At 43.3% G+C, this 557,934-nt stretch overlaps 2 protein-coding genes across 8 annotated transcripts; one reads left to right on the top strand and one right to left on the bottom strand.

Moving 5' to 3' along the window:
• Window positions 1–12,597: 12,597 nt before the first annotated feature.
• Window positions 12,598–144,717, top strand: RAPGEF6 (Rap guanine nucleotide exchange factor 6). 4 transcript variants are annotated; one of them, XM_054217217.1, is made up of 31 exons: window positions 12,598–12,820; window positions 38,597–38,667; window positions 39,276–39,332; window positions 40,605–40,688; window positions 53,902–53,971; window positions 60,044–60,187; window positions 92,505–92,636; window positions 99,509–99,692; window positions 100,500–100,636; window positions 101,418–101,576; window positions 102,119–102,271; window positions 102,785–102,949; window positions 104,140–104,247; window positions 104,604–104,807; window positions 105,932–106,040; window positions 108,032–108,275; window positions 108,616–108,773; window positions 109,815–109,829; window positions 112,254–112,494; window positions 114,385–114,768; window positions 116,574–116,785; window positions 117,697–117,820; window positions 119,945–119,968; window positions 122,673–122,893; window positions 125,075–125,266; window positions 126,702–126,836; window positions 128,486–128,599; window positions 132,898–133,123; window positions 135,131–135,642; window positions 138,580–138,891; window positions 140,539–144,717. In XM_054217217.1, exons 1-31 carry the CDS (start codon window positions 12,752–12,754, stop codon window positions 140,562–140,564), a joined length of 4,986 nt encoding a protein of 1,661 aa, XP_054073192.1. In that variant the 5' UTR covers window positions 12,598–12,751; the 3' UTR covers window positions 140,565–144,717. The 4 variants fall into 4 exon arrangements, with proteins under 4 accessions (XP_054073192.1, XP_054073193.1, XP_054073194.1 ...); XM_054217218.1 differs by lacking the exon at window positions 109,815–109,829; XM_054217219.1 differs by lacking the exon at window positions 119,945–119,968.
• Window positions 144,718–228,584: 83,867 nt separating this feature from the next.
• Window positions 228,585–468,467, bottom strand: FSTL4 (follistatin like 4). 4 transcript variants are annotated; one of them, XM_054217862.1, is made up of 16 exons: window positions 468,449–468,467; window positions 465,955–466,090; window positions 451,097–451,130; window positions 391,683–391,931; window positions 341,031–341,221; window positions 337,086–337,206; window positions 271,076–271,242; window positions 257,741–257,861; window positions 249,862–250,023; window positions 248,727–248,861; window positions 247,246–247,272; window positions 241,892–242,010; window positions 238,885–239,034; window positions 238,186–238,293; window positions 234,977–235,086; window positions 228,585–231,871 (listed from the first exon to the last, which is right to left on the bottom strand). In XM_054217862.1, the coding sequence occupies exons 2-16, from the start codon at window positions 466,081–466,083 to the stop codon at window positions 231,169–231,171; spliced, it is 2,526 nt and encodes an 841-aa protein (XP_054073837.1). In that variant the 5' UTR covers window positions 466,084–466,090; window positions 468,449–468,467; the 3' UTR covers window positions 228,585–231,168. The 4 variants fall into 4 exon arrangements, with proteins under 4 accessions (XP_054073837.1, XP_054073838.1, XP_054073839.1 ...); XM_054217863.1 differs by lacking the exon at window positions 247,246–247,272; XM_054217864.1 differs by lacking the exons at window positions 391,683–391,931; window positions 451,097–451,130; window positions 465,955–466,090; window positions 468,449–468,467 and adding an exon at window positions 382,688–382,755.
• Between the last annotated feature and the right edge of the window lie 89,467 nt (window positions 468,468–557,934).

The raw sequence follows: 557,934 nt of genomic DNA, 5'->3' as shown, positions 1-557,934 counted from the left end.
TCCACCCCTCACTTCCTAAACATCTTCCTGCTTTCTGTTTGCTCTTGTTTTCCCTAAGGACCTGCAACCTGGCTCCTTTGGGAACAGTTTTTCTGCGGATGCGTCTTCTCAGAGATGAAGTTACAGAGCAAGAAAAGACTTCAACTTTTCTTATCCCCGGGTGGGTGGGGGTGGCAGGAGGGACACGTCCTGCCCCAAGCTCATCTTTTCCCATTACAAGATGAGAACCTTGTGTGAGCAGGAGGGAGATGCTCCTGCGAAGCCGCCCGGGGCCGGGGGAGCCCCCAGGGATGTCCCTGGGCCCGCTGGGTTTTAGCCCATAAAGTCATTGTACAATGCTGGAATTTTTCTCGTTTCAAGATTTCATCTCTCCTGCCCTTTCTCAGCCGCTGAAGAGAGGAACTTTCTCTGACCGCCGTGCCTTTGGCTGCTCCTGTTGTTCAGTTTCTAACCACTATAACCAGAGCATCTGTTTAATCTGGAACTTGCTTTTTCTCCTTCGTTAACTCCTTAGCTCAAGTTTTAGTGCCGCTGGGGGGACAGACTCAGCTTTTTTCTTAAGGAAAACCACTACGGGGGTGCGGGATGCTGCTGTGATGTCCTGTTGTGGCTCTGCTGTGTTGCAGCAATTGCAAGAAGCGAGATGCAGGGCCGCTCTGCTCTTGCTGCTGTTCCCTTCTCCAGGAGGATGGGCTGAAGTCACGGCTCTGGGACACACGTACACGTCGTTCGTGGCATCGCTGGGGCCGGGCGGGAGAGCTGAAGGTGGAGTTTGTCCCAGCCTGTTAATGGAAAACAAATGTTTTCCCTGAGTGCCGTGGAAAATGAAACTGGTGTTTCTTATGGGAATGCGTGTAGTCGGGCTGAGAAAGATGGGTGAGAGCATTTCCTTGAACACTGAGCATCTTACTTCCTACAGGCATATTATTTTAGTTTTCTTGGCTAATAGAATGAATTTCTAGACTGTTTCCACTGATGTCACCAAATAAAAGTGGTTTATAAACGGCCCGGAGCCAGCACAGAGAGCAGCGGTGAGAGCGCAGGGAGGTACAGCCCAGGTCTGTACGGGGGTGGTCACGGCAAGCGCTCGGTCGGCTCCTGGCGCTGAGGTTGGACGGGTGGTGGGACCTCTCCTGAGCAGACACCCTCGCTTACGGGCTGTGGCGTGGGGACTGCGACAGGTCCTTATGCAACAAAGGCGTTTATCAACAGTGACTTTTGGGAAGAAGGTACAAATGCATTTGTGCGCTTGATTTTTCCTGCCAGAGAAGCTTTTCACTTTGGAGAGCTTCGACGTATTTGAAAAGACTACATTCAGCAATTCTTCTATAATTACTTCAAAATTACAGCCACGAGCAATTATATTTTTCAATAGCTTATTGAGTGCACTGAATCCTAAGAAATTAACTACCAAATTTTCAAGGAGTAGATTTATTAATAGCAGCTGTAACTAGAAATCTTGTCTAATTTTGATCACTACCGAGAGAGCAGAAAGAATAAGGGCTCCTGTTTCCATGTATTAACAATATGACTGATAAAATTTGCGGGAGACATTCTCGGCGAACAAGATAATTACAGCTGTGCTGCTTGTGCCGCAATAATTAATGATCGCGCGCTTTATTCTCCAGGCTTGTTTTTCTTGTACAGCTCCAACAGTTTAAATAAAGGTCTTGATCTCTGTCATTTCACATGACATTGTTCTGAGGCTGGTTAGGCTGTAAAAGCCATCAGCCTGGAGGCAAATTTATTTTTCAAAATACAGTTTAAATCTGCAAACCATTTCTTAAATTATAGGTTAGTGAAAAGCAGGCCCTTCCCGTGGAAACAGATACAGTTTTTTAAGAACTGTAGGCTTGAAGTGATTTAGCATTAAAACCAAGGGCCCTGTCCTGGCCTCGCGAGAAGCCCGGCTGCTCCTGGCAGTTGCAGCTTTTCCCAGTCACTAATTCAGACTCCCATTTTTAGGGGGAAAATAATCTAAATACAGCTTTTCAAATATATTGTAGTTCTGTTTTTTTCCCAGGCTTGCTGACCCTGTGGGACCGCAGGTGCCTGCGGCAGGTCACCCTTTGGTCTGCAGAGGACTCGCTGGCTCGGGCCGCTTGGCAAGTGCAAGCCATCAGTCAGAAATATGGGGTGAATTCCCCCTTTTTCAGAATGCATACAAGAGAGGCAGTTCGAGAGGAAATGTCTTCCATCAGGAGTGTCTGTCCTTTGCCTTCATCATGTACAGTCAAAGCATGAGAGCTCATTAAGCATTTCTAATTAATTTGTGAGTTGGCTATTTCCTGTTCAGACTGTCAACTAAGGAGGCAGCTGAGCATCATCACTGGAGCATGTGGTGGTGTTGCCACCTCAGCGAGGAAAATACTTCTGCCAACAGAACTATAACCCCCTCCTTGCCCACGGTGTCACCAACAGTTCCATCTGCCGGGACCTGTCACCGCTGGGCTGTGCAACCATGACCGCACCGGCACGTCTGTGGTGTCTCTGGCACCCGTCTCCGCTCACAATCAACCAGTGATGGCTACTGGCCGGGTTCCTGGAGATGCCGTTGCAACTGCTGGTGATTCCCATCCTGGACACAGGCTTCTGCTGAGCTCTGCTCTCTTAGTTTCGTGTTGCAATGCTCTTACTGCTGGTTTTGGTTGCAGGTTCTTCACCATTTTATGAACATCCTTCTTTTAGACCACAACTGGAAAAAACTCTGGGGTAGTTCCTGCTACCTCAAGGTGTCCTTAACTGCAAGCCCGCGAACTATTTCCATTTCTCCTGGTACCTTCTTTAAAAAGTGCAGCACATTTGTTAACGCCCTCCTGGAGACGGGCTCAAATAGTAGTTCACAAAATAGCAACTGCTACATCAATTGTTTATATAAAAGAAAACACTTCTACTGCAAAGGCAATTTTGTCTTGGATAAAGACAGCAATGAAACCCAACTGTTTAAATGCAATGCAGACTTCTATGGAAAGAATCTGCCCACTGGCCAAAGCTCTGAGAAAAATATTTGTCACTGAAACAGTTTGAAAAATTGAGATCTTGAGATTTCTGCTGGTACCATCCATGGCTTTTAGCATGCCGGTACGGCACTGAGAGTGTTCCCAATGGCACCGAGGGGAGCTGGGGCACTTGGAGGGCGGCTCGTTTGCGACGCGTGAAAATACAGCGAGCCCCATTCAGCTTTCCAGACAGGTCAAATTTTGCTGGTTCAAGGTGTGCAGTCATTTCATACGCAGTTATTAAAAATAATATTTCCTTGACAAGATTGTTCTTGGTGTCACGGTGTTTCTGGAAGTCGGTGTGGTTCCTACAGGCCAGGCAGGTCTCGGCATGAATTTCATTGTGTTCCTCCTTCTAATGGAAATTGCAAATACATCTCCAGACGCAGCTCTGCCGATACCCCGAAAGCAGCCTCCATCACCTCTTCACCATTTCAGACTGGGGAACGCTTGGATCTCAACTTTCACTTAGGTTTAAGGAAATGCCTAAAAATCAAAAGAAATTGCTTCTGCCTCAATATCACCACTGTTGTCCTACCTGACAGATATCTTCCTGATTTTTAAATTCACAGTATCATAGTAAGAAACGAAAAACCAACCAAACAAAAGCTGCCTATTCTGCTCTGAGCAAGAGAAATTACTTCCATGTGGGGTAAGTGATTGTAGGTAGGTGATACTTGCATACTTAGGTGGCATCTGGTTTTATTGGGCGGTGCACTGAGCCGCGCACTCGATAACTTGCATCACCGTATGATTCATACGATCATCTGACCTTCATCTCGCTGCTGTTCTGCTTTTATTTCCTTTGCTCCCTACAAGTTACAGTAAAGGAAATTCTTCCTGTGTTTCATACACAACGCTTCCTTTCATTTCAGGAAGACTGCAAATAATTGCACTTTTAGTATTTAAAAACCCAACTGGTACAATCCTCTACTAGAAAAGCACAGGATGGAGTACCACTCCCCTTTCCCCTCGCATTTACCCCCCTAGACACCATACACATTCCAGGAGTTGCTGTGTGTCAGTCACAGCCTCCCCTCCTGGGCGAAACCCCAGCTAGGAGACGCTGCAGAGCGTTGGGTGGGGTGATAGGGTTTGTAGTGAGGGTCTCCACCATTTTTTGTGTCAAAAGGTGAAGTGAGCGGGTCTTCCTGCCTGCTGTGAGGACAGGCTGAAAGAGTTGGGGGTGTTCTGCATGGAGAAGAGAAGGCTCCAGGGAGACCTCAGAGCCCCTTCCAGTCCCTTGATGGAATTTTAGAGTTATGAACTAATGAATCAGAAGATAACTTGGGTCTTCCTGAAATCCACGAGTCTTGCTGTGCACTTTGTGGGTACAGACGTTAACGTCGCCGATAGCTTTCTGGAGGTGTTGTGTGATGCAAAGAGATAATGTGAGTTCCTTGAGAGATGGGGAGGGAGTGGAATGATAGGACAAGGGGGAATAGTTTTAAACTGAAAGAGGGGAGATTTAGATGAGATATGAGGAAAAAATTCTTTGCTGTGAGGGTGGTGAGCCCCTGGCCCAGGGTGCCCAGAGAAGCTGTGGCTGCCCCATCCCTGGAGGTGTTCAAGGCCAGGTTGGACGGGGCTTGGAGCAGCCTGGTGTGGTGGGAGGTGTCCCTGCCCAGGGCAGGGGGTGGCACTGGATGGCCTTTGAGGTCCCTTCCAACCCAAGCCATTCCATGACTCTAGGAGAAATCTAACTCTGCGTGCTGGCTCTTGCTGGTACTGTACCTTCAGCTCCTGCTCTGCGCCTGGCAAGGCCATTCCTCCCAAGGCCGCACTCATGTCCCTCCCCTGCAACTGAGGAAGGACGGCCAGCATCCCTGGATGTCTTGTCTTTTTGATGTGTGAAGGTAAAAGAGAGTCTGGTGGTCTCTCTGCTGGAGCATCTCAGCTGTCCACTGCAGGAGAGCTTCTGGGCAGTGGGAGGAGGCCACCACAGGGGCTGGGACACTGCTGCGGATGAATATCCCCTGCCACCACCCCTACCGTGATACAGAATTACTGTGTGACCAAGGCCAGGGCCTCTGGAAAGAGGGGAGGAAGGGAGGAAAACCACCCCGAGTGGAAGAAGAGTCATCTGCAGATCTTTTTAAAGTTAAAAATAGACAGGATTTTGTCTGCAGAAGACAGTTTGTTCTGTTATGCTGCTGACATCATGTGAGCATGCCATACGCTTCTGCATTTGAAGACTAAAACCGACATGCTGAAAACAGGAACTTTCTGGATATTCTGCATGCCTGTGATTTAATGGTTTCAGTGAGCTGCCTGATATCATCTCATCCACATGGTTGTGCTTGGGTGGGGGAACTGAACATCTCATTAGCTCTGTAGGGTCATTAGAAGTCGGAGAACAGATCATAAGGAATAATAAGGATGCATGTCATCGTGCGAACACAGATGATAAAAGCAACTGCCTCTGACACCGAGTGCTTCGATGCAAGGGGACCCAGTTTACCAGCGTGGAGGAGCTGAGCACTTGCTAACTCCTAATGTCAGCAGGAGCTGTTTATACTGTCTTCATCAGAAAAATCAGACCGACAGCATCGAAAAGTGACTAAAACCAGAGGATGATACAGGGAATTTTGGCCTACATAACTTTGCAATGAGTTCACGAAGCATTCCTGGCTCCCAGGCCTGAACTGAGTCTACTAAACTGTGCAACATTTCTTCCTAATCAAATTCTAGTTTATCCACACACAGAAACACAAACAGGCAGACGTGTATCTTCCTACAAACACACAAAATACATGCCTACAGTGGAAAGCTGAAGTGATGCTGGTGGAATTGCGGCGCTGGTCTCGGCTACAACAGCAATGCCCAAGTACCCTGACACTGACACTAGCCGCAAGAAAACAGTAAGAGTTGCAAGTTTTCCCCAATCTTGGTCTTGATTCAAATGGTGTAATGGTTTTCGTAGGATTTCACAAATAAGTAGCATTTATTTGAATGCATAAATCAGAGAAATAGCATGTCAGGCGTTTATTCACAATTTCTTAATTGAGTTGATTGCCAGTTAAGAAAAAGTCTAGACTGTTGGCCTGTTATTTGGCAGCAGAGAGGTTGTTTATTATTTTTCCACATGCTCAGAGAATTACTCCATTTACTTAAAAAAGGAGAGGACTGAAATCTTATTTACTCTAATCTTTATCGTATTTAAACTGGCTCCTCTCCGTAGACATGCCCTGTTCTTTTACTAGCTCAACATTGTCAGCCAAAGTGTTGTCCACTTACAAATGTCATAGATACACAGAATGGTAATATTGAGTTATGCAAGTGTTTGGCCTTTTGCCTCTGAAAATAACTATTCGGTAGAAAAACACAAATACAATTGCATGTTCTCTCCGGGTTATAACAGGTCACAGTCACAAAATCCCCACAGTTTGTGAAATCTTCTTGCAATTTATAGTTGTACAGCTTTAAGCGGCCCCCCAAAATTAATGAAAGAGACATTAATTTTTTGGGATAAGATATGTTGAATTGGCCATTCAGATTGCCAGATTACTAGTGGGGAGTTTCCCATGGCAAGAGTGTTCTTTCATTGTTTTTTTCTTAAGTCTTCATCTTTATCTGTGCCTAGCCCATTCTTTTACCCACCTCTCCCCTTTCTAATGGTTTTTGGCATGAGGTTTCCTACCGACAAAGGAAGAAAATCTTTCAGCTAAAGTTTTAACCTGATTATAACAAGAAAGAAAATGCAAATGGGGTAGTCACTAGACTCCAGATTGCCTCCTGTCAGGGCAGGTTTTCCCCCGCCGCCCCCATCTTTAATTTTTTCAGGCTAGAGCTTGGACATCTGTACACTGTTGCTGGATACCTCCAATATCTAGACAGGTCCATATGCTCTTTTAGCTTTTGCCAACAAAGCACTGGGGCTGGAATCAAATGTCTGTAGGTTGTGCATAGTAAGAGTAAAATGGCACAAGACAGATAAACCGTTTGATAAAAGAGCCTGTTTCAGACAGAAAGACAGAGCTGTTCCATTGCTGAGTGTGTGTCTGCTTGGGGCAAGAACTTCTGGCTTCGAGCAGACCAGCTGTTTTTATTTTAGATGGTATTTTATAACAATTTTGAATGGTTTTGTCAGTTCTTATTCTGTTTTATCAGACACTTTTGATAATGTTGTACACTATACCGTGCCTGGGGCAGATTGGATGCTCTGGTGACTTGGCAGGAATCCTTTCACTCCTGATCCCGCTCACTTACATTTGACGGAGCCTGGTAATTCAGCACAGGGTGGCGGCAGGCGCGGATGGGCAGACAGCCATCTCTCAGTTCACTTGCACCTTTCCAGTCACTCGGCAGCCGGCAAGAAAGAGGAATGTCCTTCTTGATACGTGCCTTTCCACACTGGGACATGGAGGGGAAATGAGGTAGATGAGAACACACATGTAAGCGTCACGGGACAGCCAGTGCTGTTTCGGTATAAATAGCTCTCACTGTCCTCACTGGCAACTTTCAGAGAGTCTGTATCAATGAACGTCTTTGTTTTCATAGAAACCTTAGTAAATGAATAGCAAATAACCTAATTCACTGTTTGCTTTAGCACATTGCTCCTAACTTGGGAACGAGGACTCCAGAAGCGGTCCGGTCCATGACTCGCCGGGCCTTACCAGCCAAAATGGCCAGGGCGCGATGTTCCTAACCCGCTATGCATCCTCAAGCATGAATCACAGAATTATAGAACGGTTTGTGTTGGAAGGAACCTTAAAGATCATCCAGTTCCACCCCCCTGCCCTGGGCAGGGACACCTCCCACCAGACCAGGTTGCTCCAAGCCCCGTCCAACCTGGCCTCGAACACCTCCAGGTATGGGGTAGCTTCTCTGGGCAAATACTGGTTGGAATATTGGTTATTTTAGAATTTCCACCTGTCCTCTATGAAGCCTTTCCCGTGGACATCCCATAAAGTGGCCTCAGTTGAGAAGAGATGTTCCCTTCAGTCGGGAGCTAAGACGTAGGAAATGGTTAATCTCTCCAGCCAGAGCTATGGCTCAGTCTGCTCCAGGGAGCAGCTGGGGCTTGTCATCCCCCTCTCTTTGCATGTTAATATAGTCTTAAGACCTTTCAATCTTCAGGCTCACTGTATTCACAGTACATTCACACCAGCACTCAGCACATTAGAGACCATCAAAGATGAGTGACAGGGAAGCCAAAAGCAAGGAAAATCGCTGATGAAGGTAAAGCCTAAGTAGAGAAAGCGTTGTATCCCCGCATTTAGAAGTTGTTAGGCTTCCCATTTGTTTGAGTCTGGTTAATTAAGGCTGAAAAATAAGGGTTTGACTGTCACAATTGCTTACGTGTACATGGCTTTTTACCCATCAGAAAAATCTGTACATGGAAGGCTACTCTTGAGTTAAAGAAAAGAGATGGGGTTTTAATTTAAAAAAAAATATTATACAGCAGAAAGATAAAGATCCCACGATTCGCGTGCTTCATTTCTACATTTTACCATTGTCCTTTGCACTGAAGCTCTAGGAATATGCACAGTGGGGAATTTTGCCTCAGGAGGAGCAAAATTAGTGGTACAATACAAAATGTCCATTTTGTTCTCGCTTCTGATTTTGCAAAAATAATTTGGTATTTGACATTTTCTGGGACATAACTTCAGAAATGGAAATTTTGAGCTGCAAAATGCTGTTTTAGACAGGAGATCAGTGTTCTTCTCTGGGTACCTGATCAGTGTTGTGCCATTTGCAGAAATGGAACTTCCCTGCAAAAGGTGCACTTGCGCAAAATTACTAATTATCCCTTTGCCTCCCCAGTTTCACACCCTTTTACTGCACTATCACAAACATGTTCTACTCAGGAAGTTAATCATCAGAATAAGCATATATGGTAAAACAGTTTGAAGTGACTCTTCCCATCACTGGGGGATCCCAGAACATTTTGTTTTCCTCTAGTCAGGCAGAGAATTAGTTTGTATGTCTTCCTTGCGGCATGTTAACCACATACTTAGCTAGTAGTCGCTGCCAATGATGTGAATGAATCTCTGAAGGGCAATTTTTTTTCCAAACCTAAGAAATCAAAAACAATAGCCCAACAGTCGTATTAGAGAACGAGAGGAAGGAAATTGCCAGGGTGTAATAAAACTCACAAGAAATATAGAGAATACGTGAAAATACAAGTAAAAAATATTTCAGTGTGTGATGATTGTTTATCTTTCCCAGTGGGAGAGGTGAGGAAGTTGAGTTTTACCCTGAAGAATCTGGGATGTGCACATGGTGGTGAAAGGCGTGAGATTAAACGGCATCTTTGGGAGTGTCAGTGAACCCAAACAATTGAAGGAACATACCAGGAGGAGGAGATGTCCCTCGTAATTTAGCTGATCTTCTCAAATTCACAGATGTTTGAAGCAGAAACATTTAATCTCCTGAGGTTGCAACTCATCCGTATAAACGCAAGACACCTTCAATTCTTATATATAAGGCTACAAATACTGTCATTTTTCAATAAATAAAAAAATTGTGATAAGTAATGATGCTTTATTTGGGCAGAGTGATATAATCCAGACAAAAGGGAAGCTAGTTTTCCCCTCCACGCAGACAATAGGCATCCTGCTTGGCCACATCCTTTAATCCCAGCCCTGAAACTGCTCAGTTGTGAAAGCTTCTTAATTGTGCTTAACTACGTGGGGACACAGGCTGTAACACCAGTAAGCAGTTAGGATCATGACACTCGTTTCCATTGTTCTCCAGATATTTGGGAAAATAAACGTGACAGCTAAAATAGCCCCTGGAATAATTGCAGCTATTAGAGCCATTACCTACCCAAATTCAGGTATTTTCTGAGTGAGGAGTCTTGTTTCATGGGTCAGTTGAGCCAAGCAATTAAATTGGAAGAGCAGCTTTGGTTCCTATCAAGTACTTCTGTCTACCTTCCTGCTCGATGCCTGTCTGTTGCCTGATGCACAATAAGGAAGATAATTTGTGTGCCAAACAAAAAGGAATTCTGAGGCTACTCTTTTTGTTCCCATGTTGAGTGCCCACTGCTGTGTTATTTTGACTGCAGGAATGATGAACAGCTAGAACAGGTGGTAGAGTAAGTTACCGTTTTAAAAATTGGATTAGGATTTAGATTATTACAGATCCATGAGAACTGTCATAGCACAGATTACAGTTACATTTTTATTCTAGTCTTCCATTAAGTTTTTTTTCCAGCCACCTGCACTTGGGCAGTATCGACTAATCCTTTACATGATCTTTAACTATAAACTGAGCTGATAAAGAAAAATTACTTTATTTGCTATTACATCTCTGATTAAAGAAAAAAAAAGAAAACATAAGGAAGTAATAAGAAAAAAAGAATCTCTTAATAAAGAAGGATTCACGCTTCAGTTCTTTTCTACTGGCTTCTCCTCAATTACTTAGGAGAACTTTTTATCTTCAGCTTTTCGATTTAGGATCCTGGCAGGGAATCTCAGAAGATTCCCACACTACTGGAAATAATATTTTATGTACCGAAGTTGGAAAAGGATAACATGTTCTGCCAAATAACTAGTACAAACTTCTGACCTTTGGAACAATAATAGACATGGTATCTGGAAATGTTAATTTTACCACGGAAGTTCAAAATGAAGTAAAAAAATAAATAAATTGGTCTTGACAGACTTTACGGGACTGAAACCGTGTCCTTACCCGATTGTCATTTTGGAGAGCATCTTACATTGTCTCTCTAGTGGTAGCAGTGCAATGACTTTGTGATGTTAAGAATAGTTGCTTTTAAGATTCGGTCTATCCATTCCACTGTTGTGCCTGCAATGATACCAGGCACAGCACCAAAAAAAGTCTACAGTTGAGGAAATGTCAAATTTCCTCAAGTTTTTCTTCAAAGGAAACACTAGAAATATTATAAAACAACTTTGAATGGTCAATAAAGTCCTTCAGCACAACAAAGACAATTGTGCCGTAAAGGGCAACTGGTAAAGAGAACGGGAAGGAATAGCTGGAGAAAGGGAAGAAACAACAACACTCTTGTTTATTGGGAAGGAAAGAGGACAAAAAAAAAAAAGACAAACACAAGTTGTATGCCTGCACCGCTTTGATCTCACAAATTTACAAAACTGGGCTCAGGGTGAGGAAGGAAATCTTCTGAGGCGTGTTTGATACATGGCCACTGCCCGTCGTCCCCGAGGGGCCGGTGGTGCTGGAAATCCGGATCCTGGTAGGGCTTGGGCACCAGCCCAGGCCCGATTTGTACCAACTCCACCAGCCTTCGGAGCCCCGAAACTGCTTTTAGTGAAGGCCGAGATGCAAATCTAGCAGGTTGGGCTTCCCGCCCCAGTGCTGGACACCCACCAGGCCTCAGTGGGCCAAGGAGGGATGGGGCCACATGCCTGGGCAATCTGTGCCCCACGGCTCCACGCCCAAACCCAAAGGCTTTTAGAAGCTCAAGAATCAAGAAGGTAAACATACTATGAACTGTCCATCGTGACGAAAAGGTGGGAATGCACAGGAAACAACGGTGAAAAAACACCACACCAATATTTGGTGTCACAGGAAGAAAATTTCCCTGCCCATGGAAACTCCAACTGGAGAAGTATGTCCCACTCGATATCAAAACGCAATTAATGGAGAAAGTGAGTTATTTCGGGTGTCAAGGCCGAACAGGAGGTGTTCTGAAGAGAACCTCGTCGGCGCCCCGGGGGCTCTGAGGGGGAGGAGGGCGCGGTGACACCTGGGGCCGCGCTCGAACGGGTGCTAACCGGCAGCTGGAGGGGCAGCCGGCAGTGCGGTCCCCGCTGACAGGGCCGCCCGCTCCCCTCAGCGGCGCGACTCCTCGCCCGCAGCCCCGCTCCCCTCAGCACGGCCCGCGCGTGCGCCGAGCCCCGCCCAACCCTCGCGAGCCTTCCCTCGCGCCGCTCCCTGTCTCCGCCCCCTCTCCACCCACGACTGGCGGGGGGCGGTGCTCGCCCCCAGCCCCGCCCTTCCCCCGCCCCGCCCCTTCGCCCCTCTTGCTGATTCTCTGGGTTAAAGCGCCCGCTCTCGCACTTTTCTGTTTGGGGGGGGGGATGCGCGGTGAGTGAAGGGGGCTGGAGGTTGGGACGGTGGCGGCGGCTGTTGGCGGCCTGTGGGGAGGAGCGGGTCCGGCTCTGGGCGCGGGACGAGGCGAAGGGATCCTCCGGCGCCGCGTCGCGAAAGTCTTCGCCCGCCCGCGTCGCTTTGTGCTGGTCGGGCTGGGCGGAGCCGCTCGGCGCAGGGGCCGAGCGGGCGGGCGCAGGGAGTCCCGCTCCGGCCGGTAACTTCCCTTAGCCCGCGCCGACTTCTCCTCACGGCCGGGCCGCGCCGCCGACGCCTGGGCCCGCGCGATGGGGAGCGGCGCCGGCCGCCGGAGGAAAGCGGCGGCGGGAGCCGGCGCCACCTGCCCCGTGCCCCGCCGCTGAGCCGGCAGCCGGAGGCGCCCCGAGCGCCGCGGAGGAGCCGCCCGCCTGGTGAGCAGCCAGCCCGGCAGCGGGCACCGCGCCCGCCCCGGCCCTCCCCGCGGCCCCGAGCCCGCCTCGGCCTTCTCCTTCTCCCTTCCCCGCCCCGAGCCCGCCGCCTGCCCCGGGGCAGCGCGGCCTCCCCCGGCCCCCGCCGGGCCCCCGCGGGGCCGGGCCGTGCTCCGCGGCGGGGCCGGGCCGGCGCTGCCGGGCGGGGAGGCTCGGCCGATCGCGGAGCGTTGCTGCGTTCGGGTGTTGCCGGCCCGCCTGGAGGCATCGCCCCCCGCCAGCCATTTCCGAGGAGTTGCGGACCTGGAGGAGCAGGGGAATAGAATGAGCTCTCCGGTGGACCCCAAGATTAAACAGGCTTTGCGAAAGAAACCAGCAGAGAGGACTCCGGAGGTAAGGGGGCTGCGGCTCCTGCCCCGCTGCGGCTTTTGATTTAATTTTTAATTTTTACTTTGTATAAATGTGTGTTCCGACAGGCTCTGTGCCCGGTGCATGGTCCGCGGGCTTTGCCTGCTGCACATGCTTGCTGGCGCTCGCAAACTGCCTTTGCTTAGACTTCGGTTATTTATTTATTTCGGCTTTCCAAAATTGGCCCTCTCGAGACCAGCAGTGCTTTAAACATCCAGTAACATGCTGGGTATAGACTTAAGGCGCTTTATGAACTGCTGCAAGCAAGCTGTAGGAAGACGAAAAAGAGACAGATCACTGAAAAGTAAAATTATGCATATTTCAGTGATGCAAAACTTCTGGGAAAAGTTAGTGAGCTGAAAGACTTTGCTTACCTGTACAGTGATGCAGATTTAAACAAAACCAAACTAATTATGCTTTGCAGACTTCATAAAGAGATGTTTCTCCAGTGAGTGGGAGTATAGAAATGTGCGAGGCTGGTTAGCTACAATAAAACGCATTTTCCAATTAAGTGCCTGCTCTGTCCTTTCCCCACAAGCTAGTCTGTAATCAGCCATGTATTTTTGGGAATGGTAATGTCATGGAGCATTAACTTAATAATGAAATATGTTTGATAGCATTTGCATTTCACTGAAAGGCTGATTGGACTTTGTTTGCTTACCCTAGCCTTTTTTTGTTTCCCTTACTGTGATTTTTTTTTTTTTTAATGTTCTCAAGAATTAGTGGTATGAAATCATATGCTCTTGAGTTTGTCCCTTTGAGACCGGGAAACATCTGTTCTCCCTTGATACTTCATGGGGAGCAGAATGTCCTGCCTGCTCCTCCTTATAAGTTAATTATCAAAAGGCTTCTTGGGGAGAGCTGCTGCAGAGTGTTTGAGAGTACGTCCTAGAAGGACACAGACCCCAATTCTCCTTCAAGTCTGTCTTGTAAGTGCCTGAAATACACATGTTCAGTCACACAGTTTACCCACCTTGGGGTATCTGATACATTCCTATTTGTGTCTCTGCTCCCTAAATAAATGATGAGGCAGTCTCTGTAAAAGAGCAGTCTCTCTGTTCTTTCTGTTTTCTTATTTTTATCACCCTGCTTTAGCTTCAGACCTACCTTTCTTTCTCCTCAGCTGTAGTTTTCAGTTAGCAAAATTCCTTTGCCAGTGTGGTTTGCAGTGTTGGGCAACTGGGTTCATCACAGAAGTGTCATTCATGCTCCCGCATACCATGTGGGCTTGTCATGGATTTGACTTTGGGAAACAGGTAATCTGGCCTGGCTCGAAACATCTGCCCACTGCTGCTTCTTGGAATACTGACATCTCACAGCTGTTTAGGGCTTTTTGTTTTTTTATTATTTTTTTTTTTAAGTATCCTTAATTTTCCCTGCAGCAATTGTCATGGAATTCTTTAGGACTGTCACCTTATTTTGGCTAAAACTGCCTTAAAATAAGTATTTCACCAATCTTGCAAAGTTAAACCGTCATATCGTGCTGTCCAACTGCACTGGACCATGGTCATGTGGATCCGTGTAGATTCCCATTGAGACTGGCTGACACCAGGTTTGAATTTGCCAAGGTACCTCAATTGTGGAAAAAAAATATTTAATGTTTGCTAATCTAACTAATAGCACCTCTAAAATGATTTAAAAAAATATCTAAGTTCCCTTGTTAATCCGGCCCTTCTTTGGCAGGCATTTAGAGACATTGCACAGGGAGACTACTCGTGATTAAAGTTAAATATGTACTTAAAACTTGGCAGGATTGGGGCCTCTGTTCTTGTTGCCTGTTACTGAGTGGATAATTACAGTCAAATCGCTTTTGTTTTCTTGGGGTACTTTTGTTTATATACATTTAGAAAAGAAATGATTTCAAGAAAAACACTTCCCTGTTTCAGTAGGACGGTGTGTCTGGGGGGTCTCTTTTCTGGATCTGTACTACCTGTTCAGACAAAAGCGAAAAATTGAACCGCCCTGGCCACATGCTGCCAGATTTCCCAAGCGTATGCTCTGAGAGGTGATGACAGATGGATACAGGGTGATAAGGGAACTGGAGGAAGCAATTCCAAAGTAATTTTTTTTTTTAATTTTTTTTTTAAATTGTGCTAAGCATCCTGACTTGTCAGCTTTCTTCTTTAGGCAGCAAGACTTAGGTCAGGGAAGTCGAAACCTGCTTAGCACAGCTGTTGGGGAGAGACCCCAGTTTCGGGTGTCCCTGTGCAGGGTGTACGAGCTGGTGACTCCTGTCTTGAAGTATCCAGATGTGCACAGACAAAAAGTGTGGCTTCGTTTCTCCCCTCCTACTCCCGGGGAAAGGTATCATCAGCTCCTCCCACACGAAATCAGCTGCACGGGGCTGCTCCTGCACTTTGACTGCGTTTTTATACAGGAAACCCCCCCAAATTCCCCAAACCATGATTGGTATTTTATGATGAGCCAAAGCTGCCTGACCACACGAGTTTCGAGTGTTTTCGGTCCCTTTCTGCCCCCCTCTCTATTTCTGGTCCTGCAGTTTATATGAGCAGTTTACCTGGGTATTATAAATTACAGGGTTGGGGCTGCGCTGATTAGTAGCATGGTCTGGTGCTTCATAACTATCATCTGTACAGCAGTCTCCGGAAAAATACAGATAAATAATCCACACACTGAATTTCGCTTCTGAGTGGTGCGGTTATCCATATGATTTTAATTTTTGGGACTTTTTTTTTGACAAAATGTTTTAATTTCTAAGATCTAAGGAACTAAGCAGGGAGATAGTAAAATATTTTTATAATTTCCTTATTTTGGGGAATTAATGCGATGGCTTGCTCAAGTAAAAATTTTAATTCTTGATGCTACAAATATCTGTGTTTGGAAAAATCTCTGTTAGGGCAGGTTTTCAGTGTTGTGGTAACATTCCAATGTTTGCCAAATGCTAAAGTCTGTAAGTTATGCATATTAGACATGTACACACTTGATTTTTTTTTTTTTTCAGTTGTTGTTGCTCAGATATTTCATGTGCTATAATCTTTAATTTATTTGGCGGGGGAAATTATTTTGATGAACTCCTGGAGATTGTAGCTAACATTTAATGATGTATACATTTTTATGTAATTGCTGTTCTGTTACTCCATTTAGAAACTTTTCTTTGGAACTGCCTAAATCTGGGAAGTCTTTTGAATTTTTTTTCTTTGTGTTTGTTTCTTTCTTCCCTCTGCCCTGGTGCATCATAAAATGGTACAGATAGGTGATGCAAGCTGGCCTTTCTTGTGGTAAGTGTCTCAGAATATTTTCTTGTGGGCTGAATGCCGTGTACGTGGCAGATTTCCCACCCTGGGATGCGAATCCCACTTTGGTAAAACTTAGGACTGGTTGGTTACGTAGATGGACTGTGACCGCGTGCTGACACTGTACATAAATCTGTCTGTCTCTCAGGTTCAGCCTGAAAGTGCAGAATTTGCGAGGGTTCTGTCAGATGTTAGTTTCGATAACAGATTATCCTAACAAATCATCTCTTCTGTCTGCACTGTCTTGTCAGAGAGAGGAAGCCTTTGCAGTAATCGGGCACTTAATCACTTAAAAAAATCATACCTATATTTAAACTGTAGGATTTCATACACTTATTTAATATTTTAATATCTGTATTTGTCTTCCAGGATTATGCGGATGTCTGTGTGGTGTTAAATGTGGGAGTGTTTATTCGTGCAGGTTGGGAATATGAGACTTACGTGCTTCCATGCAGGGTTTTAGCTTTGTCTTGCACATCGTCCTGCCTGTTTCTTGTGTCACAGGTGGGGATATTAAATTAGTAATTTGGGAATGTTTTAATAGAAGGAAATAATTTGTTCAAAGCAGTAGGAGGGAAGGACGAATGTTTATGCCACCGTGTATGCTCTCTCATTAAAGGTTTAATTTTTTGAGGCGAAGAATTCCTTATCAGATCCATACAAAGGCTGTGATGTTGGTCTTTTGGGGAGTGGTTTAATGCCTACCACAGATAAGGTCTCGGTGGCTGATAGGACAAAATAGCATATGATCATGCTGCTTTTTCTTTCTCTTTCCTCTCTTTTTTTTTTTAATTCTCTCCCCTCCCATGAGCACACTCTCTTCCTTTTTTAATGGATCCTTTTCCCAACGTAGTCTCCTTTTAGTTCTTCATGACTTTGTTCTAGACAGTATTTCCTTTCCATGGTTCAGAAAGCTTTGCCTTTATTGGACTTCAAAGAGCAGAGTTTGTTTTTATTCTCTAAGCCCTTGTATTTTCCTAACTTTGTACTATGTCTTGTTTCAGTAATTCTCGATTAACGTTAATTCAACTTTATTTGGCAATACTAACTCCTCCTCCTCTTCCTGTTCCCTTTTTATTAATACAGTGGAAAGAGAAAAAACCTAATTCGCACAATTGTGTTATAACAGGGTCTGCTATTTGGAGTGTGTTTGTGATGCTTCTTGACAGCTTATATATAGAGAAATAGATCTGCATGAACCTAAATCATGCACAAATAGTACATTGATGGGCATTATAAAATGGCTGTAATAAATAAAATAAATTATTGCTGACAGCATAACAAAGGCACTCTTGTACTGTAGCACAGCTGAGCCAAACAGAGGAGAACATCTGCTTCTTGTTTCCAGAAATAACTGGTATTTTGAAGTGGGTTTTTTCATCCTTTTAATAATTTTCTGTAAACTCAGTAGGTGAAACAGGGGATTAGCTTTTGTTAAAATCCATTGTTTCTGTAGTTCACAGTGAGCTTTTAGTTAATATAACAATGGTGTTGGTTTTGGACAGCCATTTAACATAATCGGAATTGTAGAATCACTACGAAAATCTAGATGCTGGCAATTATCTTAAAGCTGAAAAGAAACTTGTATTAAATTAAGTTGCAGATGCTGGTTTGTATTTAATAAAAATTCCTTACTGTTGCGGAGTATGCGGGCCTCTAAAACAGGGGAAGAGGAGTGATGGAAACCTGACTCCTGCCATAGTTTTCTACTACCTAACCACTGTCTTACATTTTCATTCCCATTTTTCTGTTAGTGATATAGTCTTTTGTAGCGGATGATCTCTAAGACTTTGTCGTGTGAGTAACAATTCTGGAGCTCAAACTGAAGACGACCAGCAGTTACGTGGTGGAAAATGCTGGGGATTGTTCTGTAGCTCCGTGCTTTAGTGTCTTTGCCAGAGGGGCCTCCCCAGACTGTACCTCAGAGGTGAACGGACGCGCGGTACCTAACTTTTATCCCTTACACTGCAGAGACTTGGGTCCATCTTCGCCTGTGCCTGGGAGAGACCTTTAAAGTTGATGTATTGGTTATCACTGGGTGATAACCAAAGTGATTGCGAACACATACTGACGTGCCTGCAATTTACTCCTAATAAATTCCTGGCTGGGTCGTTGTGTACCTTATGCAGATTGCCTTTCTGTACTCATATGACAACAATTATTATTTACAGTTACAAGAACATAAAACCTCATAATATAATTATGAATACTTTATAAGCAGTCCTGTGAAGGCGACAGATACTTCGTTCTCTATGACTGAAAGTCAAATGCAGAAAAATCAGTTGTTTTGTTAGCAAAAAAGTTGAGTAACCGCAGCTTTGGAGAAAGACTTGGTTACCTGCGCTCCGGTCCTGTCCACTGCTTTGTTGATGCCATATTCTATCAGCATCTTTCTGAGACTAGAAAAGACCTAGAATTGTGAGGTTTTCTCAAATATTAGATTAGACCCTTTAAATTCAATGTGTTCTAAAGCTGTTTTCTTTTTAAAGCCTTCTAGTAGAATTAAAGCTGAGAACGGTGGTACCTGAGGAGTGACAGGTTGGATATCACATTGGTGGCTGACAGCTCTTAAGACTGAGTCTTATTCACAAGCAGAATATAGTTTCTTTGTTAGTGAAGCAGGTCCTGAAATTCTTTATCACTTCTAATGAAACAGTAATAAACCTTCTCTCATCCTCCTGCTCTTCCCTGCCACGTAGCTTTAAGTTGAAGGTAAAACAAAACCATATTTTTTTCCCAAGCCACTCATTAAATAAATGTATTTATCTCATGATAAATACATTGTTGACAATTCCAGAGGATTGTCCGACAAACCTCAGAGCTTTGGGAGAGCTGCGTCTATTTAGCTGCCAGCTTGATGAGTGCGGAAGTTTTTAGTGCTTACATTTTCCTCTATTTTGTCTTGTAAGAGTGCTTTGGGTGGGTAGTTGTCTCTTATTATTCTATTTCTTAATACAGTGTAGTATCGTGAGTCTTCATCTCAATTAGACCTGTGGTTTTCCTGTAATAAAAAAAGCCAAGCATGCAGACTCCTGTACTGCTTCACTAAAACACTTCTTGATAATTCGTTTTCATAAACTTTGTATTTGCGCCTTGGTTTCTGAGATGATCAAGAATGATGTTCTTTGATAGATGTGTCTCAATCTTTGCATTCAAAAAATTCAGAGACCAATCAATGCGTGTTTGCTGGTAGTTGATCAGTCTTACCTGCACTGGTTTCCCAGGGATGTTTAGTAAAATGCATGAGTCTGGGCAGGGTCAAATCTCTCTTCTGGATAATTAAAATTAACCTCCTTTTGCAATATTAATCCGTGACCGATCATAGGATCGACTTTAAATTCACAAAATCTTGCTTAAAATCAGTGATATTTGGTTATGTTACTACAGTTGTTTTCATTGCCATGTGGACACGGCTCCGCGCTCGTGATGTACAGTCGATTTGCCTGTTTCTTGGCCAGAAGCACTCAACAACCTAGCATATGCTTCAGTACCCAAATAATTCAGATTATCACTAGTTGGAACCTTAAGTACAACACACTTTCTGAAGCTGAAATCAGTCCTAAATTAGTTGCACTTAAAAAATAAAATCCATCTGTTCTTTCAAATGAACCAAAATACAATATTGGAGCACTTATAACCAAATGTTAATATATGTAAATATTCAGCTATAAGAGCTTCAGTGTCTGTCTCGGGAGGATTTTTTTGTTCGGTTTTGAACAGTTTTTTGAGCTTGTTTTTGTTGTGCTTTCAGCAGCAAGACTGAATGTGTTGCTCATATTCCTCTTTTGATTATTTATGTCTCTAAGACACAAGTAAGGTTATGTTGAGCCTTCGACAAGGTACTGTGTTCACAGAGGAGGCTTCTGGTTAGGCTGTTCTGCAGCTGTTGTCTGGCTGGAATACCTGCAAGGAAACTTTACTAGTGGTTCGCAGAAATAAATATTTTTTTCCAGCTCTCTTAACTGTTAAGGCCTGTTGAGTTCAGTCAAATATAGATTCATGGTTCCAACCAAATAAATCGGGTTTCAGGGCACTGTTTTAGCTCTGAGTACATATACTGGCTTTACTGAAGCGTCATTGGCAGATAGATTTTTCTTAAATTTAGAATCTGTCTAACAGAGTTTCCTTGTTCAACAAATGTAATATTAAACAAGTAGAGAAAAGAGCATGAATGTTGCTGGGTGGCTGAGTTTTTTGTTTTTAGATTCTGTGTCTGTCTTAACCCGTGTTGTGGGTAAGGGTGTCGAAGATTGTCCTGGAGAGGAAAATTTGTGCAGGAGTAAAAGAAGTTAAAAAACCAAAAACCAAAAAAACAACCTCAAAAAAAACCTCAGGTGGAAACAGGGATACATTATGACTCTTAAGGTCCTCTGAAGTAGGTGCATGGGTTCTCCTGATTAATTCATTTTGCAAGAGTGTTATGAACCGAAGCTGGGGTTTTTTGATTTTTTTTTTTCTTTTTTTTTAAAAAAAAGTGTCAAAAACAAACCCACAAAAAAACCCTCCCCAAAACCATTTTCTTCTTTGCCTTTCAGGTTGGCTGAAATGCCAAAAAAAGTAAACTTGTAATAAAAACTCGGAAAGGTAAATTAGACTAAACATTCATTGTTCATCACTTAACGTAGTGCTAATAACCTGGGAACACATTTACAGTTCTTCCGTCTAATGGCTGTGCCTTCATGGTTTCTGGTCTCCCTGGGAGCTGAGGTGCAATCAAGGCTTTTTTGTTGGTTAAATACATACCCGATGCCTAAGTCATTCCAGTGGAAAGTAATCAGCGTTACTCCTGGAAGGGTCCTGGTGGTTGGCTTGGTGCGATGTGCTGAAACTGATTATGGTCACGCTGATTTCCAAAGCATCGCTCTTAAATATGGGTCTGCGAAGGGTCCTTGGGGCCACGTTGCTGCATTTCCCCGTCGTGGACAGAGCCTGCAGCGGCCGCAGGGACCTGCTGCTCAAAACTGAAAGTCCTGGTCCCCACCGGCATCAACCTCTGCAGACTTTAACCTCTACCTGTGCTGACACTGTGCTGGGAGTATCTTACCTCTTCAGCCGTGTAAGAGCAGAAGTGTACAGATGTTGCCCGTATGACAAGTAATGCTTTTTGGTTTTGTGTACAAAATTGGAAAGGTTGTTATAAATTAGCTGCCCTGGCCCTTTCCTCCTATGTGTCTCGCTCTGCTCAGTAGCTAGCCAGAATCAGTTTTGTTTTCCATTCCCAGCTGCTGCTCTTGGGTCCTGACTAACGCAATTCCTTCATGTAGAGCAAACTCTGCTATACAGAACATGGATGTATTAAAGAGAAGTTCAAATTACAGTGTGCTAATAACTCTGTGGACAATGGCTCATGTGTATTGGCATTGTTTGCAGAGAGTTCAGGGTTTATGCCCAGTGAGTCACTAAGTTACACATGGCAAGGTGAAAAGCCATTCCGCCGTCCTTGTTTGTCTCCTGGATGTAATTTCCAATTCTGATTCATTAAAACGAAGCGGTGAGTAGGAATGTGGTTCTGTTACGGGATACAAGTGGATGGGTATCTTCAAGCGTTGTCTTGGCCTTTCGAAACGTGGAGCGCTCCTGTCTGGGAGTGTGAGTCCAGCTCACCTGAAGAAAAGAATGCGGTGACGTCCAGCTGAGACAGAGCCTCGGGGAGCCGGAGGAATGATATTCAACTGGTGAGCACAGTTGCCTGGTGCCTGGTCTTCCAGCTTCAAGCACTTCTTGTGTCTAAGCCTTGGTGGCATTGTCGAATCTGAACATCCTAATCAAGTGTAATGAACATACGGTGTCTCTTTTGTGTGTAATTACATGGAAAAGTCGGAGGCTGTTGCCTAATCTTACTTGCTGCTGCTTGTTGGGATTCCTTTGAAGGAAGCAGGGCCACAACAAAAGCGGTAACAAAACATTTTGGCTTTGTAACTTGTGTGTCAGTGTCGCTTACTTTCTATGACTGTTCTGCGTCTGCATGTGCAGATGCAGCATGAGTGTCTGCTGCACACCTTAGGTGTATGGTCCTTAGGTATCTTTTCTGGAAGATATATATAAAGTAAGGATTTTAAAGGAAATTCTAAGACACTCTTATATGTATGAATCTTGTATGGGAGGAAAAAAGACCATGGTGTGCCCATGTTGCTGGTTGTGCTGTGGAGCTCGTGGGACCTCTGTTCCTGGACCTGGGGAGGAACTTCCCCTGGGCAGTGATGGCAGGCAGTGGTGTCTGTGCTCACCTTCCCTCTGCAAGAGCTGTTCTTGGCCTAAAAGAAATGTTCTTGAGTGTTTTGTGTCATGCTTTAATGTGTCCAGAGTCTGGTACGTGTAGGAACAGCTTTGTCTGAATTCCTTGTTACCAGATGTGATTTGGTCTCTCTTTATTGCTTTTTTTTGTTTTGTTTTTTAAGCTTCTCATTCTGTTACATACCCAGTACAGACAGATACTCCAGCTCTGATATCGTTAGCGTTGTGCCTGTTGATTCCGTGCTGGTTGTTGATTGAAGGAATTTGAGAATCTGCTGAGGGTGTAGGTAAGAATATTTAATCAAACATCTCTAGAATACATCAAGTTCCTAGTTTTCCCGTGAAATTGTTCTCAGAGCACAAAGTCTTCACTAGATCTCTCACCCTTGACTCCTCTTCCCTTCACCTCGGTTCAGAAGGTGCGAGGGGGAGGTTCAGTGTTGCAGCCTGATCTCTTTGGAGAAGGGTTTTGGTGCCGATGCTGCTGGTGAGGCACGTCGTGCCAGCGGCTCTCACTGCTTTGTGCTTCTGGTCTGTCCCAACAGCAGCCCAGAAGAAGCTCCCACCCCACAGCTGGCCTCGTCAGGGCTTCTGTTAGCCGGAGGGAGACTTGTTCTCCTGGGCTGGTCCTTCTGGTGGCCTCTGCTTTGACCTGCGCTGTGGCAACACTGTTGTGTCCCTGCCTTGGGGTGCCTTGATGTGCAGCCCCTTGCTCTGTAGCAGCGAGCTCTCAGGGGACTATCGGGGTGTCCTGAAATGGATGCGTATCCTTCCCATTCTTTTTATTTATTTATTTGTTCCAAGAACTGGCTTTAGAAGATGCGCTCAGTGATTCTAGGGTTTTCTGGCCTGACAATGTAGTTGTCAACACAGCTTTTGTATCTGGGAGGTTACTGTAAACCAGAAACTCACTGTTTTGGCTGTGTGGTTGTCAGAGTATGCTAGAAGCTCACACAGGCAGTATTTACGGATCTTTTTCAAGCTGTTGGCCAAAGTAACTGTAACTAAAGAGCGGAGATCACAGCAGCTTGTTTCCTGATAATCTTCACAGTTAATGCGGGATTTAGGGCTTGACAGATGTGATTTTGCAGACGTCATACGTTATTATTGATCTAATATTTTGAGGCCTAGTTATCTAAATCATGATAGGGTGGTGGTAAATTTAGCTTGTAGGAGGCTGAAAAATGACTCCAGTTTTCTGGCTGTTGCTGTCACTGAAGACTCTTAATGCTATGGAACAGCCGCGGGTTCTGGCATGGCAGCGAGCTGCCGTAGGAGATGGCAGCAGGCAGTCTCCGTGCTTGTACTCCTGTCTGCTAAGGTCAAGCTGGTGACAATTTAGTACCTGTAACTTTCCAGTATCAAGATCTGTTTGGTCCTTTTCAGAAGGTACTAAGCCTTCTGCTTTACATGAACCTTAAACCTTGTTAAAGGAGCACATGAAGTTAGAGTGAATCAGGATGGCTGTTTCCCAGTCATCTTCCAAGCAGTGTGTGAAGTGTTCTTGCTCTAAGATTACTTTTCCTATCCTTGCTTCCAATTACTGTTCCTGAAAAACTGGTTTTTCATTTTAATGGCAGCTGTGACAGCCCTGAGAGTGAAACCAGAAATTATGGTGGAGTCCTGGAATTCTTTATTGGAACTTGCGTGCTGTAGTATGTACCTTTCCTTGTGCAGTGGGGTCATGCACTTAATTTCATCTGCGGAGTGATAATTTAACTAAAAGTTTTCACCGATGAATTAAAATTCAAGTATGTAATGTAACTTTTCTAAAAACCGATTTTCTATTGTATTATCTGAATTTAAACTGTGAATTTCAGGGACTTCTTAGGTAGTTAGTAAGGGTGTGTTTTGCAAAACTAAAAGGCAAACCCAGTGCCTTATTATTGACCTTGCAATAAGAACTCCTTGGAGATATTAGAATAGTGAAGAAGGGCGAGAAAAGGGTGTGGAAGGGGGTGGGAGAGAACTGCAAGTACACTTGCCATTCAGAAAAGTTGCCAAGTGGAAGAAAAATACATTTGTTTTCTGCTTTTGTTCTCTAAAAACTGCAAGGGGTGGTGGGCAAGCAGTCAAGATGCGTAGGTGTTAAATTCCTTCTAGAAACAGTATTAAAGCCCCAAAACACCATACTGAATGAAAGTAATCATAAAAAAATTTAGAATTTTAAAAGAAAGTCTCTTCAAGTAGTATACCAAAACGTACTGTGTATAAACTTTACAGGGGAGTTTTCTGTAATGTTTATTTTGACAAAACCAATTCTTGTGTCACTTTGTAAGGAGAACTGGGTGTCAGTTTATAGCATAGATAAGAATAAGAAAGTAACACTCGGTCTTAACAAACGTGCAAGTGTGCTGTTGGAGGAGAAATTGGGGCGAAAGTGTCCAGGTATATTGCCCACTTGTGCCCAGGCGGTGCTGCTGGGGAGGGGAGGGAAGGAAGGCAGGCAGGCACATATCTTAGCATCCCTGACACGCTGCGGGTGTCTGCCCCGTGCCTGTGCTTGGGCTCCCATCACAAGAGTGTGAAGAGCTGGCAGTCTTCAGGTGGAAACGAGTCTCTTGGCACTGAAAGGTGGCTTGTGGTGGTCCTGTCAATGGCAAAGAAGCTGCACAATTCAGAGGACCGTGCATTCTTGGACAAACTTCCAGTTTGCAGGGTTTATCCTCCCTCCTCCAAGCACATGTGAAAGTTAATTTTCCTTGCGAAGCGTATTGGAGAACATATCTGTAAAGGGTGGCTGGAGCTCTGATGTCTTCTCTTGTAAGAGGCCTGCCATTGCCAAAGAACAATTTTGCTCGTGCTAGTAGTGCCAGACAAGCTATTTGTAAAACTAGGAGGTCATCTTATTCCAATGACCTCGGGCATAAAATATAGAGGGTTTTCCTTTGTTTGATGAAACTGTGATACACCCTTCTTCCTCTTTGATGATTTCAGTGCAGTATTTTGGAAATACCCTTAGTTCAGGGAAGCATGCACAAATTATTTAGCATTCTGCATCTGGTTTCTCTAGGTTCCTTAGCTCTGCTAATTATTGGTTATCTTTTAGCATGTTGAGAGAGTCTAGCATATTCTTCCAAATATTCAGAACAAAAATAATTGCCTTAAGGGGTTCTCTCTTTGTAATCTTTTTGTGCCTGATTAAAGCATTGACATTTAAGCTGTCCATCCTCCATAGGCTGATTAAAAACAAGCCTCAAATGTTAGTCCTTTTGGTCTGGAGGGAAAGAATTCTTGTGGTGTGGTGGTGTGTTGTGTTGCAGGCACGTACAATTTGGCCTTTTGGCCAAATATGAATTCCTACAAAGAGATAGTTCCAGAGCTGTTGTAATGTTTTTCACCTTGACAGTTTGCATTTGAAAGAGCTGGAGAGTGAGGTCTGCCTTTGTAAACTCTATTGTGTATTTAGTGTTGAAAGGTAATGTGATCACTTCTGCTGTTGAACATTGATTCCGGGAGGTTTTTTATGCTCTAGTCACAAAGGGTTGCACTTGCCTGTGGCCACTAGATATTGTGGGTTATCTGGGGAGGATATTCTACTTAAAACTGATTTATTTCACCCGATGTTCTTGGGGTTCTGTGTAACGTTATTCAGCCTACAGTGGGCTGTGTTGGTTTGGCTAAGTAGAATTGGTCTTCCCAACTGTTGCAGAAGGAGTTTCTGTTCCTGTTTCCCATTTGAAGTAGGAAGGAAACTGGCAGCCCCATGTTAGACTACTGACCTCCTGTCAAATCTGTTTGTTACTTCCATTTGCGTTGGATGGTAATGCTTCCTTCAGCAAACTTCCACAGATACTGTTATATGTGATTTACAAGGTGCTCAGCAGAGTCTTCAAAATGTGCTCTGGTCAAACATTTCTTTTATTTTTATCTGAAATAATTATATAGCTCTTGCAGTCGTGAATGCTTATTTAAAGAAGTGAGAAGCTTTCGATAACAGGTCTTCTCCTTCTGACACTTGTACAGGGTGCCCCTAGTAAGTACTGCAGTGGACTAGCTACTTGAATGAGAGGCTAATACCCTCTAAATGCACTGCTTTTCAAGAAAACCCACAGCAGAGGTGTCTTAATTTTCAGTATTATTGTGTAAAATGTCTGAACTGCAATACCGGATCCTTCCGTTTCTCCAGGGGGGGTGGGCTGGCATCTAGACTGTATGTTCTTAATGTCTGTAGTCATAAGCATGACTGACCAGAGATCGTGGTGGTGTAATCTTTGATTGAGGCATTCTGCTGCTGGGTCCAGACTTTGCCTTTCATCACCCGGTACGAATCTTCTCCTTTAATGTGAGCTGATGAGTCAAAAGTCTGAGTCTTAAATGAATGCATTGCATTGCTGCGTATAAACCGAAGTTTGATACTCAGATTAAGTTTAGTATTAGGGTTTTTTTTCCTTCATCTTTAGTGAACAATTGTAGTCTTGATCTCTGAAAGCAGAAGTCGTCTTTTTAGGTGAAACACTGATTTGTTTAAAAGCAGGTTTATTATACCTCCATAGAGGCTGTGGTTGAGTAACACTGGAAGAATGAGGTGTTGGAGGAATCTCTGGCACGTTGCATTACAAATTAGTGTTGATCATGGGTTCAGAGGAATGAGAAAGTTGAGATTGGCTTGTTTTGGGTTTATATTCAAAGGTAATTACAGCTTTTGAGGATTTTGGTCTCTCTAAGGATGGAATGGCTGGTGGGAGGAGAAGAGGTTTCCGTATCATCTCATGTAGTACAACCCAACCGAAGCAGCCCATGTCTCACATGTGATCGATCAGTTAGTACCCGCTGCATTTAGCACGGAGGTGGAGAAGGCAGTTGCTCTTGTCCGTAATTCTGTGGATGTTCGTCATGAAGTGTGTTGCACTTTGGGAAGCGGGTGCCTGGTGGGTAGTTCAGGATTTAGATCTAGAAATTCCTGAGTAACAATATTATCTTGTGGTTGATTCAGTCCCTGACAGTACACTCCGTTATTGTTTTCTCCTAATGTTGAAGCTGTTAACTTTCTCAATTAGAATGATTCCTTTTGTAACGTTATGCATTAATGATCAATTGTAATTACTAGGGTATCTGTACCTCTGATATTTATGTTGATTTGATTTGAAACTTGAAACCTGTTAACCTTGAATATGTATCCATAGAGTATAACTCCTCAGTTTGGATCCGTAAGCTTCTTTGTGGTTTAGTGTTGAGACATACAGAAGCAGATCTTAAAGCAGCGGCACTGTCAGTTTTTAGAGCTTTGCTGTGGTGGTTTGCGTTCAAATGGAGCAGTAGGGTAAATCTGTCTTATTTTTTCACTACAAGTGAAGAATCTGAGGGCTACTGATCACACTTTCCTGTTTAGTGAGGGATATACGTGTGTTTGCCAATATATGGACACACGTGTACGCAGGCATGTTAGCATTTGTCTGCCTGTGAGAGGATATTGTGGGAGTTGGGGCAGTAAAGGAATTTAATTTTGGGAATCTGTGTTGAGAGAACTTACAACTTCTCTAAGGGATGCAGCCTCCTGGTAATTACGGTAACTTTCCTGGATTGCTCTATTTGGTAGTGCTTGGGTACCCTGATACCAGAATGCTGAAGGAATTAAGGGTAAACGTATTACTGTTGTCCTCTACAGGAATTCCTTCGTTGTTTGTAATGGCATTGTTATAAGAATAAATTCGCTGAAGCTTGATTTTCTTTTTTTTTTTTTCCTCCAGTGGTTTCATTGGAAAAGGTTGTAGGAGAGCTTTACTTTTGTGTGATATTTTATTCTCCAATTGTAATCTTCTCGTTCTCATGTTTTTTTTCTAGTGTGCTGGTGCATTGTCATCAAAGTTGAATGAAAACACAGAGTATTTTAGTTGGAAGCAGGTGTGGTGACTAATATTTTACTGATGCATCAAAACGTTTTGAGACAGTTTGTAGAGCTGCATCCCTGACCGTTACCTAGGTACTGAGTGGGTGACTTAAGTTACAACATTGATAAGAAATCTCATTTTGCCTTCACTATTATTTATTAAGCAGGACTTAATTTCCTGACAGGCATGATCTCTGCTTGCTTGAATCCACAAAGAAATATGAAATTATATACTGCAAAATCATAAATGTGCCATTATAAAAACAGCAATATTCTTATCCATTTGTATAAAAAAATCTGAAGATTAATATGGTGGAAACAAACTGCAGTAAAGTGCTTTCCTGCCTATTAGTCTTTCTCTGTTTGAGATACTTGTTATGTAGTTATGGGACCTTGATAGCAACGTTTGCTGGCTGCAAAGGTAGGTTGGGCAGAAGCACGATGAAGAAGAGTGAGGAAAATCCTTATGATGTGATGTGTTTGTGTGTTAAATGTGAAACAGCAGTTGCTTAGTGCTTTATTTGGGGGGTGGGAGGCAGGGAATAATGGTTTTCAGAGTTAGCACATCCTCCTGCCTTTGTTTGTAGGTACTGTTATTAGCTGTCCGTCTCGCTGTTTACCTATCTGCCTGTCGTCTGGCATGGAGCTCATTCTTCCTTGCCGTGTCTGTGGGACCAGCTCGTGTTCGGTTGGACAACGCTGCCTCTGCGCCTTCCTGCAGCACTTCTCCTGGAGATATTTAGCTATATTTTAGAACAGGAAAAAAGTTTCAGTAAAAAAAGTACGTTGACTCTCCATTAATAGTGTGGAGCTCTAGTCCAAGAGAGGGGGAAGAGAACAAAAACTAGAGCATTGTCTGCAATAAGAGGAAAGTTATAAACAGATGAAGAACTCAGATGTTCAGCACTACTGAGTTGCATACTCCCAATTTGTCATGACTGATAAGCATAGAATTGACCTTTGGATTTCATCTTCCACCTCCTCCTCATCCCCAGGTTTCTGTACCAAATTTATTATTTAATAAGAGTCTACCTTTTTTCCTTAGCGTTTTAGTGTTCTGACCTTTCCTATCATGATTCCTTTTTTTTTTCTTTTTTCTTAAAAGGGAATTTCAGATGTTGGTAATTTCTGGCCAGTTTCTCTTAAAGAACAGGGAGGTTTTTTTGTGAATTAGGCAAACTGATGTTTTTGGAGTTAGGACAAAAAAGGTTTAACCAAAATGCTGCTATTTGATGGATGTTTGTCCTTTGGAAGGGAGATTGTTAATCTTTCAGGTAGTCATCTGCTTGACTAGCAAAGCATTGATTGAACTGGAAGCCTGAAATTGCCCATTTTGCTTGTTGAGGTTTGGGCAACTTTTCAGGAGCCTGGGTAAGGAGGGTGGTTTTATGGTCTTTGGTCTCTTGCTGAAAAATGTTTGGTATAAAATCCTGCTCTTCGACAGACATAAGCATTGAGATTAGTTTTGGGTACTCTGAGCTTCTCATCCTGTCGAACTCCAGGAGCTCAGTGTTTTCAAGGCAGCTTGCTTTTGCTTTTCTATTATCAGCATGTAAGTCTGAAAGTTATTTTTGAAACTAAGTAATGAGTGTCTGGGAACTTTATGGTAATGTTTCACTTGAGGATACTTCTTCATAGCTGTACTCTTGTTCTGAACTGTGATAAGGGCTGCACTGTGCTTCAGATATTCAAAACTCTCTATAAGCTGCTCGCTTTGAAGCAATGACATTTGATGTTCCCGTCTCTCCGGTTCAGGGCCCTTGGTATTTTGCTCTGCAAAATCAGCTTTTCCAAAGGAAGCTTTTTCTCTGGCAAAGTCAGGGTTTCAGAAATGCTGACTCGGTGTGATGAAACAGCAGTAAAAATAATATAAAATTTCCCCTCCCTCATTCCTTTAAATGTTTTTCTTTCTACTGAAGTCTTATATCAATATAATCCAGGGTTCTTAGGTGGAAGGTGTTTATCTGTGTTGGGTGTGGGGAGCTATTGGTGAGTGGTGAGTAGAGAAACTTTTTATTTTCATGTAGAAATACTTTGCTTTTTTTTTTTTTTTTTAATTTACAGAAGTATTCTGCTGAATGGAGGTACTTAAATAAACCGTAATAGTGGCTCTAGGGCCTCTGTTCTTAAACAAGATCTGCCTTTTTCAAATTTTTTTGAGGATGCTTCTATTCCTAGGAGTAGAAGGTAAATCTTAAGTCTGTGCCTATAGCCCTATGTGCATGTTATAAAGAAACAGAAGGAAATACTATCTAAGGAAACTCTTATTAGCCCCATTGAGAGACTTGCTACTTTTGCAGGGGGAAAAAAAAGATAAAAATCCAAGCGTGCAAATGTTACTTCTGACAGTCTGCAAAAACAAAAGGCCAGATTTCACTTTCCTATTTGTGGCTATACTGTTATTAACTGATGCTGTCCATTGTAGTTGCTTCCTGGATTTACAAGAGTGTGAAATGAAGTCCCTTTTTTTATCTTTTTTTTGTCTGTGTAAAGATACTATAGTAACTCAACTGACATTTCCTCACTTGAAAAAAACAGTATCTGTCATGTATATGGGTAAATGTAAAGTTTAGAGTTTAGGAAGAAGTCCTGTATCATGGTCATAGTGTGGTCCATAGCTGTCTGATGTTCTTATGCACCGGGAGGCTGTGGGTATATGGAAGACTATAATTCTAAGAAATCAAGTTCTTGGTCATTTGAAGTTGTTCAGTGGATCAGGTGTAGTGATCCTGTGTTACAAAATTATCATAAAGGAATTATGATTTTTAGCAAGGTCCTAGGAAATCTCAGCATTGCTCAAAATGCCTATGGCGAGTGGACTGGCAATTGAGGGCAGAGAACTGTCACCTGGTACCACAGACGGAAAACTTCTTCATGGAATATATGCTATTTTTTCCTGAATAATAGAATATGGCTCCGAAGTGGCTGAACCAGTTTATTTTATACAAATGTTATTGGGTGCATTCTCAGGCAGTGATTTAAGATCATGCTGGAGTTTGCTGCTGGTGTGTTTTATGATAAGTACTTTAATTAGGCTTTTTGCATTGGTGGTATTTCTTACATGGCGTGAGGACGCTTTGCTCCTTATGAGTGCTCCTTAAACTATGTCGTTCTCTGCAAGATGCTTTCTTGAAGTCTTTTGAGAATATTTTCATTCATCTCACTGACTAATCCATCCGTTCTCCTCCCTAACAGTGCCTCAATGCTTGTATTTAATTTATTTTTTTTTTTAAGGCTAAATAGGAGGATACTTTAAAGGGAATGGTTACTCCAAGTATGCTGTCCAGCTCTTAAGTGAAAAGTTGTGTGCTGGTGTTCTTTTGCACCAAATTTTGCACTTTATATATCAAAAGTTTATGCCACTGAACAGGGAGAGTAAGTAATGAAGATGGAGGAGTTGCTTTCTGGTTCAGGTGATCTTATTCCTTTTAGCCAAGGGACCATACGTTCTACTACACATGTTTAAAGGGAGCTGACTGCTGCTCCCACAGGTGTTGGGGGTGGGGGTGACAGTGTGTGTCACCTGGGTGTGTGTCACCCGGCTCCGGGTGCGGAGGTTGGGCTGCTTGAACCAGCACTGCTAAGGTCGGTGAATCTGCTGTATAGAGATCCGATTATGTACATTGTGGATGGGAGAACTCCAGCGTGTTTCTGTATTTTTATTTCTGGTGTTACATTATCAGGAAAGAATTTGGGAGTGCTATTTTTACAATTGGCTTTAAACAGGGAATAAAGGGAACAGCGCGGATTCCAGCCTTCGATGAAGTAACAGGAAGGGAAGCAATGAAAACCATAAACTGTGCTGAGTAACATTTCCTCTCTTCTGCTACACCCCCCTAAGGGTGACAAAGTCTTTATTGAGCCCAACAGGATTCCTAATGAAAGATGCATTCAGTCTGTGGAGGGAGCCTGCTGAATCATGGGGAGCAAGCGATGGCAGCAGGCTGGAGGAGTACACAATCTGCTGTCCATGCTCCAGAAATTACTCCTGTTTGCCTTACTGACATCTAGGCACTTTAAATTTAATACAGAGAAATTCAGCCATGGTCCAAGAGCCTGTTAAAATCCTTGTCCCGATACCAAGTGGGTGCTTGATTCTGCTGAAGTTTGTTTCCAGCCTCGCTTCCCGCCCGGCCCTTTCTGGCCAGAGCACTGAGAGCAGCAGCTCTCCAACAAACAGGGAGCTTGTGGCGGCTTTCAACCATGCGGCTTCCTTCCCTGGAAGATTTTGTACCTGGTGGTTGTCTTGAATGCCAGTGGAATTTGGGAAGCTGTTACTGTGTGACTTAACTGTTGTTTCAAAGGGAGAAATGTGTGTCTGTTTCTTTCAAAGTGTATTATACAGCTGAATCTGTAATAGATCTTTAGAAAATACTAACATTTTTGTTTGCTCTGAAGCACATGAAATATGCATCCTGGCAGCTGTCTTGTCTTACCTTGGAAAAAAGCAGGAACGTAAAATCCCACCCGCCGTCCTTTGCACTCACTCCCGTAAGCAGCAGGTTGCGGTGTGTGAGCCGGGGCAGCCGCCTGGGCTGGGCCCGGGGAGGCTGCAGCCAGCCAAGCGTATGTTCTCGCAACAGGAATTTAATGTGTTTGGGGTGGAATTGAGAGACAGGTTCTGCGTAGCTCTTCGGGACAGGTTTGCATGCGAGAGCAATCTGTCTGAACTTGCTGACACAGCTGTTTCGTACACGTGGCTTTGAAGTGCTGGTGCTGCTGTGCAAGGTTCTGCGCTTTTCTCATTCCCCTTGCAAAACTCTGGACTGACGGTGAATAATACCTGCTATTCGGTGTCCTTTGAGACCCCTCATTTATTCTTCAGAGTGGGTTTAGGGCATCTAAGAAGTCCGAGCCCCTCGGGGATGGCAGTGCCTCTCCCCTCTCAAACCACACGCAGCACACAACATTATCAGACAGTGCTAAAGGGAGCCTGCCGGGATTTATGGTTTCCTCAGCTTCCCAGTACCTCACTGAGGATGGCTCTTTGGGAGATTTATCAGACTTTGCAACTATGAAGTCATTTTGGAACAATTTACTCTATTTTCCTTAGAAATAGAACAGATTTCCTGCTTGGTGTTTTAATATAATCATGTGTTACTGGAACACCTGGCTGGGGTCACATCATGTAAAGCATCAGGTTTTCATTTTGTGTTTATGAAGAGCAAAGTTGCTTTTGATGCAGTCATTTCATCCTCATTCCAGAGCATCACACTGCTTTTGCCAACTTTTAACACTGCAGAGGAATTTGACTTGGACCTTATTGCAGACTTACAGCATGTGAATGCGGTTCATGTGAATTACAGTTGTACTGGCTGGGGTGGTTGTTGTTGGTTGGGAAACTTTATATTCAGAACTCCATACTCCAGACCACCGTCGTTCCATTGGATCCTTAATTTCAAACTTTGAAAAGTTGCTCGCTGGATTAAAGGCGAATGATAGGGAGAGAAAAAGAGCGGAGCAGAAAGAAGCGATGCAAGCTCACAAACTTTGCTCATCAGCTCAGGTGACAGAGACAGGATGAACTCCTTATTGAGGGTGGACATGAAATTGTTAAAAGTTAACTCAAATAAACTTCAAAGGCGGCTGCATAAATCACTCTAGCCTTAGGACACTAGTAATCTATGCTTCAACAAGTTTCCTGGATTAATAAAAGGGTACCTGGGCCGCCGTATCCCCTGGTGTGCTGCTGAAGCAGAAGAGGTGGCCGTAGGGGCAGAGAATTGCTTCCAGCAGCGCTTGGTGCTTCTGCACTGTTGTGCTTGTTCGGAAGCACTCAGATCTTTGTCTGTCTTTTAAAAACGATGCTGATAATGAAACTAACGACAATCACCAGTTCTCCAGTGATTCTGAGGTCTGATTATGCTCTCATGATGACTCTTTTGTCTGACTTTTTATTTATTTTTAAAAACTACATATTGGCACCTAGGAAATTAATATTTTACCGTTCTGATCCAAAAATCAGAAGTAGCGAATTATTTTCAAATAAAGGTGTTTTAGGGTAAATGGGTGATGGTAGTAGTTATCTTGTTTGCTTTCATGTGATGGGCTTTCAGTTGAAGCTTCTTTTATTTTCCATTCTTCTACGGTTGTGGCATCTTGTGGTGATGACGGGAGTTAGCATCTGGCAGGGAAAACGAGCAGTGGTCTAGTTATTCGAGTGGCTCTCTTCATAGTCTGTTGGGATGAGGATGTTGCCATAGAAGAAAGCTGATTTATATAACATTAAATTGTTACTCAAATCTCCATATTTTTACACTGCCTTTGGTTTAGCAGCTGGTTAAGGAAGGATGTGTGTGTCGGGGGTGATAAAAGCTGCTGGTGAGTGGAACTGGGGCTGCTGGTGTATCGGCGCCAGGCCACACTTTCCCTGTGGCCGGCTTTGGCGATAACAGTGCCAGCCGCAGAGCCATCCCCTGATTTCTGCTCTCCTGCCCAAACGCAGGCTATTTTATATGGTGTATATTCTTTCATGTGAAGAATGTAAAGAAACAGATGTCCCCTGCTTTTTAAGCAGAGGTGGCAGCTGACAGCGTTTCTGCTCATGAGCTCCGTGCTGTGAGAACTGGAGGCAAAGAAAATAAGCCGTTCTGGGCAGCTTGATGTGGCATCGCTGTAGCCACAGTGTTCACGTCTTGACTCTCTGTAGTCTAGAAAACCTCCTTCCCAGCAAGATTAACAACTCCTGCCTGCTTCCCTTCGCTCTTTGCCCAGTTCCCCTCCTTCCCTTGCCTCACCGGAGCTGCATTTTTAGCTAGTTGGATGGAAAATGGGAGTTAATTTCTCCTTAAATAACCTAGGCAAGGTAGTTTTCTGTCAAAGATTGAAGAATATGTGTGGGCATACCATTTGAAGGTACATGCTGTGCTTTAGTGTCAGCTATTATTATCAGCGAAAAGTTCTGAAGATACAGATTACAAAATAAAATAATTTTGACCTTGGTCCCTAGTTTAGGGCATGTGGAGAAATTGTTTTTCATCGATAATTGTGTTTCGCTTGAGTTTTGGCGGAAAGAAGTATGTAAAGAGATAACAGGGCAGGGTATGTAAAGGGTCTGTAACTTTCCAGCAAATACTTTGTGTTCTGCTGTTGTAGGGCTGGTTGTTGCCCTTTGGCATCATCTTTTTACAGCCCTTTCTTTTCATAGTGGGTATCTGTGAAAATTATCTCTACCCTTTGTACTGTGGTTATGTGCTTGTCTGCCACTTATAACCGCTGTTATAAATGGATGTAACGTACATCCATTTTCAAAAATACCAGCTTTTAATCCTATTTTCCGTCTTACAAAGCTTGAGAAATGAATGCTTTCCTCTCTGCTGGGGGGTTTTTTGGCTGGCAGTGTCTGTCCCCGAGGTGGCCACAGCACCTACCCCTCATCGGCCGCTCGCTGCCTCCAGCTGCGCGGGAATTATGGTCATGTTCCTCGCTTGCGAAAATATAAAACGAGACTCTAAATGTAGTCTCTCAAACATAATTTCAGTGCTATTATAAGCATTTATTCTTAAATGGAGATGGGAGTAATGGAAGAAACTTCATAAAGTATGATTGATGTGAAATTTTCCTGTTATTAGGAAAAACTGGACTAGATTAGCTGCACATAACCTCCCTTGCTAGACTTGGAAGTAGCATGGCAGGGAGAGGAGGAATTTCACCTTAAATAACGGATATTTAAACAAACAAAAAAAAGCATTATTTTAACAAGACCTGTAAAACCCATTGGATGGGTACATTGGGCACACCAGAGGAGCGGCAGCCCATGGACCTTCCTGGGAGATGTCATCTGAGTTACCTCTTGTGCTCAGTGGTACCTGAGAAAATCACCTGCCCTGCTTAATTAGGAGAGGTGATTGCTTTAAAAATCAGTTATTTTTAGGAAGAGCGTTACAGATCCTGATTTAAAACAGCCCATAGAAGCTAATGCAAGAGTAGCTAATATCTTTAGTCTGCTGAAATGTCACCTGGCTGGGTAGTGAACAGTATGATGTTTCTTGTTTCATTTAACAACTTTAAAGCGGTAATAGTGGCTGGAATTAAATGCCTTCTGCTGCGGTGGGGGAATAGGAAGCTTTGCCTTCCCTTGGCTGTGGCTCAGCTCTTCTCTCTGCCACCGCACATCTCAACAGCACGAGTCTGAGCTGAGGGACGCTTTCCAGGCGTGAATCTCTTTAAACAAATGTTTATATTTTTAATTTACCAACTGTTTATTTGTCAAGCTCCTAAATAAGCCTGGTGGGTTCGTACAGTAGCCCTGTTAGGCCAGTCTGGCTGCAGGGGGGGTGCGGGAGATGGCCCATGCTAAATTAACCTGCTCAGGGGCTGTGCTCTCTGGAGTTGTACAGAATAATTCTCAAGTAAGGATGTGGTCGGTTTTCATATGCACAACTTAAAACTTTGTTATTAAACATGAATATGTTTGCAGTTCTGCTTACAGTTTTCTGTAACTAATGAGAATAGAACTGTTGATGTAAAACATATTCTAAAGACATTCTGTTATATCTTAGTCTAGACTAAATTATATAGAAAAATATGTAGGAAATATCGGAAAATGCAGCAAATGTAGGAAAGTGAATATAGAAGCAATGAGTTAGGAAGAGTGGAAAAATTTATCTTTCCTTGTTTAATTGTAACACCAAATACTAACTGTCCCCCCGGCTGCCTGGTAGCCCAGCATCAAGAGGAGTTGAGAGCATTCACTGCTCCCATCCTGGTGGGCCTCCAGGTGGAGGAGGCAGGAGAATGGAGCACAGAGGCTTTATTTCAGTTGTTAAAATTCTTTAAGTACCATTAACTACTACGATGCTACACAGTCGGAGGATATTGTTGCTGCGTTCCTGTGTCTAAAACTTTCTGGTGGTGAAGTCAAGGCAGTTCCCTGCTCGGAAAGGGGGGGAGCTCCATAACAGAGCTCATACGGTGCCTGGAGTGACCCTCGGCCACCCAGTTGCTGTTTCCTACAGGCTTTGGTGTTCACCTCCAAGCAGGTGGTGTCTTTGGAGTCTTGTTTATAGCTAGTGCTCTTAGCTGTTTCACTAAGAAAATCAAGTTTGTGGCAATTCACAGTTGGAGGATTAAAATGAGATTGGACTGTGTGAAATGGGTGCTTTATAAATATCTGTGTTAAGCATTCAGGCCTTCTGTTTAATTTTCATAGATTTTGGTAATGACATTTAAAAAAAAAAAAGAATCAGTTTTTTATTGGTTTTACATGGCCTGCAATTACGTATGACCTTTCATTTGGTATAACACTCTATATCCGTTACGTTTCTAAACATTGACTATTGAGCCAAGGAACTTTTCTAAAGTAAATCCATTGTAAATTCTGAGGCTCGCATTCATATTGATTTACCTTTTGTAAACACTGTATAAATGCAGCACTTGAAAATTCAGAACATATTTTCCAAGGCCAAGCTGGGGAGACTGCTCTGTGGTATATAATGATTTTGTTGTGCATGTATTTAATGCTAGCAGCCCACCTGTTCAGGATAGTGAATTAAATGATGAATAGCCCTAGTGAGCAATTTTTCCCTGGCATGTGGTCTGCACCATCAGCACAGATATTTTTGTGACTGAAGAGGATCCTGTGTAGTGAGGAGTTTAAACAGCTGTATCTCCTAATTACAGCTTCTATCTAAAGTCCAATTTTTAAAGTGAAATAATCTTCGTGTTTTAGTATCACTGCTTAAAAAAAAGTTTGTTTGCTTCTGCGGTTGCTGATGGATGGTGCTGATGTGAAGCTGAGTCTTCGTAGCAGGAGGTGGGAGACAAATCTACAACTTCATTGTCTTCATCTTTGCCAAAGAGTATTTTGGAGTAACTTCTAACGGTCTCCCTTTAGTCAAGGACTGGGCTGAGTCAGAGGTAGCAGGATGGAGCAGGGCTTGTAGCAGGGCTACCAGCAGGAACTGAGGCAGGAGTGAAACAGCTTTTTCTCTCTAAACATAACGCTCTTACTATGAAAAGGTGCTGCAGTTCTCTGCACCACATATAGTGGCTGGACTATGTGGTTTAGGTTTTCTCTAGGATTCTTGGCTATTAGCAAAGTAATTTTGCAAAATACCCCCTCTAAAGAGGGGTTACAAGGTTTCAACAATTTTTGAGCTCGGATGAATAGGACTGTCCTATTTGGCTCATTCCACGTGTTGCTTGCTGCTGTATCCATTCATGTAAATAATAGTTTCAGAGATACTTCTAATAAATCTTTTTCAGGTAAGTGCTTATGCATCAATTGGACTTCACTCTTTTCACTTCCACAGCTTAAGTGCAGGCAGGGTTCTTCAAGTCTGCCTGTGTCCTGACCTATCTAGTAAATTGGAATTTGTCTCTAGAATTAATGTCTCGTAAATCTGTGTAACTTATTGCAGAATCTGAGAAGGTAATGCTGAAGTGATTAGATGCTGTGAATGAAGTTATTGATGTCTTGTTTTTTCCTCTCTTTCTTTTTAGGACTTAAATACTATCTATTCTTTCCTTCATGGGCTGGACATACTCTCACATTTCAGGGAACATCAGCTAAGGTAAAGTACATACAAAGGCATAGCACAACTGGTATCTGTGACAGTATTTTTGTGGAGATGAGCAAAGCTTTTTTCAGCCTGCGCTTCGAGGTGACAGAGCATTGGCCAAGTCCATTGCTGAGTTAAGTCATTGCAATAACATGGTGTGGCATCTAAACTAATTAGCTTTGCTAAGAATGAAGGCAGAGCTTACTCCCGTTTGTCTACAAAGGACTGCGTAGACAGTGCCCTATGGTAGCTCCAGATTACAAAAGCTTTTTAATGCTTCAGACATTCAGATGATCTCAGAATACATAAAATGGAAGGCCAACAAAGCACAAAAAGTGCGTTGGAAGTATTTGAGTTCCTTCAGTTCTGTTGCTATGGGTAATTCCAGTGTGTGGGAGTGATTTAAACACTTAGAGAACATGCTGTATATTATCTATTTGGATAATGAAGAACACTGTAATAATGTGAATTTTATGGTTAAGCACGTCCTTTGTTTAGAACAAAAAAATAGTTGAATTTGAGGTCTTAGAGCCTGAAAGCGAATCTACTGAAATGTGGTGATTAATGGCTTATGATCTTTGGGGATTAAAATTGAAATTAAACTTCTCCTCCTCCCTCAGAATAATGTCATCAAGTGCCCGCTATGAGAGGTACAAGGGCAACCAAGTTCTCTTTTGGTAAGTACGTATCCCTTGTTGGAGTTCTTCAGTGGAAGTGTAAACAACCCCCCTGTTTTGCATGCTATAATGTATCGCTTGTTTTTTCCGTAATTGTAAATATAAGACTTCACAACATTTAAGCCTGGCCAGAGTGGTTAAAAGCTTTGACAGGAGGCGGTTGTGACAGTAGTACGGTGCTTACACTTGAGAGGTGGCCACGAGTGAACGGCAGGGCACCCATGGAGAGCAGAGGTGTGTCCGTGCCCTGCAAGATCGATGACAAAGTGGGCAGTGTCACCTCCGCGGCTGGTGGGAGTGGTGGCGACAGCTCAGTAGGTGGCACTCTTCCCCTGGAGCTGGCACTGACTGCAGTGGAGGAGCCCGACTGCTTTGTAGGAATATCCTGTATCAGAGGAGTGATGGAGCTCAAACACTATCTCTTCTTCTATTTTAAATTGCTAGCATTAGTATTTTAGCTGAGAGTTCTGTTTAGGTTCCTGCTTGGAGGCTAATACACTTTTTCTTCTCATATTTTAGCGTTATGGTATATATATCCTCCCATGGTTAATACTAAGTTGCTGTGTAAGACACACCTTCCGCTACATGAGTCTAAATCAGTGAGATGCCACCAACGGGTGTGTGTGGTGGCTGTTTGTGACAGCCCTGTTCCAGTACGGGGTCGGTGTGTACCTGTGGGGTTTTGTGCTGGAAGAGGAAGATGATGTTAGGCTGTAGCTGGGAAGCGTCAAGGCAGCGCTCTAGGCAGAGGCAAAACCTCCTGCTGTAAAGCACGGTAACTTCTGCGCAGACAGTGCCGCACGTGTGCGCGGTGTGAGTGCAGAGATGGAGGAATGTGAAGCAGGACTCGGATGTAGGAGTCTTGTATTTTATCCGTAACACTTCACAGGTCTGTGTAATATTACTGTCCGTGTGGAGTTGCTAATCGACTTTAGCACGGAATACAGATTTCCCTGTATTTGTAGCTTTATGTACACTTGCACTGGAGTGAAATGTTTTTACTGAAAATTAACAATTTCATTTTAATAAAATATATTTTTAAGTTGACTTAAATGTCAAATTGAAAGGTGTAAGAAACATTCTGGATGCATATATATGTTTTTTAAAAAGTTATTTCTTGGTACTGTTCAATGAAAGTTCTTAGGTTTACAGTCTGCATACCGGACTGGTAGGGTGGTAGATCATTGTTTTACTCCAATAACATTTTGGATAATGTATTTTTGAGTTGCTGTAAGAAGAAAGTCGATATATCAATGATTTTTTTTCTTATAGCTCAGAAACTATTGCAAGATGCTGGTATATACTGCTTTCTGGATCTGTGCTCATGAAGGATTCCATGTTTTTACCACCTTGCAGGTACGTGAAGTTGTTGTTGTTATTACTATTTAAGGTCAGGTAAGATCTCTTTTTTTAAGAAATGCTTTCTTATGTGTTGATGTTACTGTAATTTTTTCACAATTTTAAAATAATTTTTTCATTATGTTGTTTTCTAAAGTTTGATAGTGGAAGAAATGTTCTGCTAAATTCATTTAAATTACCTTTCACTTTCCCTGTGTGTTGAAATTTCTGGGTGAAATACTGCACTTCGTGGTTTTTAAATCTCGTTTGGCTTTTTAAGTTTAGAAGAGAACTTGTGATTACCTTGTTAACTAGGGGCTTTTTGAATAATTCCCGTTGTGTAACTGGTTTGTACAGAGTCCCCTGTCTCAAAATACATGACTGTATATCATGCAGCTTCTACTGTTTGGTTGGAGGCTGTATTTAATGGCAGATACGATTTTTGTGGGAAGGAAGAGGACGGAGGCAGCAGCATCGGTTACAGAGAGCAGATGACAGGCGTCTGGCTGCGTCTCAGCTGAACCACGGTGACTGTTGTGACAAGCTCTCACTGAAGCACAGTATTTGACTTGAGCTGGCCCTTGCTGCACTGTAATACTCTGCCTGACCTCCTACATCACTCAGAAATTTTACTTTACTATCTCTTGAAGCTGTACATTACTTGTATTCAAGCCACACTTGTAGGCTAGGCAGGAGTGGTTTAAAAAAAAAAATAAAAATACAAATTTAGACTTGCCTTCGTACCCAGTTGGGATAGTTTTTGATGAGATTAATGAAAGTGCGGGTGCCTCTTATCAAACAAAATAAAGGCTTTCACCCTGTGTGATGCTCTGTGATGGGCTCCATCTCCCATGGGCAGCAGGGCGCTGGCCCCCTGCCGCAGTGACCGCCGCTGTGGTGCTCTCCAGCGGGCTCCACTCCCCGCGGTGCCGGGCTGGAGTGGGGCTGCTTCCCTTCTGGCCGGAACAGCGCAATGAGACTGATAAAGAGCAGATACAACTTAATGTAAATGTCTTCCCTTTCTTCAAAATTACCTGTACCGAGGGGTCTGTGAAACTCCCATTATTCGGCTGGGCTTTACTCAGCATGAGTTGACCATGAGCTGATAGACTTAAAAGTGTCAACTCCGTCTGAAATACATTTACATATACTTGAATTTCACATGAAGTACTAATAGGAACATGTAGAACTGAATTTTTCAACTCTGTTCTTGGTTAGCTGCAGGCTGGGTGTCAAACTCTTAATGCTCCTTGAGTGACTGAAGTTCAGTAGTGCCAGAAGTGAGGACGTGGCAAGTTGACGTTTGCATAAAACCTAGATAAAATTATTGCTGAATTTGAGGAATGTCACTTAAACTCCTCATTAAGGTTTTTCGTGCCTTTTTTTTAAAAAAAAAAAAAAAAAAGGCAAAACACATCTGATGGTGCTAGTTCTATTATGGATAATGAGGGAAAATAGGTGCTAGGTGGTGAAAGGGTGCCAGGGTTCTGTTAGATGAAAGTGTGGCAGGTTACAGTGTACCCGGGGTGGTCCCTGGGGTTTATTATCCCCTTACGTAGTGAGATCACGGGAAAAGGAAGAGACTGCACTCCTCTGGACAGCCAGGTTGTTCCCTGTCCAGGTCTTCATTGCAGTAGGGGCCAAAAAATGAAAAATTCAAATGTTAGGAGGAACTTTGTGCTGAAGTTTTGAAGGAGAAATGCACACAAGTACAGTTAGAAAACTAATGTTAGTTTTCAGTTAGATGCTGAAAACCTTTGAATCTTTTTGTTTCCCCCACTGCTTTTGACTTTGGGGCCACCTGTAAACTCTTCCCTGGGGCTGGGGAACAGGGGAATGAAGAGCACAGGTTGCTTTCCCTTTCATTCAAATCAAACAATGCATTGTCCAAACTCAAGTTATAATTTAGAATATAATGCTTTCTTGATTTTTTTTTTTTAAAAGTGCCCTATAACAGTGGTATAAACTTACTTTCCCTGGTCTGAATACCTCATATAACGTTTTTAATTGAGGGCACTGCAGAGTCACCAATCATTTACAGATTATTTTCATATGAAACAGGGCCTTGGATAATTTAGTAGTATTCTTTTGTAACTGTAATTAGCAGCATTTTAATTTCATTTGAAGTAATATTTAATGTTATGCATTATTCCTTGTCCCCAACCAAGTTCCTGATTATGTGAGTCATTTTGAAAGGAGGTGTAAATACACATCTGTAAGGAAACACAGCATTGCCTTCATTCTCACTGCCTTGGGTATTGCCAAGCTATTATTTTTGATAGGAAACAAAAACAAGTTGGCTGTTTGTTTGGGTGTGGCTTTTTTTTTTTTTTAACTTTTGTGTAAGCTGTAACAGTGGAAATGACCCACAGTATACCATTAGGTGTAAATCATCATGGGAAAGTGGTGGGCAGGTGTAGGGAATGAAAAGAAAACCACGCTTGAAGTGTTCCGAGATTGCTGAAGGATGAATGGAGGCATCCTTCCAGCCGGTTAGGTTTTTGGTAGACTTAAAGCCAACCTGTTTGATTTGTTGAATATACAGTACAGATGTGTCAACACATGAGCTGAGGTGAGCGAGGTTGGGGACGGGTGTCCCCAGGTGTCACCTGGGCAGAAGTGCTGCAGGAGACTGGTGATGGCTTTGAGATGTCCTGGGGGAAAATGGATGAGGACCAAAATAAATCCTTAATGTGAGGAGGGCAATAACTACCAAGGATGAGAAATTCGGCTTTGATCTGGAGGCCTCCTAGTGCTTTGAAAAGGTCAAGAGCCAGACTTGAATAACTGTCGTTTTGGAAGAACTGGGTAGACGGAGGCATTTTGTAAAACAGATAATAGTTGGCAAATGGATTCCAGTTTGAAACTCAATCCTTGTGTATACTTCGTAACACCCCCCACTCCTCAGTTATCCCTCTGTAATGTCGACATAGGAATTTCAATTTTATGTTTGTCCCCTGGAGCATTTGACAAACACTTCATATTTAAAGAAATGTAGGGTTCTTTGCTGGGAATACTGGAACGGTTTTTTATAAAATATGAGAAGCAGGATACTGGTGTTTTTCAGTTAGAGAAAGCTAGTTTCCTGGGCAATAGGGGGTTTTAAGGCCCCACTTTCTTCTAAAGTTGTTTTTAATCTGTTTTATTTGGCAGTCATTCTTCAGAATTCAGGATTGTGTTGTAAACTAACTGCATGGCAACTTTTGTTTAATAATTATATTAGAAACTGCTGTTAGAATTGATTGTTAGCGAGATACTTTCAGTCTCCATAAATAAGACTGGAAAGTGATGATGACTTACTGATTGTTTCTTGGTACCTCCTCACAATACTTGTTCTTTTTCTGTCATCTGCCCCATGATTAGCTTGACAGGTAGGAGGAGACCTAATAGACAATTGTAAACTTAACCTGGTTAAGGCATTGGTTAAGTTCTCCTTCTTTTGCATTCCTTGTTCCATCCGCTGTCTGCCATTCAGTAGTTTCAGAGTCAACAGAGCTTCAGAGAAACCTTAACTTTCTTTTGCAGATCTTTTTGAAATAAAATATTCTGTAGATTCAAACCTGAAAGAGGCATAGCTCCACAGAAGCGTAAGAAGGTGGGCAGTCACTGCTTTCTTGACTTTCTATAAGTATTCAAATGAGTAATATTGTGGGCTGTGCCGCACTGTGCTTCAGAAGGGCTTTTTGTTCAACCTGCATGAACTTGTGTGCGGGCTGTAATTCAGAAATCGGCTTAAAAATTGGAGGAGTAAAACTTACATCCAGATATGAAAATTCTATGCAGTATTCTGACACTGATGATCATGATGAGAAAAGCCCTGTAAGATTTTTTTTTTTTTAAGGGAAGAAGCAGATCAATCAGTAATATTGTGTACAAAGATGGCATAACCTTGATTACCCTACTGCCTGGAGAATGGATTTGTCGATAGATTTGGCATAGTAGGAAAGGAATTTGTGTCTAACATGAAAGCGCTGGCTGGAACAAAAGAACAGGATTGACGGATTTTGTGGAAGGAAAATCATGTCAGCAAGTTAAAGAGTTTTTGTGTTAACCTTGCTTGTTAATCAAGATAATTCATGTGAATAGGATGTTTGAAGGAGATTACTCACAGCAAGATTAACCATAGGAAATATATCAAGGGCCTGGAGGAACTTTTGAAGCCAATTATGTGGATGACAGCCTCCTACAGCTGTGAGAATTGAACCTCCAAGGGAAAAATACAAAGTCTCGAAACATTCAAGATACAGTATTATTAAAAACAAACACTTTTCTGAGCCCTTCCAAGAAATTCAGACAGCCCTTCCAAAATCTCACAAGTGGAGAAAACTGGAATCAGAATCATTGTCCTGTTCAGGTAGTGCATTTCTTGGCTAAAACCACTTACTTTATCCAAAATGGACTCACGGTTGTATTGTGGTATCTTTTCACGAGAGTTGTAGACGTGTCTGTGACTCAATAAGCCATTTCTCTTTCTATTCTTGGGTAAAAGGAGAAGGCGCGAATGCTTGGATCAAGAAAATAGTCATAATGAAAGAGGAACTCCAGTCTTGCGTTATGAACAATGGCTTGGGTTGAAATTATTTTAGCTTGTTTTTTATTAATATTTGTGAATAACAATATTTTAATATCTTTTGAAACTTACTGTGACTGTTAATACTGTTTCAGTCCATTCTATGTGAAGTACCAGAAGCACAGAAAATTCTGTGCTTTTACTGGCCCGTCAACGTTGGTAAATAAGAATGCAGGATTAAAGACTTGCAATTTGCAAAACTTAATTTTTTTTTGTATTTTAGAAGTCTTTAAATTTTGATGTCTGTAACTTCATTTTCAAATATATTTATACCTTGAATGTATCATCTTAAACTAGTTCAGTTTTACTGGTAAAACCTGTAGTGCTGTTTTCTGCAAACTCTGGTGAATTGGTGCCATTGACTGAAGGAACAAATGAGCAGCTCGGAGCTCCTGCACTCCCCGCTCCTGTCAGTAAGAGCTATACTGGCATTGTTCTCCCACTCATCCTCCCTCCCAGGTTTAACTTTCTTAAATACCGCTCTCTGCTTAGCGTGTACCTGCTGTATCCGAGCTCTGTCCCAGGGCTCCTTTAGCCTTTGCTCTTCCTCTTCTTTCTCGTCCCAGTCTCTGCCGTTTGAGTCCCGATGGCTGTAGTGTGGGATCTGGCTTTGCCTCGTCACCTGCCAAGGGCTAGATACGAATGTGTGCCCGTCTGCTGCTGGTGTACAATAAACATCATTTTTTACAAACTTGCAGGTGCCGATAAGGTTCTGAATTGTGATGCTGGCTGAAACAATTGTAATTTAAATTTACCCTCTGTGTGACTGTAAAAATTGCAGAGGTCTTAGCACGATACTCCGTCAATCTGTGTTTGCTTCAGGCTTCAAAGCTCTTTGTGACTGACTGTTGTAGACTATTTTTCTGCTGTCAAGATGACATCTTTAGGCTTACATCCCTGTGCTTATCAAGACCAGATAGATAGGCAGCGGTGGTTATTCAGTGCATCTGTGGCTCTGGATGAGGTGCTGAGTTCCCTGGGTATTTCTGGAAGTGGTGGCTGTGACTTGCAGCATTGTCTGACAGCTGGTAACGCCGTAATACAGCTTGGGAATGCTACCAATACGTGTATTTTGTAAAACTAATGAATTCAGATATGCTTGTTCCTATTGAAATCCTTCTGGCAGTGCTTGTGCTGTGACGGAAATACTCGGAGGAAGCAGGACGGTGGATGAGAAGAGGCAAGGCGCTGGCGAGAGGCCGTGTGTCCTGCTCCCCCAAAGGCCATTCCTCCTCCTGGGGGTGCTGCTCTTGGGAAGGTGTTGCAAACTAAGAGCCATGGATCGGTCTTCTCAGAAAGCCAAAAGAGTACAAAATGAAGAAAGGCTGTATTCAGACTTGTCACAGCTAAATGACCAAATAATCTTGTCCACGTTTGTCCCCCCAGTAACTTGCTTTTGTTCAGAATGTCTCACAGCAGCTGCCCTGCAGAGGCTTTATAGAGTGCAGGGGATGCTGATCGCACCGCAGAAATAGTTTTTCATTGGCTAAACTAAAGAAGTCCAAGAGAGGTGAAATTGGAAGCAAAGGGTAATGTGCGGTTTGTTTATATCTAAAACATAATTTTGAGACTGTAGTCACGTGGGCTGGAATAGCTGCGCAGCTTCACAGAAGGTGGTCGGTAAGATCCAGGCTGCCTCAAAGCATCATGGTGTTCGGCGCGTAAGGTAATTAGTATAGACATCTTGAGCTTGCAGCCTGCAAATCATGAAGCTTGTTCTGCAGTGTCCAAAATCATTCCAAGTTAAAACTTTCAGCAAGCTTAAGAGAGAAACCTGCTCAATGTTGTTGTTACTGAGAGCTAATGCAAAAATGGTTTTTGATGACTTGAGCATTAATTGAAATGGGTATTTTGCATTCAGCCTTGTATCTTGTAGTTTCAGGTTTCCTTTAAACCATTTTCTGATGGAGTTAAGTGTTCCAGTATTTTTATAATCAAGTTACTTTGAAATGCTCAGAACTTGCACAGCAGAGTATCTTGAAAACCCCGCCACCTGCATTTGCTGAAACTTTAGGTCTGTGCTCATGTAACTCTTTTTCCCCATCTCCTTACTCAGCTTTGCATCTGGAGCGCGTTTGGGGCTGCTCAGCAGCTTGTGGCGCAATGGGAGATGCTGCGGCACGGGCTCTGGGGGCTCCGTGCTGGCTGTCCCTCTGCGTGCTCCTGAAAGGCAGCCGAGGGGCTCTCCGTCAGACTTTCAAATTATGGCCAATTGGAGAAAAATCAAGAGGAATTAAGACCTCCATGCAGGTGCCCAGAAAAACACGTTGTTCCCGTGAGGATTTCTGTGTCGATGACAGTCATCTGCCACCACTGCAGTGTAAGAAGGGCAGATTCTGCCTTCTCTGTCTGCGGCTGGGTGACTGCCCAGCATGCAGCTCCGCAGCTTTTCCCTTCTTTGGTACTTCCCAGCCTATGACAAGGAATTTAACCGTAAAATTGCATTTTTAGATCGGGATTTAAGACTACTAATGGCTGTTCTAAGGCACTCACTTACAATATTCTGGTATAGTACATTCAGTGGTGGCTGAATGGATTTAATCTTGGATCTGAGTGGGGAGAGGAAAAATGAAATGCTTTTCAAATGAAGGGTAAGCCCTGACTTGTGGGGAAAAAAAAAACAACCAAAAAACAACAAACCATTTTAATCTATTAAAAAAACCCAAACAATATGTCTGTTTCTTATGCAACCTGTCACTTCCAGGCCAAGTTGTGCACTTGGACGCAAAATGTATTTGCATTGGAGAAACCCAGCCAGGTTCCTGGAATTGCGGGGTCACGGGCTTCTCTTCCCAGTGGCAAAAAGTACAATTTGTCTTCATCTTCCTGAGAGCAGCCTGACAGGCAGACAGGCAGTTTGAGAGACAAGTATATTCATAAGAACAAAATAGCTGCCGAAAACTGCAAACCCTTTGTTTGTTATACTGGTAAACTGGTATATCGGGGTTCTAGCCCAGTCCTACGTGACATACAGTAGGAAGCATTACTGCCGATAGCGTTATCGACAACCACAGATAACTGTGAATTATTGATACCAACTTCTACAGCCAGGATAAGTTATGATTTTGTAGTTCCTGGAAAATGCAGAACAAATCTTAGTGCCTGACGCCTCATCGTTAAAGGCTTTGATGCATGAAATATCTGGAAATACTGTTTCAGGACGTCGTAGGATATTGTGAATTTGAAGATGCCTGCTAATTAGTGTTCAAACAAGTAATAAGGCATTTAGTCTCAGCCTCCATCTGTTTGTAGGCTGAAAGCTCTACAGGACAGGCTGTGTTTTTTACCTTTCAAGTATGTACTGTATTTTGAGGAAATAACAAGAAACCATCAGTAATGACTAACTTCAGCATACTGATAGCAAGAAATTCTCAAGTTAAATGCGATTGCCATTCCTGAAATTTGTCAGTCTTGAAATTCCAGATGTGTTTCAGCACCAAATACTCAGGTGGCTTAACAGCTGGATATTGCGCGCTTTTAAACATTTGTATTTAGAAAGCTGTAAGTGTTGTGTGCATCCTGTTTAAGGAACTACTCTATTAGTTCAGAATATGCGATGTTGGAGGCTTTTCCAAGTGGTTTGCTTTGTAAAAGTAAGGTTTGTTCTAACAGCTCCAGTGCCTTAAAGAAGTTTTAACGCCTTCCAGTATTTTGGGGAGCGGGTATGAGTTTGAAAACGGGAGTGTTCTCAAATCCCAAAGCAGGAAATCCTGCAGCGGAGAAGGGACAGATGAACCGGGGGAAACGGCTGATCCCGAGACCCGCGTTATTTGCAGTTCTGAGCTTTTACATCTCCATAGCTCTAGTCCCGTCCTGCGGCCTCAGCGCCCATTAGTGGTTGGTATAGGATATTGTGTCAGTTTAACTTACATTCCTTTCTCCCATGATGCAGCTGCTTAAGCATTTTTAATTATGAATAGCAGTGAATCAGGAGGAAAACAAGGTTTCTTGCAAATGAGGCATCCATAAATCAAGGGTAAACAAAGCCGCCTTTGGTATGTGGAAGACATTTTTTCCCCGTGACAGTGTTGCAAGCCAGTGAGTGAGTGTCTGCAAATTAATGATGCAGATGCAATAGATGAATATTAAGTGACAGAAGCGTACAATAAAATTATAAATAATAATAATAATAAAAAAAGTGTAATGTAGTTTATAGTACTGAATTTTCTGGGCTTCTGTACTGGGAAGCTATAGAATAATGATGTTAAATTTAAGACCCTGTTAAAATATGTGTGATTAAATATACAGATCAAGCAAAATTTTAATTGTTGGATTATTTAAAACTTTAGTGGTTATGCCTTTGGTAGTATGTCCTTTGACATAGGTTTTTACTGTATTGTAAGTAGAGTTTAATTTACATTAGTTTCTTGTTGTCTCATACTTTCGGTATTTGTATTAGTTTAAATTCTTAGTGGGATTATTTTTCCCACTCTGCTTGAAAGCAGTAAGGTGCGGGTAACATGCTGAACCTCAGTGAGGCTTTCACAGTTTTCTTCTGTATCTCACCACGTAAGAGGACTTGGTGTTTCGGGATGTGTTTAGGTTGGAGAAGCTGCTGGTTTGGAAGCGGAGGTGCTGGTGGCCACCTGAAATGGGGTTGTACCTCCCCAGGGAGCAAACCCGGCCCCACGACGTGGCTTCCATGGCTGCGGTCTCCTGGGAATGTTGGTGGTCTGTTGAAGTGCTGAGTTGGATAAGCAGTGCTGAAAGATGAAGGGATGGCAGGTCTTGCAAGAAACACTGCGTGTTCTTGGCTTCACAGCTAAAGGATGGATTAATCCCAAAAGAAAAGATAGCCTGATCGCTTCCAGAATCAGATGTACAATTCCTCTGAGCTCCTTTCTTTGAGAAGGAGCATATTTTAGATTTGGGTGTGTGTTAAATGACTGACTATAAAGACTTATCGGAATAGTTTGCTGTCACAGAAATGTTCCTTCTGCTTTGGAGGAATGCTCAGCATGAAAGTTTGCTCTTGTCTTTCTGAAAGGATTTTGCCTCCTCCATTTCCAAAGTTTTCTTCAACTTAACCTTTTCCATTTCCAAACATACTCTTGTGTTTTCGTACTGAAATCAATTAATCTCTTAAGTGAGTGTTTTCAGACCTTTGTAAGTACTATACTGTTTATTTTTCTAATATAAACATCTATTAACTAGAAGATTCCAGGTTTAATACTAGACATGACTAGGTGTCCAAATCCTAATTATGCTGTCTTTTTACTGTTGCAATGCTCGTTATTAATTAATGTAATGCTTGAAATTATTTCTTAAAAAAAAACAAAACAAAAAAAAAACCTGCTGATTACCTAAAATTCCCACAAGGACTTTAACCATCACTTCAAAGCAGATTTAGGTGACTGTGGGCCTTTGACGCTACTGCTTGCTCCTCCCCAGCCTCCCCTCTCTTTCCCGTGGGTGCGCACGCCACGCTGCTTCTGGCTGGTTTCAGTTTTTCCTAATGTATTTGCCTGAATTAGTTAAGACTCTATTCTGTGACAATAAACCAATATGGCAAGTATTTGAACCTCAATGTTCATGAATGGTCTTTTAAAAAAAAAAAAAAAAAAAAAAAATTTGTGGCAAATGTCATACATTACCACCTTCTATCAGTTAAGCAAACTTGTACCTCTTTGCTTACATATTTGCTACTATTTTCTTGTTGCCTGTTATTAATGCAAGTGGAGGTTACTGCTGAAGAAAGAGTCTTCCCTGGTGAATGGTTTCGGAGATGAGTTTCTGTTTATTCTACGCATTTCATTGTGTAATTTTACAAGACAATTAGGAATGAACATTGTTCTGATGAAAATTGGCCGGTTAGTGAAATACACTGATGTCAGCAAACCTCGTAAATGTGTGGCTTCTCTATCATTTGTATTCTAGAAAAAAAATATGGAACAAGTCATTAAGAAAGGTAAAATCCATGTTGCTCCAACACGTTGCGTATGTTAATAAAGAAGAATGCTAGAAATTGGTATTTTAAAAACATGGCTGGGAATGTTGACGCCCCTTCTTTGTGAAGGAGCTCTGTTGTGGTTTAATCGATAAAACATCCCATGATGTGCGCCAGGAAATAATTAAACTTGACCTACTGACTTGTAAATATGAGTAGTTTATTCTTTAGGATTCGAAGGGTGGGTTTTGTCTTTGGAACATAATCCTTCTCTGAGTGTTGGGTTGTTGTGAAGTGCTTGATGGACCAGAAATGATAGTGCCGAGAGCTTGACCTTTGTTAAAGTGATGGCAGTGTTCTTCCTAGCGTTATTGTTTACTGCCATTACTTAATTAGCAAATGTTGCACCATAAGCAGAGGGGAGCTTGACAGTAGCTGAATTTCATGGATGTGTTTATGTAAAACAAAACAAAAAGAAAGCAACCTCCAGTAGTTTGGTATATTGTTGTTATACAATAAAAATACTGTGCTTGAGCAACCTGCAGCAGAAAAATGTAGCTTTTTCCGAACTGCTGGGGATATCGCAATAGCAGTAATCTATTTTGTGATAAAACTGATAACGATTACTTCTGTTTTAAAAAGCTGCAAAACCCAAATCTTCCAGTTGCACGTAATTCCTTTAGAACTTTGTTTGGAAAAACCCCATCTATTGTCTTTATTTTTCTATTGTATGGAATAGAATTAGAACTGTTTAACTTCTTTTTTGCAATGGTAAACGATACCTCAGCAAACTTGGTTTTGTTTTGGTTTGTGGAAAAATCATAACGTCGAATTTCAGTTTGCCTTTAAGTTAGAGCATACATGAAGAATGACATTTCTGTATTTTCTGAACTAAATTAACTTTGGTGTAATAGTCAGAATAGTTTGGCCCTTCTTTTGATGTGTTGCAAATACACAAGACTGTCATGCCTGGATTGCATGCGGTGTGGAAAAAGCATGAAAGAAGGCATGAAAATTTTAGCTAGGAGTTGCTTACTATAGATGTGTGAAAATGCCAGTTTTTCGTGTGAAACTTGTGCTTCTCTGGCCCGCTCTAGCACGGGGTGAGAAAATTTCAGTTGTCGTTTATGACTCCATAGCAATCATGTAATTTTAAAGGTGTGTGGTTTTTTTTTTTTAAAGTAGGCCATTAGCAACATCAAAACTTGACAGTTTAAACTGCCATGCTCCTGTTAATTGTAATACTTTATCCTAACCAGACTACACTGATAATTGCCTTGTTGGAATGATCTGAAGCTTCGCTTGAGTAAGTTCACGGTTTAGGTGCTTAAATTCCTTCCCTGAAAACGCAGGTATCCTACAAAAGTTTTTGCAGGCTCCCCTACTGGGTAGTTTATAAGCACGAATCTTTTAAACGCGTTCTCCAAAGCAGTTGTGTCTCAGTGGATCCCCGCTGTGGAGGTGACCGTGTGTGTAACTCCCGTGTTCTGTGTGGCTGGTGTTTCCGATGCACTTTCTCAACATAACCTTAGGGAAAGCAGATGGAGCTGACCCACTTTTTTTTAGGATTTGTCTCCACACTTGTCTAAGCCTCCTCTAATTCACACATTAATCTGCGTTGAGTTAACGGATTCTTCAGTTACTTCACCTGCTGGTACGTGTTAAAGCGTGATTGCTGCTGACAGTCCGAGTTTGTAACACAGCAGCTACAACTGCTGAACTGCTAATCCAGCCGCCCTGCTGGTAATCAAGGAAGTTGTGGTTTTTTTTCTTCTAATTTGACATCTGTATGGGATCGCTTTCACGTGCGCTCGGCTGAGTGAGATATGTCGAGCGTACCTAACTGAAGGTAATAAATCTGTAGTGAAGACGAAAATATCTGGCTTCACATATTAAGTTCAACTCCAGGTGCTACTACGGTCACAAATCAAGTGATTTAAGAGGTTATTGGTCTGTCACACCCCCCAGCAGTACCTAGCTCAGCTCTGCTTTTGCTGGTAGTTCCAGCACCCTCAGATCTGCTCGCATGGACCTTCTCCGGAGACGATTCCCCTAAAGTCACCTTGCTGCTTAGGTGCCCTGAGGGTAATCGCACTTTGGAGTTGCATCAAGTTGCTTTTAGCCTCTTCCCTTAGTCGGTGTATTACACTGCCCGTCACATTGTCTTGCATTTGGTTTTTTTTCGTATTTTTTTAAACAGAACTCGTTGTGATGAAATGCTCCTTGTGATGGTACAAGGAGCAATGTACAGACAGTGGCCACAAGTTAAGGCTGAGTTTTAGAGAAGTTGTTCTCTGTCCCCCCGTCTGTGGGGAGGATGAAGGGGCGATGTGGAGTTGAGGGAAATCTCATTAAAAATGCTGTGTGCAAAGAAGTACTTCTGAGGTTTTGGAATTTATGTATATTTGTTTTTACAAAACCTGTTTAATGCTTAATTAACATTTACTAATGTTTTCTTGTCAACACCAAAATGCATTGTGAGTGGTTTTGAGTATCTGCAAGTAATAATGATTTTACAAAAACATTCTTTATCTCTAGGCTTTACATAGCAGGCTACGATGAGAGGTGCTGAGTAAATGAAAAAAAATTATGATAATGGTACTATCTGTTTAGAATTTCTCATACAATAGTTTTAATCAATTTTTCTTTGTCCTTTTTTGTTTTTAAGGATATTGTAACATGCGCTAGTGTAAATTTATTTTTATTACTGAAAAGGTGAAATGGGCTGTTCATCTCATTCTTTTTCATTTGCTTTTTTCCCCATCCCACTCCAGTTTTGGCAAGCAGTCTGGAGGAAAGCGAGGATGCGAATGTATCATATTGGAGCCTTCAGAAATGATTGTGGTAAGACAGATTTTTTTTTTTTTCAAATGTATTTAAATCTATTGCTGGTTTCAGCAAATTCTTTCTGTTCTGTAGCCGAAAGCTTATTGTAAAGTATTCTATAAAATTGCAGCAAAATTGCCTTGATTTCAATTATACCTATGGCTGCTATCGTAACAGCAATAGCTATGTAAATTCAATCTAGATGGGTAAATGATGATGATGATTAGGTCATTCTTTCTGAAATTATGTTTACTTGAGTTTCAAAAGCCTACCAGTTACGGCTGAGTTGAGCGTTCCTGAGTCAGGCAATGACAGACCGCTATCTTAGATATTCTGTTTACACCCCTGCCCCCTTTTCATTGCTTTCTCTGAGCCGTGGCAGCCCTGCTGGGGCTGGAGGAAAGGCCCCCACACCCCCAGCCTTTGCACTTCCAGGCGGTGTGAAGGTGTTTAGGCAAGAGGAGAAGGAACAGGAAAGCTTAGCCAAGCTTGAAGGATGAGGTTTTCAACCTAGTTGTCATCGACCTTTCCCATGTCCAGCTTTCCTCCTGCTTCTTGAGAATCCTTCCTGATATCGCCAAGTCCGTGTGTACTTCCAGGTTGTAACTCAGTTCTTCCCAGGCTGATGCACACGCGCTGGGAGGAGCTGGAATATTAGAGTTGCTTTTCCGTAGTGCAGACTGATGGGGGACCCTCGTAGTGTGGCTGGGGACTCGGGAACATCTCTTCAACTTTGATATTATGAGATGGTGCTAATGGATCTGGAATAAAAGTGTTTGTTGTTCTGAGAAGCCACGTGCCTGTTAAGCAGGCTTAGATTTCCAAACCACGGTTGATTGAGCTTCCTTATATCTAGATACAGTAACACTACAACTAATATTTGATGATGTCTCTTACTCATTGAGTATGTGAATATCAGCCTCTGTGAGAAATTGAATTCTTACAATACACTAGCAGCCGTGGAGATGTCCTGTACCAAGTACTCTTGGTGTCCTTTGTGCCATTCTTTGTGTGCAGCGTCAGTCTGGTTCTGCTCACGAGCTTTGACAGCGTCACTCATACGCTCTTTGCTGCAGCAGATGTTTTAAGCTACACTCTACTGTGTCCTGATGCAAGAGTGCAAGAAGCCTATCTCAGGCCTCTGGAGTGAAATAGTTTGATTGTGTATTCCTAATTATCCAGTCTCTTCTCAAAGCTGGAGTTTTGGGGGAGAGACTTATGCCTTGAGGGGTGCCACAGGGCTGCTTGGGTGATGGTACGTGCAGCCATGTCATGTGAATGCCCCGGGCACTCTGGTTTGTCACTGCTGCTTTGCATTTTTAATTGTTAACTGCTGCTGCCGAGGATTTGTTGTGCAGAGTTACACCTGCGTCCACTGCTGGGTGGGCTGAGCCTCGCACATCAGTGTTCCGGGAATCTTGTAGTGCAGAATGACAAATATTCACTTATCTGATCATATATAGACCTCTTGTGTCTCTGTAATCCTTCAAGTGGGTGTAAGAGAAGAATTTGGTCTGTTTGGAGCAATTTCACTAACAAACCAGTTACACAACTCTTAGCGCCTGTAACTGGTGCTGCAGACATTACCGGACCTGCTCTGCTTCCTCTTCCAAAAGCCTGGAGGATCATGGATGGTGATGGAGCCGGCGCTGGCAGCGGGTGCAGTTGGGAGCACGCATGGGAAGCCTGTGACTCCTTATGGCGACAGTGGTGACTCGCTGCAAGTGCAGCTGCAAGTTTACATGAAATATATTCCACGGGCTAAATATGTGATAATGCTAAATTCCTAGGCAATACCAACGTCCTTATCTGGCCTTATCACCATTGATGTTTAAAAAAATTATATATATATATATATATAAAAAAATAATAGAAGAATCATGGAATGGTTTGGGTTGAAAAGGACTTTAAAGACCATCTTGTTCCAAACCCCCTGCCCTGGGCAGGGACACCTCCCACCAGACCAGGTTGCTCCAAGCCCCGTCCAACCTGGCCTTGAACCCCTCCAGGGATGGGGCAGCCACAGCTTCTCTGGGCAACCTGGGCCAGGGGCTCACCACCCTCACGGCAGAGAATTTCTTCCTCATATGTCATCTAAATCTAAGAAGATGCAAATAAAACAGTAGCTTATATGTAGTGTGTGCTACTGGAGAGAAAGAGTGTGTCTGTGTGTGTGTAGCTTGAGTAGCTAAACCTGTGACGAGTGTTTTCCAGAGGAGGGACTGTCACAGTGAAGGCAGTGTTGGCCACGTCGGCAACCTCAAATGTGCTGGTTGTTCCTGCAGACAAATGCGCAACCTGGACAACTCCTCCTCTGTACTTTAAACCTCTTGAACTTTCTGTAATTGTAGTTAAATCACACTGAGAATTATAATGATACCTAAACGTACCTTAAATCCTTTTCTGGAACTTCAGTATATATTTCCGTAGGAAAATCAGAGAACTAAAGCACAAAGTTGTTTCTTCATTACATTTATGTTCATGTTTTATGGGTAAATGTAGCTAAAGGTACCATTAACTGTCAGTTTTCTAGGTAGGACTTCAAATGGGGAGAGAAAAAAGTATCAGCGTGGTGGCATGCACCTTGCTAATGAGCTGCACTGACAAATGGTGTACTTGAGTTTCACTTTCCTGATTAATTCTTATTAATTTATCCTAACTCTTTTATTTTCTCTCTTTTTTTTCTTTTAATTTGCGACATACTAATGAGGTTTAATACATAATGAATATTTATCTTCAAGCAAAAGAATTAGCTAATGTAGTTAAAGAACACCATCATTCGCTGCTGCTGACTGTTTTCTTTTCAGGTTTTTTTTTTCCTCCTCTTCTTCTCTTTTTAGAATGTAAATCAGTTTTGTAGCAGGAATCCTCTGGGAGCTGACCCATTTTAAAGGCCATAAAATGTGGTCAACTTAAGTTAATGTGGATAACAGATAGTGTGTGAATGGGCATTGTAGCTCATATTTTTGGAGGCTGAGCAATCTTTTGAATTAATAATAAGTCCATTTATCACTTAAGAAAATGGCCCAGAACTGCAGCGTATCTCAACGTACTGATGTTTCCTTTTGGTTGTTCCATGGTGCTCTCATTTTCTTCTTCAGATCTAAACATAAGATTTCAAAAGAGCAGCGTGATGCTTGGAGGTGGAAAGTATTTCCCTGCTGGCAGGGGCTGTGGCGTGGGGCAGAGGACAGTCCTGTGAGCCGCCTCCATTGTCACGGGGCAGCAAGAGCTGCGGGTGAAGCTGGCTGTAGGGAAGTCTTCTGCTGCCAGTGTTCAAGGTTAATGAAAACAACACCCTTGATTAGAAACTAGACAGTTCATACGCTGTTCTTGACTTCTTGTTACATATTGAAAATGAAATAATGGAACAACTTGCCCAGGTTGCCCAGAGAAGCTGTGGCTGCCCCATCCCTGGAGGGGTTCAAGGCCAGGTTGGATGGGGCTTGGAGCAACCTGGTGTGGTGGGAGGTGTCCCTGCCCAGGGCAGGGGGTGGAACTGGATGGTCTTTAAGGTCTCTTCCAACCCAAACTGTTCCATGATTCTATGAAATAATGTGCCGAAGTCTATGGGGCACAGTCTCCATCCGACCTGGTAGCAACGTTGATCAGCCTGGTCCCTGCTGCTGCGGTGGCACAGGGGAGCACTTGTCCTCCTTCCGCAGAGGCGCTGAGTTCCTCTGTAGGGCTGTTCATCCCACTCGGGGGTTGCAAGGAGGTTGAATATGCTCTTTGCCAACAGAAATGTTCAGTCTTAACCAGGTGAAAGCAGGGCTGAGCAATGAGCGGTGTGAGGGAGCCCTGGCCTGCCTGTCCCGTTACTCTAAATCCTAAGCGTAGCCAATCTGATGGTCAGCTGGACCCAACATGCTGATGGTGCTGGTGGCACTAAACTGGAAGCTGTGTGGTATGATGGTCTTTCCTGGATTTCTGATTTTTGTGTTGTTTTTGTCAGCAGCAGTGCCATTAACAGAACAACGCGGGTGGTCTCAGCCTCTGAGTTTCCGCCGTCAGTTGGGTGTTTTGCCTTTGTGCTAACAAATAGTGTCTTTATGCTCACTTCTTAGTTTTCAGATAGAATTGTGGAAGAAAAAGAACTTAATCTTGCAGTGAGTGTTTTACTTTAGTCTTTAAAAATACCTATTTAGTTTGGGTCTTCTTAATAATAAGGGTCATCAGTATTGGAAGAGTCGACGTCCATCCGCTTCAGCGAGCTCTCCGTGTCCAGGTTAGTCTGTTCGTTTGGAGAAGCTCAGTGTGTGCTTTAGTTTCTGTGGTCCTGTAGGACTGAACGCAGAGAAAAAAGGAAATAATGTATTTATTGAAGGAGCTCATGTATGGTAGCACACATACAAAAATTAAAAATGAAGTCAACACAACCTCGGTTATTTACAGAGCTGAACTTCCTTACTTCTGGAAGCCTTCTGTAATTTGAGAGCAATGTCACTGCTAACTAGAAATGGACATTTAATGTTAGGGAAAGAAGGGCTTCTTTATCCAGTGTCTTAGTATTTATTTTCTTTTTTTGAGACCAAATGGCCTGTTTAAAAGGATATTTTGTTTGTTTTCTTTTTTTGTCTGCCTGCATGCCTTGCATGCCTAAGGATGCCTTTACATCCTTACCATACCATCGTGCTTACAGCTTAAGGATGCTTATACCATCCTTGTACCATCTCTGCTGCTAGATGGCTTTGCTTATTGTCCCGTGCCTTTGCAGACAGACAGTAAAATTCTAGTGAAAAGTGTGGTTGTCGCTTGCTGGAGGAACTTGGCTTTTCTGCTTTCTTTTTTGACAACACTGTGGTGTGAGGTTCACTCTTCTTTTTTAACTCTTGTGTCTTTAACCTATGTTGTCAATGAATATTTTTCTCTAGGGAATTAAAAATAACCCACAAGGCGAGCCCAGCTGCTCGCACCTTCCTCTGACCTCAGATGTAGCTGTTTGGAAAAAGCGATGTGGAAAGTAGATGTAATCTTGCTTTTGTGATGGTTTAGGTATTCTGGTTACTTTCTTGTTCCTGTCTGTTAAGTCTTTCTGGTTTTATTCCTTTTATACCTTTTGAATTTTAATTTTGAGGTAATTTACCCAAGTATGTAAGTGAGGGGCGCTTAAGACCACAGAGAGGTTCTTCTCCTGTTCCAGTACTTAAGTCGTAGGTTTAGGATTTTGAAGTTAAATTTAGAAGAGAGAGAGGGGAAAATAAAAATAATAAAAAAAAAAATCATTGAGGACAGTAGAAACTCCTATACAGTAAATATGTTGTAGAGGAGCTTCTTGCTTGGCTGCAGCCTATTTGCATGCACGTCTGCTCTGCTTCCTGCTGGGAGATATTTTTCCAAAACATCAAAAGGAAATGGGAAAGGATGGGACTGCTTTTTATAGAAAAAAGGAATTGTAACTAGTGAGATAAAAAGGTTTCATGTTGACTTTTACTAACAAGATAAATTCACCTAATTTTGAATGCTTAGTCGCAAATAATATTTAACATCAAGGTATGAAGCAAGTTCCAGTTATTTCTTCATAATCTGTTGGAAGTGATTGGAAGTCAATATGACATAGATGAAGTAGCTATTTATAAAAACCTGGAATATTTAAAGTTATTTAGCCATGACTGGTACTAGAAATAAGTTATGTTTTTAAAAATTAGACCAATAAAAATAGGATATAATTCAGTGCTTTTGCCAGATTGTAAATACTCAAAAAATGGTAAAATCTCTGTTGAAGATGCACTTGAAATGAGCCATATCTGTAACTCGTGTGGTACGAAACGTGTGGGCGCAGAAAGGTTTCTGCTAGTGAGTGACATTGTTTAGAGGATATGTGTGCCTTTTTCTACTTCTTTTTTTTTTTTTTTTTTTTTTTAAACTGTTTCCTGGAAGGAAACTGTGGCCTCCGGCTCATTGTAATAACGTAGTTCTGAGACATGCAGCAGCGGTTCTCTGAAACGTCCGCAGTCCTTTTCTTGAGAAAAGTTTAACTGCTCTGAACTTCATGTTTGTTCCTTCCTCATGAGCTTAATACGGCTCCATCGGCTTTCGGTGATATGGAAGAACTGGATGTTTAACCAGGAGCCTGAACATGTGTTTCAGGTGGAGAACTCCAAAGACAATGAGGAAAACATCTTGCAAAGAGAAGTCCCGCTCAGGCAATCCCGACGGAGGTTTCGGAAGATCAACCAGAGGGGCGAGCGCCAGACCATCACTGACAACGTGGATTCCAGCAGCTACTTGTCGGTGAGTCTGCTCTCCCTTGGCCGATCTCCTTGGCATCGTCCCATCTGCGTGGCTGCTGTCCTTTTGTTTTAGCGCGAAAAGCCGGTGAGATGAAATAGCCTGTGTTTCTCATTTTTGAGAGCACTTTTTTTTCTTACTGGGGAGCAGTGGAGTGCTTTGGGTTTGAACGCCATAGGTGGAAGGGAAGATCCAGGTGCTAGTTAGAAAAAGGGTTGGTTTTGGTTTAGGGGTTTTCAGTGGAACACTGTAAATAAATCTTAAGATGTTTTCTGGACAGAGTAATGGTCATTCTTGGGTTTTGTTGGTTTTACCTGGAATGCTTTTGGTATAATGTAGGAATTGGTGGTTTTCTTCCTTAATAAATTTGAACCATGGTTTGGAAAATGCAGTTCAATGCAGTGTTAACACTATCGTACTTGGTCGTGTTTGCTTGCTTAAAAATAGTATAGTGGTAATTCAAGCATCAAAAAGAATAACGGCAAGTTGTTTGCTAGCCTTAAATAACATCACAGACTATAATCTGCGCCGTGTGAAGGCACGTACAGCTGTGGTTTTGAGGCCACAATGCTTTTATGAAGGTTTCTCTCTACCATTATTTTTCACATACAAACTTCCTGCTTGGTAGCAGGATATACATGTCATCTAGACAAGTTATTTAATTGCAAATAATTGTCCTGGATACTTTGATTTGCTTTGAAAATCAAAGGTTTAAAAAAACCCGTGCTAATGTTGAAGTACAAGAACCTGGAGTATTCTTCGTGCACAGAAAAGAAAAAAACAAATCTAATTTCTCCCCGTTTTTTTCCTGTCTTCCTTTTCATCTCCCTGATAGGTACAAAACTTCTCTTAGCTGGTACGCTTCAGAATATCTGATGTGTGCAGTTAGATATAAACTTAAAAGATTTCCTCTATTTCAGACTAAACTGCTGGTTTTCTCGCATGTTGGTAGCCGTTGGATTGCAGGTGGTGACTTTAGACTCCCCACAGCATTAGCATGGCTCTGAGTAGAGGTTCCTTCGGCATTTGTCTTGTAAGCAGAAGAGCTCTCCTTGCTGTGACAGGAAGAGAATCTGCTGTTTGGAGCTTAACGTCCTCTGCCATCTCGTTGCAAGAACTGTCACCCGTGTTGGATTTTATCATTAGCGAGTCATCTGAATTAGTTATTGATGAAATGAGATGTTGGATCCTCATGCTCTGGGCAGTCGTGCATGAAGCTTTATTAGGAACTAAATTCCAATCTGTGTACGACAAAATCTGTCTCCTCTTTAGTGTTTGTGACAAGGAATAAGCAGAGAGAAAATAATTCTCAGACCTCAGTGTGAAGAGGAGGAGGAACAGCCAACGCTGCTGGTACCTCTGCAGCTTGCTTGGAGGGGTGCAGGAGAAGGGACTGGCGTCTTTGGGCTAAGAAAGACCAAATTAGATGACTTAAACGATTTCAGAGGTTTTCAGTTACTGATGCAAGGAGTTGGTGTGGTACACTGGCAGGATTGTGATTACTTGACAAATTATGCCTTCGTTAGGATTTTTCTTCATGTTGATTTCTTTCTTTCTGTTGCCAACCACACGGAGCGCGTGTGTGTGTCTGCACATCGAGTTTCATGTTGCAAATCTGGTGGCTTCCTCGGATTTATGAATACATATATTTTGATCAGCATTTGATGGAAAATGATATAAACTTCATAAACCAACAGCGTATTCCTAAATCTGCTGTTATGTCAGTTAATTAGGAATGTATAAGAAGAGGCCTGTTCACGCTGCTCGGTGTTTTCCTGGATGAGTGAGTGCTAAGTGGCAAGGAGTAAACAACCGCCTCTCGGGTAGAAAATCTGCAAGCTGTTGGGTTTTCAGCAGTCAGAGCTGAAATACCAATCCTTGCTTTGTAGACTGCAAGCTCCTAATTGGAAAGTGTCATACTTGCAGTACTTGGTGCAGCGAAAAGTAATTTGTAACTCAACAGATGACTAAGAAATCAAAACACAATAACCAGCTGCCTGTTTGACAAGTAAATAAAAATTGGGCTTCTATATTTTTCCATGTTCCGTTATAATCTGATAAAATAGCGAATTTTTCTGAGGCATGGTTTGTTCTGTGCCTGGATTTAACTCTTACCTACCTGGGTGAGCTCGTACATGGCCATTGGTTCCGAATGGTCTTGAAAAACTGGCTTTATAATGTAACCTGTCGTGTCGGCCCAAGGAATGGGCAGGGTAAGGAGTTAGGGGTTTTGAATGGAACTTTTATTTGACAAGAACTTGCAATAAGGTTTTCTGCCAGAGTGGGAAAACTGTTTACAAACTCGCTGGCAGATTTCCTCTCTGGCGTGATGCTAATGAATAACCGCAGTGTTGTATTTCACTCGCCAGCCTGTTGGTAAATGCTCTCTGACAGATGCTGAATGAAGCCTGATGGACCTTTTGTGAGCCCCGCTCACTCGGGCAACGCTCCGAGCTTCCCAGCCCGTCTGCGTGGGACAGCGGGCAGGTCCCAGCGGTGTGGTGATGTTAGAGTACTCAGTGTGACACTCTTTGAGGTTTTTTTTTTTAAATGTCTAATCTCTCAGGCACAGGTAGTTTTCTGCTTTCTGAAGAAAACATATTGAAATGTGATGTTGCTTTATCCCACCTCAGAATTTCCCCTTTCACAAATAAATAAAAGATTTCTTGTGCTTGCTAAGTGGAATTATCTGTGCAGTCTCCATTAACTCCTTAAAATGTAAATCTCTGTGCATTAAATATACCATGATTAGTATTTCTGATTAAGGTTAATCTTTGTTTTTATAAAACATTACCCATTAGGTTGTGACAGAGCTTGCATCTGCTCCTGACATGGAGCTCCCTGCTTGTTTTTGCTGGAACTCGTTCTGTAGAAATCCCTGTGATTGGCCTTGAAATAAAGATTTGTATGCAGATACTTTAATATTTTAAATGATTGTTACCATCTTTGAAGCTCTTCCTTTCTCCTATGCCTCTAACTTAAGTAAAAGAGCCCTAGTGCTTAATGTGACTGTATGTCTTCAGGATAGTTGATATTCAAATTATTGTGGCTATCTTAAATTTTATTTTTTTTTCCCTTCCCCTTGAATGAACTATTGTTAAAAGTGGATCATCTGTTTGCTTTCTTTGGTGAAGGAGCTACTATTTAGACTCCTTTACTACGCTTTTGCGGTTCATGGAGCAATATTGTTTCACAAGAGCACTGATCTCCTGCAGAATAAATATTTAAAGTGGTTTCAGTTTTTGGTTTTTTTTTTTTTTCTGCTTCCAGTAAAAGTCAGCAAACATATACTGACAGTGTTCGTTCTTCTGTCTCAAACTGAACAGGTTTATGTTTCTGTTTCTACCTTCAAAGTGCATAATGATGTGAGTTTGTTCTCTCAATACACATGCACGACAGTCTGTTGGCCTGGCTCTCGGTGGGCGAAGAGCCTCAGCTCTGGCTTCCACTCGCAGGGTGCGCGGTAGCCGTGTCAAGGTTCTGCTGGCACCGGGGTTTCCCTTCTACAGCATAGCTACCCAGCAAGATCCTGACTTCTCAAATGTTGTGTTTTGGTTTGTTTTGGTTTTTTTTTTCTGATGCAAAATAGCGCTGGTGCCCACGGAGCAGTGAGGGAGGAGGTGGCTCTGTTGTGGTGGGTGACGGGCAAGGCAAAGACCATGGTGGGAGCCCAAGTGAGGCCTCCTGGCTACCCAGGGCAGGTCTGAGCATCCCTGTAATTACGTGGGATCTCGTCATCCCTGGGCATTTCTGGCCTCTGTTACCTCTTTCTTTTTTTATCACTTAAAAACTGCATCTTGCGTGTCACCCCCGCAGTGATGTCCTGAGTGCGGGGGAAAAGTGAGACTGGAGTAATTGGGAGAAACTTCTTGCTCCAACTTAATGGCTTAGAAGGAAACGTGCCATTGCCTGCTCTTGCTTCAAATCGTGTTTGTTAGCACACTTGCGTGTATCTCTGGCGATAGGCGCTCTGTGTGTATTGCTGTCTGTAACGGAGATAAGAATCCAGACAGGAACTGGAGTCGTGCAGCGGGGCGTTATCACAGCTGAGACGGATACTTACTCATCTCTAGTTCTCAACCCAGTAAGTAATGCAACTGGATTTCTCAACGACGAAAGAAAGAAATAATTGTGATCGTCTCTGCTCAACTACGTCGCAGACTTTGGTGACCGTGCGGCAGGTGCTTAAAAAACTGCAGCCAGACTAACAACAGATGGCTTTATGTTAATGGTTTTAGGAAAAATCGTTTAATGGTAGTTCTGGTTCTTTATAAAAGTTAAATTGTATTTTGATCTTGGATCAAGTAATGGGAAAGTAAATGGTTCCAAGTATTTATCTTCACAATTAAAAAATAAAACCTGAGCTAGTAAGTTTTGCACTTAGATTTCTTGCAGTGATCAAAACCAAACGGGGTTTAACAATTTGATATACATTTCTACATGACCCTTAAACTTGTAAACTCACATATTTTTTTAATTTAAATAAGATTTTTCTAATTTATTATCTACATATGTTTTTGACAGTTCTCTCTGACTTTTTTCTTTAAATGAAGAATACTTGTATTTCCAAAAATAGTGCATATTGGATATAATGCATAATTCTACAGAGTTGTGATGACATTTTGAATTTTTTTCAATTATTGGTTCAGCATAGAACGGAATAAAGAAATCGGTACCAAAGTTCTAGCAGTAATTCCCTTTCTCAGAGATGCAAATTTCCTTTTTTTTTTTTTTTTTTTAAAACTCTTGTAAGAGGATGATGAGGTTTAAAAGATTTATTATAATATTAAGTTTTACGGACAGTTTCTTAATACTTGCATCATGTAAAAAATTTCCTGGAGCCTTGTAGAAGCGTTTATCTTCAGAGAAGTCTGTCACTGAAGACTGCTTGAGTGGCAAGTTTCTTGTTCTTTGATCATTGCTTAATGTAATCCTGTCAGAGCCTGGAGTTAGCGTAGGGTATCGCGCAATTGTAGGAAGTTAAGTCACATTTCAGTATACTGGATCAAACCCATTAGGTTCTTTACCATCACTAATCCTTTTCCATTTTTAAATGCTATAAAGCGCTATGGCTCTTTTATAATCTATTTTCAACTGCCAGGTGAATTTGCTGAAATTTATTGATCTGAATATTATTGATGTAAACCAACAGCACGCCTCCAGCTGCCTCTTGCTAAGCTTGGATGCAACATCGGCTGGCATCTCTTTATTCGGAATATCGGTTAATTTTAATGAGTCTGTGGCTGATCTGTGAGTGGCTAAAATTGCTGCTTCTTCAGCTGGAGGATGGTTCTCTTTGCAGCTCATTGCTTTTTAATGTGTTTACGTCCACGCTTCCTCTTTTTGACACTTTTAAAAGACGCTTGATGGAATTTTAGCATTATGAACTAACAAATCAGAAGATAACTTGGGTCTTGCTGAAATCCACGAGTCTTGCTGTGCACTTTGTCGGTACAGACGTTAATGTCGCCGATAGCTTTCTGGAGGTGTTGTGTGATGCAAAGAGATAACGCGAGTCCCCTGAGAGATGGGGAGGGAGGGGAACGGGTTTACACTGAAAGAGGGGAGATTTAGATGAGATACTGGGAAGAAATTGTTTGCTGTGAGGGTGGTGAGCCCCTGGCCCAGGTTGCCCAGAGAAGCTGTGGCTGCCCCATCCCTGGAGGGGTTCAAGGCCAGGTTGGACGGGGCTTGGAGCAACCTGGTGGGGTGGGAGGTGTCCCTGCCCAGGGCAGGGGGTGGCACTGGATGGCCTTTAAGGTCCCTTGCAACCCAAACCATTCTAGGATTCTGTGATTCCTGAGGCTGTTTTTACAATGTGGAGGTCAGAACAGAGAAAATCCTCATCTTAAATTTGGCGTGGCCGAGGTCACATCCCTGCTTGGAGGACATGTTAGCGATATGGTTTAGTGATGGTTTTTGTCACGGTTAGGTTGATGGTTGGACTCGGTGATCTGAAAGGTCCCTTCCAACCGAGTCAGTTCTATGATTCTCTGTTCTCGAGAGCCGCAGCACTTGCAGGACCCCCACGAGCCTGGCTGCTGTGGCAGGACAGGACCTCTGGGCCATCGCTTGTGTGCAGCTCTGCTCAACTCCTGCCATTTTAAGTGTGTTTCTTGCTTCTGTCATCAAAAAGAAGCTGCGTCTGCAGCGCGTTCACTTCCTGAGCAGGCGACTCCAGGTTTGTTGTGGGCTGTGTGTAAGGGAGCCAGCCGCAGCACCCGGCACTGAGGGGTGGAGGAGAGGAGGGGGGCTGGAGCCCCCGGCTTTCTGGAAACGAAGATTACCGTCAGACTGGTCTTTAGGGGATGGGGGAAGAGGCGGAGAGTGACGTGGGAGCTGTGTTAACTAATGATGATGTCAGAGGTGTCATCCTGGCTAAATGCCGCTTCACCTCCGGCTGGGTCCAGTGTTGAACCCACGCTCGGCATCTCCAGCTCTCCCACCCACGGCACTTCCCTGGGTTCCATCAGCGAGGGGAAAATTGCCAAACACACGTTTGCACGTCTCTTACTTGACGTATTGATTCTGTCTGCTTGTTGTGTCAGCAGGGTTGCTGTCAAGGGCTCCTTCAAAGTCTGTCGCAGGTTTTGATGGTCATTAACAAAACACCAATTCGCAAAGTGTGCTGTGCATTAAAACTCTTCCTAGGAATTTCCATAGACCGCTGATGCTTCCCAAACCAATTAACGAGCGTCTGTAGCTTTCAAAGAGTAATGACTTGGCTGGGCTGCACATAAAATAAGAAAATATTGAAAATACTGCCCTTTACACACAAAGTAAGAAAATGCTGCCCTTCAGTTAAAATCTGTGTTTTTCAGACTAAAATTTTATTTTTAAAATAACACATGCAATGGGTAAACCCCAGTTCATCCATAATGAAAGTGATTGTATTTATTCAAAACTTATGTTCAGGAGTTTCCCTGATGGATTTTACAGACTTGACGAGCAGATCATATATAAACTGTGAATTGCAGAAACCACCTCAATTCGGAGGTGACATGTGCAGCTGTGTAACAGCATTTAAGAGCGATGCACAAACGAAACTACATCAAACTGAAACTTGGGAGGATTTATTTTAAGCGAGCACCTGTATTGACGCAGATCTGGCTGCTGGCAGTGGCGTACGGCGCTGCCCTTTGCCCATGGAGGTGGAGCTGTGTTGGGATGAAGCATTGTCCCGCTGCCGGATGGACAGATGTCCTTCTGCTTGGCATCATTCTGCCACAGGACGGACAGATGTCCTGCTCAGCATCATTTTGCCGTGGAATGGATGGACATCCTCCTGCTGTGCCAGGCTGCATCCTGAGCAAGACACCCGGTTGCTGTTAGGGGGAGGTTGCTACTTCTTCATCTTTCTTCAGGGATTTTATGTGTAAAATAAAGTTTTATACAGCTGAAGAAGCAGCTATGTGGGCACATACATACTCTGCCAACGACTTTAAAGAAGTTTTCTTTTTTTTTTTCCAGGGTTGTTTTTTTTCTGCCAGTGCTCACATCATAATTTCCTGCTCTTCTGTTTTTCTTTTGCCTCAAAGATATTCTTTAAACCTTTCTCTGACTCGAGTGGGACCAGCACTTACCTGTACGGCTGCTCTCTCCCCAGGTGCTGGTGGGAGCTGGGGTGATGGTTGGCCCCGAGACCCCTGTGTGGTCCCTCCAGCAGGTTTGTGCGTTGCTCTCCCCTTGCTCAGCGGAGCAGCAGGACTGCACTTCTCTGTGTGCTAATTCAAGAAAAACTTGTGGATGTTTTTACACTTATTTCCTACTTGCACGCATCAGTGTTTTCCCAACTGAGCACTTTCACCGGGAAGCCTGGAACTGTTTGGAAATGGCTCCTGAGCACAGTCCATCCTTCACAGGGAAACCTCCCCTCTCCTTTAACTGGGACAAACCAGGGGGTTGTCGGACCTTGACCTAAGGGTGGTGCTGGCAGCGTGGCGGGAGGGATGTGCTGTCGTGCCTGTTGTTGCTCCACAGCAGCTTGTGCCAGAAGAACCTTTCAAAAATTCTAGATATTTTGCAAACTAATAGGCACAAGAATCAAAAATTCAGGTCATTATTAATGTGCTCTCCACACCATAATCAGTTCTCTGTTTCTTCCTCCTTTCACCATGCAGGCAAATTTACACCAGAGTAGAAATTAACTCAGTTCCTTGGAAAATGCCCGAGAAAATATTTTATGTAGCATGTTCGGAGTGTTAATCTCTGTTTTGATGGACCCTAAGGGGTTGGGTGGCAGTTCCAAAGTCATTAATTCTTTATAAGCAGCCTCTTATGCAAACTAGATTGAGAATGATGTGTAAGGGCTGTGCCCGCTGCTTCTAATTGTATCATGTCACTCAGGTGGCTAATGGTAAAAAGCAGTGCTCTACACCCGAAAAAGGCATTTCAGTCTTTTTGGGGACTTAAAAACCTTTTGTGTATGAGTTGCGGTTCTTTGTCAGATCCTTCTTTTTAACGTTATTGTTTCAGTCTTTGGAAATGGCGTATTGAGCGGCTTCTTGTAGAAAACCAGCAGGGTAGTAGCCAGCAAGCTGGTCCCTGCGTGCGGGGAGGTGGTAGCACCCGTGGATCTGGTTTTTTATTTCCTGTCTTCCATCTGGGCTGTTTGTGTTCAATATGCTGCACTGAAGGGTGGCAGCCTGCTTGTGTTCTCGTTTGTGGCAGCTCAGCCTTTCCCGGAGGTGTAGGCTCATCGTGCCTTAGAGAGCAGTGGTCGTGCGAGGGGTCATTTGTATTTCAGTCTGAAGCGTTGTTAGTTCCAGTCGTGGGGTTGAACATCACGTAACGCTGAAGACTTCTTTAAGGGACTGTGATGGTGTCGTCTTCGGCTTTGTATTCAAGTTAAAATGGTTTTCTAACTTAGAATATGGAAATCCGCATCAACTCAGCCATGTTCTTCGGAAGCCTTCTGGACCAAGTTAGGGACTGAGAATATCCCCAGCGATTTTCAGTTAAAATCACCATCAGAAAATGTCAGTGCATAATACAAGCATTTGGATGCCCTGTTTTCCTTGAAAAACTTGGCATGCAAGCCAATATCTGTACCGGAGAATAGCTAGAAGAAGATCTTTGGTTTTGGCATAGAACTGATTGCTATCTAATGACATTTAACAGCATTTGTAATTTTACATTTGATACATGGAAAATTTCCTAATGGGGTTATATTTGACAGATGAAATACTTGAAATAGTTGATTAAATGTAGCCTCTGTCTAAATGGGACGATCATTGTAGCTTAATTCCTTTCTGATACTTTGTTTTTGCAAGTCAGAGTAGCTTTCTATGGAAGAGTATTGGAGTTTATTGTTGTTACATGATTAAGTTTTAGTTTGAGGTCATGTAGCCACAATGCTTGTATTGTCTTTATGATTTTGATTTTTGTTTCCTTTAAAGTTTGGTTAACAATTGTGGTTTGTCAGCTTGGAGTGTAGCTATGGCATCTGGCCCATCCCTTGCTTTATCGGGTAAGGTCAGTTTCTCAGTGTGGGTGACAATAACTGGCCTTTTGCTGCTATTTTCCTCTCAGTGGAGGGAGGGGACTCCAAAGGATGCTGGGGAAAAATTTCCAAGAGCATATTTGGGCTTTCCATTTTTAAAGGCAATAAGGTCTGGATCGTACCAGAAAATGAGAAAGTTTGCCCAGAGAAGCTGTGGCTGCCCCATCCCTGGAGGGGTTCAAGGCCAGGTTGGACGGGGCTTGGAGCAACCTGGTGTGGTGGGAGGTGTCCCTGCCCAGGGCAGGGGGTGGCACTGGATGATCTTTAAGGTCCCTTCCAACCCAAACCATTCTAGGATTCTATGATCACTGCGCTGCAATGCTTCGCCTGGTGAGGGAAGCCCTGCAGAGCTGCTGTAGGCTCTGTGCTGCGCTTCCCCAGCGCAGCAGATTTGGGGATCTGTGTGTCGTGCTGTGGTCACTCTCCTGAGAAACCTCTCGGGAGCACTTACCCACCCCTTTGTCCCCTGTCCATGCCGTCACCCAGCTCAGGCTGTGCTGGTCCCAGCCTAGGTCCAGGGGCAGCCGAGATCCCTGCGCCTGAGCCCAGGCACGTCTGTCAGTGTAGGCTCTGCACATGGAAAAGCAGCGTGGTGCCTTCAGACATGGGGCTGTTCTGGAGGAAAAAAAACCCGTTCATGAGACGTCGTGCCTGGGATGATGCTCGTGTCACACACGCTTTCAAGCTGGATGCCGTGGCCACTACTAAATGAGAGCTGACTGTTCACAATCAGCCTTGCTTGGAGAGGAATCTTGAAATTTGGTAGAAGGAGTCAGATCCCGCCCCCCTTCCTGCTTTCAGGCTTCCAGTTTGGTGTTAATCCTCCAGAAAAATGACAGAAGAAATATTGGAAGTGGCATTTTAATGATTTTTAACCTCCTCTGTGGAGTTAATGTGTTATTCTCAAGGTCATTTAATCAGAGGCCTTTTTCTTGTGAGAGGTGTGCTGGTACCTTATGTTCTAAATAGTCTTAGTCTGCTTGTTTCAACTGGAGATACAGTTTTTATAAATGAGGGAAGAAAAAGTGATGTTTTCTATTGGCTTTCATATCAACTTTCTGGGGATGAAAATGAATACATACGTTGGTGGGCTTTGCAGTTTGCAAACGTGAAACTCCAGCTGGTTTCCCAGGTAGGTGGCAGCTGAGGAAATTACGGCCAGTTCCATGTTAGGGTTGGGCTGTGATTTCAGTTTTGAGATTAGATCAAGGGAACGTTTCAGCGAGCAAATTTCTAAACGTGTTTGGGAAATTTTGCAGTGGGGTATTAGAGATTTTGTCCTTTCAGTCTCTCTGGGTGGATTCAGTCCCACAAACTGACCCTTCTGGGGTTGTTGCCACTCCTCCTCCTCACCAGGGATTTTGGGGTTGCGTACCTTCCCAAACTTCCCCACCCCTTGCCGAAATGAGATGTCAGGAAGGAAGGGAGGAGCCTGATATGAATCATCTCTGTTCAAACCGTAGAAATGAACTTTTTGTTTTGAATCCGTAGCGGGGGCTTCCCCCTTCCCCCCGTGCTGGCATTCTCCCTGTTTGCCATGCGGATCATGCTGCCGCCCGGCTCTGCAGAGAGCGGGCACCGACAGACACAGGTCTGCAGGATAGCGAGCTGTAATTTATAAACATATTTAAGAAAGTATTATAAACCATATAAATCTGAATCACTGCAAATAGGAGATGACCTTTCTGTGCTTAACACAGCAACAGAAAAAAAGATGGTTGGGGTAGTGCGAAAGCGATGGAGAAATTGAATCCATGGTGCCTTTTTATTGTTCCTTCTGTATTGCTGGTGCTATATTTAGAAGCTTACATCACTTCAGGGATGATGACAGTCTCTGCCCTCCCTCTCCCGCTCCCTCCCGCTCTCCCTCACTCCTTCCCTTAAGGATGGATCGTGTTTTCATACGACTTATGAGTCCTACAGATCTTTTGGTAGGATTTTTCTGCAGCCTGTTAGTAAGTGCTACTGTGGAAAGTGATGTATGTAAGGATACAATGGCACCGTGTAATGTCACCCTGAAGGGGAACAAGAGCTTGTGGTGCTGCTCTCCCTGCCTCTGCTTCCTAAAAGGGTCAGGAACAGGGTGGAGAGTTGTTTTTTTTTTTTTCTTTTCCTTTTTTCCTTTAAACAGGAATTTGTGAGAAGCCCTAATGAGGGTCTAACCTTGCCACAGAAGTACGCTGATTGATTTGAGATGCTGAAGTGAGATGGTGGGGAGACAGGGGGGCAGCGTGGCAGTGCCACTGAACGGACCAGGCTGTGCCCGCGTAGCCGGGGCTGCATCCAGCTCCCCCCCATCGCCCGCCCTTCCAGGCAGGTTTAAAGTACTCAAAGATGCTGAAATAACCTCTCGATGCAGGTGCCCTTAATGCTGAAATATTTCTGCATTACACTGCTGTGTTTGTCAATTCCCACTCACAAAACTGTATTAAGATGAATTATTTTAACCTGAGACATCTTTGCCCGAGCGTGTGTGATGAAGGATCTCTCCTTCCGGGCGGCTGGTCCCTTCCCCAGCCCCCTCCCCGAGCTTGGCCTCGGGATGCTGCTGCCTTCGCTGCCGTGCTCAAAACAGGGGGGAGCAGATTCTGGTACCTGCTCAGAGCTGAGCACGGCTGTGGGGGACGTGGCAGGGGACAGCATGGCAGGGGACAGCGTGCTAGCGGTTGCCTGGCTCCGAGGACAAAAGGACGGGAGTTGGTGAGCCCCGGCCCCCCGGCTCGCCGGCGGACGCTGCCTTTGCAGCCAGTGCCATGATGGAGAGCAGCGCGTCCTCCCTGCCGGCGCTGCACAATGGGCTTTTCTTCCTCGGACTGATGGGGAAAAAGTCGTGCTGCTTGACGGGACCTTCTGCTGCTGGCCCGGGCTGCTCCCAGCTTCTGCAGAACTTCACTTTGTCGAGCCCTTAAATAAGAGGAGACTCTAACCCTGCCTTTAAATTATGAAAGGCCTTACTATCCTTTTAAAAACATCCCATTTTTCAGTGACTTAATCTTGCTGGACAATTAGAACATGCAGATTTATCTAACAGTCGGGAGGATTCAGATAGCGTTATGGGAGGATAAAGGGAATATGATGCATAGAAACGTACAGAGTGATATTTCAAGCCTGGAAAGAAATCAGTCTTAAGACAAAGACCACCTTTAATTCGGAGACTGTAGACTGAGGAATTTTTTCCTTAAGATTCTCTGCAAACTTGGAACCTGGCTTAAAATGAGACCAGCAATTTACTGTTTGTGATTCTGCCCAATGCTGCAGTTCTTCACAAGTATTTTGATCGTGATCACTATGGAGCAGCCTTTGTATCGGATTTTTTTTTTTTCCATTTCTGAGTTGCTTTGGTATTGAGATTTGTCCTTAAACAGACGATTTATAAAAACTTACAGCATGGTGCTGCAGGGAGCTGGGGCTGCAGAAACGCATGCGTTAAAGAAAAAAAAAAAAAATTAAAAAAAAAAAATTAAAAACACCCAGAAAACGAGTGGGGGGATGCCCCAGGAGCTGGGGTGTGGAAGTAGGTCAGGTTTTCCCCCCCGCCCGGGGAGGGCAGGGCTGCGCAGCGCTGGCTGCAGCCCCCCGGGACCCCCACCGCGCTCATTGGCGGCCTGGCCGCAGCGATGATGTCATCTCCACTTAAAGGCAAAACTCGAAGGAAATAGAATTTTGTTCCCATTATATTGAGACGGTGTTTACAGTCCTTGTTAAAATATGGCATCCACTGCCAAAATGCGTAGCGGATTGGGTTTCCTGCGCAATGCCGGGGGCGGAGGAGCTGCCCCGGGGGGCGAGGGCTGGGGTCTGAGCGCGGCGGGTGCGTCCGGGCGGGGGAGAGGTTCCCTTCAGCTGGGTGGGTTTTCTTTTCGCCTTCATCTAAATTGTGATGCTGAGAACTAGAATCCAGGTAACCCTGCACAAAAGGACTCGGCTGCTCGCTGCTGCCGAAGATGTAGCAGCGTGGCAGTGTGTCGGGTGTTTAAGATGCTTCTGAATACAGTTTTGTGAATTACTAAGAAAGATGCAGCACGGTCGCGTGGAAGGTGATGCTGACATCTCTAGCCTATTGTTCAGCATTGAAGGGACAGTAAAAAAAACCAGCTATTTGTCTAGCTGGTGCAGTGCATTTTAAAAATCTGAAGTAATCATCTAAAATTCTTTCAGGTTTTAAAAACCAAATAGACTTTGAGTTTGCCAATTTTGCAAAGTTCAATTTTTCTTTTGTGTTTAAATACAAATTATACCCAGTAATATTTATGAAGCCTGGTTGCACCTATTATTATTCTTGTTCTCTGGTAGAGATTAAGCAGATTCAGACATCAATACCATTTTTTTTTTTTCTTTTAAGACAGTTTTGGAAGGTGCTGGGGAAGATTTTTTTCCTTAGTTAAGGTGCAACCCCCATCCTAGCTTGGGTTATATGCCGGGAAGGATTCAATTCCTGGATGATGGCTGGAAGGAGCCTGTGGTTTGTGGTGGGGTGGAGTGTCCTGGTGGTGCAACTTGCCTTCCAAAATGTAAGAATCTTCTTCCACGTGCCCCTTGGCCCGGTGGGTGACAAAGAGCTTTCTGTGGATTGCCTCAAACCTCCTGATTCAGTACACAAGAGTAAGCAAACAAACAAACAAAAAAAAAGGGAATTTTTGGCCCTTAGTGCCACTAGGCTGCTCTTGGAAGCTTCTCTTCGGCATGGGAGGTATGGCCATCAAGGGCTCGTTTGGTTTTGGAGAATCACCCTCAAGTCTGATGCAGACCTGGAATAATGAAATACACGACGATGAAAATTCTTTCCAAAGAGAGGAAGACGGAAACAGTGAGTGCCCCTTCTCGCAGATGAAGTAAATGATCCAGAGTAGTAAATAATGGCTTTAACAGAGCCAGCACCCTCTGTCCCCTCCCTTCTGCGCTCTCCTGCCTTCGTGCACGGTAGCAGAAGTCATTTGCCTTCTAGGAATTGAAAGCATCGCGGCAGCCCCGGCTCAAAGGTGTGGGATCCCATAGGTGCTTCCTCGGAGCAGCTCTCCGGCAGGCTGGGCTGCCATCCAAGATAACGAGCTGCTTGCAAATATTTCAGTTTTTAGTTGCAAAAAAAAAATTATAAAACTAAATTGACTACTGCAGAATGAAGGCATTTTTGGTTAGAAACGGAATTGGTCTTGACTGGGGGGGGGGGGGGAACCCCGCCCACCAAAACTTTTAACATGGTTTCAAAACCATTAAAATTATGAGAATTATAAACATCACATTTTGACAAGAAATTTACTTCTCTTTCTAGACAGAAATCTCCTAATGAGTGTATAGGATGAGGTAAAAATGTTGAGGCTCTTGTGTGACATACATACATAAAAATAGGAATTATTTTATTGTGAGGTGATTATGGGTGTATCTGTGTGTGTGCGGATGTCTGCAGATATTTATTTTACTTATTTCTGAATTTGCATGTGAAGATGAGAAATAATCCCCCTAAATGCTGTTGAAACTGCTAATGGGTACATGAGATTCATTTAAAAAAAAAAAAGATTTAGAAAGAGAAAAATATCCAGAGTTTACAGTATATGCATTAATAGATCATAAAAGGATATAAAATATAATGTGGAGCAGGGGTGTTTTGCTGAGCAGTTGTTATACCGATATGTGTGTTTATATTAGGTCAATAAAGATGCTCTGTTGGCTGCATCTGCAGATCCAGTAGCCAATTGATCTAATGCAGTTTCTAAAGGCTTTCTATCCAGGTGATGTCATCCTTTTAGCTCCGTTCCCCTCCCACTCTCTTTCCTCCTTATTAGATATTTCATCTCGCTGCGGAGCATCCAATCGATGGGAGCTTCTCCTGAGGGAGCTGCTGAGAAGCCAGCAAAGAGAGTAGGAATTAGGACTCCAGCAGCCGGTCTCGCCGTAGCCATGGACGGACTGTTTTGTTGGGCATTACAGAAATGTTTTAATTGGAAAAGCTAGGCGTGGATTAACCCCGGTATCTGGCTGGTGCATTAGAATACTAAGCAACACTGCAGAGTTGTAAACTGCATTAAAAAAAGGAGGGGGGGGGGAAGAGAAAAGGGTTTGTATTGCAGAGGCTTTTAATACGTTCCACAGTGCAAACCTGTTAGAGCATATATATCCTGGAGCTGCGATCTGGACACTAATTCAATTTTTGCAGTTATGCTGGACAAGAGTATAAAGAAGAAACTTTAATATCCAGGGTATGGGATTCCTGAATCACCTAAGATGCTGAAGAACCTTTGCAAAATTTCATCTACAATATGAATGGGAAGTTTCCGAAAAGTGGACCCGAAGATAAGCCACTTGTAAATGCATTTTAGTGAAGAGAAAAAAAGGAATTTGAAGAATTTATATCTCACCTTTTAATGTATTGTTGCTTTAACCTGCAGTTCTAATCCATTTCAGAATTAATTCAATTTTAGCAGCACTTTTTGGGTGCATGCCTCTTGCCCGGGGGAATGGATGGATATTTGTATTTGAAAAGCTAGGAAACATTTTGATTTGAATTTATGTGCTTGTTAAAACTGGAACATTTTTATAGGAATTGCTGCTGCTGCTGCTAACTCACTGCGATACTGAAAACTCCTCAGATATAGTGGAAGCTGTAATCGAATTCAGTGTGAAATTCAAGCCTGAGAAGTTGCATACGTGTACATTTGCTGCTTTGGTTTATGACTTTTAAAGACAATCCAGAAGGGATTTTACTCCAGATTTTTCTTCTGTGGCTTTTATTTGCGAAAGGAAACTTTTTTTCCCTCCCCCAGCCTAAGAAATGGCTTTTCTTGTGCGATGTTATGCCAACTGCCTGCAACCGTGGGCTTCCAAAGTAAGTAGGATTTTGTCTGTGCTGGGTTTCTGTGCCGTGTATTGGGAAGGGGGGTGCTGTGGGGGTGTTCACCCCTCGCACCCCGAGTGATGCTCCAGCAGCCACTGTGCACACTCCGGGCTTGTGGCATCATTTTGAAATGGGAAGTGGGGGGGGGAACCTTGAAATCTTGGAATTGTTTTATATACCAGGAAGTATTTTTTATACTATCAGGAATTTTTATATTATGAGGAAGTATAAACAAAAATAAATACCATTTGCTTATGAAATGTGTAAAGCTTTGCTTTTCAGCCTATAAATATGAAGCAAGTGTTATTGAAGTGTAATGTTTTTATGACTGCTTGCATTTTTTGTGAAGTTGAACATACTGGTGTACAAACCCAGTGATGTTCTAATTTTCAAGCTGCATGAAGCTGTACTGCTTCTTCCCTTTGTGCAGCCGTGTGGAATTGGTTAATTATTTAGCCGAACTATGTAATTACAATTAGCTTTATAGGACACAAATTATTTTGTGTGTCTAAAGATGCGGTATTTTTGTGAAACTGGGGAGGGAGGGTGTTTCTTTTAAAGGAGGTAATGAAATCTAGAACATTCGAGCAAACCCACCTTGATTATTGAGATAAATGCCTTTAAAGAAATTTTTAAAATACACTGTTTGTTAGACTCTTACTGTTTGGAATCCTTGGTCAGAAAATTAGCCGAGTTGCTGGTATTTTATTAATGCTGCTGCCAAGAAGTAGTCACGCAAGACATGGCAATTGCCTTATAATCCTGAGGCAAGGCATATAAACATTAATATTTATTACGATTTTGTATTTATACTGCAGCTTATATGGGCGAGAATAGAGATTGTGCAACTTTCTTCTTGCATGTGAGAGCTGGCAGGGTTTGGAGGCACCGGGCAAAACCCTTGTGCTCCTGACACCGTGAGATAACGACGTTGACTTCAGAGCAAGAAATTTGCTCTTGACTTTGGTCCCAAGAAGCTGAGAGTCCAAGTGACGTGACGGTGTGGAGAGGCCCACGGGAGGGACGCAGCTGGGTGTGCGGCATCCCCGTGCAGGAAGGTTTCCCCTCGTTTGGTTTTTTCCATCCACTGAAGTGGAAATGGAAGCTCACAGTGTCTGGGGGTGAAAATGCCGGGCTTCAGGGTTTCCATCTGCAGTTGTCAAAATCAATGTGTAAATATGTGGGCGTGCGGGTGTCTGGGTTTTGGCTGTTTGGCGGGTGCTGAGTCCGCCCCGCCATCAGGTGAAGCGGAGCTGCAGGTGCTCCTTGCCTTGAAGGGCAGACGGGCTCCGTGTCCTCAACCAGGCAGTTGTGGCTCCGCACCTCAGAGATGCTGCTGGCCAACGCTGGCCTCTTGTATCATCACCCGTGTGTACGTGTAGACTCCTTCGCTTTCTTCCCTTCCTACTCTGTAGGCATTAAGTATGGAAGGATCGGTTTACTTAAGCTGGGTTTACCTGCACCGCCCTCACTGAGGAGGTCCGAACGTGCACTAATTGCCTAAAGCCAGGGAATGCTTAGTCACCTTGGTGCTTCAGCTGACATTGCTCTTTCCGTAGAGTTTGGGCCGCAGTGAGAAACCGCAAAAAAAGAAACCCTGTGCTCAAGGAAAGGTCTGGCAGGAGTAAAATAATAATATAAAAAAAATTGTAAAGGCTTTTTGGCCCCCTGTGTCAGCTCTGTGGATGACACCCAGCAGATGGCTTCCACACCAGTCAAGCCATTTATTCGCTCATTTACTATTCATAAATGATAATGGTATGAAACGTTGGGGAGAGGGAGGTTTGGTTTTTTTCTTGAGTTTTTTTTTTTTTAATGGCTGATGAAAACCGATTAACTGGTTTTGCATTCCAATCCATAGCTAAAAGTTCTTTACCTTTAAAACCTCGAAAGAAAAAGCAGCCATAGCCCCCTTCTGCAAAACCCCCAAAGCCCCCCAACTCTGAAGAGAATCTGCATGGGATGAAACAGACTGAGGAGCTGAATTACGTCTTAGTTTGCTCCATTTTTGTTTTCACCTGAGCTTTGTACCACAAAACTGTTTCTATGACAGGTGTTTTATAATAATACAGATGATAGCAAAATAAGTGATGTCAGAATTTTCAATATTCAAGTCTATAACTTTTAACTTGAAAATGTGAAGTGTTTTATGATACTATTTTGGAACTAGAACCATTTCTTGCCAAAGAGCAGTGAACATCTGACTTTTCATTTGCTTTCTCAGTGATTAAATTCAAAATTTCTTAGTTTTATGTAGATATCTGTCCCAGATTTTTTTCCCAATTAGTTGCTTTAAAACTGATATAGGACAATGGTCTGAAAATGGGCTGTTGACTCAGTTATAATTGTAGCTGTTCTGAATGTGACAGTGTAATGATACATCTATTTAATCAGAGCAAAAATGAAGTCATATTTTGTGTGACTAATAGAAAGGTAAGCTTTGGTGAAGGTATGTAAAGGGGAATGTTTCTGAAGGTTAACCTTAGGCTAAGGAGGCCAGTCTGGTGGGCTGAAGGGGGGACCCACAGCAGAAGCTTCAGGAGCTCCGTCGCCTCCTGGAAGACACTCTGAATAAAAAGGGTTGTCTTCCCCGGTTTGCATCGCACACACCCCTTGCCTCCAGAAACTCTGGTGCTTTTGGCTTCTGAAAGTAAAAGGGACAGAGTAGCCATCTGTAGGGTCATCAATGCGATCTGTTTTCCTGCATAAAGAGCTGCTAGAGGGAGGATAAGCTGAGAGGGAGAAGTCAATAGTTTGAATTTCTGCAGTGCCCTGAAGACGAGCTGTACCAGCCGTTCCCCCCTTCCATGCAGGCTCTTGTAGAGGTCAACGGTATTTCTCAAGGTGATGCTGATACTTGGGAATGTGTCCAAAAGAGGTCACCATGGTGAGACGGTGGCGATGGTGGCTGTTCCCGTGTCCGCTGTGGCTGGAGGTACCAGTACAGGGGCAGAATCCCGCCTTGGAAGCACATTATGAGAAATGGTCCCTGCCCCGGGGACCATACGCTTTCCGGAATGATACACTGCGGAAGATGAGATAAATAGATGCAGGCAGCCTTCAGCAAACATGGTGAAGATGATAAGCAGTGAGGAGTGTGGAAAACAATGATCAAAGCAGCCCCAGCTGTCAAGCCACTGCCGCTCTGGAGGAAGATGAAGGAGGGTAGAGGACTTTGCATCGGTCTTGTGGAGATCTGCTGCCACAGACGCTGTGTTTGCGAGGACAAGAGGCATTCAGCTTAAACTAATCTAAATTCCTCTGCTACTAATGCAATATTTTACAGCAAAAAAATTAAATGTTTCCAATGTATCTCAGCAAGATTCTGGTTGTCTTTGTAATTCGGATCATAACTTTCCCAGTGTCTGTTAAATTGTCTGTAATGCACTTTGTGGTATGAGGCTCTTAAACGTAGATGCATTATGGAGTCGCTATGAAAGAGAGCTCTAAACTTAACGATTTAGATGTATATGGTTCTCCTGTAATAGAAATTTTATGCACATCCTAACAATTTCCCAAGCCTAGAATGCGTACGCAGTTATCCTGTTTGTGTAGCAGAAGGGTCTGATGGGGAAAACAGGGAGTGATTGGATAATGTATCTATAGAGGATATTTAAAAAGGGATGCTTTTTGAGATAATGTGCTTTTTATAGAAAATAAGGATTTTTGAATTAACATCTAAGCTCTTAAAATGTTTGTTCCTGAAGGAAAACAGTTTCATTTAAGATCCCAGGTGCACATTAAACTTGCCTTATGCCAGTAGACAGTAATTTATTTTCTCCAGGCTTCTGTGTTCTTCTCTTTCTGCTCTTTAGATAAAATCTGATAACGCTAAGCATAATAACAAGACACATTTGCTCTGTAAAAGTTTGTGTTTGGGTTAGAACAGAAGTATTGGAGTCGTTTTAGAGTCCCATTCCTATTTCTGCTGTCCTCTCACCAGGACATGATGCGAGTTTTAGTTGTCTGTAACTAAAATCAGTGTAATGCCGTCTTCTGATTCCAAGGGGCATTGGTTTGATCTCCAGGATCTTGAATCGAAACCTTCATGCAATTAAAGATTATTTTCGGCTCCTCAGAAGAAAAACAGACCTTGGATAGTGTGTCCTTGATTTGATTCGATGTCATCCTTGTCTTTGCTAATGCACTTACATGGAACATAGCCCTGGTAGTATGAATTTTAAATGCTTGCAGTGCCAATAGAGTAACTGATCCTTCGCTTTTGGTCAGTTTTGACAGTGTCTTTCGCTCCCTCTTGGCCTGCCTCTCCTTCCAGCCCAGCTTTCAGCCTTGTGGAGCACCCCGTCGTCTCTTGGAGCGGGACCCGCGGGTGCTCAGCACCCGGGTGTGCGAGTTTGTTGCAGACACAGGCAGCGGGCGATTGCCCTGCGAGCTCCTCCCTGCTGGCTCCTGGTGGTTCTTCCCTCCAACGAACTTTGGTTTTCATGGTTTAGCGCTCTCGTAGAGTTTCTGGAGTTTCGGCCAGCTCCTCAAGAGTGTTTATGGTCTCTCCTGTTCCATATTTTCTGATATTTTTCCCCTCCATCCCCTGCAACAGAAGGGTTCCCTTGTTTCTCCATCTTAATGGATTTGTAGGAGCGCAGCCTCCTGCTTACTTGATGCTCTGAGCCCCGAGTGCTTGGAGAGCGAGTGCTCGGTCTGATGAATGACTATTTTCTTTATACTTAGTTAGAAGTTTAGCTCTGTTTTTTATAGCAACTTGCAGGATACTTTCTCTAAAACATTTTAAATGTATCTTTTGTTTGATAGTTTATTAAGATAAAAATGGTTTAATATGAGCTGTGTGGCCATTTACTCTAGAAAGTTTGGATTTTCTTACGCTCCGAAATATAGTATGCTGAGGTTAAATGCAAGTATGCATGGTACTACTTTTCAACAGAAAAAGCCTTTTCCTAAAGTGTTGGTTTTATTGGAAATTGGCTCATAATGTGCAAATAAGCACCTATCTGTTAATTTATTTCCTCCTGGACTTTGTTTTAAAGCTGCTTTGTTACAGTTCTGCCAACGGCCGCAGCCTGGTTTGGGACCACCCTGTTTTGCTCTCGGAGCCGATTGTCACTTGGTGTCACTACAGTGAGGTGAGGTCGTAGCAGCCTGAGGATGTGTGAAGAGGGACTGTCATCTCTACGGTATTTTACCAATCAGTGTATATAAGAGTTTATAAATTATTCAGGGGAGATGAAACTGGCTGTAGACGTGGAGTTTCCCGTGCCCCGCTGTATTGCTCAGGATGGGAGCTCCCAAATACCAGGCTGCTGTCGCCCGCGTGGCTGCCCGAGTCCTAATGACTTGGGAAACTTCAGCTCCTCACAGAACTCAGACCATCACTAGGCGCTGCCACACTTCGTTTTCTACTGTAATTATTTAGACAAGGCTCTTTTTAGTCTTGTAATGTATCATTTTTTCATGGCGAGAACAAACAGTAAAATTTGAACTCTCGCACTGAAAATAAGTCTCTTTGAACATCCCTATTACATTTTCATAATGACAAAACACAATTCTTGACATTTAAAAAATGTTACGCTGTGAACAGACCAGAGAAGAGTTGATCTGTATTAATTGATGGTTGTAAAAAATGCAACTTATGTTTACATGTCGGATATTCCCGGTATTATGGAGCTCTCATCAATACCAGTGCATTTTGTCACAGGTGAATTTTCACAGCTGAAGTCCCTACTTCTCCAAAGCAGAGATATTTGCGTGTCAGGCGCTTAGCATTATCGTGAGTTAAGGCGTAGCAGTAATCTATAATTTAAACATATGAAAACCAAATTAAAATTGCATTACATGTGTGGTTTAAGACAACACCAGAATTTAGTTCAAAATTCTGTCCTCATGTCACCTTATTGTAACTAAGGAAACGTAATACTTCAGAGGATTTTATTTTCTACACGCTGTAGGAGCCATGAAGACCAAGAAGCTCTTGGCTGCCAGAAGCATAGAAGAGCCTCTAGGGATTTTTAATTCTTTTAGATGTTTGGTTTTTTTTTTTTTTGTGGTGGTGGGGTTTTTTGGTGTTTTTTTGGAAGCCTGGGGTTATTTTAGGAATGCTACAAAGATAGTTTTCAGGGCACTGCAAGGCTGTTGTGAATGGTGTCAACTTGGTCCTTATTTCTTTGAGATTCATGTCTGTGCTACTAATAATAACGAGAGTAAGTATGTGCTGTAGTTAAGGAATTGAAACAAGTTTTGAAATAAATATTGTCAGCAAGCCCATCTTTTGTATGTTTTAAAAAAGAAAATGATCTGAAGTTTGTATGGTTGGAGAGGCACCGTTTTCCTTTGCGTCATGTTCTTGAAGGATTTTACCTGAATCTGTTGGGAAAATATTTGATCCATCAGTTGGCTTTAAAAATAACAAAAAAGACCTCATTGCTGCTCTTTAAAAATCTGAAGAAATCTTCTTTTGTGCCACTGGTGGAACGTCTGTGGTCTTTAAGGAGGAAATGTTTTTGCTTGCGTTAAGTTGGTTGAGGACTGATGTCAGCATAGGTAATTCGCTGGGCTCATCTTACCCACTCTGCGGGTACCGAAGTAGCCGCTTTGTGTATCTCAGAGGAGCAACTTTCTCCTCTCCCATTAATGCAGCTCTAAGTGTATTTTAAACTTAGGCGTTTCTAAACAGGAGCAGAACTGTGGCTTGTATGTAAAAGGTGAACATAAACCAGAGGTAATTTATAGAAATCCTTGGGAAAAGGGGCTAATGAAAATTCTGCAAAATAACTTCAGAGAACTCCGGTTGGGTTTGGTCGTTCTTCATTATTTTACTGGCACAATATATGAGATGATGTGTAGTGATAGGATGAGGGATAATGGTTTTAAACTGAAAGAGGGGAGATTTCGATGAGATCTCAGGTAGAAATTCTTTGCTGTGAGGGTGGTGAGCCCCTGGCCCAGGTTGCCCAGAGAAGCTGTGGCTGCCCCATCCCTGGAGGTGGTCAAGGCCAGGTTGGACGGGGCTTGGAGCACCCTGGTGTGGTGGGAGGTGTCCCTGCCCAGGGCAGGGGGATGGCACTGGGTGGGCTTTAAGGTCCCTTCCAACCCAAACCATTCTAGGATTCTATGATTTACTTACTGATGCCAAGAAAAAAAAAATCTGAGTTTTTTGGTGGTTTTTTTTTTTTTCCTTAGATGGAATGAATGGGATGGATGAGAACAAAAAGTGGGCTACAGAAAGGTCTGCTTGGTGAGAGACTGACTGCATGTCAGTGGGAGTAAGCATCGCTGCTCTTGTTTCAGTAGGTTGTAGAAAGAAAAAAACAGAACTAATTAAAGAAATCAGTTATCTTGTGAAAATGAACAAACTGGTGATGGAATCGCAGGCACAGAGCAAACCCATTGAAACAGCTGGCAAATAAGATGCTAGAAGGCAGAGTTTGCTCAGGTTGGAGGCAAAGGGAAACAGCATTGACATAAAGCTAGAAGAGGGTCTGGCAGAGAAACCACTGAAGCCCCAGCGCTGAGCAGAAATCCGGAACGGTGCTGTTGTGCTGAGCTGAGATGCTGCGTCTTGACACTTGATACAGATCACAGAAATGCCAGGCTTGGGGAATTTTTTCTACATAGAGCCTTTTTAACATTGTAGACTCTCTGACCATAAAGTATTTAAAATAATTGGATATGGGTTGCAACAACAGGGATGGGAGAGACAGGAAGGGAGCCTGGAAGCAGAGCCAGCGCTGCCTGGGACGTGCTCCAAAGGGCTGGGACTGTGATGGGATGATGCGTTCGAGCCCTTGCCAGCTTCTGGAGTGAAGGTGTTCTTCAACGAGCTGTGCAGGAAACCCATCCCACCCTCCAGTTCCCCAGACAAAGCTTTTCCTCTGCGCTGGTGGGGTTTGGTTTGTAGGAAATCACAAAGCATATATGCGGGATTGCAAAGTCAAGAGGAAAGCTCCCGGCAGGGATCCCAGGGGGGATCCGAAGTCTGGAAGCGCAAACGGGAATTAAAAGAAAGAAATTTGGACAGAACTATTTCATTCTAATTTTAACTGCATGAAGGATTTCAAATTAAGGGCATCAAAGAGAAAAAGGCAGATGAAGGGAATGGAAGGATATAGTCACTGAAAAGGAGAGGGGGGAGCTGACAGAGGGTCCCCTTCAGCTCTTTGATCAAGTGGTCTTTTTAGTTTGGCAGTTTTGTTTAATTTTTAAAACTGAAGGCAAACACGCTCTTTTTTTAGCTGGCTGTTTGTAACAGTCTAGACTTTCTGTATCATCTGAGAAAGGGAAATTGCTACCCTTAAACCCCCTGGGTGCGATGGAGGCTGAGCAGGAGCGTTGCCTAAAGCTCAGAGGTGACCAGGTGTCATCACAGTTCACACTCCGAGGGTGCGTTAACGTGTTCAGCTTAAAAGAGTGAAAACCTTTTAATGGAAAACCTCAAGCAATAAACAAAATAACAAATATATGTGCCTTAAAATTGGGAGTGTTGGGTTTGGAGTTGGAGAGCTTTTTTTCGGGGTGGTGCGGGCAGTTGGCGTAGCAGAGCGCGGTGGCTTTACGGTGCCAGAGCGGACGGGGCTGCGCCGTGCTTGTCCTCGGGTGTTTCATGGAAATAAACCCCGTGTTGTTTCTGAATATTACGCTTGCTGGCAACATTTCAGGGAACTTCAGAAAAGCAAATAAGGTATAAGGTTACTGACAATCTGTAAAACCAAGGACAGAAAATTTGCTTACACAGACTGTAAAAGGACAGACTGTTCCCTCGGAGGCTGATGCTGCTTCTGCATCCAGACTAGATCGATTGGTTTTAAACATCCATACGAAGACCTGGGAAAACTCATGAAAAACTTTGCTATCAAAGAGTATCAAATAAAGAATGAGGCGAAACTTCTGCATCCTTATTGCCCATTTTCCCTCCATTAATTTGAATTTGTAATGGACACTATACACAGGGAGAATTATGTGGATTGTGCTTTTTTTAGTAATTGGGTTTCAGATGATGAGTCCTTTGGCCACTGCCCTCATTGCAGGATGTTTCTGGATATGTTTAATAAACCTGCCATTTAGTGCCGGTTGAAACACAATGGTGAAGCTTCTTTGACACATAGAAAAAAACCCATAATTCATAGGTCTTGTGTCTATCTGTCAAGATTGTTCTGCAAATTCATGTTGCCTGTACCTTTTCAGCCTGTGTTTTTTGGTTATCCAAACTGTGCCAGGAAACACTGATATTTTTATTTTCAAAACTTGTGGCAGAAAGGCACAGATGTGGCTTTTCCATAGGGGAAGGACACCGGCAAATCCAAAAGTTAGTCACATCGGAAATACAGCATGAAGTGCGTTGTCCCTGTGCCGGAAGAGTTTCTTCTGATCCCTTTCCCTGGAAAGAATGGGGAATATGAAGACAAAAGTCTCCCTTTAGCCCTCCTACGATGTAACTTCGCTTATGACTTCTGTGGCTGCCTTTCTCTCTATATAAACTCTGCAGTCACTTTTCTGTAGCCTTAATTTTTAGCAAAACCTTCCTAGGGAGCACATAAAGGAAAGTTGTCCTCAGGCTAACAGTCATTTTTAGCGTGCTTCTCAAAGGAGTGGATTGGTGGTCATCCCGTCAAAGAGCATGTAATTTGCTCTGTTGTACAAGGCATGTGTAATCTTAAAAATCTGTTATACCAAAATTAGATTTTAATTTAATTCCCAAGTATTCTGTGTGACTTCATTGTGGACAGTAAATGGTATTTACGTAGGAAGTAGATGTCACTGCAGACGCACTTTACTTGGGCCTGTAGAAATGGTCTGTTAGCTTGGGAGATATACCATGTATTGGAATTTATACTCCAATTAATTTCAAAATTACAGACATAAGACTTGGAGAAAGTTGGCAGATCGCTTCTTGTGTAGCATGTGTTGCCATAGGTATAGAGAAAAATATACTGCAAAGCTAAATTAAGTATTAATTTAGAAAACGAGTGTTAGTTGGGAAATCTCAGTTCAGACACACGTGTCCCAGTAATATGGCAGTTCTTGGGGTCTTGCCTGCAGCTTTGGTTATCAGACACCTCAAACTGGATGTCTTGAAAATTAGATACTTTGAGATGAGACCAAGAGAGATGTGGTTCAATCTACTGCACTGGATAGCTTGAAAATTATGTGTCGAGGTTCAGTGTAGTTGTAATTGTTGCAGTGTTTTGTGGCTATGGAGGAAAAGTACGGCCCCCGTTGTAAATTTGGGGTGGTTTTGCTGGTGAAAATGTAGTGAAGTAATAAAACTGAAGAATGTTACCTTCCTGTTATCTAAGAGGAAATGAGCTGGATGTCAGCTGGTTGGTTCACTTCCGATACTCATCGGAGGCAGAAAAAGCTGAATAACCCATGAGATTTTGGTCATTGTGCAACAGCGTCAGTTGACAGTGTTGGCACCAACGTGGTCCTTTTTGGAAGGGGACCCTAGATGAGACTGTCTAGCACCCTGTTCAGTCTTGCAGCTTGGAAGCTTCCAGTGATGGAGACTCTACTGTGTCCCTGGTGAGGTTGTTCCAGTGGTTGAATGTTCTCACGGTAAAAAAAGACATTCTTTCTTATATTAAGATGAAACCTCTCCTGGTGAAACTTGTACCCATTGCCTCTTGTCTTCTCCATGTGGCTCCTTGTGAAGAAGGAGCCTCCATCCTCTTTGTAGCTGTCCTTTAAGTACTGGAATACTGTGATGAGGTCCCCTTGAGCCTTCTCTTCTCCAGGGAGAAGAGACCTAATGAGTCAGTCTTTCCTCATGGGACAGGTTCTCCAGCCCTTTGATCATCTTCATGGCCCTGCTTTGGACCCTCTCCAGTCTGTCCATCTTCTTTTTGAATTGTAGGGACCAAAATTGGACACAGGACTCCAGATGTCCATAGCGTCTTGTTGCTACCTTTTTATGTCATGTTGCTTTGTCCAGCTGTTCAGAGCAGCAGTGCTGCTCCGGCTCTTCCTCTCCGTTCAGACCTATAAATCAGTCTCTCAATGCACTTTGTCTTCTACAAGATGTGCAAGGCTTGAGCGTTCTTTCTGTCCGGATAGGACAAAAAGCACTTACATATACTGTTCTTCATGGTTTAGGTGTTTGGGGTTTTTTATGTGATAGTTTCTGCATTGTATTGTGTAACAGGAAAAAGGACAGGTTTGGGGCTTGTAGGCATTTTGGGGTTTCTCTGGTTGAGTTGTGTCTTTGGAGTTTTTGGGGTTTCTCAGGCTCAGCAGCAGGAGTGCTGCTGCCCCTTGCTTTGGTGCTGGGTGGGTGCACCCATGAAATCGATAGCAAAAGCCAAGCTGCTGGTGGACCTCATGAAGTCATCACCTCGGGGATGTTTTCAAGGTTGCTGTGGGTAGAGTTTAGTATTTTGTGCATGCCCTTTTTGTTAACTTACTCAGAACCGGCTTTTATGCTCTCACGTTCTCTCCCCTTCCCTCTCCCCAGCGTTGTGGCTTTGTGAACCGTCCTGGGCTGCGTCCCAGCGAGGGACGGCCTGGGCCCTGTGTGCCACCTTCAGAAATCTCACATGGGTTTAACAAAAAGCAGTCCAGGCTGCTGCTGTTTCTGTGTTTGTGTGGCAAGATAGACTGACACTACCATTAGGATGAGCACCTGAAGGATTTTGTGTTTTTTCTTTCCTTTTTTCCTATTGCAATTTGCAATATCTCTTTAAAAACTCCCTTGTTGATTCAGGTTGTCTCGGTGTAATCACCGACTGTGTTTTCCCGACTCTGTGGGAGGGCAGAGCTGTAGGTGGCTGTGCAGACCATAACTTCTATTTTCTTAACTTCCTTTCACTTCCAGCTCTGAACCGCAGTATGGCATTTCAGCGGGGGGTTTGGTGCTAATATCGCTTTGTTGGGAAAGGTCAGTCACAAGGATGTGCTGGCACCGACGCAGGGACTGGCTGTGCCAGCATCTCGGACGCACTTGTGTTCCAATTCCAGATTATCCCTTCTTGTGAAAAAATGTAATTGTTATGGTTTCAAGTGGCAAGCAAGTAGTCTGTTTCTGTACTGAGTATTTATTAGAATTTCAGGGATGTTTGGGGGTTTCCTGTCTGTGGCTGCTGGGGCACACAGCTGGCCAGAAGATAATGCAGGTGTATATGTCCGCGCCGGAAAGCCTCTAACGTGGACACAGATGAACGTGGCTATTTTGAACTTCTTTCCCTAACACGTAATTTTTCAAGGTATTGATGTGATTCTAATAACAATTTCTAAGTTTCTCCCACAAAAAAAAATCAGTCAAATAATAAGTGGAGACTATTCACCAATAGTTAAGACCATGTTATAGCACTTTCAGCAACTTCACAGCCACATCCAGCAAGTCCTTCCCGTGTCCGCTGTCGTGTTGTTCCAGAAACACCCGATCCATGTAGTGCTGCTTAGTGAGCTCGGAAAGAAAGAACAATCAGTTTGGGTAATAAAAACGACATACAAAAGACAGAAGCTGTGATTTATTTTGGGAGATTGAGTAGAGTGGCAAGCAGCACTTTAAAGGTCACTTGTCTCAAATAAACCTTATCTCTCTCTCAAATTTAAAGAGCTATTGCAGCTTTTCCTTGCATCTAACCTGCATTAAACGTCTTTTACAAGAACATATTGCGGAGTCCAACAGGAGCGTCGTACATGAGCGTCTATACATCGCTTTATAGGCGATGGAAGTGAATGGGAGTGCTGGCAGGGGGAATGAAGATCCGTGATTAATGAGTTGATAAGAAACACTCCTTTGGGAAGGCGGCTGGTGTTCTGAGTTTATCCTCAATGTGTGTTTGGGAAAATGACACACAAAGTACATATAACTTTTTTTTTTATTTTGAGAGCCATGTCTTGTTCCGGCAGTGCTTCTCAACCTGCCTGTATAGAACAGCCTTCATCACGAGAATTTCAAAATTTAAACTAAATTAGGAAAGAAAAACTGTATGTGCCTGTGTATCTGTGTGTGTGTCACTGTCTTTGGTCCAGAACAGGCTTCAGTAGCACTGATTTTTGATAGAAAGGAGTCGTCTGCCCTTGTTCTCCTGGGAAATCCTGCAGAATCGGTTCTGATCTTGGTTCTGCTCATCTGTTTTGAAAGTTTGAAAATCATTACGAATCTGGATAGTGGGGAGCTCAAATTAGATTTCCTTGTGTCTGCATTAGCACAGTCAGCGTGGGACTTGCTCACGGCTGGAAAATAATGTGATTAAAGCTGAGCTGGGAGCCGGGTGTTGGAACGGGGAGGTTATAAAGATGGGGACAGGCTGAGCAGTTGGCAGCAAAACTATGGTCTTATGCTGGGGGTAATGAATCTATATAGGTTGATTTGTTCTGTAATTTACTAAAACTCCTGATTTTTTTTGGTTACACTGACCTCCAGAGTACCAGTGCCTGCCTAGCAATTTGTTAGCAAGTTCTGGGTTGCTCTGGATGTTGTCCTCCCTGGAAACGATGCCCTGACCTTGCTTGGAGGTGCCTCTCTCTTCCCGTGGCCAGTAGCACTGCGGCGAGTTTGCAGAGGAGCTGGCTGATGTGTGACTCCAGGAGGTGCAGTGTCACCCTGCGGCACCGTCTGTAATGGAGGCAGCAGATGGGGACAGCCGGGGGATGGCCTCCATCGGCACCGCTGGAATATCAGTGGCTTAAGTAGTGTCCAGATCTGTTGGCGGTTTTCTGCCTGGCGCTTTTCTGTACGCGGTACAAAACCATGTACCGTAGAAGGTGTTCAGCCTGGAGAAGAGAAGGCTCCAGGGAGACCTTGGAGCCCCTTCCAGTCCCTCAAGGGGCTCCAGGAAAGCTGGGGAGGGACTCTGGAGCAGGGAGGGGAGCCATAGGACGAGGGGGAACTGTTTTACACTGAAAGAGGGAAGACTTAGACTAGATACAAGGAAGAAATTTTTCACTCTGAGGGTGGTGAGCCCCTGGCCCAGGTTGCCCAGAGAAGCTGTGGCTGCCCCATCCCTGGAGGTGTTCAAGGCCAGGTTGGACGGGGCTTGAAGCAACCTGGTGTGGTGGGAGGTGTCCCTGCCCAGGGCAGGGGGTGGCACTGGGTGGGCTTTAAGGTCCCTTCCAACCCAAACCATCCTATGATTGCTCCAGACCAGAACTAAACCTCAGCTTTCTGCTTCACCCCTGTAGTTCTAGTTGGTGTCGTTGAAGAGGTCACACCGGGGTGTGCGTCGGCTCGTGCCGCAGCTGCTGACAGATCGCCAGCTGCCTCTTGGCCACGGGATTGAGTTTTGTCAGATCAGTGGTTTGACCTTTCTGCTGTTCTCAAATCCTGAAAATAGATTTTTTTTTTTTTTTTCCCCAGCCTCTAAAACTTTTTTTTGGTGGCTAAACATAGGCTTCAAAGTGTTGTGTTTCCTTTGTATTTGGATCAAGTTCGCTATTTTATACCAGCTGCTTGGATGGGTTTTTTTTATGGCAGTTTGTGGAAGTTTAGCAATCTCCCAGTTTTCAGACTTTCTCCTTTTCCAAATACATGTGCACATAGATGTTAATTTACAGGTTGGATATTTTATACTTTCTTTTTTGTAAGTAAAATACATACACAACTAGAATAATATAAGTATTAGGATAGTGAAAAATAGTTTTGTAGTCTTTTAGTTCACAGAGCGACTTTGCAGGGAAGGATCTGTGCTGGTTTTTAGAGCCCAGAGGATGCTCAGGTTTGCGCTTGGCAAGGACAATGTCATTGGCAGGTAGAGATGGCACAACATCCCCCGTGTTCTGCATAACCATTTTGATAATCAAAATTATGGTACATGTGTCAGAGGCGCTCTCAACCTTTTTTTTTCTGGGGGTGAGGAAGGTTTGGGGAGACCAACAGTGCTGCCTTTGATTTCAGAAAATGTGTGAAACAAGTGTTTGGTCAAGTGCTTCTCCTCTTTGCTCTTCCAAAAATCCACAGAAACATGTGATTCCAAATGAAAACCTGCTTTCCATTTCTTAGCAGTTTCCTCAGTATTTATAAAGTTGATATCGGATCATCAACATTTGTACAATATTATCTTTTAACTCCTAGAACTGAATATCTAGTGGCTGACATGACTGCGTGGAATTTTATTTTACAGAAGAAACCATTTCTATCATGGTACTTGGTGCTGTCAGAGGAGTTTTGGACTTTTCTCTGCATCAGAACATCTTTTTTAAAGGAATAGTATATAAATTTTTTCATGTATAAATGGTAGAAGTATATATGTTTTACCATTTTATCATAGAATCTATGATTCTGTGGTTCACTGATACAATATTCTTTCTATATAGTTGAGTGTAAATTTAAAAATAATAGAAACGAAAATAAATGAGGATCTGAATTAGACTGGTTATTTGATAGTATTCCATGTGGCTCTGATTCCAAAAAAGCCTGCTGCTGATTTTTACGTTTTTCAGTAGAAAGAACATGTTTGCGGTCTTCAATCATGCACTAAAATTTATATATCTTATCTACGTGTGTTCATTTACAGATAGATATATAAAATAGAAGTGCCGTTGTACATACATGTACCAAAAATTCTTAATATTCTTTCTGTGTACTCATTTTCTTAAAGAAAATTCAAAGCATCTTATGAACCAAAACTTTTGCTTAGATTACATTACTTTTTCTCCTATATCGATGTTTTCTAAAGGTTACTCTTGAACTAAGGCATGAATTGAATTTATAAACAGGAATCCTGCTCCATAGTGGATTGCAGCATGAGCTAATGTTGAAGACTCTGGGATATTTGGCCGGCGTCATCTATTTGTCACTTTATGCATTCTTAGTCCTGCTGATGTATATCCGGTAGCTGTAAAGAGGGTAGACCTTTGTTTTATTGAAAGGTGCATCATTTTCTCTTTGTTGTATAAAATCTGGATGTGATTGGCCAACCTTAGTCTAAATTATCTTTTTCTCCAAATGTCTGTCAAGTTGCAGGTGGATATTCGAATGCATAACAAAAGTTTTATGAATAACTTTGTCTTCAAATCAGACTTACACATCTTTTTTCCTTTCTTTTTCCTGCCTTTCCCCAAATCTGTTTTATTTACAGCTTCCAGCTGATCTTACCAAGATGCATCTCACCGACAATCCTCATCCTCAGGTGACTCATGTCCCCTCCAGCCAGTCGGGATGTAGCATTGCCAGCGACTCGGGGAGCAGCAGCCTGTCTGACATTTATCAGGTAAAACTGCATTTGTTTCTTATTTTTCCTTGGTGTTAAACATTCCATAAAAAAAAACAGTGGCCCTTTATCCAAGACTTGCCCTCTTGACGCTTCCGCGTATCCCTGCGTTGCTCGTGTGACTTGCCACCTCCACAGCCACGCAGAAGTCAGACAGACTTGTTGCTTTTAAAAGTCGCATTTGGTGAGTTATGGCATCATTTTCCTTCTTTCTGAAATGGAACAAATTTCATGAAGTCATTCTGGTGTTTCACATACCTTCCTTGATTATTTGTATTTATTGCTAATAACAGATGTTCTGTTCTGCAAACAAAAGCTTGGTAATAAACGCCCTCTCTGCACCAGTTGACTGTAGAAATTGTGGTGTCGCTTGCTGGGAACAGAAGTTGAGTGAAATCCAGAGATGGCTTTCGTTTGTTTACACATAATACACTTAATAAGTTCCCTGTCTCCTGTCAAATTGCAGAGCTAGTTTCATAGATTTTTTTCATTCTGGATGATGAGGATGCTCATCTTGGGTTTGCCTTGATGAGGAATTGCACAGCTTTTCCACTTTTAAGTTGAAATCTAACTACAGGCCTGAGTATATAGCAACTATTGAGCACGACGCAGGTGTAAGTTAATTTTAGACACTGATTCCCTTGGTACTGTCTGGGTACTGTTTCTATACACTAAACAGAGATTGGTGATGTATCTTATTTACAGGAAAGTATTGCTAGGTAACTTTAAAAATAAAGCATTAAAAGCTTTTAGAATGTTATCCTTCTAGAACATTAAGTGTCTTTATGCATTTTTGTCCTATTTAATCTATTACCTTACTACTACTTTAGATTTGCTTGCTGCCAGCTAGGTCAGGAGCAGCTCGCATCCCGCAGAGTCCTTTCAAAATGAATTCTCTGATTTCTGAGAGGCAGTGCTGGAAGATTTTGTTCCATATCTTTTTCCGTATTTTTTTATTTTATTTTTATTTTTTAAATTTTCGGAGTCAACAGGATTGATTTTCATTAGTCAGAGTCACCAGAACTAGTCTGTGTATTGTACCTTGACATCTCCTATATTAGGATGCTGATGGACAGTTTTCCTGAGCATCGTCTGCCTCTCTGTCTACCTGAGTAGCTGGGAGAGGTTGCTCTAAGTGAAAAGCACTTAGAGGATATTATTGATAAAGAAAATAGAATTCCAGTAACGAGTGAATACTCTGTCGTGTGTGGTTAATTGCATTTGAAATGCCTTATGTCTACTCTTCAGAAAATGCCAAAAGAACATAATTGTTAAACAAATAAGAATTATATAAATAAAAGAAGTAATGGAGTGGCACGTTTATATGCACGGTAGCAAATAAGCATTGGTGAAATGTGTTTTTGTACCCTAAGGAATTATCAATTTAGTAATGTGAAAATTACTGCAGATTTGCTATTAATTTTGAGGAGTGAGCACCTTTCAGGTAGGAACCTCCTTTTCGGTGACACGAGCCTGGTTTTGCATCCTGCAGGGAAGAGGGACGCTGTACGTTTTGCTGGGAATTTGCAGGCAGGCGGGGGGTGGCCAAGGCAGGTTCCTCCTGTTCCACTCCTGTGAGATCTTCAAAGGTAACACTAGAGCAATGGGTGGTCATAGCTACGGCATCATTGATCCTGCAAGATAGCAGTGGAGAGTCCAGCATGTGGGTGAAGATGAGATGTGCAACAGGCATGTTGTGAGGGGGAGGAAAAAGCCCACCCCAACAACCCACTGTTTTTTTTTTTTTCCCCTTCTTATTTTTTTTAGTGAATTTTTTGTATCTTGTTCTCATAGGCATAATGTGCAAATAGTAACCTGCCAAAAGCTGCTGGGTATTTTATGGACTTCATTGCAGTAGCTGTAACAGTTTTGGAGAAGTCTCTTACTGTTTGTCACCCAGTTCCCCGTGCATGGATAGATGGTGTGTGATAATGGCACGGAACAGCATTTAACGTAGCGTTATATTGCAGGGACACATCAATATAGACAGATTTTGAAACCAGAAAGAAGAAGAAAAGTGTTTCCCCCAATATTCATCATGTTATTATGAAGGCAGAGAATCTCTTTGACACGCAGTAAACCTACATTTTGAGTATAATGTATTGGCTCGGTAGCTGAAAGCGTTTTTGGTACATTAAAATAAAGCTTTTCATAAACTGCTTGGAAAATGATGCTTTGCTTTTTGCAGTCAGCTTCATATCTATTACATGCCAAACTCTCTAGGAGTATCATTAATGTCAGCAGAGGAAGAGCATTTTTGAATAATTTTGATTAATGTAGCCTTGAAATGACCTTTTGAATTAATGGTATCTTAACATTAATTTTTACAGTAAGTAGTGCAAATGTAATTCCAGAATCCTATGGTCAGAACAGGAGAACCAAAGAATGAAACAATTTTTTATTAAGATTTGGAAAGGGTTTCTGTTCATGTGTGTACACTGTGCTCATCGATCGTGTTGAAAGGAGTTTCCCGTGTTCCAGCCGCCTCTCGGGGCAGGATGTTGAACGGGAAAAGCTGAATATAAAGCCTGAGGTGAGATCAGCAGAAACGGAGCCCTGGCTGGGAGCGCTGCTGGCGACACGTCGTATTCAGCCCTCACTTGGTTGCAGAAACTTAGTGAAAATAAATTTATGAAGATATTTTTCTCTCTTCTCCTGTACTGTTACTGCTCCCTGTTGGACCTTTCAGTCTTTATGTGGTAAAACGTCTAAATGGATGTATTGCAAAGTCCGGCTTGCTTGGAATATTGCAGAGCAATTGCTTTTCTGGTGGGCTGTCAACATTTTTTTTTTTTAAATATAGAAAAAAAGTGAGTTATTCCCTACAATTTTTAAAACAACTTCTTTAATTTGCTTGAAGCGGATTTTTTAAATGATTTTGTAAATTTTTTCATTCAGCCCATTTCTGACGGGATGCTTAATTTCAGAACTATGGTGTTTAGCTAGTGGTAGGGGAAGCTGGGTGGTTTTGCGTGCGGAAGTTGAAATGAGGGATTAAACTTCTGCAGACAGCTGCTTGGCCTGTAATAGGTATCCTCTGGGAAAAATAACAGGTATTACAGAAGGAAAACATCTTTCTCTGTGCTTCTGTCGGATGGGCTTTAAGTTGGGCAGGGTAGCACAGGTGACACAGGTCGCATCTCTGGATGGATGGAGGTGGGTAGGATCTCACTTCTGCTATAATGAATTAATTGCTTGTATCAATATCAATAGCTGTTCCTTAATGACCAACCAATTGGTGTCTGTTTTTTACTTACCTGCTTAGTTCTGTCAGTAGTGTGCCTTAAGTTTCTCTCTTTCTCTCTCTCTTTTTTTTTTTCCTTTTTTTTTTTTTTGTTAAATCTTTCATTTGTCACTCTGTCAGTACATACGATTTGTGGGCAGCAAGATTACTGCCCAGCGATAATTCCAATTATGGTTAAGGTTTTGATATTAAAATGGATTATCTATAAAATATGCATTGAGGGTTATTCTGTCAATTCTGAAAAAAGGCTTGGCTGTTTCTCCCCTGACAGAAATGACATGAGGGAAGGGGAAAAAAAACCCTTGCTTTTAATAGCCAGTCGCATCAGGAATGACGAGCACTACAATACATTATCATATGAAATTGTTATGGCACAGGAAATCTTCTATGGAAGCGTATTTAATACTTTTTTTTTTCCTGTCAGTGTGTGTTTCTGACACCCAATTTAGTGTGATAGGTATCATTATCACCAAAACATTGCAAGGACCAGTTCTTACATCTTCGGCTTCCAAACCGTAGGCCAGTACAGGACATCTCCGTGATCAGTATTTGGCAAACATGGCTGAAACACGTTAATTGGCAAAATTTGCAGTGCTATATATAGAGTAATAATAGTATGATTTTTAAAATAGCAAACACATGTTTTGACTGGTGTTAACTTTCCAGCTGATCTACGTGTCACTCACCATTGGAGTCTGTCCCTGTTGCCTTCTCAGGAGATGTTCTTGCCCTGCAGACCCAATCCTGAAAATCCATATTTGTCAAAGGTTTGAGGGTTGCAGCTTCTGGTTTCATTTTATATATTAGTAGTTCATAAATGTTTCCGTGAGGAATGATTTTGATGTTTGATAATGGAAGCAGCTGGGGCATCGCGCTTGGGAAGAGCAGCTACTTCTGCAGACAGCTTTATGAGCAAAATCCTTCCTCTTCCTCCCAGCGCTGCCTGACCTGCCAACCCTTTGTCACCCAGCTGCACGTAATCTTTTGAAGACCATCTCTTATTTCAAGGCTTGATCAAATTATAACTTATTTATCAAGGAAAGAGAAGATTTGTTTGTTGTCCTATCTGGATCTACAATGAAAATTTTAAAGCGTCACTTTTCCGTAGAACCTATAGCCTCACTTTTGTTCTCTTAAATTGAGGTTATCAAAGGGGGTATCAGTACCGTAGTCTGTCTTACTGTGCCTGGAAAAGTTGATATCAGTTGTGGCTATTTAGATGAAGAAATGCTAGGAAAGTCCTTGAATAAAATGCTCTACTGATCATGTGCTGCTGAGACTCTCCAAGCACAATTTGCACTTGGGCTTAATTCCAAAATTGTTAATGTGAGCTACATGAGCCAGTAAAGTGACGTAATATAAAACAGATTTAACCCTATATGTATTGTTATCCTACTCTGAAAGAAATACTTATGTTAAATCATTTAGACCTTATTTATTAGGGTTGCTGGCTAATTATTAAAATGAGGACAAGCTCAAAGGTCCAAGGTTGTATCTGAACTCCAGTATTTTTCTGTCTAGCGCAAAAAGGAGATAAATGCTGCTCAGCTGTCAAAGTGCTGGGTTTGCGTTAGCCAAGCAACGCGGAGCGAGTAGGAAGATGGAGGCAGTGCAGTCTGCTGTGATTAAATCACTTAAAATCAGGGGTGTTTTTTCTGAGGCGAAGAAGGCGGGAGACCAGCATGGCTGGGTGAGGACCTCCTGATCAAACTAAAGTGCAAGAAGGAAATGCATACAGTGGGACCAAGGATGTGTATCCTGGGAGGAATATAGGGATGTGTAGGGTTGGGATCGGGAAAGGTAAGGCACAGTTGGAGCAGGATTTGTCAATGGATGTGAAGAACAACAAGAAGGGCTTCTACAGTACATTGGTCAGAAAAAGAAGATTGAAGAAAATGTACTTCCCTCCCTTCCACAAATAAGAGAGGAGAACTAGTGACATGGAGAAGGCTGAGGTACTCAGCAATTTTGTTGCCTCAGTTTTCGGTGGTAGTCCCACTTCTCACATCTCTCAAGTCCCTGAACCTCAAGGCGGGGACTGGGGGAATGAAGTCCTTCCCATGGTGAGAGAAGATGGGGTTTGAGACCACCTGAGGAACCTGAACATACACAAGTCCATGGGACCCAACAAGGTGCACCCCAGGGTCCCAAGGGAGCTGCTGATGGAATTGCTGAGGGACTCTCCATCTCTTTTGAAAAGTCGTGGCAGTCAGGTGAAGTCCCCAGTGACTGGAGAAAAGGGAATAACGCTCCGGGGAGACCTTTCAGTACTTTAAGGGGGCTTATAAGACAGACTTTTTACCAGGGCCTGTAGTGACAGGGCAAGGGCAACCATTTTAAACTGAAAAAGTGTAGGTTTAGCTTGGATATATATATGTTTTTTATGATGAGGATGCTGAGACACTGGAACAGGTTGCCCAGAGTTCTGGCTGCCCCATCACTGGAAGTGTTCAAAGGCAGGTTGGACAAGACCCATCCTTTGCTTTGAAGGTTTTGTGAACGTGCCAAGTGTTTGATGCGTTAGTTTGTCAGCGGTGTTTTTGTAAAATCTTAAGGTTTTCTTTTAAAGTGAATATTGTAAATGTGTTCATTTAAAAAGAAACTCAGTTTTCTGGAAGTCTTTATATGATTGCTTTATACTTCTGAGTGACACATCTTGTTGTTCAGATTTTTGAATTTGAACAGACAAACGATTTGCATGCTGGCTTAAACTGAAAAAGAAAAAAGAAGTGGTGGAGCAACTACTCTGTGGAAATTGCAAATTTGATACTACTTCTCCTCCCCCCCCTTCCATCTGTTTGCAAAGTTATTTTCACACAATTACATCATTTAAACTTTACATAAGGAGTTATTGCAAATGTTTCCTATATGATCCTGCTTTTTGTTGCCAGTATTGCTTTCTCTTTCGCCCTTGCTTCATGTGTTTGCTCAGGGTGATGTCTATATTGCCATCTATTGATGGCAGCAGAAGCGCGTCTGCAGGCATTGGGTAACTGATGGTATTGCCCCGTTAAATTGTTATTTTGTTAATAATACAGACTCTCAAATTGTGGAAAAACCCCATTTTGTTTACATGAATGAGCAAGAAAGAGTAAATGCTGATAAAGTGAGAATCAGCTAATAGAGGAAGGAATAGTCACCCTTATCTCCTTCCCCCCCCAGTTTATATGCTGCACCTGCTCTGTGCCAGGATTCAAATCCACGTTATAATACCAACATTAAAAATAAGATCAAATCCCTTTCATTTCAGCCAGTCCATCTGCTTTGCTTTTTCCTGTGTCACCGAGTTAATATTGATGGGTTTGTACTGCCTGTAGTTCATCGGAGGTGGGGGGGGGGATATAAGTAAAGACAGAGAGCAAATGTCCCAGTATGTTAATTTTATTTTTCAGAACCTGTGATGATAATGCCCGTAGCACGGTGTTGCTTTATGCCAATGTATGTATTTGTACCATCCTGTAACTGTTGTTTTCAGTGTAATGTGTTCTTCTCAGTGTTCAGAAAGGGAGCTGTTACAATTTCTAGTTTGAATTGTTCACAGAATTTCTTTTGTTGTATGAGTTACCTAAGAGTTCAGCCGTCATACTGAAGAAACGGAACTCATTGTCTGTGGATGTTTTCTTTGTAGGCTACAGAGAGTGAGATGGGAGATGTTGATTTAACAGGTCTTCCAGAAGCACCTGTAGACTCTGAAGATGAAGAAGAGGAGGAAGATGAAGATATTGACAGAACTTCAGATCCGCTTCTAGGGCGAGATGTTGTACGAGAGTGCCTTGAGAAAGAGCCTGCAGATAAAACTGATGATGATATTGGTGAGGAGAAAAAAATAACAACTCTTAAAGGACATCTATAAGAGAAGCATATCAGAAAAGTGTATATGTATATCCTCATAATTACGAATGATGCCTTCCAGAGATCGCTTTGCTCTAGTGATACTGTTAATTGAATGATATCTCTTTTTACTGAGAAAGTATTTGTTCTGAGAAACGAAGTATTTTAAAAAACAGTCTCGGAGGTGCTTAAGATGTTAAATATTACAGTCATTGTATGTGTTGATGTAGGGGAGGGATAGGTAGCAAGGTGATTTTGACTGCCTGAAACTGTTGAATGTTATTAATGTCAAAGAGTATATGCTATTACTGCAGTATAGATTTAATAATTGTATACTGGAAAACATTTAAGATGCAAGTGATTTACTTCAGTGTTTAACTAGAAATTTGCATTAGTTAAATAGTAAAATTTGCATTACGCTGTACTTCAGATAACTTCTCTAAACACTAGAAAAACATTTCGTGCTCCTATCAAGCTTATAATTACTGTACTATAAGGGTATTTTTAGTTGTTCTAAATGTTTGGAGCTGAAGTGCTTTTACGCTCTAGCCAGACCGCTGCCGTCAGAGTCAATCAGAACACGATCAAGACTGTAGAGCCGGGTTCCGGTTGTTGATGACAAAATGTATACTGGGCTCGTTTAGCCACAGGCACTAATGGGGTTTGTTACACCACTGAGCAATTTTTCCGTGAATTTAACCGAGATTTAATATACCTGTGGAGGGTAAGGTGTCTAAGGAACCCCTGGGCCTTGCAGTCTTCATACCAATGTTTCCTTTGTCTAACAGAGCAATTATTGGAATTTATGCATCAGCTCCCTGCCTTTGCCAACATGACTATGTCTGTGAGAAGAGAACTCTGCTCAGTGATGATATTTGAAGTGGTAGAGCAAGCAGGAGCCATCATACTTGAAGACGGCCAAGAGGTAAGTTACTGCTTATGTGGCAGTTTGAGTGCTATAGGCAGCAGTAAGTTTGCAAGGGCATCTGGGGGTGAAGGGCTAGAAAATCCATTTCCCATCTCCACACCTGAAAGTTAGAGAATTCTTCTCTCACCGTGACCTATATCCAGAACACCCAAACCGTAGCCCATCCTTTTGGGGAGATTCTGCCTGTGTATTACTGTCTTGTTCAAGACTTCAACGTGGCCAAGTACAGACATAACACAGCATTCAGTATGTTGTTATCCACACATATTCAGCGGAAGGAGACAGATGTTCAAATTATCAGTGGTTAGGCTCCCAACATAAGTGCTCTGAATCCCTATTTTGAAATCTCTCTCTCTCTGCCCTTGGATCAAGACATCTGGAATGGCCGTAGCAGGTCATCCCTCCAAGAGGATGAGGTAGACTCATCTCTGGTAGTGACCAAACGGGTGCCCAGGGAAAGAGTCTTCATTCTTACAAAATGGTATAAATATATTGTAGCAATTAGCCCACTGATTAAAAAAGCTGTCTGTTCGTCAGCATTCCTCCCTACTGAATTAGTTCTGAAATGAATGAAGAATGCTGAAAAGCGTTCTTGTTTAAGTCATCTTTATTGCTTGCCTTACAGTGCACGTTTTTAGTGAATTAAATGTTGCAAAACTGTGGTGAAAACAAACTGGAGACTGCAAGAAAAAGCCTTTCTGAGATAAGAGCATTGGAACAGCTTATAGAAGTTGTTGAATTAGCTTCACTTTTCACATTTGTTTTTTACTTCCTCTAGCTCGATTCTTGGTATGTTATTTTAAATGGCACAGTGGAAATCAGCTATCCTGATGGGAAGAGTGAGAGTCTCTGTATGGGAAATAGTTTTGGGATTACTCCCTCTCTGGACAAACAGTACATGAATGGAGTGGTCAGAACCAAAGTAGATGATTGTCAGGTAAGATTACAATTCTATACAACTACCTCGTATTTTTAAGCATCTAATAAAAGAAAATGGACTACTTTCATGATCTTTATTCCAGGAGGAGAAAAAAGGAGGTTGGTATTTTGTGGGTCCAGGGCTTTGCTGATGTTGGGTTAGTTGTACACTCTTGAATACCTGAGATTTATTTCACACTGCCGTTAATGTGAGAAATGGGAACTTTGCTTTGTGCTGAAACAGAAGCTCGGTCCACCCCAGTCATGCTCTGTATGTGATTGACACACAGCAAGAACAGATAAATAGAAAATATCCATTTCCACTTCTCACAGGCTTTGTCCTCTATATAGTTTACCCCATTCGAGCAACCTTCTGGAGATGTGAGAAGGTGACCAGTTGTGTTTATCTTCTGTTTCTAACTCTCTCTCGTGTAGTTGGGCAGCACAGAGTGGGGCTGGTATCAAATGCTGTGCTGTCGTGATTGTGTTGAAGCAGCCCAGAGATGGGGATACATTCATGGTTTGCATATTCATTAACAATCCCATGTTGTCTGGGGGCAGTTTGTGTGTATAGCCCAGCAAGACTACTGGAGGATTCTGAACCACGTGGAAAAAAACACTCATAAAGTGGAGGAAGAAGGAGAGATCGTGATGGTAAAGGAGCACAGGGAGCTGGATCGCAGTGGAACCAGAAAAGGACACATCGTTATCAAGGTGAATTTCTTTCTGTGCTTTCCATTCATCTATTAAACCTTTATTTATTAGTAAATGAATACAATTTTGGTTTGAATGTAGAAGACATACCCAGTTTTGTCTGTCTCAGCTCAAAAATTTGATTAGAAGGAATTTATATTATTTTACAAATATACTTTCATCTCTTTTAATATTAGACCTCTTCAGCACATATATTGAGCTTTGTATTGGGAGCACTGTTTGTGCATCTTTATGGATTGACCTGGTTTTTCTAATCTGGAAGAGGAACTTCTAGTAAAAATAAAATTAAGGGAAGTTACTAATTGTTTTAGCCAGGTATTACCGATGCAAAACACTTGGGCTGAGGGACGCATGAAGTTCTGATTTAAACACATTAGTGTATTTTCTCCTGAGTTTGCTGTAACTGAAATTGGAAAAAGGATTATACTGTTCACATGGTTTTATGTTAAGATACTCTCTAGGGAAGAGGTAGTGACGAGAGATAACAGTTATTTTTTGCATTTAAATTTTAAGGCAACACCCGAGCGACTCATCATGCACTTAATAGAAGAACATTCTATTGTGGATCCAACATACATCGAAGATTTCCTTCTAACATACAGAACATTTCTAACAAGCCCCCTGGAAGTTGGAAATAAGCTCCTGGAATGGTTCACAGTGGACAGCCTCAGAGATAAGGTTGGTTTGAGTCTGAGCTTTAGTATATCTGGTGAAAATGTCTACAAATTGATTCCTTTTTTTATTGCTGATAAACTCGGATTGTGCTGGAGATATTTTATATGAACTATTTGAAAGCAAAGTATTTTTCACTAGTATCAAGAAAGGATTGTATGCATATAGTGTACTATCCTGAATTCGGTATAACGTTGTTTCTCTTCTGCAAAATGATAAATACTGTTTTCTATTTAATTTAAAGATGTAAATGCCAGTCTCTGAAATCCTTTTTCACCAGAAGTGCAGGGAACTTGTGTTCATGATCTCTTGGACATACCATCTTTCTTCTCACGGCACCATTGTGCTTGTCTTCCAGAATTTTCTGCTGTAGAGCTTTTCAGTCTATTGAGCACATTTTGTTTGAGCAGCTTATTACAAACTCTGTACTTAAAATAAACTCTGCTCAAGACAGGTGCAGTTGATAAAAATGCTTCCATAAATAGAAGGAGGTTCAACTCTGCGTAACTGTATGCACATACACGTGAAAAATGTCCATAGTCTGGAACTTGCATCCGTGTCCAATTTGTTGAAAATTATAGCAGTAAAATTCTTAGCCAGCGGTTTTATGTGTCCTACCTTTGAGCTGAAGGAAACCCAACAGACTATCAAAACGCTGTATTTTTTTGCATAGGAAATTGTCTGGGGTCTTCTGCTGTGGTTACTGCTTCTCTTCTTACCTTTTCCATGCTGTTCATTTTGACAACTACCATTTTTTAAGAAGAGGAAAGTAAAAAAAAAAAAAAAAAGGCATCTCAGCTCAAAACAGCGCTCTCAGCAAATAAAAGGGGAAATTGTTTATTTTCAGAAGAGAAACTGCTATAGATTAGCATTTTTTATAACATGGATGGATAAAACAATCGTCAGACTGACTTTATCATGAATGATAGTAACTCTGTAGCACGTACAAAAGAAACCTGAAGATTCAACTAGAAGTTCTTAAAAGAAGGTTTTCTGTTATCATAACGTACTTCCGAGAACTTTCTTTAAGGACATCATTAGGATGCTTTAAAAAGATAACTTTTATAAACAGCATAAGGAAGAGTTAACTGAAGATGGATTTCTGCACTAGTAAGTACTGGGTGTTGTAACCAACAACTATTCTCTTTGCTGTAAGAGAAGAATCACAGGTACATAATACATAATTTTTTTTACAGGTTACCAGAGTGGTCTTACTGTGGGTGAACAATCATTTTAATGACTTCGAAGGAGATCCTGCTATGACTCGATTTCTGGAAGAATTTGAAAAGAACTTGGAAGATACGGTAGGAGCAAAAAGAACGACTGGTCATACTTTCTAATATTACATGTTCTCATTTTCCAGTGTTACAAGTGACTAACACATCGTAGTCTGCAAGTCTTAACAGTCAATAGATGGCTTTTAACGTGGACATATTCATTCTTAAATACATATTTAGATATAAAGCCCATATAAAATAGTACATATGACACTCATTTATGTGTTTTTGCATTACTGGAAAAGAGGCCAAGGTTTATTTAGTAAGATTTGGATACATGGCATCAAAAGACTTTTTTCTGGCACTTGGGGTTTTTTTCACAACTGTTTTTCCATTTCTAGGAAAAGAAACACTACGTTCATTTTGTGTCTTCTCTGTTACAGAAAATGAAAGGACATCTGAGATTGCTGAATATTGCCTGCGCTGCCAAAGCAAAATGGAGACAAATTACCCTGCAGAAACCTTCTAGAGATTCGCCGCTGTTTTTCAGCCTCCTTGGGGGAAGCGACAAGGGGTTTGGTATTTTTGTAGAGACTGTGGAAATGGGCAGTAAAGCAGCAGAAGCTGGACTTAAGCGTGGTGATCAGGTAAAAAGAATAAAGTTCACTTAAAATATTCGGGTTCAACCAAATGTAGTGTTCTCAACAAGAAGCATATGCTGTTTACTAAAAGCAAACAACTGGCTAGCATTCTATTGTGAATGCCACAGTCCAGCTTCAGTTTACGTGTGTTAAATGGGTTTCTATCAAATAGTTTTCAAAATATTTAAAACATTTAAATGTTTCAGAAACAGAAAGGGAAAAGAAAAACAAGTTGTGGTTATTTTAGGACACTTTCTGATTGGAGATATGGTTAAGTTGAAGCTATCAGCTGGTTTTGTTTGATTCCCACCTAGTGCGAGTCATCCCGGTTCATTGAGGCTGGTGGAGCAATGACAGTTCATACCAAGTGAATCATAGAATGGTTTGGGTTGGAAGGGACCTTAAAGCCCACCCAGTGCCATCCCCCTGCCCTGGGCAGGGACACCTCCCACCACACCAGGTTGCTCCAAGCCCCGTCCAACCTGGCCTTGAACCCCTCCAGGGATGGGGCAGCCACAGCTTCTCTGGGCAACCTGGGCCAGGGGCTCACCACCCTCACAGCAAAGAATTCCTTCCTGAGATCTCATCTAAATCTCCCCTCTTTCAGTGTAAAACCGTTCTCCCTCGTCCCATGGCTCCCCTCCCTGCTCCAGAGTCCCTCCCCAGCTTTCCTGGAGCCCCTTGAGGGACTGGAAGGGGCTCCAAGGTCTCCCCGGAGCCTTCTCTTCTCCAGGCTGAACCCCCCAGCTCTCTCAGCCTGTCCTCACAGCAGAGGGGCTCCAGCCCTCCCAGCATCTTTGATGTAATCTCAGTTCTGTGGTTCGTGATCCACCATTTTGGATTCAGGTGCAGTTCCTAATTGCAAGAATGTCATGTTAGCACAGACAATATGTTCGTTTAAAGCATTTGTCAGGTAGAAATGCAGGTCCTGGCTTGTTTACAGGGGATACTTTCACTGACGTGATGAAAATAGTTATTTTACAATGAATGTTTTCATTCTACAACTGATGTAAAGATGATATAATAACTTCTGGAAAGTTCCTGCTGTGCCTGTATTATCACCTTTGTATTTGTAAGTCTGTCATAAACAGTTGTTCTCCTAATAGTCCAATTTTTATTTCTTCTTAAAGATAATGGAAGTAAATGGACAGAATTTTGAGAACATTACCTTTGTAAAAGCTCTGGAAATCTTAAGGAACAACACTCATCTCTCCATTACTGTAAAAACAAACATTTTTGGTGAGTAGACTTTATATATGGTGTATTTTTGTGTATGTGGAGGGAAAATCTCCAGTCTTTCTGGCTTTCGAACTGCAATAAGATTCCACCTTTTTTTTTTTTTTTTTTCCCAACTTGCTCTGGGAGTGCGAAGTTGTGCCGAAGTCCCCTCGTTGCACCTCTGCTTGCTGGGATAAGTTCTCGTGTGCCAAGGGCTGCGCGTTGGGTGGCACAAAGCCAGCCTGGCCAGCTCTTTGCTCCCCGAGAAATCCTCAAATGACTGTTTAAGCGGCTTTAGTGTCCTTTCATGCGATATGGCTGAAGCACAGCCAGGGGATCTGGGCCAAATTGTTTTTTGCCAAGAAACAGCAAAAATCCCAAACTGGGCTTTTGTAAAAGTTTTCATAATGGCTGCAAGAACGATAGGATAAATTGCCTTTATATCTAAGATTGAAAAAGGGATATAAAAAGCGGTATGACATATAAATGTTGGCTTTTAATTGTCAACGTGAATATAAACACATAAATACCTCCTTAAAAAATCTCAGTCAAACCATCTGTTCTTTTTCCATAATCCTGTTCAGGCAACAGAATAACCATAGCTACAGAGAGGAGAGACACTGCACAAGGGAGCTCCTGCCTCTCTACTTGTGTCTGAGACCTTCTGATGGTCTCCTTTTTCTGATTTTCTTCCTCCAGTTACCTCCCCTCCTTCACTATTGCTTTTTAAAACAATTATTTCCTGTTTATTGCTGTGCGGGTAAAAGGTTTCAAGATCATAATTAAAAAAATTATGGCATAATTAAAAAAAAAAAGGCATAAATCAACCGCAGTAACTGGTGGTCCAGACTAATGTGAAATGACATAAAATAAAGCACAGCTGGAACTGAGGCAGCGATAGGTTGTTCATTTGTATTACAAATGTAAGCACCGTACATTTAGGAGTGGATTCCAACCTCTTCTCTTCCTGTTGGCTGATAGAATTTCAGGGTGACGTCTCTGATGCATTTTAATGAATTCATGTCTTGAAACTTTTTTCAACAGCGATACTTATTACCCCGTCTTTTTAATCGGTGCTGACAAAGAGCAATTCCCATTCTTATATTTGAATCGGTACCATGAGGGCTTGTAGCGTTCAATTTTGTTACCTAATAGAAATACGCAATTTGGCTGGGACTTTCTATAAAGTCCTGGTTGTCTTGCACATAGGGGCAATCAGAGAAATTCACTCTGTGAAGTCCTGCATTCTCCCACATTTCAACAGAAAATACTGAATTTCTGACTTGAGTGATTTAAAAAGATTTTAAAAGATTCTTAAAATATTTTTAAAAGAATACTTTGTATTGATAAACAACTTTGAAGAATTTGTTCTCACCTTTTATACATGGGAAGAAACACGAAGAACATAAACACTATCTTTTCCATGGAATTGTATCTTGGGCCGTGTCAGTTTTGGTGATAGACTGGCTTAGTTTGATAAATGCAATAGGAATCTTGATGCAGCTTCTGTTCAGTCATATTACTAAAAGCAAACAAAAGCTGTTTTGGAAAATATCAGTCTGTCTTACAGTTATTCTTGAGGAAGCATTTGCACGCTGTTGCAGGAAAGATGCAGACAAGAAAGTCAATAAATACGTAGAGGTGATTGCCATGAACGCAGTGTTTCCCTGCTGTCTATGCGGTAACGGTATACTAGGTCTATTGAATTTGCTGTGATATGTGCTAATTTCCAAAGCAGACAGGAGAACTCCGCTATGCAGAATATTTGATTTTGTTTATTGAACGTTTTGGGGTTACTCTTTCTGCCAGGGTATCAAAAGCAAAACTTAAATGGGAAAAGACCCACACTCGTAGAATCAAAATTAAAATGCAATGTATTGCCTGGTTTGTAACTCTTTGGTTCACTTTTTCTGCAGGGATAGTATGGGAAGAAAAAGGTTTGAGCGGGGAAGAAGAATGTGGAGGTTTTAGTGTGCAAAGGTAAATCACAATGGTTGTATCTTCTCTTGCAGTGTTCAAGGAGCTGCTCTGCAGGATAGGACAAGAGAAGAACGGAATTCCGCATATTCCAAAAATTGCAGAAAAGAAAAACAACCGTTATTCCATCCCAGATATGCCTGGAGATGTGGAACAGATGTTTCCCCGTGAAAAAGGGAACAAGAAGATGAAAGCAAACACTGTATCTGGTGGGAGAAACAGAATCAGGAAAATTTTAGACAAGACCCGATTCAGCATCTTGCCTCCAAAACTCTTCAGGTTTGTCAGGCTTTTCTGGTCAAACGGTATCATTCCTTATTAAATCGTTATATTTTAGTTTCTTAGTATCTTCAGTCATTTTGTCCATGTTGCTTATGTTTTTAAAAAAATGCAGCAAATCCGACCCATAAATGCAGAACAAGAACCAAAATATCTCTTCTCTCCCAGTGAGTGCTTTCAAATCCGCTTTTCCTCCGTCCTTGTTTTGAAAGCTGGTCTACATGTAATTAGAACGTGTAATTAAAAGATACGAGCGCCATTATTTTTTCCCAGTTTCATTCATCCCAAGGTGAATATAAGGAGCTCAGTGCATGTAATTTGAAACGAACGTGTTTTGCAGTGACGGTAGCGTGAGCCAGTCGCAGGACGACAGCATCGTGGGGACGCGGCAGTGCCGGCACAGCCTGGCCATCATGCCCATTCCGGGAACGCTCTCCTCCAGCAGCCCCGACCTGCTGCAGCCAACGACGAGCATTCTGGATTTCTCTAATCCTTCAGGTAAAACACCAGTATTAGCTTGATTTGCAGGATGATTACAAGGCAGCTGGTTCAGGGGGAAAATTACATCTTTTACCAGCTTCAAACACGCCAAGTGCAGTTACCTGTTTATCTCGTGGCCCAAACAGGTCCAAACTGCCTAGAGCCTCTCTTGCTTTTTTGTAATGTGAAATTTAATTTCTTTTTACAAAGAAATGCATTTTGCCACCTCTGAGAGTATTTGGTTTACTGGAGTTTACCAGAGCTCTGGTGGAATCAGGTTGTTCTTGTCTGCACCTTTCTCTTCTGGCATCTCTTCCTGATGCCAGTTCTCCTGGTGATTCCATTTGTCCGTCCACTGTCTTTGAATATGTGTTTCAAGCAGTACTGCAGATAAACTTAGGACCGCTGTGGTACCAACATAGTGATAGTAAAGTTTTACAAATATTACATGTATTCAACTGTATGTCTGGAAAAAAAAAAAAAAAGAAGAATGCTTTGAGATGTGTAGTCTGTGTTCTCATTGCAGTTACCGTAGGGATACGGTTTATGGGGTGGCTGCAGGAGGGATTTGTTGTTATATGCAGCTGCCTGTAAATACATCAAGTCAGAATCGTGTTTCCCTGTTTCAAGTGTAAGTTCTGTGCATAATTACATATTCTGTAAAGTGCCTTCTGGCTATGGCTTATGTTTTTGTAAACTTGCAGACTTCCCTTTTAAAAGGGATATGAACAGATAGACTCTGTCAAGTACATAAATACCCACAGCAAATAAATTCCCTTTTTGCTGCAAATCCAGGTTTGCGCTGTCTGCATGAGAGCTACACACATGTTCTCTAAGAATCTTCATTTGATATTACACAAGTTACTGCTTAATATGAAATGTGGATAACTAGTCCTTCTTAACCTTTACTTTTAAGTTTACTATAACGAATAAGCTGTCATTTTTGAATGGCAGAGAAAAGCAAAATATTTCTGACAGTGTACTACCTACTCTTGCTAAGTTTTGTAAACATCTTGATTTGGTGTTGACACAGTTTTTCTCTTTTTTTCCTGCCGGCAGCTGTTGGGTTTTACTGTAAGTATCCCGATGTATGGCATCCTGGAGACCTTAATATTGCATGGCTTGCCTGTTGAACTTAACACTTCCAGATGTTGCATTGACATAGTTATGACTATTAGGGCATTGAGTAGTCACATGCTGGGTAACCTTCCCTTTAATAAACCGAAGCCCTTGGTTCCCTTTATGGGCACCGTGCCGGGCTGAGGCTGCGAGCACTTGCGTTTTATTCCCATTTCTGCTGCTGACACGTTCCTTCCCTTTGCTGTGACCTTGCTTTAAAGGAATGAGGTTGCTTTACGTCCCTTTTATAGAAACGGAAGTTTTAGATGATAACGCAGTTCGATATTTAGTTTGTTCTTCTATTGCACTCTGTAAAACTAAAATTTTGTGCATGCAAACTTGTTCTGTGTTGTAACCACAAGCTGCATCATGCAGAGGAAAATAATTTTTATTAATGTTTATGTGCTTAAAAGCAAAGACCATGAAGATAGACACATGCTTGTAACAGAAGTTTCCATCACCTGTCACTTACAGGTTACACTGATTTGGTTGCGTGGTGATTTTTTTTATTTTTTTTTCCCCCAAATTACATTTCAGTTTTGATTTTATACTTTATATGTTCTGATTTTTAGTTAAGTTAATACCAAGATATGGATCTTTGGCTCTTCTGTTGATTTATTATGATTTTTATGAGTGCAGTCATTTCCCAAATTATTCAATGTGGCATTCTCCCTACCTTCACTCTGAAATGAGTACATAATATTTACTATTCCCTTTTACTGCCCCCATTCATATATGCATAGAGCTTTTCAAATTCAACTACTCCCCAGGTATTGACATGACTATTCTGGTAATGTGCTAAGTCATAACAATGAAACTGTTCATAGGGTTAGTTTTCGGTCAGAAATTTTTCTAACGCACTGGTTTTCCCCTCATTTTCCAATTTATTTGCAGCTGCTGTTGAAGCTTCTTTTTTCCCCAATAGGGGGAAAGTTTTGGTGCGGAATCATAAATTACCTGCTTGCTTTTTGCCCTGAAATTCCTGCTCCTTGCCCCCATAACACCATTAAGTCCTGATGCAAGGAAAAAGTTAACCTCAAGGTCACTGCCCCATTAAAAGATATTTGTTTGTTTGTTTGTTCCTTAAGCAGGGGATTTTGACAGAGAAAAATCAATGTATAGGTGATGGGGTAAGCAGCGTGTAAAACTGGATGCTCAGAGAGCTGCTGCTGGAAGGACCGGGATGTGCAACCCAGCAGGTCGATTCTCCTGACAAAAGTGCCGGATCCTCCCCCAGGGCAGAGGGACACCCGGTCACTCCTTGTCCTGTCCGGCACCGGGGCATCCCTCGGTGGCAGGTCACGCACCACAATCCACGGGTTTGGCGCTTATTGCTGAGGGTATTAACGGCTGGTGAGAGAAGTGAAGGGCTGTTCTGGAGCCTGCTGCTGCAGGATCAGCCCCTCGCTGCGCTCCCTGGGAATCCCTGCTGCCGGAGTGAACGGCACTGCTGCCTCCGGCGTGGTTTTGGAATAGCTGCAGGTGCAGGGGGCTCAGCGAGAGCCTCCTGCCTTCTCAGGTCTGCAGAAAACTTGTGAAGTTTTACTCTTCAGAGTTTGGGGAGGGGGAAAACTGTGCTTCCCTGAGTTTTCAATTAGTGTGCACTCTGACTCTTGACCTTTTTTTTTTTTTTTCCAATCAGTTTTATTTTGAAAATCGAGCCTTCTGTAATAACCAATGGAGTGAATTATTGCCAATCATCAGGCTGTAGGTTAAACGTGTGTTTCTTTAGATACTTATTCCCTGCTGTAGGCTGCCTTGGAATAAAGCTGTTCTCTGATGCACTTATAATACATAAAATGTGCTATAAATGAGTACGCCAGCCAAAGAATTAGCTGCTGGCAGCAGCTTAGTTCCTCCAGGGTGAGAGAGGGAGTGTGAAAGTTTGCAGTAGTTATGGGAGCAACCAAATCTCCTTTCCTCACCCCGTCCTCCCGCCTACAGCCCATCCATGTGTGCTCGGTGCCTTCCCGGCCCTGGGGAGGGGGTCCCGGACCACGCGTCACCTCTGGCTCTGGCAAAGACAAAAGAGCCAAAGACGGAATGATGCTGCCAGTGTTTTTGAGACACGCTGGGAAGGACAGTCTCCAGCTCAGTAGTAGATCTAGATGTCTTGTACTTTGATTGCGGTCATGGGATAATACATAGATTAATTCAGTTGTGGAAATGCAGAGAGGAGAAGGGTTGTAGTTTTTTTTCCTCTCAATGTTGGGGGAAATGACTGAATATTTTAAGGAATATTTATCAAGTCCAGCATGGCTTTTTTGCTCAATATCTGTTTGTTTGTTTTCTGGCTATCAAATGATACAGTGAATAACCTTGTGTCTTTTCAAGGGAAAAGTAGCTTCATACCTTAAAGGTGGTGTTCTGTTATTTTAGATATCCCGGATCAAGTAATAAGAGTTTTCAAAGCAGATCAGCAGAGTTGTTACATTATCATCAGCAAAGACACTACAGCAAAAGAGGTTGTGAGTCACGCCGTCCACGAATTCAACTTGACAGGAGCCCCGGAGACCTACTCCCTCTGCGAAGTCTCCGTCAGCCCCGAGGGCGTCATCAAGCAGCGGAGGCTCCCGGATCAGTTCTCTAAGTTGGCCGACAGGATTCAACTCAACGGACGGTAAATGGGCCCTTGTTGGGATTTTGGTTTGGATTGATTTGGTTTTTAGGATTGAAAATTTTGGTTCCCAACAACCCCATGCAGCGATACAGGCTTGAGGCAGAGTGGCTGGAGAGCTGCCTGGCAGTGAAGGGCCTGGGGATGTTGGTTGACTGCTGCCTGAATACGAGCCAGCAGTGTGCCCACGTGGCCAAGGCGACCACCAGCATCCCGGCCTGTGACAGCAAGAGTGTGGCCAGCAGGACCGGGGCAGTGACCGTCCCCCTGTACTGGGCACTGGGGAGGCCCCACCTCGAGTGCTGTGTCCAGGTTTGGGCCCCTCACCCCAAGAAAGACCTTGAGGTGCTGGAGCGTGTCCAGAGAAGGGCAACGGAGCTGGTGAGGGGTCTGGAGCACCCTCAAGTCTTGTGAGGAGCGGCTGAGGGAGCTGGGGGTGTTCAGCCTGGAGAAAAGGAGGCCGAGGGGACACCTTCTCGCTCTCTACATCTCCCTGAAAGGAGGGTGTAGCCAGGGGGGGTTGGTCTCTTCTCCCAAGGAACAGGCAATGGGACAAGAGGAAACGGCCTCAAGGTGCGCCAGGGGAGGTTTAGGATGGATATTAGGAAAAATTTTTACACTGAAATGGTTATCAAGCATTGGAACAGGCTGCCCAGGGAAGGGGTTGAGGCACCATTCCCGGAGGTATTTAGAAGATGGGCAGACGTGGTGCTGAGGGACATGGGTTAGTGGGGGTTTTGTCAGAGTTAGGTTGATGGTTGGACTTGATGATCTGAAAGGTCCCTTCCAACTGAGACGATTCTGTAATTCTGGTCTATGATTCTGTGAAACATTGGAAAGAAACATTGGGGAGGGACATTTTAGTTAAAATAGACAGGTGTCTATTAGAAGAACAAGCAAGTGAATGTCAGTAACACACATTTCCTTCTCCTCTTGTCTTCCTTGTTTCACCTTCCTCTTCTGCACCCAAAAAATCCCTCCCCAGATTTACAGCCAGCTTGCTTGATGGCAACTATATGCAGCAGATCAGGATAACTTACATAGTGGCTTACACTTAAAAAGGAAAAAAAATATATTTATTCTGACACTTTCCACATGTGCTTCCAGGATTAAAGTATACAATTAGTTTCTTTCTCAGTGATGTCATGTTGCAATGAACTGATACTAACCTGAGATAAATTCTTCCATTTTCATGTAAACTGCTATGAATGTTTCTGAAATGTTAAGTGATTCATTTTTATCTGATCTGCACCAGAAGAAAGTTTATTAAGTAAAAAGTTCTTTAGTCTTTGCTAGGCGACAGAGGGGAGTTTATGAGGAATAAACTTTTGTATATCTGAAAGTGATCTGCTTGGGACCATGGAAATGAATTTTCCAGATACGTTTTCATTTCCTGAGTACTATGTGCTTCATGTAAATATTAATATGCCACGCTAAATTTATGTAAGAAACCACACTAGATTTGTGTAAGAAATGGAGGAATACATTAGCAAGACATTTCTCAGGACTAATGTGTGTTTAAAGTGTTATTTCACTATTTCACTGCTGAAGTTACAAATGGAAAAGTAACTGACCTTTTTCTGAAGGTGAAAGCTACGGCATGTTGCGGTGTGCAGTACAGAAAATATTAGCGAAGAGGTAGATTAAAACAGCTTTTGAATTTTTTTTATTTATTTCACTGTAGTGATGGTAGTTTATTGTAGCTGAAGTACAAGGTTGTGCCGTGCCTTCTTGCCTCTTTCTCTGGGTTGTCAACAGTAATGTGGAAAGACTCGCGTAAACACCCCTGCAGTCTCAGTAGTGTCCACGTTGAGCAGTGAAGTTCAATGTCTTCGTGTTCACACACTCTGAAGAGCATCTCTAATGTTTTATTGTAACTCTTTTATTCTTTAGGTACTATCTAAAAAACAATATGGAGACAGAGACCTTATGCTCAGACGAGGATGCTCAGGAGCTGCTGAGAGAAAGCCAAATTTCCCTCCTGCAGCTGAGCACCATTGAGGTCGCCACTCAGCTTTCCATGAGAGACTTTGAATTATTCCGCAATATTGAGCCCACAGAATATATCGATGACCTTTATAAGCTGGACTCCAAAACAGGGAATGCTCACCTGAAACAGTTTGAGGATGTCATCAATCAAGAGACCTTCTGGGTTGCCATGGAAATTTTAGCAGAGCCCAACCAACTCAAAAGAATGAAGATTATTAAGCATTTCATTAAAATTGCCCTCCACTGTCGAGAATGCAAGAACTTCAATTCCATGTTTGCAGTTATAAGGTAAAATGCTTCCCATTTGTCGGATCTGATTTGTGCTGGCGGAGGCAATTCTGTTAATCTAAATGGAAAGAAAAGAAATAGGTGTATCCTGGACAGATTACCGATGGTGCCGGGTGGTTTTAAGGGAATTGCCCAGTGTTTCAGAAGCCAGACTGTACAAAGAGATGTTTTGTTGCTGCCGTCTTTGCCTTCCTCAGCCTCAGAACTTCAGTCTTATTGCAGTGGGTGATGTGACAGTCTCTTCTTTAACTGTTACCTGGCAGGGAAAGAGAAGATTTGGACAAAAGCACTGTTTGATTGATGAACTTCAGAAACCTGCCTGAACATTGCTGTCATTTTCTGTGATTCTGGCACCCAATTTCCCTTCTTTTTTTCATTCATTGTTACTTTTTCAGTGTGCACTGAGTCATATCTGCGATGATGAGATTACTTTATTTCTTCCTTTTATTGTAAGGACTTCCTCAAATCATCTTGTTTTAGTTTAATTTTCCATTGCATTCTTTCCTGTCATATGTTTGCTTCTGGATTTTTTTGTTTCCCTCTTCATTTGCACATTTAGACTTTCTCTTCTGATTTATACTAGATGCTGCTACTTTAACAGCATGAGCTCAGCATTTCCTTTACTTGCATTTATGTTATACCCAGGCTTTACTTTTTTTTTTTTTTAAAAAAAAGCACTGTGATTCATCAGACAAAGATCTGGATTCACGCTGTATCCCAGCATCAGCACTGTCTTTGAAAATACCATTTTTAAATAGCTTCTGCCATGTCTAGCCAGTTCATCAAATGATACTGGCTTCTGTTTAGTCATACATTAAAGACTTCATGAATTTCCTTAAGGGATGCTTGAGCAGCCATTGGGACCGTGGCTGCTCATTACGTGGTGAATACACAGGTGGATACTGAATCTAATTTCTATATTCTTCTCCATAATTTCTCATGGTTTATTGTGGGTGGAGCAATAATTCTTTCTGCTTCTTAGTTAAGTCTAATCAAGCCATGACTGAAGTGGTCTTTGGTCCAAAACCAAACAAATAAATTAGCTTTTGTTTTACCCTGAGTTCCAGAGGAATATGTTTTTGTTAGCACATGCCACAGGGGTTCTCTTTCGTCCTTGCCCTGCATTGTGTATCAGTCTGATGCCATATGTTGCATGAAACAGGAAAATCACCATCCTAATGGAGCACGGAAAAGAGGAGCCGTGTGGTGGCGTATGTTTGATTTTTCGTGTGAGAGAAGGCTTTGTTTGTGGCTTGATAATAGCATGGAGAGAGATCAGTAATAAAAAAAATGAAACAAATACAAAATAATTTTTTGAAGCTTTCAAAAAAAAAAAAATCTTCTTACAATGGCAAATTCAGCAACTGTATGATTTTTGGTTTTACTAACGAATGCTGGAGAATATTACTTTCCAGTTCTGCAGCTACAGGGGCTTTAGAATCATTGCAAAATTTCTTGAGCAAAGTTGGTGACAAGTTATGATAGGGAGGATGGATATATTACATTTTAATTTTTTTTTTTATTGCAGCCAACTAATTATGGATACGTTTTTACTTAACGAGAATGAGGGCACAATAATGTGAAATTTGTCCCTAGTGAATAGGAAGCAGTTGTGCTTTTTACAGTTCCCTTCTTCACGTGCCCAGAAAAGTGAAGAGCAGAGATTTCTTGTGATGAACTTGCAGTTTACGGTTAACCTTGTGAAAGCTATTTTTAATCCTTAAAACAAAAAATCAAACCTTTACTTCATTATGAAAGGTAGCGATTCCACTAACAGCTAATAATGAAGTGTATCTGCCTTACAGCGGCTTAAATCTAGCACCGGTAGCACGTCTCAGAGGCACTTGGGAAAAGTTACCGAGCAAGTACGAAAAGCACCTCAGAGACCTTCAAGATCTTTTTGATCCATCTCGAAACATGGCAAAATACCGCAACATCCTTAGCAGCCAGAGCATGCAGCCTCCCATTATTCCACTTTTTCCTGTTGTCAAGAAGGATATCACCTTTCTGCATGAAGGTAATGTCAAACGTAGAGAAATAATAAATTAAGAATTGACTACACTTTAGCCTTTTCTTCAGTGCGCTGTGATTCAACAAACATCTGAAAGAAGCTGCCACCAGTAGGATGCTTTTAATGCATCCTTTGTAGGAGTGAAATAAAACAGAACTCTGAATGCATAATGGAAGGGACCGATCTTAGACAAAAATTAGTAATTAAATGCATATTTTTAATACTTTAAAAGCGGTGCTTAATCTTCATCAGCTGTCCTAAGGTTTAGGGTGGAAGAGCAGGTGAGTGTGTGAACTGGTAGTTACACTACTTCAAATCTATTTCTCTTACAACAACTTGTTGCTGCAATGTTTCCAGGTTTTTGTTCCATGTTGTGGCTTTCAGACAGCTCCGATGATATATCACCTCCTACTCTTGCTTTCAGCATTTTCAAGGGGGTTTTGTTTAAACATTTCCATTTTTTTTTTTTCCTTTTACACAAAGTTCTGTTCACAATTGGTTAAGGCGTTAAGCATTTCCAAAATATGCCCAATTCTCGGTTGTGATGTTTCAGAACTATTTGAACCAATTTCAGAATGTGAATGTTGTTGATGTCAGTTCTATATTTATGTTATTTTAACATCTATGCCAATGAATTTGGGCATAGTTCACTTAATTCTTTTTCCTCCTACTAATTCTTGTTACTTTAGAAATAGATTAACAAGAGCAATACTAGGTAATCTGAGTGGGCCTGACTGTCGTTTGTGTTTTGCCAGATTTTCCTGTTTTCTTTCAATTATGATTAAAGCAGTTTTGTTGATGGATGAGCAGGAGGGAGGAAGGGTAATGTGGGGGCTTAGAAACACATTGCTCTTTAAAAAAAGTATTTCTTACTCTTTTTTTTTTTTTTTATATGTGTGTGTGTTTCAATTATGCAGGAAATGATTCCAAAGTGGATGGCCTGGTAAATTTTGAGAAACTCAGAATGATTGCCAAAGAAATTCGCCAAGTTGTCAGAATGACCTCAGCAAACATGGATCCGGCTGTAATGTTCAGACAAAGGTGTGCAATTTAGAAAGACAGTAGGATTGAAGGTGTCTGGCAGCGGGTCGGGATGTGTGTTTGTGTGTGCATCACTCTGTTAACATTTCATTGTGTAACTCACCATTGACACTTACCATCAGAACCACGGTCTATCAAATTATGGCAGAACAGTTGATGCTTCCAGGACCTGCTTTTAGTGACTACTAAACCAATTTGTTGTCTTCTAAAAAAGCAAAGAAGAATAGGTTCTAATTTTAATGATTCCTATTTAAGCTAAATAAAATGTTAGTATCAGTAGAGTTTTGGGACAGATATAATATTAGGGAGGAAATCATGGATATAAAAAAAGCACCTAAATCACGCATCTATAAATCTGAAATGTGGATTCAAAAGAAAACTCCACTGAAAATATACTAAAAGCAAACAAGATATTTTTTTATTTATTCTAAACATAGCTTGCTCCACCTATTTGATATATTCAGGCTGGAAGCAGGTGGTGTTAGCAAAATGCAGAATAAAAGCACCACAACTTCTGACCTGGTGCTGATTAGCTCCAGATTCTACTTAGTGGAACTAAATAATTTCCTGCCTCTGTTTGCTTCCCACTGTTGGAACTAAAAGCCTCAGCGACTCTGTCGTGTCTGCGCACGGTCCTGCTGCCTGGAGATCCCTGCGGGAAGGGTTTGGTCGTCCTCTCCTTCCACTCTTGGTTTGCCTCGCAGGGGGCAGACAAACCCCACCCGGATGCAGTTCGGGGGGGGAGTTGGTGACAAAATTCAGTTATATCTGTGCAGTGGAAGGAAATAGTGCGTGGCAGGATATGGGATGTATAAGTGTGCGTATATATATAGACAGATAGATAGGTGTGTGTGTATAGGTGCATATATATATATATGTGTGTGTGTGTGTATAAATATATATATATATATATGAGCGTAGAGATTTGGTTCCCTGTGGTCGTCCAGTGGTCAGGATTCAGAGGCTGTCGTGAATCCCATCTGGCTCTTGTTTTCCAAGCTGACTATCCAAAACCATAAGTATTTTGTTTAAAATTGGTCCAATCGAGTTTTGAGACAAAAATATCAGATCCCTTGTTAATGTTTAAAGATGGATTCGTTTCAAAGTGGACATTCACCGTCACACTATCAGATTTCAGTTAGCAAAATTTCTTTTTTAACATAAAGTTACAAATCTAATTATTGATAAGTTACAACTGGTTTTCAGAAACTTTGGTATTCGCAGATGAAATCAGTCTATAAATAAATTTCTCTGATGTCCCATGCACTTTCGAGAACCTAATGAAGTCTAATCATTAAATGAATTTAATAGCAAATAGTTACCTTCAGTAGTTTTTCAGAATTACAGAACACATTTTAATGATCGTAGTTTAAAATACACACACTGACGTAAAATGCTTAGGCTTCTAATATTAGAGATAGTGCCAAAGATTAAAAGAAAATAATTCCCTGTTTTCACATCATTTATATTCATTGTCATTGCCTCTGGTGTTTGATCTATCAGTTTTTGTTATGAAGCACCAATAAATGCTTTTGAAGAAGATTAAAAATGAACAAGAAAAGATGTTTGTTCGTGGTAACACGAGGCTTGCTGGCAAGTTCATTACTGATTAATATAGAGCATCTAGTATTTCACTGTGTATTTGGCAACTGGCTTGTTTTCCAGCGAGCAATCAAGAGAAAACAACATCATAAACTGGAATACTGATGATGATTTCTCACACGCTTACTGCGGTCCTAATGCAAAGAATAAATTAATCACACTTGCTGCAACATGAATAAGTTACTTATTACAAGTCACTTACTCCGTCAAAATTGAATTTGACTTATGGGAAATACTTAACAAGAAAATTTAATGTGAGTTTGCTTTTTAAATTCATAGGTTAAACTAAAAAATGAAAAACTGATAGATGTTCTTCCATATTGAAAGTATTTGAGCAAGTCCTGCCCTTACATTCCATTAAAACATTGTGTTATTGTTTGAGAAGAATTTTGCTGTATAGAAATTTTTTCTTTTCTGTTCTTTCCTGTCTACATCTTTCTTCCTGACTCTCAACTGTTTTATTTTTTTCCTGTGCTTTTCTGTTCAAATACATGCTTCAATGTATATGGCTCTTGCTTACAGGAAGAAGAGGTGGAGAAGTTTGGGGTAAGTGTAGAGATGAATGCAACTAAGATAAATAAAGACTATGCAACTCTTAACATACTGCATCCTCCTCCTTAGTGCATGCATCTGAAATACAGCATGCATTTTATTAACCCTGCGATACATATTTTTTGGAAAACAGGAATAAGGGGCTACAGCCAACGTTATACTGTGGCTATAAGAATTCCGAGTTGCTTTTGTGTACTCGATAAATTGTTTTGAGTTTTAGCTTTATGCATAAAAAAAACCCGCTGTGCAGTTATATTGGAAGGGAAACTGTTTTGGGAAATAAATAACTTGCTTTTTAACATCCAAGAGAAATGTTTAAGCCGTTACACATAAGGACGTATTGATGCCCTGATGGGCATCATAAGAACATATCGAATTGTGATAATGATACCGTAATTTCCCCTCTGAAGTTCGAGTTCAAGCTTCAATGTATTTATTTTTAGTGTATATTTAAAGTGTATGTCACATCTCATACACCGAAATGCTCACTGATTTCACCGGGAGCCTTGGTTGTGCAAGGACTGAGTATTGAAATGACTACAAACGAGAGTGCTAAGACTGACCAGTGACATTCCTGACTGATGTGTACGGCAGAGATTTTAAGATGACGTAGCCATAATTTATGTGTTCTTACGTGTATTTTTGCACATAAACTGTTACCCGCGTACCTGAGCCGATGCGCCTCTGCACTTTGAAACTCGGCTTCTTTTCCTGCTGTGGGCACCTGGTTTAAATCCAGCTGTATGTGAGCGTGTCCACACTTGGCGTGGAGGATGGAGGCAGGATGGGTTTGTCAGGGTTAGGTTGGTGGTTGGACTTGATGATCTGAAAGGTCCTTTCCAACCGAGATGATTCTATGATTTTGTGCTCTGGGAGCTTTGCCCTCCGGGGAGCCTGGGGTGGCAGCGGGGTTTGTCACCAAAGAGTCTCCAGGCACTTCTGCGCAGAGAAGGGACTTATCCCCACCAACAGGGACAGGAGAGGGCCAGGACTTGTGCTGGACAGACGGGGGAGGGCAGGTTTGGATCCCTTATGGAAAACCCGCAACCCCTCGATGCCCTTGGTGCAGAGAGCTGGGCTGGCAGCGGCTGGGGGCAGTAATGAGCCGCGCATGGGGAGGAACACCGGGAACCCAACTGGGGCCACCAGAATTCCTAACCCTTGGGATTGCTGTGAGCGCAAGTGAATAAGGAAAAATCATTTTTAAAGGAAATGGTATTAAATTGCCTGAAAAAGGCAAGTCCAGGCTTAAAAGAAAAACAGTGCGTGCCTAAGCAATGCAATATTTATATACTTAAAAATAAACATAATGTAGTTTCCTGTTTCATTATATAATAGATGTTAACTTTGGTCTTATCCATAGGAGACAGGAGTGCCCCTTGGTTTGAGCAGGTGTGAAGGATCCCTCATGCCTTTTACTGCTCTTTGCCTATAATAGCAGTAATTTTTTATTTATTTAAGCTATACATTTCTGCCAGTTTTTAGGCATATATTTTCTCTTAGATTGTTTTAACTTCTTTGAAAATATTGCAGTCAGCTTTTCTTACCATTTCTTACTTTTTAAGCTCGGTGTGTTCGATTCATTAGACTTCCTTAAAGAATATGTTTCATTCCGATGCTTTTGGCCGTTACGGCTCTTCTGTGCCGGAGGTTGTTTATTCTGCCCCTCATGATGCTGGAAACACACCCCAGATCTTGATAAACATCTTTACAAATAATTTAGCCTTTTAAAATAAACTTATTCCTTTGAATGTTTAAAAAAACCCACATCCAAATAACTTTAAACCACTTTATCAGTATTTTCCATTAGAATTTACATGTAATGTATAGTATGACCTCAGTTTATTAAAAAATGGGTTGGGACTGGTGTGGCCATGGGACTTCTGACAGTTGAAACAGGTGATGTGTATATTTGAACTATCCCAAGATCAGTTGTTTGGTCGCTGATTGAGTGCGAACTGGAGTGACTGTCAGAGAGAGAACTGGTATACGTGAACCATTTGGGGGTTATTTCTTTTGCTTCAGTTGCCATTAGAATCGGCAGCTCAAAATTAGGAGCACTGAGGAGCGTCGTCTTTCGTAGATGTGAGTCTGTACAAGTCTGGGCACATGTGTATGATCCCTGCTTTCCTCGCCTTTTTTAATGAGCTGCTCTTCTGTGAATGTTTTTACTTAATTGGAGAAATACAATGTACTTCACATATTTAACATAATTTTCCTGCTTATTTAAACGTTGTCAGAAGCTCAGTTTTCTAAGAGGGTGACACTAGTCGCTCACTTCTGTGCTCAGCTGAATTGCTGAAGTTTGTCGTAAGCCTGATGCCAACAGTGGGTACCAAATGCCGTAAATGAACAAAGTTATGAAGTTTGTCCACTCTTAACAACCGGCAGTTGAAATAGCCTGGGTTTTGCAGAACCAGACAAAGTGGGTACTTTACGCAGCCTTGTGCCTCATTCTTGCTAGTTCCACACTTTCATACGTAATCCTTTTCCAGACTGAAATTGCTGCTATCAATTTTCCAGAATATTTTAAGACAAGTGTTGTTTTAATGCTGTTCATCTTTTTAACTCATTTGCATCAGCATGCACTAGCCCTAACTGAAGATTATTGGTATTAATCTGCTTTGACGTGTACTACTGTAGCTCCTCCTTGCTGCTGAGAACTAAAAATTTATTGCTTTGCTCTTTTCTTTTCTAGATCTCTGAGCCAGGGCAGCACAAACTCGAATATGCTGGACGTACAGGGAGGCGCTCACAAAAAACGTGCCCGCCGCAGCTCCCTTCTGAATGCCAAGAAGCTGTACGAGGATGCCCAGATGGCCAGGAAGGTGAAGCAGTACTTGTCCAACCTGAATGTGGAGACAGATGAAGAAAAGATCCAAATATTGTCACTGCAGTGTGAGCCTGCATACAGCACTCGTAAGTACAGTGATGTAGATTTTTTTAAAAATAAAATTTATCAAAATCTTATTCCTTTCCTTAAAAATGAGTATTTCTAGATCTTTGTCTTCTTCTTTCAAGAAAAAAATACTCTAGTAAGTGCTTGTTTGTCAATTCATGTACTAACAATTTCAGCAAGCCAGCATTTATCATCTGAGCTTGGTTGAGCTCAGAAAACGTCAGTGATGTTTTCTGTTTTGACCTATAGCTCTTAAACTGTGTGTCTTTTCATCAGTCTGGAAGGAAATTCAGTAGGACATTAGCTCTGTTCTTGTCCCGCTGTCCTTGTACAGAATGAGGAAGGATAAAAGTAATGTTTACCGTATGAACAGCAAGAAAATGAAAAGAGACAAAATCGATATAGAAACTGCAATGGATTACAGCTTCGAATAAACGAAGATTGTTGAGAAGGAGCAGTCAGGTCAATAGTGACTGATGGGATTGACGTGGCTTGACAGTCAAAAATTGAGGGCTACAGCAGGACAGTTTTCATAATTTGAACTCCTATGCAACTGTCTAACTAAACAAACTGTTATCTGACCTTCTGTCTTACACAGTTCAGTAAATTCTCATTTAAAAATGAGAAATGGTAATTGTTTTTTATTTTCATCCTTAGAAATTTTCACTTGCTTGAAACGTAGGTGTGTTTCAAAATGGAAGAGTAGCAACCTTGCTAATCAAAATAATGTTTCAAGCTTGTCTGTTGTCCAAATGCAGCATTTAAAGACTTTTTTTGTGCTCAAATACTCTTTTTTTTCTCTGAGGAGGTAAGTTAAAAGCATGACTAGGAGATGGAAAGGGCTTAAAATTGTATCCTCAAGATGCCGTTATTCAGTATTAAGAATGCAAATCCTTGTTACTTCGTAAGGTGTCTTCCTAGGCAATTTTCTTTAACATTTCCTTTTCAGCAGCACTGACGTAGCAATCCTGGAAATGTCCGTATTTGGCTCCCTTTTTAAAAATGTTAAATTCTGTGTATTCACGCTGGCCCTATGTCTGAGGTCACCAGAAATCCCAGGTAGCTCTGAACAGAAACACGCACGGCATCCTGCATTGCTGGGAGAGGTGTTCTGCTCCTGCTGTGCTCAGCCAGACACGAAATAGCCCCGGATGCTCCTGCTTGGCGGTAACACCACTGAGGGTTTTGTGCTTTACTCCCCTGCTGAAACAATAAATTAAAGCGTGTCAGGATGAACTCTTGATAGATGATCTGTGTGCAAACATAACAGGTGGCCATACTATGCCAAGGAGACAAACATAAATGCTATGAGGTTGTTTTTCAATTGTTTTAAATAAATAATTTAAAATCTTGTTCACACAGTGCTGACCATAGATATTTGGAAGTAAAAATAGGGAATATATACTGACTGGTTTACTCCATGTAGTTAAGCAAATCGAGTCCTTTTTTTCTTAAATGTCAAAAAAGGAAAGTGAAGGTTAAGTGGCTATACAAACAATAATAGACTAGAGTGGCATATTATTATAGTACCTGTTTTTAAAAACTAGGGGGGGAAAAAGCCCCAAAAACCCAAAACCACAGGTAATTGAGCTGGTTGAGATTATACTCGTCGAATATACAGTCTCTTATCTCGGTGGTAAGCTGCTCCTGGCCTTGTTTGCAGAAGGAACGAGCAGCAGTAAAGCTGCAATCCAGACTTCCAAGGGAATTTAAAGAGGAGTCAATGCCCTTAACTTCAGAGTTTATTAATTGCTGTGTGATTAAAGTAGAAACTGAATCAGCGCCCTGTGTTGCAAATCAATTGTGCCACCTAGTGAAAGGTTTGATGCCAATCGCAAAACAACTGTTCTTTCTCCCCTGGGTGGCATGACATCATTTTGCAGGAGATGCTGTTAGGCTTTTGTACCTTATGTACAAGCATCTAAAATATGGAATTTAATTGTGGAAGAAATAAAGCACATTTTTTGTCTTTTGATCAAGTACCTCTATGACACTTTAGAGAGTTTATATTTGATTTTTTTTTTTTTAATGCTGTTTCACCTAACAACCTCTTCAGGTTGTGTTCGGAATAGAAATGATTTCAAATATGTTTTACCTGCTTCATACTACAGTTGCTTTGTCTGGATGGTTGTACTCGGAATGACTCTAATAATCCCGCAGTTCAAAGCGCAAGATATTTATATGTAATTTTTCCTTAACAGTGACAAAGAATTTAAGTGAGAGAAGAGGAGCGAAATCCTCAGAAATGTCTCCGGTACCCATGAGATCAGTTGGCCAAACCGCTAAAGCCCATCAGCATCAACAAAACAGGATGAGTCAAGTTCTTCAGGTTCCAACTGTGAATTTGTACCCCAGCAGGAAAAAGGGACTGACGAAGGAGCATGTCACGTTCAGTGAGTATCCTCAGTTCACCTCTCTGGATTTCACAGATTAAGTAAATACGAGGGAGGAGTTGTTTGTAGCCGGGTGGATAATTTGAGATACCATTGTGCTTCATTTACGTCCTTCACTTTAAAATAGCTGAAGCATATTACTGTGTTTCAAGAGAGCGTGCCATTTACTTAGTCATTTGCACAATCTTTAATAACTCTTCTTAAAACAGGTAACAGTAAGGTGCTGTACCCAAATACGCCCTTGCTTTGTCACTTTTTTTTATTCCTTGAACTAAAGAAGGTGTTTTTACTAAAGTGATCTTAACATCTCTCTCCTGAACAGGCCACATGTACCGTGTTAAGTCTTTTACTGTGTATTTCTGCATTCTGAAGGGATCTTGCACAAACGGAGTGGAACAACATATTGCTTCTTTCTTTTCGTGACAAAATGAAGTATAACGTATTTAGATTAAATCATTGAAACAAATCACAGACATTGAATATTTTAACCTCTGGAACACCATTATAACAACATTATTGTCAAATGGAGCAACATATGTTATTAGTTGCTCCTAGTGAGCATCAGTTTTTGTTCTATCTCTAAATTTGCTTGTTGCAAAGCAGTATTATGTATTAAAATGCTTTTTGACCTATTTGCATAACTATGGTATCATTTCAAAGCTACAATTGTGGGTTATTAAATAAAGTTAGTTGCAGTCAGTAAATGATATGAAATGACTCTGATACATCGAGCATCAATATCCAATAAATAGCTTTGGAAAACAGCAGATTGCAGCATATAAAATAGCATTTCCACTATTTTTTCAAGTCTCCTCTTAAAAGACAACTTGATCTTTTCCAGAAGCTTTGCTGCGGTGCTTCTTCCTTCCCATGTGTTAAGCATTCGGTGTTGATCTAACAACCTTTTGAGAACTTAAATTAACTCCTCGGCACTGTGTTGTCTGCAAGGTCGTCTAACAGTGAACAAGAAATACCAGATCACCAGTTTGCGAAGTACAGTGGTGAACTGGTTTTGCTAAACTTGTGTGTATAGTGCCTGTGACTGCTGATTTGAGAACTCCCGATTGTGAAGACCTTGAACTGCCTTGTTGCTGATGACGCAAATTGTTTTTAGCGCTGTCCCAACAGTGTCATGGGCAAAGGTTTCCTTTAAGCTTTATATGTTACACAGTTTTCAGTCCTTTGCCAAAACCAGTGTATCTGTTGCAATGGTTCCGGTTATGACCTGGGTGTTTCAACACGCTTCAGCTGAGCAGCCAGCGGTAGCAGTGGCCGCTGCTGGTCTGGTCTAAGTTTGAAATGGAGACCTCTACATGCAGAATTCATCTGAGCATCTGCTCTTCCCTTTGCTGAATACTCCAGTGATGTTCAACGTGGTGCTTATTTATAGTTTAAACAGAATAACATGCAGTAAATGATTCTGTTGTATCCATAGGTACAGGCTCCCCACAGAAGTCATTAAGCTTGTCTGAGGAAGTAAGTAGTAAGAAACAAACAGATGACACTATGTCCATGGCATCTTCTTTGCACTCCAGCCCACCCGCTTCTCCTCAGGGCTCTCCACGCAAAGGTAGGTGTGCTGGTTGAGCGTTCACAGGGCGCGTGGCAGTATCCATTTCGGGAACTCCTGCCTCTGTTGTACTAAAACCAGGGTGGGCAGTGGCAGGAATATCTGTTGGTAATGACACGTAAGAGAAATAGTAGTTTAGAATATTCATGTCAAGAATAGAATCACGTCTTTCTACAAATAGAATCACAGAATGGTTTGGGTTGGAAGGGACCTTGAAGACCATCCAGTGCCACCCCCTGCCCTGGGCAGGGACACCTCCCACCACACCAGGTTGCTCCAAGCCCCGTCCAACCTGGCCTTGAACCCCTCCAGGGATGGGGCAGCCACAGCTTCTCTGGGCAACCTGGGCCAGGGGCTCACCACCCTCACAGCAGAGAATTCCTTCCTCATATCTCATCTAAATCTCCCCTCTTCCAGTTTAAAATGGACGTAGTTTTTCAATGTGTTTATATGTTTTGGCCTTAAGTCCCCTACTGTTTAAAAAGAGGAACAAACGCTTTCTTAAAAACTACTTAAGTGCTTCTGACAGAATTCCCAGCAGATGTTAAGTGCTGACGCCCGCCAGTGTATCAGGTCAGATGTAGGTAGCCAGTTATTGAACGGGGTTTGCAGACCTGGGGATTTCTTGAAGATGACGGTGTTGCACAGAAACTGCGGCTGTTGAGACATCTTATGTTTTTGCCTAAGGTAGCTGGAATTCCAGGTGATTAGATGGAGCTGGCGATAAGTCATAGTTCTCCAGAACAGGTGGTTTTGATAGCTGCAATAGTACTGCATCCATCTAAGTCCTCGAGTTGTTCTTCTTACTTCTTGTTCTTGTGCACAGGGCTTTGTATACATCCCTGTCTATCATGATGCTCTGAGAATCCCTTTATTTTTGATGTCTTCGTCTTAAAAGACCTGCATCACTTCATCATTAGTCAACCTCGGATGGGAATTCAGTTGAAATCTCTTAACACCACTTTGTAGTCAGCCAGTGTGGTCAGTGTCGGACGGTGTAAGGCATTTCTCCCTCCCCTCTCTGCTGCTTCTGACTCACTGACAGCCCAAAGCCACTGGATTGGCATGGCATGGCATGGTGACTTACTGCATCTTCTCACCCTTTGCAGTGGGAGATCAGGCTGGTCCGTCCACTGCTGCCTTCACAAGATACTGTTTCCTTTAGGAGAATGCCACTTATTTTACTTAAACACAGCATCTGTATAAGAAGCTTAATTACTTGGGTTGCCAAACTTAGCTCCACTGAGATTTTTTTTTTTTGAGCATCGCTTATAAATATGTTATTTTTGTTAACTTTCATCTGGTTCTTTGAAAATAATATTTTGTTTCTTTGGGGTGATTTCATTAATTCAACTTGCTTTCAGCATATTTTTAGCACTGATGTGATTCGATTGAGGTGGTCCATACCCTGTTGTATGTGTGGTGCTAACAGCTCATTGAACTAAAATTAGGTGCTTCACAGACAGCAGAAAGACATAATTTTAGGCATGAACACATTCCACTTAATCTTGGATGTCATTTTCTTTTGAGCTATACCCAAGTGATATGCAAATAGGATTGAAGAAAAAATGTTTTAAAATCAGGACGTTATTTCTGCTGTTATTTATCTCGTCACTTACCGAGATCTGCCTGTGTGTTCTTTGCTGCAGTTGGTAACATCCAAAGGTCGGATAACTGCAGTCAGATGAATCTCTCTGGCTCTTCCTCATCACTCGCCAGTGAAACCAGCAACAAGAACAGTGGACAACGCAGCTACGGAATAGGTGGGGCTTATTTACAAAAGAAAATTTGGATGATTGTCAAAGCAAGAGACAGTTCTGACCTGAGTGAAAAGGGAGAAAGAGAGGAGGAGAGTGAAAAGGCAGAAGCTGAGCGTGAGGACAGGAGAACAAAGGGACCCCGGTTTAGAAGACTTAGGGAAAGAAGCTTCTCCAGGGAAAGAACAGCTTTTACTGCAAAAAGGAAAGCAGAGCACATTGAAGCCTCAGAAGGGAGTGAAAACCAAAAGGAGAAAGACAGTGATGCTCTGAGTACAGCAAGTATCTATAGCAACAGCAGTCTGTGGACATCTTACTGCCTGTGCATGAAGCCTAGAAGGAGAAGGAAGACTCTATGATGTATTTTTAGAAGAAAGACTCTGGTGTCCACTTTGTGTCAGATATACTGATTTTACATAAGTTATTTTAGCATTATTCGTTTACATGTTTAAGCTGTTTAATGTGCTTTCCTTCCAGATAGTTGTGTCAGTTATTTATAGCTAAACACCCTTGCAGTGAAGACAATAATGTGACGTTTAGAAAATCAAGGAACAGGTACAGTGGCAGTTCTGTTACTTAGTGTTTCGCAAATGCCAATGAAACAGTAAGTTCAGCAACATTCTCTTAATTAGACTCTAGATAGTCCCTTATAAGACGTAAATCGAGTGCTCGCTTCCAGCGTTGGTGTATATTTGCATTGGTCACATCTTCTGCTAACCTTTTCAGCCCAGCAAAGACTTGCATTTAGTCTGTTTATATACATTTGCTGTTATTTAATGACTCAGCTTTCAGATAGTGTTAATCTCTTTAATGAAGAAGAAACCTTTTGTTCTCCAGATCTTTTAAGTTCTTGAAGAAGAGTGTCTTAAGATAGACTGTGAGAACATTTCTTACTGCAGTACAGTTGTGTTAATTTTAAGGAGTCCATTAGGCAAAGTAAAGAACATGAGGTATTAATTATTGTCAAAGGAAAAGAAAATGAAATTTAATCTTAAAAATGCTGGTCTCAAATAAGGGTGTTTTTCATTCGTGAGGTTCAGTTCTTTAGTTTGATAATACTGATACTTAACGCTCATATTTGCTCTTAAAATCTCACAGCAATAACCAAGCTTAAGCTGTGAAAGCTCTCAAGTGATAAGCTGTGTGCTCGGTGGCATGTATACGGCTGGCTCCAGATGCCCTATTATGAGACCTCTGTATTTTTTATGGACTTAATGGCATTAGTCTTCTGTATTACATTGTGTGTGTCGCTGGCGTGGCTTTTACACTGCCTGGTCATTTCACTTTTTCACCTGATTGATGTAAATATATGTCAGTCCAGCTCAACGGCACGTGTAGGTAGAAATGAAGTGAGCAATAGGGTGATTGGCAGGGATTTGGGGGAAAAAATGCGTATCTGAGGACTGTGTCAACAGTCTATTAATATGGTCTCCTGTAAAGAAAAACTGCATTTTGATTAATTTACAGACGCTCATTTACCTATATATGAAGCAGCTGATGATCCAGTATTTTCAAATAAAGGTTCTAATTTTGTAATTTTATGCACATAATGTAAGGCATATCATAGACTGTTTTCTCCTAGTAAAGACGAGGACATATTTCCTGACATGCAGCGGGTTTGCTATAGAGGAACCCACTGGGAACTTAAAGAAAAAAAATAATATTTCAATTAAAGAAAACCAAAACAACACCACAGTCATTAATCCAAGAGCTTTTGCCCTCAGATAAAGGGGAACAAACCACAGGTCTGTGCCAGAGAGTTAATGAAGGCAAAATGTTTTGTGGTTTTTTTAATTTAAAAAAACCCCACAACCAGACCAATTTAACAAACACCTCCTGACTTTGTTGCCTGACAGCACAAAAGAATGAAGTTCGGTCCACCTGTAAGATGGTGCATGGACTTATCTAGAGAGATGAATACCCCATGGAGCTCGAAATCTGAACATCCTAAATTTGCTGCTGCCACTGAAGGCACACAAGTCTACGGGGCCTGCTGGGATTCATCCCAGGGTACTGAAAGAGTCAACTGATGTTATTGCTAGACCTCTCTCAGTTATTTATCAATGATCGTGGGACTCTGGAGGAAGGTCCCAGTCAACTGGAAGGCAGCAGATGTTTCTGCAGTTTTCAGGGAAGGCGAGAAAGACGACCCTGGTAATAAGCTTGTCGGTCTTACTTCAGTGCCGGGTAAAATGATGGAGAAGATTATTCTGGGAACTACTGTAAAACGCTTGAAAGACAATGAGGTTGTGAGTCAGAGCCAAGCCAACATGGGTTCATGAAGGGAAGGTCATGCCTTACTAGCTTGATATCCTTTTAAGACAAGATTACCCACGTCAAAGGTGAAGGGAAGCAGATGTGAGTGTTTGGTATTTCAGCAAAGCTTTTGGTGCTGTCTCTGACAGTATCCTTCTGGACAGAATGTCCAGCTTGTACACAATACTGTGGGTGAGCGATTGGCTTGAAGGGTTGGTCCCAAGGAGCTGTAGTATATGGAGTACTGTCTGGCTAGGGGCCAGTCACTAGTGCTGCTCCCCAGGACTCAATTTTAGGGCCAGTGCTTTTCAGTGTTTTTATTGATGGCCTGGGCACAGGGAGCTGAGTGCACACAAGTAAGTTTGCCAACAATGCTAAATTTGGAGGAGCCATTGATTCCTTCCAGGGTATAAAGACCTTATAGAGAGATCTTGATAGATGAGAGTGCTGAGTAGTCACCGACTCTGTGAAATATAACAAGAACAAATGGTGGATTCTGCACTTGGGACAGTGTAATTCTGGACGTGTAGTGAACTGGTCAAGAGAAGAGATTGTCCCACTATATTCAGCATCGATGCGGTCTCACCTTGGGTGCTGTGTGCAGTTTGAGGCTCCACAGTAGAAGAAGGACATATAAATATTGGTATGTGTCCAAATGAGGGCAACAAAGATGGTGAGAGGACTAGAGGGCATGACTTAGGAGGAGTGGCTGAGGCCACTTGGTCTGCTCAGCTTAGAGCAGAGGAGACTGGAGGATGCCTTCATAGATGTCTACAGCTTCATCATGAGACGGAGAGGAGAGGGAGGTGCTGGTCCCTTCTCTCAGGTGTGCAGTGATAGGACTTAAAGCTGGAAGTTCAGATTGGATATCAGGGAAAAAGTTCTTCACTGAGGGTCTGGTCAAGCACTGGAACAAGCTCCCCAGGGAAGTGGCCGTGGCCCCAAGCCTGTCGGTGTTCAAGAAGTGTTCAGACAATGCTCTTAGATACATGGTTCAACTTTCAGGTTGCCCCATGTGGAGGGAGAGCAGTCACTAAACCTGCCAGACCTGAGTGTGATTTCCCTCAGACCTGCCCAGATGCACTTTGCCGAGTTCAGTTGATTTGAATTCTTTCCCTGATTCTCTAAGGTCATCAAAATAAATTATTTGGGCAAGTTGTTCATACTAAGGGCTTTTTCTTTTGCAGTGTGGGGACAGGTATCCCATCTGGAGTCACTTTAGCTACACCAGCAGAAGTATCTACAGGATATATGTAGCCAGAGCTCGTGGAAGTCCCCAGTATAGTAGTCTCTTTTATGTTCACTCCAGGTACTAGGAAGAGGAGTTCTTGGATATATCAGGCTATATACGTTATTTGTATTTGAAAGAAGTTATTTGAGGGTAAGGGTAAGCCAAGCGGAAAAAACACATTATATATTTTGTTCTGAAAGTGGTGAGGTCTTCAGCTGTTTTCTTCTGTTGGAGCAATGCTAGCGTCTGGTCCAGCTACGGCCAAAGTTGTATTTCCCACTTTTGCTTCCTTCTCTGTTAATTTTGGAACAGATGAGAAAACTGAAATGGACCATATGGCTAATCCCTGAGTGCTAATAGCTGGCTTTTACCTTAGTCAGCATCTCCTCATCCACTGCCAAAATTTTTTTTGAGTCTCACACACAGTAGGGCAGAGGGATAATGGGAAATGCGCTGCATTTATACTAGAGGACTCAGCGCTTGCAGAATCGGAAAGACCTGATCTATCCACTCACTATTCATGCTGCAAATGTTGATCCTGTCTGTGTAGGTTTAACCTTCTGGTCTGGAGAGTAGTGGAGCTGCAGGTAGGTTATTGGTGTCACCAGACTTGCATTAATGCATTACTGTGCGAGATGACGATAGATGATAAAAGCTTTAGTACCCTAAAAAATATAGTGGACTGCTTGTATGCAAACAGGGTTTGATTGTTTTGTCTTTTAAATATCCTTGCTGAAATGTGTGTCAACACTTCGTTGTCATACCTAGTAAACTTAATTGCTCTTTGACCAAGATGTTTTCTTCCCCTCTCCTTTAGGCTACGCCCTCATACCTTCCACTAAATCTGACAACTTCTCGGACTCCAGTCACAGTGAGATTTCATCCCGGTCCAGCATCGTGAGCAACTGCTCCGTGGACTCAATGTCGGCAGCGCTGCAGGATGAGAGGAGTTTGTCCCAGTCTCTCATTGTGGTGGATTCGGGGGGCACAGAGAGAAAAGAGCATCCTCAGCCGCTGGCTGATTACGGCCAGCCGTGCCCAGGGTAAGACGCAACTGGTTTTGGTTGGGCTTGGTGTCCTGGTGTCAGAAGGGGTAACGAAGCTTTGGTCAGGGCACAGTTATGCACTCTTCTGTGGTCGTTAAGCTCTTGCTGGAAGCTGGAGTTCTGGTTGCTCTGTATGGGAAGAGCCTGTTTTCCCAAGAAACACTACTTGAGTAGCTTGTTCCCATCGGTGGGGTTCAGATGGACTTCTCTTGCAGGAGACTGCAAATGCGTTAAAAGCTGTGATGATACTTAACTAATTAGAGCAGTAGTGAGAGATGACAGAACAAGAACAGGATATTACCAATTCTCTCTGAGTCAGAAGTGCCAGTCATTTAACATACTCTCATGTCATTTTTAAAGATTTTTATTATTATCATCTGTTGCTTAGGCAGGCTGGAAGCTTTCTGCCACTGCCTTCCTGAGAGTGTCCACACAAGAGGGCTTGTTACTTTAGCACAATGAGAACTTGTCCTGAGGTGACACTTTGAATTGGAAGGTTTTGCTTTTGTCGTACTAGATGTTAAGCTTTGATCCATAAGGTTTAATCCGTGGGAGTCTTCTTGGGATAGCGTCTTCTGTCCTCAGTTGTTGTAGATTCAAGTCAGTGAGAGATGCTCCTTACATTTATAATCTTTACAGCTCCTCTCTAAAGCGATATAATTTTTTTAATGATTGAACTCTATAGACAGGTATATGTTGTTTCTGTATAATTGACTTTAATTCAGTGATGTTTTCTCCCCTGTAAAAAAAAAAAAAAAAAGCTTTTTAGTGTATGCTTTGCTAAAGTGATGCAGCGCTTAAGAAATTTGTGATGCGGTTTATTTCATTGTGCTAAAGTGGGAATTTAAAGCTGTGCTTCATAAACCAAAATAATTCCCTTTTCTAAAATTCATAACACGTGCTGAGAACGTGTTTATTCAGTCTCAGTGTATTGAGCAAAGTGTCCCGTCGGACCAGGTTACGGTGGGTACCTTTGGTGCTGGCTGGGAAAAGCCTTCAGTGGTGGCTGAAGGACAGTGGATGGCAGCAACGACGCTGCTGCTGTCTGAACTCGCTCGTCTCTTTGCAGATTAAAAGCAGATTGTTCATGGTTTGTGGTTGTTCCTTTATGCCTTAGTTTCAGTGGGCTTTAGAGGGAAGAAAGCAGTTTGCATACTAGAACTTAGAAAAGCAAGGAGAAAAAAAAGTTGTTTGCATATATCTAAGAAATGTTCCTTGATTTCACAACATGTCAGTAAACTGCTGAGGGGTAGTGTTGAATTTTAATGTTGTGCTGTCCATGCATTTGGTAACACAACCAGAAATAGTTAAGAGACTTCAATAATGTCTAGCAATTGTAACTTCATGTATTCTAAATTCATGCAAACCTGGCTTTATTTTTTTCCCCCTTAATTATATCTTGACAGCTATTAGAGCTTTTAGCAACCATGTCTTGAAACAAGAAAATTTGTGCTTGGGTTTCAGAATCTGTCACTCCAGATCGTTTCCACAAATGTTATTTATGCCCAATATTTCCAAATGCTCTTGAAATACAACTACCTCCACTCTGTCTGAACAGCTTTATTGTCGCTGCCACTGAAGGGGTTGGCTTTTATTCTAAATATTTACTTTGGTTTTAGTTTATAAATGCAAAGAAAAAGGTGGTAATAGCCTGAAACTAAGAGATATTATTACTCTTCTGCTTTCTGTCAGGCACTGTCTTGCTGTGGTTGATAGAGGAAGGCTTCTGTGGACCAGATTTTTGTGGATCTGGGGTGAAGCCTGTTGCAGACTTGTTATTCCCTTGGGAATAACTGCCCAGCTGCCGTGTGCAGTAATGAATTGGGAATAACTGTGTCTCTTGTCAGTGCTCCCGTGGGCCGTGACTTTCCTGTGTACCTGTTTTAAAGCCAGAGATTATTTGCTTTTAAAACCAGATAATTGTTTCTGAGTGTGTCACTTTTCTTTTCTTTTAAAAGCTGACAAGTTTAGTTTGTTTCTGCTTTCTGTTGTTTTCAAATGCAGCTGGTCAGTCACTAGGCCTGCTCTCATCCGAGGGATGGCTTTCACGTCCTCCATGAGCAGCGAGGAGATCTCCCATGAACACATCACCATAGAGGCAGCAGATAGCGGCAGGGGAAGCTGGACTTCATGCTCGAGTAGTTCTCATGACAACTTCCAGAATATCCCAAACCAGAAGAGCTGGGATCTCCTCAATTCTTACCGTCACACCCAGCTGGACGGACCTATAGCTGAAGTCGACCCCACAAACTGTTACTCTGAGGAGGCTTATTTGTATTCTGATGCCTTTTCCAAAACCAACAGGCAGTCGAAAGCCAGCGTGGAGCTCGATCAGTCTCGGCAGAGCTGGGCCTCCTCCAGCTCGCTCTCAGACACCTACGAAACAAACTATGGGACAATTAAGCGGAGGGGGCTGGAGAACTCTACAGCAGAGCAGACGGAGGTTTTGGACTCTAAACCAGGCGGTGATACAACTTACAAAACCGTTACTTCGAGTACAGAAAAAGGCCTGATAGGTAAGTCAAGCCAACAGCTTATGGAAGCTTCTACATCTGGTTTTCATTTTGATATTAAGTTGTTAAGAAATGACATCAGCAGGTCTGGGGGCTGGATGGCATGTTAAATTCAGCTTTACATGTGGTTTTCATCAGAACACTACACAGACAGTGTGTTTTCAAGCCACCTTCTTTTGCATTAGGAAAGTTGAAATGATAAACCAGCCCGCTTCCCGGCCCCAGCATGGGTCTGCAGGAGAACTGTCTTCATGAAAATGTCAGGCAGTCCTTCTCTGTAGTATGGCTTTCTGTTTTTTTGGATGATTTTTGGAAACACTCATCACTATAGACATTGCTCTGGCAAGGAGCAACAAGTATGGCTTCTTCAAGTCCATGTAATACAGAGTTTCCATGAATCCAAGAGGGAAGAGTGTGACTACTGAGGAGTCAGAGCTCTCCTCTCTGAGCTGGGGCACAGGCCTTTGGGCTCTGCAAGCTCAAGGGCAAAGCAGATTCCCTTGCTCTCTTTGCTGTGTTAAACTGCTGTTTGTTTGGTTATACAACTGCAGTTTGGCTACATATGAAAGGAGAAAAACTTGCAAAATGTCTTTTCAAAGATGCATAGTTCTACCAAGCAAGATGTTCTTTCCCTGTCCTAGTGAGTTTAGCAGCCAAAACTAAAGGAACTGGGTTAGGAACAAGATAAAACATGGAGAGCAAAGCTTTCTGGACTGTAAGTCGAGGGTGCAGCTGAAATGCAATTTAATTACTGAGTAGGTTGCTGGAAGCGTTTATGTTATCAAAGGTAATTGCCTTAATAAACATGGCACGTAGGGTGGAGGTCTTGGATTGCATTCCTCCTCCTTGGCTTTGTAGAAGAAAGGCAGGATGGCGGAGCCTTGCAGAAAGGTCGCTCACAGCTCTCTCTGCATGTGCTTTGCGCCTTGTAGCTTTTCAGAGCTGCTCACGAGCCTCTGAGCTGTTTTAGGAGATGGCGTGTTACCTATTCAGTACGTGCTGTCTTTGCTCACGGCTTCTTTTTAATGCTGTTTCCGTACTGCACCTCCTTCGTGCAGTCCCAGCACGCTGGTGAGGAGCACTCACAGTGTGCTTGTCGAGCATGCGTACGGCTACTTCAGCAAAGATCTGATACAGGTGGATATAATTTCTGGTTTGCAAATGCAAATCTGTTAGCTCTTCACCACCGTACAGTATGCCAAAGATGTTTTCACTTTATTTCACCATTTGCTCATTCTCTACAAACAGCTTGTTGCCGGAGCCTGTGATGACTGCGTGAGTTCTGAATAAACAAAGCAAGAATCTTCAGTTTGTTTGCTTAATGAGCGCTGGTGGTGAATAGTCCTCCAAAAGGACTGGCACAAGCTTACTTGCCTGAAACCTTTAAAAAGGAGCGGAAAGGCTTTGCCCACATACTAATGGCAGAACGTGGGCTTGGTGGCATCAGTAAAGGCGATGACTTCATAACTTCATGCGCACCTCTGTTGAACATTTCTTGCTGCATCCTTTGCTTCACCAGCAGAGAGGGTGTGGAGTGGTGATGTGCCATTACTGTACATCCACCGGGAAAAGTTCTTCCATTACTCTTACCTATAGTAGATATCAAAATTTATATTGCTGCCTTTTAGTTACATTTCCCTTAACCACTGTGTGGAATTTCACCCTATTCTCTTTGCAGAGTAAATATTTGCGTAATCAGCTGCTTGGGAAGGGGGGTTTCTATAAATCAGCAGTATAAATCTGGGCCTGTTACCCACGTGTATCTGCTAAAACCCAGGCTATGTGAATTCAGTTTTCTTTATTTTCCTATAAGCCCAAGCATGAACTGGGCCCATCAGCTCTGAAACAGCTCTCGCTCCTCGCACCGACACCCAGAATCTCACAAGTCCACAACACAATAAGAAGTACTCCATTATTTTCACCCTTTCACATTCTTGTAAAAATACTACAGTTGCTGAAATAAGAGGAACAGTAATGAACGTGCACTGTTTAAAATGTATCCACCAGAAGAATGCAAATTCACTCAACTAATAGGTTTTAAAAATTACCCTAGCTTTGAAACTCTCCTGTTGCAACACGTACATGAAAAAAAGCCCGATTTAACATGCACATGAGCCCCAGACCTGCGGGTGGGTGGGAGGGGAGGGAAATGAAAAAAAAGTTAAGCTTTGGTTTGAGAGCCTGTGTGACCTGAACTGCCGATGAGTGGGGAAGGAAAGTATGGACTTGATAAGCCATTGTTTACTGTTAGAAAATGCAAAATAAGGAATGCAGGCTCTTTATACAGTTTGCCTCATGGTTTCATGTGATACTAGGGGTTTTCTATAGCATAGCTGATCAGATGGTTTAATGTCTTATTACACGTGAATTGATACGGTGATATTTCATAATAATGGATTTCTGTTAAGCCACTGATGGGTGATGAAGTGGATATCATTGAATTCAACCAGCAGTTTTTGCTATCGGATGCTAGCACACTGAGCAAAGTAATTTTTAAGGCTAGTTGCCTTAATTTCTGTTGTTTCTGTTCCCCAGCCTGTAACAGAGCAGGAGCCGGCTCGGCCGGTGGCGATGCCATGCTGGTCTCCATCCACAGGGAGAGCTCCCCGGCATCCCGCGGGAGCAGGGATGTGTATAATGAACGCTGCAATTGCAAGTTAATTGTAGAGAAGGTTATAGTCCTGTTTCTGCTCAATTGGCATCTTGCCTAATGAGTTCACAGGTTCTGTTGCTACTCTGACTTCTTAAAATAAGTAGCAAACATAAATGAAAGCATAAATATCTGCTGCTGTCGTTATAACCGGTGTTTCTGCATTTGCATTTTGTTATCAGTTTCTGTTTTGCCATTGTAACATTTCATGATTTTTTAACGTTTTGTTTCCTTTTTCTTTTTTTTTTTTTTTCTTCTTTAACATTTCCATTGCTTATTTCTTGTGCCAGTGTACTGTGTCACCTCACCTAAGAAGGACGATAGGTATAGGGAGCCACCGCCCACCCCTCCGGGATATATGGGGATTTCTTTAGCGGACATAAAGGAAGGATCGCCCCATCACCCACACCTAAAACCTCCAGACTATAGTGTGGCAGTGCAGAGGTCAAAGATGCTGCACAGTGACCTCTCTAGACTTTCATCAGCTTCTCTCGGTAGTGAACCGGTGGCCTGTATTTCATCGAAGATGCCACAGTGGCATAATCGGCAGCCGTCCAACCCCAAACTAGCAGATATGACTGACGCAGATAGTGAAGAGGATGGTATGTGCAACACCTGGCTCGGTAGATGTTAAGTGAACTGCTGTGTGAATCTGGTCTGTGCAGTGTTTACTTCACAATGATGTTCTGGGCTTTCGCGTGGTCATTCTTGGAGATTAAAACGTCATTAATCTCTAAATACACAAATATGTTTGTATGGCTGTATACACATGCATATCCGTATGCATGTATATGCACTTTAAAAAAACCAAAAAGAATGCCTTCCCTTTAGAAAAAGCATGTTGACATCGAACAGATTTTAAATTATATATAAATAAATAAATATATATAAAAAAAAAAAACATGTGAGGTCTCCAAAAGCACAACTGAGACACTTAAGAGCATGTAGATACTATTTTTTTTTTCTTTATGATCTGTCTCCTCTCAGTGGTGACGATGACTTCAAGAGACACTGTCGGGCTATGAATTACCTGCAGAAAAGCTCCCACCTCTCTGGGTTAACTGGTGTCCTGCCGGTTTCGGATGGCATCAGGATGGGGACCTAAAAAGAGTACTTTGAATTTAGATTTGGTGGAGTGTTGTACAACTCTGAACTCGTTTGACATTTGTACACTCACGTTAAGCTGCCTTGCTCCTCAACAGAACTTTCTGGAGGTTGGGTTTAAAAACGTTGAACGAAATAACAGTGAATTTCTGTTCTTCTGAAAGGCACATTTAATAAAACCTGACTTCTCAGCCCAAGTGGGCCTGACAGCGTCTCTTCCAGTTAAATTCTTGATGATCTTGTTTGAAGCAACAGCCAATGCTGCCGAGCACAGCATGTTTCGGGTGACCAAAACGCAAGAGATTTTTCTGAAAAAGACTGCTCTTATATTGTGTCAAAACTAACTTCACATTAGGTGAATTTCTACTTAATTGTTTATCTGCCGATTTGCTTTCAGTATCTATGCACTGGTGTGATCTCTCTGTGCCCTTTGCTGGTGAACTTGTTTTTTTTTAATTCGAATGTTGTGGTTGTTTCCTTCAATTTCAGTCTGGCTTAAAATGAGCGTGGATTTAGATTAAAACGATTTCTGATGCAAAATGATCCTATCTTGGTCCTTTAAAATACATAAACAGTATTTAACATACATACTAGTGCTGCAATTCAAACTTATGGTAAAACGTAACGTTGCCCAGCATTAATTCAGTTGTCATGTTAAATATTTTTGATGTGAAAATAAGGAAGTAATTGCTTCAAACATTTTAATCCAAATTTTTCTAAACTAAATTTAACCATACACTTTTAGATACACCTATTTTACTATTTTTAAAGTGCTTGGTTAATTTTACTCAGGCTATGACGCTCACTGCATGTTGGAAAGTAATTTACTGGCTTTTCTCCCAAATCGGTAACTTTGGGGATACTGGGAGCTGCATGCTAATAATTTTTGGAGGATCTGGGATTTTCTGTTTTGCAATTCATCTTTATTATGTGCCTGTAATGCCTTGGACCACCTGAGGATTTGATAAATGGTGGTCCTGAATATGTCGTGGTCAATGATTAAGACACGACGAAGTAGTGAAGCCTTCACAGAACCAGTCTAATCACGTAACTGGGTGCCGTTGGGCACCCGCTGCGCCCGAGGAGGGTCTGATGGAATCATTTACTCTTGTTTTTTCTTTTTTTTTTTTCCTCTTCTTTTGCAGAAGACGAGCAAGTATCAGCGGTCTAACCACCGGGCTATTTCTGTGAACCACTTCACTGCTCCAGGGATGTGGGGAGAAGGACCATGGGATTCTGTTAGTGGAGGCCAACCCTTGCTGCTGCTGCTGCTGACCTCGGCCTGCGCCTTCGCCTCTGGTGCGCCAAGGTGGAACGGGCTGGACCACGTCTCTCTACCTTACTGCAGTCCACCACCGCCTAAGAAAGCTTATTTCCACCTGTGAAACAGAAAACCGTTTCCAAGGAGCCTACTGACTACCCAGATACCCACGGTGGTGGCCGGAGATGGACCAGGCTTCATGCATTCGGGAGGACCAGTTGTTACCACCGCTTGAAACTTGGAAGCAGGCTTCTGTATGATACCATCGAATCCTTTGGTAGTTTTCCATCCTCCTTATTTTCTACATGATCATTACAAGTCTAAGAGTGTTATTTTATGAACTTTAAAAAAAAAAAAAAAATATATCAAAACGTCAGCAAAAGCAAAGGACATTGCTGAAGTATCTGAAAATAATTTATTAATTTAAAATTTTTTTTTTGATGGGAATTTCCTTTCTTTGTGTTGGCAGTGCTCTGGTTGGCTAATATAAATGTTTAGTCAATGTGATAGAAAATTAGGTGCACATAAACTGTTGCGCTCTCAAAATAAACACAGAAAACTAGAAATGGGATATTATCGGGTGCAGAAATACACGGAATTTAGGGTGGTTTTAGATGAAATATAAATAGAGCACAAAGCCCCGCAGAGCGGCATGTGTCGGGCCCTGCCTCTGCCCAAAACCCTCCGCCCTCAAAGTATTTTGGGAAATATTTGAGCTGCCAGCCAACTAAAGCGATAGTTGGTGCTCTCCTCCCCTCCTCAGGAACCGTTTGGAATGTGGGGGCCGGAGCTGACGGGAGCCGCGAGGGGAGTTCGGAGTTTTCCCAAAAGAGCTTTACCCGGGTTTTGCCCTGCAGAGTCGAGCATGCAAAGCGCGGTGCCAGGAACCAAAATAAACCCTGTCTTGTGGGTTTTAAGATCATCCCACGCCTTCTGGCCTTTTACCAGAGTTGCACAGGATTTAGGTGCAAAGGTTACCTTTAAAAAAAAAAAAAAATTAAAATAATTATAAATCGCCTTCATTTCACAGTAAAATTTGTGAAACTGAATATTAAATAGCATAATCCTTATAAGACTATAATGCATTTTATGATGGGTTAAAAAACTCCGTTGTGCTCATCTGGAAAATACAGATGATCTCAAAACACTTTGTTTTAAATCCCAGCTACAAATCCTGGTGGTGGTGATGTCAGCGGCAGTTTTGACTTTCAGCCAGTCAGTATTAACACATGATCCTCTACTTTGACTATGGTCAAATATTTAAATTGCTTATTTGATTTTTGCTTAGCCAGCCAGAGCGCAGAGGGGTAAAACTGGAAATACCTGCAGTTTCTTTCTTTCTTTCTTTCTTCTAGCACACGATGCCCTGTTCTAGTGTTAAAAATGGACATGAATGTGTGAATATGTATTTAAACATTTAATTGTAAATCTTTGTTGTGATGTTTACAGCCTAAGCTAGAAAGATGTTTGTCATTTTTACAGTGCCTCAAAAATGATTTCTATATCCATAGTTGTGAAGAGCTTTAAGAGTTTGTTTTTTATTTTTCTTTCCCGTATGCGTGCAGGGGGTGCGAGGTGAATGCAACGTTTTCTCAAAATGACACAAGTACCAAAAGCCACCCAAAGCCTTTGATGTGCTTTCCCCGTCGCGGCTGGGGACGGATGCTGCCGGGTGACCGGGTGTCACCCAGCCCGTGGCCGCCTTCCCATGGTGCCAGCTTCGGGGTTTCCCTGCCGCCGGAACAGCCCCGTGTGGGCTGGCATTGGGAAAAAACATAAATCAAAAGCGATGCTGAGGAAGCGATGCCTAATTCCAAACTAATTGGTTGGCTGTGTTACTATTTGGCACAAAAAGGAGGAGCAAACGATTGGAAAAAATATATTAAAAATCAGTTGAGGTGTATCATAATAAACGCATTTTGCTTTTTTCGAGGCCTTAATGAATATAATGAACCTGCACAGGCCTTAATGAATAAAGATTAATGTAAGTGTCAAAGCAACGCAGGGCAGAGCGATTATTTTCAGCACATCTAATGTTGATAATATAACTGTTAAATTGCTATTTTTGCGGGATGTAAATCCAAGTCGGAGCAATCCCACCATCAGCTGTGGTCGCTTGTTACCTTCTCCGCGGAGTTGTGCAACAGCTTCGTGTGGCGTCAGAAAATCCTCTGCGCTGTGCCAGGTACATTCAGTCACGCGGTTCCCCTCACCTCGGCTGTTGAGCTGTAGTTTATTGACGCCTGTTGAACAAAAGTCTAAGGGATGAGGGGTTGTTGCTAAAGTGACTTCCTTTTCCCCCAAAAAACCCCGATCGTGCTGCCTTTGAGGACACGGTGAAGCTCCTCGGGGGAGCGGGGCTAGGGTCTCCTAAAGAGCAGTTGAATAAATCGCCCGTTGAAACGTGGTGTTTGCACATCAGCAGCCTCCGTCTGTTCTGCAGGGCTTTTCAGGACGCTGACAAGTTTTTAAAGTGAGTGGAAGTCTTGCTAATCGTATTTTCCTAATATCCAATACAGCTGGTGTAAATAAATCCTGCGTAAACTATGGACAGATGAGCTACTACTTCTGCTTCTCCTGCCCCGCACAGTGTGGCTTGCCTCTTGCTGGGATTTTTGTTTGTTTGTTTGTTTTTTAAATCAACCGATCACATTGATCGGGGCTGATAGCCAAATGTAGTGTGTCTGGTATGGATTTGAAGAGACATTATCCCTTTTTTCAGTAATTCAAATGGTGGTCAGTGCCTGCTGTACACCGCTTTACTGAAGCGATGTCTTCTGGATCGCAGATTCCTGACGTGGTACCTCCACCGGGTTCCTCCGACTCGGGCTCTGATTTCCATGAACAATTAAAATGCCTTGTGTCACGTTCTTCCACTGCCGCACCTCGGCTTGCTGGCTTTCTGCTGCTTGTTTGCTCTTGACTTGCGGGTGAAACATCGCTTTCAGGTATTTGTGATATCACCGTACAGTATTCCATTGTGCTTTATAGATCTTAAACTTCCGAGTAATTCCTGAGAAAGCAGCGCGGTTCTGTAAAATTTAATTGGCTTCCCCGGTTGCGGAAAGGGGAAAATGAGATCTGAGAACTGGTTTCATCTCCCAAATATACTGAATGATGGAAAGGTGATGTCTGCAGATCTTTACCTACGTGTTTTTGCGATGTGGACGTGCCGGAACGGGTGGAGGTTTGCTCACGTTGCTCTCCTGGCTCGTTTGCTTTGCCTTTATCCCGTAAGGAATTCCATAGAGGTGAGTGATGCTTCACTGGGAGAGGGTCAGGGCTGTTGCTTGGGATGGGCTGCGGGGAGCACTGAGGGCTGCCGGCTCCCTGCCCGCTCCCTGCAGGCTCCCCCGGGGGCGGAGGGTCTCCCGTTGTCCCAGGGCTGATCCCATCGGGGATGTCACTTGCAGAAGGGAACCCACATGGCGTCGGTGGTGGCACAACACCTCTTTCATCATCTCCCAACTCATTTCACCGCAGGCAACAGTGGAAATCCGAACTTGCCATTTAAGTTTTTATAAAACATTAGAATTAGATAATTTTTTTTTAAAAGGATAAACTTATCACTGCCTTCACAAAAACAGGAGAAAAAAGGGATACTCTCTCTTTAGAAAAGCTTTACACATTATATTTTAGAACGCTTGTATAGAGGGTAATCTACCTTGAATTCCCAACCCAGCTTTTGCTTACGTTGTGCTTTTTATTGTTTTATCTTTATTTTTGATATACCTGGAATGCAGTTTAGCTTGGTATTAATTAAATTCTTAAATATGTGAGCATATTGGCAAAACTGCACAGATGTAATGATATTCCAATAGCAATTGTACTGCACAAGTCAGTGATTGTAAAGTATTCTGTAACAAGCAATGTTTGTCTCCTATTTTTTGATACCTCTTACACTTATGTCTTTTAGAAAGACAGTGCCTCTGTATGCTTTTTGTATTTTTACTGAGTGATTGTAAATATTTGTTATATTTTTGGTTAAGAGAATGTTTAAAAGTACTGTTTATTATCCAATCTATTAATATGTTGGAATCAATAAACAATCTACATATATTAATTGTTTCCAGCAGCTCTTTCCTGGCAGCTGGTGGAGGACGGGAGCGGGGGGAGCCTGACCGAGCCTTGCTCCCCCCGGGCTGGGCGAGGAGCAGCCGCTGAGTGATTTTTGTCCTTGAGCGATGGCCCCTCAGGTTTTGGCTTGGTCTCCCCCCGTCTCAGCACGCAGCAGCTGGAGGACCATCTCCTGCAGAGCCTGGGTGTGCATATGCCCCCCCCGGGGTTGTCAGAGCCCCCAGGGAGGAGGTGATGGGGACGGTGTCAGCAGCAGAAGTTGCAGCGTGCTCCTGGTTTCCTGGTCCAAAAGGCGTCAAAGCAGGTGCTGCCCAAGGCCCGGCTGAGTCTGGTGTTTGTCCCCTTGGCTGTGCAGCGGGTGGGATGATGGGCATGCTGGTATCGCAGTGGGGGGAGCAGGGGACAGACAACCCACTGGTCGTCGCAGCCACCTGGGCCAGGGAGGTGGCCTCTGGGCACCAGGAGGGGAGCGAGGAAGGAGGGACCGCTGCTGATGCCGCCCCCAGACAGCACCCTGCTCTGTGCTTCATACCTCTGTGGTCCTTCACCATCCTCCCCTCCTGTCCCACACCCCAGAGCAGTTTGTCCATCCTCCTCCTGCAGCCTCCCCCCCGGCCTGGGTGCTCTGCCGACAGCCCCTTGTCCCTCTGCCCCAAACCCCTCGCTCCCGTGGCAGCTCCATCCGTCCCTCGTGGGGCTGGGACACAGGGAGGCATCTCGGGGACACCAAGGACCGCATGGGCCTGCAGGGAGGGTCTGGGACAGGGACCCCATCTCCTCCCTTTCCCGGCTCCCAGGGTCTGTCCCAGCTCAGCTGCCTCCGCCTCCAGCCCAGAACAACCAGAGCGAGATGCAGAAATGCCACCGGGCTGCGTACCGAGTCTGCGCCTGGCGGACTCCCACCCTGGAAAATACAAATACAGACCTGCAGGGAGTGAGGGTGGAACCACGGAGCTGAAAATACTCTTTTTGGTTTTGTTTTTTTTTCCCCCCGTTTTTTGCAGGGGGCCCCTGGCAGCCCCCGGCGTGGTGCTGCGGGGGCGGTTTGGGCCCAACTTGCTCCGTCCAGGAGGGCCAGCTTGTAACTTCATTTTCCCCTCTATTTATTTACTGATCATCCAAAAGGTAAGATACAGGGGAAGCTTATGGATAAATACACTTATTTTTTTAGGGAGTGTGGCACTTCTGTAGGGGGTACACGCTGGCGAGCAAAGTCTGCGGCTTCTCGTTGGCTTCCTCGGTGCAAATGGCATTTTTTCCTCCCTGGGGCAGCCCCTGTCCCTGTCCCTGCCACGTACCCGGGGCTGCGGCCGCGAGAGCTGAGCTTCATCTCCTCCGTCTCATTTCCTCCGGTGGGGCTTTTCAGTTTTCTTTTTTGGGGATCGCTGATTTCAGGCACTTTCAGGGAGGCTGTTAATTTTTTAAAAAAATTTTCTTTTAAACTTCTGAAAATATACCAATTCTCCTTCAAAAAGGAGCAGAAACAAGAGCTGCCACAAGAGGCCAGCATCGCCTGTGTTTTTATCGCGCCTCCGCGAAATCCCTGCGATGCTCAGCCAGTCCCGGTCCCCGCGGGTGACAGCGGGGACGCTTGGGCTGCCCCGGGACCCTCGCAGCTGTCTATGGGGACAACGTGAGTCCCGAAACCACGAGACGCAGGAGGACGTTGGGTCTCGGCAGGTGACTTTGCATTTAGGACTTTCCGAGGCGGTCTGGTGGGTGTTCAGATTTCCTCCTGGCTTGCCTGGATGAGCTGTTTTCACCTGTAATATTTACCCCGTGCCCTTTTGCCCCATCCCTGGAGGTGTTCAAGGCCAGGTTGGACGGGGCTTGGAGCAACCTGGTGTGGTGGGAGGTGTCCCTGCCCAGGGCGGGGGGTGGCACTGGCTGGGCTTTAAGGTCCCTTCCCACCCAAATCATTCCGTGATTCTATGATTCTCTGCTTGTCCCTGCCTGGGCCGGGAGGCTGCAGAGCTGTTCTTCCTGCGGGTCCGTGCGGCAGAACCACCACCAAACTCTTGGGACAACCTGTGAAGGCGGCGGGTAGCGCTCAGGTTTTACTGGAAAGCACCGTGTCATTATGGCCACGCTGCAGTGAGCAATTTGCTGTGTGAAATCAAATTAAGAAGCAGCAGTTTCATTAGCAAGCATTCCTGCTTAATGAATTATTTTAATTTTGGGCTTGTCTTCCAACTTTTTTTCTCTTTTATTTTTTCCTTTTAGTGGCTTTAAAAGCTATTTCGTGCAGCCCAATTTGTTGCTTTTTATTTGTCTAAAATTACTTTAAATAGGTGGCATCCTCTGATATCCCTGATGCGTTTCCAGCCTCGCTGGGGTGTGACACTGTCCTGCCTTCACCCCTGGAGCGAGGATTTACCAACCTCGGTGGGCAGAGCGGGGCAAATCCCTGCTGGCAATAGGCTTCGGTCCAAACACCCCCGCAGTGTGTGCTGAGCTCAGCACGGGGGTCCCGGACCTGACGATGGAGCGACTGCCCGTCCAAAACGAGCATCAGACCTCGGCCACCCAGAGCAGCTCATGGGACCCGTGGTTTGGGATTGTTCAGCCTGGAGAAAAGGAGGCCGAGGGGAGACCTTCTCGCTCTCTACATCTCCCTGAAAGGAGGGTGTAGCCAGTGGGGGTTGGTCTCTTCTCCCAAGGAACAGGCAATGGGACAAGAGGAAACGGCCTCAAGGTGAGCCAGGGGAGGTTTAGGATGGATATTAGGAAAAATTTTTACACTGAAAGGGTTATGAAGCATTGGAACAGGCTGCCCAGGGATGGGGTTGAGGCACCATCCCTGGAGGTATTTAAAAGCCGGGCAGACGTGGTGCTGAGGGACATGGGTTAGTGGGGGTTTTGTCAGAGTTAGGTTGATGGTTAGACTTGATGATCTTGAAAGGTGCCTTTCAACCGAGACAATTCTGTGATTCTATGATTCTTCAGCCCTGAACTTCACTCTGAGCCATCGGGGAAGTCTCCTTCCCCTGCCGCGGGGTGGGAACCCACCATGTACCACACTATGGCTCTCCCCATCCTCACTTTTCCATTTCCAAACCTTTGGGTTTGACCCACGGTTGTGGGAGCTGTGGGAAGCTGCCTGTGTGAACTGAGCTTCATATTCCGTGTGCTCCAGGTCACCTGAAATAGCATTTAGTGCATCGATAGCTGCCAACCTAAACTTCAGTTTCATTCATCGCAGGCATTCAACCAATGCATTTTCTGGTTTTCTGCTGGAAAGCAAGTATCAATCAGATTTTATTGGGTAGAATTAGTAAGTGCTTGTTAGGCTGCGGTAATGCCATGTATTATGTGCTCCAAGAAGAGTCGAGAATTGTCCCTCCAAAGTAAATATGAAAAGAGCGATTAATCCCCTCTCCTGGCACAAAAGGCTGCTCGCTTGGCAGATGATGCCTGCTCGAAAGCTGCTTTCTGTGTGCTTAAAGGGCCGAGGGAGGAGAGGCCAGGAGACCCCTCCGACGGGGGGGTGTTGTGCCACGCCAGCGGGGCTCTGCGACAGGGCCAGGCAGATGGTTTGGGCCATTTGTCATTTATCTAGAAAAAGCGTTTCTCCTCGTCTGACCTCCTGAGGAGGAGCACTTAGAGCACGTGGTATTTTCCCCATGTGTTTTAGGGCTGTGGCATCAGCTCTTGCGCTTTGTCCCAGAATTTGCAGTATTTTTAGCTTTCTTGAAGATCCAGGTCCTGGAGGCAAGTGATGACATGAACCGATGACATTTTTTGGGTTGCGGGGGTACATAAAGCAGCTCTTGTTGTTATGAAGAAAACCTTGAAAATGCAAGCTATAAAAAGTATTCTTAAAAAAAATGGGAAGGAAGTGAAAACCCACGTTTATTTAACCCCTCTGGCTCTTGTTGTCGCAGGGCTTTCAGCTCCCGGCGCTGGCTTTCTGCTGCCCTGGCAGCCGAAAAATGCGATGGCTTTCCCTAGGGTATTTGCCCCAAAGACTTTGATTTTTCTGGGTGAGCCACAGCTCCTGGAAACATGGGAAGAGCCAAGTTGTTTGTACGAGACGAATGTTAAATGGGCTCCGCCAACATTACTGTTCATTGTCCTGGGTAGAGGAGGAGAGTAATTACCAGTGTGACAATGCCGCAAGTCAATCTTGGCTTGGGAGAGACGAAGAAAAATGGTAATAACTGAATTTCGAGTGTAGATGTAGTTGCATTTAACACTTACGAGCAGCAATAAAGACGAAGGTTGTAATTGTATCTGCAATTTCAAACCTCACAACATAATTTTATATACTCAAACATCTGTTTTAGGATCATAGCTGAGAGTGTCAGATAATTGCCTTTTTTTTTATTTTATTTTTCTTTGTTTTAGACCTATCAGTTAGGCACCATCAAGTTTATTATAAATTCAAACTCATTTATTAGTAAACACGACTTGTGTTGAGCAATGCCACAGTGCAATGGTCCTGGGGACGGTAAGTGCGTTTGGAGCAGCAGATCTCCACTGCGCCATCCGGCAGGATGCTGGTACCCGGCAGGATGCTGGTACCCGGCAAAACTCACGGCTCCCCGAGGGCGAGGGCGTCCGGCAGCGTTGACCTTCCTGGAAAAGTCCCGGTGTTTTACCCGTCCTTTGGGAATTATGGTTCAGGAGTGTCTGGGAAGCCTCCTGCAAACCTGGGGAAAACTCTTCTGGGGTATCAGAGGACGGAGGAGACCTTCACACCCTGCCTGCCCAGGTTTTCCAGCACACCTTCTCTCCACCTCCGTCTATCCTATTTGGGGACCGCACAGCCCTAACGCATGGCGGCAGTGCGATGCCTCCTTCGCTTTCTCTCATTTTATTTTCTGTATTAGTATTAAAGCTGCTGGAGAGGACGGTCCCCACCGAGGGGCTGCGGTGCTGGGGAGACACCTGGGCCACCTGCCTTCGCCGTCTGCAGGGGGAGTAATTAAATTTAATAGAAGTCACCCTCGATTTTACAGCAGTAGTAATTAAATGTAATTGGGGATGTGACTTCTAAACACAAGCATATGTTTTTCTCCAACAGCACGTTGGCCACCAGGAAGAGCAAACAAACAAGCAGGAACACGCAGGAGAGGTGCACGGAGCGGAGTTGTCATTTCATCCCGTCTCCGTCAGTGGTGTCCATCACGGGAAGCACGTCCCTGCCCCAGCTTAATTCAATAACGCTACGGCCCACAATGGGTGGGAGAAATCTGCTGGTGTTAGAGTACCTTGTGTATCATCAGCAAAGCAACGTTTTTAAAAATTACAGCAGCAGCAGAAGGTGAGGAAGCTCTTGGATTTCTGGTGCCCTTTCTCTGGAGGAGGCAGCTCCAGGCAGATCTCCCCGCAGAGGGACGAGGGGAAGGCGCTTCACCCACTGACTTTGCTGTAAAACCTTTGCTGCTTTGAAGGGCCCTTAATGACTGAAGCACATATTAAAAATAACATAATTGACAGCCAATTATACAGTTTAAAACTGAAAATCTGGCCTTTGGTGACGGTGTGGTTTTCAGAAGTGCAGAAGCCTGGTCAATTAGAAATTAGCCAATTAAAAACACTAAATGTGGCACTGGCTCTTCCCCTTAAGCCTAGGGAAAATATGCACCAAAAAAAAAATCAGTAACTGCTGCTTCTGCCACCCGCGTCCTTTCCTGCCACGTGGAAATGTCACCTGCTGGGAGTCCCGGCAGCGGGGACGGGGAGGGTGGCACTTGCTGTCAAGTGCCCTCGGTTGTTTGAACTTGTGAATGTCACCCTGCAAGGTGTGAGCCGGACCCTCACGGGGACCTGAACGTGCAGCACAGCCCCGGCCCTCAAACCTGGGAGTCGCGGGGCGCGTTTTGTCTGCGGTGTTTGTTATTGCCTGGGAACCAAGGACCCCGACCTGCCGTCTGGCACCGCACGGATCCGCGATGGGCAGCTGTGCTGCCGCAGACAGCCCGCTGCTACCCAGTCGCAGCAAAGGCTGGGACTGAGAAATGCTCTGCTTTAATTTTTTTAATCGTCTGGCTTGTTTTTCCACAGATGGGTAACCAGGCAGTTCAAGTTCAGCGCTGGGGTCCGTGCGCTGGCGTTTGATACCAGGTATTCGCATGGTGTGTGTGGACGAGTAACGCAAACACAAATGACTTGCAGGCGTCGTTAAATCTTCCATCTGCTCTTGTCAAACAAGAAAGGGGACTGGGGGGGGTAGGCCCATGGTGCGTGTTAACCCAGGTCTACCCGTGGTGCTGCCGCTGCCTTTGCTTTCAGATTGTCTCCGCTACGTAAAGCAGACGGGTACCAGGCAGGGGCATCCGCTCCATCACCCTGACGCCCCTGGCAGCCAGGGCTGCATGTGGCCAATATCAATAGCTTGCCAGATTTTTTTCAATGGGCAAATGATGTGTGGCCAGCTTGAAATTCTTCAGATCAATAATTCAGTGACAGGCAGCTCGAGCACTTGGAAATAGCATTAAGCCCGACAGAGCTGTTCTGCTTATTGCAAAGGATCGAAGAAACACCGGAGCCTGAATTGCTGAGCTCTATCACCCTGTCAGTGCTGCGAGTGTGAATATTAAGTGCTGTGGGAGAACAAGGCCATATGTCTACGTGGCCTCTTTGACAAGTGAAGAGGAAATGCCAAACTCTTGGACTTGCTGGGGAATGGACTTGGGAATCACAGAATCACAGGTGTTGGCAGGGACCTCTGGAGATCACCCAGTCCCACCCCCTGCCAGAGCAGGGTCACCCGGAGCAGGTGGCACAGGAACGCGTCCAGGTGGGTTTGGAATGTCTCCAGAGACGGAGACTCCCCCACCTCTCTGGGCAGCCTGTGCCAGGGCTCTGCCACCCTCAAAGGAAAAAAGTTCCTCCTCACGTTTAGGTGGAACTTCCTATGTCAAGTTTGTGCCCGTTACCTCTTGTCCCGTCACTGGCCACCACTGAAAAGAGCCTGGCCCCATCTTCCTGACACCCACCCTTTCAGTATTTATGAGATCCTCCCTTAGTCGTCTTTTTTCCAGACTGAAGAGACCCAAATCCCTTAGCCTTTCCTCATAAGAGAGGTGTTCCAGTCCCCTAATCATCTTGGTAGCCCTTTGCTGTCCCCTCTCCAGCAGTTCCCTGTCCTTCTTGAACCGGGGAGCCCAGAACTGGACACAGTACTCCAGGTGCGGCCTCACCAAGGCAGAGCAGAGGGGGAGGATGACCTCCCTCGACCTGCTGGCCACGCTCTTCTTGATGCACCCCAGGATGCCATCGGCCTTCTTGGCCACGAGGGCACATTGCTGGCTCATGGTCATCCTGTTGTCCACCAGGACTCCCAGGTCTCTTTCCACTGAGCTGCTCTCCAGCAGGTCAGCCCCCAACCTGTCCTGGTGCGTGGGGTTATTCCTCCCCAGATGCAGCACCCTGCACTTGCCCTTATAGAATTTCATAAGGTTTCTCTCCTTCCAACTCTCCAGCCTGTCCAGGTCTCGGAGCTGGGACCAGTTTCCACCTCAGTGCCATAGCCAGTCACCATGCCCATCTGTGGTCCTTCCTCAAACAGCAGGAGGAAGGACACAAAGCCATTTCTAAAAAAATTAGGAGGATTCTAATCTTCACATACACATTCCTTTTTTTTTTCTTCATCAATTTACATCTTTTTGAGGAAAGGCAGCCTCTCCCGGGTGCTTTGTGGGCAGCTTTACTCCAGACACGTTTCAGGTTAAGCAGCAGCGAGTGAGGTTGCAGATACATCAAGGTTTTCCCGTCTTAGCTCCTCTTTGGAAGGGACAGGGAGGGGCAATTGAATTGCGCCAGTTTCTGGTGAAACTGTGATGTGCTTAGCTAAGTTGTCAAGGAGAATTAGCGCAGTTCGACATCACGGAGCACCATCCTTAAATCCTGTTTCTGCTTCTCACAAAAATCAAGTGTTTCAATGACAAAGTACAATCTGTTTTGACACACTTCAGGGTTCTGGGTTGCGTCCCCCAGCTTTGATTTTGTTGTCTCAATTTCAGGCATTGGCCAGGGAGGGTGATAAGTCACTAAATGGCACAGTAGAAGGAGAAAGCCCTTCCTGTAGCATGTGCCATGCTATGTTTTGATGGGAATTTTGCAATCGGGAGTGCTAATACTAAACTGACACTGCGTTGGTGTCACAACTGGCTCCTCGGAGGCACGAGGCCGGTCATTAAGACTTGGGTGTCAGAGGAATTTCCCAAGACAACAAGTAACTTGAGTTTCTCCATGGTGTTTGAGTCGATGTAGGCTCCCAAAGGCCACAGAGTCAAGTCTTTTGTCACTTCTTTTGGGACACGCAGTAGACTTCCAAAACATTCTTGGTCTTGGTAACTGCCTGGGTTTGATTTTGGTGGGAGGACGGTGGTTTCTGCATCCCTGCTGTTGCTTATCTGCACCCTAAGGCACTTCAGCACTTCTGGTCTGAGACTAAGTCACATCTGAAGATGGGAATTGAGGTTCGTAAAGCCACTTAGATGTGTTGCCCTATTCTTATCATTTCTATTTGTAACCAGGACTTTTTAAAAAGACAACCAGAGCACGGCACGAGCCCGATTGCTGCGGCAGCTCAGCGGTGGGGTTTGTGTGCAGCATCATCTGCTGCCTGCGAAGAGGCTTCCTGAACTGGAGAGGCAGAGAGCTACAACAAGCTGTTGCTGGGCTAAAATGACATTTACTGCTCCTTGTCAGTGGTCATCTGGGTGAGAGCCGTAAATGTGAGATTTGAAAGTGGTGGAGGACCTCAGCAGCTATTAAGAGTTTCTTTTGTATTCCAAGAGAAATAAGCCCTGGATAGAGAATGCAATCCTTTTACATTGCAATATCTTCTGTGAGCTGCAGGGAATTTGCTTGCCTTATGGACAGGATCCGCAGTAAGCTCCTTTTCCACTTAGGCTGATGATATTTGCCATGCATCAGAACAATATTTGATCTCTATCTGGGGTTTTTTCATCCCCCAGAAGACACACCTCTTACATTCATGTTCATGAAATTCAAATGAGCAGTGAGTCGAGCAAAAAGATCCCGTGGCACAAAGTTGGTGTGGAGTTTACAGGGGGGTTGTTTACGATTTTATTCCAGGTGATACATTTAATTCAGTGCAGCTGTTTTTTAGATGCTGCCTCTTCTAAAAGGTGTTTAAAAAAAAATAAATCTGGGACGTGTTCTAGCCAAAGAACAGATAAACAGGGCAATACCTGAAATGGTTAAATGCCTGATGCATCTTGGGTTTCCTCTCTTTCGTTTTGCATTTTACTTTTGCTGATTTCTCTTCTTTTAAAAGCTTCCAGCCGTTTTGAAGCTTCAGATTGTTGTCTTTGGGAAGCAAATGCCTGGGGAGGAATTTTAATATTGCTTTTTCTAATTGCTGGGAAGTGAAGGTTAAGCAAGATAATCAGGCGCTGCGTAGAGCTGGCAGATGACAGTCATTACAGACAGAAAAGTCTGGTGTCAGTTGTGCTACGGTTTAGCGTTGTAGCAGTAGTAAAAGCAGCACAATGTCATTAGAGTCTTTATAGGACAAACATTTCAGAAGCTGGCTCTATATCCCAGTGATGTCTCTGCAAACACTCCTGCTCACTTTTAAAGCTTGAATAAAATCCAAGATGATTGCTAAGCTAGTCGTAATGTCTCCAAGGTCAAAGGAAACTCCCCCTAGGAGCTTATCGGTGTAAAAGAAAGAAGAAAACACTCCACCAAAAAGCCGAACTAACCTGGATGCCTAAAGAAACAATGTAATAAAAGCCTGCATAAAAAGGGAAGGTTTGGATAGCTAAATTGTGGAGGAACGTGTCTTTTTTTTTTTTTTTTTTTCCCCTATGGAATATGAACAACTCTACTGAGCTCCGCAGTTGAAATGACTCTACTAAATACATGTTGACTTTTGTCCTTCAATTGTTTTGTCTTTAAGCTATATCTGTGTATATATCTCCCTATATAATTCAATACATATTTATTTGTGTGGGCTCTTGCGGCTTTTTTAATAGATGTCATCTGCCTTTGAACAGTGATTTTCCTTGGTGATGACTCTCCATCACCGCCGTTAGCAGCCGTTGCTGACTAATCAAGATGTAGCTTTGTCCCGTTCTTGTAGCTGGAGGGTATTTTTGCAGCTCTGTAGGGTTTTGTCATTCATTTGGATGCTTTGCCAGTGTGTTGTGCACCTGTACAATGTCAAACACATATTGCCCACAGCAGCATTTAATAGACTTCCTGATGTCAATGTAAAGTCAATAACTCAAGATCTTAATTGCAGGACATGTCTGGGTGCTGTCTCATCTACGATTTTTTCTGTGTCTAATAACTCCCAATCTTTGGAACAAAACTAGAATATTGTTTTCTCTATGACTCTAGGAAACAAAAATAACATTGTGAAATGCAGTGCTGGAGAGTAATGTTCATTGGTCCGGAGAAGGAGCTCTGAAATGTGTCCTTTCCTCGGTACGATAAACATTTACCAAATTGTTCTAATAAGGGAGTTTTATAGAATAAAAGGGAAAGTATTTGAAGCTTCTCATTTGTGAGATCAGAAAGGAAAAGGTGGTGTATAGGCAAAAATACTGATTAGAAGCTACACTCATCCTTATGAGACGAATGCAAAGTATCTCGATATCGCGTCTTGCGCTTTGGGAGTATAACCTTTTTATGTAGTTGATTATTGAGCTACTACTACCCTTAATCAGTCGGCAATTGAATGTAGAGCTGAGGCTCAAATTCTCCGCCCTGATTTTCAGAGCCCTGCACTGGAATTAATCCTGGCAATTTGTCAAACCAGGCCTGAAAAATCAGCAGTTTTAAATCCCCCGAAGCCGGTTCCGTGGTGGTGGGGAGGGAGTGAGGGGTGGGAGTGGGTCTGCAGGGATCGAACGGCCAAATGCCGTTTTCCTGGCTAAATACTTAGTTGCTGCTATCGTCAAAAAGACGACAGAGCAGTTGGCTGGGTTGACGGAGATATATATATATATGATATATATATATATAAAGAGAGAGAGAGAGAGGAAAAACCTTCAGATTGTATTTAATATAAGTGGGTTTTGCTGAAAATGCTTGTAAAACAGCTGTAAGTCTTTCCACGCTGCTCAGGAACTCGTGGTATTTGCCCTTTTGGTTTACAGCTGGAATCTCAGTTAAGCGAGATCCCAGGGAAAAAGTTTGATATCCCGTTGTTGCAGAGCTTTTCAAGGACATGAACACTTAGATGTATACGGTCTAAGTATGGATGCCCCTGGGCATGGCAGGGACGATGAAAAGCAGAGCCCTCACCTCCAGGATAAATGTTTTTTCCTTTGCATATGTACCAAGTACAGAAATTATTGTGGTTTTAGGAAAAATCAGATTTTTTTGAGACCAAAATAGCCAGACCTAAATCCAGCTGTTGAGGTGGCAAGTGGTTTCAGGCGTCTGGAAGCCCAGCCAGGATGCTGGCAGAGCTGGTTAGTCCAAAAGATGGCACTATTTTTCTATTTCACTGTAAAGCAAACTCCCTCTCCAAACTGGATTCATTCACTATTGAGCCTCTCTCAAAAACATTATTTTTCCAAGGCTTTACATACAGTAAAGTCCATTATTGTGAAGGCCAAATTGCTGCCAAAAAAGCCTTCAGCTAAAAAATATATATCTATAAACTAATAACACATCATTCTGATGAAAAATAACATGCAGGGAAGGAGTTTTTCTCAATTATTAATGGCCAATGTTTGTTATATTGTTGTGTTTAGTCCAAGAAGCCTTGATGGAGAGAGGCAGCTTTTCAACGTGAATGGCACTTCAACTGGCATTTTATAAATTTTACAAAGAAAAGCCCTGGAATATTTAAAAGCCCTGCTAATATTAGATAGGGGAAGCTGCCCGTGGTGAGAGCGGGGTCAGGCACGGGTGCTGCCATCCCTGGGGAGCGGAGGGGGGCAAAGCGTGGGGTGTATTTGGGTGGGAGCGTCCCCAGCATAGCCCTGTGAGCCCTTAACATACAGAAATTCAGATATTAGCCAAGACAGACATTAGGTTGTGCTGCAGGGAGAAGGCTCCCGACCCTCCGGTCGCTGTAAAAGATATTTCTTCCCTTCTGCAAAGGGCAGGTGTCTTCCCCGGAACTGGGCACAGCTCCCACAGCACCTCACCTCTGGTTATCCTGCTAAGAGCCTGATGAATTATTTAGGGTCAGAATATGATTTAAACCCTTGGTCACAGCGTGTTGCAGTCGTCATTGATGCTACAATGGCTGCCCTTTTCCTTCCCATGGAAAAAGTCAAGATGCAGTGTCTGCCCCTCTTGAGTGTGTAGGGTGAATCCACAGAAAGGAGATCCCCTTTGAAGGCAATTTTAAAAATGACACGTAAAACGTTTTTTCTTTCTTTCTTTTTTTAACCCCCCAGACTGCCATTGACTAGAATATTTCATTTTCTGGCTACTTGTTCCTAGCTCTGACCCAGCCCAGAAGCCCTGTCCCGTTGCCGGAGGGGTCGACAGTTGCCTTGTCCAGTGGCTGGAGACCTTTGGATACCACCAGTGGTTTTCTCAAGGCTTCACATTTCCCCATCGCCGCACATCCCATCGTGCTGCTCCTGCATGGCTTAATATTTCAGAGCAGGCTCAGGCTGTGCAAGCAGAAGTCTACGGCTTTAGGTGTTTATGCATTGGTGGAGGAGTGGGGTAGTCCAGTTGTGTGGGTTTTTTGGAGAAGCAGCTGTGAGGAACTGTGTGTTTCCTCCAGCTGGGCTGGCCTCGCAGGGCTGAGCAATCCCCCCTGCCCTGGCAGCCGGTGGGATACCCCATGGCAATATTTCTGTCCTGCGTAACGTCCCTGTGAGTGCCTGTGGCAACCCAAGAAATGAAAATTTGAAGCCGAAGGGAGCAGAGACACCAGGCTGAGCGATCTGAAGACACTCCTATTCCCTGGTGAGTTCACTTAGCCCGATTGCTTAATTGGAGGTGATAATGCAGCATTTTTTGATCTGGCAACGTCTGTATTGCAGCTTATGAAATGGGCTGAAAAGCCCCAGAATAGCTGAACAGCAGATGAAAGACCCCAGCAAAGACGACAGGATGAGAACAAAGTTTATTTCATTAAGAGAATGCAGGAATAAAGGAATAGACCTTTTCAGACCAGCCTCACTGGAAACCTAGGCAAATTAGTGACATTATAGTTTATTAAATATCATTATGCCAAGGACAAAAACCCTTCCTGCAGAATGCTTACAATAATGGCAAAAAATAAATGCTAAGAGAAACTGTTTCCTCACTGAAATGCTGCCTTTTAATGTAACTCTGAGATCTCTCGGATTTAGCTTTTAAAAAATGAGGCCATTTATTTAAGCATAAACCTGGAATTGAACTTTCTATGTTTAGCACCCAAACCTGAACATTTCAGCCAAAGGCCTTGGGTGGTCTAATAATTTCAGAAGAGCACAGCTGGTGAAAATATTTTCCAAGAGTCCATTTGTGGGGACAAGACTCACACACAGACTTTTTTTTTTTTTTTTTAAGCTAATTTGCAGTGGTACATGTGCAAGCGCATACGTATTGATTTCATTAATGAAAATTAAGCATGTACAAATTTGCCTCGGTGGAGACTGCGGGGTAGGGAAAGGGAAGGTTAATCACACTGAGCATTTCTATAGTTTTCATGTTCAGGATTCTCCGCACATCACCGCTGTGTGCCAGACCCCTGATTGGGATGCAGGGCTCCTCGCTGCCCGTCTTCTGTCTCTAGGCTGTGGCACACATTGCGAGGAAGGTAAAACAGAAATAAAGATCTCTCGGCCAGCCGATTGTAATGCAAACTCAGAGCCACTTGGCACCGGCCTTGGGTTTCGGCACAGACCCGTTGTCAACAATTAGACAAGGGAGAAGGGTTTTGGGTTGCGGCCGCGGCCGCTTCCTAAGAGCAGAGCCAGTGTCGCAACGCTGTTCTTGGGCACGGAGAGCAGGGAACAAACCTGGTGTGAAATAAATGAGATGCTGCTTAGTCTGTTCTCAGTGTCTGGGCTGAGCAGAGAGTGAACTGCCAACCTCGAGGGTGAAATCTAAATTAGATTGGGGGGGGGGAAAGGCCAGTTTTCTTAGGACAAGTCTGTGCTGCCCCCTGAGTGCAAAGTGGGTGCCCCGAACTAATGGGGCACGTGCCCCACTGACTCGGGTAGCACCGACCAGAGCCCGTGTGCTGTCCCTGACCCACAGTTTCATTGCACGACTTCACCTTTTCCTAAGCTGAATTTGTATTCCTAAGGCAAATGAGGCACTTCAGTATTTTAAGCTGATTTTGATTGAGGATGTCCCACCAATGTACTGGAGTAGAAAGGCAGCAGAGGGCTTCTGGCTTGTTGCTACACAAACTCCAACCCAAGCCAATAACGGGACCATAAGTCAGCAGTGAATGTTGTTACGGTTACACCACAAGTGCATAATTCCTGCCAAAGACTTGGAGAGCCTTTTCCCAGAGTTGACTCACTGGGAAGTTGACTCACTCGACTCAGAAGCTGCAGTGGGATTCTCAGGTCCTGTGCCCCACCGGAGTCACCTTCTGTACTAACTGGTGCATAAGAGGCAGCCTGTGCTGTGCAGTGGCTGGCTGTGCTTGGAAGGCGGGATGAGATAGCAGGTCAAGGATGATGGGAAGGGAAGCCAATGTCGTGGCCCATCTTGACTTGCTAAAAGCTATCTGCACGTCTCTGGATAAAGTGAAATGAGTCCCAGTCTTTGGTCAAGAGATTAACGTGCTGTCAGCCCACAGAACCCATTAACGAAGTACCTACTGAAGATGGTGGCCCATGTATGCAGTGCACAGAGACTCATAGAATGGTTGGAAAGGACCTTAAAGCTGGGCACCTCCCACTAGACCAGGTTGCTCCAAGCCCTGTCCAACCTGGCCTTGAACACCTCCAGGGATGGGGCCTCCACATCTTCGAGGGTTTCCATTTTGCAATGGTAGTGGCATCTCGGGGCACCTCCTGCAGAGACGATAAAGCCTGAGGACTCTACTGGGTACGTGCCACACTCATGTTTTTCCACTTTGTCCCCAGGCCAGGCAGCTGAAGGACCAGTTCTAACGCACAGACCGTGCTGAACATGCAGGGGCGCAGCCATGAGTGGGTGTTGGACTCTCTGTGCTGGGACATGATGGAGATGTCGGTTGAGCTGCTGGCTGTTACAAAGCCCAAATGAATTCTTACAGAGGCTGACAAAAATAGCCTAGTTCCCATTCATTTCAAATCCCATGAGGTGCCTATCTTCATTTTTAGGCACCTAAATACTTCTGAAAAGCTCCCTCTTAGTGCTTCGTGAGCAGGGACTGATCTGGCACATCAAACCTCAGATAAAACAGACGTTTCTAGATCTGAGAAGTTTCTAAAATGAGAACCAGAACTTCTCACACCTATGATGAGGTCAAAATTTTTCATGCCAGCGTGAAAGTAATTTCTGGAGATTTGCAGATTTTTATTTTTTTATTTCTTTAAAAATGTATTTTGAAGGGCTTTTGTTGTAGTTGTTCTTTCATTTATGCTAAAGTGAGAGGCAGGAGAGATTTCTATCAACAGTAACACATAAAGCATATTGGGAATTGTTTGGGTCAAATAATTTTGCCCTTTTGTAAAATGATGCTTTAGGAATATTATCACATATATTGGTTATATTAGCAATCTGTTTATCCAGGTAACTGAAAGGCAAATGTAGCCTGCCGGTTTCTCAGGAAGACAAAGACAGAGTGGAGAGTGTTTATACGATCCTGCATATAAATGACTTATTTATTTTGATAAGATTTTACTGAAATCCAAAAGAGAGATTGGACATATAGCTGTAAAATACTTACCAGCATGAAATAATGCCCACTTTCTGTGCCTTATGTGCTGCATGGCTGGTAACGCCTCTCTAGATGGGTGGCTTTGGTAGACAGATAACCTATATCGGGGTGGCACGGTGGCCAAATCTGGATACCCCTCCACTCTGGCTCTGGGGTAGCGAGGATCCTGGAGGGGAGGTGGGTTCTCGGGTCTGTAGCCTTGGCTCAGCGTCATTAGGAACCGTAATTTGTGCCTTGATTTTCAGCAGCGCTGGGGAGGGCTGTGCTCTCCACACCCCACTGCCTGGGACTTGGCAAAAGCAGAGCAGGTAAGTGCACATCTGATGCCTTCCTGCGAGAGGAGGTTTGGGCAGATGTGAGGAATGAGCATCCAAGCGTGTGGAAGGGAAAAGAAGCGTCTGGAGAGAGGGTGGGAGAGACGCGGTGGCCTTGCCCAGCCACCCCCGCAGGCTCCCGGGGCAGCCTTGCAGTGCCTGGCCACCTCCTTATTTCTGCCTTTTCTCTTGTCTCAACCAGCGCTGCAGTTGCTCTGCCCTCGAGGTGGGATCTGAGCCCGGGGAAGGCTGCGGGGCTGGTCGTCGTTAATCCAGGTCGGTCCCTCTGAGGCATCTCCACTTTGGTGAATGCCACAGCGATGCTGGGAGAGCTCTTCTCTTTAATTGTTACTGAGTGTTTTGGATGTTGCTAGAAGCAATGTATAATGGCTTATTAGGTTTGTCTGACTTTAAAAAAAAAAAAACAAAAAAACAAACAAACAAAAAAAAAACACAAAAAGAGAAAGAAAGAAAGAAAAAAATCTCCCTGAGAATGAAAAATTGCTTAGAATATGCTGTCAAAACAGCAATGCTACTTCTGCAATTACAGGGATGGTGCATGCATGAGTGATGAGACTTTCACATGTATGAGAAATGAGAAAAAGGTCTTTTAAAATACACTTTAGTTTTACTTCATAATTATGTGGATCCAGGATGATGCATCACAGAGATATCACTATGCTGAAATATGAAATTGTTTGAACATTTATTTTTATCCAGAAGCGGTGCTATGAGCAATACTTCTGAATTGACTAGAATTATATTAGTCATATCTTTATTATAAAGACAGTAATTTATTCAGTTGATTTAGAAGGTTTTGATTTTCATCTCTGAAGAGCTGAAGGGTCAAAACATAAATTAGAGTAGCACATGGCAGAGCTGAAAATCCAGGCTCTGTAAGTACTAATAGTGTTAATATGTTTTAGTAAACCGTTAAAATGTATGAAACGGAGAATTTGTACACCTGGAAAAAGGGACCATGAAATAAGTGATAGCATGGAGGAATTAAGTAATAAAACGATAGTGATAAATGAAGAATGCGTATTATTTTAAAAGTTGCCCTGGGAGCCTGAGCCACAGTTTGGCATCACAGCTTCTCATCCCAGCGGGGACACCATCGCTTTCGGCAGCCTTGTCCGAAGAAGCTGAACACAGCTTTTGCCCCACTTGTCCATAAAGGGAAGGTAAAGTGTCCCACATGAGGGATTTTTAAGAGTTACTGTTTGCAAAAAACTTCAAATTCTTCTTATGAAAGGTACCAAATAGGGTAAACAGTATCATTATTCTGCATACCACTGTGTAAAAGCTGCAAATTGCCTTTCGTCTGGAGTGAACAGGCTGCACTTACCATTCACACCTGCTGACTGCTGAGAGTGCACCTGAAGATCACTGTCCATTATAAAAAATAATTAATCCCAGAGAAGAGGTGTTCCAGGTAAGCCTGAATTTCTTGCATTGTACACAATGGCATAAAGACTTGATAGACTTCAGTGTTATTTTTCTGTTGTTACTCCAAAGAGCAAGCTTGAAAATGTCAGATGTTTGACAAAGAACTTTTGGGCTCTTTAAACATCCAAAGCGGTCGGTCCTGGGCTGTGTAATCGGGAGCCAACGTGCCATGTGCAGAATGGCAATGCCACATGCACAATAAATCTCTGGTTTTCTTTTCACATACCACGTTTTTGTGTGGTTCAGTGTGTTTGGGGTAAGCAGAGCACATTCGGGCTCTTGCTAAAAGAGACCGCTTTGTTGTTATTTTTATCTTGTGTAAGTACTATAAAATGTTAAAACAAAAAAAATCAGACTAACAGGAGATAGGTATGCAGAGGAGAACCGCAGCACTGCTGCTTCAGGCACTGGCAGGGAATCTGATATTTTGAGAAGTAAACACATAGGCTGGAAGCTTTCCTGGTTGGTTTGGAAAACTCAGCTGTTGCTCATGCTGAAGGATGCGAAGTATCTCTCCAGATACAGCCTCTTCGCACTCCTCCTCCACGTCCCTTCTGGAGATGTTCTGTTGGAGATGCCCCTTGTAGACCTGCTTCCCAAGAGTACGGACTTTTCTCCCATCCCCTCTTACCTACCAACTTGCTAGCTCTTGCCTACTGACTCGTTAGCTTGTCCGACCCCACCAGGCGCAGATTTGGGGATGGAGGACAACCCACCACCATGGCAGAGCTGGGCAGCCTCATCTTGCACCCTGACCCTCCTGCTTTTGTCTTCTCCAGTGGCACCTATGCCAAAACCTGTAGCTGTTGATGCAAATCCTCCTGCTAAGTGCCTCCAGGAATCGTGAGAGTGGTGCAGCAGGTCTTCATATCGGCTGTCCTCTTCTGGGCTCCACTGACACAAGCATGTGAAGACAAGGGCATCTCAAAAGCGCAAATTGCTTACTGCCAGTATTGGATTGCTTGGCAACCATTTGCTTAGGGCAATTACCACTAATTATTTAACAGAATTGGAAAAGCAGAAAAATAATCTATAAAGGGTACTAGGGACACATTACTGTGTGATAATGGGATTTTACAAGATAGACAAAAAATACCCGGTTCTAAATGTGTCTGTGTAGATGTACAAAAAGAAATATGTTTCTTTTCTACTTGTGATATTTCATGAAAAAAAGCCTAAACACTGAACTGCGTCGTATAGAGCATAAAATTGGGTTTTGGCTGATATTTATTTATGGAGTAAGCTCTTCTTGATAATGTAGAAAGTACATAAAGTGCATCTAATTTTATTCCCCCAGATACATACAGGAGGTTCTGTCTAAGCTAAAATTAGCTGCGTTTTTTTGTCTAGACCATCTGTAGATGTAATTTTGTCTTGCAGAATACATGCACACCCATCACAGCATGGAATGACTTAGTCTCTCGTCCCTTCCAAGGGGGCAGGAAGGAGAAATGCTCCCATCTCAGAGCTCTGGATGGGAATTTTCCCTCCCCCTGGGCCAAGGTTTCTGCTTTCTACCCCAGCCACCCTTCCACCAAGTGGCCTAACCTCAAATCAGGCTGATGGGGGATTGCGACTTTATTTTATTGTCCCCGTGCTTTTCATCTGGAAAAGGAGTGTAATGAAATCCATTTAGATCACACGGCTGCTGTGAGAATTATTAAATTAAAAGTGTTTTTGGACTGTCAGTTGAAAGAAAGGCCAAGTATTGACTAGTATTAGTTCTGGGCTTTACTCAATTTCTGTAATTAATTGAGATGGCACCTTTATTTGGGGCAGCTTTTGACCACACAAAGCTGCAAGAACAGAGATGGGTGAGTGGGCTAGAACAGAGGGATTCTGTCTTGTCCCCCGAGCACCGCACACGAGCAGCTGCATGGTGGGGTGAGACGTGTCCCCCACTACAGCCGCTGGGTCCCTCCCAGCCCCTGCTTGGGCTTCGGCTGGGCGTTCTCGGGGGGGTTGCTGGAGCCACAGGGTTACTGCTGGATTGTGCTGTTCCCCTTTCCTGCTCCCAGAGAGGGGCGCGACCTCCCTCTGCCTCCTCCTCACTCCCATGGATATCCTGAGACCTGCTTTTTGTGCTTTTTGGCAGCTTTTGGCTGCCCAGCTGATGCCATGGCAGCACCAGGCAGTGGTGACATGGTATTTTGCCATTAGAGCAAACCATGGATTAGTGATCACAGATGTTGTTTCCTTGGGTGTCATTCTAGCTACGGAGGAACTAAAAAAAGACTCTACTATAAAAGGATTGATTTTTGCTGCTGTTACTTTCAAAGAATGCCCTATTCTAACTGCTACCAGTTTGCTATTAGCACCAAACCAGTATTTATGCATTTGAATAAACAAACAACGACTTGGATTTGATTTAGACTTGACTAATTCCTATGTCTTCTTTCATGTTTTGTTACTTTAATTTCTTTAGTTGCTGGTATTGAAATAGCAATCCCTGGGCTGTAACATGGCCTTGGAAGTACTGTGTGTTTACTAGAAGTCTGGCCTATTGGATATTTGTACATGGGATGGGATCCAGAGAAGCAAGAGGGTCTCGGAAGGGTGATATTTAATAAATAATAATAATAATAATAACAGTAATATATCAAGATCTAATGTTTTCTGCTGAAAGGTAGTCTAATTAGTTCCACAAGTTTCTTAACAAGCTTTAATTATAGCTTTTTTTTGGTTGTTTGTTATAACTAGAATTCTCGTTCCAACAATTCACATTTGTTGGAGTCCATTAGAAGAACATGACAAATCTCCTGGTTCAGCGCTGCTGACAGCGAATGGAGTGAAGCCAGTGGATTGCAATGCGCGATGGAAACCGATCCTTCACGGGGCGGTTTGATTTTTGCCAAGGCAGAAAGGTCTATCAGGTGAGGTGTCTGTGGGCAACACTCCCATCTACAGCAGTCATTTTGCCTGATGCTGGCCAAGCTTTGTTTACTTGAGTGCTGCTTTTAATGCAGTTATAGATCATGACTGCTGTGCCATCAGTGCTGGAAAACCCCCCTCTAATAATGATAATCATATATTTACTTGCCTACAAGTCTACCATTCAAATGCATCCCCATTGCATTGATCCAATATGTAAGTTCTTCCATAATGCTTAATCTAAGGATTTGCTCACAGATAACAAGATCTTCTTTAGTTGCACTTAAGTTATAATGTTGGCCTGTTAATTACCTTTGCTTCTTGTGCTTTGGATGGCACGATAGGCTGTTTCCCCGGTGGAAGAGCACGGCTTAAGTTGCAGGGCAGGGCCGGTGGAGCAGAACGGCGGCACCGGCTGCAACCCCTGAAACGGGGAAAGCAAAGAAAAAAAAGGAGCAATGCCATGAGTTGGTACCTCTTCTGTGACTATCAGCTAAGTAAGATTGTTGGTTTGATTGAGAAGTCCTTGATAGGGGAATTTAACAATGTAAAATTGATTTCTTCATTTAAAAATCCTGTCATTAGAGATTTGGTTCAATCTGTTGATGATATCAGATATTTCCTAGGTAGCGCTGTCAGATGCTATTGATAGTCAGCTTATTGTCAGAATGCTGCTACTTGCTTCAGAAAGTTATGCAAAACAACTGCGTTACCAAAAATAAGAAAACTGAAATATTGAAATAGTGTGATTGGACTCAGCTCCCTGAGAATGAGACTCTGAAATGCTTTTTATAACCTCCTGCTTCACTATCTTCCTATTGACTCACATCATTATGCAAATGCCATAAATTGCAATAAAATCAATTAAAGCGCTATCAAGTCTCATAAAAATATGTACCCATTAGTTTGCTGCTGAGACAGGATTTCTGCTCTGCTTGCTTACGGCCAGGGCAGAGGCGGAGGGCGCAGCACGGCGCCTGCTCCTCACCAGGAATAGCAGGGTACTGCCTTTCCATGGCACAAGAGCCCGGGTGGCCGATGTCCTGCCCACATCCTTCCAGCTGGGCATCGAGCAGTTGGGGTGGGTTTTTGTGCAGGACTCCAAGGGCGTTTTGGAGCAGCAGTGGTTTCCAGCCCCGCTCCAAAATCCACCCATGCTATCTAGCCTCTTCTCACCGCGAAACTGCGCCCCAAAGAGAGGATCCGAAACACCTGCATGCAGGGCTACAAGACAAGCCGTTACCAGCCATAATTGGGTAGAAAATGTAGGCTAAGAAATCAGTCTTTAATATTAGTGTTTCCTGGAGAATTGTAGCCTGACTTATGCTTAAGGGTTTGTTCTGATCCCTTTTCTGTAGTACTTCTGTCATAGAGAGCCCTGATTAATTTCCTAGGCTTCGTTTTTCCTTCCAGCCTGGCTAAAGCAAACAGTACCCACAAAAAAAGAGGGCTCCGCAGGGAGCTGAGCAGTCTCTGGGTTCTGCATCGGTTAGGGGGGATCTGCTCTAGCCGAAAAGCTTCATTGCCAGCCTGGGAAGGCTAATGCTTTTTCCTGCAGACCACAAAGTCTACATCGCAACAGCATAAAAGTGATGCAGCAAATCACTGCAGTGCTCTGCAGTGCAGAACTGGTGCCATTTTTCTGTGCAAATTAGATTTTCGTGGACCTAGCTGGTACCTGTGCTCGAAGAGATCCCTTCGCTAACTCTTATATTCAGTATTGAAGGGGAAAGAAAGGGAGTCTGGCTTTGTCCTAACATTTTGAAAATATAGAGGTCATGGTATGTTAGGAGATCCCACCCAGAAAAGGGGAAGAAATTAGATGAAGGGAGGTTTATGTAAAATCTGTGTCTGCCCCTAACCTGAGAACTGAGTAATGTCATTGTCAGAGTGCTACTTTGAATTAATTTTACCTGAACAAAATTTAATGTAAAACTAGGGTGTCTGCATTGTCAGATACAGCCTTGGCTTCTTTGGATTTAACAAGACCTTAATGCGAATGTCCGAGGCCTGACCCGTCTGAAGGGTAGTTTAGGAGAAAGTGCAATTGCACTATAAATAATTCACTTCGGTGCCTTGGCTACCGTTTGCTGTAGCCCTTTTAATACCCCATAAACTCAAATGTACCATGCTATTTCTCTCCGTTTCAAACTGCTCTCCCAGGGCCAGCAAGTGGAATAGCACCATCAGACCATATGCTGTGGAGACCAGAGAGTGGATGAAATTGCAGCGGTACGGACACGTGCTTGATTTTTCTGGTTGTAAAGTTCACGTGATGCAATACAGCTCGGTCCTTTGTCTCTGTGTAATATGAGTTGAGAAAGTTTTAATGTCACAACTCCTTTGCAGGCTGCAGTGTCATCTGGACTGGGCAAGGGGAGTTTTCCCTGGGTGTTTTGGTGAGCAAAGAGCATGTTGGTGCTTGTCCTTCCTCAGCAGCTGCTGAAATGGGGAGAAAAGGGAGCCGGTCCCACATGATGGGCAGCTGTCCTTGGCGGAGTAACTTCTGCATGATTATTTCTGAAGTGCTGGTCTCACAGATCTGGCAGGATTTTGTGGGAATGATGAGTGCTGAGGGATTCAGACAGAAGATGCAGCCCTGTTTAACATATCGCCAGTGCCCTCACCCGTCCCAAATGGTCCTGGTGGGCAACAAAACTTTGGGGCTGTTGGTTAAACCCAGCTCAGCAAGCGTAATGGAAAAAGTAGGGAGAACTCAAGAGCCACGCCAGTGTTTGTGTAAGTCTCCTTTTCCCGTCTATACTTGGATTTGTTTAAAAATCAAAGTGGGGTTCACCACAGCCCCCCTCTCCAGACCCCCAAAAGTTCTCACTGCAACCTGATTTCTCCCTCCACATGCATTAGTGGACGTATTTTGGACTTAATGCAGTGTGAGTTAGAGGACTTGTGGGCACGTTGAATTTACTGATAAGGAATCCCAAATGAGTTTTTCCCAAGTTAAGACACACACGATACCTCTAAGGCTTTTGTCCCAGCTGGCAGGAGACCTGGAATCCCCACTCTGCCTTGTACAAGCCTCCATTAAGCAGTGCAAAATTGGCCCATTTATAATTCATTTTAGGGTCTAAATCTCAGGATGGTGTTGAAATGACTAGAGCTTCCTGGAAGGCAGCCAGGTTTTGTCCTACCCTTTTCTTGTTCCTCTGGAAGAAAGGTATTTTCAGCACAAAAACTCGATTAGGAAGGCAAAAGTAAGCTAGAGCCAGGGGGAAGGGTTGCTGCTCCTGGGCCACGGTCTCTTTTCGAGTCCTTTACAGACAAGAGGTTGGGCTTGGGGTCTGGCATAGAGGGGACGACATGAAGGACAAATCTGTTACCAAGTGCCTACTCCTTTCTAGTCTGGCCTGGTATTCCTACTCCAATTGTACAGTGGCCTCCCTTCTCTTAGTGTTTAATGAGGTCTTGTTTTCCCCGTTCCTCAAGTTACTAACTACTGCTAAAATGAGGTGTGAGAGCATGGCTCCACATGTGCTGTCTGGTGACAAATTCCAGGTTAAGGCGAAGAGCAATTTCCCATCTCAAGGAGTTTCCAAATACACCAGTGACTCAGTTTCTTGGGTTTGGAATAATTTCAGTTTAAAGTTTCCCACTATTTTCCACAGCTGCATTTCTAACCACCCCTGAGTCCCTGCAATTCTCTCTGGAGTTGTTCATTTGCCTAGATTACAACTGAATAAAACCCTCTTCCCTTCACCACCAGCCCCTTCTGCTTCATCCTGCCAATAGTGGCAATCCAATGTGGGTAACGTAATTGCAACTTCTGTGACCCGTGATGTGAAAAAGGCGAGACGGCAGCACTGTTGAATGAAACGAAGAGGATGAATCGGGCACTTAGAAGGGAAAACACCTCTGTTGACAGAGCGCCAGGTAATCAGAAAGGATGGTAAGGAAAAAAATGGGATTTTAATAGTCTTGCGGTGGGGGGAATATGGAAAAGTCTGTCTGCTCCTCTCCTGGGCCGTGCTGTGTCTGAGGCTCGGTTCCACCGCTGAGCTGGTCCCTGTCAGCCTTTTGGCCCATGGTGTGTCCAAGGCCACCATGGACACGACTGTCACCTCCAAGTGGTTGACTCCATTGGTGCCTATGCCAGACTAGCTAGCTAATCATTGGAGACTGATGTTTTTTAATGGAAAGCAAATCCTGGCATGGCTGGCATCCCTCGAAGGGACATCGGAATTTTGAAAAATGTTCTGTCCTGCTTCTGACAACAGTGTCACTTTTTGTCACCTTGCTTGTTTTACTGTAGCTTTCCTTTAAGTTTTGGGGTCAAACAGGCCCCAAATGTCCCCTGACCCAGTGTGCTTTCCTCTGCTTCTGTGTCAGAAGCTGTGGATGTCACATCTTTTTGCTGCAAAATGATAAATCACCGCTGCCTTCTGACCGTGGGGATGGTGGAAGGCACGATTAATATCCTGTCGTTGCTGGCTGGCAGCAGGTTTTTGGCAAGTTGAAGGAAGGGGAGCTTTGTAACGGCTTAATGCCCCCTTGCTCATAAGCTTAACATTAACCACATGCTTAATAAATTTGCTTTCTCAAAGCGGGGCCTGGAGCGAGTGACTGCGAGCTGGACTTTTCTAGGCTCTGTGCCTTCGCCGACTCATTCTGTAATGCTGTGGAAAGTCATTTAGATGTCTCCAGTATGTAAGTTTACCCAACTGTAAAATTGGGTATAATAAGGCTTGCTTATTCTACAGCTAAGGTTTAATTCAGCAATGTTTGTTGTGCGGCGTCAGACCTTGTCTAGCAAGTATAATAGGAAAGGTGTTATAAATGGGCAGCACGGAGGACTGTCCATTAGCAAAGACATTGTTATAAGAAAAATCTTGCTGGGATGGAATACAGAAATCAAACAGCAGCTGACAGACTCAGATAATTATCTTTCCTGTAAAATGTAACCTTCCAGGTAATGAGATGAAGGTGTTAGGAAGGGAGGCAGTGTGACAGAAGGACGAGTGTCACTAACTGCCTGGAATAAGCTCTGCGGAGCCCGCCGGGGTGGCGAGCCTCGTGTGCCAAGGACAACAGCCCCGTCCCACCGCCCGGCACTGCCGCAGAGCACCTGCCCGGCCGTTGGCTCTTCGCCTTTGTTCAGGCCAATGTGGCGAGGAGATCTTGCTGGGTAAAGCAGAAACTAAGCGGTGGGTCAGGGAACCCTGCTGCTGCCCACTCATCTAGGCCATGGAAAATGCCAATAAGAGCAATACACTTATTTTAGCTTAGCTGCCCTCAGGCAGCTTTTTTATGCTGAACAGCCCCGTTGAGCAGAGCCTGCATTTTGTTTTAAGCGCACACATTTATCACCTTCATGGGTGATTTATAATATGAAGCACATTCAAAGAATATGGGACATGGTTTGTCCTGCCGTAAAGCTTTTTGTTTGTGTTTCTTTTTTGACTGCTTGTACGCTGAGGGGCGAGTCACCGGGATATTCATGGCCAATGGTGTTTCACTGGAGGTTGTTGGTTTTTATTAAACCCCTCTATATTATGTTAAAGGCTGGAGGATGGCCAAGTTGGGCCCCATCTTGGTCGGCACATGGAAAAAAGCCATTGCCTCAAGGTGCCGAGAGTCCAAAAAGTGATAGCAACGGGATGATGACGGGTACATTGCTCTGAATACAGGTGAGAACAGAGATACAGTAGATGTGGATTCATCACTGGATGAAATTTGGCTGTGCCAATCCCAAATGGAATAACGTCATGTTATTCTTGCTGGTTTCTAGCACTGACCATCAAATGCATGGGGAATGGCTGGGTTAGCTAGTGACCAGCCATCCTTCTTTTTCTGTACCACTGAGGTGGAATCATTCACCTAACTCACAGGGAAGCTGGTATGAAAACCCAATTTTGATTGCACCCAGGATGGCTGCACAAGCCGCGGTGTCTTCCCATGACTGTTCCCTGCAGAAGAAACAGCTTTCTCAAGGTATTTTAACAAAAGACTTCTCCTCTCCGATTTGGCCAACAATTTGTGATATGGAAGCCCTGAGGCCAGGTAGGTCGGTGTGATCCCTGAACACTTTTGTGGTTTTCCTGTCCTAAGCATTTGATTTGTTTGCCTGGTTTCCCAAATAAAAATTCCTTGGTCCGGCTGAATATTTTATATTTGATTGTGAACCGTGTGGTGTTTGAATCACTTGGTGTGAGTTGGAGTAACATCCAGAAACTGTAGCTGTTTAAACCACGAGTAGCAGATCCATCAGGTGGTCTAGGGGAGGCACTCCCAGAGGAAGCCATCCTTCTGGTTCAGCTTTTCCAAGGAATCCAACGGCTGCTTGTGCTTACTGTATATTATAGTCCTTCTTTTGAGTGTTAAATTTCATGCTTCCACTACATAGCTCTTGTTTTCAGTGTTAGCAAAATGTGGCCCACTTCTCAAAAATGAAGAGCTTCCAAGGGTTTCAATTAAATCTGACTTTTTAAAGAGTCTTCTCTGCTAAGGGTCATGTCCTGTGCTCTGCTTCCTCAGCGGAGAGTTTTGCTGTGTAAGAACTGCAACACTGACTGTGATAGTTCTTATTTTACCTTTAAAAATGCCTCCTCCGTATATTAATCTTCCCGTTGCACGTTGATACAAGCTGGTGGCTGACTGCCCGGGATGGAGGGGGCTATTCCTCCATCACAGCGCTGGGACGGGGACGTCGCAGAGTCTCCCGAAAGCTGCTGGTGGGGGACGGGCCGTGGGGCTGGGTTCAGACAAGCTCAACAGCTCCCGTGTACGTGACCTTCTGCCAAACCTCCCTCTCATGCACGCGGCCAGGTAGGAAAATAGATGGTAAATGGATAAGAAAACGACAGACTAAATAAGTGGACCAAAATAACAAGTTTAAATTCATCCAGGGCTCAGATTTCAGTCTGTGAGCACAATGCATTTCATCGAATAAAGGGCAAAGGTAAAGAACAGGTCTCTCTTCTTTTCACAAACGTAGCGCGCTGGATGTGGAAATTAGTCAGCAGCCCCTCCGAGCATGAGAGCGGGGCTGGGCGAGCGGAGATGCTCCCTTGGTAAAACAGAGCAAGACCTTTTAGCTGGACCACAGCAACAGGGACTGGCTCCTGGCACTCATGAAACCCGCTCTGCCCCGTGGGGATGCTGCTGCTGGGGATGTTCCTCGAACAACGAGCAAGGAGCTCCCCAGCCGTGCCCACGGACAGGGACCGAGCCCAGAGAATGCAATTCCCAAGAGATGCCGTAAATTAGAGATAATTCAAAGGTTATGGACCTTGGGAATGGGCTGAATAATAAATGTTACTGCCAAAGGGAATAGCCATGGAGCTCTGATGCTTCCTTACACCAACACACTACTTCCACTGTGGCAATCTGTTTAAAGATGCTGCTGCTTCCTATGGTTTCTCCCTCCTTATTTAGTTGGAATGTTGCTTAATGTTTACCTTACTGTCCCGCTGGGCTTCCGCTTTTACTCTTCCTCTTAATACAGTCTCTGATTTTTTTTTTTGTCCTTGGTGAGTGCTGTTTGAAAGCCCACGTGTGTATCCTGGTCTGTCTGTGCTGCTCATCCCGTTTCCTGGGGTTTCCCGGGAACGCTGCAAAGCCTTCAACCAGGCTCAGCACCGGCTGCTTCCTCCTCCCAACCTGGCGGGGACCAGCAATGCCCAGGAACAGGTTGTCAGAGGTGAAACCCAAACTTTTATACACTCTCTGTAAGTGCTAATGAACCTTGTAAATGCTCACCGAAGTATATCGAGTCCCAGCTGTTCTCCCCAGGGAAGATAACCTGGCAGCAATTGCTGTTTGCTGAAAGATTCTTTATTTTCTGGAGCCGGTGCAGATAGATGGGAGATGGTTGCAACGGGAGATGCTTGCAAAGGGATCACTACCCTTGGAGAACTAAAGTCCTTCCAACACGGTAGTGTTTCCTTTGAGAAACTGTTTTTTTGTTTTGTTTCTTGGTTTTTTTTTTTTTTTTGGTTTCTTTTAAATCACCACACCTGGTCACTGCCCCTAATCCCCTTGTAGTATTCCTATTGAATTTCAGAAGGTGAGCACCCACTGGAGGAGTGACTCCCTGTAGGCAGCTTTGTGAATGGGTTGGTGAGTCTGTCCTAGGGCAGGATCAGGTTTCCAGTCATGAATCTTGGGTGCACTTCTGGAGAAATTCAGAATTATTTTTTTCTCTCCCTCGATTTACTAGTGCTGACACAAACACCGTAGCTGACATTTTTGAAGTGATCATCAAGAGCACTTGGAGCTGAGCTGAAGGGCAAGGATAACATCTATTGCGGCAGAAGACGCATTCACCCGCCACCGGGTGCAGATGGCAAGTTCTAGGACAAAGGCAAAAGCAAAGACAGAGGAATGGGGGGAATCTACAAGGGAAAAAACTCTCTTTTGAAGTTGATCGCTGAAATGCTAAGGCTAATCAACTTATCCGAGTTACTTCTATTAATAATCTACAAATGACATTAAAATTCACATTACTAGCCTGACCGCTTGCAGTCCTGGTGAGCATCTGTTGGGTAAAGGTAAGAAGGACGTCTTTGTTTGGGGTTGTGCTATAGGAAAGAGGAGGGTTATGCTCTTAGAAGCCACTCATTAGTTTCACCCTTCAAACTAATAATTTTCATGATTCACTGTAATACTTAAGACAATAGGAGTCACTTTAGTTCCCAGAGGAAAAAATGTTACCGTTTTATGTAACAAATTTTTGGCATTACGAAAGATCTACTGTTATCGGTTACTTATTCATAGTTAGGAGCGGCCGTTGTTGTAGTTTTTACATTGGATATTGCTATAAAAAGAGAAGATACAGCCTTTCTTTCAGGTTTTGTTTTGTTTTAGTAAATTGCAAGTGGTGATTTAAGTTTCTGCATTCAGGTTTATTTCTGTCTCCCAGAGGGATAATATAATCAACAGTACCTACTATCACGTTCATTTTTAAGAGAGGATGGATGAACCAGCTCTCCTGTATGTCCTGTATGAAGTTAAATTAAATATATATTTTGATCATTCTTTTTTTTTTCTTTAGCAGCAAATGGATATTATTTAGTACCAGAACCAAAGACGAGAAATCCCAAAGGTGAGTTACTTACTGTTCAAATTCCCAGACAGTAAATTAATGAATGGCCTTTAAATGAGGTGAATTCTAATTTTTCTACTGCAGATGAAGTGCCCCCGGACTACCAGTGGGACTGAAAAAGGGCACCTACCTCCTTCATCTTATGAAATCTTATGCAATAACTGACTGGGGATCACTGAATGGGCTTTAACACATCTTGAACGCATTTGATAGCCCATAAGTTTAAAATTTTCTCATGTAGCCATATGTCAAAAACTTCCCCAAATGCTATTTTTTTTTCTTATTTTTGGGCTGTTTTGAAATTCTAAGAAAATGACAGTCTAATGGTGTGACCCCAGCTACTCCAGCCTGTGCCAAACATATTGTAGCCAGTTACTCCGTGGTGACCCTGAACACATGGAAAATGTAGGAGTGAACATTAATAGCAGAGAGAAGCTTGGCAAGTGACTGCAGGGAGAAAAAAGAAGACAAGTGTTTGGGTGAGCCGTGACTATCATCTTTTAAGAGGATCAAGGCTTTGTGCATCTTTTTCTGTTATTGTCACTGTTTCCTCACTCTTTTTGAGACACTGCCTTTCCTGGGTATTCAGAGGGGCTAAGCTGAGCCTGGTGAGTCTGGTTTTGTCTGCCTGCCCCTATGGTCAGTGGAGACTGAGAGGTTCTTGAAGTGGGTGGTTCATGCTGGCCATTTATTGAGCGTGGAGGTTGGCTGGAAAGATTGGGTTATGGGGCAAATGCTGGCCTGAATGACTACCTGCCTTAATTGTCCTGCCCTTCAGTTGTCTCATGTGTGTGTTTGTATCAGTGGCCTTGCAAGAAAGCAGAGATGTTGAGGTGTGAGAGTAGCCTGCAAACATCATCGTGTTTTCTTTACACTCTCTCAAGGATGTGAGGAGTGGTAGCAATGCAATTCGGTATGAAACAGTGAGCCCAAGAAAGGGGTTTTTTGGTCCTTTTATGGTAACAGCTCCGCATCAAGCCACATCTATGTAAAAAAGCCTTGTGTAGTTGATAAAGAAGCTGGTGCAGTGTAGCTCCAACTCCCAGTGTCACCAGCTCCTGGCAATGGGAATTACTCGATGTCTTAAAATAGTTGCCTGGGCAGCCCCTGTCATGCCCAAAGCTGTTACCTCAAGGTCTTCTTGCTCATCTGCTTCCCACCCGTGCAGTTTACCAGTGGAGAGATGCAGTGCTGTTTCTGCAGGCAGGTAACTTCTCATCAATCACTGCTCAGCACCAGGAGAAACCAGGAGTGGAGCGGAGGCCTCTTGACTTCCATTTTGTTTCTGAGTTAGTGGAACAAAGAAGGTGTTCCCACAGCCATAGCGGAACTGCGTGTCAGCTCTAGGGGTTCAGATTAATTTGGTTTGTTCATTTTTTTCAAACTTTTATTTTTTGATAATGACTTTTAACAAAGCCTGATTCAAATTTGCTCTCAACTCAAAAAGCAGAAAGGTATTTTTTGCAGTATGTAGTGACTTTTCTCCAGCAAAACCAAGTCCTTCTTACTTTAAAATCATAATTTTTGAGGAGTTTAATGATTAAATGAAGGGAAACTTAAAGTTTTGTTTAGATTTGAGTTCCTAAAGCATGCATGTATTTCGTATTAGCCTATTCTGAAGTTAGAATCCTTGTAGGGAGGATTCATAGTTTTCATTTTCATCATTGCCAAACCACTCAACCCTTCCCAGAGCAGGCCGGGGCCTGACTCTGCACCACCAGGAGCCTCCCTCGAGCAGCCCTGGGACCAGCTCTGGGGTTTTTTACTTTCCTGCAGAGAAGTTAATGCACATATTTTTCATTCTCTACCACTAACATGCTTGGAACAACCTAAAAACTTCACTTGCTGAGTTCGCTCCCCTCAAGCATTGGAAAGGTTCCCTTCCCCATCCCTTTGAAGAAAAGAAACCAAAATCTCTTTCCTCTTATCACTACTTTTTCTTTTGCTTTGTCTTTTTTTTTTTCTTTTCTTTTGTTTCTCCAGTTTGCCTCTCGCTATCTTAGAAAGGTGTTTGTGCTGTCAGGATAACACGGTGTTGGGTATTAGACTCTGTTCGCAAATGTCCTGAAAAGGCCTTTTACCAAAAATAAAATCATTTAAGAAGTGAAAAGTGAAACAGGTTATAATGCAGAACTGTCGCCCAGCCAACCTGTCATGGACATAGAATCATAGAATCATTTAGGTTGAAAAAGACCCTTGGGATCATTGAGTCCAACCATCAGCCCCACTCTACAAAGTTCTCCCCTACACCATATCCCCTAACACCACATCTAAATGACTCTCAAACACATGCAGGGATGGTGACTCCACCACCTCCCTGGGCAGCCTATTCCAGTGTCTGACCACTCTTTCTGGGAAGAATTTTTTCCTAATGTCCAGCCTAAACCTCCCCTGCTGCAGCTTGAACCCATTCCCTCTTGTTCTATCACTAATTACCTGTGAGAAGAGACCAGCACCAACCTCTCCACACTGTCCTTTCAAGTAGTTGTAGAGAGTGATGAGGTCTCAGCCTCCTCTTCCTCAAACTAAACAGCCCCAGCTCCTTCATCAAAGAGGTTTCTTTCTCTTTTCTTGGTAATAATTGTGCAAGAATTTTCATTGAGGGAAAAAAAAATATCCTGCCAGAAGGACATTATAATTGATAAACAAACGGTAGTCTCTCTGTACAAAATGTTGTGGATCATCAGCATGATCTTTGTATGCACACCACTATAATTTTTATTTTCTTCTTTAGGGTTTGCTCATGCCTTTGCATGTATTAAGTTTCTTTCTGTAGGAATGATTAGATTATGGACCTCTTTTAAGGTTATCACCTTGCTTTTGAGCAAGGGAGATTTGATTTGAAACTTATGAATTATCAATGGTCACTCCCCAGCTGGTGTTCACCGATGAGCCGTGCTGGACCGACTGCAATACACGTTGATACGCAGGCCGTAGGAGCTCCCTCCCACGCCTGCATGTGTTTGCAGGGGGTGTCAGGAGCAAAAGTTAAAGCTGAATGAATAATGCAAAATGGAAACCATGTGTTTTCTTCTCCATTTTATGAGCATTATATGCCCACATTGGCTGGGAAATGCCATTTTCCCGATCTCTTTTGTGCAAGTGCTAAGCAACTTTCACTGAAACTGAAAGGCAGCAATCCAAAAGTGCGCAAAGGAAATGGTTTCCTGACCTCAAATATATTAGAATATGGAACATGGCAATACAAAATGTCTAATCCCCCTATCAGCGCTGAGTCCTTAGTCTAAATGCTAAGTGGGAATGCCATGGTGTAGCATTTAGACTGAGGACTCGAACCTGATAGAGGGATTAGCCATCTGATATGACAAAGAGAAACAGCCAGAGTTATTAGAGTTAACAGTAGCAAAAACTTTCTGGAGGGAGATTAAAGGCTCGTGCTTCTGAATTTAAACCAGCATTTCCCCAGGTCCGGGGCAAGCAGAAATATGTCCCTGCAGGTCCATCCTCGCCAGCTGCCACAGTGCGGGGACGAGCTGCTTTTGATGTGTATTTGGCTGTGATGCACAGGAGGAGCTGTGGGAAGTGGGATTGAACCAGTCTCCTGTTGCTGGGTGTTGGAGAAGACTTTTCTGGGAGAGAGTATCCCACACCCTAGTTTGGTGGTGCTGTGGTTTTCCCATCTCTGCTGGTGATGGCCCACATCCAAAACACACAAAAACGACATCTCTGTCATCTCGCTCCCAATCCCTCCCGCAGCCCCACGGGTTGGGCTGGCACACAGTGGGTGGACCCTGGCTCCTCTTTTCTCCACCAGCTCCACGAAATGCTCAGTGTGGGGTGGGATGTTTTGTGGCAGTGGGTCAGCTCAGATGGCTTTCCCTGGTGCGAAAGGAGGAACTGGCTGATGCTGGGTGTGAATTCCAGGTGGGTTTCCATCCATTTTTGCATGGAAAGACAAGGTAGGGTCTGCAGGTAGGATCCTGAGGTTCATAGAAAATCAGCATAACAGGGTCATGAGACAAAGCTCCTTCAGGCTGAGAGAGTTGGGGGTGTTCAGCCTGGAGAAGAGAAAGCTCCGGGGAGACCTTAGAGTCCCTTCCAGTCCCTAAAGGGGGCCTACAGGAAGGATGGGGAGGGACTCTTTATCAGGGACTGTAATGATAGGACGAGGGGTAACAGTTTCAGACTGAAGGAAGGGAGATTTAGATGAGATATTGGGAAGAAATTGTTTGCTGTGAGGGTGGTGAGCCCCTGGCCCAGGTTGCCCAGAGAAGCTGTGGCTGCCCCATCCCTGGAGGTGTTCAAGGCCAGGTTGGACGGGGCTTGGAGCAACCTGGTGTGGTGGGAGGTGTCCCTGCCCAGGGCAGGGGGTGGGACTGTGTGGGCTTTAAGGTCCCTTCCAACCCAAACCATTCTAGGATTCTATGATTCATTTAAAAATTAAAATTTCATGACTTTGTCTGGCTCTAAAGCATTTAAGGTAGGATGATAGTAAGCCAGGACTTCAGCATCAGACATATTCCAAATCTCATAACAAGATCTTTATTTCTGGTCAAAGACATAGTACCTAGCAGGCTAACAGCTCTGGTTTAAGCGGGACATCACCTGCAGGTATAATACAGCGACCAGTAAATGGATGCATGTGCTGTGCTCTGTGTGCCCCCTGCACGGACACAGGGGAGCAAACCCTCTGTCTGTTTTTGCATCTGTCTGACAACGTCAGTCTGAAGGTAATTTTTCAGAGGTGATTTAGAGCGACCACGGCACAGTTAGCATACTGACATAACATGTCAAGGCCTCCAATGTGTTAAATGTTTTGCCGTTTTTCTGCCAGACACAAAGTTAGTGTCAGAATACATTTTTTGATGCTTAGGCACGTTCCAAACACTCACCAGCAGCTGACTGATACATCTGAACAAACAGAGAAAATTCATTTACAGAGCTGTTAGCAGAAATGTTTGGAAAACATGTTTTATCCGCTACTTCCTATAGCAGACAGCAGCTCTGTGTGCTCCGTCCCAGCCACCCCCCGCAGCACCTGGGGCGGCTGCCCAGTCCCGTAGCTGACAGCCCAATTCTGACAAAATTGACAAGAAATCTACTTTTTAATTCAAATCACTGTTTATACTATCCTTTGGTGAATCTTTCAGGGCTGTTCTGGGGTTGGAGGCTTCAGAGTATCAAATCATCTTCCATTTAACTCCATTATCATTAGTCAAACTATCTGAAGGACAGGTTTTAGTGTTGGTTTGGATTATTATGCTGTAAAGATGCAACCCAGAAGTCTCTAGGAAAGAAAAAAATTGTTTCAACCCTGCTGCAGGGCTGGCAGGTGAATGTCTGTCCTTTGAAGATCCATCCCGTGCTGAAAGCTCTGCCCAGCGATGGAGCAGTTCCCTCTTGCTGGACCCTGGAACGTTGCTGCTAAAAATCCTGCACCTAAAATCAGTGCTGTTCACTTTCCTGAGAGCTGGCTACAGGTTTGCCTGTACCTTTGGAAATCAGAGCCCTGACCATACGGGCAGAGCAAACCCAACGAGAACTTGGATGGGCTGGGAGGTGAAGGCTTCTTGCTCTTGCGATGGGTGAGCAGCTGCTGGCTGGACCAGCTCGGTGCATGCCAATTCGGCTGGGAGTTGTTTTAAGTGTGCTCCGCTCACCTGGAGGCGGTTTTTATCTCAGTCTCAGATCTGAGAGAAAACCCTCTCCCCTGGTGGGGAGCAGTTGTGCTGGGCATTATCTAATGGAATAAATATATATATCGTTATGCGGCTCCTGAGCAACGCTTTGGGCCCCGTGCAGGGTTGGAGGTGAGAACATCCTCCGCGGACAGGAGCTTTGATTTTCCACCTTGGAGAGGCAGCGCAGCACAGTGGGAGCTCAGCCAGACCCAGAAGATATTTTGCAGCAACTGCCCACCACGGAGGCACCTCACGTGGGCGAGAGCTCTGCACGAACCCCCCCGCTCACGTGCCGTGAGGTTTATTTCGGCACCTGGGAGCCCCCCCATCGTGCACATCCCTGCTTCATCCCTGGAAAGGCTGGAGTAAAGTCCTTTAATGTCTCAGGCTCCATTTTCTCAGCCCCGGGACGTATCTAGTACCAATTTGAGGAGGTTAACATGCAGCATCAGGAGTAACTTCTGCACTGCTCTGTGATGAGACATGCCATGCAAGTGCCAAGTATTTTTATTATAAAGCACTTAATAATAAAGTGTGCCTCTCAGAGGGGAAAATCCGCAAATAACTCTTTGCAGTAGAGAGGGCACTCGGTTTTGTATTGCAATCATTGCTCAGTGAATACCCCGGAGAAATGTTTGAAATGAGTGTGATATCTTCCAGGGAGATCAGTGTACTTCCAGGGGGATTTTGCTCAGAAACCTGTGAAGCTTCTGTTCCTACAGCTTTTGATGGCTTATAGCCTTCTCTATTTCTGTCATAATCCTTCATTAGGTTTTGTCAAACTGTTCCAATTGCTATAGCAACTCTAATGAAATCTTGCTCCCTAAATAGCCACGCCAATTTTATCAGGTCAAAATCTGCCCTTTACAGCTAATTCACTGCCTTTTGACTGTATTTTTTTTTTTTTCCCCTCTGAGTAGAGAGTTTGCAGTGAGAAGGAGCCCAAAATTATTAACCCAAATATTGGTTGTTTTTTTTTTTTTCCTTTTCGGCTTAAACTGAAGGATTTCTTTTAAAATCATGTGTGTAGTCAACTAATGTGTGCAGGATCGACAAGGCCTCTGGAGATGCAAGCTGCCTGCCTCTCGTTCCCTTGGATGCTCTTGCCGGCTGACCTGTGTATTTAGAGCAAGATAATGGAAGTTCATCATCGTTATAAAACAGAATGTGTAGGATTTCTATCAAATCCCCTATAAATCCGAGGAGAGGGTGTGGTGTGTATTTTATGATAAAATCTCTGCTATTTCCGTGCACTGAGATCTGACCCGGCTTGAATTCAAGTCCCCGACAAAGCAGCCCACGTTACGCTTGCAGTACCCCAAAGCGTTCCATCTCCCCTTTTGCACGGAAATCCAAGGCTGCATTTTGCAGTACGTTTGTTGGCGTGCAAGCAGGGCTGGAATTCAATAGTAAATGTCTCTTTTTGCCGCTTCCCTTCTGGAATAATATCTTCTGCGCAAGCAGGAAATTTTCTTTCACCTGCTGCCAGTGAATGAGCTCTTTAGGCTGGTTATTTAAAAATAATTTGTTTAACTTTCTGAGTAGGCAGGAATAAGATGAAAATAAAAGACAGGGTGGCACGCTCTGCCCCGAATTTCGGCTGCGACCAAACAGCACCGTTAGATATTCCCCGACTGGACAGAGAGGAAATTATTCTCTTTGGCCGGACAAAGGTTTTTTTGCTAACTGAATGACTGAACTCAAACCTATAAATGACAGTGCTCTAATCATAAAAACGCTGTATTTCACAAGTTTCTGAACAGAAAGTAGGGAAATGTTGAATGAATTCAGCAGCTGAAATAGTCTGCCTAATGTGTATGAAGGTACTTTGAAAGGGTATTGTGAAACTTCCATTATGTCTTCCTACATTTTACATGAACTGAGGCCTTCCTCTTGCCTAGCTTGTATATCTCTCTCCACAAAAGAAATGAAAAAACTTTTTCCTTGCTATTGGAGAAAAATGGTTAAAAAAAACCCTGAGGTAACACATATTTCCCCAAATGAGAGAACTGCTTAATCAGCACAATGCCATGGAGTCTGGGCTAAATTAATATTTTCCTTTTGGTTGCAGACCCTCATCAATTCCAGCACCTGAATTTCATTAGGGAATTTTTAAAGATATTCTAGGAGCGGAAACGAGGCAGATTCCCAAATTTTGCTAATACTCAGTGCAAGTTTCAATGCTTAATGTGCTTCTCAGGTGGTTCACATGCCATGTCGTATACGTTGTAAGTCTTGCTCCAACTTGTGTTCATCATGTCTGCTCTGACCCCTGCTCTCAGCACGATGGTTTGGAGAGTATTGATAACGACAGGACTTGCAAATAGGATCCCAGTCTCCTGGGACGACGCTGTGTGAGTTAACTGCTAAAAAGGGAGCAGAGCTCTTGCAACCCTCAGTTTGCACCACCATTTACAATATCTTTTGCTTCTTCGCCTTCTTGGAGGATGGCATGACCCAAAGGTTGCTGCCCCATCCCATGCAGAGTCTCACCCTTGGCTCCCAAATAGTAAGGAGGCAGGAGGAACCCAGGCTTTGCAATTGTACAAAAAAGCTGAAAGCAGCAGGGGTGTTTCTGTGCTGGACTTGGTAACAGAAGTACCGTTGGGTGTGAGAAGTGAGGGGGTGTCAGTGACCTGGTGGAAACGGGGAGTCTCTTGCCTGACTGCAAGGAAAACCCCCCAAATTGATAACTGCGATAAGGCTGCTCTTGGCAGCGCTCTGACTCGCCTACAGCTGTTTCCAATTTCTTACACTGTCGGATGAGATTTACATCACCTGCCACATATCCCATATTTAAACAGCACGCTGGACCTGCACTTTCTGGAGATCAAGATTTGTACCTCTTTGGGGACATACCATGTAAATACCACACCGACAAAATCTTAACTTCATTGGAAGTGGTGTGTTTGTAGGAAGACAACGCAGGTAAGTCATAGGTCTTTTGTAGAAATCAACAGTTTAAGAATTGCTGAAAACATTCTTATTTTGCATTGCAGACTGGTAGCAACCGCAACGAATGAAAGGGGAAGGCTGGAGGCAGGCGTGCTGAGATCTCTTTGAGAGGCAGCGGCTGCAGAGAGAAAGGTCTGTGAGGCAAAGGCAGGAAGATAGTGTCTGAAATCAAAGCAGGGTCTGATTAAAGTGGGCATATTATGATGCCGGGGGAATTTAAGAATAGTAGATGACAGAAAGCCAAAAAAGGTCTCCAGAAGCAACGTATGGATTCAAATGGTGATACTTTAGTGGCTGGGAAAAACGGTCTGCAATGAAAACAGAGGGGCTGATTCCCACCTCAGCAGCGTTGCAGTGCAACAATTATTGGCTTGGTTGAGCCAAACTTTGAAATTCTTCTCAGAAAAGCATGCTGTCCTAAATTCTTTTTCCTATACTCATGTGTTCAATTAATGTCTGCTCACTAAATACTTATAATAATCTCGTGTCACTTCAGAGTCTTACAGGAATATGCTGGTACTCAGGAACTTTGCTTCCCTGCGTTACAGAATTTTGATTCCTTTTGTAAGTTGCCTGAGCTCATTATACATTTAATAAGCTGCTGTGGCCAGCCACATCGTCTCAATTCTCTGCAGTTAGCAAATGCTACTTTGCCTTAGCTTCTGCTAATCATGACAACCAACCTACCCACATTACTTAAATCGCTAATCCCATGAAATAACTTAGTGTCACTCTCTAGAGCAGTGAAAAAACCAAAACAAAACTCTCATCTAAAATGTAATGTCAATCACAGAGAACAGTTATACGTTAAATGTTAGCTATAGGGAAAGAAAAAGCCCAAACCTCTCAATTTTGTTCATAAAAATCTCTTTAGTTGTGAGTTTTCACAAAACGTTGTCTAATTCAATACATTCACTAAGTTAAATTACTATTAATCAGTAACTCTTCTGCTACCTACAGTAATTAAAGCTTCCTCATCCTCTACCCACCTCAGCTGGAAAGGGAGAGACTGCATTTCTCCATCTGTGAGCCAGAAAACCATACCTTTTTCCTCCCAGTGGTTTTTATGGAAAAGGTACTATAGAAGAATTGTGATATCTCCAGTACTGAAGATTACTTAAAAATAAATGTTTTTGCTAGCTAAAAAAAAAATCGCTTGATATTTTCCCTTTGCCAAATCCCATTTGCTTTTCTGGTCTTATTTACCTAGAAATTTTCCCCATGTCTGTTCTGGGAAATCAGGGGTTCGTATTCTAGAAATTGTGTTTCTTCTGAAACTAGGAAAATTTCACCAGGCCAAGGGGGTTCTCCCCTGTGCACCCTCTTTCTCTCCGCGACTCCTTTGGGATGTAAAGCTGTCTGGGGGCAAGTTTCTCATCGCCAGCATTTCAAGGAACTGGTGTTTAACTTCTTTTTTCCTTCTTAAGTGGCAGCAGCTGAGCACAGATGTCTGGATTGGCAACAATTATGAACCCAATTAACCCACTTAATGGCACCACAGCCCTTTGTGAAGTGACAGATTATTGCAAGCAGACATGGTACGGCCACTCACCCCTGTTGCGTGCCCTTGTGCCACCGAGAAAATGAGTGGAGATAGGAACCACCAAGTGATTAGCCCTTATAATGTTGTTAATTAAGGACCAGTCGGAAGTTTGCCATAAAAATAAAACTAATCTTCATCTATTTGGTCTATCTTGTATTTGGCACTGTGTTATTAGATCACTTAAAATAATCTTAGTCCGGTGTCTGCGTGGCAACTTTAGAAGAAGATGTGAACGTGAAGCGAGGCGAGAGATTCGGGAGGTGTGATCCTGCCACGGGGTATTCACTGAAGTGAATGTGTAAAGTGAATTCAGATCAAAACCCTCCTGAATTTCACCGAGGTCACCCATTCCCGCATCCCTGTGCCAGCGGACTGCGTGTATCTTTGACCAGGACGGCTGGAGCAGCCGGGAGCTGTAACCCGTCTGAACTGCACAACTCGAGGTATGCTAATTTGCAAAATTATTCATACAACATATTATTACAACCTGCTGTTACAAAACGGCAGATGGTTTCTCAGCTTCACAAAGACTGCACAAAGTAGGTGAATGCAAATATCTGATTTTTTTGGGGTAGGTCTTCCTGCAATCCCTTTTCTCTCTTGTCTGGTTAACAGCAGCGGCAGCTTACTTTTGCTACTGGTGGATCCCATGCTGTTTTACACAAGTGGCTCATATAATTTTCCCCAAATTAACTGGCTCGGGACTCCTGCCGCCCCATTCACTAGTTCAGTTTCTCCTTTGAATTAAACTACGTTTTTCCTGCGCCGTGTCAGAAGGCCCGTTTCGCAGCGGGCGAAGCCGAGCAGTGAGTGCTGGGGGAAATGGCACAGCCGGGGAGCAGAGCCACTGCTGCAGAAAGAAATGCTAAAGCCCTGTTCCAGAGGAGATTTTAAGAAAACTGCAGATAATATCCTGGACTGTGTTATCCATTCGGATTAAATTGAGTGTAATCTCTACCCCTATCGCTACACCACCAAATGCATTTAAAAAAAGAGATTTATTTCCCCTCCTATTATCCTTTCTTTCTCCTTTCCTCTTGTGCTCCATGCTGCTTAGGAGTTCAGGTTTTATCAAAGAAATAAAGTAGTTTAGCCTGAAACTTCTGTACTCTCCGTCATCTCTGGGAGATTTCTGGACTAATGTTCATTTATTTCAAGACTCTTCCTCCCCTCTGCTATTATGATTCAGGACTTCAGGGATCCATTTTGTAGGCAGGCTTTAAAGGTTACTCCCTTTAGTACCTCTATACCTCTTACTCTAAGGTTATTCTGCCATTTCCGCCCTTAGAAGTCTTCAATTTTTGTTTTAAATGACAAATGGCTCTTCCAACTCTTTTGAAGAGAGCTTTGTGCTGCTCTTCCAGCTCTTTCCCTTAGCACAGCCCATTTTTTTTGATTGCAACTAACTGCGGCGACACTTAGAAATTCTTTAGGTGCTCTGGGAATTTACAACCACAATGAAGTGGTGGCCATGGACATGTAGGTCTTTCTGCATCGTCATCTGAATTCAAGAACAAGTCTAGGCTTGACCCCATTCTTGGTATTTTGAGTTGATTTTTGGGAATAACTGAGAAATTGATCCTTGCCAGGACAATGATGCTCATTATGTAAACTCTAATCCAGAATAGGCAGCGTCATTTGGATTTTGACTTGACATGTTTGTCTGATTCCCCACCTTTAGGAGAGCACAACCCACCTTTTGCTGAGCTGAGATCTCTATCTCACTTATTACTGTGAAAAAGGGCAGAATGTAATAAATTTAATATTTAAATCCATGATTTGTTGCTTAGTTACATACGTCATGAAGGAAAAGCAATAATACTACGTGATTTATGTAACTAACTGGCAGTCCAAATTTTAAGACTTGAACATTGAATATTCATACCATGTTTATGCAAGCTATTATCTACAGGTGGGGAAATGTCAAGAATAAATTCAACATCTTCTCTTGAACATTTTTAAGACAAATAAATGAAACTTGACAAATAAATTATTGGTTTGTCTGAATACTTGTCTGAGTTTTACAATCATATTTGTAAGTATGGTTGTGCACAGGGTAACTCTTCTTTTTGCATGAAATTTTATTACCACAATGACGGACAGGTTCTGCTCTCTAAATTCTGTTGTAATGCACCGTGTATTTGACTGAGGGCCTGTACAGGCACAAGGTGTGCTTCAGGAAGGGAAAGAATTAACTATTGAAGCATAATGACCTCGGTTCCTCAGGGAAGAGGGAAAATGCGTTTCTCTTTTTCTGTACCCCATGCAAAATAGCCCCAGGACAATAGGAGAGCCTTTTTTCCAGAAGAGCAGATACTTGGGAATCTGAAAAAGAAATGCCTTCGCCATGAAAACTGTACAGCTGCATTTAAAAAGTGCTGTCTACTGAAATAAGATTCGCGGAGTAAAGAATAAATGCATTTCCTCATTACTTCGAATGAAAAGGTATGAAGATTTTCATTTTCAATTGAATGTGATAAATTCTTCCTTTTAAGAAATAATCTATAAATGTAAAAGATTTAAAAATTCCTCTAAAATGCATACTTTCCCATAATATGCCAGGGTCTCTGTTCTGGGTAGCGATCAGAGATAGAAGGTGAGCTGCTCTTTTGTGTTCATTTTTCTACCCATGCTTAAGGTGGTCCAAGAGTGTGGTTCAGTGTCTGATGAAGTCAATAGAAACATTCCCACGGAATCTGTACCAGACCTTTAAACACTAAATATACTCGATATAACTCTGGCAATCTCCCATTTCTTTTTATTAATTTTAAGCTTGTTCTGTCCTGCATGTTAGGAAGGGATTTAAATTAATCTGACAAGTACTGAAGGATCTGGTTTAAATTGCTGGCTACTGCTGTAACGTCTGGAAGGAAGACAAACTATGTCAGCTTTGTTATGTGATGGAATTAAAACTCTGGAATTTAGGCAAAGTCCCAACACTTTTGTTGCGATTATTCTAAGTTTACAAAGAAAACTCCCCTATTGTCTGTCTGCTTACGTATGTGGAAACAGTGCAAAAGCCTTCCTTTCTCGGCTACTGCTCTGAGCTGGGTCATTAAGAGAATTACTTTATTTAGATTTTTGCAGGATGCTGCCTTGACCGTTTTTGTGGATGAGCTAAAATATAGTTTTTTCAGCCAAATTTCGTTTGACCTAAGAGTCCAGCAACAAAACACAGAATAGGGACAGATAAAGGAATGGTATTTAGGGACTCATGTGTGGCCTTGAACAGGCGCAGCCTGCAAGCCCTGTGGGAGTGGCTCTGTTCATTCATCTCGAGTTCACAGGGAGGACCGTCAGGGTTCTTCAGAGATCAATGGCTGACTTGCCTGGAGACTTAAGAGCCATTTGACCATAATAATCGGACCTCGTATTGACTTTGTGATGAACTGGACTGTGTCAAGGGAATGTAAACAATCTGGGAGCTGATTTGAACAGATGAGCTCCACCATGGCTCAGCAAGAAGAAAATATACTTCACCTGTCAAAATACACCTTTGCACAATTTATGAGCTGACAGCATTCAGCACGATGGAAGATAAACTTGTTATGGGAGCAATGATATGCCCTCAAAGAACCAAAGGACCTGCAGCTGGTCTGCACTGTTCAGTCAAGTGGACCGTGAGTATGATCCATAGCTGGGTTGGAAGGGATCCAAGCAAAGGAGATGCACTCCTCCAACTGGCCTTGTGGGGCAGGGAGGGAAGGAAAGGAGAAGGCAGGGAGGACAAACACCCTATGGGCACTATAACCTATGGTGGAGAGATATGTGTGTCAAAGAGAGCCTGTCCCAAGAGATCCATTGGCTCCTTGTCCGTCTGAGGGATATCACTTAAGGCTTTGAATCAATGGGAAGTAGAAATTTTTCAGGAAGGCAAATCAGAGAAAAGGTCTTTTATTTCACCAATGTTCTGCCATACTAAAGGTGCACCAGAGGAGGAAATGATATTTAAAGCACATTTTTGTATTGCCGATAAAGACTTTCCACCTAGGGAAGAAATCTAACCATCTGCCTCCCCAGTACACAACAAGAAAACAGAAGACAAAATGTTTTAGTGTGTAAATTCTGGAAGACAGATTGTCAATGGCCATTGATGCATCCAAAATTAAAGGTTCAAATGGGAGCTGGTAATGGATTTAGTACGTACTTAAAAGGTTTATTCTGTGGCCCGTTGTCGTTCCAGGAGAGAATTGTTCATTTTCACGCCTTAGATGGCTAAAATGGCTCTTGCTCCACTCTTCCATTAACCATAAACATATTAAATGTGCCTAATTTCATTAGACTTTTCTCAATAATATCTCACACATCACAAGAGTCTCTGTGATAAAAGTAGTTAAATGTCTCAATTCAGACCATTAATCTCAAGTCCTTTTAAGGTGACTTGGATTGTCCACAATGAGTGTCTGCAAAAAGTAACTGTTATCCTCTTTTTGTATTGTGGATGTAGACGGGCAAGGTGGACTAATGGACTGAACGTAGAGTTATAATAAACAACGAATCATCACGGGCAGTTTGTATGTTGGGTTTTCTTGGCCCGTGTGTTTTCCCTTGGGTGTTTCCGCTGTAGGAATGCCGTACAGCATTATGGTTTTTTGGAGAAACTATGGAGTTATTTTCCAGCATAACTGAGTGACTTTGGCTTGTAGCTTCAGTGTCCTCAGCAGCTGTGAATTATGACCATTTTTATTGTGCTTGCAGGGCTGGTACTCTTCGTGCTAGTCTCTACCTTCTCGTTAAGAAAATACCAAAGTTTCTTATGTCTCACCAGCTATGTTTTCTGCTCCTGATGCTGTATTGCTTCGTTCTCTTTGGTCTTGTAACAAACGTCCGTACCTTTGTCTGATTCTCCCCTTTTGCTGCTCTCCCTGTTCCAGTGCCTGATTACCAGGGACTAAATTTGTGAAGTATATTTAAATGCTTAAACCTTTTTTAGGCACCTGATTGACTTTTTTTCCCTGTTGTGATTAGGATATAGGCCTAAGTGATTAATCTGTCTTCTTGAATAATGACAAAAACGTTGCATCAGCATGAGAGGATCTAACCTTTAAAAAATTCCCCTGGGAGCATCTGTTTCTGCTGGGGATTTCGCTGCCAGTCAGAGCAGTTAATAAAAAAGGGAAAGCCAATAACACTGCCAGAAGTTTTTGCCATATAAAAGTCAGAGAATCAGTTAGAGGCTGTCAAATGTAATGTATGACATTATTAATATGAAGAATTTCAGATCAAAACAGGGCTTACTGTCCCAGCGACTGGGTCATGTGGAAGTGGCTGAGGAAACGGAGAGTCCTCAAGTGGAACATTCAGAGGAGAGCGCTTGGGCAGACTTTGCAAAGTCATTAATCTTAGCATTTCAGGAGGATGAGAAAATGAAAGGTAGCAGAGGAGATATTCCAGCTGTAGTGCTGGGCACCCATGGGGTGTTTTTCAGCCTTTGGTCTTGGAGCTCTTCAAGATCACCTACTTCCTGAGGAGCAGTGGGGCTGTGGATGCCCAGACGATGCTGAGGAATGGGGTAGGAGCCCACCCAACTGCCCACCAGGTCCTCTTGGCTGGTGGCAGTGCCAAGGCACCAGCACTACGAAAGGCAATTTTCTCAGACTTGCCCCAGTGCTTTTTCTCCTCTTTTTTTAAATGTCACAGTCTGAAAACCTCGTTTCCAAACCATGCAGGAATTCACAGTGCCTGGGAAGAATTAATTATGCAGTCATCATGTTTTCATAAAACCATAGACTGTTTATTTGTTTAAATATTCGTCTTGTTTGTTTCATGTAAATGATGAACACACTATGTAAATTGAACCCACATCTAGTGGGAAGATGTGCTAGTACAGCTGGTTGGAAACCAGGCAGCTTAGAGAAATATTCGTAAGACATCCTGAGCTTAAAAATGGCTCAGTAACCTATGGAAGCTTTTTAGCAGCTTCTGTTGAGTGCACGATTTGTTTGACAAATCCCATCTTCCTTACTGTGTGTAAATTATCCACAAAAAAAAGTTGCTGGTTTTAGGCGTTAGTTAGTTTTAAATAATTCCTCAAAGCTGCATAGACTTTCTCACGGATGTTTCCTTACAAGATATTTCTTTGAGTGCAGAAGGGACATAGAACGGTCCGGGTTGGAAGGGACCTTAAAGATCATCCAGAGCTCCTGGCAAACCCTCATTCCTGGACTGAGCATAACCCTTGGAAACAAACTTCTGCTGCATATATTTGCCTTCAGAACTTTTTTTCATGAATGTTCTTGAGTTTCTCGTGCAGGTCTCTAGCAATCCCTGGTACCCTGGACACCCCAGGCACACCATCGCCCTGGCCCTGACTGCGGCCAGGTGAGGACTTTCTGCATGGAGATACGAGATTTCAAGGGGAACGAGGGCTGTGGAGGAAAAGTGCACAACTTGGTAATATTTTTGCTTATATAAGCCCGTCATCAGGTTTGAGTAATCATTTTAAAGCAAAATTGATTCTTGTCCTGCTGTGTTAGTGGTTTGTTTTTATTTTCATTTAATTTAATTTTCTTACATTAAGGGCAGCTAAAACACTTACAAAAAAAGCTGGTTCGGGTAACGTCTGCTGCTTCGTTGTGGCTTTTGCAAGGAGCAGTATTGGTGCACCACTGCAGAGGAGGGAAGGGCAGTTAACAAAGACATCATCAGCGTAAGTCTCCATTCCTTATTACCTCTAACAGCTGTTTTGGTCAGCAATACCAGTAGGTGTGAAGTTATAGGTGGCCACCAGTCCTTTTGACAGACTGGATTTTATTTCTGTCATAGTCTCACTGCCCAGCAGCGTTAACTTGTGAACGCCGACTTTATTCTCCCTCATTACGGGTGGGCAGGAAGGTCTGCGACAAAATCCCTGGCTGGAAAAACTCTTTGGTACCGAGAGGCGGATGCAGCCCGGGGACACAGCGCTCCTCTCTCTTCTCCGCTCCTCCTTTGTGCAGATCTCCCCTTCCTCGGCAGATCTGCTCTCCTTCGTCTCACCTGTGTGCCTCTACGGTCGAGCCATGGAATAAGGGAAGATTTCCCTTTCCAAGCAAACTGAGATGAAGTCTTCCCCTCTAGAGCCCAGGGAATAGTTACTTTACTATTTGGCACTTTATATAGATAAGCTGTCAGCAACGGAAGGGTCCTGCTGTGGGCTGCCCGTGTCTGGGCCCATCTTGCTTAACCCTCTCATTGCAAGGGATCACTTGTAAGATAAACAGGAAAACTCCCTTCTGTCGGAAGGTTTCCAGCTCTCCAATTGAGGAAGTTTTTTCCTCATTACCGATCACGAGCTGTTCATCAGCTCCTGCCTGAACTGCAAAGTGATCTTGAGATGTCTCAGCGACGCGCAGGCTGCATGCCCTTGTGTCAGGGGAAATCACGGGGTATTTACTTGCTCAGATACTTTCCCTCATAATGTAATTGTGGAGCTTTTTCAACAAGGATTTAAAATACTTGTTGACACAGCCGGGAAGGTCTACGCTGCTTCTCATCCTGGTGGTGCTTGGTGTCTTTAGGGACTCCTGTATTCCTCAAGAGTCTAAACTTTCATGTAGTGTGACTTTAAAGCTCTTTGTGCTGATAATATTTGTCTTATAATGCTGTATTAAAAAAGGTAAGCTGGGAAAGGCTGTACCTGGAAGATTGGTTCTGCTATGCAGCCAAAATATCTGCAGTTGTCTATGGCGTAAGGACATATAACTAAAATTCGAAGTGGCACATTGCATTAGATTTCCTTGAGATAGAAATCATACAGTGCGCTTTTTTGCAACGTCTTTATTTCGGTAGCATTAGAGCATCAAAATATTACCGCCTGCTGATAATCTGATAGAAAATATCCAACTTGCCTTGACTGAGAAAATATTGAGTGCATAAAAATGTTCCTGCTTTCAGTAAACGCTGCCAATGATGGAGACACCAATTTGGTTACTTTAAACTTGCCTTGCACCTTTTGATTACAGAAAGGTTTTGACAGGAGACCTGCAAGGACTAATGCAATACCTGCTCACAGTATTTTCAATTAAAAATAGGTGGGATCAAGACACTATACTTCAAAGTGTCCTGCACCATATAATACCTGTGGATATAATACCTTCTCCAGTGAAAACATATGATGAGTATGATCCATGTTTCAGACTTCTTCATTCTGAGGAAAAATGAAAAATTTAATTGCTGATAACATAAAAAAAAAAAAAGTTTAATTTTTTTTCACCTTGCACTTTTTTGCTTCAGTTTCTGCTGTCTTGTGTTGTGTTTTGTACATCACCGGTTGGTCTTGGCTCCATCCAAAGGGCGAGTGCTCTCTGGATGAGGCGGTTCTGGTGACTCCCCGAGATCTCCATCTCAGCCTCTGACTGAACCCAGCTGCCTGGTTTGGTGTCAGAATTATCGTGACACTGTAGGATCCCATTGGGTCAGCCCAGAGCCATAAGTTTACCCTGGTAGAGGAGAAATGAGGCCACATCTGGAAATGGCGGAAGATGCTGGCTGCTGCGGGTGCGCAGGTTCGGGGGGAACACGTGCTGCTCCGTGTGCAGAGGCAGCACCATGATCTCACCAGGATCATGGAGAAACACAACTACATATTTTCTGAGTAAAAGAGGTTGTTTGGAGCCCGTACACTGGGGTGAGGTCAAAACATGTGTATTTTCTCAGCTCATAGGCTGCCGTGTGGCTAAAGAGCCATGGGGATCCCTGTCTGAAAGCTGCGCCCCCTCTCACTGCTCTGGAGGGTTTATAATGAAGCTTTTGGCCAGTAACGACCAAGCAGCAGAGGTACGTCCAGCCACCGCGTGAATCCCAAATGGAAAGCACTGTTTTGTCCGATCACATCTTCCTACCGCGATACGCAGTGTGAGACGTCAGACCGCATACATTCGCCCTGTGACTGGTAAGAACTGTGTTTAAAAAAAGAGGGGTTTACAACAGGGATTGTTTGAACATTAAGTAAATATTGGAGACATGTCTGAAAATGTCTATAGTATATCTTTATGTATGTAGGGGATAACGTTCAGAAAGCACAGGGGGGATGCCTTTTTTGATTTTTTTTTTTTCCCCAATTGCTATTCTTTGAGGTATTCTGGAAATCAGGACCAAGAAGGCCCAACGTGGAGCAATTCAGGCTTTTGCAGCTGATTGTGCTTTATAGCAAGGAATGGAGAGGTGTTTTCACTCCGAAGGTAAAATGCCCCACTGGGGGAAGCCTGCCCCCCGAGCACAGAGCTGAGGTCAGGATCCGTGCTGTTACCGTCACAGCAGTCAATACCCACGGCCACAACAGGTCGCAAGCATCCTCTGCTTGTCAGGGAAAGAGACAAATTGCAGGATTTTTTCAAATCCTTTCAATATATCTGTGAGCGTGAATGACACTGCCTTTATCTCGCTGGGTGTTAAAAGCGTTACCTTTTTTGTATCTTCGGGTTTTCAGCTGTGTCTCTTCATTTGAGCAGAGAAATATTTCCAATACACAGTTATGCAGAGATAAACCCTCTGTTTCCCAGGCGTGCGTGGGTCTTGGAGGTGCTGGTGCTGCTGGAGTCTTCTCTTCCCTTGTAATGGGCAACCTCTATTTTTCTTGGAAGAGGTGCCTATATTAAAATCTGAATTAGCGTATGCCGTGCAGGCAATGAGCAGAGAACAGACTGGAAGCTCCTGCTTGGAGGCGATGCTTCAAATTTTGGGAAAGGAGAAGAAATGACACCCATAGGGGTGTGTTTCCAGGGAGTGGGGCTGACAGGAGTGGGCATGGGACAGGAGTGGGCAATCCCCACCGTGGGCATCTCCAGTGCCACAGGCTGGGTTGTAAGTTTGGTTATAAGTGGGCGGTCATCCCCTCCTCCCTCCCGAGATAACAAAATGGCAGGACTAAAAGAGGGAGCAGAATTAACACCAGGTCAAAATATCAGGCAGAAAATTAATCAAGGAAGGAAACTATCCGGATTGATTACACTGAGCATAAATTCCACCTGGCTGGCATGGCTGAAACCAGATGAGGAGATGGCTATGACTGGAATGTTAAAGTCATTTTTTTAATGATATATTTAGCAAGTTCTGAATGGGCCCGAGGGGAGGGGAGCGACACTGTCAAAGACGTCGTTGCTTGTTGGAGCTAGTGACAGGTTGGAAGCAAGTCACCCTCTGGGACTAGGGGTTAAAATATGAGCAGATAAAGTACAGCGTCGGGTACCTGTTATAGCCGCTACCGACCCCAAATCCTACCCTCAGCACAGCCATAAGCACCCAGCTTCCCAGTCTCCCATAGCACAGCCTCACCCCGCGCTGGCGGTCTTGTACGGGACTGTAAAAATGAGATGAGAGTTTCATAAGTATGGAATTAAAAAAAAAAAAAAAAAAAAAAGACATATTTAGATGTCATTTTAATAGGCCTGGAGAATCTGATCACCAAACTGAGACTGAGCACTGGCTGAATGCACGTTATTGTGGCTTTGCCATCTGAAAGCTGGGTTTTGTGTATTACATTAGAACAAAACCAGCAGCATACACGTGTGTGCGTGTATCTTCAGAGCACCCGCACAGAGGTGTGCACACACAGCATCCACTCTCTCTCTCACACACACAGAGTCCATTGGCAGAGCCAGAGCCAAGAAGCTGGAAAGTACTGAACCAAATCAATGAGAAGGAGTTTAAACAGTTCCAATTACCATTTGCGTTCCTTTGATTTAAAACCCATTAGCGGATAGCAGGGAAGTAACAATTAGGTGTTAAGAGACTGAAGGCCAGGTTAATTTAAGAAGAAACAGGTTGATTTTCCAGCAAAAGATATCAACAGAATCTCATTTAATTCAATTCAGACATTTCATTTTATTAGGGGTATATTTGCTATGGTACATATCCTCGATTATCCCTATAAAAGCGACATTAGGGGCGTTTTGCTGTTAACTCCGTAAGGGAGGATGAAATTGAAAATAAAACTCAGGAATGCCCTCTTGGAATGTTCTTATAAATCTGAAATCTTAGATTTACGGATTCCAGGAAGATCAGCCGTTCATGTGGCTACAAGGGGTGCCCACAATTGCACTCGACAGAGACAAACGCTTGGGAAAGGTTTCCAGCCACATGCTTGGGTTTTAATTTAAATGTCAGGAAACCAGGTGGGGATCATACAGGGCAATACCTAGGTCTGTGTCCTCCTGTCAGATACCTGGGATGGACACTCTCATATTCCGTATTAAGAAGAGAAATCTTGGATGTGATCTGATCTGAACATTTCTGTGTGCTCTGGCCAGTGGCAGCAGGTGTCTGAGTCCTGCTCGAAGCAGCAGCAAAATAGTTGCTGAGGTGTAGGAGAGTGAAACTCTTAGCAAAGGATGCAAAATTGTGTTTTCCATGATGCTGGAGGACAGGCCCCAGCCTCGATTCATGTTGCCCACAGTCAGGACAGGGTAAACCCTTCTGCTCCGAAATATTGCTGGGCCCCGGCAGGGTCTGGGCTTTGGGGACGGTTGCTGGAAGGTGCTGCAGGTCCTGCGGTACCACCTGGCCATGGTTCTACTGGAAGCGCTGTGAAGACAGAAAAGGGAAAGGGGTCAATTAGTTCATCTGACCGCAGCCAGTGTCAGTTCCGGGGTATTTCTGCACAGTGGAAAAGATGCCGCGGGGCCAATGGCAAAGGATGGTGCTGAGCTTTATACTTTCCTACAGGTTTGGGGTTTTTTTTGCTTCCCAATGACAACATCTTCATCTCCTGAAACATGTTCCTGTCTTAGCGGCGGCAGCAAGCAGCGTGCTGCCGCAGCAACCGCTCTGGCAGCGTCACTTTTGGGTTATTTTTTCGGCCTGAAAGGGTTTGTCTTGACCCTGCTCGCCTGTCCTGATGGCTCCATTGAATTCCTGACCCCGACTATATCTGCTGCCAATACACGGGTGAAGAGCACTCGATCCTCGAAGTGGGGTATTGCGTGGGGAAAACTAAATGCAGCAGTGGCAGCCTGAGGAAGTGCTATGGGAAGGGAGAAAAAGGAAGAGGCTGGGGATGGGGACAAACCCAGGAGCATCGAGAGTCTTTTGGGAAAGAGTTCCTGGTAATACCAGCTTCTGGCAGTGAGCCTGTAAAAACGGTGTGGCTCCTTGGTGTGGCTTTGGCCCTTCAGCTGGGCTGAGTAAAACTTGGTTTCTCGGCGTCTTTTCTGACTCTGGCAGCTCTTGGGTCAGAGAAAAGTGTCTTAAGAGCTCTCCTTCCCACTGCTGCTGTAAGCTGGTGTCCTCTTGACTAGAGATTTCCAGCAGACAGATCCCTCTGCATCTCTCTGTGGGGTGAGCAGGAGGCGCGGGATCAGACCTTGCCCGAATCAGGCAGTGACTGGGGCTTGAAACTGGCTCTTCCTCTTCCAGAAGAAAGGCTGATGGTATCGGCTATTTCAAGGGTAGTTTCATGCCAGAAGAAAATAAGAGCTGTCAAATCAGAACGAAACCAAAGTTGAGTTCATAATTTGTTGCAATATATATGTATAAAGTTATAGATATATCTAATCTTCATATATAAAAAGTATGTATGGTTACCTATATAAAGTATACACAGGCACACAGAAATATGTATATATAAGGCTTGGTGGTGGTGTTACTGCTGTGGTTTTCTGGTCAGTCCCACTCACCCAGGTCCCACTGGTCCCTGGGCAAGCTGGGGGGGTGGCTGCAGCCCTCGCGTTCGGCTCAGCCCTTCTTGCCTCTCACAGCAATGGGAAACGTTCTCATTCACCAAAAATTGCATTTTCATGTGACATTTATTTCAGTTGCCTGTTCTTGTTGTCCTTCTTTTCATTAATGAGAATACGCCTACGGGCCCATGCACAATTACTTACCCTGCTGCATCAAATGTGAAATAGTACCTTGGAAAGATAAAAGGCTTTCTAACGCTTTATCAGTTTCTTGAGCTAGCTATTCCTGTTTCTATGTTAAGCTTTAAATATTTGCGTTAAGATCCAGATTGCAAGTAACTGGTCTCAGAATAGCATATGAAACGGGAATTTTAAATGGAAATGTGCAATGGAAAATGTGGCATTCTGGAGCCGGGCTTATCTGAGTGTGCAGCGGAGATGCGGCAGTCTGCTAAAGCAGCTCCTGCCGCTCAAAAGGACATTCAGCAGGGCGAGCCAGTCGCTTTTTTCCCTGACTTGAAAATGCAGGCTGCCTTCCTGCCATCTTTCTTTCATAATGCATTTTAATCAAGTCACAGGATGGAGAATTTGCAGTCAATCCAAGCCAGGAATCTATAATCTCATCCAGAATTACTTTATAAATAGAAACAATTTAATACTTTTGTATAAATTTATGTCCACTGTGTGGTTTGGATTTAATGCGAAATGTGTTTTCCGTGCGCCTGGATGGGAAGAGCATAAACGAAAGCTGCGGGAATGATTCAATTTGTATTTTCCTGGTCGCGCGGGCTGTGTTAGTCACGTTGATTGCTGTTCGCAGGCAAGCCAATTAACGGGGCGCTTTCTCTCACGTTCTCCATAGCAAAATCACATTAGTTAAAACAGCTCACTCACAAGTGGTGGTGTGTCACATGTAATGAGGAAGTAATTAAAAGAACCGGCCATTGGGACTGGGCTATGTCAGTGTGGAAGAGGAGCCAGCTGGCGGCCGTCTCTGCCCCCGCTGCCATCCGCCAGGCGTGCGCGGGGGGGCGGGCGCTGGCGTTCCTGGTCCCCCAACCCTGCTACATCGGGGCTAACGGTGTGACATCCCCTAACCGTGAAGCACCGTCACAGAGCACAGGTGAGATGGGAGCTGAACCTGAGTGTGTTCGATAAACTCACCCAAAAGGGGATGTAGGGCCGTGGGTTTGCTTGCAGCAAAGGTGGTTGTTGCCAGAGGTGTCCTTTTGCCTGGGAGCCCTCTACACTGACCGAGGGAGGATGCCCTGAGGGACAGGACCACACCAAGCTGCTGAGCTCCCTGCCTTGCGTTTGCCACCGTAAAGACTTTAATTTTTCCGGTGCGATGCACATGTTTATGAGACAAGCTGTGAAGTTTCGTAGGTGTCTGTATTTCCAGTCCCTCCCGTACGCCTTGGGGGCATTTCCTGCAGCCCTGCCGGGGATGATCGGTTGCTCCTATAGATCAGCACTTCTGACGGACACAGACATGTGAAAACCAGGCTTGATATAAAGCACCTCTGCCCGGGAGCGAGAGCAGCGGTATCTGCTGTCACACGGCATCTTCCACTGCAGCCCCTCGGAGTAACAGAAATTTATGATGGCTGTGGAAAGCATAAAATGTAACTGATGAGTTAAAGGTCAAAATTAGGGCTGGGGATAAAGGACAGAAAAATCATGGTAAATAAAAGGAGTGCTGACAGCAATGGGAAATGAATAATTTCGTACAGCAGCTACTGCTTAAAGCTCTTGCAAAGGACTTGGGGAATTACTCCCTTCATGCTCATTCAGAGTTACCATCCCAAGCCCTGGCAACTGCTGATAAGAGAAAGATTAGCACGTCTCGCTTCGAAGTGAATGCATTCAAAAGAGACGCAGAACAGCACAGAGCTGCAGGACAGTGGCTGGGGCGATGTCGTCCCCTGCCTCGATGGCTGCGCGGTGCTGGTGTCAGCTGTTTGGTGTTATAGCAGGATCCAAATGGGTTGGGATGTGGGGGAACCACAGCCTTCACTGGCAGCCGGGGAGACCTTCACTAGCAAAAACTTCAGAAAACCAACTTATGGTCAATAGTCACAAACCCAACCTTTTTTATTTCCACCCGCTAAGTGTTTTCCATCTTCAAAACAGCCGGTAACTGCTGCCATGAGTAGTTCACGCTCTATACTTTTGAAAGCAAATAGTAAATCTAAGAGAATTAAGGGTGAATTTGCCTTGTTGGACATTTACAAGAATGCATTTCCTATGAAATGCCAGCAAAAATTATTCATACTGCATTTTCTGCAGGTCCCTGTGTTTGTTCTTCCATGGGTTAAATCGCCCACCTGGGAACTTTTGTGCTGGTTTTGGTAGTGCAGTTCTCCAGGGGAAGTTACCAATGCGCCGTTAGAAAGAGCTCCGTGTTAGCACAGAAGGTAATATCTCTAGGTTTTATTTAACCAATTTGCTTATTATGTTTTGCAAAGTTTTCCACTGAAGAGATCATAGTTAGGATACGCTATTCCTTACAGATAGATAGGTAAACTTGTCATATATACATATATATGTGTGTGTATACACATGTATATATGCCTATATACATGCATAAATGGCAGTTATTTTGAAGGTAGTACATAATATATATTTTTTTCTATTACGCATTTTTTTAACAACGCAGCTCATGTTGCTCCTTGCATTAAAGGAATTCCTTTTGCCTTCTGGTTCACACCACGTATTGCTACGTACTTGAGCAAAGCAGGTATTGTGCTTGCGAAGACAGGCTATCGGAATGTTTTCGAGTTAAAAATGTAGGAAGCCCAATATAAAAAGGCAGGGCTGTCTGCAGAGCTGCTCTTTCCCTTGCTTTTTGTGTGTACGTACATATTTATATAATGCAATTAAAGAATGAAAAATACCATAGTGTGTAGGCAAAGCTGTATTTTTCTTTAAAGCGAATACAGTAAGAAAAAAGCTATATTCAGACTAAAAGGAAAGTGAGAAGGAACACTTCTTTTCATCTGAAATACTATAGAAGTCTGAGGAATTTTTTTTGAGGTTATGTCACCCTCTCCACATTTAATCAAGGATTTATGAAATGGAGCAGGATTGGGGGCAGAGCTTTTGTTTCATGTTGTCTTCTTGCCTCTCTTCATCCTTGTTCATGCTTCAGCAACCTATTTTTTATTTAGTTTTCGCAGAGCAATCAAAGAGAGGACACGGATTAGAGCCCTAAGAGCAACTTTAAACGCAGCTGAAACCTGCACTTGGGTAACTGCACTGAGAATAAAAGTGTCCTAATTGAGGAGATTACTTCAAGTTTAACTAGACATTTGTGAAAAATCTACCTCTGGAGATGAGAAATCAGTATTATTACTGCTGGTTATTTTTAATTTAGGTTGTTGGCCTTTAAAGAAGACTTCACTATCTCAGATTGGAAGTTAGAAGGTTGTGCAAGACTGAGAAGGTGTGATTTTGAATGGTGTTTTGTCACACGTAAGTTATTATACAGAAAAGTTTTAAAAACATGTCTAAGGTACGCTGATTTTTTCTTCTTCTAACCAAAAAATCTATATTCATGGCTAGACCCTTTCATGACTGGACTGATCTACATTTACCTCCGTTTGCTGTGACCTTGTTAAGGGCTCTGCGATGATAATGAAACTGTACATGCTTGGAAAGATAGTGTGAATTCCTTGCTCAGTTTTTAAAAAAAAAGCAAATAAAGCAGAGGTGCGGCTCTCCGTAGTGTGGTGCGGTCCTGGCTGGGTGGCTTTGGTTTGTCACTGGGGACACACGGTGGTGGTCTCTCTAGAGCCTGCACAAATTGCCTGCACTGAGAGTTGATGATACTGAGTTTTCCGGTTTAGAAAATCAGTATTACAATCTCCTAACCTTTGGTTTTTTAAGTCACTTCTGTTTGTTATGTTCATAACCATCAGACCAACCACATTTGCATTTTGGCCTAGGAATAAAACCTATACATTCATTTTCATTAAGAGGATTATATTGTTCTTGTCCGAAACAACGCGGCAAAACATCACAATTGCTCAAAGTGATCATTGTGAGTGTAGCCAATAATTAGTGACCGATTTGGGGGAGAAAAAAAAATCCACTTGGGAAGCATGATAATTACCCACATATTTCTTTGGGTCAGGCAGCCATGTTACATCAAACGCTAGATTTGTTATTCCATTTAAATCATTTTGAAATAATTAAGAATTGTGTTGTGCATCTGACTGAGCAGATCCGAAGTACAAAATCATACATCTAAATTATGAACCGAATGGAGCATCGCCAGCAAGAACGAGAAGTGAAATACTTTCCTCACTTCTGAGGCAAAACGGAGAGAATAGGTATTTTCTATGTCACCATATTTCAAAATAATCACCATTTTGTTTCCATTTGTTTTCCTGTGTCTGAAAATGTGCTAAAAATAAACAAAAATGTTAAAATATAGGACCAAACAATATTGGGAAAGTTTCAGCATCTCTGCAGTGTTGGCCAGCTGGACTTTTAGGAGCACTCAGAGGTAATAACTCTGCCAGATACGGCCTTGACTCGCTGCAGCATTGCATGAGGTTTAGTTTATTAATATCAAGATATATAATTTGATATTTGTGTCAAAGCAAGGCTGGATACCTATTGAGCGAGAGCTCCCGAATGTGTTTGGTCTCATCCAGGTTTCACGTTGTACCAGAGAGCATCCAGTCGCTCTTCTGTCACCTCCACGAGCACTAATTCTTAGGAATAAAGTGCTATGTGATGTTTTTTCTCTGTTTCCAAGGGATGAGCAGAAGGTGGCTGTGTTAAACGTTTTGGCAAAAAAAGTTACTTCTAGACACTTCAAACCGATCTGTTGGCTCACTGCTTTAATTTGACATCAGTTTAATGGCAACAATTTGGAATGTGTCCTATATTTTCTTCTGTAATTTCCCCTTCCTCCCCAATATACAGTCAATCATCAGAAGATGTTTCCATAAAATATGTATTTTTTTTTTTCCTGGGTTAAATCCAATGAGCTGGAAGGAGTGAATTTTTTTCTGCATTGCTTTCAGCGGAATTGCTATCAGTAATGTTCGCGGCAGAGAGCATGTATAGGGCTCAGGATGTTTTATTATTTAATTGCTGTTCAATGATGGTTAAAATAATTGCAATGGAAGAATTAGGGATTTGCAAGTAAAAATATTACTTCTGGAATAAAAGAAACGTTGAGAGGAATGTGGTTACTTAAAAACTAGTAATTTTGCACAGAATTTGGTAATTTCTCTAAGGATCGAAAATTATTAAAATTACCGCTTGTAACGTGAGTGTGTTGACAAGTATCATCAGTTTTGCTCCAGTGCACATTGCGGCTTCTCCCTTCAGTGCACACACAGATTTAACATGGAAGATATTTCCTTGGAGCACAGGGAAAAGTGGTTCCTGCAGCCCCAGGGGCTCAGTCGTCGTGATGCGGAGTATCGCTGGGTTTTCTCCTTTCAGTGAAAATCTTATTAATTTCATCAGATGCCTTGTCAGTGATAGGAGAGTCAAATGGCGGTTTAAGAATGGCGATGATTTACAAAGGAGGATGCTGAGACCCAAGCTGACCCGTGGGAGGATCGGGGACGGCAGTGGGGTTTATTGTTGTTTATTGACGTGGAGGTGGCATGGTGCCGCCCCAAGGCGACGGACCCCTGCTCAAAGGCCTTGCAGAGCAGCTCTGAGTGGCAGAGAACAGGCCGATGGGCTGGTTTCCCAGCTGTGTCGCTGGAGGGATCCTTAGGTTCATGCACATTTACTGGTCTGAAGGCCAAATCTCTTCCCTCTCCTGTCGCTGGCTGTAACTGGGCTTCCAGTTTAGCATCAAACACCAACATCCCGTATGGGGAATGTTTTGCCACCTCTTGTTGCAGTCTGGGGATTTGTGCTTCAAGGACTTCATGAAAAAAGAGAACAATGTTCCCTATTCCAGCAAGGTCAGTGGTGCTGCGCAGAGCGTATAGTCTTTGTAAAGGGTATCGCATTTAGCAGCAGCACTAAACAGCCCTTTTTGGTAGGCTTGGAGTAAACAGCACACTCCAGAAAAGAAAAAAGTCGTTCTTTTCCTTGGTGAAGTTCAACTCTATTAGGATGGCCGACTTCATTTTTCGCATTGCTTACCCTTATCAGCTGCTCATGAAAAGATCCATATACTGCTGGGATATGACATGATGGGGGCGCAAAGAGCGACGTGTGCTGGATAAATAATGCAAACCTCTGCCCTGGGATCCCTGCTGTCCTGGGAAGAGAAAGTTTATTCCCCAAACATCGAAAGCATTTAATGGTTGAGTCAATGGAGCAAAGTGCTGAGACTTTCCCTGACATTGCGAATGAGTGTTAGCTCTCCTGGAGTCATCGTGTGAGGGGCTGTCCAGGCATTATAGGACAGAGCTGGGATGTGGCAGGCATGGTGGCTTTTGAAAACACTTTTATCCATCTGCAGGCTCCAAGGGATCATTTCTAATGGCACACAGACCTGTTTAATGGAGAGCCTGCCCCCAAACGTCGTGCAAGCAGTTTCCTTGTCTGTAAGGTTCAGTAACCACCGAAATCCCCATCAAGTGCCAATATAAAATATCCCTATCAGGGCAGCAATTAAAGGTAAGCTTTGTTCCAAGCGTTTCAGGCAGGGGTGGATGCCCCTCTCCGTCTGACATCCTGAAACACCCCGTGGTGTGTCGGACGCAAGGAGCTGCCGGCCCCGATGGAGTGAGCGGCTTATGGACGAGCTAGGCAGTGTCTCCAGGAGGTGCGTAATGCCACCATAAATCCTCCCCAGTAAGTGATTTGGGAAAGAATAAACATAAAATGAATCAAGCTGTGCATGTCAGGCAACGCGTGTGCTGTTTGCCAGGCCAAGCAGAGGGGTAAGCCTCTTCAGGGGATAAATCCGCTGCATCAGGCTATGCTAATGCTACCTGCCACGATATAAAATGAGAGGAAAAATGTACTTTCTGTACATTAGGCTAAAACCCACATTTCTGTCTGATCTGTTTGTGTTCTTGGTCCAGGCTTTCCCGGAGACCTGCTGGCATCCAGCCGCGTATTCTCCAGAAACGCCTGGGGTGACGGTGTCTCCAGTCCCGTGAAGTCTTCAACGTTAAAGCATTTAATGCTCAGAAGGACAGAAGTAATTCTTTGCTTGAATTTTGATTTCTAAAAAACCCAATGTGCTCAGTCACGTAGGGAACCAACCAGACGAAACAATTCTTTTTTTCCAAGTTTCTGTGATGTATATCAATTCATGGTTCTTACAGCATTGTGGGTTTTGGTTTGTTTGTGGACCTGGTCGGGGGAGAGCATCTCCCCTGGGAAGCTGCAGAGAGGTCTCCAGGGATGACGGCTACCGAGAGCGTCTGGTCTGAGCTGAGCAGCCCCAGCAGCCCCCACTTCAGGAGCCTCTGTAGGACTGTTTTTCGTGATATCTGAACTATCTATTTTTTGCTTTCCCTGCCCACACGGCAGAGGCACATCTTTTCCGCAGGGCATCAGATCTGTTTGCCTGCAGAGCGCTGGGCAGGACGTGCTCTGTAACGCACAGGCTTTCTTCCTGCTGTTGTATTTCCGATTTTCCTTTTATTCTCAAGTGAACCAGATTTACCACTTGCAGAAACAATATTGGTCCAACTTGAAAAATGTCAGCAAAATGAGTAATATTTGCTGAGGAGGGGATGGGAGGGGGCTGTGTTGGAAAGCCAGAGGAGCAGAGAGCTGTTTGTGGGGGGCTTTCAGCATTGTACCCACCCCACCTTCTGCAGTGACCAAGTGTTCAAGGCCAGGTTGGACGGGGCTTGGAGCAACCTGGTGTGGTGGGAGGTGTCCCTGCCCAGGGCAGGGGGTGGCACTGGATGGTCTTAAAGGTCCCTTCCAACCCAAATCATTCTATGGGCAGAGGGATGGTGTGATGAGATGCAAAAGCCAACACAGCATCACAGGTACCCACGAGCCAGGTAGGGCGCATCCCCCAGCAATGACCCCTGTGCTCCCCAGGTCTACCCAGGGTCTATCCAGATGCATAGCAGCATCCTGCTCCTACTTTCAGTATTTTGAGTTTTCTCCCCATTTTCTAGCAATTCCACTTTTCTACTGCTCTGCCTCTCCAGAATTTTTGCTGACAGGACAGAACTGCTGGTAGCAAACACATTATTCATTGTGATTGAGTGCCTAGTAATTACTTTATATATTTTTTCAATTCTCAAATTAAAACCATTTACTAGTAGGAACAGATGTTAAATTCAGGACTCTTGTTGATTGTTAGTGTGACACACACGTGAAATGTTTTAAACGAGAAGGCTGATTGAATTTTAAATATGCTGATCACACCGGTGGAATTGAAAATAATTGAAACTGGGAATAACTGAAATATTTCCAAGGAGAGAAGACAGAGGTGGGGCTTGCTTTTCAAACTCCTGATTGCATAAATCATGTTAAATTCTGCAGACTAAATACAATAATTTACTGTATGTTAGAGTACCAAACATAAGACTTGCATGGTTGTTACTTCAAAATGGCAGGAGAGAAGACTTTTAAAAATATGGCAAAAATCTGTTTTCAAATCAATACTTCAGGTATTATCTACGTGCTTGTAGGAGCTTGATTTGTTTTGTTTGCTTATTCAGTTAAATTACATTTTTCAGGAAATCTGACATTATTGCTTACCAAGGGGCTGGTGCCTATCGCGAATGCTGAGCAGATCTCTTGCGGTCCCTTTGCCTGTGGAAAGCCCCAGCTCGCTTTCCCAAGCTGGAGAAGGTGATGGTTTTACTCTGCAAGGGCTGGTGGGAAAAAGAAGGGAGAAAATTATTCCAAAGCACCCACCGAATCTCCCGGCTGGAGGTAAGGGCAACCCATCACTCTTAAAATCAGGACGAATTTTTTTTTACTTATGTGGACAAATTTGGCTGTGCCTGTATTTTGCATAAGAAAATAAAAAAACCATGAATGTATTTATGACAAAAATGTCCATTTAATCACAACAGAAGATTTTTCAGCATTACATTTTCTAGTGACCCTATTGCTTTGAAGCCTCTCTGCTGGCCAAGTGGCATCTCTGGGATGCTCCTCAGGAGCAAGACGTGGGTTCTGCTCCCACGCTTGCCCTGGAGCCACTGGGGGTCTGGCATGAAGTCTACAATATTAGTTCCCCCAGCCTATAAAGTGGGTTATTTTCCAGCTATGCACAGGTGTTTTGTGTCTGCAGAACACTTTCTTACATTTGAATTAGAGAAGATGCATGTCTTGTATGAAGGTCTTTTTTTTTTTTTTTTTTTTAATGTAACCTGACTTCACAGGATTTATTGCATACAAGGAATGAAAATTTGAGTTTGGAAAGTAATACAAGTAACAATTGCAATTAACCTCCACAACCCCCAGGCAACCCCTGGGTGTTGGGTTTAAATCACATTGCTTTTAATTAAGTTTAGTGGCCAAGTACTGCTTGTTCTAAAACATTTTACTGGCACTTTTTTCTGCAACAAAATGCTTTAAAGCCTGAATATTGTGCCAACTTGACCCTGCGTGAACTAATGCCAAAAGGTAACAACGTAGGGAGAGGAAATACAATTTGAAAAAGCAGTTCCTGAGCAGGTACAACTTTTATTTGTTACAAACCACTTTGGTATACATCTACTTCCCTCTTATGTCTGATATATTTTACAGACTTATAACACTTGCTGAACTTCTCAAAATGAGAAAACTCCCACTGAGACAGTAAATTGTTGTTGCATTGAATGATCCTTGACAATCTATTGTCACAATACGTGCCACATTAAAGCAGCCCGGCACCGACACTGGAGAAAGTCTTCTGACACACGTCGTCTTCTGGGCTGTCATGCTTTATTATGTTCATGATCCATGGAGGAAAGGTTGCTAATAGCAGACATTGACCCACTGGTGGTAATTGCTGCGAAAACATTATTCAAGCTTATTATGATAATGACAGAAGGATGAGGCGCTTCCTAAAAGTTAGTACAGCATCACCAGAGATGCTTTATTTATTTAACTGATTGATCATTTAAAGGTTTATAAAATGCCTTCTCCGTATAATAACGCTGCATAATCATGTGCATACAAATTAAACAATCCACACAACTAAGGCAGAATGGTTGTTGCGGATCTGATTTTCATGTGAAAACTCAAGACTTTTATGGGCTTATTTACATAACAAGTCATGGTCTAGTCGCCTTTACCAGCGTCAGCCCGCCACGGAGATGGCTTCAGCTGTAAAGTTTTACAGTTTGGAGCTAGTTGGAATATAAGAGAATGGTTCACATATTTTAGTGATTAAAAATATTTTTTTTTATAGAAGAAAACTGTAATTTTCTTGCAGCAGAATGATCTCTTCCCTAAAAATGTGATGCTTGCACTTTTTTCCAGGGCAAAGTTATCTCGTTTCTCCTTCCAGTTAATGCCTGCAGGCTGCCTCCTCTGTATGGACTCTCCTCTCTACCAGAAACAAACCTACTGCAAACGCTGGGTCTGAGCATCCCTGGTCTCCGGGAACTGGGGTAAAGTATAACTCAGCACTGCTCTCTGACTGGTTACACCCATGTAGGTAGAAAGATCTTTACATAGCCAAGATGTAGGACAGGCACGTCCTTTAGGTGGAAAAGTCCAGCAGAAAGACAAACTATTTCTCAGTATAAATGGTCTAGCCAAGGGATCTTGTGGGTCTCTATCAAATTTGATGACAGCAATGTCTAAACCAGACGTGGCTGAGCCAGTGAGGAAGCTGCCAAGTGGAAGCTGTGAGCCAAAGCCAGGAGACTGATGTCGTTCTCTCGGCAGAGCAGGAGAGATGACTCCGAGAAAAATGATGGCCAAGGCTACCCTGCTTCTGGATTAGCCCTCTACTTTTCCTCTAGGCTCAGCCTTCCTCTAGGCTCTCAGCTCTCCTTGTTTTGCAACGGCTTGACTTGCAATCAAAGGGCAATTATAGCAATCCCCTTTATATCATCTTAAACTCATTTGACTACAACCAGAAAGCTCTAGAAATGGATTAATAGATTTTGAGGGTCAGAAAAAAAGGTTCCCCATTTAACCCACATATCTGTTGCTATGGAATTTCACATCTTTTGAATCTATTAATGTGTTTGACAGCTCGGACAAAATGGCGAAAACCAAACACATCTGAAGAACTTCTTTTCTCTTTCCTACCTTCCTGCCCCATCTAGGGCAGAAGCGTGACTGCTTCCTTTTGCTTTGCAGCTTAGGACAATTTATGCATTTGTAACTCATACCAAGCCGCAGAGAGGATACATCAAAATGCTGCAGCATTTGACAAGTTTTCGAACAGCATGGCCAAAACTTACATTTATGTCAGCCTGTATTAAATCAGTCCTGCACTTTTTTTAGCAGTTATGACTTTGAACTTCTACATGAAACAGAAACACTGACCCTTTACAGATGAAGGACACAAATAAACCTTTGCTTAAATGTCCTTTAGAAAAATCAGTGCTTTATTGCAAAAAGTCCCTAGTCATGCTCCCCTCTCGTACATTCAAAAAAAGACAAAACCAGATGTTTGCTGGAAGAGAAAGCAGGTTTGCTACCTTATTTTCCATCTTATTTTTTACTGGGTAATTCAAATCAGAATGAAAAAAAAAAATAAACCCAAAGAAAACAGAAGTTCGTGTTTTGACATACCTCAGTTCTCGCCACCTTCCCAGCATCTGTGTTACTTAATAAAAAAGCAATCAGATGGACGGATGAGTTTTCATGGCTCTTTTTGTTCTACAGACCGCAGGGGGCCACATCTGTTTCTCCTCATCCTTTTCCCTCCTTGAGCAGGAAATTAAATACAAATTACTAAATTAAAGTAACCTAAGGAATTAACTTAATTAAAAATGAGAAAGTTCAGGCTTGAGTCTTTTCGCTTCTGTCCTTCCAAAGGTTATGCCGCTGGAGCTGAGCCTGTGGGATGCGGTCCCCTTTGCTGCCATGCTGATATCCGCCACTCTGAGAGAGCGTGAGGTTGGGTGCACGTCTGCATCTCCAGAGCTATTCCAGCGCTGTCAGCTGCTATTGATTAACCTGTATTTGATATTGCTATTGGTGCCTGATTGGTGCCAATCAACTTCATTCCTGGTTTGAAAAGTCAGTGGTATGGCTGCAGGTTTCCCTGACCGGTCCATTGCATGAATACTGATGAATTACCCTCAGCTTAGGTAGGAGTCATTAAAAGACCAGCTCAAACATTGGTAATTCAAGTATTTCTGGGGAGAGTTCGCTGTTCTGAACATCCCTGTGTGAGCATCAGATTCTGATATTCTGAGCACACAAATCATCTTTCCAGATAGAAATTCAATAGCTCTCCCCAGAACTACCTGTTAAAACTCAGACAGTAGATTAAATATTTACTTGTTCTTTCTCAGGTACTTCTGGTTCTCCAGGAGAATTTAAAGTGGTACTAAATGCTGAGGAGTGGCAGGAGAGCGCCGGGGGCCAGGGCTGTGGGCACGTTGTTGTTGGTGGTGGTCCTCAGCTGAGCCCCATGGGATGCCAGCACTGGTGCCCACGAAGCTGCCAGGGCATCCCTTCCTGCACTCTTTGCGCTTAGACATCATAGATATCGCATAAAGCCTCTCCTGGGATTTGACGCTACAGATTGTGGAAGTCCAGAATATCTGCTAAGAGCTGATTCAGCAAAGCGATGAAGCCTGTATCTAAATTCCCCTTAAAATCACTGCAATGCGAACAAGTGCTTAGTATTTAGGAGATTATGTGGTTTTGAATGTGAGTGAGTTTAGGTTTGAGAATGGAGTTCTACCTTAGGCTGAAGTGTTTTGAATCAGAGCATGAATATGGTCTCCTATAGTTAATTTTTATAGACTTGAGATATGAGTAGTGTGCTGGCACCTGAACGAGTAGTTTTGCTATTTAAAAATCAAATGAACTAAGATATCAGCATTTCATGCTTTTTCCTCCTTATTCTTAAGTAATATCTGTGCAACCATCGAATATTTTGTTCTATTTCATTTCATTAGAAATGGATGTGGCCAAAAGAATTCTGTTTTTACTGTTGGTGCCTAGCTAATATTTTCTTTTATTTCATTATTCCTTCCATTCATTTGGCCTGAAATTGACGCTTGATTGTCATGTAAACTACTTTTCAAATGCACTTCTGAACTGCAAAAATATAGGACTGGTCGGTACAATATCTTCCAGTAGAGTTAGCCCAAATGACAAGGTACAGTGGATGTTAATAAGGTTGGGCTTTCAATGGTAAACCATGCGAGTGACGCTTTTTTGTGTGACTTGTAAGGGTGGGTTATAAACACACCCAGCAACAGTTAAAAAAAGAAATTCAGACACAATTATCTCATTTCACTCAACCATATGGACTTTATATCTCTCACATCCTTTATTCCACGTACAGTTTTTTTCTCTCTTGAACGGCTGTTGCTGTAACAGCTGTGCAGTGTACAGAAAAGCCTGAAATCCGAGCTAGACAGTGCATTGATCTTGTATTTGCTAATAGATATGAATTTATTGCAGGAGCGGGGGATAACTGTTTTGAGTCCTGCAGGCTTCTCTCTGCTTTGGAAATGGCTGGCAGAAGGTCAGTGAATACGTGGAGAGGTAATATAAGAGAACTGTGGGAGAATTTGCTTTGCAACTCACATACTTTTTATGTATTCTATTTCATAAAAGACAGAAAAAGGAACTTCAGTGTAATTTAGTTTGGAAGTTAATTGGAGCAGACATTCAAGTCTTAAGTAAATCAGCTCTATATCATTTGACACACACCGTTACTTCAATTAGTATGACTTTCACCATTATCTAGACAGAGGAAAAGATGTACCATGCTAATCAGAATATTAAAGTGACACTAGCATTTATATATTATGAATATTTACTTAACAAATGAATGCATGATAAATGAGATTGGTCTAGAAATCTTTCAGAGCAGGGAAGACGTGGATTTTCCCCCCCTCAGGAAATTCTTTCTTGTGCCTAATCCAGTTACCAAATTTTCAGTGCATCTTAACTGATACCTACTTCCCCCCACAGACCAGCTCGTGTCACAGCTTGTACAGGCTTTTCTGCACATACAGGAATCGTAGGGAGTCTGCAATTTTCTGAATGGCCCCTGAGGCTAAAAGCTATTTTGAGGCAGGTCTTTTACACCTGTTTCTATGCCAGTTGACCCAACTACGGACAATGGGTCTAATCTGGAGAGAGAAGCCCCCCATATTCAACCCAGTTTTCACAGTCAGAACACTGTGATCATGGGTCCATAGGTTAATTTATGGACTATCCAAAGCTGAGCAAGTTCTAGGTCCAATGTCAGTACAGATGTGCCTGTGCTTAGGGTTGAGGACATATGTTTTCTCTAACACTCTCCAAGTAGGACTCATGTACCCTTCAGTATCTGGTCTTTCCAGACCAGGCTGGATGGGGCTTTGAGCAACCTGGTCTGGTGGGAGGTGTCCCTGCCCATGACAGGGGGTTTGGAACTGGATGGTCTTTAAGGTCCCTTCCAATCCAAACCATTCTACAATTCTGTGATTCCTGTCTGGTTATTTCTGGATCATGCAGGCGAAGCACAGCTCGACATCCGTATGTAAGCCTCAGTAACAGAGGCACCTGTCATCCTCCGGAGTGTGGGCAGTTGTAGGCTTTTCTGTCAGTTTTGTTTTCTTGTTTTTTTTTTTTTTTTTTTTTTTTATGGCCAGAAACAGGTTTTCAGGACCAGGAGAATAAAGAGATTAAAAATAGCCTCTGTTTCCAGTATAAGGCACGTTGACAAATGCTGACCTCAAGCTCCAAGTTGAGACATGTACTGAACTTTACTTTGAAAACTCACGGTCAGAGTCAAAGTGAAATTTGCACTTCATCTGCCTCTGTGGGTAACTGCCCGGAGATGGACACGGGACATGAAGGCCCTTCCCATCCACCGGGCAAAGGGTAGGGAATATGCAGGGCTTGACTACTCAGTGCTGAAAGCTCCAGGAATTTTTAATAGCTTATATTCTAGGATGGAATAATCTTCAGGAGGTAAAAAAAGAGTCTTTTTAGCAGGTCATTGATGAATATAGCAGTGAAGTGTAACCAGGGGCTCTTGTCCATAATGGTACATCAGGGCTACCACTTCCAATGTTTCAGCTCTTTGTTTCCTGCTCTCTTGGACATTGCAGGACCTTGTGCTCTACGCCCAAGATGCGGCTAGCTCCAATGTCGGTGTATAGCAATTCAGGCAGTAACCTTGTATTAGCATTGTCATGATCATTTCTTGGCCATCCATCACGCCAGTATCTCTGTGTCCTTAAGTAGAGCAAGTGACACCCTCCAGCAGCAAAGGAACTTTGATTGCATCTTATCTAGAGCTCAGCACTGAGAGTAGCTCTCCAATAGCTCTGTCTGGAAGGGTAAATCAGCTGTATTTGCTAGATTTTTCCACAACGTACAAGGTCTTGGGAGGAGATTTTCTTGCATAATTGACTGTGGTGTGGCTCCTGTATTGATATATTTTGCTTTATTTCGCATTGTTCAAGTTCATTCTGCCCAAAACCTTTAATCTGCCCAGAGGGAAGGTGTTGACGCAAACTACCTATACGCACAGTGACCCTCACTGAGACTTGCCCCAGACTCTAAAAAGAAGAAGAGGGGGACTATAAGAGCCCATGATTACTAGTGAAAGTACAGATACAAGGGTCTTTCTCCCGGACTAACCTGCCAAGGGTCTCCCAGCAACTTCGCCTTCAGCAAGTTCATGGGCAATGCAGCCCCGTGCTTGTGCTGGGGGGACATCTGTCTTTGCTACCAAGACAGATAAACCCCACTCCTGCCCATTAATATCACCTTGTTAACTTCTCCTTAAACAGAGGAAGTCAGCAACTGCAAAATCTAGCAGCAAGCAAGGCTCGTTGTCTTGGAGCGTGTGATGTCCATTGACAGGGTTTGTATGTGTGACTGACACAGTAGATTAATTTACAATAAAAATGCAACTTTCACATAAATGACATCAGGAGATATCTTTAGTGCTATGCTCATCTGCCTGAAGGGACAATGTGGTTTTCTATTACTGCTAAGATGCACAATAGCATTGCTCGGCTGATTTGGTTTTAGTTTTATATTGTGCTGCCAGTTCAATTACAGATATAGACAAGCTGCATCAATGGCAATAAAACACCCATCCTCAAAAACCAGGTTCCTCGACCATTCAAACAGGGAGGGCACCTAAGAAATCACCAGTCACTTTTGAAATTGTGGTATCATTGTAACTTTGAAAAAGGTAGGTGTTCGGATTGACATGGTCCCTTACGTACATTTTTTTGCCCAAGCGAAAATATATTTGTTGATATTCTATGGCACCCTTTGGGTCTGGAATAGGCATATCGCATCCATCACAAAAGTAGGTTTCGGTATCAAGAACATCTCTTTCTGTCAGTTCTATTTGCCTAATTTGTTTGCACATACTCAGCTAAGATATTTAACATTTTTTTAATCCATTTTTTTGGCTACACCGGGAAGGCTGTGGCCTGGAATGCTCCCTGCAATTGCACCTCTGAGAGCAATGTGTATGCAAGGAAGGCTGTATGATGAAGTTGCTTGATTTTTGAGGGCTTGATATCGTGACCTTAACGATGCCCTTTTAGCACAGCTTCTGCCTTTGTCGTGCCTTTGTATGTGTGTGGGGCTGAAATTGTATTTCCTTTGCCATGCATACAAGTGACCCGAGTTCCATGGTCTGTCTTACCCTTTTTATTAACGTTATCTTGCCATGGGACAGGGGGTGAATGCAAGAGGAGTCGAGCGCGAGTTGATTCGCCTGCTATCTTATTGTCTGCAGTACATAAATCTTGAAAAGTGTGCTTTGAATGGGAAGGGATACCAACTTAATGATACATTTACTCTAACTACGGCTGGGTGTGCGCAGAATCCTAATGTGTGCTGCAGACTCTTCATTGTAACAGATGTTGCTCTCTGCTTATAAAGTAAGTTTATTGCATTAGCTGCCTGTAAGCAGTTTACTCTCTAGAAGATTCATAAAGTAAATTAAAATTATCTAATTATTTGTTATCTAATTTAATAGAGAGATGGTCTTGATCTTCAGATATTACACATATATTATTATATTACAAGCCGGTATGCCAGAGGTCCCTTTCCGAGCTCTGAACAGCTACTGAACATGAAGAGAAACCTCTACTCACACACAGACACGTCTAGAGATTGGCTGCGATAGCCTTACCACGGAGAACTCACTGGTCTATGACTTTTATTTATAGGTACTTTTCTGTGGATACCTGTCCCTCTTGCCTCCTCACCTGTCACCAAGCAGAGTCCTGCTGCTCTTGGCAGCTTTTTCTGCAGTTGAGATCCCAGCTCTGCTGTGGCGTCTCTGACGTGCCCCTTCTCACAAGGTTCATCTCCTGCCAGGTCCCTGCAGAGACGTTGCGGCACAGAGCAAACAGGAACGCTCCAAGCAGACCACCGCAGTTCGTAGGCTTAGCTGACGGTCAAAACAGTGTTTATTTACTAATCTTCAGTTAATTCTTCTCTCCCCCCTCAACTGACCATTCTGCTTCCAAATCTGCTAAAGTGTCACTTCCCTCCTGTTCTCTGAGCTCCTGGCTTTTACCCCAACTTTGTCAACCCCAGTCTCGAGTTGGTGTGAAAGAAGCTGGTCTATCACCTTGGGAACGTTCTACAAACCATGGCGTGGCTCCTTGCCTTCTGCTTCATGACGAGCACAGGGTGAGAGGGAGGGTCATGGTTTGGAGCTGAAAGTCCCACGCACTTGAACGGGAGAACAAGTGAGCCCTCCTTTTATTGTAATGCTGATATGTACATTTTATCCTGTAATTTTCCGAGTCATTATAACAAATTGCTCATGCTGGTGTCACTCATTTCCCCACAGATCTCTTAACTCCCAAGTCAGCAGGTAGCAAGCTGCAAATGGTATTTCAAAATGAAAAATCGCAGGTGTTTTCTGGACGTCATCCAAAGAAAGGAGCAGGGATTTCAGGCAGAAATCAAATCAGACCACATGGAAAGATCCCCCTGAACATCTCAGACAGTCAACAGATGGTAATAGTGACATCAGGAGTCAGCCTTCTAACCTGGGAGACTCATGGCCATGAGCAGCAAAAGTGTACATTTAAATTAAGTCTTCTCTAAAAAGCTTTTAATAAGGAAGGGGTGGAACAGCAGCAATGCCACGTCACAGGCTTCGGTGCTGTAGGAGATGGGTGAGGTGAAAGAACATCCTCTGCTGCGTACCAGGTACCGACTGCTAAACATAATGAAAATCCACATCATCTTCAGAGAGCCGCTATATATAATATAGATACATATGTACAGACATGCATTTTGCTTCTTTGCACTTACTCTTTGTGCTCTGGAGAGAAGTTCCATACTCTTTTCCAATGCAGGGTACACACCTGTGTGTGCTCTGCTATTATTAGCCCACAGGAATGGATTTTGCTGGTGTTTAATAGAGGACCATGCTGGAAAGGATCTTTTGAGATGGTGTTAGTGCAGCCCATATTGGTTATTTATGGAAGAAATCGCTTGGCGATAATGTTAGGTTTTGTTGAAATTTAGAGTTTTTTGTGTTATGCAGGAAGCACTGCAATAAAGTAGTAACATCACCTTCATGTCGTTAACATTTGTATTGTCTTTACTAGTTTAGTCCCTTCTGTTCCTGATTTGCTCAAGATGTTGGGGGAATCCTATATCTTTTCCTTATCCCTCTCTCTACCTGACAACCAAATTATTACATGTCATTTAAAAAGAAGATGCCAGACCCTTAGCAGGATTCCTTATGTCTTTGCTTAAGCCTGCTGGATAAATCGAATTTATGTAGCCTTCACTGACACTATCTATTTCTGATGATGGAGAAATGAATAACACAGTGACGAGAGAGCCTTGCTCTTGGGTTACCTGTAACTCTGAGTAAGTGCATAAATATTCTTCTGTGTTGGACCTGTCAGGGTAGACCCAGGGCTAATGTAAACAATAATTAATTTCCGAAACTGAGGATATGAATGTCCAGGTAGATGCTTGTTGATTATCCAGCCTCTCCTTTCTGAAAATATTGGACTGCACAAGATCATGAATAGCACTTTTCATCACCAAAATGTAGCTGCTCGTAAAAGCATGTAAAATTCCAAAATGTATAAAAAATGGCAGTAATAAACCATGGGAGGTTTTTATTAGAAAAGTTTAAAAAAATATATATTTGAATGAGGATTAGATTATATTGAGGTAAAGGATTTCCCCTTTGCTGTTTCTTTTTCTCTGCAGTGACACAACTGAATTCCTGAGATACGTGTGTTAGCTGAGAAAACACTGTCACAAGCTGTCTCAGCTTTAATACCGCAAGAAATACAAATCCTACATCTGTAGCAGAATACTTCGTATTTGGCTTGGCAAAAATAGCTGTAGGGAAGCTCTGGTGCTGGGTTTTAATGTACCATGTTGTTAATGATAACTATTTAATATTTTACTCGTATATTCCTTTGGGTTCATTTAAACAGCAGCTCTCCTAAGCACTGCAGAAAGACGTAAAATGATAAATTAAGCCAGGTCAAAGAGGAGAAATTATTTTAAATGAACACAAACATCTAATTTGTCTGGACTTTTAATGAATTGAAACGCCAAACTTGCTAGAGATGACAGCGTTGTAAATCCTATTTATCTCTACTAAAAATTTCCTTATTTTTCCCCACTCCTCCTTCGTGCAGCCATACATCAAGTCAATGTAGTGAGACTTGCTCCACTAAAGTGCAACCAGAAGTCAAGGTTTCCCATCCTGGGGTACCCATGGGGCCACCAGTGGGTAACGCCTGACTGGTCCATACTGGGATTGTGCAGATCAAGCCTGCCAGGGCACAGGAGGGTGCGTTGTAATTTGCACATGCAGCATTTCCAGTTGCCATAGTATTGGCTGGATTTATTTATATTTGTATATGGCTATTTTTAACTAGTGATCCTGGACTGTACCTCAAAGCTTAATACTGAATTTAACCCCAAACCATGTCGTAAAACCACAGTCCAGACTTTGCCTCTCGAATAAAGGTACAAGAGGAAGAATTTCTTGATTTTTTTTTTCATCACAGGATGTTTTTCACACAGTCCTGATAGGAACAGTTAATGTGTGTGACATATATGACTTCTGTGGTCTACAAATATATGGTAAAGGCTGCTGCCTTGCCCTGTCATTAAATGATTAAATCATGTAATGGTAAAACCAAAACTGTAGTAAATAAAATAGGACAAATTATTAAACAACTTAAATTTCACCTACCAAGACTAAGATTAATAAAAATGTTAATTTGTGAATATTTATTATGGGAATGATGAGTTTAATGAAGATTTAAACATCATCTTCCATGAACTGACTCTACTTAGCTTAAGTATCTGTTACGGCAGGAAGATGAAATTGCGTGCCCCATGTAGTGACCATAAAGCATCTTAAAAAAAAAAAAAAAGCATGCTGATTTAAAGTTCTGTTTTTGCTGTTAATTACAAATTGGTGCTGCAGCTGATGAACTTTTAGCTCGGAAGCACAGTCCGTGAGCTGATTCACCCCTGGGCCAGGCAGGGCTCGGGGACACGGGGCGCACTGACACCATCCAGGAGCAGGACATTTCCTCCACATCTGAGTAGGGATTTACCTCCCCTGCAGTACTTTATCTTCAAAGCACATAAACCTCCATATGCGGGATTGAAGCCATTAGTGATCAGATTATTAATACTGCTAACAGCTACCTTACGTGTAGCAGGTAGAAATGTTTTTTTCTTTTTTTTTTTTCCATTTTGAAAAAGGCTTCATCTTCACCAATACTTGAAATACTGGCAAATCCAGTATTCCTATTGTTTGCTCCATATTGAGAAGACCGTTGCTCCTTCCAATTATTTTTTACGCCGGTAGCCAGTCAGGGCTCTCATCCTTTTTGTTCTGGACACTGCACAGAGAAGGGAAAGCAGCTTGCTGCCATGAAATATTGCCCAGAGAGGCAGAAGGTGGAAGGACATCCGTGCTTCGCACACAGAGCAGTTCAGATTGGAGGATCCCAGTCCTGCTACGAGCTCCGTTACTGCTACTCATCTCCTGCTTCACTTTTTCACGTGCCTGTAGCAGGGATTAGCGTCCCCCAGGCAGCTCCTGGACACTTTTTGCAGCAGGGCAAGGTCCCTGTCCCTCCTCCCACCCCAACAAAGTCAATCCACGAGGTGGCATTACTCACGTCACCCCTGCCGTCTATCTCACCACGGATCCAGTCCTGAACCCAAGCAGTAAAGGGCTCTCGTGGACATTTCTCCTGTTATCACGGCAGATCCCCATGGGAACTTCTCTGCTGTAAGTCCTGCGAGGTTGAACCCTCCATCGCGTGTTGAGTTTTGCCCTGTAAAGCTTTGTTGTCTTACATCTACCATCTGACATTTTGATTGAATCTAACCTCAAAAGCAAAAGTAAATAAATAAGGGGAAAAAAAAAAAAAAGGTTTATGTCTTTAGAAGCTTGCTGGAAACCATGAAGTATGCCCTGATCTGTTAAAGGATTACAGTAATGCTGTATTAGATTTCTTGCAGTTCTTGGCTTTCTTCTTCCGTTCAGCACAGCCCTAGTTATCAGATGGTGTCCTGTAGCCCTCACCTGGAAAAGTCACCTCCCCCCAGGCAAAGAGTGGCTCTGGGACCCCTGTTGGTGTGGCTGAGGCTCCCATGCTCCATCAGCTCCCAACTCCAGACACAGCAGCTCCCTACAGCCCTTCATAAAGTTTGTCTAACGAATATTTCCCTTCTGACAGGGGTAGAGGACAAGAAATCCTTGAAGATGCCATATTCACGTTATTGAAGGTCTGGAAACCATCAGCCCGTGCCCGGAGCTGGGTGACCTGCGGCTTTCTTTTGGCAGTGATTTTTCAAGCAATCTCACAGCACCCTCTGGACCATCCTGGCCTTCCTGAGGAGGTGTGAAAGTGAGTGTAAATCTTCCCAGCTATCACTTGCCCATCGATCGCAAGGCGCTTGGCAGCAGTCTGAACAGTTTTGTGAACAATGTGTGCTACACCCCCGGCATCCATTAGCTGCCTCTCGCCTGCAACGCCGCAAATACGTTATTTGCCCCTAGTGAGCATCTCCATCCAGGCTCGCATTAACACCGTTGCCACCACAGCCCCTAATTTATTGGTCAGGGTGTGCTTTTCAACAATATTTACAGCCCGGCTTAATAGCGTGTCTGCATTTTGTTTGCAGCAGATGATAATTCAGGGATTTGTTTGGCTGGCTTAAGGAAACACTTTGAAACAACTGCCAGTGGGTTTGATTTTATTGCTGGAAGGCCTTAAATAAACACATTTTTAACATGTTCTGTATCAACACTTGATGTTTTCTGAAGACTGTATCAGCCTTATCCTGCTTTGGTGGTGTTTTGAAGGGATGTTTGACCCAAACCTGAATACATGTCTCAAAATCTGTGCCTTATCCAGAGTCCATTTTATCCGATACTGCGGCCATTGGACTCTGCGCCAGGAGACCTTTTCCTGGTGCTCTTGCTCATAAGGCAGCAGTAGAAGTTGCTAACTGATGTGAGCCCAGTGATGAAAATGGGACCTGCATGGACCAGTGCATTTTCCTGCAGGTCCTGCAAAGCGGCTGGACTCCCCCAGCTCCCATCGCATCCAGGGAAACTGCGAGAGACCAGCAAGAGCTGGGAGCCAGCCTGGAGTCAAAATCGCAGTAATTAAAAGTGGCACCTTCTCCGCTGCCCTTATTCCTCCCACACTTGCCAAAACCATCCTGCCTCTGTTAAAATGCCATCTAGTGTGTCTGGACAACTCGTGGATGAACTGCTAGTGGACAAAGTGTTGTGCCACTTGCACGATGGCTATTAATACTGAAATTTTTTTTTCCCTGCTAACTTCCAAGTGTTGTCACATCCTGATGCAGTAGCTTTCGGGTGTTTATTAGAGCATCCCTGAGTATCCCAGGCCCCTGACCCCTCCCCGGGGCCTCTAACAGGAGAAAACAAGTGAAGCCGCGTTCGTTGACCGTAACACAAATTGACTGCTATTTGTGCTGATGTTTTCAGCATAATCCATTGCGGCTTGAACATGTTGACTATCTGCATAATTTCTCCTTGAATAATTTTACTGCCAGATGGGATACTGCAGACCTTGAGCTGCCTGCTCCGTGTGTAACCCCTCCGTGCATTAACGAGGCTCGCTCAACGAGCGGCGCGCAGCAGCCTCCCCATCCCTGGGACTAAGCCCGTGGTTTCTGCTGGGTCTCGGGTGCAATATTTTCCGGCTGATGTGGTCGCACGAGGGACGGTTTGTGAACACCCAGCCTGTTATGAGACGCACCCATGGGTGGTGATGGTGCTGCTGAGACAGCCCCGGGCATCCACAGGGTGGTCGTGCGGTGGCGATGTCAGGGCTCTGCAGAGCAGCCTGTGATGGTGAAATGAGCTTTTAGGGTACAGAGAGAGGATTTTAGCCTCCAAAGCTGTCAAGCCGGGTGTTTTCCTCAGCACTGATTTGAGCTTCTAAAGTAAAATAGTGTTCAAGGAAAATGACCAGCGTAGCCTTGCTACATGGGGAAGCTTAAGAAATTCTTCAGCAAGCTCCCGTCCTTTACTATTTAGCCTTAATGCAAAGCATAACCTCAAGCAGTATATGCTGCAGTTAATATTGTTGACAAGCTAGGATGTCTTTCAGTGCAGACTTTGTGTCTTAATTAAAGGGGATTTGTTTGAGCAAATAATGCTTGTCAAAAGTGGGTATTTTTTTGCCTTAGGACTGTTACAAAGATGCTATTAGACATTTTGATAATCAGCCATCTGTGTCTCAGTGTTGCAATAACTCCATGTGAAGGCAGACTAATTTTTCCCAGGCCAAAGTAATAATTATAAATTAAATACACAGACATGGAGGGCTAATCTTACATTTAAGACCTTAGACTGTAGTACACTGTGTGTGAGAAAACTGGGAGCTCACCCTTTCCGGCCTCATTGCTTTTAGGGGAAGCTCTGTCACCAGACGGATGTGCGGAGGGACCGGTGCCGGCTACAGCGGGGCTGCTCATCGCTCTCCCCGCGATGCCGAGGATGAAGGCTCCCGGAGAAGCCTGCGGTAAGCTGCCCAGCTAACCCAGAAAGACAGATTGACGTCTGTGAATCAATCAGTGAGGGCCAAAGGCTGCCCCGGCTTATACCCCGCACAATCCCATGAGCTGCTGTGGGATTGCAGGGGGCTTGGGCTGAGCTCCGCGGTGCTGGTAGGAAAGGGTGTGCTGAATTGCAGTGCTGCCTGCGCTGGGTGTTGTACCTTCCTGAAAGAAGTTCATCCTTTTCAGAGATAGGTGGCAGATCCCGTGTCTGCCTTGAGCCCTTCCTGCATCTTTCATGTGTCGTTTGTCCAGTCTGGATCTGCAAGCTCCCAGCTGCAAATACACAGTTACAAACTGGTGCATACATGTGCAACAACACATGCATATGCACAGAAATTACACTCAGCTGCCTTTTCAGGGCAGTGAGGAGCCCTGCTCGTCACCTTACCTGGATTTCAGCCGATGTGCATGCCCACATTGAAAAAAGCCATTGATTGTCGACTTATATCCCATACAAAAGGGAGACAGCATCCTGCCACCAACAATCCTAACACCGAAAGGATAAAATAGACACCGTCAGCATGCGCTTTTGTCAAGTTTTATTGTAAAATTTGAAGAAAAAAGAGCATTTACAGTATCTATAGAGAGCACTTTGTGTGATTCTTTTTTGCCCCTCCTCTTCTATACCGGGTGTTACTGCATGAGTGGTACTATATAACACATCAAAGTAAATACAAATGTATTTCAAATGTGGCACATGAATGCTGTGTTGGTACAAATATCTACTAAAGTTGATGTATTAAAAATACTTTCATATATTTTATAAATGGGGGGAGGGGGGGAATTTACATGTACAAGCATTACAAGAGGAGGCTTTTTCAGGCAAAGCTGACTTTCATTTTTCCATTGCACTTTTTTGCAGTGTATGTGTTCAGTGCTGAAAAATCAGTGGTAGTCTGTCTTGAGACAAATGAACCTGACTTTTAGCTTCAAGGCTTCAAGACTTTAAGGCCTTCAAGGCTAGGGATGTGCTGCTGACGTGGTGTAGCTGTGTATGTAGAGGACAGAGCCCCACCGACACCAGCGTGTGAATCAGCCCATCAACGCAGAGGTTCTTCTAGCAAAGGGAAAAAGAAAAAAAACACCCCAAATCCACCTGCTGAGGATCCTAGCGGATCTTGTGGGTTGTTGTTTTTTTTTATTCACCTGCTGAATAAGCTTTTGCCTGCAAAATGAGTGCGGGATCCCGGTTTTGGCAGGAGTTGGGAGCACTCAGAGATTTCAGAGACTGATGAAGTCAGTGGCGGGGGAACAAGCAGCTGGAAATGCTGTTCTGCGGCAACGAACAGCACGGAGGAAAGGCGAAAAAAACAGAAGGAGAAAAAAGGTGAAAAATCCTTCAGTTTGGAAAGCAACCCACGACCAATAAGTGGCAGGCCACTTCACATATTTACCTTAAGGCTTTGCTTGTGTTATTTTCCTTGAGCCGTGCTATATCTACTCCTCGGCTGCCCTACGAGGCTGGGGCTTGTCCCTGAGCCCCCCCTTGCATACGTCGACCAGAAACATGGCCGGGAGGAAGGTCATGGCCATGGCAGGGTGGGGATTTCCCTTGAGATTGCTGTTTCTCTGTTCTCGATTTTCGGACTTCTTGGTGGGCTTAAAGGACACACTGAAGTCCAGGATGAATAAGGAAACCACACAGGCAAATCGCAGGCTTGTGTGCCTAAAATACCAAACTGTAGCAAAAGAGGCAGATATTTGCCTATTAAAATGCAAATGAGTGTTAAAATGTTGCTCTCTGCTCTTCATGATTTAGGTAACGACAAAAGTACTTGAATTTTGTTTTTTTTTCTTTTAGCCACAGCTTTCAAATTTAATCACGCATTTTCATTAGTTTTCAGTGTCCTCAATGAAATTTGAGGAAAGAAATAAAAAAAAGCTCTCCTTTATTTGGAGAGAATCATAATTTATTAGTTTTTTTTTTTAATATTCAGCCACACGCTTGCTCAAATATTTGTCCACGAAGAAGGGGCAGGATGTTTGGGACGTCCTGTGCTTAGGACACTTCAGAAGTGAGAACTCAGTTTAGTCAGTATGCTTGAGGGATGCTATTATTTTTCACATGCACATACACAGGGCTACCACTCATCAGTCTGTTTTAAACTGTGCAAACGTAAAGTAACCAGCGAACTGACTCCATCAAGTCCTTGTTTTAATGGCCTCGCCACCTCCTCGCTGGGGGGGGACACTGGTGACAGGGTCGTGCTCCGGCTCGTGGGGCCAGGCGAAGCCACTGCATGGGTGCGGTGAAGGACCAGCCATGGACCACCAGCACTGGGTCATGGAATCACAGAATGATAGGGGTTGGGAGGGACATCTGGAGATCATCTAGTCCAGTCCCCCCCGCCAAAGCTTAACACAGAAACTGTTGATTTCCTTTTTAAACCTAAAAAAAATAATCCCAGACCTTCATATTTACATCAGTCCTCTTATTCCCCCCTTACCCATATAGCATTCTGCTATATAAGTCTCTGATGGAGAGGGTTTTTAGCTTAATGGAAGTGAATTTAGCTAGCTCGGTGGCGGGCTCTGGCACACTTTCCAGTCTCACGGCCTCAGTGCACACCACAAGCCTGTGTTTCTCTGGTGGTGGTAGCAATTGCAGAGCAAGTACTGCACTTTCTGCTCCAGCATTTTTCCTGCCATGTTGGCTTTAGATTCACCAATTCCCACCGTGATTTGTGCTGATGTGGTTCATGTGTGAGGGGAGAAAGGGCGATGCTGCACAAGGATGCCGTCTACTGGTGACCGTATCCCCTTCCCCTATTACAAAATAAAGGCCATTGAAGATAGGAAAATAAAAAAAAAATAAAATAAAAAAAGAATCACATAAAGAGTTTTCAGGCTTGAGAAAACGCCTTGCCTTGAAAGAATAAAATCTGCTTAAGAAATCGTATAGGAGCTGGTGTACCCACCCAACTGAAATAATTTTATGGAGAGAAACTACTGAGTAATTTTGGCTACAGGCTAAAGATGGCATCCTGCGTGCCAGCGGTCGGATGCCAGAGCCAGCCAGCTTCAAAGCTGAAGTTGTGTTTAATAGAGAGCTGACTTTGTGCTGAGCAAGCTTGGGAATTGCAAAAACTGCTGAGAGAGAGCGGGGCTCGCTGGCGCTTGCTGCCGGTGTCAACACGTGGCATCGTCCTGGGGGAGTTCAGCTGGGCGCGATACAGCAGGGAGCTCTGTTTGCACTAGGGCGCGATCCGCTGATCGGTTGGATGAAGAGAACAGCCTGAAACGTAGCTATCAAGAGGGACATGGCCCATTTCAGATCAGCCATTTGAAATAAAGTGAAGTTACAGAGGGTAACTAATAAGTCAGTGTTTAGCCTGTATTTGTGGTCCACCAATATTTTTGACACACTATTTTAAATTAGTTGTCTTGGATTCTATGTAAACATAAGACTGGAGCCCAATGCAACACTCCAAATACAGATAACTATAATATAGACGCTCATACTGAACTGTCTGCACAACAGGGTGTTCCGGGCTGACGTTCAGCTTAGGGGAATTCTGCATCCTTAACGCTCCGGAACAGCTCAGGTACAGAAGGGACGGGCCTGCAGGGGCAGCTGTGCTGAAATGGATGAGTGTTGAAAGTAGGAAATAATACAGTTGTTTAAAAAAAACCCAACGAATTACTAGCCGATGTCTTACTTCTCTTTTTTTAGCTTGGTTGGGCCTGCCTAAAGAAAAGGGAGGTGGGAGTCCAAGACGCCAGCCTGGTCTCCCTGCCTGACCCCACTCCGATCGGGCTTTGCAAATCCTTGAAGCAAATCGTCTGCAGAAATGATGCACTTTCCTATGCAGAAACTTCCCTCCACTTTCTGGAAGTCAATTAACATCGAATTTACTGCGACCTTAAATAAAACATTAAAAACTCTCCCTCTGCAATACTCCTTGCAGTAAAAAAGCAATCCCCTCTTTAGGTGATGCTCCACTCTCTGCTCTGCCGTGACGAAAAGCAAAGTGCCAGCCACCATCGCACCCTCTTGCTGCAAGTTAAAGAGAAACTGGAAAGCACACAGCTCTTGGGTCGTGCATCCCATGGCACGATGTGGCATCGTGGACGTGCAACTGTGGGGAGAAACCTTTGCTAATCCTGGAATTTGAGTTTTACTTCTGGAAATGCAAGCGCTCTGACCTTTGTAAATTGGGATGGGCTTGTTTGATTTAGTGCTTGTCTTGTTTACTAGCCACAGCTGGCTTCCAGCTCTCTGCTGTGCTTACTGCCTTTATCTGATGGGTTTGGACAAGTGTCAAAGCCACCATAGACTGCCAAGGGTTAGATACTGAAGTGCTTAATTAAACGAGCCTCTAGCCAGTGGCAATTTGCATGGTAGAAGCACCACAGCAGGGCTCTTTTTTTTTTTTTTTTTTAAAGTTAGTATTAGGAACTGGTTAAAAAAAACCCAACTTTTTTTTTGGGTCTTGTTTTTTGTCTTGCAATTACAAGCATTTGGAAAATATGACCCACAATCCCCCCATGTTTCCTAAACTTAAGATGAGACCTTCGAGAGCATTGTTCACCTTTGAGTTTAGTGCCACTAGCACAGTTTTGTCCCTTTTTCAGGAATTTTCCTTTTTTCTTACACTGAGGGACAAATAAAATTAAAAAAAGGAAAGAAAATGAAGCAAAAGAGAGCTTCTTTACTAGCCAGTCTTGTCTGCGAGGACTGTAAGTCACCTGAGCCCTCTGTGTCAAGGCGCCGAGGGTCATTAACAGCAGTGCATGAAGGCACCGGCACATCTTCCCATGGGGCTGACCTTCCGTGCCATACACACTGAATTATGGGCATCAATTTGGCTGCCGCAGAGAGTAGACGGGGCCAAGAACATAAACACGTGGCACTGGTGATGCTCGAACCCTCCTGCTCCACCTGCACAGGCTGTAAATCCCACCTCATCGCACTGAGCTTCAGCATCTACGGGATTTTTTGGCAAATGGATTAGGCTGGGCTGCAGCAGCCGGCTCGTGTTGTATGTAATAAAAATACGGATGAGTAGTTGTGGCTCTGCCTTCGCAGCCCACTTCATCATACAGCCCCGGCCCGCGCTGCAGCTCAGCCCCACCAAGTCAGCACCTTTGCATTTTGGGGCGTCCTGATTTTTACTAAATGTGAGCAAGCGTGAGACTGATGCCTGCTTGTCTCTTTCCTCCCTTTTCAGGATCATTTAAAAAATCCTCATAGCCTTGTTATTTTATTCTTTTATTTCTAGAGTGTTAAAAAAGAACCAACCCTCTTGTTTGGAGGCAGGTTAAAAAAAAGGTTGACATCTCAGGTGTCTTTTTCTTCCTCCAGCAGATAGGAGCGCTCTCTTCCCAGGCTCACTGTCCTCGGCTGGGAATTTGTCCTGCCCCCAACACCAAATGTGGCCGCACCATCTCTTTTTTAAAACAAACACGCAGGCTTTCCTGGTCTCCAGATGGAGAGATTTCTCTGTGTTTTATTTCAATCTGCTTCAAAAACCATCAAGGGGAAAAAAAAATTGAAAAAAAAAATCTCTTGCTCCAGCAGGGACGGGTGAGGCCACCACGGGGATGCTGCAGGAGCTGAGGTGCTGCAGAACCAGGATAGAGATGCACAAAGGGGGAAGGAGGGGTGAAATCCAGAGAGGAGTTCAGAGCATTTGGGGAACCGCAGCCGGTGGTACCCATGGTGAAAGCCCACAGCTGGCAGTGGAGATGGGTGCAAGGGAGGGTGGAGGGGAGGCTTCCCGGGCTGGGGGGGTGAGCTCTTTGCAGCAAGTGGCAGCACTAGAAGAAGTATAACGTAAATCTCTGCTCTGTTTGCCATAACCTAACTGTATTGTAGGGTTTGGGTTGGAAGGGACCTTAAAGATCATCCAGTTCCCACCCCCTGCCCTGGGCAGGGACACCTCCCACCGGTCTGGTGGTTGCTCCAAGCCCCGTCCAACGCGGCCTTGAACCCCTCCAGGGATGGGGCAGCCACAGCTTCTCTGGGCAGCCTGGGCCAGGGGCTCACCACCCTCACAGCAAAGAATTTCTTCCTGAGATCTCATCTACATTTCCCCTCTCAGTTTAAAACTCTTCCCCCTCAAACTATCACTCCACTTGATCAAGAGTGTGCAAAACGTGCAAAGCAGTGATTCAGGCAATAAACGCGGGTTTCGGCAGGGAGGCAGAGTGGGAGTTGTAACGCAGCGTGGAAAGCAGGCGCTGCCTGCTCTCCTTGAGGGATACACTTCGTTAGATCAAGCAGGATTTACCCCCAGGTTTTCTAAGGGAGAAATTATCCGAGCATGAGGTGGCGAGTCATAGGATAGGAAATCCACTGGGATCGAGTGCCCCAGTCCCAGGAGTTCGATGAAGAGAAGCAACAGCTATGCATGTAACCCTAGGGATGTTCACTGAAAATAAAGCCCTGAATGGGGAGGGACAAAGAAGGTCTCAGGGGAAAAAACGCACAGGCATCATGGCACACCCGTATCTTTGATGAATAACCAGGTTATTGCACTCATGTCAGTGCTTACATCTCCCCCAGTCCCATTTCCCGCTTTCCTGTTCATTTTGTTGACCCGCTGTAGGGTCATACTGGGAATTAGCTGTTATCTCCTTCCAGAATTGAGATCTTGCCTTTTTATCTGTTTTACACAGCACCTAGCACACTACCGGGCACTCTAGTAATTAAGACCCAACTAATCATGGTATAAATCAACTAAATAAGTACTTGTCGACAGGTCATCGGGACTTGTCTGTCTCTCGGGCAAAGCCGTGCTCATGGAGGTCAACCCAGCCAAAGGGCCCAACTCCTCCAAGGCGGGCGAGGGCACGTGACGGAGCAGCCCTGCCAGTGTCCCATCTCCCACCCATGCCCACCTCTGCCCGCCAAAATCTTTTGGGACTTTTGCTGATTTTTTTTTGTGGCAGTAAAAAAAAATAAAAATATCAAGGTATTAAATGATAAGAATATGTTAATTATTGTCACAGACTCCAAATTAAGGCACTCGTGAGTTTTCTCTCCAATTGAAAAGAAAAGCAGGTGGTTTCCAAATAGTCACTGAACTGCATAGTTAAAGATGTTAAGTAAAAACTCTCGCTCATTCAGAAAGTGGAAATACTGAGGGAAATAGTAAGACAAAACAATATTTCCATTATACTGCTGTTTAACCCCAACGATGAATGAAAAATGCGTCTGATCTTGGGAGTAGAGTCTTATTGTCAACCAGGGACTATTTTTTCCATGATTCTAGTGTCAGGATACCCAACTGATACATGAGTGTTATAGGATAACTAAAGGGTCACTAATTCAATTTAAATTCATTTCAATTAATCACTGTGATTAATTAATTAATTTATTAGCTAGGAATTCATTGTGAATTGGTGGAGAACATGAAGAGAGTGGGAAAGGAACTGCAAACATGGAAATGTAGTCTCTCTGACAGAGTCGAAAGGCAAAAATGAGCTGAAGCGTTTTTTGAGCGTATATAAAATTTCTGTGTCATAAAAAAAAAATAAAATCAGAGTAACAAATGTGCAGCACTTTAATGTCAGATTTGACTGTCATTGGAACTGTTCACAAGTAGTGTGGACAATCTAAGTTGTACTTAAGTTTCTAAGTATGATATATAACCATTAGGATAATTTAGAAAACACATCACCAGAACCTGGGCTGAAGAGGGAAGAAAGGGAACATCTTTGGAAGGTCCAAGTGGGATTTTTCAAGTGAACGCTATTCCAATATCTTGCAACAAACAGGAAGAAGTGAGGTCTGTTACACATCTTTCACAGCCTATATATAAACCAGCCTCAAGAATATTTACCTGAACAGATATATACAGGGTTTTTTTAATATCCTTAAAAAAGTAATATTTGCTTGATCTATGACACAATGAACGTCTCTACAGGGAAACTTACCATAGGCATAATAAAATATTCAAGACGTCATAAAAGATAACACGAGAGCAGTGTTTGGCCTTGGTAAAACACATTTAGGATGACTGCAATGTATGGATACAGCTTCGTTCAAGAAAGGAGTTGTGCATATTTAAAGGTACTTACAAAGCTGGTCTTCTCCTTTCCTTGACATGGGCATGTTTCCTAACCGGGTGAGTAGAAAATCACGGACACCATGCATTGCTAAAGGAAGGCTATGCCGATCTGTTTTCTACGTCTGTGTTGCAATGATGGGATAGTCTCTTCTAACTCCTATGGCTCATAAGTGAAAAGAGGTGTAGATTTCAGCCTATGGGTGTTGAAGGGCAATTTCAAGGACTCCATGTTTAATGAATTCATAGGATTCAGCTCCCCTTCTTTGTCTGTCTGAACAGATTTTTATATATTCTCTATAGAACCGAAATGGTTTGAATTACTTCGGGTCTATAGCCATGCTAAGATGCTACTCTTTTGGTAAAAGTTTAACAGCAAAGATTACCAGCGTTAGTCTGCATCCTTCTCATTTAAAATCCCTCTGTGTGCATTGTGAAATGGGTGACTTTAAGCATCTGTGGAGGAAAATAATTACCGCGCCACTACATATCGCTGGATGCGTTCAGCAGCTGCTTTCGTACAAACTCGGGGCAACGAGGTCATTCGCAAAACGAGCTGGGTCTTTGAAAAGGCTGTGGGGTGGCTCCGACGCAACAGATGTTTACCTTCAGAGAGAGTTGTCACCCACCTCAAGACCAGGTTTTCAAAGCAGTATGTGGGACACAACCGCTCAGATGTGCCCGTTGATGGTGGCAGTGGTGCTCACCCGGTTCGCACTGCTTTGCGAGCCGTAGCTGCTCTTGCCCTGATTAGTTCACGGTGATGGATATAGAAAGTTACAAAAATGCAACTAGAAAAGTTTTTATGTCTTCCAAATGCGCAAATGAATCTATATTTTTATGGGAACTCAACTGAAATTTCTCAATACCAGCTGTTGCATTCTAGGGTAATTCAGCTGGTTTTACGCGAGTCTTTTTGCTCATAACTAAAAGATAATGGACTATAGACAAGTGTACTATAAATGGGAAGAAAAAAATCACAAAGAAAAATTGTTTCCCAGGATGTCTGAAAAGAAATATGCAAATTAAGTCTATGACTAGAAAATGAGTGAGTTTTCTATTAAAAATACCCTCTGTCATTGTAGCTATTATATTATGAAGAACCAAGTGACTTCAGTGCTACTAAATATTTAACGAGAGAAACCAACAATTTCTAGAAGTGTTGCTGCCTCCTATGGGAATAACCGTAACTAATTTTCTGCCCCCGAAGAGCAGATTTTGCATATTGCGCCCAAGCTGACCACACTCCCCAGCTGCTGAAAGACTAATGCCCCCTACTCAACAGAATTTTTTACAAACTTTGACTCTGCTCCCTCAGCGTTTCCTGGCTTTTACCCGCTCTAATGGCCTGGATATTTCATGCCAAATTTCTCAAATACAATCACACAAATATGCATTAGAAGAGGGGGGACTCCTAACATCGCCTTCAGTAGTTCCAAGAGCAAAATCAGGCGCAGAAGAAAGCAAGCTGACAGTTACTATTTCTGTTATGCCTCCTCCTGAAATCGCATCCGCAAACCCTCCCAAAGGCATCCTGCAGAGAAAACTGATCAGTTTTCATTAAATCGTTTTCCTAGGTTGCTGTGGGTTGAAAACTGCTCTCTGATGCTTAGTTTCCCTCATCATCCAAAGGTGAATTTTAACTGCAGTCGTCGCTTCTGTAGCCTCTCCGTGTTGGGGTGGGGTAGTCAGCACCGCTAACGGGCAAGGTATACAGGAAAGAAAACTGATGGCTTGAACATAACGTAAAAGCTCCTCAGTATGGAAACTCAAAATCGGTTTTGTCCTACAGAATCACTAGGTTTCGTGGCTTCTACGATATCTCAGTGGAGATATTATTCGCTTCCCAGCATTTTTCTCATAACCACAAATCATACCCCCAAATAAAAAATATCCCTTCAAAACCACTTCCTAATAGCAGAGCATACCTTATATTAGAAAACTTGCAAGTAGACCAGTGTTGTACCATGAAGCCTATACAGGGTTTTTTTGTTTTTGCTTTTTTTTTTTTTTCCCAGTGTAAAAATATACAATGCTACTGCTTATTTGTTGCAGTGTAAAGGTCCAACCGGTACTTGCCTGCCAAAGGCTCTACTGCTATTGCCCTTTCATACCTCTCCAACCCAGACCACTGTGTTACCCCTCCTTATACCTGAAACCTCACAACGTAACGTATTTTGCCTCCCATTTATAACAAACAATGAATCTTTAGCTGGTGTAACGAGATACTGTCCAAATAATCCACTGTCTTTCATAATTCTGTTGTAGTTGCTCCAGGGCCAGTCTTTGGATGGGAGTGGGTCCTTTAAATTCTTCAGTACATTCATTTTCCCCGTTGACAGCTCTACAAAAAGCACATCTGTTTGCAAATGTGAAGTAGCATATATATAGTACTGATTGCCTTCAGTGAAAGAGGGCTGAAATGTCAGATCAGATACGCGTATGTTTGTTTGTAAGTCATAAATCAACTTGATTTCCCCTCGGACAGTGAGAGCCTGCACTTTGATCCTGCCACTGTCTTCATCCGCACTGACCAAATAGCGTCCGTCCGGTGAGATGTAAGGTGTGCCTGACACGTCGCTGTTGGGGCCAATGACGGCATCGGTAACGCTGTCAATAATGAGCTGCGGCGACACAGCCCCCAACCTATTCCTCCTACACTGGACAAAGAAGTAACCGCCCAGGTGGGTATACGCCATGGTCTGCGGTACGCAGCTATGGTTTTTGAAGCTGATAGTCTTGATGTGGGTCACAGTTTCCAGGTCAATTTTGTGAACTGCAGATTTTGATTTGTTAAAGATGAAGCCAAACCTGAAATAGAAAACATGACACTCAAGTCATCTCTGGAGACATGGTGATATGCTTGAGAAAAGACCAAAGTCAGCAGAACTGGGAAACTCTATCCTGTTGGTTTCGTAAGCGTGTGCAATAATGTTGTCTCTTTTCTGTAAGAAATCTCTCTCGTTTTAGTGCTTCTAAAACGTGCTAAAAGGAGGTATATATTTCTGTTAAAATTAGCAACCTGATCCTGGAAGCCTGAATAAATGCTTGGGTACTTGAATAACATCTTCACGAGCTAAAGCCTTTTATTGGGAAGACCAATTTACAACAGGAATGATATCAAGACTTGGGTGTTTTCTAGGCCAGTGTTGACCAGTTTTGTATTTAATGTGCTTCAGGTCTACAGAGATGTAATTCAATACATACTCAAGACTTCTTCAATGTCAAAATAGAAAACTGTTCAAAATAAAGCATATTCCCTGCCAGGTTGGGGCCAGAGAGGAACTTTGAGCTGTATGCATAACCACTGAGTGAAGACCATGTCCCACCTCATCTCCTAAATTATAGCACCAGAGGGTAGCTGTGATGTGTGTTTGCTACCCGTTGGTGCCTGGGGACCACTGCAGGAGCTGGCAAGGCCGAGGTATAGAGGAGACTGTATTAAGCACCGTCCTGACAGCCCAGGGAAGGTGTAAAACATTTCTCGAGGAACAGAACCAGCCAGGGCGCGCTGAAGGAAAGGGGTCTTTGTTTTCTGTCTCAAGAGAGGGCAGACAACAGTGAACAGAAAATAAATGTTCTGTAAAAGATATATGCTGCAGCACATCTGACCTTTGCTGAAGACAAGAAAAGGTCAAGAATAGCCAAGAAAGGTTTCTTGCTTAATTTGAGAGGGAGCCCATAGAAACAGCCTGTTTGTGTTCCCCTGGATTCACGGGTCACTGATACTGACTTACGAAAACTAATTTTACATCGAGTATCTTTTCATCCATTCAATGCAGACACAAGGAAATGAAGTGAGCGCTTATTTTTGTATCTCTTCCCCGAAAGATGTAAAATTGCTTTGTGCAATGTGGAGGACAACGTGTTTGCGTGCAGATAATATATATTTTGCTTAAAACACTGGGTTTCCTTCTTCATTCTTAATCCATCTGTCAATGAGACACTCAGCAATGATTTCACTTCTAAAGAACGAGCCAATGTAGTGTATGATCCCATGAAAATCACTGGGCTAAGCCTTTCATTTTCCCATTATACTTACATCCATTAGAGACTTCAGAAAATATCTGCAGTGGAGATTCGGAGTGCACTGTGTGTGTGGAAATTGGATATGACACTTGTATTTCTCCTGGATGAATGCATTTTAAGTACACTTTAAAAAATGCTTTCCCTTACAGCAGTTTTTTTCCCAAGCCTTCCTTAATACTTGGCCAAATGCCTGAAGAAGTTAAAAAATGGTTCTTATCATAAACTTTAATTTAAAAAAGTGGGTCAGAATGTGTTTTATGCACACACAGCTGCAGAAGAGGCGCAGCGCTTGCATGAAATCTGTGATCTGAAATCTCAAAGAAAACCTTGCACTTAGAGAGTTTTTAATAGACAACAATCTACCCTGGGAACTAATAAAAATGAATACATTCCTAGATATCCATCTGAAATAACAGGCAGCTGAAATACATATGCAGGAACATTTGCATACAAATATTTTTTGGCTCGTGGAAGAGACTGCTTAAATATTCACCTTCCTGGGAAATGCTGCTATTGCCATTTATTGTTTCTGAGTGGCGAATTTAGAACATGATCTCAGTAAGTCTCATTAGACTGTGAGCAATTATTTTTCTGTGCTGAGGGTGAGAGAGAACGGACAAAGATCTGGCCCTGAACAAATGAAACAGAAATTAGGCACAGCATTCTCTGCTTTGCACATGGAAAACTATACACAATTATCTGCATTTAATATTTCTTAGGGAAGATTATCTGTATACAGACGATTAATCACACTGAAGCAAAAAGACAATAAAACAAACAAAAAAAAAGTGTAATTGCTCCTCCTTCCTGTCTCTGAACCCAGACCATACCTTCTCATCTCAGGCTTTAACATTCAGCAGAGTCATCTACTGATGGCACTACTATTAGTCATAGCGATATTTTGAAAGCAAACTGGAAAAATGAGGTAAGGAAAAATTAAGAACGACAGCCATGAAGTACGTCTCATTATTTTGTGTTTCACGAAGCAAAGTTATTTATTTTGGATCAGATTCAACCCATAATCACTTAAGTGTGACCTCCCTGTCCTCGGTGTTCACTGCAGGGAACCTAAGATTAATGTGAGGAGTCGCATTATGATTTTTTGAGTGTTTAACTTAGTTAAACTATACTGGAGACAGAAGATGGTTAAACAGTTGTTATGTTGTAACATGGTAAGAATAGTATAAATTGCTGTGCAGTTATCATCGATTTTGATAATGTTAATGGGAGGCTTCCTGCGCCTGCTGGGAAGCAGCCAGTATTACTGCAAGTTATTAGTATGTTAGTTATACAATCTCATTAACCACGACATCACATTAACATTCAAAACCGATGGTTCATAGAGGTGGTTTTTTTTTAATATGCAGTGCATACCATTTTTCTGCGCAAATCATACACCTCACACAGAGATCCAATATTTGAACAAGTTAGAAACACGTGGAAGAGCCACGCTTTATGCTGCAGGCAGAATAAACCTTTACCACTTCAGGCAATAAATCTTTGACATAGGTTTCTGCCCAGATCCATAAAGCGGTTTTGAGGCAGGAAACGCATCTTTCTGGCCATGAAATTCCTGGCACAAACAAGCCAGGGCAGCGTGTCACACTTTGCTGCAAGGAGGCATGGCTGACCAAGCTGAGGTCTGAACGCCCAGGCATGGTCTAAAGGAAGTCCAGGTTTGTTTTTTTGCCGTTTCATTCATTTGCTGAATAACTATTGGTAATTTGCTCAACCAGTTCTCCATTTCATATGTGAAAATGGGGATGAGAGTAGTTCGCTTGAACTTCATTCATTCACATTTGTAAAGCGCTGTAAGGTTCTCAGAAGGATGCCCACTAGAAGAGAGCAGCATGGTCACTGTTGCTATTCATTAAGATAATTTCTTACCTAACGTGATTAATAATAAGATTTGTGGGTGGTATAAAAAAATCATCCACTCCTTCAAACGGCGCGCGGATAACATGCTGATCCTCCCCTGCGCTTGCCTCTGGTATTACCTACAATAAACACACACAAGGCTGAGTACAGGAAAAGCAGCGAGGTAGGCAGAAAGGTAAATACAGATTACGGAGTCACGCATGGTACCGAGTGGCTTTTTCCCAGGGATGTAGTAGACTCCGATTGATTAATGACTTCAAAATATTGTTTGGTGTAGCTGTCTTGAAAAAGGTGTGCTAATAAATAGTATTTGAGGCTTGACATTTGTAAGGTAAGCACACAACTTGACTTTCATAAGATGTTTATATCTCGAGAAAGAGCAGTCATGCAGGAGCTGAAGTAGCATGACAACACTAAGACTGTAATAATTTATTCCTCACTGTCTAAAGCAAACATTTATTTCATGGTTATATTTACTAATCTCACTTAAATGCACAGCGATAATTTACCAGCTTGAAGGATCAAACACTAACTCACGGCAGTTAATTACCACTTTGAAGGAGAAGGACCGTTCATCCATCCACCGCACCAGATAAAGTTCAGGGAGGAGCAGAGAGAGGCCCTTTGACCGTCCCCTCCGTGCCGTCCTCCAGCACAGCGCACACCTCCCTGGCCGTGGGAACTCAGCTCCTCCACCGCTCCGGAAAAGGAGAGGTAGTTTTCGATAATTAAAGGTTTTGATAAATAAGTTTTCAATAATGAATACGTTAAATACTCAAATTGTTTGCTCAGTTCAAGATAACTTTAGCCCATTCATTAGGAACTTCTGCTGCTCTAATGTGCAACAGCAGTTGCTTCGAATTTATAGCTACGCAATTCATTAAGGAAATGCTAAAACCCCACAAGGTTTAGTTCAGGCAGCTGTTCTGGTCATGCCATTTAGGCTTAGGCATCTCCCAATTAGACTGCTCAAGAGAGATGCCCACTCTCGCACAGTGCTTTCACAAGGCCAGACGTTTGCTTCCCAGAAGCCAGTAATGGCTGAACACCAGCATCCCATTAGTCGGCTGCACGAGCTGTTTGATAAATCCACCAACTTCCAAAGAACGAGTGGAAATTTAGATCAACCTCTGCAGCAGCATCTTGGTTAAAAAAGATAATTTATCGCATGTCTGCAACTAACCACTGAAGGTTTTAAGAACGAACTTTGCCAAATTAGTCACTGCCCACCTTTTGGGAAAGAAGGTCAGAAAAAAGAAAAGATCTGCTGATGCTGATGCTAATCTCGTTCTCTGCATGTGTAACCACACTTCATAAAGATAACAGAAAGGACTATCTGAGAGCTGGAGCGTTATAACAAGTTTCCAACTGTGCAGATGGTATGCTCTTCTTAATAATCACATCCTTGCGCCATCTCTCCTTTAATTACAGAAACCTCTCACAGATGGATGGAAGAAATTAAGTCAGAAAGGGTAAAGAGACCCCATTTTGTCCCCTTATATCCTGTACAGGGAACTGCTCGTACACAGGTGAGACAAGCTGCCTCAGAAATCTTCGTTTATTTGCCCCCATTCTGTTTCTGGTGTCTTTTCCTGAAAATGCCCATGTTGAGTTGCTGGTCCATTCTTCATTCTCCAAAGCCTGCAGGCTGTGGCCATTATCTCGGATTGAGCATGTGGCTGGTTGGGATGGCTCGCACCAACTTCGTGGGGCAGCACCTCCAGCGAAGCCTTGGGCAGCCCCACGACTAACGTGGCCTCCAGATTTGTAGATTTTAGGTCAGAATGCACAGCCAGCCGCCTTCTCTGCCTGCTGAGGAATGCTTTAATGTAGACTTAGAAGCAAACGTTTCTGGCAGAAGTATTCACATGACACCTATGTTTCCAGAAAGGTTGGGCAGCAAGTGCCAGAAAATAACTACTAGAGAAGGGTATGTCTGGATGGATCAAATCAGCTCTGGTCTCAACTCTGTCACATGACATACAGCAGCAGCAAAACGCCCAATTTGATGCCAACACTTAAGTGTTTCTGTACCATCAACAGAAGAGTGAATCCTCCAGGGCAATCTAGAAACAAAAGCTAATTTAGTTGTCCAAACCTATGAGCATTACTGTGCCCCAATATCACTGCGGGTCTGATGGTGCTTGCCATGGGGAAGCTCCAGGGACCTCACTGGCACCCCTCCAGCAGAATCACTGACACCCAATAACAAAACTTGTCCCTGAGGTTTTACTTTTGCTGTTTATGCTTTTTTTCATACCCTAGAGAGCTCTCTTCTGCATTTTGCTATGAAAGGAACACCTCTACCACATTATGCTCCATCATCATCCAAAAGGAGGCTGAAGGCTTATGAGAGACAAGTGACAAAATGAGTTTAAGGAAAATAAGTAGCTATTTAGTGCACTGTCAGAAAACCTGGACTTCTATGTGGAAGACAGAAAGAGGTAAATGTCTTTACCAACTGGAGAACACAGGCGTTTTGCCCAACACGTACCAAGGGTGCTAGGCTAGTAATCCTGAAAGAGTTAAGAATCTTGAGGCACTGTACAATTCATTCACCTTTTAATGCTTCTGGGGGTATGCAATACCCCCAAATTCTTCGCAGACAGAAAAATTCGCAGGTCATCATAATGTCTGAGATGGGTGTGCTGCAGCTCTGCAGCAAACACACACTTAGGCCGTACCTTAGACTTACTCTTGAACGTGATGCCCAGCCTGACTTGTGCCTCCGATGAAACGCTCCCAATAACCTGAAGAGTAAGATTTCTAGGCGGAAAGTATGCTCTTCATGGCTTCTTGGCACCCACTGCTTTTAGACCTCAATCAAGATAAAAAGAAGCTGCACTCACGCAGGGTGTACAAATGACCTGGAGCATCGCAGGCTCGTACTGCTCGCAGTCAGCTGCCAGCCCTTGCTGTATGACTTTACGGCACTTGGCTCTGTCATCAGCCTTAAAACAAAACAGACCTTGGCGACAAAGCAGTCCTGCTGCCAGCCTACGGCACAGTCATTGCTCAAAAACAAATTAAACAGCAGGAAAAATATGTGAGGATGGATGGAGGAGGGACGAATAAAACGCACTAAATATGCAAATGAAAGAGCAGCTTTATATCCAGACCATTAAATGCTGTTAATTACCTGCAACCAACCAGCCACCAGCTTGCTACCGATGATGCCAACCCAAGGAAGGGCAAAGGCTCAGCGTGAAAGGACTTACCTGCAGCGTGGGTGAGGACTTCCGCATGTCACCCCAGCTAAGCACCCAGACTTGGTCGTGGGACTTGTCATAGTGCAATTTGGTTGGTAACGGGTCAACATCCAAGGACTTAAAAAAAACAGAGAGAGGTATTTACACAGCGACTCAAATGCACATGACAAATAGTGCATTAGTTTATTGCAGACATCCCCATGTACCACCGTTACACCCATTTATGCAGCTCTGCACAATTACCTTCAAATCAACTGGGGGATGAGCAGCAGCACAAGCACTAGAAAAATCTGACTGCTCAGTGCCATTTTCCGGCCAGACGTCACTCCATCTTATGCTGTTGCTTATTGCCAGTAGATCAGGGGCCAATTTCTGCTTGAATTATACCCACACCAGTTCATTCTTCCCAAACCGCTTATAACCGAGGTCAGGCAGTAGCTCAGTGAGTGTAAGCCAGAAATTCGTTCTAGCATTATTTTACCATGCTAGCTGCAAGCCTGGCTGCAGATGCAGTTCCGAGATGATGATATGCAGCCTGTAGAGGAGTTTTTTCCTACCAGTGAAGTTACAGTGTGACCCCATGGCTGAAAGCAACACAGGCCCAACTTTTTAGTGATGTCAGCAGATCCACTGGGCAAAGATCTACTTTTTTTGTCCCATACCAAAGTCTTTTGCCATCACTGAATAGTGCATTCCCCTTGTAAGTACCTGCACGGCTTTCTGAGTCTGGATATCAATTATCATTACTCTATTCTGCTTAGGCTGTGTCACATAAATGTACTTGTCTCTGACATTGACTGCTGAAGCCCAGAGGCAGGACTGAGCGCCTTCACCTTCCACTCTAGGACAGATCTCTTCCTGGGGAAAGAAAAAAGAAGAGGAGAAAAGGTTTAGTTTCTACAAGTTCAGGGCCTGGAGCAGCAAGAAGCTTAGCCTTGAAAACTATAGAAAAAATTTCCACGGGGATTCCATTAGGATGATTTTTTACCCTCTTCTTTCCTGGAAAGCATGAAATAATTATTTTATCAGGTAGCACACTGCAACCTGGGCTCTACCCAGTGACATTAAACAGCTGGATCTCCTGCAAACTCACATTGAATTTAAGTAACCAACAGTCTATGGATCTATATTTTGAAGTACACCATGGTTCATCAAGATTTGCAGTGCTGTCAGCATTTATTAGCAATAGAAAACGTGCTTTGAAAATACAGAGATTTACATTAATTGAATCACAGCTTTATATTTTTCATTAAGTCTTCACTTTCAGTTCAGAAGAGTGTGATCCAAGATGCTTGTGCTCAGGGAAACAGCAGCAAAAGGGTCCTACAGCTATTGCTCCAACACAGAAACTTCTCCTCTTCAAACGGAACCAAATCCTGTTGCTTTGGACCAAATCCTGTTCACAACTGCCTGATACCATATTTTGTCTCTGATCCTCCACTCACTCAGTCCTGTGCAGAACTGGTATTAGCTTTAGAGGGAGCTCACAGGCACCCTAAGTTTGAAAAGTCACATGCGATCTCACCAACAAGTCTCTGAACCTTGGCTACTCTTCATCGCTATTCCTTCTGTCAAGTCGCTTTATGTGAAAGAGCATTTGTGTGGGACCAGGCTGGGGTGTGGAAATGAGGGTAAAACTAAGTGAACACATATGTATTTCAGTGAGCACAACTGGTGGTTTTAAATCTTGCTAATTCAACAGCCAGGTCACTTTAAGTAACGGCACAACCTCCCTAAGGGGAGAACAATTAGAGCAGCGGAACTTGTTTGGGGAAAGAGGAAGTACAAGCAAAAGTAATGCCAACACCTGGTCTGTATCAGAGTGATGGTTGTGGATAAAAAGATTTCACCTCTAAGTAGCTCAGCTCTGTCAGCTCAGTACCTTGGTGGAGACCATGTGTAACGGCTGAAGCTACAAGACTCAACAGCTTGACTGCATTTTCCTTCCGGGTCCTTCAGCCAGGCTGGGGATCTACGTTACTGCAAGCTAAAACACGCTACAAAAGCCAACCTCAGGATTCCAGCATCTGTTCAAGCTGCCCAGCACCTGTCAGTCTCCAAACTGCCCTCCTCATCCTCGTCTGAGTGCTGGGGCCTGGGGTCTCACAACACGGCATTCACTCAAACCAACAGGAGCAGGGAAAGGTCACTGGCCTTTCTGCTCTACCTGCTTTTGTGTGTGCCCTCTAATAGCAAATGAAGAAATCTTTGTTGTAGAAACCCTCCTCAAGTTGCAGGCTGGTGTCACAGTCTATGCAGCAAACACTCAACACACTAAAAGTGAAAGGGGAGGAAATAAAAATCAATCTTCCCTTTACCAAGGCAAAAGGCCCTATGATATCTGTAGGAAACCTTTAGACGTCTCTCTGAAAGGCAGACAAGTAATGACGTTAAAAATACCTTTTATGCCCACCACCGTGCTGACATTATTTCCTTAAGTGCCCTCTCTCCCTTATTCTTTTCAAGGTGTTTCTCCAGAACCACCTCCTCAATATTTACAGGTCTTTGGAAAAGAAACACAAGACTTCTGTCTTTGAGTAGCAAGAGCTCAAGTGCAGTTTAATAATATTAAGCCCATGATAAGGACCAGTCTTGGGGTGAGCATCACCCTGGATTTCTACTAAGGTATATTAAAATCTAGTGAAAAACCCCAATATCAACTAGAAAGTTATTAAGATTTAAAAAATACTGAATACAGACTCACAAGATCTTGACCCACAGCAGCAGAGCCTGACCCAGCCTACAGGGCTCATGATAGTGATTCTCGCCTTTTATTCCTCCCAAAATTGACAGCAAGGCTGAGTCCTTTTCTTCAGAAGGGAGCTACATTCTCAGCTTCCCCTGTAAACTGAGCCTTCAGAAAAACCCTAAATAAAGGAGTGACTAAGAAAGCATTTCTGGATGTATTTCCGCACCTGTATTTTATGAGATTTGATAGTTTTGTGAGTTTTCATATGATGTGTGTTACCACAGAAGAGTACACAACACAGGGCGCTGAAAACATTGGCCTCACAGGGCCTCCGGGCTCGTGTTATCCCACTTGCCATGTTGAGCTGCACTGCGTACGAGCCGGTGCTTGACGTTCACTGACACTTGAACAAATTTTCCTTGTGATTTCCTAGAGCAAGCATTAGGTAAACTCAGTGCTGGCAGAAAATGCCGGACAGCAAAGAAGGACGACGCGGGTCTTTGGTTCAGCAGCAGAAGATGCAGAGGATCGGCATGGCACAACCATCTTCTGTGCATTCTCACCCACCTCCCTGCTGTGGTTGAACCTGGGAAACTACTTCTGAAGAGCAGAAAGGAGCCCACTCCTTTGCCAGTGGAGCCATCAGTAAGAGGGACCAGTTAGCACCAGTGAGTGATGTCTGCACCTCTCTGCTATTGACTTCTGTACTTTCCCTACAGCCCAGTTACAACTTTTGGGCATGGATACGTAAATAGGTCAAACAGGACAAGTGACAGTCTTTGCCTACATTTTGACATGATAACTAGTCAGATTCTCTGCAGCATGTCGGTAATCCTCCATGCCAGTCTTATACGTGGTTCCCTTAATTTTCAAGAGGAGAAGATGAGATACCTCAGGGATGCCACGTGAAGCCCACCAAGCTCCAACATCACTGTGTCAAATGGGTCCTTTAACCATAACAACCTTTGAAGAGATGAAGAAAAAGTTTCCCAGCTGTCGGTGGTAGCTGCTGGGTTTAGGACTTACATAGCTTGTGAAAATCCTCTCTTCGGGCCTGATGTGTCTCCGGATTTCACATTCGTTTGGCTGAAGGACTGTGATCCCATCATCAGAAAAGACATAGAACATATTCCCAACACTCAGGCCTTGAAGGGGGATAAAGCAAAAGGAATAGGATTTTTTTTGTATGCATCCATAGCTGTTAGGACTTCTCTTAAGAACTCCCCCTCCTCCCCCAACAAACAAAATCTGCCTTACATAAAAGTTGGTCATTTGGATGCAGTCGGTGCATTCACAAAATCAAATTTCATGTCACAACGAGGGCTTCAAGGAGTGAAGAGGTACAGACACATTCAAAAATGCGTTGCCTTGGTGGCGGCAGTTGTACACAAGTAACTATGTTCAGATCTCGTGCATAGGTACCAAAGTGGGATTCGATTACAAGAAGCCCCTGCATCGCATTGTTAACTCCCTCAGATTATGACGTTATTTTTCCTATGATTTCATTAAAAATAGCTTGCTAATAACTTGAGAACTGAGAGAGAAGTTTTAATTAAAATTAATTTGAAGGTTGTCCTGTTACAGGTAACTTGACTTCTTGTAACTGTGATGAAAAATGGAAGCGCTTAACGTCTGTTCCATGAATGAAAATACATATATTTCTCTATTTTCTTAAACTATCTGGATGAACTAACTATAGCCACCAAAACAAATACATTTTTGAAATCTTGCAAACTGTAATTCACAAATGTGGAGTAGTTCAGCATCGCAATAGCACTCATTTATCCAACTGGGGCATTCCAGGAGATTTGGAAAACTGGCTGTCTGTCATTGCTTTGCTGTTAGGAGATCGTATTTTATCATTTCTATCATGCAGAAATGCCTTAAACCACTGATAATTTAGTTGTTCTTCAGCTACATGCAATTGCACTAACAAGCAACTTTAAGAAATGCTCAGGATCTTTTCAAATGCTCTAGTCAGAAAGATCCAAACATCATTTCATCTTTTCCATACCACCACCGAGAAGTGTTTGCAATGACCACCGTCACCCCCAGTGATGTTGATAGTGTACTTCTCTGCCATCGATATGGTGACGTGACAATGTGTAATTTCTATTTAATTACATTTTACCCATGGAGAAATAAGGTCCCGGTTCTACAGATCTGAACAATGTTCAGTGTTACGGTTCCCTCGGCTGGTCCTGTGGTGGCAGCTCTAAACACTGCTCACATCTACAGAGTTTCTCACGTCTCTTAAGTGTTTGCAGGATCGAGGCCTAAATCATCGTAGGAAAACTTCACAGTAAAAACACGTATAATTTGGATAAATGCATTTTTGGAAAATTTTGTAAAATACAAAAGATTTAGTAAGGCTAGAAGGTTTTTTTTGGTGCTAAAAAACCCTCTTTTCGTGCCAATAAGTGGCTTCAGAGTACAACGTCTCAGCACGTGGTGTTTGCTGTACTGACAACGTTCAAGCTGAGTCTCTCTAAACCACAGAAATACCCCAGTTAGGGCATCAGGCGGGGACAGGAGCCGTGATCCTGAAATGTGATGCCACAGTGAGGGATCATGCATGTAGAAAAAAAGAGCTACTCAACTTCCATCGAGAGCTAAGTTATCTTTATGGACTAAGGGCTGATTTTTTATGAGTATATTGTTAAAACGTTTCATTCGGGCACTTTGGACCAAAATCCGCGCTCACAGCATGCACACAACTCCCACCTGCTTCAATGGGATTTGAGTGAATACGTCAGAGGGCAGAATTTGACCCTGGCTGGAATGAGTGCACATATTTTCATGAGTCAAGGATTTTAATCCTAAGAAGTGGAAATAGGCAGGCAACAAATTATGACCATTGTGAAGATGCTTATTATTATTTTCATGCACGGTAGTAGCGTGATTTCATCTAATGATCCGATTACAATGAGAGTGTATTTCCAAACTAAGGCCTTAATTAGTCACAAAAATACTTTGACAATACTTTTACCCCAGTAAAAGGTTTAGAATTACTGACTTGGCAAGTCACACCACTTATTTTATAGTAAAATGAGTGCAAGTTTTTCTGCTAACTGGTTAAAATATCATACAAATTACTAATAACATTCAGGTACTCTCTTTTTAAAGTTTACCAATTTAAATTAAAATACTTTCTCAGAGAGTAATCTTCACGCTGATTTTTAGACAAAGCAGGATTTTAACAGACAAATTAAGTCTTTTATTGTGACTTACGAAGCATTTGCCAAGTCTTGACTGGGGTACATCTCTAAACAGTCTCATGGACATCGGTAAAACAGACTCCACTCTTGATCATGCTGCTGCAACTCCTTGGTCTGGGGAGTTGTTTCAGTAGAGAGGTGGGCGATGGAGAATTTTTGCTCAGTTGCGTTATTTATACCAGTGAGGCAGGCACTAGATTGCGAATTGGGGGACTAATGAGGAGGGGTTTTCCTTTTTCCCCTTTTTAATGGAAGACATTTCAAGCTGTATGTTCAAAAACTAAAGGCTTTATAAAAGGCAACATTTTGTATAACAAAAACCCTAATATAACAAAAACCCCATTAAGAATGGGGAGGGTCTCCTAAAAATAACAGTTCTTATTTGAACCATTCCAGCTGAAGTTGACTCTAATATCTCTTTTTTTCAAAAACTTCACCTAATGACAATAAGAGTTATCTTTATTTGAGGAATAGTCTCCATCTGAGCGTACATTTGTATTTCCCTCCTTTGAGATCAAAGGGCAAATTTGTCACCGCGGAATACTCTCTTCTGATCTGATACTTGAATAATTTTCCTCAATTTAATCTAAACGCTTGGAGGTATTTTAGAACTTAAATGTGGTAACAGAAAGGCTTTCAGCTTTTTAAGTGCATACGTTCATGATGATTGCCCGCTGGCACGATATGCTCCCTTTATCCAGGCATAAAGAAAGCAACACTCACTGCAAAAATGAACACTGGCATGAAAACAAATCTCTACCTTACATTTGGGCTACTCCTAATTTTCTCTGTACAAAATTAAAAAGTAATTTGTACATTGCACAACACAATTGCACAACTGCATCCAGTTCCATGTTTAACTGGCTGGTCACGCTACGTGCACTCATTTCTCGAGGTTTTATTTGTGCATAGTCTGCGAAAGCTTTTGAGAACAGACTGATAGACTGACTTTTAAAATGACCAACTACTTGTGTGAAAACTTTGACTTGCAGCAAAAGCTTGTTCTATGCAATATTCTGTCTAGGCATTTTCCCAATAGCTTCAGTTACTACAGACCTTCTGGGCACAAAGATGTGACCATTTTAGAGGAGCTCAAGTCTACCAATCCATTTGTTAATATTACTACTTACGCATAAGTTTTCCTTTTAATAGTATTTAAAGAATACGTTAGAATGTAAAAACAAAAATACCATTCCTCTCTTCCAGCTTTCTCTGCGCCAATATTTCACGTGCTAAAGTGTGTTCGATGGATTCTTTGTCTAAAATGAATGTGTCGATCAAATGCTAAGAACAAGACAGGCAGGGGAATAAACCTGCTCTAAAGATACTGAATTGTTTTGGAACATCAATAGTAAATCTGCTTTTACTGCCCATGTTTTCCTTGTATATTGCTTATACTTTTATTTAAAATGTGCAAGGTTGATAAGCAGTAAGCCCATATTGTTTGGCAGAATTATAAAAAGACCTTCCGCATCCAACTTCTTAGTTGTTCTTTAAATATTACTATACTTCTACATCTGGTAGGGTTATCCAACTACTTGCTTTAAAAAGGAGCATAAGGGATGCAGCATATAAACAGCCACGTAGCATCATGTAGATGATGCTGGACTGATTAGATGCACTAGAGATTTCACTTCTAAGCAGAAGGGAAATAGCAATTCTTAGTGCCCATAATGCCATTTACAGGAACATCAGCATTAAAGAGATGCTCTCCATTGCCATGCACCAGGCACTTGCAGGTGGTGTATTTGGGAATAAGTGCTGGAGTGTTGTCTTAGGCAGTTCCACCACATCTCATGACCTCCATCAGCTCAGTCTGCTGCGTGTACGCATCTGCAGCCAACAGCGGGACAGCAGGTATGCATCGGGTGTTTGCATATCTGGCCAAGCTAGCACCGGTCACTAAGGGCCAGCTCTTTCCTTCTGCCCCTAAAATCCTTTGGGTCAAGCCACAGCAAACCAGAAAGCTCCAAGCCAAGGGCATGAAGCACAACTGTCATTTTGGGTACCTGGAGGCACTATTTATGAAAGGGTCTTTGTGGCCCCCAAAGGCAGAGTGGGCTTGCAGCCCTTCCTGGAGGAACAACGGCAGGAAAGGGGGAGTTGCAGTGGGCTGGGGGACATGGTTGAGACCAGTTTGGATGTGCACACAGAACTTCCCTACAAGACTGGAAGGACACCACGGTCCCAGCCTCCTCATACGCAATTGGAAGACGTAAGAACTGCTTATGCCTGAACTTCAGTCCAAGAACCTTCCTCCAGTGAGCGGATACTCTGCTCTCAGTCCCTAGGAGCCCAAAGCCCGGAGGCTCCCCATCCATGCACCTGGGAACCGTACCACAGAGGCAGATGGACGAGCTGCTTGAGATCTCCTTGGGTCTTTGCACGATGCGTCTTACTGTGCATTTTGGAAACTATGACAGCAGAAGCATGCACAAAATCAAACAAATTTTCATTTCTAGTGCCTCCATAATATCTTTGAGTCAATTAGCTGTTTAGGATGGGGTTTTGTTCTAATTTGGCTTCCAAGATACACAGATGTTGACCTTGTGCAGGGCACACTATATATTTGATCAAACTAGAGATCTTAACTGCCAATTAAACCAAAGAGAAATGGGGCAACCTTTACCCTGCATCGATTTAAATGATAGAGGGAAGCAAAACCTCTTGTGGTTTTTTTTTTTTGCCTAACAGTCAAGAACACAATTTTTGTTGCTCACCTAGTAAACATCAATACTTGCTACTGAGGAGGAAGAGCTTGAATTGCTCGCTTAAAAATGCAGAGTATTGAATTTGTGTCTTACTCGTTCAATTAAGGTAATTTGGGAGCACTTCTGACACTAGTGCAATTGTTAATGCAGCTTGAGAATCTCAGGCTACTCACGTTGGCGGGAGTTTATATAAAATTCACATTTTTATATATTTTATGGTCACCTATTATTTCATAGTGGGAAAATGTAAGAAGTTATGGGTACGGTTTATATTATGAGAGTGACATTTCTTATTTGAGTAGTTTAGCTTTTAAATGTCTGGTCTGTACTTAATCTGGTAACTGCGAAAGTTGATAGAGTTAGTGGCAAGTCAGTGGAGAATGGCCCATCATGGAATTATTAAAGCAGACAAGCACATTATCACTACGACAAAAGAACTTTACTGCAGTACCTTCCTCTCGCCACAGTATGTTTGCAACTGCAGCATCAGAAAATTGGGGAAGCCAGAAAATAATCAGGAAAAGAAAAAAAACAACAAAACAATGTCAAAATTTTCATCGTAGCAAGTAACTGAATTAATACTCATGTTTACATGAACTGTTTAATTTGTGAAAACTCCGTAACATTCATTCAAATAAAATATCAGGAAAGACAGATATTGCTAAATGCATTTGCTCCTTCTAGAGGCAATTCTGAAACTCTGACACGGGAAAAATCCTCGTTGAAATGAAGCCAACTTTAGCCTGTGCAAAGATCAAAGTCTTAGTAAAGAGAAGATGTTATCTTCAAATGTAATTGGAGGTATGGTACAGGTTGTGATTTTCCGTACAGGTTCAATAAGCAAACATGACATCTTTCAGAAGCCTGAGACTGGCAGTTACGGCAGCTACACACTTTGCTGCATTTCTTCTTGGAATGTCACGAAGCTACATTCTCTTTTAGGATTCAAACACTCTTTGAAAGTACAGCTGTATTTGAGTTTCTGGTTAAGATACATCCAATTATTTCTCAACATACTGTAATTTCCCTTGCTCAAGTATTCAAGGGAAAACGAGCAATATTAACAATAGTACATAAATCTACTTAATGAGGAATAGAATATATTTTCCAAAGAATCGCCACAAGAGCCCATATTTATGGCTAACTTAGTTTTCAATTCTTGCTCTAAACAGCCAGAAAAGTCGCAAAAATCCCAATTGCACCTAGCCTTTTAGTATCTCCATGAACCGAAGCAATCTCCCAAGTAGTTAAGACAGTGGAATTAGGAACGATCAGGCCTCTGGGAGCTTTTCCATTGGGGCAACTAATCACCTGTTTCATTAATTGTGTTTCGGGGATGGTGCGGTCAAGATAACAGTGCCGCATTCCTACGGGAGACATGCAGCTAGGAGTTGCTGGGAGAATATTTGTCTTTGAAGTGGAAGATAATTTCACACCAAGGGAAACCTATTTTGCTAGTTAATGATGTAAATACAGGTAAAATAAATAATTCAATGAGAACGTTTTTCAAGCATCTAAATATTTGAGAACTTAGACTCGTAACTGGCTTTAAAAGAAGTTTCATATAGAAATCAATGAAATTTATCTTCTGAAACTGCATATAATTCAACAAAGTATTAGGTTTTGGATTCTTTTATATCTAAAACTATTGCCAATTTGTTGCTTTAGTAAAGATGCCACCCGTACCACACCCAGTACACTTCTGCCACATGAAAGGCACAATCATCTGGGATGCGGAGATTTTACCTTCCCCGTGTGATTCCTTCCCAAAACAGAATCCAAGCCTCTGATCAAAGCGCAGACAAAATTGTCATTACCTTACAAGTGAGAGTCCAACATACCACATGCAATGGACTGAACTATTAAATTTCACGTATACCACTACATTTAAAAACACTTTAAAGAAAGAAATAGATGGAAAATTAAGCTTACGGGTCTTCCTTGCTGAATCTTCTATGAAAAGTGAAGATATGTCCTCATCCACTCCCACCTCATTTTTAGCAATGCAGGTATAGGCACCCGTGTCTTCATATCGAACGCTACTGATATGAAGTTCACTTCCGTTTGCTGTAAGAAAGACACCCATAAACAGTGTTCCTCACTGCTGCTAATTGCTTTAACTGCCCTTAATTGCCTTCCATTGTTGTGGCCGCCCAGCGAGAGCCCATCAGGGTGGCTTCACCCCACAACGTTTTCCTGTGCATAACTAGAAGTATTTGGGGGATCCTCATGAGAGCCGATGTTTTGCTTCTTTCCATTAGCACATACACACTCTGAGCCAGAAACAAACAAAGAACAATCCCAAGTGCAAACAATAAATTACATTCCATTTATTTCATCTTGTTCAAAAAAAAAAAAAGGCTTTGGCTTTAGCGGAGAAAAATTAACTTCAATTTTGCAAACTGTTTTTCATCAGATCACCAAAAACTTGGGCTTGGGAGGGGTCTCTCTACAGTTCCTCCTATCCTTTTGATTTCTGGAGGAGGACTGTTGCCTAAAACCTTTGGAAGATTTTGAGATATCGCACCCAACCGTGCAGGGATATCTGTGTTGCCAGACTGGGGGGTGTGCGGGGAGGTTTTTAATATTTTTTACACAGAAAATTGCAAACAAACGTTTTTGCCTTCCATTGTGTCTGTTGCACCCTCATTTGAACAAGGACCAGCAGGAGTCTAGAGCCCAACTCCCTCTGCAGAGATGGGTGGGAGAAGACAGAACCACAGCCTGATTCTCAGCTGACTTGCATCCAATGTAGTGCTTATACCTGAACAAATAATTTAATGCATTTTCTCTTCGGATTTGCGCAGCTGCACACAAAAGACAAGGCAGTGGAGAACCGGGCACACTGTCTTTTAACATAACAGCATTACCACTTATATCAATCAATACTGCATTTCCCGAGAGATTCACGGGAGAAAAAGATAAAAAGAAAGAACAGGGGGTTTTGTAACATGATTTCCAACAACCGTGGCTTAGCGAAAGTACAAGAACTTCTAGTTTAAAGTGCAAAATAATCCTCCTTAATCCCCGTCTACAATACTTTAATTAATCAAAATTCTGTTCTTACCTAGGAGTGTTAGTTGTTTGGATAGTTTTGGCATGATATCAATGCCGTTCTTTAGCCAGGTAATTCGGGGATTAGGGATGCCTTCGGCGTGACATTTGAGGCTCGCTGACACGCCAGGCTCCTGCGCCTGTGTTTCAGGGTAGACGCGAATCACCGGTGGCACTGCAGGAAACAAGGAATCGGTGACTTCAAACTCACCCGCCAGGTGCCACCCCTTGTCGGTGGCTCGAGAGCCACTGCCTTCAAACAGCGCCGCAGAAGAGGTCTGACCCAAGAACCCGTGAGTTAACCAACGTCCCGGCTTTCCGTGCACGCTACAGTAATGATTTTCCTACAGCTCAACTTTGGGAGGCAGAAAACAGAAAATAATAATAGAAAAGAGTAAACTAATAAACCAACGCAAGGGAGCAACCTTGCTAGCTGATGTTGTATTTAGACTGTTTTTGCTGCTTCTTGCTTTCTTTCATTAAGTGATTGATTGATCTTAAGTAAAGTTGGATTAAAACCTAAGGCGGCTACTCACATGTTTAAAAATTAAAGTATAAACTCCAAACCTTCACTGAATCTAGTAAGGAAGGAATTCGAGTTCTTGCCTATTAGAAGTAGTCAATATTAATTAATTAAATATCCATCAGGAAATAGCCTGTATATCCACTACCTAGTGTTCTGATCAAATGAAGTGTTTATAAGTTACTTCTCTTTTTTTCTGAGAGGCTTTCAAAAACGTGACTTACCTTTTTTCAGGAAGGCCCCTCTGAACTATTGAATATACTCAATATTCAGAATTACTAATTATGTTACAATTTCAGACAAGTGCATTGATTTTCAATCACGTTGCCTTCATTGCTCAAATCAACAAGGCTTAATATCACCCATTAACTATTTCTTAACAATTTAGTCACATACTTTAAAGAGAATTTGCAATATAGCAATATTGGTGAAAAAAAGCAGCGGGACTCTCCTGCCTTTTGCCTCAAGGGACATAATAAAAGGAAATGAGAGGATGTGCCGTATCACGGCTGATGGTATTTGAAGGGTGGTCATGGACTACTGCGTTTCATAGTCAAGTGGTCAACTTTTCTACCAGATTAAAAGATTTTGGGACTCATGATGTAACTGTTGAAAGGCGTAGGGTTTTGTAAAACCACAATCAGAGTCAAATGTGGATGCGATATGTGGGGGACGAACTTCTTCCTCAAGGAAAATGAATAACCTCTGCTAGCACTAGTGGAGGATTGAGGAAAATTTGTGGGGTTTTTTAGAAAGTGTGAATGCGACAACAACAAACTTCCACTGGAGATCACTGGCTTAAGGTACTTAAATCACTGCAGTGTTTTTATATAGTCCATCATTAGGTTCCAGGACTGGTAAAATTAAATTGACTTAACAGTTGCTTTAGAATAAAATGAAATCTGTGTTTGCAGCTTGCTATGTGTCTATATATCCATATGGGGATAGTCTAAATAATTGCATTCACTAGCATACACTTTCCATCTTTCGATTTCTATTTTTTATGGACCTTACCAGAGAGAGAGAGTTGTATTTTACTCCTGTCTTACCTACCAGCTGCCAAGTATTAACCAGAGCTGAGTCATCAGCTTGGAAGGAAATCAGCCACGACAGAAAGCCCTCAAGTCTACTTGTTTTTTATAGCTTTAAAAGCGAGAGATTGTTCAAGTGTAATCTGAGAGGAAATGCCCAGGGGCAACTGGAGAGACAAAAAAAAAAAGGGGACTTCTAGCAAAGGAATGGCTCTAAATTCCACCTCTGCACCGGACGTGGATTTACTTCCTCATCCCGTATTTTCTTTACTTGCGAAGAAAAGAAAATGCGTTGTAAGATGCAGGGCAGTGAGTAAAACACCAAGTAAGAGCTTTTCAATCAGGAGGTTACCAAAAAGACAAAGTTGCTTTTACTAAAATGAGTTTGCAAATTCTAAATAAAAGCATTTACTAGCTTTTTATCTTCTCTTCCTCCCATCGCTGTCAGGGCTGTGGCTCCTCCTGGCTTCAGGAGGTGCCAGATCACGCAGGAGGAGAGCAAAAGAAGCGACCTGCTGCTGGAAATGGCTGGTTCAAAGCCACCCCTGTGCTTATTTGAGAGACAGTGTCAAAGCAATTCAGGGGAATAGGACTGAGCGTTGGGAGCTTCTGATTCCTTCTGTATCTCGGAAAATTAATTTAAATTTCTCCAAGTCGGTCCCTCCAGACGCGACAGGATAAAGATAGTAATTTATGTCCACTTTGACAGAATTTTATGAAGGTCGTGCACTCAATGCTTGTCTCACCTATGATTTGCTTACTACTAGGAACATTTTTAGAACAAAATGATTTAGGAACTGAGGTCCATTGAAAGTCTATGTCCATTGAAATTCAGACTTATTGCTGAGAGGTGGTTTGTCTCCTATAAACGCATAGGGAAAAAGGTACAATACTCAAGCAAGGTAGATGCCCAAATCCTGGTGAAGTCAATGGGCAGTTAGTACTTAATGTCCCCAGGTACTTTCCTAATTCTCCAGACAGCACAAACCTGCCTCCTCCAGTCCAGAAGCAACACTGACCCTCTCTGCCCCGTGCCAAACTCTGCTCCTGCCAGAGTACAGCCACCTGCCCGGCTCCAGGCAAGATGGAGATTCTGCAGCCGGGCTCAAGCCCTTCTCTAACATATCCCAAATGGCCAAAGACACCAGAGCAACTTTACTCCAAGTCTAGTGGTGTTTCCTCACCCACCAGCTCTTAACAGAGACGGAGACCATCCCAGACATCACCTATTATTTAATGCTCTCAAAACCAGTGGGGGTTGATCAGGTTTTCTTATAATGGTTTGCTTTAGGCTTTCCTCTTCATACGGACCCTCATGTCAGCCCTCCCAATGCCTGCCACACGGATCCCGCTTCCTAGAAACAGGGCACTCCTTCACAAAGCAGAATTTACTTGCATCTTGCAGTTTTTTGCCTCATACCATGTTAGTCTGCATGTGAGTAATCCACATATTTTACCTGCAGAGCTGAAAACACAATAGATTTACAGGGCAAAAAGTAGCTCAGGGGTCCCAGACACTGAATCAATGTTCTGCATGAAAATCAGCCTAACCTGAAATTATAGGAAGGTGTCTTTTCAAGAGTGATTAATACACAAACTGCTTGTTTTCACCTAAAAAAAATACATGTTGCACCTCCGTTCCTACTCTCTTATCATTTTCCTGCTCCTTCCATTTTTAAACTTTTTATTTCTTCTCCCTTGTCTTACATAATTCATTGCACAGCTGAATTATTGCATGCAACTGCCTTGCGATAACAGCAAACTGCAGAATGCATTTTTATTGTCCTTGCTACAAATTAATACGTTCCAAGTAAGCACATTTTACTTTAAATACTTGCAAAGATTTCAACTTCAGACTTTGGAATATATGGATTATCCTTTGCTATTTCCCTTGGTGAATATATATCATTGCTAACCATTACTGTGTCTGCAGCCAAAGGCAATATAAAAATGCTATTATCTTAAGCAAAGTAAGAAAAAAGAGGTATTCAAACGAGTAAGAGACTGGGTAGATTGCCTACTACTGCATACTGAGCAGTACCTTACTCGTGGAGCAGACCAATTCATTACAATAAAGCAGCTCAGGTGACAAAGCACACAATGAGCACAGATGGTGGTATCAAGCCCCAAAGACACACATTGCTGCTACAGGATCTAGATACTCCGAGGCTTAATACTAATTAATAGATTAATCATTTACTTGAGATGTTTTCATCTTTCCGTTTATGATTTGAAAGGAGTTTGCAGCATCATATGTTTTCTCTTGAAAAGCCACATTAAGAAAACATCTGTGTTTAAAATATCTCTCTGTTACCGGAAAATTTGTCCTATTGGACCCTTATAATTGGGCTGAGGTTCGAATGGCTTTTTAAAACTGTTTTCAAGGAATACAATTATGCTGATGTTTTCCAGAGTGCAAGGACCAAGGAAAATGATGCCCCATACTCAGCAGTCTCTTGATTTGCTAACTATCAGTTTTCATAGTTGATTACAATTTTATGAGATTCTTTATCCTCAGCAACTCTTTTTCTTCTTGAAAGTGATAAATTGCTTTTCCTCCCTACAGTTAAGTCTACACTGTACATGCTTCCCAAGCAATATCCATACATGGGAGAGAACATAATTTTCCTACTGTTTCCTACTGTTCTTGGCTGCTTCTGATCAAAGATAGCAGCACACAAGATGAATTTTGCATTCTTAAAATCTGTGCTGCCTTTCAGCGTGTTCTTTTCTTCCAAAGACATTAAGGGCCCGCTGTATAAATACACCGACTTAAATTTTACCACTGCTGTGAATCCCAAGATTGATGAGCTCAACCCAAACCTACCACATCAAATAGCACACGTAGGCTGCATTTCACGTGTGTGCTTTACGCTTCTTGCCCAGGGGACGTGAGCCAGCAGTTTGCGGCGTTCAACCTATGGTTGCCACATTTTCTGCCTAGCAGGAATCTCCTCTCTGCTTGTCAAAATGAGCATCTGGATCGACCTGTGTTACCTGCGATATCCTGAACCAGCTGGTACGAAGAGAAGCACTGCATGGCATTCAGCAGTCCAGCAAAACAAACCTTCTCCCCTTCAGACAGGCTGCTTCGCAGAGGATCTTTAGGCAAGTCTAGACCACGCAATGCCTGATGGTGAGTCAGAGAACATGGAGTTGCTTTCAGCACGGCATTGTTGGCTGGTCAAAGAGCCCTAGCGTGCATGTGGCTGGGCTGTGTGGCACAGGGACAGCAGCAGGCGGCAGTAAGGACACTGCTTGCCCACCATGGACAAGCGCGTCCCCATCTTCCAGCGGGGTTTGACTGCCATGAAGTGAATTTACTTTCCTTGGGTAAGAAAAGGAACGATCATGACAATATACTGGGATGAAAGCAAGGCTTTCTGTAAGTAAACTTTTGATAAATTTGATTAGCCTGTAATACATTCAACTAGAGCTCTGAATCCCAGAAACTTTTAATTTTGTCAAAATTGGGCTTTACATTTCCTATTTAAGCTTTTATTTCTTAATTTTCTATATCACCTAATCAATGAGCTGTTACAAGCCAGTGCTATGTTCTAAAAAGAGACAAAGGAGAAAGCGAGATAAAGAGAATACAGTATGTTGGATAAAAGCATACAAAGAGGGTACATATAACTAGGATCAGATTCTTTTAAGGAGAAAAAGGCAATAAAAGGAAAGTATTTTGTAAGATGGACTGATGGGCCTCAGCGGGAACACTAAGGCAGGGCCCAGGTGGTATAGAGAGGATCAAAGGACACTGGGAGAGTTACTGCAGCTTTGAAAACACTGAATTAACTGAAACAGTCTAAAAGCTGGGACCTGCCTGTACAGACGTAGTGAGGTTGGGAAGCGTTGGGGAGAAACCCTTTTGCTTCCAGTTGGTTCTTCTTTCTCTGCTCTTTTCCAATAGAGAAACTTGGAGTTTTCTCTATTAAAAAGAAAAAAAAATCTGATCGTTTTCATAGAATAAAAACCCCTGTGTTTTTGATGTTGAAAGTGTACCAGTCCCTCCCTGGAGGAGACAGGTGAGCAGACACACTCAAGTTCTGGTTGACTTGGTTCTGTCACATTCTTTTACCATTTTAGTCGAATACAGAAGAGCAACAAAAAACCTCCCGTATTGAAGATGGAGTTTTTAGTTTGATACAGACAGACAGAGACAATCCCCAGCGCTGAACAGAGCCCATCAACTATACTTAGATTCTCAGTATCTACGCTCAGCTCAGCTTGGCTCAGCTTCTCCCCTCTACTCCTGTCAACAGAAATTCCTCAATTTGTCCTTTAAGTTACTGAAAACCAAGAAGGATTTCCCGAGCCGGGCTCTGCCTTGGGAACCCCACCATGCATCTGAAGGTAAGCAACGTTGTCTTCTCGTCGGTGCTCTTGCCCCAACATCAGTTGCTGGAGAAAGCCACGACGCAGGCAGAAGGAGAGAATTTAGTGTTGCGGGCAAACAGCCAGCCACGTCAAGAACTGCAAAAACCCAGTTTTGCAAAGCCTACTGGCTAACAAGGGAGTATCAGGCACTGGAAGACAAAGATTTCTAGACCCTGCAGTGTTTTCTAGCAAGCCTGGGTTGATACAAGAATGCATGGCATTTTTTTGCAGTATTTAGTGACTATATAGCAACATTAAAAAGCCAGCATGGAGACTGGGGGTTTTTTTTGGTGTAACAGTGTTCTTGTATTAGTAAGAAAAGCCACATGCAGCTGTGGTGTGAAACTGCCATTTAAAAAGAAAATAGGATCTTTCAACAACAAGTTAAATCTAAGTGGCAGGCATGAGTATAAAACAAATCAAACCCTCCCCGCACTCCATCCAGCTCTCCTCTCATTCTGGTTTTAGCTTCAAAGCCTTTGGGCCTTATATTCTCAGTGATGATAAAGTCTACATTGTTGTCTGCCAACTAAACTCCATTCAGGCCTCATAATATATCACATAATATACATGGGATTAAGTTGTTAGCTTGCTTTTCTTTCAACTGCCATTCATCAAACAAATAGCACTTTGAGGAAGGAAGCCTATTTTCCCAGCTGCAGCATGCACAATCTAGTTATCCACATCGCCAAGACTTTACAGTTTACTATCTCAAAAGATGACAAATTATTATGTGGAAACATTAAGTCAGGATTCATTCAAATCAACTGGATGCTTCGTCCTCTCCTCCAGGTACTTGCTGTGGGTGGGGAGCACTTACGCACATCCAGAAGACCTGAGCTGCAGTCAAACCCAAACCCCACGTCCACCACGGTGCTTCTTAAAGTGCATAAATATCCCTTTTTACTGTTTCTCTTCGTGTCAGACTCTCTCTATTAACCTGTGTGTAGCTATCTGCTCTTACCAGTTGAAAGCTCTCCTTTGTAGAGGTTCACACACATCTAGAGAAAGAACTAAATATTAAGTTTCCTTATAATACATCCCCTGTAATAAAGTTACTGAATTTTCCTGTAGAACTTAATACTTTCATGCCAGAGTACGTCAAAATCTAGCCATAGTCAGAAATGGGTTACCCTATCTCCTATCCTGGAGATACTAGTGGCCATATTAGCACGTGTAAATATGGGTTTAAAGTTGGACAATGATTTTGCTGCTGAGGAGGTGGATAATCCATGGGCTGGTCCCTCGATGAACCACCAGTTTAAGCTAATGCAATTTTAAACTAAATCCGACTGACTGAGTTTGAGGTCAGAAGAAAGATAGCAAATGCCTGAATATAAGTTCCACCAGGTGCAAATGTGGTCCAGGGGACGGAGGTGAATGACGATGCTGGAATATGGCCCATGTGGTTCTCTCACCTGTAAAATGGTTTGCCCTCATTTTGCAACCCAGTGGGCCATATCTTCAGCCAATGTAAATAGCCCTCAGTGAACCAAGCCGACTACAACAACATAATAATCTGATATATAGCTGGGAGTTAGACAGCTCATTTTGGAAACACTGTGCTGTATTTATTTAAATATCCTGAGCTATTTCACGCAACAGAAATGATTTTCTGAACGAAGAAATTATCGGAGCAACACTTCTGTTGACAAAAGTAGTCATTAGTCTATGAGATGCTTTGAAAGACTGCTCTTAACTCTATGGAAATGTTATCGACAGCTTGTTTTACAGTTAGGATACCTGCTGAAGCCCAGGTAATTATACACATCCCCCCTTGGTACCTTTCTTTTTGATTGCCTGTGTGATAGCACGAGTGAGCAAACCCCGAGCTGCATTCGCTCTCGTACACAGGCAATTTGGTGCGTGGCTTTTCACGTCTCTGTATGCATGAGATTAACACGCAACTTTGCTTACAGGAAGGTTTTCATGGATTGTCATATGTGCCATTTACTAACCATTCACCTGAAGGATGTGGGTCTGATACAGCTCTTCATAGCCGTAGGCATGACAGGTGTAATTGCCCATGTGAATAGTTGTTACCTTGGTGATGTAGAGGGAATCGTCTTCTCCAAAATCCTGTATGTAACAAAAGACAGGAAAGGTGCCTTATTATTTGGTAAAAATATTTTAAACACCACATGAAGGGAGACTACCCGTTCCATGGTCTTGATAGCATCGCAGCTTGGGAACACAGCTTGAATATTGAACAGTAAGTTTTAAAGTTCATAAATCAACACGCAGGGAGAAAATGAGCGGCAATTTAAGAGTAAGGCAAAGTAACTCATCTGAGAACATGAACTTTTGTGCTGGTTGCTAACAAGGTGCTCTTAGAACATACAAAAGATGGCAATTTCCAGCTGTTTAATTTATGGGGGCATTTAGTATCAACCCGTTAACCTCAGATGCATAAAATGCTAACTTCTGGGTGGCTTAAGGTTTCCTTTATCTATGCTGGTTCTTAGAAAATGCACTGTAACCTTGAGACTTGATGAGAAAGAACTGAAACTGTTTGTCACTTATCTCAGACAATATCCCAGGCAGGAGACAACAAAGATGACAAAAAGCATTTTCTCAAACAAACTTGTTTTGATCTGTAACTGCTTGACAAGCATCTTTCTTTATCCCCTTCATCTTCCTAGATCTGCTCTTGCATTACTTCAATTTTTGATTATAGATGGGGAGAATATGAGTCAGTACAGAGTTTTGGGCACTTGAAGACATTGTACAAGTGCCCTGCTTAGGAATTTATTTCAAATTATAGTTAACAGAATGACAGCACTGATGGGTATACGAAGCAGCTTCTCTTGTTACTCCATTAACGTTCCGACTTCTGCAGCTCCAGAACGTTTGTACTTCTGTGCAAACCCAGAAGGATACATTTAAAAAACACTTCATGAGCTTAAAGAACGATTTATCTTTAATTAGCTACATGTGTGAAGCACGCTAAACTAAACTCTGTAGAATGTCACTGCAAAAGTATGGTAAAATTCAGCTTAGAATCAGGGTGGCATGAACCCAGCACAACTGGGTGAGTGTTGAGGAGTGGTTTTGGTCGTGAAAACCCAAGGGCTCTTTTGGAAACTTCCAATATGTAGGTGGAAAGCCGGCCTGCAGCCAAGGGGAGGCTCCTACACAACGTCGTGCCAGCTGCCACCCTTGTCCAGCACGGCCGCCAGGAGAGAAATCGCAGTGCGGCACTGTAGTGTGGTCAGGAGGTGAGAACTCACAGCCAGTGTCTTCCACCATGACTTGATGGAACCTACCAGGGTGGATGGCATAAAATATGCAGAGCAAATTTGCTCTGTTGGTTGAGAGTCAAGAACTTGGGTCCCAATTTCTTTGTGATGGAGAAAGGGAACCCGTGCACAGGGGTGCTGACGCCGCTCCCTTTCCCTGCTGCACCCATAGCAGGTCAAACACTACAAGGAACCATCCTCATCCATGCCGTTACTGCCAAATCCCCTGCCAGGTGCTCAAAACGACAAGCAAAAGTTGTTTGATCATCATATGGGCTGCTTTCTAAACCAAAACCATTTGAGGCTCCTTATATCTCTCATTTTCTGCCTCTTCAGGGTGCACCTGCTTTACAGTTTGAAGCTCTCCTTTCCAGCCATGACACTGCGAACATTTTTTGAAGGAAGCTGCGATCCTGAGGCAGACTTGCAATGCCAGCTGGCATGCTTAAAGAAAAGTACAAAAGTAGCCCATCTCTTGCAGTATAGGACAGATCTGGTGCTACTTCTGTTGGCTCTTGAATCTTCTCCAGTAAATTCTGTCTGGCACGAGAGAAACATCTTCATGTCTCTCCTCTCAGTGGCAAGCCAGCACTGGCAGAGGGGAAGGGAAGTTTGGGAACGTGCCTGGTTTTTAAACATGTTACAAGGCAGACTGAGAGCAAGCACTGAGAAATACAGAGTTTGCAGGCAGCATAAGAACCCTTCCCAAAGCACAGACCTTGACCTGAGAGGGGACAAACATAACCACCGTGGTTCTGCTGTCTGCTACCCTATGGCACGTGCTGCCCCAACGGGCAAATGTACGGACGGTTATAAAGAATAAATCTATAGAGGTTCCTGAAATTCATTGTCGACATCAAAAGCATCTCAGATATCATTGACACCTTGGGTGTCCAGCAGATTTGGCATCTACACTATGGGATAAGCTGGTTAAGCTACTCAATACATTTTTACAAATATCTACTCAAAAAATCCCATTTCAAGCATTTGTCTGTTTTCTGTTCAGTTAGATCTTTCCTGCCGGAAAGCAAAGATGCACGAGTAACTGCAAACAGAAAAGACATCAACCCTGTTCAAATGATATCTGCATGAGATAGAGAAAAACTTGCAGTGGAAGGCACTTAATATCAGTTTTTAAAGTTAATCCCAAAGCAACTCAAATTGAGTTTAGATCAATAGAAGCAGGATGGCTACTTTTATGAAATGATTTATAAGGAGTTGTGGAAAAACAGGACAATAAAACCTTTTCTGGTTTAAGTATGTTGCTTCCTTTAAGATATCTCAGAAAAATGTTATGAATGCTTGGTTTGTGCTCTGTAATTGTCTTTTTATGGACGATCTGTTTTTTCCAATGCATACAAATGTATTAATATAAGTAAAGACCCTTGCAAAAACAAACTGATGCAAGATTATAGTATTATTCTCTTCCTCTCCAAATGCATTTTTCTTGTAAAGAGAAGCCTATATCGGTAAAAGCATGGTTTATGACTTTTAAAAACTATTTTCTGACTTCTAGCACTTATAGAAGGTTATCAAATACGATTTAGCTTAACGCCGTATCATTTATGTCAGGCACAGAAGGAAATTATCTGCCCTGTATTAGAACTTGCACACACAGAGTCAATTCACAGAAGAGTACAACATTATTAAGAATGACCAGTATTAGATGCGGGAAGAAAAAAGTGAGTATGAAATTTAGGTTCAATACTGAAACTTTTGTTGCTACAAAAATAATAGTGAATTCTCTAACAAATTAATGACTCTTTCCGTGTGTTTATTTATTGCAGCTCATGGTTTCTCCTTATGTTTCCCTGTGGATATAATTAGTACATTAGGATTTCACAGTTACATTTTATATATATGCATGCATTCTTATGCACAGGCACTTTCTGTGTATATTTTATAAGGGTATATTTGGAAGTACTGTAAAAACCTAAGCCCTAGAGCATTAGGAAATGATAAGTCTTTGATTCCTTAACAGCCTCTAACTCCACGTCTTACACTCAGCCCAGCCAGGAGTCCCGCAGCAGTGGGCAGCCCCGGTATCTGGGCTATTTCATAGAATCGGTTTGGTTGGAAGGGACCTTTAACATCACCGAGTCTAACCATTAACCTAACACTGCCAAAACCAGCACTAAAAGCCATGTCCCTCAGCTCCACGTCTGCCTGTCTTTTAAATGCCTCCAGGGATGGTGACTCAGCCACATCCCTGGGCAGCCTGTTCCAATGTTTGATAACCCTTTTGGTGAAGAAATTTTTCATAATACTCAATCTAACCCCCCCCCCCGGTGCAACTGGAGGCTGGTTCCTCTTGTCCTATTGCCTGTTCCTTGGAAGAAGAGACCGACCCCCACCTCACTGAACCTCCTTTCCCCCACCCCTCCATACCGCTCTGCCACTGGGAGCTTTTAGGAGCTGCTCAGGTCCATCTCTTGCCACTGCATTAACCGGGATGCCAGTTAATGCTGACAGAGTGCTCAGCTGCTGGTTTGGTTTGCTGGTCCTCGACAGGGTGCAGCACCGTAGCGCTGCGTACAATTTTAACAAGCTGAGTTGGAACTGCAGGCCAATAAGGACCTCCTTGCCCCTCAAAAACGCGTATCAGGCAAGTGGGGAGCTCTTTGAATAAAAGCTCTCAGAAACTGTTTGGCACAAAACGTATTTACGGAGGTCAGAACCTGAGCTCCATCCTTCCATCCAAACACACATGCATAAGCTTGCTGGGAGAACTGGCAGGGGAGAGGATGGGGTGGGCAGAGGGAACGGGAAGAATTCATGCTGGAAAAAGGCAGAGGAAACGTTTCATGTGCTTTGATGTCTTTCAGATGGCTTTTGCTTGCAAAGCCAGGTTTCCAAGTCACCAGGAGCCTGAAAGCAGTCAAAGGGAACCATAAACACCTATAAGAATGATGTAACTTGATTCTTTTCTCCCTAAAAGTATCCCACCTTTAAAGCAGAGTATCTCAGGGCTGTCCGGGAGCTGCAGCGAGTGCTGCGCCGCCCCAGAGCTGGGACTGCCCAGTCCTAACCCCAGCAATGCCCGACACGGACTGAAAAGGCATTTTTATGTATCATCCCATGAAAAAGGATAGACAAGCAGGAGAAAGGCAAAAAAGTAACTCCTGGGACATAGTTTTCCTCCTTGACCAGGGAAGGTGAATTTTCTTGTGAAGAGGAAGAAACAGAGGTGATGAAAATGTCTGAACAAAAGGCAGAAACCATTCTAACCCCACAAAGTGATGAGCCTTGCATCAAAGCGGCCAGATAAGGATACGGTGTTCATCACCTCTATTTTATGAATTTCATTACAAAATAATCTTACAGGTTCTGGTAAAAAAAAAAAAAAAATAATTCAGGAAGCTATGCTTCTAATTTCTCATAATTGATAAGGTCGACTAGTGGCAGATGATAAATTGACTTTTCCGGCAGTTTGTCTCACGTTTTCTCTCCCTTTTTCAAATAAAAAGTTCTCTGCCCTTCGTGAGCTTCTTTTATGTCTTGCAGTTACCCTTCAAATAAAGGATTGATTAAGTTTTAACTTCTCAAGATTAAAAAAATGCACCACCCTGCATTTTAAATTGACAACAGCTCAGTAATCTAAAAAATAAAATAAAAAAGTTGCTACTGCACTCAGTCAATTCCAAAAAATAACAAAGCAGATCCTAGAAAATGGATATGTGCTTTTTTTTGTATTGTATTTCCTTTCCATCACTACTGATTACCCAAGGCATCGGTCTCTCCAAACAGAGGATTTTTCATATTTATTTATCCCATTCCTCCCTTCTAATGCATTCCCTGCTCATGCAATCTGCCACGGCTTGGAGACACCGCGCTTAGAAACGTGTAAAACATTGCATATTGCTTGTAAATCTTGTTCCCATTCTGTCTCAAGTGAAATCCAATATGTGACTGTAACGCCACAAATCTCCTGCTCTGACCCCCAGGGATGCAGCCAGCGTCCCCATAACCCACGTTAAGCGGGGGCGACGCCGCAGGGTGCGGGGGCACCGGCCGCCCGCTTTTTTTACCCCTTTCAGATGCTTCTTCATGAAACTTTCTAACACATCCTGGGGTTGTTCCAGAACAGAAACATATTTAAGACCCGCTAAATTTTTGTCTAGATTTTGTTTGCCAGGAAGTTTGAAGGGGAATTAGGAAAGAGTAGGTTCAGGCTTATTATTTTTTAGGATAGCTTGCAGTTACTTGAGAAAAAAAAAAACCCTTGCTGTATAGCTATAAATAGGAAGAAGAATCGGAAAAACAAGTCCCAGTGACACAAAACCAGACAATCTCCCCCTCTCTCCAGCTATCGGCAAATGCAGGCACACACCACGCTGCAGTACGGGACGGTGGGGTACACACTCCCCGGGCGGCCCATCCGACTTTGAACCTACACAGTGATTTTAAACGACCTCAGTTAGATACTGAATGCTCCTAATACACACTGGGGTGAGTCCCAACGATGGTCGATACCCCCTCACCATGCTGACTGAAAATTGTTCATAGCAGAAGTAACGACAGAGGGAACGGACCTCCCCCAATGGTTTCTTCTCTTAGAAACCAGTTGCTGTGATTTCTTTCTAAATAATAGTAATAATAATAATAATAATAATAATAATAATAATAATTCATTTCCCTTTTAAACCCTTCCCTTTCAGCCCTTTCTGCCAAGCCCAGGGAAGCTGGGAGCCTTCCCCATGTGGTTTCAGCGCCCACTGACAAAGCCACTCCCGGCACTGGGGCTAGCTGGTGTCACTGGTTTTCCACTAGACGAAGAGAAACGCCATCACAATTTCATAGTAACCAGCAGGCAACGAAAATGTATGAACTAGTTCATGCTAAAAAAGCTTGCCTGATCCTCAGAGTCCCAGAAACCTCTCTCTGATGATGTTTACGGGATCTTAAAACAAAATGTACCCAAGCGTTTAATGAGATTATTATTATGCAAAATCTACAACAATGGCTATCACTTTGAAAATGATTTCTCCTCACTAATCAAATGTCTCTGATCTATTTTACAATAGATTCATGAGTGATTCATATAAAAATAATAAAAACTAAATTAGTCATGGGCTCTTAAATCACTTTCTTTGGTGCTTTTAATAATTCATTTCCAGAGACAAGCTGAGAACTTATGCTTCATTAATGTTATTTGTTCTTGGTTTTACACATGCTATCACTTTAGTAATTTACATGGAGAAAAATTCAGCCTTAAGCAAATGCCAGAAAACTATTGCAAACACAGTCTGATGGGGTATTAATTTATCTTTTCTTGTCTTTCTGCTCAAAGAATTTAGCACAACTTAAGACTTTGCTGGTGAGCCAAAAAAGTTCTTGACTTGAACATATGGAAATGAACTTTTTAGATAGTTGTGCAATTATAATACAGATAAAAATGGATGACTTTTACATCCTGAGAAACTCAGAGACAATACAACAAGGAAAATCAATGGTAGGTCATCCTGCTAGAGCTGTTGGAGGGGAGGAATCAGCATACCAGGGATTTAGTAAAATGGTTCTATATAATTGGATCTACTGGATTTTTCAGAAAAATGCAAAGACTGAACAGGTAAGTACCAATCCTGGGAGGAAATTATATTCATAAACTCCAACTTTCTCCCTACAGTACAGAGGCAGATAACCGGGATTCGTGGATTTTGGTCTGTAATTCAATTATCATTTCCAACAGTCACAGCACATATGGGAGAGTACAACTGATTTCAGAGAGTCCTAATTCATCTGATTCTCAAATTTTTTTTCTAATGCAATTTTTTAAGCATGCCAAGTCTAGTTACCTTAATAATTCACAGCAGACGGGCTCACTCCTTTCTCCTTGCTCATTTTTAGAAGATTCACACTGTATTTCTAATTCTGCTTTTCTGTTATAACACCCAGACAGAGTGCATGCAATTCATCTACAGGGAGGTATACATCTCCAGAAAATGCAAGCAAAACAAAACCACCCCAGGCTGCTAAGAGTAACATCTTCTTCCCCCAAACCAGGATGTTTAGGAAGGTAAAGCCTTAAACTCCACCCGATATTCAGGGCCAGATGAACAACTCTATTGTCTCCATGAAGGTATTTCTGCATTTGCAATAATCACCTACAAACTTTGGTCTGTGACCCAAAAATGAGCTATTACACTGAAGGCACAAGTGGATACAAGTTCTGTGATCTTCATTATGGCAAAGTGAGAGATTACATACATGTATTCTGAAAATATTGTATGCGTTAATTTTTCACTTAACCTCTATTTTAGATCCTGCAAAGACCTAAGATACTCTAAGCACCATGCAATTTCTCAAACTTTGATTTGAAAGAGAAAAAACTTGGCTTTAAACACATAACTTCCTGTAATTTACTCCCATCGCTGTATTACTGCAGCATCTGGGATGACACAGGGTTTGATCATTTTAACAGCCCAATTTCTATTAGCAGGGTATTAAGTGGGGTTATTCACACACGGTCTTTTTATTATTTAACAGTGAAACTACATTAAAAACATCAACAGGAATATATCGCCTTCATACAGCCTGTTTTAATGAGAAATCTAATCCAAGCGACTTGCACTTAAAAGGTTGGCCACTTGCTTTGGGTTTCAAATATTATACATGGAAAGACGGACGTCTAAATGAACGTGCATGAAACGTGTATCAAGGAAGAGGCTCAGATCTTGTTAGAGCCATGAGATATACAGGGAGGTGAACCTTCCTGGGTGCACAGGTAGATGTGGAATATGAGTAATCGACAATTTAGGAGGTGGTCTGTGCCCCCCAGATTGACTCCTGCCACCTCCACATGCTCTTTGCACCGTGGACCTGGCAGAGGTTTGGTGGACAGAGATGGAGGCAGGCTTGGATTCATCTGAGTAACACACACAGATTTGTATGGGGAGGAGGAAAACCTTTTTGGAGAAGAGAATCCCTCCTTTTCCTCTAAGCCAGGACTTACACCTCCGAGCTCAGCCTCCATATCTCACGTGCCTCTGGAGTCCTGATGACAGGAACTCCAGCAGCAAAACCCAGACTTTCTTCACATGGCCTTACCAAAGGCAAGAAGGGCTGAAGGTGAGAGGAGAGGTCTCTCCAACCAAGTTTCCTTCCCCTGACAGGAGGCAATGACAGAAGAGACACATGGGAACGCGCTGTTCTGCTCCCATCAGATGCTCCTCAGCCATTTCCCGAACCAGGGACTTTGCCCTCATGCTGAACAGCTTCTCCCCTCAACCCTGGACTTGTCTGATCTTCAACCCACCTGCCTTTCAGCCTGCGTGACATCTCAACGCTAAAATACAAAACTAAAAACGCATGAAGCTGCTGAAGGGGGTCTTTTGGACAGGAACATTCAAGACTTCTTTGAGAATTTGGCACGTGGACTTCTTACCAGACATTTCTCCAGGTACTTTGTGCAAGATGAGCTGATTGGTACACACGAGTGACAGTAATACACAGATGACATACTGCATTTTGTTAACTCGTGGGAGAACTTTTTAAGGGCAAGTATTGATTTTTCATCAAACAAGGAGACCGACAAGTCATAAAGTAGCTGCAGAGCACTCTCCCTCCCGTGCCTTTAATCCCCTTCTGCATCAGCAGAAATGAAGAAACCTGTAGTTCAATGATGTGTAACGAAAAGCTTATTTTTGAACCAGTATCTCACATAGATTTGAGTTAAAGTGTACAGATTAATATGAAATGAATAATGAAAGACACTCATGAATTTATGTCATAGCTACCTGCATTACACTTGGTAATTCACCAAATTCTTATCTACCTGTATTCCATAACATTTGTTTTCTTATGATAATATTCTCTTCTCTGTTGTTTGCGTATGCTTTCACCATGCTGATGGAGGATAAACTTTTGTTTATAAATTTTGTTTATAAATGTACGTATGTTTCTCTGGAGATAATGTCAAAGCACGTGAAACAATATCCTATAAAAAGTGTATAAATATATTTGACTCCACGAGGAGTTTATTATATTTTCAAATTGAGGAATGCTTTCATAATCACATATTCGGGAAAACATACTTCTTGTCTAGGGGACAAAAGTCTATTATTTTGAAAGATGACACATTTTAACCACTTCACTATTTGTAGTCAGAAATCAATTTATAGCTATCACAATCTTATCAGTTTCAGCTACATTATAGTTATTTTCTGCATGGGAAAAGTTGATGTGGCTTTTTTTAAAGTATAGCTGCAAAGGGACTTCTAATGGATAAATAATGTGGATACGTAATTTATGGATAAATAATATTTTTATGCTAAAAGGAATCTTAAATGTTTGCAAGAAAAATGGTTTAATTACATGTACCATTAAGATGGCTCTTTTGCAACGGCTATGTGACAACTCATTAACAGAGTTCTTCACGGACAGGACAAGACAAATTATTATGTTGCTTATGAAAGCTTCTGATTAAAAGAGCAATGAAAAGTTATTAATATTTTGTTGCCAATCAAGATATCACATAAAAAAGATTGAAGTAATGCACTTAAACAACCAGGCTTTATAGTAATCTTCAACCTTTCAGTTCTGCACAAATTTAGGGTTATCTAGGTTTTTGTTGACCATATTTGTCACTTCTAGTATTAATGAGGAACACAGTCAATCTTCTCATATCACATTTTTCAAGAACCTGGAGAGAATAAAGCCACGAAGGACTTTTCAGCTGTGCCTCTCCCGTGCTGCTCTCACACCTTGTTGGAAGGATTCTGTTTTTTCCAGAATTGGGCTTCTATTTTCATCTGATTTCCCGAATTAGCATTTAGAAGAGAAAGAATTTAATTGAAATATAATATGAGGATTTGTCCAAGTGTGCGAATATCCTGTAGGTTTGTATGTGATTACCACTGTGCCAGGAGCAGGGAGGATTTTCTTGAAGTTAAAAAGGTACAATTAATCTCCTGTTGCACTTCCAATTAGCCAAATTGCTAACCTTATTGTGAAAAGCAGAAATGCAATCGAGTTTCTGCTTGAGGCATACTAAAAGAAAACTGAAGTAATTTAATTAACTGACTTCAAGTATATTAAGAAGCACACTGCCTTTACTTTCCTGCTGTCAATGCCTTTAAATAGATTATTGTTTAATGTGAGTTTCTGTACCCACAAGAGGCAGAAGCTTTGAACCGGCTGCTGCCACCCACCCTCACCCGTGCCATGATCGTGCATGGCTGCACCTATTTTCACGTTGCAAACCTCAAAGTCAATGTTGAAGCTACTTCCACGCTACACGTCAGTATCAACCCCAAAGACAGGCATGTTCACGCTGCAGATGAACGGGGCTCATCCCCCACCAATCCAGGACTTTTTAAACTTGTGATTAATCTAAATAAAAAGCCTGGATTTATCAGCTGAAGGACCATCTCTTCACCCCTCCTATGACAAGGGCTTCAGACACGCAGGTGCCTGTCCTCAGTAGCCAGAGAGGGGACACAACTGAGCTCAAGAGTCCTACAGACTGTCCACAGCAGAAGAGGGAAAATAAAAGAAGGTAATCCCCAAATTGTGTCACCTCAAGTAACCAGACCAGAATACAGATGGCAATGATATATATGGAAAATAAAATCATCACAGTTTAATTAAAGATGAAAAAGGTCTGGAGGTGTTTATTAAAGAAAAAAAAGTTGATGTGCACCAGTAGCAGGTGTTATATGATGAGGTGATAGAGGTCATAAACTGACACATGAAACATTAAAATTGAGGCATAAATCCTGTTTTTCCTCCTTGTAAGAATCTCAGAGCTCTTCTTTGATATAATTTTGGGTGATATACTAGTTCAAACAGATCAAAAAGTGATTTTTTTTTTTTTTTTTTCTGTGTATTGCAATTTGTCTTGCATGGTACTGTCCTAGGGGGGGTTGAATCATTCAGGAACCGGTCAGTTTATGTGGTAGGATATAACTCGTCCTCTTAACATTTAATAACCAATGAGAATTACTTATAAGTAAACCAGACATCCACTACGGCCAGTGCTAAAATAGGGAAGAACTGGCATTTCAGCCTAAAAATTTACTCTTCAAAATTCTATTTAAAATAGTAGGAGTTGCAAATGAAGCCTCAGCGCCACATGCTATCTATTCTTCAAGGATGTGCTTGTAGTCAAATTCCTGGACTGTCATTTTGTGTCCAATTCAGACACATAAACTTCTAATTTTTACAGATTAATGTGATCATAACCAAAATTTCATAAAGGTAAGATAAATAACTGGAATTTTAATTATTTTTGGCCAAAAAGTTCTAACACCGCTCTCGATCCTCCAGAGTGTATGGAAATAAGTTTTCAGACGAGCTGTACCTTGCCTCTAACACCAGCTCAGTCCTGAACCCAGCAACAAAATTGAGCCTAAAAACACATCGTCTCAGACCTATCTAGTGAATAGAATGGACAAAAGAAAAGGCTCTTCCTAGACTCTGATCACACAAAGCTGCTGAATTTGCTCACTACAGATTAAACTAAGCAGACTGGTAGCGTGTGTAATCTTTACTAAACTTAATCTGTGTCAAGGAATAGATATGTTCTGAAGAATATTTGCACAAGGCGGTACAGGCAGTAAGCTGCCAGGTCAACCACCTGCATGGCTCACCCTGCCACACTCCAACTACAGCAGGGAATGCCTGACTTTCTGCACCGCAGCTTGGCAGGTTTCCATGCATTTTTAGTGCCAGTGACCTGAAGGTCATTATTCTAATCCTGGCACTGACGGATGTCTGTAAGAAATATGATCAGGTACACCGGCTTCGGGCTGGCTGTGCAATCCTGAGCATCCCCATTACGGTTCCTGTATGGTCCTGTGCCAATCCTGAGGTGGGAGCTGTGCTGGTTTCATGTTGCATTTCAATGTCATGCTCCAAACGGTGACAAGAAATGCATTTTAAAAGGGTAATACTTGCTTTGATGAAAAAAAAAAAAAAAAAAAAAAAGAATGTTTAGATGGTTATAATTACAAAGGTTGTGCACACAGTAATCACCTATACATAGTGCACACAATTTTTCTGCTAAGGTAGAGTCAACAAATAAAGTCAACATATAACGTACTGAGTTGCAGTGCATGTTTCTGTCCTGTGTGCTGTAATTTTCATGTATTAATGCAGAAGAGTAAAACAAAGATTTTTCACATTTCAGCAATCCTGGATACACAACAATTTAGGGAGTTACAGTATTGACTGTAACAACTCTGAACTGAGTGGTTATCAAATTAACAAGAGCTGAACAAAAATATAAATCAACTCTTGCTGTAGTGTAATTAAAATAAAACCTGATTTACTGTGTACTTTAATGCAAAGAGAAATGAAGTACAGACCATAGTTTTTGTACACTACTTTCCACTCTCTCCGTAATTAAATGTTATTAATAAATGAGTAAGTTTATACCATTATTCAGGTATTGTCTTTACTACAAACTATGACTCGCACATCAGACCAGTACTGTGAATTAAGAGAGATTCATCTTCCTTCTTGCGAGGGTATTGCCACACCCTGCTGAAAAATCCCCTATTTTAACCCAGTCCTCAGAAATAGCAGATGAGGAGACAAGAATTACCTGAAAGGCAAGTGAAACGGGAGGAACCGAGATAAAAACATATTATTTGATTTAGACAGAGGAGAGATTTTTATTGCCAACCATAAATGTATTGTTTCATGCTCTTGATGAACCTGTTTCTTTGTAGCGGGAATGAGATCCCTGAGGAGTTAATGGTCTGTAGAGCTGCTAGAGTCCTGGGTTGCCTGGGCTGCTGGCCATGGACCACAGGTTGCACCAAACCACTTGGGCAACAAAGGACGAAGTAGCAGTGCTACGTAAGTGCTGGGTTATTACAGTACTGAGTTTTAATTGCATAATAACACATTCCAAGTACCCCTGCTCTCAGCTGCATATAGGTTGTTTTGCTTTTATTCCTGAGACATATTCACATAAAAACGAAATATCGTGCCAGCTTCCAGTTTTCCATAATAATGAGATAAAACTTGTTCCCTTAAAACCATAATCTGTTAAATGAAGTCATATTCAATGCCCTAAAAAGAAAATGACAAGACTAGTTCAGCACTTACATTGATATCCTCCAAGTCAAGGAAGTTGAGGATGACACCGTTGCGTTTCCAGATGATGGGGGGCCGCAGTGCCCCATGGATGCTGCATGTCAGAACAGTGCTCAGGCCAACTGTGATGGTGGTCACGCTGACCTTCTGGTCCTCTGGCAGGCTCAGCCGAACTACCTCTGCAAAAGGCAACACAACAGGAATAATATTGAATACTACGAAGGGAAGCTGTTCCCCTTCTCCCTGCTTTGCCTTCCTTCTTCCCTGCTCCAGGAATAACTTTGAAGGATTTTGGCATGGAGATGGATATCTATGTTGCAAAAAAACCCCGAACAATAAAGCTAAGTAAGAGACATAGCAATTGAATCTGCCCATATCTTACTTCCTGTATCATTTTCCTGAGGCACCTAGCAGTAGTTGTGGCGTTAGGACACTAGAATGGGACCTCTGGCAAGCCTGGCGGCAATAGTTGTCTACAGAGCAGTCAACAACAGAAGGACGAACAAGGGTTTTCCTGCTTGAGACCGTCTGTGTTTGTTTCTCTAGGGAACTCCTGCCAAGGTCCTTTGAAAAGGCACAGGAATGAGTCAGGTTCTTTCCTTGAAGCAGAATTAAGGCACAAATGTTGTCACTGAAATATAAATAAACCCATTTTTAAATTGCCCAAATATCAGGAAGTTACCGAGCATGAAAACTCCTTTACCAAATGCAGCCACATATGCCATCTAAGATATAGATGTTCTTATATCCAAGGAGTGAGAATATTTCTTATCTTTTATTAAATTAAAAAAGTCACTTATTTTTACTTACATGTAGCACACAAAAGAAACACCTGAGGCAGCAAGCCTTACTGAAAACCACACCAACATCCTTCTGAAACCACACCAATGTCACAACATTTCCTTCTGGCCAGTGCTCACAAGATGTGTCTGCTTATTTTACCACGTGTGGCCACACAAATAGGCAAGACATTTGATACCAGAATTACCGTGAGTGCAAATTGTCATTATTAAGCATTTCAGCAGCACTGAGCCAGCAATAGGGCAATCAGGCCACATTGTCAAAGCTGCTGCATTCACAATTTTACCATTCACACGATGGTTTTTGCTTACTCTCCTTCACAGGCTCTGCAATAAGAAAGCCTTGAAACTATATTGCATATAAATGCTGAAAACTGGTCTTTCAAGGTAATGGCCCATTGAGATGAACGGGGAATGTTCACAGCACTTTGGTGTTACATTGCTTCAGCCAACTCAGTAACTCGGACTCGGGAATGAATCACGCTTTCCTGGTCACAAGGCCCTCTTTCCTCATGCCCAACGCCTCCACTGGCATTAACCATGGTAAAACAGGGATCAGAGAGATCAACGCTGCCTCACCCAAAGCTTTGGGAAAAAACACTTCAAGCAGTTCCGACACTATAAAATGACATATGGGGTCAGGCTGCTCCCTCCCATCGGCTGGCAAAATTACTCTTCATCCTGCTTGTTTGCTTCTCAACTCTGTCATTAGGACCCGTGCAAGATCTGCGTATCACTTACAGTGTATTTGTGTTGGTAAGATCTAAATGCTACGTGCACTTGTATTGTTCTCTACAACTACCTGAAAGGAGGTTGTAGCAAGGTGGGAGTTGGTCTCTTCTCACAAGTAACAGCTGATAGGACAAGAGGAAACAGCCTCAAGTTGCACCAGGGGAGGTTTAGACTGGATATTAGGAAAAAATTCTTCACTGAAAGGGTTATCAAATATGGGAACAGACTGCCCAGGGAAGTGGTTGAGTCACCATCTCTGGAGGCATTTAAAAGACATGTAGATGAGGTCCTGAGGGACATGGGTTACTGGTGGACTTCGCAGTGCTAGGTTAATGGTTGGACTCGATGATCTTAAATGTCTCTTCCAATCTAAATGATTCTATGCCTTTCTTTCAGTCCTCTGAAGAAGTGCTGACTTTCAGTGAATCCAAAGACTCGTTTTATCATGTCAGTTCACAGCTTAAGATGTGATTTTGCCTTAAAAGTTAACAGCTTTGGTGGGAAAATCTTGCACTCTTTTATGGGGCTTACATTATGGAAATGCAGGGAATAGAAATAAAAAATCTACTTTTGCAAGCATCATTTTCCATCTCTTCATACCCTCTAATGGAAAAATTGCTTCGACATCTCTTGAGTAGTAAATCTGTTAGATCTGTTCACTAAAATATTCAGTCCATTTCAGTAGCCTTGGGAAGCCTGGAAGGACTCACTCAGGTCTAGCAACTGATTGTGAACCCTTAGTACAAAACTTGCTTGTGCAGCAGTACCCAAACAGCTCTGCATCCCTTCTCTTCCTGCTTCTTCCACCTAAGCAAGAAGTTAATTGAATGTGCCACAAATTGTATTCACCACTGTAGATCTGAGGCTGACTTAAGTCTGCAAAGATCAATACAGCATTGCTTGTGCGTCTGAGAGTGGTTAGCCACTCTCCCACTTATTATGCTGTTTTAGAAAGAGCACAAGCTGTTGAAAAGAAATGGTAGCTACAGTTTTGATATATGGTTGATCCAAAATAGGAATGTTTGATCAACTTACTACTATTATTTGGGTTGCGGTGGCTCCCACAGGCATCGAATGGGAAGAGCGCCTGACACAGACCATCAAGCAGTTTCTGCGCATGAAACCTTAGAATACAAGTGGGGAGATGGAAGTAGATTGGGAAGGAGAACATTACCCACCCAAGGTCACTGAGCAGGTCAGTGGCAAAGCCCGGAATAGATAATCCATCCTTAAACGACGTCGCCCTCGGTACCTGCTGGAGGAAGGAGGTGGGAGCTGCAGCAGTTCAGCACCAGGGACAGCGCCCACGGGGGTGGCCACGCCCCATCCCACCACCCTCATCCAGGCGCCCGAGCGCGTCGTCACTTCCCCCATAAAAGAGAGCTCCTTTTTATGAATAAAATATGCGGAGTGCACTTGACAGGACAAAGAACTGATAATTACAATAATTTGTAGCACGGAGTAGGGCTAATGAGGACATCTTTTCTTGACGAGAAATGAAATAGAGGGTCATTCATTTACGAGAGAATTGTTTTTTCATCTCACTGCTGTTTTCCTTAATTCCCTCTGCTGTTTCTCGCACTGCCTTGAGTTCCCTGGCTCACGCTGGGCTCCCATCAGCTCCCTCTTCAGCAACATTTTTTGTGTTTTGTTGCAGTGAAATTTAAGGCTCCCTGCCCATCTTCCAAATGATACCTAAAGAGGCTTTGGTTTTATATTTAAGCAGCACACTAATGAAAAATACATTAACTTTTAATTAAGAAGACACCTTGCACAGCTGCCATTCCCGGATGAAACTTATCAGGCTAAGAGATGACTTTTTAAGTTAAAGCGTGTAATTAGTACAGACCACTTTAACAATACAAACACACTCCTTTTCTGAGTATTTCTATGGAGTATGTTTGAGGGCATATTATTAACATCTAAAAGCTTTTCTACTAATACAGGATTATTAGTCATTGCTTTATCGTTATCATTAGAAAAGATTTCATTACATAATCAGGTATATTGGGGAAGAAACAGAGATCCCCCAAGAGGATGCAAGGGCTGGTCCTTTTAAAAATCTTTTAAAAAAACCTCAGAATTTTGTACTTAAATTATAGAGCTCAGACACACTTGATGTAGTTGGATTATGTGTACAAATTATTCAAGTCACCATAATGATTTTGTGTAGAACCTCTAGATTAAGTATTGAACACTGTTCATTTTCTTTTTAAAAACCTTTAAGAGATAAAAGGATTTTTACCACGCATATAAAACTGAACAGAACAAATGGGTAATGTTCAAAGCACGCTCACTTGCAGAATACAGGTCGGAATGGAATTTGGTCCTAAAATCAAGCAATTTTATGTTCATTTGGAAATTCTGCAGGATGATGCATGCAAAACAGCTTTCTATATTCAATAGATTCAGCTAGTATCAGTCCTAGCTGATGATATTTATCAAGTCATGTCAAACCTGGTAGTCTTCTCTGGGATTTCAGTTGAAGCAAGTCCTCAGTCTATTCCAGCTGGAAATGAAAAAAAAAGGTTCCTGCCAAGTACTCTGCCATCAGAGAGAGAGATGCTATCATCAGAGAATGAGATGCTATCATTTTTGACTCAACTTTTAACGGTTCAAGACAGGTGTAAAGCCTTTGTAATAACCACCTTTAGGAAGGAATGGGTGTAACCCTGTCTTTGCATATCAGAGGCCCAGGAGTAATATTTCACTGGGTACTGCACCAAATGTAGAACAAAGTCAAGCTCACTAAAAGGTGGCCAGGACATTGCAAACTCTGGTGATGGCAGCAGCATAGCGCCTGAAAACTGTGGAATTTTTCTCGCTCCCGGAATTAGGGCAGTGCCATCCTCAGACCTTCCTCCCCTGCTCAGGAGGGTGAGGGATCACTCCCTGCATGCCAGTGGTCGGCACCAAGAGAGGTGCTTACTGAGGGGAAGCGTCGCTCTGTCCTGTCTCTCCCACCTTTTCTCTCCGCTATTACATTCCATCCAAGAGAGGCTGCAAAGCACTGTGGACCTTTGGTGACCCAGGTGTAGCCATTCTGATGTTCTTATGTTAAATTTCTTGCAATCCCAGGTCCCACAGCGACACATTTGAGAACATGAAGCCTTACTAATTCCTTTTCTTGTTAAAAATGTCAAGATACTGTCGAACATTTTCCTCGGCCCCTCCTCTGCTCCAATTTTATTTCTTAAGGTGCTAAGCTGGAGCTGCACTGCACCTTTGCAAGCTGTGCATGCTAATGCCAGCAGGTATTACTTGTTGTGCTGTTTTATCAGGGAAATCTTTTTCTCTGCTGTCATTTGCAGCCCGCCAAAGGCAATCATAATTTCACAATGAAGACGTGTATAATTGAGGTCATTATAAGGAGCAACCCGGAATGAGCATCTATGGAGAAAACCTCATTGATTTAGCACTGCGTGGAGATAATTTACATAGTAAATGTCGGTTGCCTGCCTGCCTTTGCTCATGCTACACTACATACAGAAACAGATTTCACACTTTAAAAAGTGCTTAATATTGTTAATTAGATCTTTTCCCTTAAATCTAAAGAAAATATACTTTTTAATACATTGTTGCCACCTTTAATCATCGCTACATTTGTTCATGGATATCTTGCCTTGCTAAAACAGAATATGGAGCAACTGACCCTATTGCTTAGATTCTGCTTAGGGGACAAGGCGATGCTTTTTTTAATCCTGTAACTTGCTCTCAGTGAGGACACAATGAAGTAAAACGTAGCCTTGTGTGAAGCAATGGGAGGATGACTTTCAAAGAGAGTCTCAAGCACAGATTCTTGCCCCAAATTTAACGCTCCTGAGCAAAGAGACCTTTTGTTTGTGAACGGAAGCATGGGTAACGCAGCCCTAAATACATCCTGTTTCTCCAGCAGTGGTTCAAGTCAGCATTGATTTAAGGGGATGAAAACTTTACCCTCCACTCAATTCCCTGAGTCCTGCAGCTGTGTTTAGGCACTGCATTGCATTAGTAAAATCTGTTTATTGCCTTGTGGCCCAATACTGCAGCATGAAGGTCAATGCTGATTTTAGCATGTGTTTCAATAGATAAAAAGAGTCTTCTCTAGCTGAATACGTTTTAAGGTGAGGAGCTAACTGAATCAAGAAAATCAAAACAATTAATGGATCAGAGGAAAAAACAGGATACACATTTTATAATTCTTTTTTTTCCCCCCAGTAATTTTGATGAGATGTATTTGGCTTTGCATAGAGAGGGGAGAGAAATTTAAGACCCTCTTAAATCTGAGCCAACTGCAGCTAATGGACTTTAAAATGACCGTGTTATATGTGAGATGTATTTATAAACATGCAATAGAACATGAGATTTGGCCAGCCAAGACTGACTCCGGTGATACTGTTTGGGAGACCCTGGGAAGAGAGATGGTCATCTAATTACTCACTGCAGAGAGAGATTAAAGAAATGAAGGGCAGTTCACTGTGGGTCTGGATCTGTAAAGCACTGCATAATGTGCTTATCAATTACTTGTATTAGCATGATTTAGTTTCTACCCTACTCTATAGGCCAAATAAATGAATTAATAAAAACCGTAGTACACAAATCACTCTGGGTTTGCATGCCTTTGCAAACTTGTCACACCAGCTGTTTCCAGGACTATCTCCAGAAGAAACGTTACCATGCTATCACATTTTGCTGCTTATTAAGGTCCAATGAGCCAGTCTTACCTAGACATATTTGCCGTCTTCTCACCTGTCCAGAGTCAGGTGAAAGGACTATCCATCACCCAGCCCCAAAAGAAAAGTCCACTTTCTGAGCACCAACTTACAGTTACAGGAAAGCCAGTCATGCTACTAAAAATGTTTATGTTATTAATTAACAACATTAGAGCTGTTAATGAACATGATTAAAGTTGTTCACAATTAATTAACCCAGAGAATTCCTACAGCTCCTGCATCAGTTCAGAGCAGGTGATCGGGATGAGGCTTCTGGCTTTATGACCTGTGAAGAACACCATCAAGAGCTGGCTCTGCCTCTGGCCACCTTTGCTGTCATCCCCTGCTGGCCTTTGTGGGACATTTTAGGAGTCTGGTTTCCCTCAAAAAGAGGTACCACAATTCAGCATTCCTCTAAGGCTTGCAAGCTTAATTAATGTGAATAATAAAACGATTTCTAAAACTAAGTAGAAATGTTCATATCTCAGCTTTATTTTGTAACTGCAATAATTCAAGTTCTTAATGTAATTTATAAATCCTCAGGACCTTGGGCATGCTACTTCAGGAAGTATTTTATTGTAAATTCTCTACTAAATTAGTAATGCTGTTTTCTAAGTCATAAAAAGGCATAATCATATTTCTAGCAGTATGAAAGAATTTAGTACCTCAAGCCCTCTTCTGTCATTACTCTTGAAGGCCACAGGCTATGACTCCCCGAGGTAGGTCCCAACCTTGCACTTGAAGCTAAAACCTGTTCTGTCATGGAATTCAGAATAAACGTGTGCAAATCACCAGCGATATTCAGCTCTGGTGTGGTGCCAGAGGACAGGACCCTGTCTCTCATCCCTGTCAAGTTGAACAACTCTTCCAGTCTGTGTGGCCATGACTTTTAGATTAAATGTAAGAGAAAAGCAGCTATTGAAACAATTACATATTACGATGCCTTTCACTTTTCTTCAGCAACTGTGTCCATAATACACTATCACTGACATATCACAGAACGGTTTGCGTTGGAAGACACCTTCAAAGATCATCTAGTCCAAGCCCCTGCCATGGGCAGAGACATCTTTCACTAGATCAGGATGCTCAAAATAGTTGATTATTTAGATAATGAGAATATGCAGACTAAAACAAAGCTTAACTTGAAGGGGAAAAAATAATCTCACATCAGAGTCTGGTCCAGCTTCTAACTAAGAGGGATTAGGACTTCACATGCAGAGAAAGCTGTCCTTGCTCCTATGAAATACCTGCATATTGTCCTGAGCCCCCTGGAAGAGTGACGAAATGCCCCCGGGGGAGGATGAGCGTTGGTTCCAGCAGTTGGGTTTGAGAGCAACCAAGGACGTTTCTTGCCCGGCTCTGTGAGCATGGATTCATATCTCTGGAACTTCAGAGATCTGGAGGATGGTACTACCTCTGAGTTGGTGTCTCAATCCCCTCCAGAGCCCACGTGGGGCCCTGGCTGGCCATGTCCCAGGATGGGGTGATTCGCTCCCAGGGAAGGCCAATTCCTCACCCTGACTATAGAGGAACTCCAGGTGAGTAACTCCAATACAGCCACCTGCACTGGAAATGTCTACACCTGGAGAGGCAAACTCTGTTCAATCAGCTGCTTAAATATTTATCTAAATTATACACAAATTCTGTCAAAAAAATCATACACATTCAAGAAGCCCAGCTTTCCCATATGAATTTGTATCAAGCACATTCACACAGCTAATGAATTTGCTAAAAATCATTTATATTGACTTTTAACCAAACACAGCTTCTTTATGTACTCTATTCTAAAGATCAATTTCTTTTCTTTTTTTTTTTTTTTAAAGAAAACAAGCAACACACTTCCCATCATAAAATCCCATCACTGCCCTCCTGTTACTAATCAGAGGGAGAACATTTAGTTTGTGCAGAAAGGGATAATTCATTCATTCTTGAAAGTACATGAATAAATATAAGTTGTTCAGTGCTTAATTATCTAATCTCCTGAGGGTGGTAAGTGATGGATTCATTATGTAAATAGGCATAAGTAGTCTATTTTAGAGAACAGTTTACATAAATGCATTTGTTTTTATTTTAAATTCCTATTTCCCACAGATTGAGAGCAATGTTGATATGATTAATTTTTGATAAAATATTCCCATGTTGTGTCAACAGCATCCTGCCTAGATTGTAACAGCCACGCACTTCCCCAGTCAATTTATTAATTTGAAAAGTAAAATTGCTAATGGTCTAACAGGCTCTCAGAATTACTTCTGGCAGTCACGCCAGTTAAACGTGGGACACCCAAGGTTTGTCTCTTTTTCTTAAGAAGAGTCAAAAACATACTCTAGTGTCGTTCTCTGCCTTTCTCCGAATAACTACGGAAGAGCAGTATTAAAATCTCTTACGGAACCCACATTAAAAATAAGAAAATTATGGTATTTTGGGACAGATGTGAGGTGTTACAGCTGCTCTCTGTGTTTCACACTCTCTGTCCTACTGGAATTGACAGACATAATTAGCATCAGTTGTTTCACTGCTACAAAAGCAACAGTTGTCTCTTACAAAAGGTATATTTCAGCATTTCTAGGAGTTTAAAAGTTTTTCCCAGTCCTTCAGAAATTCCTTACCTTTGAAATGGGGAACTCTTTAGCATGGGCAGGTTCTTGCAAAGCAATGAACAGCCACTACCTATATTTAAACTATGGTATTTCGGAGTTTCAGAGGACCAAAATGCATATGAAACCACTGAACTTTTTTTTTTGTAGCTTCTGTAAGTTGCAGCAGCTGAACTGATTTATACCTGATTTCAGGCAGAAAAACATAGCTTCTGGTGGAGGATGTGGCATGCCAAGTTTCTCCCTGGAGTGAATTTTTATGGCTGCTCTATAAACCCCCAGGGTTTATCATGGAAATACTGTCAGCCCATTAAGTCCAGTGTGACTTGTGGGAACCGCTGTAATGTGTACGTAAATTACTTCGAAAATAGAGACCAGTCAGGCCACAGGGTATTTGGGGTTCAAGAAGCATTCACATATAGTTTAAAACCACTGAGACATCAAAAATGGCTGCACCGAACTGCTCCAATCGCTCACTCTCCTTTCATTTTACTTGGAGTTCTTGGCCAGCATTATGCAATGAATGCGATACACTGAAAAATGCATGAAGCAGGAAACAAGGAGCCTGGAAAAAAGCCCCTCACTGCCTCTAAACCCCACATTACAGGTTTCTAAAAAAAAAGAGAAAGTAATATTTCCCAAGCATTTAAAATCAGGTGTATTTATTTCTTTCCTATTTCCACGTTTACTGTGTTCATAAACCACCAAATCAGTGACAGCATACCTTTCGAGCTGTAAATAAGCATTAGTAAAATTTTTCATGGAGCTTTCATTGCTCTTTCTAAGGATGACTGCAAATTTAGCCGTGGTGATTATACGGATTTTGCATCTTTTCTGACTGTAGCTGCGTCGAGGATAGTTAATAAATGCAAGGACCCTGCTTTCCTGTGCTCACGCCGTCCCAAGCCAGAACCTCAGTGATTTCATCCCTCTCCTTTCCCTTCCACTCCAGCCACTGCCCAGTTTCGCCTCATTAAAGCCAGAGTTCAGTCTCTCTCCAAGGCTTTTTGGTGATTTTCCTTACAAACAGCTTCTCAGTATAAAACCAGAGCACATTTCATTTGGAAATTATAGTTAGATAAGCAGGAAAAAAACCAATGCAATAAAAAGTGAGTGGCTACAGGGCATACCCGGATATTTACGCCGTGCACCCCTGGCTGGACGTGGGACTCTCACAATATCGATCAGAAATGCTGCCTCCCGGGCTGCAAAGCAGGATTACGGACATAAAGATTCCAGCTATGCTGGGGCTCAGCTGAAAGTGCATCTTTGAGGATGCTTTTCTCCTCATCCTGACATCGGAGCTGCCGGTCCTGCCTTGGAGGTTCAGGCTTTGGACCAATTTAATGTGTGCCGCAGGGATCTAGAGCTCTGAACTGGCACAAACGGTGCAAATTTGGCTGGGGGGGACCGTGCAAGGTTACAGCAAGGTTGCTCCGCGGCACCATTTATCCAGATAACATCTCGTATTTTAAAAATACATGAGTTGATAAAAACTTCTGCATCAGCACTCTCGTCCCCGTCCTTCCCATATTCAAAACCACCCAACTAAAGTTTAGGAGAAAGTCGGAAATGGGCAGATGAACAGCAGCGATTTGCAAAGAAACAGGTAATTAAATAACATTTCCTTATGGAGAGGAGGGCGAAGGGAAACCAAAGAGCACCTAAAGAAAATCCCCTGGTTCATGCTATCAGCGCATCTATTGTTGTGAGCAGGTTTTCTCCCGGTTAAACCTTTTCAAGCCGAATCCCCCGCAGTTAAGAGCTTTTTAACAACTGCACAGAAAGGGCCGGGTAATTCATCAGCGCCCCTGCGCCATGCCTGGCAGGCAGCTGGGACTTTCTCAACAAAATTTGGAATCAGCATTTCAAAGCTGGCGTAGCTCCGGCGTTTCCCTGGGTTTAGTCTCCACAGGGAATTGCAGGATGGACAACAAAAGGTTTGGAAGGGACCAGCAGGGAAGAGGGAAGTCCAGGCTTCATGCGGCCACCGAGGCGGCTTCTCCCGTGGAGTGGGCACCTCTGCAGAGAGGTTCAGAGATGGGGACGAGCGGTGGTGGCGGCAGCAGGAGAAGCAGATTTAAATCCTCGCCCAGAAAGAGAGTGACCCCTGCTCTGCCTCAGTTTCTCCCAAGGGAAAGACCGCTCCAGGTCATTCTAGGAATAACACGTTTGAAAGGATTTCTCAGCAACCATGGTAATAGGGGCCACACAAATGCCCACAGGCATGTCTCGTCTGTGGATTTCTCATTAAAAACCCTTAGAGGTTCACAGATAAAACCCACATATAAAACTGAAACATAATTACACAAAAATACTTTGAAGCAGAGATTTGCAGCTACTGCTGTGAGAAACTTAAATTCCAGTAATACAAGAATGATAAATGCTGCATCCTTGAAAGTAACAGGAAAAAACAAATCATCCAGACTATCATATTAAAAGGCATATTGGAAAGCAAGATATGCTGGCAAAATCAAATGTGGCCAGTAATACTTTGTGTACTAACCGACATTAGCTTCCTGAAACTTTTAAATCTGCAGAGCAAAATGATTTATAGAAGCTGTTCTTTATCATTCAGGCTTATAAGTCTTATGTCACATAAACCCCCCTGGCATGAGAAGAACATTCAGGTTGCCCAGGGAAGCGCCTGCAGGAGAGGAGAGCGGAGCCGGCATCACTTGGGTCGCATCCCCCCCCTTCTTCATTCCATCAGCGTACGCTATTTTTGCACAGAACAGACAGGGCTTATTTAGAGAGCAGCTATTCAGTATTTTGTTTTTCTTATCTTATATCCTCAACCTTATTTTCAACTATTCAAATGTACCTCTGAAGGCAGAAATGATTCATTTCTCCCTGGGTTTTTCTGTAACACCCTTCCCCGTTAAATCCACTTCAGAAACGCTCGTGAGCACCTTTGACGTGTTTGCTTTAGGTGAGTTCCTGTGGCCTCAGAGAGGAATTATTCGGCACAAAATACTTTTTAGCCCCTCTGCCTCCTTTCTGCGCAGCTCCAGCCTGCCCCCAGCTCCCACCTTGCCGAGACCCCCCGTCCTTGCTGAGCTCCAGTTGCCCCATGGACCATGCTGGATCCAGTCTCCCTTCCCCGTTGTCACAGCACAACTCTTCCCATCACCTCCAGATTCCTCACCTGCCCTCTTCACACCCCCAGGGTCCAGCAAAGGTTAATGGGGACAAAATGTGTCCTGCTCCTGGCTCTGCAGGGATGGCCTCCACCGCTTCTCATCCCAGGAATTTCTCTGCCAAAACCCTAGTTTGTGCAGACTGCACCTACGTTTGCATCTTAAAGCTCGGCTCCACTCGGGCTCCTTCTGCCCCTACAGCCCTCAGCCCATCTCTGCTCTCCCGCCACACCAGCCTCCTGCCACATGTCCTTAGTCATCCATTCCAACCAACAGTATTTAAAATAATGAGCACATTTACATTCCTTCTTCCTATGAAAATGGTCTCCTTTTTTTTTTCTTCCCTATTTTTTAATTGTTCCCCTCTCAATTTCCACCAACTGCATCTCATTATCTCTTTGTATGTGATATTAAATGGTTCTGTGCCACCCACCACCTTCTACCTATACAGGAGATTTCAGACCACAACACAGAGATTCCTCTTGTACTAATGGAATACAATCTTAGACATCGCCATTTTGGTAACGGCTGTTAAATATCGACTTTTGAGGCTGACTGCAGTAGGTACATGCCTTGTTTACGTTTAACGATCACAAATTAAAATCAGCTCAATAAACCGAACATTTGAGGAATGCACATTGCACTATATATAATGAATTATTGCTGGTTAAGTCTATAACTTAAGTACAAACACAACCTTTAAACATATATTTAATTCACAACAGCCCAGAAAGCGAGCGGGCCAAATGAAAGCTTGTTTAATGCTGAATTATTTGCCAGCATAGCCACCATATGCCCAGCGCCACAAATAACAATATTCATCACATCAAGAGTCTGGGGATAGTTTCTTTTTAAGATCTTTATCACAGTGCTCATCACAAATATTATCAACCAGATGCTCTGCTTTTTCCAAGAAACAATTCACTGAATGGGAAGAAAAACCCAGAAATTCTCTCAGACTGCAAGTCCATGTGCACATCACAGGACCAGATCACAGCAATGGCTAAAGCGATGTCGCTCCCCATCGCTGGTTCCTCCCTGAACAAGAGCCCTCCTCGCCTGTTCCAGCCAGACCTTCCTCCCCCTCTATTTCTTGCACCTACGTAGAGACACAGAAACAACATCCAAAATACATTCACTCACTCACCAAAGGTCAGATACAAATCAGTACATCATAAAAAGCCACTAACTTGCGCAGAACATCAGCACCGATGGCTCAATTGCTTTTGCTAATATCTTACCTAAATAATCCCTCTGTGATAGGAAAACAGCAGAAAACAGTATTAAACTATAGCTACTGCTCATGACGGTAATGTCAAAGTTAAAAATGTCCAACGTAAAACCTGCAGCCAGCACGTGTATTAATAAAATCAGTGGTTGGCTTGTACACGGCAGTATACATTAGCCGTTGTGTAAATCATGGCTTTGATTATGAAATGATTTTCACAAACATAACATGACATTCATTCACTAAGATATAACACATACCTGCAGGGCATTCAGTGAAAGCCTTCTGCACTACTTTAACTGACGGATAGTCCTTTGTGACTTATATCCATTCAAAGCAATCTCAAATCCTACATTTTTAATTGGCTCAACTGTATTATTATTATTAATATGGGTAAACAATTAATGGTAATTTATGGAGCTATTATTTAGTTAGTCCCCACACTGGTGCAGCACCAGACACGATGCCTGAGACAAGGTTTGGTTTGGGTTTTATATATGGCTTGTGAGACACAGCACACCAAAAAGACCCAACCAGGATCAGGGATTCACGGGACAAAGCTTTGTTCAAACACGTACCAAAAAAATGGTTCATGCCCTAGGGAGCCGTGATGGAATGTGCCAGAAAACAACACGGGAAACTAAGGCAGGGTTAGATAAAATGACTTACATCAAGCAGGGCAAACTTGTCTCCCTGCACGTACTGCCAAAACCTGAAAAAATGTCATAAATTATTGTGGGGAGAATCATTTATATCTTATCCCTGAATTCTACTTTCAGATGTTTTGGTGACCAGCTCAGCTACCAGTATTTGGGGTTTCTCTGTCTCTGGCAAGATCCCAGGTGCATGAGTGAGTGTTTCTGGCAGTGGTTAATCCTAGGTGGAAGGGATTTAATAAGCATTAGCTAAATTATGCTATTTCAACCAGGTGACAGACGAATATTCTTTCATTTGTCTTACAGTTACGCTTCATCTTTTGCCAAACCTCTAATTTCTCTATCTTTTCTACTATTTTGTCCTTTCCCCTTACTAAGGCTACCTTGAGCAAGAATGTGTGCACTTGAGAATATTGCTTCCGATCCTATAAAAAGGGCATCCCACAAATGAAAATGCCTCCAACTAGAGCCAAAGCCAAGAGACACTGCTCTTGCAGTCCAGGTCAGATCAAGGAGGACTGTAATTTTCCACCCCCGTTTCATTAGGAGCAGAGGACAGCAGTGCTCAGTGCCACGAGCCAGGCAAACCTCACCTCCAACCATGGGCCATATGAGCTTTCCAGGAAAATTCCTCCAGACGCTCTGCAAAGCGGTGGTTGGTCGGCTCATTGCAAGGGCTCACAGCACAGCAAGGGCTGTGGGCAATGCTTGATAAACCTCACCAAGGAGGTTGGAGCAGAAGTATAGGATCATGATCCCTGCTCATCTGTGCGTCTGTCCCCCCGCAGCAACCCACTGACTGCACCCAAAAATGAACAACATCAGTGATGTCTCATGGTGTGCGCCAAGGACTGACTTGCACAGGCACTTCTGTCCTTTCCCCAAGTTAAAACCATGCCTGCAATTTTAAATCCCCCCTCTGAAGCCATGGCTATCTCATTATACTTTGTGCACTGCAAATCATTAACTCTCGGTATAAATCAAGAGCAATGCTTATATAGGAAACGTCAAGGATGAAGTACTGAAGTCAGGGACATATTGTGAAAAAAGGCTCTTAATGATTCAGAGTAATATATTTCAGATGTTTGAGCAAACAATGCATTCATAAACCATAGCAGAACTGCTCCTTTCAGACTGAATGGTGCCTTTATTCCCAAGTCAGAGATAACAGTGATTGAATGAAGGAGAAAAGCCAAGGACACTAAACTAGGTAAATCAGTGCTCCCCGATATTTTCAAGCAAAGAGGTATAGAAATATTTCACGTTGACCTTCTGTAATACTGCCTGCTGTAGTGTAGAAACTTGCTTTAACTATTTTCTCCTAGCTTCTCCACTTAGCAATACCTGAGGATTTAAGTGCTCATCAAAATTTATGCCGCATGTTTAAGGCAAAAGCATGCATATCTCCTGCAGGGTTACACAGCTTGGAAGGTAAAAGTCAGGAGAGCCCTCCTTCCTAGTCTCCCATTAATAAAGGGCACAAGGGCTCCACACACCATCCATGTACGTCCTTGAAGACCACCCTGACGAGAAGCCTGGCTGTCACGCCTGCCAGAGCACTGAAGGAAAAACCTGCACGGTTTAGTCTCTTGTGAACATGGTCTTGGGAAGACTCCAGGTCTGAAGTGGCCTCACTCCAAGACCACATGGAACATATCACTGAATCTTACAGTTTGCTGTAATGGCAGTGGGAGATGCAAACCTAGACTTGCTCTTGAGGCGTGAAATGCAGCAAATGTCCAAGAACTCAAAAGGGTATTTCATGACAGCAGAGGATGTAAGTAGTTTGATGACTAACATAGAGTGGGAGAAGCTGGCATTTGTCCAGGATGTCAAGGTTAACAACAACCCCTCTATTACAAAAAAATGTTATGGGTGAATCTTAAATGACTACAGATGGTCAGGTGTTGATTCTGCATGTCCTTTGAAAGACAGTACTGTCAGCAAAACAGTGCCTTCTAACCAAATTTTGAAGTTCAATACTCTGTCAGCAGGAAGAGTGTTGGCTCTTTAACTGACTCATCAAAATACTGTTCTTTTAGTTTCCTCTAGTGACTTTCCATTCGAGTACTGCTCTGTGGCTGGTTCTCCAGGACAAGAATATCTGCACAATTCATAGTTAGTTTTTTTTTCTCTCCCCAGTAATATTCCTTTATGGAAAGAACATAAAAATCCTTGCTTTACAGATGGTGAGCTGAAGCAGAGACAGACGTTATTTAGCTGCAGTTACACAGCGTATCTGAACCAGAACCAGACACGTGCCTTATTTCTCAAGGTTACTCTTCCAGGCTCTCTGAGATTACTTTATAATCCCATTATGGGTGGAATAGCTACATATACACAGCTGCCTTCTTGGAGCCCTCATCTTAAAATGTGAGCAAGGCTTGAGTTTTCAGTGGTTGTCAAGCCTTGGCTTGACCTTGGCTTCTGCAAGGGTTTGCAGAAGGGCAGAGTGGAGACAGTTACCATCAAACCTGAAAAAACAGTCTGAGAGGAGACTGGGGGTTGGACCACTGAACTAACAGCCTAACTCCATAAGAAATGTAATCAAATGACTTTCTGCACCTTCATGCTATTACATTACGCTATAAGTCACCTGAGTTGGTATTGCTGGAGTCTTTTGATCCTTGCTTGGTTCTTTGCACGTGCTCTGGACACATCCACCAGCTACCTCTCCCAAAAAAGCAAAACAGGGTGTGCCACCCCACGTGCCTATAGGACTAGAACAACAAGTCACCTTCTCGGCTGTGCTTGCACCTTCCTTGCCTCTTTTCTACTTCAGCTAGAAGCATTTCTTCATCCCCCACTTCAGATGGAGAAGATGGCCCTGTGTCCTAGGCAGGGCACTCCCCACGCAGGTTCCGCAGCTCCACTCCTCCCGAGCTCCCTCCCAGCCTCATCACCCCAATATCACTGTCACATTCATCATCAGTCAATGCACACAAACAGAAAATACAATAGACTAACTCATTTATTTCCACTTGTTATCGATGACCTTTCACGACTTTCATAACTCCGCCTCGCTTCACCACTCATGAGTTATGAGGTCATCTGTAACCCAGGGAAATAAATGAAGTTTCCCATCAGCCTATTGTATATCCCCATTTATTACCTTTTTATTACCAACCTTTAAAGTTTTATCCCCTAGTATCTTGTTTTACAGTGGCATAACATTCAGATGCAGGGATGTATATGAATCAGACCAAAACGGTTCAGTTCAGCTGGGTTTCACTGAAGGAAGAGCTATGCTGACCCATAGATACAAGTGCTATTTTTTCCAAGGCATCAGACCATGCCTGAGCCTCTACAACCAAATTATGCCAGTGCTCAGGATCTTGTGTTTGTACTAAACGAGGTACAATGTTTTCTTCTGACTAATTCACACCAAGATCATTTGTGGAACAAGGTTTGTCGTAGAAATGACAAGACATATCATACAAATCATTGCTTCAGAGGTTTAGAGAAGATGTTTGTGGGTGGGCTGCTAGAGGATATGATGACTGTACAGTGTTGCATATAACAGGTTGAATAATGATCCTTTAGAACGCTTCAGCTGCAGCATTTCTATGCAACTGCAGTGCTTCTTAACAGAATCACTTTTGTCTTTGACCTGTCAGTAAAATACCAGAAGAATTAAATCAGACGGTACAGTAATCCTCAAGGTAATACTTAAATTCTTTGGCTGTGTTTATCGCAGGAGTTCCTGTTCTCCAGATGCTTTAATGACCAGTTTTGCAGCCTGTGCGCACACCTTCATGGCTGCACTGCTTCCCACGGAGGTGCTGCGGTTCCCTCAGGGCCCTCAGCTTCACAAACCACAAAATGAGCAGTGGCCAGTGCTGGCCTGGGGACAGCCCTCCTCGGGGGGAGAAGGGAGGGAGGAGGGAATGCATTTGCCAACTAAGAGCAAACTCCTTTGAAAACCTGGGGCTACATACTCCATGCTGGAGTTGGGGTGAGCATGGTACCTTCTCCATGCAACAGAAAACCACAAAGATCAAGAGGCTTCCCTCAGTCTAGAAGTAGAGCAAAGCATAAGGAAAGCTAGAGCTGTCTTCCAGAAGTTTTTTATGACACAAGAAGCTGCAGCTGCAAAAATCATCTGCTGATCAGTGTAGACAAACGTGAAATAATTAGCCCATGAGCAGAGAACCTATCGAGGGAGCAGCTGCTAATTGCTGCAGTCATGTGCAACACTCAACAGGACGTGAGTATTGATGTATTAACTTATTTATTTTGAACAGAAACCTTTGACACCATGAGAAAACAAGCAAAACACCATGACTTCTCTTCTTGCTTACTGTACCTGGGTGGCCACGGCAAGCAGCAAAGTGTCACTGCCCTGTGAAACTGATACTGCAGCCCCAGAACCGGCCCAAGACCAGAAAGGTTGAGGGTAGGGCATAAATAAAGTCTTCACTAATTTAAGAAGAAAATATCAAGATTACCCACTGAAGCTTTCAAAATGGGAAAAGACTGGAGACCTGATAATACTGATATATTGCCACGTTTGCAAAGAGTAAGAGACTGCTATAATAAGGAAATATGGGCAGACTGGAGAACTCAGAGCAGCTTCATAAAATAAAACAAACAGATCTTCAAAAATATTTTTTCAGGCAATTAAGTGAAGTCAAGAATATGGAGGGTGCCCTGGCGTGTTTCCAAAGGGAAGGCTAGAAAATAAATTGAAAGGACAAGAAAATTGTCTCTGAATCAGGACCAAATTCCACAGCTCATGGGACTGTTTCCACTGGCTTTGTAGAAAGTCAGTTTGCTCTGAAAATACAAATGTAAATGTCATGCCCTGGACCCAAATGAAGGTTCCCTCTACCTGGAGAGCAGGGAGCTCCTCAACTCCAGTTCATGCTGAAGGACTCATTTCCCACAGCTCAGGAGAGGGGGAGAGAAGGGGCAGGGGACTTGTGCCAACCTTGAATGACGGTTGGGAGCTGATCCTAGAAACAGAACAGCAGAGACATGGTCCCCTTCCTGATGGGATGCTCAAACCCGCGTAAATCTGTCCTGGAGAAGAAATACCATGTGCTTAAATACCCACTCCTCTTCGGAACAGAAATGAGAAATATGGCCCTCTGCTCTTTACGTAACAGTTTCCTACTGCAGATCACACCTGTTTTATTCGTAATGGCAAAAAATCTTTACTTAACTATCCTTTCTTTCATAACTCTTCTCGTTTTGTGAACTAACACCTTCTCAAGTAACTTTTCCCTGCAAGCCCTGGTAAGAAGTTGGGTCTAGAGGAGCTGAGCAGCAGAGTATACAGCCTGCAGAACACTTTATTGGCAGTAGGGTAGAAGTCTTTCACAATCCTTTACAGGTGAATGGGGAAAACTCAATAATGTTCACTATCATTATTGAGTATAGTTATTAGCTTTGAACATTTTCTAAAATAAGCCTGTCATTAAGACAAACGTCTTGTTAATGGTAGGAATTTCCCAACTGAAGCATTAAAAAACCTGCAGTGCCTGCATCATTAGCTGCCTCGGAAAGCTCCTCCGCTCTCTTCAGCTCCGTGTCACAACGGCCAGTGCCACCTTCTGCTCCACTCGTCTGTGCCACGTCCACCCGGAGCCTTTCCCATAGTGATTCCTACTCTCTGCAAAGCCTCTCTCATGGCTCTGTCAAGTGCTGATCCTTTCTGTCTACATTGCAGACAAATGGGACATCTGCACTAACTTGGAGTGGAGGAGAAGAATGCTAGAAGACTAGAAGAAATGTCGCCACGTCATGACTCGCAGCACGTTAAGCTGCTTGATGTATGGAATGAAAATGGTATGATCATGGTAACTTCAACTCTATGTAAGGAGAAGCCAACAGGAAAAAACTGGGCAAACCAACATTTTTTTCTCCTGAAGATATGGTCCAATTATCTGCCAGATCTTTTCCCAGTTCTGCTCCCATCCGCTGGGATAGCTGTCCCTTAGGCCTTCCCCCAGCACTCCTCGGCTCTCTCCTCTTCCCCAGCCTGCCTGGCAGCTCCCCATCCTGCCCATAATGATGTCCTCCAAACTCTCTATTCCCATATCACAGCTCATCCTGCCTTCGTACGTTATTATTTATAATACGCCACAATGACGCTACCCAAACCCACAGAGCAGATGACTCCTGATACATGCGGTCTACAAGTTAGGACTTTGAGACTGGAGATCCCCTCCATGCTTAACAGAGAGAAAGTCAGAGGTACCTGTCTCTGACTCGTGAAGGTAGTGGAAGCCCAAAGCAACCGACGTATTAACTTAAGCCCCTCAGTTAGATGTCCTGGATTAGGTGGGATGAGGAACGGGTGCCTCGGGACATACTTGCATCACCTTTCTGTAAATAAAAGTCATGTTTTCCATTACAAAATGCAATAAAAGAAAATAAATATTTTATAAGCCTGGGGGAACCTGACTTTTTTTTTTTCTCTCGTTACTAGAGTGAAGGCAGCTTTAGCCAGCGCGGTGCTCCCTGTTTCAGTACAACAGAAGTTAGTATTTTCAGTATTAGTACATGCTATCCATAGAGCCAGGTTCATACCAAGTGGTTACCAGCACATATTGGAGGAAGGGTCAGTGTTAGGGAGAGACTACAACGATTTATTAAAATATTTAACATCTTACGTTTACAAGTCCTGATTCTTGTCTTCCAAAGTCTGGTTTTTAAGCTGACCCTGATACTCAAAATTTTAATCATGACAGGTGTCGCTGAGACTCTGCACTGTTAATAGCATCTGGAGGCAGCAAAAATCACCTTGCACTTGAAATGACCTTGGCAAAGTGACTTCTATTGAAATAACTGAGCTTCCCAGGTTCTTCTGAAAATAACAGAAATACATCTTCTGTAATGTAATTTAAGAACTAGCTACCAGGCTGAGGGCAGTTTTGATTTTATTGATATTAGTTTAGTGAACACTGTATATTGTAAAACTGATAGAGTGGGAAAATGACTTCACTGGATATCAAATTTGATGGAGCTGGTAGCTGACTGCAAACGTAAGTATGGGAACTATTACCTAAGGAGGTACTCAGTATTTCATTGTGGATTTTTTAATGTTTCATATTCAGAATAACCTAAAACAGTGGCCCTGAAAACAATAAAATATGCTTGTGTAATACCGCCATTTATGTGCAGTTACACTTCATTATCCCCGTAATCTAACATGGTGGCTCAAAAAGGAGAACATGAGCATTTTCTGAGTGATTTAGCAGGATGCTTTAATGATGTATTGAAAATGAACATTGACCCTATGTAATAGGTGCTAAACTGACACTCTTAAAGCACTCCATCCGTTTCACTCAGCCTGACTATCCTTCTTAAATCATCAGTGTGCCATTTTTATGATGCAGATCCATCTATTGAGACCATGGGACTGTGAAATGTCATAAAAAAAAGGCAGTAAGAAAAAAAATAAAATTAAGTCGCAGGTGGCAAGTATTAGCATTTCAAAAATGTTCTGTTGCATTACACAATGATTCCATCTCTGTCAAGGGGCAACAAGATCCAATTCTCACCTTAAAGAGCCTGTGCTGTTGAATGCATTAGCTCAGGGCGCGAGGAAGTCTTGTGCCAGCTGAAGGGCATTTTACAATAAAGGTAAAATATATTTAGGAGTAAATTTGATAGGACGCACGGGTCAGCCTCCCCCTCAGATGACAAAGCCGTGATTGCTTCTTTTCTTCCCCGTTGTGTTCCTTAGCTCCCAGGCTTTTCACAAATTAAAGCCTTGAAACTTTTTGCCCGCCAGAAAAGCCAAAATAAAAGGCAGGGTGGCAAGGGAGTTAATTGTAACCCTAAAAGGTCAGGCTCTCTCGCTGGCAGGGCTGGGCCGAGTGTTTATGCAATGCAGACCAAGGACATTTTGTTATGGAAAACAGCGGTTCCCTTCAGCTTATTTCTAACTCTCCAGCTTTAAGCTGAAGTGAGATTATAAACTGAGTTAAATCCCCTGAAATCACCACCAGGCAGAGAAACACCCCGTGCAGGACGGCAAGGATTTTTAGTACTGTTTAAGGGCGTATGTGAGGCTCTGAGTGGAGCTCTAATTAAAACGTGTAATTAGTCATAACGATTTCCTAGAGAGGAGCACGCTGGCACTTCAATGGTAGGGTGCCATCAGCCGTCCCCGTTTGAGGCGACTGAAGCATTCATTCTGAAACCTGCCACCACCAGCAGATCTCTGTACTTGGAGACCAAAGACACTGACTCAAATATGTAGTGAAATAATTCAGTAAATCTGACTACTTCCACCTAGAAATTTCTGTCTGTTTCCATCCTAGAGAATTCCTTGTACTGTAACGCGTGAGCACCTCAAGAACTGTGTCATCTATTTATTACACCCTGGGAAGGAGGAGAAATCCCCTTCAAAGCCAACCTGCTTGGGTTTGCAGAGGCACAGAAATTCCCATACACTACCCCAAAGCATGATTCAACCCCAATATCCTTGTCTTAATAAGTGCCACGACCCAAACATTTCCAAAGATCCCTAACAGATTTTGATTCTCAACTCCTAGAGAAAATAAAACCGAAATCTTTTGAACCCTTCGCAGGTGGTGTAGAAGTAATCTGTATTATTCCAAAGCTGCAGTTTTAAACCCCAGCATCTCTGTACAACCAAAGGTTGTAAGCATTGTATTTCTCCAAGTCGACATGATTATCTTCCATGTTCATGGAAGGTGCACCACGCTAACGAGTCCTAAATGATTACACTTTCTGCTCTGCCAGGTGGGAATTCACTATCAATGCAATTCTGGGTGGAAAATTAAAAAAGAAAATTTGGGAGGGGAAAAAGGAACATCACTGTTTAGTGACTGCTTTGTAAAATTCGGTGATGTGAAGCTTCCCAGAAGTCTGTATGATTGTAGGAATTATGGGATAACAGTTGGTCAGGATACATCCCCGCCAGGTTCTCTCTACGGACCACCTTGCTCTGCGCACACAGAGTAACAAAGTAACATTATCAAAGATTCATAATTTGCTCCAATTTTGGTTAATTTTTCATACGTATAGCTAATTCATAAAAAAAAATAATCTTGATTCCAAGTGCAGCACAACTGTCAAGTTTAAATCCAATACTGCAAAACACCCAATATTAGAGCTTCACATGGTAGCGGTAATAATAAGATTTTTTATATTTTTTTCTGTAGCATGGGCTAAACACTGGACATTTCTCTAATCTTGTTACTGAAAGCTGCTGAGCAATTCCCACTGTGGCTTCCTGAAAGCAAATAAAAAAGACAAATCCATTTTCAGCAGGTTCCTGGCATGGAGCATTTCAGCTTGAATGGATTCAGTTTGGCAAAGGTGTAAGAACTGGAAATAAGAGCTCTCTATGGAAGGCATCGAGCGGAGGCTACCCAGACACGTAGCCCCACGCCACCACTCTGCACGGGGCACGCCGGCACCCACAGAGGGTGGGCAGGAACAGAAAGCTCCATCTTTTACTTAAACTCTCCTCTTTTCTTGCCTTGTTTGCCCTTTCTTGGCTCCTTCTGAAACCATCTTAGTATTTCAAAGTCTTGGCCCTATAGCCCACCTCCTTCAAAGTCCTCTCCTCCATATCATCCATAAATTCAGGCTGGGGGGTGAAGGGATTGAGAGTAGCCCTGAGGAGGACTTGGGGGTACTGGTAGGTGAAAAGCTGGACATGAGCCGACAACGTGTGCTGGCAGCCCAGAAAGCCAACTGTATCATCCCCAGCAGCGTGGGGCGAGGGGGGGATTCTGCCCCTCTGCTCCGCTCTGGGGAGACCCCCCTGCAGTGCTGCCTCCAGCTCTGGGGCACCAACAGCAGAAGGACACGGAGCTGTTGGAGCGGGGCCAGAGGAGGCCCCGGAGATGCTGGGAGGGCTGGAGCCCCTCTGCTGTGAGGACAGGCTGAGAGAGCTGGGGGGTTCAGCCTGGAGAAGAAAAGGCTCCGGGGAGAGCTTGGAGCCCCTTCCAGTCCCTCAAGGGGCTCCGGGAAAGCTGGGGACAAATCTTTTATCAGGGCCTGTTGCGACAGGACAAGGGATAATGGTTTTAAACTAAAAGACGGTAGATTTAGACTAGATAGAAAGAAGAAATTGTTTACAATGAGGGTGGTGAGTCCCTGGCCCAGGTTGCCCAGAGAAGCTGTGGCTGCCCCATCCCTGGAGGGGTTCAAGGCCAGGTTGGACGGGGCTTGGAGCAATCTGGTGTGGTGGGAGGTGTCCCTGCCGAGGGCAGAGGGGTTGGAATAGATGATCACAGAATCACACAGAATCGTAGGGTTGGAAGGGACCTCTGGAGATCATCTAGTCCAATGATGTTTAAGGTCCCTTCCAACCCAAACCACTCTATGATTCTATGACCTCCAGCCCTGCATCCTTTCCCCTCTCCATGACCAACACTCTCTCTGCTCCACCAAATCCATCACCGAGGTGGCAGCTGGACCATGCAACCCACCGTTCTCCCCACAACACAAACAGCCTCCCGCTGCCCCTGCAGCTTCAATACCAGCACCCTGTCTGCAATGCTCAAAACTGCAGGTTCAAAGTCTGCTGATGACCAGGGTTTTGGGGTTGTTACCACTGACCACAATCCAATTTATGTTAGTTCTTCCTAACTATAAATCTGGCATAGGTTGATTTTCAAGTTGTTGAATTGGCAGCCTCTGCAGTAGCCTTTCAGGTGTCCACAGTGTATGAATGTGTGATCTCCTCGATGTATCAATGCACACACAGTCATACACCCCTAAAGCACGCGTCAGTATACACGCTTCCCCCCGAATCCATTTAATTCCAAAATGGAAATGCACAGGAAATATTTTTTCTTTGACAAGCTTCATATTTGTGCAGTAAGTGAATTGGGAGTGATTCATCCCTATGGTAAGGAATTTGCAAAACATATTCTAACTGTTTACTATATCAAACAGTTTAAATTATAACTGCATTTTATCTTTCCGTTCACAGAAGGCTGGCTTTTTCTTTATAGGCATTCATCTAATGGGATTCTGTCTGTGCTGTTTTCCCCTGTGACTGGTAGCGGGAGTCTTCAGTCAGCAGTTTCGTTCCTGGAATAGGTTTTATTTCAATGGGTTCTGGAGTACGTGTTACTCAGTAATAAATAAGCGCTAACCAAGCCGGGGCGATTAAAGATCAATTAAAGCATAATAAATTTTATAATAGATTGTGGCAATAGAAGGTTGTTGTGCTTCTCAGCCTCAAGACTGAACCTCATGGCAGTGGAAAAGCTGAATGATGGGCAGTTTTCTTGGTTTTCCTGGATCACTCAATGGAACGTGGTCTGTTTGGCTACAGAGCGGAGGGGAAAAAGGAAAGAAGGAAGGTGGCAGGTGGGAAGAGGCTGGGATTGTCTGTGCTGTGCTACCGGCAGCTACGTTGGTCTTGAGTTCCTAAGGGATGCAGTTAACAGAAAGCTGTGCCCTTTATTCCTATTGAAGACAGGGAGGAAAGTCCATTTCAGGACTTCTATAAACATAAAATATTTATAAAATATGATACATTTTATATGTATTCGACTTCGCTGGCTGCTGCATTTCTGCTAACAAGAAGTAAGCTGACAAGGTAACTAACGCAAACCAGGTGCTATGGGCCAGCCGGATATTTTTCCTACCTGTAGCTTTCACAGCAAAGCTTTAACTTGCCAGTAATTAAGGTGATGGGTGATGGAATTGTATGAGCTATACAGATGCATAGGATTGGTCTGTTTAAGCAATTCCTCAAATCTCCAGGGCAAACAAAAGACATTTACATCACATTGGAGTCAACCCCATGCTGTCTTTGTGCTATTTAGGCAAGTCACCCAGGGAGAGTCACCAATCCTAAATGCATATAAACAAGTTTAATTCACCAACAGCAACCCTTTCACTCAACTCCAGCGGAGTTTGGCTCTGATGCTGAGTACCCAAGTCCTCTCCCGGAGGAAACGAGGAAGAAACTAAGGTTTTTCCACGCAATCATTACCTACGAATTCTGCTAGACGTATGCAAAATATATTATAGCTTATGCTTGCACTTAAGGTAGCCCCCTGTACTGCTGTTGTTGTGAAGAAACATTTAAAACGCAACAAATAGACTTCAAGCACACATCAGAGAGGAACTTTATGACACCGCAGAGCCAAACACCACCAAACAACCTGCCCATTTTTGAGAATCAACGAGACATAAATACATCATGTGCCTTTTACCCAGCACTGGATCTTAGCATTTCAGTTGGCTCAGGTTTTAAATATATTTTAATCATCCTAATATTCTTATTATTGCAATATATTACTGGGATATTAAATTGCAATTCAATTAAAAAATGTCATCTGCAGATAATTTATTCCATGCTCATTATTAATGGAATACTGTAGCCTTGTTGGCATTTTCATATAGCAATGTAACTTACTGTACTACACCGGAAAAATATAAATTATATTTCATCCCATAACAGCCAGTGGGAGAGCTAGGTATATATTGCTTTGCATTTTCTCCACCCTCTGGCAGGGGTACATTTAAACAGGGTTTTGTCTGTTACTGTGAAACCCTTACTGTCTATCGGCATCGCTGCATTGGGTGATGCACCCAGGACCAGCATCAGGGTGGAAGCAGTGTGGTTTGCCATTGACCCCTGCTCGGTCGACTTACATCCATAGAGACCCCAGGGAACAGCAGTATGTGTAGGCGATAATATTAGGATGATGAAAAGGCATTTAAATATTAAATGCTTAAAGGAGTGCTGGCTGAAAGGCCTTCAGCAAGTTATTCCAAGATTTTCAAAAGTATTCCGGGTATACAGAATTGAAGATAGGTGCCTGCTAGGAAAAGTCTGCTGATAGTGGTCCAGCAACGATAAGCTACACCAGCAAATCTGCCTTGTCCACATGCCATTTATAGGGGCATAAAATGAGCTTTGCTGGTACAGCTTATACTAACCCTCAATGAAATACCTATCCCAGCAAAACATTAATGTGCTGAGTCCAACGCATCCATGCCGGGGTTATTCCAGGTATAAAAATATTACAGCAAACCTTCAACCCCGGCTGGCGTTATTCCACTTACAACCTCCTCCAGAGCAGCCCTGTCTTGGCAGCGATCGTGTTCGGCTGTGCAGAGCTGCAAAGCGACGTTCAGTAATTCCCCACCTCGTAGGGGAACGTCTGAGCTCTGCCACTGCTCCGGCTGCAGGCAGCTGCCTCCAACCCACAGCCTTGCCCGGTAGCATCCCGCTGGGGATGGGATTTCATCCCACTTTGCAGTGCTGGGTCCACACCCGGTGGCAGAAACATCAAAAGCAATGAAACATTACTTGTACCAGCAGAGGAGATGTACCTCCAGAGCATTTTTTAAAGATGAAGTGGAGCAAAGCAGGGGGAAGGTGATGGCTGGGGCTTCCCAGGCTCTGCTCCCTCCTCCTCCTTGCCACTGTGGCTGGTTCCATGGGGCAGCGTGTCAGGGCTGGCCATGCTCCCCACATGGCCATGCCTATATTGACCATATGGTTATGTGCAGCCCATAGAGCTCGTCTCCCAGCAGGACCCACCAGCTCAGGCTGGGCTTGCACTGCTGCAGCTCCCGACAGCCTGGAGCGAGAGCCAAGGAAGTCAAAGTGCGCCTGGGCACGGCCGGTGGCTCTCCAAGGGGAGATGAAAGCGGTGCTGGCAAGGTCTGAAGTCCTCAGTGGCGTGTGTGAGGGTCTCTGCCCTCGTCACACACTGGGACAACGCCGAGCAGCAGCTTCATGTGAGAGGGGTCCCAGATCTCCCCGTCCCACACCATCCCTAGGGCAGGACACCCAGCGGGCGGTACCAAAACAAAGCGCAAGCCTGGCTCAGTTCCCACCCCACTGATCCTTTCAGTGCAGCTGAAGTTCCATTTGTGAAAGCACAGCCTTGGGTATTTTTTTTTTTTTGCTTGTAGACTGAAATAGATCAACAAACAAACCAAACCCTGTTCCATATATCTCTGGAAATATTTAAAACCGTACTGGCTCCTGTGACTCTTTCCCACCTGAGCACCACTCAAGCCTGCTCTGCTCCGGCGCTCTCCCTCCGGATCCAGATGGACACAGAAGTGCTATTTCAGGAGCTTGGGTTTTGATGTCCAGTAAATACTCAACTGGGTGCTGAATACGGAGGGATTTAAGGCATGCATTTTAATGCTTTTCCAAATTGAAGCCAAAAGCTTTTTCCCTCCGTAGCCTCCAGAATAATACCTATTTTAAACAGCTGCTCAAACTCCTGCTTTGAGCTTATGCAAGACTCTCCAGCAGCATTCCTGCTTTTTTCTCAGGAGAAAGCTTCATGCTTCCCTCTCTGCAGGGACATCACTGCTGCCATGGCTTCGCCAACGAAACAAAACGATCAAAAGGACCTGGTGGTCAACCAGAAAACGGCACGGAAAGCTTCTCTCTGCAGTGAAGCCACAGAAGCAGAGGGCACTCCTGCAACGCAGGACACCACGAGACGCTCCCGTGACGAGATGCCGCATTAAGCCATGGGCCATGCTTGCAGCGAGGCACCTGCCCTTATTGGTATTCTCAGTCACTGGAACGAAAAATAATCAGAAATAGTTCCTAGGCCTAAATAAATGTACATAAATCACAGGTAGAAAGAAGCAAAGTGCTGTTTCTAAGTCTGCTTAGCAAGTCAGTGGCACTACACAATGTCCCTCGATACTGGATGGACCTCCGTGGATATCACAGAATGGTTTGGGTTGGAAGGGACCTTAAAGCCCATTCAGTGCCACCCCCTGCCCTGGGCAGGGACACCTCCCACCACACCAGGTTGCTCCAAGCCCTGTCCAACCTGGCCTTGAACCCCTCCAGGGATGGGGCAGCCACAGCTTCTCTGGAACGCAGAGGTTGGACAGAGGGCGAGAGCAATGTCTTTTGTCCCAGGAGGATTTTGAGAACGCGAGGTTGCAATCACCCAAAATTTCCACTTACGCAGCAGCGACGCACGCTGCCCTCCTCATCCTCAGGACAACCATCCCGCACAACAGCCATCTCATGCAACGTGCTGCCATCAAACCCCGAGGCAGCAGCAGACAGCCGGGACCATCCCACAGCCTGCGCCGGGATGCATGGCCGCCTCTCACCGTGGCTCCGGAGGGTGGGGATGTTTGCACAGCTCGAGCAACAAGACGCACGCACTTACCCTTTTTAACTGATGAAGCACACTTCATGGTAATTTGCATCAGAAATTTAAAAAAAATGCATTTTAATGAGTTTCTGTTAGCTGGCACCTCGCAGGTGTCAGGAGAGCGCCACGTGGGTTGAGCAGAAAAGCGTTATTTCCACCGTAGGGTTTCGACGCGAGGTTAACCAGCCCCCCCCGACCGCCGTGGTGACTGGGGGCTGATAGATTTCTCTGCTCTTTCCTAATTAGAGGCAGATAATCACTGTGACAGTGATAAATGTTATTGCACACAGTAAATTTAATATTACAAATATTATAGTGTGTTTTTTACTGCTGTGTCAAAGCCCTTTGAAACAAATTCAACACTCAGATTATGGAGGAAGGTTTTAAAGATTTTCCTCGTAAAAACCTACACAAAACCCAGACAAGGTTACTTCAAGGCTCAGAGATCTAATTAGCAGACTGCTGCTCAAGCAGAGCATGCCTCTAACTTTCTGGTTATGGTTCTTGTATAGTGTTTAAATTCCAGCAATATATGTAAAGCAGCAATTCAGCATTAACGCCCTGCTGGATATTACAGCTTTATTTTCATTTAGTTTGCGTGAGTACAGAGAAACCTCAAATCCAGGAAGGAATATTGCGCATTACTTGGTAGGTAAATTATAGATTTTAGATGACTTTTTTTTTTTTTCCTAATCGCACAGACTTGAATAAAATGGTTTTATAACAAAAAGGGATCCAAGATCCCATAGCATTTGAGAGTAATACCGATGCTGCCGGTACACTGCACTGGTGTTTCGCATCCCACAGGAAGGATGTGGATGTTTCCTATAGACAGACTCAACCCACAGCAGAGAACCATAAACCCTCTCCAGCTCCTTGGACACAAAAAAGGCAGACGCAGGCTCGCACAACCCAAGAAAGACTGGGAAAACCACACACCAGAGCAAAATGGAGCAAAGCTACAAAATAACTGCAGGAAAATTCCAGCCAGGTGCTGCACGGCGGGGATGGGAAAGGTAAATGAAGACAATGGTCAACTAAGGTCATCTAAAAGCCTCTGCAGCGTATGGAAAACAAGACAAAGCACAGTGGTACTTTTACAGCAGTAGATGAAGCCCCAAACTTATACGGCAGGAATCAGGTATTTTGTTAACCACATAGCATTAGGACTCGCACAATTATTAAAGTTGAGGTTTGCCTTTAAATTTGGGCAAGGTCAGTCTTGCAGGAGTACAATGCCTCTCGCTGCTTGATGTTCCCAGGTCAGACACTCACATTTAATAGTCCTAAATTTCCACTTTTCCAGAAAAATCATTGAATCATACCCGAGTACTGATTAAGGGATCAATTCACCTCTTTCTCTACAACACCATGCCAGGTATTAGACCGCTAGGAGCAGAGAGGAACGTTTGCTGAGGATCTCCTCACACTTTGCAAACGCCAAATGTACCTTTGATTTCCCAGATCTTGAGCAGCTCATTTCGGCTGTCCAGGACTCCCACCCGGGTTAGCAGCAGACCCCTGAAAAACTCTAATGAAGGATCAATAGAAAAACCACATCGAATCTTAATGCTAATTTCCTTTCTCACTCTAGTTACATTATTAGTGTCACACTCCTCGGGAAGGACCATACATGCTACTTGAATGGACAAGTAATAAGGTAATGAAATCAAATTAACAGCTCGGCGTGTGGCTCTAATAGTTTAGAATAGCCTAATTTTAAATTATGATAATTTAATCTAGACATCAACCAAGCAAGCAAGCAAACTTCACATTTTATAGGTATCACTTCATCTCAAATTACCGCAAGGTACCATGCACAGATGTTACCTAGACACTACATAGAACACGACATTTGGATAAAAACCTACTGTAGCAGCCATACCCACTAGAAGTTGGTGCAACGGAGAAAATAAATCAACAGATTGATCCTGCGCTAGGCCAGGTCGATACAGGTGTATCTTTCTCTATGGTTTCGTACTTTTAATTGTGGTATGTCATCATCATCCCCCCTCACTGAACTTACCCTTTCACAACAGCAGTGGAGGTGACCTTCCTCGTCCATTCATTTTAAAGTCCCATTTGCTTATTTTCTTAGGAAAATAAAAGTTTCCTGGCCAGTACAGCACTCCCCGTGAAATCTGCAGCGCAGTGTGAACTGAGCAATGCAATCAGCAACAGCGAAAGCAACCTCAACTCGCCAATGAACACACGCGATTATTAAAATTACGGTTTGCATTTAAAGATCTAACAAATTTCCCAGTTAAGTTATGCACATATAAAACATACCAAAAAGTACTGTCTGTTACACTTTTGGAATGGAAGATACCAGTGCAAACAAATCCACACATCTTTTACTCAGGAATACATCTGCAGAGTAATTACGTGGCAGGAAAGCCAATGTAATTAAAAATAACGCAATATAAATTGTTGTGGAAATTTAATATTCTACCCATGCCTTATTTCTTACTCCACTGGAAGTGTTTTTTTTTTTTTTAATTCAGATCCAGGTGGCAGGAGGTTTGCAAATAGGCCAAAATACCCAGCACTGGTATTTCATTAAATAGCATGATACAGAAATACTACTTTGGGACTATTAATAGTGTTGAAACAATCATATTAGTGTTGGTATTCCATTAAAATTTTGTAGAATGCATTAAAAATTTCAAGGTTGTCTGTAGTTTTATCTTACTTTTTTGGGGGGTTAACAACAGCTCTGCCACAAGGCAGATAATGCTTGTGTGACTCTCCAACATCATGCTGGGAAAGTCACCACCTGGCACAGAGACATGCTGCAGAGTTTATTTAGGACTGAATTTTCTCTACATTTTGAAAGAAGCAGGATGGCACAGGACCATCCTCAGATGGGACTATCTCACTTCACAGTGTAATTTTTTATCCCATCACCTATACTGACAAAACCCCTCTTGAGTTCATACCATCTATACTGCCATAAAGTTGACCGATACTGTTTCAGCCTACTTTTTCTCCAATTTTGCTAACTTACCTCCTTACAATTCTTCTAACTCAGTGTAACTACATCCTTTACTTCAAATACATGCATATACATAAAGCAGCAAAACCTAGCAAAGCAAGCGATGTACACATTATACCAGTTCTGTCTGTAGGCAAAATTCAGAACCGTATTCTTATTTTCTTTGCAGTCAGAAGAATAAGACGGAAACCCTTTGCGCAGATTCCCCTTCGCTGCCCTTGTCGGAGGAGAAGGCTTTTTCCCTCCTGGAGAAGCGCAGCCCTGGAGCACCCACCGAGGCTGATGAGAAGAGGAGAGCACTCGCCTTCACCACCCGTGCCATGTTTTTGGCCCAGGCAGCTTTTCCCGTTCTTTGCAAGAGCAGTCTTGCAGTAGTGGCTCCTCCATTCCTCAATCCAGTGAAAAAATGTTGGAAAGGTCACCTTGCCTGTTTCTGTAATAATTCTGCTGTGTCCTTCAGATGTCTATGTCCCTCCCTGACCTCCTCTTGTCCTTCCCTCCAGATAAGGCATACACCTATGTGTTATCATACACCTAATGTGCTAGAATAAACCTCCAAGGCAAAATTTCAAAGCCAGGTGCCAATGTGTCTATAACTAAATTGCCCAAGGAACAGGAGGTTGCAGAGCCGTACTGAAGAGGATACCATCCAACCATCCCCCTGTCCAAAGATATTTATGTTGCTTTACTCTCTATTGCCTAATTCTCCAGCCATTAATGGTACATATGAGAGGAAAACCTGGATATCGGGCTGATGCAGGAACGGTGCCCAAAAGAGCTGCTGGGCTGAGCTGTGCCTCCTAGGTGAAGGGAGCTCCGGGGGAGCACAGCGGGTTGACCCTGGACCTTGCTCCCCAGTAAGGGAGTCCCCAGGCTGATTTTTCTCTTGATTTTTATAAGTTCCATGGATGTAGTCAGTTTCTGGTGAAATGATGGCACTGAAATCTTCTGTGTCTCCGTCAAAAGAAAAAGGCTTTATAAATCAGTATTTTCAGAATTTTTGTAGCAATTTTTCAGACATTTTTTCGTATTTTTCATAATGCAGGTCTCTCTGGCTTTCTTTTTTTTTTATTGAAGTATAAAATAGTTTAACTTTGGCCTTATTACATATGTTTGTGTGTGAGCAAATAGTACAGTGAATAGACTTGTGAAGGAGATTCCAGTTTGAAGTTCAACTACTGCATTTCAAGAATTTCTTTTCTATTTCATTACATTTCCTAAAACCTCATTACGTCTCCCATTCCACCTAGTGAAAATGCAGGAAAGCTTTCCCGATCAGCGCATCCTGGATTAACGACAAACATGTGTCCTGTTCTATTACACTGCCATTAAACGCTTCACATTCATGCCCTAAATACCTCTAGCACTTGGGAAGCGATATTGGTGAAATACCAGAGAAAGCTTTCCAGTGAAACCGCAGGGTTTCCTGTGACTTTCTCCCAGTGGTTTTCCCATGGACGCTCACCTCGCACACCGGGGGAAAGCAGAGGCTGTGAACTACAGGCATGATTTTCATCCCGAAGATGCATCAGGGCATGATGACATAAATAACAAGAGAAAAAATAAAGCATCATGATGGAATTTGAAAAAGTTCAATTACTACAAACCAGATTTTACCAAGCAACCCAAGGGAAGAATCTCTGTAAAGTTCAAAAAGAAGAGCTTTTTGAACCTTACCGAGGGACCTCAACAGGCTGGAGAAATGGGCCAACAGGAAGCTAATGAAGTTGAGCAAGGAGAAATGCCAAAGATGGGCAAAAAGATGTTCCTTCCCACCAGATGGAAAGGTCCGACTTCCTCAAGGCACGGTCTGCGGTCTCTTTTGATAGCTTCAAGAAGATACAACTTAGGTACGGACTGATGGTAGCTGCTGCCCAGCTCTGAGACCTCATGCTCCTGTTCACGCAGGCAGCTCTGCCCACGTACGACCCTTTGCTTCATCAAAAGAGAATGATGCTTTTGTCCAAGCTTCTAGCAAGCTCATCTGGATAAAAAAAAGAAAGAAAATAAAAAAGAAAAGAAAAGGATGTATATCTGAATGTCTCTGCATGCGTTTCAGCTACGCATTAAATTTCCCATCAGTGACTCCATCCATCTCTCACTTGCCACGGAGCTCTGTGGATTGTTTACAGATAAACGAGAATGAAATGTAAACTCCTGTCAGATGAGTAAGATATACAGGCTGTGTCACTGGGGCTCTGCGGCATGCATTTATATAAAACAATAGTCTATGTATGCATGGAAGAGCAGCTACTTCTATTTTGTGGTGACACTCACCCCTGTCTGATATAGAAGATCATTACAGCAGGCCCCAGCTGGAATTGTTCATAAAGTGCAGGATTTTATTTCAAAGTGCTCCAGTCTAATTTCAGAGACGTACGCACGACTATATGAATTTCTGCAGAGATACAATGTTAGTCTGATGATAGTGTATTTTATTAAAGAGAGGCTCTAAAATAGCAATTTCATTATTTCCATTTCTGCAGGAATGGTATCAAATTTTATCCACATGGCTTGAATCAGTCAGTTGATCTGGAGCTTTTTTTTTGCCAACTGAAGGATCAGGGAAGAAAATGAAAAGGTGCATCCTCACCTCATCTGCTGGGCACTGCCACTCGTACGCTCAGCACCTACCACCAGCCGTACGGACTGGGACGTGGGCAGCGATGGGCACTCCTCATCCTGGGAGGTCCCCATCAGAAATCAGGATGCTGGGAGGGTGTCCAAAGAGGAAGAGATGCCAGGATGGCCACAGGCTATTTCACAGTTGGGCTAAAGAGGATACTCGGAATTCATATAAAAGTCTATCAGGGCTAATGACAAGACTGCTCCTACTTTCACACAATATTTGGTTGATTTTATTGCATGCAAACTTCCCTATATGGTGATGACCACAGAAACAAGCATTGGCAGATGTACTCTTCCGTTGGGCACATCAAAAGTTTTTTCTTCCTACACTTTTGTGATAAAACCACTCAGTTCAGCAAAACAGGCATGAGTGGCACAAGAAGTGGAGCTTTCATGGCACATTTCCTCTGGTCATGGAAAAATAGGAATAAAATCTAATGATGAGGCACTGCTTTATGGGACGACCCAATTTCCCCAGGCGCTCTCCTCTCCCAGCCAAAGCTTTTCCAGTGCTGACTCTCCATTCAGGTAACTGGATTTTTAGGCTTTCCAGTAAAGGTCGATGCTCTTGAGCACAACTTAAATAATCAGCAGCCGAGGAGCTCTCAGAACTTCAGATGAAATACAGGCAGGGTGCTAAATAACCACACTGCCATCTTTCCACTCTTACTGTTGCAAATTGAGAGCTTTCCAAAGACAGCCCCATTATTAATGCTATAAATCTGTTACACATTTTATTCAAACATGCAGACAGGGATCCACGACCCTTGTGACAGGTAATTTACTTTAAGGGACTTACAGGAGAAACCTTGTAAATCAGTTTGTCAGTTTTTAGAAGGTAAAACTCTCAGCTTGAGATGAAATAACTTAAATTATTTTTCTTTCTGTGTATCTTAGATTGGGGAAGAACCATGGGTTTACGAAGTATGTTAAGATTTTTCTGAAACAGTGGGATATTCAGCTGCTGGGTCTTACTTGACTGCTTCCTATGCTTTGTGAAAAAGATATCCAAAATAATTTATCATCTCTAATGTTTGCACCAAGCATTTGTTCTCATTGATCCTTTTCATGCACAAATGAGAAATAAAGATGTGAATGCATTTTTCTGACACGCACATTTTTTTGCCCTGATCACTGAACAAAGAACTCTAATGCCTCTTTTCAGTCTGCAGAATAAACCCCCGGAACACTCGGATTTCGAAGACAGCACGGCTTTTTATCGTGGGCTGGGACCAACTGCATCACCTCTGCCCGTCTCCAGGTTTGTACTCCCAGGACCTACATTTGATTTGCAAATTCAATCAGTGAACGGCATTGGCCCACCCACACCTTCGGGTCTCTCTCCAGGTGTAACACAGCAGAAGATCTGTATATTAAGGCCCTAAATGGGATTTTATGAATCTGCCGCAATTCATCAACAGCTAAAAAATGAGCAGGATTTTGTGGCTTCACTCGATGAGAATTATAAACCATGATGATTATTTATTTTCATTTCATTATTTATTATAATTTATTCTTCGTTTTTTAACATAGTGTCAATTTTTAAAGATTTGGATAAACACCTTCTATGAATTTCAGGGACGCCCAAGCAGAACCCCAGCTCCTGCTGGGAAACCACTGAAAATCTGCTCTCGTGCTTCTGAAATCCCACCACGTATTTATGTCCTTTTTGGACATTTAAACGCACTTTACAACGTGGCCTGTATCACCTGGTATTCTTCCCTAACACTCTCTGGAGCGAAGAGTGAGGACCAGCAAGACATTTTGTTTTTCAAAACTATATATACAATTAATTCAATAATTACCCTGCAGTAAGGGACAGCTTGTCAGGCAAAGCCAGGCATGTTACGAGAAAAAACGGACATAAACCCATGATCTTGAGAAAGAGACACAGAGAAAAGAGACCCCAAACCTTAACCTAGATGTCCCGGAAAGTAAGGGTAGAGGACAAGGTAGGTTAGAACAACACAAGAGGTATTTTTGTACTGAGCACAAATCCACCCAGAATGGAATAACTCTCAGTAACCCTCCGTAATCCTTTTTTCTTTAACTGAATGGCATGGCACACATGGCAGCGCGGTGTGTAATTTAAGTAGAGAAGTAACAATGTAAGCTAATTGGCAAGAAGCTTCTTTTTAATGTCACAGGTTTAACATACGTATTATAAGACGAACTGTAGGAGCCTATAAACTGCCTCGGGCTTTGTGGAGCTCCATATGCTCCATCAGTAATTATGTCAGTCCTAGAACACCTATTGTGCCATACTTACACTGGCCGAACAGAAAGATGGGTTAGCAGATACCAGCTTCTCCCTTCTCTGCTTTGCCGGGCGTCACTCCTGACGGTGGACGTTATCACGGAAGCCACCTGCACACAGCGGCTGGCAGAGGCTTTGCCTTCCCCCTCTCGACGTATGAGGAGGAGCATTTGATAGCCTGCAGCAGTAAAAGGCTGAGCTGCAGCGCACGACAGATGCCATTTACAATGAGGTTTACGGAACCAGATTTTGCAAAAGGTGAGAACAGACTCAAATGCAGATGGGCAATCTTTGGTCAGCACTAAATGTGCAGAAGCAAGAGGGGAGGCGAGCTAAATTATGCCAAGGTCAGTCATAACATACCAGACTTTTTCTTTCATCTGACTTAGATGAAAACTATCCTGTAGGTTGCATAGTAGAAGAAGCCGAAGTGCTCAATATCTAGAAACGCAGCTGCTGCTTCTTTACCCAACTCTGCCTCAAGCCTCCAACCACCAATAGTCTATGGTGAGCGGAGACTTCATCACCAATTACCAGAGAAGCTCCAGATGGTCCAGATCCTTAATCATAGAATTGTCTAGGTTGGAAGGGGCCATTAAAATCATCGAGTCCAACCATCAACCTAACTCTGACAAAACCACCACTAACCCATGTCCCTCAGCACCACATCTGCCTGGCTTTGAAATACCTCCAGGGATGGCGATTCCACCACTTCCCTGGGCAGCCTGTTCCAATGCTTGATAACCCTTTCAGGGAAGCAATTTTTCCTAAAATGCATCCTAAACCTCCCCTGGCGCACCTTGAGGCCGTTTCCTCTTGTCCCATCAGCTGTTCCTTGGGAGAAGAGACTGACCCCCCCTGGCTACACCCTCCTTTCAGGGAGTTGTAGAGAGCGAGAAGGGCTCCCCTCGGCCTCCTTTTCTCCAGGCTGAACACCCCCAGCTCCCTCAGACGCTCCTCACAAGACTTGTGCCCCAGACCCCTCACCAGCTCCGTTGCCCTTCTCTGGACACGCTCCAGCACCTCAAGGTCTTTCCTGTTGTGAGGGGCCCAAACCTGGACACTGCACTCCAGGTGGGGCCTCCCCAGTGCCTAGTACAGGGAGACGGTCACTGCCCCGGTCCTGCTGGCCACACTATTCCCGATAAAGGCTGGGATGCTGGTGGTCGCCGTGGCCACCTGGGCACACTGCTGGCTCGTATTCAGCCAGCTGCCAACCAATACAAGTTTTTCAAGTGCTATTCATGGTTACGACCATCAGCAAAAGCCATACTTAGCATAAGACAAATAACTAATAAAATGTACTCTCCTCCATCACAGGTTGTCCATTGCACAGTATTCCTGTTCCCAAAGCAACTCCCCAAACCCATCAGCAGCCATCACCTAAGGTCAGTACGGCACATCTTAGATTAGGTCATTAGGGACCATCCTTTTTTTCCCTCATACATAAACCAGAAGGGGTAGGTGCTCATCAAGATCTTAGCCAGAGAAATGCAAGGCATCTCACAGTAAACAAGAACCACTCTCATTAATTAATTTTGCGTGTTTAAATGCAAAATGCAGAAGTGAAACCTTTCCTAGCTCGGTGCATGCCAGCTAACAGCTTTGCTCTCTGCAGTGTCATTTCACATTCATGAAATAAATGAAATATGTAATTGGAAAACTTGAAATGAATTTTAAGCCCATTAGCAGCAGCGTAATATTTACCCCAAATGGCAATGTTTCTCACGAGATAAGAAAAATACACTGGGTCCTACAGCAGCTGTACTGTCCTAGAATGAATGAGCAGTGAGAAAGCAGCTGTGGGTTACTTTGCAGGCTCTCACCATCAGGGCTTGGTTGAGGAGGAGAAAATGACTTGCAATCCACAGCCGGCAAAGGATTCTTACCAAATAAACCAACAACTTTTGCTACCAGTTTTACAGCACTTAATTTATGAAATAGCAACGCCACCGGACTGCCAGAGAGTGCTTTGGGGCAGCTGTTTTATGTGCACAGGTCTTGTTTCTACATCACCACATGGATGTTTTTAACGGAGCACATGTTATATAGACACTTGCAAAATAAACATATCCACATTTGTCTAGAAGGTTTAAACAGAATGTCTTGGAAAAACATGGAAGATTGCTATATTAACATTGTGGATTTTTAAAAACCTCTAATATACATACACACCCACATATATGAGGCTTAGATAATTATTTTGCTGCAGCTGGCTATATAGAGTCCTAAGTGTTAATTCAGGCATCCGGGAACCCAGCACTTACCACTTCCATCGCCGAGCACTCAACACAATGCAATCAATCTGTTTGCTGACTCAACAGAAAAGGGGCTTAAACCGATTTTTTCCATCACAGGAACTATTTTTGGTGTCCAAAGGAGGCCAGGAAGAAAAACAAGGTTGGGGGATGGAAAAAGAAAACTCAGAAGAGCTGAGATCTTACTAGTCACCTCAGAGCAGGAGTCTCTGGTCTCCTGCCCTGGCAGGTTTGGGATATTGTTATATCTCAGGTGCTATCAGCTTTTGTACAACTGGTGGGTCACAAGGGCTGGCTCCTGGATATCACACATACATACACCCTCTCTGCTGAAGAATGTCTCTATCGCTCACGCAAGCAGAAAGGTCAGACTGCATAAAAGGATTTTAAGATCCACTACCAAGTCAGCCTTGCCAATATCTAAGCTTATTCTGCAGTCCTCGACTGATTATTTCGCCTTGACCCTCCGGACTGGCAGCACGGAGGGTCGCTGGTTGTCCCGCTGGCACCGGGAGTGTTTCAGCAAAGATGCTGAAATGTCGCTGAGAATCAGAGATTTATAAACTGCAAGAAAACCGGTACATTTCTGGGAGCAGGCTGAGTTATTCACCTCTGGGCAAGGACCAGTTTTCTGCGGGAACACTTGCTGCGAGACACGGGATCCGGCAGCACCGGCATTGGGCTTTGCTTCCAGCCACTGCCCTGTGCCAGTGAGGCATACAGCACAGTGCAATTTAGCACATGCCAATAAACCAAACAACACTATCCGAAAAAACCCACGGGGACAATCAGTCTCAAAATACCCTGTCCAATACCTGCCTCTACCATCCAATCTAATTTCTTTAGGATTATATTTTCTTTATCCCCTGATCAGCAGTGTGTTAGATACTACTATGTAACACACACAAAAACCCAACGCTGGCATTTCTGCAAAGGTATGTCATAGATCCTGACTCTATTTCTGTGTGATTCACCAGCTACAGGCAGTTTACAGCACTACATACAAAATCTCATGATGCTTCTCTCCAAAAGAGAGGATGTCTGCACACTACCTATTATAAGATGTCAGAAAACATCTTTCCTAAAACCTCAATCCCATGTTCAATCTCCCACTGAAAGCCACAGTCTGAAGTTCTCCAAAAGCGGCAAAAGTATCACTGTATAAATATCCTCATTTTCCAGCAAAGAAGTCTTCCGCAAATATTCTGTGGAGCATCACCTGGCTCCCTTCGCAGGTCCCAGCAACGCACACAGAGGCACCACCGAGTCCTTTAAATCGATGCCCAGAGCATCCAGCTCTGCTCCTTCCCCTCATCCTCGTAAATCCCTCTGCAATTTGTGAAGTATATGTTCCTGCTGGGACTTCCACTAACCACCTTTCCTTATTCTTACAAGATTTCTCATGCTATGCAAGCTGCTGCCACAGCATTTATCTTCCACAATCATTAAAGAGTAAAAAAGGATTGTGTCGTGTTGAACGAGCTAGGACTTGAATCTTTATCTGGTTTTCAGGTCTGATATATGAATCCTTCTAAGTTTCCTTTCCTGTAGCTTCACAGTCATATTCTTTCATGGAAAATATTTGTAAAAGAACCCCCACACACTGCTTACTAAATATTACCTTCCACTGAATCAAGGCATTACAATAAGCCCACTGGCGTGTGTTGTACAGACTACGCGATCACCCAACTCTGAAATAGTTTCTATTGATGCCACCCACAGAAGGAACTAACAATCCCACTGCAAATCAGGTAATTTGTTTTAAAATATTCGCAGTGAAGTGCTGTGGTGTTTTCTTTGTTGGTCTGGAGGCTGGGAAGAGAGTATCTTTGCACCTACTGGGAAAACTGGCATCACCTAACTGGTGCTGAGACTAAAGCAGTGCGCGCTCGCAGTACCTGCCACTCGCTGTGTCCCCGAGCGTATCCCAACACACACCAGTGCCCACTGTGAAGGGGACGGTCCTCGCACAAGTCTCCAAAACATGTGCGAAAGGAGGAGTCAGATCCGGCGACGCCAAGTAAACACGAATCATGCTGCCCATCAGAAACAGCCCCAGGCTACCCGCTAACAGCAAACAGACGTGGAGCTGAAGGAACCCCCTGGCTCTGCCTAGGAGAAGTAAGAGGTGGACAAGTCTTTACATGGGTATAAAGTCATGTAAAAATTGAATTTCTCACTTCTGGAAAGAGCATCGACCCTTCTAGACTGGGAGGAAGTTTGGTTGATTGGGATGCACACACCAATGATGAGACATGAACTCTATGCTTGGATGGAGAGGTATGGGTAAAAAGGAAGAAAAATGTAGAAGTTAACACAAGCCGTATTCATGCAAAGAAAGGGTTCTTTTAATTAAAAATATATTTTTGTCTTGTAAATTGAAACTGTTTTATGGGTGATGGGCAGTCAATGCTGTACACTCATTAATAAATTTTCTACAATAATGTTAAAAGGAAAGGAGGAATACACACGATCTAGGACTGCATCTGGATTTCTCAAATTTTAGACTAAATCAGTTATATATTTACAGCAATCAGCTCTTTCCTGGAGGGACAGAAGTGTTCTGGTAAACTACAGCCGACACACATAATGAACAATTCAATTTCTTGAAGATTCAATAAACGATAATCTGCAGGGTAAAGTTCCCCATTGCTGACAGCTGCCGGGTGAGAAAGGGGATTTGTTTTTATTAAAGACAGAGAAAGAACCAATAGATTTTTATTCACTGGGATCTAAGCAAATATATGCTGACAAGTTTAACATTTTTGGGGTTTTTTTGGTTAATCTTTGAGTATTATCTTGTTTAATTTTTTTTCTGCGTGCTTATTAAATGACTCTGCTGCTGACAGTAATGAGTGGCTGCGCAGAACAGATCTCATGTCTTTGACTAGAGGCGTATGACTTGGACCTGTTGTATTTAATATTGTCTTAAAATGAAACTATAGCCATTTCCACACAGGTGGATCCCATTCCAGGCCTACACAAAGGACTACTTTTATACCATCAGGACACGCATGCGAACATTGGAGCTTTCAAGAATTTTCCTCTCTCCGTTGCCGCCACGGACCAGCCAATCCACAGCGAAGAAATAAAACACCACGATGATGGGCAACTTCGAACTACATTATGCTGTTATTAACGCTAACTCCGTGACAAATCTATTAAGTCCTGTAAAGATCCATAAATGGTTTGCCATGCCCAACTACCTTGTCCGCTAATTTATACTCCTATACAACAGATTTGGTTGCATTAAGCCTGCAACTAGAATGCTTTAAAACTACATTAGAAAATACACTATGTCCTTCCCATTTCAGAACTACTAAAAATCACGTTTATAAAGGCATTCATCTCGAAAAAAGCAAGAAGTTATTCCGGCAGTTCTCCAGAAAAGCTTGCTTTTGCACCAATTTAGAAAAAATGCAATCAACCAACCACCCAAAAACAAAACACCCCTTTGAAACTCATAATATATAATGCTTGGAAACTGGCATTTCACCCTTTTACTCAAAATACTGCTGGACACCTGGAAGTTATTAGATACAGTAATAATTTCTACTTTGCCTCCAGTCTACATTTTTCCCCTGGGTCACTCGTGAAACATTTTTAATCCTATAAAATAGAAAAAAACTAATTCAGAAAGTATCGATCCCAGATATCTTTTTATCTTTCTGACTTTGAGCTCCCTCTCCACTGGGCTGGTTCCCTGCGTAGCTCCGGTGCGCACGCGGGTGCACAGCACGACCTCACACGCGCAAAACGTTGACATTACCTTTGCATTTTTACCATCCAAAAACAATTAGCTTGGCTGAAACGTTACCCCTTAAACAAACACATAGGTAACATTTCACAGATGCAGAAAGGTTTGAAAGAAGGTAAACTTTAAAGGTAGGAGTCACAAAGAAGTCTTAAGTCAATTCTACTATATTAACCATGAATGGAAGGCAAAATATTGTCTTCTGGATGAATGGAAAACTCAGGTAGTTCTCAACCAACTGTAAATATTAAAATTCTCATACATCTCTTCACAGTCCAGATATAAATTATGGCTACTTGGCCAAATTCCAGCTTACTTAATTACAATCTCACATAAAATAATATCCTGTCTAATTTAATTGGAGTATGACATAATGGGGATTTATATTAATCAGAAATTTCCTGAATAATAATTCATTTAAGGAACAATTTTATTACAGACTTCTATCTATTAGTAGAAGTTTTCACTAAAAATCTAAGCTGTAACCACCACCTTGTTACATTTTTGCAGTGATCTGTCTTAGGGTTTTATATGATTCGCATCACTGTAGTATCTGAGTATCTTCTATGTGAAATCAATAGCAATATCTAAGCCCGTAACTAGATAATGAAGTTTCTAAAATGACAATAGAGTTGAACTCCCTTCTCTTACACCATTTTTCTCCTGTCGTTTTAATTTCAGGGTTCTGTTCTGGGTTTTTTTTGATGTTGGTTTTGTTGTTGTTGTTTTTTTTTTTTTTTTTTTTTTTTACAAGCACGCAAACACCTGTAAAAGACTTTGCAGAATCTGACATCAGATCTGACACCTGGAAGGAGTCAGGATTTTTTGTCATGGAGCTTTTTACAAACGGATCAAATCCTTAAACTGCAACTAAATCACTGCTGAAGCCACCGAGAACGGAGGCTGATGGAGAAAGAGTTTAATGGAAGAAGGAGAAAAAATATTGACAATACAATACTGGAAATTAGTTCACAGTAGCAAAAATAATCATGGAAGAGGCCACCTGGCATCACGACCCATGAAAACTGCCTGGTGGCCATAGACGCTTTCCCATCTGTGTGTAACGGTGAGCAGAGCAGCCCCGAGTTTCATTGTAGACAAACACTGGCTGTACATTAGAAAAGCTCCACCGACTCCAATAACTTTACCAGCTCCGCTGGTGGTACATGTCCCTTGGCATTTAAACACCACAAAACAGCATCACTGCCACCAGCGGCAAGTGATGCTCTTTGTGCTCGAGGCCACAGGGAGAGATGCCAACCTCACTGCGGGGACAGAGCCTGCCCGGAGCATCCGAGCCCCCGACGTCCACCCTGCTGCTGGGCTGAATTTAATACATTTAATACACAAAACCGGGACTCCAAGCTAAAATCCTGATGCACATGAGGTTATTATAATTTAATACACCTGGTTAAGAGACGTCCAGCACTCTTAGGCAGTTCAGTTCCCTGCTGTGCTCGGCACTGCGCATGGAATCATAGAATGGTTTGGGTTGGAAGGGACCTTAAAGTCCTCTCATTCCACCCCCTGCCCTGGGCAGGGACACCTCCCACCACACCAGGTTGCTCCAAGCCCCGTCCAACCTGGCCTTGAACACCTCCAGGGATGGGGCAGCCACAGCTTCTCTGGGCAACCTGGGCCAGGGGCTCACCACCCTCACAGCAAACAATTTCTTCCTGAGATCTCATCTAAATCTCCCCTCTTTCAGTTTAAGACCATTCCCCCTCGTCCTATGGCTCCCCTCCCTGCTCCAGAGTCCCTCCCCATCTTTCCTGGAGCCCCTTGAGGGACTGGAAGGGGCTCCAAGGTCTCCCCAGAACCTTCTCTTCTCCAGGCTGAACCCCCCCAACTCTCTCAGCCTGTCCTCACATCAGAGGGGCTCCAGCCCTCCCAACATCTCCGTGGCCTTCTCTGGACCTGCTCCATTCAGCCTGAACTATGTATAAGCCACGAGCTGGGTAATAAAACCCCAGGATTTGTGTGGCTCATATAAATAAATGCAACCCAGAAGAAGTTGCTGCCCCAGACAGTAACGTAACTGCTATGAGAGTTTACAGCTGAAAGGAAAGCTCAGTGACAGCGGGTAGCAGCACAGAGTGTACTGGGAGTGGCACGTCTCCCACCCCAGACACACATCCTCCCCTTTTATTTAACGCTGGGAAAATAAATTGTATTGTAGCAAGAAGCTTAGATAATTTCTTCACTGAGGTTTGATGCTGCTTTGACTACACTGACTGCTACCTCCAGCAATAATACCTTAAATCTCCCTGGGCAGGGTTTGATGGCACAGTAATAAAAATGTCTGTGCCCTGTTTATACCTCAGCTTCTACTACCGCAACAGCGGTGATGAACATCATGTGTGATTTCTCCGAGTATGGAAACTGTTTGCTCTCAGTTTCTCTCCTCCTGTTTATCGCCGGAGAAGCAGATTCGAAGTTTGCCAGGCACAGGATCTCACTGAGATGCCTCCGCAAAACTTTTTGCCTTTCGCACTGATGACCCTGTGCCCGAGGGCATTCAGACAGCGGCTCTCCAGTCAAGAACCCTGAACATCATTTCTCCACCTTGATGTTGCGGTTCTGGCCAAATTGGCCAACAGATGCTCCCCCCCAACCTCTCGTACACAGAGAGGAGGAGGAGAGATAGAGAGAGATTTATGAGTTTAGAAGAAACTAAACTACTTTAATTAAATATTAATAATAAAATATAAAGGAAAATAATGAAATAGACACAGTATGTACAAAACCGTATTAAGCTCCCAGGATGACATCACTGGCAGGCACTGGGGAAGTCCCAGACTGGATTTAGCAACGGGTGGGAACTGGATTCCACAGGTGGAGTCAGGAACACACAGATCGGGATCAAAGGCAGAAGAACAGGCAGGGTCCTCCTCGGACGTCGGCCATTGAAGAAAGAGTCTTGACCCTTTAATCCCTCAGCTTTTACACTGAGCATGGGGCAGATGGGATGGAATACCCTTGTTGGTCAGTTTTTGGTCACCTGTCCTGTCCGCTCCTCCCCGCAGGTGGGATCCCTCTACACTTCTCCGCTTCCAACCCCCCAATGGGGCAAATAACGAAATTAGCTGACCTTGGTTGTTATAGCAATAAGTATAAGCAAGAGTCTCCCTGAGTACTATTCCCTGGCACAAACTGTAAACATTGGTCTTATCACTCTGAAAGCGAACCGTTTTCAACACAACATGCTGTTAATTTCAGAGAGTTAGAAGAGGCCTAGCTAAGAACTAAAATTACTGTACAGAAAGTTGGTTCGGTTTTACTTCAAATCAGGACACTTGATTACACTGCTCAAATGCCCCTCTCATTTACATCAAGCGAGACAACGGGATTCTGGCCCACAGGGAGCACAGAGCCCTAATTTAATTTCACTTAGCCTGCGGTCACAAGACTTCTTTCTCTGTTGAATTATTACTGGATAGCATGAAGATGTATGGCCTGCCAAATATGTTTAAATGACTTTCTGGTCCCCCATCATCACCAGGAGAAAGCTAACAAGATGTGTCCAATCTATCTAAATAGAGATGGGAGGGAACTGGGAGGAGATGACAGTGTTTAATGAAGCAGTAAAGAACTGACACTTTCAAAAGAGGTGATAGACCCTAAATAAGTAAATATAAAATGGTAACAATGGCATGACTGCCTAATTGTATTTTCACAGTATGCCTCTTCAAAACATACTTATTCTCTCTGCTTTCTAGACAGACACAAGCAACCTCTAATTGATGCAGCCCTCTGACTGAAGCAACAGCAAAAATTGTATTAAAAATATAAAAATCCCCAAACAAAGCTGCACAGGCCACTTGTCCCCTGCCGTCAGAGCAGAACAGTTCATCTAGGACACGCGATGGAGGATCTGGCAAAAGAAATCCTCCCTCAGCCTCAGGACACACCATGTCTGCAACGCGCCCTGCAGGTTTTCATCAACCCTGTAGCTCGGATGCCCAAGCACAAACAATAAGTATTTATTTTATTTTTGGTAAAATATATATACCTTATGCAATGAGTAGGAGCTACAAAACCTAGATGGGAAAGCTCCTACGTTTTTTTGAAGGGATAATGAGCAAAGGGAAACAAAAGATAGAAGAAATACTAATTCCATAAAGTCTACCATTGCTGGAATTCCTAGAAGTAATACAATTAAGAGGGACTAGGGAAAACATTCTTTTATTTCAGTATTAGATACTGCTTCAGATGGTTTACACACCCACTGTGTGCATTCTTTACCAAAACATGGGCAGAGACCCAGCCTTCAGAAAAGGTAAGCGTGTTAAACGGATACCTGAAAATAGAAAACCAGAGAGGTGTTTTACCTCAAATAACTCAAAATGACTGGTTTTAGGGGGAGAAATAGCTTGACTTCAAGCTGCCAGAATATCCTGCACTCTTATTCAAGTGTCATATTACCAAAAAAAAAAAACCCAAACCCAAAAGAAATAAGAAGTGTGTTATAATAATTTCAACTAGTTATGTCAGCCAGACCAAATCTATCTGGAAGGTTCAGGGAACCAGATTTCCAACTTCCAGCCTTTCCTTTCTTCTCTGCATGGGGTGATGCTGAAATTGTGAATGTATTGTTACACAGCACAAGCGGTGAACAAATTAAGACTACTAAAACAATTCTGTTGACTTCCAAGAACACAGCATAGCATCATTTATCTTAATACAGTAATACCCAAAGTCAACTGTTTTTCCCAAGTTCAAGTCTTCTGTACTCCATATGAACATATCAGGACACAGTTCTTGCCCCCAGGATCCTACGGTGTGAAAGATCTTGCCGTGTTATGACACGCACCAATTTAACATAACTCTGATTGTTTTGATTTTTCTACTGCTATCTTTGAGGAGAGAAAAATATGGAAAACGGCACTGGAAAAAACAAAATAGTTTGAATTGTATTTTTATGCAAATGAAGTAAAGATAAACTCTGTGTCCTCTCTTAACATATTTCTGCTTGCCCATAGACGCAATAAAAAGCAGCCTACTAAAAGCTTTTCATCCCTCCAAGAAAAGAATTGTCTAAAAGAAAAATGAGTACTCTAAACAATTCTAAGCAGTCAATTTGTTAAGCCACCATGCAAGTTGCTTCTGCTTGGAGCAAAGCAGCAATACCAACAAGAGCTGCAAACCGCCGTGTGAGCTGCATCAGGATTAATTATAGTTTATATTACAATCTCTGGATGTAAGGAGAGCAAAAGAATGACATGGAATATTACCTGTTTTCGGCCAGCAAGGAAGCTGGTTAGGCTATTGGCTTCTCTAAGTGAACAGACAGCTTAAAGGCAGATCAATCAAGCCGCTTCCTACCTTGCCATACGTTGATTTAACCTCTTCAAATCTGAATGCTCCATGATGAGCAAAGCAGAGATGAATGATTTGAAGCGAAGTTGTGGTGGGACGTGTTTAAACTAGGCTGGGAAAATTGCCTGAATATTATTTTTGAAAATCTTGCATGAAATAAGAACAGATGAGCAGTAGATATCCCATGATCAACAAGCATGTCCTACCAGGGGAACTAAAACATGGTTCATAGCAATGTCATTGTGCTGTTACTACTATTACGAATTAAGGCAGCAAGAGGGTAACCTACTCAACAACAAACATCTGAGCATCTGCTTATGCTTACGAAGGAGCATCTCCATCAGCACAGGAACTGAAGCAGCTCTGTTTCATCCAGCAGCAGCCCAAGGTGGATTGACCTTGGTATCTAAGACAATGCGAGCTCCCGAGGCAAGGACGCTCTCTGCTTCCAGGAGGTTTAGCGGGATCTCCTGGGTGCATCCCCCTGTGCCTCCAGGCAGTGAGCTTATTCTCCAGTGTTCCCATCAGTTGGAATGAAAAGATAATTTTTGTTTCCTTTGCAGTTATTTTTTAAGAAGATTTAGCATATTTAAAGCTTTTGCCTCTCATCACACGTGACTGAAACTAGTGGGCCCAACAGTTTGAGGGGAGGTGGGGAGATGAAGCAAATGGATACCTGCCAAATGCATAAAACCAAGCATGTACCGCCAACAGATCCCAGACTGAACCTTTCCAGGCAGCCCAGCCAGTTTGAGACGAGTGCTTCCCCTGCCCCTCTGTAGGAGAGCTCGCTCAGGAAAAAAAATCTTTTCATATGTTCTTATTCACTGTTTCTAGCCAGGTAACATGATGGAAAAAGACCCATTGTTTGCACCGCCCTGACAAGGCTCGTGATGTAAAGGAATGCTGCTGCTTTTTAAAAAATCCCCTACAAGGGAACTGACAGGTGGTTCACTTCTATAAATTCAGGTTCACTGATTTAAGGACATAGCCGCGGAGCACAGCCGGTACTGCATTCCCTTTCTCACTGTTTTCTACAAGAGATGTTATTTTTCTGCGAGATAGTCAGGCTGGACAGTCCCATATTCAGCAGGGCAGAGTTGCTCAATTCAGCCTCGGAGCCTTTATTTCAAGAATCCTTTCTTCATCTTCTCCAGCTACCCTTAGAGTAGATTTAGCTGCCGAAGAGGCTAACCAGCTGTTCCCAGATAGCCACAAATATCCTGCAACAGCCGGGGGGCAACCAGTTAACTCTTTTAGTTGCCAGCAGCGCCCAGAGCAGGTCTCACCCCCAGGTCTCACCGCTGTGATGTGTCTCTGGTCCAACACAGGCCTGGTCAGCTGCGGAAAGCAGGATCTGCCCCTCTGCCTTCCTCCACACGGTCATCCTCTCCCCGCTCCCATCCCTCTCCTGTGGGTCGATGCCTGGGGCCACCAGCCCCCATGTCCCCCTCATCTTTCCTAATCAGAAAGACCTGCTCTAACTCTTGGTGTGCGCCACCCAGGGCCAAATGCTCCTTATCCTCCTGCACGCTCGGGAGGACGGTGATAAACTGTCCCGCACAGCATCAGAGCTGCTGCGTACCCGACACCTGGGGAACAGCTGCTTCTTTTCTATAAAAATGAAACAATATCTTCTCTTGGAAAAACTTTCTTTCATGGTCCAGGGTCTTCTAACTTTTATGACCACAATTAGGTTATGTTTATATATTGCAATGAAATGATGGCATTTAAATCATAGGAAAATCTGGCACCTCTGTTCTGTGGTTTCTTTCTTTTTTCTGGAGAAAGAGGGTCTTGGAGAGACACCAACTATAGCAAATGCATCACTTCTAAAAATCCACAGCATGATCCTTTACCCACCTTTGTAAATCACTCCTCAACATTACAGTCATCTCGGCTTTAAAGTTACTCTGGTGCTCGTGTGTGACACACAAGGGGGGCTGTCTCAGACTGAGCTTGCTATGCTTCAGAGAAAGACAAATAGGGGCTGGGGGCAGTGATTCCCCCAGGCCCCCGGCTCACACAAGCAGCGCATCAGGTGGTGACGGCAAGGTCATATTCTGGGGAAAAGTCACTCTGAGGTATGCCAAAAGTGAAGTAAAGGTAAAGTTTTCTTCAGAAGTTTCCATCTGAACTAGAAGGCAGTTGGGCTTTTTTTAAGAGGGAAAAAATAAATAAATGCAGTGTTCAGCATGAAAAGCCTTTGCAGCAGCGAGTGACAATGTCGCTGTAGTGGCGTCTGTGTTTCCAAGGGCTGCGGCCAGCACCAAGGATGTCCCATGATGGAATTGCCTTGGTTGGAAGGGACCTTTCAGATCATCGAGTCCAACCGTCAACCTAACTCTGACAAACCCACCACTAACCCATGTCCCTCAGCACCACGTCTGCCCGGCTTTTAAATACCTCCAGGGATGGCGATTCCACCACTTCCCTGGGCAGCCTGTTCCAATGCTTGACAACCCTGAAGTCAGGGAAGGGTTGAAGGAAGAAATTTTTCCTAATACCGAATCTAACCCTCCCCATTGCAAAAGGAGCTCCCTGAACAAGGTAGGCAAAGCTCTGCCGCGCTCAGCACGAAGCTATCGGGATCTTCAGGTACTGGCTCTACTGGGAGAGATCCCAACAGCCACCCATTTGGTGCTGGCTGCAGGAAAAGGGTCTTAAAGGACATAAGGTATATAGAAAAATGCATCTCTGGAGGGTGGAAAAAGCAAAAAGCTGAACGCTACTGAAAAAACCCCACACAGCAAACACTTTTCTGAACAGTGACAGCTCCAGTGAGAGCGACAGGGCACCCAAAGGTGTCCCCTTGGCCATCCCCGCTCTGCCACCTCGCGACCCCGGGAGGAGCCCGGGGAAAAGCTGGAATCCCACTTAGTGGAAACTTTGATTACTCACAATTTTAGGCAAGCACAAGACTCACCTGAAAGGCAAACCTTGTGTAAGTAGCTATGACAGAGAGGTCATCAGTGCCTTTGATGCATGGAGTAAAAAAAATAAATAAAATTGAAAAAGTGTTCACAAAAGGATGAAGACCAATATGTTTCCTGGGTGGTGTAATAAAAGATTCCCAGTAATAATTTCCAGGCAATTTTAGAAATTAAATCTTAATAACAGAAAGAAAGTTACCCATGTAGGTCTTGCTATTTCCAGCACTTCTTCAAGCTCATTTTGATGTGTTTGCTCTACAAACTCAGACTCTAACCAATTTCTTCAGGGTTCTCAGTAAAACCCAAGGAAATTTCCTGTCATTTTGATTTAACTAAAACCCTATGATCTGACGAGATTGTGATGTTGACACTGTAACACTGTTCAAGCATATAAAATTGTGAATACCTTTTCTAATATATGGATGATTCTCTCCTCTGCCTTGTAGAGGACATGTACTCTGCCAAGGAAACACCACTCCCGCAGCTACAGCTCACACAAATTAATACTCTGATAAGAAAAGCTCCGTTTTTAGAAACAGCCGAGTTTGCAACACCTAATTCACTCTCGCAGCCTCGCACCGCTATTTCCACATCTCCACCTGCCGTAACATAAGGAACTAATGCTGATGTGGATGTGGCTAATAAGACGTTTGCAGCACAGGAATGAGTAAATTTGCAAGTTTTTTCATGTGTGGTACCAACTTTCCGCTCTGGAGAGGATGGGGACATCAGAGACTGCCCATGACTAGAGACGGAGGAGAAGGCCATGGCAAGTCCTGCAACAGACTAGTTAAGAAGGGTTTAAATGGTAAAGAAGTGATTTCTTTCTTACTCTGGTTAGAAAGAGACATGTGAGACAAGAGACATGCATTACCCTTGAACTTTCCAGATTTTCAGCATCTGTGAATTGAAGAGAGATGCTGTAGCCCCTGACAGCTGAGACCCATCTGCTGTTGACATAGAACAATTTCTAAGCATCAAAAAAAGTCTTAGAAACAGCTCTCAGACACTGATAGTCACATTTTTTTTCAAGAGTTATGCAAGAAGGAGGCTTAGAAATCCCTTAATTTGCTAAAATGGGAATTGTTCATGTGCCTCCTGTGTCTTCATTTGAAAACCCTTCCCTTTGTTTCCACCAGGGTAGAAAGAGGCAGGTATGAAAAAAAACAAAACCCTGAGTTAATTGAGGCAGCCAAGCGAAGTGTCGGGGTAGAGGGGCAGGCGGCAGCGGCGAGGTGGCAGCAGAGCCACTGTATGCCATGGAGCAGGGTTCCTTAGTGTATTTTATTAGCCTGCTGAAGGCAAACAGGGATAAAAAAAAAATAATAAAAAATTAGCAGTTTCTGTTACTCCTTGTGCTGTTTTCCCTCCAGGGCTGTCACTGCTTTGTTTATTTATTTATAAGGTGGGCTGCCCCGATGGGAGATGTTTTGGCCATTTTATGGAGTGGGAAAAGAAGTTTTCCAGAAGAAACGGATCAAAAGGAGGTTTCTCAGCACCTGAGACCGCAAATATTTATAGACGGGTGTGTTGTGACACATGAGCAATTCCACTGAAAGTAAACGGGCTTTTTAAAAATTATTTTTTAAAAGTTACAGGTGTATGCGAGGGGAATTAGATAGCGAGAGGTTGTACCAGCTTAAACCTGGAAGAGGCAAAAAACCATCTCAGCATGCAGAATTTGCATTTCAGATACAAACTTGATACTAGAGAAAACAGAAAGAAAGAAATAACGTACTTCAAAGCCGGCCACTGCTGGGTTTGCTGGAGCCCGGTGCAGCAGCGCGGCCCCTGCCTGACCTGGGGCTCCCCGGGCTCCCCCCACTGCAAAACCACCCGATGACTAATTAAATAACACTTCAGCACAGCAAAATCATCTCGTTTAGTTTGGCTCATTATTAGGTAATTCTTCACAAGATAATTGCAAGAGAAACAGCAAGGCTCAGATAACACTTCTACTATCTCGATGCTGCTGTTGTAACACCTATAACATTTATTCGGCTCCTTGCAGAGCCCAGCACCATCCTCACCGCGTTGAGCCAAACCTGTTACTTCAAAAGACTTAAAACATCTGACAACTTTTGAAGCCAATTTGAAATTAGTTGGGCCTCTCAATCCAGCTCCTATGGGGCACCGTCCACAAAAACTAATAACAACAACAAGAGTAATAATAACGATAGGAAACCAAAAACGCCCACAAGAAGAATAACTGCTCCATCAGATATATCAACCTCTTCTATGAGCAACTTGTATCTAATCCTCAGAGTAAATTATCCCGTGCACTGACAGCAGACACGTAATGAAATTGCTTTGCCACTGGCCCTGTTGGTTTCTTCAAAATTTCTTTTATTATAGCAAATTTGTGGATTGCTTAACGCTAATTGAAGCACTTTTTGTTTCATGGGCAGAAGAATGCTTGCAAAGCCTGACGGAAGATCTGAAACACAGAGAGTCACCACATGGGAGGATTAAAGCGATGGCTCAGTACGACGCGGCACCAAGTCCCCCAGCTTTCCTTTTCCCTCCCCTCTTGCTTTCTCCTTAAAGGAAATTACACCTGCCAAATCTTCCCTTGCCTAATGTTTGACAAAAGGAAAGCTGATCAACGATCGCTCCGAGCTGCTGGTCTTCTCCCAGGAGTCAGAAGAATGAAGCTAACCTGCCACTCTTTTTTTTTTTTTTTAATTATTTTTAAAGCTCTTGGACACATGATGCCTATCGCGGGGAAAAAAATCTTTTATTCCCCAACATCCCTCTGTTGGAAAGCCCTTGCAGAAAAGGAATCCAACAGTTCATTACTTCTATCTGCTCAACACATTTTTGACATAATTGTATTAGTGCCTCATTGTGGGGCTTGAAAAGTGAAATCTGAAAAGCGGCTTTTTGCCATTGGTTTATTTATTTGCTGAAGCCCTGTTTACGCACTAGAATACAAACAGCAGCATTTGCCACTCGTATAATTTGTTTAAAGCATTATGTTCAAGAGGCCACCTGTGCTAATGCATCAAAGGAGTAAGCAGGTTGCTCTCCCTCTATTTAAGAAAGGAGAAAACGACTTTCTGAGCCAAATCCCTCCTGTCCAAGTTTGTTCTTTTATTCCCTAAGCATCCCTCTCCTCCCCAGGAGCCTGGTACCGCCGGAGGGATGCGCTGCTCTCCGGAGGAGTCGGTGCATTAGCAGCCCCTCCAGTGCCCGCAGGTTTGTACTTCTGCTGGCTCAGCCTGTTTCACCATCGCTACGGAACTCCTCTCTGGCAAAGAAAATGCATTTCCATTCTCTTTGAAAGCTATTTGACTTGGTGGGTGTCCACACAGCACTGCAAGATGAATGCACGCCATGTCCATTATAAATTGCTTTCATCTTCCATTCAGCTATAGTCTTTGGATGTCAATGTATTAATTACAATCCACGGTGCCTGTTCATCACATTACACTGAAGTATTCAATAAATACCAATTAACATATTGGAGTCTTTCCATGAATGTATCTTGCCTGACTTGGAGTGAATGGGTTCATAAAAATACATCTTAAAACAAAATAAGGAGGATAATAGCAATTCTGTAACAAATTTAGACTCATATACATCTCATATTTCAGCAGATGACGGGTTAGTAAATTGCATTAAAAGCAAAACAGCTCTATTAGCCCTGCCAGGAGATGTGTGACACCTCACAGCAGACTCCAAACTAGTCTAACCTGTATTTTTTATAGTTTATATTGCACTGAATATATACTAATGGTGAAAAAAACCCTAACAATAACTATTGTCAAAATAAGTGGAGATGTGCTCTCTAAACCAGTTAGAACACACACCTTCGGAAGCCCATAAATAACCATATGGGCTTGTCTCATGGGCTGGAGATGATTTTGGTGGCTACCATGAATTTTACATGAATTAAAGACGGACAGTGCAAACTTTTATGCTGTTTACGGCAGGAGAATGTGGCACAGAGCTCTTTGTGCTGCTACAATAAACTGCAGTCCCCTGAAAAGATTGAAAGCAACAGCTTCTGGTATCAGTAATGGCCAAATGCAACCAGATGTTATCGCTGCTTCTGAAACAACTTTGCCTCTAGGTCCTACAGGAATATAAACCCTATCTAGCGATGCTTATGTATCAGCTACAGATGTCAGGTCTGCCATGCTCTTGTTTGGGTTTTTAGGGCAGAAAAAGGAGTTTTGGTTCCATCTGGTCTGGGCTGTTCAGGAATCTGGGTTGCCCTGCTGCAGGAAGCTGTGCAGGACGGGAAGGTCCATGCCACACACCCCAGCCAAGGTGTCCTCAACAGGCAACCACAGCCTTTCACTGCAGGACCAGCGTATTAAAGAAAAACACATTAGCATTCCTAAGAATATTAAAGAAATGAGATTCCCATCCTACCAAACAGGCCCTGCCAGATGGTTCATTTTTAACTTCATTGCTGTAAACTGCGGGAAATTGTAACTTTACTTGTGGAATTACACCCAAAATGAGTGGTCAACCTCTGGAGGAACTCCCTCCCAGGCACATAAACCACCAGGTTTTGTGGAAGATGCTGAGCAGCAGGCATCACAGCACATCGTTCTCCAGTTTGACCATAGAAGCATTAGTCAATGCTTTTCCTCCAGCTCCCAATTTTATTAGAGAGGGTTGTGCTAACGGAGATAGGTTAGATACCCAGAACAACATTAAGCCAGGACCAGCAATAGTAGCGCTGCATTTCCTCTCAGCAGATTGCTAAGGACTCCGTACATAGCTCCCGAATTTTCATGGCAGAAAGGATTTTTTTTCCCCCACCAGCAATGGGATCCTTAGATCAGTAGCCTTTTGGAGGTGAGCAGAATATAAAAGGGAGACATTTATGCAGCATAATTTTTTATGAGTCTAACTGTAAGAGCTATCAAATAATAGCTGTGAGACTGCATATTAAAAATAGGCATATAGTGCCTTTGCCGTAAAAACAAACAGTGCAGCGGCCCTGCCTGAACTCGGCCAACACGGTGTCACGACTTGGCAACGGCTCTTGGGTTTTCAGAGACCAGGGTCAAACTAAGCTGGCCTTTTTTTTTTTTTTTTTTTTTGCTTCCTTAGTGAACAGCAGGATGGCAAACCCAGCTGCAGGTGGAGTTTCAGCAAACGGGATGTGATGGAAAACTCTATTTCGGGGTAGCACCGGACACTGCACAAAGCCGAATTTTCTCTGCGATTAAAATGAAGCAGGAATGACATGGGCAATCAGGCCACAGAGCCAGACAGGAGCACAAAACCACAGGAAAAGATGGTCTGGGCAGTGTCTTTCAGGAAAAACTTAAAAATCAAGTCTCTACCTGAAAGCAATGCCAGCAGCAGCTCCATCAGACCGGAGCCCTGCACTGAAACTACGTGAAACCAGGCTGTGGGAAAACCCTGGGAAACACAGCTCATGCCGAAACGCAGCCTGAAAGTGCATTTTGAATGTTACCCTGGTCTTTCAAGCTCTCAATTCTCCCATTTAATTTCCTGTTCAAAAGGTGTGTGTATACCTTATGAAATCACGGGGTGAGGATATTTTTATTCTCTCTTTTCCCCCCGCTCCTTTTTAGCTGCTTTGCTTTGAAATTACTGTCATCCCCACTCCCTTTCCCACCCCTCTTCTGCACTCCCTCCCCACTCCAGCAGTTTTTGGGGCTGCGATGCCCAGTGCTCCAAGACAATGCTGGGTTCCAGCTGGCCACAGAGGAGGACACTGCTCCAAATGCCCTTCAGTGCCCAGCGGGTACCGTGACCTTTTCTAACACATTATTCAGGTTTGCATGATGAACAGAATGACCAATAAAAAGAAAAAAGCCACCATATACTTAGAACGTTTCTTTTTTTCCTTCTTGGTAAATCACGGTCACAAATTACTTCTCTAAGCATTAAGTTTCTAATAACAGTGCTGGGATGGCAGCGCATGGACCGTAATGGAAGTTATAGAATCTAAATGTGGCTTAAAGCATGGGTTCAGTGGGACCTGAACTTACTGGACAAAGAGAAACAAAAATTCTGCTGACGTAGTTTATATACTGCAGAGGGAAAACCTGGCGGCAGAAGTGGTGCTTTGGAGGCACGGCAGGCTCGAGCTGCGAGTTATTTATTTCTATTGATGGCTCTTGATGTTCTTTCTGAAGTTTTGATCATCAAGAAACTTGAGAATGAGCTTTTTATGATGGTACTACAGACAGACGTTGGCAACAGCTGAGTTTCACCTCAAATCCTGATGCCACTGAAGCATCTCCGAAGCTTTTTACTTTTCTCCAAAGGCTAGCACCTTTTTTTATTCTTTTTGGAAGTATTAAAGCAGAACCAACCTTTGAGTTCAGCTTATTCAATTTCCTACTGCTATTTTTTTCAGCTTCTATCTGGACATCCTGGATTTGTCAAGGAGATTTTCTCCTGTGAAGAACATGAAATAAAAACATCTCAGCTGTGGCTCTACATAAATCGTACCATTGCACTGGGGATATATACTGTACTTGGTAATTTTCTGATGGCTGCTCTGGCATTTTGATTAAAAAATTAGCACTGCAGCTCAGCAGTGTTATACAATATCAATAAAGTACGTGCTAAACGAACTAAGAACTGGCTGATGGACGGATCTCAAAAAGCACTTCTCAGAGGGGACCACTCAAACGGGGCTGTTTCTAGCGGCGCCGCATGGAGAGTCATGCAAAGCCCAAATCTGTTCGACATCTCCATCGAGATCTGGAACGAGGACAGAAATCCCAGCTGACATTACGGACAGCAGAGAGTGACAAAGTGGAAGGCAGGACTCAGGTACTGAGCTTTTTGGGTTGGCTAGTAACCTGTGCCCATGCACAATAAAATATTTTAATATAAGCACATATACAGTTATGTATCACACATTGACCACACGTCCAGGAATGAGGAATGCGGGACAGAACCATAAAACAAAAAACAGATGAGGTAACTGATTCTGCCCCCACCTTTAGCAGGGAAAAGGGTCAGTAAGTGACAAAACACACAACAGCGGCCAAAGATGAGTGTGATCCCTGCCTGGACGGTTGGGAAGGGGAATACAGGCACACGGGAGATGCTACTCTGCACCGATGCTGGTGGTACCGAACCTAAAAGGCAGCAGGAGCTAGCTAAGACAAACACAACATGAATCGGGAGCGGTAGTTGCAGTAGACACATCTGAGACAGATGTGGGATAGACTTTTTCCAATACGTTAAGGAACATTTTTGGCCTTAAAATCTATGAATCTGCTAAACTGGTCGAAGAAAAGATGAAGAGCATGTAGGTGGGGAAGGGATTCAAAGCATCCACGAGATGCCTGAAAGGGCAAGGAGAGAGAACATCCACAGCGGCTTTCCTTAGATGAAGGCAGATTTCAAAAGAAAAGTATAGCTCTAGCAATTACCCACTAGGAAAAAGCAGGTAGAGAAAACAAGAGGAAGACAGGAGCCAAGATGTTCCAGATTGTGTGTAATAAAACAAGGCCTAGGGAAGCCTGCCCAGGATGCTGCCATATCACGCTTTTGACTTCATGTAAAATCTTATGCATTTTAACGATGATTTTCCCCATTTTTAGTGAAAAAACATTTTGCTTCATGATTATGTTTGCATTTGCTTCACAAATTCCTCAGAAAGACAGGCTTTGAGTGAAAAAAATAAAAGTAAATGCAACGCAGAATGTTTGGAGCCGATTTTCAGAAATGGCATCTGCTTTTGCAAGACAAGAACGAAGCCCTAGGAAAGCCTGCAATTCCACACTCCTGGCTCACTGAAAAAGCAAACGGTACTTTTTAGATCTCTACCTATGTGATCTGAAGGTGCGCATGTATGTCTAGGACTGTCAGCCATTTTATGATCTCATCAATATTTGTATTTGCTGTTCACTGACGTAATTTTGTGTCTGCAAGCAACCGAAAACGCTATTATTTGTGCCTGCGAAATTGCTTCAGTGAATATTGCCGGTATGGATCAAATAATTTTTTGAGAAATGGTATTTGCCTGGTTTTATGCGCCAGTGAGTCACTCATAAGTACTTATAAATATTTAAATATTCTACTCCTGCAAGAGTCGGTGTAGACATTTGATATGGTTTGTACTACATCACCTCTGAAGCACTACTCCACACTGCAAATTCTTGCATTTAAAACCGAGATTAACAAATCAATGCACCCTGAAAAGCATTTTAAAATCACCAGTACATTGTATTCTAGTGAGTTTTCTTTGCAATTTGTAGACAATAGATTTCCAATAACAACTTGTAATTAGTTCGTTTTCTCTTACTCAGTCATTACATGTTAAGCCTGTTGACATTTCGCAGATGGTATCTTCGAAATGAGAGGTATTTGAAAAACTCCTGGAGTTTGGGAATTCACACTCGAGCGCACCGGTTCCGGCGTGCGACTGATATGTGTGCGCAGAAAGAAACAGCAAAACCAGCATCAGATACTCTCTCTGCCTTTTTCTGAAAAAATCTGGGCAGCAATTCTTGACCAAAACCCAGGAAATCATGATAATTTTAACCATGCCTACATTTGCCATTAATTCTGCCAAAATTTTATGTCAGGAGACCGAAATATTTCAAATCACAACGCAAAAATGTACAAACTAAGCAGAGTACAAAACCAATCAGCAAACCTGGTTAGATTAATTCACCTCTGATGTCAACATGGAAACATTCCCTTTTTCAGTCTAAAGCAAAACCTCTTTCCATCATTAAAGATGCATCCACGGGCAAGGTATTTTTTTGCTGATCTGAGCATTCTTAGCGTTTTCTCTGGAATCATATTTTAGCATTTGAAGCATTTTTGCTTAGAATAAATTTGTCTTTCTTCCTACAAATTAATTCTGTTGTTTTATTTTGTTTCTTCTGAGAAAATGCCTTTTACTTGGTTTGAAATGCAGCGAAACAATTGAGAATATACAACAAAACCTGACTCTGACAGATGTTTTGTGGAACTGCAAGAAATGCAGGGCACTTTGCTGGAGCCCAGTGATAGATTTTAGACTTGAAGCTCACAGCTGAAGATTTCCACAATGAGCAGAGCTTTACAAGAGAGCGAAAAAGAAATCACCTTCTTTGCAGAATGTGTTTCTTTGATAGCAAGGGAGAAAAAAAAAAAAAGAAAATCAAAGCAAGAAAATTTTCCACATTCAAAAATTACCTGCCCATTAAAATGGAGTAAGGATGAACTCACTTAGATGTCTCCCCAGCTGAGGAATCCTACTAGCCAAAAATTACATTTTCCAGGTGCAACAGGGTCATTCCTTGTGCTGAAGCCAGGCATCTTACACTGCATTTATGAGCGAGGCAAGGAGCTAGGTGCTTCTGAAGATGATCTAAGAAGTCAGGACTTATTGAGCAGGGAGACCCCGAGCGCTGATCAAAGGCAGCCCTGACCTGGAGCCTGTCCCTGGAGCACCGGCATCAGCCCAGGCACGGAGAGCCCCTCAGCCCTGGTTTCTGTGTCTGCCCTTCGCGAAGCTGCTGTGCCTACCTACAGCACACCGCTGCCAGCTCGCCCCTAATAATGCCTAAAAACCCAGCGCAGGATCCCAGCATGGCTGTGGAAACGCTGGTTACCAAATGCTGTTGCAGTGATTTGCATGCTGCTTGTTTTTTTCCTTCCATCCCTGCTCAGCCAGTCTGCACCTGCTGCAGAAGTTGAGCTGAACAGTTTTAAATTTCTGCTTTTTGCTTGATTTTTAACTGCTAGGTCCGTTTGTGCTACAAGACTGCATTATTACATTCATCATTCCAGAAAACGCCCAGTAAGTTGCCTTGATCCTCAGTAACACGGCTGCCTCAAGGCAAGCAGGAATGGGCTGTGTTGGTCAGTTGAAGGAAACCTCATTTCTTCCCCGAGTAGTTCCCATCACCTCTAACGCTGCCTCCAACCGAGAGGAGAGGCCGGTGCTCCCCTGCTTGCTCTGGCGTGTTTGAAGTTTCTATATCACATAGCTCACAGGAGAAGCAAATCAATGTTGGTAAGCTAATGAATTATTTCCAAGTTTGTACCAATATCTGCAGCAACATGAAAGAAAAATCACATAGCAGGGAGATTACAGCCGAAGAGGCAGAGCATAGAGCACGAATTGTCAATATTTTAGGACTGTGATTTGATCCTGTAGATAACTGTTGCCACAAAATTGCTTAAGAGAACACCTCAAGCAAAACATTTTATCTCACAATATAGTTGTCCAATATAATTAACCTGGCTTGACCAATCTAGCTGGAAGGTAGCACTAACAAATACCCAATCCTACATGCCATACCATTGAGGAAAACAACTTTGTAAAGATGTGAGTAAACACTTCATCTGAACATGGAATTCACAGACGCAATTTCTGCTGGAAGGGCGGGCTCACCAGGTGTACGGGGAATACGTATTTTTCCAAGGACAGGTATTCATTTTCCTCACACTGAACTTATTTATCACCCTCATGAAGATGAGATGTCTATCAAGAACAGTTACACTTCTGAAACCTTCCTTCCTCAGTCAACATCTCCCTCACCCGCTTGACCCAAAGGCCCTTTTTTAGGTTTCAGTCCCTCTTCATCCAGGTAGATTTTGGCTTTTCCCTGACAAGCATCGATCTAAACATTTGGGACAATTACACAGCTCTGCCCAGAGATTCACCCAACACTCATGCCCAGACCAAGCTCCCGATTAATTTTTTCACCCAATTCATTCAAATGCACTCTTCCCTGTGGTTTCCCAGTCCCCCGCTGCAGTGCTGGGAAAGGCCAGGTTGGACGGGGCTTCGAGCAACCTGGTCTGGTGGGAAGCGTCCCTGCCCAGGGCAGGGGGTTGGAACTAGATGGTCTTTAAGGTCCCTTCCAACTCTAAACATTCTATGATCCCATTTTAACATTTCTCCATCGTGCTTTTTTTGATAAATATTAAGGACAGGTCAAAAAAATAAAATAAATCTGAACTAAAGCAGAATCAGGGAAGAAAACAAACTCCTTGCAAAGAGTGTAACAGCATTATAAGAAAAAGTTTAAGAGAAGAGCGCACTGATCCTGCAGCCTCTTCTGTGCTCATTCCTGCATGAAATTCACTCCTCCTTAACAATATTTGTGTTCTTTAGATGATAACGTATCTCTCATCTTAGAGAAACTGCAATATTCTGTCTACATGTAAGATATGCTTGGGAAATAACGACTGGACTGAAAAATAACAATTTGGTTATTTTTCTTTCAAACTGCCTTTGTGTTTGTTTTTTTTTTTTCTGGTCCAGATATGACATTAAGGATCGCAAAATGTCACTGCAGAGCCACTACAAACTGCGATACGGCAGCCTTCGAGAGCCACAGCAGGAAGCGCAGGGCACACAAGGCGACAGCAGTAAGCCACGACGGCGTTGAGACGGGGAAATTACTTTAGGGCATAATTTCTAACCTGACCTAATGAAACATTACTGGTCTTTTACACAACCTCAGTCAAAAAGCTTGCTAGGCCCAGTGTGCCTTACTGCGGTGGGGTAGCAGAGACCCCGGCAAAAGGCCTTTTCTGTGCTTCCACAAACATAACGAAATGCCAAGGGAAGCTGTGGGAAGGGGATGTTGGTTAGGAGAGCACTCTAATTGCCAACGAGCTGGAATTTAAGGGGCTTTTACCATAGGGTTAATAACTTCTTATTAGCTAAACAATGTTGACAAGATAAAGCCATTTTGATGGAATGCATGTTTTCCCTCTCTCTGACATATTTGTATTACAAATTGACCTGTCCACATTGATGATAATATAGATCTAGAAGATTACACTGATTTTTTTTTTTTCTTCAGCTAGGCTTTCACATCTGCCAACCTTCTACTTTCCCATTAGGGAAGACAACAGGAATGCCAAAAGTGACATGCTTAATTCTAATGACCTCCAGTCAGATACGGTTCCAAAAGCTATATCCAAAAATCACTCGTCTGAGCGTATTTAAAGTATGACTCAGCTGGGTGATGTGCTTGCCAATTCACCAGACTCTCTCCATGCTGATTAATTAGATGCATGTTCTGCTTTAGCTCTTATGACAACTAAGCCTTTTATTTATTACTCATTTATCGAATCTTTGTGACAATATAAAGACAACAGACAAATATACTTGCTAGTACTCTCTATTTTTGGAATGTGAAAAACTTGAGATAACCACATTAAAAATTATTTCTTTTAAATTATGGTCCTGAGCCTGCTTATCTAATAAAATTTATTAATGAGAAATTAGAAGATACCTACAAGTCGTTCTTGCCAGAGCTGCCAGGAGAGCATTTTATCCATCTCATACATTATTTATGTATGATTAAGTCGATTTGAAAAGTGATACTTTAATCCTGTGTTAATTGATATTTCTAGTCATCCCCATACGTGCAAGTCAGCTCCTAAAAGTTGTATTCTTGGGATTGAGGAACAAAAGAACATCCAGAAAATCAGAAGAAAGATGATCAGGTTAGTAGGAGAGCCACTATTTCTGCTTATAATCCAAAACTGTGCATTAAGATGTGTATGCAAATGATTAGCGTGATTAGAAATTACTATTAAAAATAGCACCTATTAGATGTAGTGCTCGTAAGGGTGAAACCACATTTCAAAAAAGGTAAGAGATTGGATTCTTCTCATCCACGCAGTTCTCATTGATTTACAGCTGATCAACATGGATGGGGATCAAAAATACCCTTTGAATCTCTGTGGGTCTTGGAGAGAGACGATGGGTCAAGAGTAAGCAAGAGAAATACACGGAGAGAGAGAAAGAGATCATTTTGGGGCTCTGTGAGTTACAGAAAGGCCACGAGACTCTTTAACATGAAATGCAACTTCTAAAGCAGCACAGGAATGACGAATTGGAAAGCTCTTCACGTTATCAAGGTCATCTTCAAACCTTTCCAACACTGCGACACTATCCCCGAGCACGGTGCACCGAAACAGATGTAACGGAGTTTTTGAGAGGATAAATTAGACGGAGACTTTCTGATGTCACTGAATTCTGGTGATTATGTTCCTCGGCTTGCTGAGCAGCCATCCCCGCAGCCTGGTGCCAGTGTGCACAAATGAGCGGCTTGGGTGAATTTCAAGCAACAAAAGGCTCACCCTAATGGGCCACAAATATGAAAAATGTGCGGGATGTTGTACCTTTAAACTACTGTTGCAAGCCAAATTCTGACTCATAACGACGCACAAATTTCATAAACACTTTAAGGACTGCGAACCGCAGTGTGTGCTTAAGATGAGTGTTTGAAGTATTTTTGAGATGTTTTTCCTACATTGTGTAATAAAGTAAAGGAAAAAGATACACTTTCCCCAAGCACTAAAGTTCACAAACAGAGCCCGCAAAATTTCTAAAGCTGTAAACAATAAACTTTGTTTTTAAATTAAAAACTGATGAGCCACTAACCACTCTTGATAAAAACGGAGATTCTATGACAACTGAAAATGGAGAGTAAGTCTGATTTTCAGCTTCACGTGGAGAATAATTCATTTACAAAATCCTTTTGATAGACACTCATTACACCTTGGGTTTTGTTACAACATTTTTGCAGTTTATTGATTACTATCTCTGTTCATTGGCTAATATTTCGTACTTGTCTTATTTTCATTGCCTACTTGATTAATCCAAATATGCTTCCAAATAACTGTGTGTCAAGCCTTTATAGCTGGGTTAATTCACTTTACGGCCTTCTTAATGTAAGAGGTTTTATGTTTTACTGTATATCTGCTGGTTTCAGTGTGCTCAGTTGAATTAAACGCATATGCAGTTCAAACAGGTCCACGGTGACAACTGGGGCTAATTTTAAAGCACTTTAAAATTATCCGAAGTTGTTTGGGGTTTTTTTTGTAATGAAAAGCCAGAAGTCAAGAAAACAAACCATTCTCTTTAGAAAACAGGATATTTCGCAAAAACAGAGGTTTTGCATTATCATCGTGGCTTGCCAAAGAGCATCAGCGAGGAATGCGCTGGGGTGGGGCACAGGGTGACTCTCACTCACACCAAGCGTTTCCCACCCAGCAGGCTCTGGAGCACGGTGCCCTGGTTTAGAACACGAAATCAAGAGGTAGTGAAATTCCTTTGTCTTTAAAATGCCGAAGCTTTGAGAATCCAGCTTAAAAGGAAACCAGCTTGTTATCAGCCTTTTACCTGCACTCAACAGTTCAACGGCTGAATCCTGGTTTTGTTTAACGACCATTAACAATGTCTTTGATTAAACCACACACAAGTGCTCTGTAGCTCACTATCCTGATTGTTGAAAAGCCCGCCACATTTTCTGTCTGTCTGTCTTTTTCAGTATCCCAAAGGGACAGGCATCAATAAAACCTTTTATCATCTGGGTGGAGGAGACAACGTGGGCCTTTTCCAGGGAAGTACTTCAATAAACGCTTAACTTAAAGCATGAACGTAAAGTTATGAAGATAAATGGGATAACACAAGCACTTATTTTTTCATATTGTTTAAGTAGCTCAGTAATCTAGGAAAGCTTGCAAATGGTGCCAAGATACGTACCGAGATTGCACACCATAATCCAATTACTAACATGGAAACAAATGGCAGAAAGCATAATTCCCAGGCAGAGTATTCAGTAAAACACCTTCCCCACATCAAACTAACACATATTACTGCGAGACATTTGGACAGGTTTCAACCCTGTTTCCTCAGGGTTACTTGGAAACCACATACTCTGGTCTACAGACCTGGCCAGTTCACCAACATCTCTCCATTGCCATCAACCAGACGCCAGCAACAAGTAGTACAACAAAATACACAAGAAAATAGTAAGCCCCACATGCTTTTACCAACATCCTAGTTCATGCTTATCCTTTGGATCACAGTAACCTTTAGAAACAAGCCTTCCATAGTATTTTCATGGCATTAAATACAAAAAGGGATTATCTTTGCTGACCATGTCTGGGAAGACAACATTGCCACCACAGGTATTTGCATGCTTTCAACACCCAGGACAGACAAAAGCATCGGGACTTACGGAATGCTGTATAGAGCTCCTGCAGGGTTAAGCGGCCATCATTGTTGTAATCATCAAACCGGAGAAGGTCTTCTAGTGTACAATCCAATAAATCATCTTCCAGCTCCTCCTTCTTCATTAGCTACAGCAAAGAGAACAGGAAAGCTTACATATGATGTAAAGATACAGCCTGCCGTCTTGGCTCACCCAGCGGATTTTCCATTACACGACCTTTGAGGAAACATATATATATATAGATATATCTTATCTATTGTCACGTATTTGCTTTGTATCAAGATACAACTGATATTCGCATTCCTGCTGCAATTCATGGGCCATGGACCGTTGAGGGTGAGGAGCCTCTTCCTTCAGCAGCAGCACATAAATGCATTTTCACTTTGCAAATGTATTGAAAAATAAATGTTCCACAGGGAAAAAGGAAAGTCTGTTTTTCCTCTCTCCTCTGGAGGTAAGGACAAAATTGTATTCCTTGCTTTTAGGACTAGAATGGGCAAGAGTGGATGCTGTATTCAACACTGATGTGTTTTTCCAGCCCCTGACAGTCTGTTTCTTATGTATTCTAAACATTTCACACATTCTACATTAAAAATGAAGAGAGCTTTAGAAGCCGTACATCCAACTCAGCAAATTGCCAAACTCAGACCTAAGCATGATGAAAATGTTGGGTTCTCTGAATTTATTGTAGAACAGGAAGAAAACTGCTGAAATGTTGCATCTTCCGGGCAGGAAGGATTTTTGCTGCAGTCCAGGGACTCTTTTATTTACTATTCCAGTCTTGGCCCATTATATTGAAGCAATTTAAAGCAATAATGCTAAAAAAATGACCCTTCACCTAGCAAGTAAAAATGTTCAATAAAAGTGAGATCAACCATAACTTCCAAGATCAATCTTCTAAAGATGGAAATTTCCCTTTGTCTACCTTTGTATTGAAAATTGATTAACTTTTCATAAGACTGACAAGTTTTTACTAGTCCTTTTGATTTAACGTCAGAAAAAAAAACCAAAACAACACAAAACACTTCAGCTGCAACAAATTCAGGAGATTTATGAATCTGACTTTAAAATACATTAAAGTTTTAAATGGAAATAACATTCCAATTACCACCCTTGCTAATAGCCCTGCGCACCCACGGCTGCAAACCTACACGAGCATTTCACACTGCTGGGTCCGGAGGGAAACTATTGGATAGGGTCTGGCAGCAGCCAGGAAGCAAAGCAGCTCTGAACAGAGCGGGATGGAAAGAAGGGAGATCTAAATGAGATCTCAGGAAGAAAATCTTTGCTGTGAGGGTGGTGAGCCCCTGGCCCAGGTCGCCCAGAGGAGCTGTGGCTGCCCCATCCCTGGAGGGGTTCAAGGCCAGGTTGGACGGGGCTTGGAGCAACCTGGTGTGGTGGGAGGTGTCCCTGCCCAGGGCAGGGGGTGGCACTGGATGGGCTTTAAGGTCCCTTCCAACCCAAACCATTCCATGATTCTGTGATCCGCTGCCATCTTTTTGCTCAAAGCAATTCTGTTGTGGAGAACAAACAAATGGGCAAAGATCCTCGCCGTCTCCCAGTGCTGGGTGCTGCCCTGATGCAGGACTGTCCTCTTCGGAGGGAGTCTGCTTCCAGTTTCTCCTTTGGAGTGAATCCCTCTGCAACGAGCCTCCTAAAGATCCCCCTTCAGGTCTTAAAAATGACTTTTTTCTGCAGCAGTGCACATTACCTGCCTCGTGGTTTTCCTTGCAGACAAGGTTATAGTGCTCAAGAGACTATTTTTCTTTTAAATAAAACAAAGAAAATGCACAGCAGCAGCTCATCCAGCAGCCAGAGAGAAGGAGGTCCCACTGCACCACGTTCATTTCAGCTGCCTCTACCCACGGGCAATGAAACTCCCATCGCTGGGGGAATTTTAAAGTTGCAGAAAGCTTCAAATTAAGGAGCCAACACAAATCAATCACAGATCTACCTAACAAGGTGAGACAATTTCTGTTAAGACTATAACACGGGAAATAAAAATTGCTTGTTACCTAAAAAAAACCACATCCATTGAAAACTGGGTGAATAAACTGGTCATGTAAGAGCAGATGAAAATCACCTTGTTGTTAGAGCCAACAAGAAAAATAAAGAATTGACACAAAAACTGCGAATGCTGCCACTGTGAGAGCCGCAGAACTGCCCTGCAGACGTGTCCTCAGCCTGGTCAGGACTTCGGCCACGCTCCCACCAAGGGGCCCAGGAGCAGTGCCATTCAGCTCAGGCTTAAAAACAGTCGTGGCTTATCTACATTCTGTATTAACTGGCATTATTTTGTCTTTTGAGAGGTGGTCACGCTGTCAACTCAGCAATGCTGGTGGCAAGCCTTCGCAGAGGGTGTTTGGGTGAGAGGGCTCCCAGCTGAGGGCTGAACTTATCCTGGGCCATCAAATTGAAGCGGGCTCCAGATGTGCAAGCACTTTTACCGATTTTGGTAACGGAGAGAAGAGAAGAATTAAAATCACAGCAGCCAAGGTCTATGGCTGCTCTTGTGAGAGAGACCTGGGCTCCAAGCACATCTGCAAATGAAGCCCACAGTAACTTTGCGGCAGACCTTAAAGCACCGAGTCCTGCTCCTTTAAAATGCAGGTCATTGTTTCCTCCTAATGGTAATGGCCTTCAGGCTGCCAAACCTTTATTTCCATGCGACTTGAGTTTTAATATCCTGACGGAATAAGTTTCATGTAAAAAGTGGAAAAAATTGGAGAGCAGAACAGACACTTAGATGTCACTATGCAAAAGGTGGCTCTGAATTCAGATAAAAGTGTTTTCTCATACCTACCATGTCTTTATATTAAAAAAAATCATCGCATTTAGATGAAGTATTGTATATATTCATAGCTCTGGGATCTAAGGGGATTTACGCTGACACTTTGCATTGTGCAGAAAGGATCACACATCGTGTCAACAGCCTGAGGATTAAAATTCAGCGCAAACTGTCTGATACGGGAGGGAGCTAGAGGGGAGCAAGCTCCTGTCTGTCCCCCATCTTGCTCCCAGTTTACATTTCCAGGCGGGAACAGCACCGCACGTCGTGTTCGCTGGGATGCGGGAGCGCAGACGCGATGCTCCTGCCGAGCAAAGGGTGAAGCGCCAGCTTTGGAAAGCGGAACAGTTCCCAGGCAGGTACTGGCTTCCAAAAGGCTCTTAAAAGGGGTTTGCCTCTAATCCTTCTCACGGATGACATGATGAAATGGAAAAGACAACATTTTCCCACCCCTGGCATAATGCGATTTCTCCTATTTACAGCGCTATTTTCTCAGGTCTGCATGAGCAAAGAGCAGGTTCAGGACCCAGAGCAATCGGCTCGAGCGCCGGGGCTGCATGTTCCGTTCACATTACCCATGGGACAAATTCCAACAGCACAGCATGCCCACAATTAGAAATAACAGTTTTTTTCAAGCTCTCACCTTTTCTATCGTTACTAGGTTCTGCTAATCAACATTTCAGTATCTGCTTAGGGATTTTTGGAAAATAAATCTCTTAAAAAAATATTCCAACTTTGCTGTCATGTTCCTATATGTTAATGCACGGTCCAGAAGGCAAGGAGGAAGAATTAAGGGATTTCTGCCTAACTTACATACACCTAAAAATCCAAATTAATTCTCCCCAAGCTGGCTAGCTGGAAATACTTCAGAAGATGACAGTTAGCAGTGAGGATTAGTATCTGTTTTCAGGGGCAAGGATGGGGCTGGAAAGCTGCCATGGTTTTTTATTTCTGGAGGAGCTTCAAATATTTGAGACAACACCGTCTCCCCAGAGCTGCAGAGAGAGACTCACGTGCAGCGGCAGATTTTCCTCCTCTACCTGCTGCCGGCCGGACAAACAACTGTTCTCACAAGGCTGCTGCTGCCTTACATTCAATTTGCACTTCGAATGAAAAAACGCAACCCGCTTCCTAATTCCATTTTCATTGAACAATAAACCCACCTGAGCCAGTTCAGAGCTGCTGAGATGCCCATCACCGTTTATATCCAAGTGCTTAAACATATCTTCAACTAAGAGGCGCTTCTGGGATGCTCTGTCCTCGGCCGGGCCGCTCGGCAGGCTCCTCCGATGAGCCTGCAGGTCCAGGAGGATGCTTTTAAGCCGGTTGTAGTCTGCCATTGTACAGGTGTCACCTAAAAGATAAGACCGCATTACTGGACCATGTGCATTCGCCTGGATCTTATTTTTAAAGGCCTGAGCTCCTGAAGGGGGAAATAAGGCCCAGAGACAGGCTGTCTGCATACACGGCACCACCCAGCTCTGTGCTTGAGGAGCTCCTGGAGTCGTTACCTTTTGTAATAGCTGGCAGTTTTTCTAAATCCTGCTGTCAAGGATTCTCTCCAGCATGTTCCCATCCAGATTAAAGGGCCTCAGTTACAGACTTTCACGCTCCTCTTGGTAATCCCCACCCATATTAAACTGGCTCTAAGTTTTCGTAAAGATAAAATAAAAGTCATCTATCCTGTGATTATAAAGTCAAAAACAAACCTGGGGAAGCTGATGTTTAGAAAGTGCCACGAACATAAATAAACGGCACCCCAGAGTGTCGCCCTGTGCCAAACACGGGGCTGATCTTAAGGAATCCTTAAAGGCAGCCCACGGCGGTGAGAGGGAGGACAGCGAGGGGCGCAGGGCTGCGGGGAGCCCCTGCAGCTTGGGTGCTGCTGGTGCCTGCACCCATCACCCCACTGCAGACCGACACAAATGCTTTCCTCAGCCCCTGACCAGGAAAAGAAAAAAGGTTATTATCACAGAAGAGCTCTCAAGCCACTAGCTCTGAAGTGATGACGGTTTGGCTGGAGGAATCAGATTAAACCTTCACGACCCTCAGAGCTCCTGCTATGCTCGCAGCAGCCAGCTCTTCCCTGGCTCTTCCCCAGGGAACGCCTTGCCCTGATTTAAGGGCATCCTCTTAGTGGAGAAACATCCGCATGCCCAAAGTGGTATAAGATGTTACGGCCCTTTTCTGGTCAACTGCTGTCTGGCAGAGCTTGGCGGAATGAAGAATGGCAACTGTCTTTTTTGTGCAAATCCGTTTGCATTAGTGTAGACCGAAGTGCCTGGTGCCTTGCCGGAACCTGGCTGACTCTGCCTTGGAGCGGACCCTGGTGCACCCTCAGGCTCCAGCTGTCCCACGCTGTGTGGGCATCAACCATCACCCACCAACAGCACCGGCACATTCCACTCTTCCCATTAGATGCTCTTTTCCCTGTAATGTATTTTCTCTACAATGTAGATGCCCTTATTCTCTATAATGATGGTTTTAAAACAACTTTATTATTTTACGTCCCATCACTGACCCTGTTGGATTAAATCTGAGGGAACCTGGTCTCACCTCGGTTTAAGGGACAATAGTCTTGTAGATCTGCTCCCCAAAGACTCCAAACGTGACTCCTCTGAAAAATAACAGAAGACTCTGGCATCCTGACAACTAGTGTCCCTGTCCTTTTCTTGCTGAGCTGCACCATTTTCGGTCCTTTGGTCCCACTCCAACCAAAACCCAATTAAAATTCCAGGCAGGAGGCATTTCTCCGATAGCAAACCCATCTACTGTCATGATATTTTTTTCCACCCTACATATTTTGTGCTCACAACTTCAAAAGCACCATGACTTGAGAAGGTGAGAGAGGACAGACTTCACTGGGCAGGTCAGTGCCCTACTGCTACCTGAGCAATAAGTGCAAGGCAAGGCTTATTTTCCACCCTCAACTCAGACCCTTCTGGTTTCGAGAGCTTCTCACTGCTCAGGGATACTGAGCAGCTGCAAAAATTTTCCTTCTCTCTAAACAACCTCCAAAGAGCTCTTGGTCCCACACGGGAACAGTCTCATTTTAAGGAAAAAACGAGGCTACTCGGTGACTATTAGTCTTGTTTACTATTTCTGGGTTTTTTTGGCATTTTTTTTCCAACCCTGTCATTTGATGGCTATTGTGAAGGCAGTTTGAAGAAATTTATTTCTTCCAATCGTGCGCTTATTTAAGAGAAAAATTGATCGCCGTATCCAGTGTAATCAAGGAATTTTGCAATCCTGTTGTAAATACCGTTTTAGCTCCTGCAATAATAGTTTTTCTGAGCTGGAGTTTGCCTTTCTCTTCAGTCAAATCTTAATCCCAGAGAAGTGTCTAAGGCTAATAAAGACAGGGAAACCTATTTAATTTGCTTCCAACTCCGTTTCTGCTACGTGGTTTCCATTTGTGAGCACAAGCACAGCTCCAGGGAAGCCAAATGGTGATACCCGGGTGGCCTGTCCCACTTATGTGGTCCTCCTACAGCGGGGACCACCCCATGCCGGGATCTACGTGTGCATCACAGCCGGCAGATCCGCTCACCCTGACAGCTCCCTTTACCCCGTTTTATTTCTCACTTCCTCCTGTCAGCTGTTGCCAGAAGCTTATGCCAAAGCAGCTCTTCCTTTGCGGCCTCCAGACCTTTTATTTTCTGCAGTTGGGTGTTTTTTGCAGATATCCCCTAACTTTTGCCTAGGGCAGTGCTTTCCCAGCCTTCCTCCCTTGGTGGCCTCCTGACTCACCTCCACCTTAACCCTCTTTCTGACCACAAAAGGCAGAATTGGAAAAGGACCTTAGAGCTTCTGAAGCCCCCTCATCTAACAGCCCTTCTCACTTTATTAAGCTTATATTGAGAACTTCCCTGGCTAACAGCACTCTGGCACCAGTGTGATGCCATGCACCTGCTTGGAGGATTACCTGGGTAGGATAGTTGGTTGAACACTGGAGCCTCAGCCAAAACTGAGCAGAACTGCATGATTAAACAGAATTTCTAGCATGAATCGTGTGTAACAGCAAAATATAAGCGGTATGTGCAAGGAGCAGATGTTTGAATCCAAACATTGCATCTCTATTCCTGCCCGTGTGGGACCTGACCAGGTCACCCACTGGTGATGTGCCCAGGCTCTCGACCGTGTTGCACGGTGCGAGCCGGGAGATGGCGATTTCCTCTCACTATATTATAACCCCCCGAGATTTTTCCACACTCTGAAAACAAAGCCACCCCAGAACTGCTCTTTTCAAAAAAAGTACACACTCATCTGGGCTGCAAGACAGCCCAGGGTAGGTGTGCTCATTTTGGGACTCTAAGGCTCTACAGTGACCAGACATAGATGCTGGAGGCACCCTATAAAAGACATCACCTCCTCCTCCTCTCCACCCAGGAAAGGAGGAGACACATTCAGGCAACTTGAATTGTTTGGCAAGGCAATGCCAAGGACAGCTAGGCTCTCCTGTAGGAAAGATCCTTCCCCTCCTTTACTAGGCATTATTATTTCATCTTTTAACCCGTCTTCCCTATGGAGACTGCTAACAGTCCTCGGAGCTGGTTGTATAGGTCTTGCAAAAGGCAGCTCTGTATTTTCTCTCCTTCCCACCTGCCCCTCTCCTGCTGTCGATGACACTCATAATCTTCTTACATTGTGCCTGGGATCCACCAGCTTTATCTACTAAATACTGTCTCTTTAGGCTTCCGGCAGCACTGCTACCTCTGGCACGATTGCTGTTCTTTCAGGTATTACAACCATAGCTGTTAAACAAAAAGAATCACAGAAAAACCATCTGGATGCCCTCTCGCTTATCCCCATTCTTGTCTCCGCTGTGCTAAGTGCCCCCAGCAGTTTCCTTTGCAACACGAGCTCATCATTAGCAGTTTATCTCATCTCAGGCTGCTCTCATTGGTAGGTCTCATTAACGGATGTCTCTCAGCTTGGTTTCCTTGTTAGTGCTTCCCAGGGACTTGGATTCTGTTCGCAATTGTGACCAGCTCAGACAAGTTTCGTATTTCCAGAGGTGGCTTGCTTGGAGGAGGGTGTCCCAGCCTGCACTCTGGGATGTGACCGCCACCGCTCTTCTGAGATGGGTTTCGAAGGACTTCTTCCCTTCCCTGTTTTTGAACACTAGAAATGCCACCATGTGTGCTTTACGTGCCTGTGTTGTACTACTGCCAGCTGATCCAAACTTGAGCACAGGAAGTTCCACCTCAACATGAGGAGGAACTTCTTTCCTTTGAGGGTGGCAGAGCCCTGGTGCAGGCTGCCCACAGAGGTGGGGGAGTCTCCGTCTCTGCAGACATTCCAAACCCACCTGGACGCGTTCCTGTGCCACCTGCTCTGGGTGACCCTGCTCTGGCAGGGGGTTGGACTGGATGATCTCCAGAGGGCCCTTCCAACCCTATGATTCTGTGATTCTGTGATCCCCTGTCCGTATCGGCTACTGATGGGCTCAGGGCACCATTCCCACCACACAGCCAAGGGAACCAAGACACAGAGAGCTGAAGAGACAGATTTGGGATGAGCCAAAACTGCTATTCTGTCTTCCATGCCCTAAACTAGTTCTCCATTTACTTGATCATATTTCTCCACTACTTTATACGAGGGCTGGCTAGAAAAAAAAAAAAAAGTCACACACGTTCCTTTTCCATCTTTAACCATAACCCCAGTATGATTTATTCTGCTGATTCCAGGAGGAGAGCTAAGGGCATACCACAGGCATCTGACATCAAAACTAAAAGCTGATCATCTAACACAGGCTTTTTTTTCACATGAACTTTAATAACAAGACATAATGCCACTATCTTCGGATTCCAGCTTAGGAATTTAAAAAATAATAAAATAACTCAAAGGCCACCTTCCCATTTCAAGAGACTCTGCATCACTTCTACCAATGGCCGTCCCACTTTTTGAACACAAGCCTAATTTGACAGCAAGGCTTTGTACAACAAACACAAGTCTTCCCCAGGAAAAGCTGCATGGTTTTTGTACTGTGGTAGGATGCTCTGGGCAGAGACACCTTTGTTCCCATCCATCCCGCTGCTAGAGATCAGCCCGTATCCGCCCTGGGAGCTCTATCCCTCCCGTGAGCCCTACATCCCACTTCGTAGCCCTCAGAAAAAAACGCTGGTGACTTTCAAACAAACCTCACACAAGGTGCAGCTCCCTCCTGTGCTCTTTGGATAAAACTTCAATATACTTGCCATGCTCAAAATACAGGGATTTCTGGCAATTTTTTTGGGGTAGAAAGAAACAGACCATTAAATACCTCCTTCGGCAGCAGCCTACAGTGGCTCTCCATCCTCGAGCCCTACTCCTGTAGCAGCCACGGTCGTGGGACGTAGGATGGAGCCGAAAGCGAGGAACTGCACTGCGACCCCCCAGCCAGGGAATCCCACGATTCTCCCCCTCCACACCGGGGTAGATTTCTGAATACACAAGCCCTTTTTATCTGTTTACAGCACTTTCAAAACCAGTGAAGCCTGGCACTGTTTGAATGAAAAAAACCCCAAACAGACAGGCAAAGAAAAAACAATAAGACAGAAGAAAAGTAAAAGAAAAATCCAGCGTATTAAGGTCTGATTGCTAAAGTGTGGCCACCAACCGTCACATTTACATGCTCTGCTCACGCCGAGCAATGCTGTTTCTTGCTCTGTTTTGCAGGGGCTACGTAATTCATCCTGTTTAGCACTTCTGCATGGTTTGGCAGATAAATTATTGATCAGCCTGCCAAGAAACACAGAGTGCCATTCTGTTTTCATGTCAGAACTCGGTAATGAACTACATTTATCAAGAGCATCCTCTCTGTGAAAGGTCAGTGGTGAATGTGGCTAAATTGTGATGACAGATCATTAATCCAGTTCCCTCAATAATTGCCCTCTTTAAGAATTTTACTCTGGGTTTCTGTGAATTCGAGCAGGTTTTTACAGTGGGATCCCCGAGCAATCTTCAGCCCGCTTCTGAGTCAAAGCAGATAACGGAGAAACAGCAAGTCTGGGGAATAAACGTCCTTCAAAGGAATGCAGTTAACATAAAATAAAAATAAAGTGAGGAAGCGCAGAGCTTGCTTTGATGGGTAAACTAATCTCCCCGTAAAACATTATTGTGCAAGGTGCCTTACGATGCAGTGATTACTAGAAATATCAGTACTATAAATATCAAAAATGATCTGATAACAGCTATAGAGCACCAAGGTTGAAGTCCTTGGTGCACAGCTAGCCTGACAGTAGGTGGGAACCTACCCACGTACAGAAGTCTTTGGAGGATTTGAGCCCCGCTGGTTACTGAGCTATTTTTCGGCACAACAACAGGTTGGTGGCACCAGCAGCTCTTCGTAAAATCCGTGACAAAAGCTGCGCGGTCATTAGCATCCAGGCTAAGTACAAAAGAATGTGATTATCCGCACAAGAAGGTATATACCGAGATTCAAACTTCTTGTGGCCTTCCAAAAGCCCCGGAGGAGGTTCCCCTGGGCGCAGCCCACGTGCTCTCAGCTCTGGGCTCCAGCCCTGGAAAATCTGTTGCTAATCCCAGTAATCCCTGGCTCCCTGCATCCCACACCATCACCTGCCAGAAATCCACCCGCAACGGCAGGACCACCCCGGGGGAGCATAATAACAACCCAGCACAAATAAACCACCACCGAAGGGGAACTCCAGTGACACTAATTTTCACGGAAACCCTTTGCCACCGCCAAATGTGGTAATAAAGAGCAGTTTGGAGCAGGCTGAGGAGTGTCATTTCTAAGGCAGGAGGCACCGGGGGTGTCATTTTATTCGACAGTTCCTCTTAGCCCGTGCTGGCTATTTTCGGCTGTTCCTATGGCAGTTTTCTAGCTCCAGGAAAAAATTCAGTCCAGGAGATGGAAGCACTAAGCTTTGCTTTCTCATCCGTTTCCACAGGGCAAAAGAGATGTGGTTGCCAAAAATAACATTTCTAGACAAAATCAAAGGATTTGAGAAAGATTTTGTTTTCAAACAGCCCATCCTTTTCATATGCTTTACTCAGGCTTTATCTGGGTATTGTTAGAAGCATCAGAAAAGGACTAAACTAAAATGTTACGGGATACAAATTTATTTATGAGCGTGGCTCCTTAATTCTTGTGCCATTTAAGGCTAAATTGCCTATCAGCAACAGCCCATTTTCATGCATACAAAATGAAAGTGCCGGCATGCCTAAACTGCGAAAATGCGGTCCCAAAACATCAGGCTGCTGAGTCTGGGCAAGACGATGATGTGAACTCTTTACACCAATAATCCGTGGCCTCCTGGCCCGTTTGACTTGACAGAGCGGGTTTACACAGGGACAGGAAAATTAAAGATGACTTCAGTTCTTCAGGGGTCTCACTGCAAATCCCCATTCCTCCACGCAAATTTTCTATCTGTCTCTTTCTATCTATCTTCCTCTTCCTTTAATTGCTCTTTTTTTTTGCACGTGCACGGAGAGATTTGATGGACTTTCCTCCTACTTTTCCTGTGTGGTTGGAAAAAGGAAGGAAAAAACCTGCTTTTCTCAACAAGTTGCATAAACAGACTCCTCTGAGGAAGCGTAGCAGCTCGCTGCAGTACGACAGAGAGAATACGGAGAAAGCTTGGTGAAATTCAGACGTCTCTGGCAATTTAGAGACGTCTGCGAGTTTTGAACCTTCCCCTGCTCTGCATTTTATAGGCTGTAAGTAGTAGGTCTGAGCAAACCAATTTAGGGTGGAGAAAAATTAACCCAAATCTTAATGTATGAGAAGTCAGGGTATCAACCATTTGACTTTTGATCGCTTGGAGAAGGCTTCCTGTGAAACGCCAGGCAGCGCGTTGCAGCAATTACCCTGCAGGTAATGGCTCTGCGGTGTTCCTGTGATACCTGATAATCACGCAAGGAGCATCCTGCCGCCTCCAAACGCCACCAAATACGGGGATCTTCACTGGCGCCATGCACCGAGGAAGCCACGTGCTGTAGACGTGACATTTAGGCAAAATTGGCTAATTGCATGGTGCTCCCATCGCAGCGCTACCTGCCCGCCTACTTTCCACACGGCTAAACCCCTCAAACGCCCGAGTACCTATTTTATTCCTGTTTTGAATTTACAAGTTAAGTGAAACTCTGGTAAAGTTCCCGCAAAGAGGAGCAGATGTTTAACATCATGCAAATTCAGGAACATTAGCAATCCTTCAGCTGCTACTGCCGAAAAAATTCAATTAACAATAAAAGCCCAAACTAACTTGCTTATCTCAGGGATATGTTTCAGTTAATAAGATGCACATTTATCAGATATCCATATATAATTTAGCAGCAACTGGGAGCTCACCGAATATATCACAGAAATGGAACGGAATATATACTATGAAGTAGATACTATTAAACACTAGACATTTACAACCTGTAAGAGTTAAAACTTGCCTCAGCGTATATTTATTTCAATATTTCATTTTATTAAAAGAAAAAGCACCCATCTATTACTCCGTGAGCTTTTAAAATATATTAAAAAACTTACAGCATCAGAATATAAATTCCCCGTTCCATAAACAAAAACTCTATTCCTACCTTAAACAATTACCTCCCAAACTGCATAAACCTGCATGAATCACACGCCTTAGCCCCAAACGCACAGGAAAAGAGACGGATGGTTTTCCAGCCTTTTGCAGGAAGCCCAAGAATTACAGCTTGGTTTACCGAGTCTGAGAGCAAGTTCGAGATTTGTATCCTTCCCGGGAGGGAGCGGGCAGTGGTCCAGGCAGGAGAGGGTAGGAGCAGCCCTGGAGAGGGAGGCAGAAGGAAGCTTGCAGGTGGGAAAGCACGCGATAAATGTAATTTATCAAGTGCCTATCACTGCCTGGGTGGTACGCCACAGATTTACAGATTTTTAAGCCAGAAGGGATCATGTGAGCACTCTGACCTCCTCCACTACACAAGCATGGGATTCAACAAGATTCTACCAGCAGCAGCTCCATAATTTGTTTGCTCTATAGCACACCTCCTAGGAAGGCTTCCAGCCCTGATTTAAGCACATAAGAGGAGTTTTTCAAATGATTACTTACTCTCAGTGGGCAAACGTATTTTATTTTTAACTTGTTTAGCTTCAATTTCTATCTACTGAATTTTTTTATGCATTTATCTGGTACATCAAACTGTAAGTCTTATATCCCATCTGTCACCTTCCCAGGTTTGTGTTGATGCTGGGCTCAGCTCACACCTTACCTGTCCTCTCCGATGGACTGTGGGATAGAGTGGCTCTCACTAAGGCAGCTCATGTCCTGAAAGACTGTTTTTTTTTCTCTTTTCTGGTAATTTTATCATCCCACGGTGGGCACCAGAACGACCATGGCCACATTTGCGAGAACCTTTGGCTTCTGGTCAGCAACAGGTGACTCTACTGCAATTCAACGGCCACCCCCTGAGCTGGATCAGACACTTCGTGGTACACTCCCACAGAGAGCCCGAGCCCGTTCCCAAGCCTGGGATTTCTAGAAGATTATGGTGAACAATTGCTTCCATCCCACCAGGACATCTCTCCCAAAGACGCACTCAGACAGCGTTCCCTAACACCATTTAGCATAAAGAAGATGTAACTAACAGCAATGCCTGGGCTGGGAAAGTTTTCTATGCGATAGCATAAGCAAACAAAGCTATTCCTACTGCTGTTTTTATTATTTGCTGCCTGCCGAATATTAGCTGTTATTTTTATGTTAAACAATTAAAAGCGTGAAGCCAGAAACAATGCCGTGAACATCAAGGCAGAGGAAGAAGGAACGCTGCGCAGTCAAGGCAAACAATTCACAACTGACCCCTACACCGCTTGTCCAAACTATTCGCTGAGCACAAATGTAGTAATAGAAATCACGAGTGAATTATGCACGATTCATAAAGAGAAAACTGGCTTTGTGTAACGATTAATTTATTTGCAACGCAGCCCGCTCTGCTATAAATCTATCGCTCCACACGGAGGCATGATCTTACACACACGCACACTCACACACCCAACGCTACACGTCCGTTGTGTACTCTCTGCAAATTACATTTTGTCTTCAGAATGTATTGTTTTTCTCCGTAAAAGCTATTAAGCTAAATTAGTGATGCTGCATCCTAAGTTGCAGATGCGGGGGTTGGGAGCAGGGGAGGAAAATGCGCCACACACAGCTGTTTTTAACAGTGACAACAAAATGAGCTTAAAGAATGTCTAATTACTTAAGAACCCAACCCAAAACAAATCTGCAGCGTAATGAATTGATTCAATTATGGAGAAACACTGTATTGAAACAGCCTGGGAAGACACTGAGGCTTTTGTAAAGGTTAAGAAAAAGAAGAAAATAAGTCAAGAGAGGGGTCTGGTCAGACGCAAGGTGGGTGCTGGGGATGGCGCCCCCAGGAGGGACCCACACACAGATGGGGAGGGAGCTGCAGGTCGGGTCCAAGGGGCTGGATTTGGCAGGGGAGCGGCGCCGGGAAGGCGAGGGCTGGCGTAGATGGGGAGCAGAGCAGCCAGCGCTTCTGAGGATAATTAAGTGGGTATGTTGTACATGCCTTGGAAGAGCACGGACTTAGAGGATCAAATTATGCGTGGCTGCCAGCTGCCTTGGGGAATCTGAAGTGCAGAGAGGTGACAGCAGGACTCCAATAGCAAATTCTCTGAGATGCTGAGGGCAGATCTGGTGGTGGCATTTCACAGGGAGCTCAGGAAGGCGCTCGGCTGGGCTCGCACAGGTCCAGGCGCAACCGGAGTCCCAGGACGCTCCTTTTCCTGCTCCCACAAAGGGGCTGGAGAGCAGGCAAATAGCCAAGCAACACGAAACGAAGTGCATTAGCAAACTTGTCACAGGGTGTTGAGGTAGCTGTTTGCTTCCTGAACACAAGTGACTTCTCAGAGAGTCACCGTCATCTAGAGAGTGTCCTCGGGAAAGACACCGCTGCTCTTCCTCCCACGGGAGCCTGACTTTGCTGTGCTCAGCCTGGTCCACAAGGGATATTTCATGTTATTACACTTTACAATACGAAAACCAAAACAAAGAAATAACAACAAAAGGTAAAAATACCTATCTATGAAAAGCCACGCTTCTGGATAGCAAAGGCTGAGCAGAGCTCCTGAAAACAGGGGTGTTCTGCACAAATCCAGACGTTGATTTCTGTTTCATTGCTTCAACAAATCCTAGAATGGTTTGGGTTGGAAGGGACCTTAAAGATCATCCAGTTCCCACCCCCGGCCCTGGGCAGGGACACCTCCCACCACACCAGGTTGCTCCAAGCCCTGTCCAACCTGGCCTTGAACCCCTCCAGGGATGGGGCAGCCACAGTTTCTCTGGGCAACCTGGGCCAGGGGCTCACCACCCTCACAGCAAACAATTTCTTCCTGAGATCTCATCTAAAACTCCCCTCTTTCAAAATGAATCCAATCCTACTGTGCAGGACTGACATCTCCATCCGTGCGATCTCTGCTGTCTGGGGTCAAATTGTCCTTCCCAAAGCCCAGATGCTCCCTGTCTGAGCTGCACAGTCCAATGTGGCACTTCAGGAAACTCCATATTCAGTCTGTACAAAGTTGTACAACTAAAAAAACCCTGCTTTTAGAAAGATTTAACTGGATTATACCTACTCTACATATTTCCTCATGCTTTTGCTGTAAGGATGGTTGGGTGAGAGAAGTGTCTTTCCATGGGGTGAACCCTTTGGACCACCAGCGATGGTAGGAAGGCTCTGCATGGTGTGATTTTGCTGTGATGGACAAAAGGAATATATGGGGAGGAGCTGCAGGAGCGCAGGGGGATTTTATTGAGGTTGGGGAGCAGTCTGCACTAATGCAAACTTCTCCCTGTCCCATGTCTGGCCAGTCCATTTAGAAGCTCTGAGATGAGGCTCTCGCCTTGCCTTCAGAGAGCTCCCAGCATGACGTTAGAACCTCCAAGGGCTGCCAAAACACAAACAATATGAATAAATACATATTTATTCTCAGATCAACAGATCTGCTGGGACACTTCTATCTGCAAACACAGTAGCATCGGATGTGGTTGTCAGTGAAGGATTACAGCTTCAAGTACAGAAGCAGCAAAAGCAGGAGATGGACAAGAAGTTAAGAGCTACCATCCGTGGTTTGATGCACACAGTTGGAGACCAGAGGCAAGGGAAAAAACCAAAACAAACACATCAACAGGTAAACAAGAGGAAGACTTGTTTTAAAGCCAATAAAATTTTTTTACAATGCACTAAACATCAATTTACACCTGTTACTATGCTTTCATTTTAATTTTTGCACCTGAGATTGCTATTTCTAAATGAAGGGAATAGACCTGGCAGACCGTTAATATTTGGGGAGTGCTGCCTTATTAATGTTGAAGCCAAACCTTTGTGCTACTTTATTAATGCTAAAACACCTGAAGACAAAATCTACGACACATCCACTTGTCACCCTGAACTGGAAGAGGTTAATTTTTGAACAGTGATGACCAGCTTAGCTCACTCTTCACTTCGGAAGTTACATGAGGAAGAGTCTTGATCCATCGGCCTGGGTGCCCAGCAAGCCCTGGCTACCTTTTCACCGTAGCCTATTTGCGATCTTCATTTCTATATGGAAAACCTCATCACAACTTTAACCCAGACATCCTGCAATTTAAATTAACCAAACCAAACAGGCTTTTGTTAGATAAACGGTACGTTTTCTCCTTATGCCTGCTTCCGCTGATGATGCTACGCAATCTGCCGTTTGACATTTTACAATCCTCTACCTTATTCCTATTAGAGAAAGCAAAATTGTCTGGATTCTTCCAGGAAATAACCAATGCTCACTTTTTTATGGCTGACTGGCACATATATCAAATACTTCTAGATAGCAAATGCATTATTTCAAAGCTTTAATAAACATTAAAGCCCTCTGGCACTAATGTAAATTTTACTGATCCTATTGTGCTCTGAAAACTTACTTTTCCAAACAATTCACTGGCTTCTACTGTCAGAAGGAGCACTTCGCCATCACTCTGTACTAGGGATTCCCGTGAATCCGACTCCCTGCTAAAGGTACTGTGCCTCCTACTGTCTCGTTTCTTACCAGTACCATGAAGTACGCAGGGGAAATGTGGCCAGCAATGTGTACGATAAAGGCTACTGCATGCCATCCTTGGTGATGGATGGAGTCAAGAACTTTACATTTTTTTCTTGGGTATTTGTGTAAACAGGTTTTCCCTGCTGCCGCCTTAGGGGCCCTCTTGCTTCTATCCCGTGACCGCAGGCTCTGCCCTGGGACAGCTTCATCCTCTACCACAGGAACCGTTTAAGCAATTCTGAGCCAGCCACTGTCTACGGTCACCCTGTTTCTCTCAGTAACATCCCCACTCAGAAGGTGTGTGATGTTTACAACTGCCCCTGCAGACAGGGAGAGCAGAGGGTACACGCACAGGCTGGCAATGAGTTCTCCTGACATTTTCAATCCAACTGCAATAAGAAAACCCCAGAATTCTCCCCAGACCGTGTGTCCTTCCGCATCCTCACAACCAAAGACATTCAGCGAAACCCGCTGCAAAACAACAGCCCATTTTAGGCACTTCCCCACCTTGCACATGAACTGTGAAGTCTCCAAGATCTTCTTGTGAAGCACTAAAGGACAACAGCATTACAGTAAGCAGGAGCATTTATTATTGTTAAGGATGTATGTAATGGTCTAATAACGACGTGCTGTGACTGTTGTTCAGATGTCATTAGGAGACCTCTCAGGCACCTCATTAGTAGATTGTAATGTTCACCCTAACGGGCATTACCGTAATTATAAAATGTTAACTTCTAAAGAGGAAAACACGTTCAAGGAGGGAGAAGGTACTTCTAATGTAAAAAAAAAAAAATTAAAAGGACTAAACCTTCACAGAAAACTCTTAAATTGGTCCAGCAACAACAGATTAAATGGAAACATTTACAATACTAATGTCCACCTACTCCTCCAGAATTTGATGAGGTCAAAACCACTCCACTGCAGTACTCGTGAAGGTTTGCAAAATAAGAGTTGGATTTTTGTTACTATAATCATCCTGCACAACATCTGCCACCCCAGAAATCAAGAGAGCCTCCCGTGATGGATAGTCAAAATTTGCCGCTTAATGACAGAACGTCCTGCCTATGTAAATTCTTCCCGTGTGATGAATGTTGCAAACAAGGACTCTCGTTTCCTACTGCACCAACTCGTCCACTGACGACAACATTCAACCCGGCTACACCTTTTAGTGGACCTCGACCTGCCCGTACCAAGGCAGCGGCAGCATGACAGCTCTTGAGGCTCCAACACAGAGAGGAGAACACAAATACATCTGCTCTACCTTCCCGTTTTCAACACAAACCCAACGTCGCTCCTCCTGCCCTCTTCCCGTCGGAGCCCAGACAACAGAAACTATTCAATTTGTATTTCTACTTTAAATGCACGTATGAGGAGCAAATGCAGCAGACCAACAAACAGAATGAATAAATAAAAGCTCACCAATGCAACAGGCTGAATTTCGGGGATGAATTCCTCTCCTATTTCTTCATGGGATTTTTTTTTTTTTTCTTTTCTCTTAAGCGCTATAATGATAGATGATGAATGGGACAGTCATCTAAGCACTAGAAGTGCTTTGCTGCTGACAACGCAAATAACCTTTCTGCGGTTCAGGGTACCAATTCTGGAGTAGATCTGCTGGAGGCCTGTCAAGATAACAATATCCCCACACTGAACCGTCGGCAGTGGGATTTTTCATTATATATGTCACTAAAGTACAGAGGGAAGCTTCTTACTGCAGAAATAAGGGGATGAAAACATGTTTTTCCTGAAGATTTTCAGCACCGAGAGTGACAGATATTCCCGGGTAAAGCACGAATGACAAATCACTATGTTTTGATCTGCGAGAGCACTACACTGAGCTTCTGTCGAGAGGGAATTAGCACGATTTAAAGGCTGGGACACAGGGAGTGATGGCCCGGGGGAGCTGCCTGCCTCGGCACTGCACGGTTGGTGCCAGAACTTCTGTCCCATCCTGCAAAGCCTCAGCTCGTGTCTGCCTGAACAGGCTCCATGGAGATACCCCCTAAAGACAGGGCTCCCCAGATTTCCATCTCTCAATTCGGATGAGGATTGCCTCTCCCATGGCAAACCCACACACTGCCTGTTTCTGCCTTGGCTGCAGCTGAAACGCCCAAATCTGGGCCATGGTGGAGAGGATGGAGTCACCGCAGGGCATCTCCCTCGGTGCCCTGCTGTATCCCGACAGCCACCCCCAGCTTCAGAGACTTTTTGGGATTAGAAAGGAAAGAGGGAAGAAAGCACAGCACTAGACACTTCCAAAAGAAAAGAGTTAAAGCCGTTTACATTCACATCTCAAAAAAATAGTTACCATCTTAATACCCTTCCTGCCCAAACGGCACTACAAAAGACACCCCCAACTACGGTGGTGAACTTGTTTTATGTACCAGGAAATCTTTTATTTTCATTTCCTGCTCCGTATTCATAACATTCTGTATTTATTTCAAGTGCATTAAGGATAATATAAGGGACAGACACAAGTGATGTGGTCCTGTGGTTCCCAGGGCTCTACCGCCCGATGACCCAACCTGACTCCCCACCCTTACGCTCACAGAAACCATAACGTGTCCCACGGGCTTATTCACGATGTACAACCAGCTTCATTCCCACAGAGATCATCAAAATCCCACCTAGCTGTGTCCAAACAGCACAGGACACAAATGAAACTCAAACCCCTGAAGAGGATAAAACTCTGAGGTTTATTACAGCTGGGAGATTAAAATTCAATATTGCGGCAGAGAAGGATGTTAAAATGCTGCACAGATTTAGCTCCTCTTTGCTCAGAGAGGCAGTTTGATAATGGTAAGTCTGGTTTAACACAGTTTTATTGACATAAATTCTATTTGTTGAGGGCTCTGAAGAAGCGATGCTTGCGCCTCGCACTCCCAGCCACCAGGTACCCAAAATTATTTTCTTTCTTTCCCAGGAAAGGGATGCAGCTGAACCTGAATTACGTAGGTGTAATTCACCACGCCGCACGCGTTGGGCATCGCAGAGTGGCTGTGTTGACACTACAATAAGAGCAAAGGTCTGGATGCTGAGCGCTCTGGAGAAGGGATGTAATTAAGTATAATGGAAGGAAGTCCTTCCAATGTGGCAGGTTCTGTAAGATACTAAGACTTGTTGATAACATGCCTGTTTACCCAGAGAAAAACCTTTTCTAATCATCTCGGCATCTTGCTAAAACCCCCTGCAAGAGTACAAAGACTCAGAGCTAATGAGAGAGTCAAATCAGTTCATACATGGTCTTGCACAAATGCTTTTCTCCCTGTCTTTAGCACCACATAAAATACAAGAGCTGTAGAAAATGAGTGAAAGTTCCTGCTCTAGAAGGTAAGCCAAGGAATTTAATGCCATTTATTAGAAGCGGGGTCAGGCCCTCACAGTCATGTCAGGTCTTTCTCATACGCCGCGTGGTTTTGTGATGTACAAACTAAGATGTATCACTACAAATTTCTGTTAAACCATTTGGAATATGACAAAAAGTGAAAAGGGGGATTCAGTGTTCAAGCTCTAATTAAAAATTTAGCCAAATCACATGGCAGGCAATGAAAACGACTTGCACACCGCAGCCTCCCACCGTCCTCCTACTGCCCCTGCCTGCCTTCCAAATATCTCAAAACCACAGCCAGGCAAATTAAAACAGCACCAAAATTTGTAGTCTGCCATGTCTTTACCACTTTGCTTCTAAAGCCAATAAAAGATAACATATTAACGCTGCGATTACAGGGTGATTGCGATTTTTGCAGAGGATTGCTCCCACTCTGCTCACCCGGGGTTTACGATGGTGGAACACCAGGGAGTTTGCAGGACTTAGCCTTCCTCGTTTTGCAGCACAGAAAAGATGACAGGAATCAAAATCTGTGCTTATTTATTTCAGTACCTTTTTCCTACAGTCAATAAATAAATAAATAAATAAATGCATGCATTTTCTGGGTTTAATTTCCCACCCATGTAAGATAGAAGTTTGGACATTTCTTCCGCCTCGGCTGGAATGACCTCTCTAAGAAAAACAGCGGAACATTCAGACCATCATTCGATAGCTTTGTCTGCATCCACATCAAGAGAATAAAAACAAATTAACCACTCCCTCTGTTGGCTGATGCACTTTGATAAGCAGTGGCCAGTCACGTTAATGGGACTAAATTCCCAGCTCCAGCTTATTCAAGCAAGTAAAGTAACTCTTGAGTTTTGTTCTATTTTTTTTTTAAATATAATAGCAGCCAAACATCTGAAAATTTTTAAAACTACTATTCTGATATTTTATGCTTCACATGTGAGGATTTGTAATATCACAAAATGTTTTGAGTTGCAGTCAGTCAAGCAGCAGATATATCTATGGCTGTCAGATAAATTTATTTCGAGCTGTGAAAAAATTATATTGCTATCTAACGTAAGGTAGCATCCTGTCATCCCAAAGCTACCAGCCAACAGCCCCTTGGCCTAATTCATATTTCAGAGATATTGCAAGTGACCCGTACAGAAAACGTGATGGTGGCATTCATGAGTAGATTTGTAGCAACAGTGTAAACTCTGTCGCACTGTTTAAAAAAAAGAAATCTAGAAAGATTGTGTACCTGGATCTCCGTTAAGGGATGCAGAAGGTCAGCAGCGACTCAGCCTGTGCAGTGCGAGATGCCTGTGTTACACAGACACGCAGAGAAACTACAAAAATGCATTTTCAGCCAGTTGTTCCTTTGCAAATTACTGTGCCCACCATTTCTTACCTCCTGTACCCGCATGGAAAACTCAACATATGCCAAGGCCCTGAGCAAACCAGCAAACGTCAGCAGAGCAACACTTTTTTATGATGCTCGTTAAATTTTGATCATCCTTCCCTAGGACACACAAGGAACCGAGACCATTTTCCGGCTAACTGTGCCATTCCCCAGGTCACCTTTTTTCCACAATTTTAAAAACTTGTTATTTAGTGCTTTTGGCTTCCAGTTCATTCATTCCCTTCCAGCAGACTCCGTTCCCTCTATACGTTCAGGAAGCCACTATAGGAAACCTCAAGCATTTGAACTCCCACGAGAAGCCAACCCCTGAAGTTTACCAACCATGCACTCGCCCAAGAAACACGCAGAGTTTCATCCTGCTAATGGACAGCCTTTCTCTGCAACACTTTATCAGGATCTTTTGTCTTGTGAGCTTTGTGGCATATTATGGCATAACTGCTTTCTTAGAGATATTCAAATGTCAAAACAGTTCCTTTAAGATTCATTAAGTCTTAGAAAAAAAATATTGAATTTTCACATCAGGTGGAAGATATCTACAGTCTTTCAGGTTAAAAGACGTTTTAAGAAAGCTAAGCCTGAACTTTAAAAAAAACCCCAACGTTATTAGAAGCTAGAGACACCCTGAAATCAATTTATTTTTAATTTATGTTTAATTTACCAACTCCTCAAAAGACATTTAGAAAAGCTTTAGCTGAGAAAGGGGTATGCTCCAAGAGCATGCTTTTTCCATGGGTACATATTTGTGAAGTGAGGGAGGTGAAGAAAGAAAGATGTTAATACACATTTGGCTAATGCCATGGTCCCTGGTACCTCACTTCCCTCATGCTCCTGTAGCTGTTGTGCTGCAAGGGAGGGATGCAATGAGAACCAGAGAAGAATCCGAGACGAGCACAGTTCGAGACGGTGATAATGGCACGTTTAAAAAAACACCTGGCAGAAATATCTGCAGATGGGATTCCTTAAAGTCATAAAAGGACTATGGTATTTCTTCTGCAGAGTGAAATGTTGGAAAACTACAATTGCAGAAGCCTTGGAGAGAAGAAGGTTGACAGATTATGACCATTTCTAAGGAAGGATGCCACCAGCAATGTCCTCCATCATTTCACCACCACGGTACCGCTGTTAGACAGTGTCAAACCTTTTAGAGATCGCACTAGTAAATAAAAAATGGGAACAGTCCACAACATCAAGGCAAACATCCTAACACTGCTATCCTTTTCATGTTTTTGTTAACAATATCAGGAGACCTTATTAATGAAGCTAATTTCTCAGCTTCAAAGTCAACAGCTATTGCTTATCTGCGCCTCCGCTTTTCTAATACACTATCTATGAGCTCGAAAATATCTCAAATTCATATCAAGGGCCTTTGGGAGGGAAGAGGGGAGGAGTGGAGGATGCCTTTTAATAGTACTTTTCACAAGTTACTGCTAAAAATGCTTCCTAATTTCACAACCACAGCCATGAACATCACTGCTCAAAAAGCCCCACTGCCTGAGTCTGTAGGAAAGGACAGTCGCTCTTTCCCCGGGGACCAGACATGACCAGGAGGACCATGTCCTCCTCTGCATGCAAAATCCACCCAACCCACCTCAGATTACGTGGATTGGAAAACACGGTGAGAAGCGCCTTTACGAGACTGCAGTTAAAGGTTTTGATGACTACTAAACTTATGAAAATGAAATAATCAGCTGCATCTGTTGTGAACCTGGAAAATACACTTATCTGTATGGGTTGGATTATTTTTACTCCTTACAACTTCAAATATGGAGCTTAATTAAAAGGCGCTCAAAGACATATTGTGATTCAGACTATGAAAACATTACATTACAGAAATCCTCCCGTCCATCGAGGCCCGAAGAAGTGGGTTTGGGCAGCATCATGACCTGAAAACTCGGGAATGTTTTCATCTAAACTCTCCTGAACTTAGTGGCAGCACATTGCCCAAAATTCAGCCAGCTCAGCAGGGCACGCACATCACGTTAATACCTTTACACACATTTACGCACATGATTGCACACACAAGGATCCGGGGCAGCAATAGTATGGGCCAGACTCTCAGTGGCTCTGAGATAGGAGGACACAGGAACTGCTTGCTGGCTAATTCAGTTCTGGCATCCTTATCGCCATAAGTTGGGCCCTAAACTGTATGAGCTGGCTGCTGCGTCCCTAATAGGTGTGAAGCTTCAGACATATATATCTGCTTTTGCAGTGAACATCCCCCGCCCGTGAAAGTTTAAGATCTCAGAAAAATACATTCCAAATTAAAAAATAAAAATCCTAGGAATGGAACTGTATTGCAAGTTTACAAATTTCTCTTTTCTTAATGGTGCAAAGGAAATATTTGTATTTTCTAGAGAGAGGAAAAAAAAAATAAAAGCATCTAAGAAGTCAAAGCCACCAACTTTCAAAACATCCCTGGCACCTGTTTTGGACTTGCTTGCTTATTTTCTTTTCCTTTACAATCTACACATGGCGCTCTTCAGCAGGGATGCATCTCTTTTCAGCTCATGCAAGCGCGTAGCTCTGTTCAGGCTGTGGAGAGCTGGTCACGCCGTTGCCTTTCCAGCCTTAAAGCCATCATAACCTGAGCGCCTGCAATACCTGGCAATGGATGTATCTTGGCAGAACTGTTTACATTTGACACTCATTATTTTAATGTAGAGCCGAAAGAAGCTTCCTTTCATTAAAATATATAATTAGGGGTTCTTTTTAGACATTGGGAAAAAATCCTATCTTGCTTTAGATAAAGAGTTTTTGCTGCTTTGACTTGAATCAGAAAGCATCTCTTTTGGCAATCTCCCACCACACTCATACATCAGCTGTTAAAAACATCTTGAAAGGCACAAAATGAAATGAATCACATATGGAGCCAATTTGGACATGTATTTGTTTTCTAAACAGTATTAAATTCAAATCAGTATCTTGAAATTGTAATGTTAGCACACTAAATTGAATAGAAATAGTGAGAAATGGCCTTATTCATACCATGCTTACTTCTCTATATATTCTTAACAAAATAACTGTGATCATAACTCCCAAATAACTTCACAGAGCTAATAGATCACAAAACCAGATCTAAGTTAAAACGAAATACAAACACAAGTACTTCAGTGGCTAGCTACCCAGCCTGCCAGACAGCACTGCTCATAAGAGGTACAATACTGGAACGTCCACCCAAGTCACGGCTACTTGTCCCAGATGGGAAAGATACCTGCCTTCAGCCTTGGGGTACCTCCAAACCACCAAGATTTTCTCAGCACGCTGCCTTTGGGTTGATGTGATCTAGACATGATTTTTTGGGGAGCTAAAAAACACCACTCATCGGTTGACCCAATCCCAGCGGCTCAGGAGAAAGGTGAGATGTTGTCAGATGCCCTTTTGAGGTGCTGTAGATGTGGGAAGCATAAAACAAGTCAAAGCACATCCCAGTTAAAAAAAAAAAAAAAATCCCCACTCTGTGGTGATGGTTCCTGATGAGCTTTGGAGCCAACCTGGGTGCCAACAACTTGAGAGCCAAACCTTCCCTCTCGCAGTCCCCTGACCACACTGGGCTGACAGAGGTAAATCGAGATGACTCAGAAATTCATAATTTGGTCTGCGTAAAACAGGATAGATAAACTAACAGTACGCTCAAGAAGGGTAAAATTGAAGGTAAGATAACGAGGTTTTGGAAAAGATGGCTGAGACTGTAGGAAGAAACATGACAGAAGTAGCTAATACCGTCAGCGGCACTCTGAGTTGGCTAGACACCCCCCTCAGTGCTTTTTCCTATTGCTCACAAATGAAATATTAAATGAGTAAGAAGCAAAAGATATAGTTCAATTAAATATCTCTTCACATAAAAGCAGATAATTACAACTTACATGGATTCAGACAAAGTTTGTGGACCCAGACAGGTATTTCCAGGCACAGTGGGCAGAAAAAAATTTATAAAGGAAATTCTTCAGTTTTTCAGGGTAACAAACTTCCAACAATTTTCCTGTACAGACATTTTGCTCCCGTTACCCCCAGGAGCATTAGGCTTTCTCTGTTGCAACCAGCCACAATGAAAAGCTAGAGCATCCCCCTGACCTGGCCCAGCATCTGCCCACCTGTGGTGGTGGCACATTCCCGCTACAGCAGATGGTTTTACTGAGACAAAGCAAGAGGAGGAGAATCTAATCCACGTACAAAAAAAAAAAATCTTCAGGAAAGTCTGCTGTTCTTCCACCATTATTTCAAAATCAAGAATACTCCTTTTATCCAGACAATGCATAAGAAGCTATATAGTAATTTACAGACGCCCTTTCTGACCCCTGAAACAAATCAGCCATTAGAGGAAATCAGACGCTGTCTTCCAAGGCGTTCGCTGGCAGGTGGAGACCAGAAAGCAAGAGCCTGTTAGAGGGTACGAACAGAGGGCCCAGAACCTGGCAAACTCTGAAATGACCCTGTCTCCGGGCGAGGAGGCTGCCGGCACAGAGGCACACAGCGAACACGGCAGCAGGAGGAGCGCGAGGAGGAACCGGTGCAGATAACGTTGCAGACATCTCTTCCCAGTACCCCCCTGGCAGCATTGGGGAAACACACTCCATGCAGTCATACCGCTCAGAGGACCCGGCACCTCCTCCTTTCCCGGCCAGAAAAAGTGTTAGAAATATGGAATCTAAAAATATTCTCTTTTCTATTTCCATTTTCTAAATAAATAACTAAAGTGTGATGAAAAGAACATTTCTCTGGGGCTCACACTTTTCAAACATGAATCAAGCAGATGATATCTCCCATATCTCCCTTACAGGCAGATGATCTCCTCATCAAAAAAACCAAAGATATCCTCTTCATTTTCAGAGGAGACAGAACAACATCCTCAATGTTGTGAAGAAACAGGAATTAAATGCAAGGTAACTGAGGGACTCTGAGCACTGGGCTGAAGGGAAGGAAATACTTGCTATTTCTAATGCCTGCTCATTCTCCACAATAACTTAAAAAAACCCACTTTCATCCCTCTCTCCCTCCACATTTTGGGAGCAGTTTTTTCACGCCCTGGTTCTCACTCCTCTTTCGCTGTTTTCCCATGATCTAGAGGGTGTTGGTAGCATTAAGAACATCACGAGGGCGATTTTTTTGAAATCCAGCTGGTGAGCATTGCAGGAAAGCGGCTGAGTTCTCCGGCCCTGTAGAAATAACTGGGGTGCCTACAACCAGGGAGCAGACGCTGGCTGCAGGACTCGGAGCAGGTCTTTGACTCCTGGCAGTCCTTGCTGTGGTAGGTAACAAACACTCATAAACATAATCCACTAAAAAAAAAAAAAGCAAACCAACTAAATGAAATTGTGTAGCTAGAAGAGAGGCCATATGCAATTACCCACATTAATAACTACAGACAATCTTTCCCAGGGCATTTCAGCAGTAAAACTAAGTTTTCTGTGCTTCAGAAACAGCCACAAATGCTTCTTTTGACAACATAATCAATTGGAGAATAAATAATAAACAGTAAAAGCCATGGGTCTACCTTCCTGGTGGAACGCAAATGGTTTGCTCAAGCATCATGTTCGCTCTGACACATGTTCCTGGGGTGCTGGGCACCAAGAGTAGCAGCACATCAACCTATGTGGCCGAGCAGCCCTCTTGCTACCCACACTACGTTTTATATGTAAAAACGTGGAAGAATATTTAACACATAGTCAGATAACACAGTGAAAGAGAAAAGACGAGGTCAAACACAGCTTTCCATTTGAATTCATATGTCAAGAACATCCCAGCACTTATGCAGCTCTTCTCCAATGCCCTCCCATCACCCCACGGTCTCACCTCAAGAACATCCCAGCACTTATGCAGCTCTTCTCCAATGCCCTCCCATCACCCCACGGTCTCACCTGGGCCAAGAGCTTCACCTCCGCAGCACTCGGAGCCGTGCCCTTGTTGCAGGCTGACGAAGCTCCGTGCTCCCGGTGAGGTTTGAGGTCTTAAGAGTACAAAGAAATTACACAGCAGCTGGACAAAAGAAGGTGCTAAAATGAGCAATAAAATGCAGGAGGGAAACCTGAAAGACATTCTCTAAAAATCTTAATTAATAGGAAAAGCTTAAGGACTGAGACGCCCCATAAATCCAAGCTGTACAGATCTCTGATTAACATTTGCCGCATCGTATCCTGCAGAAGAATGGAAATGGTTATAGTCTGCAAATACTCTCAGAAGATGATAACACGGTTTTGCTTTCAAAGATAAAGCTGAAAATAATTCAATTTAACAGTCAAATGGGAGGTGGGGACCCACGCTGGGGGAACCGCAGGGGGCGGAGGCGCCTGGCTCGGGCACTGATCTTTTGGAAAAGAGATAAAATAAAATAATAAAAAAGGATCTGGTCCTTCTACGTCCTAGAAAAAGAGAAGATGACATCCGTATTTCCTCGGCTATTGCTGCTGACATGCCAAACGTCCTCTACGTTTGGCACAAGGTGCACCCATCAGATCCAGACTAAAATTATACAGAGCTGAGAGGGAATAAGCAGCAGAACAGCCAAAGGTCAGGAGCAGAAGGGTCTGGACTTGGCCTCTATCCATCCTTCAAACTTCTGCCCCAAGAGACACCACTCTTTGCTGTCCACAGGGCTGGAAAACCAAACCTAACCAACCAAGCAGCTGTAGAGCAGCAGCTACAGCAGAAACTGGATCTGGGGGTGGCATGACCCAAATGCTGTCCATCCATGGGGACTTCAAGAGGTGTAGAGCCCCTCCGTCCCTTCTCCTTCCAAGACCTGGCATGAAAGTAGGGTGGCTCCTCCTGTGCAACTGCACAGGCAAGAAGTTGTTCCCAGAGCACTGGGAATTACTGAGCTAATACCAAGTATTTTCACACATAATGGCTCCCTCGATTCTCCAGTGTCTCTCACCAAGTTCAGCTTCAGCCTTTACTTCTGGTGGACAACTGTGGCGGGTTCTCATATTTCATGAAACCTGCCATCTGGGTTTCTGTGCCTCTGCTGTTAAATTTGGTTTTAATTAGTCAGAAAGTTCAAAACACGTTAGAGAGAACTGGTAACAAGCAGACAGCACGCTACATTGGCGTCCAGTTTTTGCAAACCAGCTTTAAATGGTCCACAACATAAGGAAGACATTGAGCACTACCCAACATTGAGAAACTCCACCCCAAGGTCACACCATAAGTCCCACCTAAGCGCACAGAGCAGAGCCAGCGTTATTAAGAGACTATTGCTTCCAAGCTGTTGCTTGCGTTGGTATCTCCCCTGGCAAACCACTGAGAAGCCCACAAGGACGTGCTTATTGGTTTCCGTATCAGCATGTACATTACCCCGTGTCTGCAAGGAGCCAGCTATTGCTTTGTTTTTCACTTAATCCAGAGATATCATCAATAGCTTCATCTATTTGTGGCACCAGAAAACAACGGAAGGTCGGCCAGGGCTAATGCTGAGACTCTTCCACTGATTATCTATTCATAGGGTTGGAACGAGAAAGTCACGCAGATGGAAAAGAAAAAGAACTACTCTGGTTTTGATTAGAAAGACGCTATTTTCAAAACGGCTACAAAACGAAATAGCAAGAGCAGACCTTACTTGATCAAAGAAATAAAAGAAATGCTACCGTGGCCATTGCTCCTGTATTTCAGATCTCATTCACGAGATCCCATGGTTTCTCCAGGGATTACACAGGCAGGCTTCAGGCTTGTGCAATTCAGATAATCTGCAGAGATCTTCCTTAAAAAGAAATACGAATGGACTTTTTTCCAGAGCTTCACATTGACCGCCAGCAGCGGCAGGTGAGCACCCCGCCAAGCACCCGACCGGCCGCCGGCTCCCCCACAGCAGAAAGACGCTGCAGGCAAAGCTGAGTTAAAACTGCGTTTCTTGAAAGATGCCTCTGTTTTTACCCAACTTTGGCACTCGCGTTCAATGAACTGAAGTACCCAAATCTCTTCAATAAAACTAGCTTGGCACAAAACGGGCGGTATTTTCTTGAGGGGTATTTTCCCTTTTCCTGAATGCTAATTTTTGTTTGTTTAAAAAAGCAAGACAGCTCTAAGGCAGAGCACAGCTAGAGACAAGGAGTCATCCACAGCATACTCTGAATTGTCAATGAAGTATTTTAATTAGCCCATGGATAGTAATTCTCTTCAAAGTTTTTTTTTTTTAAATAAAATGATAGCTTATTATGAGCAAGGTTACTATTCAAAAAATAAAAGTATTATCAGGCTTCTGACACACAGAAGGATTTCACTGAATGATAACATATCCAAATTAAAAAAATTGTAATCAAATTCTCAAGCTATCACAAAACATTTTACAAGGTCAAAGTGACTTCACGTGCTCTAAAATGAAAACCCTTTTAAAACTTTACTTTGTTTTGCAAACAGAGACAACGCACTGAAACCACCTCTATTCACGCTATCAGTAAAACCAGGCTAAGTTCTACGATCAAGACAACATTCTTTTTTCCTGCTAAAAGATATTAAAAAACACCTGTGAGTTACCTTACTGTTTGGATTCACATAAACCACAGCAACCCAACCTTCCCCACGTTAAAAAAGTACCAAAAAAGGTATTAACAGTTGGGATGCTGATTAAAAAAAAAATAAAAAAAAGAGGCAAACGATGCAGATCGTCCTGCTTGTAGAAGCCCCCGTGTCTGCTGCCAGGATGCTCACCTGTGTTATAGGTGCTTCGGTGCCAGCTGGGAAGACCAGCACTATGTGTATAGAGAGATGGAGCAGGTATGACCCTTCCCTACCCGATCAATTCATAATCGACGCGCTGCAGCATGCCAAGCCCGCTTTCTAATGCCTTCCTTGTGGGTTATTATACTCCAAAGGTGAATGACAAAACTCTGAAGGAAACCAGCCCGCATGCCCTGCCCACAAATATAAATGCATTTAACTTAAGGCGTAGTCAGTATTGATCCTGCGAACAACTCCCCCTCTGACATTAATGGGAGCTCTGCGTGCCCGCCTCGCGGGGACCAGAGCATCACCACTGCCCTTTTCATTTGGATAGGCCTTTATTCAATTAGACCCAAGAGCCAGGGAACAACCTTTTTCATTTTGTAATATGCTGAAAACCGAGTATTTGCTCTGACGCTGATTTTGGACGTTTCCCCAAGCAGAGCAGCAGGTAGGGATTACGTGCTAATTGCAGTTGCTCTCCTAGATGCGTCGCAAGACAAATCTTTGTTACTAAAAGGTTTATTTTTGTCGGCAGTCTTGAGAGGGCTCATTATAAGTGATCACCAGATGTCACCAATTCTTCATAAAATAAAACAGAAAGAACATTTTTCCCAGCAAAAAAACAACCCTCAACTGTCAAAGTGTAACAAGAGCCATACATACACCGTTCTGGAGTATTTTTAGCCAGAGTATAGCTTCCCTTTTTCTATTATATATCTAAAACAACATCTATTGAAATAGGAATGATGCCTTCTGATAGTTTGTCATTAGTGCTGAAATTCTCATTAACAGATACCGTATTTCACCCCAGCCTCCAAAAAGATGAAAAACAAATCTATGGCAGAAAACACAGGCGGTTTTCAGCTCAAGCCCCCAGCAGCCAAGAACGAACCCTCGTCCATGGAAATAGCATGACATCAGAACCCAGCAAAGCAGGACAGTGGGACTGGGTAACACACCTTCAATTCTCTTCAAAGAAAACACAAGAGCAGGGTCCAAAAAAAATGATGGAAACCAAGTTTGTCACACGGAGCTGTGTGTTTTACCAGGGGAATTCCTTGAGACAAAGGTACGTCACGCTAGTGCTAATTAAAGACAAAGTGCCTCACAAACTCTCGTACGTGCGCTCAACTCTCCAGCCCCGGTGACATCCCTGCATCCCTTGTCCCACAGAGGTTAAGCTGAAGACTGGGGGGGGGGGGCAGTTCTGTTGCTAACTGCCCGGGAAATCCAATCGAGACTTCCCAAGGTAAATGATACACTTCAGCTGCCGCATCGCTTTCCCCATTTTCAGATCTCAAATCAAATTTGGTCACTTTGTTTTCATTACCAGTGCAGAGAAGTGTCGGAGTGACTGCCATCCAAAGTGCATTAGGACGTGTATCGCTCGCGTGCAGTGATGCCGTGGGTCTGCAGTCTGGCGCTCGGAGCACTTCATCTATTTTTGCCTCTGGGTTGCTTCGAATGAAAAATATTCTGTGCACAAACTGCATTGCTACTAGCAGATCTGTCACTTACATTTATTTCACAAGCAGTTTAAGACATGACGCGAACGGAGTTGCTGGTAAGATTTTACTACAAGCTATCAAAACCTTTAGCAGGCACCATCTATAACTACTCACTTTCATCCCCACACCCACTGACTCACGCTCCCAGTGCCAACGGAAAGCACAACCATGGCTTTGAAATCCTCCCAGCGGTCTGCAGAGTCATTAGTTGGGCACTGAGCGTAACCCAAACTCATCAGGAGACACATTCGACTCATCGGATTCAACGGGCAAACCCAGAAGGAAGCCTTCCATGGGGGCCACCCAGACCCCACCCCTGCCACCCCTCCACGTGACAACCAGCCTCTTGGGTTACCTACGCTTGGCCATTGGTAGGGTAAGAAACACCCACCAACTCGAGCTGAGAAAGTATTAAAGTGTCCACAAGAATTTGGAAATAGGTACTAGGACCCATAGGGGTATTTGAAAGCCATCAGCTCCCCAGACTGCCCATCTCCTTCCACTAAGCTCCCTCTGGGATGACTTACTCCTGCCAAATAATTCCATTTTAACAGAGGCTGATTTGGGATAAGCCTACATAATCAATTGGCAAAGCTTCATTGTTATATTGAGGCTTACAGAGATATTAGGAATTACTACCGCTCTGTCTGAGCTCACCATGCATATGGTATTGATTTCCAGACCAAAAAAAATGATGCATCAGCTGCTTTCTTTCAGGCCATAGGCAACTTCGCTCTGGGGAGACCCCCCTGCAGTGCTGCCTCCAGCTCTGGGGCCACCAACAGCAGAAGGACACGGAGCTGTTGGAGCAGGGCCAGAGGAGGCCCCGGAGATGCTGGGAGGGCTGGAGCCCCTCTGCTGTGAGGACAGGCTGAGAGAGCTGGGGGGGTTCAGCCTGGAGAAGAGAAGGCTCCAGGGAGACCTTGGAGCCCCTTCCAGTCCCTCAAGGGGCTCCAGGAAAGCTGGGGAGGGACTCTGGAGCAGGGAGGGGAGCCATAGGACAAGGGGTAATGGCTTCAAACTGAAAGAGGGGAGATTTAGATGAGATCTCAGGAAGAAATTGTTTGCTGTGAGGGTGGTGAGCCCCTGGCCCAGGTTGCCCAGAGAAGCTGTGGCTGCCCCATCCCTGGAGGGGTTCAAGGCCAGGTTGGACGGGGCTTGGAGCAACCTGGTGTGGTGGGAGGTGTCCCTGCCCAGGGCAGGGGGGTGGAACGGGATGATCTTTAAAAGTCCCTTCCAACACAAACCATTCTAGGATTCTATGAACTCAGGGTGCAAAACAAGGGGGCTCCTCCATGACCCCCCGACCTGCCCCACCTGCAGCCTCAGCATCAGCCCCGGTGGCAGCTGGTTTTGCTAGAGCTTCGCAGCTGTAGCTCTAGTACCTCAGCAGCTGTAGTCCTACTCCAAACAGCAAAAATGCACTGCAAATTGTTTTAGATCAGGGTATGACCCCCAGCCAATGCTTTATGGTACAAACAGGTCTTCAGAAGAATGAGGAAAAACTGCTTGAAGCTGCGGGATATGAGCAATTAAACCAGAATCCATTAAAATGACAAGGCATTAGATAGAGTGCGCGACCCTGTAAAGTTACTTTGTATTAAGTATATATTTGGCTATCTCTACATGTGAATCCGGTCTGAAGAGAAAGATTTATCTATTTAATATTAAGGCACTTCTGCAGACAGTGTTTAAAAGCAGCTATTTAAAAATGTAAATTTGACTACAAGATATGAGCACACTGTTTTACACAAATACACATATTTGCATTTCATTCTAAGTTATATTTACACTCATTTTTTCATGTATTTATTGCTGTGCAATTGTTGAAAGCCTTGACAATTAAGGCTTAATCCAGCCATAATAAAATACAAAGGCAAAAAATTAAATCCCAACTTGTATGAGGCCCCAAAAGCCCAAGCCCAATGAAAAACCTACATCATTACAGTACATAAAAATATATTTATTCATATGGCCTCACTCCCCTCTTACTCTATAGTGTTTTTAAAACATGTCCTCGTAATCAGCACCTGAGATTCCTACAAGGGTTAGTGTGTGCAATCGATGATATGTATAGAAAAAAAAATAAAAATACTTCTCCTGAGGAAGTAATAAAGCATCATCTTCTGTAACACCCTACTCTTGCCCTGGCGTCTCCTCACCTAACAGCAACCGGCTATGGGAAAATCCTCGTCTTCTGCCCTGTGGCAGGGACCTGGCAAACACCCCCAGGCTTACCCAGCCAAGATGCTTCCCTTAGGGAGACGGGATCTCCCATAACACCGAGATTAAAAATATAAATGTTGTGAGAGGCAATGCAGCAGCACTCTCCCCTTTGGTACGTTGAAGCCCTGAGTCTAGGCAAAACCTCTGCGCTGTCGCCCACCCTAGACTGACCCATCCTGCAGCTCCCGTACACGAGCCAGGGCCGGCACCAGCTCCCTTCCTCCCCGAGCACGTGCCTTTTGCAAGACACAGGCATATTTTGATGTCTGAGCTCGACAGCCAGCGCCGGCGATGTCCCAGCACCCTGCAGACGAGCTCTGGGTTTTCCTCCCTGCGCCTCTCCCAGCCCTCCTCGGCTGCCCTCGAGAGCACTTGAACATCTTCTGTTGCTTGCTGAGCGATGACAACTTTTGCCGTGGTGAGCCTGGCAAGGAGCTTCGCTTCCAGCTGAGAAGTCTTCAACTCTTCCTCACATCACAGCTTGGCTTTCCTGTTGCTTAAGCGTCAGCACACTTCTATTGCTAAGCTTCCCCAGAAAAAAAGACCGTAGCATCTTGAGTTAATAAAAAAATAATAATAAGAAAAGAAGCATCCTGCTGGCTGCTTCTCTCTCAGCAGAAGTTCTGTCAGACAGCCTCTGCTTCTCCACTTCATCCTCGGTGCAGTTTCTGGTGACTTTGGGATCCAAGCTCACCTGAACTCACTGTCACTTCACAACCACCTTCCCGTTCGCAGAGCTACATATGCAAATGGATGGAGTGAGGTCCTCACGATGCCCTTCTCCATCACCGTGTGCCCCGGCCACAAGAAAAATAACTTCCCTCTTATACTAACAAGAAAGAACTTCAGGCCACTTTGATTACACCAGGGTGGGACTATTCCTTTTTGGATGCCAGCTTCACCAGGAAAACCCTGGGACAAAGTGGAAACAATGCTCTGCATCAGCTCTCCCTTCCCTTCTCCAGGCATCTTGGATGCTGCTTCTGGTAGATGAAGCAATTTCTATAAATTGTTTCTGAAAATCATCAGGATGTACATCCAGGGTATGATCCCCGGGGGCTCTGCCCAAACCACACGTGGGTTTGGAGCAACTGGAAGTTCTCCCTCCGAGTAAAGCAGTTGCATATAACGTATTTTACTACATGGCAATACTTCGCTCTGTATTACCATGAATTCCTACCTGCAAATTTTGTACAGAGTTGGTGCAAGTTTGTACTTTTTAAGGCTGTCTCCAACAGATGGCAGAAACTTGGGAAAGCTGCCAGTATTTTCTTTTCAAAAGCTGGCTACTAAAGCTTCAGAAGAGAGCTGTTAGCATCTTCGTTTGCAACTGTCACATAAAGAAATTACACAAAAGGTACATAAAGGTGGTTATTCAAGCGTGCAAGCTTTCCAACTCAGGCAGGAAAAAGTGCTCCCTTTTTAAGACAATGAACAGGACGCGTTTATGAGCGGCAACGTCTACTGGGTTAGTTTGCAATGCTCACCTGCCGCTTTTAGAGGTTTTTTTCATTGGCATAAAAGGAGACCGTGCCTCCTTCTCCATTCTCCTCCCTCACCCCAAAAAACCAAGGAAATTTCAATTTCTGCCCCAAGAAGAGCATTAATGCCAAAGATGCCTTGAGGCCTCCACTGGGCTGGGGACACCGGAGGATGTCGGGGAATAACCAGCATCCAGAGAGAGGAAAAAATGTGGAAAAGAGGCCGACGAGGCAGCAGGAAAAGGAGGGGTTCTGCATGGCGAGCAGCACGCGCAGCATCCCACCTGCCCGCCAAGCTGCTGAACACTCGCCACCTGTCTGCTTATATAAAGCTTCTTCTAGTTTATAACTAACAGCTTGAAAACTGGTATATAATATCAAACTCTAAATCAGCGCTTCACGCTGACATACCATATGCCATCATGTACTTAGGTAGTCACCAAAAGTGTTAACAGCGATTATTTAAAAACTATTACAGTTTATTCATGCAGAGAATCCCTTCTTGCATCAACTCAAATCCTTCGAGCTGAGAATTTTTTTTACAAACTGCATTTTTCCAAAATTTTTCAATCTTATTTTACACTCTTTAACTATTTTAATTTTGTTTTGTTTTAAAACAACCGACTTGATTACTGAAATATTAATTTACGATGGTGTTTTGAGGGGAAATTACTTCACAGAACTAAAATTAAAAGGTATGAGTTACTCTCCTTCATAAACTTTTTCATTTTTTATGGCTTAAAAGGGATTTAACACTTTATTGAATAAATTCTGAACGTCAATACCTCACCTGAATACAGTCTCCCAGCAGTAAATTCTCCTAAATGTTCCCTGTTTAATTAAGGATTAAACCCCTTGTCTAACTGTAATAGCTCACTACAGCACGCATACGACAACCCCGTCTCAGTTATTATTGATCAGTGCTGGGCTACTTTAATAATTTCTATGCTAATGCACAGAATTCAAAGAGTTTGGCATTTTCGTTACAAAAAGTATTAAAATCAGGGAAGACCATCTGGGAAGATGGACTGAGCAGTGGAAGAGGGAGCACCTTCTAGATTGTCCCAGGATACGCAGCAGAGAGACCTGGGAAGAAATAACAGAGATGAAGGTCTTGGACACATGAACGGAGAAAACATGACCTTCTCAGAGGGCATTTTGTCACACAACCGTGCAATAATCTGCACAACATGAAGACAAGCGATGCTGGCAGAGGGTTCCAGCAAGGGGCAGGATTCCCTGGGGTAAAGCCCTACCAGAAGAGGGATGAGGATGAACCTGTGTTGGGCCAACAGAAGCGTTGGCCACAGGGCACCCCTACGGTCTGGGAAAGAGCTCAGCCAACACTTACTCACCCGGCTCATCCTTGTGCCCTCTAGGACAACAGCACGGTACATGAAAGGTCAGTTTTAGAGGGAAGCTGAAGCTTTTCTATTATTATTGCAGATTTCATCACACACTGCTGAACTTCACAATATATAAAACCATAAAACGTATTGAACAGAGTTCAGCTGAAGGACTGTATCTAAATTAATTTTTTATACTCAGAAGATAGCCAAACAAGCTTTATAATCCCAGCCTTCCCTATTTCAGAGCTCTCCATAGGCTATTTTTTCCCTCCCCTCCATGGTAATATTAACAACTGGAGGTGAGCAGCTGAAGTGCTTTGCACTGTGGGTGCAACCAAAACTGCTCCGAGCTCGCGGCTGGTTGGGGATGACACTTTCTGCCACCTTCTCTCCAGCCTTGCTCCAGGCTGGATGCCTCTGCCCAGCATCACCTGCCGCAGGGTGGGACATGGCCTGGGTTTTGAGCAGGATGACATGGCACTGTTGGGAACGTGGGGTTTAGGGATGGTTTGCTGGAAGACCTTGGGCTCACAAATCACCTCTGCAACATCCCTCGTCCCAGTCTCAAAAACCAAGCCCCATTTCACATGAGCTGATTTCTCCTGGATCTGCCATTCAAACTCCTCCTGTGGGCGGCTCAAGACCTTTTACAACCAAGAATAACTGTGCTGTTCTCTCTGAAGCGAGATTTTCTAAGAGCACAAGGACCAGATCTTCAAATGCTACTCAAGCTTCTTCTCCAGCTCCAGCCTCTGGCTGGTTTTCCACCCCAGCACAGCATCTTCTCAGTGTTCCCTTGGTTCAGCAGAAGCAAGGAGACTCCGTCCTGTCTCCTGGTGCTGCTGACTGTTTAGAGCATTTGACCACCACAGCCGGGAATAGCATCCACAGAAAACCAGTTGCAATACAAGAGTTCCTGGGTGCCCTCAGCCCTTTCATCGGGGAGCAAAGTGCAGAAAAACCTGTGCAAATGGGCCTTTTTTTATCTTGCTGGTAGGCTTCAACATGGCATTGTGCAAAGGCTCACATCACTCGGCTCTGGAATGCTCTTTTTTTTTCAAGTTGATGCACTTAAGTAGATTTACAAAGGAAAAAATTATAGTGCATAAACCCACACAAAGAGTTGGAAATAAAAACAAGGGAGAAGGGAGAGCCCGTTCCCATGGATTTTGCCCAGTGGTATAAGCAGACCTGGGAGGCTGCAATCAGCGCGGACAAAGGCCCTCCTTTGGATGAAGAAAGCAGAAATAAAGAAAAATAATCAGACTAATCAAGTAGGGAACTATTTAGCAGCTAATTAAAATACCCAATTAATCATAACTTCTTCAAAACAGCCTGCTAAAAATGGGCCAATAATGCACAGACAGAAAATAAACAGACTATTTTTGTTTTATTCTGTGCCTTCCGTGAGACACTCGATGCCACCTGCCTGCCAGGCTGTCCGTCTCACAGCCAGATCCACGCCAGAATCCTGGACCAAACACCAGATGCCTTGGAAACCTAAGGAAACCCTTGGATCGAACCTACCGAGAAGATCCCTTATTGCCCGAACGAGATTCAGAAAAGTGTAAATCAGCCTCAAAAAAGGGCACGTCAATTCTCCTCCCTTGTTTTACGGTAACAAAATCTATTTTTCCATGTATCTGCACCTTTTGCTGTATCGATCAGCAGCACGAAGCAAAGGCTGTGGCAAAGTGACTTTTTTATAGAGTTGGTGTGAGCAGGGAGCTGCAACACCAGTGTCACTGGCTTGACAAAAACCCCCTCGACTCATCCGTCATCCTTACAGCTCCTCACTGCTATTAAAATTTGGGAAGAATTCATGGTACTAAGACAGAGTAGAAAAAAAAAGCTTCCAGTTTCTACCTGTTACAGGTGCTAAATTCCTACAAACAGCCTTTACTGACAATAACCGATTTTCATCATTGAGCTCATGCTTCCTTCAAAGATAACTGTAAACAGGCAACGGAAACAGAACGGCAATAAACCAATAGCTGATATTCTACTTATTCTGTGCTTTTTGTTATGAAATATTCAGGTGTTTGGTTTTCTCCTACCATAACAAGTACCACGCCAAATACAATAATGAAAGAAAAATTAAGACCAACATCTTCCCAAGTGCTCCAGAGTTTCCTCCCTCCACATCATTTACCATTGATCTCAGAGGAGAAGATACATGTTCATGCCAAGGTGGTTTGGGTTTTTTTTTAAACCTTCAAAGAATGATTAATTCAGGTGCTAACATGTACCCTAGAAACACATATAACTTCATGCAGCATATAAAGGCAGGACTTCTCACAGAAACTAAATCGTCGATAAATCTCCTCTTTACTCAGCACTCAAAATGTCTCAATGGGGATAAACCTCCCTTGGCTCGGCTTTAGGCAACACCGACGCACTGAAAAGCTCATTCACCCCAAGACCGTAAGTTAGAATATTATTTCTAAATAAGTATTTCTATATTTCTAAATAAGTATTTTCCTTAACACAATAAGTTGGATTATTTTTCTTTAACCTTCCTTGGAACAAGAGTTTTTAGAAGGTTCTCCAACTCTACCATTCAAAAGCCACAGCAGTCTACAAGGCTTATCCCTTCTACTGCCAAAAGGCACAAGTTACAGCCATCTAGAGTTTTAATATCATTTTCAATGCCCCTAACAAAATGCTTTTCCTGCATTTCAACTAAATATTGATATTCCTTTTTTTTTTTTTTTAAATAAAATAAAACCACACAACAAACATTCACAATCCTATCCACATTTCCTTGTAACTTACTGATTGCAGATATATTTTGCCATCAAGCGTCTGAACCTGGGGGAAAGCCAAGGGGATTTTATACCATGGGATGCAGCCGTGGAGGAGCCCGAGTGACCCAGCGCTGCCAATGACGGTGTTTCTCCTCTCCTCTACCCTGCACCCATATTTTATTCTGACTTACGTTTGCGGTTTCTCATTCCTGCCTGGCAGCAACGGCTCCAGTAGCAATTCTGAGCTCCAAGCACTGACACACGTTTGAAATATGGCTAAGAAAAATATCCAGGTCAGGATCTCTGCAGTTCCTATGGGCTGACTCCAGTTTATGCTTGGTTAAGAAAATCCCCTCAAAGGGCATGACAATCTATTGCCTGGCAGCAAGAGTATGGAAATGTTTGCTGGGTGAGCAAAAGGAGGAGAAAATCAGAAGAATAAATAAATGGGGAAAATCATATAAATAAAAAAAAAATAAAACCAAACCCCCAAGAAATACAATATTCCATAGGAAACTTATACGAATATTTTGCACTCCCAGATCAAAACATTTCATGAAGCATTTTGCGAATGTGGCTCTAGGCTGTTTTCTGATCCAATGAACGTTATGAGACGATGTGAACGAAATGCCAGTAAATAGGTTAAAGATATCTAGAGATGCCGTAATTCTACCTGATTACTTCGAAATGCCAGAGTTCGCCAGCGCCTTGTTGGGGATGGCGGCTTTTTCTGGAGCCTTTCTGAGGAGCAAGGAGACAAGATTTGGGGATTCAAGGCTGCTCCTTTCTTAAGTTAGTTTCCCATTGGCAAGTGTTCTTTTGGGCTAACTGTTAGTAGTATTTTATATATGTTAATGTCAGGAAAAAATAAGTTATATTACTGTATTCCCAGAGCTTTGGTCACAGAAGACTTTCAGCTGTGGAGACAAGACAGTACAGATCAGATGCCACTACAAACTAGACCCACTCTCATGGCCATAACGCTACCGAACAAGGAAACAAAGGATAATTTCTTAAACATTTCCCCAATTCTTGATCTTTTTTGAAGCCTCCAAAACAAAGGTGAGTGGAAGGAACTCTTAAGTAGATAAATGTGGCCTTCTCTGCTCCAGAGCACACGGTCTGCAACCAGACTGGAAAGAAAAAAAAGAAGAAAAAAATAGCCGAATGTCTGTTCGTATTACATGATGAAAAACACCTCAGCCCAATGCAGAAAATAAAATAAATAAGAAAAAAGAAAAAAGAAAAAAGACAATAGCATTCCAGAAAACACAAAAAGAAACCCTTTGAATAATTTCTATCCATTAAGAAATTGCCATCAATTTAAGAAAGTGGAGAAATCTGACTTTAAAAAAAAAAAAATCTGTCAAAAATCTCACCAGGCCAGCAAGGGGATGTGTTTGGGGGGCAGCTGCTGGGGAGAAGCCAGGTCCCAAGGGCTCCCCCGAGCTCCCGTCGGCTGGAACAGCCCCGTGCCACCACTCACACAGGAAAACGAAGCCTTTCAGTTTTAAAAGAGCCAAAGGAATCAGCTATAACCGGTGAGCCCAAAACTGCAGCCCGCAACCTGTTCCCATTTCTAAAGTGAACCCAAAGTAACTGTACTCTGATTTTCACCGACTCATTATGTAAAATAAAACCCAGCTGAAAGCCAGTGTGGGGCCACAAAATGCCTTCATTATCTTTCAGCTCTGTTCCAGCACAAATGCAGCCAAAATCTCATGGGTTCAGAGGGGCTGAGGTTTTTGTCTTAATAGCCTTTTACTTCCTCGACACTGTACAGCTTCAGCAAGATTTTCTGCCAGTTTGTTTGGACCTAACAAGCTATTTTACCATTAAAACAAAACACAACGTGTCCAGGAGTATTAAACATTTTCCACAAGGCCCTGTTTTACAGTGACTCCAAGAATGATAATGCCAAATTACAAGCCCGAGACAGATGTTTTCCAGATGTGCTGAGCATCTCACAAACACACCCGATGACAACTTTTTCCAACATTCTATCTGACTTGTACCTGCTGTGTTTAGGTAGGTTGACCCCTGAGTTTACACTTCTGGGAAACTATTCTTATGAATAATTTTCTCGAGAAGCTGGCCACATCTCTCACATGCCTACAGCGGGGTGCAGAATAAAGTCTGATGGTAATGAAAGCAATGGGAAGCTGTGGATGGAGAGGTGCAGCGCTATCAGTGTGACTTCCCCGCTGCACACCTGCACTCCAGGTCCCGGCCAGATGAGTAAATCACAGAACAGTTTGGGTTGGACACCTCCCACCAGACCAGGTTGCTCCAAGCCCCCTCCAACCCGGCCTTGAACACCTCCAGGGATGGGGCAGCCACAGCTTCTCTGGGCAACCTGGGCCAGGGGCTCACCACCCTCACAGCAAACAATTTCTTCCTGAGATCTCATCTAAATCTCCACTCTTTTAGTGTAAAACCGTTCCCCCTTGTCCCATGGCTCCCCTCCCTGATCCAGAGTCCCTCCCCAGCTTTCCTGGAGCCTCTTGAGGGACTGGAAGGGGCTCCAAGGTCTCCCCGGAGCCTTCTCTTCTCCAGGCTGAACCCCCCCAGCTCTCTCAGCCTGTCCTCACAGCAGAGGGGCTCCAGCCCTCCCAGCATCTCCGGGGCCTCCTCTGGCCCCGCTCCAACAGCTCCGTGTCCTTCTGCTGTTGGTGCCCCAGAGCTGGAGGCAGCACTGCAGGGGGGTCTCCCCAGAGCGGAGCAGAGGGGCAGAATACCCCCCTCACACAAAAACCATCCAGCATCAGAAAACCTCAGGTGATCAAGGGCTTCGTCAGCTTGACATTTTCATAACACAGACTGCTCTTTTCTCAGGACAGAAAGGACAGACGCAGGAGGGTGATGCCAGCCCAGCAGAGCAGGAGCAGCCACATGGTACCAGCACGAACCTGCTCCTCAAACAAGGGCACTGCTGTGTTTGTCAGAGTGCAGAACCGAACAAAACCACTTGACTCTAGTTTAGAGCATGGATTTTATGCTCTAAATAATAAGCTTTCCTTACTCCAACCTCCTTTTCCGCATGTCTTTCCCCATCCCCGGCATCACAAGTGCCGACTCACTGATGGCATCGAGCCCACAGGAAAGAGCTCCTTCATCATGCACCACTGTGATGCCTCCACACTGCTGCAACCATGGAGTCCTTTGGGATGGAGATGATGCTCCACATTGAGCAAGCAGACATCTCTACCCTCTGCGGAGGAGCACCTTGAAGGCCCTGCCCAGAAGGACCTGAGCTCATGATGGTCCCACACTGCCCCAGCCTTTGGCACCTCTCACAGTGAGTTCCCAGCACCTGGAGTCCCTGACCTGAGTGGATATTCATGGCACTTGGTATTTCCACCCCCTCCTCCCCGCCCCTATTATTCTAGAATTCAAGTATAAATACTCAAACACTGTCCATATGAAAACAGGACCATGGCAATTTTCATTTAGGCTGTTTTACAACTCAAGCCAGAGGAATGCAGCAGAACCCAGAGTCCAATTACCCTTCAAAAACCCTCACATTACGCAGGACACCCCAACCAAAAATATTTATTTCTAAGTATTTCCCTCAGAAGAGCCTGAGCACAGCTCTGATCCAAAAAAAAGGCCAAATATCAGAGGTTCCTGCAATCCCACAAGAGATTTTGCTATTGCTACCAGTTTACCTGCAAGGCACCCAGGTGCTATGGTGAGGGGTAACTATCCACAGCTGGAACAGCTCTTTATCAGTCTGTGCTTGAGTTTATTCATGGGCAGGTTCCGAAAATCACAGTTCTAAACAAGCTTTGCTAATTGGCTATGCCAGTCCTCCCAGAGGAGCACTAAAATGGGGCTTCCACGGCAAGTAACTGCAAATTCAAAGTTAAATCTGGTTTTCTACAAATATTCAGGAACATTTGCTTCCTGGCAACATTCCTGTTAGTAAACCAATTTGCTAAAATATTCATGAATAGCAAACTAAAGGGCCATGGATACAGCCAGAGTGCTTACATATGAAAATACAACTAAATATTCCCCACAAATGTTTTCCACAGTACTTGGTCTGCTCCAGATTTAATAGGAAATAACCCCCTTAAAACAATGCCTGGCATTCGGCATTGTGGCTTCCACTGGAAAACCTTCTGGTGGAGACCACTGGCGTCGAAGAAGGGTCGCCAGAATTGACCTGTGCCCACAGGGTCTTCACTGTGGTTCCTCTCTGAGCCGGCAGAGAGGAACCACAGCAGTGCTGGGGCACCAATATCTCCTCCAGAGCCCGGCACGGAACCTTCCCGGCGAGGTGCTGGGCCAGAACAGCACAGGGAGATGCTGCTGCTCCGGAAAAGCCTCGTCTGACCTCTAACAGCAAAGCAAACCTCTGTTTTGCATGCCCTCAAACTCTTCCCCTAGTGCTTTTCTACATCTTGATCACAACCCTCTGGTCAGGATAAAAAAATAAAACCCCACTAAAATTCAGATATTACTCGGAAGTAATTTAAAAAAAAAAAAATTCCTTGCGTTATTCCTGACGAACAGCTGCATTCACTAAACTCTCAACTAAAATGCCAGTGTGGCAGACAAAAAGAAAGCAAGGAGGGAAGAGGAAAACTCTGACATTCCCTGACAGGAGATTGCAGCCATTGCGGGAAGAGACAAACCGCATGCGTTTTACACGGCCAGCCATCAACAGGTGAACCTTTGTTTAGCCCATCAGGCTGCTTTCCGTGAGAACAACCCTCACGCAAAAGGAAAACAAATGTCTTCCTTTGGGCTTGTCACGCCAACAGGCTTTTAACTACAAAGTTTACATTTAAATATAACTGCAAGCGAGCAAGTTTCTCACTCCACATTGTGTGGTTCCTTCCTCCTCTTGAATTTTTAACTGAAAGTGCTGCAGAGGAATAAGCTGGGGTTTTCTCCATCACACGCGTTTGTTACCGTGTGCAGTTTTTTTGTTTTGTTTTTTGTTTTTTTTGTTTTTTGTTCTGCAAGATCATTACAAGATGAGGAGGCTGCAATTGCATTTGCAAAATCGCAATATTTCCTTCCCCTTCCAGAGCCCCAAACCCCAATTTGGGGCAACTCTTTATGCGAGTACAGCAGCGGGATGGGGATTTTTGTGCCAAGGACAGCACAGCTCCACGCTTACAGCCATTACACACCACGATCCCATCTCTACTGACCGCTGCCTGCTGCATCCCTGCTCGGGCACGGGGATTCTGCATTCAGTAGCCCCAGCCATTCCATGCCCCTCCTTCACCCCTGTAGGAAAACCAGCACACGCCAAGCGATTTTATAGGGACAGGGAGCCTAGAATTGGGATGATTTAAGAAAAGCTCCGAGAGTCATTTCTATGACCTTGAGAAAGTCATTGGCTCTCTTCTAGACTGCCATTCCTCCTCTGTAAGGGGTGGATTACTATTTTCCTGGCATGCAGGGGTGTTGCGAGGTCTAATTCATTAATCTTTGCAAAGCATTCTAGGACGCTTTGATGGAAAATGCAAAATACTATCAGTAAAAGCCTCCCATTTAAATCTCACCTGGAAACCTTCCTCTTACGCCTTAATTTGTGATTGATCCCCGCTCAATTAGAGGTAATGGGATTTACACGTACACTCCAGCAGCAGAGCAGACCCCACAGGAAGGTGCCAGCGCCGGCGCTGATCCATGCGGAGTAGCCAGGTGATTGGTACCCACAGCTCAAGGAGCCACGGTTGGATGCTGCATCCCTGTACCGCACGGTGACCACCCAAATCAGCGCTGGGCAAAGGGATGGGGCACAATTCCCCCCACCACCGCCGCACCCATCCCTACCCAATCCCCTACCATACCCTACCCAATGCACTTTATGATTGAAATTCCTCTCCGTGACTCAGCTTTTTACCAAAAAAACCCAAAGTTTCTACTCACAAAGAGCCTTCAAGCCACTAGCAGACAGACCGAATCTGGAGATCATTCATTAGCTCACTATGTCAAGTTTTAACGTTCGTGGGAAGAGTTTCATCTCACGTGGGCGAGGGAAGGCAGATAACCTCACTTCGTGTGCCTCCAACGAGAATATGGCTTCAATACAATATGCAAAAAAGCAACCGGGGAATTACAAAGGGCTTTATCAGTACCTTGTGCCGCGAAGCTCTGGCGGAGTGCTTATTTTAAATAGTATTACTCCGACTTCACGACACCTCCGGTAGGATTCAGCTGTCTGGAGTATATTAGCAAAAAGTGCCTGTTAAATCCTAGAACGGAGAGGCAGGAAGGGAGCGGAGGCTGCTGGAAACCACACCGGCTTTTTTCCTTCCAGCCACTTAATTGAATCCGCAGCATCCCGCCTGCTGGTATTCCCCAGCACTCAGAATTTCAATTTGCTTCGTGGATTATTTATACCGAGCACCCAGAAAAATTAGCATTTGTGCTGAATAGCTTTTAATCAACTATTCTCAAGTGTCAGTCCTTTTATCTCTAAAGCACTTCTACATCTCCTCGCCTGAGTCTCCCCTAGCCCTAAAATTTATTCTATACATTTATTTCCCTCCATTGAGTTTCCAGCGTCCTTTACCATGACCTAATCGTCTTAATCTTTGATGCTCATCTCTACCTTCTAACCTTTTCCCTTTTCTTTTTAAAGCAATCTCTTGGTCTCTCTCAGGGTTTGTTCCTTGTTTGTTTGCTTGTTTTTTTTTTTAATTAAGGTTTTCCCTGGCCTCTGTCTCAGCAGAGGTGGAGACGTCCCATGGAGCGTCACCCTGCACCAAACTGCACGTTACCTCTCAAAAAGGTGACTTGTGAGGCCCTTAATTAAATCAGCAGTTTTTCTCTGAATACAATTTATGTAATTTTAGAGAAATTAAGGTAACTTCATAAGTGTAACAAGAGCACTGAAGAGCCCAGCTCTTGATTCCTGTGGTCACCCATTAGTCAATATGCCTAATTCTGAAAGAACCCAAATTCTTAGGGAATATTCCCAGCATTTTTTACTAGGGGAAAAGGAAACATTTGGTGTTTTAATTTTCAGCCTAACAATGGTTCACCGGAAATCTATTCAAATTACATGGCCTTTTCTGCAGCAACAGTTTCATGCCAAACCAGGACTTGGTTTCTTGCAGAATTGCAGCGACTGCCAGCAAAGGCAACCAGCCCTGGGGAGAAACCCCAACCTAGGAGAAAAATTGCAATATAGGATATTCTTTACATGCAACTGAATTAATCACACTGTGCATCTGAAGTAATTTGTGTGTAATTTCCACACATCCATCACTTTGATTCTCCATCCTCCTCCGTCCTCTTCCTCTGCTTTCATTCAACTGCTAAAACTCTGCATCAAAAGAAGCTTCATTATCACCTCTCAGCTTCCCTGACATCGTTGCAGTGAAGGTTTGCCATTGCCAGGCTTTGAGCCAGCCAAGCAGACGCCACCCTAAAGAATAACGAGCCACATCTCGCTTCTCCGCCCTCAAAAATATTAAGTTGCAACTCCGGATGCTTTAAACTGAGACTGTCTTACGCTACCGCTGTCTTCCTCTGTGCCATGGAGTTTTAGGCTGAGATCTTCTATTTTCACTGTGTATACAGTTTGTTAAACCCCTTTCTTAATCACCTGTCATACCCTCCTTTACGTTCATGCAGGGCAGGGATACCCAAACGGTTTTGATGCTGGCGTGGTCTTCCAGCAAGGCAGACAAGCTGCATGTAGTATTAACTGTGGGCTTGGGTGACTGCAGTGCAACCAGTATGCCCTAAATTACAAGACAGGAAGAAATTAGAAAGTAGACTTCTCACTTTTTTTTTTATTATTTTTTAAAGATGTTAATACTGCTGCTGAAATATCCTTGAATTCCTTTGTTCTAGTTGATACATAATATTAAGCTGTTTGTTTTTATGGGAGATACCATGGCTATACATGTCAAGACTGGCAACAGGGGAAGGTTAATAGACTGGTCCTTAAATAAGATGAAACAGGTAACAGTCACCGAATAAAACCCTTCCTGGGCGCCTCGGTCGTACGACCATTGTAAAAAACAAACTTTACACAATTCCATATTGAAAACAAAAGGCCACATTACAGTTACTCCTGCACTCCCCAAATGGCCATTGCCTTAAATCGGAGCTATAAAACCACCGGGAATGCTGGACAGGGATCACTTTAGATAACATCACTTCTTCCACTAGCTTCATCCATGGTGTTTTCTCCCCCACTTCAGCTTTACCGACTGTATCTGAAATCTAGCACCAGTCTACGCAGAATTGCAGTATCAGGGAAACCAAGATTTGGTTTTGACAAAGCAGAGGAGGAGTTACAGCGGGCATTATTCACCTTTTGATTGACTATGTCAAATGTAGTGTCTGTCGCAGTGCTCCAGTTCCACTTTTCTTTGAGCCTGTAGAGTTACCACTATGGCCATGAGGTCCTCAGCAAAGGTTTCCTATTACTAATACGTATTAGGTCTCAAAGACTTTTTTTTTTTTTTTTTTTTTAATCCTTACATGCATTTCTTCTTTGGGGACTTTTTGTGGGACCTTCTTTAGGACCTCTGCTAATTTTGATTCTTTTTCTAATGCTTAAACTTTCCACACTCTCTTGTTATTGACATTTAATTTCCAATGAAAGCCGAACTACATCAGGGAGAGCTCCACAAGGGCCAAGATTTCCCTTCCATGAATTTCAGTAACGTGAGCAAAGGTCTTTTAAAATGGAAAATACTCCTAAAGACCTTAGACATACTCCTACAAGATTCCTATTACCAAACTAGGAGCAGGCTGTCTCATGTTCGCATCCTCGCATAAAATCAATGGAATTTCCATAATTTACCCCAAAGATTGATGCAGTCTGTTTATAAGGAGTTAAGCTGTCAATCACATCTAAGAGGATTCAGCCTGAAAAGCCAGGTAAAATTGATCCCTCCCCAAAGGGCTCAGTGGAGGGAGCTGGAAAAGCAGCATGGGAATAGTAAGGAATCCCTTTGGTATTCAGAGTCCTGATGTATTCAGTGTAGTGAGAACTGTATCAGCTCTACTGAGAGCAAACGTACCTCCATTATATATAGCACTTATCGCTCTTGATAACATTTGAAACTCCTAATATATTTACATTGGACACCGAAATGATCGCTACAGGCCAGACCTACACGTGGAAGACCCCCGCCTCCTCCCCAGAGGGATTAATCGCATGTCTCCCAACAGCTCTAAATCCATCTCCCTGCCACAGGAGCAGCCTGTCAGCAGCGCTGCAAAGTTAAATCGGCAAATATTAATTGCCAGCTGGGAAATCTGCCGTTAGTTCACACTCAGATTTTTTTATTTTTTTTTGTTTCCAGCTGGAGAGAGAGAGAGTGTTAAACAGAGCAGATTTCTTCGCAGTCTGCAAACCAGCCGAAGGAGTGGGTTTGCCTGTTTCACAACCACTAAATGAGCAAAACATTCAACACCTTCCCAGAGATGTTTTGAAATGCTATTCTTTAGAACAAATTACTTCTGGAAGTAACAAAGCACCAAACTAACACATGGACAACAAATAAAGTACAGAGGAAATCAACCACCACCACCTGAGGCTGAATTCATATCTGCTCGAGATTACTGCAGAGATACATTGCACGAGTTATTAGCCTGCCTTGGGATTTGTTTTCCAAGTTTGTAATTTATTTACATTCAAGCATAGAAATTTTTCTGTCAACATGCGGAAGATTATCATTTTCCATAATTAGAAAGAAACTTTTTGAGAGCTGGAGGGAAGATAGACGAGAAGCAGAAAACAAAAGATGCCATTTAAGGCCATGAAATCCTAAAATGATGAGATGATGTGGGTTGGGAGAGGCCTCGGCATTTAAACATTTAGTGCAGGGTCACACCAGGTCACTGTTCCCAGCCAGGTCTTGAAAGCTCCTAGAGATGGAGGTGGCACCTGGGCAGCCTGCCCCACCACTCGGCCATTTCATGGGAAAACCAGCTCCACATTGAACCTCTCATTTCAGCTTTTCCCCTTGTTTCTCGTTCTCCCACCGCGCACCCCCATGAGGAGCCAGGCTCCATCCTCTAGACTATACCTGCATAAATCATGAGATAACAAGTTATTCTCGCTCTTTCAGCATGCATACACACTCGCACACGTGTGCGTGCCTTGCCTGCGCACACACAGGCGTGTACGTTTTGGAAGACCATATGTAGGTTCATAGTATGAAATGTTGCTCCGAGCAACAGTGAAAGGCTCAAACCCAGCAGCGTGAGAGGAGAAAGGCAGTGTGGTTTTCCGCAGGTACTTCTTTCCAAAATCTGTACAAAAATATTATTTATTAGAGGGCAAAAATTGACCTTGTGTGAGGAGGAAAATTACTATCATGTATGTGCTTAAAAGGAAAAAAAAACAAATATTGTAAGCCATGAGAGCAAATTATTGAAAAAAATTACTACTGACACTTCGGGAGAGATTGGTGGAAGAAGGAGAACAGGACTGGAATACCAGACATGAACATGCCTTTATAACGCCCCATCTCTCCACATACAATTCTGTCAGAGCTCATAAAATTAGAGCTTTAGTAGAAGTGGGACTGAATAAAAAAAAATAAAATAAAAAATGAATAAAGTAATCGGCACAAGTAGAGTGCATTTACATAATGGAAAGTTCAAGAATTCGGTCAACTAAGTTGGATTAAATTCATGCCAGAGCACAAACTAAATCTGACCAGCTGGAGCACAAAGCCGCTATGCAGCCCAGCAAGAAAAGCTGAGCTTTTTATAAAAAAAAAAAAAAAACAACCCAATATACCTGGATAAAGGGAGGATGTCAGAACCGGAGAAAATAAGGAACGAGTTTGGGCAAGCAACACGCCTGCCTTCCTCTAGCAGGGGCTTGGCTGATGCAGGGGACCTTTAGGATTGCTGATCCCACAGAAAAGGGCGGGGAGGGAAAGAAAGAAGGGAAAAAGTACTGCTAAAATCCTGAAAATGGAAAAGCATAGCTCTAAACAGAAAGAATTTCTCTAATGTATGTACACTGCTAGAGAAGTACATCACTCTGATGTGTCTGGAGAAAGGAAGGAGATAAGGGAAGAAAAACTCTGTTGAGTGGTGTATGTGCAGCTTTTGCTGGCCAAAAATAATGAGAGAAAAATGAGTGAAGAGACCGAGTGGGTGTAAAAAGTCAAAAGGAAAGAAAAATGAATAGAAGTGGGAAAAAAAGGGGACTACTTCTATAGGAAAGCAAAGGATTGTCCAAATCACTGCACTAAAATGATTTAGCTGCATTATCCAAGGCATTTATTCAAATAGGAACGTTTCCAGGCCAACTGCTCATTTTCGACATCTGTGGGACAATTGTCATTATGAGCACAGATATCTTTCTGGTTTTCATGAGTATTGGGAGTGCTTTTGGGGACGATGAACTTCTTTCTTCTCTTCTTTGGCAAAGAGCAAAAGCATTTTATCCTCATGTATTTTGTTACTCAGTCAAAATCACCAACACTCAAATCAAACGTCTATGGAAACTCAAAAAACAGTGAAAATACGTAAAACCAAAAAAACCCGCTGCATAGTAGAGAAGTCTTAAATAGAATGTTTTCCTATGGGAAAATCAAACTATGTTTCATACCAGTAAAGAGACCCAGATCAAGGAGAATTTGAACAGCTACGAGTAGCAGTGACATTTCTCCTGAGACCTCTGGATGTAAGACTTCTGCTCTATGGCATTTCCCTTTGGGCTCCAAACTCCTAAGTGAAGTTTTCCACCTAATTATCATTTGCTTTGTCAACTGCAAAAAAAGGATGGCATTCATATTTTTGTGCATGGCAGCACTGGGGAACTGTGCTGCACCAGAGGGTGCAGGATGAAGCCTGGGGAGATCTCTCCTGTTGGGACCTCTCATTGCTTCCCCCACATTTCCATGAGCTCCCACCTTGGATGTCATGTCCATTCACCAGCCCAGCCGGACCAAGCCTTGGGCACAGTGGCCAGCTCAGCCCAAAGTCTGCACAGCAAGGACTAACGCCCTCTGTGATATCTTTCACAAACACAACGTTGATGCGATCTACCCACGTTTGCTGATACCAGAGGGCCGATGCCTCCACGTGGCTGACCCTCACCCAGCAGGTCTGTGTGATTTCCCAGATTGCTCTCAGAGAGACACGTGTTAATTTCAGAAAATGCCACGAGGAAATCTGGATATCTGAAGGCACATAAGATTTTTGAGCTTCTTGGACTCTCAAGGTTTCAAGGAGCCATTTCATTCTAGGCTGGGCAAAGGAGAAGTCAGTCATTTGCCCAGAGCCAAATTCTCTTCTTGTCTTCCTAATATAAATGCTAGCACAAAACGAAATGATAGTCAGGTAGCACAAACCAAGCAACGCTTCTAGTCACACGCAAGTACTTGCTACACACCAGTACTTACAAAGCACTTCCCAGGTGATGAATATGTTAAAAAGACCTGAAAAAAATCCCCTCCCAAAACAAACAAAAGAAAACAAGATCTTTCCTGTTCTCTTTATTATCGGTTTACTGTGGACGGACCTGTGGAGTCGGGGTATTTGATCTCTGCCATACTTTAAGGCCATCCAGTTTGTCACTGGTAACTGGGTAAACCGGCAGAGCACACAGATGCAATCTACGGCATCCCTCAGCCCTACGCAGGGACTTCAGTCGTAATTGAAGAAGTCAACTGCTTCAAAAAACCCATGAAGCAGCCCACTCATCAGCCTAATTGTACACAAATAATTAAACTATCTACTTGATAGAAAACAAATAGAAAGCACATGCCTACCGACAGGTGTACACCTGCTTTCCAGCTGAAACAACACAATTTGCACCTTTGAGATTTTTCTCCAGTCAGAGTCTTACACTGTACGTTACATCTACAATGTTGCTTATAAACCTGTAGCTTAATTGCTTACTACAAATTTCTATGTAAAAGAAAACACTATCATTCTTGATTTACAAATAGGAGACTAAAATACAAAGAAATGAAAAGAGACACAGCAGGCCACTCAGGAACTGCATGGCAGAAACAAGGGCTGAAGCCAAATATTCCTATGGAGTTCCACTCTGTGGAATTATTCCCCCCTTAAGGTAAACTTTTTCTTCTACATTTTATCTCTGCAGACAGTGGTGTGAAGTACTGTTTGATCTATTCATGCGGGAAGAGAAGTGAGTTTGTTTCTTTCTTCCCTTCCATAAAGCTGTTATTCTGCTAAAAGCAGATTTGAGGAGTGCTCCATGGCAAGAGTTTAAGGGTTACCTTAAACTGAGACACAAAACTACTACTTTCTGCCACCATTTCACGGTGTGTTCGGGAAAGCATTCAAGCGTGACATTGTATCATTAGGTATAATACAGCCATTGCAGAGCCACTGATTACTGCAATGAGAACTCATTTTCTTTAACACTATATGCGATAAGGAATGAATAAAAACCCAGGCCCAAAGCATCGTTGTAAAAAGGTAGGCGATGAACAAGAATGAAAAAAAAAACTGTCCGAAGACACCTTTGGGGGAGAAAACCCGCCGCATCAAGTGAGGTAGAGGGGCTGCTGAGCACCTCTGAAATTAAGGTCTGTATTTCCTATTTCTTTGGGAGGTTTCTCAAGCTGCAGTCCCATCTGCATCTTATTCAGGGATGGAGGCAGTGTCCAGCCAGATCCATGCCCTGATCTGACTTGACACCCTGCGGCAGAAACACCAGCATGAGGAGCAAAGCGCAAACATCCTTTTCAGATGTTCCTTTTTAAAGTGACAAGCAAAAATCCCTCTTCACCTTGACCTGCACGTGCTGTGCCTCCAAATACGCCTTTAGGTGACCCCTTTCCGTGATTAACTTCATACAAAGTCTACTGATCCTAGACCTAATTACCTGCATTGGTAAATTTAGAGCGTGCCTGTGATAACCTAACCCAGCTCAGCTGGTGTTCACCAAATCAATCCTCTGACCAGCTTCTCTGTCCCACCCACAGCCAGATCCCCAAAACAAACTAGAATTTGCAAGTCTGAGCAAAGCCATGCCTAGATAGCTCTGGAAGTTTTGGGCTGGTCTCAGTCTCCAGGCCTCCTCCGAGGCATAAGAACAGCAGCAATGCTTTTCTATCTCCAAAGGGTACCAGGAGGATATATTAATAAGACTCTTCAAATAGGCTCCTTTTTCTTAAATAGGTTCTTCCAGCATCATGCATTCACACGTGTTAGTAAACAAGAACCTGTCATGGATAGATCTGCACGCAGCCAAGCTCCTCAGGGGCTCAAGTGCCCAGTGAGCTGAAGATAAAGGAATTATTTTCATATTTGATCACGTAAATGTCACTGGATATATTTGCAAGAACCCACTGGAATCCTTCCATAAGTATATGAAGTCATACCTGACAATGAGTTTTCAAGATATACTCTAGCGAGGCCTTTAGAAGACCTCTCATTAGAAGCAAAATAATTTACAACTTCTTCCACTCCCTGGCATTTTATCACACACTCCTGCCACTTCAGCCTCACTTGATTTGTGACAGGATGGGACATGGCATACAAAATATTAATGGAAAAGACACAGGACTCCATCCCTTTGGTGATATGGTGCAATGATGATAATGAAACTTGCTATTGAACCAGTAAAACAGCCAAAGATGCGTGCATCCTACTGGTAACCAGAAGCATCTTTAAAATTATTTAAATCTCTTCTGGCAGTACACTTCCCACTCCTCTTATTTCGTCTAAACGGCTCCTTTCCTTTGCCCGTGCCATTTGCGTAAGTAACTTTTTGTTTCTCATTTTTGCAACAGACTTTTTGTAACCCCATATACTTTTTCTTAACGCCTTTTGTCTTGTTCAAAACCTTACCTAATGAATTAGATTGTAAAAAGTTATCACACTGGAAGTTGTTTGTACTGAGCAGCACAACCACAACGCACACAAAGCATGCAGAGATGTTAATAATTTACCAGTTCCCAGTTTGATTACATTTTGGGTGGTGACGACACTCACGGCCTTAACAGCTGCATAAAACATGGTGTTATGTTCTATAGTGTCCCAGAATAAATCATCCTTGAAAAATTTATCTCTTAGAAATAAAACATACCATTTGGCCATTTATCAAGATTACGGTAAGACGAGTGATGGAAGTTCTACAGAAGTATTTATTTTTTAATGATGCCCTACCTTTGAAGAAACAGTCCTTGCTGTGGATGATGTAGATTTTCTTCCTCTGCAGACAAGAGGCTCGATGCAGTTGACAGTGATTTTCATAAAGTTTGCCATCAGATCCACACACGGGCATGTAGTTGGACTTGCAATCTTCTACGCATCTGCATTCGGGCTGGTTGGTGTCCTTGTTCACGACACACTTACTCCCCCGGCCGCAGTACTTCTTCTCACAGGACGCATGCAGGCCATCCTGCCCGTAAAGCACTGGGAAGAGCAGAAAACATCAGCGTGAGCAATATTCGCCTAACAGAGCACGCTCGCCTGATGCCGTAGCACAACAGTTACGGGAGCAGGAGCTACAAGCTCTCTGAGCGAAAAAGCACGCCCCATTGACAGCAGCACAGCTGCAGTTTGGAGAGCATCTTCACGTCTGTGCGCCCGGACCTCCAGCTCTCGCTCATCACAACGTTAAGCGTGTGCTGAAAGGGGCTTTACTGAAAAGTGATGGACATGGGGCCGTTGGTTCTTTTAGCCCTTTGTGAAACTATACCCTAGAATAAAATCCGGTGAGAGTATTTCAGTCCCCAAATTTGGCCATGAGTTACGTTCAGAAAGCAATTCTGAAAACCTTCGCTCCTCCAGCCACAAAACCCACGAGGAGCTTGGTTTCAGGCAGCAAAGTGCCCTAAGTGGCGGCACTTGAGTTCTGTACCGGTGTCCACGTTAACTTCCACCCCGTGAGCCAGCAGCAGAACATTCACATGGGTTTCAGTGAAAGCTCAGGCAGACGATCGCTGAGAGCTTTTGAGAAAATAACCCCCAAGAAAGACTTATCACTGAAGTAAAGGCAGTATTACAGGAAGATGCTTCTTGCTGTGAAAGTGACCATCAGCATATATCCATACGCTCTGAATAACTATATATAATGAAAAATAACTTTCTACCACTTTTAAGAATTCATTGGATATAATATTCTGAATATTACTGTATGATCTGCTGTTTGATACTATGAAAAGGCTGAAGAAGTTGCCCTTGTGCTGCAACACTTCCTGCCTCTGAAGTTTCCTCGCTTAAAGGCTTACAGCAGAACGTTCTTGTCATACAGGACAGGGGACTTCCAAACAAGCCACTACCCTGAGCGTAACGGTAATTATTGCTCTATGAAGAGAGCTTCATGAAATTAGATTATTCTATGCTAACTGGAGCACACAAAGTTGAGAATTACAAAGGGATGCTGCAAAAGGCGCAATTAAGGCAGGAATAAACATTTTGTAGTGCACAGCCCGCTGCCAGCCTGGCGCAGCCTTCCAACAGCAGCCTCCGGCTGCGCCCACACCAGTGACTCCCCCTGGACCAGCAAAGGCGGTTTTGAAGCAAATCCTTGCATTTACCACATGTAGGTTTGGCTCTTGGCAAGGCTTCGGTGTGCGCCTTTCAGAGGAAGCTCAAGTGGAAGCACTGCCCCAGACCTGCTCCAGCATCCAACAGGACGAACCCTGCAGTGACGGCAGCGCCACAACATCCTCCAGAATGCCCCCAGGGCTCTGCCCTTCAAAGGTTTTTCACGTAACAGAAGTGTCCAGCCCAGGAGAGCAGATCAGGTCTCATCCAAAGACCCCTCTCGTGACACGTAATGGAGATGTGAGGAGCATCAGCACTAGCTGCCTCTATCTATCAATACCTTTTCATCACGCTAAATTCTTTGCTAACATCGACACAGCCCCTGCCTGCCCAGCATCTTCTGCCAATACGAAATGCCCCAGTGTTGAAGCTACATTTCATCTACTAGTGATCAAGGGGTTAAAGCATACGCACAAAGAGAAGCAAAAGTTCCTACAAAACCTCATTTTTCCTTGTCCCTGTTAAGCCTTTGTTTTTATCACTGTAAATCAGAAAGGGAAAAAAAATCTGTTATTGGAGGATTAACTATTTGACTCAATAACTCATTAAAATTCCTCCAACTTGGCAAGTGAAGAAATATTGACTTTTCCTGACTTGTAATAAACTAGAAGGTCAAAGCATCTCTGAGCAGTGCAAAAAGTACAGTCCCTGGAAGGAGTATCTGAATATTCTCTATTTACTTTACTAATTGTTCCAGAGTTTCTGCAAAACATCCTCAGGAATGCAAATTTTGTGACCTGCCAAAGCTATCTGCATTTACAGTGTCTGCTGTAGATCAGAGCAGCACAAAGGATCAGGGCTTGAGGAAGCCCTTGTCAAGCATCCTCCTCCTCCTCCTTCTCCACTCGGTGGAAGGAGCACTTGGCTTATCCATCGCAATGTGCCTCAAAAGACGTGTTTTGGAGACTGTTATTGATTCCAAAGATATTTTTTTTAAAAAATAAATAAAAAAAAAACCAAACCAAAAATTCAGGAGCTATTAGTGTCTATATAAATACAATTCAGATACAATTACACCAAAGCCCTTCCTGTGCTGTCTTGATTGCTAAAAATTGATCTCTTGGAGTTAGCACCAGCCAAGGAACTGCACCCTGTGCCTTGCTGAAGGTCACTTCTGCCTCCTGGTTCACAGTGGGCTGCTCTGATTTAATGCATCAGGTCACATCTGGGCAGGCCACAGCCGCACCCTGCCCTGGCAGCAGCAAAAATCCTCTGGGAGCCTCAATTATATTTGGTATTTTGATTTTTAATATAAATTTGGCATTACTGAAGACAAACATGACTCCTATTGCAAGGAAGTTTTAAAGTTTTTTTAACGATACTAAGATTTGGTTAAGCAGCAGCTTATAAAAAAAAAAATAAAAATTGACAAAATACTTCGGCTTTTCTACATCTACCGTGGTTACTATGCAGAAATCACAGAATGTCTGTCTGCGTTTATGCCTCGTTCATATTTTTTTCCACAGTTTGGTTCATTCTGTGTTGCCAGATGGAGAACTCCTGTTTAAACGCACCTAAGCTGGGTAAGGGGGTAGGAAGGAGACCCCACAAACAGCCCAAAAGGAAAGATTCATGTACTCAGGAATCCTGATGTGCTTCTACTGGTCCAAGTCCCCTGAAATCTGTGCGAGCAGAGTGCTAACATGGGATGTCTTTGCCAGAATCTGATAATGTTAGCAGCTCTAATTCAATTCCTACTTGCATAACCCTTAGAAGAACTCAATCTCCCCACAAGCACAGACAGACCCTCTGCCCAGGAAGGACAGTAATGGGACGCAAAACAGAACGGAGCCAGTAGAAACCAAGAGGAAAGTAGGTATTTGACTGTAAAAGCACTGTTGTCCTTATCCAGGTAATTAATTAATCCAGAGCAGCATCACGGGAAGGGACTTTCCCTGACTGCATCAGATGCCTGCTCCGGTTGATGCCACGGGCAGCCGGGAAGGACAGCAGCGTGTAGCTCAGCAGCATGAAATGCGCCTGCCATCGCTATTTTTTTTGTCACATTATTAAAAGTGACTGAATTCCCCACTCTTACAAGGATTATTAAAAACAAAGTGAGAGAGGTAATCAAGTGAAACTGCCAAATAACTGCTCACAGTATTTACGAACCCCACTGTACTGCATGGAAAAAGGCATAATTTATTTAATTTATTAGTCACAAAGAAAGTTATTCACTTAGATTAAGAATTGATCATCTTGCAAAACAAGCCACTTTTCAACACTAACTAAGCTTACCCAAGATGGCTAAGAGTCTGAGCTGCTATAGCGTGTTGAAGCCAGCAGGATGGTGAGAGGCAGCCCATTCGCGGACACCCATGAAAACACTTCTCACGTTGCTTTCCGGCCACCCCTGAGAAATCTGGAATTTCGGTGGAAAACCAACAAAAGCTTGGTGCAGGCAGTAAAATAACCGAGTTCAGGCATTTCATAAGGCTGCTTAGCAGGCTGTCTTCATCTCAAAGCAAGACTCCAATAAGAAAATGAAGACGTTATTGCACATTGGAGAATATGCATCCTCTGGCTGCTCATTAATTCATGAAGACAGAGACCTCATCTACCTTTTACACGCCACTAAATACGTTACAGATCAGACTAAGCCTCACAGACTTTTTTTTTTTCCACTCCCAAATACAACCCTATTCCTTACTTCAGCAAAACTCCCACAGAGTTCACGGAAAGGTTGGGTTTACGACAAGCACTGACCACAATTAAGACCAACCAGATGCAGCGAAACCAAAAGCCAAACCGCTTTATCATATGGCTACTCATAAAACATTGCTTATACACTATAGAAATGTAAATGACTACATTTACATGTTAAAAGCCGGTTGCCTTCAAGTAACAGTGAGCTCCTGTAGGCAGCTGGACATGCAGTTTTATTGCCGAAGGAAAAAGTTGAAATGTAACATCAGGACTGGAGCCAAAAGAGGAAACTTTAATTATGGGGCACTGGAGAGTGGTATAACAAAATCCAGAAGTTTCTACGCCAAGTCCTTCAAAGGCAATGCTGCACCTCGCAAACGTGACAAAATAAGAAAGGGTTATTAAGCATTGGAACAGGCTGACCGGGGGAAGGGGTTGAGGCACCATCCCCGGAGGTATTTAAAAGCCGGGCAGACGTGGTGCTGAGGGACGTGGGTTAGTGGTGGGTTTGTCAGTGTTAGGTTAATGGTTGGACTCAATGATCTGAAAGGTCCCTTCCAACCGAGACAATTCTACGATTCTATGATAAAAATACTCAGTCTCTAAACTCAGTTTCTTGCTTCCATTAGGTAAATCGGTGAGGTAACAGGTCTCGAGCTATTCCTCCAGCATCTGGACATCAATTTTCCAACATTTTTCCTTTCCCACATTAAATGTGGTCTAAAATGTGACACTTGTAAGCACTACTTACTGGCAAAAAATGTACCTTGCCAGTACACACAGATATATATATACACACACAATCCGTACACATACAGGTATACGTGTTCAAGTGCGTATTTACATACAGCTATTCACATACACAGATTATACGTGTTTACACATGACTAGACACTTCCCATATACAGACTTGCCACAACTTTGCTTTTGCAGACGATACAGAGTCAGATGCTGCAGCATGGTGCCTTAAACCTTCCTTCCCCAGCACACCTTCAATACACATCTTGAATAACTCCTGGTTGGAAGTAACAAAAGTTCAGATGTGTGACTATTGCACCCGGCTTCTGTTCAGTTTGCAAATGTGTTTGCTACACACATTGTTACTACCGCAATAAAACAAGAAAGGAAACATAAAGAAAGGAATTTCATAATAATCTGCTCTGAGTTTCTCGGATTTTCACTGCATGCCTATTATAAAAGTGGAGAGGCAGAAAAGCCATGGTAAATCACCTGGAATAGGGGCATGGCAACAGTGCATTCATTATCTCTGTTACTAGCCTTTGGAGCTCTTATTTCTTTTTATAAAGCAAAACCAGTGACTTATCCTGGAGAATAATACAGAAAATGAGATGTGCTTCAAGCATGTACATTTTGCTATGGATGCAAACTCTTTTCTTTCAAGGTCCAGGAGATAACCGCGTGTTTGTACGTGTGTGTGCATGTTTGAGCAGGACGGAGAGGGACACATCTGCCTCGGAAGGGAAGGACAAATAAAAATCAGTCACTTTTACTAATTTAGATGCTCTACACGAAACAAAAGACAGGATGACATAGAAAGCCTCCTCGGAACAAAAACAAGGAAACCTTCCCAGATGGCCACATTATTTCAGGAAGACTCTTGCAGAGTTTAAAAAAAAAACAAAAAAACAAAACAGAAACACCATAAGAAAAAGAAAATCTACTCTAGAATGGAGTATTGCGACAAATAGTTGCACCGATGACACCAATGCCAAGGGAGCTGCTTAATCTGCGTCCACAGTTTAACATCAAATACGAACAAATTGGAATTGCTCAACCGAAGTTCAGTACTTCTGCAAATAACATCAAGGAAGCACTCAAAAATCATAGGAAAATTTTCTACAGCAACTTTTACATCTGAAAATGGGGATTAACGTTACCTTCTATGTCTGTCAGGCCTATGAAATCCGGTAGAGGTGATACAATGAAAAGGCATTTGAAAATTTCAAGTAACTGTGCTCTTCCTAATGTAATTAGCTTAATTTTTGTCCCATTCCAAATCCATTGAGCTACTGTGCGATCAAAAGCTTCCTTAAATATTATTTTTGGATGGTATCATTGTTTATGAGAATACTAACAAAAGAGGCAAGAGACATGTACAAATCAAAAGATCCTAACTATGTAAAGAATACACATGGATTACTGAGAAAGAAATACCAACCAATATATAAGACCATATATATTTAGATCCTTGCCATGAAAGTCTACCATGCACAGTTTGCTTGATTGTTCTCTTCTTGGAAGAGCTACTAAAGAGGCGATTCATAAAATTGCTCTTTATGAAATGTTTAGATAAAGTTATCTATGATAGGTACTGCATATTGAAGGCAATTTTATTACTTTACCACAGTGCAGCAAGTACAGATGTAGACTTAAATCTGCCGGGCTGCTGTGCTGCGCACCTCCTCTTGGCACCACACCTCGCCCTGTGTTCACAAGCTGTCCAGCAGGTCCCCACAGCCAGCCAGCTGAGAAACCTCACGGCAGCAGTATATGACCAGTATATTGCCTGCATCGATCAGATGGATTTAATTTAATGTTTCCTTGGGCACTGGTATTTTCAGTGTTGTGGACAGCCCAATCAAACAGGGTAGCAGTGTGTGTATATGTGTGTGGACCCATTGGAGCAGGGCCAGAGGAGGCCCCGGAGATGCTGGGAGGGCTGGAGCCCCTCTGCTGTGAGGACAGGCTGAGAGAGTTGGGGGGGTTCAGCCTGGAGAAGAGAAGGCTCCAGGGAGACCTTGGAGCTCCTTCCAGTCCCTCAAGGGGCTCCAGGAAAGATGGGGAGGGACTCTGGAGCAGGGAGGGGAGCCATAGGACAAGGGGTAATGGTTTTAAACTGAAAGAGGGGAGATTTAGATGAGATCTCAGGAAGGAATTGTTTGCTGCGAGGGCAGTGAGCCCCTGGCCCAGGTTGCCCAGAGAAGCTGTGGCTGCCCCATCCCTGGAGGTGCTCAAGGCCAGGTTGGACGGGGCTTGGAGCAACCTGGTGTGGTGGGAGGTGTCCCTGCCCAGGGCAGGGGGTGGCACTGGATGATCTTTAACATCTTTAAGGTCCCTTCCAACCTAAACCATTCTATGATTCTATGTGTGCACACACACAAGCGTGTTTCTCTTTCTTGCGTATTTAATTATCTCAGTATTGCACAGGCCAAAGAACACAGAAAACTTTCCAGTATCAGATCTGGAGAAAACAGATCACATTAATACTTTGGTTTCTTTGGTAAAACTCCATATCAGAAGAATACACTTTTCTGAAGGAAGTCAATGACATTCCCATAGGTCACTGCTCAAAATCAGTCTTGTTGCCTTTAATCTTGCGCATCAGTCTTCTGCCTGCCCCATCCCTTCACTCTTACTCTCAGGACCAGCCTCACTCCTCTCCTTGTTTTCAGCAGTTTTTTATCCTTTGACCAGCACAGCAAGCCCTAGCACTCTACGGGCTACTATAAAAGACACGAGAAATCAATAACGCAGTGTCACGCATCTTCAATGCTATTGTGTCATGCTATTCCTCCAATGAAGTTCTGGTGGCAGAGACTTTGACGAGGTTAGAATCCAATAATAAAATAACTATAGATGACTTGCCTGTTTTTCTGGCGGCTTCTCCAATTACATTACCAGTGGAGTTGCTGGAGGCAAGCTGAACAGTCTAGATGGTCCCAGTTATCTGCGTTACCAACCTTTAAATCTGTCCATGCATGTTGCCTTTTGCTCGCTCCCCCTTTTCCCTGGGTCCCACCACCCGAGGCTTCCCCCGAGGGCTGCCTGCCCTGCACCTCGCCTCCCCTGGCTCCTCCACTCTCCGGAGCCACAACTCACCATCAACCCTGGGGTAAGCATCCTCCACGCGATGCTACCTACCCCCAAGCCTCCTTGGCACAGGGCAGCATCCTCTCACTTCCACCTATTTTTCACCATCCGATTCCAAAACTTTAACAAATTTACCCTTGTTTTGACCATTTCTGTTTGGAGGAGGATTATATCCACAAACCAAGTGTTTTCGGCTGTGCTGCTGCAGCAGTGGGACACACATGGCCATTGCTTATCACACCTATGTAAAAGCACGGGAAATCTTGCAATATTAGCAATGCTTCAAGAACAAAAGATGCCAAGTTTCCATCTGAGGGGTATTCTACAGGCTCAAAGAAATCTCTCCTTTTTCTATTTTTTGACTCATTACTTTGCAATAACTCCATTTATCAGAAAATAATTGCATTTGTTTACTGTATGCCTATTTTTCCCCTTACATATGCACAAAGAAAATGTTATTTCAGATTGGGTAGAAAGATGTTTTCAGTTTCCTATTTATTTTCTCATTCAGTGCATCAGTTTTTAAGGCTGATTGAGGAAAAAGAACAGAAACAGAAAGCTAGCTCATCACTATTTTTCTCTCTCAAAAAAAGGAACATTATTCTGATTATTTATTTTTGGTTGGAAGAGGAATAGATAACAAGCTTTTATAATTAATATCCATTCTGCTTCCTTATTACATTATTCTTGAATTCTGCTCTTAATAAATAAATGCATGTGATTCGCACCAAGCTGTACAAGTGCCACTGCACGAGGTTTCAGCGTGATTGATTAGAGAGACCTCAGTTAGCGTCATCACAGCGATGCCTGTGGCAGCACTTCCATTAGCGTCTCCTTCTCTTTAAGAGGTGCATGCCGCACGCTTGAACCTTACAAACGAAGCCACATTCTTGGAAAAACATTTTTCAAGCTATGCTAAAGCACAGCCCAAAAATGTAGAAGAGGTAGAGACGCCAGACTTCCACCTGTTTCCCTCGCTGCTAGAAAGGGATGGAGGCTGGCACTGGGTCCAACCTAAAGATACAGTAATTAAATACCAGGTCTTTCAATAACTTCCATATTCCACCTGGTTATTAGCGTTATGAGGAAACACTTGGTGACTTGGAGGAACAGCCTTCATTCTGCTCCACCATCAGAAGCATCCAACTGTGGGAAGAAAAGGTGGATCCACAGCAGAGCCATCTCTCTGAGCCCGTGAACCTACCACACCTCCAGCAGCCAGAAAGAAAATTCCCAAACCAGCCACTTTACCAAAGGAAAGCTCTTACCCTCAAAAGAAAGCGAGCATGAGCCTAGAAACCCACCTCCAGGGCAACTCACTTTGGTCTGCAAAGACAATAAGTCTACAGGGTATTTTACTGTCCCTTCTCGTGCCCCTTTCTCCCAACTGGATTAATTTTCAAGGATAAAAGTTTCCAGAGGGAATCTATCAACAGTTGTATATACGTACAACTCGCAACACTTCTGTCATTTACTACTACGCATAAAGGAAGGCAGACAGCTGTGTGAAAATTAGGGACTGGGTTCATTTTGTGAGTCTATTTCTGAGCACTGATGTTTTTCTGTAAAAGTTGCCATTTGCTGGAAATAAATGGAGAGAAAAGGGGAAAAAAAGAAGTATTAAAGCTATTTAGTTGTAATGGAGTTTGTGTTGGTGCAGGTGTTTTGTATTTGGGCGGGTTTTTTACTTCTGGGTGAAGCATAATGCATGTTTGACTCATGGCTACTTTACTTGATGGAAGAGGCAGCCCCGGTAGCGGGATTAGTGGCATTCCTGCATCACATCTAAATCAGCATAAACTCCCCACTTGAAACCGTTGAGGTTGCACAGCATCTTTTCACATTTTTTTTTCCCCCTAAGACATTTCATTTATGTTTTCCCGACTAGATGCCTTAGAGCCTCATAGATTACAAGCGTAGGAGCGTTACCACATAACAGAAGTGTGAGGCAGGAGCCAAACAGGTCCATTATGGGGAGAATTACAATCACGCAACTACTGAATGAGGATGTATTACATCTGCGTTGGGACACAGAGGAAAGGATGTTTTTATAAATCAGTTTTGAGCCATTCTTCAGAGAGGGAAAGAACTGGCGGAAAAACCTTCTTACTGACTCCATGTAACCAAGTTGTTTGCTCATCCGCGTGCATCTCCTCTTGTCATCCTTCATGAATCATTTAATTCCAGTCTATCAGAAAACTGCAGCATGCAACTGGTCTGAAGAGACAAAAGCCACAGAAGGAGCGTGCAGCAACGGATCAGCAGCAGTTCATCTGCTGCCCTCATGCCACCTCCAACTCCTCCTCCACTGGTGGGTCAGCTTTGCAAAGAAAAATAACATAGGGAAAAGGCAAAGCCCTGGGGAGCACCAGTTTGAAGAGTGATTGGCCAGGACGGTGTAACAGAAAGATTTCCTAGCTGTTGTCTACAACCCCGCTCTGGTCTCCAAGAGCATCACAGGTGACCTGCAGATCACCCATATTCTGCATCTCCTGTAAGTCTGACCTGGCTGTGTGCTGCAGCAGTGGATGTGGTGAGTGACTTCCTTCTAGGTAAAGAGAGAGGAGTAATTTTGGCATACTGCATCCATGGTGATCCTTGCACTTACAAAAACCTTTTATTCTAAAAAGGCTTCAGGGGAACCCCAGAGAAGGTCAGTGGGCCAGTGAGGAGACAGCAATGAGCATTTTCCAATTGCCAGCAGTGCTGGCACAGGAGAGGGGGCCGGGACTGGAAAGCCAATCGTATCCTGGTCTGCATCAGGAGAAGCATGGCCAGCAGGTTGAGGGAGGTGATTCTCCCCCTCTACTCCACTCTCGTGAGACCCCACCTCGAATACTGCATCCAATTCTGAAGCCCCTACTACAAAAAAGATATGGACACGCTGGAACGTGTCCAGAGAAGGGCCACAAGGATGATCAGAGGGCTGGAGCACCTCTTCTATGAGGACAGACTGAGAGAGTTGGGGTTGTTCAGTCTGGAGAAAAGGCGGCTCCGAGGAGACCTTATAGTGGCCTACCAGTATCTTAAGGGGGCCTACAAAAAAGCCGGTGAGGGACTTTTTAGGATGTCGGGTAATGGTAGGACTAGAGGGAATGGATTAAAACCAGAGATGGGACGATTCAGACTGGACGTTAGGAAGAAGTTCTTCACCATGAGGGTGGTGAGACACTGGTTGCCCAGAGAGGTGGTGGAAGCCCCATCCCTGGAAGTTTTTAGGCCAGGCTGGATGGGGCTCTGAGCAACCTGATCGAGTGGGAGATGTCCCTGCCCATGGCAGGGGGGTTGGAACTAGATGATCTTTAAGGTCCCTTCCAACCCTAACGATTCTATGATCATACATACTCCAGCCACAAACCCCACCAGATACCCTGGCCATGACCTGGCCATTTTCCAGTTCAAGCTTCTGTGAAGCTGCTGGAACAATCTCATAGAAGTATTTTTAAAGGGAAATCTGTATGTGTGGTTTGCTGTTTGGGGATTTTTTTGGTGGTTATTTTTGTTTGATTGGGGTTTTTTTGTTTTGGGTTGTTTTTTGGTGGTTTTTTTGTGTTTGTTTGTGTGTTGTTTTGTGGGGGGTTTTTTTGTTTCTTTTTTAAAGAGAGAACCACTGCAGGAAAATACCCAACCATTTCTCACCATAATATGAATCAAACCCCTCTCTGAATACAAACACTGGTGCCTCATGAGGTGGAGATAAACACTGCTCAAACCTGCCCCCACCAGATCTGGCTCACACACAGCTGAAACAATTTTTTTTTTTTTTTTTTCCAGCTGCTCTAAAATAAAAAAGAAACTTGAACTTCAAAGAGCAAAGACCCAGCCTTGCCCACACCTTCTCCAAGCTACGGGTGAGATCTTCCTCCTAACCCTTCGTGCCGAGGCTGCCAAAACCACCGCACCAGAGGAATTAGATGTGCGACAGGAGCTCTGCTTGCCCCACGGAGGGATGCGCAGGAGATGGGTGCCTGGTAGGAACGCAGGGCACGTTGCTGTCAGCGTGTCCAGGGCTGCATCCCACCTCGGGAGGGGTGGTATGGACGAGGTGGGGGGGTACAGGCAGAGAGCCAGCAGCCACCACAACTTATGCCAAATACCTCATTACTTGAAAAACTGCCCGGCTTTTTGAGCCCAAAGGGAAGCTTTCAAAATTAGCCGGTTGCTAGAAAACGAGGCAAACTCAAAAAAAAACCAAACCAACAAACCCCAGAGCTGCCTTTAAAATTAGTAAGAACAGGATGTCTTTAAAATATTATTTAAAATGGATTATGCAATGCTTCTCAGATCAGGTTCATAAAAACTCAGGAATAAAGTACGTTCGATTTAAAACGAAAGCAAATCAACAAAACCAACACCTGCCAACAGGACAGTCACAAAAGCAAACATGCGCATTTCATTGAGGCTACAAATAACTCTTAAAATAAACATATTACTGACCAACGACGGTGATCTGCTCAGCAGCTCAAAGGCTGAACAAAGTCATGTTGGCCGTGGGCTGAGGACGTTTTCAGATGGTTGCTTAAGTGAACGTATCGGGAAAATTGGATTCATGCACTGCCAGGCTGAGTGAGCCAATTTTAATTGGGATGTCACCAAAACATACCAAAAAAATATGACGTGCCCCCAAATTCCCTGACTATAGATGTGCCCTAGCAACTCCCCGTCCTCTAGTACAAGAGGCGACAGTGCCTTCAAGCTTCAACTCAGTGCTGGTCAGCGTGAGTGAGCAGTAAATGCTCCATGAGCTTGAAGCCAGCCCGAAACATTGCCACAGCGTAACACAAATCAATAACCATTTGCATTCCCCTTTCCCATCTCTGTTATCTTTAATGAAGTTTTTTTCCAAGGCTCAGAAATACAGAGAAACACCATTCTCTAAGCAATCGCATCCACTTCTTTTGCACCTTATGCTAATTTTGCAATTCTCCGCTGGTTTAATTTTCTATTTGTTGTCTAACTACAGGACACCGTTATGCTCCAGCACTCCCACGTGTTGTGGACACACCATTTTGTTTCACTGCCTGCTCCATCTGGGGCCAGTGCCGATGCACAGAAACCTTCATCTCCTACAGGACAACACATTGACATTTTGGTCCCCATCAGTGAATGCACCCCAGAGCCTGTAGTCAACACCAAGCCTTTGGAGGCTCTGTCCTCAGGGCACCTCTATTTCTCATCCCCTTCCCGAGGATTCCACTTTCTCATCAATAAAGGAAATTACCCCAACTGTGATTGAAGATATATCTCTTTCTTCAGACAGTTTGACTAACAAACCTGCTCCTCAATATCAGCTTTTGAAGGAGCATAGCAATAGGATGAGGGGGAACAGCTTTAAAATGAATAGAGGGGAAATTTAGATGAGAGATTAGGAAGAAACCGTTTGCTGTGAGGGTGGTGAGCCCCTGGCACAGGTTGCCCAGAGAAGCTGCGGCTGCCCCATCCCTGGAGGTGTTCAAGGCCAGGTTGGATGGGGCTTGGAGCAACCTTGGGGCTGGTGGGAGGTGTCCCTGCCCAGGGCAGGGGGTGGGAACTGGATGATCTTTAAGGTCCCTTCCAACCCAAACCATTCCATGATTCTATAATCTCTTCCTATTCCTGAGGTAAATAGCCCCAGTAGACATCCACCCTCCTTTGCCAGTCCTGCCACATCACCCCCCCTGTACCAAGCGGTCGGAAGTATACGCATCAACACCTTAAGCTCTTAAATTAAACAAAAGACATCTTTTTTATCCCCACTTACCCTCCAGCAGTTACTTCTCCCCGTGCTTCTTATACAAAGGAGGACCGAAGAATTAATGCCATTTCCACTGCACTACAAACCTTTTACTTCCTCTGTATTTGCTCTGCACCAAAGGAAGCATTTTAACATGCATTTACCTGATGCAAGAGTTATAGGCTATTGAAAGGATAACGCAGGAAAATGAAAAACCTACTAAAAAGCTATTTTGAAATTGAAAAGCCTTTAAACTTCACACATACTGTTAAAACTGGCTCGCAGGGTATCAGTACAGAAATGGAACAGTCGCACTGAAACACTAACATCAGCTTTTTTTATTATTGTGAGGACTAGGAACATCACCAGTTTCTCAAGTTGAGACTCACGATGTAAAAAGAAAAATCCAGAAGAGGTGAAAACAGATAAAAATATCAGTACCAAATTAAGGGTTTCTGCAGTAGGTGCATTTTTGTTTCAAACTTGTTTGAACTTAATCTGAATTTTGTTAACGTGCACAATCATAGAATGGTTTGGGTTGGAAGGGAACTTTAAAGGTCATCAAGTCCAACCACCCTGCAATGAGCAGGGACATCTCCAACTAGATCAGGTTGCTCAGAGCCCCGTCCAACCTGACCTTGAATGTTTCCAGGGACCTGGGCCAGTGTCTCCCCACCCTCATTGTAAAAAAAATTTCTTCCTTATATCTAGTCTAAATCTTCCCTCTTTCAATTTAAAGCCATTAACCCTCATTCTACTGCTACCGGCAACTGGGCATCTGGTTCAGGAAATTGCCCAGCGCAGCAGAGCCCTGTGGCCCCCCGCAGAGAGCTCTGTCCCCTCGCAGGGCATCAGCGCTGGCCCACAGCCATGCAGAGAGTTCATCTGGGACTTATCCTGCTGCTAAACAAAGGCAGCAGTCTGCACCCAGGGCGCGGGACCGTTCCTCGCTCATTCACGCCAGGAAAGTGCACAGAAAGCTGAATCTGAAAGGGCAGATAGAAAATAAGAGGACGTGTATTCACTGCCTTCCCTTTGAAAGTGCTCTGTACAAGGAATAAAAACAAGCAACAGCTGATAAAAATCAACACAGTGTTGTTTCCCTCAGCACACAAAGGCACCAAATGAAAACAAGAGGGTCACATTTAATAGCAGAAGAGGAAAAGCTTAGGATAAAAAGCAGGAATAAGCTGCAATCATCAGTCATCAACATCAGAGTACCCCTGGCAAAAGCAGCATTACAAGTTTTTTTATTCTCTTAAGAAAGGGAATGGAATAAAGTGCATTTCGGTGCAGGGTATATTTCACATGTTAAGCTGATCCACATGGATACAGCACAACCACAGAAATAAAGGAGTGCAAGGTGTGCACAGACACCCCCGAGGCCAAGGCAGTGGTTACATCTGAACGCAGGTTAGATGGGTGCCACGAAAGCCCCAGAAAACCAGCGCCACCAGTTTAAAGCTGAGACACCTGATGAAGGGCGCTCAGCATAGCGCAGGTAGGCACTGTGTTTCAGATTTGAGGCTGAAAGTAGGCTTTCCCATCAGCTTATAGTTCAAACTCCGTGGTGCCTTCGAAAAAATAAGTAAATCTACTCACTCTAAAATTGAGTGACAATGCAAGAAACTCCCTGGTCCCTCTTCCCAGTCTCTGTTATTACAACTGGTTCCTTTGGATTAGCACACACAGCTCTCTGGCAGCTTCGGGAGAAAGATGCGATGATGAATCAGACCAAAAGAAATGATCAAAAGAAATGCAATGGGTGGCTCTTTCTCCAGTTGCTTTGGACCACTGACCAGAAAGGTAAAAAGAAGTAACAGTCCCTATATTGGACTCCACAGGAGTAAAGTGAGGTCAACAGGAAAAATCCCATGCTAAGAACACAGCCCTTTTCCCTATGCATAAAGGGCTCAATTAAAAATTCATCAGCAGAGAAGAAACTGGTGCTGGCCCTCAACATGGCACCCAGTTTCTCCCACCCTGGAGGGTCCATGAAGGACCCACCACCCCCTCCTTATGAGCCTGGTTTGCCCGAACACTTGCTGGAATATATCGCAGCTCAGAATTTCGATACAGGAGCCCATAGCTTGCAAAGGAAACACACAAATGGTGAGAGAGGGACGACTGGAATAGCCTGGGGAAAAGTTCACTTTCAAAAACATTTGATTTAGAGACAAAAAAACGTGTTTGTTCACCCCCAGAGCAGCTCCCCACATCTCACCATAGTTTGGGAAGGGCTGGCTGAGCCCACAGCTCCGATGGCCCCCAGCCACGGCCAGGTGATGGAGCCCTCCTCGCATCCCTGTCTTCCCCTGTGCGACTCTGTCGGATCGACTGCAGTATGAAATGACTTCAGCTCACTTGTAATGGGAGAACACATCCAGCAGGCAAAATGCAGCTGGTATTTTGCGCTCATGGTAAATAGGATTACTGGCAGCAGTGAAAAGTGAAGTCTTCTGCTGAACAACACACTGGGGATGGCAGCTGCTTTCCAGCCTTGGACTGCAAATACCATCTCGCCAAAGCTTTCTGTACTAATGGGGCCCATTTTCTCTATAGGAAAGGGAAAGGCAGGAGAGAATTCAATTTTTATGCTTCCGAGTCTCCTATTGATGTGCATGTGTTCAACTGCTCCCGTTCCCATTAACACCCAGCATGGGGAGATTCAAACAACTTCATTGCTGCTACAAGCTGGGATTGTCCGACAGATAGAGCAAATGTTTGTTTTGGTTTTTGTTGGTTTTTTTTTTTTTCTTCAAAAAAAAAAAAAAGGCTTTATTTTATTTGAAGATTTTCTGCACTAAATAATGTAGCACAGCTTTGAGTTAAAAACCTGTACTACTCAATGGAAATATTTGTGTCTAGCTAAAGCACAAACCAGAGCTGCCAACTATTCCCATTCATAATCCTCGCCAACACCAATGGGAGTTGCATTTGCAGAGCAGGTCTCCAGAGGGATCCCGGAGGGAGATTTACTGGCTTCGACATGACTTGCAGGCTGCCTCCAGGTTACTCAGGTGGAAGAACACACACAGTGCCCACTTCGGGGAAAAAAAGGTCTGAAACTGTCAATGAAAAGAAAGCCCTCAGGTCCCACCATGAAATGGAGTGAATGACCAGCCAGCAAGAAGGGGAGAAGGAAGAAAAAGGGAAAATGAGAAAAAAGCAAATTGCTCTCAATGCGTGATGCCAGAAGCAATCCTGAACTGAAACAAAGTTTCCCAAAAGTTGACATTTAAAGTCATAACTGTCTCAACAGTGCCCACTTAAGTGGATAAAACGCATGAAAAATTAAAAATTACAAGAGCTCTTCCCGTGTAAATGCCTCTCCATTAGAAACAGGGCTCAGATTCCCAAGAACAGAGTTTAGGGGTGAGGAGAAAGACCATTCTTCTTGTCCTGTAATGTGAAAACCCAAAGCACATTCCCAGTCATCAACAAAAGGGTGACCAACCAGAACTGGGGCCACCAACAGCAGAAGGACATGGAGCTGTTGGAGCAGGGCCAGAGGAGGCCCCGGAAATGCTGGGAGGGCTGGAGCCCCTCTGCTGTGAGGACAGGCTGAGAGAGTTGGGGGGGTTCAGCCTGGAGAAGAGAAGGCTCCGGCAAGACCTTGGAGCCCCTTCCAGTCCCTCAAGGGGCTCCAGGAAAGCTGGGGAGGGACTCTGGATCAGGGAGGGGAGCCATAGGACGAGGGGGAACGGTTTTACACTGAAAGAGGGGAGATTTAGATGAGATATGAGGAATTTTTCACTCTGGGGGTGGTGAGCCCCTGGCCCAGGTTGCCCAGAGAAGCTGTGGCTGCCCCATCCCTGGAGGGGTTCAAGGTCAGGTTGGACGGGGCTTGGAGCAACCTGGTGTGGTGGGAGGTGTCCCTGCCCACGGCAGGGGAAGGAATGAGAGGACTTTAAGGTCCCTTCCAACCCAAACCATTCTGTGACTCTATGATACAACAGGGGCTTGCTGTCCCCCAGCTGACACAGGCGGCTTTGTGGGCTCACAGACCCTTATGGAGCCACCAGAGCTACCGGGCTGCGAAAGCTGCCTGAGACTTTCTCCCACTGGATTCGTTGTGCACATTTGTGCTGGCAATTTAAATCAATTTTATACTGAAATATTGCTGTGGGATTAGATAGCATCGCATGAGGTGCAGATGTATTTAACACAATTAGTAGCAAACACATAGTTATTAAACAGAGGGGTGGGAGAATGAAAGACTCATAATTCAATATTTTGCTTAAAGCAAATATGGCTTTTTTGAAAGGAAAAGCAAGGATCTCGTTTCTTCCCTTCTTGTGCATCTTTCCCAGCACAACTATTTCATGGACCCTAAATAAAAGCCTGAATGTCTTTGAAGACATAAATTGGGCTACAGCAAAGCATGCTGCTAACACCGAGCTTTGTACTGCACGGTCCAAAGGGAGTCCATGGCAGGGACAAGGCAGAATGCATTAAATCTCAATTAGATCATAGTACACAACAAAGCACAGAGCATTATCATCATATTTGCTCACCCAAGGATTAAGTGGTTTCCTTCGGAGAGGTCTGCGCTTGCAAAGTGTCTTGGGGACCGAGCGGCTCTTTACGGTGAAGAGCAGGCACCGCTCTGTATTCTTCTAATGAATTGCGCCCATTAAATGCCTCTCGTAACACAGTATTTTACATGTATGTGTGTAAGTGACAGACCACAGGCTGCAAAGAGACACGGCTCAGCATTTTGGAAGTGCTTCCAAAGTATTTTTAGCTAATCCATCTTACTGGTGACTGTCTGGATACGCCCGAATGTCAAAAATAGCAGCGCAGAAAGAAAAATAAAGAAAACAGAAAAATAAAGAAAATATAAAAGAAAATAAAGCTTTGACAGCATACTTTAAAAAAACATTAATAAGGTAATGTTCTAGCCATTTTTAAAGCAAGGATTTAGGTGACATTATGAAGTCATTATTTGCAAATGTGTTTGTTGTACAATGCTTAGCATTAATAAGCCCTTATAATTATGCGTGCAAACAGTTTATGCTGGGTTTTATAAATGCGACCAAGTGAAGCTGCACCCAAGAGCCCAGCGTGCAGCGCAGGGCAGGGCTGGCAGCTCCCAGCCTGGGCTACTGCTGGCCTCTGCGGCCAGTCCTGGTGCACGAGCTGCTACAGCAGCGCCTCCTTCTGCAACGGGACCTGCAGGAGGCTTTATTTGGCCACATAAAAGGATTGCCCCATCCCTGGAGGTGTTCAAGGCCAGGCTGGACGGGGCTTGGAGCACCCTGGTCTGGTAGGAGGTGTCCCTGCCCAGGGCAGGGGGTGGCACTTGGTGGGCTTTAAGGTCCCTTCCAACCCAAATCATTCCATGATTTTTCATCCCATCCCCATCTCCTCTGAGACAAACTAAGGTTCACTTCCATACAACTTCACAGCCCTGAAAGACTTTTTCTACCAAATGCTGTGGTTTTTCCCTTAGCAATACTTGCCACGACACCTGACCGTACTCATTTCTTCCACCCAGTCATTCCCATAGCTCTAACCTCTGCTGTCTCCACCCCAAGCACAACTGTTGTGTCCAAAATCTTCCAGCACTGGGCATTTCAAGTGCTATCAGCCAGGACAGACTTCATCCAGTGCAAACAGTTTGCACTTTACTCCTAAAGATCAGTTAATGAAGTGCAAAACTTCAGGGCTGTTTGATTAAGGAGCTAATGCTTGTAAAATCAATATGCTAGGGAGTAAAGCTTTCTTCATATTTAAGCATGACAAAAAAAAAAAAAAAGAGTCTTAATTTTTACGTAGAATCCAAATGCAACAACAGGAGCGCAGACACACTGTTTGTCAGTGTCTGTAGCTGTTTTATATAATTTACAAACACCGGCTGTTAGCACACCTTAAAACACACATTATTCAATAAATGCTGCGGAAATTATCTTAAAAGTAGCAGCACCTTGACTCGCTCCTGCAAAAAGCGCTATGGTATCTGCACACTGCATTAACGTCTTTTAAAAGGCTTCCCTTTCCCAGGAGCAGTGTGTATTCAGGAGTAGTCAAAAATCATGGCAACACGGGCAGCTTCCGCAGGGCCCCCATCAGCTCTGGAGTGGACTACTTCTAATTGCGCCAATCAGACCTGCTCCCCCGCCCGCACAAGAGCATTCAACTAAGTGCACAGCTTGATGAACGCGCTCCACTGCCACACACAAGGGCTTGAAAACTTCAAAGCAAGCCAATCATAATATTTTCATTAAAACCAGGAGCTATTATTCCTCTCCACAATGAAGCCCGAAAGACAGTCTCTGCTCTCCACAATGGAGGGCTCTCTTGAAAAGGAACATCACGCTGGCTTTCAAAAACCCATCTGGGACACAGAGTTCACGGCTATGAACCCTTCCAGCCTCAGAGGTGGGTTGGTTGGTTTTTTTTTTGGTTTGATTTTGGTTTTTTTTTTGGTTTTTGTTTGGTTGTGTTTTTTTTTTTTTTTGCACAGACCTGGCATCAAAGCACCCACCCTGCCCCAAAATAGCTCTGAGTTTCAGATGTTATAACTCTCTTAATGGTTAGGATACAAGCTATATGGTCACAGCCCGAATTATATTATGCATCCCCTGACTGCACACACTGAGATTATGACTGCTCAGTGCACTCAGCGCACACGCAGTCACAAGGGAACACTAAAAGCAAATTCTGGTCCTGTCTATCATCCATAATTCAAGAGAAATCAGGGTTAAAAAAAGTGCATGAGCAATCGACATAATTTATATGCTGCAAGTGGGAGAGTTGGCAGTCTCTCGCATCATAAAGTTTAAATAACGGTACTTTAACACCAGATGTACCCGCAGCTGTCCTGCGCGTAATGCCATTAGCTCCATTACAGCGTGGAGCAGACCCTTCCTTAGCTCCTTACCCCCGCCCTTGCCCCACCAGCAGCCAGCTCAATGTAGGGTTTCACCAGGAAAGATCGGGCAAGCACAAACTACTTGGTACTACCAGGATAAAAAAAAGAAAAAGACAAAAAAAAAAAACAACAACAAAAAAAAAAACACACCTTGAAAAGTTTCGTGATGCAATTGATTGCAAAAGGCACCACCCTTAAAAAGAAAGGAGGAAAAGGCGGACAAAAGGTGGTATTGGCATCTCTTCTGAAAATACAGCCAGACTTCCAGCAACGGCGCAAAGTTCTGGAGATGCTGTTGTGAATTTTGATCAATATGGTGACATTTACCTTTGGAGGATACACTTTCTTCCTGTTGTAAACTAACAAAAAATATTCTTCTTTCCACTGACTTTACACAAGGGATTATCAAATTAATTCAGTGTGTGTGTGCGCTGAGGGGTATTAATTGATCATTCAGTCTAAACCAGCTTTTAGTCAATATTTTTTACTGAAACAAGAGAAAGCTGGAACAGTGACTGCTTCTTCCTACCATCCTCAGGTTCATCTATAGCGTATTATTCTCAGTGGAAAAACTAAACTTCCCAGAAATGAAGAATCCCATGAACCCAAGAGCAGGGTCACGCACTGGGAATGAAGCTGCCAAAAGTCCTACCTGTAAATGAGCTTTTTCAACTCATTCGTTCTCTGTCTCCTCAGTCCCTCTGCAATTAGTCATAGGATGACCCTAAAGAGGGAGAATATAACTGAGCCCATCAAGAAATGCAGAACTAAATTTGGTGAATGCCTAACACAGGAAGCCCAAGCCAAGCCTACAGCCTATCCACAGCTCCTGCTCTTCAGCCAAACTCTTTTCAACAGAGGAATTTTGCAGAAACCATGTGAGAACTTGAAGAGAGAGATCCCAAGAGAGGGAGTTAATGAGAATCACCACCATTCTCTCAGTTTCACAGTCTCCTGCACATAACATGACACCGTCACACCATTAGCAGTCTAAATACCACTTTTCTGCAGTTAATGCTGCAATACTAGATTTGGTTTTTTTGCTTCCTGCATATCATGCTCAGCTGGCAAGTAGAGCTAAGCTGTGTTAAAAAAAAAAAAAAGTCAGCATCAGCACAGAGCCAGACTCTTTGGTCAAGGAGTCCCTTTTCTACAGCCCGCATGCAGAATCAGCACCTCCAAGGCACAAAGATCATAGAATCACAGAATGGTTCGCGTTGGAAGGGACCTTAAAGATCATCTAGTTCCAACCCTCTGCCCTGGGCAGGGACACCTCCCACCACAACAGGTTGCTCCAAGCCCCGTCCAACCTGGCCTTGAACCCCTCCAGGGATGGGGCAGCCACAGCTTCTCTGGGCAACCTGGGCCAGGGGCTCACCACCCTCACAGCAAACAATTTCCTCCTGATATCCAATCTAGATCTCCCCTCTTTCAGTTTGAAGCCGTTACCCCGTGTCCTATCAGTACACTCCCTGACAAAGGGTCCCTCCTCATCCTTCCTGTAGGCCCCCTTGAGGGACTGGAAGGCTGTACCTATGATGAGACACTTCCCGATTTATTCTTGAAACACAAAACTTGCTAAGCGCATAGTAAGAAGAAAGGGTAATTAAGCAAAGCAGAGCAGGTCTGATGGGAAGTAATAACACTGACATAGTTGCTCCCTCCTGTCTTTCAGAGCGGGATATGGAAGTTAAGTAGAGAAGTGAAGCCTCAGAAACCAGTCACCTAAAAAAAACAACCCACCACAACCCCAAAAACTTCCATCTCCACTCAACACCACTTTTTAACTCCACTGTTTCCAGGGAGCTGTGTCTCCATCCCCAGGTGTGCTGAGCAGTGCCTCATGTTATCTGAGGGACCAAGGGCCCCTGAATCATGGGGTTCCCCCGCCCCCTATTTTTTCTTTTCTCTAGGTCATGATTCTTACCTGAGCTTGCAGAGCGCATCGTCTAGACAAACTGCTCCCTCTCTCCCTCAGTTGCACCCAGGAGCACACTTGGGCATGGAAAATAAAAGGTGCAAGTTTGAAATACGGCAGCCAGCATCCCTTTTAACGCAGCCACGTGAACTGCCAGCGCAAAGCGCTCCACATGGGATTTACTACACACATTTTTCTACTACATGAGGTGGGGAGAAAAATCTGCAAAGAAGGCAGAACATAATTTAGGTTTATTTATGATTTATCTTCTTTCTTCCAGTAGCTGGAGAAGAATTTAAATTAGGCATTTCCAGCACTTCTCTGAACACCTGAGCCTCCACGCACCCATGAAGTTCAGTGAAGGCTCTGGACTATGTTATCCCCCGACTAACAAAACACAATATATGGCATCCCTGCTGCCACCTTATACTGACATAGTGTTAAAATTAGTGCCACATCTGGAACCAGCAAACATTTCGAGCAAATTAATAAGAGGAGTGACTTGATAAAGTATCTCTCTCTGAGCTAGATAGCCTACAGCTGAGTAATGAAAACATTGGGGGAAAAAAACCACACAAAAATCCCATACTCCAACCTGAACAACAAAATGCGGGACTTCTTCAGCCTCCTTTCTGGACGCCTCAGTACAAACATTAAACCCAAGCAAAACTAATCATTAGAGATGTTTTAGATCAGGTCAGTGTAAGCAGTAGGGTCAGAAGGGTGCATCCAGCACAGGGCTGGTACTGCTGCAACGATCCCCGTAAGCTCTCAGAGGGCTATGGATAGTAAAGAGTTATCCAAAATCACATTCAGAAGAGAACAAAGCATCCTCACAGCAGAAGCACTTCTTTATTGACCTGGGGGAGAAAGAATTCCCACGCTGCAAGTTAGAATTACTCCTTGAAGTACTTTGATGGCACTTGGATGTGCCTCCAACCAAGCACAGCCTCACCTAGCCGATGAGAGCAGACGAGCACAGCCCAGGGCATGCAGCTGCTCCTCCAGCAGCTAGAAGCATCCATCACCCAACGTGAACCTGCCGGAGGCTTATTTTGTTTTCCTATTTGAGGGGCAGCAAGAATGATGCCTCCCAGCAGACGCATCCCACTTCTATTTTCCTCTGCTGCCGTGAGGACTCCAGCGCTCAGCATGTCCCTGGGTCATGGCACCAGTGCACGCTCAACCCTCCCCAGCCACACGCTCTGGAGGACCCCAGCCCTCAGAGGGGACTGGGGCGCCCACTCAGACCACACACCCCACAAGATCCTTCACACACACTCCGGAGACAGCACTGAAAGGATGTCACTGCTTGGTAAGTATTGGCCAACTCCTCCAACTGCTCTCCAAGCCTGGGAAGCTCAGCAGAGCCATCTCACAGCCCTCATGTCTCGGCTGACCAACCTCCTGTCTCCCAAGAGCGGGCCAGGCAGTGTCCTCAGCAGTGGGAAACAACCCCTGCTGCTGGGTCACGCCAGACATCAGACCACACAAATGGCCTGGCCATGGGTATTGTAATGCTCCGGGGTTTGCTCACCTGAGACACCCACCTCTCCCTGGTGATTTGCCTCCTGCTTGTTATTCCCAAACCGCTTCCATACTGACTCCATACAACCACACAGTGGAACGGCAAAGCAGCAACTCAAGGGAGCTTGGATTTATCAGAAGGACAGAAGGAGCTCCCCACCCCTTCCCCAGCCAGCACCACCAGATGTAATGCATTAGCAAGACTCAACCTTGCTCCCACCTGAGCCCCATCGTGCACACACAAACGATCTATGTCCCTAGGAGTAAATGCGTAGCCAGGTTCCATGGCAGAAATGGATTTCCTACTTCACTTAAAGCAAAAAAATGAAACTTTACAAGTGTCAAATTTACAGTTTTAAAATTCAAAACATTTTAGGTACAAAGCGATTCTACTCCTGAGACCCTTGCTACAGGGTTGCCTGTAGAACCACCTGGTAAAGGCTCTCCCTTCCTGATCCTTGCAGTGATTTTTGCATTTAAAACATCTGGGGATTGCAGACCTTCAGTGCTGCTTCTCAGGTGGGCTTAATTTGCCACAACACAGTCCTCTGCCCTGCGGCACAGTGCCTGGGTGTTTTGGCTACCCACAGTGGAGCTGGGGCACTGGGCACCAGCTGCGCCGTTAACAGGCAGCACATTCCAAATTCTCCATTAGTCTGTGCTTTCACCCTGCGGACTGAGTTGAGAAGTTGGAATATTCCCCTGTTCAGTGCAAAACCAGTATTTTTTTGGAAAACACATGAAAGATTAAAATCTAAGGTGTTTGTTTCAGAGCTAGGTAGGAGGTGTTGCACAGAAAACTCACGTCTTTACCAACTTCTGATGCTGATGCCTTTTTATAGTCAACTTTGAGACACAGAGAGTGAGACTGCCCTAATTGCTCAGCTGATTGCAACTCTGCAAGTAACACCCCTGTTGACTCTCCTCCCTCCCACCCATTTAAATGACACACGGTCTCCATCCCAGCCCAGCAAACCCAGCGCTCCTTTCACTGGTGTGCATGATGCAGTGTCTTACAAAGCACCCACATCCCTAGGCCACCGAACCATCCATTCCCAGTACACTTCAGAAATACATTTTTAGATTATACAAAACATTGCAAACATGTAGTTTATATCATGCTGTGATTTTCTGGTATCACATAGAAGACTCGGATACATCTTCTGAGAAACCATACGGATCAGCAGTTCCCTGAAGTACACATCCCTAAGGGACAGAGAAGCCCAGAAACCTTCCAGACAGAAATGTAACATGGAAGACTTAATAAAAAACCTTACAAAATTCAAGAAGGAAGTGAAGTGCCTTCTCATTCTTAAGGCATCATGGACAAACTACTCCTACTTTTAATTAAAAGTAGGGCCAGGTGAACTTGCAAAATGCAATGTGAGGATTTGGAGCCAGCAGCCCCCACTGGCTGTTGCTTTGTAAACACCAATTCGCAAAACCTCATTGAGCATTTATGAATTTGATCCTTGGTAAAATTTTATCCCCATTTACAACTCGCATTGCAAGAACACAACAGTGCTGGGGAAAAAAACCAAAAACCTAGCTTACTTTAGCCGTTAGCATAGTGAAATGTTCTCATTTTGCTTGGGGAAAACAGTGGTTTTGTCTGCATGGTGTTATTTTGATGGCTAAATTCCAGATTTGCACCCACAGAAACTACCGATTGCCTCCCCAAAATGCCGGAACCAGTGTATATACAGAGAGGGCGGTTCGTGCAGGTCAGTGATGAGCAGCCGCTCATCCCACGGTGCCACCAGCCACATCCTCGCCCCAGCACCTCCACGCCTTGGACAAATGTAGAGTTTTCAAAACCAGTTTTCTACACAGGTGAAGTAGCAAAGTAAAGGAAAATGGATGAGAGATCCCACTGATGGCTCAGTGGTGTGTGTCGCCTTGGCCCTCCAGCGTGGAGCACATTTCGGCTTGGGGACATCGCTGGAGCAAAGGAAAGGAGCAAAGCTCACGCGGGCAGAATTTCACAGAAGAGAGAAGCACAGGAGAATTGTCCAGTCTCATCCCAAGGAAATGGTACACCCAATGACTATAATTCTTAATCATAGTTATATACATATAGTTATATATTTTATCTATATAATTACTTGCATAGGACTGCATTGAATACCTTTGCTCATCTTTAGCTGCATTTTGCCCCGCGTGCAGTATTCCTGCATTTAATGAAAGTGGAGTCAGAGTGTGAGCGCGGATGGCAGACACTGCATTTAACACCTACCACAATGAAAGAGAAACTAAAAATCCCTTTTTTTAACGAAAGCATCAGGAGAGTCCCATCCAAAATCCCCTGAAAGCAGTGGGAACTTTGCTATTAATATCAGCGGGAACAAGAACTCCTGGTTGTATTTATTCCCTCCAGCCTACCAAGTGATATTTAAATCCCTTTCCTCAGTAGGAAGGAACTTAACCAACCTGGAAAACAACAAATCAATGCTACTTGCATTGTTTTTCATGTCTGACTACACATTAATGCTGTGCCAGACACCATCAGTGTCAAAAGAGGCATCAGCCTTTGCCAGAACTGTAGCATTTTCTGAACGAAAAAGGAAAAGAGATTAAGAGGGATGAGGAAAATTATTAATTGCCCAGGACTTTTTTTGTGCTGAGCCTCCCCTGTGATTTGGGCAGGGCTCCTGCCCCTGGAAATAAGAACTGGGAGATTTTTCCATGTTGAGAATAGGGATTTCCTTACAGCACAACTGGTGAACAGAGAATTGTTTCCTCATCACAGTTTAACATGATCCCGAAGGCCCAGCTGGGAGACTGCTCTTTCTGAGCCAGATGGGTAAGTTTCTAAGCAATAATATCGAGCCAAAACTCAACATTGTGCTGTCAGTTAAAATTCTCATTCTTACAAGTGCAGCAGCCACCTTTCCACCATCTTCAAAAAAACTGATATCCCGTGGTATCTGTTTGCCACTCTTTAGTAAGGTATGGTTAATGGGTGACAATTGTTTGCAACATTTTCATGTTCAGGTGAACTTAGTGCAGAAGAATGCAACTGCACTTACAAGACAGCTTCAAAAACATACAGTAAAAGCGTACAGTTTTTATGCGCATCTCTTCCTTATGTGTTTAATTGCATTTTAAACTGCTTTTAAATTCCAAATGCTGAACAGTTATATGTGCTGGTCACTGCTTGGGCTGCCTGGGAATCCTGTAAGCCAAAGGGACAAGGCAAAGTGTCACCGTCGAGTATTTAGAGACAGCAATCACAGAAGCCAGGTGAGCTGAAAGATTTAACGCATTGCTGCTGAATACGAAATGGATATAGAAAAAGAGAAAATGTACAAAGCTGTATGCAAAGAGAGTTGAGTATGGAAAGGCTCCCAAACTAGTGCTCTCAGTTAGCAATTGTTATCCCACCGAAATTCAGAGAAATCTGCAAAATTATTTTATGACTTCTCCCACAAAAAAATTGGAAGGGCCGTGGTAGAATATAGGGAATAAAATAAATCCCTTACTTCATCCCTCTCTCCAGCGGGAATTTAAATATATTTTACTACTAAAAGTTTGTACAGCTAAGAACTTCTAGCAAACATTGAAAAGACTGTTCACAAAGAGCACTGAACATTGCGTAAGATAATAAAGACAGCGGAGATTTGCAGACCAAGGCTGTCTGTCATATTTAAATTAAAATATAAACCCACAGTAATGTATTCTCCCTGTTCGCTCTCCTAAACCACTAACCAGGGTATACTGCAATAGACTTTGGGGAAAGAAAGGACCGTATCTTTGAATACAACAGAAATACATTTGCTCAAGGACAGGGGAGCTCATGGCTCCTGCCTGCACATTATGGACCTTAAAGATGCCAATATTTAATAAGCCTTAAGGACCAACAAAGAATCATAGAATCATCTAGGTTGGAAGGAAGCTTTAAGATCATCGAGTCCAACCATTACCTAACACTGACAAACCCCCACTAACCCATGTCCCTCAGCACCACGTCTGCCTGGCTTTTAAATACCTCCGGGGACGGTGATTCCACCACCTCCCCGGGCAGCCTGTTCCAATGCTTAACAACCCTTTCAGGGAAGAAATCTTTCCTAATATCCATCCTAAACCTCCCTTGGCACAATATGAGGCTGTTTCCTCTTGTCCTGTTGCCTGTTACTTGGGAGAACGTAACAAAAAAAATCCTTAAAAAAACCACCTAAAGGGCCCTTAAGAAACCAATAATAAGTAAGAAGTCCCTGAGATTTTCACAGGCACAGTCTCATATTCACAGCACATCGGCTGGGCTGTGCCCTAGGGGAATCCCTCTGGCTGTAAGGCAGAGCCTGGTCCCAATGGGACAGGGTCAAAGCGATGCTCACGGTCCTGCTCCTGCTGAACCAACCCGCGCCACAGACCCCGCAGGAGCCCAACGCCGTAGCAGAGGGTTCACTGGTGCCACAGCAGGGACATGCACATTATCTGTTTTGGAAATACAATGCCAAGCAGCAGGTCCCCTGCGGGAGCACGGCCGTGCTGGCAGCAGCACTGCCTCCACCCTGCCAATGCCCGGCTAATTCGGACACCTGGGAATGTGTTTCTGACGGGTTAAGCTTTAATCAATTCCTTCTTCGAAGCTTTGCAGCCCAGCCGTGTTACAACAGTTTACAAGCTATCAAAGCTCTGCATCTGAGATGGATTATTAGAGGACTGAGCCCAGCCATTTCAGTAATTAATTTATTTTTGAGGGGCATTGTCTCCTTCTGCATATTTGAGCAATGCTATTTTTCCATCAGATACAGTTTTGTAGCTGGAAAAAATGGCTTGAGTGCACTACAGCATCTTTAATCTTTGTTCGCATGCAGCACTGAACTTCTTTGAAATATTCAAAGTTTAACCAATTGATTTTGCTTCCGGCAAGTCTCACTTGCATGTAGCTTTGCAGAGTGCGTAGACCTGTACTCTGAAATAACAACTTATTATCTACCTGATCTACTTACGGAAGAATGAACAAACATCCATTAATACATATCTAAAGTCTAGAAGACGGAAAGCGGTCAGTATGGAGTAAAGAAATCAGAGTAAGGAGTAGGGATTTTCCGTCAAAGAAAATTTCTAACTCCTGCAATATGGCAGGAGCAAGAAGGACAGAGGACAGAAGGGCAGGGGATGCAAAATGCTGATATTCATCCACTTTGTCTTGGTTTTGGCTTGTTTCTTGTTTATTCATAGATTTCATATTGAGTTTATCTCTGGAAAATCATATAGGAATTTATCACCAGACTCTTACAAAATGCCACATAAGTACCAACTACCCTTACCTAGCTTAATTGCTGGGCGATAGGTGTTAATGAGTGTTATCCTTAATGCAGAGAAGTTTCCATAAGCAACGAAAGTGAAAAAATCCATCTAAACCCTTCACAGTTTTCTGTCGTATCATCAAAACTGGAGTATGGGACTGTGCCATAAAAAGGTGGAGGAGCAAGACGCAGACTAGGGCAAGGAGTGCTGATTTTTTTTGAGACAACGGACTTATCTCCCAGCCCTGTGCATAAACACCTTATCCAAACGCAGTGCTTAATAGTGAGTGTATTCTTGTCACTGCAATGAGGTTAGAAATCACCGTTGGAAGCATTACACGTGGATCGCTCCTCCTCATCCCAAACCATTCCAGCGCCCAGACTTCATATGCTTTTTCCATATTGAAGCAAGAGGAAAAAAAAACATTAACGACCATAAGTCAACTGAAACACTGTGCTTGGCACCTGAAAGAACAGCTCACCGTGCCTCATATTCTATTAATTCTGTAAGACTCAGCTGTCTTTAAAGATGTGTTTTCCTGCTTTCCAATTCCCTGCCGCCCAGTGACAGCGGATGGTAGATGTCACATAACTGACGTTGCTGGGTCCTGACGCTGCAAAGCAAGGTGGTCAAATTAAACCTTCTGCAAAAGGTACAGTGCAGCTTCCCCGCTGCTTTTCTGGTGGGGGTGGCCGAGGAAGAGCCTTCCCCGCTGTCCCCACTCCGTGCACAGCCAGACCTCCTGTAGCACAGGTGCCATCAATCAGATTCGTGTCAGCAAGCTTGGTGCAAAACAGGCATGCCTGTCCACAGAGGGTAAGACCACATCACCGAGTGTGGAAAGTTTCAGAGTGGAAAAAATACCAAAAGATTAATTAACATACTAATAATGCTTTTCAGTAAGGTCTTTAGAAGAAAAAATGATGGTTCTGCTTTTTTTTTTTTCTTAATAAAAATAGAGTTGCATGAAGACAAGAGACAGCAGTATTCATATTTATGACACCTTAAACAGACCCTAAAGGTTTCCTGTCTGCAATTCAGTTCAGCCTCTAATAACCTATTAGTATGAAAATGACAGTCAAGCTAACATAAGCTTAGACGTCTTTTCACGATACAATTTCCTTTCACATGGCAGAGGTGCTCTTCACATCAAGTCAAGCCAGGAAAAAAAATCCAAGCCACCCCTTGAAGCGGTCCAGAACTTAGCAAAACATTTGAATGCTTTTCAAAATACATCTTGGCACTTTTCTCAGAATGCAATTAATACTTTTCTTCTTCAATTAGACACATCGATGCATATATTGAAGTTTTAAAAAGAACGTATCCTTCAATGGGTTGTCCTTTTCAGAACTGTAGTCTCCTTGCTCTGGTGCTCTCTCCTACCTTGTCATTTTATGCTTGCATCTCTATCGGTGGGAGTCTTCTCTCTAGCTTCAGAATTTATTTCAGCTTGGGCACCTCTTCCATCCCAGACTGGATCCTGGTCACACCGTGCCTTGGGTCCCACTTCCAGCACGCAGGTCCTCCCATCCCAGCTTCATCCGCTCCTCTTAGCTCATCCGGTGCTGCTGCTCTTCAGGAGGCAGGAGGACATGTGTGCCAGGAGCTGCCCGCAAGGCCTTCTGCTGTGCCAGCATGTCCGTGGGATGCACTTATTAATTCTCACTATTTTGATGCAACTGTTAGTGCTCAAAAAGAAGTTATTCACAGCTCTGTTCAAGGTTCACAGCAGCAATAATTTTTAAATCTCCTGAAAGGTTGTTAAACAAACATAGTCCTCACATGCTGATGGGTATGAATGTTCCTCATTTCTGGCAGACCTTGGTTCTACTTCAGTAGCTGAACCGTTAACTTACGGAATGAAAGTGATGTAAACGTTTTTCACTGCAATCAATTGGCACTATTGTGATTTACCGTCCTTTCTTTCCCTGAACAGATGCAGCAGACATATTCCTGAAGGAGTCATTTAAGCCACGTGGGGCAGAGAGGGGCTTTGTCTTCAGGCATTTTGGCAAACTGCAATCCCTTACCAAGAAGCACCTGCTGAAGCTGCTCGCAGGCTGCCCGAGCCACAGCTCCCTGCCAGCACCGTAAGCAACAGCTCTGCCAGACTTCTTGCATCAAAAATCCACCTTTCCAAGGGCATTGCTTCTTATGGCAAACCCAAATGTAGCTTTAGCCCTCAGGTCATCACCAATCTCAGATATTCCCTAGGACATCCCACAAGGCCACAGCCCAGCAAGCTTTTCTTCTCACCAGATGAATCCACAGAGTGGGCATGTCTTACTGTTCAGCAGAACATCACCAACGCTACGTTTCCTACAACGCACACCCAGGCACCCTCCTGCACGCACTGCAGTTTCCTCTATCAATATCTCGACTCGATGCTTCAAACTCTTGACTTTAATAATGAGCAAGAAAGTGTCCGTGTGCCAGCTTCTCTATTTATTTGGAGAGCTGGTGCCGTCTCTGACGGAGAGGGGAAACAACTGTATGCGTTACCAAAGAGAATAAATGATACATTTTCAAGCATGACACCATCCCCTTTCAGCTCTTTGAATGTATTGCAAGTTTAATTGAAATTTCTTCCGTGGTTTTTTATTTTGAGATTTTGTCATTAGATCCTATGGGCCTATGAGGAGCGATGCTGCGTATTTACCCACCAAGAACATTGGAATTCTCGTACTGAGGTTGCTTCATTAGTTTACTTTACACTTTCCAAATGATCAAAGCAGATCTTAATTTTTCATGAAGAGGAAAATTGCACCTTTTTGCATGGTAGAACAACTGGGTTAATTGTCCACATTAATGTTGTATTTGTTTCTCAAGAAGGTACCAAGCCTTTCTATCATAACTTAACGAATACGAATCAAGGCATAGTCACTTCAGAGTGCAGGGGAAGCTACGCTGGGTCCTTCCTTCAAGCATGTACACACACCCCAGACCAGTAGTTTGGACCTGGCATTTCAGTTTTGCATTTTGTGATGATCGAACACCTACCTCCAACAGCTCATTTTTGCACGGCGTGTGAAGTCTGAGCGCACCAAAAATCAGAGAGTTTTGATTGGCAGGACACTTTCATCCAATTTTCCACATTCAGCTTGACTGTTGTATGTTTTGGGGAAAAGCAACTATGTCTTCCTTTATAGCTAAAACCATATAGCATACGCTGAACGTTTCTGAAGCCTTTAATGAAGCCTGAATATCTTCCTAAGAGTTTCCTTAGAAGTTCAGTAGCCTATGGGTCATCACATTGATGTCCAGATTAGAAAAGACACTACAGGAATCATCAAGTGAAGTTTCACAGATTGGATTTAAGCAAAGAACATGCCTTTAAGCAAACCTACCACTACAAATACCTACTGAATTTGAAATCTGCCGTTGGTGAGGTGATGTCCACGGCACATCTTCAGCAAGTCAAATGGAAGATGTGGGTAGGGAAGACAAGGATCTTTTCGTCCTGTGAAACCCACTGTTTCAAGCTCAGTGGGCTGATACCAGCCACAACTGCTGATGGATTTGTGGAGTTTTGTTCTTGACCTGGATCAACTCCAGCAGTGGGAAGGGAGTATCAGACAACGTGCTGATACCACCCGTTTCTTTGTGAATCTACAACACCAAGAAATAATGCAACCACCCCATTCCTCCGCATACCCTTCTTCTCACTTGAATGGACATGACAAATTATGTCTAAAAAGGGAACTTTAATGAACAGAAGTGAACTTCTAATGAAGTCAGTATTGATAAAATGTCAAGTGTAGGGGCTCTGCTCCCAACTCATTTAAATACACGTGGAGGGAGAAACAAGTAGTTATGCTTCCCAGCTTCCCCAGGGGTGCGATGTGCACATCCCCCTCAGCCCAGGTCCAGGGAACAGGAAGAAGGGAGAGTAGAAATAGAAAATAATTGCTGGGCATGAGATCTGTGCTACGGAGCGTGCAAAGCCACGTGGGACAATTCAATGTGCCTGCACAGGTACAGTGCGATTCTGCCATCTTCCTGGCAGGGATGCCCACCTGGCAGGGTCCCGCACGTTTTATGTCCAAAAAATTAGAAAGAATAGAAAGGATGAGTCTGGTTCCCACAGAAAAAGTAGGAATAATGGAAAAAGCATGATAAAACCATGAGACTGCAGCAATGCTGCACTGTGTTATTCAAAGCTCCATTAACACTGTCACAGACGGGGACCTGCAGCGAGGGATTTTCATGTACTTCTATCACAAAGCACACTTCAAGAGACGGGGCTCTTAATGGCCTCTGGTTTCATCCGTCTGTGCAGTGTACTTGCGTGTTCTAACCTCAACTACTCTCCACCGCGTTTTATGGAGAAAGTCCTCCAAAAGCACTAAGTCAGTACTTACCAACTTGGTAAGTTCATGATTCTAACGCCTCTCCTACTAACGCTAACTCCTACTATCTATTTTGTATGCAATAAGTTTGTTTTTTGTTTTGTTTTTTTTTTTGTTGTTTTTTTTTTGTTTTTTTTTTTTGATAACCACAACTGCACGTGGGCTACCTATGAATTAGGCACTGGTCTGGTTTGAAAAACAACAAAGAAACTTAAAGATGCTGCTTTTGTTCACACTGTGAAAGGCAGATGCCTTTGAGAGTTGGACTCATTATCGTACCTGGGGCACCTTCCCTGTGGTGATGCTACGAGCAACAGGACAACAGCAGCTTGTCTAATGGGAAGCTGAAATCTGAGCATGACTGACTAAATCACCCTCGAAAAATAAAAAAAAGGATACAAAAAAGGGAGGGAGGTTCAAATGGAGGCAATGGAAGAGTTTTTTATGGTGGGGACAAGAAACAAACTCTATGGCAGCACAGCAGAAGCCTTTGGGCTGAGTTTTATCAGCCATTCCAAAGAACACCTCCAGCAGGAGCCGCATCCTAGGCAAGGTTCCCTCCCTGGGACACAGGAGGAATCCTCTCCCCTTTCTGCATCCAGCAATTTCAAAATAAAACAGGAGAATGAAGCAGAACCACCTCAGCAAACCTTGGTTCAATTAAAATGTATTTTGAGGTTTTTACTGAAAACAGCAAGAAGAGAAAAGAAGCAATCCACAGAAAAATCCAGCAATCCACTACTACCAAGACCAGAATAGGTTGACATCTGTGACAATATGCTCATCAATCCTGCCGATGCAAACTGTATTTTCATTTTATAGAGTCGTGGGTATCAGCCAGGTTTTTTTCCTTATGGAATACATTCCTTACTTGCAATGTTTTCATTGAAAATAAGAAGCACAACAGCCCTGACAGAGGCTGGGCAAGGTATTATGGCACTTGGATGTCCTTGAATCAATTTGAAAGCATCCACAGAGGTACTGAAACATTTATCAAAAGGACACAGTTATAGATGCATTTTAGAGTCTTAACTACGTGGTCTGCCAGCACATTAATTTTCTGTTTTCGTTGGCAATGTTGTGATGTTTACAACACTCCTTCATGCAGTTTAATTAAAAGTCTCCCATCATATTTACTCCAATCACACCTTATTTAGAGATCAGTAAATAAATGGCTGAATTTTGTTATTTATGACAATGTTTAGTTTTACTGTAACCTCATTGCAGGCTGTATTTTACAGCCTTCTGTCTTACAAGTGATTGAACATAACTGCTGCAATATTACTGACCGAGTAAAATTAATATCCCCTTTTACTTCTGATCCTTTTTATTAACCATCATGTTTTAAAGTGATAATCAAGCCACTGTACAAATGCAAAACTTCACCTGACTTTAATCACCTGTTTTGTGCTTACAGAAAAAAACCCTTACACTTATCTTTATCAAGAGAAATATAACTATGTGTGCAATGTCACCAAGGGCACGGTCTTACCAGGTGCATTTTAAAGCCTACTTTTCCTTTGCTGCCACACACGGGGACTGCAGTGACTGGCAGATGTACTCATTTTGTGTTGCTATGGGTTTCCGAAGTCATTATTTAAATTTTCAGCAACATCCTCACTCCTTCCAGGAGACGTTCAGATGCGCAGAGGAGTTTAAGTCATTGATTTCAAATGCTCTTGATGGAAATGCTTAAAAGGGAAGAGAGAGGCATGACAGGAGTTCCTCTGTTTTAAATAGTGTTAAATCATTGAATTCTTCAGATATTGTACACGCTCCTAAATTTCTAACTTTGAAATTATTTGAAAGGGTTTCTAGAGGAGTGAATGGGCTCCATGCGGAGCTGCAGAGACGAGCTGTGTGCAATCAGGCTTAGCAACCATGCTAGCCCATTACAAAAAAAAAAAAGCATCTTAAACCCTTCTTTCTCTGGAACTTGGGCATCTCCAAATAGAAGTGGAGATCTGGCTTTTGGAATCGGTGTTACAGCTAAGCTCTTACAAAAGAAACCCACAACTTCTCCAAGGCTGAACAAAGCTAGGGATGCTTTAACAGACTGCAAAATAGTATTAATTACTAGTAGTTAAACATTTGAGGAAAGAGTTCAACCAGTTCAACTGCCAGTTCAACTGCAGGTGTCAATGGATTCCATTAATTAAGTTTACCCTTGTAAAATAATTAAGTTTTACAAGTCTACAAAAAGACTTGTATCTTGTTTGTGAAAAGATCATGAAGACTTAAGACACCAAGTTCTTGGGTTGGTTGAGACCTTGCTGTAAAGCCAGCAAGCCTTACAGTATCTTTCCAATGCGGGCAGAAAACCATGAGGTGTCACTATGAGGGTAAGAGGGGACTCCTAAAAGACTTACAATTGTTCTCCATGATGTTTCCACGAGTAGAAATGTTCTTCCATCCTCTTGCAAAGTCCTTTGGCTCCCAACGCTCTACAGAGGGGAACACGGGTTTCCATCAACCTATCATATGAAACCTTGAGGTTCCCCAATTGCCAGGCAAGCCACATTTCTGCCCTTGGCAGGCAGCTGCAACGCATCTTCCCTCCCTAGCAAGAACAAGGAGAAATTTCCCATTTAACTTGTATCTTTTAAGACTCTCTGGAGTACCCTTATTCCCAAACAAGCCTGCTCCTCCATCAGTATCTCCTGTCTTACCGTCTGGAAACAGGAAAGCAACATCACAAGAAAAAGCTTGTAATACCCTTAAAACATCTTATAAAAGAATGTGATTTAAGAGCCTTATGCACTGATCTAATTTAAACACGCTTGGCTGGCCAGAAGTGGATCACTTTTGGCAAAAAAAATGGTAAAACTACCACGATCCTTCCTCAGTAGGAATGTGAGCATTTTTCATTACAAGATATTTCCACCACTTTCACACTTGCCTGGTCTCACTCCCAGCAAGCTGCCACCATCGGCTCAATACCCCAGCCACGTGTAGAATTTGCACCAGCCTCCCCCTTCCTTCCCCATTCTCACACTGTTTACCTGTTCCTCTCCTCCCCTGCTTCTCCTCTCTAGTTAAGTTCCTGAAAGTAAGGAGTGACAACCAGGCAGTGAAATAGAGAATAAGACACCTGAAGTCCCTGCTAGTCCCATAGTTCCTGGATGTACAGTGACATTACAGGGCAAGAAGAGGAGCAAGCCAGCATCTCTGGCAGGAACAATCGTTCAAATGGGAAATCCAACAGCGCTGTCAAAACTGGGAGCCTTCTCTATAAAAGAGGGAGAGGGAATTAAGGTTATTGATGAAATGAAGTCTTTACTAACTTAAAATTTACATGCTTTGGTTTTGCCTTTACTGGGTTTTACTCTATTAGAAAAGTTTAAGATCAGTTGTTGTCACAATAGCAAACAGCCCTATACTTTGAAAATCCAAACTGGGATGAGCTATCCTTATCAGGTAAAAACACGCTCTCATCGCGACTTTTGACTGTCTGTACCATTCATCTTAAAATCCTACTGAGGAAGCACTTTCATGAAGAAAAATTTTCCATCACGAGAACCAGAGAGACCTCTTTTTACAGCTTACCCCTGCGAAGGGGTGGTCAGAGCTGCTGCCCGGCCAGCGTGACCTGCCGTCGGGGGCTTACCAGGGAATTCAGACAATCCTTCGATAAAAGTATCAGTATATGTTTACTATTGCCTTTCATGCTGAAAATATCATTCACACAAATCACTTGATCAGGCGATCTTCGGAGTCACTATGGTTACTCCCAAATTGATTGCACAAGCAAGTACTTTGCTGTATCAGTAAACTCCTGCACACATTGTCAGATCATTTTTCAAATTGGTCATGGGAAAAGCCCGTCTTTATTTCCCTTTCAACCTGAAGGGGACGGTCCCAGCACATCACTGGGGAAGGCAACGCAAAACCCCCCAAAAGGATGCAGAATGAATTCGAGACGCGCACAATTATACAAACATTTGCAGGAATACGCAACAGCAAACAGCAGCAACTAATCCCACTAAATCCTCCGAGAGAACAGGAAGATTTTTCACTCCCTGAAACGTGATAATGAAAAAACAATTCCCAGATGCTCCACCAGATGAAATCATCTTGTTTGAAAGTTTATAATTATATATGTTAAATGCATCGGTCCACTTTCAAGATTAGTTATAATGATCTTACATTTTTTATAGAGCCCTTCATCCCCGGGGATTCGACGTGAGCTTACAAAGGCACTCCAGGATCGCTGCAGCTACCTCTGGCTTCAGATGTGGCAGCTGTTTAATATCACTGCATATGCTGCAAACAACACACTGCAGCATGGAATAAACAAAGGTTATTTGTCAAAGGAAGCAGAAGGTTACAGAAAAGCCTCCCTCAACCCTTTTCTTTTCCATAAAAGGGCTCCAGGACCGAAGAAAGGAAGAGCTGCTCCCCTAGAAGGCAAGAGAACCACAGGGACCTACAGCACTTTATATCTGTTGGGAAGAACATGCTTCATTTGACGCAAAGACATGAAATTGCAGCTGGCCAGACCCAACATAAGGACCATGTAGCCGAGCAGAGGCCCCAGCCTCCACGGGGTGGGCAGCAGCCCTCTGACCACCACAATGGCTCGGTCCCAGGAGAGTTTTGGACTTGGCACATGTTCAAATTGGCTGAACACAAACCCAATGCCATGGCCACGACGACCGCCTGACCAGAGCCCCCACCTTCTGACCATGTTGGTGGTCTTTGCTTCCAAAGCGAAGGACTGTGATCACAGAAGTTATTGTAGACCAGAAGAATCGGCATTACAGTCTTCAAGATGATTGTATGAGTATCTGATCAACATGGAGTGACCAGGGAAAAGACCAAAAGGCCCTGTCCATAAGATGTCACAAGTTAAACGTTTATGTCATCCCATAGCAACTTGAAAGGTGGAAAGACCACACAGCTGTGGGCTCCACAACACAGCAGTGCAGACCACATGCTGCCCGCAAGCTACGAACTTGGCATAACGTTTACCTAAAACCTTCTTACTGATGCTCTCCCCCTCAGTCCACTGCTCAGGTCAGAGCTGTCCCATGACAAATCCCCATGCCCTCGATGGCCTGTGCCCCTATATGTGGGCTCATTTCCTCACCTTTTGGGCACAGCCTCACAGGGTCATGACAGGGCAGCTCACCAAATCCAGAGTCGTGCTGAAGTCAGACACGTGAAATGGAAGCTATGCCACTGTGGTGTGAACGGAAAAGAAGCATCTGCCCCGGTCCCTCAAGAAACACTCTTTAAACTGACCTTAAACTATAATTTACAAACAAGACCTTCATTTTCTGCTCTCAAGTGTAGCCCTTGAGCTTTTCTCACAGGTAACCGGAGATGGTGGAAGAGAAGCTATTTAACCTCTTGGACTCTTAAATCATGAACACTCAGCAGAAAGTAATGACACAGAGAAAAGCTAGCAAGTCGTTATTGGAGATATGGTATGAAATAAAGTACAAGCGAAAGAGGAAACCTTCCAATTGATTTTAATAGGTTTTGAATTAAGCTGTTCAAATTGGAGAGCAGACCTTAAGGGACACAGACTAGCAGACCGAATTTCACCACTACAGGTGTTAACTACCAATTCACAACAAAAAACTTTATAGTAAAGGGCATGCCTGAACGCCAGGACTGAGGTACAGAAGTGGGAGGAGATATTGCAGTTTTTCAGTCCTGCATCCTTTATTTTATTCTTTCCTATAAAGATAAGCTGAAGCCACAGAAATTGTTGAGGGGCTCTGACCTTCCTTAAACGACGGCAAGTCTTCATACGCTTTCCAAAGAGCTACTCCCAGAAAAATATGCTTTAACTTGCCGTTAACTCTCTGGTCTGAAGGCTTAGCATGGCATACAGCCACTCTTCCCTCATCACACAGTTTGAGGCCAAACTAATCAATAACAGGTTGTTAATGCCAATGAATTCAAACCAGCCGTTTGTTTTTAAAATGAAAAGTTACTGAAACAGAACTAAATATTGCCTAAATCAAATTAGTTGCAGTAGCAATAAATAATTAAAGCAATAACCTAGTTCATAAATAGAGAACATAATTTAATTAATTTTACCACCAGGTATAGAACTATCAATACTGCAGTGAGAGCTGGAGCGTAAGGGAAGGCAGGGAGCGAAGGCGCTTTTGCATCCACAGCCACACACAACCAGCACAATAGCAAAATGATTGTATATATATAAAAATCAAATCCGAGCAGTGATAGAGTACTTTGAAAGAATAAGTAGCTGTTGAGAGCCAGATAACTGGCTCAAGCAGGGAGACACTGTGTACGTGAAATACATTTTGCAAAGCCGAGGGAGAGATAGGAAGGACAGAGCAGGATGAGTTATTTGAGGTAAAATCTCCGCAAGCTCTAGATAAGGAGCCGTGCTCGTGATCTATTCCTGCCCGTGCTGCCACATGCCCTTTCCCGTGTTCCCCGTGACCATGGATAAATCTGTAAAGGCTTCCGTTTTCTCCCACCTCCTATAGATGGGCAACAAGGAGCAAAATCCCGTACAGACAATACTGAAAATGTTACGAGCTGGTGGGTTTCTGCCGTGTCTCCCTGGCTCAGGCACTACTGCACTTACAGCAGATGCAGACACGCGTGCAGGCTTCCCCATCCCTGGCATGCTGCTCATCCACAGGATTTAGGGTCCCTTGTCTCAACTGAATGGAAGAGCTTTTTTTCTGTCTGGATTGCCTATTCATATGAAAAAAAAAATCAAGTGTGCATACCCATATTCTTCTTTCATGACTCTGGATCACATGTACACACATCTGCTTTTCCTTCAGACTAAACCAAAAACCTTTACAGATGAGTAAGATCTGTTGAAATAACGAAATAAAAAACTGAAGAGGCTTTGCAGGTGTCAACCGTAGGGTATTGCCCCAGTACTACGGTATTAACAAAGCCTCCCTCTATTTAAAAAAGCTCCTACAAAATACCAGGGTAACACTCAGTTACCTTGGGCTGTTGAAATGGGTTTTTTATTTGTTTTTAAGGGAGGTAAGTGCAGACCTTGCAATCTCATCTCTCGCTCAATGCAAAGCACTGCCTTTCCCCAGAGAGAGCTGTAAGAAGCTATTTCGCAGAGCTGCGTATCACAAGGAGGTACAGGGGAAAGTCATTTGAGGCTGGTCCGTACCACAGAAACATCTATCAAAAATAATTCAGCACAGCCAAAGAGAAAAGTCAGAGCGACTTTGACAGTGGAGTTCTCCTCTAAAGATACTCCACCTCCAGCATATTTGGTGCTATTTATTAAATACGGGGAGGGTTGCTGGAAGGGCACAAAACAATGCCTAAGAGACAGGAGGGCACTGGTCCTGGAGGTACCATCTGAGATGCTGAATTTTGTCATTTTTTTCTTTTTCTTTAAGCTTGCCCTTGCTCCAACGGAGGCTCCATAACACAACCACCAGGAAAGGTTTTTCTCCCAAACCTGGCTCAAGCCGTAACACAAACCAGGCACTTAATAATTATTCATTGCACACAACCGCATCCTTCTGTATGTTCTGCATGATCTCTCCGGCCGTCAACAAAACAGGAGACCAAGCAGCTAAAGGCCAAATTTGCAAACACAGCCAGGCACACAACTCCCAGCATTGCTGCCAAGGGGGCAGACACGGCGGCCAGCAGCAGGGGCTGGGGGGAGCAGGTCCAGCCCCCGGCCACGCAGTGGGGTGATGGGAAGGAGGCCACGTCTTCCAGGGGACTTGGGGGCAGACGGGTTGGTTTCCCATGCGGAAGTGATGCTGGTAATGCCCAGCGGAACGCAGCACACAGCAATCTTTCAGCATTGAAGGGATGCCAACATCTGCTGTGGCACAGTGATGCTAAATCGCCCTGGGCTTCCCTTTAGATTTGCTCTGACGAGCGCACCTAAGGATGTCAAGCTTTTCTCTTTTGCAATAGTCAGAGTTCTTCAACAGGAAAACCACCTGCTCCGAATACGCACATAGGAAAAACAGTGGAAAGCACCAATAAGAACCAGCAGCTGCCCAGTAACTTCTGCAAAGAGCAAATCCGTCTCCTGGCCTCCTGCAATCACTGCCTCACCTCCATGAACGGCTAGTTCAACCAAGATTTAGATCAGTAAAGCCAGGCTAGACCTGGGGCTTTTTTCTTCCAAAGCATTTGGTTCTCTTTTGTCCCACTCCATCCTCCCTCTCACTCTTTCTACTTGCCGCAGGACAGAAATGGTATCTCCCTGACCCTCCGCACCTCCTGTCCGGTTTCCCTCCCAGCGGCATCTTCATTCACAAGTGATCCCGTTCAACCTTCCTTCAGCTTCCAGAGGAGAGGGCCTTAAAGCTCTTTCTCAAGAGACTTGAGGAATTGCTTTCTCTGCCCATCCACGTGTGATGAATCATTGCGGTGCAATCACAGCAGGAACCCGTGCTTTACAAGGGCCAGGGTCTGCAGAAGGCGGACAGGCTGGATGAGGCTTTGAGCAACCTAGTCTGGTGAGAGGTGTGCCTGCCCAGCGCAGGGGGGCTGGAACTAGATGATCTTTAAGGTCCCTTCCAACCTGAACCATTCTATGATTCTAAGATGGAGTGCAACCAAGGGCAGACCCCACAGCCCAGACCTCTCTGCTCCAGCCTGGGTTGGACCCAACCTCCACCCCAACACCTGCCAGCATTGACTGGAACAACGCAAGGCCAGAAATAAACAGCTTCATTTTCAATTAGGTTCCCAAAGACCTAGTGTCTTCATATAATTTTACATTTAATATCTGACAGTATGAGGCACACTTCAGTCTATAAATGGAGGAACTATACCAGGGAGAGGAGCTCTGCTGGGTGAAGGACCAGAGGAGCACAGCGAATGACTGCCCTCACCTGGTCCCCCAAGTCCAGAGCTCCTCTCCAGGCAAGCCCCGGTCCTTCTGCACTTCCATCAGCGGGGGACAACGGTCCTAGTGAGAGCCTGCCCATCCCCTCCTGTTCCAGTAACTTGAATAAGAGAGACATGTTCTGCACTCAAGCCCCCAAAATCAATGCCAGGCATATTCTGACCCAACCCTCGTGGTGGTCCCCAACCCATCAACAATTTTAGCAGCCTTGATCTGTCACTGACCCCCACAGTGTCACCTGGGTAGAAAGCTGCTGCCTGCACAAAGTGTATCGCTGGCACACACACCACAGGCAGTGGCTTTCACAGCTTTATTTTAAAGGTACCAAAGTACATCAACCACCCCATGGAATGTTTCTAAGTTTACGTAGTGTTATCCCTGTTTCACACGTGAGAAAGAGAAAGGTTACTTGCTGTGATTAGATAATACAGTAGCTGTTAAGGTAAAAACTCTGATAGTCAATAAAATTCAATACAAATTGCTGAAATCCATCCAACAACATACATATAGTCAACATAAAGATACTATAAACTCCTGTTAATTCCTGCTATTTTCAAAATTGTGTGACTAGGAGTTAAATTATTTCTGAATCTGAGATGCTCAGCTATAGGTTATAATAGTTATATGACCTATTATTTATCAGACTCAAAATAGTCAAGATACACCTCAGGGCCTCAAAATCCATTAAGACCAAACCATAGGGTTTACTTATTGATTACAACCTAATTTGCCAAAGTAAAGCAACTTACCGATGAAATAATTAACACAAATCCAGTATATCCATACATTCAGCACAAGTAGTGGCGGTACAGGACAAAGCATCGGAGCCCCGGCATCACGCAGGAGCCAGCATCTCCCTGCTGCAGTTTCCAAAGCAGTGCCTGGTTTTCCACTTACAATTTGTGTTAGCTCAACTGACATTACTTTCCCTTCAAACTTGCCTCGCTGAAATCCCAACAAAGGCACAAAATAGCAGCCGCATGAGGTTTGCACACAGAGAAAGTAAAGCGTTACCAAATCACCTGGACCAATATAGCTCCCGGAATCAATAGGAGTATTTTTTTAAAAACTCACACAAATTTCTTCTTTGCTTCTGCTTCTGGAAGTACCAGAATAGGTGGAGCCTCTCAAGCACCAACAGAGTCTAATTCATGGTATTTTGGTTTGCTTCTGCAAAAGCCTTAGAATGACATGGCGTGCCGGGGACAGGGTCACAGCTCACAGCCTGCAACTTATTGGCCACTTTGCCGTGCTCCTAAACTTAAAAACAAAATACAAACAGCAGCAAGAAAGAGTGGCAGAAGCTGCTTTCTGCGCATTTTCCTTCATCAGGAGATACACTAAAACCATGCTACAGATTAGTCCCACCTAGGGAGAAGAGCTTTCTTCACACCACCTAAAAAAAAAAAAAAAACAAAACCAAAAACCCCTTCCTCTTTTAGACAAATAATTACAAAATTACAGAAATAATTGTGGGACTGCAACTCTCGCTAATACCAGCCCATCCCCCTCGGAGGCTCACACCTTTCTTGCAAACTAAGCGACCACAATTACAGGGGGAAATACTAAAAGCTACACTCCAGTTTTGGAGGATATTCTGCTACTTCAGTTTCTTACCTTTTTTCTTAATATATGCACACAATTTTAATTATTTGGAGCTCATCAGAGTCAGTAGGGTTGGACCAGCAACGACAACAGGCTGCCACTGGCAGGCAGCGACAAGGCAAACCCTAACAGAGACCTAAAGGATCCATTGCCACTCTGAGAGGACAAAGGCATGTCCTGACTATGGGATTACATGAGATTGACATTTGTCATAGTATTATGAAGTTAAATATTATGCTAATTAGTTTTCAGTTAATTTTATCTCAGAAATCGTACCAGCTTTGGTGATGTTCACATTCCAGTGAACCACGTTTTCATGTGTGTTTTTTTTTTTTCCTATCAGAGGATGCAGAAGAAAAAAATCTTAGGGGAAAAAAATACCCAAGAGCATGACTGAAGATGTGATTATTACTTTTTAGCTTCTCCTATCAGAATTAATTCCTATTAAATCCTGAATGAGGTCTTGGGATAAGGAACAAGTAGAAAATTGGAGCTAAACCACTTGCAGCTCGGTGCCAGCCTGGCTGCACACACCACGTCTGCGAGCAAAGAGCTGGATTCCGTGAATGCAGCATCACCCCCTGACAAACATATTCCGGTCTGAGTATCTTCTCCCTGAATTTTCATTTCTAATGGCCTAACTCCCGGATAAGACCTAACTCTGGGTGAAATACTACTGTCTTATGTGCTGGCCGCTCAGCCGCAGCCCCGTCCTGCGCGACGGCAAGAAGTCAGCAGCACTGATTGCTCCTTCTGGCAGACGCGAACCCCGGCCCCAAGCTCCAGAGGACGGCATCAGCTTCTCGCTTGACCCTGGAGCCGCTCCCAGAATGGTGTCCCTGTCCACGCCACCAGCAAAAAAGAAAATTCCAAAATACGAAGTCTAAATTCTAAAATGTAAAGTAAATAAAGTAGAAATATGCCAGTCAGACTCCGCTAATGTCCCACCACTCCAGTGTACCCTCAAAGCTTTTGCTGCCAGATCACAGGCTTAGCTGAACTCCTACAGTCAGTCAGCATCTCATTAAACACTCTCCACCAAAGTTACCTTTATTTTTTTCATTCAAAAAGATGAAAAAAAAAACCACCAGACAGACAAGGGAGATAAGGATGGGAGACCTGAAAGCCATTTTCATCATAATAGCTGGCAAACACACATAATTAGATTTTGATAGCAAGTAAAAAAACTGTGCTTACAGTAACGTTAAAATCAGCAAATTCTGTTCAAGAATAAAGGGAAGGAATCCAGTATCTGACCATTGCCACTAATGTTCTAGACCTGACGAACGGCTCCTGTGCTCAACAGCTTCCCTGGCTCCCTTCTATCTCAGTCAGCCTAATAAAAGATACCACTTCTCCCTACAAACCTTGACTGTCATATTCTAGTACCTGATAAATAATCGGCACAAAACCCACAGATTTTTATCTGAATTTAAAAGAGGAAGTTTTTATGTTCCCAACCCTTTGGCTTTAGAGAACCTTCCCAGGAGCTCACGGGTATGTTCCTGGAAATGTCAGATCTTCTTTTTGCCATACGGCATGCCTGAAGGGAAACAGTGGTGGCACCAGCAATCTTTCCAGTAATTAAAAAGAAATATTAGCATAGGTGGTATTTATAGAAAATAACACATTCATTTTTACAGCAGCGTGCGTAGCATCAAACAATAAGAATTTGTTTCACTATAGATCTAAACAAGGCTTAGCTTCATCTCTGTTCATGAACAAGCAAAATCTGAACTCATCCCTTCTCACCAGAAATTAAAAAAAACCAAACAAACCCACACACAACTTTGCTGTATTTAAGTCAGCAAAAGTCCCAGTTTTAATAACTATTAGCCTTATTAGTTCATCTTATTCTTGCTTATAAGGGCTTTGGCTGTAAGTAAAGCTACAGGGTGTCTCTTTACACAACGTGGATGGGATTTTGCAAGGGTAAGCTAACAACATCTAGTTTGGGGTTGGTTTTTTGCTTGTTTTTTTCAATTGCAAACTCAACAGAGCAGTTCTGACCAACTGCCTTCAACTCCTGAGTGACCTAAAGCTCTCGGAGCCACCAAGGGCACGCAGTCCCTTCCCCTCGCCCCAGCAGTGACCGGCCAGCACGGGTCAGCAGGGCTTCAGGAGAGCTCTTGAGGACCACCAGCTCCTCCTCGGAGCCCTTCCTAAAAAGAGCAGATTTGCGGGCAAAAATCTCCATCTCCAAAGCTGCGGAGGAGAATTTTAAGCTAGCAAAAGGAGTGTTTGTTTGTGCTAAGAAAAAAGATTTAATGTCTAAATTAAATAAGTGCACTATGCTGAGCTTCCCACCAACGGGGTGGCTGGATATTAATGTCTCTGCCGCTGGAGCCGTCTCTCTCCGGAGAGCGACGTTCCCTGTGATCAGCCCATCAGCAAAGGGGACACGCGCGCACGGAGCCACGCTCCCCGCTCCCAGTCCGCTTCTTGAAAGGAATCGCCTTGCTGTTTTGACAGAAATCCTCTTGTCCCATGGGAGTAACACTGAAAGAATGATCAACCGGTTCAGTTTAAGGAATGTCTGGAAATTATTGCTACAAACCCACAAACATAAAAATGGAAACTCCACCATTAGACTACTGAGTCAATATTAGTTTCTCTATGCACAGGAAAATAGGCTGGATACTTGTAATAATCTCTCACCAATGTTAAATGAACGCAATAAGTGTTATATATTAAATGAATACAAATGTTAAATGAATACAATAAAAACGTGCTTCGGTTATGTCATTCCCACTATTAATTGCTGTGATATCTGAAACTGAAAACAATCTTTCAGGTTCCCCAAATGGAGAAAAACCGTGGCAAAAGTCCCTGTTTGTGCACAGGCATCCAGCGAGGCCAGCAGGGCTGTTCTCACGACCAGACCAGTCTCTCACCCTCCAGTGAACAAACATCATCTTGTGAAATAATCCCATTAGAGCTTCTGCCTGCTGGAAAAGCAGAGGGGCAAAAGAAAAGACAGAGGGATGTAATTATTATTTCCGTTTTAAAATACTGGAGGGCCCTCAGTCAAAGGTGTCTGAAAGATGATGGGGTCATCTAATCAGAGGAAGACCGCTCAGCTCTAATAAACAGGCCCCTGATGAAGACACTTGCTTTGAAGAGGGAATTGCAATGCCTGATACACAGATCAGCAAGGATTTGGTCCAATGGTGTTATTCGTACTGGGTGAACGTTAAAAGGTGGCAAAGAGTCATTTTCGGCATTGCCTCACATTTGAACAGAAATCTTTTTAAAGTTCACTCCAAGCCTGATTACGTCATCAGCATCTCCACACTTCCCAAAGCGCTGTTAGGACGTTCCAGTGGTAACTGCAAGCCATGACTTACCCAAAATGCTCACCTGAGCGATACTTCTAATCCAGCTGACCTGGTTTGAATATATTTAGAATCTCAACCTCCAAATGTGGGAGGCATTTATTATATTTCCAAAAGGAAAAGAGAAGCTTTCTGCTGTCTCTGCTCCTTTACTACTACCCCCTTGTGAAATTTCCCTTTAATTAAGATGCCTCATAGTACTGAGGAGCAGTCAGGGCTTGCAGGATAATTTAATGTACTTGTAAGGGCTTTCACTTGTTCCCCATGCTGTGCCTTAGAGTAAGGAGTTGCTCCTTATTGGTTTTGAGACCAACAGACCCCTATAAGCTGTGACAGTCCTATATCCAGGACACATTCTGCAGCCCAGGTTGGACAGTTCACCATCAAAATGGCAGAAACAACCTTGTTTTTTTACAAGAATGGTGTGAGCCTTCTCTCCAAGTTTTCTGTGACTCTGGCTGCTCCCTCCAACTTCCAGCATTGGGAACCCCACACACTGGTCCAGCCACCCTGAGCCACAAGCTCTCCTCTGTGATGGACCCACTCATGTGGGCCCATATGAACCTCATGAAGTTCAAGAAGTGCAGGGACCTGCATGTGGGTCAGGGCAACCCGAAGCAGAAATCCAGGCTGGGGGATGAAGGGATGGAGAGCAGCCCTGAGGAGAAGGACTTGGGGGTCACTTGATGAGAAGCTCAACACAAGCCGGCAACATGCGCTGGCAGCCCAGAAACCCCCCGCAGCCTGGGCTGCATCCCCAGCAGCGTGGGCAGCAGGGCGAGGGGGGGATTCTGCCCCTCTGCTCCGCTCTGGGGAGACCCCCCTGCAGTGCTGCCTCCAGCTCTGGGGCACCAACAGCAGAAGGACACGGAGCTGTTGGAGCGGGGCCAGAGGAGGCCCCGGAGATGCTGGGAGGGCTGGAGCCCCTCTGCTGTGAGGACAGGCTGAGAGAGCTGGGGGGGTTCAGCCTGGAGAAGAGAAGGCTCCAGGGAGACCTTGGAGCCCCTTGCAGTCCCTTAAGGGGCTCCAGGAAAGCTGGGGAGGGACTCTGGATCAGGGAGGGGAGCCATAGGACAAGGGGTAATGGCTTCAAACTGAAAGAGGGGAGATTTAGATTGGATATTGGGAAGAAATTCTTTGCTGTGAGGGTGGTGAGCCCCTGGCCCAGGTTGCCCAGAGAAGCTGTGGCTGCCCCATCCCTGGAGGGGTTCAAGGCCAGGTTGGACGGGGCTTGGAGCAACCTGGTGTGGTGGGAGGTGTCCCTGCCCAGGGCAGGGGGTAGGACTGGATGATCTCTAAGATCCCTTCCAACCCAAACCCTTTCATGATTCTATGGTCTCACCCATTCATTTAGCTCAGTATTGGCTGCTGCAAGGGTTAACTATTTAAAGTGTTATTATATAGTTAGAAGAATACAGTTCTTCCTTAATTAAGGTTTTCTATGCATTATATAGTTATTTCATTGTCAAATGGTGTCAAGACAGCCCAGATCCCGAATGCTGTACACTGGATGAGTCCCTTCAGCATCTTCCCCAGGTCGGGGTGCAGAAAAGGTCACCTCGCACGCTCAGCAGTACATCTGCTCTAATTGCAACAACCCTCTGTTTTCACAAACTGTTGTTCTTCCATACAAATGTCTCTGGCAATGGATCATCCCTCATTGACACGGGTGCCAATGAAGTCGGACATGTTGATAATGGCTGAGAAGCTGCATAGGGCTGCTTCCAATTTGCTTCACTGACTCTATTCCCAGGGAATAAGGTTTGCCACGATGTTGATTCTGCGAAAAGCAGTTGATGAACTTCTGTATTTAATGGGCAATAAGAGTTAAAACCTAAATATGACTATTATATAATTAAAGGAAAACTAATAATTTTGGAAAAAATAAATATGGGTAAAGAAGAAAGAATGGTATGGAAAACAAAACAGGAAACTTAGGAAGGATGATAAAAAAATCTAGCTTAAGTAACAGAGAAAAGTTACTCTCTAAAACATTCTAATATGAAAAGTAAAGAAAAATCTATTATAGGCAATTCACACCATAGAATTTCAATTGGGGATGCAAAACAAATAGAAGGGGCATTGCACACCATTGTCACCTGCTTTGCAGCTGCAATGAGAAACTAAATTGAAATCTTGTAAGTGACATTTTGAAAAACTTCCAATTTTGCAGATGGAAAACACAGCACTTTTTTTCCCCGTGTACTTTTTATTTTCCAAGCAAGAGCATAACTTTATGCTACTATCCGCTGGCTGCACAAGGTAGATTTCAGCTGTGGCCTTTCCACCAATTATTGCACACAACAAACCGCGGGAACAGACGCTTATTGATAACCCCAACAGAGCTGGAACAACCTGCTGAACACATTTAGAAGCCAGAATCCAACTTATGCCTTTGGAAGGAAGAGGCTTTGAAGCCTATAGGTCCAGAATCACTCTTCACACATACTAATTTCATTCTGTAAAACATGTTACTAGACCAGTTTTGTAATATGTGTCCAGTAGTTTTACACTCAATTAGAAAAAGCACCTGGGCTGAGATTCAGCCCTACCAAATGTGACATCTCTGGAGTCACTTTAACAGACAGCAACTAAAAGTTCAGCAGAAAGAAGGCACATTTTAACCTCAAACCTGGAAGAGTAGAAGGAGTGACAAAAAGACATTCCATCTGCGAGGGAGAGGCAAGGATGGAAAGGAGGAGAAGGGAACAGGATATGAGGACCACTCTCGTGCTACTTCATAAACACACGCAGCGCCCATCTTCTGTTATATGCAAAACAACAAACTTCTCTAGTATTCTTCAAAAGTTCTCATCAAACACAACAAACAAGCAGCACGGCTTGGATGAATAACTACTGCCTTGTGACAAACAAGGACGTATTTATGGAAGGCTATTAAACTTGGATTACTTATCTCAGACACTGGAGCAGTTGCAGAGTCACCAATCAGCTCTGCTGACTAAATACATATTTATAAATGCTTTAGCTGTTTTATTTACCCAATGGACAAAAATGGCTTATTCATTCTGTTCTGGTTTTATTTTGGTCTATCAAGTACAGTAAATGTGCAGTTAGGTGCATAATAAAAACTCCTTTAGAAAAGTAATTACCTTACACAAAGTAGATTTTTCTTTCCCAAACAACGAGAACCACTGGACCATTTCATGGGCTTATAAGGTCTTACTAAAAAAAAAATAATATACTGACACATTAATTACTCAGCTGAAATCTTGCTTGGAAATGTAAAGTCCAAAGGAAACATTTACAAACAAAGCAGAAAAGCACTCATTTAAGCAGAGTGTATGCTACGGCAGCAGCCACCTGAACGGTTCGTGCTCCACGTCCTGCGGGGTTTGGCGAGAACTGGATGTGGGGGAAGAAGATAACGAACCCGCAGGTAAGTAAGGACCACTGATGCTTGCCTCAGCCACTGCCCTGGAAAAGCGAGGCACCTCCAGGGCACCATTAGAACCTCCCCTACCATAAACCACAGTGCTCAGGCTGGGCTAATCTGGGCTGACAGCTCAACACACTGCATCTGCCACAGGTAGAGGCCACGGCCACCTGGTTGTAAGCTCCTGAACTAAGAGAGCACAAAGAAGGTAATTTCTGTCTTATTTTATCTGGTATTTGGGCAGTGAGTTGAAATTCTGAAAATATTAACCTAATTGCTCTGCCTTATGGTTAAAGCTCAGTTCAGGAGGAAATGGCATGTTGAAACCTAATAAGTCTGTAATTGAAAATATACCATGCTCTTACACATTAAGCAGACTAGCAGCACATTCGCAAAATCATGACTCAAAAACCCTGATTGAGCCCATAAGTGATCCTCAACTTTGGGTTTTCTGGCTCCAAGTCCGAGTTACTTATTTTGCTAATTTCTGAGACATGCTGGATAAACTGACTTGTTGGAGAGTATTTGCATATCACATTATACCGCCATTAACAGAAACATCTGCTGGCAGTTTTTTTTATTTAGCCCTTACAAAGAAGTTTATCTTATAGCTGGTCTGAAAACTCAGGGTTTCTAATAAATTTGCACTTTTCAGTATTATGTGCAAGCAGCATATGCCCTCTCCATCTGAGAGCGGCTTCCACATCATGCAATGCTCCATGTAACAACAGTATTTCAGCAGAATTATGTGGCTGGACAAAAAAGAAAAAAATAGTAGTATTTCACATGAATAGCGATGCACCACCTGGAACAATGGCCAACATTATTTCAAATCTCACTTTGAATTTCAACCTGGCTGCTGCTAAAGATGCTTAAGTCAATAAAAGCCCCATTTGTCTGAAAAAAATCTCTCTTTTTCTTATTCTTCAAGACAGGTTGTCTTACAGGACCAGTACAAACCAGTCCTGCTTCACTGCTCTGGGCCAGTTGCCGGTAAGTGCTTCAAGGGGTGAGGATGCAGCCAGAACAAGGTTTGTAGGACAAAGTGGTATCTTACAAAAGACTGCTCAGTTTAACTGGAAAAAGTAGAGAAGCTTGGGGCGTCAAGGGGTGTTAGGGAAGGGAAAAATGTTAAAGTGGTTATCTCCCAGGGAAAGACAGGCAATTTACAGGCTGGGGAGCAGAGAAAGATGAGAAGGGGAGGCAAAAAAGAGAGGGAGAGGCTGCCCTGTGGAATAAAACTAATCTCTCTATTAAAGTCTTCATCAAAATTTGGGGTTCAAGCTGGCGAGGAGGTCATCCATCTCCGGCAGGAGCTGGCAGCACCACCAGCACAGCACCATGACCTGTTGGGACTCATCTCCTTAACGTGCCACGCTGGGGGACACGGGCATGGGACAGACACTGCCAGAAGTGCCCCGAGAGGCACGGCGCATGGCTTGTACCAGAAAAAAACCCTCTCCTCTAACTCCAGAAAATATGCTCATCTATCTCCCAAAGTTTCCAAATAATGTGAACTCATGAGCCAGAGGGATTTACCTTCCAGGTTGGACACTACATGCTTCCTGCTGCATCCCTCAACGTGGCAGTACCTTTTTTTGCATGCTTTTGACTTAAAATTCTTGCATAGCCTGAAGTCAAAAGTCTGTTTAGTAAACTCTGCCTTGCTGCTAACTGTTGCGAGAAGCTGGGTTGATGAAGTTGGCTTCATATTTTGGTCACAAGCTTTAAGTCAGCAATTCATGCATGATGTAATTGGCTGTTAAAAAAAACTCTAAACATCTCTAGTAATTGAAGTTTCCTAGACATGAAGTGGTTCTAGGAGCCTTCTGGACCATGCCAGCCATTGTATCGCTTTGGCCATTTGGCCATTTTTTGGCCATTGTATCGCTGCAGGTCAGTGCAAGGTTTCCTGCCCCATGTTATCTGCTGTAAACGAGCATCACTGAGGGACAACTCCAGCACCTTCCACCACCCTGCAGCAGAGCTAACTGCAGCTTGGGATTTCTACGTGTCTGGTTTTAGGATCTGATATGGCTGTGCAATATCTACCCATAGACACTAAATACAAGGAACGCAGGTAATGGCAGCACCCTGCTTTTTTTGTTGTTGTTGTTTTGGTCTTTTTTTTTTTTTAGTAAGATCCCTTTGCATGCCAAGAGTTCATATATTTGACCCACCTCCAGGTGTTTCCCACATGCTCAAACTGGGACTTGTTTAAAGGTGGGGCATGGCCCAGCAGGGCTGCAGTGGGCAGCACGGTGTGGCAGCCAGCCCCAGTACCTTCTCCAGCTGCCAAATCAGTGCAGTTCATTCTGCTTTCAGAGAGAAAAAGAGAGATGCCTTCAGGCACATCCAACCTCAGGATACCTATTTGCAAAGTATGCTAGTATGGAATACATTTATGTATTCTTTTGCATCTCCCTGTAAATCCTCACAAACTCTCGTAGTTTTCTGGCCTATCTCCATCTTCTCCCTCTCCCCATCCAGGGAACTGGAGCCTGGCCACTTCCTAAGCTTGCCTACAGGCTCCTTCCTCTGACTCGCTGCTGGTACCTGCTGCCTGGTTTCCGGTTGCTCAAGAAGTTCTCGCTTCAACTCCTTTGGGTCCATCAGTCTGCTGCTCTAGCAAAGCCACCTACTATTATATTTACTTACTAAACATTGGTGCCCATTCTGCCATGAACAGAATTCATTCCTCCTCCTGCCCCCAAGTACTTAACTACAGAAACTGATACATCAATTTACAAGAGCCTTAAGTCTGCAAAACCGTTCTGCTTCCAGCAGCGAGAAAGCTGGGCATGCAATGGGGTTCCTATGCTAGCAAAGCTGGGCTAAACCATGGCTGCATTCACTTTGTCAGAAATAATCCATCTGAATGAACAAACAGGCCTTTGGAAGCCAAACGTGACCACTAGGACCAGCACTGTTTGGTTTAGAAAACAACCGCTCAGAAACCCCTTGGCTGAGCCACAGCTCACTGCTCAGGGTTTGCAGCTACTCCTCTGTGGTCAGAGTCCCACACACGTCTGTGCAACACCAACAGCCCTCCACACCTCTCTAGGAGTATCCCTATTACTGTGTAATTCACTACTGTGCCCAAGACCAGCTGATGAGGTGATTATTCGGGCTTCTTCCCCCTCCACATGGTTTTACTCCCTCTGTTAACTTTTGTTGCTTAGAACCACAAAATATACCAAGTTATTATTAAACACCACTGCGGACAGATAAGTGGGAGCAACCAATTTTGTCCTTTCCCCAGTTTGGGTTAGCCTGACTCTGAAATAAAATCTAAGCTAAAACACGCCTTGGGCAGCTCCTTGAAAATATTTTTACCTTCATTATTTCTACCTAATCTGCTGGCAGCATTGCAAAGCTAGGCATCCCCACTGCATCGCGTCCTTGAAGAATAATGTTCAAGTGGGATGAGGTACAAAAAAAATGCTGAGGGGCTGCAGTTTCCACAGGAGCTGAACTTCAGATTCATATTCTGACCCAGCCAAATATACTTCCCCAGGTAACAGACTGCCATTCTCTGACAACATATACCCTGAAAAGCCAGAGATTATGAAAATTTCTATGACAACAAAGCAGCTGAGAGGGACAGAGACATGAACCTTTGCTTTCAGTAAAAACTGAGTAATTGTTAGTAATTTTAAAATCAGTATAATCAACAGGGAAATTATTCCTATATGTGATTCTACAAAACAGGTATTTTGAATGTATAACCCATCCTCTGAACTTGAGGCATGTTCTGAAGATACAGCTGGTGTTTCTGAACACACCAACTCTGTATGTACAAAGCATATACATACAGATATATACATTTGGTATGGTATCCCATAATCTGGATATCATTGGGATAGCCAGACAGCAGAGATCCTGGGAGTACAGCTGCTTCTACAGAGCAATACAGCCACAGCTGTTGATTTTGAAGAGTTCTGACCAGGTCATAAGGAACAAAACCACATTTCTTGGACTCTAGCAGTAGGAAAAGGACAACAGGGTAGGAAATTAGTAGGTGATTTACTACAAAACTAATTACAGCTGATCACTTCATTGTGTTCATGAAGGGTTTGGGGAGAGAAACTTGCCATTCCTGCCAAGTTTTGAGAGCCTTTCATCTTCTATGGATAGGTGGAAATTTGAAATGTGCAAGAAGAAAGGATGCAGTGAATAGAATTTCTAAAGGGCATTACTGTTTTATAACCATAAGTCAGTTTTTCATCTAGGACATAAGTATTGATGTCAAGTGGCAAGTAATGAAATATTTCTTAAGCTGTTGGCTACATCCTCCACCACTGCAAACTGATGCAGCCCCCGAGACTTTCGATAAAACTATGGCAACCTGGGAAAGTTCAGGGTGTGCTCTATTCTATTGGTTCTCATTGAGATTAGGAAACACGCCGTAACAATGAGGACTGTGTATCCTTAATAAATATACATAAACACAAACAAGACATCCACAATACAGAGCTCGTGAATACTTCAGAGAGGTTTCAGCCTTTTTAATTCAGAACAGATAGTTAAAGTTCATATCTTTATTGCAGCGTGATGTCATCTGACTGACTAAATCTGGCGTTGCATCTCATTTAATAAGATTATATGGTCAAACAGAGTGGAAGCAATCTGCTTGAACATTTCTTGGCTGAATGGCTTCAAAGGCATCTTTTGACACTAATTTGTTGAATGGATGATTGCGAGCAACATAAAAACAAATTAAAAGTTTTAAGTGCTTGGGCTAGATCCTCAGCTAGTAAAAAAGCAAAGGTGGTCCATTAAATTCAGTTGCTCATTTGTATCTACTGAAGATCTGGCTCTTTATGCTTAATGTGACTATACATACACTTGGGCATGGAGTTATACTCAGCAGACGATTTATTCTAGCGCTGAGCATCTTTTAGCCCCACACTGCCAACAGGAGCAGGAGCATTTGTCAGCTCCAGAAGTTGCAGAATTAGCTCTTGTGTTCTTGAAAATAGTTGGGAAAACCACCAGAGGCCCTGTTCTGCTAGACACGGGGAATCTGATGGACATGAATGTATATGTATTTTACACACATAAATTGTGCGGTATAATTTACAGCAACAGGTAAGTATCACGTGTTCATCTACACTCATTACACAGTGAAAACTCAATCTTTACAATTAAGCCCTGCCACTGTCAAGCCAAATGCTTGCAGTGCTCCCTTCAGAGCCTGGTACAGCGCTCCAATTTACCATAAGTAGTCTCCCCATTTTTTGATGCACGCTGTTCTCCATCCTTTTCACTGAACGCCTCTTGGATCCACCTGATCTGCACAAACTGCTGCTTTTCCCAGCTCCCTACTCCCGCTTTGCTCTTCCCCATCTGCTCTCCTGCACTATTTCACCATCCTGGGCAGCTGATGTAGATGTGCCAGTTATTAACATTTTTGCTTAATTTTCCTTTCCTGTGCACTAAGAGCAGGTAGTGCCTAGGAACCCACAGCAACACTGAGATCTGAAACCATATGTAAACAGATGGAGTAAACAATGGAAAAAGTATTTAAATAGAAATGGGAAAAGAAAGAAGACTGGAAAACTGAAAAAGAAAAAAAAGCTCTGCCTGCTCAAACTTACCCCCTGATTTGATTTGAGTTTAAAAGAGCAATATAAAGAGATGGTACTCAAATCCTGTGCTTGTTTACCACATGCTGGGTCTTCCTGAGTTGTGCTTTTGTTTGGTTTTGGCTTTTTTTTAAAGCCAGCATCACAACATGGCACCCCACACCATATTCTGTTTTCCATTACATGAGCATAAACCGGATGGAAACTGGAAGCGAGTCATACGTGTGACCCACTGAGAGCAAAATTTCAACTTAATGGGTTTAAACTGAATGTAGGAAAATATTCTTGCAGCTTCTAATCAGCTACCATGATGAGGGGTTTTGGGTTAAAAGATCATTTTCAGTCAAAAAGATAATATTCAAACACCAGTTAGGCATCCCAGGAACAAAATGGATCTGCAGCCATTTCCATTTAAATTCAGAAGGAAATCGGTCTTCATACATCAGGCTGGAAGTCGGCTGCCAGCTGTAGTCAGGGCAGCATCTCCCCTCCGTACCACGGCAATTAAAAGATCATGTAATTATAGCTGATCTAGCGCCCACAGAAGTCAAAGGAAAGCCATTCATCGACTGTAATGGGCTTTGGAGCAGCTTCAAAACTCCTCCAGCATATGTAGTCCTGACACTTTGGAAACCGAAAGCCTCCCAAGTTTAACTACGCTCATCCGCAGCTAAAAAAGGGAAGAAAGTGTTTTCACATCTTTCTTTCATCTTATATAAACACAACCCAGCACAACTGACCATCAACTGTCTATTAAATAGACTATTTGTTGAAGGAAATAAGTATGGTGAGCTAGTATTTACCCATGGGCCACCTGACAACAATCAAGGCTTTGTTTCCTTTGAAAGAAAAGTGTCAGCTTTCAACCTAAAGGACTCAAACCTTTTGTCCAAAAAACAGAAAAAAAAAGGAAGAAAAATTCTGGAAAGCATAAGCCAGGATGGCCCCTCCTTTCGCCAAAAGCTCTTTTTTAATTACCCTGGTTCATCCACGAGCACGGGACAATAAAAGCAGGCACAGAGCAAGTTTGCTGCAGCTCTCCCCTTTGAGGTTTCCATTAGATATTTTTAAGTTTCAAAGTTTCTCTGCTTTTCAACAGAAAGCTAGATCTTCCACCATGGGAAGGCCACAAACACAATCTCCCCCACCCTCAAACATTTTCTAATCATCTAATTTCCTCAGGTAAAAAAAACACTGTCCCCAGGAATTACCATTTTAGGGAAAAAGGGCGTGAATCTTAAAATCGGATCATACTATAGCACAAAATTTATAATAAATCCTTTCGTGTGTCTAACAAACATTTCGACCCTCCTGTTATTTTTTTTCTAGTACTGAGTGGTATCTGCTCCGCACACATTTTACTACTGAACAGGTTTCTGAAGGAGGCTTTTGTTGAATTATTTTAGAGGCACTATTGAGGACTAACTCCAGAGAGGAAGATACTTAATCATTGCTGAAAATCCCCAGGTAGCTCCGCAAATCCACAGGCTTTTGTGACCAAGATGTATTTACCATGTTTGTTAGCATTTTCTTCTTGACTTCTGAGTTTGCAGTTCTTCAGACATACTTGATTATTCACAGATTGCGTTGCTGGGTGTAAGCCCAATTTATCTATAGACCTTAACTCCCATCTCTTTCTCTCCATTCCATCCATGGATCTAAGAAGCCTTCTGACAGAGAAGTTCATTATATTCAACTCAGTTCTGAAAAAAGGTATGGCTTCCCCCCTCCACCCCACCCTCTGAAGGCAATGGGAAATCAGCCTGAGCCTGGAAATTTGGTGTCTAGAGACAATGATCTCAAAATCCAGTTATTGCTCTGAAGCAACATTTTCCAAGCAGCCACGTGATCTGTAAACTCAACCCTGCTTTCAAAAATTGCTATTCTTAAGTTCTTGTTGGTGTTGGTTACTTTCACTGGGAAGTAAACTTTGAAGTGCCAAATCAGACCTGAAACAGGCCCAGGGGTACTTCCACAAAATTTTACCCACAAAGTCCATTTTCACAAGACCGGATTCATTCTCCATGTTATACCAAATTGCACCACACACTCTGTAGCTACGGCATGACTGAAACGTCTCCCCATCCAGGATGCCAAGATGCAATTCCGCATCTCAAAGCGACCTCGAACCATCCAAGAGCCCTCCTCAGTCTGAGATCAACGGAAGTCCAAGAAAACTGGTTTTCTTCATGAAGTGTGGCAGACATTTGACCAACACCACACATATGCCAGAAACCTGAGCTAAACAGTTTTCACCTTTAGCAACAGCTATATATTTAATTTATTCCAGCCTCTCTGCTGCCTCAGCCTCACAGCAAAAAATAAAAAAACAACCACATAAAAACCACAGAAATAAAGAAAAACCACAAAAACCGAAAAGGAGATTATTTGCCCAGATGACAAGTTACCCTTGGACCTGACCTTTTTCATTTATGCAGTCAAATAGTGGCAGTTACAACCTCTTCCCAATACACAGGATGCTTGAATAAATTAAAGAAGCTGCTGGAACAAACCAGGGGGGGAATGTATTAATCTGCTGAACAGGAGAGTGCCACCCACTTTGTGTTACACCGAGACAGATGAGGCAAGCAACTGCTGATCCAGAAAACATCTGCTAAACAAAATCAGAATTAATGATAACCAGACTGAGCTCTTTGATGGCCAGTTCTCACCCAGCTGCAGGGAACCATCAAAGAGCCTCTCACAGCACCAACCAATTAGTTACCAACGTAAAGGAGCTTACAGGAGCAGGATCCAGGCACCAGCACAACTCCCATTTACCACTGCTGCACCTTGGGGTGGATTTGCAGTGTGCTGATGCATGGAAAGCCTCATCCAGACCTTCTGCTCCCTGAAATGCTCCAAGGTCAGAGCACAGATCCTCTTCCAGCACCCAACAAACCTTGACTTCCATCCCCAGCACCATCACGCTGTTCCATGCTGAAAGAGCAACTTTTCATTGAAAAAAAGAAAATCTACAATTTGCAACACTAAGAACTGTCAGGCAAGCATTAGGAGGCAGCCTCTTTGAAATCCCACAGCAGTACACTCTTTCAAGTGTGTAAAGTATGTTTGTTTTAGAAAGTTACTGCAAGAATATTCAACACCAACACACACACTGAAAGAAAACTGTATTTTTTTTCCTACCTTTTCTTCTTGTAACTTCAAACCTTCTGGCATCCTATAAGGAAAAAAAGAATTTTTTGTGTGTTTTTTGTTTTAAAATACAAGAGTTTTTCAAAGGCAGCATGAACAGAAATCCCTAAAAACATTAGTCATTGTCCCAGAGAAGCATCTGTGAAGCTCTACACAATAACGGAGGAGTAATTACAAGCATACATTTCAGTTTGTCCACAGATATGTAATGGATCGATATATCACCTAAAATGATTCATCATTCAGTGATAAGTTACATGGTAGAGCACAATATCTTTCTTTAAAAAGAATTTTTTTTTTCTTCTATTGATGTTAAAAGGGAGCAGCTGGGAGGGTTACTGTTACTATACCAAGGATTTAGGGTTGAGGAGGGAGGAGCCATTACAGATATTTTTTGCAGATGCTTGTTCAAATACCTGAATAATTTCAAAGCAAGTGGACTACTCACGCTTCGAGCTGAGGGCTCATTTCAATCTTTGCACACCTCCATCATTTGCCCTATTTCTTGCAAAGCCTCACTACCATCTCTAATAAAGAAACTTCTTTTTAAGAGACATTGCCTAAAGTCTCAAAGGGTATTGCATTCCCAGACAACACTATCTACTTACACTAATGGTGAGACTCCAGAGGAATAAATATTTAATTCCAAGCAGTAACATTATTTATGGATTAATTACAAATATTTATAATTGCCATCATTCCAGTTACTTATCATAGAATAATTTGGGTTGGAAGATCATCTTAAAGATCATCTAGTTCCATGGGCAGGGACACCTCCCACCACACCAGGTTGCTCCAAGCCCCGTCCAACCTGGCCTTGAACACCTCCAGGGATGGGGCAGCCACAGCTTCTCTGGGCAACCTGGGCCAGGGGCTCACCACCCTCACAGCAAAGAACAAAGCAGAATACTTCTTGCAACCAATATTAAAAATAGTGGAATCACAGGGGACTCAAAGACCATCTTGCCTGAAGTCCCACTGACCTGGGCAGTGTCCACTGATGGCTGATGCAGGATTAACCCCACCAAGCGCAACCTTAAACCTGGAAGACCCCGAGGTGCCACCAGGCCCCGGCACTGTCTCCAACATGGCACCCCTGGCACAGACACAGGGAAGAGGAGCAAGCTCTCCAGTACCCTGCCAGAAGCCTCTAAGGCAGGTTGTTACTCTTGTGGATGTGCCTTGTTTAATCTCATTTCATCCCCTTTGTGCTCACTGTTCTCAGATGTTTGTTTATCAGAGAATGAAATAACAAAAAGGTTTGTTTCTCTCCTCCTTTTGGTAGGGCAATAACATATGGCCTCCCCAGACATCTGAGCTTTTGGCACACCTGATCCGTATTATGATTTTATTAGTACTTTTGATTATTTTTTTTTTTAAATCAAGTACTTCCCTGCAGATCACATTTAGACAAAGGGAAATAAAGTACAGTGCTAGGCATCTAATGAAATATATCCACAGTCCCCTTCTGCTGTACAGTGGCCTGCCACAGGGTAATCAAAAATACCAAAAGCTGCCGCTGAGAGCACACAATAAGGAATACAGAGCTTTTCAAAGTGAAAGAAGATAGGAAGAAACAAAAGAAAAAAAAATAATCAGTGTATGGAAGTAACATCAGGACCTGCTCAGCCAACTCCTGAAAGCCTCACCTCCCTCACCTGCAGACATCAGGCAGCACCGGGTAACTCAGAAGGAGGTGTTTCATTTGAGGATGTAATAACACACACACACAACGCAGCAGTGGGGCAGCGATTCGCGCGCAGCCTGCGGAAACACTCCTGTCTCCTGTCCCTCTCCCAGGACCCCGCCAGGGAAGGCAAGGGGGGGCTTTCCCAAAAACAAAGCTTTCACCAAAACCAAGAGGGATCAAAAGTGGTCTCCTCAGCACTCTGAAGTCAGCTGAGGGGAATAAACAAAAAAAATGTGTATTTGCTTATAAAAATACTAAGTCGTTATTCCCTGTAGGAAGCTACCTCAGTGATCTTAAGAAATATGTAAAATGGCATTCAGGATTAGTACTGACTTCAAAGCATTTATCCTCTTTAGGCAGCAAAGCTCTGAGCTGCGTAGACAGTTATACTCCAGGGACCTCTCGCAGCTTTTCAAAATATTAGTTTGAGAGGTGGGGCATGGGATAAAAAAAAAATTCAGATACAGCCGTGTACATGTAATATATGCAAAAGGAAAGAGTACTTCTAAAGTTCCCCTGGAGTCCCTCACTTTAACAAGCTGTTTGAATTCTCTGCAGTTCAAAAGCTTAGAAACACTAAAACTAATTACAACTATTACATTGATCAAAAGAAAAAAAGACAATCACACTCTATAAAAAAAAATTCAAGTGTCAGCTCACTTGTATTAAATACCCTTCTGGTATTTCCATGAAAGGAACTGCACAGACATTGTGAAAAACAAAGGATGGTCTTCAAAGTTTCCCTTCTTTTACTCTGTTCGCCTTATAATTCTAACCTCTAATGAATATAAACTACCCCAAAGAACAGATGCAGGATTCAGAGGAAAAGCTTGTTAGAAATGCAAAGGCAGAATGTGAGGTCAGGCTCCAAGTCGTCACTTCTCGTTACCTGGGAGAGTATCAGCACTGGGTATGTCCCCCAAAACGTCCCCTTCCATGGAGAAAAGGCCAATGGCGCTGAGAGTGCTCCACATTTCAGGAGAGTACGCAGAAAAACAGGAAATGAGAAAAATACCTGGCAACCATGGCAGGGCTTAAAGAGCAGCCCCAAAAAGGCACCAGCTCCAGGTAGAGACACAACGGTGGGTTCTATCCCTCTGGTAAAGTAAACTATAGCAAGGACTAGTTTTTCTTAGTTTGCCTCAGCCAAATAATTTCTCTTCTGTAGCACAGAAAAGAAGAAACAATGCTAATTTTTCTCCTTTAGGGCATGTTGAACATAAAACCTTGCTATTAGCGATGTAACATACCACTAAGAGACACTACCAGCGAGCCTGGCCACAGGCACAGCACCATCCTGCACGCTATGACTTGGGCAATCTCTCCACAAAAAGGAGTAGTCACCCTTTCTTTGAAGTCTGAGATACCGCTCTCAAGTAAAAATCACACGGAGGCTTTAATAGTGTTACCCGTAGAGAGCCAAACTATTTTGATAAAAATGACATTAAAGTTCTCGGATGCATTGCCTGAGGAGCACTCTTCTGCAGAAGCCATAAAGCAGATGGTTATAAATGAGACTTATTTCATTGGCACCATTTAATGACTGCAAATTCCTAACTAAAAATCTAATTTTATCAGAGCATAAATCATACGCTTTGAAGGGAAAAAAAATTGTTTCAGATTTCTCATTCCTTCCATAAAGCTTCTTCATGAGCACCATTTTTAAATAGCATTTCATTAATGCAATACAACAGTTTTATTTGTCAAGGTTCGCTTTTAGCACCTATTTTCCTCTTTTTTAATGTTAGTTAATTGAACTCAGAATAAAAGGCCCCTCTGTTCCGTATCTGAAGTGCCTCATCATTGTTATGTGGAAATCGATGTAGTATGTTTGCTCCGGTATCACTTTTCACCAGACACGTAGCTCCTGAAAAGCCGCATCTCCAAAGGACCAACCAACCCAGTCTCAGCGCATGAGAGCGGATACAGTTTCATCAAGTACGATTATTGATCCCACCTGGATTAGGAAGGACAAACATCAAAACAAACATCAGAAATACAGTTTGCTGCCCGCTGTCACACCGCTTTGCTCCCCCATCACTGCTGCCTGTTGCCCACCAAACACCTGCCCGAACCTTTTGCAATTTAACAACCATTTCGCACAAAGCCCGTTTCTGCTCTTACAAAAAGGGAGGGCCAGGCTTTCAGAAGCAGCATTGGGATGTCCTGCCAAGGCATAAAAGCCGGTTTGTGTGATGGGCTCCTGATTAATGCTGAATCATGGTCCCACAGACACACAGAACGCTTCTGGAATGAAGAATGAGATTTCATTCAGAACAGGGGAACTCCATTGTGCAGCATTAAAATACAACTATGCAGAGGGAATACACAAGATAGTACAGTCCTTGGCAGCCACTGTGCTGCAAACTGATTTATTGACAATCATTCATGATGGATCCAAGCAGCAAAACCACTTTCAAGTTGTTTGGTATCAGTGTAAATAAAGCCTTTAAACAGTTCTGTATAAAAATATATCTACATTCAGGAAGAAATTCTTTGCTGTGGGGGTGGTGAGCCCCTGGCCCAGGTTGCCCAGAGAAGCTGTGGTTGCCCCATCCTGGAGGTGTTCAAGGCCAGGTTGGGTGGGGCTTGGAGCAACCTGGTGTGGTGGGAGGTGTCCCTGCCCAGGGCAGGGGGTGGAACTGGACGATCTTTAAGGTCCCTTCCAACCCAAACCATTCTATGATTTGTCCTATATATCCAGAAAGAACGTACTGTGCACCACACAACACAGCAATACTCTTTGTCCTGCAAATTCCTGTTTGTAGACCTTCTGCTCTCCTGCAGCTGAAGCAGGAGGTCTCATCTCCCGACATCACTGGAAAAGGGGACATCACACCATTTGCAGGGAGCACACAGCACTTTCGAGCTCAGGCTCCAATCTCCACCAAAACACTCTACAGCCAAAGGTTTTCTGTCTCAAATATTGTATTTTACTTCAGTTTATAGGTGGTTTTGCACTCTTGGATAATGGAAGATTTGGCTTCATCTCTTGTGCTTGAGCAAAGTCAAGTTTCCTGGAGAGCCCTGTTTGGAGCCTTGGTGCCCTGCACCCTTCAGGGTGCTGCTCTTGGATGTCTTTAGCAAGGGAAGCCCAGGAAACACAGAAGACCAACCACTACACTAAGAACACCAATTCCTCTGTTAAGATCACTTTAGATTAACTTTATTACACCAATGCTAATCAGCATTTAATAATTTTCACTTGTTAAAGCTGCACTCAAGTAAACAGGGAGGGGGGAAAGGAGGGACCACATGCACGTCCCTCTTACGTTTACAACTACAGGCAAGACCAATGCACTGAAGGGCTAATTTCTAATTTGGAAAAATAATGATCTACGAAGCCCAAGAAATCGCTGTACCGAACTGTGGTGACTTGTCTGCCATGCAGAAATCTAATTCCCACACCTCAAGGGCAATCTCTATTAATAAAAATCCACACATTCTCTCCAGCCAAGGAACAAGCAGGCAGGACAGAACAGCCATGGGGATGCTCTAACTACATGAAATTATTATTGCAGCATGAGCACGGGGAGGTCATTCAGAAACAAAGATGGTCCTGGACTGTCTGCAGGAAGCACAGTAGGAAGCAGAGCTTCCCAAACGCTTTAAAACACCCATGGGACAGGGGACAAGACAGGAATAAGCTGCTCTTGAAGTTCTCCTCAATTCTAGGAGAGTTAAATAATCCAGCCTTTAGGCAGATAATATTAAACATCTAGAGCAGGTTAAAAAAGTGTCATAGATTCTAGACACCTAATAATTGCTTGGTGTATGTATAAAGTCACATCTGTAGCAGCTGCTGTGCATGACTAAAAGCAACCCGTGAACCTGCATCCTGCAGCTGTGGAGTAGACATGAAGGTGTAGAGTATTATTATACACAGCCTTAGCAGTCTAAAATAAAAATACGCCAACCCACTGCTAAAATAGTCCATGGCTCCACAGCAACCCCACATGCTCTGTCATACATGTGGTCCCCCAGTTCAGGGCTGGACGCGTTCGTGTCACACACAGGGGACTCGCAGCACAGCCCCAGTGCTGTCCTGTGGGGCACAACAGGAGATGGAGCACAGGACAGGGCTTTCTGCCCTAAAATATGGCTCTGAAATACATGCAGAGCCTAGCACTTAAAAATTACAGTAGCTACATAATACTTTATACTTGGTTTATAAGTGATGGGCAGTGTACATAGACAACCTACCAACAGGGAGGGGGAAAAGGACCATTTCCTGATTTTTCTGTAACAGTTGTTCTTCCTTTTGTCCCTGCACATCCACATGTGGCCACATGCAATCTCCTGCGTTCTAATTTGAAAAGTGAGCATGCTTTGCGAGGTAAGTAATTAAACAGTCACAATTAGGCCTGAAATCAGGAAAGACCGGTTCCTGTCTGCTATTTCTTCCTAGTTTTCCTTTGACTAAAACCCGAGGATGAGTGCGTACAACCCAGACACAGAGGCACATCACAAGCAGGAATCACTGAGCAATAGCTCAATGTAGTATTTTAAGGTGCAAATCTTCACAGCAGTGTTGTAGTCCTCTTTCTTTCCCACCTTCCCCCATTTGCAGACCAGTATTTACAGATTTGTATACGGCTGTGCATTTGCCATCCTCTTTGTTAGCAGCCTCTGCCTCCACAAGCATGGTGCTTAACCTGTACCAAGTTTGGTACCAAAGAGCTACCAACCGTTCTCAAGGACAGCAATTCCTAGGATAACCTTACCTTGAAGTGTTTTCGGTCTCCTGCCCTTTAATATGGATGTAGATTTAGCCAAAAGGAGTCACTTTTTTATGACCATAAGCAAAGGTTAACATAGGAGACTTTGCCAAAAAAAAAAACCAAAAACAACCCAATTAATGCAGCAGATGGAAGAGATGCAGAAGAGCAGGTAACACGTCCCAGATCCACAGGTTGCCTGTATTGCTGCTTACCAGCCACTCCGTGGAAGAGGCTGCAGTCCTCGTGCAGGGGGATACAGCAAATTCAGCACATGCAGCTGGGCTCACGCTGGGTCTGTCGCTAAATTAGACGTTACCCCTGCACACGCCACGTCTCCAGGGACCTGCTCTCAGGATCAGCCTAACTGCTGTACAATTTCTAAATATACACTCCTGACTCATTTCGCAAATTAATAACAAGTGGCTGTTCCTATTAATAGATTATCATCCCAGGGATGATGATTTTTTTTCCCCCCTTCAGAGCAGGCTCTTCCTTATCTCAAGTGAGGGGTCAAGAAAATTATGCTGACACCCAGTACAGGGCTAGGTGATCCTGCATCCAGACTGCAGCAGCCGCAGTGGTTATTACTAATATACAGCTCAGTTTGACAATCAGGATCCTCTGTTTACAGCCACAAACACAGTATATTTTCGAAAAAAAAAAGATGCTAATGAGGCAGAGAGCATCCACTTTTTTTTTTTGAGCCAGGCATGAGGAAGAAAATAAATCACGCACTGCTGTTTAAAGAAAGCTTGCTAACAGTACAGACGCTGGCAATTTAGATTTGTCCTGTCTGGTATAAACATTGAGAGAAGCTCTGGTGTCTCACATCACACAGTATCATCTGCTCACCCATACGGCAGCTAATTGAGGTAATTGCTGCATCTCTGATTTTACTCACTACTATTTCTGGACTTCAGATGAGAAACCCAGGTATAACTCCATGAATTTCCACATTGTCATAGGGAAGCTCATGGGATCCCTATTTTAGAAATCCCAAATTTGCTGATGTACCCTTCCTAATCTAAAAAAAAAAAAAACAAAACAAACTACAAAAACCACAAAACCAAGAATTCCCCTGCTTGATGGTAGAAAGTCCTTTCAGTAGAACTGTCTTCCTTTAAAAACTACTGCTATAGCCTTTTAAGGGAGAAGATGCTACGTTTGGAAAAAAAAATAGTCAATATTTACCCTTTTAAGGTTAAGGAGCTTCTGAACAGAATATCTGGAAGTGTAACCCTCTGCCACATCATAGCCAAGTTAAAATTGCCTTAGATTTCTTTTTTATTTGCAAGACATTTTGCTCTGGTCTTACTCTCTGCTTCAGGAATATACCAGCATTTCCCCACCTAGCTATGATTTTTCACAGTTGCTCAACTGTGACATGAGAAAAAAAACCTTCCTGAGATTTGATTCCTGCGGTCAGTCCATGCCGCAGCTCGGCACAGAGCCGGGCACCCTGGGAACAGCATCCAAGCACTGCCTACCTCCAGCTACAGCACCAAAATTGCAGGTCAGCAGCATCCGAGGCACCACTTAAACTGCAGGGAGGGCATCCCTGGAGCAACTGGTGGTACTGGTTGCCGTTAGCTAGATGGTGATAGCCCCAGCAGGCTGGGCAATGCAGGACAACCGAGAGGTATCACACACTGCATCTTACCAGAAGATTAAAAAAAATAATAATAAAGGAAGCAGTATTTTGGTTCTGTAAGGCACTGTTTCATCTTTAACTTGTGCTATAGATGCATCCTGACAATCCCTGACACTATTGAACCATAAACATCTATGTAAGCTAAAGTTCTTCAAATGTGATGCTGTTATTCAAGTATATAGTACCTGCCTTGTTCCAAGTAACCCAACATTCAAATTTTCTACTGCATCAGACATCCCATAAGATACAGCATTTATTAAACCCTCTGGGTACACAGGAGGGGGTAGGCGAGGCTTGGGGATGCAGAGGAAGGACCCCAACATGTATTTCCAAATACTATGAAAATATTCCACAGCACCATGAACTGCCATGGAATCAGATACTCCAATAACCAACACTCAAGGCAAAAGCTTCTCATTTCCACAGGAATAACGTTATAGAATACAAAGTTGGAAGGGACCTCAGGGATCAGCTGTCCCAGCATTTCTTGGCAAAAGCACAGTGCAGACAAGACGGCCCAGCCCCTCGTCCAGCTGAATCTTAAAAAAGTGTCCCATGATGGGGAATCCACCACTTCCCTGGGGAGATTATTCCAGTGGCTGATTGTTCTCACTGTGGAAAAAATTCCCTCTTGTGTCCAAGAGGATACCACATAAATTGCAGGTAACAAGGAGTGAATTATCAGTACATACCGAAGTGGTACAAAAATAAATTTAAGTCTTGTCTCCCTTTACCTTCATCGATGTTTTAAACAGGCACAGGCTGGAGCCCAGGACAGATACTAATTCAAATCTGATTCTTTCCTTCCTTTCTCCAAACTGACTTACAAGCAGGAAGAGCACGCACACGGTAGAGAATACATTACTAATAATAATTCTTAAAATAAACACCAGGATATTAGATCTTCAACTGCATATAAAATTGATACATTGCACCTGTTTTATTCCAAGCTCATGCTTTGAAAATATGCCTCTATTTGAATTAGAAGTAAAAGCTTTTACCAAAAGCCTTTGCAGTTTTGTACCTTACTTCCCACAGCACTCCTTTCGTAGCCTGTCAGATAAGGAAATACAATTTTGCTGGGGAAAAGAGCACAAAATCATCCCCATGACTCCCCTGCTGCTTGGAATAACCAACTGTGGTCTTCAGGTGCAGCAGTAAGGGAAAAACAGTTAAGAATCTGAAGATAATTAGGAATTTCAGCAGTAATTGATAGCTCTGGACAAGTGCAGTTGAGGCTGTGAGTGGACTCCAGAGGGATGCTTTAACCTGTGCGGGATGGCACTGAAGGGCTGGTAAGACCCGGTGTTTGCAGTCACAGTGAAGGTTAAAGTGACATTTATTACTTGGAGATTTTAAGCGGTTCATGTGCCATGCAAGTAATAACTAATGAACAAGTCAGACTACGGATATCCTATGCAGCCCATACCTGCCAAATGCCAGTAAGAAAGTTACAGTACCTTAAAGAAATGAGCGTGTTTGCTGCATTCATTAGGCTAAAAATAAGTGTTGGTATAACTACACGTGACACTTTGAGGTTGGTGGTATAATTTAAGGCATAAGGCAAAATAAGGTAACAAACATAGTGGGTAAAAATGATCAAGGAACTGAAATAGCGTTGGCACAGCTGGTCTTGTTTACCCTTGAACTGTGCTGTCAGAGTGCAAATGAGAGAGAGCACTGCATGCCGGCAGTGCCTTGCTCCCTGTGGAGGGCAGACAGTTCAGGGGCACCAGAGAGGCGCAAACATCTTGCAGCACGGAGAGGAGAAAAGCAAACACACCAGTGCGGAGAGACCTGGATAGATTGGATCGATGGGCCAACGCTAATGGCATGAGCTTCAACAAGGCCAAGTGCCAGGTCCTGCACTTGGGCCACGACAACCCCATGCATCGCTACAGGCTTGGGGCAGCGTGGCTGGAGAGCTGCCTGGCAGAAAAGGACCTGGGGGTTCTAATTGACAAGTGGCTGAACATGAGCCAGCAGTGTGCCCAGGTGGCCAAGAGGGCCAATGGCATCCTGGCTTGTAATAGGAATTGTGTGACCAGCAGAAGGAGGGAGGGGATTGTCCCCCTGTACTCAGCACTGGTGAGGCCACACCTTGAGTATTGTGTCCAGTTCTGGGCACCTCAATATGAGAGAGATATCGAGGTGCTGGAGCGAGTGCAGAGGAGGGCAACGAAGCTGGTGAAGGGCCTGGAGAATAAATCTTATGAGGAGCGATTGAAGGAGCTGGGACTGTTTAGTTTGAGGAAGAGGAGGCTGAGGGGAGACCTCATCACTCTCTACAACTACTTGAAAGGACATTGTGGAGAGGTTGGTGCTGGTCTCTTCTCACAGGTAATTAGCGATAGAACAAGAGGGAATGGGTTCAAGCTGCAGCAGGGGAGGTTTAGGCTGGACATTAGGAAAAAATTCTTCCCAGAAAGAGTAGTCAGACACTGGAATAGGCTGCCCAGGGAGGTGGTGGAGTCACCATCCCTGCATGTGTTTAAGAGTCATTTAGATGTGGTGTTGGGGGATATGGTGTAGGGGAGAACTTTGTAGAGTGGGGCTGATGGTTGGACTCAATGATCCCAAGGGTCTTTTACAACCTAAATGATTCTATGATCTGCAAGAGCCACTCGTGTGAGCACTTGGAACATCACTTGTGAGCCCTGCACCGGAGGAGCCTCCCCAGGGACACAGATCTTCTCCTGCAGGAGCGCTGCGGTGCTGCACAAAGATTTCAGGTCTCTCATGAGACTTCTTAAATAGGAGGGTGGGTGGCAAAGATCGAGCATGGGGTGAAAGCCAAATGAAAGCAATTAAGCATTTCTACAAAAGCACACAGCAGTTCTGGTTCTGTAGCCCAGAGCAGAGCCCAGGACGCCTGCCAGTCTGTACCGTAACTGCTCAGGAGCAATTGGTGACATCCAAATAGTTCCTTTAACAACTCAGCACAAACCAAATATACATGTACACGCACAGGATTATTCTCTACTTTCACGCTATCCAGCTAGGACAATACTGTTCAGGCTACCTGCCAGCAGTGCCCCGGAAAACATCCTACAGAATTTTATTTCTGAGGCATAGCACTGTGCTGACTTGTGTTTGAGGAGCTCCCCGCAGCAGATGGGAGACCTGCTCCTGGAGGAGCCAATGGAGACCTGCAGCACCACAGGTTGAGAAGAGAAGGTGAGAAACTTGCCCCAGGAACCATGGCAAAAACAGCTTGGCTTCGGCACCTACAGAAAAGCAGCCTCTCGCACAGAAAGCGGGGAACAGGAGAAAGAAAGCTAGCTGCCAAATTTCAATATTTAATAAGATTAAAGAAGATTTAATAAGATAATAAGATAATATTTGTAAAAATACCCCAGTAGGCTGAAAAATCAGCCTGAGCTACTGGTGTGGATTACTTTCTGTAGAGACCAAGTGGAGTAGTACCACTGGCTTTCCATCAGACTCTCCTGGTCAAGTTCTCCTTCAAATCTTAACTCCAGGGTTATCTCAGATACAGGTTACGTCTCTTTTCTGCTGTACTCATGCTGGAAACTCCCTTCATTGCCACTGGCAATAACTGGCAGAGCTACATTTTTGAGAATTCCTTTCAAGAAAGGAGAGGTGACCCCAGATTGCACCACCTGGTGCAACTCAGAGCCCTTCTAAGCCAGCACAGGGCTGCCCATGAAGTGTGGTCACCTCTGAAATGTCCACCTTCAGCATGGAATCAGCCTTGCTGAAGGCAGAGGCAAAGCTTGTCCAAAAATATCACCCCAGAGTGGTGAGCTCTATATATTCAGGTACTTTGGCATATATTCCACTCAGTAGGATTTAGTCCTATGATGGTTCAGCTCTGGGAAGCTGCACCTCCTAGCTCCACAGAAGTCCATGTGCAGCATCCAGAAGCTCCAAGAGCTTCCCAGCATCCTCTGGAACCAGCCTATGAGAAGTTTCACAACATAAAAGTGACAGCAGCATTCTCCAAAATTAATATAGACCAGGAAAGTTCCAGCTTTTCAGTTAAATACTAACCTTGTCCTTATTTTAATCAGGATTTTATTTTAGTTCGTTCTACACCCATGGAATTTCAGACTGCATGCGCATGTTTAACTATCGTAGTCAGGACTAAAAATATTTCAGAAAACAAACCTCTTCAGGAACACCCCATAAATTTGAGAGGTGGAAGGCTGAGCATCGAGAAAACATACACCATTGCTATGTCAGAGAGTTAACTTCTCATGCAGAAGGGCTGCATATTGCGGTCTATGGCCTCAAGACTCATTTTTCTGTTATAAATGCAAAGCACAACTGCAATAATTCTACCACAGACCATGAAGAAATCGATTTAGCAATCTGAACATAAATTAAGCAATGTTTTTGATTCAGTAAACTTGTTCCTATGTAGATCAGAACAAGTATTAGTGAAGGTCAGTGACCCATAGCCAAGTATTTGCTTTGATGAAGTTCATAGGAATTTTAGATCAGAGCACACTTCAGATTATTTGACCTGTGAATTAACCCTTTACATATTTTTAAGCAATTTTAGTGAATTGCTAGGAGCTTTCCTATTTGTGATTCAACATTTTAAACGCGTGTTAATGGAATTACATATTAATCAAACCACAAATTTGGTAACTAACAAACACTTCTCCTGAATAAGGAGCTCCGAACTGAACAAAGACCAGTATCACTAGGAAAGGATTTCAGGTGATTTTTATCATTAAAAAAGGTATTATGGCTAAACTATTTTCTGAAAGACAAAATAAATGCCTTTTGAGAGCAAAGGGCAGTTATCTCAGTTTCACTGACCTACCTGACAGCTCTGTTCAGGGCTTCCAGATTCACCTTGGTGTTTGGTGCCACACTGTATAAACACTCTTTCTTTGGGAATAAGCTTTCTGCACAGTTACTTTTAAAAAGATCTGCATTATAACTCACATCCCTTGAAGCTATTTTAGCCGTCATCTTTGTACATTAAATTTTTTAATATTCACACCTGTTAAATTCTGCACAAATCTGAACAAATACATTTCTAGCTTAGATCCTTCCACCTCAAGCAAGATCAAGTAATTGGTGCAGTAACTTCACGGTTTTTAGAGGAAGATCAAATGAATTAACATCTTTCAAGTAGCATAATAGTTCTACAATTTGTGTTAAAGTAAATAATTTGAGTAATGAATTTAATTCCTCAGAGTAACTTTTTCCAAAAAAATCAAAACTAATACGCATTAGTGAAGAATGAGATATTTTAAAATGCAAAAGCATGCAAAATATTTAATTATTTTTAATAAAAAAAGCAAAAGTGATCTGAGACAAGAAAAGAATGTGTTTAATGGAGCACCAGAGTGCTACCTGGGCCTACACAGCAACAAAAGAACAGTGAAGGGGAACTGTTTTTCTTCACTTTTGCAGAGCAAGGATGGATACCTCAAGCAAAAAGTACACCCGAGACAGAACTCAGAACTGCAGAACCTCTAACTCCCCTAAAATGATTTTCAAGTCCTGCTAAGCAGTGAAAAAGCATGTTTTTAATTACCTTAAACTGCTTTACTGAAATAACACACACAACTGTGGGTATTTGTAGATGGGATGTGACTGGGAGAAATGGGATTCTCCAAGTAGAACAAAATCCTGAGGCTTAAATAGATCCAATTGCAGCATGAATCCATCAAGGGCTCATCATTAGCCTGGCACTGACTAATGTGTCTGCCAGTACGTAAGTGTTCCAGGCAATGGCAGTTAAAAACTACCAAAGTCTCCTTTCCCTTGCCTCCCCCACCATCTCCCACTTTCAGGCATTTGAACAATCATTTAGCAAACCTATGATAATCAGGATCTAATTAAATAACTAAAATTGTTTCAGCATTCATCCTTCTCTTTTCATGAAAGTCACATTTCTGGATTTTTACAGCCTTATTCACATGCCTCAAACTCAGAGATGTGAGAAATCTGAGCCTACCCACATCTGTGCAGCAAACCCACACTGTAAGGTCCGGTCCAGAAAGCCACCGTCCCTGCTGGGATGGCCCACACTGGATGCCCATCAGAACAGAGACCTGCTTAATCCATATCACTGCAACGAAAGCCAAGGCTGTCACCTTCAGCACTGGAAACAAGTCCAGTTGGCTTCTCCGCTCCCACCAACCCAAGGACCACACGCTGAAGAGCACATCGCCATCCTGCATCAATGCATCAGGAGTCCCACCTCCCCAGACAGCCAGGCATCAGGGGTCCTCCCCAGCTGGATCAAGACCACCATCCCTGTGCCTGTGGCCACCAGGCTCCCTTGGTCCCTTTCCCATTACTTTACACTTCAAAGGGGTTTGACATCAGAAAGTCAGGATGGAAACGCTGTGGGCGGTAACTTTGCTGGTTCCCTCAGAACCACCCAATGGCTCAGATTTCCTTGTTTTTAAGCAGTAAAAGGAATTTTTTCAGGTTTCAACTGAAAGTGCAGTGACCCAAATGAAGAGCCAGGACAAAGTTTGCTTATTAAATTTAGTTTCACTGGTCCCAGCAGCCCTAGGACAGAGTGTAGAGTCTCTGGGGCAAAGACAGCACCCCCACAATGGCCAGATGCGCAATTTCACTCCCAGAATGATGGCAATATACCCAAAAAGTGTAAGAGCTTCTGCTTCACAGTTTGTACCCAACCACTGTTTCTTCACTGACCTCCTCAGCAGGTGTTTAATACAAATACACATGGGTAGGCCCTCACTTGTGTTCTGTTTTCACAGTACGGAAAGCCTGAAGGCAGCACAAAAATAGAAACACAAGACTTGTAGCAGCAGCTGATGTACAGTACCTCTTGATGCAGCTTCCCTGTGTCCGAATACAGCCTTCTGCTCCGGTCCGCATCCATCCATCCCCTCGTCACCAATGGGAAAACCCCAAGCAATACGAGAGATAACCAAAAGCTGTTTGATTTCATCATCTCACGTCTGTTGAAAACAAGAGAGCAGTCATAAAACAACCATCTCGCAACGAAACTCAGCTCAGATTCAATAACATGGCAGAAGCTTCAGCTGATGGTGCCCGTCCACACTCAATCAGTGACGATGGAGCCCTGCAGACTCCCACAGCACACACAGCAAAACACCGATTTTCCTGTTTGCACCCATCAGTGTACTGGCAATGAATTCCCACAGCGTAGCAGTTTTGTGAAATATTTACCCCAAAACTACCCCCCACAGGACATGCTGTTACCCACACAGCACCTACAGAACCAGAGCTCTGGGATTTCCAAATCTAACTACTGTGGCCAAGAGCAAACCCCATCAAAACACACAATTATGGTACCGCAGGAACCAAAGGGTGACTTTATCCCATCTCCAGAACCCCTGGCAGCATAGGGGCACTCAGGGACTCACATTTGAACCCTCAGCAGATCTTCAGGAAAGCCCCAGACACACACATTCACTTCATTGACCACTGGAGGTTTCCAGCAATGTGACAGGAAACAGCATTATTCCCCTCAAATTCAGAGGATGCTGCTGCCTTCAGCAGATACAGCCACTGCCACCCCTTTGGCTAAGACAGCAAACTGGGGTCTGACAGCTGGCACCCAAATGCAGGAACAGCCATTCTTGCCCCAGCTGAGGGCACCTGCCCAGGTGGTCACCAAACCCACTACAACTTGCAAGACCTGAAAAAGTCTGTGCTGAAGAGGGCTGAGGTGTTTCTCCAACCACGATGTAGGTGAGCCCCGCCTCAGGCTGTCATTTTTCCACTTTTTTTTTTTCCTCTGTCCCAAACAGAGACATCTCCAAGCCCTCCCAGACTCATCCTACTCAGCAGCACCATCTCCATGTGCCCCACCACAGCCCCACATCAGCCACAGGGGGCTGGGAAGAAGCAAGCAAGGATTTGCACCACAACAGCATCCACTTTGACCAGTGGTTCTTGCCTTGTGTGGGTTTTCTTAATGAATTTGGAAGTGAAACCAATGCAGTTACTCCAAGTATTGTCAGATGGGACTACCATGTTCCATACATGCATAGCCCCACACTGGCCCCTGGAAGCTCAGCCAGGGGAGCTCCATATGTCACCTGAACTTTGTTGGGAACAAGACACCAGTTTGTGTCATTACTTTTCACATTAAAAATACTAAAGGAGTCTTCAGGTCTGGTACCATTTTCATGGTAGCTGAGGGAAGATTTGACCTTTCAGAGCAGCCGCCGAGGATGCTGACACAGACCCGTAACGAAGCATAATGACCACTTAATGAAGCAAGCAATGGCATTTCTATAGCATGCAAGTGACAGGCTGCTGCTTGGTTTGAGCCATACCCATTAACAAGATGAGTTACCTGCTAATGGCAAGATTAAGCCTCACTGAATTAAGTCACCATGACATACCTTGTCTTGACAGGACTCATTTTAGAGTGTTTTCACACCATGTATTCGCTGCAGGGTATACCCCGGCCTTGGTGCATCACTATTCCTTCCAGAGCCGTGACCGTTTACACCAGCGACGGTGTAGGCTCAGCTATTTCACCTGCCCAAAGACCCACCACCAAGAGAACCAGCCCAGCCACGCGCCATCCACCCGGTGAGCCCAGGCATCGCTTTCTTCTCAGCGCTAACATAAACACCCTGAATTGAGAGCACTCAGGATGAAATCAAAATTTATTAGGCTTTCTAAATTCCAATTAGAAGCCTCAGATGTAATGGTACTGGGGCTACAAATAAATGTTTAATAAACCAAAGTCACTATATCAATAAGCAACAAGTACATTGTTACATTACGAATTGCTCTTGCACAGCAATACTGTTTCTCATGTGTTTTTTTTTTATTGAGGTATTTTGTATGCTCAGTTGATACCATCACAGCAAATACAACTATTTCACTTTGCAGTTCTGGAGACCTCTGACTCATATGCTGCTTGAAATTACAATCCTAGAGCAAAACAGCGGACTAGCTAGTTTCGTGTATATTTAGCAAATAACTAACTGCTAGAAAACATGATGGTGTTTGGATTAGGATGCCTGTAACACTGATGAAACTGAAAGGGCAGTCTCTACCTGCTAGAAACTACAGTCGTTTTATAAACAGAATTTGCAGAACATCTTTCTCCAGTCAGTTTAGAAATAGCTTATTTTTATTGCATGCTGACTGACAGTACACTAATTGCTCTCACTTATAGTAAGAGGAGGACATGCTAATACACATTATGTATCTGAATAGCCTAAACCAAGAGACAACTATGCACCATAAATACGAAGTGAGGGTTAATCCTGAAATTGTACAGCATTTTCGTGTCACTTGGCATCCTAAACCATAGCTCAGCATCGCCTTACCCCAAGCTGTGTGGAAGGCTCCTTGAGAATCTGCTCAGCAGCTGCATCATGTAATAGAGCTACCGGATTGCAGTCCTAAAGTTCCCTGAAGTCAACAGAAAAATTCAAATTGATTGAATAGATCCAGACCACCGATGTAAGCTCTGACAAGTTTTACTACCAATTTCCTTTCCTCGCAGGAATGAGGGACAGATTTTTCACGATGTGAGCCTGTACGGACATCACTGCTCAAGTAAAATCAAAGCCTGCACATGGAAGCGTCTGCATAAAACAAGCAGTTGTACTCAAAAGAAAAAAAAATAAATGAACAACATTTGTGGCTAAACATTAGAAGCCTCTCAAGAGCTGGGGGTGGAGGGGGGAGTCTATCACACACCTGCTCTTGGCAACATGTGTGAGCAAACAGAGATTTTAATCTACTGTGTAATGCAGAAATTAGTAATTGTAATGCAGATGCTAGAATTAAACCAGGCTATTTTAAAGCAAAGAAAGTTGAGCATCGCATCCATTTGTGGCATTTCCTTTGGTTTCAGGGGAATTACTTCCAAAGCAATTTTGGCTTTAAGATACTATACAAAGCCTGTAAGTTTACATAAAACCTGTGGTTTCTTCCTCTGAGCTACAACAGCATTACAGCCTCCCTCAGCAGCTGGCATTGCTTCACCGAGAAACACTACCACAAGGACAACAGTGCCATGCTGCACACCATCATCTGAAGAAGCTCCAACACAACGGTTTGTTCGCACATGTCATGCCCAGCCTGGTGGGACCACGCACCACAGGAGCGCCAGCAGTGGCAGGACAGCCATCCCGAGCTCGGATGGGTTTGTGCAGACACTAACACGCAGGGAGAGGCTCCACGCGCAAGAAAATTCGTGCGACGCCTCTAAATGAAGAGGAGCAACAGCCAGCAGAAGCAAGGCAAAGGTACAAGCAAAGGTTTTAGGGCCCAGGTTTTAGAGCTGCTCAAGCAAAAAGGGTCACCTTGAAAAAGGAAGGGAACACTAATCGCATTGGCTGTTTGAGCCGAGAGCACCACAAATTGTCTAAAGCACTTCTGTGACATGCAATATGAGCTGTCAAACAGCTAGACTGCCGCAAAGATCCCACAACTTCCTCCTTCACAACACAGAAGCTTTAAGAATTCAATTAAGTTGACTGTAATAAGATTAAAAAATTTGCCAAAGCAGTTACTGGGTTTGTTTTCAGGGCTACTTAAATTGCAGCTTATTTTTTTTTGGTATTGAGAAATTAATAGCTCACAATAGCTTTTAATAATTACCAAGAAGCTTCACATTACAAAGAGGTTGAACTTAATTACCTGAAGTTATGACTGTTGCTATAGCAAAAGGAAAGCATTCAGACCAAACCATTACCTCTATATAAATTGGCTCTATTAACACCAGATAAGAATCTGGTCCTCAGTTCCTCTGCCATCAAGTGTTCCAATTGCTTCGGCCTTATCTAAACAGCATTTCTATGGCCTGCAAAATAATTTTGATGTCCATAATTTCTTGTTGAATGCTAAAAATGCTACAAAATTAAGGAGAAACCCCCTTCTAAGATAACCTTTCAGCAAGTCATAATGAAGCCAAATAACAATTTCAGCCAGCTACCTGCACTATCTTAGATAAATACTGAAAGCTTTGATGCATTAAGAACTCATTTGAATCAGCTGTGATGTTTAAGCACAAACCAGACACTTCATTTAACAGAAGCATACATAAGACTATTTCACTTGATCTTTAAATCCTCCATGACACTTCAACATTTCCCAGAAGAAATGTGAGGAACATGAATCCAGCTGAAGAACTGCCAAGAAGCTCCTAAACCTCACATGTATTTAACCTTCGTCTTCCAGGCTGCCTCCTTGACACTTCAATACCTTTCAATCATGGGTTTGCTCTGAGGTTACGCTTGGAGAAGTCCCACACCATCCCCTATATTATCCTCTAGGCGGGCACCCTGCGCCAGCACCACCGCAAACAGTAGGTCATAAAAAGAAGCAAGCCCTGAAGAGGAATCTACAGTGCTAGAGGAGGTTGGAGGGGCCCATTGAGAGACTGGACAAACAGGATTAACTCGCTCCTCCTGTTCCTAACCCTCCTGGGTTGCTATATGCCTTAAAACCCAGAATCTCTCCTTTATGTCTTTTCTACATTTTGTAGCTTAAGGAGAAAATCCATTCTAAGCTAACCTTTCAGCAAGACATAATGAAGCCAAATAACAATTTCAGCCAGCTACCTGAAGCATCTCAGATAAATACTGAAAGTTTTGATGCATTACAAACTCACTGGAATCAGCTGTGATGTTTAAGCACAAACCAGACATTTCATTTGAGCAAATACATACATAAGAATATTTCATTTGATCTTTAAATCCTCCAAGACATTTCAAATACTTCCCAGAAGAAATTTGGGGAGCATCAGTCCAGCAGGGAGGACGGGCTGCCAAGAAGCTCCTGAATCTCACAGGTATTTAACCCTTGCTTTCCAGGCTGCCTCCGCGACACTTCAGTACCTTTCAGCCACAGGTCTGCTCCGAGGTTACGCTCGGAGAAGTCCCGCACCATCCCTTCCATTACTCCGCATCAGCCCCACCGCAAAGCCATTTATTCCCACCGCGCAGAAGCATTTTAGACAAGTTTGGAAAGACACCAATGTTGTTTTGTTTTGGTTTGGGGTTTTTTTTAAGGAAAAAAGAATCGAATCGCCACTCCGCTGCCGACTGCAAACGCAGGTCGGGCGAACCGAACCGGGGGGTCTCCCGTTACCTGCGCCCCACGGGCTGCACCGGGCCCCGACGGGCGCTCGGCGGGGGCGGCCGTCGGCCCCAGGGCGCCACCCAGCGGCCGCGGGGGGGGGTGTGGAAGCGCCCGCCCCACTCGCGATCGCGGCGGGACGCGCCGCCCGGCCCCACCGACGGCCGCCCCGCAGCTCCGGCACCGGGGGAGGGGGAACCGCCGACCCCGCACCGCATCACACTCCCCCCCCCCGGCGTCCGAGGGCAGGGACCCACGTTCCCCCCCCACGGGTAGCATCGCCGCCTCCTGCTCCCCACGCTCGGGGTGCGACACCCTTCCCAGCCCGACGTCCCACCCCGCCGGCTCCCGGCTCTGCTGCGGGCACCCACCTGTTACCGCGCCCGGCCCGGGGACGCGGAGCCGGCAGACGGAGGGGGTCCGCGGCACCGACCTCCCCCAGCCCCGAGCGCAGCCCGCGGAGCCGACGGGACAAGGGAAGCGGCGCAGCTCCCGCCGGCGCTCTCCCCTCAGCCCCGGCCGGGGACGGCAGCGCTCCGCTGGGCACGGAGAGACGCGGGGCAGCGCGGAGCGGACCCCCCCACACTACACACACACACCCCCTCTCCCGGTGCCGCCGACCCCGGGCGGGCCAGCCGCTGCGGGGCGCTCCCCCGCGGCACTCACCTGCGGAGCGGCGGTCGGGTCGCGGCGGGGCGGCGGCGGCCGGGGGGCAGCAGGGCGGTAAAGGAGCGACAGCGGCCGAGTCGGCGGCGGGGGCCGGGCCGGCCCTATTTCAGCTCTCTGGGGCCGGAGCCGCCTGACGTCACCGCCGCATTTGCATATTCCACCCAATCGCCGGCACCTGTGCGGGGAGGGCGGGGCGGCCTCCGCGGCGGGGGGGGACGGGACACAGTCTAGGGTCGGGGGGCGACGCACACACGGCAGTCGGAGCATCCCTGCGTGGGTACCAGAAACACGGGGGGACCGGTACCTCCGTGCTGCTGGTCCCCCCTCTCCGATACCCCCGGCTCCGGGCAATGCGGGACCCCGGCAGGGTGAGAGGAGACCCCTGAGCGTCCCTGAAACGGGGGTGTCCCGCGGGGGCAGCGGATTTTCCCCGGTGGGATCCCGTAACCCGCCACGGGCTTGCGCTGCCCCAAGGCAGGAGCACACGCTGTTTGGGAAAGTGCTCCTTCTATTTCCACCTATCCCTGGCTCTACGGAAAGGCAAACATTGAAATTCATTCACTCGCCTCTTCACCGTCGTATCAGTTTTTTTTTTTTTAAATAAAAAAATAAAAAAAATCAATATAATCATTTCTCATTTATTTTTTAAAAAGGATTGGATGTTTACAGGAGAGGGAGGGACTGCAGAAGCAAGGAGGATTTAGGATGCTTGGTTTCAAAGGCTGTGGGGGGGATTAGGCATAGACTGGACACATCGCAAAGGCAATGTAATGCCTGCAATTAACAACAGAAGGAGATGAGCAGTCTAAAAGACTGATAAAACATGCCAATTTTTGCGTTTCTTTCTAGAAAGGCTCTTAACAGCTGCATCCTGCTGAATTAAATTGGGTTTGTCATTGGCTTTGGTGTGGGGACACCAAAGGACAGGACCCCCTAGTTCAGATGTTTAAAAAGACACCGGCTGCTCTCAGAAAGCAGGTCTAGTCCGGAAGAAAATCTGCTTATTAAAAAATCATTCCACAAAATTAGGCACGAGGTTGCAGGAGAGGCTCTTTCATGAAAGTAAGCTTTTTAAATTGTTTTTCAGTTTATATTTTCTTTGCAGGAAATACCAAGTGATCAGACAGGTTGGTTTTCCGGTATTTTTCACACCTTTAGTTCTGGCCTGTTAAATGCAACACCTCCGAAATATTTTCAGTGTTTACAAAAAAATGGAGTTTATTCTACCCAAACTGTGCCCAAAGGCTTGTAGGGACTCTTGGGTTTTTTTTCGGTTTCCTTCTTTAGGAAGGAAACAACCTGGAATTGCTGATTTAATGTTTGGATTAAAAAAGAAATCAGAAATGTAATAAAATGGGGAGTATCTGTTGTGAATTTTTCATGGGTATTATAAAGGAGGTCTTTGTAGAGTGTCCTAAAAGAAGAAATTAGTGTATATTTCACAGCTGGCCTATAGGTTTAAGACATCTGAGGTTTGAAAAAAAAAAAGAAGTAAAGATGGAATCTAATCAGAAAGAAATATGTTATCTTCAGTGAGATCTTTTTCTCTTTCCTGAGGGAAAAAAATCGGAAGTAATGTCAGTGGAGACAACTCTTCCCCATTTCCTGAAGGGAAGGAAGACAAGTCTTGCCACTTACCAACATCATTTATTCTACGAAAAGATGTTTGTGCTGTCAATTGTGCACGGGATGCATTAGTGGACATCTGAAGTTCCTGCACAGCCCCTATTTATTTATATCCACGCATGCTGGAGGATGCCGAGTAGGGATGCGGCCGTGTTTCTTCCCCACCAACAGCTTTCCTGGGTGATACATGCCGCCATGCGTTTGTAGTAGTCGGCGCATTTTGCTCTTTTTACATCATCTGATGCAGTTCTAAACGCACAGGCTGGGGCTGCTGCGCTTCCACGGGACCCTGACAGCTGAGACGAGTGGAAGAGCACGGGGTGGCAGCGCCGAACGCCTGCTGCGACCTCCCCGCGCTGTGAACACCCTCCCCGGACCCCAGCCGGGGGTGCCGAGTCCTGGCCTCACATCCCCGAGTCTCATCCACCTCCTGCCGCCGGTCTCTGCTGTTTCCATGCCTGTGCCCGAGCCTGAGCATCCCACTTTCGATGGCTAAATGAGGAATTACCCCGCGCAGTGGATATGCTGGGCAATTCGGGTCATGTGAAGTGCCCGTCTGCTCCTCCATCAGTTATCGGGTGCCAAAGGTGACGGTGTTCCTCACCCAGGTATCTCAGGATGCCCGGATTTCCCTTCCCCACCTGGGCACAATTAGGTACCAACAGTCATTTTTAGTGTCTTCTCTTGCTCACTCGGGTCCTATGCAATTCTCTGATATTTTGGTTCAAAATCTTTCCGACCTTTTGAAAATACTATTTGTAAAAAGCGACTGGCAGGCATCCCCTTCTCGCACCCCCGACCTCCATCCAGCTCCATCCCCCTCCTTTTCAAATGCTTCCAATCTGTCCTGAGACCTTGCAAAAGCCTGGCTGCATCCCAAGGGGCATTTTTGAAAGGGATCTGTGGGAGCTTTGCCGGGGGGTCTGCTGTCCCCCCACGCCCCCACCAAGGCTGGGCAAAGCAAAGAGCTCTGTTATAGAACTGGAGTTATAAACTGCTGCTTGCTCCAGAGCAGGCTGGCAATGAAAAACTGATAAATTCCTCATCTTCGGGGCTGGATGAGTTTGAAGCAAAATAACTGTTGCTTTCCTTTGAACTGGGAATTGGAGAGGCCCAAAAAACAGTGATTGGAGTTAGAAGGAAAAGAAAAATGGATGATTTTAAAGACAGACTTCAGGAGGGGAAGATTCCTATGCAGAGAAAGCGGAAAAACAAGTTAGCAATTTTTTAATTTTATTTTTTTTTCTTACAATACAGGATAACCAGTTCACTGAAATGAGAATTAAGCGTCTCCACTCAGTTTAAAAAAAATAAATTAAAACCAGAAAAAAAGACAGCAAGCAAAAACACTTTGGAAGTTTAGGAGGGTTGAAGCTGCAGGTGACAATATGTTTAATATGACGTGGGAAATACGAGGACTGGGAAGAAGGAGAGACCTGGGCCAGTCCCGGTCTCGCGTACTTCGGTGAGAGGAGCTGGAAATGTGCAACCTGTTGTCAGCTTTGACTGATGCGACTTCAGGCGTTTGATGAGAAATTTTAAACAACAGATTGGCGAGGCAGAGCTCCGTGTCACTGAAGATACGATAGCATTCAAGGGTGACCACGGCAGTTAGTTTAAGGGAAAGAGTTTTGAAGAACAGATGGTCTTCTCTTATTGGGCTTGCTTTTTATTTTATTTTTTTTTTTTAATAAAAACCAACCCACAACAAAGCAAGACTCCCTGAATTCTACCAGCAAAGGAATTAACTGGTAACCATCTGAGCCATCTGAAACACTTCCAAAATCTACTAAGCAATGTTCAGAAGAGGAAGATAAGGTTTAATCTGAAAATTCAAACTTTGAACAACAGCGAATCACCAACCCACCCCTTGTCCAGTCCTGCTATCTAAATGCAGTAATTAAACACGAGTTTTTAAAAGAACATTGTGTTCACTGGAAACAAGAAGCTGAGGAGGTAATAGGACAACAAGATTCATGCTCATCACTTCTAGTTATTTGAACCAAGAGGCTAAATCAGATCTGATTAAAATAGGAACTCAAAACCAGATCCGACCAAAAACTAGAGATATTAAACAAATACAAATGTGACAAGAGTCATGATTCAATTATTAAGAGTCCATCTTTTAAATGCTCATTAAGATGACAGTGTGTATCTTTGCCTACATACATTTAGCAAAGCCTTTTCACTTTGACAGCGCATAAAATTATCCATGCCAACTGTATATCTCTTAGTTTTTATGTCAACTTTAGAGTTGCCAGTTTTTCATTATCCTCTTGGTCATAAATTAATAAGGAGGAACAAATTTAATAGCAGCCTCAAACCTTTAGAGATTATGTCAGCCTTGTGTATCTGTGCCAGTTAAATCACCGTTTATTTCTGCTTAAGTTTAATGTGGTCATCTTTATACAAACACACACATATTTAACGCCTGCTCCCAGGGTATGGCATTACCGCACTGAGGGGCTGCTCTGAAAAGCTGACATGGAGCTCAGACTTGGACTTTCCTAACCAACTCCATTTAAGATGCAGCAAATGGAGAGGACCAAGGTCAAGGGCTGGAAACACGCAGGAGTTTTTTTGCAGGCGCCGTTGTCCCATGTCATTACCAGCCGGGATCTCTATGGACGAGTCTCCACAGCAGTGGCATGTCCTTTGGGTGGTCAAGATGGGTTGAGGCCCCAGTCTAGGCAGGTGCAGCCCTTGGTGACCCATCCTTCTCTGTCTTCGTCCTCTTTTGGTGAACGATTGCTCCGTTCGGCAAGTGCCCGCAAACGCTGGATGCTGGACTGCAGCGCTTCGTCCCTGCCTTCATAGCTGTAAGGCCAAAATAATAAAAAAATAAATTGTAAAAGATGTTTTATACCAAAGGAAATACTAAACGTAGAAACAGTGGTTTGATTCATTTCACAGCTGTAGTCTTTTTTGATTTGTTTGTAATTTTCTACACTACTGCTTCCAATTTGATACTGTCTGGGCCTCGGATGACAATGGGAATGGGATAACAGATGATGAGCTCAAAATACTGAACACAATCATACTCACCCTACGTGTACCCACAATCAATATGTCACTTTGAGGAAGGAACCATCAGCCACTGGGCAAAGTTTGGAATATAAAATGTCACAGGAACTCAAGGCACATTTCTTATTTCTTAGGAGTTGTCAGAGAAGCTGGCTGGTTCCTGTGTAGGGGACATGCGGAGGGTTCAAATAAATAGCCCCACATACCTGAATTAAAATCGATGTGGCAACTTTCAGCAGCTCCCTCCATCTCCATCGCCTTGGGAAACCAAACGTGCAATGCTAACTGCACGTTAGCTGATGGCAGGACCCGCGGGAGCAGGTCCCACAGCCGTTCACTGATCTTGGGCCTTTGGGAATGGCATCTATTTTCCTCAATTTACCCATCTCTGAGTATTTTGTTGGTCTCTTTTCCCAGACGCACAGGACACATCGCCAAAGACAATGGGCAATGCATAGGTGAAGACAAGAAAGCCCTTTCATCCATGGGCAAGGATAATAATAAGGTGTTTAGATTTTTTCTCAAGCTCCTTGGCTATTTGTACGTACAGTCGAGTCATTGGAAAGTCTTGGTGCGTATGCTGGAGCATATGGTGATCTTTCTTTCAAGCTTGTTTTCAAGAGGAAGTTTAAAGCGAGGAGCTTTAGCAGAGCTGTTACGACGCAGGTTGTACAGCAGAGGAGTAGGCAGTTGGTCAGAGGTACCGGAATCCTAATCCACGTCGTCAAAACTCCTCGTGTCAGAGAGAAAGAGGCAGATGAATGGAACAGGTGAAGATGAAAGAACACGCACGAAAGCAGAAGAAAAACCAGCAAGAAATGTGAGCCTGCCTCATCTGAAGCATTTGGAAAAGTTTTCTAAAGCGTCTTCACGTTTTATCTCATCACTTAATAGGTTTTACTTTACTCCTGGGCATATCTACGCTGTATATCAAGTTCAAGAAATACATATGAGCAAGGGTGAATTGGCTACAGATTCCTGAAATTGCCTCTGCAGACAGATGGCCAGAAGGCAGGCTGGGAGGGAGAGTACAAGCGAGGAGGACGTCGTTCTTCAAGAAAAATTCAGAAATGTAAATGGCACCATCAGTGCTAAGAAAGACAAACCCCTGCAAAGCATTAGCCAGGCTCGGTTCAAACAGCAATTAAATGATTTAGAACAAGACTGTGATCATTTACAATTTTTAAAGGTGAAAGGTGTGATTTTGGTAATACCTTAAAATTAAAAGGCCAGCCACTCCATCTTTAAAATGATGGTTTCTCTCCTGGAAGACTTATCTCATTGTCAGTCCATTAGCAGCCAGCCAGAACCCATCCATACAAAAATAATTGGCTATTGATATACGGTAATGCTGAAAAGTTATTCTTATTTTTGTTCATTGCTACAGAAAGATGTCCTCTCTAGCCTATGCTTTCAATCATTATAAATGCTACTGTGAAAAACTAAAAACACTCTTCCGAGATGGATTAAGATCTACTTCACAAATAAATATGTTTTATCACTAAGAGAAGAGGCAAATGTCACTGGTACTGAGTGTTTTATACACAGTAGAGACCACTTACGCTGGAATTTTCCCTTCGCGGTAAATTAATGTCATGGGCCGTGCAGTCCCCTCCGCAGGAGCAGGCTCCAGTGCAGGGTTCATACCTGCTGGACATACATGAAGAATTGTCCCTGAACCGCAACAGCAGCCCCTCCTTTGCCCTTGACCAATGTGAGCTAGAACAGGGTAAAACGCAGGGTTTGTTGTGAAAAAGCATGGTTTATTGGGAAAAGGTATGATTTATCAGAGAGGGGCAGGGGCCACTGCTCTCCGCAGGGACGGAGGTCCCATCTTTGCTCAGAAAAGGGTCGCATCCTGCACGCTGCTGCGGTGCCTGGGTGCCGGAGGAACCGGCAGCCTGGGAAAAGCGAAATCAGCCACAACCACCAGCCATCAGCCCCGTAAAAGGTTACTTGTGCCCAGGCTGGGAAGTTCACACTCAGGCTGTTAAAGCCGCCACGAGCCGTTGGCAGATGCTGCACTTGCCAGCTAAGCACCCCTCAAGAATAGCTAATAAAAGCGGAGGACGTTAGGCTTCGTAATGCTGTATTTTAAAGATAAAGAGTCTCCTGTTGGAATCGTACGAGGATTTTTACTTTCTTGCGGACAGCTATTTGGCTGGGCTGGAACACAATCTCGAGCTGAACTGAAACAACGAGTTATAAAACCCTGGCTGGGACGATACGCGGGGAGATGTAAAAAAGGCAGAATGGAGAAAGTGGGGAAATAATCGAGCTTGACAGAGAACTTTTGAGACTGTAGTTTGAGCCAGTAGTCGAAATTTCTCACACTTAAGGCTCAAACACACACCAATGAGAAAGGAAGGTGCTGAATGGCCTCAACAAATCTGTCTTGGTACCTCGTATAGACGTTGATTTTTAGTTGTTTTGCCTTATTTATGGCCACTCACTTGTAAAAGTTGTTGATAAAATGTTTTAAAGAGTAAAAAATTAATTTTAGATTTGTTTCAGCTGCTTATGGAATTATTTTTCCTTGTTTGGCAAAATTTCTGCTGTAACTCTTCCAACACAAACAATTTTAGTTGCTTTTGTGTTGCTATTGGAAGCGTATCACTCAGTAGTTACTATACTGAGTCTCCGTTATCCCTTTAGAAACAGTCTCTCCCACAGCAAAAGAAAATGCATTTTTTCTCTTGTCTCTTATTGTCTAGAATTACTCTTGGATATTACAGTCCTCAATGTTTAGTATTAAATCATTTCCCTGCCAATTCATTGTAATCAACTCTTCCACAAAGTCAATAGCAATAACATTTTTATAAGGCATTGTCTCTCTCAGCCTATTAGGTTCTTTCTGATCTTTGAATATTCCATTCTGAAAATAATAGATAGTGACCTGGAGGAAAGCATAAAATCTGTGAAAGTCACACAACCAACCACCTAATTGCTCATACCAACCGAATCTTTGGGTCAGAGTTTTGACGAGTGCAGACAAGTTACTCAATCATACCAGTGACTTTATTTTCTGTAGAAAAAAACACAACATGAATAAATGAGCTACCGGGCCCACTGGAACCAATAACAATATTTCCATCGCACTTAATGGAACCAGATGTTGGCTTTGCAGAGTTATATGTGGTGTTACACTGGGTACATCTGTGCCGCAGTGCAAATACGCCACTACAACTCACAGGGAGGTACTTAAGTTGGTTTAAAGGAAGCACTGGCAGCTGCAGCACTGCAGGGCTGCAAAACCCACCCCAGCCTGGAGTATTTATTGCATGGTGAACTTGTGCGGAGCTGTGTGCTGTCACAGCCGCAGTGCCATGGGCACCCGCGGTGCCGGTTCAGCGCTGCTGTGGGGACGCCTCCGTGAGCCCAGCTGAGGATGCTGCGGAGTCCCACGTGCCTCCTGGATGTACCACCCGAAGCAGTGGGGGCTTCACAGCCCATGGTGAAATACTGAGATAAAGACCACTTCTTCCAGCATCCTTTCAACTCAACCTACATCTTCATCAGGTCTCCGGGATAAACTTCGGTTTCATCTTCTTCTGCCTTTAGGAGGGGCAGAGTCACACTGTTGGGGTTACTCTGGGTTAGAAGGAACCAAAATGGGTCACAGACAAAGCCAAAACATGACGAGCCGCCTTAATTGTAAGCATACAGATTGCACAAAATCCAACAGAAGTTTTGTATGAAAGGAAATGGCACAATTATGGCTTCCTATCATAGCTATTTACAAACACAGATGGAGAAAATATTACAATGAATGAAAAAAACCAAATTTCTCTATAGCTACACTGTGCTGATGACACTTGCTACACTGTAACTCCATAAATGAAAGAATAACGGCTTATCTAAAGGATTTTGTTCAGCCTTAAGAGGAAAAGGCTCAGGAGGGGACCTCACTTGTGCTTGCAGCTACAGAGAGGTGTACCCAGATGCTCCTCAGGCACGCAGTGAACGCGCACGGCCAAAGGGTGCAACGGGATGTTCTGGTTAGATAGAAGGGGGAAAAAAATCACCCCAAGGGCAGTTAAAGACTGGAACAGGGACTCGGAGAGGCTGTGGGATCTTTCCTCTGAGATATTCAAAATTTGGCTGGACAAGGCTCTGAGCAACCTGCTCTAGCAGATCCTGCCTTGTGGGAGGTTGGGCTCAGTGACCTCCAGAGGTCCCGTCCACCTGAGTTAGTTTCCAACTCTGTGACTTTATAAACAGCTTTTGACATCAGCCTCGAGAAAAAGGAGCATCACTTAGTGAATGTAAACAGCTGAACCTACGATCACTTTCAGGCAATCAGGCTAGTATATATATATATTTTAATGCTATTGAAAGTAACAAGTATCCAGCTGATGTTTAACTAAAGGAGCAAAGCAGAGGCTCAGACTCCAAATCAGTAGTGAAAACTGGTTAAAAGCCTTAATTTCTGTCTAGAAGCAGAAGTTGTCTTGAAAATTATATATAGGATATTATAAAGAACAGTTGCTGCTGTGATATTAAATAAAATTAATACATGTTAAAAAGTTAATATTTTGTTTTCACCCTTATGAAAACTGCTGCTGAGGTCTGAACTGGGATCTTTTACTTACACTGATCTCTGCCTGCGGTTGTGCATGTTCTGGGTGATGTTGCTCCATGTGGCTGCTGCTGCTTCAGCAGAGGTTTCCAATGCACCAACCCAGCATCTTCAAGAGCTTTCTCTCTTGAACGTGCAGCTCTCTTCAGCCTGAGGTTACTTGACTTGGCTTTAAATGTTACTAGTGCTGCTGATGAACTCTTGAATCACTTCCACAACTTAATGGCACGCTTTCAGTATATATATCCCTGTTCTGTGGATTTTAATGAGACCTGAGGATCTCTCCAAGTCAAGAGGCAGTTACCCATTAGGTGACTTAGTTCTTTCACTCACCCTGCAGTCAGTGAACTATCTACATCTGGCAGCTTATAACTAATGAACTAAACTAACTAAAAGTCAAGGTGCACCAGGCACAACACAGGCTGTGAAGTAGTTGTGCTTTCTCAGTTTTATTTGAGCTTTGGGGGAGCGCAGTAACCTCAGTGCCACTGAGACATCAGCATCACGACCCTCAATTAACTTATTATTTTGTTTCCCCACCAAGGAGAAAAAGCAATGCTGATTTTGAAGATACTTTAATTTGTCTAACCCGACGGTACTGCGCAGCAATAGCAAAGATCCAAAAGTGCCCACACAGCGATGAGTGGGGCTCCCCCGAGGGTGGCTCGCGTGCCCTTGCACACTCCAAAGATGAAGTATGGAAGTGCTCTGCAAGCACTTATCACTTGCAAGCGTGGGTGACAGAGCTACATCTGTGTAAACCACAGCCATGAGTTTCATTGATTCTGATGGGTAATTTATTTCCGACTCTGCAAGGCAAACCCATAGAGACCAGCAGTCAATACCGGTAGAAGTGGATTAATGCAGTAACACACATCTTTTGGGTCAGTGGGCAGGCAGAACAGTTATTATTCCTATTAGCTCGGATTCAGGTGGAACAGAAAGGAAAAAGTTAGTATCAACCGCAGGCTGTATATATCTTGTTTCTTTTTCTTTGACAGGGTTACAAAATCTGCTGCTGTTCTGTTTTTTCCTTTCTTTTTTTTTTTTTTTTTTTTTTTTAATATTGATACATTTTAAACAGGAAGAAATAGAGAGAATGGGGACATCTCTAGTCCCTATTCTCATCTCACCTTCTTCATGTATTGTGTAATTCCCTAATGTCTGGGAACCTGTTAAAAACTCCTCATTGTCAGCGTGTTCAGATCTCGAGGGACAAGACCCACAGCTAATATTCAAGACAATGCATTCCTGTCTATGAATAATATGAAGAGCTGAATCATTTTTTCTTCATTTTTTTTTTGCCTCTCACATGGCCTTAATGAAGATTTTGTAATCCTTTCTCCCCAGTGGCACATGGGTACCATCTAATATCTGCATTTAAATATTCTCTCCCTGCCTCAGACCCCAAACTGAAATCTGAAAACCAGGAAATAGTTTGTTCCAGGCTTCCTGAGCAACATACAAAAAAGTCTCTGCAAATAAATAGAGCTTTAAACCTAAAAAAGAGCCGCAGCATAAAGAGGAAATACGGCCAGGCTTAGAGGTCTTTGCCCTTCCAGGAACGCTGGAGCCAAGGCATGAACCTGATGAAACGTGAAATAAGAGACTTCTACAACCAGGACAAAACCTATTTTTACAGCAGCATTCCCATGGGAAGCGGATGAAATATCCCATTTTCTTCTTGCCCCACTCTTGGTGCCCCCAGATTTCTTTTCACCTCACATAAGAGATATTTGCTCCAGACTGGATATATGTGGGCTTTATGGGGAGCTGTGTTTGCTCCACGTGGAGACCTGCTTTCCTGGGAAGGAAGAACTTTAGATTAGCTCCCCCATTTTGCTCTCATTGAAAGCTCTCACTTAAAGAAGCTACAAGATTGCCAAAAGTACAGCTGGCCTTGAAATATTTTGAAAATCTGGTGACTTCTGTGCTCTGAAGCCTACCTTGAGTCTAGTTTTAAAAATCCCGCTGGAGAGTATGTGCAGCCCCTGCACCAGCAGCGTTCGATCTCTTCGTCCCAGGTGACCGTCCCTTCTTTCCAAATCATTTCTAGACATTTGTGTCGTTCCTGCATCACTGAGAAAGCAAAGAAATAGCCCAAGCAGCACGACTTGCATGGATGAGGCTTAATTTGGGGCAGCCTGTTTTATTGGTGCTGCTACGGGGTCAGGTCCTCCAAACTCTTGCCGAGGGCAGGGATGGGAGTGTTGCTCCTCATCTAAGTAGAAACCTTTGAGTTATCGTGGCTTTTCTGATGAAAATATTAACAATGATGTACGCTTCAAGCACATATTGACAGATCGTTTCGATCTCTAACTGGCATTTTTGCTTTGATAGTTAATAGACTTCAGTCCTAAGTTCTTATTTAGATAAACCTCCCAGTTTTTGTTGGAGTGAAAATTAATAACTAGACCGAGATTTGGCCCCCAGTTGGACTGGTCTAGCTGGAGTTTTTATGTGATTCAATTTTAGGAAGAGGGTGAAACTGACTGTAATGGAGCTGGTTTGGAGAAAGGGAAAGTAGGCAAGAATTACAAAGATGTGCACAAACAAATTAACCCTTTTCTCCTGTTATTTAGAAGGTTACAGATATTTAGAGTGTCACAAACGTTAGATCACCAAAAAGCTCAAACTGGCCAGATGCTAAATGTTACTGTCCCCCTGGAAAAGTTACAGGCATCCAGGTCGAAATGATGCTGTGTGACCTCGGAGACCAGTCACTGATCCCGGCAGACAACCAGGAAGTGATCAAAATAGGAAGACTATAAAAAAAACTAACCTGCTGACTGAAAACTATTTATCCAAGAAACTTGGTAAACACTTATAAATAAGTAATACAATAGCACTCACTGGAGCTGGCGTGAAAATTATCCACAATTAATAAATTGACCCATCCTACATATTGTGTTATTTTCCCTGACATTTTCACAAGCTACAAATCTGATAATACAATTAAATGACAAGTTCAATCACTTCTTCATTTCATGTATATGTATATTATAATATTTTATAGCTGTATTACAGAAAAGACTGTTTACTCACGTTGTATCTTCCCTGGCATAATTCAGAGCTTTGCTTGCCTAAGAAATTACTTGTCTGCATTTTGATTAAAAAAAGCAAAACCTCATTGTTCCCATGGCAAATGAATTCAGTCTTTAAATGAAACTCATTGTCACATCCTTTTCTATGCAGCAAAGCCGTTCAGCTCCTGGAATGGTTTTAACCTCTAACACAGCACTTTTGTGTCTGTATCTGATCCAGCCATGATTCATTTTTCTTCCAAAGCTTCGTCAGTGTTGGGGCTCTGTACTTAGTTCTCAATGAACTGGCTATAAGGCAGTAGTTACAGCTCCCTGGAAAATGACACACAGTAACTCTGTCAAGTTTTTTATTAGCTTGGATAGGTCTTTTATTTTAGCAAGGTCTTTTATTACCTTGGATAGCTTTGAACTAGTTCTGAAGTGGATGAGTGAAGATCTGGAGATCCAATTTTATACCGAGAGCCATTAATTTTTTTTAACTGCAACCTCTTGATTATTGATAGGCTTTTGTTCTTTACTGTCGTTGCACAACACATTGTCTGAAGGGAATCAGGGTGCACAAACTTTCACAATTACTTACCGGAGTTTGGATGGGTTGCGGCAATCAGCCGACAGATGTCTTCTGACTTGCAGCATACAAAAAGCATCTGCTCTAGCTCAGAAGCTAATCTGATCCTTTTTGTTCCATAATATTGTCGGAAAACATGGTAAGAATGTTACGAAGAAAGGAAGCATCTGTAAATCTCAGGTGGCGGTTATTCTTTTGTCCGTTAATGCCCATGTATACACAAAACCAGCTAATCTGGAGCAGTTTTCCGTAAATCAAAATGGGCTCCATCAAAATAAATGAACATGAATGAGGCAGTAAGACCAGAATCAAGCTGCAGAAGTGCATAAACTTGAAAAAAAATACAAATAAATAGAATTTCCTTGAAAATGTCAAAGTCTCAAAAACGGTGTATGTCCCTGCCAAAACAGCACGCAATTCACCCTGATCCCACTTCCCTTGAGCCTAGTAACCATTTTCTTCATTTGCATGCTTTCAGTTACAATTTTATGGCTTCAACATTTGTTAAATTTGAACTGATCTCATAATCTGGCTTCCTTGTCCAGAGTAAAATAATAAAATGTGTGTTTGAGGAAATTTTGGAAAATGACCAAGAAATTAATGCGGGCCCTTTTTCTAGTGGAGACTTCCTTACATTATCAAAGCACAATCTAAAGCTTTAAAGTTAAAACACGTTGCAAAAATTTTGATTGTTTTTTTCTTTTTTTTCTTTCTTTTTAAAAAAGTGCTGTGAATATAAAATTCCCTTAATGAACCACGGTACCATTTCCTTATAAGTTCAGTTGTTCAAAGATGCTTTCTTTTTAAATTCAAACTCAAAAGGCAACAGTACGTAAAGCTTGAGTCAATTCAGACTTTCAGGTAACTGAGGTCAGCCTATGACTATTACTTGATAAAGTTTAATCCTTTTATATGAATCAGTCTTATTTACGAACCAAGTAACACTTGTATCAGTCGAAGACTGCTTTCGTATTTAGGCTCTTTTGCCTTAGAATTATTCTTGCATCCGGCTGCAGCAGGTAACATTTTGCTGTGTTGTTCTTTGGATTATTTATGCCTCTGTGGCCTCCAGACACCCACGACACAGAATAAACGCTCCCGGTATCGCTAATATAACAATCAGTTGCAGCGATCCCCAGTTGTTGCCAACCAGTCGGATAAATGGAAATCCATGTCGCCACAAGGATCTGCTGGGCAAGGATCCAGCTGTAGACTTGGCAACAACGACAACAGGAAAAAAAAAATAAAAATCACATTTTTCCTTTAGCGTTACAGACCCCATTCCTGTTTCTCGGTCCCCGTATCCATATTGCAGCCCTGGATGATCAGTGGGGCCAGGAGCCGGACACAGCGCCCGCAGAAGGTCTATAAGGAGCTGGATGGTGATGCTAAGTGTCCAGATGACGTGCCTTTCTTGGCAGCAAGTCACCAGTGTTTGGCAGGATTTGGTCCTCTCTGCACAGTACCTATGACCACAGCACATCCTCACGGGTTTGCATTTAAATCGCAAGTTTGAGAAGTTTCCATTTTCCTTATGGACCCTGTTGTCAAGATCTCACAGACAGATTACACTGTCCTGCTAAAAAATTCATTCTGTAGGGATCAGCTAAAGTTAAATCTAAGAGGAACAGTACATTACCCTGGGATTAGACTCATATTTCAAACAGACTGTTCGCTGAATAAGATCTCACAGAGTGAGTAAAGATAGCAGAATCGGGACCAAAGGCACCAGGTGTGCGATGGGCTGGAGAGGGGACAAGGAGCACCCCGGGAGCTGCAGGTGCCACGTGGGATGGGGCTGGTGTGCTCCAGGGATGGCTCCTCCTCTGCTCCACCTAAAGGGGGAGAGGGTAGACTGCTTTGGAAAGCAGTTTACAACAAAATATCCCTCAGAAAAAAATCTGGAAATTATAAAAATATGGAAAAAGAGTCTGTAGACTGGGAAGTTTCCATAGTTCTTTTGAAACAGCGCATTATGTGAGTTGCAATGCGAAGGAAAAAAACAGCATTCTTGCGCAGTCCTTGGTGAATCCATGGCCATTCCCGTGGGCCGTGAAGAGAAGGTCTCAGAACATCACTGATGTGGTTCTTGAAGACCCCTCACTGCTACTTCTACCCCTGCCCACAAACCGGTACCTATTCTTGATATTTTCACTGAAGTAGAGCCTAGAGGGGTCCAGCCAGTGCCCTCCAACATGACACGAAGGCAGGAGGGGGAAAACACAGTGGGCAGCTGGTGCTGAGTTCCGAGAATGCCCATCTCCGCTCCCACCTCGCTTCCTCCTGAGCTCTTTCAGCTCCACACGGGAATATCCCACAGCTTGTTCGACCCTTTACTGGGTCGGTGGAGCAGCGCATTTGTCACGTTATCAACACGCTGATAATCTGCCACCTGATAAGAAGTCAGAAGTTTCTGAAAAATATCACAGTGGAAATCACTGCTTGCATCCTTTTTTTTTTTTTTTTTTTTACACAGCCAGCCATGAAACTCTTAATTGCAATGTTAAGTAGTTTATCTTTACAAATTGAAGCCAGTATCTGATGGATTAAGAATTTCTGTACACACCTATCCTTTTTGTTTTTGATAAAAGCAAAAAAAGTTCTGTTATTCTGTTCTGCCATTGGTGTCAGTTTAGTTTTTTCAACCCCTCATATATTTGCCATCTGGAAACACCTAAACGCCAGCAGGTTTTGGCCTCAGGTTAGAAAGTGTTTGCAATTTATTTCTCAGAATTGCTAATAAGTCTCCCTGCCAAAAACAAAAAGGAACAAACAATGATTCAGCAAAGCCTTTGAAGATCAAAAAGAAATATAATTAATTTGTTAAAGTGGAAAAATACCCAAATACCTGTTAACAAAATTGTATTTGACCTTCTGCATTTTTCTGCTGAGAAGACAAAACTTTTTACTTTACGCCAGCAGGATCCTCCCTGCCGAGAGAAGTGAAAACCCCACACCATGGAATTTATGAGACTGTGTTTTATGGTGCTATATAACATAATGCACTTCTACCTGCGCTTGCCCCTGCCACTTACTCACCAAATCTCTTTTAACGGCAAAGTTACTAACGACCACCATAAATACGTAAGGCAGAGGATCGTCTTGCTCAACATGCCAGGCACACGAGGCGCTAGTCAGGGATGGGAATATTGGGAGAGCAAAAGTACCGCCCATTGACGATGCAAAGATACCCATCATCTGCCCCCAACACCAGAAAGAAAACAACAAAACCAAATCTGAGCAAATTTTGCTGCTGGAAGCTCAAAACCAAAAAATCCCAAAAATTCCATTTGGAGGAAATTCAAATCAAAGAAATGGCTGATGGTGGCTGGTCCTAAAGCCGTCGCGTCTTAATTAAGTTTAATCTAACAGGGAAAAAAAAAACATTTTCAGCAGTTTACATGATCACAAAAAGCAGTTAGGGCTGGTTTAACCAAACTACAACTCCAGCTCCTATGACAAACATCCGAAAAGTTCTGTGCTTTCTCTTTCACCCCACTGAAAATGTGCGATAAGCTTCCCTGGTATGGAAATCACTGATTAGAGTTAAATACTAATACATTATGTCAATTAAAATTTTTAGAGGCTATAATAGTGTTTAACATGCGATGTAATCCTTTACAAAGCATATAATATGAAAAAAATTGAAGGTGATCTGAAACTTTGCAAGTAATGGAGACAACCGAAATACAGGTGGGTATATCATGTTGGCAAGACCGATTTAGAATGAAAAAAAGCTGAAACAGCTTACGTTAATGACAGGAGATAGATGTAATATTTTAGATATGACCACTGGATGAATTCCATTTCTTCAACAATTCTGTAAATACAGCAGCTAAAAACAGACTATGTTTGGTTTTAGGGAATTAACTGCGCAAATAAACCCAATTTAATTCCTACCTTACTGTGATGACTTTAAAGTCAGACTCACAGTTTTTCTGTAGCTTGGTAATAGTGATATTAGCAAACAGATGCTCTGAAACTGGTTTAATACTGCTAAATTAATTATTTTTGTCGGTGTGCTTGTCTTAATCCAAAGAGAACTGAAAGCAAGGCGGAGTAAATCAAAAGTGAAATGCAATATTGTAGAAAGACCTGTGCACACACAACACATGTTTCAAAGACCATCACTCCACGCAAGTTGAGCAGTGAGTTTTATGAGACCTGAAGTCAAGGGCAGAGCAATGGAGCAGGTTTTTCTGTCCCAGAATTGCAGCTGCTAATTTCATTGTCACCGTGACCTTAATGAGCGAAAAGTCGATCTCAACAGTATGGGGAATTCAGGGGGAGGAATCGGACACTTGCATGCATCCTTCACTAAAACTAATAATAAACCCCCCAGCAAATAAATTAAAAAGAGAAGCAACCACTTATTTAGTTTTCATATTTGCCAAAAAAACTGTAATATTAGGTTGGAGCAGTTCTGCCTTCCTGAATCTGCAGAGTCTCCAAGAGGGTGGGGTGTTGGTGCGTGGGGACCCAGCTCCTTGTCCTTGGCAGGAGTGAGGAGCATCGTAATCCCGCGTAATCCTGCTTAATCCCACGTCATCCAGCCTGGCAAGAGGCTGCCGTGTGCGACCACTCGAGCCTGAGGATAATTCCTTAATCAGCATCACGGCTTCACATCAAAATCCACAATTTTTTCCCAAGTATCTGACCCACCTCTTCCTTCCGACTTTTCCTTCAGTTTAGTTGAAGACTCAAAATAGAATGAAAATAACAGGCCATGGGAGACGCTAGTTTGAAAAATTAATCCAATAACCTGCAATGTCACCAATGTGAGCTGGAACTAAACATGTCTGGGAAGACAAATTCCTTAACTGTTCGCTGCTGAAGGACAGGGTAGGTAACATTAACTTGGCTAATTGTTTACTTGCTTAGCTAATCTAACATAATCTGCATTGATTAGATTTTGATTTCATGCTGGATGAGTATACTGCTTCTGTGCGCCTTTCTGTTAATTTGTGGACCATACCAAAAAGTCATTTTTATAACACGTTTAACGCTCCAAAGCTACAAGGGAACAGCAGAGAGAGAGAAGGCGGCCAACTCGACTGGTATTAAAAGGGTCATTAAACTCAGCATTAGGTAAAGGTCTTGTTTTGGGTTGCAGTCAACTCGCTTGATTAAAAATGAAGTGTAAGCAAAAGGCATTCAAGAGAAATATTCAAATGCAAAGTACACCGCAGATTCTCCCGTGTGTAACTATATAGCGGTTATGGACGCTCGCAGTCTCTTATTCAAGCTCCTTCCACATGAAGTCTTTAAAGTTCACAAAGCCTCACTTCGTGGGCTCCATACTCCAACGGTTTGAGGGTGAATACGTTATAACGAGCGTTATGAGACTGCCATTTGCCTGATAAATCCTAAACCTTCACACGAGAAGAACAGAGGTAATTTTAAGCCTAATGAAACGTTATAAATACATAATTTTTTGATCACTCTTTTGGGTTTTACTGCCCATGGGGCCAGAAACTTCCCCCAGAGTTTATTTAAAGCATTTATTGTTTCAAACAGAAGAAAGAGGGGAGAGCAGGATTTGGCCTCAAGGAATTAAATTTCAACTTTGATGGAGGTAGTCTCCTGAAATACAGGATTTATTGCATTTAACGCTATGGAGTTTTGGCATATAAACAATACTTTCTGCAGCACGGGGGTATAGAAATACTGTTCTAGCTAAAAATGAAAAAGCTTGGATGGCTTCATGGACCTTTAATAGGTAACAAAGTTCACAGCGTTCACCTTGAAGTCTCCAGTTGAAATTTAGATTGATTGCGACTAAAAGTAATTTCTGTCTGACAGCTCATGTGAAAAGAGTTACTTCATTTCATAACAAATGTGTGGCCAACAGCCTAAAAATTATTATCACAATTTAACAAGTCCATTGGCAGTTCCAGAGGCACTGCGGACCGGTGGAAGTCAATCCTGCCTGTCTGGGCTCGAGGGATGTCGAGGTGGGGAGGGGAAGAAAAACCAGAAGCAAATCTATGAGCATTACAACTCTTCTGTGGAAGAGCTCACAAGTTTAATTTCTTGAGCCTCTCTGTAGGAGCAAAATTTACCTACTTCCTCACACAAGGCTCCCGGCTGGCTAATGTATCATTTTTGTTCCATAAAGTTGGGTTTTCCGGTTTGCGGAAAAGGAAAACAAACATTTTAGGTCACGACCCCGTGGGAAGAAGAAGAGTTTCTCCAGACAATAATATGCTCTTTTCTGTCCCAGGAGAGAGACACGTGTCATAGGGCAATTCTGGCAAATGCCAAAACCAAGGTTGAGTTGTGTGCCTCAGCCAAATCCCAAAGTTAGGTGGGATGAGGCAAGCTGCATTGACTCAACTTGCTCTTCTGCATCTGCTGCATGACAAGGACTTTCCAATACAGCTCCTATTACCTAATTCAATATACATTTTTCTATTTCAAATAAAACTGGAGGAGCAATGAAGCAAAGAAATAAGCCTATATTCATCCAAATTTTAAATTATTTTTGCTCATATCTGAGAAAAGTTCACCGCCTTTCCCGGAGTAATTGACATGTTTGTAGGAAAGGGATTTAAAGGACTCGGGGAACATGGCTTTCAACTCTTCTTTAATAAATGTGCCAGGCAAAATGTTTGAAAACATATCCATTCAGGAACTTGAAATGTCAAGTGATTTCTCTGACCAACTGCAGCTAAAAGTATTTATATCGTTAAGCAATAATAATCAGCTATTAAACTTAAATAATAATTAAGAAGTAGTCATTGCCTATTAGTGACAATCTTAGGCAGAGAAAGTGAGGGTGAATTAAGGCTACTGGCAAAGCATGCATTCAGCTTTATTGTTTTAGTTAAATCTCATGTTGGCACTGCTTCCTGCGTCTCTACTATACATATAGAATATGGGACTAAATCCAATGAAGTCATGCTTGAAAACCCTTATTTTACTGCTTGGGTTATTATAGATCATATAGTACAAAGAACCCAACAAGACAGTCATTCGTGAACGGAAAGCAAATCTTGAGAAATCAAAGTAAATTATCACCATGACATAAGATTTTATATTTGTATGTTTATCTATCTGTATATATATACATATGCATATATGATAAGGGTCTGTCGACTGACTTTTACAAACAAATGGGGAGATAGTTCTATGTTAAGGAGAAACTGCATATAATTGAGGGCTGAATTATTTATTATGACCTGCGGCTGCTTTAAATTACGAACTTTTTCACATTTGAATTTTATGGCACAAGATATCAGCCTTTTTTTCTCTGTGCAAGTCCCATCATTTCTTTGTCAGCTCGGTTTTTCCAGTTGGTGCACGGGACAAATTCTATCCTTAGGTGAGCAAAATGGCATTGATTTCAGTCAGCCACTGACGTATGTGTACATTCAAGGACCGTGTTCTGTCCTGTGTGGAACAACCACTCTCACTGATTTATGCCCCTATATTTTCAAAAGCGCAATAACCGCATTGCATCTTTTAAATCAGAAACATGTAAATTATCCAAAAAGCTGAGGTATGCAATTTGTGCAGGGAAGCAGATCACCACCTTTGTTAGGTCAGGAAAAGTGATTATTTCCATGCTACCAGCAACCCTTAATTGCCATAATAGGCTCTTATTCAGGGAGAAGTTGTTAGGTTTGCAAAGTACAGTGAACACGCACTTTGTGACAAAACCATTAACTACAGAGAAAAGTTTACAAAGTACAATTGAAACATGGAACAAAATATAGACCTCTGCTCAGCATCTCCAAGAACGGTACATACAATGTTCTCAGTCATCCGTGTCTTCCACAGTGAAAGCAACACAAAGATCTTGTTAAAATCTATAAATTGCCATAATCTTCCTGGTTACCAACTCTATGTAAATAGAATTATTACATCTCCAGTTCCCCTTCTCGTGGTTCCTATTGATTTTTACTAGTTTACTACAAAACTTCCAGGCTATCAACGCAACGTTACATAAAAACAAGCCACCTTTGCTGGTGAGACTCTCTACTGGTTCCCAAATTGTCACTACAGGAAAGCTATTCCATTGAGGACGTGTCAAAACAACGAATGTCTGTCTGTGACACTGGAAAGAATGATAGCTAATCTTCATAATAAATAATGCAAAGCATGAGCTCATTTGGCCTACTGTAGGTGATGATTAATTTTGAATTTTTTTCCCCCCCAAAGGCTAAAAATGTTCTAACTTTAGGTAACGTGCTTTTTTTTTTATGTTTTATAGTGTTGAATGTATTTTCAGATATTTAAATTGGTTACCTGAGCAACGCATTTTGACAGCTGCTTGGTGTTGCTGGTCCCGCTCTTGTTGTTTCTTCTAATGAACTCAACTTCCAGAATTACAGTTGGTCTTCAGCTATCAAGGTCAGAAACACTCAGAAATGACTCAACTTGAAGAGGACTGCACCAGCATCAAAGTCAGGTGTAAATTTGTCTGAGATGTCTCCGTGGCCAGGCCCAAGCTAAGTCCCTGCTGGAATCTTGGTCAAGTCAGGTAACACCTAACAAATATTGCAATAAAAGCATACACCTTCTGCAGCTGTAAATATTGGGAATGTTTCATGAAAGGGCCAGTCAGTTATGGTAGCACTTTGTGGTGTGATTTAAACCGGTGCTAGAAAGCCATAGTTTCTCACGGTAGGGGCAGCAGCTACCTGACGACCAATGGCTGTGGTGTTCAGCCTTGGAAGCTTAGAGAAGCTGAGTTGTTTTTTCCAGCCCTGGCTATGTGTGTAGAAACTCTCACTGCGTCACTGATTTATTTTTGTCAAGAAAATAGAGTTTTGAAGACCAAGAAGATACTAAGTTGTACAGGGAATCGTAACATTTGAAGACCATGTTCCATCAGTCTTAAAAAAAAAAATCCATAGGTTGATGTGAGATTTTTGAAAAACACAGTTATACTTCTAACCCCAGCCCAAGGCTGTCTTGTCTTTTTAGGCTGTGAGCTCATCAGAACATAGAGCATCTATTATTCTGAATTTAGGTAGTTCCTGGTATAACCCAGCCCAGTTTTTGACAGTCACGTAGTTACCATAATGAAAAGAATGAATAACTCTAGCAGCAGTGGGAGTTTTGTCTGTGAGGGTGGAGGTTATGGTGAATGTTTCTGAGCTATTTACTTGTTGGGAAGGTCAACTGCGGGCGACATCAGTGACCAACTTGTATGTAACTAGAAGCTTAAACTTTACAGTTTCTCTACACCAAATTTCACACCACCAAGTGGCTTTCAAGACAGGTGAAAAAAAAGAGGAATTTTCATCATTGTGGAACAAAAGCACTAAAGCACCTTGTGATTGTAATATAGAGAAAAGGTGCTATTGAGTGACGCATCTGTTTCCCAGGTCTGGAAAGGAAATACAATGTGCTTTGACTTACCTAGTGCTCACTTCAGGCATTCAATCTAAACAGTCATTTTAGAGTTCTACAGAAGACAATACAAAATACCATGCAATCATGGACAACAGCTTTCGATGACAAAGAGCAAATAGACAGGGAATCCTTTTAGTTTAACAACATAGATAAAAGGACATTTGTATTTCCAAATGATACTCAAGGCGCAGGTGTTGCAGACAATACAAAAATAATGCAATATTACTTCTATCCAATGCACTTTTACTTCTGGACTTAGTTCGCCTATATTGATTCACTGCTGGTGCTCATTCTCTATCAGTTTCGCACACCCTTTTTGTATGAGGTCAGCACACAATATAAAAATAATACTAAACCTAGGAGGAAAAAAAGTAAGGGTACATATGAGACTAGGGTTGAAATTGCCTCCTTGCTCCATTTGTCCTTTAAGAGCAAGAAAGCAAAATTGATTCATGCCTTGTTTCCATTATCTGTCATATTTGATGACTTTTTTTTCAAAGCAAGTAAAGGAAATGCACCTCTTACCTTCAAATTCTAAACGCGTATTCTGCATGTTGGCTGGGGAAGAGGAGAAAATGGAGGGAAGAAGACAAAAGCATAGGTATCCCTGGTCCTCCAATGTAGTAGGCAACTATTGTTTCCAACATTTTTATTTATATGCAATAGGGAGTTTCTTATCTACCTGCTTACCACATTGAGTCCTCCATGAATAAATTATTGGGGTCATTCTTTTACACATATATTTTATATACTTTCTTTATAGAGTCAATTGGAATGGAAAGCATTTAATATCTCTGAAGTTAAACCCCAGAACTGGACACCCGCTTGCAACTGGACCAACAGAATGAAACACAATAGTACCATCTGGTCAACCATAGAGAGCAGAATAGGGGGAGAGATCGCTAAATAAAGGCAAAACAAAAAAATAAAGGTTTGGTGTATTTCTAGCAGTGTATTCATTTTTCAGGTTGTACATTGATAAAGGTCACTAGCGACAGTGACTCTATTGACTGAACAAAGGCCATTAAAGTCAACAGAAGAAGTCTCCAAGGAGCCTCATTCGATCTCTCTTGCCAGATGTATGTCAGCTATTTGATTTTGTAGACTTCCTCAGTGTAAGAAACTGCCTAGACTGTGGTGAGTGTGAATAGCAGCCCACAAGGCCCATTGTTGTTCCTTCAGCCCAGGCTCTTGGATGTAGGAGAAAGCATCGTTCAGGAAAGTGAAGCAAGAGACGACAAGTATCAGAGGACAGATCAGGTTGCAGAAAGACTAAGATGCCTTAGGGGCACGTGAGTGGGTAAAGAATGAGACAAGTATGCGCTCAAAGTGAAAATAAATATTTTCCTTTTAACTAAAGGAAGGTAAACGTGCCACCACAGCACAAGGGAACTGCAGCCATCTGATTTTACAGTGGTCTCTCATAGCACTGACATTACTCTCCTGCTCATAAAGAGCATTATGCTCCTGTTCCTTTGACCTCCGGTGGAAAACAACAAAAACAGACCTGAAATTTGCCTTGAGTTGGGCACAATATAACTCTCATAGTAACTGGGAATTTTGGCCAAATATCTGCATATAGATGGCAGACACAAAGAATTGCAATGTTGTTCCTTCAGCTTTTCCTGTCTCTTTCACCTCTAAATGCCAACATTTTATAGGTTCTTTTCCCTTTTTTACTCTTCACAAAAACACTTTTGGTCCAGCATAATTTTCCAGGCAAATTGCACACTTGTCAGATCACCTGATTAAGGGCCCCGTATTCATTACTATAAAAACCAACATGCTCGCTGAATCATTAAAAAGCAGATTGGTCAGTCATAATAATCAGTTTCCTGCTAATAAATACAGCTCAGCATGCCTAATTCTGTGTCCTACTCAAATACCAATGATGAAGAATTTAACTTTTAAAAAGTGCATTACTGAATGTAATATTAGTGCATTGGTCTTGGTAAGGAGCATTACTACTGTCTTTAAAGGGCAGTCAGTTCATGTATTAATTATTTCACTTGAAGACTGCATTGATTTCTTGAAAATCTCTTCATGCATAAAAGCAATTTGAATATTGTATATGGTTAAACCCTCTCAATCAACTTGAATACAAAGGAAGACCAAAGACCTACCTGAATTCAAGAGCTGGCACCAGAAATGGAAGCACAGTTAAACAAGTTCAGTGCATTATTCACCACCATATGTCCATGTGACAAACACCCGTGGGGACACACAGCAATCCTGACCACCTCGTTGCTGGCCAGGAGGAAAGAACTACAATGGAGAAAGTGTGGGTCACAGAATAAGGCTGCAGAGGGGTATTGTGTAGCACCAGGATGTATTTTGAGAACTTCATAGAGAAAATGGTGGAGAAAGATCAGTGGGGAGAGGTAGGATGGCACCGTAGGGTTCATCGACTACAGTAGCCACATATGGTTGATGGTCTCAGCAGTGCAGGATGGGGCTCTGTAACTTGCTATGCGCCTTGCCCCAGTGATCATAAGGAAACTGTTTCATGTTCTCATTTCTGAGACCTGAATACTGAAATGACAATAGTAGTGAAGTTCAGGACTCGGGGGAATTATATCTACCAGAGCAATACATGAAGAGACCCCACTCCCAGCCGTGAAACTGCTGCCGTCACAGACCACAAGAGCTCTGCCCCAGCAACATCTTCCACATTGGCAAAATGTGGTAGTGAGGCCTTCATTCATGTCTACGGTCCAGAAAGCTCCTCATGGGAAGGAAGCACCCAGAGAAGCCTTCAGTTGCTCACTCACATCCCTTACTGGTGCCTGCTATTCCCAAAAGCCACCCTTTAGGCACATCTCCCTATGCAGGTCTGCCCATTTCTGTTTTGGTCTATGGTCTAAAAATCTTTAGGAGATGTTCAGTCCTTAGAGGTGGATCTCAGGACCCCATGTGAGCTCTTTGCCAGTGCTGTGTGAAGAGCTACCCGTAGCATCACTGTGGAGCTGGAGCCAGGGGCTCAAGGCTGAGCTCCATTCTCCAACCTCTGCCTGATCTGTGTTTGCTTCTGAGACACGTTGTTATCCCGGTGCTGCAAGCTGAGACGAAATGCGTGACAATAAGCAACACGAGTGGCTTATCGCACGACTGACGCTAGGCATTGGTAGGTAGGGGCATAGACCTATCAATATGAACCAAGTAAACCAATATTTGTAGCTAGGCTGGGCCTGCTGCTGATTCACCTTCAATCCTGCTATTTTTAATGCCTTAAAAACACGGGAGTGCTGTGATTTATAATTTCAACAGTTTATAATGAGTCATTTTGAAAATCTGTATTTTTTTTTAAGTCTTAAAATAGCAAAATCCAAAACACATACTGAACTCATTAGTTACGGAATTTAATCAGGGAGAAGAAAGATTGACAAAAATTCTCCCATCATTAACCAACACAGCACAACTCTTTGTAGTTCTGATGCTGAGTATTTTTAACAGACCTTCATAAAAAAGTTATATCAGTGAGTTAATTTCCAATTACATTAATAATATTGAGCAATGAATATGTTGGAATATTTGCATTGTGTAACAAATCTCACATTAAAACTCCATACGTATTTAGACGGTTGTCAGCTTTTGGTTTTATCCTAAATAAAACCTAAATCTTTTGATTGAATAAGAACTATTGGACATTAATTCTTCTTTCTGCTGCTTTCAACCTTGGTGTTTTCTTAGAAGATAATTTTATCCTCCAGCCACAATCCTCTTGCCCTTCTGCAATGAAAGCTCTGAATCTCATAAAGATGTCTCCAAGGAAAGAGCTGTATCATCCTCTCCTGCCTTTCTGATAAACTTCTATTTATACAACAATATTTACAAAGAAATCCGTCTATAATAATTTCTGACGGCACGCAGCAAGGGTCAAGAGGATTTCATATTCTGGAAATAAAGAACTTCACACTGCTAGAGGTTCAACTGAAAGTACCTGGAGTTCAGGAGTGCTACCAACAATTACTTCTGTAGGACAAGCGTGCTCAGTAAAAATCCTTTGAAGAGGAAAAAGGTCAGGAAATCTGTCATTTTACAAGGATGATCTTACTAGTATATGAAGGAGTTCTCGAAAATGCGAACTAACATCTATTGAACAAAGCAATAGGAGTACGATTATTGAAAAGCTACCAACTTCTTATAATTGCTCATTATTGCCATAATGCAGATTACTTCTTCAAAAGAAAAGTTCTCATTTTGATTTGAAAGATTTAAAGTGTTTTGCTCCCTCCACACGACCATGAGTCCTTAACTCACCGGCTAAAGAAACTAAAGGCAGAAGGAAGAAACCAGAGTATATGGGCACATAGGGAAGAGTCTACTAAAGCATGGATTCGGTGTGATAGCTCTCAGAGATACAGTTTGAAATAGCAATATGGAATTGCATGTGGGCTTGTGAACTAAGAACTAAAACACGGAAAAGAAAAAAAAAAAACAAACAACCTCTTACTGCTAAAACACCCTGTTGAAAGGAAATCCTTTGATGAGAAATTTAACATTTGAAGCAGTGCTTTGTTTGTCCCAGCCCAATTCATTAGATCTGAGCAAGTGCCAGAGTTCAGAATATAAATTTCAAGAGTGTTCTTGGTCGGTGATAGGTGCTGCCTAATGGCAGGAAGTCATTTCCCTGCTCAGAAGCAGCTCCTGGTTTCTGTGTGATTTAAAATGCCACCAGAAATAAAGGAATTATCAAGGCTTGGCCTTGATGTACGAGCCTATTTAAATCCCTGGGGTGAGACGCTAAGGACTACTCTTCCAAAACAGCCTGAACGGGATCATTAAGCAGTGCAATAATAGCTTGGAATTGGTTCCTGCAGTATAAGGATGAAGCTGTAGTGGGTGTGCTGGAAAGAGCTGCTCAATTACAGACAGCTGAATAGAAAGGCTAAATAGGACACGGGATACAGCAAACATTTCAAGCTGCTGAAAGGCTGCAGGTGGAACCGCGTATGCACCAAACACTCCTCCTTACAGATTCAGGTCAGGATGAAAGTTAGGATACTTGACATGCATTGAAGGAATTTGGCTTTCCAAAGGCATCCTTTGGGGAGAAGTAGTTCTTCTCTGGCTGGTAGTCCAAACCGGCATGTCCAAAGCTAGGGATCATGGTCCACAACTGTTCTGTACCTCTGAAAATGAAATCACCTGCACCTTTAGAAGTTCAGGAAATGTGGTGGAGGTTTTTGTTTGGTTGGTTTTTTGTTTGTTTGTTCTTACCTACATGGAAATGTAGGTATACATATAACTGTAGGTAAGAAAAAACAAACAAACAAACAAAACCAAAGCAAACAAAACCCCAAGCAAACAAAGCCACAGATACTAGTGCTGAGCTGCTCCAGAGGACCTGAAGACCAACATAAAGTATTTAACCATGGACAAAGGAGAGAAAAAAGGTTTCAAGACTATCTGGTCTCTAACTGTTTTGATGCAACATTTTGCCATTTATTTCGTCCATTTCTTGAGATTCCTTGTAAAATTCCCACCATAAACCATGGTAAACTCAGCTCTGTCCTAAATCATCAGAACTTTGATGATTTTCTTTCAACAGCACCTCCTTGGACTTGGTCCTATAAGGCTGACACTAATCGCTCATTTGTCATTAACAAGTTTCACTGTACAAATATTAAATCCAAGGCCCCCATCTTACAAAGATACACACGGACTTGTTATTTTATCACATGCAAAGCCTTTCCAAGGTCACATAACTGACCAAGTAAGAAGAGATGAGCACACAGACAAGGTTCTGCAAACCCTAGACTTGATTTTAAGCAAGTATATCTAATATTATGAGAATAAAGTCCAAAAGAAGGTCTAGGAAACACAGCTGACCACCAGAATTCAATACTTGTTAGTCAACTTGCTGCTCTCTCTGTTTCTGGTCTCAGAGGTGTCCTCTGATTCACTCTGGGTAGCTAAAACTTTTTAATAAAAGCCTGATAAATAAACAATAGTAAATATTGGGCTTCTGCTTTGCATTCTTGGATTGTTTGGGCTCCCACTGGTAAAGCTCACTGGCAATTATCCAAGGCCTTGTGAAAAACTCTCTGTCCAGCCCCACCAAGGACAGTGGAGAACTCAGCACGGTCTTCAACCATCTCCTCCAGTTTGTCTTCTAATACATGAGACCCACTGAATACTTTTTAAGAGATACCTCTTCTGATAGGTTTTTCTCTTCTTGAACAATTACTATGTAATAAACTATTTTATCGGTTTTGCTTACATACTGTATTTCTGAAAACAAAACAATAAATGGCTGTAAAACCAATAAAATGTACCAGGCTAGTGTTTTATTACAAACAAGCCAATACCATACACTGCAGCATATTTTTCAGCTCAATGCACTAGGATTCTTATTGTCCAGGTGAATGTTCCTGGCTGTAAATCGCAGCACTATAGCTCTTTTCCAGCGCACTCTAAAACTTCTTTAGGTTGATGTGCCTTAAAACACTCCTAGTCCTTGGACAAATTTATGGGGAGGATAAAGCTTGGTGGTTTTATGCCAAGGTGTTTTTAACTTTGCTAGCCACCCTGGAAGCACTTTGAGATGCTGCACGGGGAGTGCAGACTGCACAGTTCAGCTGGAAGTCCTTCAGCGTTCCGGGTAGACCTTGCAGACACAGCCCTGGGCTGCCTGCAGTAAGCCGGAGTGGGCAGCAATCGATCCAACTGATGAACTATTTACTAACTTTGAGTGATGGTTCCCAAAGCAGGAACTCTGCATATCTTTCTGGCAATTATCATACATACAGCAGCTGTGAATAAGAGTAATATTGAATAAAAAAGCGTTCCATAAGACTCTTCAGTACGGTTCTTCTAACTTTCCTATTCATTTTCTTCAGTCATTACTCATTGTCCCAGAAACAAATCTCTTTAGCAAGGACCTCTCGGAGCAGCTATCTTGCATATCTAGACGAAGTATTTCTAATGTGGAACTATATCATGCCGTAGGGCCACAGTCCTCTACACCAGCCAATTTGTCAAAAACGACTTCTTCACAAGGAGGGAGGGTCACCTACGGCTGGTGGTCGAGTACCCGAGACTCATCTCTGTTTGATCCCGCCAGCGTGAGAGCCCACAGTGCAAACCAAAGTATGAACATACAACTGAAATCATGATTTCTTAAGATACCTTTTTTTTCGTGAACTCAATGTCTGCGTCTCTGAAATGGGTAGAGTAACAGTGTGCACACATACAAAAAAAAATAGTACATCCATTAATGAGAGCAATTCGCTTTTCTGGCTGCTGGATAAAGCAAGTGGTTGATTTTTTATGATTTTACACAGTATTAATGCAGATGTTATTTTTTGCTGAAGCAATCTCCAGTTCAGTGTGGTACACATGAAGTGACAGTAGATTACTGGAATACATTTCCTTAGCGACTGTCAGAATAATTTCATGCCCAGGAGAAAGCGGTTTTCCTAATACACCTTCAATCTTGTCAGTAGCACTTTGAGCCAGCAAGACTTGCCCATCAGTCTCTGATAAGCGCAGTAGGGCACGAAGAAGTTTAAAACAATCCTTTCCAGAACTCTGTGTCACGCTTTATCCTGTTATGACAAAGACCAGCTCCAAGGAAACCTTGGCTGTTTGCTACAACAGCTGATCATCCCCAAATAAGGAATTCTACATATTTTCTTCTGACAAATGTGACTCAAAATAACCAGTGACTAAAACCAACATTGAGCACAGCAGCCAAAAGTACTTCAAGGTTGGAGATGGCCTCTAAGACCAAATACTAATATGATTTAAGCCAACATTATAATCCATGCAGGAGGTATATTTCTTCGTCTTGCACCCTGCCACAAATTGCTTCCCTGTGTAAAACTGCAGCTTTGCTTAGCAGGTGGCCAACCCAACCGGTGAAGTCCTTGGTGTTCAGGTCCTGCTCCCACAGCACCTTATAAATACACGGACTCCAGAAAATGGGTCGCAAACTTACAGGAAGAAAGTTCCGTTAAGAGAAAATACTTTTGGTATTAAATTTAGGCAACATTTTTCATCTTCTTTTCTGAACCTCACCTTTCATTTCAGCTTCTTGTTGAAAAAGGCTTAAGATCAAATACAACTTGATCCTATTATACGGAAATCCATCATAGGCTTGCAAGTGATCTCAGTGGAGTGCAATTAGGAAGACATAAATATGATAATGGAGCTGTTACATCACATCTTTCTAGTTTGAAACTGTATGAACTTACTTTACTCATCTATTTATATGCTTTGATGCATATGTCGATGTAGGAGGATGTGTTTATTTCCTGCCTTGGCCGATATAGCTGGAATAGCTCCCCTGCCTTTTGTGCGTGTTCCCATCAGCCACACCATAGGTAACCTCGGCAAATGCCACTCTGGCCAGTGTGTCCTGAAAGCCAGCAAGGTTTTTGAGGGAATCCATTTTAGAACTAAAGATCCTCCCCATTGTCTACCATTGCCTTAATCTGGGAAATCAGGCTGACTCCCCTTTGTCAAAACCTGCTGTTCCAGTGTGAGACGGTGCCATGGACTCTCAGATAGGGCAACCCTCGGCCAGCTGAGGACTCTACAGCTTGGCATCAGGATCTTAGCTTTGATCAAGTGGTCAGCAGAGAATTAGTTCAGGTCTTGGGACACTCATGACATTTGCTGTCACTGGAAAAGCCCTGCTTGACTGATGCCTGTGACACTAATGGAAATGCAGCCCCGCAGTGCGAAGATCCTCCCTGCATGGCTCTCTACAAAACTTCAAGTAAAGTGCACGCAGTTCTGCAAAGGAGGAGAGAAATCCTCAAGGGCAAAAATGTCACTGAAGTCAACTTAAATCACATGAGTGATAACTCCACTGGGAGAACAGCAGCCATCAGTCATCAGTGCGCTTGCTTAATATCCCCTGTTTTGGAATATTTCTGCTGTCAGTCATTTTGCTCATCTGCTGGGCAGCCAGGAGGATGAACAGAATTACTCTTAGCAGACTAAAGCTACGGACCATTGGAAACAGTCTCTAACAAGAACACTTAACAAGCACCCGAGACTGATGATTCATCGTTTTCCCCACTTTTTACAGATAACTGGTTAAAGATGCCAGATTAACAGCCCTAGAAGCTAAAATCCTCCATCCCTCCCAGAGGCACGGCATGCAGCAGCATGTCTGTGACAGCAGCCTTTCAGCTTGCTGCTCTCCTCGCAGTGATGAGAGAGATGCTTAGTGGCCAGCCTCCTTGCATGATGGACCTTCTTTCCCCATTGGTTATAGGTACAGGAAAAGCTGCTTCTGGGTGCAACAGAGCTAAAATTTTATTACATGCTTTTGTGAAATACATAGCAAAGTATGCTACAAAGGGAGGTAGCATCATGAACGCCTTTTTCAAGCAAGGCAAACTGAGGCTGACAGCAATGAAATGACTTGCTCAAAGTTAAAAAGAAGTTGCAAAGCCAGAACTGCACCCCAAATCTCCTCAGCTCAAGCCTCTGTTGACAAGGCTGACTGTTTAGATTAGTGCTTGATAAAAGACTGGAAAGTTTTTCCCTGTCATCTGCACTGCAGCCTTTTTTCCCTTCAGTCTCCTGAGATGTTGCCCCTAAAATCATCTTGGCTCATTGCTCTTTGCACAGCAAGATCCTCTTGGAGTCCTTCCAGTGTTACCTGCTTTACATCTACATTAAATACCATATTCTGGTCTTTAAATAGGAAACTGTTCATAACTTAGACTTCAGCATAGTCAGTAGATACGGCACCCTGCAGCGACTCCAATGCCAAACTGATCCACAGGCGTCAACTTTTCTCTCCCACGTCCCTGGGATTCCTCCCACTTACCCTCCTACACATTGGGAGAAACCTGGATAAAATCCCAGCATCATCTGCTTGAGCTTCCTTTAAAATTTGCTCTAATATCTCTGCTATGATGGTTGGAAAGTCTAGTCCTGATCCTAGACTCACAAGTGACAAACTCTGTTTTAAACCTATTTAAAAACCACCACCACCAACAACAACAACAAAGAAAACCCCTGTATTTTTCTCTACCTTAATTTCCACCTAAAATGAAACCAATTAAAACAAGACCAGACCAGACCCACGCTACTCAAACAGCAGCCAAACCAAGCAGTTACTCAATGGATTTCTGAGTGAAAGAGCTGTGAAGTTTAGACCGGTTTCTCTAAGTCTTGGAAATAACTGCAGCGACTGCTTTTGATAAAAAGCAAGAACGCAAGCTGACATTTAATCTCGGTATGGAGCTGATCACACAACACAACCGTGGCCCAAAGGACACTGCCTGTGCTCATTCAGGAGCATCCCTCCGAGAGCCTCAGAGTCTTGCATTTAGAAGCTCAACGGTTTCAGACTGCCAGGTCGTAACAGCCTGATAAGTATCTGTTACAAAAGGAGGAAAAAACCCGACACACTCCTGAATTAATATTGATTTCATGTCAATTGCTTTATATTCCCACTTACGCAGACTGCAGGTCATTGATGGAGAGGATCCTCAGAAAGCAAAATTAAAACGAACTGTCATCCAGCAGCAGTGAAAACAAAAGTTTTCCTAATAAGCAATAATGATTTAGAAGACTGCAGCACCTCTAGTTACTCTGTAGCATGGTAGAGATATAACTCTGCTGCTCTTTCTTTCAGCAGCTCATAAATCTAGAGGGGCTACACTTAACTTGAAGATCAAACAATCAGCAGACACTGGTAAACACTGAGGCATCTTCAAAGTTCATGATAAAAAACCAACCTGGACTAAGAGTGGCTTTTTTTTTTTCCTAGCAAGATCTGATGTTTGAAGTATAATGATAGATCTCCAGATTAGGCATCTCTCATAATCTTTTTAGCCCTATTTTTCTTATTTTCTTGTATCCTGTCATTAGTTGACAATTGCTCTCAGAGTACAGCTTCTTCCCTCACACCCCCCTGCACAAACCACATCAAAGTCAGGTATAACCCGGGATGGCATCAAACCCAACACACCAAAAGTGCATTCGGCAATGCCTTTGTATATCCAAAGCAGCCGGATCCATCCGGAGGAGCTGCTCCGCAATCTACGCCGAACAAACTAATTTCACAACAGACATAGTACTCCGCGTACTCTTTTTCTTTTATAGAAGCAATTTCCATTATGTTTGTGTTCTCTGTCCTCTCTTTGGGCCCTCTGTTCTTCTCATCCTATTTTCCTCTTCTGATTTTCCTTTTTTCCTAACCTTCTCGTTTCTCCGAGCCGTGTCCCTGGTTACCTTTGCGCAGCAGAGTGAGACTGCCCGTCCTGCTGCAGCTCAGATGTGATCTCTCTGATGAATCAGATCAAAGTATAGTTTTACAGATCACTTTGGCTTCCTTGTTTCCAAATTCTCCAAACAGATCTAACTGCATTTAACTTTCTGGTTCGTTTCTTTACACCTGAATTCCTTATTTTGTCCCTCACCATGGTCTCAAGCTAATAGGAGAATAACAAGGTGGCACTTGCAGCATTCGAGTTATGCCTCAGAGTTTCCTGATGAGCAACCTAAAGCAATCCCATGCTTATCTGAAATCAAAATAGGGACCCACCTGCCAAAGTCCCTTTGAGCTCAGTTGCTGCTTTCTGAGCACCAATCTACGCCGTTAGAAACACAAGCACAGTCCATTGGGAACACATAGCAGAACATGAGTAAATGCCTGGCTAAATGACGCAAGGCATTTGAAAGTGATTAACATGTCCAACTTTGATAAAGTGATTGATGTTTAAATTCAGAGCACTAGTATTTGAGGACCCATCCTGTGTATACATTGGATAAAGGCACCAAAGGTCTCCCAGTCAATCCTTTTGAGCGATAAGTCCCTTGACTTTTCCAAATCTGGACTTAGAAATCAAACCCAAATTTCAATGCAGCTGATAGCCCAGACCACTGTGTAACGCAGGCAGGTCTCAATACCACAGCAGAGCAGGGGGAAAGAGATGAGCTGGCCATCATGTTTGCAGCCTTCTCCTTTGCCCTCATTAGTGTTTTATTAATATTTCATATTACATGAAAGCAGGTTTTCCTTTGTGTCTGGCATTAAATGCTGATCAATATTAATGTTTGATTCATATCTCTGAGAAAGGGACAGCAAGAGAGAACAGGAGTGAGATTGGAGATATGATTTACATGAACTTCAATAAGGCTGTTTGAACAGCAGGGCTAGTGAAATAATCAATTGGACAAGGAACTGGCTAACAAACGAGTCCTGGGCTGTGACAGCAGCTGGTTAAAGTTCAATTAGGGCTGTGGAAGGAGGAACTGTGAGCTTGTGTGAATTTTTTCCTGATCAGAAAATGGTGAGGCAGGAAAATGTGCAGCTGACAAACAGGGCTACAGCTGCAAGAAGGGGCCAGGAGACACTTTCCTGCAGGAGCAGAGAGGGGGTCAGTGGAGGAGGGAGGAGGAAGAAGCGTTGCAAGGCAAGGAAACAGGTTGACTGTATGAGATCTGGAGAGGTGCAGGTTGTGACCAGAGATCTAGGAGACTTTTGCATTGTGGGGCTGGAAAAGGCTTGGGCAGAAAGAGAAGCCCCAGTTGGAGTGAATGAGCTTTCAAACGAAGCAACAGCAGAGAGCTGGAGAAGGTAAAAGTGAAGCTGCTGGGCAAGGGGGACACACAAGGCATGGCTTGAGCCACCGACACACCTTGCGTTATGCCAGTAGCGTCGACATTGTAAAATAGCAGGGCACTGGGGTCACAGGCTGCTACTGCCTTGGAAAAGTCAACGTCCAGCAAGGCAATGTGCAAGCAGACCAAGAGGTGGGACTGAGTCAATGGGGACAGTTTGGAAAAGCAAAGGAAGTTTGTGACATGACGATAAGGAGATGACAGCTCAGGGAGGAGGGACACTGCACAGCACCAAAACCACCTGTCTGGCAAATAAATAAAAGACAGGTCATAGAGGTGCTACATTTTTAATTTCTTGATAAGAGAACCTGCATTTCTACACTGCAGAAGAAGCAAGAGCCTTCTGCCAGCCTCTGTAATGAAAGCAGGACCTGGCTGAGCAGAGGAGATATCCAGAGAATTTGTCCTCCAAAGTTATGCTCAATTTGCTCCTTCATTTTCCAATAGCAGTAACCAAAGGAAGAGCTGTTCATACAACCGATATTTCTGGTACGTACCCATAGATGTCTCTAACTGTTGCCAAAACCAAGGGTTACACAGTCCATCATGCCTGGACAGATCAGCTTATTCTGAAATGGTAAAACAAGAGTGGGAGGAAATGGTAAAACAAGGGAAATGGTAAAACAGGAGTGGGAGGTAAGAAATGCTCCGCAATGTACTATTGGTCAGGTACTATATGCCTCCATGGTGTCCTACAGCGTTTTGCAGGCTTGGTCTGGGTGATTCATGGGGTCAGACTGATGCCTTGATGCCTTAATGTCTTTCTGCTCTGGAATATCCACGCTCAGTCCCCAGGAGCAAGTTCCCAGGTGCCCATTAAAGACAACGGGCACAGAACTATTAAAAGCTCTCTAAGCTGGTGGCTCTACCCTACTGACAACAGATTGGCAATATCTGACAAATGATTAGAGCTAAACTGTCATGCAAAATGCAAATATGCCTGTGCAGAAATGGAAAATTACCATAAAATCTTTAGGACTGCAGGAAACTTCAAAGTTAATTTGTGCATTCAACTAAAACTTCAGTCTCCCTGTTAGCGGTGTCACACCGCTCCGTTAGTTATCCTTCTAATTAGAACAGCATGGACGGGGACACACCACAGATAATGGCTCAGATAACAAAATTATACAGGTTAGAGAGCTGATGTCTAGTCGATCCAGGACAACTTTGATTTAGACTCTTCCTTTACTAGGCAGACCTTTCCTGTGCCAGGAGAAGGCTTATGTACTCTGTATCAGGTTATTTTTTCGCACTTAACAGTTCGAGACAGGGTGGGTACGATCATTTCTGCTATGTGACTACCACTGCAGCTTCACTCCTCTCACTTTCTGGTACCAAAGTTCAAGTGTAAAACACTCTATTCTCCACGCAGACATTAACAAAGGGTACACATGCATTAGCACAACTTAAATCCTAAAATCAGTGGAAACGTTATAGTGTTTTAGCTGCTTTCTTCGCAAGCATCTCTAACGTAGTGAACCACTTCACTTTCAGGGTAAAATTCGTGAGTCATTTCAGAATAATTTGATGCCGGGACAAATAGAGTCTTTACTTTGCCAATGAAGAAAAGTCTCTCGTCAGAAAGAAGCAGGCTTTTCGTTTTCAGGCAAGGTTTGAAGAAAATATGTGAAGAAAGAGACTCTTAGGAGAGAAATTCAGGTATAGTTCTTTGTGTGCCGCGTACCAGCAATTAGACAAAAGTGTGACTGTAACATTTGGTAACCACTAGTAAAAGTTGTCCCTCACACAGCGCGCTTCAGTGCACTACTCCATCTTTAGCACTTCAGCAAACGTTGGTCTACCCAAATAATGCATTTTCTTGAGTAAATGCTTCAGCAAATTTGCTCTTCAAAAATGTGGATATTCAGGATTACTTCCTAAGGTTATGGAAATTACTGCTCAGTTGACTGGAACTACCCTGTTCATACAAGCTGAGATCAAGCCCCAAATCTCCAGACTAGTGAGATGGAGTCCCTCATGCTCATCATATTGGATCTTCCCCGACAAAGAATGGCTTTATTAATGACCACAGAGGAATGCCATTTAAGTAAGATCCTCGCTGTTCTTTAAAACCCAGACTCTCTTAAGATGAAGCTGCTGGAACAATTTTCTGAATCATTAGTTTAGGCAACTCTCAATTATCAGTGATACTCTTCCCATTCTCCTCCGGGAAGAGCATTGGCCATCAAAATACAGAGCAATTCCAGTTGCTTCCCTGCCTGGGGGAGTACCAGTCGCGGGGCAATCCCAGCCCCAGGACAATCGCAGCCACTGGGACAAGTAAGGCCAATTTTGGTAGGATGATTTTCAATATCTAGACGGGTGATTTTATGTCCCTCCGTGACCTCAGAGCTCCGAGCATCTCCAAACAGAAAGAGGGACACCCTTTCCCAAAAGTTAGCCCTCTGCTAGCAGGCTCGGAGCTGACCACTAATAATAGCAAAGGCTCCAAATTTGCATTTGCAAGTCCTCATTTAGCTCAATAATTTCAGCTCACCACATAATCCCTTCTGCTCATTATGTCTGCTGTGTGCAAGGAAAAAAAATTTGCACAAAATTGCTGCCTTGTAATCGTCTGAGAGAGCTGCTAACCTGACAAGCTGCAGTTGCAGAGAGCACTGTCAGAGCTTTATATTCAAACGAGGAAGTAGTAAAATATTATACAAGTTGTTTGCTTGCAGTTCATGTCAAAGCAAGAGGGCCTGGGCTAACCCTCGGAGGGAAGAAAAGGGAGAATAAATAGATTATCAGCCCCTGCAGAAAATGTCCTGCCAGTGATCACGGATTTATGAATTCATACAGAGGCACAGCTCCACACAGAGCTGAATTGTCTAGTCATTTTAAAGATAAATATTGCAGATGGGTGAATAATTCACTCGTACAAATGTTCACTGAAAACAAATTAACTGGCTTGTGTGTACAGGTGATGTGAAATCACAATAGTTATTTCACAAAATGTTTGAGAAGACAGTTTCTAAAATTCATCCAGCCTACCTCAGTAAGTACTTAAGCCACCAAAAATCTCCAAAAACCAGCTTTAGAGACTTGTCCGATGTCAACTTCCAGGTACCAAAGGGGATGTTAATTAGATCGTTGCTGTTTGCGTACAGAAGACTGCAGCTATGACAGCTGGCGGGGATCTTTCCAGAAGTAAACACACAGCTGTATTTCACATAGAAATGTCAACACCAACACCTCCTTAAAGTCAGACTGGAATAGAAAGGATTTTGAAATACGGACAGGAGGGGTGTTTTCAGCTTGCCCAGGGATGGCTCACACTGTGCCCCCACCACCCAGAGGAAGACGCTCTGCTGACTCCGTCGGCATTTATCACCAGCCAGATTAAGTCTATAAAAAGGGGATTATGGGCAGTCCATTTGCAGCACAACACAGACATAAAACTATAATAAGTTACCGAGATAATGAGGCAGCAGGACGTAAAAACTCCTGCATACAAAGAGAGCCTGTGTTTTCAGAACCAACAACTCGCTTGGAATCATGCCTTCCCCTGCGAGCGCCGGGGAGCAGCTCTTCATAACCGCTCGTGCCGCGTCCTCCACCTCATTTATGAGTATTCCCAGAGGTTGGAAGGGAAAAATATGATTATCCTCCAAGCTGCCTGGGTGTTTTTCCTCTAAAATCCTGTTGTTTTCCCCATGGCAGTCTCAGCCCCTGCTCAGGGTGGGGGGACAAAACACAGGTCCCCACCTCAACCTCCACATAGATCCAAGCCCGCCAATTTTACCAATGACTTAAGGGACACAGACCTCCATAAATCTACAAATAATAGTTTGTTCCTCTTAACTCAGCTTGGAAAAGCAACAAAACACAGTCAAGGAAGGAGAGCCTTGCCCAATGAACACTTGTACCTGGAGTTTGATCCTACTAAAAATAACCCTTTTTGAAAATGTCATTTAAAATATTCTGCATAACGCAGCACAAATTTGATCAAAAGAAAATAGGTCGCAATAAATTCACACAAGACGTCACTAAAAAAATCCTGCCTCCACAATGAAGTCTCATCCGTTTGCTCCTGACCAATATCCACAGCTCTCCCTCAGCTGAGCTATACTAGAAACATCCCATTTAATTTTCCAGCCTCCCTTATTTTTCCTTTATTGTTGCTCTTTGAATTTGTCTTTGTCCTGATCCAAGGAGGAAAGCTCTTAATCAAACTTAGCCTTTGCTAAAGGAGTATTTCCGAGACAGACCTGTGTAAATATACGGTATCTCAGTTACCTTCCAATAGCTGTAACATTTTTGGTTTGAAATGTTGCCCTCTGATGGCCTTCACCATCCTATTCATCACGGTGACCCTACAAAGGCCCGTAATATGCTAATAACAGGAAAGGCATTTCGGGAGCACAGCAGAGCTGCCCGTGATATACACCAAATGCTGAATGGAAATATTTTATTTTCACACCAGCCAATATATGAGATGCAGCTACAGGGATTTAAATATGATACTCAGGCTCATTAGTAAAGCAAGCATAGATAACAAGGATTTAGTGAACATTACTGTCTGCCTTGGCCAGCTTTCCCAAAGGGACCGTTAAGATGCTAAGGAAGTTTTTTGTCTGTATTTTTGGGGGAATAAGTCTGCATTGAGGAGTTCCTGCAAGTTCAGCAAAAAACCCCTCAGATATTTAAGTTCTGCTTGTCCAATACTCAGACAAGTAAAACTGCAGTGACTGTGTGTGAAGGACCCTGTAGACAATTGTCTCGTGCTCTGCCCCTCATGCTAAAGCGGTGGCCGGGAGCCACCCACGGAGCCGCCCATGGACGGATCGGGATGGCCAGCTGCCAGCGAAGGGCACCTCATTCCTGATAATCACAGGGCAACAGCTCAGCTCGCTCCAAAAACCAGCTTCTGTCAAAACCCACAGGACCAGTGAGCGGTTCGACGCACTTTCCCTACCGACACAACCCCGCCGTGTTTCAGCGCACGCCTCGCTGCTGACCACATTACTTCGCTGCTCTCGCATATCAGTTCACGGCTTGGGTTATTTTTGCACGACTATAATCCGTGAAGGTGGCATCACCTGAATTTTGACAACTAGCCAGTGAGATATGAGATTAGCTTGGTGTACAATTTTCTATTTTTTCAACATGTAAGCACAGATAAATCCAAATTCATTGAGCTTTGCAAGGTTCTTTTGAACTGTGTTTTTATCCTGACCCTCCTCCTTCCCCCGTATTAGTATAAAGTCCAAATGACAGGGCACATAAAAGCCGCTTGTGATACTTTGTTAATGGATCTGCAGCAGATGGAAGGTCCAATATTTATTTTTTTTCTTTCCCCTCCAGCCCTGGACAGGCAATGAGGGGGTTTTATGCGCTTGAACTGCAACGTGCTCCTCATTGCCTTTAATCTGCCTTTGCAGATCAGTTCAGGAAAGGTTGATGTTGGAGAAGTGTTTACCTCAGCTTAATTCATTAATGTTTATGAAGTGCTGTCAAAACGCAAAGTGTTGTATGTTTAGCGAGGGTGACTTTAATATTATTGTGGCTTCAACTAATACATAAATAATAAAGGGACAGAGTGCTGTCCAATTACTGTCATTGTGTCTCTATTGCATCTACATAGAGCTAATTTTTAGCCTTTGATAATATCACAAAACTTTGGTTGTCTGTGCGCAAGTAAACCGTGATCCATCCTGGTTCTATATATCTTCTTCAGTCGGCCTAATATTAACAGGTTTTTCAAGGTTTTTAAGGTCAACTTCAAGTCCTTTGGGACACGGGAGTTTAATTCATGGTATAGACAGCAAGGTTTGCATGGAGGGCTACGATCTTTTATTAAGCCGGTGAATGCCACAGGAGAACAAAAAAAGCTTTTGGGCACACAAGCTCTTCTTTAGGTCAGAAACTTTGCATTGTGAAGAGCCGCACAGCGCAGCTACAGCCACATCGCTAGTGCATTTGTACTGAGGTAAACCTTTAGTAGAAACCATTTTATTTCTGAAAAGTGGCCATTTTCTCCCAGAATTGCATTAAAAAGAGAGCAGATTTCTTTATTGCACTGTTAGGTCAGCGAGGGCACATCTTTGTGGTGCCACGGAAGACGGTACAGGGACGTCAGAAATAGCGTTGACCCAAGGTGGCAAGGACAGCCCGACGCTGTGCAAATACCAGCGTGGGCTCCGAATTACACATCTGTCTTGGTGCCTGGTATAATCACCCTAGGTTTTTATGTGTTCACCTGCTCCCAGTTTTAATATGGCCTTGTCCTTTTGTAAGGACAGACATGTCCTAAATTTGATAGCCGGGGAGGATGGCGCAGTGTCAGCAAGCTTTGCTTTGGGTCAGTGACGCAGCCCGCCATTGGGACAGAGCGCAGCGGTTGTACAGGGGCTGTCCATCCAGACGCTGTGCCATGGGCCTGTCTACGGGACAAAAAAATAAAATAAAATATTGCCCTTCTATAACACGCATCGTCATTTTGGGGTTTAATAGTGACGGATCACTATAAACCTTCGAAGGGGCACCTAACCATTTGTTCATTGGTTAAAAGGATCATTGGAAATTTGCACTCCTTATAACTCCCATTTCAAACTAAATGGATCTTCTATTGCAGTCACTTGGGGAAAAAAATCAGTTTTCTGCCTAACCAAGACTTCACATCAATCAGGTTAAATAGGAGCGTTAGCACGTTTCTTAATTACAACTACAAACATTTGGAGGCTTCCTAGTGATGAAAGCTCATCCCATCCCATCATGTTAAATCAACTCCGGGCTCTCTGACGAGTGAAGCCCAAACCCAAGGGGACGGCAGCGGCACTTCAGCCTGCCCTACACAAGGTGCGATGTGGGGGTCCCCATCCTCAGGCCGACAACGTATAGACATAACGCACGTAGGCAGAGAGGCTGTGGCCCCAGGCAGATTCGCAGGGGTGTCATTCCCATATAAAGCTCTTTCCTTGTTCCATTTAATAACCCGACACCGGTTCCAGGGCAGCCCCTTGTCAGGCTTTTCCAGCCTGGGGCTACGGCGATGAGCTTTCAGCGAGAGCAGCGGAGAGAGGTCAAGCTAGAAAAGAAGAGCACTTGCTGGCTTCGAAGCCAGCAAGGAAATACTATTGGGCCCTAAGTCTCCAGTCTATAAATAAAAAACTGATACCAAAGGCACTTGAAAAGTGATATGATTAATTTGAGTCATTCAGCTCCAACCAAACACTGAAGTGTATAAAAAACCATAACACGGTCATAAGCCCACATTCACGGTACAAGCACAGGCAAATATACCCCAGCACACTCCCAGTACGCACATATGAAGGTCTTCAGTGGAAGAAATACAATTATTTCACTCCCTAGATTTATTTCAGAATTTGCTTAACCTAATAGAAAAGTGGCGTTGCCACTGTTATATATCTCGCTGCACCGCCCTGTGTGGTGGATGTGTCCGTCTGATAAATTCAGCTGTCAGTTATTTTCAGTGCTTAGCAATAATTTTCTAACACAAAATGCATAATCGCCACATATGCCTTTAAGGTATATCTTCTCATGTCTTTCTATAGGATTCGCCCACTTCTCTCTCATTAATACAAACTGAGCTAAGTGATTAAAATTAATGCATCAGTTCCAAACTGCCCTGTATCCATTAATCTCATAACAGTCAAAAGTATCTTGAAGAATACCTATACTGCAGATCTTGAGTTGGGTTTCTTAAAGTGCTATTAATAGTATATACTTATCAAAAAGTAACTAGCTGGCACATACACTTGCACCTTCTTAAAGTTTAATAACTTCAATAACTTCGCTTCAATTTAGCTTTCAAAGCGTTGGAAGAACCTCTCTGGTTTGAGCCCTTGCCTGAGGCGTTGCACTGGGGAGGAGTTGCCAGAGCAGGGGAACACCATCAACAACATCAAAGACATGCAAACAGCTTAACAGGGCGCTCTCTGAAGAAACTCCCCAAACAAGCTCATTTGCATTTTTTTCTTAAACCTATTGCAATTTCTCTGCAAAGAGCACGCCTTGCTGTAGCGACCGGCTCACGTGGGACTGTCCCGATGCTAATCATGGTGCTCATGGTGCTGCAGGACCCTGGATCCGGCCACAGCCGCTGGATGAAATGGACCCTTGCCCATGGTGGCCATGCACTAAGCCAGCTGGGCAAGTAAGCTGCTCCGCTGGCTAACAAAAGCCAGCAGGCAGGGCCAGTTATTTAGGCACAGGGGCTGCTTGGATTCAGGTGCCAGAGGTCTGGGTGATGCGTTCACTGGCACTGAGAGGCGACTGGGCAAACGAGACATGGTGATGGCACTCCAAGCTCTTCCGTGCTCTAAACCGTAGCTTGCAGGAAGGTGGAATTCAAGTAACCACTTACTGACCCAACCGTGCTTCCGCAGGAGACAATTCATTTTCATGACCCAGACCAGTGACACCAACCCCGAGTCCTTTCAAACAACCCACTCCAGGTGTTTAGAGAAGACAGAGCAGGCTTTAGCTCAAGTATTTATACAGGTAATGGAAATTTTTCTGCCAAACCTGTCTCCTGAATGACTAATAAATATTGTGGTTGAGGTCTAATAGCTTGCAGCCGGCCTCGTCCTCCTGCAGGCAACGGGGGGCTCGACCAAGGCAGAGTTCCTTAAATGTGCAAAGGATTGCGCACAGTCAAGGGAATGATGGATTCTCTCTCACTTTTTTTTTTAGGATCGAGATGTAATTACCTGACACAAAATTTCTTCCCAGAATCTGTGGGTATATTCCTGAAAGAAACAATAGAACAGAAAAGACAGGGCAGGTTCTTGATCTACTTCCAAATAGGAGGGGGAAAAGCCAGTATCCAAAACAAAGCATCCGAAAGGCTCCTTCTCGCTAGGTTATTTTCTTCAGCTTCTCCCCAAATCAAAAGCATTTCTGTTTCCTACATTTACTCACTGGAGATACTTGCATTGGAAGTAGGACCTTTAATTCCAGAGATCCCCTCTATTCCTTACTCCTCAATTAAAATCAGCCCAATTTGCCTCAGAAGTTGCTCGGTTATATGAGGGAGAATGATGGTTTCAGGAGCAGATGGAGCAGGGAGTGGGAAATAAGCAGGAAGATCAGATAAACTCTTAAGAAACAAGGATTCTGTTTTCATGCAAATTCCCTTTAATAAGAAAGGTTGAGAAGAGATCTGAACAGAAAGCACTGTACGTGAAGAGCTGCTCGAAACATAATTGCTTCTAAATATAATACTTCTGAATCTTTTCCAGCAACTATAAACATTTCCTTAAATATTCTCCTTCCCCCCCCCCCCCCTTGCAGTATTTCCCACTGACTTTAATGAAGTGCTGTGTAACCATCTGAGCTTGGGAAGCATTTGAACAACAAACAGAAGTTCTTGGGAGGGAAAAAAAAAATAAAATAGTTTTTCATTGCTAGCAGGTGTTTCTAAGCGCCTTTACAAAGTTTAATTTGGTATTTTTTTCAGGCTGACTCACATTTGCGTGTAATATAGATAACTCTGATGCTGTTCTCAATGTTTTACACGTACGAACGTGCATGTGCAAGGGGGAGCACATACCCCCAAAATCGCGTTTTGCTTCTCAGATGAGAAAAGCTTCTGAGTTTGTGAAATTGCATTACTATTATCTTTAAACAACTGAGTCCTTCCCATTTTTCCTGTTTTCTCAGACGTACCAAAATAATAAACACAGACATTAATTGGGAGGGCGCTGGAAATCATCGTATACCTTTTGGTCTTTGGAAGCTAAGAACTAAATTACTGTAATTGGCAGTTTATTAACAGGAAAATTATGCTAAACAGCTTCATGTTGCTGTCAGGAGTTATATTCGGTAAGCTATGAAGATGGGGCCCTTGGTGTAACATTTGCATTTTCTCATTTAGAAAGAACAATGATAATAGATGAGTGAAGCGTGTACAAATTATATACCAAAGAACATTTGCATGGCTGTAAAAAGGCTATCTTGATACCAGAGTGATTAAGCCTGTTATTCATTAAGATACAGTATAGACCAAGGGGGAAGGGGAAGTAGGGAACACATTAACTTTCTTTAGAGGCATATATAAAACGAACTCTGGTCCAAACCACTTGAATTTCAAGCAGAACTAGATTATAATAGGTTCTGATTACATTGTATTTATTATGCAGTGCTGGTACCAGGGCGTATTTTTTCCCTGTCTTGGATGAGGTCCAAAGATGCGATGATGACAACCTCTGTTGTTACCCACATCTTTATTTCAGCTCCCACCTCCCCAGACCATTTGCCTGTTCATGTTTCTGCCTGGAAAGCAGCATCTCGGCGCGGTGGTGAGCAAAGCAGGCTACCTACAGAAATCTGTATCACTTAGTCCAGAAAACCTTTTTTTTTTTTTTTTTAGATGATTTTCTCTATTAGCAATTTCCACTGTCTGTCCTGATGTCTTAGCACTTGACATTCTGCAAAGAAGGATGACTTTAAATATCACCGATACCTATAAGCGAGGGAGGATAATAGCAAAGCAGGAGAAAATTGGGTCATTTTAATGCCCTGATGGAAACCAACAGGGACAGCGCACTAAGTGACATGGGCTGCCTCTACGAAACCAGGACACAGTGTCCTGCTCTCCATTTGTACATAGCTGTCTTGTCTACCAGGAATCTCTGAAGCACAGAGAGTTCAAGTAAGTTATTCAGTAACTCCAAAATTTGACTGATTTGAGGAGAAATTTGTTGGCTCAAATGAAGTGTCATTAGGGTTTTGAAGAGTCCCTTGTAGAATGGCAGTTTCAGAAGTTATCATTCTGTACCACGGCCCGCAGGCAAGACCCATATGGAACTGCCCTTCTTAAGTCATTGTTATTTATTTATGATGATGACGACCTATGAGAAGTTTATTTAAGGACATAGGGCTTTTAAGAGTGGGAAGGTAAAGCCACAGAGCAGGAGGAGTTGCAGTAGCAAGGCTGTTTCCACGGCTGTCAATGGCCTCTAGTTCCACATGTTTGTCTATCCTAGTTTTGGAGCATTTTAAGATGTATTCATGGAGAGGGAGATGTATTGCATGGAGAATGGAGAGACCATTCCCGCCTTTTCCCATCTTTAACATTAGACAAGCTGTTCCCTGATGTCTAGACCGATTCTCCTTCAGTATAAAGCCGTTACCTCTTAATATGAGGGCAAACAGATTATTCCCATCATTCCTGCAGCAGCCTTATGTCCTCGAGGACACTCATTGTTTCTGTCCTGGCTTTCTGTCCTTTGGCTTAAGCAATGCCAGTTGAGACCTACTCATCAACTCACTGGAACTGGCTACTGGCCTCCATGGGAGCAAGAACAGCTATTAAATGCTGCTTCTCAGAAAGTTTTCATTGTGGCTTAATGTTGGATACTTTGTGCGTTTGTCCAACAGGAGCAGCATCACCAAAACGTAAATAGCTGCAGTGAACCGGAGGGAGGGCTGTTAGAAGGTACGTTTCAAAGCATTTCAACACTCTGCCGTGGTTTCGGCGCTGGGAGCGGCGCGATGCAGAAGCCGGCCGTGCCCCGAGGGTGCCCTCGCCACACAGCTACGGCGGAGGGAGTTATTTACAGTGAACAAGGCAGGCGACAAATTTGGCCTCATTCTTCCCTTGGGGAGTATCCTTCAGGAGAACACTGATTCCTCAAAAAATAAGTCACTTTTCAATTAGCTTTCGCAGCTCTAAGTGTCTGGGACTGCCTCGGCCCCTTTGCCCCTTGCAGCTCGGTTCAAGCTGGGTGGTTGGTCTGAGTTCAGCACAACACCCGCGTTATGGATCACGTCTCCTTCCACTACATGAATCAGCCTGCGTTACCTTTGTGTGCAACAACTTGCACATAACGATGTGGAGCTCACTTTCCCTGCATAATTAGTTTAGAATCCGATACCAACATCTTAATTAGACCTGACCCCTGGAGTATTTGACTTAACATCATTCGCCAGCTCCAAAATATGGTTACATCCACACTGCAAATAAGTATCCTCCTAGCAGCTGTGTGACTAATTTCAATGTCATTCTCCTATAACACAGCCGAGTGCAGAAGTCCCTGGGATGCTGCTGCAGCTCCGGACTGCAGCTCCCTGCCCACGCTACGTGCGGCTGCACTCTCGTTGCACCCCTGCATCACGGCCAAAGCTGTGGTTGCACTCGCTTAAGATAACCTAATTGGTTGAATTAGGCTGACTGTAGCAGCGTACGACTCACCCTGGACCCACCACCTAATTATATTCCCATCAGATTTCCTGGGGGAGATTTCCAGCCGGGGCTGAGCTCCCCGCGATCACTCCCAGCCAAGCTGAGCAACCTCACAGCTCGCTGGAGTCCATCCTTGAGGGCTTCAGTCACACATTTATCTCGAGGAAAGACACCAAAAGAGGCAGCTGGGGAGCAGCCGAGATCATAGGCTGAGTGTGGACCACATAAAACATCACCACGTTCCTAGACATGAAACACCGCACGGGGTTTGCGCGCAGCGCTGTATCGCTGAGCGGCAGGCAGAGGCTGCTCCCTGAAGCATAGCACAATTTTACTCCAAGGGAAGCATCGCATACATTATGCAAAGAATTTACTGCAGATTTTTTTTATTTAAATACTGCACGATAGGAAGGAATGAAACACGTGTCAGATGTTAGCCACGACACTTAAAGCGCTACTGGAAGGAATGCAGATAGCGCAGCAAGGAAAGTGATATAAAGGAAGGGTGGATTGGCATCTATATTTCCCAGTTTAAAAAAAGAAAAGGCTTTAAATGCACTTTGTTTCATTTTTAAGACCTGAATCCAGCCTATAACTGTATAATGTAGTGCCCTAATTTTTGAAGCTAAGGCCCATAAAAAAACCAAACCAAGCTCAGCGTCCAAAAACCACTCCCTAGATCGCTTTGGGAAAATTAGCATTCAACCCCGGGAGCGGATGCAAACCTGCCTTGCTGGGACGTTGCAGCATGGCTCCTGGCTCCCCTGTGCTCTTGGGGGGGTCAAGGAAGAAACTCAGCTCCACTTTATCGCTGGCGTTAATGCATTTTTCCCTCTCCAGCAGATCGCGAATCGGGTCCCAGCCCCCGTGTTGCTCATTCACTCCCCAGCCAAGGGACCAACTCTTTCTGCTATTTCATCTCACCCTGAAACTTGTCCTCTTCCCCTGAATTCCTCCCTATTACCGGGCTTGTAATAAACTAACCTCACTAACCTTCTCCGAAACAGCAGCGGTAATTTAGCGGCAACTGAATTATGGCCAGACTCTCGCACCGTTTGAGGCTGTGGGAGTCCTGCCATTAGCTTCAACAGGTATTTAGTTGCCATTTCACTCCCATGGAAATTCCTCTATTTCCTTAATACACTGAATTACCCAGGAACGTAGGGGCTGCAATTCATTTTTTATCTGATGTCCTCTCTCTTGACCCCGTAATGTAATGCTTTGTAGCAAAGGCTATACTGCGCCAGAGGAGTTCAATAACCACCTTTAACAGGGAAGAGCGTTTCTACACTTGGAAGAGGAGAGTGCACAAACGAAATAGAGCCAAATAGCCACAAAGATCTTTTCATGAGCTGAAAAGTAGCCCCAATTTCAAGTGTTGCACTCAAAGGGGTGGAAACATCCCCCGTTTAGTAGACCAAAAATGAAAAGGAAAAACATATGTTTGTTACATTATTGAAAAGCCTGTTTGAAAGTCTTCCATTTGCCCGCCTCTCTGGTTTTCTTTTATTAATTTACATTTCCGCTATTACAAGGCTTCATGTTAAGTGTGAATTACACACAGAACACAAATACACGCATGTGCTTGCGCACACAAGTATAATTTTAGTCACTGTGGCAAGTTTTTAAAAAACCCCTTTGTGCATTAGAAAATCCGTGATAAATCACATTTTAATTAACTTTATATTAAAACTTGATGATACAAAGATCCTAGAAGTGGTCTACGAAGACCATTAGCCTCCAGTGAAGGACACCTGAAGCTAAACCTCCAAAAAAGAACTGACCTTGCCCCCAGCCTGACGCTGGACTGACCCCAACAGCACACGGGGACTCTGCCCAGCCCCATTCTGCCCCAGTTTACACCAGTCCCATCCCGAGCTCCACCAGCCAGAGAACAGAGTAACCCCCGTTGCTTTTCCACTTTGGCTGATGGAATACCACAACAGGCTCAACCCGCCGCACTGAAAGGCAAAGCTCCTGTTGACTTAAGGAAGAGGAGGATTAGGACTGGTGGTTTTTCATTTTATTTTGAATGTTTGCAGACATCTCTTGTTATAGTTACACTATTTGTGCATGTATTAGCCCTGAGACTGGCTGTGTAATTAGTTTCTGTCAATAATAGTAGCTGACAAGCCTGTTCAAATCTACACCACATTGGTCTTAATGTTTCATATATACATAAACATCCTCTGTCATCCAAGAGGAAAAAAAAAAAAGTTGGCTAACTCAAGAAATCTTCAAATGTAGCCAGCCACACACCTCCACTGATTCCCAACTTGGATTTACACAGGCTTGTAAAACAAAAGGAAAAACAATAAAACTAGATGAAAATGCTTATACAGTATCTCAGCCCTTCTCACGGAAGCCCAGCGGTGCGTTGCCTTTGCACAGGGAACCTTAAAAGCTCTGCAGTGACGTGGCCAGCAAATTGCAGCAGGTTGCCACGCGCTCGGACCCAGCTAGCCACCACGTCTCGGGTTTGATTTGTGACACTGATCATCCAAGGTTATGGAAATGTGAAATTTTAAAAAAACACTTTGAAGCTATAAAGAATTTAACCACGTCCTTAATTTTACACAGTGTCAGAGCAGGAGATTTAAAAAGCAATAAACAAACTTGTTACCGCAATAGAATCGAAGAGGAATCATAAACTCGCTAGAGTTACAGAGCTAAAATATGGTGTGGAGAATGGACAATGGCAACATTTATTCAATAAAACTCATTTATATGTAAAAGATTGAATAAAAATATATACTATTATGCAGGCACAACAAATTAGGTAAGAGAAAAAAAAAAATGGTCTATGGGCAAGATGCCTTATATTATGCATGCGAACATCATAGCTGTGTGGGCAGAGGTGTTAACCACATCTGCAGTCGAGCTCTAAACTGCCAGAGAGGCGATGGGAATTGTGGCACTCGCCACACAAAGGATGACACCTTAATAGTTTTCTGCAATAAGCCAACTGCTAGAGCTACTGCTGTTTACTATTTGTCTCTTTCTGCTGAGATATAAAACCGGTCCTCTATCTGTTTATGAAATCTAAATATCCAAAGGCATTTTCTTCAAGAACGATAGCGTATTAATCCTGATGGCTGGGTCAAATTTCAGCCTGGGTAATTGCCTTCTGCTAAGACATAGTTAAACTTATAGTTTTAAATTAAAGAGGCTCCTCTGCAGTCTGTTGCCTGTGCTGTACACAGTTACTGTACACTTTCAAACAGCCTCCACTATGGGAATCAGTAGTTTAATATGATACTTGCGTCCTGCCAAGGTTTACCTGAGCGACTAAATTTATAAAGACTTTATCTCATAGGAAAGGTCACCTTTACTCCCCCGCCACAAATTTGGCCTTAATATTTGTGATATCTAAAAAATTTGTGGATATTATACTGACACAGACCAACATGTAGAGAGACGCTGCAGGTTTTTTTTCTATTCAAATGTGTTCCCAGTGTCAAGACTAGGGCTTGGCTCAGGGTAACAGCACTGCAACAAATGTTTGGGGAGCACCCAGGCAGGTTTGCAATCCTGTTAACTAACTACCTTATGGCAATCAATCAATTAACACAAGGTGAAAAACTAGTGAAGACAAGTCCACAGATAAAAGTAAACAATCTGGGCTGGACTTGCAGGGGAGAAAGTGAAATTCCATTTCCAGGGCTGTCAGAGAGGTTTAAACGATCACTCAGGAGAAGAGTTTTCTTTTTTCCCTTTGTTTTTCTTTATTTTCTCCAGGCTGAGGGTTTCCATAGATCTTCTCATTGATCTGAAATAGCCAGGGGCAGAAAAAGCCAATTTTGGCTGCATTATCCTGTCTCCCTTCCACCATAGCTTAATGCAAAGAGAAATGCCACCCGCACCCCAGGATGAATCTGTGCCAAAGACTTGCCTTGGAAAGCAGGATTCAAGCCAGGCTCTTCAAATCTGAAAGTCAAATGCTCCCAAAACCAGTGGAGGGAGAGATCCTGAACTGGTACCAGCCCATGCACTCTCACAGGCAGAGGCTCTAAGCGATGCCCACGTGCAAACTGGGGAAGAAACACACAACAGCTCATCCATGTGTAAATGGAGTTGAGGTCTGGATTTCTTCCCCCCCACCTCTATTTTGTTTAATGTGTGAAGGCATTTATTTCCCCTTGCCATCCAGACTTCTATTCCGCTATTTGATAGCAAACTTAAAAATAAAAATCCACATTACGTAAGGCACCCTGGAAGGCCGGGACACACGGCCCCAGAGGCGAGCCAGCAGCTATGCGCATATAGGGGATCTTGCATTCAAGTGTTTAGTTCCCTGCTTGTAAAGTCTCCAGCAGCAGCCACTGAGGGAGCTGCGCTTGTCCAATTACATTTAGAAAATGCCTCAAAATCAGAACATATTTTTTTTTAATGCAGAAACTCTCCTTTCTCCCTGCAGCCCTCCTTCCCTCAAATGAGCTAAAGAGCCCTTGTCCAGGACCGTGGCACTGAATTTGCCTTTATGAGACGAGTTCAAACCTTTTGTGGCCAAGGAGCACTCTCCTGCTGCCTTCCAGCTCCCACCGGATCCCAGCGGCAGAGACAGTATTTCTGTGGGAGAGGACCCCAAGCCCACACTGGTGATTGGTGGTACCCAATCCCCACTGGAAAGAGGGGTTCAGGACCACCTCCTTCTGTGCCAAAATTCAGTGGGACCTGGAACAAGAAGTGCCATTTATAACCTCTGAGCAGGGTACAAGCAGGGAGAGATTTATCTGGTAAGCCTTTCTCTGGCTCTGCATACGAGTAACACAAAGTACATCGGGGTAGCCACACAGTGTCATTTTTGTAATTAAAGCTCCTGACATAGACTTTCCTATTTAACCTGCTGTATTGGAACCGCTCTCTGTTCTTCCTTTAATGTAGGCTGCTGATCTTTCAAAGATCTTGGTTGTGTCTCAAAAGCCAGCTGGAGGTGGACTCTTCAAATAGAGTCAAAGAAAAATCGACATGGGGAAAGTTAACTAAACTTTAACTCAAAGAAAAGTTTCCTCTTTGGTTTGGAGCAAATATTGAGACCTGCTTTATTACAAAGGGACTCTGCCATGTTGCCTAGGGCTTATTCCTGGCTTAACACATACACAGTTAATCTCTTGGCCAAAAAGTTGAAGCCTGGGAAAAGGAGAAAAATGATCATCATAAATGTCATATTAAATCGAAAGATCATAAGTTGCAAAGTAGAAGATGGGATTTTTCCTGTGTCATTATTTAATCACAGCAATTGCATTCATGCTGTAGACTGCAACACAATGGGGCCATCCGTGTTCAAACAGGAGTGACTATAAAAATACCGGAGCAGCCAGATCAAGAGACACTTCAGTAGGAAAGTAAATTCAGATGGAATGAAATCTACAGTATGCTTTGCCCGCTGAGTATTCACACATACAAAAATTGACTTTCAGGCTCAACCATACATAAATGCCATCCTGGCAATTTCTTACTGAATTATTATAAAACCGAATTCTTTTGCCGATACGTTTGCAGACGCGGGTGTAATAGCTCAGCAGAGTTAATCACGCAGGGCAGGAATTTCCTGAGGCGATTTGCAGTGGGGGAGACCACAGGGTGTTGGTCTACGGAAGGGTTTTAGGCACCATCTGAGAGGGTTTGTCCTCAGAGGGCAGCTCTCTGCTGGGAAGGAAATCAGGTCTGTCCCGGAATCATATTTAATGGCATAAATCTCCAGGTTCTTGCTGAGCCTTGAAACAGAAGATACCAGAAACAGGACTACCCAAAAATCATTTCTGCAAACAAGAGAGGCATCTAATAGCTACATGACAAGAAAAGCCTTGATCTTTGGTCTTGTTGACATAAGTTATACGTCTTTGGGCTGCACATATTCATGTAGGCACTACAGGTTGGTTTTCGTAGCTCTATTTGCTTTCAAATTTAGAGTAATGAATAAACTCTTGGGCACTAATTCTGGAAACAAGAGAATGCCTTATGAGATTATCTGCAGCTCAATAGTCAGGGGACAAGGGAAATAAAAGGATTCACATTAAGAATTTTGTAATGACTTACTGCTCGCTTATCTGAAAAATAGTTGGAGTCATAATTAGCCAGCCTTTCCAGTGCAGATTTCTATCTGCTGCACACCTTAAAATTTGCATTTTAATGGGCTAAAGATGTATATCAGTAATAGCACCAACGGATGCTCTCTTATCACTAGTAATAACACCATATGTAGCTTAGGAGACTAACCTATCCACCGTACGGCAGGTTTTATCAATAAAGAGCAAATGGTGACCAAAGCGTCAAATCTAAATGTCATTGTACTGACATGCCTCTAAATAGGAAAACCCAGGCTGCAGGCTGAGGTCAAAACATATTAGTACCACAAACACAAGGATGGTTCAGCTGGTTGTGGTAAATATGGGGTTCATTTTCACTTGTGCAATTGCAGAAGGAGAAGTTCAATACAAATGTAGCGACTTATGGGTGGAGAGCAAATCATGCATGAACAAATCCTACCAAACTCCTAAGCATCACACTATGGATTTATTTTTTCTTTAAGAAACAAGAGACTTGACTGCAAATAAAACAGTATATTATTCTAGTTCCTGTTTATTTTTAATTCTGGACCTATTATAGAACTAGCAACTGCTAAGGAGGTTTTTTTTCCCCCCCTTCAGCTTTTAGGAGAAAACCTAACCTCTCATGACCAGAAAGCAGCACTGCTGCTCCCTTGGTATAATTTGTAAAACCACAGCAGCAGGGAGGGGAGAAGAAGAAAAGAAGAAAAAAAACTGACAAGAGAAGCCAGAAGCCACTGGTGAGCAACCCAACATCATTTCCACAGCACCCTTTTTTGTGGCTTACCTGGGAGTGCCATGAATATCACCCAACTGCTGGCCTATACAGCACATAACACCATCCGCGCTACCGTTTGCCGTGGATTGACTATCAGTATTTCCATACTATATGCATAGCTATTTCTGCTATGAATTTGATCCGAACGAGACAGCTAGAAATCCTGCTAAATGCCCAAGCTGAGAACAGTTCAGCAACTGCAATGTGCTGGAAAACTCTGAGGAAGTATTTCACTTTCTTCTCTTTCCACCCAGAGACAAGAAAGAAAAGGCAAGACAGAAAAGTACGGGGCCGGGGAAGGGGGACACGACACACACACACAAAAAAAAAAAAACCCACACCACACCTAAACCAAACCAAAAAACACACACAAAAAAACCCCAAACAGACCAAAAGCAATGGAAGCAAAGGGAACAGTAAAACAAAGATAGTTTAATAGTCTTTCCAAAAGGCAAACATGGCAATTGGCAACGATCAGTACGTACCATCATTACTTCTGGCTATAGGTAGCACCCAGATGCAAGTTTCCAAAAGCGTTCAGGGGAGGTACAAGTGATTCTCCAGAGGTGAACTACCTTCCTTAGGCAGGGAAATTAATCGCCACTCACAACATTATAAACACTTAGTTTCCTTAAGATGTAGGCAAACACCAGTATTTAGAAATATAATAATTTATAGAGTTCTGTATGTGCCACGCTGATGCCATTTTACCACAGACCTATTGAAGCAACTTCTTCCACTTGGGCATTGACACAAAGAAGAGGGTGAGAAAAGGTGTGAAAATGAAGAAAGATGTGAAATGCTACAATAATAGGTGATGGGGGCCTTCTGGCATGCAAAAGGCTTCATCTCCAGATGATATATTCCCCTGACAAAAAGAATTAGAGAAAATGACATATTTTTTCTTTAAACATCAAAATAAATATTTAGCTTGGGAAGATTGGATTAAACATGGATTAGGTTCACTGTTGAAACTGTCACTCCACGGCTGGAGGCAACCAGGGGGCTCAGCAGCCTCCTTCTGCCATGTTTTCTAACACACATCTCAGAAATAACTTCCAGTTTTAGCTCTGCTTAATTGTGTATCAAAATGGTGGGACTGGGTAGACCGAGGCTGCTTTCTGTCTTCTTAAACTTGGGAAAAATGCAGTGTCAGCAGCTGACACAAACTTGAATAATGGTAACACTGCAGATAAAGCTTAAGGGAAGACAGAAGTGAAAATACAGAGCTATTCTCACAAAACTTCAAGTATTCCTAGTAAGTGAAGTCTCCGGAGAAAATCCAACAAGCATCTCATATTTTTAGTGAGGGTCTATAGTAAATGTTTGAAAAGCAAGGGCACATAATTCAACAGCAGAAGGATCCGATAAAATTGCTAAAGTCTTTCAAACGCTCTGGTCTTCCAGCAAGCGTAAAAGGCATTTGAAACCCCCAGCGCTTTGAGGGCTCTTTGCAACGGCAGCGGGTCGCCTTAGAGACAACTAAAGTTGGCCCAAAAGAGAACTACAGAAACACAGCCTGACTTGGGGCTTTGATGAAGACCGGCTGGAAAACAAAGATTCATTTCATAAAATTATTTCAAGGTCTTGGAAATGGTTTCTCATTTGCATTATAATGAAAACAAAATACTTCAAGAGAAGCAGGAGACGGAGGAATAGAGGAAGAAAAGGGGGAAATGCCCACACTGGTGGCCAGTGATTACAGCAGTTGCTGCAATCCAGGAGGTCTTGGTTCAAGTGCTGCCATCCATAAAGCATCAAATCCCCTGTCAGTGAAATAAATAGTTGCTCTTACAGTAAACGCAAGAGTGGGACAAAGTCTGAAGGACTCGTATCAAATGGGCAATTTCGCTATCAGAAGATTACTTTAATCATTTTAATCAAAAGAGCTACCACTTCTCCTCATCCACAATTAGTAGCTTCTCAGAATGTTCCCAGAAGGGGAGCTCGGATGCCTCTTGTTGACAACTCCAAGACCATATGTTACTTGATGCTAGTCATCAGGACAGATTTTCTTGCAAATAAAACTTCCTTGCTTTAAACCCATTGATGCTGTGTAGCAATCTTCCATCTTTTATAGTTAGGACAGTCCTTCACATCTGGAATGAACTGCTGTTGGCAGCAGTGCTGAGCTCTACCAATTGCAGAGGGAAGAGCACCATTCCTGAAAATGAAGTGCCGGTTTGGGGCTGTGCTGGCCAGGTATCCTCCATCATTTTGAACTCTAACTGCAACATTTGCTAATTACTCTTTTTTTAGTATTGGGTTAGTACAAGGAAATCACCAAATCAAAGCCAAAAAATCATGCTGCTAGTGAGCGCTCCAAGGCAAAAACCTGCCTTTCAAGTGACCGTAATATCAGTCTTATCACTCATTTTTTCTGAGGAGGACAATGGTCATCGGTGTGGGGAAATTCAGATTTCTCTAGGGAAACAAGACACTCCAGAAGAGGTTTGTTTTGGGTGTTGTTTTTTGGGGTTTTTTTTGTTTGCTGCATTTTTATTTTTTTTTTCCAATCTAGAAGTCTCAAAGTTTTAACTTCTTGATAAATTAATCCTCCTTTTCTTTTATATTCTGGGGTTTTCACAGTTTTATATAGAACCATAGAATAATTTAGGTTGGAAAAGACCCTTAAGATCATCAAGTGCAACCATATGATAGAAGCAATGCAGTTAGTGGATACAGAAAAATTTGTGTCAAATATTATCATCCATATTCACTATCTGACAGGCAAACCTACTTATTTGCTGGCTATTAATAATTACTTTGGTTCTGTTTTATCTTCTTTTGCTTGGAACTTTGCCTATTTGGGGGCTGAAACCTCTTTGGTTTGTTTTCATAACATAAAACTGTTGAATAAATTCATTGAAGTTTCTCTAGTGTTTCATCTTGGAGAGAAAAGGAAAAAAAACGCTAAATATAGCAATTTCGTTTCAATAGTTTTTTAAATGCATATTTAATGATTTAGATGGAATAAACTCCTGTTTAGGTGGAATAAATAATAAACAAACTCAGATGTAGATGGAATACATTCATCTACCCTAACTTTTGCCAGTTAGGATTTGTCCTCCCCAATAAGTGTCATGAACCATAAGTTTCCCAGATCCATTCAGCATCCCAGGTGCTGGTGGGTCAAGGATGCTACAGGATGGAGGGGACCTGGATGCCACATGCGACCTGCTCAATCCATGCATGTCCCCCCTCAGTTGACAACGATAGCCTGATAATGAAATTATTTCAACTCTATTGGTAGGAGATCCTGGTGAGTATCCTGTGACCTCATTTCACAGTAAGCTCCAGAAATGAAAGGTGTTTCACCCCCGTGTTTACCTAGGGGTAAGCATAAAAGGAGACGATAAAGTGTCTCATGGTACCAAGAGCAGGGAGATTGCACTGAAATTTAGGAAGGACGTTTTCAAAGGCACTAATCTCAGGTAGGAGCATAGCTGCAATCTGTACCTTCGAATATCTCCCTTTGTGCTTGAAGTTGGGCTCCAAAAGGAAATTCAGCTCCTACCCGATCTGGTATCCCGAGGACCCGCCTGTTCTCGCCATCACTCCTGCCACCAGTCTGATTTACAGTCACAGAGAAACCCCCTTCATCTACTTCCCTTGCCTGAAGAGATTATATTTTAAAATGCTGTTTTATGAACTTGTGAAGCCTGCAGTATGTTTCAGGAGATAGAAAATCCAAGCAAAAATTGTCCTGCTCACTTCCTTTCCCCTTTCCTGAACTGCTCCTCACTTCTATCTTCATCTTTTCTCCCTTCTGTCCTCCTCAGGTTTCTCAGGAATTATGCTATTAGGTTATCTCATCTTTTACAGTTCTGGCTCTCCTGGGCAGAAGGGGACGGCAGCCCCAGTCAGGCACCCAACACCAACCACCCACAGCTGGGACGCCAGCTCTGGGCAACGTGGAGCATCTCAAGTTCAAAAATTATGCAGAAGGTTGTAAAATGGTACTTGCTAGAAGTGGAAGCATACAAAGTGCATTAAGCAGGAAAAATAATAATAATTAAAATACACAATTATGTCCTTGTACAGGAAATGCAAAATAACTAACCAAAGCAGGTATTTCAACTAGGCTGATTAGTTTACATGGAAAACATAACACATGCACATAACTGTGTAAGAAACACAACGGGCTGCTCCATGCTGATGTTAAAACATTACCATAGAAGCAGGTAAAATTAGGCAATAGAGGGATCAAGTCTGAAATAAAAGAAATATTTTTCTTTCATAAAAGAAACAGGAAGATGGTCACAAGAACCAGACACCCACTTGCATTAAACCTACATCTTCTCATCACCTGCAATAGCGAAGGCTTCATACTCAAGGTGCATCAAGAATTTTAAAGCCAATTCCTTGGCTGTGATTAGTTTTTGGTTGCCTCAACTTTCTCTTTTGAAGACGTGCATTCAACAACTAAAACAAGGTTTTTGTTGTCTGGGAAAACTATAGACCACTTGGATTTAATTGCACCATTCTTAGGCGAAGCTTTGACTTGTATATATCTTACAGAGAAAATTAAATGTTTTTATCATCCAGCCATACTGAATAGTTAAGACTGCCAGTACTACTCATTAAATACACAGATGTTTTAAAGTTTGATTAGGGAACTGTAATAAACAGCCCAAATTTCATTAGCATATGGAAAAGAAGGTAACAGAGTTGAACGTGCAAAAGAGTTACTTAAGGACTAAAAGTGTCACTGAAAAATAAGAGCCTTATGGAAAAAAACTCAAATACTAAACAATTTGGAGCCACTCAGGGAAGTGGGATTGCCTTTCTTGATGTCAGTTTTCTCCCCAGTAGAAAGGGGAATACAGCTGCCTCCTTCCCTCAATGCCACCAATTGAGTGCGGCTCAGCTAGGTGTAGAGCATCAGCCGACCCAGCCAGAGAAAGTAGTCTTTATGCCTTCAACAAAATTAAAGCCTTTACACACACCTGCCAAATAAGATGTACTTTGCCCAAAAGACTAACAGATATCGTATAGCCCAGTTTATTTCTGTACTATGGGGATGCACATGGATGTGGTTGTCCTAATCTCAGCGAGTGCCCAGTACATCAGCAGCCTGTAGGGTATTAAATGAAGAATTTCTTACCTCCAGCTCCCAACCTGTGGATGTACCAGAGCCCATTCCACACAAACCTGTCTCTGCACTGGAAAAAGGGGCTTTCTGAACTGCAGCCTGCAAGCGGCTCATCCCAACGCAGGCAGAGAGCCTGGGTCCGAACCCCCATCTGTGACAAATATTACTGCCCAGGAAAAAACGTCGTCTCTATCTGCCAATACTGACAGTGACAGCACCAGGAGTGAAAATATTCTGCATCAGCTCCCCCCACTCCCTTTCTGAAATCACAAGACTGCATCAAAAATCATAAGACTGACTTAAAATATTCAATTCTGGGTTATTTATCTTTGTGATTCAGAGACTTCAATAAATATTTACTTGGTTTGGAGCTATTCCCAACAACCAAGATGGTTAAAAAATGTACTCTGAAATAACCATGTCAGTTCTTCGGAAGTCTTTTAAATTCAGCAGCTTGGATATACTTCAATGTATAAAAATTAAGATAATCGCTCAATATGAACCTAGATGCATCTGTGAAATTTTCCTTCCAACACAGAGGAACGTCACCACGATAGCAGCAGAAAACCTTCCTAAGTTCTTAAAATGTAGGAAATATAAACATTTCTTAAAATGCTTCAGCACTCAGTAATTCCCGTATCTTTTCTCCAGCCTCTCACGTACATTGTCTTGCACAAATGCTTACTAGAGTTTGAACACGCACACACAGTAAACCACAAGCAAAGTGAAAATAATAATAAAAAAAAAGTTAGAGGAGAAGCAGAAAAACAAGCAATATAATTGTTTTATGTCTAGGATGTTGTTCAAATACACTTTTTCTTTCCACATGGTGAAACTAAAGGAGAGGAAACCAAACAGCAGAAGGCGACCACTTCTCTATTTTACTCACCTGAACCCTCTGCACAAATAGCTGGACAGTTTGTACCACCAGCATCTGAGACACTCACAGCTGTTGGATTTTGTTCCCTGAATACCACTCCAGACAAATGGAAACATCCATCCTATTTAGCAAAAAAGGGAACAGACTGATCAAACACGAGGTGTGGGGCTGAGCTAAAAATTTAATCTACAAATCCTGCTCGAAGACCTCTTTGATTAAATCTTCCTTCCATAGGCTCCAGTCACTACTTTTGGGTCTGTAGGATTTAATCCATGCTGAAGCTATCCCATGGGTTTCAGTGTTCCCTAGGTACTCCCAAGTATCTTCAAAATTTGAAGAATAGTTTCTTTTGATATTAACATGTGAAAAGCTTTAACCTAAACACACATCCAAACCCCTGTATAGAAGGCAGAGAGAAGGAATTTTAATACTTATGAGAGCTGTGGTTCTCTGGTCGTCTTTGAGACCTCTATTACAACCGTCCTTCCTATTTTTATCAGGTTTGTCCTTGGCCACAAGAACATCCTGTAAAATTCATGAAGATCCGAGTGTCAGGTCCTTTGATCACTTGTTCCATCAAGCAACATTTGCGAACCCCCAGGTCAATTTACTGAGTTACTGCTGAAATGCCACAAAACTCATAGACAGGGTCCCAACATGCAGATTTAATAATTCCATTACTTAACATTTCAGTGTTACGGGTTTAAGTAGGAAAGTAAAAAATTAGAGAAAGAAGCACAGCCTTCATAAGCTTTCCTTGCTGGGAAAATGCCTAAAGTCTTGATTTCAGACTTTTCCAAAATGATGCAACAGAATTGAATTTAGAGGTTCTCTCCTTTAACATTTAACCCAACCTGCTTTTCTTTCGAAAACCTGCAGTTAGTTTTCATTATTTGTTAGGAAAATAAAGATAACTTAGCTTAAGTTAGAGCTCTGCATGTTTTCCATTGACAGGAAAAGTAGCAGCGACATCCCACGTGCTGTGCTCCAGATCCTTATTAGGGCTGGCCAAAATGCATCACCACCCACTGGAAATAGCCATAGTCCGTGCAAGTTTTCAGTTCCTCACTTGCTTATATTTCCCACAGATATGTAGGCAGGTTACAGGGGGTCAGGATGAGTGGGTGCCTTTTCTTTCTCTAAGATTTCTGTTGCTGTATAAGGGGAAGAGAGAAAAAGGAAAGAAGTATCAAGTGCAAGGTGAAGATGAAAATCCCATCTGGCTTTCCAGTGTCCATCTATACATATCTCTAAAATGGACATCCCTCACTATCCGTGGTCCACTCAGATGATAACTTAGAAATACAGAGCCAGATGGAAGGAAAGAGGAGATAAGTAAATGTGTGTCTGCATGCGCGATGGTGCTTTATAGAAGAGCACTTCTTTAAGTATGCTGTGCCTGAAGCAACCGTTTAGAGAGTATTGAGCAGCTGAAGGGCAAGTCCTGCACCCTCCAGCCAACACCAGGAGCACTCAAGGGGGTAACCCAAAAGCTGCCTCTTCCAGCTCTGAAGCCCTCTCCCCCAGGCCAGCGGTCCTGGCCGAAGATGGTGGAAAATAAGCGACTCTTTATGAAATGGAAAATACCTACTCGCCCACTTAATACAATAGCTCTAGGGAACACAGAACAAACTCCACAATTTGGAGTAATGGCCACTCGTCCTCCAGTGAAATAAGCACATTGTGTTATGTCTGTACTCCGGTTGGGCTTTCAAGCCAAAGTATTTTTGCCTTACTATGTCCTACTGGCATAAAGCAACTGCCTCCTCCGCTGATTTTATGAGGGTCTTTAAGTACACATAATATTCAATGTAATTGCATAGGAAGACGTGCATATTAAGACACGTCAGTAAATATAATATTTAAGATATGTGATTAACAGCTTCATTTTACCTGCCCTAAAAAGAACAGAAATTCAATATAAAGAGATGTGCAATCCAAGTTCACATTCTACAGGGATTTTTGTGGGCTCAAATCCAAAATAAACTAATGAACAAATGAACTGGAGAAAATTCTAAAAACACACTGTGTGCTACTTTGGTTGAACCAGGAGAAATCCAGTGATCTGGGAATTAAATTGACGCAATTCTGTACTTCTTCTCGATGTACGTTTTGTTCAAAGTTAACTGCTTAAGTGCTCAAGGGACTTTTCAACCCCACACTTCAGCAGAAATAACATTTCAGCTTTTAAATCATATTAAAAACATGAATTATACATTATAAATATAAAATTTCTAACACTTAATTTAGAACAAGTCCCGAACGGGGTGGAGATGACATTGTTCGAGACAAATGGAGAAGACTCCTGGGATCTGCTCTGAATTACCTCACTGACTTACGGATTGACTTTGGAGCAAGTTGCACAGGCCACCCTCCTTAAACACCGACCTCAAAAGTTAACCTAAGCAAGGTACACAATCGTCACTTATTCAAGCGCCTATATACCAACTGCTTTACTTTATGCTCCAAAACTTAAGAAAACCCCTGTGATCAGTATTATGTCACTTCGAACACCTGTCGTTCAGCCATAATAGCTCCTCCCCAAGTGTAGTGAGAGTCTCATTAATGGCAATAAAGCATTTTTATAATAGACACGTCTGCAATATTTATTCCCTATCCAAAGTATTTACGACCGAGAATCTCCACCCTTCTTCCATCACCTTTTCTGGCAAATCACTTACTATCTTAGTTCTCATCCAGGTCCAAGACCCTTTTGGCAGTGGTCAGGGTCAGAAGTGCTACATTTCTGCAAAGTTAGATGGTTGCAGTAAGAGGTCTCAAACATGCAAGAGGGAGCCGTTCTGCATCCAGTTAACTGTCCACAAGCCATCTCCAAAGCCTCTAGCTCACCCCAACCAAACAGCACACGCTTACAGAACAAGAGTAGAAAACTCAGCTCAAGCATGCACCAGGAGCGGGGCGGAGCTGACTCCCTGCTCAGCGCTATCAGGGCTTTGCCATGAGCTGCATGTGCCTGGTAAAATCTTTCACTGGTCAAGGACATGCAAGATACAACCACGAAAGAGGCCTCAGCACACCACTGCTGTCACCACCATGGCAAGGCAGAGGTGAATTATCACAACACTATCTATTCCACCCATCACCCACAAACGAAGCGGGCTGCTTGCGGGCTGCAACCCCAGCCCTCGGCTCTCTGCATCTCTGACTGCACACCTGTATTTTTCCGTTCACTGTTACCTGGTGTTTGGCAGCTCTCAGGGCTCATGCAATTCGTGCAGCCTCTCGCTCTATAAAAATCCCCAGGACTCACCTTAACTCCTGCGCCTCCAGAAATTGCTCCCCTTCCTCCACTTCCCAAGCACCCCAGCACGGCATACTGTAGTTCTCTAACAGACTGCTCCGGCCTAAGACAAAGTCACTGCTAGCTTTCTTTTTTTTCGACTTAAAAACTTCTACAGAGGAGTTCAGCCCCAGCGTGAGCCCCTGAGATCACTTGTGCCCTCCTGCCATTGCACCCAGCCTTTTATCAAGGAGGCTCATGTCTTCCCACTGCTGGTATCCCTGATGACCTCCCCAGCAGCAGCTGCCCCAAGCCCCTCCACCCACGAGCTGCCCATTCAGCTGAGAGCCCGCCAAACCAGAGCAACGGCAGTCAAAAGGACCCAGTTGGTAGCAAGAAATCTGAAAAGCATAAATCCAATTAAGCATGTAAAAAAAAGGAAACCTCATTAGAACTTTTCTAGATGTTTTGAGTAACCCTTGTGATGGGAAGGGCTTTGGGGGATTTAATGTATTTTCTGGGTCCAATAAGACTCCCCAGATAGCATACAGTCAATACGTACACAGGAATTTCAAATTTCAAAAGAGTTGGTTGATGTCAAGCTTCTGCTCTATTTAGTTATCAAAAAAAAAAAGAAGAAAAAAAAGATAAATCCCAAAATACCTTCCAGAAACATTAATTCTAGCTGAAATGATGTGTTTTGCAGCTTTCGGAAGTTATATGGCGCCAATCACCAGTTCTACTGTTTAAGAAACCCTTCAAGCAAGAGTATCTTTTTAAAGAAACACCCAAAGCATGTGTTTGCACTGCAGTTATTTGCAGATGGTACTGTGAAAACTTGGTAGAGTACTCAACATTTAACTGAAGGAGACAGGAAGAGTCTTGTGGAATCATTGTTTTATTAACACATGGGAATAAATCATTTAAAACTAACAGCATAACGTCTGTGTTACTATATCAGGGAAATATGAGCACTGGTGTACGTCAGTACTTGAATTATTCAAGTATCTGAAATGCATCTCATGACTTTGAAACATTCCACAAAAAATACACTAGGTTTTTATCTGAAGATGTGACTTAGAGATGAAAACAAATTGCTGGTAGATTCTGTTAGTGAACACCCTAGACAAAAATGTTAGGTGAGATCTTCCCATTTAACCTTGCCCATCTCCTCACCCAGCAGTTAAAATTCTTTAGTAACAGAGAAAATGTCAGAGGTTTGTTTGATGCAAACTGTAAAAAGTAAATTTGAAAAATAAAATTAAGCATTCCTGAAATTATTCAGACCTCTGGCCTCTGATAAGTACCAATACAGAGTCTCTGACCCAGCTGGAAACCCTTCAACCTCACTTTGCCCAGCGAACTTCACCCCTGCAACAAGGAAAAAGAAAACAAAAGGCTGTGTGCCTTGCCAGCCTTAAATCCTCATCAATTTGTTTCCTTTAATTACTTTCTCTTAGCAATCCAATGGGTCAAGGACACCAGCATGCTGCAGCATCTGGGATTCATGCTGTGTTTTCTGAAGAGAAAGAGTAAATGGAAGTAGGTGTTGACATTGCATAAGAAACATGGTATTTCTCAGCAGACCTAATGGGTTATTACACAGGAACAAATGAAAGGTAAACTTTGCAGTGTGAGACCCTTCTGTCAGCGATAAGGTAGAGAAAAGGGAAATGATCTGGTTTAATTTAAAAAAAAAAATACTGTCTTGATACAACTTATAAAATCAAATAATAGCCCAAATTGACTGAGGATGTAACTTGATATAATTTCAGCAGAGTCATGCGGATTTCTGGCAGAGGTGAATTTTCTCACACACATTTGCTGTTAATGAAAAACTGCCCGTGGAATTCTTCCGTGAGCCTTGCGAGCTGGCGGGGCTTTGCCCGTTGGGTGGCCTCAGTGAGGACACCCGCGTCTCTGCCGTAATGTCACCCCAGGTGCTCTGGAGGTGGCACAACGCACTGAAATCTGGCCCCACAAGGCAGTGACCCAGCCGGGACAGAGCAGAGGTGGCAGTGGTCGCAGTAGAGCGACGACCTCTACTTTTCCACCCTTTGGAAAATTTTATATATTCGAATATTGCCATCTTTTGGCAAATAAAGCCACAAACAAGTGTGCTTTGATAACACCTGTTATTAAGGCTGGTTTTGGAAGGAAGTTGTTTTATTTTAATGCTGAGGGCCCTGATGAAACACCCCATCAATCCCATCCATGGGCGGCGAGTATTACAATTTATTACTCACAGAGATGAGGCCATTAAAAGACCGGTTATGTAGCCTATTAAAACCAAAAAGACAACTGCACATTTTAGCCTTCCCCTTCTCCTCTTCACAATCCCCTCTTTTTTTCGGGCGAGGTCCCCTTTATTCTTTTCCTGAAGGACCTTCCCCTCACCAAAAGCCATAGAGCAATTCAGTGAAGAAAAACTACCCCTGTCACTGTCCCCTGCGCAGGGCCCTTCTCTAATACAGCTCAGAGGACTTTCTGTCATTGACATACAGGAAGGCATTTTGTCTTCTACTCGAGAAAAATGCCAGTGGGATGACACCCAGGAGGGGGGATTTGTTTTTCACTTTCTTTGCTGTTGCCTTTGAGGAGCGGGGCCTCTGCCCCACACCTCCCCAGTGCCAAGGGGCACAGGGTAGAATGAACACCTGGGTAAGGAAAGAGGAGAAATGCCAGTAAATCCAGTCCAGGCTTATTTCAATACCCAAGAAGTTTTCTGTGGTTTTTGTTTTTTTTTTTTGGATGTGCAAATCCTTCTTTCCTTCTTCCTTCCTGCTTCCATTTGGAACAGAGAAGAAATGATAAAAATGCCCGCATTTTTCTTGCGCTGTTTTACGTCTGGAAGCACACATAACCCTGGAGGGGGAAGTGCTTAACCTTGTCACATCTTCAGTCTGATCACCTGAGAAAACACGTTGTGATGAGCCTGGGAGCCCCTCGGGTGATGCCCCGGCCCCTGACCGAATCCGGCCCCAAAACAGGACCCCTTCCCCTTTCGGTCAGAGGAGGGGAACCTGCCGTCCACCTTCAACCTGTGCCTTATTTCCAGACCACACCTACAGTCATTTACAAACTTAAAGAAAAGTGCCACTGATTTTGCAATTGCAAGCATACTTAACGTTTTACCCTTGCTCTTTTTTATCCTGTCCCTTCCAATAGTCATTAAATTTATTAAGTGGCTTCTGCAAGCTACTCCTCTCACTTCTAAAAACGACCAGATCATCAGCGCAGAATATATATCTAGGTTCAGTCCCTCTTTTCTTATCTTTCCTGACAAACCACTCTCCTTCACAGTTTTATCTATATAATTGATGAACCACACATGACATAATTTACAGCCCTCTCTAGCAACCTTCTAAACTGCTCACCAGTCATTCCAGGATCGCACTCTCCCAACTCCACCGCTCTGGCCAGCCCCTAGGAAATAAGTTATTTTTTTTTCTCTTTGGTCTATACAAAACCGCAGTGGAATAATGAAGAAAAGAGGTTTAACTAAGATTTCAGGCAAAATACGACAAATGGCTAAAAAAAAAGAAGGAGGAGGGGGAAAAAAGCTAGTTACCAGGAAATATCTGCAATCATTGTTTGTGCACACAAAGGCACAGCTCAGCCCTTTGCCTTTGTGCAGGTGAAGGGAATTCAGGAGTAGTAGATACACTAACAGATAGGGCATGGAGGAAAATGATGCTGCTCCTGCTCTCTCTTCCCTTGCTCTAAATGCATGGCAGACCTCGCATCTATTGCTCTCTTATTAAGAAAGCAGGAGCCGTGTCTCGGAAAGGAAGCGCTTCCATCGCATTTCCTAATAGCAGTGTGCAACAGACAAATGAACAATATCAATTCTTCCACAAAGGGCAGAATAAGGCAGCGGATAGTAAGTAGCTCCTGCATAACAGAAGCCATCATTATGGGGATGGCAAGCATGAAAGAGTGCCTTTATCTGGTCTGAGATAGATTACAAGATCTCTATGAATTGAGGGAAAATAGTGGGAGAGCGAGCCTCTCCCAACAATTACAGGAAAAATGCAAGGGTGCACATACATGCAGAGAGAGAAAAAAACCACACAGAGTGTCCTACACAGTGGAAATGCTGGATCTGGCCCCTAATTCAGGTTGCTTTATAAATTCATTTTAATCCAGAGTTTCAGCCTGAGCTTCTGATGTTCAGATGAGCAAAGCCCACTTTCACCCAGAAAAATGGCAATCTCTGCCTCTGTGGAGTAACACCGAGCACATAAAGCTTTCCCTTTCCTTCCCATTTCGTTTAGATCATTTTATTAGGAATGCTTTTCTGCCGTGGTAGGCAGGATCCTGGGAAGAGGAGATAAATTCTTTTAATTATTGCGTATCCTGTAGCTCAGCAGCGAGCTGTGGTGGGGCAGCACTACAACCTGCCGACATGAAGGCGCCTGCCTGGTGCTGCCTGGGAACGCGGCTGAGATGCCCCCTGCCATTTCCCTCAGCTCTGAGAGACAAAGGCTTGGAGCAGCCTTTGGGGAAGAAAACCTGATCTCGAAGGGGAGACCACCGCTCCATTCCCGAAAAATGAGAAAGCAAGTCCTTTTATATTTGTTTTCCAAGGCTTTGCTGTGTCCTTCAATTTGATCTTATAGGACTCACCACAACCATCGCTCCCTTCAGGCTACCCCCCAACATCCTAAGGTATCGCTGCAAAAAAACAAACGCAACAAGCTGAGACTCAACTTTTGCCCTCCATTTTCATTCGTATTGCTTAGGAAATGTACCCTGCAGTCAAAGGTGTGTGAAGACAGCTCAGAATAGCAGTGTCATCTGATGTACTTCTGACTTAAACTGGAAAACGCGTTGTTCTTAGATAAAAAAGTCCTTTTATTTTCAGAAGTGATGCATCAAATATGCATGAATGGGCACATGTCTTTTCCATTGAGTGATTCCAAGCGTAGGGTTTGGCTCAGACACTGCCACCCTCCTCATTAGACCTTGAAAACAAGCTTTGAAACAAGGGGACAAGTTCCACAGAAAAGCTAGAGAAAAATCTGCCCTCGGTAGGAGAGTGTCATGCGCTATAAATGGTCAGGAGGGGTAACGATCAGAGAGACAAATTAATTTTCATGAACTTCTTTCTCCTCCTGCAGAAAAGTCCTAATTGAGGAGCGTTTTGCCTGACCACAACATGAAACCTCTGGTGAATGAGCTCATTATCCGAGTGCCACACTGGGACAAGATTTGCCGCATATTATTTTTTAATAGGCAAGTGCTGACTATTTGCAAATAAGTAGTTATCTGAAAGTGTGAGAATAAAGCTGGCTGGCCACAGTTTTCTGCTTCTAACTGAGAAGGAAAAACTGGGTCTGCTTCTTGCTTCTCCATAGCATCCAGAATCACGAACTGTGGGTCTCTTCCCTGCTCACCTCTTGGTCTCTGCCATTGCTTCCACGTGGGTCTTCTTAGCATCCTTGACCTGCTACAATTCACCACCACGAGCTTTGGCATTGCCTTCAAGCAGGGAGGGCAAGAGGGAACAGCTGTAACTTCTGCTCGATCCTCTTGCAATTACCAACCCACCATATTCCATCACGTCTGGTCTAGGACAGACTGGAGGAAAATCCCTCATGGTCATCTCCGGATATTAGCTGGACGTCTTAGGAGATGAAGATTCTTCTGCTGTTTAATTGGATGACACACAGGGAGCAAGTGCATAAGCACTTGCCTGACAGTTTAAAAGCAGGAATTTTGTTTCCTTGCCATTTTTTAATATATCTGCTTAACTACTTTATCATCTGATTTCCAAATTGCCCTTTCAAGCCTTGCAGCAAAATGTGTATAATTGTGATGGATTTTTTTTCTTTCCCTTCCCTTTGTCAACAAATGCATAATCAAGTCTAGTAAACTAAAAAAAAAACCCCCGAAACACCAGAAAGAGGCTAACAAGTTCTTCCAGCTATTTATCTAATTTGTATTGACATGAAAACTCATGAATTCAATTTAAAAGAATAAGTAAGAGTCAGGAGCAAGGCATTTACGTTTATGTGTCCTTCTTGTTGAACATCAAAACAGGACCCCTGCGGTGCTGGTCACGTGAAAAAGCCATTAAAGGGTTTGGTACTGAAGTGGCAAATTTCAGCTCAGTCGTGATAAATGTGTTCAAGTTACTTTGAACAAGATAAAGCAGAAGAGACCAAAATGATACGATAAGAGCGCCTTTCCTTATGTTTAAATGTTTATGTCACTGGACGCCTGGGACACTGATATTTATCTCAGGAGCTTAAATATTTTCCTGCACTCTTTAGCTCACCTTGGAAGTACTCGGTTTAATAGTATGCTAAATTCAGCTCTGCGTTTTGTAACTGCACAGACCAACAGAGGTGCTTCATTCACACCAACACACAGGAAATGGATGAGTACATGGATATTAAATCTATCCCGGTTTGATTTTTACCACTTAGAGCCACAAATGAAGCCTAGAGGAGCCGGAGATGCTTGGCAGCACTGAAGATCACGCCACTTTTTAAGCTGTGCTGCTTCTGTCTGTGATGCTGAGCGCTGTCTGACTTTTGCATGCCCCAGTTTACCCCTGTGTAAAATCTGCATGATAAAAACGGAGGTGTTTGGAAATTAATTGATAATGATAGAGCCCTGAGAATCTTGAGTGAAAAGGGCTTCAGGAATGTGTAATAGGATCATTAAGTGAAATGCCAGCAGAGATATTAAAAGCAGGGTCAAGTTTTTCAGGCCATGAGGAAAAGTGGAGGAGGTAGGGCAGAGAGATGAAGACCCCAGAAGAGGATGAAAGCGGAGAAGAGGCGATGAAACAACCTGTCAGACATCAGGAACAGAGACAGAACAAAGGTCTGAATTATTAAAGCCAATTAGCAACTTAATAAAGAGACAAGTCTTTAAAAATGAAAGGATTAGACTACATTATGAAGGAACTTGAGAGACATCGGTCACCTAAGGAGAAAACAAATTGTAAGGGAGCAACAGAGAGGCAGATTGCCACAGAGCTGGAGATGGGATTACAGAGCACGGGGGCAGCCACGGAGCAGGGCTGGTGGATCCCTGCCAGGAGAATGAGGTTCATGTTTCATTTACTTTCTCTTGAGACCTTTTGCCTCCCGAACAAATCAAGATCACGTCCAAGACTTCCCATTGGCTTTAGGCTGACGTACATCCCAGCAGCCTGGTAGCCAGCCAGTAGTTCAAGATCCTTTCCATCTCCATTGCTCTGAAAGAATGCAGAATAAGAGAAGAAGGAAGGAGAGATAATTTCTGTGTACAAATTCGCTGTCACCGTTTTATCCAATCCTGTAGTCTCTGGAAACAGATCTGGAGAGCTTTCCATAGGGCTGTGCTTAGAGCAGCCTCTGGCAGTTTCCTTTACATATTTCATTGAATCGTGACGTTAGAGATGCTGTTTTGATTCCATCTGCTTGCTCAATACCAACAAAAAAGAGAAACAGGAAGTCATACTGAATCTTTATCATGCCTATTTCAGTGTTCAAAAGACAAAAACAGTGGTACAGGAGATCATCAACTTCTTCAAAATGAGAGAAAGAACACAAAATATACAGCAAAGAAAATCCTAAATTGAGCTTCAGTGTTAGGCTATGGGAGAAAAGAGATGGAAGAGAAAAATAAGAACAGGCTCCATTGTGGCATTGTCAAATGAAAAGCAGAAAAAAAGATGATATCTTGTCCTGGTCAGCAGGGTATCTCTTGAAAGTCTTGTTCTTTCTTTTTGTAAACAGTGAGGGTACACACGTGTGTGTACACACGTGTGTGTACACATACCCGCTTGCAAGTGCATGGGTAAATGAGGACACTCTGTGGCGTGCCTACGAGTAGGGGCTTTCACAGCAATAGGTCTGAATCAGGCACTCGGACACATCAAAGAGAGAGGATGGAGCCCAGCACCAGCCTACAGCTGATAAATCACTTCCACACAGCCAAAAGGAAGAGACCTTCCTCATGGGCCGTAGGAACGCTCCCTCTCTTCTTTTCCTCTCATACAAATCTCCATAGGATTTTCCTGGACATGTAAATTAATTCCACTGGTTTGATAATTGCCCTTACAAGAGATACTGCAGCAAAACTGCAACTGCTAAACAGGATAAATAGCATATTTGTAAAGGAAAAAATCAATAGATCTTTGCTTTCCTTCAGTAACCTTCTTGATGCCTAGTAATTTTTAATGGCGTTTTTGTCAATATCTGTACAGAGAGAACATATTACCTAAAACAACATTAAGGACATTTGTCACTAAGTTTTCTCCATTGTGGGCTTGACTGTCCTTTCCCAGTTCCCCAAAAACCTCAACAGACGGGAAGCATCACATACAGGTAATATTGCCTCCTAAAACAAAAATAGCAAAACTGCTGTTAAATATTGTGTCCAGTCTCTGGGTTCAAGAAGGACATGTAAGTATTGGGAAAAGACTACAAGAAAAACCCAGACACTACAAGAAGGATCCAGAATGTCCCCAGAGACTGAAAAATAAAACATAGCTTATTTATGCGGAAAGCTCATTGAGCTGAGCTCATTGAGTTGACCTAAGGGCAACACGCAGTAGTAGCAAATGCACTCACGTACAGAGATGCTTGGTATTAGGGAACATTTGACATTAAGGAAAAGGTATAATGACAATTTAGTGTGGGAAGTTGGACAAACTCAACCTCAAAAGAAAATACACAGCTTCCCAGCACTGACCAAAGTTTGTAACCCAAGGCAGACGTTTCACTTTTTTCCACTTAGAGTTTTTAAGCTGTGCTTCAGAGCTAGAGAGGAGTTTTCCCCTCTCACTGCACCGCTTGGCTTTGTGCTGTTTCTCTTCTGTTCAGCACTAGCAAGCCAAGCTGAGGTGGGAGTTCTACACCCAGCAGACCAGTATTTTGACATCATTCTGACAGTAGAGAGAATACATGTAGATACTTGGCTTTTTGTCCTTGGGAAGTTGGTGAGAGTTGAAGTAACTTGTTCATTTTTTCAAGAACTAAAATAATTGGGTCACTGAAGTATTGAAACAGGTTATTCATGGAAATACACCAAGGTTGTACAGGCTTAGGTTTCACGTGGATGATCTAATGGCTCCCCCAGCAAACAATTAGAAACAATTTCTGTCTTACTTCCATGCAGAAATTGATTTGTTCCCATGCAGCAGCCAACCGAGCCAAGCTTGACTGGCAGGTAAGTAGAAAATGATTTATGATGGGAAAATATGACACTAATTCTAAGTAAAACCTTGTCTATCATGATTCAAAGATGATATAGCTACATCTGAACATGGTACTGATAGCTTTCTTGAGGAGTTCAAGCTAGTTGTATTCATGCCTCTGCTGAGCCGATGTTGATGCTGCATTAAGGTGTTGACATCATCATATTTCTAATGATAATACAACTCTCCCCCCTCTGTGAATATCAAAGAGCCATATGGTCAATTAGCTATGTCCAATGCTTGCCCAGCATTATTAGAACTTGCAACACAGAAATCTATATTTTAAATTCTTCCTTGCATTCAAATTAAAAATTGTTAAAATTTTTTAAAGAAAATGAAATTTATGGTGAGCTTATAGCTTTTCTTAACAAATCCTGGAGGAGAAGCGGCACTTAGAGACAGAAAAAAAAGAAAAATTCACTACAAATTTGAGACAGAGAGAATGAAATCCATGAAGCAGGAAGTTTATGTTCATAACGATGCATAATAATATAAATAATTTATTCCAAAAAGTACATGTTGTAGATTACTTGGCATACAAATGTCTTTGTTTAGGACTCATGACTTCTATTAGTATTAATTACTTATGCCGGCAACTTTAAACGCATAGTGGCCTTAAAGCAAGGGCAATACCTATTAAGCTTAATTACTTTCTCCTTCAGCCTAAGCAATAAAGAAGTATGGTGGAGATCTGGTTATTAACTGAGCGTGGCATCCAAATGAAGACACAGTACACAATAATTGTGCTTGTTGGGCCACAAGCTGGTGTTTCTCATTGGTCTCCCCTATTCCAGAGATGAGACGGGCTGTAGGCAGGCAGTAAAGACTTTCTTCCCTTGACCTACTTTGGACAAAATCTCATCCTCAGTCACATTTAAGCCCTCATCACTTTCAGCAGAAAGCCCTTGCGTCAAAGGACAAACAAACAGCTCCCCTCCCTGCTCGCAGATCAACCGTCTCAAGCCAGGGCTTCAAATATTCCAAGGACTTATCTTCTGTGGTTTTTGGTTGGTTGGCTGATTTTAAACAAAAGAGGTATCTGCCTAGATACCAGCGCATTTCATGTTTTTTCAGAAGAAAAATGATGTTTTTGCTTGCTTTGAACAATTTCTACCAGCATTTTTATGAAGCCACTGAAATTCACTCTAAGGATGTGCTTTAGCAGTAGGAAAGTGATGTTTATGTGTTTTTGTGCCTGTGTATCTTTGAAACTTATTTAAGTTTACCATTAACTTTGGAATTCCTCAGGAGCTAAGTCCCCTTACTAGTACAAGATCAAAATATGACAAGAAAAAGAGTTTCTTTTACATGTGAACAAAATAATAAGTGACAAGGGCAAAAGATGGCTCAAAATCCCAATGGCTTCCATGGGACCAGGATACCCTGCACAGTCCTGCCACCACCCCTTTCTCTGATTTAAACTATTCTGCACAGATTTCTATGTCATTCCTATCATTACTCTTTCCAAAATGGCTCTTGCTACCACACCAAGCAGTTTTCAAACACATTTCTTCTTTTCTCACCTTTCATCCCAGAATAAATATATTCTGTGGGTATTTTAGAATAGGATCCCATGGAGTTTCTGCATTCAAACCAGCCGATATTTCTGCCTAACAGTGATCCTTGGTCATCCCTGACATAGTTACTCTGAGTGATGTACCAAAACTTTACTTCCCAAGTGTTCAAAAAAGGATGAAAAAGGAATTTCAAATACTGCAGGTCTCACAGTAGGGATATTTGTTTTTTAAAACATCAAGCGCATAACACAGCATATAAAAATGCATCTGCTACTATTTGTCTAATCTTCCCACGCAGGTTTAACAATTTGCATGAAATTAGTAGACCAGCATATGCTAATAAGCGTCAAAATGTCTAACTGCCTATTTGCATTCACAGGTACCCAGAACGGCAATCAAGGAACTATTAGTACGAGCGTAAAATAGGAAGGAAATTCCAACTAAATTTTTATGAGTGGCTTTTGACCATTCAAAGCATCAGGCATGTGCTGAGCTCACAAAAATAGGTAAGATCCTGCTCTTCGTTTTCTAGGCAGTGAATAGATAAATGTGGGTCCTCCTTACAAGCGTTTATTTACATTGATAAGAAAAAAATCACACGAAGAGAATCTATACCATTGACCCTGGAGAGAAAGACTATAATGACTAGCCTAAATCTCCGATTAATGGGAAAAGAAGCGGTGCTGCAGCACAGCCACCCCGAGGAGAGACTCCACGACTGCCACTCACTGTGAGGAGGAGGAGGAGGAGAAGCCAAAGCTCTCAGCAGCCTCCTGGGCAGCGCAGACATTGTCGGGGATGGAGAATGTTTACCCACGGAATAGGAGGAAAACTCATCCTTGTGTGGATTCTAGGGGTGAAGCAAATGTTAATAAAGCAAAACACCCAGTGACGAAAAAGGCAGGAACACTTCCTTGTGCTTTTTGGTGTAGGACAGAAACACCGCACTGAGAATATTTCCCCCTTTACTCAGGAAACCTTTTCCCTCTTTGTATATCTACTGCCTTTTATGGTTTAATCAAATAAGAATCGATACAAAAAGCAATACATTTCCTTATTTTTCCTGCCCGCCCCCCTCCCCCAAATTATTGCCTGTTCTGGTTGAGTTTGGCAGAATAAAATCCATTTTGTCGGGGAAGATGGCGTGGCAGCGGGCATCCCGTTGGGACTGATCCTCCCACGCTGGGCTGGGAAGGCAGCACACTGCCTCTCCTCCGCAGCACCACGGAGATCAAAGAGATCTCTGTGAGCTGCAAGTAAAGAGACAAAGAAAATAAATCGAGTACAGAAAAAAAAATAAAAATTAATAGGCTGAGAGTAGAGTATAAAAAAAAAAAAAGACTAAGAAAATGTTATGAATGGGGGAAAAGCTACCAGTGAAGAATTTGCTGCGGTTTGTGCCAACATTGTGGAGGAAAAACTAGCAAAATAGGGAGAGTATTTTCAAGAGTGTCTTCGTAGACCAACACTAAGGACTAGGTGTGCGGATAACGGTGTGCACGCAGAAATACCCTCAGCCTTAACATCAGCACCGGCGGCTGCGGAGGAGACTTCTGCGGGAAGGCAGAGGCTGCAGCAGGAGTCATTTGGGGCTGGCAAAATAGTGCTTAAAGGAAGGATGTAAGAAAACAACTGTACGGTTGTTAAAAAAGCGCAAGTGAACCTGGAGAGGCAAGAAAGTAACAAGCAACTGCAAAAGGGCTTTAATTGCCAAACTGCCAAATTACTGTGATCTGACAGATTGTACCAATCGGTGCCGCGCAGTCTTACTGTCAGCTTCAGACAAAACTCCCTAAGAGGATAATTTTATCACGGATGAAATCAGAGACACGCGAGCAGCTAAAAGGAAAACCAGAAGGTTTCAGAGGAGAATTGTGCACCCATCATCATTAACTTTATTGACTTTGAAAAAGCCTTTGATAGTCTCGACAAAAACGCTTCCAGAAGATAAAGGCTAAATGTGGATTATCTGAGGAGATAGCGAGAATAGCAAACCTTTATGGAGATCCTGACTGGTGTAAGAGACTCACAATAGCAGCTGGAGTCAAGCAAAGCTTTTCCAGTGCCCGTACATCTGTTTATTACAAAATTACTGGAAGGAGGAAGCCCACAACCCACAATTTTGGAGGCAGCGGGGCAGACTTCTCATTTTCTGCATCCAAGAAGTAGGTGGAGACCAAACGTTGAGTGATACAGGGTAGGACTGAAAAGAGGTGGAAAAAAATGTCCATGAAAACAGTACAGGATCTGTATGACTGTAAGAATGACAAACAAACCCAATGGAACTGTTTTTCAACAGTCAACGGAGAATGCTGAAAGGTTGAACTCCCCTTCTCTAGTCTAGTAACAGAAGAAATAAAAACAAGAGTAGCTGGAGCAGGTGGAAATACGAACCAGTTAGGTAGGCAGCGGAATAACCGATTACACGTCGCTAACAGGCTGTGGGGCCCTTCTTTTTCATACCACACCCATAAACAGTGGATATTTTTGCAGGGTAAAAAAGATTTATAAGGATAGAAATGCAGAGAAGCGCGCATCAGAAACAACTGGGACCGAGACTCACGGCTTTTTCTCACTTAAGACAGAAGAATGCCTTTAGATTTAGGCATGATAATTGCTGAAATAATGACCGGTGGAAAGAATTAAATCACGCAGGAAGCCAATGTACTGGAGAAAGCACTGGTAATCAGTGGAGGGGGAGGAAAAGCTTGTGCTTGTTATTTTCCTCTTTACTTTGTGTGTCTCTGTTACTTTCCCCTTCCTTGGAAAAAGCAGATGCCTTTATGAGTTGTTTTCCTAGCGTTCACATTTCTAATTCACGTGCAACATATAATTTGTTTTTCTTTGGTTTTCCTCATACCATCATCTTTCCAGGCCTCTTTCCCAGCAGTGGGTAACAAACAATGTTGATCACCTCCTGCTATTTGTAAATCTCTACCTGAGAATATCTCAAATTACCATGATAATTTACTATTCCCAATTAAAATTAAGGTACATTGAGACTGAGAAAGAAATTAAATGCTGCAGTATCCCATCAGGGTACAAAAAAACAATGCGGAAGTAGATTTATATGTGCAAGTGAATAGCTCATACAGTTATAAGCGTTTTCACACTGCTCTGAAGATGCTTTTGGGGAGTACTGGCCTAAATGTGACATTATAAAACATCATAGCATTCTGCAAATAATATTTATGCACTTTAATAATGTGTGCGGCAAAAATCATTAATATGACATTAAAAGTTATTTTGAGGAAATCGATATTTTTGAAGTATGATTTTAAAAATATGTATTTCTGAGAAGCGTATCACAGCCCTCCATTTCCAAGCACAACAGGAGGTTGTAAAACCTCATATTAATTTTCCAGCTCATAGACCTAAAAAGCGTGATGTGAGCTCCTGCTCAGGAAAGGTGAGGCTTCCCAGTTTACCTTGGCTTGTCATCATCCACAGCATCATTAATTTAAGCAACACGGGGGCTAATTTATTTCTATCAAGCTTTGTTCACCCAGTGCACCACTTAGAGCTTCGCAGCCTCCCATCCCCATCTGGGTCTCCTGGAGGAGGCGGGAGAGGAGAGCGTACACCACCGATAGACGAGTGGGAGATGATGGACACGCGGCGAGAGGAGTGATGCAGCGCAGCAGAAACAGGCAGTGACAGTGATGTGAGCGCATGTCACAAGCAGGGCTGAGGTACATTTGTTAGAGAAGTTTGTGCTAATCTGCTGTCTAAGCTCTATTGTTTTGGACTTCAGTCTCCATTTTCATCTGCTGGTACCCCTCACTGATATAAATTCCCTTTTAAAAAAAATAAAACCCTTTTCCTTTCGCTCTCACTCTGTTCTTCTGCATGCAGCAACCATCAGAAAACATGCTAGGTTTTTACCTCATCCCTTCACTACATGGTGCAAATATTATGAGTCTTATTGTATGAGAAGAAGGGAATGTGCTAGTAGACGTTGTCCTTTTGCCAGGCCATAGTGGCTGCACCACAGGACTCAACATTCATCTCTCTGAGAGAAAAAAAAAAAAAGTTGCCTTAAATTTCATGCTATCCATCTGTTATTTCACAGAGGTGATGAACATGGTGCCAAGGCAATCCACGATATAAAACTGGAACAGGTTGCCCAGGGAAGTTATTGAGGTGCCATCCCTGGAGGTGTTCAAGGCCAGGTTGGACGGGGCTTGGAGCAACCTGTTGTGGTGGGAGGTGTCCCTGCCCAGGGCAGGGGGTGGCACTGGATGGTCTCTAAGATCACTTTCAATCCGAACCGTTCCACGATTCTATGATAACCTGAACTCAAAGGGGCTTAAATGCCAATGTCCATGCCAAGTGTTCAGGTTTGCTAGGAAAGTAATGGCACAGCGTTGTTCACAATGGTTTACTTTTCCAAAGGAACTTTAAAAAAAACTTTTTTTCAAAGGCTGGATATGCAAGAATATAATGTGTGCAACTACGTGAGCTCTGCTGGGTGACTGTCATGGACAAGCATTTTGCCATCGTCTGCCCCTTTTGCATCACAGCACAACTGTCCCCAGGTGGTGCGGGATGCAGGATGCCTTCTCTGACCAAGTACCAGGCTCTTTTAAAACCCAGCTATTTCTGCTCCTTCTTTTGTTGTAGGCATTGTAAGAGAAATAATCCACAATTCTTTTAAGATATTTACTTATCCTTCAGGCCTGAAAGTGTTTCAAAATGCAATACCAGCATCTATGTTATTGAATTGCTGCTTGTTTTCTTAAATTAAAGCCATACAATGTGATACAATGCCCAATTGCAATAGTTAGTCATCCCATTATAATCATGTGTTGCTGGCTTAGCTCTTGAGGAAAATATGGGTTTATTAAATACATTTTTGTGACTCTGCTTGTAATTCTAACCATACTTGACTCCAAATATTGATTAAGAAGTGTACAACTTTTGGGATGCCTGTTTCCATTTGTTGCAATAATGACGGTGTGGCTACTTGGGAAAGAAGAAAACTGCCAGGATATAAAAATAAAAATCAAGACCTAAATCAGTCAAGGAATGGACTTCTTCAGGATACAATAAGAGAGGTTCCACATTCTTTTACAGCCCACGATGTCTATATAGGCTAAGCATTTCCCTGGCACGATGTTCTGGTGTGGGGTCAGGTATGGTGGCTGATTTTACAGCAAGGGCTGAGCCAACTCCTGCTACTCGCTCTCCACCCTACCCACCCCATGGCTTTCTGCTCCCATGGAATGAGCATGTAGCAGCTCCCGGGAGACCACAGTTCACAAATTGGCATATGAAAATTAACGGCTCTCTTTATTACGTGGGTGGGGATGGGAGGGAGACCTGTGTTGCTTGTCAATGTGTCGGTATAATTCACTCCAGCACTCGAGAGTTTTCGAAACCGATGCTGGGGCAGACCTTTACAAGCATTTATGTGCCAGATTTGCACTGGCTTCACACCTCTAAAACAATGACCCTTGAGAATTATGGGGGCTATATCCAAGCGACTCGTCAGGGCACAGGCTCAAGAGCCTGACTTCATTTTGAAAGTTTTTATCCGTGGATGAGTAATAAAAAGCCATTACAAGCGTTTACTATTTGATGACCATTAAGAGAAGTTTATGGGCTCTGTCCATCTCCCTGTGGTCATGTCCTCAGCAGAAAAGGACTGTCAATGCACCTTTAGCTGTACTTAAGACCCAGCAGCACCCTCTCACCCAAACCATGACACTCTCTGGGGTCAGAGCTGCTCTGTGCTTCCTAAAGCATGACCAGTGATCAATAAAACATCTGTGTTGTCCTAAGTAACAATAAAAACACTAAATTAGGACATAGCAAATGCAGCTTTGCAAATTTTAAAATGTCCAGGAAATACATACCTCTCACAAATAATGAACTTTACGTTGAATTTACAGCAGGCAAATCAAAAGCTGAAGTGTTGAAAAAATAATAAAAATAAAATTCTTAACATTTGCTAATAAATTACATGTGAGTGAATCTTTGTAGTCAACCACTTTTCTTAAACCTAATGATATCCCTTAGTCAAAATCTCCGCAAGATCAAGGTAAGTAGTTTTCTTGTTTCCATGTTCTTAAAACAAACCTGAATAATGTTTTATCATTAGAACAAGTAACAGCCATTTTCAGAAAAATGTCTACATTTCTGAGATGTTTTGACCAATTATAGTGACAAGTCTGTCCAGTTATGTCAACGGATGTTTTCTTGACATTACTGGAAGTAAGTGATCAACATTAGGGAATCTGACAAGTCATTGAACAAAGATGCACAGTCAGAAGAAATGAATTTTGAGTAGATGTACCCGGGAAGGTAAGTGAAACACTGAAGAGATCAACTACACCCTGCACGAGTCCCAACAGTCCCACAGCATCAACACCCCGAGCTTTCCTACAATTTACAATGGAGCATTTTAAATCTCCTCACTTCCACAGATGATAGACCATGCAAATTGTCCTTCCAGGGAAATACCGTGCTTGCTGCTATCTGTACCGACAGGAGGAAGAGCTTGTGGATGGCTCAGTACAGCTCATCCTGTTTGTTGATGTATTAAAACTCTGCCCAAATTTTTAACTGTAGGCGCGGAGATGTGCATGCAAAGCAACGGGTATCTAGCAATTGTGCACGCTAGCAGCCAGTCGAACAGCTCACGACTTGCATACGTAAGGAACGATGTTCTCTGAAAACACAGTAACCACACGCACCGTGTATCAGAATAACACACGCTCTCCATGTGTTCCGCATTTCAACGTGCTCTTCATTAATGCCTCATAGAGTACTTTTACAGGATCCTCAAAACTCACAACTTGTTCTTTTGAAGCTCACACAGGCTGAGAAGATAAAGCAATCCCTTGACAACATCTGCTTACTAGAAATTAACCCGGCCTTCTACTTCACTGGACCAAACTCCCAAATTTTCCCTCCATCGAAAAATGGAGCTTTTGCATAAGGCAGACCAAGAATAGTTGGGGTAACCACCCGCTGATTCAAGAGCAAGCTTCACCGTATTCCAACACACATGTCTGTCACCGAGTGTCCTGCAGGCATCATCTGGGGCTCTGCACTCAGGATAAATCATGTTTGTGACAAGGATACTCAGGCTGACCACATATTTAGGGGATGCTGCTGTGTCAAAAGCCCTGGGGAAGCTAGATTCATGTACAGATTGTCTCAGGTATTTATTGCACAATATATATAGTAGAATTGGTGCAAATATTTGCACCAAATACCAAATTTCTATGCTAGAGGAGATTTTCAAAGATAGTTATGGGACTTCATTAACAGCACCTGATTCCTTTTGAGTGTGAAATGAGAAGTTAATTGCCTTTATGCCTTCAAAATATCAAACCGATCATTTTGTTCTGACTGTTGTAAATAGTGATTGCCAGGCAACGAGACAGGACTTTTAAATAAACCCAAATGAAGAAGCTCAGATCCCAAGAACTTTCACTGTAACTTATGCTACAGAGTAATTTGGGCAGTTTTGCCCAAATTAAAAAATTGGAAAAAAATGGCTAGTAGTACAAGCACCATTCATGTTTCTGCCATACATGTATTAACATTTTAGAGGCCGAGTGGGAGAACTAAACTGAGGACATTTAACAACAGACTTTGTACAAATAAGAGTTCAAACAAAATAGGTTTTAGTCACTGTAGAAGGACGTGGTCTTCAGAAAATGCTAAACACTTTCCTCTATAGGCAAAAAAAAGGACCTCAACGATGTCACAAGTTGGACAGCTGCAGTAATTATTCACCTGGGAAGATTTAGGCTATTATCTCCAATCATACCACCAAGGATTGGATGCTGATAATTCACAGTCATGGAAATGAAATGCTCCGGTATGAGATACGAGTGAGGGAGATGAATTACAGACTTCCCTGATAATGGAAAAATGAGCGGCATGTTGATCACATACACTAAAATTACAAACTTGGTCAGCCTCGCTGCAATGTAGAACACGTAGCAGGGCATAGTAAATTTCAGGACAGCTAAATTATGCTGTCACATCCCTATAGAAAGTAGGACTGTTGAACTAAATGCTGCCCTTGCACTCAGAAGACCTGACTTTGGCTCCTGGCGCTGGGTTACTCTGGACAAGTTGCTTCTGTGCTTTGTTTTGTCTGTCAGGAAGAGTGGTAAAAGGAAAAACGATGACCAGTGTGTAACCCACCCTTGAACATGGCCAGCATCAGAATATCTTGTGAAATTACTTGCCATTCAGTAAAATCCAATATATATCCCTTTTAATGGAGTCACCAGGCTGAGATAGCTCCTCTTTGCATGCACAGGACGTGTTTCAGACAAGCAGAAACCATATTCCCTATACATTTAACAATGCACCCATCCAGCCATTGGAAGGCTGGCCAGGACCTGCTACGCAGCCTTTGGTTCCTCATAAAACATAAAGGTTTGGTCAAAGCGATACGTGTTCATTAAAGACCCTGATGTGAAGAACATGCTCATTGAGCAGTGCTGTCTAAGCAGGGATTTACAAGTGTGCTTCCGTGCACATCTGTATCATCAATAATAAATATGGAAAATAAATATTTCCATGTGGGCTCTGAGACTTCCCCCGTGCAATTCCACCAGCCACGATAGTCACAGCAGATCTCATATCTTTTTAATTTTGTTCTACTTTATATGAAACGTCCCCTTTGTGGTTTGTGTAAATCCTCATGACCTGAGCTCAGAGGCAACAACAGCCAGAGAATGCAGAAAGAGCAGCCGTGGTGCAGGACAGGAGGAAGAAGGGCAATGCTGGCAGCCACGCACGGGCAGAGGAGAGAGCCCAGAGCAGAAACAAGCCTGGGCAGCAATCAGAGGGAGACTGCATGGAACAGGGTTGAACCTGCCCATTAATGATAAAGACTGGAAGATTAAGCCAAACCAAAATGACCTCATAAAGTATAAAACACTGTACAGTCATCTGAGAGACGCAGTCAAAAAGGAGAACAAAGCTCAGGAAAAATAGACAGGAAGGAAATCTAAATAAAGCTGGTTAAACCATTACCTAACTGAAAGCAATTAGGAAGCTCTTTGAAGTCCCCAGAGGACTCAAAAGTTCAGAAGAGTTCTGACGTAGGGAGCTTGGATTTGGGACCTTTGCTGGAAAAACTAAAATTAACAGCCTCTTCCCCTCTTAAGAAATTAGCTCCTACAAAAATCTGATTGAAAGAAATAAAGAAAAATATATCACTTGACAGCCAGGTATTTTATGTAGTATATACACGGTACAGCAAAAACAGGTCACATTTAAATTCACACTGCAGGACAATTGATTTTTTTTTTTTAAGATTTACTTTTTCATTGATTTTTCAGATATGCCCAGACACCATTTTGGTCACTTCATCAATAATATTAAAAGAGAAAAGGGAAAGGAATACAGGAAGGAAGGGCAATTGATTTACTTTATTTCAAAGCCTTCTACTCCAACACCTCCTCTGCTGCACAGGGGGCCAAAACCTCCCCTGGGACAAATCCAGCCATTGAAATTACAAGAGCTATTCCTATTTATACTTGGCCTGATCATGATCCTTTACATTCAAAAACACAAAGCAAGCCATGGAAATCATACCAGTGCTAATTCCAAAAATACCCCACTCAACAGTTGCTAATCATTCATTGATTCACCCTCATCCTGTAAGACAAATTCAGCCTGACAGTCTGTGATGGGAGAAAGCCTTTTAGTTAACCAGCTTTGACATCGGGATGGGAAGCCTCATAGCGGTGTTGGACGACCATTGAGTCATTGCCACCTTAAAGCATTCCCTCTGGGAAATTTCAATTACCCCTTTCCTCCATGATTTTCTTTTCAGAGTAATCTTTAAGAAATTAGAAACAAGTACAAACAGGGAAAAGTCTAAGAGACAGAGAGCGTTCTAGAAATGAAGGGACAGACGCAGAGCCCCAAACCCTTTCTAACAAGCTGTTTTTGAGAGCTCCTACTTGACATCAGCTGTAAGAGTGCTGGAAGGTGCACAACAAAGAAAGCAGCCCCCATCTCACATGGTAGCCTTATTTTCTTTATCGTAACCATTTTGATTGCTCAGAAGGAGGCAGATACCAACACGTGGGCTGAAGCTGAGAAGTTTACCAAAGATCTCAAATTCACTGGAGGTTTTGCTCAAGTCCAGTTCACGTGTGTGGAAATGAAACAGTCAAAAACCTCAGTCCATTTAACAAGCTTCCCAAAGCCATCTGAGAGTCTGGAGTAGCTGGGTCAGAAAGACCCAGACTAGCTGGATCTCAAATACTCTCAAGGGTGTTATAAAAAGTGTGTATCATGTTCAGTCAGCAACATGGTCGCGTCAGTGAATGCCCAACAGACACACCAAAAACACCTGCAGAGACACCATCTCCTCACCAAATCTGTAAATGGCTCTACTTGTTCTTCTATCGCAGTACCAGTTTTTGCTCCCTGGGTTGTAATAACCTGGCTAAGGCCCCAGCGATGGTAAGTCAAGAGCTGCCAAACTCTTGAAGCTGTAGGTGAGCCTTTGCTTGCACTCCCCTTGCAATTCAAGCTGCTGCCTCTCCCTTGCTAGAGGAGATCAAGGGAGGTTAAGTTACGCCTTCCGGGATACAACTCTGTCTTCTCCTCCGCATGTGCCAGACTATCTCTCTGCTCTGGGTGTTTTACCTCAGGCCTTTTCCTACATGATTTTTTTTCTTTTAAGGTGGCTAAAGAGCAATCTTGATGTTATGGTAGATCTGCTGCCTCCCTCAGAGCTCCGAAACCAGATAATTCATTTTCCCTCCAGATATGTGACCTACTCCACAGATACTGGATGACCATTTGGAGAAAATTAGATTTGACAAGTGTCAGGAGTGGCTCATGTCATGCTCCCCGTCTCCAGCCTTCCTCAGCTTCTCTTCCACAACCAGTGCTTCAAAGAGCAAATACGATTTCCCTGGAATTACCAGACAGATAAGTTTATAAAGATGTGTTGCAGTCTGCTTGGTCCCAGACAGTTGTCTTGAAGTTTAGCCAGCTGCTAAAGTTAGGTCATGGGCCCACCAGTTTTTCTGCAGTGGTTGCAGTAGGGAAATTAGGGATTTCAGGGCCTGATGCGATATCTGGAGTAATTTCTGGAGTGGGGTTAGAGTTGGGGTTAGGGTAGGGTCTCAGGAGCTAGGTGGGCTCACTGGTTGGACATGTGCTGAGCTTGAGTTAACTCAGTTACCAGTTAAGCCTACAGCCACATGTCTGTCCCTCCCCTGAGCTTCTAAACATATTCCCCATCTGGTGGAAGAAAAAAATAATTAAAGACCGCATGAATGTACAGCCTCGTCACACACGGCACAGAGCTTCAAAGAAACGTGTATCAGGGTGTTCAGAGGACATGGCAAGGCAGAGACAGCGATCAAGGAAGGGCAGGCTGCTGAAAACCTGATGGTGATGATGCTCCATTCTGGGGAGGGGGAACTGGAGGCTGGACCCACTTCAACCTTCCACATCGCTGTCAGGAGGGAGACGGGTGCGAAAGGGCAGTTCTGATAGAGAGGGACCAAAGAGTATCTGGACTCAATCTACCTCTCTAATTAGCTGATGTATACTTATGAATATACTAAGGGTTTGTACACACCTAATTAATGTTAAATTATACAGATATTTGTCTGTCCATATACAGAAAGCAGGAATAAAGACTCATAGTACACATAATTGCTATGTAAGAAGAATGGCTAAACGCACATAGTATTTGTGCTGTTCATAATTAATTAAATCACCACTAAAACTAGCTCGAGGCTTTTCTTCTGCTTAATGGTACATTTATAAGCATTTTTCTACTTACGGCTTTGCCCTGTATAAGACTGGATGGTAAATGTCCAAGGAGTAAAGAAGAAATACGTGGCATCCAACATACACATTAGGAAGAATTGGCTCCTCTGAGGCATTTGAGTCCATTTTCTAGTCATGTGGATGGGCTAAAACAAATTAACTACAAAAGAAACATGTTTTCCAACTCAAATAGGATAAATGTCAAATAAGGAATCTGAAAACACAAGAGGACTTGCTGGTTGAAGCAAAGAGTTAAATCTACCCAAGGCTTAAAAAATTCCAGGAAATATTTCTGGATTATAAGGGTTCAGGATAACAGGCACACACACACAAAAAATATATATATTTTTTCCTTATTTTGTTCAGACATTTTCATACAATTCACAAAAAAAAATCACGGCAAGCCTTAATCTCTTTTGTTGCCTCACACACTGTTACCATTTACGATTACCCAGCAGCTTCCACAGGCTTCAGGACACTTTACAGACTTACAAACCCAAGGGTGAAGTCACGGCCAGAGCTGGTGCAGACCCTCTCCCTTCACCCCATCCGCCAGACAATGTACTATATGC

This window comes from Rissa tridactyla, chromosome 11 (assembly GCF_028500815.1).
Source record: "Rissa tridactyla isolate bRisTri1 chromosome 11, bRisTri1.patW.cur.20221130, whole genome shotgun sequence".
Taxonomy (NCBI): Eukaryota; Metazoa; Chordata; class Aves; order Charadriiformes; family Laridae; genus Rissa; species Rissa tridactyla.
This window is presented reverse-complemented; position numbering and strand designations above follow the sequence as displayed.

Coding starts and splice junctions, on each gene's coding strand:
- RAPGEF6 (XM_054217217.1), top strand. CDS start 12,752: ATGAGCTCTCCGGTGGACCCCAAGATTAAACAGGCTTTGCGAAAGAAA. Junction 112,495..114,384: donor AGGATTCAACTCAACGGACG/GTAAATGGGCCC, acceptor TTTATTCTTTAG/GTACTATCTAAAAAACAATA. Junction 114,769..116,573: donor TCCATGTTTGCAGTTATAAG/GTAAAATGCTTC, acceptor TCTGCCTTACAG/CGGCTTAAATCTAGCACCGG.
- FSTL4 (XM_054217862.1), bottom strand. CDS start 466,083: ATGATGAAATCAAACAGCTTTTGGTTATCTCTCGTATTGCTTGGGGTT. Junction 341,222..391,682: donor CAAGGACTGTTTCTTCAAAG/GTAGGGCATCAT, acceptor CTTATCTTTTAG/GTGACACCTGTACAATGGCA. Junction 271,243..337,085: donor GGAGCTCTATACAGCATTCC/GTAAGTCCCGAT, acceptor TGCCTTTTGCAG/AGGTAGTTCGGCTGAGCCTG.